This window comes from Apodemus sylvaticus, chromosome 5 (genome assembly GCF_947179515.1).
Source record: "Apodemus sylvaticus chromosome 5, mApoSyl1.1, whole genome shotgun sequence".
Lineage (NCBI taxonomy): Eukaryota > Metazoa > Chordata > Mammalia > Rodentia > Muridae > Apodemus > Apodemus sylvaticus.
In genome coordinates this window covers 52,166,372-52,583,203 of record NC_067476.1, presented here as the reverse complement: position 1 = coordinate 52,583,203, position 416,832 = coordinate 52,166,372, and the positions used below count along the sequence as shown (strand labels likewise).

Below are 416,832 nucleotides of genomic sequence, written 5' to 3'. Positions count from 1 at the left end.
GTCTAAGGGTGCCTCCTAAGCTGTAGGGAGTTTGTAGCTGATACTGTCTCAGGACAATGTCACAGCTGGATTGAGTAAGTGAAGAAAGTCCTTCACTAGACATTAGAACATGTGGAATGTAATTCCATCCGTATCCTTAAGGAGATGCCTGCTTTGGGAGGGACTATACTCCCTGATGGTCACGGGGATGATAGGGGCCCACTTACTAGAATCTTCCTACTCTGGCTCAGCTTGTTACTGATGTTTGCTACGCCAGCCCTTCAAAGACAAGATTAACTGATTTTGTCACATCCTTCCAGCATCATGCCTTGTCATGTCCGGGCTCCCCTTGCCTTACTTCAAGGTAGAAGTGACGGTAAGAAACTGATAATCTCATAAAAGATATGACTTGTTGTGGTTTCCCGCAGGAATCCTAGATTTATTGCTAAATGCTAACCCTCATGTGCGCACGCCAGGGCACACTCACTGAAACCAGGAAGTGCTTAATTTTTTTTCTCACTGGAATCAGGAAGGGCGGTGAGGCTCTATTTCATTGAGACCTTAGACAGATAAATCAGACAGAGATTTTAGCTGGTGATGACAGGGCATGATGAGTTGCTCTAGGAGCGAGAAGTTGGGCCACAGAGTTGAAACACCAGCGCTGACGGGGTTTCCCAGGGCATGCTGCTGGAGTCCCCTCACACATCTGCTGTTTCTGCATTGCAGAAGCTCAAAGGAACACCGGGGTAACATACTCTTTTAGTGATGGAAGAACATGGGTGTGGAAGAAACAGAGAACATATCTGATAGATAGAAGAATCATCTCAGGGGCTAGCAAGGTGGCTCAGTTGCACATCTCCCAGAAGATCTGAGTTCAAATCCTGACATCCACACCAGGCAACTCTCAGCCATCTGAAACTTCAGCCCCAGGGCATCTGATACCCCCTCTCTCCTCTGGATATCAGCAATCGTGTGCACAGACACACGTAGATTTAATTAAAAATGATAAAGATAATTTTTGAAAGATAATCATTTCAAAGCCCCAAAGCTGTTGGGCATACAGGTACATGCTTATAACTCCAGCATTTGGGGATCATAAGTTTGACCCCAGCTCGAGCATCACAATGAGATCTTGTCTCAAAAACAAACACCTCAAAAAAAACTTTGAAAAAAATTTTGGACACCTCAAGTCTATCAGGTACAACTTCCTTGTAGTACATGCAAAACTGCCAATCATCTAATTGTTCCTGCCCCAAATTGTCTGCTATCTCCCTGCATCAAATTGAACGGTGGGCTTCCACTCTCTGTTCTGTTTCCCTTCTAGTACCTGCCCGCCTTTAAGGAGCAGCTAAAGCCTTTGCTTCCCCAAGGCCCTTTCCACTCCTCTGTGGGCTAGTAATCCTCCCTGCCCCCATGGGCTCTTGTGACTCTTTACACTTTGGCTTTACTCCATAACATAATCATTTAATAATTTGCACACACGCCTGCCATTTCCTGTTGTGCATGAACCTTAAAGGCAAGATTCATGCATATCACTCTTGTGTCTATGCCCTGTTCCTACCCTAACTGGCTCAAGGTAGTATTTGAAAGCACTCATGTGTTTAATGAGGAAAAGAAAATGAGTTACAGTTGGGTTTACGACTCAACTAGCTCCATCTATAGCGATGAGAGACCAGAGAGTGATGGACATGACCAGTGCGCCTTCATTAATTCGGTTAGGCAAATCACTAAACACTTCCCAAATACACGAATGGTTGAATGTATTTAATCCATTGAAGAGGAAGTGCAGGCTTAAGTGATACTACCCAATCTGCTCGATATCACATAGCTCATGAGTCAGGATGAGTTCTGAGTAAACCCCAACCGCTCTGATCTTGTAGCCCATTTCCTTCCCATTGCACCATACATCAGAGGAAATGGACTTGTAGAAATGCCCAATAAAGTGATGAGTGTAGCACATCGGTTCTCAACCTGTTGGTGTTGAACAACCCTTTCACAGGGGTCACCTAAGACCATTGGAAAACACAGATATTGACATTACAATTCATAAAGTAGCCAAATTACAGTTATGAAGTAGCAACAAAAATAATTTTATAGTTGGGGGTCACCACAACCTGAAGAACTATATTGAAAGGTCACAGCATTTCCCAAAGGGAAAGATTGCAACAGATAAAGGGGCAAATTGTGTGTGTGTGTGTCCCCAAAGGCTTTTGTGTATAAACAGGAAAAAAAAAATCCATGTGTTTTCCCCCTTCAGGATTTTTCTAAAAGACTTTTAAGTAATTAAAATTAAGTTCACCAACTAAGCAGCATAACAGCAAAGGGACTGGGCAGCCACTCGGGCAGCACGGTTCACAGTGAATACAGCAGCTTCTCACTGGAGTGACTCAGGGACAGACCCCTAGACTTCAGTGAAGAGTGTGTTCCCATATGTGAACCCACAGCTTTTTAACCAATATCACATGTTTTCTCTTTCATCTGCATTTATGTCTTATCAGTAAGACTGATCTCTGCATGGATTTTGTTTTGCTTTGTTTTCTTATTTCACTTGGTCCCAAAAAAGTACACAAGTAAACAGCATAGGTCCTCTAGAATGCTTCCTTGCGAGACTTACGGAATCAACGCTCCTCGCAACCTGGGCCAGGGCACTGCCTATGTAGGTAGACATCGCTTACCCGCTTATGTGATCAGAACATTCTGGTTAAACATTAAACTCTTTCTCTCTCTCCTTCTTTTGTATTTTTCTTTCTCATGTTGCAATTTACCCAACTAATACCTTTGTGGGGTCCCGATTGCTCTTTTGGGGGACACCCTTGGCTCTTCTCTGACTTTATGAGGTCCATTTGTATTAAGACCCTGTCCACACTGTTGTCTGTAACACCTTCTAATTTAGTAGCATCTGCAAATTTCATTAGCATGCTATTTACTCCCTCTTCCAGATCATTAAAAGAAATGCAGTTTCTTATGTATTAAATTTTGCGGTCGAATAGATTTAATTTGCTGTTGTAATTTCAATGCATGTTTTCTAAAGACACAATGCAGTTAAGAATGGCCTTAACGTAGGCTTAAATCCATACCCAGTTTATAGTTATTTTACTATTATGCAATCCATTTGTGTTCTTTAATCAGCACTGTTGTGAGCTCCATTGAAGCCATAATCTATTGATTTTCTCGTCCCTTGTTTTCAATACAGTCATCATCTTGGCTCTAAATGCACAGCAATAGCAGAGTTAGCCATTGTTGTTCTCTAATCCGCAGCTATTTATAAAAGGAAATTAAGTCTTTTTTTCCTCAGCAAATGATCTTCCATTGATTTAAGAAATGTTCTACATCAAGATCTTTAATTCATAATCATAATATTTGTTTTTCCTGTATGGACTATCAGTGTTCTTACATGAAGTAGATTGTAGCCTATGTTTTTGTAAGCAAGGAAATAGTATATAAGGTACAAATGCTTTATGTATTTAATAAAATTCATTTAAGTCTGTATATAAATAAAGGTGAACGTGTGTGTATATTTGTGTATATTTTAAGTATGTCCGCTGACTCCTAGAGAGTCTAAGGTGACTTTGTTTCCTCCAGCAGGCCACTCTCAAGTCAGTACATGAGATTTATGAGGCCTTCACTGTTTGTCACAAGTCACCTTCTTTATTAGTGTTCTACAAGGCTAGTTTGCATTTTCAGTGAGAGGAGACTTCTGGTCACATGTGGCGGTTTCAAATCATTATACATCCAATTAGTCTTTGTGGTCTCTGAATTATTTTCAGGAAACATCTTCTTTTTCTCTCCCAATCTCTTTATTCCTTTCCTTTTTTTTCCTGTGGTGTCCTCACAATACGATCTCATAGTGACTGTTTATCTTGCATCTTGGAAGTTTTTCTGACTTTTAAAATGTGGTTTCCTGATATGAGTCATTCTCCTAATAGCTGTGCTGGCCATCTCAGGGTGCTGTCATCGAGTTTACATGCAACTGTAAAATTTATTTGTTTTTAATGTGTGAGTATGTGTGTGTGTGTGAGTGTGTGTGAGTGTATGTGTGTGTGAGTGTGTGTGTTTGAGTGTATACGTGTGTGAGTGTATGTGTGTGTATGTGTATATATGTGTGAGTGTGTGTGTATGTGTGCATGAGTATGTGTGTATGAGTGTGTATGTGTATATATGTGTGTGAGTGTATGTGTGTGTATGTGTATATATGTGTGCATGTGTGCATATGTGTGTGTGTGTGTGTGTGTGTGTGTGTGTGTGTACCTGAGTTCAGGTGCCTGTAGATGCTGGAAGAGGGCTAGGTAGCCTGTAGCTGGAGAACAGCCAGCTGTGAGCCACTGGATGTGGGTGTGGGAGCCTGAACTCTGGGCTTTTGCAACAGCAGCAGTATGCTCTTAGCTGCTGAGCCATCTCTCTGAAAAAGTGGGCTTTAAGTTTTATAAAATCAAATAAAATGTACGTGTTTACAGTAATAAAGACAAATATGTATATTGCTTTTTCTGAGTGTAATGGCTGTATTCTAGAAGACTTTTCTCAGAGCCTGTGCAGAGAAAATGCCCTTTTTCTCAGTAAATGTCAAATCATTTCATCTCTGGTTTTGGATACAGTCAGATACTGAAGCTGTGGTTTGGAGAGAACATTTTTAGTGTTTCAGAATTTCCCTGTTTTAACATAACTTTATTCATCACATTTAAAAATAATTCCATAAAAGACATAGAGATTAAAGAGATAAAAGATAATGAACCAGTTAAAAGCCTGGTGTGCTGGCCCATTTCTGCAACCCCAGCACTTGGAAAGCGCAGGCAGGAAGATCTCTGTGAGTTAGAGGCCCGTCAGGGCTACGTAGTTCTAGGCCAGCCAGAGCTCCATAGTAACACTGGAATAAAAACGTAAAAAAGTAAAATTTGTTTCCCTGTGGAAACTTGTTTCTTTTTTTTCTCCCTCAATTCCTCTTTGTGTGTGTGTGTGTGTGTTAGTTTTGAAACTTTAAAGAGTTGAACTTTTCTTGAAAACATTGATTTTCTTGAAGCCGTTTATTAGCATCATTTTCTGTCCGGGACGCATTGTCTTATCCTATTCTCTGTGCATTCATTTGTGACAGAGTCCCACCCACAGCCTCGACCTCCCTATATAGCTTCCGCTGGCCTGAAATGTGTGGTCCCTCAGCCTCAGCCGCCTGAACCCTGGAAGGAAAGGAGTGGGCTGCCACCTGAGACAAGAGTGGTTCTTGAGACACTTGGCTGGCGCTGCTCTTGCATTCCTCTTCTGGACATGCACTGCTCTATTTCCTGTCGTACTCTGTGACAATTCTTCATGTAATAACCCCCGTTTTCAGCCTTTCCTTTGACATTGTCTTAGATAGTGATAAAGTCACTATTTCCTAATGGAAGAAGAAAAATCAAACACATGTGTTACATGCTAGGAAATAGCAAGGAGGCAGGATGCATTTTATCCTAGGAGCCTGGACTGGTACAAATGCACGGCAGCCGGCTGTGGGTGGGGAGGATAATTACTTCAGAGTGAACAGCTATCTCCCACGTTCCTGCAAGTGCAAACACTTGCTTCCCAAGATACTCATGTATGCAAATACATCTTTGCCCCCATTTCTTAAACATTTCACTCAAGATTCTCTTGTGGCCCGATGTCAGGAAAAAATGCAAATGAGCTGAAATAACTGAGCAGTTGTCTTAGTTTCTCATTTCATTAATATAGAGTTAGTCTTATTAAATCTTTGTGGCAGGCATTTCAAAGTAATTGTAAGTCAGACTTGCAAAAATTCCAGGGAATCATTTCAGTTGAGCCGTCAAATCTCAGCCTCACTTAGCCAGTCTACAATTGTCTAGACGACCAGTTTGTCTAGGTCATTTTGCTATGAAAATTAGTTGCACAAACCTTCTATAAGTTTCAGTGTGTTAGACTGGCTCAGCAACATAGGCATCATTCTCATCTCTAGAGGAGTTTGCTTTAGACATCATTTGATGCTGGAGATTATGTCTGTTCCTGATGGATACAGATACGGTCAGTGTTAGTATTAGTGTTGACATACTATTACAGAACAGGATTCCTAGACACCTTCAGATCCTGAGCCTGATTTCAGCATTATAGTACAATTATCCTCAACAGACATGTGGTTGGGAACCAAGTTCAGCTCTTCCTCCTCCTCAGCTTAGGCAAGTCAGGATGACCTCTGTGATCTTGTTATAAGAGGAGGCTTTGATGGATCCCTAAAGGTAGATGTTAATGGCAACATGGAAGTGCCCTAAAGACAATAAGAATCTGAGGGCTGGGGTAAGGACTTGCATTTTATCTCTGAAACCTGCAAAGGAAAGCCACACATGGTAGTGTGTACTTCTAAGCTCATCTCTGGAACAACAGAGATGGGTGGATTCCTTGGGGCCTCCACCATGGCAAGCTCCAGACCGCTGTAAGACAAAACCAAAACCAAGATGGACAGGACCTGAGGAACAGCACAACGTCTGACTTCTACCTTTGCCCCCCCCCTCTCTCTCTCACACACACACCAAAAATTAATGGTTGAAGACATTATGGAATAGAGACCTTTTTAAAAAAGGCTCTGGTGCTAGATAAGCCTGGAATGATATCTACCATCTTCTTTTGAGCTCCAGGAACTTGGATATTTCATTTACCCTCTCTAGGGATCATTTCTTCTTCTACAGTTTGAGGGTAACAATTAGGTTTTTGTTTCAGTTAATAAATCAATACATGTACAACATTTAAAACAGGACCTGTTCCAGAATCTGCATTCAGTAAAGCAAGTTATTGTTGTGATTGGCTGTGGTTCACATGCTAAGCGTTTATTATTATTGCTGCTTTTCTGTTCCTTGGATGACTTGTTTCCCTGGGGTTCAGTATTCTTTTTATTTAGATTTTACAATTCTGTGTTCTCAGATACCTCCAGTGATTACTAGTTATTGTTTATGTATAAGAGGGAATTACTATTCTGGCTATTTTAAGGAGCTGGCATGGATTTTCTTCTGCAATATGATGTAGACCTCTCCTATAGGCACTTCCCTGAACATGTCTAGTCTGTGGTAGGGTGTGTTGATTGGCAGTTGAAGTCTCGGAATCAGGGCTCAGCAGAAGGGTTTCTAGTAAGTAGAGTAACTAGGGTTATCTCTGAAGGACTCCATGGGACCCCATCTTTTCTTTTCTTGCTCTTTCCTGTCCAGGTCCTCAGGTGAAGGATTTTGCTCTACCATGTGCTTCTGCTACAGTATGCTGCCTCAACACAGGCCCAAAGCAATGACCTAACCAGCCCTGCACTCGTGCCTTCAAAAAGCGGCTGAGCCGTGTGAAAAGTACCCACCTGTAATCCCACAACTCAGAAAACCTGAATTCCAGGTCAGAGCTATAGAACATCAAGAAAGGAAAGGGAAAGTAAGGGAAGGGGGAAGGGAAGGGGAAAGGAACAATAAAAAAAAATGTGACCTTTTGTCTGCATAAGGTGATTGCTTTAGGCATTTTCTTACAATTAAAAAGCTAACTAATTCAGTAACAATGGGTTTTTTTTTTGTTTGTTTGTTTGTTTTTTTCTTGGTTGGCTTTGTCTGTGTGATTGAGTCATTATTGTGCCTTTGACTGTAGGTCATTTTGTGAAGTGATAGTCCACATGGCCAAAGAAACCATGTGCAAGATGGTGCAGGAGGTGACAGAAAGACAGTGTCAGGAAGACTCTACAAGGAAGTGAAGACTTCTCTGGGGGTTGAGAACCCTCTATTGAAATGACTAGTTTTAAAGAAAATAATCATTGATTTATGTGCATGAGTGCATGCCTCTCTCTCTCTCTCTCTCTCTCTCTCTCTCTCTCTCTCTCTCTGTGTGTGTGTGTGTGTGTATGAGGAGGTCAGAGAGGTGTCAGATCCCTTGGAGTTGGAGTTGGAGTCAGTTGTGAGCTGCCTGATGTGTGCAGGACACAAATTTGTGTTCTCTGCAGGAACAATAGGTGCACTTTACCACTGAGCACTCTCTCCAGCTGCAAAATGAGTATTCATTAAGAAGGTAAAGATCAGGGGAGATGAGTTGGTTCAAATACTTTGACCTGATGAAGGGCACAAAAATATCACTCTTGCCTCTGAGCACTTACCAGAAATAGAAAAGGGGGAAATAACCTACCCCTTAATGAACTCATTATGACTTGGTGGCCTTAAAGAGAAAGACAGAGTGACCTCAGTGTGTATTCTGGGAGTTTGTCTCCAAGTGGAGTGGCAGGAACTTGGAGAGGCTCCGATTTCTGTGAGCATGTCCCCGTGCAGAAATGTGCTTGGGCACAGCCTGGCTCCTCATGGCTTTGACTCTTCACTCTTCACTTCCAACCAAATCTGAGTAAAACTACACAGGAAAGGTATTTACTGCTCCTGATAGGAACACATACACATGCCACACACACATTACACACACAACACACACACATAAACACACGATATACACACACATATCACACATGCCATACACACACACAAACATGACATACACACACATATCACACATACCATACACATGTACCATGCACACACACTATATACACATACCATACACATGTACCATGCACACACTATATACACATACCATACACACACAAAAACACACACAACATACACACACATTGCACACATACCATACACACATCACACACACACACACACACACATGCATACACACTACACCACACAAGACAGGAAGAGCTGGAGGCAGTACGTTTTAAGCAACTGTGTTTTCCTGATTTCGTGTCAGATCAGATCTGTTGTGTTTGCCTTGAGCTGGGTTTGTTACCCAGACTGCTGTCACTCCCTAGACTCAAGTTATCACTCTGTTGTTTGGTTTTTCCCTTGTTTTCCAGTGTCGCCTGGGCTATCCTGGAACTCACTGTGGAGACCAGGCTTTTCTTGAACTCATAGGAATCCTTGTCTCTGTTTCTGCCTCCTAAACGTCCTGATTATACACTGTTCCTTGGCAATTAGACCCAGTCCTTTCTGTGGCCATTAGCTCAGCTTAATCCACATCTGAGACTACAACCACATGCCACCATGATCAACCTTATAGTTTTTTATTGTAATTTATAATAGCCATTTCAAGCAAATGGAGCCTTATAACAGGGGCATCCTTCTGTTTTGCACCATGAACAACAGTCTTTAGCAAGGTAGAAAGTTTCAAGTTAGCATGATTTAAGGTTCTCAACAATGCTGTGTCAGTCAGCCTGTAAGATGGGATGGGGGCAGCAAAGAGGAGAAGGGAGAAGCCAGATGACTGGCAGCCAAGATGGCCCAACAAGATTGTACCCAATGAGGATGTTTGAACTGAAAATACCCTGGGACTCTGTAATGAAACCCCTTCTCCATATTGCCAACAAAAGTCAGTATGCATTCACAGTTCAACCATGCCCTGATTTCAGGGGCATCAATTTTAATAAGTAAAGCACAGAGAACAGCAAGAAATACAAGTGGACCGATCACACTGTCTCAGAGAAAGCACTGCAGAGGCAATGGAGTTCTCTCCTTTATGGGGAGTGCAGAGCTGGTCAGATTTCAAGAAAATTAGTCTTTCTGTAGCTGACCTATGACACACATAGGATATATGGAAAATTTATCCAAGGATTCTCTCTCTCTCTCTCTCTCTCTCTCTCTCTCTCTCTCTCTCTCTCTCACACACACACACACACACACACACACACCTTTCTGTCTTAGAGATAAAAATCCAGGGGGAACCATACAGATCACTCAACCTCACTGGCTTGGATAATCAATCAATTGATATGCTCTTTCCAAGTGGTCAGTTTAAAAACACATACAAGTAACATTATAAAGACTGAGCTGATTGCATTTGTGTGTGTGTGTGTGTGTGTGTGTGTGTGTGTGTGTGTAACAACAATTAAAGGAAAACATAGGCCATGACTTTAAAGAGAGCACGAAGAGTAGATGGAAGTCTTTGGCGGGAGGAATGGGAATGAAGAAATGATGAATTGTATTATAATCTCACAAAAGAAAAGAAGCAATAAGAAAAGGAAAAAACAAACTTGTCCATCTAGCAGATAAATTACTTCTTCTTTTTTTCTTAAGACTTATTTATTTTATGTGAGTACACTGTCACTCTCCTCGGACACACCAGAGGAAGGCATCGGATCCCATTCCAGATGGTTGTGAGCCACCATGCGGTTGTTGGGAATTGAACTCAGGACCTCTGGAAGAACAGCTAGTGCTCTTAACCACTGAGCCATCTCTCCAGCCCAAAAATTACCTCTTAAGGTACTTAAAGAAGTTAATTATTTTTTTCTGGACAAACAAATAAACAAACAAAAACCACAAAATACCTCCCTGAGCTCGCTTGCCTGTGGTCCCAGCGGCTAAGGAGGACAAGCCAGGAAGAACAGCACAGAGCAGCACAGTTTGAAGTCAGACTGGGCAACTGAGCCAGACCCCATCTAGAAACAGATGCGTACACACATGTATACATATGTACATAAAATCTTAATTACTGCGTTTCAGAAAAAAATTAATGTCATTCTTGAGCTTCTGACTATATCCCATTGATTTTACTTTGTAGCACCAAAAATACACAGATTCAGTCCTCTGGGGTAGAAAGGCACACAGGGTACCCTCAGTGTGAATGAGTGTGTCGGAATCAGATCTATTGGCTGGTGCCCCATGCTTTGTCATTATCTAAGCGTGCAAACTTAAGCAAGCTATTTCATTTATTTATTTGTTTGTTTGTTTGTTTGTTTCTGTGTGTTCCTCACCAGTAGCCAGTGGCACTGTTCATCTCCTGGGCATTCAGAATAAAATGAATATGTGTTCAATAAATGGTAGGACTGGGGAGCAGGAAGCGCTGCTGGCTGAGTCAGCAGAGCCCAGCAGATTCCCTTCCAAAGTCAACATTCAGAAGACTTCTTATTTAAAGCTCTGAACTCCTTAGTGGCCTTCCTTGTCCTCTAACTAGGGGAAAAAAATAAGAATTTCCTGCCCAACCCCCACCTAGGCATCTCTTGGAGTCCCAAAGAGCTCTATCTTCATGTCCTAGGCCTTCCAGTTGCCGAAGATGTGCCTTTTAAATGCACATGTGAACTCTGCCCATGTGTAATATGGCTACATATCTCAGCCCCTGCCACTCTCCCACACACAGAACTGTCTCAATGTTGACTTAATGTTATTCATTTGCTTTTATTGTTATTGAGAAGGAATTCTTAATTAAAATGGCCCAGCAGCACCCAGCTCACATAGAGTGCCCCAAGCTAAAATCCCTAATTTAATGTATACTTTGCTTCATACTTACAATTTAATTTCTGAAGCCAGAAATACAAATGGATTTTATAATGACTTATATGTATTAAATAAGAGAAGATTAGAACTGTTGTTGAAGAGCTAGCTTTTTAAGGTGAAATCTCATAACTACAAGGAATTTTGATTCTAGACTGTGTGATTTGAACTTCTCAATGAACACCCAGGGCACATGAAAACCTAATCTCTAGTATGATTTATATGGGTATGACTTGTGCTTTGATTTAAATTATTTCTATTTGGTTCTTTCATTTTTGATCATTTGATCTGTAGGTAGGAAGCATGAATCTTAGAGACGGAGAGATAGCTCAGGGCAAGAGCACTTATTGCTCTTGTGGAGGACCAGGGCTCAGTCCCCAGCACCCACATTAGCTGGCTCACAACTGCCCCTTACCAGGGGATCCAATACCTTCTTCTGCACCTTCATGCACATGCTGCACACAAACTCATGCAGGCACACATGCACATAATTTTTTAAAGTCATTTTTAAAAAGAAGCATGAGTCTTTTATCTTATTTTCATTTCTCATCCTTCTCATTCAATAACTTAAAGAATGTTATGTTAGCTGCAAAGAATTTTTAAGCCATACCTACACACAGGCATCCACAGCTATATAGGTATTCTGGTTCAGCAACACTTGTCTGTCTATTGTAACACAAGTTTGGGGAACAAAGGGTGTGGTGGTTTGAATATGCTTGGCCCATGGGAGTGGCACTATGAGAAGGTATGGCCTTGTTAGAGTAGGTGTGGCCTTGCTTGAGGAAGTGTATCACTGTGGGTTGGGAGGTGCTCTGAGGACACCTATCCTGAGGCTCTACCCAATATGGAATGAGAGTCCCCTCCTGGCTGCCTGTGGAAGAGAGTGTCCTGGCTGCCTTTGGATCAAGATGTAGAACTCTCATCTCCTTCTTCAGCACCATGCCTGCCTGCATGCCGCCATGACGATAATAGACTGAACCTCAGAAACTGTAAGCCAGCCCCAGAGAAATGTTTGTTCTCCTTTGTAAGAGTTTCTGTAGTTGTGGTATCTCCTCACAGTAATGGAACCCTAAGACAAAGGGCAAGCATTTAACATAATTCCCTAACTGTCCCCCATTCCCAAGTCTCTCACATCAATCAAGACCATGTCTCATAGACTTGCCTATAGTCAATATGATTAAAGGCAATCCCTCAATTAAGGTTGCCTATTCTCATATGACTCTAGTGTGCATCAAGCTTGAAAAGAAATAAAGAAAATTAAAAGGAAGGAAGAAAGAAAGGAAGGAAGGGAGGGAGGAAGGAAGGAAGGAAGAAAGGAAGGAAGAAAGGAAGGAAGGAAGGAAGGAAGGAAGGAAGGAAGGAAGGAAGGAAGGAAGAAAACTGAGTCAGCATACTCTGCCTTCTGGTCCTTAGTTGGGGTTAGACTCTGCATAGGCTTACCAGTCATGCATGGAATAGCCTGAAGTTACCCTAGACACGTTACCTCCAAGGATGAAGGTACAGAGATAAGCCATTGCCCTAAACCCTGCAAGTCACCTTGGATTCCAGGAAAAACAAAGCCTTCCAGGACAGAACCCTTGACACCAGCCCAGATTAGGACAACTATCTACGACAGTGATGCTCCACCCTTGAATAGATCATCTTGTCAGAACCAGATTGCTCCCACATACGACAAGAGTAACAATAATTTCATATCAGACCACTTTGCAGGACCCAAGCTGTGTGACCATGATTGACAGACCCGCATGTTGACAAGGACAGTTTCATTTATATACTTCTTGCTCCTTGCCCATATCTGTCCTTTATTTAAGCCTGAAAGTTCTGTTACTACCTGGAAGACAGATTAGGTGTCACTGGTCACCTTTAGCCATTCTTCGTGATGTGCATACAGCAAATCTCCGTTCTGCGTTTCTCACCATCACAGGCTTCTTTAATTGGTGCATTAAGCCTCAGCTTAGCCCGTCAGACTGCAGTAGCAGGGGCTTTCAACCTCAAGTGCTGGTTCTAGCCTGGCTTTTTACCTACACAGCTGCAGCCTGGAATAGTGACGGCTTGCATCGGGCTTCCTGAGTCCCAAGCACACCATCTCACACTGAAGACTGTGCTTGTCGGCCTCTGTAATTATATGAGCTAATTTCTTATAATGTTTCTCCTTTGAAGAACATGTATCATAAAGAACTGGCTTGTTCCATAGTTCTGTTTCTCAGAATGCTGACTAATACCCAGAACACCTGAAGGACTCATGGGTAAAGCTTGTCTTTCCACCGATCCACATCTTTCTTTGAAAGTTTTGGCATCTTGGGAACCACAGACTCCATCTCCAGTTCCAGGGCAATGTGTTGTGATTTCTTACCTGGAGAATTTCTCCCTGGTGTGAAGACAGATCTATCGTCACATGTCCACCTGCCTTAAAATACCACAGCCCTAGCCAGAAACCATCCATTACAGTGCATCTGCGCCATGTCTCAGGTGTTACCACTCTGGGGGCAATGGCTGCCTCCAGCTAAGGAACAGAAGGAGAAACGCTGAGCATTGTCTAGTCACCCTTTAGACACAGATGCTGCAGAAATCTGATCCAGAAATATGCTCTCCATATTCTCTTGTGTTGGGCCCCCTCTATTCCTGATCCTTCCTTGGTTTGGAAGAGATCCCAGAGAGATAGGACTGGGGTAGCACCAGGCAGCTTCCCATGGTACCCCAGCCTGTACACCTCTCTTCTCCAGCGCTAGAGAGGAATGCCATGGCCTTTGAGCTTTCAGTGCCTCAGGCTTCATGGCAAAGCTTCAACCGATGTAAATCACCAGAAAGAGTAAGGTTCTGGTTTCCTGGGACATCATGTCCCTGACCTTCCCTAATTGCTTGGTAAACACATGCAATAAAAGCCCAAGCAAGGCAGGCACACTCACATCTGCACAGGGTTAGTAACATCAGTCATTCATTTCTTCCCCCATTCTGGTTTCAAACTAATATACTGAACAACAGGATACCCTAGATGAATCAAGGTTCACCATGTAGGCAGTCATGTATTGAGGCTTGGAAACTGGCTAGCTTAATCCACTCTCTGTTGGTATTTTAGAGGATTACTGGAACCGGGTGGTTCATTTAGCTTACAGGCTTGGAGGCTGAAAGTCCAAGATCAGAACCTCGTCTACTTAGCCTCTGGTGAGAGCCTCATGGCGAAATGGCATCATGGTAAGAGCAAGTGTGAATAGGGGAGAGCCCATCGTGAGGCAGGAAGGCCAAGAGAAAGGGAGCCTCTCTTGAGATCACAGGAACGAAGCAGGGTCTCACACAAGAACTATATGATCCCACGATCCAGTTACCTTACAACAGTTTCCTATCATTTCCCAACAATGAAACACTGTTGACCAAGCTTTCACTATATGACCCTTCAGGGGACACACCCAAGCCATTCCTAAACTACTGAGTCCCAAGTCCCCTAGACACGTTGGCAGCTTTATCCTAAAGGAGGTGGCATGCGTAATTGTGGGTCATGCCAATAAGATGGTACAGCTACTGTGGGAGAAAGTGTGGCAGCCCTTCCAACCTCAGTGAGCTGGGATCACCGGAGCTGAATGCAGCAGCACACCCACAATCCATGTGTTTCTCTGGCAAGATATGAGGGGAGAAGAGATCCTAGGAAGACCGTGGGCCAAGGAGTAAGGTAAGAGACACCGTCTCTAACAAGCTGAGAGATGGGGGCTGACACTTGATGTTTTCTGATCTCCACACAAGTGCTGTGGCATGCGTACACAAACACTCACAGGCCCACGTGTGCTTACACATGTACATTTAATGTATATATTTATATATGTAATAAATATAAACAGCATAGTGGTTAATGCAGAGACTCATTTGGTCAAAGTACCATGAAGTAGTAGCTCTGAGCACTTGGCTGTGAATGAATTATCTATACTAACCTGCTCCATTCAGGGCTCTGTGCACAGTGTGGAAGAGTGGGCAGAAAGAGTGTAAGGGCTAACCGAGGAGGAGGAGGAGGAGAGTCGTGGGATGCTTATTTCTGGACCTGCCATCGCTGCCGCACACATCGATCCACAGCAGCTGTGGTGATCTACTATAGATCCTGCACAAGATCTAGCTGGTCAAAATTCCATCAGGAATGGAGGAGGGGCCCCAAGGCTTCATCCTTGGTGGAGAAGCTTTTAGCAGTGGATGGTTGCTGACGGAGGAAGACTCGCTCTAGCAGATGACCTCACACCCATGTGCGGATACTGATTGGACTCAGGGGTTATTAATAATAACAACAAAAGGAGGACATGAACTTGGGAGGTGACAGGATGAGGACAGTAGGGGAGCTGGCAGGAGGTAACAGCGGGTGGATGGATGCCTTGCTAGAGTAATGGTGACTGAAGCTGCTCACCCCACTCTATGGTAAGCTCTGAGAAGAGGAACTCCCTCTGGCTTGTTGCAGCATCGAATCCTGAGTCCTGTAGAGATCTCAAAACACTTGAGATTTGAGGAAGAAAATTTTATTTGGGCTCATGGTCAGAGGTTCTGCTCCAAAGTCCGTATTTCAGCTGCACTTTGAAATACTTTACCAATATGCAAAAATTTCAAAGACTAAATGAAAAAAACATTTCACAGTTAAATACAGAATTGCGATATAATTCAGCAATTTCACCCCTAGAGTTAAAAAGCTGGAGCTTGAGCAGATATTCTTATGTCTACGCTCATACATTAGTGTTATTCACAGTAGCTGAAGGGTAGAAATAAGCCAAGTGTCTGTCAATAGATAAATTAACAAAATATATTATGCACATAAATGGACTGTTAGTATAAGTTAGCCTTGGGCTGTAGCTCAGTTGGTAAAGTGTACCTAGCACTCCCGAGGCCCCAGATTCAATACTGTGCAATTCCTAAACTGGATAAGGTAACTTAGGTCTATAATCCTAGTACCGGAGAGGTACAGGTAGGAAGATCAAAAGAGGGAGCTCAACATTGGCTACATCGTGAGTTCAAAACTAACTTGAGCTACATGAGACCTGTCTCACAAGGGAAAAAAATAATCAACCTTAAAGGGGAAATAATTTCCATTTTGACACATGATACAACATGGATGAGCCTCAGATACATTAAGCTACACAGAAAACTCAGGCACAGGAGGACAGAGGGCGAGCACTGGGTGACTGTACTTCCATGCAGCACGAGACGGGCACATACAGAGACTGAGGCAGAAGGGCTATTGGTACAGCTGTAGGAGAAGCGTGGATTACTGCCTGAGGGGTGTAGGGCTCCAGTCTGGGTGCTGAAAGGGTGTTGGACAGACGGTCATGACAGGTGTCCAAGATATAAATGTATTTGATCCAGAATAGCGTGGCCTCAGTGCATGAGAGCCAGCTCAGAGTTACCATGGAACCAAAGAAAGAGAAGAGATCTAGGGTTACACAGAATGCAATTTATTGGGAGGATTTACTGAGAAAAGCCAGGTCAAAGACAGCAGCAAGGTGGTACAGGGCCCCTTAGCTTAGATAAGAGCACATGCAATGCTTAGTTCAAAAGTGACTTAGCCAGAGCCAGAGTGTATACAGCCTGGGTTATGTTAAGCTTGTCTCAGAGTTAAGTACATTCCTGGCCCCAGGGTCTGATTGTAAAGTCCCATCTACCACTCTGATTACTCTGGCTATTTCTGGTTTGCTGGGAAACTAAGCAGAAAACTTACCAGTGTTACTTCTATGGAGTCATGGCAGTTGCAACTCAACATGGCTAGAGTTGTATGGGACGAATCTGTATGGCGGAGTGGCATTGAATTGCTTACTTAAAAAAGCATTTTAAATGATAAGTTTTAGTTTCTTGTATTTTATCCCATGAAGTTGAAACATGTCCTACAAAAGATTTAGGTGAAGGGAGTGTGAGTAGGCTTGGGTTTTTGTTTGTTTGTTTTTTCAGCTCCCTCTGACCTTTCTCCCAACCTGCACAATAACCTAAGGTATGGTGGGTAGCACTCTCCATAAATCAGGGGGCTGTGACAGATCAGAACAAGGAATCTACCCTCCAGGGTCTCACCATCCAAAGTTCAACTCTATTCTTCCATGTCTGCACACTACTCAGGTAAAAAGCAAAGGTGTGGAGGGCCAGCATGCTCTTGAGTCTTCCTTAGGTCACCAGTATAGCGTGATCTCATCTTATCCATGATCCCTGTGGGCATCTAGCTTCTTAGCCCTTGCTACCAGTATCATCCATCTTATAGCAAATTCTCTTCCTTCTCTCCTTCAGTGCTCTGCTCAACTGTCAATTCCACTGGCCACATTTTCCTCACCTCAGGCACGTAAATCCTCATTTTGCATGCTAACATCATAACTTCCCTTGAAGGGGATTTTTATATGCATCTGTCTGATTATGCAAGTGGCTTCTTCTGTTTCACCCCATTCTATGGTAAACTCTGAGAAGAGGAACTCCCTCTGGCTTGTTGCAGCATCGAATCCTGAGTCCTGTAGAGACCTCATAAAACACTTGAGATTTGGGGAAGAAAATTATATTTGGGTTAATGGTCAGAGGTTCCTATCCAAAGTCCATTGACCACATTGCGCTGTGTCCTGTTGAGGCACATGATAGAGGAAGCTCCTTGTATCAGGACTGCCAGGAAGTAAAGAGAAAGAAGAGAGACTTGAATCTTAGCAACCCTTGCTCCCAGTGACCTCACTTCCTTCCAGAGGCCCTACCTGTTAAGGGCTCCCCTATGACCTCAATTCCTTCCATAGGTTCCACCTATTAAAGGTTCCACTATCTCTGAATATCACCATGGTCTGGCGACAAGCCTTCAATGTAAAATCACTTCAGGGACTCTCAAGATCCAAACTATAGCACATGCTAATCATTACCTACTAATGAATCAATGGAACCAGCGAGCAAATAGAAATAATGACCAGCAATAGTTGAGTTAAAGGTTTTGTCCAATTTGTAAGTAAGGGCTGCTGTGGCCTGCTCACGAAACACTACACTGTGCTATGTAGGACGGATTCAAATTACTCAGAAGCAAGACATGTAGTGCATTTTAGATCGACAACAAAGGAAAAGCTATTCAAGGCAGGGGCTCATTTTACCACACTGCTTCCTCTATGTTGAATTTTTATTATTACCAGAAAGCACAATTTGAAACCAGAGTGACACTTCTTTTAATTTTCTCACACTGGTAGTCATTGATCAGCATTCATAGCTTGAGAGGAAATGCCATTGAATTCAGGAGGGAATGTATTTAACCTGCATGGCGTTCAAACGCTGCTGGGAGAGCTTAGCTACTGGACACTCTGCCAGTGACCTTGCTGAGCAGTTATGTTAAACACTTAAATGTACAATTTTCTACTGGAGCTTTTGGGAAAAACATTCTCTTTCCTTTCCCCCCACATCTTTCAGCAAACCTCATTATCCTTCCTATGACCCCGTAGGCATCTCATTTTCTTTTGGCTTGTTTGCAAGTTTTAAAATATTAACTGCTTCTCCTGGTTCAGGAAAGGTTGCCTGGCTACTACTGTATGCTTTTCAGAGTACTAATTTTTTTGACCTCATCCTTTCTACCTTGAATAAAGGAATTTAATGTATTTATATAAAAAGCCAGTTGTAATTAAAACCTCTTATCTTTATCTTATATATTAATTGTTATTCTCATTTGGGAGACCAGGGTAATACACATGGGAGAATATGTATTGATTCGTTTATAATATTGAAAGTAAATTAAAATGAGGTTAGAATGTGTCAGTCACCGTGGGATTGGGGATGGTGCCGGTGAGCACAGGAGATCAGCTTATAAGGCCTGTGGGAATAAAGAGAAATAGGACTAAAGCAGGGAAGAATGCACAGTCACCCTGTTAATGATATTTATAAATTATCCTAGAAATCCATAACAGTAAAACCTTTGTAGCTAATTGAGGCCTATGATATAGTGAAACACTGAACCATTACGATTATAGGGAAATGTATTTTGTGATTTAAAAACATCATTGTGTAGTAAATCCGAGGCATTGTATATGTGTACTTATGGGCAGATGTCAATATTGCATAAAATAACTATTCTTTAGGACACTGAAATATTATATAAATAAGCACAGAAAGCCATTTACCTGGTTTGGTATTTGGCAAGGGAGGGTTTCATGGTGGGATGTTAAACAAAATTTAATTGAACTTCTCAGATCCATTAATATATTAATGAGAACCAGTTCTGATATGCAGTGGCCTTCAAACCTATTTGAAGATAGTGTCTTCATTTTCTTGTCTTCATGGTTGCATTTCTGCTGATGGAGAAATAATGTGAATTTGTAAGACTGGTACAGTCTGGAACACAGTCACACTATGGAAAAAATAAACGTACTAAACAAATAGGTCTGTAGCGTAAAGAATTTTAGGTATCTCCTTAAAGCTTCACACTCAGAGACAGTATGGCGCCCATGCACGCAGGTCCACGTCCAGCGCCTCTTCACATCAGCAGCATTTTTGGAGGCTAAAAGGTGGTGAGGGGGAGAAGAATAAATGGCCAACACACCTGTCTTAGTCAGGGTTTCTATTCCTACACAAACATCATGACCAAGAAGCAAGTTGGGGAGGAAAGGATTTATTCAGTTTACACTTCCACATTGCTGTTCATCACTAAAGGAAGTCAGGACTGGAACTCAAGCAGGCCAAGAAGCAGGAGCTGATGCAGAGGCCATGGAGGGATGTTACTTACTGGCTTGCTTCCCCTGGCTTGCTCAGCTTGCTTTCTTGTAGAACCCAAGACCAGCAACCAGGGATGGCACCACTCACAATGGGCCCTCCCATCCTTGATCACTAATTGAGAAAATGTCTTACAGCTGGATCTCATGGAGGCACTTCCTCACCTGAAGCTCCTATGGTAACTCCAGCCTGTGTCAAGTTGACACACAAAACCAGCCAGTACAGCATCTAACACACAGGGGTCAGCCACATAGCAGAATGGACTATGATACAAGAGGTAACATGGAAGAATCACAAAGACATTGGGTTAAATGAAAGGAGCCAGACACCAAAGGCTTGTTTCACACGATTCCAACTGTAGGAGGATCAGAACAAGCTCGCAGCAATTAAAGGTAGATTAGGGTTGCCTAGGGCTGGAAGGAGAGAGAGATATGAATATTGATGATCTGCCCCTCCACACAGGCACAATCTGATGTCAGTGATAATGGTTTTACAACATCTCAGACATACTAAAACTCACTAGATTACTTTGAGAGGGTGAGTTTTAGCATTAGTATATGAACTTACTTCAATTAAAACAAAACAAAGTAAGGCTGGGTTGTAGCTCTTGGTTGAGTGTGTGCTTAGCAAGCATGCGACTCTGAGTTCAGTCTCCAGCATACCCACAAAGTTGGGTGTGTGCTTAGCATTCATGTGGCCATAGGTTCAGTCTCTAACACACACACACACACACACACACACACACAAACACACACACACACACCACTAAATAAAAAAAATGAAAAAAATCCATTACCCACGATATTGAAAAGTAACAAACACTTCCTGTATCAAATACACTAACAATAAAAGTATTTCTTGTCAAGTATATTTAATGAAGATATTGGCTGTTATTTACAGAAGAGATATGTACATACAGTTCCTATACATTAAATGTAGTCTAATTAAGAAAACAGAAAAAAATGTACTCCAAAATTTCATACTGAATAAAATAAATAAAAAGGAATTATTTGGCACAATGTCTATTATGTAGCAAATAAATAACTCTATACCATTGATTGCATAACCTATTTACAATCTATCTGAAAGTGCAAAACAATTGCTGAAAATTAAGATTTTTGTAATAACACTTAAGTCCAGAAAATATGCTTTTTTTCCTCATCAGTAACAATAAATTTGTAGTGGAAAGGTTTTTTAATGCCCAGGAAAATATTTCAATTTTGAAAAAATGTTTTGTGCATATTGTGCTCTTCTGAAATATTACTTTCTATTTTAACGCTGGCGATATTAAGAACCTTGGTGTTTCTTAGTGGAATTCTTATGTATGCAATCCTGATTTGTAGGTTTTCAAAAGTTACAATGTAAACATATTATTCTATAGATCATTCCGAAATGACAGACCAAACAGCCATAATGCTTCATAGTGTGTGGCGAGGTTCCATTCCTTCAGAGGTAAGATTATGAAGATGGAGGAACACGACCTATAATTTGGACTTTTATGATATCCTCAACACCCTCCCCAGACCCCAGACTCCAAGTAAGGTCCTAAGTGAACAAGTCATTCAATTACATCATCGCCTGCGCATCGAGTCAAATCTATCCACAGCACAGTCTCATGCTGCAAAGAGCCTGGGAAGGGATGCCAGGGGCCTGATGCAGCCCCCGCCAAGGTTACTTCTTCATGTGAGCCTGTCGGTGGCATGCCGACAATGGGGGGGGGTGACTATACCTGACGATTCCTAAGCTACAGCACGTCAGTGTTAGACAAGTCAGATCGCTTCTCCCGGGTGGTCAGAAAGCAGGATGTGTCTCTTGCTCATTCTGGAGAATTCTCTGGTAGCAACACAGTAGTAACATACACAGCATCTTTTGAAAGATTGTGGACTGGAGACAAAACATCACTCTGGGCACTTCAGATGTCTATGGCCTGCGAGGCTCTAATCTGTGTGACATCTGTGATAAAGTTCTCTGGTTGTCAATCACATTTAATTGCCGTACATAACTCCGGACATCCTGATGGTTCTTATTAGCTTGAGCAGCGTCCGGATCTGTTAAAAGAATAATAGCAGGCGAGTTGGCATAGCTTAATATCTGCATGTGAAATGCAGCTTTATTCCCCCCAATGACTTATTACATTTATCATACATTCCCTGGGTTCTGTCAAGACCTTTCCACACACCGTTCACTGGAATATTTCTACTTGGTCGGTCCATCTACTTTCTTCTATCCTCCAATTTTCTTTGCTTCCCTGGAATTATCTCTTTTGATCATTTTCCTTTGCATGTGCATGCACGCACGTGCACACACACACACACACACACACACACACACACATAAAGGCACCAAATAAAAAGGGAAGCATTTGTCTGATGGCCCCGGTGACAGATGAAAATTATTTTCTCTTCCCAGTTCACTTCTGTGTCTCACACTCTGTCTCCACCTCCTTTGATCCAGACGAGGACTAATGTCAAAGATGGAGTTACATTAGCAACTCAGAAAAGCACTTAACATCATGACTGATCCGAAGCCAGCCAGTGGGCATCAGGAGTCCTAAGGACCCCTTTGCCTGCACTCCAGCCGTATGCTCCTAGGCAAGGCTTGAATTGGGTAAAGATACCTTCTGGCTAATTGGTGACTTCTAGCAAACTTTTCTTCTCTGACTTGACTTGCTCTGAAAGTCCACAGACTTTCATTTTATCTATAGATGTGAGTACCTAGGCTAATAAAGAGGTAAGAGGGTTTATTCAAATCAGGGCTCCACGAAAATCTAATGTGCATAGTTCCTACACACAGTATATATAAGAAGGAGGAAGGCCAGATTTAATAGCTGAGAGGGAAACTGGTAACAGACTACCTTGGGAAGAGGCTACTGAGCTCTGACCGCCATCACTGTGTAGGGATCTGCCCAGAGTGGCTGGCTGGACCTTCCCTTCATTCTGTTTGTTCCTTCCTTTTTTCTTTCTTTCTTTTTGAAACAGGGAATCTAAATTTCTCCCCTGTAAATTTCTCCAAATTTGAAATCAAGACTTTGCATCCAGAGAAGGAAATGTGTATACCTAACCCAGCCCTCTGCTGCAGTCCGCCGGGCTCACTCTTCCCAAGCTGGAATCTGGACTCTGGACCAGAGCTCTTCCCTCCCACCCCTAGCTGCTTTCTGAAGTCCAGTTGCTCCTGCTAACTCCACCCACTACTCCACAAGACAACTGGACCGCCATCTGCCCATCTGCACAAAGGGTTGGAGGGGTGTGAAGCAGGTCTGAGCACAGAAAGCAGAGACAAGCTACAAAGGCCCCTGCTCGCTGTAAGAAGACACTCATCAGTATAATTATCACATATAAATAATACCACAGTGAACCACAGAACACATTGTGCTTAATTTCCTCTGCTTCCCACTGGCAGTGTACTCTGCATGTACAATATACTGTAATTACATTGTACATAGCCCCACGATGTTTATGAATCTATTCCTATAGCTTTATCTATAGATTGTTGACTTCAGAGCCCAGCAGCTGTTGTTTACCAGCACTTGCTGATAAGTTCAACAAATGCAGTGGGATTTTTAAAAAAAAATCCCGTCACTTCTCTCAAAGATGTGGAAGAATGTAGAATTTACTGCCAAAGAGGCTGTGGAACAAAGCTGATTCTATTACTGCTCCTCTTTGGTTCAGGAGCTGCCCTGAGAACCCTTCTTGAGGCTCTGAGCTCTCTTCAGGACACAGGAATTTTTTTGCATGTAATTTCGAGAACGTCTTGAAATCCCCGGAAGGGCCATGGATTCTGGTTTATAGAGCTTGTTGCAACTGGTACTGTTTCTCGTTTTTCAGCTAATTTATGGCTATGTCTTTTACACACATAGCACATTACTATAGGAAAAGGTATGAGACACTTGAATTCAGGCAGAATCCACATAGAAAGGTTTGGCAACATGTAAGACTGTTCTTATTTTTAGATGTGCAAGGGCATGGTTTTTTGAATTAACTTTTAGAGCTCTTCTCACTTCCTAAGTCAAGACTACCTTCTCTGATTGTTTTTTCTCTTGAACATTAAAAAGAAGAGGAGGAAGAAAAGGAGGAGGAGGAGGAGGAGGAGGAGGAGGAGGGAGTAGTTCTGGCTTTGGGCCAGAGCTACACTACAAAGAGCACACCACTGTGATTATTAAAAGGAGAAGCTGTCAGTCTCTACTCGAGAGGATATTCAGGTAGGCTGCTGTCACATCTGTGTCATCTTACCTATGTCAGTTCTCCAAAATGACTCACATAATGACATTAGCACAAAACTTACAAGGGTTCATCTGTTCACTCCCAAACCAGACTGGAGGCGCAAAGCTCTGGTTCTTATCCCAAGTTCTAGGCCTGGGGAGACGGACCAATCTAACATGCCCAGCTGGTGTTATGAGGAAACTTAACTCTCAACAGGTCAAAATGGCCATTTGTCAATAGTAATATTTCATACATGTGAAGACATAGCATGGGTGTTTATGACATACACCCGACATCTAAAAGAGCAGCTGGGAAAACTGGAAATGTTATGTAGAATCCTGCCACAGGACTTTTTGCAAATGGGTTGTAAACATGAATGCATACTCAAAAGACAATAAATATTACCTTTCCCAGTTTATAAATGGTAGGACTGACTCACCAAGGGCTTCTGGGCTTCTTAGCATTGAGCATGAGTCACACTGGGAACAGCTTGGAGGCAGGCTTATGTGGGTCTTTGCAACCTACCTGTTCTAGCTACACTGGGATGAGCAAATGAATTTCCTTCCAATTCACTTCTTAAAATAATATTCTGACCCTATCTTCTAAAGTTACAATGCAAATATAGTTTAGCCTTACAACAGCAAAACAAAGTTCTTAAACTCAAGGCACGGGTGGGTTTCATGGTTCAGGCTGTGTCAAATGCTGTCCAGACTCCTAGAGTGTCTTAGAAGTCTCATTAAAAAGGTCTTATCACCACCATGTCCATGACAGCCTGCAGTAACTCAGAACTTACTGAAGGGCTGACTCCTGTAGTACCGCACTGTCCTGGCAGTATTTGCAATCATGCGCTGTAAGGAAAAACAAAAGAGAAATGCAAGTCAGTCAGTTTAGTGTCTAATCCCCCTAAGTGTGTGTGTGTGTGGGAGCATTATTTATTCCAGCAAGACTTGGTATCACACGAAACAGCATGTTCTAGAATGTTGAAGGCAGTTGGTTGATGTGTAACTTGCACAATGACAGTACGAGGCATCCTAGCACAAAGCATTGGCAGGGAACGAATATTCATGACTTCATGACACGGGTCTTTGTCTCATTGTGTGCTTGCTCCTCGGATTGTGAAAATGCAGCTCTGACACTGTGCTTTGATTCTGGGAAACTGTTTCCGCCATCCTTTGACACTGTCTTGGATCTGAAGAAGGGTTAGCTTTTAAGTTTCTCCTAGTTAGCAGGACTCAGCAGTGAGGTGGTAGATCTCACTGACTGAATGGGAAGTCAGAATATTCTCCTTGAACTGTTGTTGCCCGCTATGCTTCCCTGACCATAGTGTCAGCAAACCTATGAGCTTCAATCCATTTTGCTTTCCTTCCTTCTTTCTTTTTACATCCTATTTATAACACTGACACAATAACAGTGTAGGAAATCACAATGGTAAAAATGAAGTAAACACTAAATAAGTAGTAACTCAAGGGGTGAACTCATTACTATTTTGGTACATTGCCTTCTGAATATACATATGCATACATACATACATACATACATACATACATACATATATATGTGTTTATCAAGTGACAATACAAAATAAAATAATTAACAATATATATTGTTTGGCTTTGATTTTCAAGACAGGGTTTTGCTGTATTGTCTTGGCTGTCTTGGAACTCACTCTATAGACCAAGCTGGCCTTGAGTTCAGAGATCTGTCTGCCTCTGCCTCCTGAGTGCTGGGATTAAAGGCACACGCCATCACTGTCAGGCTAGCCTTCTGATATCTTAAAAACAAACATGCAGATGCATTTTTGAAAGTTAAACCATACTTAATGCATGCTTTGGTTTTGGTTTTCACTTTCACTTTACCATGTGTCTATTTTCCATGTCGCTTGCATTTTAAACAGTCTTGAAACAGACTAAAACTCAGTTGGCCTATGTTAATTTTGACTTGTGTGTGTGTGTATGTGTGCGTGTGTGTGTGTGCATGTGCCTGTGCCTATGAGCGTGTGTGTGTGTGTGTGTGTGTGTGTATGTGTGTGTGTGTGTGTGTGTGTGCATGTGCCTGTGCCTATGAGCGTGTGTGTGTGTGTGTGTGTGTGTGTGTGTGTGTATGTGTTGAATACTGACACAGAAGAAGCAGGGAAGGGCTGGGGAATGTGGCTTAGTGGGAAAGCACTTGCTGGACACCCAAGAGGCCCTCAGTTCAGTCGCCAGTACTGAAAGGGCACGGGAAGGACAGCCCACCATGAAGGCTGGGAACCCAGACCTCAAACTCCCAAGAAAGGCCTGAGCACTGTTCTTTAGCCAGGATTTCCTGGTTTTGCTTATGGCACCTCAGCAGTAGCTTGGCTCTGAGGACCCTACGTATGTGTCTGGACTTCGCTTTTCAGCTTCTAAAAGGAATCCTGCATAGATACTGGATGAATAGTCCAATCAGCAGAAAAAATGGAGAAGGCTACCAGGAAAAGGCACTCCCTGATTTCTACAGATCGATGTGAACCCGCTACCTGCTATTCTCTCTCATAGGCCCTTGGGTTACCAAAGTACAAGAAAATGCCTTGGAGAAAAGCTTGCCATGTAAAAGAAAAATGACAGAAGAGTGGGGTCTTACACATGTATGTGCATGAGCATCGGGGCCTTACACATGTATGTACACGAGCATCGGGGCTTTACACATGTATGTGCACGAGCATCGGGGCCTTACACATGCATGTGCACAAGCATTGGGGCTTTATACATGTATGTGCAAGAACATTGTGGCCTTACATATATATGTGCATGAGCATCAGGGCCTTACACATGTATGTACACTAGATTCAGGGCCTTACACATGTATGTGTATGAGCATCAGGGCCTTACACATGTATATACATAAGCATCGGGACTTTACACATGTATGTACATGAGTATCAGGACTTACACATGTATGTGCATGAGCTTCAGGGCCTTACACATGTATATGCAAGAGCATCAGGGCCTTACACATGTATGTGCACTAGATTCAGGGCCTTACACATATATGTGCACGAGCATTGGGGCCTTACACACGTATATGCATGAGCATCGGGGCCTTACACATGTATGTAAGTACACGGTGTCACAATGTGAGCAGATCACTTCCGCTTGGAAGGTTCTGACAAATGAAGGCGGCTCATGTCTGCACGAGATGCTTTCTCGCACACAAAGAGGCAATCGGAAAAGTTGTTCCAACTTCATTTTCAATAAAGGGTCCCCCAAACCAGCAGGACTGTTGATCAGCATGAGAAAGAAATGACAAACACCTCCAAGAAAACGCAGTGCACAATGTATAATTAGCCTCTGATATATAGAGCCCCAGAATAAACAGTAACTATGATAATCTCCCTGCTAATTTACTTTATGCTGTTTTTTCCCTCCTTTAAAGGCTTTGCATCGGAAGGGCACAAGTATGTTCCATGTAGAATTATTGTAATTCTTCAGATATTGAATAGAGTATAATTACTGGAAACCCCACGGAACGCTGCCAGTATGCCCCTCTGAAGAATAATAAAACAATTAGCATAGGTCAGAAACCTCTTCCTATACCATTTTGTCGAGAGTAATTGTTCTGCTTTTTAGTTTTGAAAGATAAAACATTTCCTTCTGACTTTAGTTTTAGACTGCTCTTTATAGCCATCCTCTGAGGCTTCATAATTTTTTAGCTCATTATGTAGTTTAAAAATGTGAGAACAATTGTTCAAATCCGTAATTTCTAGCCCCGAAGTTCATTTTACCTTTCTAAATCTTTGATTAATTTTAACAATGGTTTTAATTTTGACGTATCCTTTTAATTGTATTGCCAAGATAACTTCAGCTTAACTCACATCCAAAGCGGGCTTTATGAGGAGGTCCGTTCTTTCCCTTTGTGAGGTCCGGACAATAATGTTTAATGGTGTGAACTCGGTGAATGACAAGTGAAACCCGCTATCATTTCTGGCCAATATCTGCTTGTAGAACGTTTTCAGGTAGCAAAAAAATTGTATGTGTGTGTGTGTGTGGGGGGGCTAACATGATATTTTATCTCCAACCTCTTTTGTTCCCATTGACACATACAATATTTAATATGCTAGTGAGTCTTCAGAAATCCCCATCCCCCAAACATTTCTGGAGTCTATAATGCCTTCTATAGACTACCCATAAACCATGGATTCTTAGGGCTTGACTGAACCCAGCAGCAGGAACAGACAGTTTCTAAAGTCAGCCTTCTCATTTGTAAACATTTCTGATCTAGAATTGTGTTGCTATTTGGTGTCAAAGTATTTCCCCCTTTACCTTTTGCCCACTGAGCTCTGAAATATTAACAAATACATTAGTTTAGTTCCTCAGACACAGAGAAATCCCACCTTAGGTCTCTGACTCATTGTAAATAGGCTCGATTTATCCCGCAGTTTCTTACAGGACGATTTACAGCTTCTCCTAGCCAGTTTCTACCTTGACATCTTAGAGAGCAGAGAAATCACATTCCCCTTTCCTTGATCTGTCTGTTATACATATAAGTCATAATCTGAATAAAATTATGTAACTGACATCTGTGGAGCTTCAGAGAAGGAAAGCTCTCCACCCGGTTCATGGGGCTGCCATCGGGACACAGCTCTCAGCTCTGCAAATGTGCAGAGTGATTTGAGGGACCAAGGTGAAGGATTTTACATTATCTCCACAGACACAGCTAGGTAGCCTTTCTGTCTCCTGTGTTTCACAGATGTTGCCCCATGTGTCATCTTCTATGGCAGACAAGATTATTCATTGTTGAACTCAGCTGAGGTTGGCCGAAACCAAAGTTAAAGACACACAGGTTTCGTTATCCAACTGGCTTAGTGGGGAGAGAGCAGAAAAAAAATTACAGCTTGGGCTTAGAGGTCTTGCCAGAGCAGGTTGGCCTGCCTGGAGCCGGCCAGGCAACTCTGTAATGCCAGGCTGGGGGTGGGGGTGGGGGTGCTAATTACTACAGAGCAGAATATCTCACCTCTCTTTTCCACTCCGCCCCTCCCCCCCGTCCAGTAAAGCTGAGGGTTATGACTCCTAGTAATAACCAAGGTGATTGGTAATTTGGTGTGAGTGTGAGGAGACCGCACCCCCTCAGAAAGGGCTCCAAGTTGGTGGGGTGAACAGATCGGAACTCCCTCGTCATACTGAAATGATTCTTCTGCGGGACTGGTTCTAAGTGCCAGCCTTCGAATCCTTAATTTGCATACTTAGCGCCTAGTTTGTATAGGGTTGAGAGGTAGACCTAGCTGAAGCTCAGGGATTCTCCTTGGGATGATCATTTGCAGAAGAGCCCACCAAATAAAAAAGAAAAGAAAGAGAAGGAAGAGAAGGAAGAGAAGGAAGGAAGGAAGGAAGGAAGGAAGGAAGGAAGGAAGGAAGGAAGGAAGGAAGGAAGGAAGGAAGGAAGGAAAAAAGCAGCAGCAGTAGTAGTGGTAGTGGTAGTTGGTAGTAGTAGTGCCTGAAACACTCAGGAACCATACCCCTGCCATTGATTTCTCTCTATAACTCAAGGCAGAGACTCAGAAACAGATGGCCTTCTCGAGGCCTCTGTGAACACCATGGAAACCAACTGTGCCTTTGTTTCACCTCTGAGGTCACAAACCTGACACAAACATTCCTCAACCTCTGAGGTAGGTATTTATCTTTGGATCCAGTAAGGTGTGAGGTGCCTTGTTCAAGGCCTCGGCCTTATCCATTTGTCGGCCCGTGGGCTAGCCTTTCGGGAGCAGGCTTACCCAACCAGGTGTTTCCACTCACATCTCTACACCCTTGTGCACCCGGCACTATGCTCTCTAGCCTTTCAGTTTGCTCCTACTGACGCTTGCCCTTGCACAAGCTCCGGACTCCTGGTGTTGCAGAGGAGGTACAGGCTTATGTGTCTAGTGTTCAAAGTTCAGACTAGCAGGCCTCCAGGCAAGGTCACCTGACTCTGTTGGCTCCGACACCGCCAGTCAGCTTCCCAGGGCTTAGGCCTTTGGGCTCCTCAGCTAAGAGCACCCTGGTGAGGAGCAGCTCCCAGGAATTAGGCCTCTTCTAACAAGTGCCCGTTAGAGCAGTTTTTTGCTTCTCCTTCTGTTGACTTCTAAGATCTTGAGCTTTCTTATTCTTTTGATTTTGATTTTCAGGTAAGATCTTGCTATAGTCCAAGCTGGCCTAAACTCATGACCCTCCAGTGCCAGGGTTCCAGGCCAGTGCCACACTCAGCACCACTACAGCTCTCGCGTGCCAGGCTCGCTTTTCACCATCTCTGTTTCTATTGCCTTGAATCTCTCTATGTCTCTGTGTTTATCCAGTACAGGCCCTCTATCAATCCTTTGATGCCTACCATGTATAAAATCCCATTTAATAATTTTATTCAGACTGCTATATCTTCAGGATAAGAAACTTCTTCCCTCATAAGAAGGTGCAGAAATATATATAATCTTCTTCAAAGATTACGCCATGGTAGCAACCACTGGATGTGTGCAGTCAGGCCCAACTTCCTGGAACTCAGCCAGTTTTCACTGCAATCATTCCTGAAGAAGCCTGAGCTTTGTCTCCAGCAAAGGATCTTTCTACCCAAAGGGTTTGTGACAGACAGACACCCATCTCACATCCACCACATTCGCAGTCTGTTGTACATAGGATGGTCATGTACATGGGGTGTCACAGTTCAGACACATGTGGGTGGAGTATGCATCTCCACGCACACTGAAGTCGAATAGAAGGTCACTGAAGGACAGAGGTACCGTGAGGTGGGGGAGGGGAAGAGGAATGCCCATCCAGGAACAGAAAGCTAGTTAAAACATCATCCCAGGATGAATCTTAGTTTTGCAAAATGCTACAGCACACCCTCATTAATAAGATTTCTAACAAATAGAAAAGGCTTCTGGAGATCACAAAATCCTTTTCAAATACCCTTCCTCATCAAGTCCAGCACTGGAGTATCACTGGGCTATCCTTCTATTTAATCACTATTTTTTGTACCCTTGGAATATACCAGACACATTTATGGATGGCGTTTGGGAAGTCTAGCACTGGAGTATCACTGGGCTATCCTTCTATTTAATCACTATTTTTTGTACCCTTGGAATATACCAGACACATTTATGGATGGCGTTTGGTCTGTGAAGTCTATGTACTGTATCAGTGGCTGACACAGACAAGATCCCTGGCCTATGGCCCTCGCCTTCTAGTGAGGGGGACAGATCAGGGAAAGCAAAGATGGCTGCCTCAGATCATGAGAGCTGCTCTCAGAGCTGTACCACGAGGCAGAATCCTCGGCGAGCACTCACTGAGAAGACGTACAGGCACATGCCTGAACCACAAAAAGGAGGAAGCCTGGGGAAGCAACACTCAGGCAAAAGCCAAGGCTGGAAGAGAAAGAAGGAGCACGGCCTTGCCAACTATCTACAGAGCTGACGTCGGACACAGAGCTTGACGGGTGCCTAGGGCAGCCTGGCTGGATCTTACGATGCGGTTGTGTGGAATGTGGTTTTATCTGCTGCTGACAGGGCTGCAGGGGTGTCCCACCACGAGCTTCTTTGGTCACGCCTTTACTACTCTTATGACCTTCTTTTTTAATAATGCCTGTTGTGTTTTGTTAATATTTAATATTCCATGTGTTTATATAGCTTCCCTTTACAACAGCATATATTCTAAAGGACCAGGGCTACTTTGTAGGCATCTTTTTATTTCCTGGTAGAATCCTTTGCCTGGGCATCTTCTCCGTTCTGTTGCTCTGAAACATGCTCTTTAGGAAAATCTGAATTTGCCCTGGTCTGTGAAGTCTATGTAAAGTGCAAACACCCCAAGGTATTCCTATAGATTTCCTTTGGATAGAAAAGGTCTTGGGGACCAGGCAGATTTGAACACTTAGATTTTTACCTAAAGATTCTTTTTTCCATAGCTCCAGGTAACAAAACCAATGTACTGCGTGAGCCTTTTAGGATATTCCTGGTGTTAGAAGACACATTGTTGCAAGTTATATAATGGCATGCCTAGAAATGCCGAACAGAAAAGATTCTAAACATTTCTCTTCTTTAATAAGCTTCCCTTCGTGTTTCCAGGAGTCTAGAAGTTTCCTACACACTTCTCATTCCAGGAAAAAAAATGACTACTTCAAAATCTTATTCTTAAGTAAATATACCTAAATATGGGTATGTCTGAAATAGAACCAGCTTCACGGTCCAGCAGCCACTGTACCTATGAGCGTGCTTTCTGTAGCCTGGGCTCGTGGCAGCTGGCCAGCACGCTATCCTCTAATCCATTGCTAGTCTACCTTCCGAGTGTTATAAATATTCATACATGCCACAGAAAGCTATAAAGGGCTTTATTCAAACATTTTTTTGAATACCCCTTTATGTTTCCCCTAAAAGAAAGAATGCCTGAAAAAAAAAATTTTTTTTTGCATAAGGATAAGAATGTGAGTTCTCTTTTTGTTCATACTCAAAAATCCCCAAAACCAATAAGCGGCAAATTCTCTAATCCTCATTTCATACCTCAAGGGTGAAGACACTGAAAATGCAAACAAACAAACAAACAAATGGCATTGGCATACTGACTTGCTGGGCCGGTGGGAGGCCAGCACCACAGAAAGGCATTGGTGTCCCTGGCTGCCCTTGGTGACTTCTGCCTGTGCCAGGGGCTCCCTCTGGGGACAGAGCCCAGCAGCCCCCCACCACACACACACACACACACACACACACACACACACACACACACAGACTGCCGACTCTGCCGCACCGGTCCTGGCGGATGGATGCCCAACAGGAAATGAGAGAAGACAACACTTGTTTCTCCAAGACACTCAGGGCTAACTGTAGATGGGGGTCACGGTGATGGTGCCCAGAAGAAGGCGGGCCCGCTGGAAGGAGAAAACGGCTGGAAAGCTAGCCAACGCTGACTGATCAGTGTTGATTGATAATGCCGTATTGATCGGCAATTCTACTTAATTTTCTACTAAGATCTGACTCGTGGGAGGGCATTTCTGAAATCAACCTGCCTGGTAATAGGATTTATCAAATAAAATAAAGTTTAGAAAGCTGCTGGCACAGAGGACTGAGAGCTTTCCCCAACTCTTCCTCTCCCTCTCTCATATAGCAACAGAACCCTTGATTTTTAGCGAGATGCACTGATACCCCAAATGAGGGCCACATTTTCCAGCCTTCCTTTCATTTGATTAAATTTCTATCCACTTAAATGTAATGGTGAGCCAGCTTCTTCTCTGTCCTTAATGGGAAAAGCATTTCTTCACCGGCCCCTTTCCCCTCTTGACAACTAGGATGTGGATGTGACAGTGGGTCATCACGGACCACGTGACATCGGAAGAGAGCCTAAGCCAGGAACCTTGGCTGTTCCTCAGAGTGGAGCTACCATGCTCACTTGAGACTTTGAAGTGAAAACAAATGAACTTTCCGTGTTTCTAAATGATCATAGTGATGTTCGACCCATCATTGACTCAGGCTCGTGTGTCATAGCTAAAAAGCTAGCTGAACCATTCGGAGGCTTTTAAACAAACATGAACACCCAGAGAGCAGAACAGTTAGGACCTCCTTGCTGACTGCCTAGCAGGGAGGGGTTCTAGGCTGTGGCCCTGGGGTACACACAAGAGAAGCCAGCCCCTGGTTATCTTGGCTCTCCCTCTGCAGGCTGTGGAGAGGACATGGCTCTAGAAACTCAGTGACAACCCTCAGCCTCCCCATCAGATGACCAGCCCAGTGGACACTACCTTATTTGCTTGCTCTGGGCCACGCAGGTCACACCAGCAGTCTCAGGTCATAAAGTCAGCCTATTATTCTAGGAATCCTAAGTTCCACATCTCTGTGCCTGAGTATTTTACAGCTCAGTGGTTGGCTTGGCTGCCTCTTGGTCTTAGCATGTTCTGTGTAAGTGATTCAGAATTCCTTCCTTCCTTCCTTCCTTCCTTCCTTCCTTCCTTCCTTCCTTCCTTCCTTCCTTCCTTTCTTGAAAATGCTTGGGGATGTTTAATTCTCTATGCTAACAAGTAAGCAAAGAATTTTTTCTTTTCATAAAAAACAAAAAACAAAAAACCCCAACAAACTGATACCATAGCAGCGACGTTCATGCCCTTCCTTTGGTATATGGGGGAAAAACCATTTACCCATGGGTGCAGTATCTTTGAGGGGTATACGTTTATATCTGCTTCCTCAGTTTAAGACTGTGGAACCTACTAGCCAAAGCTGTGTTTCCTAATTGTAAGCTCACAGTGAACGAGGCTGAGCACCCCATGGACGGTGAGGTGTTTCACATTCTTCTGCAGATGCATATACTAGCTCGATTTCAAGAAGCAATTAGAATTTCAGGTCTCTGATAAGAACTCTCTAGTCCTTTCTGACTTACAAGAAGACTCGTGCCATGGACCGTCCATCTGCCTAGAGATGGATAAAGCAGGCGTGAGCTCCATTTTGTTGTTGTTGAGACAGACTCACACAGGAGCTGACAAACAAAGGGAACTGGGTGTTGACCCTAAATACCTCCTGAGTTCCAAGGCCAGAGACACATCTGCACTGCAAAACATAATCTTGGGTCAATGTGTACATCCGGGGGATGAAGCTCTATCATTCCATGTCCCCAGGACGCGCGCAACCCAGGGATTTGGAGACACTGTGGCAGTTCATTGACATGGACTGTGCAGCTAAAGAAAGGCTTTGGCAGGCCCTGCTTTATTGCTTCACAGGAGATAAGAAAACAAATTTTGAAGCACCTTTGCCAGACTCCCTTTTCTCTGGGTGGGGGCAGGGTAGATAGAGGAGAAGGGGGCTGGAAAATACAGAATATGAAAGTGCGGCTTCTCATCTGTCCCCAACATTGCCTGTTGTTATTATTGTTTTTGTTGTTATGGTGATCTCCGAGTCTCCAAGTCCCCTCTCTGAACTTGAGTGAACTTTATGAGACTAAGCAATACACACTTAGATTAATACCCTATAATAAAGATCGGCTGTAGTGTTGCCTCTTACCTACATGCACTCCAGTAGGCCCGGGCAGATAAACATTTCAAAGGCATCCTGGGGCAATCTAGCTAGCTGCACAAACCTTATGGAACAACAAGGAATGCAGAAGTCACTCTTGAACGTTCTGCGTTTTAACAACAGGCAGCGGAGGGACAGAAACACTCGGCATAAAAGCCAACTGCTGCTGCGAGCCACCGCACAAATACCATTCAGCTCCACAAAAGGGAGCTGACAGCAAAAGATGGAGCCAGTTTGAACCAAATGTTTCAAAACTCTATTCTGTGTAACTACCTTTGTAACACGGCAGCATACACAGAAGTTATTTGCCTTATTAGTACAAATGCAAATTTTATTTTAGAAAAAAAACATTGTAGTTAAGGTTATAATACTGCACGTACCATTTTTTCAAAGTTTACTAGATTGTCAATGAACGTCTTGTTCCCCTCATGAGTAAATGTCATATCTGTAAAGAAATAAAAGCCACATTCTAGTCACTAACTGAAATATGTCACACTAAGAAAGTACAATAGCACCATTAGCATATGCAGGTGGATTTGCATAACATTGTAGTTGAAAAAGCTGATAATAGTTTCTTTTATGTTAGGTGTTTAACTTTCCAAATCACTTTACCTGAGGTTAGTAAAATCTTTACCGTAAACCCTTTTCATTCACGAAGCTTCAAAATCATGGGCGTTTCAGATCACTGTGTTCCCACCTTCCAACCCCTTTAGGAGACTAGGGCCCGAGAGCAGGAGCCAAGGGAGGTGGAAAGACAGAGTCTTCTTGCCAGAGAGCCTTCATCTTTATCATCACCCCCTCAAGTGCCCCACCCACCTGGCCTGGGTGTGTCACCTTCAGATTACCTTTAATAAGCAAGGGCATGAAAGGGATGAGAGGGGGTTCCAGCTTGGCTGCTGTCAGTCTGTATGCCCTGTGGTTTCTGGAAGGATCCTTGGGAGAAACAGAAGTGTTGTTGGTCAGTGATGAGTGACACATGCCACGCCCACTTTTTAACCTCTTAGCACACAAAGCATCCCACAGCTGTGTCTTGGGAGATGGGAAGAATGGCATATTTAAACAGGTTTGTTTTGTTTTAAGACAACTTCACCTACGGGTGAGCAGCACTGTGCTGTTTGTTTCTGTTCTGGTTTGAAGGCACCCGGAAGTGCCAAGGGGAGGCATTCCTCTGAATACAAAAAAAACCCCAAACTGTACAAAACGAACCTCAACAGATCCCTCACTCCATGACACCCCACCTCCGTCCCAAAGGCTGGCTCCCTACCTCATCCTCTAGCATAACCAGTCCCAACTTGCCCTCTGAACCATTCCTTGCCCCCAGCAAGACCCAGTCACCACTTTCCTGTCTGGTAACACCTCCCAGACAACAGGGAGACATAATTTTGGCAAGCCAAGAAACACAGCTTCAACCCATCGGCACCTGAGCGGTGTTAGGCAGGGACCCTATTACACTGCTTTTCTAACTTACACAAATTGACCTTATGTGGGACATAAGTCCTCTTTAAGTTAGTTCCTGAGGGTGCCATTCATTAGTCAGACATGCTTGTTTTAGCAGCACTAAAAGGGATCATAAACTTCTTAAAGTCATACAAGGACAGATAAGATTTCTGCAATGAGAACTTGAGCTAATCAGATATTGGATTAATGCGGACAGTGAGCGGAGGAAGGGAAGCTGCTGTCACTTACCATTAAGCTTTCAAACTCCGCATAGAACTTCTTAAACTTGCTCGGCAGTTTCTGTTAATCAAATGGAAATGACACACAGCTGTCAGATTCTAGACCTAGCTATAGATTGTGTGCTACTGTTTCTAAGGGAAATGCATTTCCTCTGGCTCCTAATCAAACACCTCTGAGCCAGGGTGAACTATCATGGTCCCCTGGCACTTGAGAACAACCTCTGGAATACTGAGAACTTGCCTTTGAAAAGTCTTAATGTAGCCGAACTCCAAGAAGCTATCAATGCTTTTGGCCTTACTGCTTTTATAATGTATTCTTGACTGGATGATTCATAATCAGGTCTGCCTGCATTCCTGAGACAATAAGCGGTCGTCAGGACCCTCCAAACCCTTGTTTCTATTAACTCTTTGATTCCCCCAATTAGACACTTAGAATGGAGAACGTTAGGATTAAAGAGACTCAGGAATGATGAAGACTTCTTCCTCCTTTGCAGAGAAAGCCATGGGAGAAAAGGGCCTTCTTATTTCTTCTCTTTTTAATTGCTTTTTAAACTGGCATTTCCCCAGTGCCCAATAGCGCTGAGGTATGGAGGGACTCAGCGTCCTTTGAATAGTTGAAGCCTGTGCATTAGGGATGGACGGGCGGACGGTATTAGTCTCACGGCCCGCTGGTCCCAGCTGCAGTTGGCCTCCCTGGCTCCTTGGGTCCGCATTCCCCGCTTGCTTTTCCGTTACTCTCCTTATTATACTCTGAGCTGCTGTTCTTCTTCTGCATGGCTTCTCTGCCTAATGGAGAACCTGAGAGTTCTATCAGGATGCTGGCTTCTCCTCACAGCATCAATCTGTGCACCTGCTGGGAGAGGCCAGGACATCAGGACCAGATCCCCTTTCAATCCAGTGCTTGCCACTTTTGCTGAGAGTTGTTTTTGCAAAGCTGAGCTTTCTACGACCAAGCCAGGGGGGCAGAGCAATGTGTTTCCCACTGTGAGACTGGGAAACGGAGACCTAGAGATTCCCAACAATCCTGCTCTGCCCAGCCACCAGCCTTTTACAACCACTCTCCCTGCTGTTCTCCAGCATGTCTCAGACTGTCATATTCCCATGTAATCACCTGTAACACTCCTGTTTTTGTTTCTGGAAGCCAGTGCCTTGCGCATCTTCCACAACTCCAAGTACCCATTTTCAAGGATGGGGGAGGCCTCACATTATCTCTCAGAAAGCATTCAAGGCTGAAAACTGCCACGGGTGTCAGGGGGCTGAGGATGTCACTTAGAACATCTGGAACCACCAGGTGGTGATAAATATAGTCCATTTTAAAAATTAGACCTCTTTGGAGCCGGGCATGGCAACAGACACCTTTAATTCAAGCGCTCTAGAAGCAGAGACAGGTGGATCTCTGTGAGTTCCAGGCCAGCCTGGTTTCCGTAGTATGTTCAAGGCCAGCCAGGGCTAAATACCAGGGACCACATATTGAACAGATCTGTTTGGATTAGATTCAAATATTCACTGATACAGATTCTTAGGCAGAGGCAATAGGCAAGATGGCACTACTTTTTTTGTGGCTCTCAAGGCCATTCTCTAACAACACACCGTTTCAAGAGACATGTCTTGGTAGCGGCCATTAGCCAATTCAGGGAAAGTCTAGCAATGTCAGCACCATGTTTGTTGTCTTAGCTGGGCAGGTGGGCGTGGGGCTATAGGAAGCGCTTCTGAATACAGTGGGCGTGGCCAGAGAAATTCAGAACCCTACAGCACACAGGCAGTCCTCCACCACAGAGGCAGTCCTCCACCACACAGGCAGTCCTCCACCACAGAGGCAGTCCTCCACCACAGAGGCAGTCCTCCACCACACAGGCAGTCCTCCACCACAGGGATTTGTCCTCCCAATTGTCCATAGAGCCAAGGCCAGCACTGTTAGCACCTTGTCTCAGATGGGGCTCGCTCCCCACTTCAAGCCCCTCTTCTACTGTAGGCCCCTGTATCTCCTCTTTTGCCCACTGACTGATTTACAGTTGTTCTGTCATCCTCTGAGACCATGCATCCACCTTTCCTTCCCCTGTTCATGCGTCTACTCTGTGCTCACAGAAACTGTGTGAGATGCCCTTGGAAATGACCCAAAACAAAGGAGCTCATGAGTGCAAACTCAACGTACAGAATTACATTTCTGTCAGATATACACAGTGACAGAAATAGAAGTTCGTGGACTCATGGTACTCTTACACCAGTGAGGGACTGGCGTCTCCTTTGCTAACAATAAACTGGCCATTTAGCTGGCCTTACCCTCCCTAGGGGCTTTTGAGGCAACCCGGAAGGCTCAGAGAGTATTCTATCTCACTGCCTGGTTGTGAGTACGTGGAACACACAGCTGGCCTCCATGGGCCCTCAAAAAACTGTAGAACTTCCCCCCCCCCCCAACCAACTGATTTGGACTCGGTGTGGGAGATCAGAAGCCAGAGGCAGGCTGGGATATGCAGACTCTCAGAGGGGAACAGTGAGACAGGGGCACTACGCAGGGGCATCGCTGCTTATTGCTGGCCCGCCAACTCTGTCCTTTCCCTGCCGGGAAGCCAGTCCAGCTGCGTGGCTCTCGGGCCTCTCCAATTCCCTCATGCCTATATTCAGGGGATGAATTGCTGTGTGCTGCATCTGCAGGGAATTTTAAGAGAAACTCAAGACAGGAGAGCTTGCAAGGACCTGCCCTATTAAACAATGGAAATATTTAGGAGAGTCAAGGGAAGAAAATAGTTTCAGGAGGGAACCGGGCAGGGAAATAACTTCTTGGGGCGTGTGGACACGTTAAGCTCCACGGCAGAGTGGGTCTCAGAGAGCCCGGGCCCTCTTGTTTTCCTCTGCGAGTCCCTCTTCCACATGCTTGTGTGTATTTGCCAGGAGTCTATTTTTGTATGTTCTGTTAGAGTTTACTGTTTCTTCAACCTTGCAACATATAAGGGGATAAGCACATTCCAAGTTCTAAGTGAGTGACACAGGAAGGTGCCTTTGAATGTCAGTGAATCCCTGTCCTGTTTGTTCCTTCTTGTCATATGTGAGACCTGGCTTTAGGATTATTTACTTGTAGCCATGGGAAAGCTAAGGTTCTCCACCCCTCCCCCAATTCCTCCACCGGGACAATGTGTTTTTAAACTCTCACTCTGAGGTAACTAGAAAAAGGAGACAGGTCCTTTGCCATTGTCATACCAGTGTGAGTGCTGCTTCTATGAAAAAGCTCACTGGTGAGCCTCTGTTTTTATCCCTCAGGCACAAGTCCCAGCTGGATGCCGGCCCCCGAGGCTTACCTACCTCCCAAGTAAGTGCCAAGCGGCTCACAGCGACATTACTGAGTCCCATGACGATGGCGAAGAAGGAATTTAGGTTTTTGTACTCCTTGCAGCTGAAACACAAGAGGCACGTATTTAAGTAGAAGGCCACTTTTGAGCAAGATTTCTTTTAAAAAAAAATAGAGTTCTATTTTCTGATAGTCAATTAATATTTATCAGGACTCGTTTATATGAACTGGCAATGACAGATTTAAGGCATTGCTGGAATTCTGCTTGGGTAACCATGCTCTGTGGCTCGACAGCCCACGCTAGTTTTAGAAAGTTCATAGTTTTGGTCGTGGAGGATTCAGTTTTGAGAAGTGATTTAAATTCACCTCCCCTCAGGGTTGTTATTATAATCCTAAACTTGCTAAACACTATAGTGAACCTGGAAGGGGGTGGGCAGACACATCCCATGGGATTAGAAAAGGGAAGGCGAAATGAGGGGAAAATTTGAGACTTGGAGGTGGGTACTCTGACCTGGAAGGTAGGAAGGGGTTAAGGATGTCACAATGCTGTGGCCTTCCCTGTCCCTGTATGCTATATTAGTGACACTAAATTGTTTTAAAGTATCAGCTTACAAGGCCTGGTCCCTGTGGGTTGGGCATTAGTTCTCCCTGAGTTAGAAGTTGGGAGATAATTTATCTCAACAATAACAAAATAACTGTATCTTAGTTTTACCGATGTTGGTAAGGTTGATCATTTTGATCTGTGTTTATACCACTATGAGTATTTACAAATCTATATTTGAGAATTTAGGATTAAGCCTAAATTCTTATTAAAATGGCAGCTTTATCCCAAGTATTTGGTACACCTGATGGCAAACGAACACAACCACACACCCTAAGTTCTTCATACCAGGCCCCCCAAAAGGGAAATCTTTCATTTCATAATTAGCAGAAAATTTTCACCACATATCAATATGGCTATATAAGTTGGCTGCTATCATAAATAAATACTGTTTGAACAGACGTTTTTGCAGAAGGCTCATCGCACGGTTGCTTTGGCTGCTCATACTCAACTCAAAAAGTGGCAATGAGCTGTTCTTCGTATGTCTGTGGGGGTGGGGAAGTGCACTTCAGGGGGGCCACCTCGGATGGGCTCATACAATTGGCTAATAGAACAAGCGAGGACGTCACAAGGCTAGGGCAGTGGCTCCCTGGACAAGGGCCAGCGTCTCCATGTACACAGCCTTATGCAAGTGATTTGGAGATAATAAATCCAGAGCTGCAGGCCTGCCCTGGTTCCAGCTTTGCTCCTCATTCAAGGCAAGTCAGGAGACGACTGTCTCAGTCTTCTCCTGTGAACACACGATTAACACACCTACTCCAGCTCTGCCCTCAATTTTGCTAAGCTCCAGACTGAGCCGAGAACTAAACAGATGCTATTGTCTACCTCAGTGGCTCTCAACCTTCCTAATGCTGTGACCCTTTAATAGTTCCTCATGTTGTGGGGACCTCTGACTATAAAATTATTTTGTTGCTACTTCACAACTATAATTGTTCTACTTTTATGAATTGTAATGTAAATATCTGATATGCAAGATACCTGAGATGTGACACCCCCTCACAGAAAGATGGAGACTCACAAGTTGAGAACCATTGGTCTACAGGCTTCTGTTTGTTCTTGTAGACTGGGGATTGTGAAAGTCTACAGTCTGTAATAGCTGGGCTGAGTAAACAGATTCACTGTGGGGCAGTAGCCTCAGCACAGGGCTGAATGTGGTTAAATAATCAGCTGATATACTGGGAAGGTCAGGTCCACCTATATAATACAGCAGGAGTCAGGAAGATAGGGGAAAAATTACAAAGACAGAAACAAAAAAGAATTCCTGGGTGTTCTGAGAGCCTTCTCTGTGTCACCTCCTAAAATGACAAGCAGGTCCCTTCTCCCTTCTTGCTGCATTTGGCACTAGCAGGCTAAGGTGAACAAGAGAGAGCACGCTCCCTGTGAGGGGACAGCACACCCTGTCAGAGTTTCCATAATCCACTCATTCCAAACACATGAAGGCATCCGCTCACTGCACAGAGGCCGCCGTGCAGGAAGGCGAAGGGGCCACGCTAAACCTTTCTCCCAATAGCTGGCGTTGCTAAAGGCAGAGCAAGCAGCACATGGACTCAAAGGATCTGGTGTTCTATTGTCCCCCTCAAATTTTTTGGCAAAACAACTCAAGGCATTTGGCAAGCCGGCTTCTCTAAAACACCAAGCCTCTTCCCCTTCTTTGTTTAGCTCTGGAAATCAAGAGTGTGTGGGGGATCTGAACTGTTTGGCTCAAGAAAACGCCTGGCTGGGGTCGCTCATTCTCCTAACCTTCCAGAGCTCGGGCTCTGCATTTAGAAAGGGAAGGAGTCTCGCAGCACAAGCCACATTTAGCTTTTTTATTTTTAGCACCGTGGTGATACCAAAAACATGGAAGTAAACAGGAGGTTGTCAAGCCTATCTAAATAGCAGGAGAAGATTAAATTCATGTCAGGGAGAAACCTAACTGGCCCCTGCAGTAAATAAATTGTTTCCCAAGAAGTGCTTTTAAATAGAATATTTATAAGATGTTTGCTTTCTCTGATGTGCATGGAGATGATTTCCTAGTGCCAGGTTAGCTGGCCTGTATGCATTTTTACTGATTTTATTCTGCTTGAGCTGAGTGAGGTCCTGTTCCGGCATGTTCTACTGCCCTCTACTGGTAAGAACGTGTTATGTGCTACATCGGCTTCAAGAGCCTTACTTATAACTCTTGTTGACTTCAATAGCACCCTTCAAACAGAGGAAGGGGAAAGTCTGAGGAGTTCAGAGCAAAATGCACCCCCCCCCCCCGCATTTGACTCCAGCATCAGTGCCTACAAGATGTTAATTTATATATTGACGTTAACTAGTAAAAAGCTAGAAGACATTCTTCTCTTTTAAGAATTCAGCTGCTGCTGGTTCTTACACCCTGTTTCTCTTTGCGAGGTGTTTTTCCATGAGAACATAGTGCAGAGACATTTTTTCCTCCAAAGTTAAAGACACTTACTGAGCCGCTATCTTGATAAATTTTTTCAAAAGCTGAACACGTTTGCTGAGCTGGGAACAAAGGCAGATCTCAGTGACAACCCAAAACTGAATTTCATTAAATCTCCTCAGGAACAAATCCAAGTTTGCTGTGGTCTTTTTAAAATTATGCCTTCCAAATGTGTGGTAGATTAGCTCCAGCTAGAACAGAAAGGAAAACAATTTTACTTATTTGTTGGCTTTTAAATCAAAACGCCAGTCTGGCTCCTCCATTTGTCAGGAAAGTGTTCGACCGAGCAGCAGATGTGAATTCAATCGCAAACCCGGATGTACCTTGTCATATAGATTTGAAGGGCTTTCGCGAAGCTTGTGGAATATATAAATATAAACTAGGTGTTATTGGCTTAATAGACTCTGGAAGACATAGCATAGCATCACAGAGATTTTTTTCTTTAATACTTAATGATTTTATAAGCTCAGCATGCACAAAACCCATCATGTGGTTTCCATATGGCAACACACAGAAACGTATGTTGAGTCAGGCCAGCAGGCTTCGTTCATAATCCTACAGAGCCCATGCGTGTTTCTGGCTGGGTACCTTACCTCATGCACGCAGTTGAAGAGTTCCCAATCATATGTTGTCATCTGGTATGCCAAGTCTTTGGAGCTCATCAGTTCAAATGTCCCCACTGTCCCAGTGGTTGGGCCTTCCTGTTCCGGCAAGGGAGTCTGGGAATGATTGTGAGAAACTGGATCAGAACCACAAAAGGGACCGGTACTTAGTGCCAAATGCTTTCAGGAGTTTTTGATGTTGGAAAGGACGTTAGAAAGGAATATTTTCAGTCATGTTTTGAAATGTTGGTTTTGAGGTTAAAAGTGCCTTTGCTGCTTGTTGTACTTGCCTGGAGGCCATCTTTGTCCTTACCATTGTCAACCATCACCAATTACCGAAAGTGTGGTCGTCAGCTTCGTAGCCACCAGCCACCACTGTCTCAACTGTGGGCCGTGGCACATAAGGCTTGACAAAGGATGAGCAGGGACCTCCTGAGCCTGGGATTGGCGGGTGGGTACCTGGAAACTCTTCCTTTTCCATGGTAAAAATGGAAGGTGCTCTTGGAGACCTTCCCCTCAAGTTTCCATAGAAACTATTATAAAGCCAAATTCTAGCACAGGAGTTTGAATTTCTACCCACACTGCTACTTAACTCCTGGTGGTGACTGAAGTCAAGTTGCCACGGCCATGTCTTCACACACCACCTAAAGTAGTGAAGTGGTAGAGAGTGCTGTGAGCTGAGTCTCTACAGGATTTCCAAGTCCTCAGCCTGACCTGAGAGCTATTGGGTTGAGAATGTTATTTACATGTCTGGGGCCAGACAAGACTCTGCTACTTTGACCAAGACTCTTGTCAAAAGGGTTTTTTTTTGGGGGGGGGTAGGATTCACTTATCTCCTTTTGTGTTCTAAGAAATGCTATATAGTGTTTTTATTTTGTCAGAAGAGTGGCAGATGGAGTGTATAATACCTTAGTACTTATCTGAAAGACTAGGAGTGGATATTTAGGAATGGATATATATGCATACACATGAGACACAGAAAGACTATTTGCCGCTATGATGCTAACAGTATTTGGATATTCAATACTCATGTCACATGGCTAGGGATATAACTCTGGTTAAGGACTTTCCTTGCATGTACAAGGCTTGGTGCTCCAAACCCAGCATTAATAAGAAAAGGGGTTCATGATAGAAATATTACTATTATACAGATTTCATCAGCATCTTCATCGCTGATGTATTCAAGGTGTTCTAGACACCCAAGAAATGACATGCTCAGGGTTTTGGTGGCTCCTGCATTGGAAAGTTCATCTGCGAGCGGAGAAAACAAGTTTGCAGTGTAACAGAGTCAACCTCCATCAACAGGACAGCTCATGCTTCTGAGGGACGCAAGGGTGAAAATGAGGAAGCTGACAGGATGTTTGATTTGCAGGAACAGATTACAGAGAGGGACCAAATAACAGCTTTTAAAGAGGGTCTGAGTACCAGATTAGGAGGTGGTTTGTACTAGATCACGCTAGTGCCGGCTTCAGCAAACAGCAGACGGAACACCAACCTCTCTGTAGCAACACATACTTGGTATGATCCCTTAATCTTTTGACTGTCCGTCTGTAGTTCCAGTAAATCAGGGTTATACTACCCAAGTTGGCAACTAATATTGAGATTTGTTAAGAGGATTAAATGGGAACAATTTAAGTGCAGCATGTAAATCCAGTCCTCAGCACAGGGATGTCCCCTGTCTCAGATTAGTTTCCAGAGGGGTTGCACTGCTACAAATGCACAGGAAAGTGTGGTTAGTGCAACATTAGGTTAAGAGCTGGATATGGGTCCACTCTGTAGAACACAAAGAACAGGGCAGAAAGCAACAATTCCAAACAGAACTGGTGCTGGTGGGCAAGTAATATATAGAACCAGCTGAGAATGGTTCCAGCCCCGGGGAAGTCTTCAGTAGAAGAGTAGGTAAAGCTCTTAAATTCCTGGCCTGAGGACAAGGTCTCCTCCCTTCTGTCCTGGAGCTGCTGCTGTGAGCGGGCCCCTCTGCTCTGCTCTAAAGCTGCTTCCTACTCTAAGTTTGCTCTCTTCTTGAGGACGGAGTAACTCCAGCTACCTGCATCTCTAGCCCTTTCCTTGAGGTTTTATGGTGTCTCATAGATGGGACTGATTAACCCAACACCCCCTATGGTGATTTCAACACTCAGAACGATGCGAAGCCCTTTTGGTAATAGAGGTTGTGTTGTCATCCCCACACCCTTTCAGAGGTTCAAGAAAGCTCTAGAATCTCAACCTTCATTTGAGTGGGGGTGAGCATCAGCAGGAGAGCCTGCCTCTGAAACGGGATTTACATGTACAGCCTAGTCCCCAGAGGAAACACTGCCTTGGGCCATTTTCTTGTGAAGATGTCCCACTGGCTAGGTACAGCAGAGCTTACATGGGATCTGCACAGCAGGGGTGTCTGAGAAGTGACAAGATGTCTTCTCTGGACCCCTATAGGTCCCTCCTCCACCTAATGCTGAGGGAAGGCAATCGGAAGAATGACATTACTGTGGTCCTAGTCCAGAGACTTAACACATAAAAGGGGGTGCTAATTGTCAATGTAATTGCTGGCTAACTGACCTGCACCCTAGCACCCCTTTTTGCTCGTGCTATACCCCTGCCTCTGTAGTGCAACTTAACATAGTGGATCCTCTCTGATGACACACTGGTTATTACAGGCTCCTTGAGAGACACAGACTATGAAGGGTTTGTCTTTGAGACTGTCCCACAGCCAGAAACATCCACAGACTGTGGAATGATGTGGCAGGTACTAAATAAAAGTCTTAGGAACCATTGAGTGGATAAAAGCAGGGCCAAATTACAGTACACCGAGGCCTTGCTGTAATTGGCTTTGTACTAACATTTATACCCAAATATAAAATATCAAGAGAACAAAGCTCTGGAATGTGAGCCCTTCCGCAGTAGGTTCATCACAGGCACTCTACTAGTTTTCAACAACACAATTTAACATTGTGATTCATTTTTTTTCTGGACAGCTTGGGTTACTCTCTTCCTAATTTGACTGTCATTGTCATAAGGACAGATGCCCCTGGGCACTTGTCGTGCTAGCTGACACTTGGTAAGTGTGTGGTGATAGCTTTGAGGGCTCAGTCAACATTCTGCACTGTAGTCACCCTCTGGACAACTCTTTCTAGAAAGATGGTCGTCATCGCGATGTTTTCGTAAGCCCAAGAGGAAGCTTCAGGTGAGGTCTGCCCTCTCTGAGCACACAGAGACAGGTACACAGCAACCCCAGCTGAGAGGCTCATGGCCAGGGGCCTTGGTTGCCAAGCAAATTCCTTCCGACCATTCAGGTCTTAAAATGGAAGATAAGCAAGAGCCCAGGACTTGGAAGGCCGCAGGACTATGAGCAATAAACAGAAGCTTAAAAAGTTAGTGTCTGCCCCCAGGGAGCTGGAGACAGTCCACATGCCTAACTATCCAACCCCTGGCTCAACAAGCAGCCGAGAGCCAGCTGGCAAGAGAGGGAGACACTTCACCCGGCACCTTCGACGCAGCATCAGCAGCGCTAGCTGTTTAAGGCATTGGTTTCCAGGAGAGGGTATGTGGACTCACAGCAAGTTTTAAGTTACATGTGCACGCGTGATGTGTGGGGAGAGGAAGGGCCAATGTTCTCTGGCACCAGTAGAGGTCAGAGGACAATTCTGTAGAGTCCCTCTTCTGCTGACATCTTTACATGGTTTCCTGGCTATTTATTTTTTTATTATTTACTTTAAATCCCTAAAGATGTTTATTCAGAAAGCAATGAAGGCAGGTGATTAAAGAACCAAAGAACACAAATTAAGGCTTGTGACTCAGTGCTGATCTTCTGGTGCTGGTGCTAGGGCGAGTCGGGTGCTCGGGGCTTGGTTGGGGCTGAGGAGGGATGAGGGGGCTGGGGGAAGGGAAATCACTGCGTCATATTCATGAAGTTCTTAGGTGAAAGCAAAATGGTGCCAAATGAGCTGTGCCCCTGGGTCTGGTGGCACACACCTGTAATCTCAGCATGGGGAATTCTAAGGAAGGAGGACAGAGACCTAAGAGCCACAAAACAAGACCACATCTTAGGAAAAAAAGAAAAAAGAATGAACAAAAAACCCTGGCATTCCCTGAAGCAGAAATCAGAGTCCTGTTGAGGGAAAACACATCCTATCAAGATCTGAGAGGCACATTTTGTTGCTGGGTGTGAACCTGGGCTGTCACAAGGGCTCTGATTACACGCTTTAACCCAACTCCCTCCTAAAGTTCTAGCAAGACCTGTCTACACCTCACTAAGGAAACAGACCTCTCCCAAGATGTTGGTATAGCCCGCCTCTCACCCACAGGTTGTCTTTTATTTCCTCACAAGGGAAGCTTGTGTGTCCTGAGACAGAAAAACTGGATTTGTGAAACCAAACCAGTCCTGTGGCTTCTAAGATCTTCTAGTCAATCCCGCACTCGAGTTTTGGAGGAGAAACAGAAATTAATGTATCTCCTTCTTCACAGAAGTTATGAGTGGCTGGGAACAAGTGTTCTGGCCTCTGGTATCCCATGGTGACCCAGAGAGCACGTTCAGGGAAGAGTCCTTCTAGACCCGGTGATGGCTCTGCCACGGGTCCTCACCCGGGAGTCTCCTAAGGCCAACGCCTCCCTTGCTTGTGATTATTTCCCTCCTGAGAATTCTGACTTTGAACACTGATACTGAATTTAAAGACATTTTAATGAAAGGAATCCCAACCAAGACTCTGAAAGTTGAACTGTGTCCCCGTAACAGCGGTACGGCTTGGCTAATTTCCACAGAAGATTGTTTAAAGCCTGGAGCACCATCTCCAGGGAGCACCTGAGGCTTTCCCAATAGGCCACAGTATAAAACAAGCCACATAGCAGTCAAGGATTTTTAGCAACCGGCCTCAGTATGGCTGTGAAATTAAGCTGCAGACAGGGTTTTCTGATTGCACCCGGTGCTCCGAGGAGGCCATTCACTCTTACCAGTGAGTCGAATTGCTCTCTCGGGCAGGCAAACAGGCGTCCATTAATGGTGAGCGTCGTAAATACTGAGACATCATTAGGTTTGAGCACCACCTTTTCTGTGAACATAAAAAGCATGAGATTGCCTATTAAATCCATCTGAGATTTGCCGCACTGCCCTAATCACACCAACAAATTGCCAGCTTGGTGAATTACCGGAACATGCAATGCAACTGCATAAAACATAGGCGCAAACAGATCCGCTGAATAAAAAAGTCAGTGCTTGCCTGTGTAGAGCCACAGGTCTTGGGACGGCATCAGAAATGACCGAAGAGGAGCGGGCACACCCAAGGACCTATTTGCCCAGATCTCTGCATATACATAATTATTTATAAAGCCCACAAAGTCATTCAGACAGCAAGTTAGGTTTCTTGATGGTAACGATGCCTGGCACTTTGGAGACAGAAAGGTTATTATTAGAAACCTTGGGGCCACTTCAGAGATCTCACACAGTGTTTAGTGGAAAAATATATCTTTTCTTTTTAACATGTGCCCAATACAGAAGCTAATATCATTAACTACTTCAAGTGTCTTTCTATATTTTATGAAATAGCTTATTGAATATGTTTAGTATTTAGTACATACCAGACACTACAATATAAAGACATGATAAAGAGAGATAAAACATAAACTAAGAATTCTAGTTAACACAGGGGGGTAAGGGGATAGGGAATGAGTGTGTGTGTGTGTGTGTGTGTGTGTGTGTGTGTGTGTGTGAGAGAGAGAGAGAGAGACAGAGACAGAGAGAGAGACAGAGACAGAGACAGAGAGATGGGTTAAGGGCCACAAAGCACAGCAGGGAAGGGGGTTAGAAAACATGTGTCAGGGGGACAGTAAATTCTTTAGACGGGACATGGAGGGGCGGGCTTCTGTGGCCTCCTATCGTTTAGGTGAATGTCTGATGTATTGGGACGCCTGTGGGAAGGATGTAATAAATCAATCTCAGAGGTCAGCCTGGGTCTGGAGCAACTGGCACAAAACAGAAGGAGAGGTCTTGAGAATCCATCATCCACTTTAGAATCCTGCACCGGAGGAATCAGCTACCTTCAGACAAGGCAGAGATGCTTCACTCCATTCCTGAAGGACCCCTCAAAGGGCTGTGAAGCCATCACTGGGGAATTAGCCTAATGGCTCCTTCCTGAACCTTCTCACTGCATTGTGGGTGACCACTGCCCAAAGCCCTGCCGCCATGGGGTGCAGGTTGCCTTTACTTCCCAGCTCCTCCCGGGCTGGGAGCAGCTCAGGAGCACACAGTGTGTCTAATTCATCCTTTCCTGTCATTGCTACATCCAAGTAGTGAGGCTCTATACAAGGTTATACAAAATGATACGAGGTAATACAAGATGATCTGTAAGTATAGTCAGGGAAGAGGAAAGGAATTCTAGTTCCAGGTTGGGGAGTGGAGTACCCCTCATGGTATCGGAGCCGCTGAGCTCTGTGGCTCTACTGGGTAAGTGAGGAACTGTCATCCGTTAAAAAGAATGAGCCCTCAACGGCCCTAGCTACAGCTTTGTAGGCATCTGGAGTCTTTGCTTGTCAAATTCCATGCTCCCTAAAGGTGTACCTTTCTCAGGGATCTGAGGCCCAGAGAGTTTATGGTTTCTACTGAAAGAGCCCCAGGCTGACACAGATGCCAGAGACTGCGGACACAGCTGCCTCTCATAAATCACTTCTCACTCCTTTGCATGGGAACCTGGGTGCTAGACATTTCATAAGTCTGCCTCTTCACACAGTATTTCTGTTATCCCCGGGAGCTTGCACAGCCTCTGCCATCCTTCTGGGTCACCATGGATGGACCCAGTCACTCCTGATGTGGTTGTTATTAGCCAGGATGGCTTATTTCGTAAAAAGCCCAAGATGCTAATCTAAGCTGTTACCTCCTCCAGAGTTCATCTTGACGATAATCAGGCCTTCCCCAGAGCCGAGTTTGTCGGCTACTGCACTGATGACTTCCTCCACTGAGGCGGCTACGGGCACACGGATGGTGGTATAGGTGTGGTCAATGCAGTAGACCTTGAACAAAACTGCAGAGACAGTTGACAATGTGAGAAAACGGTCTTGGCCATTCAAAGAAAAACACGAGCTACGTATGCATAGTATTTAGACATCCATGGTTAGTGCCTGAGTAGACTCCCTGCTCTGCTGGGGTGGGGAGAGGAATTGGTGCTGGTCATCCAACCAAGCCCCAAGAGACCCCACATCCTTTTAAGAGATGCTGACAGCCGGGGAGAGGCAGTGTCATTGAGATTTGGGCAAGCAGCTCAGCTCTTTCTGAGTACCAGACCCCAAGAACAGAAGTTATCAGGGGACCAAGGAGCACACCCAAGAGCAGTGCTTTGGTAGGTTTAAGGCGATGGTTTCCAGGGGCAAGATTTTAGCTCAACTATAAATATTCCACAGGAGAGATTGGAGAGACTGCTCACCCTCGTCAGAGCCACGGATAGGCTGCCGCTTCTGGGCCCTCTCGTCACCTGTGTTGAACTGCTGCAGAAGCACCTTGTGCTGTAAAAATAATAGGCACAAGTGTGTAAGGGAGAGTGACTGACAAACCATGACCATTCGGAGAAGATGCATCTGAGAATCAATTAGAGCATTGGAATGAAGCGAATAGATTTTGTGTGCACAAAGGAGACATCAGTGAGCTATGCTGCAATCCAGGCTCTCCGGATACTCTCGATGCTGCAGGGTGCAGACATGGTGTTGGTCTCTGAAGAGCCCTTACCTTCTTCTGTGGAGCTTTCGTGTCTTCTGAGCTACAAGAAGTAGAAAAAGCACACTGTTGAAAACCGTTGCTACTGTTCCTTCAGATGGCTTTATTTGTGGGTCACTTTAATCTTAAGTTAGGCATTGAGGTTGCACAGTCTCTCTGGACAGCAATGAGAGACTCTCACTTTAACAGTAAGAGGCCAAAACACAGGGAAGCAGGGAAGCCACTAGCTCTTGTCACAGGCGGATCCGGAGCAGACCTTTGAATGCTCCAGCTCCTGGCTTTCAAAGTCAATCTCATAATATACTCGTTCTCCAGTACTTAATTTAATAGTCCATTAATGGGAAACCCCCAAATTCATTTCAAGGACAGGAATATTTGTAATGGACAGCTTTAGCAGCATAGAATGAATTTCCCATATAGGTAAATGTCTTCAAATGTACTCAAACGCCATGGACTATTTTACTGCTGGGTTGTCTAAGGGACTAATGTGTCTAGACCTGGGCTTGTCAAAGGGCAGCTTCCCTCTCTATAGCCTGCCAACACACATGGCATCCAGGTCCTTCTGCACATCTGGTTTCATTGCTACCTGTGCCTGGGGCCCACGACACAGATCAGAACATAGGGCTAATGACAGGCCAGTGCTAGCCATTTTTGCAGACAAAGACTTCTTTGGAAGATGTTGTAATCATAAGGCAGGCACTCCCTTAGTGAAAGGACCCCTAAAGCGAAGCCCCTCCTTACATCTGTTTGACAATCTTCTCCAGCTCAGGCAGCTGTTCCTTGAAGGCAGCCATCATCCGTGCGTCATCCGATACAGACACGTAGAACTCCTGTAACCGGCAAAGGTCACAAGCATCTTAAGGACTGAAAGGTGCACGGTTCTCTAGACAGTGACGGAGTCATGCTCCTATGCCAAGCATGCTGCCCAGCCCATAGTTTCACAGAAAGGAAGAGGTGGGAGGGGAGAGGATGGGGGGGGGGGGGGAGGGAGAGAAGGAGGAAGTCGTTTCGCATTTACATTCACAATTGCTAATGAGAAAAGATCCTGGAACTAGATAGAAAGTGGTGATGAAATGACTGTATGAATTGTGTATTTAAAAACAGCTGAGATAGTAAGTGCTATGTTCTTCACACTTTGCCACAGCAAAATTAAAACAATAAACTACAAGTGGACTCATGTGGTTAGTGTGAAAGAACACAAACAGTGCCAGGTTTGGGAATTGGAGGCTTTACAATCTGCACTTTCAAGGCATCTTTAAATTCATTTCTCCCCAGGGGATTTTAATATTTATTTTTTTACATTACTTTAGAGTTTTTCGCTTATTTCCTATTTACTGTCGGCATGGTTGTTAACGGTACAAACACAGACAGAGCCCTCGACCGGAGGCTTGTGCTGCAGTCCCATCTGATGCTCTCAGAGCTGTGCTGACCACTAATAGTGACATCAGCACCTGTGCCCAGACTGTAGTTGATTTCTGTAGTGCTCTCAGGAGCACTGGCCTCCATACTGGGCTGGGCCGTGACAATCAAGGCAATCAGAGGGAGGGGCCCAAGTCCGCATGTGGCCCAAGTCGCCGTATTTCTTTACTCCGTGAACAACTCCCTTACAACTGCAGTCCACCTTTCTTAAAGCTTCATCAACGCTGACTCAAGTAAAACAGAAGCATATGTTTTTCTGAAAATTAATTTTAGAGAAAAGTCTTATACATTTTGAAACAGAGCCACACTATCTTCTACCTGTACAGGAGTGCTCTTGCTGAGTTCTAGAGGGGGCAGCGAGGACGGTTGTTTCCCTTGTCTTGGGAGAGTCATGTTCCACAGTATCAATTACCTGAAACCAACTACAGCCTGGAAACACTACATGGAGAATTCCAGAAATAAATAATTTATAATTTTTATTACAGTATATTATAATATGTTCATGTCAGTTATTATATAGTTTACTTCCTAGTATATTGAATTGAAAAACTTCATTCTGAGTAGATATGTGTAAAAAAAAAAAGCAATCTATAGAACTTGGTTATTTTAGCAGTACAGGTACTACTTGGAATATATCCATGAATATTGGGGTACTACTTAATCCAGGGTCAAAGGCCAAAGCACATGCTTCAGGGAAGAAAGGCAGCTGACTGGAAGCAGTGCTGACCAAGTAAACGGTCAGTTCAGAACTGCCCCGGCTGCCCGGCAACTCCTCATTAAATCCATCTGCCTTTCAGCAGCCAACCTACCACTCGCCCTAGCGCTCTCACTCCCAAGAAAGCGAGGAACCGAAGACAGACCCACATGCACAAACGTGTTTGCTGCACAGTTATTCTAGGAAGGAGAACTCAGAACAGTGTGGGCACAGATAAATGCTTTTGTGGATAGCTACTGATGAAACATTGGAACCTTTCATTACAAAGATCACACTGACAGGGGAAAAATCTTTACAGAGCTAAGTGGGGGGAAAAAAACCAGCCTCCAAAATGCTAGGCACTCATGTGATTACAAGTCTCTCAAACATGCAAAGAACACAAGAGCAGACCATAACGCATCGCGATGGCACCGCTCACGGAACTGGGGTGGCAAGAAATGGCTGGTGTTTTTCTTTTTTTTAAAGTACTTGACATTGAACATGCTAACAAGGTCTTAACTGACGACTACGGAGTCTCTATAGGATTTGCTGTGCACCCTGTCCTAGGGGACAAAAGGATACTCTCGGGATGAATGACGCCCCCCTCCCCACATACCTCCAGGAAAGCCATGGCTGTATCATCTTCTTGGAGGAGATCACCATACATGGCCGCCCACTGCAGAACCAAGCGGATGACCCGCCTCTTGTTGTTGAGGGCATAGTCCATTCTCTCCTGTTCTGTACCTTGAGAAGGCTGTGCGTGGTAGGTGCCGAGGAGTCAAGGAAACCACAGAGCTACTTCCCACCCACTTCACTCGAGCTACACGCAAGGCAGAGAATGACGACCCCAGCTTTGGACTGGTACGACCTCCCACCTTGGTCCTCAAGGAAACTCCTGATCACAGTGTCTGAAGCACATATGCACATATTCTTGGTGACTCCCGATAGCTGACTGAGGAGTTAGACTGCAGACTGCATAGACATCACAAGAATTCCTGCAGGGTCCAGCCTCAGCTCTCATTTTCCCCTGCCAGGCTTCTACCCCACCCTCCAGGGCAGGGATGGGATTTCCCATTGCTTACCTCTGGGTATTTGGCCCCATCCTGTTGGCCCCCTTAATTCTGCACACATCTTTACGATCCTTCTTTGCATGACTTTCAACTTAACTCTTCTGGGTGGGTACCCCATTCTAGGACCATGGCTGGTGCAGTGTTTACATAAACAAGCCAGGAGGATGGAGTGGAACTCACTCTGCATTAGGGAGCCCCTAGGGAGGGCTCCAGAGCCCTCTTAAACCACATCTGTCTCTCATCCAGAGCCACCACCTACTTCATTATCAATTTGAGCACATGTGGCCAGCCATCTTAATTATAAGCCCTGTGAGGCTTGGGGTCTGTCCTGAGTTCTATACCATGCCTAGTGCTGTGAGCCTCCATGGCAAATTTTTTATTTATTCATTAATAGAATTCAACACTTAATTGAGAGTCCACCACATGTCTAAAGTGAAGGGTCCTACTGTCATTAACACTCCTGTGTAGACAATACAAGTATTTTAGATTAGACACACTTTTCCTTTTTTAGTGATTTCTAGGAGCTCACATCATGATCACCTAGTTCATAAAACAACTTAGCATTTATAGTTTATGTTATAAACTATACAAAAAGGACTTTGGTGAAGCTCTATTTTAGCATTTGGTGACAAAAAATGTTGTTTCCTTTCTAAAAGTGGGCAAACCAACACAAAGGGAACATAAAAGGCTATGATTATCTAGAGAGAGGGCACAGTTGGTCTTGAGTCCAAGACTCCCGACTCTGGCTAGTTTCTGACTCTCAGCATTCCTAAGCCTTGTAGCAAATAACAAGGCCAGCCTCGTCTTAGCTGACACCGAGGCTTAAAAGGCACCAGAGAAAACTGCCTTGTGGCGGTGCCATGCTCGAGAACTAAAGCAGCAAAGGGCCTTTTGGAAAGAACTATAAATAATCATGATCAAGGTAAATGACAGAAACTTAAAGCAAAGGTTTACTGCATGTAAATGGGTTGCAAAATGGCTTTCATAAATTGAGCACGAGGTTCATAAAAAAAGAAAATTGCTCAACTTGTATTGCTACAATTCTCTCTGAGCTTACAATAAAAAAAAGGGAAGACAGATCACTTTATGTGAAAATTATTTCTTTTCTGATTAACCCTTTGGTCTCTTGCTTATATATATGCATAACTCCGTTTTCCTTTCGCAAGAACTACAATACCGGGTATAAAGTTCTGTGACTCCTGCATCCGACAGGCAGGCATTAGCACTGTCAGGGGTTGTCTGAGACACTGGTTGGCTCAGCAGAGGGGAATTTGAGCCTGGGTTCTTTGGTTCCCACTGTTTATTGCTTTGATTTGGAGTGAGTCACTGAGAACTACAGACTTCTGTGTGCTCGCCTGAGGAAGGGGTGAGATGAGACAGCTTCCAGCTTCTCTTTAGATGTATTTATTAACACTAATGTAAGGCTGATCCAAAGAACGCTAGGTACCACAAACTAACATAACAAAAATATGCCACCTTCTCACGGTTGATTTGATGCAACCCCGTGTTTTGCATGGTACTATAGTTTTCATATGGTATATCCCCACCGAGATTCATGTTTGGGCTTTAATTCTCTAATGCAACACTGCAAGGCTATGTCTTGGACACTGATGTTCTTGTTGAGAGACAGTGCTAGTTCTCAGGGGTGGATTGGTGCTTCCTAGAGTGGATCATTATACAACACGTGGGCTTCTTTCTTGGCTTTTTCTTCTTACATGCCCATTACCCCTTCTGTCTGGAGCAGGACGATGCCCTCAGCAGACACTGAGGAGATGTGGCCCCCTTGAAACCCCAGCCCCCAGCACTGTGAGCTACTACATCTCTTTTCTTTATAAATGATCCAGTGTCTGGTGTTCTAGTGCAAGGATAGAAAATAAATCAAGACACACGGAAACTGGGTTTAGCTCATGCTTTGGAAAGTTCTATTTTAAACCTTCATTTCTGGAGTCGGCAGAATAAAATAGCGGTGGCTAAGATGGAATCAGGGGTGTGGGGTTTGGACAGCCTTGGTAGGTATGAGGAAGGACAACTGTGGGCTCTAAGTAGAATGGGTTTGAAGGCTCCTGCTATGCCAGGCTTACGCTGAGCTCACTCAACACCAGCTATGCTGACCTTAAGCTGCAGTCACGGTATATATTCTCCAGCCTTCCCTCAACCAAGGCTTCTCTCTGTCCACTTTGCTAGACAACCAAGAGATAATGTCTATTAAAAAATTCTGATGACTTCTTCTGTGAAAATGTGCATACATTCTTGAATATGTCATATCAACTTTAAAATAAAATCACACTGTGCCCTGACTAGCTGTACAGTCTAGAATCTTTAAAAAGATTTCATTACACATGAAGTATGATCTAGAATTACTTAAAGATGGAGACACCATACAAAGGAAATGGAGGTTTCTACTGAGCTTGTGTACAGACTGGGAGCCTTTGCCCTAAATTTAGAAAAATCGCCCCAAGATGAAATGAGGAAAGTGTTGATTTTCTTTTTTAAAAGATGTATTTGTTTTTGATTCATGTTTATAGGTGTTTGATTTGCATATAAGCGCACCGTGTGCATGCCGTACTCACAGAGACCAGCAGAGGGTATTGGGTTCCCTGGAACTCAAGTTACAAATGTGGGTACTGTGAAATAAACTCCATTTCCCTGCAAGAGCAACAAATGCCCTTAACCACTGAGCTATCCACATCTCTAGCCCCTTTGATTTGGTTTTTAAGAGGCAAATGTATTTTAAAATAAATTAGTGAACTATTAAAGAGAACTCAAAGTATTTTACAGATATGTGGGCAAAGAAATCATTCCACCTGAGTTACTTATTGACAAAGAAACTCCATAAAGCAGGTGCACAGTGGCAGAGATATGCTGGGCCTGGGTCCTTCCTGACCTGGAATATTGCATTGATTGGACACTGCCCTGACATGAAGAAGAGGAGAGTCTGTTCTAGCTGTATGACAATGAAAACAGTCTGGAACACCATGTTGGAACCAAGGGTATTTAATTCTGATTAGCCAGGTCTTTACTGGGATTGAGGAAGCACGTTCACACAGATGGTTGGGCAGTATCAGCAGCACGCCTGTGGCTAATCCTCAGGGTCTATAGAATCTCTGCAAGTCAGCACAGAGATTTTTCTCAACGTCTCTATTGATATTGAGATCTAGGTTTTTTGTTTGTTTCTTTGGTTTGGTTTGCTTTGGTTTTTGACAGAATATATAGCTGGCATATTAATACAATGTTTTGAGTGTATGTAGAAGTTTACATTTATAAAATACCTTCGGCATGCTCACACGGGCATATACATATAATGCTCTCTACAAACCTGGGAGGTTTTATTCAAAGATGAAAAATCACTAAGGTTCTAAGGGAGGGGATGTGCCCACCAAAATCTTGAGAAGTAAATATCAGGGCTTACAAATCCAGACAGGGCTCTTCTTGTGCCCACTGTCCCAAACAGTGGCAACAGGGCCTCTACACTATGTTAGGAAAAAACAATTGCACTTGGAAAGCAATTTTTTGACTTCAGTCTTTAAACTTATTTTTACTTTATGTGCATTGGTGTTTTGCCTGCATATGTCTATGTGAGGGTGTCAGGTCCCCTGGAACTGGAGTTAGAGACAATTGGGAGTTGTCATGTGGGTTCTGAGAATTGAACCCAGGTCCTCTGGAAGAGCAGCCAGTGCTCTTCATTGCTGAGTCATCTCTCCAGCACCAAGGGAAGCAAACTTCTTAATATGAGATTCCTCCTGTTGTTGTCACTGCCATCGTAATCACCCTCCTCCTTTTCCTCCTCCCTGCCCCACTCTTCCTTTTCCCCCTTTTGTTTTTCTTCTTTTCTACTTCTCAATTCTATTTTCCTGAGTCCTCTCTAGTCAAGAGCCACCCAGCAGATAGGACTGACTAAAACTAGGGGAAAAAAATAGAAGGTGTGTTCTTTCCTTTCTCATGAAAACTAAGGACTGATGTTTTCTCCTATAGGAAAACAACTGATTTATTTCAAAGTCTGGCCTTTTCTCTCACAGATATTTATACTTACTAAACTGAGTTGGGTTAACATTATTGTCATAGCTAAGTTCCCCTTCTGGTGCTTAAAGCCCTTCACAGGCAACATTGTGTGTGGATTCCTCTGTGCTTGTGTGCCTCTCCACACACCTACACGTACATACCCATGTGGAGGCCAGGGGTTGGCGGTACATCGTGTCTTCCTGGGTCACTCACCATCTTGTTGTTTATTTCCCTTGACACAGGTCTGTAAGTGCTCAGGAATGGCTAGACTGACTGGCCAGCAAACACTAGAGATTCCAGCCTCTCTGGCTAAGTTAGAAATTATTCCTGGCTTTCACATGGGTTCTAGGGATCTGAACTCAGCCCTCACGTGTGCACAGTAGGCATTTTCTTGGCTCAGCTATATCCCCAGTCCTGCAATCAGATTCTTAGGGACACACAGAAGACTTGGCAGGTCATTGACTAGCTAAGATGGCTTCAGGGAATGGTTCGTTCCCACAGGAATTTATCCCAAATGTGAGAAGGGTCGAAAGTCTAAATGGCCAAACTCATCACTTATACAAAGCTAATTTCAGGTGGGGCAGAAATCAGTTTTCATAGCCTTTTGATATTTCCTTCAACTCTATCATGAGAACAGAGGCAGAACAAGGTTAAATGAGTTCCCAAAATTCATCAATGAAATTCTTGGGATTGGAACTCAAGTTCTCAGTCCCCCCAACAGTTTATCCCCCAGTCCATGATGCTATGTTTTATTTCATATAATATTCATTTTCTTATTAAACATGTGCTATACAGTAGATTTAGAAGTCTGCTGGGTGTCGGGTAATTGATTGAAAATGGAGAAAAATGAGCCCAATTCTCAAAGCACACAAAGAACATGCAGAAAATAAAAGTGTAACTGCTACTACTTGGGTAAACTGAGTCAGGGGGGCAGGACCTGTTAATGTCTGAACTAGACCATCAGCACTGCATTCAATGATGTCAATGGCATGACTAACTTGATGTCAGATTTACGAACTGTTCCAGTCACAGCCTGAGCCTCTTCTCTAAAGGACCCTGATTTGCATGCAGGAGCACTGAGTCAGAACCCTTAAGAGCTAGATCCAGGTTTTAAAGACATGGTAGATCTCTGCATTTCCTGTTTTGGGACTGGGCACAAGAGTCCTCAAACGCTGGCTGGTTAACTCTTGTAAACCATTACACAATTTGGAATGCTAGTCCAGAATGTACTTTTCAAAAAAAAAACCCCAAACCAAACCAAACTGAACCAAAACAAAATAACACTTCAAGAATATCATAAGTACTCCAGATTTTTATCCAAATGACTGAGACCTTTCTCCGTGACAATGTCAAACAGATCACAGATCTGTTTCTAAATAAGTTTATAATGACTTCAATGCTGCCAAGCACAGGAAGTCTACACAGATGTCAAAAACCACCTGCAGCATCTTTTAATCAGGAGCATTCATTATTGGTTACTGACTCTATAAGATGACAAGCAAGCTCTCAGAGTGACTGTCTCTACGGATGAGGACCAGCTGATTCAGCATTGTGTCCTTTGGCTAAGGAGAGACCACATGTGTGCTCAGGGCTGAAAAGGGAAGAGGTGAAGGCCACAAGGCAGGCTGCACTCTTCCCACCCTTCCCCACAGCAGGCTTGATATTCTATTGAGTCATTTTCCTCATACCGGCTCTGCCGTTCAAACACTGTAATTATTTCATATATTTTTACCTAGTTATTATCTTACTCACCACAGGCACCTGTAATTTTTCTGTATTTTTTTTAACTGCTCATTTACTTATTCTTAATTCAGCTAATAATGGTGCCATGTATTAAAATTATCACAGGGAAAGTAAGTGAAAACCTCCTAGGATGTGGAGACAGCAGATTCATTACAGCCTACAACAGGGAATCAAATATTATGTATACTTTTTGCAGTAAGTACATGCTAATTATGCAGCTATTTATAAAACACTTATCAACATTCAAACTGATACTCTTCAATGTTGTTGTTTTTGAAAACCCTGCTTTGCATACAAGATCTCTGCTTGCAACTGAAAACAAACTTTGGGGGTCATCTGCCCACCGAGGAGACAAAGCTTTTGTAGTCCTTCCCTTGTGTCAAATTCCTCTTGCGATGGCACAATAATCATGGCGGTATTTAATGGGGATGTCAAGGTTTATAATGTACTTTCACACACATAGCCTCATTTGATCTTCAGAACAACCCTGGGAGTGGGCAGGGCAAGGCTAATTACCCCTATTATACAGAGGGGTCTCATGGAGGTTAGGCGTAATTGCCCATAATGTGGTTGGTAAGCTGCAGATCTTAAACAGGACCTTCTGGCTTCAGAGCAGCTACTCTTACCACTCTGACCCTGGGCCTCTTTGTGTCCTGCAGGCTTTTGTGGAGCGCTTTAACGCCCTGCTGTCTTCTCCTTGAGTGAGTGCTCAAGTTCTAGGGCAGGGCAGCTATGGCTCGCACTGGTAAGTCTGTTGTCTGCGTAGAGCCTTGAGGTGCTCTTCAGATTCCCTCAGAAGGTGAGGATGAAGCAAACTAATGTGAACAAGATGTCAGGGCTACTTCTGCAACAGATGCAGTGCTTCCTAGACCTTGGATGCTGAACTCCTTACTAGAAACTAGGGGCACAGGTTTATGTGCAGCTCCAGGCATCCACAAGCATCTGTGGTGCCATGAATCTCCTTACAGGGCTCCCATTTTTTTTTTTTTTTTTTTGCTTAGAATATTTTTCCTTCACTGATTTTCAGAATTCTCTGTTTTTGTTTTGTTTTGTTGTGTTGTGTTGTGTTTTGTTTGCAGTTCCTGCCTCTTAGCATTCTCCTTTCAAGTTTCAAAGGAAGATCTGAACTTAGTTACAGCCAGTTAGGACATGACCCTGGCTAACACACTGTCAGAGTTCACATTTTCTGTGAACATTGGTGGTGTACCTGGGAGCACCTTTAAAAAATGTATAATCTCACTTCTCCTATCGTAAGAAGCAGGTTTAAGTCTGTACCCTACAGTACAGCTATGAGGCTGAGAAAATGTCTTCAAGGGACTTTGAGCTTATCTGTCAAGTATCTCATTAGATGCAGAAAAAGGATTTGACAAAATTCAGCATCCTTTCATGCTAAAAGTCTTGGAAAGAACAGGAATTCAAGGCCCATAACTAAACATCTTTAAAGCAATATACAGCAATCTGGTAGCCAACATCAAACTAAACGGAGAGAAACTTGAAGCAATCCCACTAAAATCAGGGACTAGACAAGGCTGTCCTCTCTCTCCATATCTTTTCAATATAGTACTTGAAGTTCTAGCTAGAGCAATTAGACAACATAAGGAGATCAAGGGGATACAAATTGGAAAGGAAGAAGTCAAATTATCACTATTTGCAGATGACATGATAGTCTACTTAAGTGACCCGAAAATCTCCACCAGAGAACTCCTACAGCTGATAAACAACTTCAGCAAAGTGGCTGGTTATAAAATCAACTCAAGCAAATCAGTTGCCTTCCTATACTCAAAGGATAAGCAGGCTGAGAAAGAAGTTAGGGAAATGACACCCTTCACAATAGCCACAAACAATATAAAGTATCTTGGTGTGACTCTAACCAAACAAGTGAAAGATCTATATGACAAGAACTTCAGGTCTCTGAAGAAGGAAATCGAAGAAGACCTCAGAAAATGGAAAAATCAGCCATGCTCGTGGACTGGCAGGATTAATATAGTTAAAATGGCCATCATGCCAAAAGCAATCTACAGATTCAATGCAATCTCCATCAAAATCCCAACTCACTTCTTCACAGAGTTAGAAAAAGCAATTCCCAAATACATCTGGAATAACAAAAAACCCAGGATAGCTAAAACTATTCTCAACAACAAAAGAAATTCTGGGGGAATCAGTATCCCTGACTTCAAGCAATACTACAGAGCAATAGTGTTAAAAGCTGCATGGTATTGGCACAGTGACAGACAAGTGGACCAATGGAATAGAATTGAAGATCCAGAAATGAACCCACACACCTATGGTCACTTGATCTTCAACAAAGGAGCCAAAAACATCCAGTGGAAAAAAGATAGCCTTTTCAACAAATGGTGCTGGTTCAATTGGAGGTCAGCATGCAGAAGAATGCGAATTGATCCATTCTTATCTCCATGTACTAAACTTCACTCCAAGTGGATCAAGGACCTCCATGTAAAACCAGACACACTGAAACTAATAGAAAAGAAACTGGGGAAGACCCTAGAGGACATGGGCATGGGGGAAAAGTTCCTGAACAGATCACCAATAGCTTATGCTCTAAGATCAAGAATTGACAAATGGGACCTCATAAAATTACAAAGTTTCTTTAAGGCAAAGGACACTGTTAAAAGGACAAAATGGCAACCATCAAATTGGGAAAGGATATTTACCAGCCCTACATCTGATAGAGGGCTAATATCCAATATATACAAAGAACTCAAGAAGTTAGACCCCAGGGAACCAAATAACCCTATTAAAAAATGGGGCACAGATCTAAACAAAGAATTTTCACCTGAAGAAATTCGGATGGCCGAGAGGCACCTTAAGAAGTGCTCAACATCATTAGTCATTAGGGAAATGCAAATCAAAACAACCCTGAGATTTCACCTTACACCAGTCAGAATGGCTAAGGTAAAAAACTCAGGAGACAGCAGGTGTTGGCAAGGATGTGGAGAAAGAAGAACACTCCTCCACTGCTGGTGGGGCTGTAAGATGGTACAACCACTTTGGAAATCAGTCTGGCGGTTCCTCAGAAAACTGGACATGAGACTTCCGGAGGACCCTGCTATACCTCTCCTGGGCATATACCCAAAGGATTCTCCGGCATGCAATAAAGACACATGCTCCATTATGTTCATAGCAGCCTTATTTATAATAGCCAGAAGCTGGAAAGAACCCAGATGCCCCTCAAAGGAGGAATGGATACAGAAAATGTGGTATATTTACACAATGGAATACTACTCAGCAATTAGAAACAATGAATTCACAAAATTTTTAGGCAAATGGTTTGATCTGGAAAATATCATCCTAAGTGAGGTAACCCAGTCACAAAAGAATACACATGGAATGCAATCTCTGATAAGTGGATATTAATTAGCCCAGAAGCCCTGAATACCCAAGGCACAAATCGCATAACAAATGACTCCCATGAAGAAGTATGGAGAAGGTCCTGATCCTGGAAAGGATTGATCTAGCATTGGAGGGGAATATAAGGACAGAGAAAAAAAGGAGGGAGTTGATTGGAGAATGGATGGAGAGAAGGTTTATGGGACATATGGGGAGGGGGGATCCGGGAAAGAGGAAATCATTTGGAATGTAAACAAAGAATATAGAAAATAAAAATATTTTTTAAAAAAAGATGGCTGTTTTCTTCAAAAGGACATCATGTTCTTATGAACAAATCAAAATCTCCTTACTGGAAAGAAATTCTCAGATTCCATGACTGCAGAGGGAAAGTGTTCTGATGGTTAGATGCAGACAAACATTTTCAAGAATTCAATAGGGACCACAGTGGTAATAAGACTTGGCTTAAGGCAAATTTAAGCTGACAATTTTTCCTTTAGAAATCTAAAGAGGGACTGGGGAGATGGCTCAGTAGTTAAGAGTACTTAACTCAAGCAGGAGTTAGTGGTGAGAGTGCTGCACTCAAGTTGGGTCCCTAGCAGCCACACTGGGCAGCTCACAGCAGCCTGTAACTTCAGCTCCAGAAAGAAGCAATGTCTCTGGTCTCCATGGGCAGACACACTCATTTGCACATGCCTATATGCAGGCATGCTCATATACATAATTAAAAACAATAAAAATAAGTCATTAAAAAGATAACTCTAAAGACAATTTCTAAAAGTTTATTTCATTTAAGAATATGAAGTTAACATTGCTTTACTAATCTTTCATCTACAATAAGAACGAGTTCTGATATGAGTTCCTATTGAGATCCCCAGCCAACTCATAAAGACAGCATTGCCAGGCTGGTTTCATAGGGCTATAAATGATGAACACTGTCTTCTCAGACTGAGACCCTGCTATGTTTGTTTCTATATAGGATCAAAATGCCTAAAAGACAGTTTTAGCTAGAACTTAGTAGCAAATCTATATTCCATTTTTCCTCTTAATTCAGAAACTAAATAAATTACTTCCATGTCAAAAGCATAAAATTTGTCCTGATACTCAGCCAAAGAAAATTAGTATGCTAATAGAAAATATTCAACCAAAATTACTGCTGTATTTAAATTTCTGTATGTTTAAATATAAACCATTTATCACTTAGGATCCTTTTAGCTTCCATCAGAATCCGTCCTACATAACAAAGACCGGTATTCACTGATGTAAAAACCTATTACGGGTCGGGTAAGTCCCTGACCAGTCCAAATGCTGCCAATGCCACCACAGACACCATTGTTGTGACCGACTCATTCGGGGCTATCCTAGAGTTCTTTACTCCCCGTACAATCCCCAGATGGTTGGTTCTAATAATTAGGGTTGCATGCTTCGTATATTTTATCTTAAATGTTTCAAATGCTTTTCCCCAGAAGCCCAGAAAGCCTCTCTTTGAATTTTCTCTGGCCCAGTCTACATGGGGACCTTGAGATTGTTTGTGAGGGCAGCTAAGCAATAAGGACAGCCAGACTGGCCTCCCATGATGACTTGCATACTTGGGGGATCAGCTGCAACAAGCACCACAGACAACAACTGTGGGCCTTAGCACACTCTCCTGTCAGTCTATACAGACTTCTCTTATGTGAGAGAAGATTTCTCTTATATGCTACATGAAATAAGTGGTACGCCATTTCTTTTGGCCTCATATTTGGGGAAATGGGTATTGGGAGAATAAACAACCAGCAAACACTCAGCATTGAGGAGCCAGTTATCAGAATTCCAAACTGTGTTAACTCAATGGCCACCTACTAAGTGGGAGGCTACGGTAGTATTTAATCATAAAGCAGAAAATGAAGACGCTAGGAGAGCAATTTGCTTAAGAACATGAACTCCCAAACACTGAAAACAAAACCTTCTGGATCCCCTCTCTGCCCCACTCCCAAATTCTGGCAGGTTTTCCATAAAACTATCAACAGTGGTATGATGTCAGTGGATATTTTTCTCTTTGTCTTTTTGTGTCAATTGAAAAGTTTTGTGGGGAAAGCACTGTAAAAACGACAACACTGTTTATATATATATATGTATGTATATACATATATATACATATATACATACACACACACACATACACACACACACATACACACACACACACACACACACACACACACATATATATATAATGGTAGAAAAATATTCAGTAGTGTAGAAAGATGTTCATAAAACCTATTAGTGAAAAAGCATGCGGAATGATGCCCAGTTCCAGTTCTGCATCTATGATTATGTCAGGCTGGGCAGATGGCGGAGCTGATACAATGCTTGTATAAGCATGGTGATGCCTTTGATACCCAGCATCCGCTTAAAAAGCCAAGCATGGTGATGTGTGCTTGTAAACTCAGTGCTGAGAGGGTAAGTATGGGTAGATCCCTGAGGCCCACAGGCCAGCAAGCCTGGTCTAGAGCTAGCCCAGTGTCCTAGTGAGAGACCCTGTTTCAAAAGCCAACACAATGTTTCCCAAGGAAGAGCACCCAAGGTTTAACTTCTGGCTTCCATTTCCATTCATGTGCACACACACACCTGCACACATATGTACATACAGATGCACACAGACACACGCATGGCACATACATAGACACACTATGGGGAAGGAAATGAGAATTTTTTAAAAGTACGTATCTACATATATTAAAAGTATGACAAGAATGTACACCAGAATGTTAGCCATGGTTATATCTGGTGAATAAGGTTTCTATGCTGGCAGCTTTAATTTTCTTTTTAAACTGAAGAAAAATTGAACTGAATTTTAAATATAGATTTTTTTTTTAAAAAAAGGGTTTTAAAAATCTGGGGATGAAAAGTATAGGAAATGAACAAATATGATTTTAAGACTCATTATAAAGAACTTGTATTCATCAGGTTAGATCATGTCCAAAGTGTATCTAGTGAATAGAGTCTCTCTCATTAGCACATAAAAGGGCAGATATATTAATGTTAAACTGAGTTCTACCACATTTTCCATGCTAGAAGAAAAACTAGATGAGACACACAATGTGGATTAAGGACAGAAATAGGTGTCACTGGCTCCAGGCTCGGATCCTTTCTGTGCTGGTAATTACCTTTCTCTGAGAAAATCATAATTTCTCATTATCCTAGTTTATTGATTTGGAAAAAGAACAGTGAGAAAATACGGACTGCTCCTTTTTAAGGGCTGCTATGGAAGTCAAAAATGTCAAGTACTTTGAAAACACTCCGTACTTTATCAAAACCCACTGAGACACAAAATGTGCTCAAGTACTTTACCATCCCTATGCCCGTGTTCTTAACATGGGAGACAACAGACTTGTCTGGCTGCACATTCAACATCCCTACTGCTTATGGGGTGCAGTAAGCATAGACACATATACATACTTGCATACATACACACATATATGTGCATATACATATATGCATGCATGCATAATACATACATACACATATACACGTTGTTGTTTTGTTGGTCACCAGCTATTTCTCTCTAGTCAAGCTGCCTCTGTAAACCTGTACAGAGAACTCTTTCATCTCCACATGCCCAAGCTTCCTACTGATCACAAGGTGAAATTGGCCCCCATTCCCAAGGGTTTGGGAAAGAGGCAAGGGCCAAAAGGTTTGTATGCATCTGTCTCATCAGTACGGCCTTACGTACCTGCCTGCCCTGGCTCCTTCCTAAGTTCTGGGATCACTGGGATCCCTAGTTTGCCAAGCTGTCCATTCTCTTCTGGTGGGTGGCTTTATTCCTTTAGTCAATCATAGCTGGTTTACATTACTTGTGACCACAAATGCTGGTTACCTATGGGCCCTTACCCACGCCACTTCCTTGAGAGGAAAGGCAGGCTGAAACTGTATAATATGGAAGCCCTTGCACATATATGGCCTTGAGAATAGAGCCCTGCCCCTTTTCTTGTGGCAGGCACGGCCCTGTCGTTCTGGGACATTATCTCTAGCCATCGCAGAACACTTCTCATTTGAATCTTGGGCTCCTAAAGCATAAGGACTAAGCTTCTGCAGCCTAAGGTGGCGGTCACTAGCCCGTGCAGCAATGCTAATTCAAACAGGGACAACTATGGCACACAAGGTCAGTTCACTGCAACTCCAATGTTAACTTAGTGGGCGCTGAACTAGAAAGTGTGAGCAGTGGTGACTAGACTATTCCATGGCCCAGAGCTTCATGGGCTGATCTGCAAGCCAAACCCTTCATTAGTTTGTTGGGACATCCCTGGGTTCTCAAGGTAACTATGCAAATGAGATGCTCTAAGCACCTTCCTTGCACATTCTGGAAACTATTAAAACTGATAAGGTCCCCACTACTACCACCACCATCACTACCTCCTCATTCTCTTCCTCTTTCTCTTCCTCTTCCTTTTCCTTTTCCTTTCGTCTTCCTTCTCCTTCCCCCCTCTTCTCATTCTTTTAAAGAAAGCATTAGGAAAGTCCCTGAGTATGTGTGGTGTAGTTGGAAATCCTATGAGGCATTTTATTTGGTTTTAGTAAAGCCTTTTGGTTGTACCTCAAGGCCTCAAGAATGTATTGTCAAGAAATGTTCTTAAACTGTAGTTAAAGGTTATAGAACCATTAAAAAATTTAAGTAAGCATTTAGAGAAATTAATTATAAATAGAACAAGTGATAAATCCCAGAGAACAAGTGATAAATTCCAGATGACCCTGTTGCCACATTGGGAATGCTACTTGATGTTTGGGAGGGTTTTAAGGGCGTTTGCAAAGCAATGCTGATGCTAACTCAACAGAATCTCCTGAGGATTAGATAATGACATGTAATTCAAAGCTCCTAGAAGAATGTCTGAGACTGGAGGACTGATTCAAACTAGAATGAAGAAGAGAATCTAAGTCCTCACAGAGCCAACTGAGAAGGAAGGAATCTATCAGTACTAGGTGGTGTCAATTCCATCCAGTCATCCAGACTTTCCTGCCTCTGCTCAAAAGGAACTAGCATGGGATAGCAGGTCTCCCGTGGACTGCTGGTGTTGTTGGCTGTCTTTCTTTCCTTCACCACCATCACCACCACCCCAGTTCCTCTCTGACCCTTCTGTCCAGAGCTGCCGTTTTCAAAGCCAGTAGTACAAACACTCTTAGTCCCTCTCACAGAGGAGAAGCTGATAAAATGAAGAGAACAAGCTACGCACAGGGGGCTTCAAGTTACAAAGACGAGGACTTGGCCACTCGATCTCTGGTTTTCTCTTGGTTCTGCCTGCTTTAGGCTTACTGGAGTGCTAACTGCTGAGAAATATGAGTGGAATTTCAGTAGTGGTTTTTATTTTTCTCCCAACAAATCTCAAAGGTCTCATAATGATGAGCGTGTATAGAGTGAAGAGATCCTGAATATGTTAATTTTACTTTAGAAGACTGAAGATGAGCCAGGAAGAACACATAATATAGGTAAGACTCATTAAGCTCCCATTACTTGAAAATATAGTTTCCAGGCAAATAAACACCCAAATCTTAATCTTGCAGCTTCCTCTGAGTAATGCATTCAACTCAAATCTCTTAGCCTCACATGTTCTGTTGACTTCAAAGAGAATTATGGGTAAGCAAAAAAATGAGAATGAGGCAGGACAATTATAATTTTGAAAAAGAAAAACATGGCGACATTGATTGGGTCTCTCAAAAAAAGAAATAAAAAGACAATCTCTTCTAATATATTTCACTGCTCAAAAAGAACAAAGTATTTTAGGGGTCTAAGTTTTTGTGGCTCTAGAAACAAAGCAGGTCGGCAAATACACTTTCATGTCTCCTCCAAAACTGAGGTAAAACTCATTCACAAAACTCACTTCTTTTATTCAGTTTAACATTTCGAATGCTTACGATACCGATGCTGACCAATCGGTCGATCCACACCATTATCGAAAAGTTGCCATAAATCAAACATAATCTTTGATCTGTCTAGTGGACTGTCCTTAGAATTTCAAGTATTGTATCTTTGTCTTAAGACAATGCAATGTAATGAAAACAATCAACATGGACTTTGCCTTCCTGAGTGGGTGGTGTGGATGTGGTTTGTCCTCTCTGACTCGGGGTGAAATCTGACTGACACTGTAAGTTTTCAAAAAGTGGAAGGATTTTTAAGAGGGGGAGTTAGTCATGGAAGCACTGACCTCATAGGTAGATTAGTGTCTCTCTCTGAGGAGCAGGCTAGGACTTGAGGGAGTAAGTGGCTTCTTATTCTCTGGGACTGTTGTTGCATGCCTGCCTACCTCCTTTCTGCTTTTGCTATTTAATGACATAGTGCAAGGCCCTTGACAGATGGAGCTACTTGGTCCTGAGACTTCCATCCTACAGAACCCTGAACTGAATCAACTTCATTTTTTATTTTCTTTTGTAAACAATCCAGTGTTGTGGATTCTGTTACAGCAATGGGGAAATGTACTAAGATGCTGAGGTAAATTGGCAGGTAGATGTCTGTCTACACCAGGGCAAACGCTAGTGTTTCAGAGTCTGATAAGACCAAAAGCTACAGTATTGCTTGAGCCATGACTTACCGTCAGGAGGTGGACTGTCGCGATGGCCATACTCATGTGGGATGTTTCTGAGAGTAGAGGCTTACCATGACAAAAGGATATTGGGCCACAAGGGCAGGGCAAAGCTGGGTATTTGGCATAAAAACACAGTGCATCATAACAAAGTCATTTAAAACCGAATCTGGAAGGGTAAAAAGAGAAGAAATTAAATTCTTGTGATAGTCTCTAGAGCAGCAAGAGGATCTGATCATTTGTTCTTAAGTGTTAGTTTGGGTGTGTTCCTGTGTGTGTGGGTGCCTTCATCTCAAATTAATGATGTGGACAGAGCCTGCAATCAAAATTCAATTTCTTAGGACAATGAACAAAAATGAAGCATATAAAAAGACAGCCTTGTATGAATGGCACCAGCTACTTTAACCACACATCATGTTTTCTTCTGGGCTAGGACCTTATGAATACGAGGCAAACATTTTGTCTCAAGCTATTGTGTGTGTATGTGTGTGTGTGTGTGTTGAAGGTTACAAATGCCTATCAGAAGCTTTGTGTGAGTGTGTGTGTGTCTGTGTGTCTCTGTGTGTGTTGAAGGTTACAAATGCCTATCAGAAGCAATCCTCTCTTACCAAAATAGAGATTATCTCTCCCCTTTTTTTATCTCCCCAGCTGTTGAGTATAGCAAAGCTTTTGTCCTCTTTGCTCCGACTTTTCCAGCCATTCCATGGTACTTGGTTTTGGATTTAAGACCCTGGGAAATCTCTATTCCAAAATCTTAGTCCATACCTTCCTGGTCCATGTATGCGCATGACACAGAGCCCAGACTGCTAGTCCTTTGCTTCTATGCTACTACTAAGGTGTGTCTCTTGACATGGAAGGAAGGCTTTGTCCCAGCCCTGGTTACTGGCCACCAGCTTTCCTTCAGGGCCACTTTAAAGACCAAACTCTCCATGACATTTCCCCTGAGTCTTCTGGGTCAGTGCCCCTGAAGCACTGAGCATGTGCTGCCCTTTAGTCAAGTTATTTGTGCTTTCCCTCGTATGTCTCCTAGCACATTCTGTTTCTAGAGGGAGAGAGAGTGGTCTGTTTACATCACCTTACGCAGGGCATCCATCTTAGCACCTTCCTGGACCGGTTAACAGGTCCTGCTCTGAGAAGAAGAGACTCCGAGCCTGGGAGCTTGGCTCTATGTCAACCATTCCCAGGCCGTTTGCTGCTTAGCACAACCTCAGATAATCAATTCATAGCATAAGACACTGGGAGGAGATTAAGAAGACAGCAGCAACATGCTTATAAGAATTATATAACAATGGTTATCTTCATCCTGGGTAGATTGCCAAGATCAGTTGTTAAGTGGATTTTGACCTACCACTAAGTTTCTCAGATAAATCTGTGAATTTCATAGAGTGAGAAATGTTCCCCCCGTGGAGGTCACTGTGCTTAAAACATTAACCCATGACATTATTCTGAGATATAGGCATAGGATTTTTCTTTTAAATCAGATGCCTGAATTGGCAATATAACTCTGTGGTACAGCACTTGCCTAGCATACCGGAGGCCCTGGCTTTGATCCCCAGAATCCCAAGAAAGCACTAAGAAAAAGTCTTTCTGTGGGCCATCCCTTCCGATTTGCCCACAATGTACAAATGATGTGACCCTAGATACAACTTGCTTGTGAGATTTTTTTTAATCCTCAATTTTGTGTCTTGACAGCAAGGCTTGCTCGCTGTAAGAAAGCTGATAGGCTGAACTTAAGAGGATATGCTGTAAGACTAACCCCCAGTACTTCCAAGTGTGATGCTATACAGAAACAAGGTCTTTTAAGACACAAGTTAAGGTTACTCACTAGTGTGGGCTCTAGAAATGACTGTTGTCCTTTAAAAATGGGATTCTGGTCACAGAGACAACTATGCACAGAGGGAAGAGCATGTGAAGACTCACGAGGTGAAGGTTTTGTCAACATGACACTGGAGTGACACACGGAAGGAATACCAAAGGTTGCCAATAGACACCAGGAGATGGGAGCAAGGCCTGGGCCAGACTGTTTATCACACGTTCAGTCAGTTTTAAAGAGTGTCACTCTTTATTCACAAGGAAATCCTTCACAAGGAAATCAACTACTGTTACCACCAGTTCCTCCAGAACTGTAGGACAATCGGGTGTATTTGTCGGAGGAGCATTTGTTCTGCTAGAGCAGCTGGCAGCAAGCCAATACAGGTGGTAATTAGTTCACTCTGGAATGAAACTCCAAAACCACAGAGAGAACCATTCATCCTTGATGTGGGCAGCTTCAAATGTTCTATGGGAAGAGACTGGGTTTGAATGGTGGCCTCACAGAAACTTTCGTGTGTGTTGGGAGGACTGAATGGCATTAACATAGATGTCTATGAAAGGCTAACGTGCTTGAATGAAAGTCCGTCACGGCTAGGGAATGGTCGGTCTCTGCACCACCCGGTGACACTCTTTAAAACTGACTGACCGTGGTGCCCTCCTGGGCTGCCGCAGCAGCGTACACCGGGGCAGTCTGGATTGCTCTCTCCGTTTCTACCCAGGGGTTCAGTGGGTTCATAAAATCCTTCTGTGTGTGTACCTGTTGCTTCATTCAAAGATGGCTCAAGGCGTATTGTTTCTAGAAAATGCTCTAAAATCTTTTCAGGTGTTCCTGACATCACAGTATACCTGGACAAGAAGAAAAAAAAAATACCGTTAGTTTTAGTTTTTACAAAAGTGAGCACGCATTAGGGGAAACAAATTACTGATGTATATATTTTTGAAAAAAATATGATCCTGGGAAGCCATATGGACTGCTTGTGACTAGTAACTTCTCTGTGGTGAGGGAGACCACGTACCTTGCCTAAGCATGCAAGAAGGCAGTAGAGAAACAGTCAATAGACGCGGTCTCTAGAAATGGCCTCCCGCTTCCCCCTACATAGATCTAAAGGAGCATCTGAGAAAGCAGCTCCTGTAGCTGGAGCTGAGGCGCATCGGTCTTACTCTAAGGGAGAATGAAAAGTAGTGTGTAAACCTGAGGCACAGCAGGGCGGGGCAGGGCGGGGCGGGGTGGGGGAGGGGAGGGATGGCAGTGGACTGGGCTCTTCAGACATGGGTCACTCTATGAAATGCCAGTGTCACAGTGGGTCTCCAAGCTGGTTTCTGGAATGTTCCTCCTTTCTAACTACACACTGCTACGTGCTTTGGAAATCAGCTAATAATAAGAAAGCAAAAGAAAGCAAAAACCCCAAGTGCCAGTGAGGAAACAACCTTAGGAACATCACGAACAGGAAGTAGATCAGAGGGCTGGAGAGATGGCTCAGTGGTTAAGAGCACTGACTGCTCTTCTGAGAGCTTCAATTCCCAGCAACCACATGGTGGCTAACAACCATCTGTAATGGGATCTGATGCCCTCTGCTGGTGTGTCTGAAGAGAGCAAGCAATGGTATACACACATATATAAAATAAATAAATTAATCTTAAAAAAAGGAAGTAGATCAGAAGCAGAAATCTATCTACATGTAACTTATTCAGTGTCAAGTATGAATTATTTTAGGGAGCTGCATTAGTCATTATCTTGAGGGGTCTATTCGGGGTACCCTCCAATCAACAAGAGCAAGTTGACTTTCAAGACGGAATGTGTGTTCAAGTCAGAGTGAAGACGGCAGCAAGCTGTAAACGCTTGCTGTAGCTAGGCAGCCTGCACGAAGAGGATGTAGGCATCCCCACAGTAGAACTCAGACCCCGCCTTCCTGCTTGTCGGGGTGTTGGGAAGGGAATGTGACAATGCAAAGGGCATTCTCTCATGTTCAGGAAGCAGAGACGAGCTCAGAGCGAACAGCTCCCTTCACCCCTCACCTATGTGCTTTTCTTGCCTTCTTGAGACTGTGAAAGAGATGGCAAAAGCCCCTCATTAGCACCAGCAGGTCTTAACCGCCTGCCTGAGGGATGGAAGGGAAGCGATAGCATAGGACCCCGAGGACAGAGGAACAGAGCAAGTGTGGCAGCCCTGGGAGTTGAACTTGGGGTGGTGTGCCCGCTAGGGGTCTGTTTGCTTGTTTGTTTGTTTTTGTTTGCCTAGGCAGCAAGATGTTCTATGTGTAGAGGAGTCCAGGTTTGGTTGTCAGCAGCCCATCTTGAACAGGAAATTTACTGTGTGATTAAAAGTCTTCCTCTTCAAGGAGGCTTTGAAAGTGATTTTTACCTAAATAAGAGTATAAGTACATTCCTTATCTGACCCCTGAATGAGTGAGTTTGTTATTTCTTGTGTTGTCTGGGTAGCGAGATCCACCGGTGATACGTCTGTTTGTCAGAAATTTAATTCTGCTCTTGATCTTAGCCAAAAGGCCGAGAAGCGATAGAAATTTAATTCTGAAGCACTTTGTGTTTGTGCTCTGGTTCTCCTTGCTTGGACTTCCCTTAGGTTGGGTGTTCTGCCTGATCACATAGACAAAAGGCCCATGGCCAAGACATTCGCTGCTGTCACCTCAGCAGAGAGCAAGTGTCTTCTTTCAAGCTTTGCCTATCTGGCCAGTCACACCCCACAGGATCTTTCTGTGGTCCCTGACTCCCTCTAGTGGTTCAGCTCTGTGGTTCCCTTACCTAGCCTATAATGCCACAGAGCTCTGTAGTTGGGGCAGGGGACTGAAGAGGAAAAGAGGGCATAGAAACCTCTGGATGGCCTTAATTTTTTCTAAAACATCAAATTCTGGCTTTACATCACACCAGAAACAGTCAGGTGTCTAAGACTTGAGTCCTCGTTATGTGGGAGGTAAGAGTAACTGAGGCCAGATGGAGCAATCTCTGTCAGTTTGTGGCAAGCAGAAGCTACTCCAGTGCTGCTCAAAAGTCTCCCCAGTTGGCTACATTGCATTAGCCAGCAGGTAGTCTTAAACTTGTGAGAGAATTTTTTTTTCTAATACTGAGTTTGCATTTAGAACAACTGAAGCAAGGGCCAGGGGCAGAGGAAAGAAAAAGCTGAACTTCTGAGAACAAGCTGGAGGAACTAGTCTAAGGAAAACGCCATGGCCCAACATGGATGGACGATCATCTCAAATTACTAAATTCACACAATCCAGTGACCAAGACATTTCCTAAAGCAGCTATCTCAGTAAATGCATCATCAAAACCACTGACTTAATATCAGCATCAATGCCACACCCACTGTTCAGTGGCTTGGATGGAGTCAGGCAGTTTTTCAAGTTTCATGTGTACATATAAACTAACCTGGATTTCTCACGGGGTTAGTGGCATGGGGAACATAAATCAGAAAAACATTATTGCCACCAGTGTGATGTTGTTCTCTGAGTTTGAAAAGAACAACTTCCGCAGAGACAGATACCCTCTACTGTGTCGAAGTTGACGAGGACATCAGCTGAAACACTCACTTACTTACAGGCTTCCTGTTTTCAGCACCGGTCAGTTTGGGGAAATGACTCCTTGAGAGAGAAGCTTTTCATTCTGTTGGAAGATGACTTTGTGGTGTATTGTTTTGTTCCCAGTGCATTACACAGATAGCTTGCTATAAGCGTGCACAGGTGCATTGCCTTTAAATTATATGAAATTTAGACCAGATGGCAGGACACCAGTAGAAAACTGATACAGTACTAAAATAATGCCAGACACGCAGTCTCTTCTCTTCTGTCTCCTTTCGTTTGACTTCTCATTCCACTGAATTCATAAGGGGAGGCACCTTGAACTGAAGACTTACAGAGAGCACAGGTTTTTGTTCCTCCCTCGAGTATGAACGAGGTAAAGGGAAGTCCAGGGCATCTCTCGATCAAATGTTTCAAAGTTGAGGAGAACTACACAGATTTATCTTTCCAGATACTATAGTTTTACTGAGACATGAGATAGTACTAAAGAATGTAGTTATCTGCAAAACCATCTAGCTTATAAATAAATCTTGGAAGTAGCGCAAACCCTCACAAACAGAAAGTTGTTCTTGCCAACCTCCTTAGCAGGACACTACACGGACAACTGCCACAAACAAACAAACAAACAAACAAACAACAAATGAAGAAAATAGAGCCAGGACCATAGCTCTGTGGAAGAACACTTGCCTACACCTATATGGCCTACACCTGCACCTGGGTTCAATCCCTGGTACAAAAAGAAAAGATAAAAGCAAATATAACTAATAAATAATGAACTACTGGGTGGTGAGTTTTGTAAGTGAAAGAACAGACTTTTTTGCAGTTATTTTTAAAGCCGCCCCATTTGAAATAGTTGGTTTGCAGCATTTATCATGTCGTGCTGAAGATGTGGTGTTTTACCTGCAAGTTTGGTACCAGCATGCACGCTGATACCCAAACATGCGGCTGCTCAAGCCCCACATGCAAAATAGCATAGTATACATCTTCCCACATACTTTGATTTGCTCCAGATTACTGATAATGCCCCATCCTCACTGAGGGCAAATGTGACATAAATAGTGGCTATTCTGTATTGTTTAAGGAATAACCATAGAGGTGAGACGTGTTCTGATGCATCCCCCACTCTGAGTATTTTGGAATCCATGCAGCATATGACTCTCTTTTGAATAGATCAGCTAGGAAGAAGGGGGAGCAGACTTGTAGAAGGTCGTCAAGCTGAACTTCGCTTTAAGGCAGTGGTTCTCAACCTGTGGTTTGCGACCCCTTCAGGGTTTGTCAGCTATTTCACAGGAGTCAGATATCAGATATTTACATTAAGATTCATGACAGTAGCAAAATTATAGTTATGGAGTAGCAATAAAAATAATTTTACAGTTGGGGGGGGGCGGTCACCACAACATGAGGAACTGTATTGAAGGGCTACAGCGTTAGAAAGGTTGAGAGCCATTGGTTTAAGGAGTCCCATAGGAGTTTTGTGTCCTTGAGCAAGCTACTTGTCAGTGACAGTGAAATGCCTCCATCCCTTAAACAGGGTTGTTGTAAGGATTAGAGAAAATTTACAAAGCATACTGTGCTTATTTAATAATATGTTTCTTCCTGTCTTCTTCTCAAATATGTTGACTTACCCAGATGAAAACATCAGAGTCATAAGCTTTTAGTGGAAACAATAGGAACTCATCAGTTTTGGTGAGTGTGCTGATAAAGGGAACCCCAGTTTACTTGGCAACAAAGGGAAATGCTCTTTCAACATATTATTTGGTGATGTTTCTTTAGCAAACAAACGTTCATCTGCTTTTCTTATACACAGACTGAAAATTAATCCCCACTTAAAAGCAGGCAAGCCCCGATTTCCTAGAGGCTCGTTGCTAAGACTCTTGTCTCATCACACAAATGCTGTTACATTTCATGCAACAGTCTCAGGTAGGAAGTTACAGCAAAAGTTGAAACTGAGCCCAGGTGCACTGGAAATGACCCTCAGTTAAACAGGAAGCACAAGAACTGTGAAGCGAGACTTCCATTTGACACTGGTAAGAATAAGTGCCCAGGAGTTCAATGAGACGGCATGTTCTCTACTCAAAATCAGGGTCTCATGCATATCCTCAGTCACTCTGATAGCAAAGGGAAAATGCTTTATAAGAAACCTCCCAGGACATTCAAATACCAGAGTCTCATCACGGGGCCTGTGCCCTGCACTGCCTCCTGGCATTGTTCTCTCAGGGTCTTCTCTTTGAGGCTATTGTGGGTGATCAGTATGGAGAGAGAGGCCTCTGGAGCAGGATAATACTCTCAGAGTATGTCTCTACCCAGCACCACACCCAATGCAGTGCCAGAAATGGATACATTATCTGCCATAAGATGTGCGATTAGTCGAGAGAGAGAGAGAGAGAGAGAGAGAGAGAGAGAGAGAGAGAGAGAGAGAGAGAAGCCACACATACTCCCATCTTCCACAAAAAAGGAGAACATGCTATTGTAGAAATGGTACCATGTGAAAAGGTTAATCACAGTCTGGCAATTACAGTGTTGGATGCAAACATACTTTTGCTGAGGCTGTGAGTTTCCTTGATTAGAAGCTCTGTTCCCTGCTGGGACCTTCTCCAGTACCAAGACATCTTGGTCGTGTTCTTTAAGTCTGACTGTATTCGCCTCAACGTCCTGCAAACACAAATTATACCACATACAGATGCTGCCGTTCACTCAGACAATGACAGAAATTTCCAATGCTTCAGAAACTCATTTGGTGCTTGTGATGTTAATTGTCGCGTCTACAAATTAAGCCATTTTCAAAGTCAAGGGCTGGAACGGTCAGAGGGAGGACCAGATGAGGTTTGAAGCTTATGCTTTTAAAACTGCTTTTACCATAGTCTCAGAAAAAACTCCGGAGGAGTCTGGTGTGTTGGTGGTGCTCTGAAAATCTCTGGGGGAGGGCATGGAGCAGAGAAGGGGGGAGGGGAGACCGGAGGCATTTATTCTTTCTAAAAATATGTGGCAAATAGTACTGAGCATCAGCAGAGTCCTTCTCTCTTATATGGTCCATAGAAACCGCACCTCTTGTCTAATTAAGCAACAGTTTTGTTTCAACAGACATGTGTGGGTATACACACATCCATATTTGTGTGCAGTCCTCTCATGACAGCATGCATGCAGAAGCCAGGGGCCTACACCTCAACTACTCCCTACCTTATTATTTTACTTTTTAGATTGTGTCTCTCAGTGAACCCGGAGCTCTCTGATTTGACTAGAGTGGCTGGCCAGCGAGCCCCATGGGTCCCCCAGCACCAGGGTTACAGAGGCACACTGCTGTACTTGGCTTTTTAGGTGAATTCCGGGAATCTGAACCCAGGTTCTCATGTTTACACAGAAAACACTTCACTGAACCATCTCCCCGCATCCCCCAGAATAGTTCTTTCAAAATCAAATCGGAACGTGGCCCAAGCCTTTCTCAGGTATTTTGAAAAGTTTTATAAATGTGAGGGATAAAATGATTCAAATATGAAACTTTCAAATGCTTCTTTTTTTTTTTTTTGGCAACCCCATGGGTGTAAACTTCAGAGTTAGTCAGGTTTACTTTAAAATACTTTAAATTATTTACTCTAAAAATTATACTACTTTTTAAAAATATTTGGTCTCTATTTTAAATGAAACCAGGAAAGGATAACATCAAATTCCTATGATACATTTCCCTATATTATTCAATGGTATACATTTTATAATTACTATTATCATTATTAGACAGGGTCTCATATGCTCCAGGCTAGTTTCAAACTCTCTATGTAGCTGAGGCTGACCTTGAACTTCTGATCCTACGGGCTTCCACCTTCTAAGTGCTGAGAAGACTGCTGTGCACCACCACGCCTGGCTCACACAGTCCTGGTGATTGAACCCAGTGCTTCAGGCCTGCTGGCAAGCACTCACTTAGCTCCCAACCTTCTCTCAAGGTATGGCCTTTAGCCTTCTTTGCTTTGTGACTGTAAGCAGTGTTTCAGGCAGAGGCCAGAGCTTCAGGCAGTGTAGAGAGAGAGAAGTTCACATGGAAGGGAACCAGGAACCAGTTTTTTTTTTTTTTTTTTTTTTTTTTTTAAGATCCCACACTCTTACAGATACCTTAAATAGCAATAGGGAGGCTCTTAATCTGATCCCAGACTCAGGTGCAATTCTCTGGCCCCTTGACCACCCAAATCATTTGCCTATTTGCCAACATCTGTAACAGCTGTGGTTTGAAATGAGCTGCGATAAATCCCTTGAATGGCTATGCATTGTGGGACAACCACGATCGGCATGAATTTCTATGAACAAGCACTCAGGAAATCTAGAGTGTGTGGTGCTATGAAAATGGTTCCCTTGGGACGAGATGGGAAATGGACAACAGAGAAGAGAGGAGGCAGAGGGAGGCTGCCACTCTGCTGGACCAGAGGGCACACAAGGACATTAAGAAGGATCTGTAGGAGACCAGAGAGAAATACGTTAGACTATGCCATCTTGCTAAGGCAACTGCGATTGTTGTCCATCATAGGGACCAGCAGAGCCATATGCAGAGGTATTTGCTCCAGCATAATATTTGATGTCTGCAGCTGGTCTCCCAAAGGCACACCAGTCCGCTAAACATGCCTGTCTCATAACAAAGGCCCTTTGTTTGAGCATCTATTTGCCACATTCCTGTGGCATGAACAATCTACTCAAATCCTTTTCATTATTATTCAAGAAGGGGAAACATTTGACGTCCTTCAACCAAGGTCTATGCTCTCAACTCACCCTCAGAATCCGATTGAAGTCTTCCTTGTCAACTCTTAGGAAGTGACAATTATCTTCCCGAAGAACAATGGAGGCAGCCCTCGGGGCATCGTTCACCAGAGCTAACTTGCCAAAGTCATCTCCCTCGTGCAGGGTGCAGACCACACCCTGGGGAGAGCAGGATAGTCAGAAAAACAAAAAGGGATCAAACACCCTCCTTCCCCTCCCCCACCACCAAGCACAGGGTCTGCAAGTGGACTGCATCTGTATTACAATCAAATTAAAATGTTTCATTTTTCGTTCGCAGAATAAATACAGTCAATGAATGACTCTGAGTGTGATAATTGAGAAAATTTATGATTAAAGATGAAATTATGTCTTTTCTACATGGAGTCACAATGCCATGCTAAATTTAATTGCAGCAACATTTGTTGCTACTTCAGAAGCACACTAGCAAGTGGTGTATAATAAGGCTTCAGAAAGAAAAGATACAGATAGATATATTATACCTTGCCATAAATGACTACATTCACGGATCCTTTCAGAATGATGTACCAGGAGGTACCTTCTTCCCCCTGGCTAAACACTAGACACAAAAAGATGGAGAGACTTATGACAAGAATAGAAGCACATCGATATAAATTACAGCTTATCAAATCATCACTTTCAGGCTCCAGAATTACACACACATAAAATAAAAAAAAAAAATTACCGGTAAATCCTAACTAATTCAGGTAGAATATTATTGTCTCTCTATAGAACATAAAAGGATGAGAGACTATGGTATTTGCTTTGCCCTGAGAGACAGGTTCTTACTGGGTATCAATTTACCAGCAATGCACCTCTTAATGGAAAACACACTTCCCTCATAATTCACAGAGCATTGTGCTGTGCAAAATAGGTTTTAAAAATGATCTGGACCAGCAACATGAAGTTTGAAAACATGCAAATCGGTACTATTGCCTGTTGATAAACATATACCTATGCATCCATTTTTAATTGGTTAGAATAAGAACCAATATATTCAGGGTATAATCACAGTTGAGGAGGAGGAGGGAAGAGCAGGCTAGTGGGAGGAAGGAGGGACAGCTGGAAGGCAGTTTCATTGCTTGGAAAGTGTTTAAACTGTAGAACAAACAGGAGTGTTTTGATAAAAATTAAGTATTTTAATAATCTCTTGTTTTCATCCATTTAAATATTTTACAGCACAGTGAAAATGACTAGTGATTTGAATGAAAAGAATTAACAGATTAACGAAAATGAATTAAATAAAGGAGAATTAAAGAGACAAAAATATCAATTATACAAAAGTGATCCTGAAAGGGGAAAAAAAAAGAAAAAGAAAAAATGGGTTTCTTGCTGATGGAGGTATCAGTGTTAGAAATACTGTTCTTAATGACTGGGGGAGGGGGGAGACATTTTGAGATACAATGTGTAAAGCTCATTTTGCATCTGTAACTCATATTTCTCATTTATTTTTAACTATTACAATGTACCTAACAAAGAGCAACATTTTCCAAAACATATCTCCTGGAAGTGTGTTTAATCGCTGGGGATTAACAAAGTGTTCCATGTGTCCCCGTGTTTAGTGTCCGTTTATATCTAGGTCCCACACTAGTGGGAAACGCCAGCATCAGCAATGTTGCATGCATCTATTAATGTCTGAATTTCTTGCTTCTAGGTATGATGGTAGAACTGAACGGCAATGTGAACTCCAGCGCGAGGCCCCATATGACCAACATGGTGCGAGCATCCCCTTGGGCTTGGAGCTCTTGGTGCAAGGTGAGGAAAACCATGAGACACAATACTTTAAATAGAAATGTAACAGGATATTTTAAGAGGCAAATTAGTTCTCAAAAAAAAAAACAAAAAAACAAAAAAAAACCCCAAAAAACTTTTTTAGTGATTGGGTCTCAGAACTACTCTGATTGCACCCCATGGATGCCCATGAACTTTAAACTCTCCTACTTCCCTCTCTGGAGCACCCTTCCAGTTTCATCCATTCAACTCTCCTCCCCACACTGGGTTTTGCAGTGTTCAGTATAGAACCTGAGGGAGAACATGCTCTTCACACATGTTAGACAAGTGCTCTGCTAACACTTGTTTGCAAGTCCCTCCGTACCAAATTAGTTTTTCTAAATTCACAAATTGGAATGATGTCACTACACAGAACTTATCACCCAGAGCCCTGCAGGAAGAACAGAGACTCAATTCATCCCACCCATTTTAGACGCTGTGTTGAGCCAGTTGGGTAGAGGAGCCCGCGGGACGCAGACTGACAAGTGTTTCATGTGTGCTGCTGGAATACCCACCAAACTTCAGATTAACTGACACAAGATGGAGTAGTCACCAGTCCAGAAAAAGACAAGTGCCAAGCGATAGCCTGCCGGGTCAAAGTGGGGCCAACAGAGCTGACCTTGAGCAGCTGGGGGTGTGGCCGGGCCTGACCAGAGGGTGTGGCCACGCATAGTGCTTCATTAGGGCTCTCACTTACACACAGTTCCTCCTTTGGCATGAGACTCAAAAATGAGAACACCTGCTAACTCCCGTTTTACCTAGGGGTGGAAAAAAAGAAAAACTGTGGGAAGACAAGGTACAGGAGAAAGGACTTGTGTTTTGTGTGGATGCCTGTTAGAGGTGGTTTCCAGGCTCACCTTGAAGTTATCACCTTGCTTATACAAATTCCTGTCATCCAGAAATCCTTTCACTAGCCTTGCTACTTGGATCTTAAAGCCTATTCCAAAACTACCGTCTAGACTAGCTTGTAACAGTTCCAAGCAGGCAGACCCCGTGGGACGAGTGACTGCATGCAGTGGTGACATGTGGCACTCAGAGAACAGCTCTCAGGAGCTGGCTCTCTCTGTCTGCCACGTGGGTTACTGGGATGGCGCTCGGGTTGCTAGGCTCGTAGCTGTTCCCACGCTGAGCCATTTCTTAGGCTCAGATACTATTTCCCATTCTGTGCTTTTGTTTTCCATTCTGTGCTTTTTTTGTTTTTAATTTATTTTTCTTTTGTGTGTACAGTGATTGCTTGAATGCATGCCTGTGCACCATGGCTTGATTAAGAGATACTTACTGTGGTAGAAAGATGGGATAAGGCTTTAATATGAAGGAGCTCATCGTAGATAATCTCTAGGTCATCCACAGTCCTCTGGCCAGGTCTACATAGAAAGACAATAATGAAACATTGTTACACAAGCTTCAGCTATGGGAATTGATCCACTGGTCAGTAACATGCTGAGAAAAGACACTGAGGGAGACTCTTAGCCATAACAATCCCTACAGGGACTAGAACTGAATGTATTCACTATTAGGCAGGATATAGGAGGAGCTGCATGTACGAAGACTCCCATCCCTTCCCATCTCTTTGGGAAGAGCCCTCTATGTGGTCATCGTGGTCATCGGTTAGCCTACCTGGAGCTCTGTAGGTAATTGTAAAACATTGCTTTTTATTACACTGTAATTAATAATGGCGAAACTTGCCTCTTTGAGCACAAGGGACACTTGACTGGTCACGTTGACAATGGATCCACATTCCTGGATATCTTAGCCTAATGACAAGGTAACACTGGGGCTATCACTGTTCCAAGTTATACATAATGATGATTTCTTACCCTTCCCTAAGGAGGCACGTTCTTGAGGTGAGAACAAGACAAATCACACTGTCTGGAATTTCTAAGAGAAGGAAATGGAGGGATATCCATATATCTGAAACTCTGCTCCATGGACTACCCTTGTCCACAAAGGGTTAGTGATTTGTGTTAAAGTTTCTTTTTTAATTCCAAAGCTTAGTATTATATAAAGTTAGTAATATACCTTTGTTTTATGGAGTAAGGGGTCATTTTTAACATAAGACTGAGTAAATTCCTAACTGCCTTTTGTATCTAAGTTTACTTTGGAATTATTAATGTCATTAAAGGGTATTTAATAACATCATTACACAATGTAAGTGGCAGACCTCCTTGGAGATAGCTGGAGGAAGAAAATGTCATAACTTACACATGACCTTCATAAAGACAGCTTTACCCTGAACAACAACAAAAAAAAAAGAATACCATGTTCTTATTACACGGAATCAAAGGAGGACTTGTTTATTAATCCTGACTACACAAATCCAGGACTTGGGAGATACCAGCCACATTCATTTCCCGCTAAGGATCATCACTGAAGGACACAAGAGCACACTAATCCAGTGCTCAGTGGTGTCACCTAGAAATCACTGAACCTCAAAAGACAGCGAAGAGAATCTGGGGCCACAGGGGTACCAGAGGAGCCAGGTCCTCTTAGCAAGGGCCCAATCTACCACTTGACTCACACATGGGGATTTTGAGATAAGGACCCTTTGGGATTTAAAAGTCAATCAAGTCACCCCCAGGCATCTGCAGCCATAGGGGCAGCCATGGGGGAAAGGCTCAGGTAGGTGTTAATAGGATTACAGCTCTCCAGCTTGAGGAGCAGCCCCCGCTGTTCCTGCTTTTTGACATCAGCTGTAAATAGCACAGATGCTCCTAGACACTTGGCTAAAATGGAAAGGAGTTACTGGATCACCTTACCTCCTAGCTGTGGACTGAGCTGAAGGTGAGGGGGCACAACCTCAAAAATAAAGGTTTACAAGTAAGTCATTTCTAAAATCTTGACAGATTTGATATTGGAGTTGGGGGAGCCAATGTCTGGGTGTTCAGGAGCATTTATAGAGTGGCAATATGAAACCTTTATTGCTTAGTTAATATGCTTAGTTAATTTTAAATTTTAATTTAAATTACTAATTTAGTACATTAAATTTTTAAAGTTTAAATACTGTCTTTATAATTTACAAATCTCATTACAATAAAAATAATTATATTTCATCATGAACTTCAAGCATGATGAAACCTGTCAGATCTTGAAGGCAATGCACTGTCAGTGCTAAGCCATTTCAATTAGTCTTAGGATCTGTCGGGGAGAGGGAAAGATGGAGGCATCAGGCTACCTTTGAAATACTCTGTATTTGTTTAGTATCTTATACCAGAACCCTACCTGGTATAGGATACCTCCCTGCCCCCAACTTGTCCCCACTTTCAGCTTTCCAGAATCTTACTCTACCTGTCTGTCCTTCTGTCTGCCTCTCACAGTGTGCTATGCCACCAAGGGGATGCTCTGCTTTCTCTCCCTGGAGAAAACTCCAGCTCCCATCAGTGTAGCTCTGGGATCTATCTCAGCCCCAGACAGCATTCTTTCCTGACCTCAGCACTTCCTGGCCCCCTCAGCCCAGTAACTGACATGGACGCCAAGCTTAATCTTTCCAGTTCTTTAGTGTCTACCAAGTGTTCTAGACTCATCTGTCACCATTTATTGTCAGTCTTTCCTGATAGCTGTGCTGTCTGCCACAGCCGCACCCCCCTTCACTTGGTAAACACACCTCGCTTCGTGTCCACATGGCTTCTGGCAGCTACTATTTATCTAGGATGCTTCTTTCTGCCTCAAGCATGGCTTGGGCTCACCAGCCCTTGTCCTTGCAAGGCTGTGTTGCTGTGGTGATTTGTAACACTTCTCTGAGGAATGTTATTTTCTTGACAGTTCCGAACTAACTCTAGACTCTTCTCAAGAGAAGCACTGTCAAAAGGCATCATACACTAGATCAGAAACAGAAACTTGCACTGAGATCTAATCTATGAACTTTCTAGTTGCTAGTGGCTCAAATCTGGGTGTGTAGGATGGGAGGACTAAGTGGAACTGCTGTGAAGTAAAGGCGCACTAGGAAAGGTGCACAGGCATGGCATATATAGAGAATATGGAACAAAGGCAGGACAACAATATTATAAGGACAGGTTTTCATCACGGCTCATAGCATGGAATTCTTAAAAACTCATGATGAATTCAGAAGTGAGGTCACCAGAGTCACAGAGCACTGTGGTTCTGTGGCCTGAGGGAAATTGGAGTTTATGCTCTGTGACCTTCCCAATGAGGTTAAGTAATGCAAGATAGCCATAGCACATTTTATTTTGATTTATACTATGACAAACAGTGACAATTGCCTTCCCTTGTCTGTGATCTTCCTTATCTGTAGTTTTGCTCTTTGTAATTTCACATATCTCCAGACAACTAAGATTCAACATTTTTAGATGGAAAATTCCAGAAAGAAACAATTTACAAATTTCAAATAGTTCATAGTAAATTATTTTGATTGCTTTATTTTATTCTAACTTATATATTATATCCTATTATATATATGATAATATATATTTAAATATATCCATATATACATTTATACACACACACACACACACACACACAAAGCACACAATAGTGCACCATCCACAATCAAGTACCCAAGGAGTATGTTGGACACATCTTCCATGTGTAAAAGCAGGCATTTTAATTCTCAATAGAGGAAATTGGCTGGAAGTAATTGATTTTTTTTTTTTTACAAATGATAGAAAGTGTATAATCAAATAACTATGACATGTAGCAAGTTACTCTCCATCAATGGAAGTGTGGAGGAGGGGTCTGGATGTTGTTGCCAAATAGCAACTGTTAGGCTAGGAGCTTTTTTTGGTCAGAGTTTTGTCTGTGAGAAACAAGCAGGTTCTGAAGTACTTGGGAATTTCTGGTTTGTTGGAGATTCAGGTGTGCCATGTGAGGTTTTCCTGGAAACTGTGTTATGCGAGGATGTTTTGCTGAGAACATCTAGTAGCTGCCATGTGATATTTTGCTGGAATGGACACTTGAGAGGACACATGGTGCTTGGAAAGAGTATAAATATAACCCAATAGACAGTGGATGATTCTCTGGCATTGGTGGTTCTTGCCACTCTTTGCTGGTGTTTATTAGGCTTCACAGATGCTGGCATTCGCTGCACACACTCTTGCATTGGCTCACCTTGCTTTCTTCACTGATCTTTACTTGTTATGACTTTGCAGAGAGAAATGCACCAAAGAACTCCTCGTGGTATTCCTGCTGCTTCTTGCCACTTCTGAGGACTGGGGCCGATTAGCAGATCCCTGAAGCTTCTTCTGGGTCAAGCCCCTGCTGCTGACTTATGTGTGGTGTTTTGGTAGTGGACTGGATTGTTGACAACAAAGATTGGAATTGCCCCCAAAGAACTATTTCTAAACAGGTCCACAACCCCTGTTTCCTATTGACCTCTCTTTCCCCCTATCTCTGGTGGGTAGTGGGCTAGAAAGGAGATTGAAGCATTTAAGAACCATGATTAAGCTTCTGAAAAAAATCTAAGCCTACAAGGTGCTACCAGCATACCCCACAGTGAGATTTACCAAGAGCAGGAAGATGTCAGAGATCTTGGCTAGTGGAAGGCAGATTGGACTAGACTGAACATGACTGGAAAGCTCTAAAACCTAGCACTCACAGAACCCCTACTGTGGTAGATAAGTGGTGGACCTGACTACAAGCTCTACCTGAGAACTCAACACGGTGAGGGGTGGGTCTCAGTGGTTTGTCACCTGGCCTCTACTCAGATTGATTGGATTCTGGGGCCACCCCTGACCTTCCCCTACTACAATGAGCAGAGTTTATCATGGAGAGAAAAATCTGTTCTCTAAGATGATGTCCAGAAAGGATTCTCAGGGTGGCTGATGGAGCCTGGAAATGTAGATCAGAGCTAGTGGCTTTAGAGACATGTAGTTCAAAACGGTTGTCCCAGGAAGGTTATAAAATGGTTTCAGGCTGGATAAATTCTCTGTATTTTAGCAGTAAATGTGAAGGAGAGGTGTGGTTTCAGCCTCTTGGATTCCACAGACTGCCGGGAAGAAGCCCAGTGAAGATCCACCTTAGTGCTTTCAAGACAGAGACTCCTGGGAGTGTCACTGGTTTATAGACACCCATGTGGCAGCTTGTCCCAGCCCTGGTCATCCAGCTTCAGGAACCAACCCAGGTAAATAAAGTCTTCTGTAAGAACTGATCAGACCCTGCAGTGAAACACGTGTGGGCCCTCTGAAACCAAAGTGAACAATGTCTAAACACAGGTTAGCTTTCAAATGAATGGGGAGAAGAAGAAAAACACTACAGCAACAGCAGCCACAACAAAACAACTCTGCGGTCTCAGGTATTCAATGAAATGACTGGGCAGGCCACTGTTGCCATTTGGCAATAGACCAAGGCTGCCAGGAGCTCTTTGGTCCTGTTTCCAGCATGTGGTTTGCTGAGGTGAGAGAAGTCAGCGCTGCAAGGTGTGAAGAGACTTACTTTTTTTTAAAAAAAAATGAGTCTATTCACAATTCATACAGATCAAAACACTCATAAGAGATTCACCCAGAGCCAGGACCCTGCCCCTCTGGGGCCTCAACATGTCATTAGGATTGACAGTTGAGGAAAACACTAGGCAGAAGGCCAGATGGAACTAAAGACAGTCTGGTCAGCCTGTGCCCACCTAAGCAAATCAAAATGTAAGCCCCTGTCCTTGACAGAGCACCTCAGTATCCGCTGTAGGAATAACAGCAACAAACCTGGCTTCTCCCAAGGCCACTCGCTCGGGCCCGCTGTGCCATCTAGAGTCTTTGGGAAGGTTCATCTCTCCACTCTCTCTTCAGATGGTGGTACTCCCCTTGATCTGTCCCCAGCCCTCAAAGAGCATCCGAGAACATCTAAAACTGAGCCTTCCCTACCACAATCACTGAACAAAGTCCTATTTTAAAAGCAGGTCTCTTGTGGTAAACAGTGGCATTAGGTACCTTTCATGCTTTGGTCTTTATGGGGGTGATGGGTGAGGGGGGAATGGAGAAGCAATCCTACAAATCAGCCCCTAGCCTGTTCAATCGGTAATGAAAGGGTCCCAAGGACTGAAGGCAATTTGGCTTTCAAGAGGAAAGCGAAACAGGGCGAGAGCGGGGAGGAGATAACTCCCATGGACCTTCAGAGGAGGAACCCGCAAGGCTGGAGACGTGAATTGACTCTGGATGCTGAGTGGCAGCTGGGGGGGTGTACCTGGTCTTACTTGTCCTTCTCCAGATGCCACGGGGAGAGATGTTAGGCATCCCTGCTTCTTTACAAGCCTGCGTGGTGCCACATTGATGTGGATTTGCTGGATCCCGCTGTGGAAAGGCCTAGTTTCTACAAGGGCTGCATTCTGGCAGCAACGTCTAGTTACAGACAAGATAATAAACGGGGATGGTGGGAGAAGCAGTTTATACATTAAAGGATGGGAGGGCTCGGGTGATATTGGACGCTGCTGGTAAATACCGCTTTATCAAGGAATTTATCAAGGTCAGAGACAGAGTTCCTCAGCTACTGGGATACGGATAAAATGAGAAATTCACCCATCTACCAAGTGGCATGTAAGCTCGACCCTGGGTACGATATGCAGGGGAGAAGGTGAGTAAACTGGCACTGGTAGACCCACCACGTGGAAAACACTGATTTGTATAGAAAACGCTAAGAGAAGTCAACATAATAAATACAAATACAAGTCACATATGGGTTTCTAAATTTTAAGAAGTGTTTCATTTACCTCTGGGGAGGGCAGTTTAATCTCTGGTGTAGGACTTCACCACCATCCACTACTTGATGCACTACTTAAGTCATGGGTAATGTTGTATCATTTTCTGATGCCCTAGAGACCATGTATAAATGTTATTTCTTCCACTCCCCTTAAAGGCAACTATGGTAGGGATCTGTACCCTTGTCCAGAGAAACAGTTTGGTTTTGTTGCATACTTGTTTGTTTGCTTGCTTTTTCCACCTCCCAATACCGTTCTTCATACATATAAGGGACTGTGACTAAGTCAAGTGGCTGGCCCAGCTGTCACCCTTTCGCCTTATCTTAACTACAGAGAAGTTTGTTACAGGCCAGCGGCTCTTTTCTAATTTTTAAGTTCCTGCATGTGTGTTTGTGTACCATGTGCATGCCCAGTGACCAGTGCTCAGTGCCCACGAAACCCAGAGGAGGGTGTCAGAGCCCCTGGAACTGGAATTATAGGCTGTTGTAAGTCACCGTGCAGGGCTGTAAACTCAACGCCAGTCCTCTACCAGAGCAGTCAGTGCTCTAAGCCATCGAGTCATCTCTCTAGCCCTTAATGTTAAACCTGTAAGATGAACACCTACTGGCACTTTCCTTTGAAACACCCAATATTAAGTAGAAGAGGACTACTAGCCAATTAGGATGGAGTCGGGTGGCAAAGCTTACGTTCTGGGTTTGGGAGCAATAAAAAATACAAACTTTCAGTGGTGTTACAGGGACACCTTGTTAGCTTCACTTTTTCCTCAGTAAACTGTCAGTTTTTGCTACACCTAAGGCGAATTATCCTATCATTTTCTCTCCTCTTCCTCTTCCTCCTCCTCCTTCTCCTCTCCTCCTTCTCTTCCTGTTATTTAGTCATCTCACTGTAACTCACTAACCATACTAGAAAAAAGAAACGCGAAGCAACTTTGCATGAAGGAAAGAATATTGCAACAAGAAGAAAAATCATTTGCCATTTACTTAGCCCAAAATTTCTTCTTCTGAACACTGAAAGTTATAATTAGCCATGTTAAGTTTAAATAGTTATTAAATGCTTCAGAGTCAAAGGACGTGAGGTCACCATGTAAACTACGTAGTGCTAATCAAATATGAGTCACTAAGATTTGTGTGTGGTTCTGATGGAGTATAGTAGTCCCTCCCAGCCATGGTTTGTCTCCTTACCAAAGTTTTCCAGTCCCTCTTCTACACAGCTGTGATGACAAGCCAACTAATAACCCCAAACTAAGGACCAGTCTTAGCAATAAGATGATGTGAGCCAGGCATGGCTGTATAACCTGTTAATCCCAGCACCCCAGAGACAGAGACAGGCAGGTATCCATAAATTTGAAGCCATCCTGGTTTACATAGTAAAACTCACCCTGAAAATAAAATGCATGAAACATATATCATTTTAAGAAAGTTTTGTTTATCTGAAATCTCAGTTTAATTGGGCAACCTATATTTAATCTGGAAACACTCATCGTGAAATGTTTCATTTCTGCGGAATCAGTTTTGACAGTGTTACAACCACATGGACTCTGCTACTGACAATACAGAGAGCTCGGTGCATGAGACCCATGTAAGAGAACTGGGGGCTCCTGAAGCTTGCAAGGAAAGAACGATCTCCATTATTATCAGAACCCTCTGTGGACTGAGGAATCATCTCATCGGAACCTCTCTCAAAGGGGAGCACCCTCTCTACAGCGGACAAACACTTATGCTCTGCTCTATATGGTGATAACATCACACTTATGTTATGTTCTAAATGGTGATAACATACTGAATGAATTATACTCATTTCAGGTGTACAGAAGAATGATTTAATGATATGAGGTAATTTTGTAATAACTACCTTAAAATCTGATTTCCATGACATCTTCACCAATTCCCCAAACATAACCTAGAAAGTTATTCCAAGTCCCTTCAGGACCATGGCAGGTGGAACACAACTCCAGAGTTAGCCATCTGGATCAAATTCTGAGCCCACCATCATCTGGATGACCATAAGCAACTAACTGACTTTGCCTAAGCTTCTGTTTCCCAACGTACAAGGTGGGAAGTGTGTTAACTACCTCATAGTTGGCTGAGAGAATCAAATTAAGGAGTAATTTAGCCCAGTGCCTAGCACACATGCACTTAATAAATGCTGCCTATCATTAAATACAATTGCATTTGTGTTTCCATTTACAAGCTCTTGGAAAGCAGAGAGAGGGTTAGCAGGCATTATTAAATTCTTTGAGATTTGGACCTGAGAGATGTTGGATGTGTTAATGGCAAATCTGTGAGAATAGAATCCTGCTTCTCACACTCTATATCACTGACAAGTTATTTAGTGGGCTCTTGGATTGCATGCATGTATTTCAAATGGTATCATTAAATTCTCCAAAAACCCATTAATTTTATCCTCATACAAATATTCTAGCTATTCGTAGTCTTGGCCTCACTAGCCCATTCTCTACAATCATCAGAGACGTCAGCTTCAGAGATCAATGTACTGCATATCTGGCCATTCACACCCTCCCTTCATGCTCTTCCACGGGGCCCCAAAATGACCTCAGTTTTTTCCTAATGCCCAAAGATGGCCTCCCCTCATCTGATCCCTGATGTAACTCTGCTCTGGGTCTGGGCACTCCTTCAGCATCAGGCGGCTCTTAACTTTCCCAGAGCGACTCTGGTCCACTCCCATGCCGTGCCCCTGTCCAGCTAAAAGCTCCTTCTCTGTTTTGGAAGAAAGAGCCCTGAGGTGACAGCCTCTGTTGCTCCTAAGAAGCAGAGAGTCAACCCGCACATCCATCCATGACCAAGTGAATGCATGCGGGAACATTCAGTCAGACAGCACATTCCACACCTCCTTAAGACCCCTCCCTGCCTTAGAGAGCTTCATACCATCAATTGTAGAAAAAAAAAAAACTTGAATTTCACCAGAGAGCTAGCTACCAAGATGTTAGTAGTAATTATCTGGAGATAGGGTGCATGTGATATGCATTCTTTAGAGACTCCTAGTAGTTTTCAAATTTTTTACAACAAATAGATCAACTTGAAGTCATTAAAATACATTAAAATATTTAAATAGATTGACTTGAAGTATTAAAACCTTTAAGCTAATCTTACCAGGATCACTAAAGTGTAACTACGTAGGAGCTATAGCACCACTACCCTGGGCCTGGATCATAATGGCAGCAATTTCGTGCGCTTTTCTTGGGTATGCAGACATGAGCAGAATATGGCACAATGCTTTTATAGGGGAGATGCAATTCTAAAGTCAAGAAATGATTCACTTCATGGAATGAATCATTTATACAGATACATTCTCTAAGCTTTCAATGAGGACATAGCAACCTTCGTCGTGAGAACAGAGTATTGAGCGGTGCATTGTGGGAGGGTCCACACTGAAGGCGCACTGTGGAAGGGTCCACCCTAAGTGGTGCATTGTGGGAGGGTCCACGCTGAGTGGTACATTGTGGGAGGGTCCACACTGAGTGGTGCATTGTGGGAAGGTCCACGCTGAGTGGTGCATTGTGGGAAGGTCCACGGAGCAGCCCTGTTTCCTAGCTTTAGCTCCTGCGCGCTCAGGCTACTTTCCTCTGACATCATGTGAGGATGGACTGCCTGATAGCGAACATTCTCTTGGCAACTGCTTCCTCCCCAGAAGTGAAAACAATGACTTCTGGCTGGAGAACCTGAAATCTCCAGAGTAAAGGGACCTTCCTAAAAATATCACAATTTCAAACCTCACATTCTCAAAAACAGTCTGAGCAAATAAAAATGCAGTTAAGACAAATAGGGACGGTGAGATGGCTCAGTAAGGTAAGGGCTGCCTGCTCTTTCAAAAGACTCCAGTTCAGTTCCCAGTCTCTATGTCAGGCAACCCAGAGGAAAATCCAGTGCCCTCTTCTAGCCTCTACAGGCAATTGTGTGTGTGTATGTGTGTGTGTGTGTGTGTGCGCACACACACACACACACACACACACAGGGAGAGAAAGAGAGACAGACAGACAGACAGAGACAGAGAGACACAGAGAGAGACAGCGACACACAGAGAGACAGAGACTATGAGAAAGGTCCACACTGAAGGGTGCTCTGTGGGAAAGGCAAGAATAAAAAAATAAAATATTTTAGAAGATGAGATTTGCTAATTAAGAGAAATTATACAGCTCTTTGAGTGCCCTCCAACACATGTATAGAGCACACAGTCAGTCAGCAGAGCTGCTGGTCATTAGAGCCATCAATGGACAATGGTGGATAACCCTCTGGATCTTCCCAGTATTTCCTTACAGCACTCATTTCTTTTCCAGCCTCAGGCCAATGTCTAAAACCTTTCACTGACCACATGATACAAATGAGTTAAAGTTTATGCGTTTCCAGCCCATGTGCAAGACTCCAGAACTTACTAAATTTTTTAATATGACAATCTAATTTTTCTGTGCTGTCTTTCAATCTCTCTGGGCTCAATGGACTTCTCCCCTTTCCAACTACTTAAGCTTCTAGGATTTAGGAAATTTAAGAATTGTAGACCTAGAATTCGACTTAAGAAACACAAGCTTCATTTCTCTCCCACTCTGGGCAAGCCTCTGAGAGACCACTCTAAAGCGTGAGGGCGCAATGTTCCGCTCTCCATGGAAGGAGCTAGAAGGCTTGTAGGCAGGAGAATCCCATCTCCACAAAGCCTCTTTGTATCCCGCTGCCTTTACTTTTAACAATATTGTACTTCCGTGGCCACCTCTGTATCTCTGGGCCCACAGCTTCCTATCCAAAGTGGCTGCTTAAGTGTACCCAAATGCCCACTTCTGCATGTAAGAGTCTGCTGTTTCTATGCATGTAGAGTAGTTCAGATTTATAAACAAAGCAAAGTCAAAACAATAAGCTCTGAGAGTTCATTTGTGTTTGATGGCCCTGTCTCAACGCTACGACAACAGCATCATCAACCTGTCACAGTTCTGTAGCATCTGCCCCCAGATGCCACCCAGGTCCACACCTGTGCGACCACAATGGGCATTGTGAGTCACTCTGTCTGCCACCACATAAAAAGCTAATTTCACATTCAGAATGTATGTTTTTTTCCCTTTCAATACCAATAGCAACAAGAGTGTGCCAAAAAATTGGCCCTGAAGCTGTATTCTGTTTTTTAAACTGCAGAACACTCTTTCATAGTTTGACAGTTAAAATGCTGCAGTTAATGTAATAAACAGAGAATTTTTCTAAGTAGCCTGTCAAAACAAGTGACACTTTTTTTTTAGCTAGTGAGTCTCAGACTCCGAACAATAGGAAGTACCTTTCAAAGCAACATCTTCATTATACAATCAAATTCTCAAAGTAATCTTCTCATCAAAGAATATTGTGTTATTTCTTTCCCAGTAATTATCAGAGTTCTGCAACCTCTCTGGCAGTGGTGACTATTATAAATGCAGCTGTGCTGAGTTCAGAAACCAGGGTCTTGGCCCGGCTGACATGGAGCCAGCGTATGCCTTGCCCCATACTTCTCAGTGACTCTGCAGTTTAGGCACTGAGGGGCCAGCCTCCCCAGGGCCTATGGACTTGGCCTCAGTCTCCAAGAGTGAAGTGTTCCCTTCTCCCTCCCTCCTTCCAAGATCCGAAATGCTGCAGGTGATTCCTAGCTAAGTCTGCTTCTTTCCTTTCCTCTTTCATAGAGTTGAGTGGTATCTCCAAAGATCACTAGAACATTGAAAGATAGCCAACCAAAAAAATAGAGGTGGGGGAGTGTGTGTATGTCTGTTGGTGTGTGTGTGTGTGTGTGTCTGTGTGTAGAACTTGAATGTCTGTCTCACAAAACTAGATTTCTTAGTTTTCACTCTTCCATCCCTTAGGAGCAGCCACTAAAGTAGGAAGAAAAATCTATAAGCCAAGAGGTGCATTTTTTATCTTGTTTTATGTTTGTTTGTTTAGAGACAGGGTCTCCATACGTAATCCAAACCAGCCTGAACTTGCCATGTTACCCTGCATAGCCTGAAGCTCCAAATTTTCCTGCTTCTGTTGCTAAAGTGCCTGAGCCCAGGCCTGAGCCACACTGTCCGGTGAAAACCTGGCATTCAATAGCCAGAGGTCAACTGGGAAATCAACTTTCTTTGGAGATTTGGGTTTCTAGGGTTCACTTCAATTCATCACAGTGTGGGTGAAAATGGAAGCAACACCACCTCTCTTTGGTTCCCATAGCTTCTCTCATATATGCTGGACAAGTTCTTAACCCCTAACCCGGAGGATCTTATTTCTACAGATAACTCATGAAACCTAGCCGTGAGGACTATAGCATACAGAAAGTACTCAATAAATGTCTGCCTAGTTGTGAAGTCTGGAGCATACAGCAGGTACTCAATAAATGTCTGCTCCATTTGAATCTAACTTGGCAGCTCTTTTCTTTCTTTTTATTTTTTTTTAAAGATTTATTTACTTTTTTTTATTTAAAGATTCATTTATTTGTTTTATATGTAAGTACACTGTATCTGTCTTCAGAGACTTTTTCTTCTCTCTCCAGCCCTGCTTGTTACTGCCTTGTTACTCGCTCAGGCCCAAAGATTTATTTTTTTATTATATGTAAGTACACTGTAGCTGTCTTCAGACACCCCAGAAGAGGGTGTCAGATCTCATTACGAATGGTTGTGAGCCACCATGTGGTTGCTGGGATTTGAACTCAGGACCTCTGGAAGAGCAGTCAGTGCTCTTACCCGCTGAGCCACCTCGCCAGGCCAGCAGCACTTTTCTCACTGGATTATAATGTATGAACAGCTTACTCTTTTTTACATTTTAATATACGTGGTTAGTGGTCAGAAATGTTGGTGAATCCAAAGGCATCTCTGTCTCTTTGAAGTAAAGAAGAGCTGAGGAAGGATTGGCAAGGGTTGTGAACTCACTCACTCACTCACTCACTCACTCACAAATGCTTCCTGATGCTTTTCTTGTTGGGGACATAGCCTGACTATTCCATAGAAGAGCAACTCCCCTCTCCACAGAACAGGATGCTAACACACACTACTTTGTCCATCAGAGGATGCAGTAGAATCCTGAGTGAATTGTTGCTCTCAGGTCTTGAGAGCTATCTTCTGCTCACCCAGAGTTCCAGAAAGAAGGAACAAGCCCCTTGTTCTTACTTAATTCCACAGTATCCGGAACTGGTCAACAAGAAACATGGCAGTGTGTGATGGCCTTTCGCAGACCTCCCCCTCCCCAGCTTTCAGCTGCCTATCAGCAGGAGAGAGCTGTCTGCAGGACATGAGCGATAGGCCCCTCTGACATTGAATACCTTGAGAATCCCTTGGTCTTCACCTCTCTCCAGTAGATGCCAACAACCTGGTATGCACACATGAATTCTGACAACCCAAACACTTCCATACATTTCCAAATGTCCTTAGAGTCATCTCAGCCAGAATGACAGTGGTTGGGATGACCACGACAGCGAGAAACCAGCCAAAGGGGATTGACCCAGGAAATGATAAGGAAGGACAGGTGGCAGATGAACAGGCCAAGAGAAAGGGAGGCAGTCTGACTGGAGAGAAAGTGTAGTTTCTGATGGCATCGTTCATTTGAGTTCCAAAGCCCCAGGGACTTCTTGTGTCCTCAGCCACCCTCCCCATGATCCTTCAGGGCAGACAGAGCATAAATTGGCTGGGCAGGTTCCTTGGACCCTCCTTCTGCTTAGGTCAGTGAAGCTCTGGCTTTTCTATTTGATATTTTGGGATCTTCTATCAAATTTCTGTTTGAAGAGAGGGTATTGAGGCTGCAAGAGCTGAAAGTCACGGTTCTAGAGTTAAGGATGACGGTACCAGCTGGGATGAGGGGAAAGGCTTTTGAAATGCTCTGTGTGGGAGATTAAGCCCCAAGAGAGAGTTTGGACAAAGGGGACATGGTGTGACAAAATGACATGTGTTAAAAAAGCCTGTGCAGCCTGGAGTATGGGCCGGTGAAAGGCAAAGAGTCCTGGGGGAAGGAGATAAAGCTATACTCAGAGGCTATTGTGAATTGGTCCGAGGGGCAGAAGCTAGGGAAGTCTGTCTGAGGGATGGCTCTCTCTCGGAAAGTGCCCAGTGGACGTAGCCAACATAAAATTGAATGTTCTTACAGAGACCTGATAATAAAAGGTCGGCTGAGCCCTGGACTCAGAGTTGACATCTGTAGTTGCCTGGCACTAGTTGTACGGTGGAGGGAGGTTTTATTTCTAGCATGAAAATATAAGCCTGGATGTGGTGCTTCCAAATCTAGTCCCAAGCCATTCCTACTTCAAAGGTCTCTCTGAGCAGGGAAAGCATGGGAACAGCCATAGTTTGCATGCCCAGGAGCAATCAGTAAAATGCCTAGTGTCTAACAGGACCTTGACAGTTTTTTTCCTTCTTTGGCCTAAATTAAATATCTCAAGGTTGTCAATGTCAGGTTGTGGTCAGCTGTGTCAGACCATGGAGTTTCCAGCTGCCTCACTGATTGAATGGAGGCCTAAGGGGGTTATCAAATGCATGGATGAATGTGGATGGATAGATGGATGGATGGATGGATGGACAGGAGGGTGGGTGGATGGGTAGATAGGTAGATGGGAAGATGGATGGGACGATGGATGGATGGATGGATGGACAGATGGATGGATGGACAGATGGATGGATGGGCAAATGAGTATAACACAGGTATGAGAGAGAGTTTTGCTTCTGAGGACTTGTGCCTCTAGCACTACGAAGAAAGGGGCTGCCTGCCGCAGTCTTGCCTGGAAGCAAGCCAGCTTCTGTTTGCCATTGGCCAAAGGTCATTTAATATGGGGGCTCCAGTTTGATATCCTGAGCTGCCTGCTAAAGATCTATAGTTTAAACTCACAGGAGGGGAAAGCAGAGTTTTGGGGGTCAAAGCTAAAAATATAATAGATGCAAGCACCACTACTGTCTCTCCCCGTTGTTGTCTCTCCTCTGATGTGGGGGAAGGCTGGGTCTTCCACCTCGCGTCCCTCCCCAGGGTACCTGCAGCAACCTGGGACAGCCAGATATGCTGCTGCTGGCTCTCACTTACGGTTTGCGCAGGATCATTCTCATGTGGGCGTCAGGGCCCATCTGGGACAGCAGCAGCATGGTGTCCTGGAGCGCTTCATCACACTCCTTCTTCTCTTCCTCAGTGGGCAAAGGGGCATCCTCATGCTCGTCATCCAGAAATCGATAAAATAAATATTTGTCTTGGAAATGGCGCTCCTGATCCACTGTGGGAAACATGGAGGCAAGGGTCAGCTGGGGCTTGAAGCTGTGTCCCACACTCCCCTGCCAGGAGTAGAGGGCAGGAGTCCGACAAAAGAGCTGTGCGGCTGAACGGCAGAGTCTGAGTCCTTCAAACTCCACCTCACCCAGGCGTGGCAGCGAGAGTGAGGCCATGCCATCTGCCGTCAGCCCAGCCATAGCCGTGTGGACCCCACCCGACTCTGCCTCCCCAGGCCTCCTGCTAAGCAGCTGCCAGCTTTTATGGAAAGAGCTTACTATGACTTGGTGGCCTTTTCTACACAGCATGTATCTCAAACTGGTAAACTCCTGTCAGAGAACACTGATTTGAGAGGACAGTCTTATAGGAGACATTCCTTTGGGAAGTCGGAACTTAGGATTTTCTTTCTATATGCCATTGGGCATACTTCTCACCACACTTGGAAGGATGGTTACATGAGTATTAATTAGTGATATGAACAGAGCCAACTAGACCATGCTTCTAGGTCATAGACTCCTTGAGGGATATTGTGGTCATTTTCTTGCAGAGAAATGTTCCTTTCTTTCTTTTGGTAAAGCTGGGAACTCAGACCCAGGAATTCACACATATTAACCAAGTGATCAAAAACAAGATCTAGGTCTCTGTTAGACAAAAAGGCTGGGCTAGGGTAGAACCTCTCGTCTAAATGTCTGGATGTCACTTAGTTCCTTTATAGCATGGGGTGTCAATATGTTCAAAAAACAAAGAACACTGGTAGACTCTTCCAGATCCCCAAAACAGGGATGGCCACAGCTGTGGCAGCAGCAAGGGCACAATCCATCCCAGACCTGCAAAGTTGGAATCTGCATTTCAACAAGAGCCCCAGGTGATTGGTATGCACATTAAAGTCTGAGAGAAACTCAAGCAAAATTATTATTCCCATGTTCCCAGGTGATGGAGAGTGAAATGGATGATTTGAATATTTTCATGTTTAGAAAAGTAGTCTTAAACAAGTGGCGTTAGCAGTTCAGTGACAGGCGCCCGCCAGCTCCCGATAGCTCTTCTGTTCAGCGAGAGCTGCCGCGATGACCGGAGACAGCAATTGCAGAGCACAGCTCTGATTTTAAATATGGTCATCCTGCCGGTATACAAATTGGCTCTCCCAGACAGTGGCACGGCTAAAAGGCAGTGTCTGAATTCATTACTGACTCTCCTGTCATCAGCCCAGCCACACATTTCATCGCTCTCTCGCTCTGTCCCTGCATCAGGGCCGCTATGCAATGCTCAGAGTATAATCACACTATCAATGAACCATGAATGCAAACTAATAAACATAATTGGAGCTGATGCACTCCGGTTGCAATTTCATTTTCCTTTCCTTCATTCTCGGAAGTTAGGAAGGTACACCGTGGAACACAGCAATCAATAGCACCCGCTTGCTGCATTTGTATTACTAAATGAAGATGCTAGTTTGGTGGTTCTTTAAGGGGATCGTAATTCTTTCTTGCCCATTCGGGAGTTCAGCAAGAGCCTACCCGGGGAAATACGCTTTGCATTTCTTGAGAATTTTCCAGAGCCTGTGGCTCATCTTACCGTGGTTGAGGACACCATCTTCCAGCAAGACTTGCCACATGCCGACAGCTTGAGTCCGGGAGTGAACACAGGAAGTCTGCTGCACCATCCAGTCTACCAGCTCAGTCCCAACACAACATTGTCTAAAGGAGAGGAGACATGGGAGATAGGAAAGCCATACTTTTGCACACACACACACACAAACACACACACAGAGAGAGAGACACAGAGAGAGAGAGAGAGAGACAGAGAGAGAGAAGACAATAATCTTCCAGAGGAGTACTTCCAAAGAGTATGGCATCATAAGAAGAAGCCAAAGCAAGGAAAGCACTATAGGGTATATAGCTCCAGGGCCTTACCTCTTCTAAGCAGGATCATGTCAATAAAATAACACTATAACACAAAGCACCAGGCAGCTCAAAGGTCTGGTAGAGGCAAAGTGTTATCCCTTCCTTCTAAGTCTACCACTATGAGATGGTCCCAGAATACCTCAGTGTGAGGGGTGTTGGGAAAAATAAGCAATTAGCAATGCAAATCTCTCTTACAAAGTTCTGTATAATGAGCATTGACACATACATCTACAGAGCCTGTCATCTGACAGCACCAAATGTTCCCTGTATCTTCACATGCTAGTCCCAAAGCTGGCCCCTGTGGTGAGTTGGTCTAGGTAGACAAACTACGTATATTAATTATCTCTCTCTCACTCTGTGTGTGTGTGTGCATGTGCTCGTGTGTGTGTGTGTGTGTGTGTGTGTGTGTGTGTGTGTGTGTGTGTGTGTGAAAGGAGAAAGTCGACTCTTGAGGTCCTAGGGACAGATTCCGAGGGACAGTAGATTAGGGCAGGGAGGATCAGAGCAGCTGGCTGCCTGCAGCTGGGCCTGACTTCCTGGTCGCCTCCCTTTGTGTGCTATGAATGGGAGCAGAGACTAGGCCAACCCAAAGAATCCTATCATGAACTGAAGCAGGCTCCCTGCCCTGGGCCAGCTTGGGGAAAAATCTTGAAGCAGAGAAGCTATGAGGTAGAAGAGTAGGTTTGCTATCCATTAGCTATGTGACTTCGGCCAGCTCTCTGGTTCTGTTCCCTTCTCTGTAAGAGAAAAGAACGACAGGTGATGGACTCGGAGGCCTTCTCCCGCTCCAATATTCTAGAATCTCTGGAATCTGTGAGAGTTCCTGGGATCCACTGACCCTGAGCCAAGGGAGGACTGCTGAAGCCAGTCTACCCCCATCTATCACCTACCAAAGGGTGAAGGACGCCTACATCTTCACTCTGAACTAACCATATACCTCTGAACTGAGCATATAGAATAAACAAGTATCTTTTTTATAATTTGGTCATTTACTAGTGCAAAAGTTCCTATAAAAGTAGAGAAATAATTTTATTTGGCTTAAAATCCAATGATTGCTCTTAAAGTTAAAAAAGAAAAAAGAAAAAGAGAGCAAAAGCAGCATCGAGGACTCCGGGTATTGAGTTTCTAGGAAAGACACAGGACTTTGGAGCCAGTTTACACAGCAGGGCACACAGCAGAGCCCTGGGTGTCTTTTCCATTAACTGGCACCCACATTTCAGAACTGACCGACAACCTGAAGCATAGCGGTCATTGGGGGCGACACCGATTCTGGAGGGGCCTCAACTGTCTGACACTATAACAATGATATCATGGGATAAAGAGCAGGAGGGAGAAAGAAGGTGGAGTTTGCTAGTACGGATCTGGGACAAGAACTCCAACTGCTACGGGAGAAGAATCCTGTCTGTGGCTTCCAGTGAAGCCCTCTGGTCGTCACCAGCAGATCATTAATTTGTGTCATAGGGTGTGGCCAGATATAACACTTGCACGTCAGGATGGCGCATGGAAGAGATCAGTGTCTGACTTCCAGTCTCCAGTATTCGTCACCAAGCATGACATATGTAATGGAATTTCCCTAACACAAGTCAATAGCTGGGGGAACCTTACTCACATCTTAAGAGAGAAAAATAACTGAATTATTTAAAGAAAAAGATCTTTTCAGCTGCGTGAGATTTTGGAGGTCAACTTGAAGCTGAAGAGCCAAAGGACCAAAGGGGCTGAACTTGGGGTGGGGGGTGGGGGTGGGGGGATGACGGGGGTGGGGGGAACCGTGATGCTTTCGGTTTAGCTTTCTCTGGCTTTATTTTAAGTCTTGACTCTCCTTAGAACTGTACTAGTGTAGAAGAGCCCGGAGTCCAGACAGATTAACTTACTGGGCTGCAGAACAAGACCTACAGATGTAATTTCTGAAAAGAGTCAGCCAGCGAGCACAGAGGGACGGGAAGCCCAGTGGCTAAAGGCACCGGCCACACAAGCCTGAGCACCTGAGTCTGGGGTTCCAGTGTAAAAAGCTGGGAGTGGCCAGGCACATGTATGTCTCTCCAGGACTGTGACAGGCAGGGACAGGGCACCCAGGGGCTCGCTGGATGCCAACTGAGCTCCAGGCTCAGTGAGGGACTGTCCCAAAGATGGAGAGTGACAGAGCAGGTGCCTAATACCCTCCTCTGGCTTCAGCAAGTATACACCCCCTCTCCCAGGTTAAATATCTAACTGAAATAAATAATACTAGAAAACAAATTCCATAAAAGACATGCATGTTCCATTTGCTTATGTGTCATCAAAACCTGCAATACTATGACTTAAAAAAAAAAAATCTCTGGCTTTGGCAAGCACCCACTTGGTTTAACTCTTGCTTGTGTAATCACTAGATGTGAGGTTTAGTGAAGGGAAACTATTCAATTTCCTCACCTTAGACAAAACTAATCTCAGTTTTATCGCCTGAGAAATGGACACAGGTCTAGACACACCTTCCTAGTAGGGATGTGGTGGATCGCATGTGGGAATCGACGGAGCATAAACAAGGCCCGTGTGAATATCAGCTGAACTTAGTAGGTCTACGGAATGATGCTTAGTAGGTCTACCAAATGATGCTTAGTAGGTCTACCGAATGATGCTGGCAGGAAGACACATGACAGGTCCTCCTCTTTGTTCATGCCTGCCCACGTTAGCTAAGGAGTGACCTGCCTGTAATTCTGAGGCTAAAGCAAGTTTAGGCTGGATCCCGGGGACCTTATAAAAGGGGCAATCTGTTCTACATTCGTAAAGCATGGGTGGGAGGGGCCGAGCTATTAGAACGCGCACGCATACCTGTATGTCTTTAGGTGGTATTTTCTGTCTCTTATCATGTGGGGAGCACGAGAGAGAATAGCAATTCGTAAAATTTTTCCAGCTCTGAGGATCTTCTCCGAAGGGACCTGTGTGTTAATCAGATGGGAGAAGGAGAGGGGGGAAGGAGAGTTTATAGAAGGCAAATAAACCCAGTGAATTCTCAAGCCATTGTCTAGTCAGAGTCTGGATGGGAAAACATAGCTCACTCATACATATTTACATTGTTCGCTCGTGTGACATGTCACTGTTTTATGTGGGGAACTGAGACACGCTGCATATTTCTTGACTCTGGGAAGTGCGCGTGAGGCGCCCTGACACGGTGCTCTGACACAGGAACCGCCTCCAGTGGTACTTAAGAACAGAGCTCGGACGGCTCATCAACCCACCTACATCCCATTACCTTGGTAATGGTGTGAGCAGGACGGAGAGGAACGGGAGGTTCAATGAGAGGTGTCTGAAAAATAAAATGTTAAAGCAAAGGAAAATTAAACAAAAAAGTTCGGTAAAGAAAATTATGGGTTGGGGATAATAAGAAATACCTTTCCCCCCATGAAACTCAAAATAGAATTTAAAAGAGAGAGAGAGGCCACCTGAAGGAACTTGAATGCACCGGCATTCAAAGGGCAAATCGGACCGTTCGGTTTGCCAACATTTAAATATAAATTGTTATAAAATGGAAAAAAACAAACAAACAGGGATGATATGATGTTTGTAGGTTCCATGAGGAGGGAAAAGGCAGCTGGTCAGAGCCTGACAAACATCAGAGCATGAGGGAAGCAAAACATGACAAATAGTCAGAGGTTGAGTGACCCGTCCTGGCTGCGCATAAAGTATTGATTGGTTTGAGGTGGGAATGAGCTAAGCGGTTCCCTTTTCTCTTGTGTCATCTGAGTGAGGCTAGAACTCAACAGAAGCAGTTGGTACATCTTTCATTTTCTGAGAAAGCTGTGCAGCCTTCAATGTGCTATGCCGAGTCAGACCATCTCCAGGATCGAGACGGCACTCTTCGTAGGAAACAGTCTTCAGATGGGCGCTATATGTCTGAATCTATGGAGGAATCCGGTTTCTACAGCACGGAACCCCTTAATCTTTGTCATCTCACATATCTGGCAGTGACCTTTCTGAATGTGTCTGGTCAGAGGGGGTGGAGGCTGTTTGAGACACTTCTGACATGCATGGCGCTGGTTTATACAATACTGGCTTCCTAAAAGTGCACCCATCTTTATCACCAGAACCTGTGTGTACTGGGTTGCATGGCAAAAGAGTGATGTGGGTGTGGTAAGGATCAAAATAGGGTCACTTGGCTTGATGTTTCTGGGGGTTTCTGTTAAAGAAAGAAAGAAAGAAGGAAGGAAGAAAGGAAGGAAGGAAGGAAGGAAGGAAGGAAGGGAGGGAGGGAGGGAGGGAGGGAGGGAGGGAGGGAAGGAAGGAAGGAAGGAAGGAAGAGAGAGAGAGAGAGAGAGAGAGAAAGAAAGAAAGAAAGAAAGAAAGAAAGAAAGAAAGAAAGAAAGAAAGAAAGAAAGAAAGAAAAAGAAAGAAGAAAACCATGAGAACATCAGGCAAAATGCCAGCATTCAACAGCAGAAAGAGGAGTGGTCGGCAAGAGGATCCAGGAATGTAGGAGGCTTCACTTGAAAACAGATAAGGAGAGGGAGGGAGGGAGGGAGGGAGGGAGAGAGAGAGAGAGAGAGAGAGAGAGAGAGAGAGAGAGTGAGTCTTGCTGATGGCTCTGTTTTAACCCAGAGGCTCACACTGGAGGTCTAGACTCCAGCACTGTGCGCTCATAGATTTGATTGTCTGGGTCCAGTCAGTGAGTGGCGATTTGTTAGAGTTGTCCCCAAACACTGACATAGAGATTGTAACACTTTCTAGCTACACTTCCCTGCACTTTGCAAATAGGAGATATTTCCAGTGAGACTACGTGGATGATTTCATATCTCATTTAAAGTATGTAACCACTGAGGGAGATGACAGCCAGTATTAGTTTTAAGAAACACTTTAAACCTCAATGTAAATATACACAAATAAATATTACATTTGCCTTTACCAAATAGCACATTTCAGGCAGGTTGGTGATTTTAATATAATGACATGAAGGTGGGGCCACAAACACTAGACTTTAAAAACAAGACAGGTTTTTTCTAGAATGGCAGCAGTCTCCTGGAACTCACCCATTTCAACATTGTCTTCAGGAGACTGGCATCCAGCAGACCCCACCCATGGAAACTGACAGTGCACAGGCAGCTCACCACTTAGAACAAGCACAGACCAAACTGTGGTCCAGTTAAAAAATGGCATACCCCAATGATAACTCCTGTGCTCCCCACAGTAGACTTGAGATGGGCGAGGGGCTGCGGGACCATGTATTCCCTCACCTGACTAGCGAGGGTCAGGGTCCCTGAAACATACAGCTAAAAGTTGCTGTGTGTGAGCATTTTGTCTAAGCTCCGCCCCTCAGTTACCTGGCAACAGCCAGGCGTGCTGGACTCACTATAAAAGGGGCTACTTGACCCCTCCCTCTCTCTTGCTCTTGCCTTCTTGCTCTCTCTCTGTCTTCTTACCCCCTTTCCCTTCTCTCCACATTTTAATGGCCGGCCTCTACCTCTCTACTCCTCTCCTCTGTCCTCTCTCTCTCTGCCTTTCTCTTTCTTAACTCCCCTCCTCATGCCCCGAATAAACTTTATTCTAAACCATACAGTCCTGTGGCTGGTCTCAGGGGGAAGGGATGCCTCAGCATGGGCCCGCGGAGGTGCCCCCTTCCCCCATACCTTACCACATAGCTAACAAAACATAGTCCTTTTCTCTTTATCTTTTTATAAGACACAACACTGTGTACTTCCCAAGTATGGACTTCAGCGCCAGTGACGCTGTCCGTTCTGCACACAGGTAGTTCCATCTACGGCTTTCCCGGTAACTGGTCTAATTGTAAATGCATCTGGTTATTCTAGAAAATGATGGTAGACACTCATCCCTTCCTCCTTTTGGAAGAAGAGGTCTAGAGTAGTGAATGTGGGGTTCGTTTTCTGGTCCACCTTTTCTTTCCTATGAAAAGCTGACACTTCTGCCCCCACTTTTGTTTCTGAGAAGCTGGCTAATTTGGAGGCCAAGCAGAGGTCCAAACTGACAATGGCTGCTAAATGTTGTTTTTGTTTGTTTGTTTGTTTGTTTGTTTTTGGTGGGCTGAATGAAACTATTTGATGATTATATACATTTTTATTTGCCCCAACTATATTGTAACAAAATGAAGAAAGTGGTACTTAGTATAAATATACTAAATATATAAAAAGTTTAGTTTATTTGTTCAATGACTTTTTTTTTTTTGGTTCCTTGGAACCTTGAAAAGAAAGAATTGCTAAACCAGGGGAAGCATCAAGCTTCAACCAAAATGTTCCCTTTGATTTGTGACTTCTAAAGACATAAAACGTTCACAAGGTTCTTTCAGCTAGACAATCCTAGTACCAGATCCAGGGCCAGGAGTCTGTTTCATCTGTTGAAAAGCAACATTCTCCAACTGTCTCCAACCTTCTCCACCTCAGAAATGTTGGGTTTGGAGAATCACTGTGAATGGGCGCTTTGAGAAGGGGATGCCCCTTTATTTAAATAAAGCCTGTGATGGGACTCATGCAGGGGAATCAGGGAGAGTATCCTCTTCAGAGAGGAGGACTTTGATTTTGAAGGGAATACCACATTCACTCAGGAAGTCTGGGAAAGTACCAGTGCCTGCCAGTCAGTGGTGATACAGACTTGAGACAGGCCCTCAGGGTTGCTGGGAAACCATCCAGCCAAGGCTTGATCAGGGCCTAGTGTGACTACTTTGCTTTTAGGTCTATCTACTTATTTTCCCTTGTCTTTCAAGTAAATTTCCCTTTGGCTATGCTATAGATCAATAAGGAAATTTATTCTCGTTGTGTTTTGTGAATAGTTAGGAAAGGCAGACAAAGTGTGGTAATTCTTGAGAACTGTTCAAGTAAGAAAGCTTGCCCTAGAGTATGCCTGGGTTTGCGTGTGCCTACCCCTGCTTCTTCATTGGTGCTAGTTCGGTCTCACTATTATTTTGTTTTTTTACTGAGCAGACTGAGGCTAGAGGTGTGCAGGGACTAGCCTGGCTCATAGTACTACTATCTGGGATAGCTAAGCATTCAATCTAGAACTAGCTCACTCTGGAGCAGTGGTTCTCAGCCGTCCTCATGCTGCAACCCTTTAATACAGTTCCTCATGCCGTGGTGACCCCAACCATTAGATCGTTTCATAACTGCTTCATAACTGCAATTTTATCACTGCTATAAATTGTAAACAGATGATATGCAGGATGTGACCTCCCCCAGGGGTCTTGACCCACAGGTTGAAGACCACAGCTCTAGTGTCTGCACCACAGGACCAGTTACCACCACCACAGCCTCTGCCACCACCACCACCTCTTTTCTTCCACATATATCTTGGCTCTCATGTTGGAAGACTTTGTATTCTGTTTGATTGAAGTTCACTTAGGACACAACATGCCAGGCAGCCCTGCTAGTCAAGATACCAGATTTTATCTTAAGAATTTTCAGCAATAAATAGTCACTTTTACTGAGATCACACCCATTGGCAGCACCTAGAATGCTTAGTCATAATTAACTTTCTAAAACACATCTTGTGGTGGTTTAAATAAAACTGTCTCAATAGGCCAGTAGGGAATGGCACTCTTAGGAGGAGTGGCCTCATTGGAGGAAGTGTGTCATGGGGGGATGGGAGTGGGCTTTGAGGTCTCAGAAGCTCAAGTTAGGCCTTGTGGTTCACTGTCTCTTCCTTCTGTCTGAGGATCCCTCGGCTACCTCTGCAACACCAGTGGCTGCCTGCATGTCTCCATGGGGATAAAGGACGAAACCGCTGAACTATAAGCCACCAAAATATTTTCCTTATTAAGAGTTGCCATGGTCATAGTGTCTCTTTGCAGCAATAGAAACCCTAACTAATATGCAACTTGATAAGAATAAAACATCTACCCTGAGGAGCTATACCTCAGGTATAAAATATACCAGACAAAGAGTGTCACAGAAGTCCATGCAGAGCAACAGAAACCACTCAGAGACCTCACTAGAGAGGGAATGCTCTGCTGGGAAATAGCTTTACAGGTAGGGGAGGGGAGGGAAGCTAGACAGATCCCCTCAGCCAAGCCCCGTGTTGGCAGAAGCCCTTGGGAAGAGAGCAGAGAAAGAAAGAAGATCTGGAACTTGGAGGGTTCTCAAGAACCCTCAAGGTGTGGCCACTGCTCCTGATACCACCAGTCTATCCACTGCCAAGAGGCAAGGAGACCCACCCATAGCTGATCTCCCTCTGTTCAGAAGCTAGAGAAATAAGAGAATCATTCTGTTATATCGATGACTAGGTTAAACAGGAGAGAAAGAAATAGCAGTACGTTATATTAGTGCAAACCAACGCAAAAAAAAAAAAACAGCCTGTCATTTACCTCATTATATCTACAGGACAGGAAGTAGAGAACAGGAAGCCAGGGAAGGTGCTGGCTGGCCGAGACCAACCCCATGTAGAGCACGGGAAGGACACAGACAGGATCTGAAGGCCCACATGGTCATGGCAGCCACAGACTGGGGCAGAGCCCTACCATGCAGTACCCCAGACCCTAACCCCCCACATGCTGCTGGCTGTCCTATATCCTCTGGGCACATTTCCCTTCCAGTACAGAAGAAGGCAAATGGGAAGCCATTACAGCCCAGGGGCTTCATTAATGACTGCTTGGTTTGTGTCCAAGAGCTGGCCAGCTAGAATTCACACATCGCAAGGGGCTGGACAAGGAATGGGCCCTCTCTGATTAAATTCCACACACTTCCACACACTCTCGTGTGTTGACAGAAATTCCTGTGGGCACGAAAGAGTCCATACCAGGCTGTGAACACGTGATTCTCAAAGGCGGCCAGCGAGGACAGATAAGGGCAGAAGCGTTCTGCATTTTCTTGGCCGTCTCCCCTGAAGACTTCCCTCAGGACTAGCCGTAATTGGTTTTTGTTTGTTTTAGGGAAGGGGTGCTGTTTCAACTGCATTTTATTATGTTTCTATTACCAGTGAAAGGGGAAAGCGGTGAGGAAAAAAATATTCCTTTTGGCAAGTGAGCCAATTTAGAAATACTAATCAGGCAATGAAAAGTATGAATCCAGCTTCCATTACAAGGTGCACAATAATGCCCATGCAGATATAATGAGGTAGATGAGGCCTTGTAATAGGCCTCACGGAAAACCGTATTCAGACCCCTTTGAAAGCAGGGTGGTTCTTTGTAGTCAAGTGTTTGCTCACAGAACCCTTTTGCAAGGCACAACATCTTAAGCCAAAAGACAAAAATAACAAGGCAGACAGGGACACAGAGCTCAGGGCAGACGCCAGAAAGCCAGGGCAAAAAAAAAAAAAAAAAAAAAAAAAAGTCCTGGCAGCTACATCCAATGGGGCCCAGGGCTTAACGAAGCCTATGGTGTGCAGAGTACTGTGAGAGGCTACATTGGAGACCAGATGGAGAAAACACCTGATGTAAACGTGCTCTTGAACTTTCTACGGGTTCAACAGATAGCAAGTCCACCAGAGTCCACAGACAAATGCTGCATGACTTTCAAACCCCCCTTTCCTTATTTCTGATGAGCGAGAGAAAAGAACATACAATTTCTTACGGAAGATGGCACGCTTCGAGGTGTTAATGTCCCCTGTTTTGATATTTCAAAATAATACAACTAAGCTTTTGAAATGCCTCATTCTTGTCATTACCAGATGTCACTGCTCTAGTGCTGGGCAGATGAAATGCTACTCAGGACTAAGACTCATAGGCGGATTCCAGGACTCTGAAATATCCAAGCTTTTCCATCTGTGAAATCATGGAAACCTTTTCTCCAGGTTCCTTTGGCTTCTGCCGCTAAGCCTTTTCTTCCCCTAAGCCAGTGGTCCCTAACCTTCCTAATGCTGAAACCCTTTAATACAGTTCCTCATGTTGTGTTGACCTCCAACCATAAGATTATTCCCACTGCTACTTCATAACTGTCATTTTGCTACTGTTATGAATCCTAATGTAAATATCTGTGTTTTCTGATGGTCTTAGGAGACTCCCGTGAAAGGGCTGTTTGAATCCCAAAGGGCTTGTGACCCACAGGTTGAAAACTCCAGCTCTGAGATTTTCCTAGCTCAAAACTGGCCCAGAGAGAAATGTTTTCCCATGAACAGTGCTTGGAAGGCCAAGCAAAATGAAAGCATGAGGTGGTCTGAATGAGGACGCCCCACAGGCGCACGTTTGCACACTGGGTCCTCAGTTAGTGGAATTATTTGGGAAGAATTAAGAGGTGTGGCCTTGTTGGAGGGAGGTGTGTCACTAGGTTTGAGTTGCAAAGCTCAGACTGGCCCAGTCGTCTCTCTCTCTCTCTCTCTCTCTCTCTCTCTCTCTCTCTCTCTCTCTCTCTCCCCCCTCTCCCCCTCTCTCTCTCTCTCTGTCTCTTTCTCTGTCTCTCTCTGTCTCTCTCTCTCTTTCTGACTACTACTTGTGGATCAGAATGTAAAGCTCTCAGTTACTGCTCCAGTACCATGACAGTCTGCTCCCCACCATGATGATAATGGACTAAGTCTCTGAAACTGTAAACAAGCCCCCAATTAAATGCTTTCTTTTATAAGAGCCGCTTAGTCACGATGTCTCTTCACAGCAATAGAACAGTAACTACGACAGCCTGTTTACCTCCTTTTTTTTTTTAATCACAGACTCCATCATGTCTGGCTTTCAACAACAAAAAGTAGAAGGCATGATAAACAAGAGAGACTTCAGTTTGAAGCACAAACCAAACACTGGAACTTAGAAGTGATACAGAGTTTTTTAATGGCCAGACAGGAAGCTTAAATTAGTAACGTTGAGTTAAATATGAAATATTATTCCACTGGTAGCACTAATGAAATTATATGCAAAATGCAAAATGCAAAAATTCATTGGGTAATATAACTAAACAAAATGGCTTCCCCACTACCTCCTACCACCACCCCTACTCCGACATACACTTGCGCACAGACAACACATGCTGTTGAGCCCCAAAGAAGCTGTTTGGACTTGTAACTCTGGAACTTAGCATTTTATTTATTTTAAGACAGGACTGGAGGCAGATAATTTCTACAGGCAGGGAGATACAAATGCTAAGAAAAAAATCAGGCAAAACTCTACAGATGAATAGATCTTCAAAGGAAGACATCCGTGAGCTCAGCAGCAGAATGTCCACAACGCACTGGGGAAAGAGTCAGTGATTGTGAGCACAGGTCAGCAGACACCTTCCCAACAGAAATGTGAAGAGAAGAGATACTGTCCCATGTTCAAACTCAGACTATCTAAGCATGCTGAGGCAATTTCAAAGACATAGCACATATGAGATTAAAACCATACATGTATTCATAATACCACAAGAAGAAAGTGAAGAGAATAGATACTTTAATAATGACTTAGATTCTCTCAAAAATTAACGACAGACACCAAACTACAGACCCAGGAAGCTCACACCCAGAACACCAAGCAGAGTAAAGGAGAACAAACAAGAGCACAACATACAAATCCTGCCCGGGGCACGTCGGATGCACACTGTAGAACTAATGCAGAGCAGGTGAGGCAGCCCAGCAGGTAGCATGCTTGCTCTGTAAGCCTGGTCACCTGAATTCAACCCTCAGAACCCATGTAAGGGACAGAGTCCACAAAGTTGTCCCCTGGCCATCATGACATATATTCGCCTCTAAACACCCATCATGTACACACACACACACACACACACACACACACACACACACACAAATGCACATGTACATGCACAGTGAAGGAAAGAAAAGGTCAGCCAAGGGAACTAACTGCCTACAGCCTTATCTTGCAAGAAATAAAATGCTAGGTTTGAGAGTTACCAATCCAAATAGCTCCTTTAGGCCCAACACACACACACACACACACACACACACACAGAGAGAGAGAGAGAGAGAGAGAGAGAGAGAGAGAGAGAGAGAGAGGTGGTTGGGGTGGAGAGTGGGGAGTAGGGAAGCCATTTTGTTTATTTAGTTTTCTTCTTTCTTACAAACTGTCCCAGATTCTTTTACACAAGGCATCTTGGTGTATTTCGGTTGAATCTTCCCTTTGAGTAAGAGGAGATAAGATGCACTATCAATCAACCAGAACATCCCACAAATACTATTGTCATGTCCTCTTGCCCCATATAACAGTAATTTTTATGGAAATTTAAGTTCTGGAAATGATTACAGCTCTTTCCTTCCATCTCACAGAGACCTTGGTCGCTTCCATTCTGAGCAATCCGAGCAACAAGTTCAAATCTGGGAACTGTCGTGTGCTCTGCACTTTGGGGAAGCAGAGACTATGACTGAGGTTCCCATCAATGTCTGGCATGTTTAATGATAGATACTTATCAATGGAAGTCTAGTACCATTATAGTCTTAAATTTACCTGTCTGGGTGCAGTAAGACACTGAAAGTTGTAGCATTTATTTAACATTTAAAAATATGCCAGGCAGGTTAACAGCACAGCAGTTAAGAGCACTGGCTGCTCTTCTAGAGGTCCTGAGTTCGATTCCCAGCAACCACATGGTAGGTCACAAACATCTGTAATGGGATCCAATGCCCTCTTCTAGTGTGCATGCATATTCGAAACAAATAAATCTTAAAAAAATTAAAATACGCCAGGCATGTGTCCTGAATATGGAAAAGATGTGATTGAGGCTCTGCCCACTCGGAATCCAGGCTACACTACACACTCCTGCTCAGAATGTTTCCGAGGCTGCAAGTGATTTGCATAACATGTTTTAGAAAATCTAATTGGGCTGAAATGCTAATTTAATTATCATACACAAACTAATATGGAAATATATGATCTCCCCTACTCTCCAATACAAATGATATACACATTGACCTCAATCCTCTGTTTATCACTGAAAATGAGTCTTCAAGAATTTTCATACCAGAACATAAAGGGCTGTCTCATCTGGTTTTGTACTTTGGTATATTTTTGTTTTTTGTAGCTGTATGGTAGCCATTTCACAGAAATGCATGATCTGTTTTTAACAATCATTTAATTGATAGTTATTTAGCATTGCTAACCTGAATCTGGCACCCATATAAGAAGAGATAAAGCCAATGAGAAATTATATTCTGTTATCTCTGTGCTCTTAAAAAAAACCTAGGAGTCTACTGTAGGGGAAAATATAGTTTTAAAAATGATACAGCAATAGCAATGAGTACATTATATGACTTTTAAAAGGAGAACAATACAGCTGTAGCAAACAGATTAGCAGCAAATCCTTCAGATGCTTTTCACAGAATCTGTGATAACAATTTTTCAAAACTCTACTTCACTGCACACTTTGAATGCAAAGAAAAGCAGTACACTGAGACAAGACACTTGAAATGAGAGTGTGTGGTATTTTATTTTTCTGGTATTTTAGTGTTCTTTTTCTTTTCACAGCCCATGGAACATCTGCTAAAATATAGTGGATGGCCTGCGTGACTAGAATGTTTTCACAGCGCTAACAGTAATGGCAGTCATGTAGAAGACATTGGAAAAAGCCAGAATCCTCTTGGCCCAAAATATAAGTATTTTAGGGTTGATAAGAAAATAGTCTTTTTAACTGATGAATTATTACTAAGTTCAACCTGTCAGCAGCCCATGACTACACAAACACTGGCTGAGAAATAAAATCATGGTGATAGTATCCATAAACTCAAGAAACACATAGTTCAATGCATTAGCCACTTGTCTTACATAGGCATTTATATTAATTAAAATGTAAAAATTCAGATCTTAAGTCTCATGAGCTACATGCTCTGTGCCAGCTTCAATATGTGCTGTGTCCCAGCCATAGTCCTTTCTTGCCTAGAAACTGTGATGCCAGCCTTAGATGTCTCTATCTTTCCATATTCCCAATCATTCTCAATTCTACAGCTAGCACATCCTATACAAAACATGGTCCAGACGACGTTACCCTGTGAAATCCAATGCCCTTACTCATAGTGGAAGCTGAACTCTATAGAATGATTTTATCTGGCCCCTGGCTGCTCTCTGATCTCTTCTGGTCTCCACCCACCCCTTCCCTGTCGCTCCCAACTCTTTGTCTGCCTAGACACACTGTTCCAAGATGATCTCTGGCTCATACCCCACCAAAGTCTTTGTTCAAAAGTACCTTGCCAGGAAGGATACTCTGCCCACCCCAGAAGATATAGTATGCTCATCCCTGTTCTAAATCAACATTCCACCCCTCTTGCTACCCAGCACCTCATGCTTTTGATGCCTGGCTCACTGTTTCCTGTCTGTCCTCTCACTGAAATGCTAGCTCTGGGAACTTCATTGTGTTCACTCTTGTGTTTCCCAGCGCTTCCTATACAGAACCACTTGCTACACCATTATTGATGAGTGGAAGAATGTCTTCACTAATGAACTAAAGTCTCTTAGCAGACTTCATTTATTAGTGACTGAAGTGGCAACTTACTTGTTCAGGTATATGAGGGAATGTTGAGAAAAAAATGGCAGCTGTTTTCACTGAGCTGCGATTGGTCAAAGTCTTACAGAGAGAGGAGACTTAAGTCAATGCTTTGCACATCACACAGGGGTGTCATTGAAGTGCTGATATGGGTTCTGCTGAATCTGACATATGATCTGAGAGTCTCTACTTCTGCCTAAAAGCATTGGTACTGAGGGTATGTGGGTGTCAACTTGAGCTCTTGAGAATCGGTGAATGACAATAGCGTTCTGCACACCTATAACACAATTCTTCACTAAGATGTATTTTTCCTGAAGACTGGACCAAGGTGACATAATCATGACATATCACACTAACAATATTCAAACTACTTAAATAAACTCAGGTGGCTCCTCCCAAGGAATCACTTCCCAACCATTTTCAATGTTATTGTTCTTGGGTATGAAAATACCTTTTATAAAAGCCAAATACTAGTAATTTAGTAAAGAAAATATATGATGGGTAATATATTTAATATTCACAACTAAAGGACTTTATAATTTCTAATTACAAATAATTAATTTTAACCAGAACCATTGTGTGAACATAAGGATTCCAAGAATAGCTGAAATACAACATAATCCTTACCTTACCATCTGTGTTGGCTATTTTTTTGCCAACTTAACACAATCTATAGTCACTGGAGGAAAGGAAACTTCAGTTGAGAAAATGTCTCTATAAGACTGAGCTGTAGGCAAGCATGTAGGGCATTTTCTTAATGTGACTGATGGGGGAGCCCTCCCCCCCCCCCAGCCTGTTGTGAGTGGTACCATTCTGGGCAGGTGGTACTGGCTTCTGTGGGAAAATAGGCTTATCAGGACATGAGCAGCAACCTAGTAAGGACACTCTTCCATGGCCTTGGCATCACCTCCTGCCTTAAGGTTCCTACCTACTTTGGATTCCTGTCTTGGCTTCCCTCAATGAACTGTGACTCAAGATATGGAAGCTAAATAAACTCCTCGTCTCCAAGTTGCTTTTGTTCACAGTGCTTCATCACAACAATAGTAACCACAATTATGAAACCATCCTAAAGGAATACAGAAAAAAAAATCACAATCCACATTTATAAAACTAGTAAATGGAGGGAAATGTTTACAAAGTGAATCTAAATTTCAACAGTATAATGTGTTATCAACAGTTTGGGGGCATAACATGTTATATTCTTAGTCTAGCTTGCTAAGGAAGAATGGCTATCTACCCATAGATTATATATATATATATATCAGAATCTCTAAAAGGGCCACAGAGAGTCTAACAGTCTGAGGGACAATACAGCCAAGGGCAAGACCCAAACTACACCCCATGGCTGAGACTTGACCAAAGAAGACAATGGACTCCAAAAACCTGCTCTGCCCTGCTAAAGAAAAATGGATTTTGCCAAGCTGACAATATTTGGGCCACAAATTAAGGCCTGAATTGTTTTCAGGGAGGCTGAAATTCTAAAATGTGGCGATACCTCAATTGCAGTTAGTATTCCATCCCTTCCTGGTAGCAAAGCAGTAGACATGATTATCAACCAGTGAAGTCAAGACCTCAGTGCAGAGAAGAGATTTACAGATACCACAAACACTGGCCAATCTTAGATACCCTCAAGGAAAACCAATGCTCTCATCATGCAAAAATTTGGAAATATCTTCATAAACCCACAGGGCATAGACTAGTCCTTATAATCATGCAACATAATGATATACAGTATTACCCTATGTATAACAACATACAATGATATCATATCCTGTCATTTTAATTTGACATCAAATATCAACTTCATGCATATTGTTAGAACATATCTAGAGCTGCACTAAGCTTAACCCAGAAGAATTCAAAGAGGACCATTCTGGTAAATGATGCTAAAATTGGGTTTTAATCCCTGGCTTTGGGCAACAAAATTCTTAAGAATAAAATTGGTCCAATTGGGGCACACAATGGAGTGCTCTGAGAAGCTATAGAAACATAACTGGCTACAGGTGATGTTTCTCATCCTTGGAGCCTTGAAGTGGACTAGATGCAACAGTTGAGAAACCCACAGGAGTAAAGGGTGTGTATTCCTGTTCTTTTGTTTGTTTCCAGGGCTTTCTCTTTCCTCCACCTACCCTTAGCATTTCCCAAAGCCCTGTTCCTGCACACATTCACTGCTTGCACCACTGTTATTTATGTGTTTATTTCGCTGAATACCAAATGAATACCTTAAAATTAAAACCGTGTCTTTGTTATCTTGGAGTCCCTGTGGCACTGTATGTGGATTGTTCATTAAATATTTACTGGAATGACATGGAGAAACCTCTGGGGAGTGTTTACCCGACGGAGGAATGAAAAGAAAGGGGAGAATTTTCCTCTTTTTGTGTCTGAAATTCCAGTCCTACTGGTTGGGACGGAGAAGGCGAGCCCAAGCTGACTGGCTGACAGCACTGACTGATGCTGTCTCTGCTCCCTTCCTAGACAAATGTCTCTCTGCCACATCTGTAACGAGGTATTTTTGCATTGGGAATAAGAAGCATTGATTTCAAGGTAAAAACCTCTGCGTTTCCTTGAGATTGAAATATTCAGTACTTTAGAATGAAAAATATTCTAGAAACTGAATGCTATCTTTTTTTTTTATCATGTTCTGCCTATTTTTCCCCCCTGATAAAAACAAAACCACTGAGGTTTTTTGCTGTTTTGATAAAGATTTTGGGGCACAGTTTTGAGAACATCATAAAAGTGACCCATGCGGCCTAAATCACACACACACTGCACTCAGAGGTGGAATGGGTGTGGAAGACAGGAGACAGATGGCTTCTATTGATACAAAGCGTTGGTCTCTTAGAATATAAGACAGGGGGAGATGCAGGAGGGAAAAAGAGGTGCTGGGCTGGGCTTCAGCCGTTGCAGTTCTGTTGTGCTTCCTGCTCTGTGCTGTGTTAACACGACAACAGTTTTGAAAGGGTATTGACCTAACTGAGGTGTGCACTTTCTTTCTCTGAGTACATTATGTTTCAATAAGGAGTTTCAAGAAAATGTCTGTGTTAGAACAAGAAATTAACTTGATCTCATAAAAGAAGTTAGGAAAGTGTGTACTCTGAACTCATTGTACAGGTGAGAGACACTCTACAGCAGAGGAGGCATTGGGGTTTAGGTTTCGCCTTTGGGGTCCCTGTGACGCCACAGGAGGGCAACAGCTGTTCTATAGCTCAGCAGGCAGCAGTCTGGGACCCAGCTTTGCTTCAGAGAGTGCCTTGAAGGAGAAGAGCATGCGTAGATGTTTCTGTCCATGAAAAACATCCTTCTGATACCACCAGGATGCTGCATGGAAGGTGGGTGGCACAGGATGCCAGGCTAGAGACAGCCTGGCTGACCGTGTGGCATTTTCAGAAATATTTATTCACTTGGTGCTGCTGATGAAGTTTAAAAGTGCTCACGACAAATGTACCTCTTGCTTGGGGTACAAGTGCTTCTCTCAAGGGCAATAAACACATGAAAAACAAAACCAAGGAGGCCTAAAAGTTAGTGTGTAATTAAATGCTTCCCAATTTTACATTGTCACTGGATATATCTGACTAAGCATACATGTTCTAGCAGGCCATACTGCTAAAAAAGTAGTACTGTATTTTATTCATCCATATTTCTCTGTGAATATCATCTGACCACATTCTTTTTCAGAGTCGGTGTTTAAGAAATCAAGTGACTTGACTCTTAAGAGTTAGAGACAATTTTATCTATAGGTTTTTGAAGGACAAAAGTGAAGTTTGTCAAAAGTCTCTGGGTAATAGACTTTTGACAGGAAATAAATGTACAGGTGAGAGACATTCTACAGTAAAGCAGGCATTGAGGTTTAGATTGAAGAGTGTGGGAACTCCGAGGTATGTTCTTAAGTAAGAAAGGGGCAGCAGGAAAATGCTCTCACAGCTACAGGTGACTAGTGCCCACTTGTCACCAGTGAGTGGCACTGAACAGACAGACATAGGGCTCCTCAAGGTCAGAGGAACGTGCCACATATGATTGTTCTCTTAGGAGATCCCTTCAACCAGGCATGGGATTCGCTCTATTTTCAATTGAGGGTGTAATCATATTCTACGGTAAAATATATAATTCTTTCTTCTTGCATAACACTAACTCATAAGTGATTTCACATAGCACTGTCATTAATTGTACACGGTATAATTTAGTAGTTTCTCTTGTCCTTGTACCTTATCTAGCTGAACTCTATGGAAGTATCTTACAGAGACTTTATGCTGGTCAAGTGGGCGGGGAGGGTGACAGCTGGCCTGGTGGCTCTCGAAGCCTTCTTGAATGGGGGGGGGGGAGTTGCCTTTAGCAGAACTTCCAGCTCAGAGGAAGCAGAATGGAACTGCAGACTGAGCCGGAAGGCACACAGGTGGGAACAGAAACCATCATGCTTCCCCCCTTGAGGCTGATGGGCGTGGAATGAGGTGAGACCTTTGAAGGTCAGATGCTTGAAGACAGGATGTGCAAAGCACCATGAGGCCTCAGTGCTGAGAACAGACACTGGAATGTCCGGTGGTGATCACAGTAAGACTTATTAATGCTGGGCTTTTAGCTTTCACCATTTCAAAATGACGCACGTTCATCAGGAAGCATAAAATATTTTAATCATATAAAGCAAAATATTGTTATTTTAGGATCTGAATATTAATCCTTCCAGCTAGATAGGGGGTTTGCTCTATTTTTAAAATGATGCATAATCACTCTAGATAAAATTTTATATTTCTTCCTTCTTACATAGCACTGTTGTAAAAGGTTTCACAGTTTTCTAAATTAATTTTAATGAGAAATTTTATTAAATACATGGTATAATTTCAGGTTTTCCTTGTCATTGTGCCTTCGAGTAGTTTTTAACAATTTGGTACTATAAATATGCTATATGCATAGGCAGGGGCTCCCACCACCTGCTCATGGGGGTGCCTGCTCAGAACTGGGTTTAGGAGTGGAACACTAAAATCATAGATGAAGGTTTGGAGACCTTGGCAAATTGGGATGCCTTCACAAATACTGCTTTGGATAGGATTTTTCTTCTGGATGGATTCTTAGGGAAGTGGTCTATCTTTGGCTTCTTCAGTAGAGTCATTGTGTATTAAGATTCATAAATATTAATAGGGACAAATTAATCAATTAAGACAAAAATTTCCAACAAGAAAACACAAAAACACTTTCCTAGCATGTAAATGCATCCTATCTAAAATGCCCTTGGCTATTATATTTTAATAGCCTTGTAATTCCCAACTGGGAAAGGTAAAATAATTACTAAAAAGAAAATGGGATTCTTTGCCCTGTACTTTGAGTTGAAAATAATGCACTCAATTGACTTTTGTACAGTCCTCTGTATGGTGGTGTATTTATCTGTATTGATTGGAAATTCTAAAAGTAGGTTTTTTTTTCCCTTGCCTAGAACAATCTAGCGAGCCAAAGGTACAATAAACACAACCTCGGGACACACAAACAAACGACTCTGAGAACCTTTAAGGGTTCGAGGACCTGAGAGCAGCGAGCATTTGATTCACGTTATACAAAATTCCTGGAATAGTAAAGGCCTATTAATGTTTTCAAGAAACCTTTTAAACCTTTACAAAGCTCATCAAAACAAAAATGATCAAAGCTCTAAAAGCATACCGTATAAAATATGAAAGCAGCCTGGAACAGCGACATCCCACGTAAAACACCGAGTCTGCTTCCTAGCTGCCTCATAAACCAGGCAGGCTCCCCAAACACCGCCTTTTTTGCCTTTCTTTTAAACCATCAGGTGGTAGTAGTGCAGACACACTACTCAATCACATATGCAATCTGTGTGCCTTCCATGCCAAAGAAGTAGTCCAGAAGCATTGGACTTTTAAAACTGTTATTATCTGTATATATTTCTTCCTTCTTCCTTCCATATTTTTCTAGTTTCTTGCAGTGTGCAGAAAAAGGTGGGGGGAGTCTCAAAAATTTAAAGCCTTATTATACTAGAGAAACAATTAGCCAAAGGAAATATAAGCATACCTCAGAAACCAAGCTGTTTCTCAAGGTTGAAGTTTTGCTGTTTCTTTGTTTTTGTTTTAACACTAAGTCATTTGAAAGGCTTTAGGAATAGTGGAAACATTTGCAGATACAATGAGAAGAAATCAAATGGTCTTTCTGCTCTTTCATCCACTAGAAACTTAAAGACTTTGGACGTTATAGTCAGGGATTTCACAGCATCTTGGGTGGGATATGTTAATTGCCACAGCCCCCTGATTAAAGCCTTTGGCCAGACTCGGGTTAGGCACTGTAGGGGTGCTGAGTAACACCATGCACCAGAGACCTTATTCCCGTCTGATTACCTCACCCAGAGCCCCAGGGCATGCACTAGGATTTACAGACATGAAATCAGAATGTGAAGGGAGTCAGGTTTGCTGAGCGGCACAGACCTCTCTGGACACTTGTCCCAGGGTGGCTCACCCCTGTAATCCCAGCACTCTGGGAGGCAGAGGCAGGAGGATTTCTGAGTTCGAGGCCAGCCTGGTCTACAGAGTGAGTTCCAGGACAGCCAGGACTACACAGAGAAACCCTGTCTCGAAAAACAAAAAAAAAAAACAAACAAACAAAAAAAAAAAGACTCCCCATGAACCTTGTTTCTTACTCTATCAAACTTTGGGACTACTACAATTCTCTGGTTTGTGTAGCTTAAACTTTTTTTTTTATATGGTAGGCTTCGTTCTAAAGCAAATCTCTGCTAAATAGAGACAGCACTGTTAATACAGCATCATCTTACCACAGAAGCCTAAAAGGATTGCCAAGAACTGAATGAGTTAAGGTTTTTTTTTTCCTGGCAAATGTGGTTTCCCTCCAAAAGGCAGGGTAGCTGGCCGCAAGAGGGTACTTCAGCCACACAGGAAGGAAGGGGAGGACAGGCAGCTCAGAGGTCCACAGTTCCTCTAAGAGGGAGGGAATCCCTCTCAGCGTGATTTAATCTTTCATGTAATGTTCTCGCTTCAGAACTGTAGAAGTCAATTGCCCTCTGGTGACTTACAGTGCCTGAAAACACTATAAATAACTGCTTTGGGTTTTGTTTTTCTTTAATTATTTGACAATACCATTGTTGCTTTTACTCAAGTAGCAACATTGAGAAGCGTTTCCCTCTGGTTATCACTAAGAGTTTAAACCTGTGACCTTAGCATGTTGTTGAAGGAGCGCATGGGACTCTGGGAGGATTCACAGCAGAGGAGACCCCAAGACAATACAGTGTACGGAAGAACTGTTTCCAGGCGTAGACCAGAATGTGAGTTCATTCCCCAACTACTCATGTTCAGCCATTCTCAGATTTAAAAGCAGACCTTCACACAAACAAAAACTGAGGTGAAACACAGGGTCTTCAGTTTTCTTATCTGATGCAGGGTAGTGGGGGAGGGGAGGCCATTCCATTCTTCGTAGCTAACCAAAGAGAACACAACACAACAAAGCAATGGAAGCAAGCAGAAGAGAAAGAGAAGGCATGAAGTTGTGGATTTACCTGTAAGAGGTTGTTCAGAACACTTACATATTAATTTCTGTATGCCCGTGCTTCAAGCCAATAACAGAATACCAACAATGCTTTGATGATTAGTTCCATTTCACAGATGAAGAAACTGAGGCAAAGAAAGGTTAAGTCCCTTGGGATCACCCTTCTGGCATTTGGGTTACATATACTGCCTTCCTATAACAGCTGAGAGGCTTAGCATTCCCAATATCAACAACGCATCTAGGACTCAGACATTGGTTTCTAATAGCATCTTCGAGTGAGAGGAAGAATGGATTATTTGGCAAAATGATTAATTATAATACTGGATGAGGGAATGTATTAGAAGTATTTAGCTTTAGCAGACAATGGTGCTCAAAAACAAAAGAAAACACAGTGAAATAGTTATGGAACAGTGGCACTAAAACTAGAATAATTTAAGGAATAGTGCCAGACCTTAGCACAAAGACTAAAACAGACATGCAAGGGTATGTAATGATATATGAAGAGACCAAATGAGTGATTGCAGGAGAGAGGCAAATCTCCCAGGAGGAAGAATTCTAAGTATGTATGTTGCTGTTGTGCTATCAAGGACCTGGGAAACAGCTCACCGTTCCCTTAGAAGTCCACCCTGGATTGTGCATGCTAACATCCTTCCACAGTTGTATGCAAAGGCAGGGCACCTAGGGACAGTGACCTCTTAGAGGGGATGCTTGCCAAGTACACCTTAACCAGGCAAGCAAGGTCTGCGGCAATGGCGGCTGGTCACACTGACGCAGCATATTTTGATATGATTAGATAAAAAACAGTCCACCTCTGTGCTTCCTCCCTGGAGGTCAGAAAATGAGTCTAATTTGAGGAAAAGACCAGATAAATCCCAACTGCAGGGTGGGGCACACTACAAAATGCTTGGTGAGCACTCTGTGAACCAGTCCCAAGTTATCAAAAGAGGAAGGTCTTAGGTAACGGGCAAAAGCTGCCCCAGAGGTGATGACTGAATGCCGGTATGTTATCTTAGATGGGATCTGGAAAAGGAAAGGGGCGTTCAATAAACATGAAGGAAGCTGGGTAGACCATGGCTTGGGGACAACTTTAAGTGCTCCAAAGGAAGAACTGCTAAGCAGTTCCATCTCAGAGGAAAGCAGCCTTAAGGGTGAAGAGGAGGTAAAGTCTTTATTCTCAAGGAAGGAGAACATGGAAAACCTGCGGGCGACATACCCGCCCTTTTAGTTCTGAAGGAAGCTCCCCAGACACAGTGATGACAGAAACTGAAAACACCAGAAGAAACTGGTGTGAAATAACCAAAAATAACTCTGGAAATGGGATAATATGGAAACTAACTTTGACAAGATACACAGATAATATGAATAAGAAATATTAATTTGAGAGGAAATTCCTCCCCTTGTATGGCTTAATCAATTTAAATCCTTTAAAATCTTTCTAAATATTTAATTGAAAAAAAATGAGTAAGAAACTATATACCATATGAACATATGTATGTATAGACACATGTATGCATATGTGTGTGTATATCTATACATTTCTCTGTGTGTGCATATACATTTCTCTATGTGTGCATGGGTTGTGACATGTGTGTATGACATATATGTGTTATGTGTGCAAGTGTGTAAGGGCATGCACAGCTATGCAACCATGTGAAGGCCAGAGGACAGCTGCCATCTGCTCTCTGACTCTCCCCTATGTTCCCTTGACACAGACTCTCTCACTTAACCTGAGGCTAGACTGGCAGCCAGGAAGCTCCAGCCATCCTCCTGTCACCACCCACTATAGCGCTGAGGGTACCTGTGTGCATGGTCACACGCGGCTTATGTGAGTCCTGCTGATTTGTACTCAAGTCTTCATGCTTGTGTGCAAAGGGCTCTTATCTGCTGAGCCATCTCTGCAGCTGTGTGTGTGTGTGTGTGTGTGTGTGTGCTAGATGGTGGCATTCTAAAAAGTTGTAAACATAGTTTCATGCTTTCCAATATTCAATATAAACTATCATACTTATGATTAGAAAAACACTATCTTGCTAAATTCATTGTGTTGCATCACTTAACTTTAGTCTCTCGGCAGAAACATTTCCTTTAGGCACACACTACAAACTCCGGTGACTTCACCTGAATACAAATTTGGCTCCCAGAATTTGACAACTTAAAAATCAAATAGATAAAGAAGAATTTGTAGGATATTCTAGAAAAACTAGGGCAAGTTATGTCTACTCTGTTTCATACTCTGTTTCAGCACTGACATCCAACTTGCTCAGAGACTTAATAAGATCGACCCTCTTAATCTCCCCCGCACACATGTTTAGAAGTCAGTGGGAAGGAAGCGGTAGTTCAGATTGTGTAGTATGCATGAGATTTTTGAGCATAAGACTTACTGCACTCATGGCTATTGAAAAATGTCGTGTCAACACTATTCTCTTAAGTGCTCCTGTCCCATTTCTTCCTCATAAGCAAGGAATGAAGAGGACCCAGGAATGGGGTATTGATTGCATTATGATGTTCTGAGTACCTCAATCCAAGAGGACCTGGGTTTTAGTTGTCAGCTAGATATGAATTCTCAGCAGTAAGAGATGGGGGCAGTGATTATTCCCCTTTCCTAACTAAGGAGCTGAAACCACAGTCGAATCACACTCTCATTAGTTGGCTCAGAGTTTTGGTGGAGGGGTCACATGACCCACATTAACTCCATCAGGTGTTCACACAAGGTCTCCTCACAGCAGATGCTGGGGTTCAGAGGAGAGGGACAAGAACTACTGGGGTCATATTTCCAAGTCTTTCAAAGCAGCAGGAAGTAGAGCCCTGGGCTCTTGTTAGCCCCAAGCCAGCTCGCAGGCTCTCCTCCTAAAGACCCAGGCAGTCAGCTCCAACTTCTACTCTTGATTGCTTTTAAGGTGGTCTTGTGTGGGTTTCTGTCTCCTGCACCTTCAGAGTCTAGAGCTACGGAGCAGGTTTGGTGGCTGCGGCCTGGTGTGGGGGAGCATCTGGGAGGTGACTAACCAAGCATTCTTCTTCAGGGACACTCAGCCTGCAGGGTGGAGGCTCATACTGTGGATATTTTTATATTTTGCCCTTTGTCTCTCATCTCCACTCTACCACACAGAATACACATAGAACGGCGCATTCACCTGCCCCTCTTGTCTTACTCTATGAAGTCAGGAACTTATTTTATTGCAATCTGACAGCCCAGGCTAAAGTACATAGCCTGCACAACACATAGTAGGTGCTTAGTCAATGTTAGCTGATTGCAAAAGGATTATATAAACTATGGTTATTTTTCTTATGATTACAGCATTAATTCACTCCTTGAAACTTTATTAATTGAAAATTTGCAAGCAGGCTAGAAAATTAATTTATTCAAGAAAAAAGTGGTTATTAACTCATGTAGTAGTGTAAGAGACTGTAAAGAGAATGATTAAACTAATTAAGAAAATAAATTGTTTCAAGCAGGCCATAACCATTTAGTATCACCAATTCGTATAGAAATAATTTGCGGGCCAAGTTTCAAATAATAGTCCTCTACCTGTTCATTAAATGATGCCCCTGAGGATGTTTATTAAGTAACACTTTGTTAGCTTGGTTCATTTGTTATTTGCACTTGAAATATTCCATAAATTAGCTTCTTACTAATGGGAAAGGTGACACCTGCAGTTATACACAGTTTGCTCACAAACATGAATTCTCTTAAAATATGCAAAAATCTAATAATGGAAGAAGCAAAAGTAATAAACTTCTGGCTGATTTGTGTCTCGTCTGTCATGTAATTTCTTTCAGATATATTCCATTACATTCATTCACAGGGCAAATGGTTTTGGGTACAAAGTCCTGGCATCTACCTTCCCATTATTTTCTGACCAAACATTTATTGTAATAGGCACAGATAGGGTGTAGAAGTCTAAATCGCCCCATTTCCTGGAATCTACCTTGAACTGTGACCTTGAACCTAGTTCCTGGAATCCTTTCTTACCCGGCTTCCCTTTCTCTCGTGGCAAGTGTGTCCTTCCACCCATCCAAGCAGAAGCCTGGGGCTCAGTCACTCTTACAGCTCCCTCGCTCCCTTCCTTCCCTCCTAGTTCATTCACTAAATAATCCCCCAGAATCAATGTCTAAATCCACCCTGCATGCAGTGCTGGTGCTGTGTACTTCCTTGCACCCTCCTAACCTCTGGCTTCCCACAAAGCACCACACTGGTTTCCTAGGAATCTCAGAATTTACACAGGCCATTTAGATTAGTCCTGTCCCCATCTGTTTATTTATGCAAATAAGTTTCCCCAATTCTTAACAAGGATAAAAACCAAAAATGAGTCGCAAAGCTGATATCAAACCCCATTTCATATTGCTACCTTAACTCTTTCATTTTGAGACAGTGCCTGATGTGGCCCGGTGTGGCCTTGAACTTGCAGTTTCACAGAGGATGACTTTGAACCCCTGATCTTCCTGATTCCACCTCTTAAGTGCTAGGATTGTAGGCGTTTACCACCATGCTGGGTTCCTAATCCTTTTCTTAATAAGTATCTCCAACTCACCCAGGAATGAGTTTCCAATAACAATGCATCTCAATATTTAATAATAATTACCTATAAAATATTCACAATGTTTCTATAGTTGTACACAGTTATTGAAGACTATCACTCCATCAAGGAGAAAAAAAATGCAATAAAAACATTTGGCCATCAGAAAAATTTTAGACGGCAAGACCTATGTTTCCACGCCTGCCAGAAGATGCCATGTGTGGGTGGGTGGTTCACGAGAGACTTCAAACCACAGCACCCAGCACAGTCCAGAGCTTCCAGGTTCACTCCGGACAACTAATACCTCGATAGTTCAAAGGAAGGAAAAGCTGACTTCTGTTTTGTAGACGACACAGTTAATACTGGGTTCAAGTGCCATGCTTGCGTGTTAGCAGTACATTGGTGCAAGCATTCAGTCACCCAGCCTAGGATGAAACCACATCACAGTAAGATCACATCCTCAGAACATGACCGGAAGGAGGAAAGGAAACTACACTGTCGGTAGCAAAGAACTTCCACCATATTTTAAATGAAAGCAGATCACTTGTCACAATGCTTAGCTCTGGTATAACAGAATTAAATGAGTACCCTCATAAAGAACTGCTGATCAACAGACCTGATCCTTGAGAGTGCTTGTCTGCCTTATGAGATGGAGCTCTGCACCTTTCTATGGACTCAGAGGCTAGACTGCATTCTGGAAAATTAACCACCACCAGCATGATATAATTGAACTGTAGACATTCACATATAGATAGATGGACAGATGCATTGTCAATGTGGATTTATTTGAATGTTCTCAAGTCCTAGAAATTTTATAAAATGACATTTACTATTAACATCTCCATTCAAACATCTTGTTTTCTATAACTGAAACTTCAATGTTAGAAACACCGATAGAAAGTCCAGTTAGAAACGCTGGAGTGACCACCAGAGGGAGCCCGAGTGTTTTTCTGAGTATGCAAAATACCAAAAAGGGATAAACCTTACAAAACATAAAGCTAGAAAGTAGAGGGAGAGGGGCTGCAGTCGTTTCAAAGAATGCCTTCTTGACTGGCAGGTGCATTTGCGTCTATATTACAAACCCCCTCGCCCAGCAGTGGCCGATCCCAATGCTTTGACATTTATAAAAAAAAAAAAAAAGGAAGAAAAAGATGATTAGACAAACGTAATCTTTTAAAAAAAATTCACATACCCTAAAGCTAGAAGGTCCAGGGGGAAGTGCTCTGATAGCATCCATAGTTCTTGCTGTGCCCCACGCAAGCCTTCTTCAGCTTTTCTTAAAGTTCCTGCTTTCCTTCTCTATTCTGGTCCATCTTTGTGGTTAACTGGGGAAAGGCTTGGGTGTGGTTTCCTCACTTGCTTTGGGATCAGGCTATCAAATTACAGCACTTGGTGTGACTTGGGATTTTTTTTCCCTTCTCCTGTCTGAGCCAAATGATGAGGCATTAAGAAGAATGACTTCCCATTTGTCATTTGGAAGTGTCCCTAGAACCGAAGAAGACTGGACCAGGTTCTAAACAGGAAGAAAGAGGACCTCCTCTAAGATTTCTAGAACTGAGCTCATGTAAGCCAGACCCACAGGCCCAGCTCAGCTGCCCCCAAGCCAGAAAATTGTCCCTGGACTGAAGTTATCCAGACAAGGGCATGATCTTAGCTACCTAACATAACAGCTTACACTGGACAACATTATCAAACTATGCAATTCCCATCTTGTCAGGCTTTTTCTTATGGTCTATTGAGGGCCATAATCATCTATCTACAAGGAAACTGAAACAGAGTTTCAGTTCATTATTGATAATAATTAAGTATCAAGGACATAAACTTAGATGAACTTTTATTTCTGGAGACACAAATGTGAATGCTGGATTCAATCGCATTGATATCCTCTGAGACAGAATTTTTCTGTCTTTCTTGGCCTCCAATTACAATTGAAATCATGTCAGAATGAACTGAATAACTTAGCCTTCTTTCCCGAGTTTCTTTTGCATGTCTAGATAGGATAATTGTATAATATATGCAAATAAATTAGTGCAAACAAATCGAATTCTGCAGGGTTAGGTCCTTGGCTGGATGCTGTTAGCCTCAACGTGCTTATTAAGGCTTCAGATACAGACTCAGAAACATTATTAACGAATTTAGGAATGACGCCCAATCGGACGGGACGACTGACAGTTAGGAAAACTGGATTGAAATATAAAATGACCTTGATGGACAGGAAGGGAAAAGAGGGCACCATTCAATAGAAATCTTTGCAAAATAATTCACTCAAAAGACGCCGAGAACAGGAGTGGCGAGCAAACACTGACTGCACAATTAGACAGGGGCTGGAGGTCAGAGTGAACAATAGGCTTCAGAGACGTCAGCAACCCAGTTCTGTCATTTTAAAAAAAAAATGGCATGATTTTAGGAAAAGCCAATGGGGAAACTGGTAAGTTAATTCCACCTCTAGATACAAATTAGATAAGTCTAGGAGAAGAGGTATTGCTTGGACCCAAACACTTATACCTTAGAAGGTAGGTCTGGAAGGCAACATTGCTTTAAAATTTAGGTCTGATGACATTAACCTCATTGGAGAAAGTTTTCAAACTCAGTTCCTTTGTTCATGTAATGCTCACAGCCTAGAATTTTTCCCCCTTCTACTTGGGTATCACTTTTTCTCCATGGGGATTCTCTGAGCCCTAACCTCCCCCCCCCAAGACCCCTGCAAGGCACCCTGCCCTGCCATACTGTATGTATTCCCACAAACGGCTACCAACCAACACTGGACAACGATGCCTCTCAACCCCTGACCTGGCATGACTGCTATGGTCTCATTCTACAGATGAGGAACTAATCCAAGGAAAAGACTTAGACGCTGTCAGAGCTGGGACTTTCACTAAAGGCTGGAGAGCTCTTAAGGCCACACTCTGCTGCCCCCTGGGCACCCACAGCATCCTATTGTGTCTGGCTCCATCTGGGGCTGCGCTACCTAATGGGAAGCGCCAAGTTTTATTTAATTTCCATAGACCCATTCAGAACCTGGGATTGATCAATGGTGTATATTAAATTCAAAGTTTTGAACAAGTAGGTAATATATTCTATGGACATTTCTGAGACAGTATTTGATTGAAAAAAGTAGAAAATAAAATTATAATATAATGAAGAAAATTTAAATAGTATTGAAAACTGGCAGAAACCTGAATCATAGTACTAATAATGTTTGGGCAGGTTTAGAAAATGTAACAGAGTGGAAACCGTTGCATATCTTTATATATATATATATATATATATATATATATATATATATATATATATATATATATATTCATATGTATGCATCTACATACAGTATGTGTATATCTATGAATACTTATCAGCTATTGCAAATATGATTTTCCCTAAAGGCAAACAGAATTACTTTTTTAAAAAAAATCTTTCTGTGGACTCAGGAAAGTTTTCTTGATGTGGAATGAAAATTCTAAATGGTGGGGAGCTAGAGAGATGGCTTAGCAGGAAAGAGCACTGCCTGCTCTTCTAGGAGCCCTGAATTTCATTCCCAGCGCCCACATGGCGGCTCACAACCATCTGTAATTACAGTACCAGGGAATCAAATGTCTTCTTCTGGCCTCTAAAAGACCGGGCACATATGTGGCACACAGGCATACACGCAGGCAAAAACACCTATACACATATAAGCAAGTAAATAAATAATCATTTTTAAAATAAATTATAAATGACAGTTTTAGACTGGCTCATTCCCCCTGAGGAAAACTGCTTACTGCCCTTACCGTAAGACAGATCTGCAATTTTGTCATAAGTTCTCACAACAGAAATGATTAAAAACTCAACTATACCAAACCTAAAAGATGCTAGATCTGAATTGGCTGAGATTACTCCAGCCACCCACAATGAGGAAGAAGATGATTCCCTGCAGTGCAAGATAAAAGGTTTCTAAAAGACATCAAGGCTGGCAGTGTCTGTCTGCCACCCAGCCAGGAGGGTAGTGCTTTAGCATACATATGACATGAGGCTCCCAGCCATCCATGGAGCTGTTTCCCAGGGCAGAGTCATCTAGCAGCCTTATCTCAGGACAGGCCATTTATCAAAACGAAAGGCCGGAAGAAGCTGCCGGCTGGAGGGTGGGGGTGATCTCGGGCTTCGTCGTTAGTAACATTATTATTTCAGGCATCAAGCTCTGCACTGGCCCGATTCTCTGCAATCTCCTGCCCACCTCCAAATCTGCTCCCTGAAGACAATTGTGAGAATATTCTCGAGCACAGTTCAGTGACAGAGGCATAGCAAATCTCACCTGAAGCATACGAGCTCTGTGTCAAGATGTTTTAAAGACCGTGAAGAAGCATGAGAAACAATCCTCAGAAAGACAGTGATATTATAAAAATCATTCTAAAATATACAGGATACCCCAAGGCTTGCCTGTTCACCACAAAAAAACTCACAGCCTGCAGGTACTGGGCCCGATCTGGGAAACATTCAGATGCCACCAACACGTAGCCAGACTGACGAAATGCCCAGGTTTCAGGATCTCCCTACATCTACTGCTTCCTATTTAGACAAACAGCAGCTACAGACCATCTTAACAATTCAACCACGGGGCCACCACTGCAGAAACGGGAGAGAAACAGGAAGAAACAAGACCGTCCACTTCTACAGCAGCAGAGGAAGGGAGGGGAGAAAAGGCACAGAGAAACCCCACCAGGACATTCCTCCCATAAAACGCATAACTCACAAATACAAAAACAAACAGGCCTTTGGAAGCCGGGGAGCTGAGGTTGTCCTTGGCACCTTGGCCATGGAGTCACTGGTGTTTTCTGGGAGGTGGGGCAGAGTAACATTTTGGCTGGCTGGCTGGGCCACCCTTCCTAATAGGCCAGTTTTTTAAATGAGTGTTTACACACCATACAAGTTGCTTGACCCAAGAACAGCCTGGCTAAATCTAATCTCCACTCTGGTGATAAGCAATGTGCCCTTCAGATTCAGAAAAGGCAGGCTTGGGATTTTCTAAGGCTTTAGAATCTCACCGTTCTGTTCTGTGAGACCTCTCTTTGCAGGCTGTGTCAGTAATGGGTACACTCACATCTCACTGGTGCTGGGTACAGAACCGGCTAAACCACAAGGAACCCAGGACAGGAAAACGGCTACTGAGGGCAAGCACTGAACCCAGGACTAGATGTTTTCACAGACTCTGGACCTGTTGCAGGCATTTTATAAGCAGGAACTTTAAAGTGGGCTCCACAGAAAACCCTGTGGACCCAGCATCTCTGCTGAAGCTGCAGTGGACAGGGTCTGCCTGGCTTTAATGGACTCTCTGAGATGTGTTTATGATTTAAGTTTGTATGAGGACACACACTTCCCTTTCTCATTATCTGACCCAGGATTGCATGAACGCAGTAAAATCATAGCTGGCACACACTCAATCTGATCTCTCTAACTTTGACGACTGACAGCAGAAAAGAGAAAGAAATGTCACTAAACACTGCTAACGTCCCTAACATCCCTAACGTCCCAACAGTTGCCTGCCCCCTTCCCTTGTCCTCTCCTTAATGAGGTGCTTCACACAAACAGATTCGTGCAAACTGATTCCTTACCAAGTTATGGTTTAAAACCTTAAATCTTCCAGGTGACATCCCAAAATGATTCTTACAAGAGGCCCGCCGGTCGTTTGGAAGGGAGCCACTCTCCTTCATGCCTAGGTGTGCCCAGATCTGCCGGCACTTGGAATCACTGAATCACTGTCAGATTTGAGGGGGCCTGCCACAGACAGCTCAGTGTCGGTTCTGCAACTGCAGCAGTGTAGAAACAGCCCATTGCTGTATTGGTTCCACAGTCTCCTCTAATGCTTCTCTCCACCACCGTGGAGGTTCTGGTGTCCTGGGGCCACCCTGCATTGACTGGTGGCCCTGGCCCTTAGAGCTGGTAGTAGACCAAACAATCCAGCAAGTGGCTCTATGGGACTGAGGATAAAAACGTTCTATTTATGCCCAGTAAGATCAGGTCTGGAAACAACACAGAGCTGGCGAGGTAATTCAAAATGCTACATATTGATGTTTGATTAAAAGTTACTGATTGTGTTTGATTAAAAGTTAAACATGGTGATTAACAAACCTGTGAGTGGAAGCCAGAGAGGAGAATGGATTCTTTCTATAAAGAATCTGTGCAGACGCTGTGGCAATCATCTGAGCGCTTTCATTTCATCCCACGGGCATGCTATCGTTATTTGGGAATGCCTGGGAATGGTGTCTCTCAGCATGTATTTAAGGAAGAGAAAGGATGAAAGAAAACATGATATCCCAACTTGTCCCTTTAAAGGGAAATTTTTCAATTAGCCCCACTTTAAGGTCCTCAGGCCTCCTTTTATCTCTCTGCAACTTCAACTCTACTTATGAATGTCTTTCATCTCCTCTGCCTTATTTGACTGCACTGGAGATTTTTTTTTTCCAAATTGCACGTGGTACCATTGCATCTATTCTGTTTGCTAGTATGGAGTACATGTGCATTATGACTTGCTAGAGAACGATCAAGAAGAACCCCAGGAAGTTTCTGCCAGTTCTAATGCCAGGCAGAAAACTTACCCAGTCCCCCAAATCTTTCAGGGTAATATGTCACTCACAATTCACTGGATCTGAGGTTCTGTAAACCTCAGATTCCTATTTTTTGTCTGGAGATAAGCGCGCAACAGCTGTTGGTCCTCTGTGGGTCCCACTGCAGGGGGCCACAACCTAAAGGTCACCCAGAGACTAAAAGCAGTGGAATTTCCTTTTGAAGCTTAGACCATGTTAGCTCCCCCAAGGCTCTGGCATTCTGTGTATTCTCCAAATCACCAGCTGTCCCTTGGTGAGGAAGTTTGAGGCCATTTTACCATCTAGATTTATCTCACAATCTGTAGGCTACCTGTTACAGTGTGGAAGCTCTGGGCCTTCCAAATTCAAAATGGTGGCACGGTCAGCTTGCTACTTTACACTACTATAGCCTGTTGCTTGGGAATCTTGTGAGGCTAATTCTCTGTTTTATTTGTTTTATATGTTTTCATTTGTTTGTTTGGTTGGTTGGTTTTGCTTTTGCTTTTTTAAAAAGGGGTGAGGGTATTTTTCAGAAAGAAAAGATAGCTAGAAAATGATGCTTGAGAAAATATTAATTACAACAACAACAATCCTAACATCTCTCGGCTCCAGTATTCTCTCTCTATGCTTTTAGAAATGATCTCATTCAATATTCATCATGGACTTTTGAGGTAGTCAGGACTAACAGCCACATCTTTAAAATGAGACACAGATGTTTAGGTAACCCAAATAGCTTGTACAAGGCCTACAGCTGGGCTCTGAAATGCTTTTGCTGAACTAAATAAAGTCAGAACTTGGTGTGACACTTATAGTAGCATTGCTAAGACTGGAAACCCCTTTCTGAAGTGGTAGATCAGTGGCATGGGATCCCAGCCAGCTCTGCAAAGACCAGAATTGTGAAAAGAAGATGGCTTAAGGGTCAGCTCTCTGAAAAGGGATACACACACCGCTTGAATTTAATGAAAACTATATATCTGCCCACAGTTGCAGAACTGAGAGTAAGAAGGGGAAGGGAAACAATTCAGTAACATTGTCACATAGGCGTAGCAATCAAGAACAGTATCACAAGCTGGTACATATGAGAACTAACCCAATGTCTCTAGGATTACCCTTAGGCATTCTCACCCTTAAGCCTTCCATGTTGCTGTGTAAGACTACAGTGTATTTAATAGAATAACCCATCCATCATAACAGGTGAGAGACAAGCCCCTGAGGTGATCTCACCCTTAGCATATATCCTAGATGCTGTTGGTGGCAGCAGTTCCTTGTTACATTTGTTTGTTTTTTGAGACAGGGTTTCTCTGTGTAGCCCTGGCTGTCCTGGAACTCCCTTTGTAGATCAGGCTGGCCTCAAATGCAGAGATCCACTTGCCTCTGCCTCCTGAGTGCTGGGATTAAAGGTGTGTGCCACCATACCCAGCCCTGGAAGCTGTATCTTAATAGTCTCTCTTACCAGTTTTCAGAAGCCAACTATAGCAATTAGTCACCCCCAGTTTGCAGAGAGAAATGGTGACCTCACTTCATGTGGATATAATGAGGCAAATTCATCAACAGACCCTGGCTTTCATCATTTCCATTCCCATTAAGGAAAAGCAACTGGTTTTCTTCACATTCTTATAATAATTTGTTCTATTGATGGATATGCAACACAGGGGAAAAAGAAACCACTTAGCACTTACATGCTTTAGCCTAGAATAAACTTTCTTTGGACTAAACACCAGAAACATGTGACAGTCATGTTTGAGCAGTCGCCCTGCTCTCCTGGGTATTTTGAATGACTCACCCAAGATGCCACAGTAAGATTAGAAAACCTTTTATTGCTCTGTCAACTGTGGATGGAGCGCTTCCTTTGCCTGGAAGGTCACCGTGCTTACATTTTACCTTATGACAGTTTATAGAATGGAGGCAGAGAGAGTAGCTACTCACATTCTCCTTGTCAGGAATCCCTAGAGGGGGAAAGAGAGACAAGAGAGGCCATAAATTGTACGATCAGTGTATACAACTGCACCCAATCCTTAGCTGAAGGAAGCCCAGCGACACTTGTGTATTTTCTACTTGTGCACCCATGAAAGCTTGCAAGGACTGCTTGGAAAGATAGCAGCAGCCATGCAAACTAAGGATCTGGAAAAGAGAGCTATGTGCCCAGGCAACAGAACCCAGACTTATTTTGTCACATGCTTTATCCTCCCAGGGGTAAAACTCTCTCCGTGACTCCTTTACACCACGCAAGCAGCTAACCACCCTGACTGGAGACCAGCACACTTAGAACTGGGGACGGGTCTATCTATTCCGCAGTTGCACACATTCAATATTTACGACACAAAGCACCTTGCTCTGCTCCAGTGATCTGACTTCAGTGCAATCAACATAGAGCAAGTTTGTTGTGAGCAGAGCCCCTTCCTGTTGTGCCCAGGCCAGGGTTTTGAAAGCAAGGGTTCTTCTACTCTCAGTTCCCTTAGCTAAGGAAAATCCACGGTTCTTCCATGTAATCACATGTTCATTCATTTACAAACATTTCACCAGCATCTACCACAGGCAGCCCCGGTTCCCTTTCCTCTCGGTGGATGCAATAAGGAGGCAACTGTGGGAACACACTAAGCTTGGGCTAGCAGGCACAAGAGGTACATTACAGGCACAGAGGAAAAACCTGCACAGATGGACCTCCTGTGTGACCTTGCTTTCAACCAGTGGCTCGGTGTAAGGTGATTTGCACCACAAGACTACAGTGTATCCAGATTCTAAGTATACATGGTACTGTTTCCAGATATGGCCACACAATAGCCATTTCAGCCTTAACAGACTGGAGCGGTTGGGGTAGCAGGCAAGAGGCCTCGGACTAGAAGAGATCATTGGAAAACTTGATCTAGTTGGAGCTCTGTCCCTTTAATCTGAAGAGTCTCAATACACAAATACTCAGTGAGGAAGCAGGAGATGTGACAGGCAGGTCTGCCACAGCATCCCAGATATGTCAGAAGGAGCCAGGTGGCTTGTGACATTGCTCTGAAGTTCATCCTCCACCCACCCACCGAGTCAACCATCCAACCAGCAGTCATGGGTAGGACCAGAGTAGACTTCCCGAGGAGAGCCAGGGTACAGCGGACTGACTCCTGGCTTGTTCAGTAAGTAGAAGATACAGTTACACAGATCACTATATACGGACAGCTGGGCCTTAGGCTACCTTTGGGAAGCTACTACAAAAGGTGATTTTTTTTTAAGCCAGTTCACAGTTGGGCTAAGGTGCGAAGGTTCTTGGACTGCTAGTTTCCATGGAAGGCTATGGCCATCAGTGAAAGGCTTTGCACAGCAGGGAGATAAGAAGAACAAAAGGGTGGGGGAGAGCTTTCTAAATTAAAGACAGCTATTGGTATTATACACTTGTAACCTAGTATCAGAAGGCCGAACCAGGATGACTACGAGTTTGAGACTAGCCTGGGGGGTCCTTAGTAAGACTCTATCTCAAAAAATAGGGGAGTGGTGGTGAGATAGCTCAGCGGGTAAAGTACTTGCTCCAAGCTTGACCTGAGTCCAATCCCTTGGACCCACGTGGTGGAAGGAAAGACCTGCCTCACTCGTGTAAAGTTCCCTCTGATTTTCATGCATATGGTATGGCTCATACTTGTACAAACATTCACAGAACAAACAAATTAGGAACACATGTAATCAATAATCATTTTTTAAAAAGGCTGCCACTTGACATGGTTCAATTAAGCAATTATAATAAAGATATTAAGCTTGGGAAATCTGAATATTGGCTTGATGGTGGATATTTTTAAGGGGAATGGTGGCAGCTATTTCATTGGGTTGAAGTTCTGAATACATGTGGAAAAGCCTGTATTTTCAAAAAGGCCTCCTAGCTGGGGCGGATATATATATATATATATATATATATATATATATATATATATATATATGTGTGTGTGTGTGTGTATATATATATATATGTATGTGTATATATATATATATATATATATATATATATATATGTAATCCTAGACACTAAGGAGGCCGAGGCAGGAAGATTGTGAGTTTGGCTGGTCTCAGGTGTGCAGTAAGACAGTGTGAAGAAAGGGGGGATAGAGTGAGAGAGCACAGAGTCCAGGCTTTTAGGAGAAGATAAGGGTCTGTGAAAGAGTGCAGACTGCAAGTGTTGAGAGGAATGCAGGAACAGAAGGACCATGCAACAAGGCCCCACGATCCCAGAGACAAGAGCAAGGCTGGAAAGTTATTAAATTAATAAGAACAACAGGAGCCACTGAGTCTCTTGGTGACGTTAACTGCAGAGGAATTCATTTAAAGTCCTGGGCAGAAGCCAGGCTTCAGGGGGCTGTGATTGGCTGGGGTGAGGACCTGATAGCTGATATGTTATGCGAGATTATTATGTGCCTGGCACTCTTTTAAACTCGTGACACATTTTGATTCATTTAATACAACAACCCTATAAGGAAACTGAGGCAGGAAACATCAGTGGTTTGCCTGTGGTCACATAGCTAGGAGATAGCACAGCTGATTTTTTTTTTTTTTTAAAAACTTGGGCATTCCTAAGTGAACTGGTTATTCCTGGCTTAGCCAAGTGGGGGAAGAAAGAAAGGGAACTGAGGAGAAGGAGGAGAAGAAAAAGGAAGGGAGGGAGGGAGGGAGGGAGGGAGGAAGGAAGGAAGGAAGGAAGGAAGGAAGGAAGGAAGGAAGGAAGGAAGGAAGGAAGGAAGAAAAGGCTGGCCTCCCTCTTTCCAGCTCCCTTTTTGGGGAGGCAGATGGGGGGAGGTGGAGGTTGCTATAGAGAAAGGCAGTGGCAGCAACAGGGTAGGGCAGAAAGTGAGAAATCCTGAAGATCCTAGACAAGCAAGGAGGTGGCCCTGCAGAAACTAACAAACTGGGAATGAGCGGGACATTCCAGGAGAGAGGAAGGGGACGATGCTCAGGGCCGCATCCAGAGGTGCCCGTCAAAGTGCCACAGGGTCAACTTCAATACTCCACGCTTGGTACTTTGCTTTACACACACACACACACACACACAGGCACCTGGAAGAGGGATGGGATGGAGGGAAGAGGACTGAAGAGAGGGCTCACTAGCTAAGATCATGCACTGCTCTGCCAGAGGACTGCAACAGTTCCTAGCACCCATGTCAGATGGCTCACAGATGCTTCAAGCAATCTGATGTCCTCTTGTGGCCTCTAAGGGAACCTGCACGTACACAGACACACACATCAAAACAAAATCAATCTTTTAAAAAGTACCACACAACTCACCCTACCACTATTTTTCAACCTCAGCCAGAAGTGGGTCTCATACAGGAGTCTGATTTTTTGGCTGGCATATGTCGAAGGCATATACCACACCACTTAGCTACACATACATTTGTGAAGTAAGTACCAAAGTTAAGCTGCCCATCACCTTCCTGTGTGGTAGAGCACCTAGCACCTAGAACCTAACAAAAGCCTCAAATTGGACGGGGCCATTTAACAAGAACAAATGACTTAAGCATCTCTCTTTGGTCAATGGAACTAAACTAAACAGGAGCTAGGTTCGGGGCATCCACATGTGCTGAGTCAAACACAGTTTAGGAATCCCATTTTGAAAAGGACACAGAAATACCCCAAGCATGTGGATGTCCAGCATGTGGATGTCCCAGCCTGCACTAGAGCCAGCACTCACAACTAGTGAACACCCCATAGTGCAGACCACATGTGCAGTATAGCCCCAATGTGAGCTGCTGGTCTGTTACCCCAGAGTCGGGGTACACAAGAGTCGGGGTGCCTACTCTGCCATGCTGGTGTACCACATTTTGTTGTTGTTATTACATGAAAGCACATCCTACACAACAAATCTTCAGACACAAAACATTCACATTTCACTTACTGTCATTGTTGGAGCCCGTTTCCATAACACCATAGGGAGGAGCCAGAAGTCCGGCCATATACTGTCGGTATTTCTGCAAGACAAGATCAGACAAGATTGTGAAGTCAGCACACAGGTAATTACTTGCTTGGGGTTTAGTTCCTTTATTTACATGTAAAAGAGCAGAAACCCTCCGAATCTCTTATTTAAAGAGTCAGAAAGCATGTTCTCTAGGGCTCTGGGTTTAAACTAAGGATGTGGGGATCAGGGAGGGGCTTCCTGGGTGAGATTGTGTGTGTCCTCTTCGAGGGGCAGGGCTCCACCCAGCTGCTTTATTTACATGTTATGCATTTGTGGAGATGGAGTGAAGGGGTTCCTACCTCTCCACACCCAGTATTCACAGGCACCTGAGGACCAGCGCTGAGTGTTTACAGGTTCAGACGCAGTTACCTCGCTGCCTACCTCCGAGGTGAATGCCTCCGAATCAGCCTCTTTCAAAGCTAAAAGAACTGCGCAGCGGCTCTTGGAATGTGTCTCTTTGAGAGACGCTGCCGACTGACTTCCATTTGCCTGCTTCCTTTCACAGGGGACACCTGCCTGCTATGTGACCCCTCCAGAGCACTTCTGTTACGCTTATTCGTCAAATAAAACCACCTGGCTTAATTTAGATGCTCCTGAATTGTCTTCCCCTGGCTTTGGGTCCAGGCATGCTCTGAAACTTGGGGCTTCACGATGTGTGTGAATAGCGTCTGTGTGTGTTGGGTGGGAGGGATAAGGTTTGCTGAGCATCAGGCTAGAAAGGAGGGGCCTTTACATCTCAGGCAATAAATGCAGCTTCCTCCCTTGCACAATGAACGGTGGGTAATTTTCCTGATCCTGCGGTATCATGTATATTTATGGTTTATAATCAACATCCAAAGAGCTAGCTCCCCATTAATGCGTATCCCACAAACACTGGCAGAAAGCCTTCATCTGTAGCAATGGGCAGCTGGTGACACGTGGTACCCAGCAGCCATCTGGCCCATTTTGACAGTGTTGTCATGGTACTTCCTCTAACAAGCCTTCTAGCCAAGGTATGACTAGCTCCTCCCACCCCATTTTCCCCCCTCTCAGGTAGGAAATGCTAAAGCAGCTTGTGTGCATGCCAACATTAAGATGGTGGATTACACCCCCGCCCCCCATCTCTGAGCTCATCACTCAGACATGCCTACGGCACTATTATCAGTCCCTTCACACCTTCTCAGTTCTGGATCTCTTCTTTCTTACAGTATCATCTACCTTCTTCCTCCTGGTATGACACTCTGGGCATTCAGCTAACTTGTGCTCTACACAGACAGTTTCAAAGAGGGCATAAGAGAGCTGTTACATTCTGAGAAAGCTTTGTGACCCTCCTTCAACCCTTTGCGTTCTTTTTCTTGTGCTTTATACGAACCCCTTGCAGGCTTCTAAAAGAAAGACCTCCTGTTAAATTTAAGGGGCCATTTTAGTTTGCTCAGAAATCTTCTCTCGGGACTGATGGTGCTCTTTTGTCTCGGTGCCTTCAGTGGTGATCCCCATAGACTTGGGAAGCACCACTGACCTTCCTCCAAGCCCAGAGTTCCTGGCCCGTGGTTCCCCCAGTGTGAATCCGTAGAGCTGTTGCTTTGAGAACAGGAACGAGGGAAGACCAGGTCAGCTGAATTTAGAGATGTATGTTTGGACTTTGCATCACTGAGTGTCAATGTCCCAGGCACTGGGCACACTACAGTGGGACAGAGACAAGGATCCTTGCTCTAGCCTGAGATCTAGTTACTGAAACACGGGGCAAAGGACTTGTGATTCCTGTATTAGCTCCCCGTTCTCCATGGGGTTCCCATCCCAAGGCCAACAGCGGAGGCCTCCAACCCTGGACATCACCAACCTCTAGCTGTGCTGGTGTTACCCAGTCACACATACATATGATGAAGTTTACTTTCAAAATTAGGTACACTTGCATGTGCATGTGCACATAGGCATATGCCACACACACACACACACACACACACACAAACACAGGATAGTCTACAGTGTGATGTATACAGTATGATACTTTTTTGTAGTAATACAAGAACAGATGCTTGTGTGTAAATAAAAGGATCTGCAACCATGAAGAGCATCTCTGAATGTAAGAGGAGGGTGACAAGAGTGCTTCTGGAAAGAGTGGATGTGGTCGAGGGCGAGTAGAGAGAGACACTGCTTCCACCGTACACACTTTGGAACTTTTGACTTGATATGGCTTGCTTCCTGTTGCCTTCCCCTCGGGGCACCAGAAGAGGTCACATTCTTTGCTACTTTATATGTGTTAATAAACTTAATTCAAAGCAAGCTTTCCATTATGAAAGCACATGTAATGAAATGAAGAAACTATGCAATCAAAAATGAAAAATAACAGGAGTTATGAAAAATAACAGGTCATGTTTACACGCAAGGTTTACCCTCTCAGTCTGTCCCATCCTTTGTCCCACTGCTAGCAGAAAATCTTCCAGATTGACTGCCCACAGTCAGTTAAATCATCTCCCAAAATGCAGGTCATATTGACTGTTAAGTTGTCTGAAATTCAGTTATCATGGAGAGAGACAAGTTGTTCCCACTGTTCCTTGACCCAATTCCTGCCCCTGCCCCTGCCCCTGCCCCTGCCCCTGCCCCTGCCCCTGCCCCTGCCCCTGCCCCTGCCCCTGCCCCTGCCCCTGCCCCTGTGCCTGCCCCATTGAATCTGTAGACATGAGAAAACAACTCTTGGGAGAAGCCACTACATTTCTCACAGATTGTTATGCAGCAAGAGAAACCTAACAGGGAACTTGGTATCTGATAGTGAAGTTACATTGTAACAAAACATAAACCATGTGACTTTGATTTGAAGATTAGAGTGAGAGGGAGCACTGTGGCCTGGAGGGCTGTGGACAGCTGCTTAAAGGGGAGGATGGTAGAGAAAAAGAATACTGGCTCTTGTTGCATAACCGGTGCCCATGTAAATCCTGACCTTAAAGATGTAACTGATGAGCTAACCTGTGTGGCTAAGATGCCCAGAGAACAGCATATGCCAACTGCTTCTACCAGCCTTGTCTTATAGTGTCCAAGTACAAATGAGCTGAGTGTGGAATCGTGCTGTTTACAAGCAGAATACAGATTAAGTATTAATCTGTATATTAATATACAGATACAATCAGAGTACAGGTTAAAGTTTTATAGGGTTTTAAAATAAGATCCTTTCTCATCTCCAATCTCTTAGCAGAGAGTTCTAAACAGATGAGACTAGGGACAGAGATAAGGCCAGAGCTCTGTTTGGAAGACAAAGCCTTAGTGTAAAGGGGCAAAGAGCTGGCTATAAACCTTGGATGGTATTCGGGGAGGCAGAAAGTGTTCTTTATAGACGCTGTGTTCCAGCCACAGCAAGAAAGAATCAAGGCAGAAAGGAGCAGATGCAACGTCAGCCTTCTGTCCAATAAAGTGACTGTAAGCTGACACCTAGGAAACTCACTAATATTTTAAATAGACGACACCCTATTGGACTAAAAAATATGACAATAGACAGTAAAAGGAAATTTTGGTTCCCTGAAGGCCTTTGAGGATGAAGAAAATGACTCAGTTGTACACGGACTATTTTTTTTTTATGAAAAAAAAAAAAAGATACAGAAACAGCTTCCAGGGAGCCACACTGGATCTCAACCAAAGAACTGTAGCCATTTTTTTTTCCCCGACTGGAGTGTTGAGTTCCTGGACTGGGGACTGTTGTCTGCAACTCACACCAATCCCTCCCTTTTGGAGAGGGGTGTTTGCTGAGCCCCTGCCCCATCACCACCAGTTAGCAAGCATCTAACTTCTTATTCATGGCTGTCCAATGGCGACGAACACCAGGAGCTGTCCCTGAGAAATAGCATCTGTGAGAACCAGGTCCACATGTAGTCCTGATTTAGATAAAGGCATCTTGAGATGATACCAAAGTAGGGAGACACATTGGTGTTCTTTTCTTTATTGGTTATTTTATTTATTTACATTTCAAATGTTATCCTCCTTCCCAACTTCCCCTCCACAAACCTCCTATCCTTTCCCCCTCCCCCTGCCTCTATGAGGGTGCTCTCCCACCCACTCACCTGCTCCTGCCTCAATGCCCTAGCATCCCCCTACCCTGGGTCATCTAGCCTCCACAGGACCAAAGACCTCCCTTCTGATTGATACCCGATAAGGCCATCCTCTGCTACATATGCTGCTGGAGCCATGGGTCCCTCCATGTGTACTCTTTGGTTGGTGGTTTAGTCCCTGGGAGCTCTGGGGAAGCAGGTTGGTTGATATTGTTGTTCTTCCTATGGGGTTGCAAACCCCTTTGGCTCCTTCAGTCCTTGCCCTAACTTTTCCATTGGGGTTCCCCGCACTCAGTCCAATGTTTGGCTACATACATCCGCATCTGTATTGATCGGGCTCTGGCAGAGGCTCTCAGGGGAGATCTATACCAGGCTCCTATCAGCAAGCACTTTTTGGCATCAGCAGTAGTGTCTGGGTTTGATGTCTGCAGTTGAGATGGATCCCTAGGTGGGGCAGTCTCTGGATGGCCTTTCCTTCAGTCTCTGCTCCACTCTTAGTCCCAGCATTTCTTTTTGACAGGAAAAATTCTGGATTGATATTTTTGAGGTGAGTGGCCCCATCCTTCAACCAGGGGGTGTGCCTATCCACTGGATATGGTCTCTACAGGTTCTCTCTCCCCTTTGTTGGGTATTTCAGCTAATGTCCTCCCTGTTGGGTCCTGGGAACCTCTTGGTTCGGTGTTCTTAAGAAAGGGGAATGTTTTTGCATGTGTTTGCATGTGGGGTGCTGTAGTCAGACAGCGGACTGAAGCACACTCCCCAAGGTGAGCACAGCATTCCATCTCACCCTGCATGCTTTCCTGATCCCCACTAACCAAAAGGATATGGGCCACTTTCTTGATTCTTCATAGCCAATAGAATATGGCTGAAGTGACACTGGGTGTCTTCCCTGGCTAGATCATAAGCCATGGAAGATCATAAGCACATGGTTTGCAGGAACCTGTGCTATCTTAGAAGTCACTGACCATACTCTAAAACACCAAGTGAAATTGAAAGGTCACCTGGTGGCAGACTGTTGAATGGCGCTCAGCCTCTGAGGCATCCAAATTATTAGAGCTACGCTGGTCTTCCAAACTGATGTCAGGACTGAGTTTAGCAGACAAGTAATCTCCCTATGCCCTTGTAAAACTTCTGACTCAGAGAACCCTTGTGTAATATAAAATGGTAACTGTTTCATTCCAGTATATTTGGTGGTAGCAACAACCCAAACACGCACGCACGCGCGCATACACACACACACACACACACACACCTACACACCATACACTGTTCTGGACTCCACAACGAATAGTCAGGACTGGGAGATGCCCACGGACTTGCTGAGCCACTTTCAAGGAGGTCTCGGTAGTCAGTGGCCCTCCAAGCAGCATACAAAAGCAGTGCTTGTGAAGCCTAAGGCTATTGCCTAGAAGTTACTGGATAGGAAGGGGCATGGGGTAGATAGTATAGGTTTGCACAGGGAGAGGTGCTAAATAGTCAAGCAAAGGCTCTGTTTGTGTGGCCAGGAACAGACGAGAACCAAGAGAACATCTGTGCAGACCCAAGCCTGGAGCATTCTTGGCTGAGAGAACACAGTGGGATCAGCTCCCAGCAGCATTCAGAGACATAGTGCATGTGGCACTGGGCGTAAGTGACCATGGCAGTCCAGGATAGAGTGACACACAGAGGTGGGAGTAACCCTTCAACTGAGAAGTCCTCTGGAGGCCGTGAATTGAGAGGCTGAATACTGGGCCACCTTCTAACGGTGCTGACATGTATCCCAGGGGTTACTGGGAAGTAAGAGTAAAACGACTGTACTGATAAACCCACACAGCGCAATTGTTCAGATCTTTATGGAAGTTAAAAAACAGCTCCCATTTTCTGAAAAATAAAACAGAAATCAGAAACGGCGGGAAGGCCATGCTAACGAAACTCACACATGTAAGTACTGGTCAGTGTGAAGCTGAGGGCAGCAGTTTCTCAGAAGTGACCCAGCAGGTGTTTATGGATGTCATTTGCCATCCTTACACACACACACACACACACACACACACACACACACACACACACACACAAACCTCAGCAGTTGAGGTATGTGGTGGCTTAGCTGAGCCCTCTGTCTTCTGTGGGATGCTGACTGACCTTTCCCTGCAAACCCTTTTCTATATCCCAACCCACACCAATACTGCAGTAGGCTTCAAAGCCTCCTCAGGCTTCTGAGTGGACACAGGCACTTAGGAAGTTCCATGCCACTAACGTAGCTTCTGAAATGACCAGGTCTCAGCAGAGGTGAGGCAGCAGTGAGCTGAGGAAAAATCAGAATCAGCTCTGAGGGGGTGAGGAAGAAAGCGCTGAGCTCTGGTGTTACCCCAAACTCCTCCACTGTAGCCCCCCAGAACATAGCCTCATCTATGACACTTGTGCTAGCCCAGGCTTTCCATTCCAGACGCATTGGCTCCCATAGAGAGCGTCTTTCAGAAGAACCTGTCTGGGGGGAGATACAAGCACAGGAAACCAACACAGTCTGGGTTGGCTGTCCTGAGACCCAGGGTGTCAGTGTGTCTGTCCCATGAGGCCACCCTGTCATAGATGCTGAGGGGACTGGTGAATACCCGTCCTGGCCTCTCAGAAAAGCTAAAAAAGCAGTTCTTCCAATGATGGTACAACCAAAAGAGCCATCAAGGGTTCTGGGAGAATCTGGCAGGTTCAGAGTTTCAGGCTCTGATTCCCAGTGAGATCAGACACTGGAAGGGTGACCCAACAGCAGCGTCACTGAAGACAAGTCCCCCAGCTTGAGCCTCATCAGTAAAACGGTGAGTCAGATCTATGGTGTCTCGACTTTGTTCTGCACAACTAGGGGCTGTTGGCATTTTGTCTAAGCTCTGCCCCACCGTTACCTGGCAACAGCCAGGTATGCCTGACTCACTATAAAAGGCTGCTCGCCCCTCTGCTCTCTCTTGCCTTCTTGCTCTCACTCTGTTCTCTCTCCACTTCTACCTCCCTTTCCCATTCCCCTCCCTCCTCTCTCTCCGCCTGCTAATGGACAGCCTCTATTTCACTATTCTCTCCCTCTGCCTTTCTCTGTCTCCACTACCCTCTCTCACCTCTCCTCCCCATGCCCTGAATAAACTCCATTCTATATCCTGAGTGGCTGCTCCTCAGGGGGAAGGGATACCTCATCACGGGCCTGAGGGAGGCACGCCCTTCCCCCACACCTGACTACACATCCACCAAACATATTCATTCTCTCCTTATCTTTTTATAAAATACATCGGGGGCTGCTGATGGGACCCTCAAGAAAAGGACATAATACAAGCACGGCTCTCAAGACCTATGGAAAAGAAAGTATTTTCACTCTCACTGCTTTTTATAAATTATAGCTTTAAGTAGAATTTCATTTTTAAACATGCCTTAGGTTCCTAAAGAATTGAAGGCTTACAAACCATGATTAAAGTATCTCTAGACTTCCCACAAGATTGACATCACTCAAACGCCTCCACACAGCATCAACAAAGCCTGGTTTGGGATTGACAAGGCCATGTTCTTAGAGGCTGCGCCCTCTATTACAAAGGCTTCTATGGCCAAGGATTGACCATGTGATGGTGTGTTCTGGCACTGAAAAGCTTTCCCAACAACAAAACAGTGCTAACAGAGGCTGAGACAGAACAATACTGAAATGGAAGCCAGTCTGGGTGACACCATGAGTTCCTGTTTCAATCAAACAAGGGAAGGCACAGAGTGTGGAAGCAGAGCTCGGGCTAGCATGCCTAAGGCCCTGGGGCTGAGTCCCAGCTCCGCAGGAGTAGGAGTCGACATTGAGGCTGAGATGTGCAGTCCCACACAGCAACAGTGACCTTCTCCAGCTGAGGCCTGAAGCTCCCTAGAGTGGCACCCAGCAAGGCTGGAGAAGGATAAACTGCAGCAGCTCTTCCTGGAGTTTCAATTTTATTCTATGTCAAGTAGTTGAAAGGATTACTTTCATACATTTATATTATAGAGTAGAAAGATCAATTTGCATAAATTGTAAAGATTAAAGCACGAGACTTCAAAGACATTCTGAACTGGCTGCTGGCCACTTCCAGCTGCAAAGGGCCCAGACCCCAGGCAGCGCACATTGGTTTCCTCTGTGCTCAGGGACTTCCGTGGAAAAATAATGGAGGACCTCTGATGGTTGGAAAGCACTCAGACACGGGCATCACGCAAGCCTGCAGCCTTAGTGCTGAATGCAGCCCGTGTGAGCTTGAAGATGCTCGACCCTGTCCCCCAGATAAGGAACTAGGACAGATATACCCAAACATCAGACCCTCGTGAGGAAAGAGTAAAATCTATAAACACACCCAGCACATATTAGGTAGCAACTGCTTATTGGTAACAACAACAATACTGAAAATAACAATAGACAAAGGTTGAGAAAAAGCTAACTTTGGTGTGCCCACTTCATAACCAAATCATCATGGCTTGGGGAAAGGTCATTTTCCACATCATAGCTTCATCTCACCAAGGCTGTGACAGGCACACTGTTACTTTATCCTATGTATAAAGGATATAGCATACCTGTGGATCTTTGTGCTAAACGGGACTATGGAAATATAAGAACCTAAATCATAGGCTTAAAAAAACTCACAGATAAATAATCTAAAATGTTTATGTTTTATAATTATCCTAAGCATATAACTTAAATCAAAGGACTTTAAAAATAATTCCAGAATGTAATGGTGTGATTCTGTAATGCCAGCATTTGAGAAGTGGAGACAGAAGGATCATGAGTTCAAACATATCCTTTCCTACACAGCAAGTTCAAGGTCAGCCTAGAACAACTGAGGTCTTATCTCAAAAGAAAATACACAAAAAGTCCACAGTGTATTAACTATTTTGTATCTACGCAACAAACTGGTGTAAGGGAGAGACAGAGGGCTCCAGAGTGATGCAGAAAGGAAGAACGCAGAGATCCAGATGTCAGAACGACTGTCTCATGACGGCTCTGAGGGAAGGAGGCCTCCAAGCTGAGCCTCTTAAGAGGCTAAGAGCCACAAGTGACCATATGAGGTCACTGCTAAACCAACCCACTTGAGATACCAATGATGCCCAAGATGCTGACCAGTATGGGTGGGTTCCCCAAGTACTATCAACTGGAAGAAGAATTACCACTTGTAAGCACTCAGTGACCAAGTGTCACTCTTCAGAACATGGGTTACAATAGCACTGAAGGAAGAGATAACAAATACACATTCTTTTAGACAGTACTTGCTGATGGATGCCTACACAGCCATGACAAGGGAGGCTGGGGTGGGGGGAGGTCCGTGAAGAACTGTTGTGACCTCCAAAGGGCAGCCAACTCATATGTGATCCCATGAACAGTTGCAGCCATACTAGAAGCGAAAGGGAGAAGGCTGAAGCCATGGCTGGGAAGCTACTGGGTGGGAGGTGGGATGACATCAGGAAAATGACATTGAGTCAGAGATGAGGGTCAGTGAGCAGGAAGAAGAGGGTGAGGATGAGCCAGGGCCAGGCAGGAAGAGGGTGAGGATAATGCAAGGGAGAAGAGGACGGACGGCGGCAAGGTCTCAGCATGCAAGGCCTCATGGGACATTGCTAGGCTGTAGGCTACTGTCATAGTGTACTGGGAAACACACAGATGCAGAAGAGAAGAATGTATGCGTGCTCTTAGAAGACCTTGGTGACAGCCATGAGGATGGTTTTGGTGAACAGTGAGGAATGAAGGAAGAGAGAGGGCTATGGTGTAGGGGCAGAGGGCGATGACACTCGCTCCTCAAAGCAAAGGTGAGGTAGCCTCTATCTGCTTTCTGTGGACAATGCAAAGCATTCTGAATTCTTGTTGAAATGCAACACATCCCTGTGTATTTAAGCTGATTGAAATGTTGGGGCGGTGGGGGGCCGCTTCAGAAGGTTCCCTGGGACAAGTAACATAAGTTAGTATATAAGTTAGTATATTAGTTATTAGTTATTTAGTTTAATTAACTAGTAATTAATTAAGCAAGGGCTGTCACCAGAACTCAAGCTGGATGCGAGGCACACACAGTAGGTCGATGCTACTCAGCTGAAAGTCATCTAAGAGCTTACTCTGGAATGGTGACTGCACTGTAAACTCTCTGCTCACAGTAGGTCTGACCCCACTGCAGTTCAGCTACCATCCAGTCTGTCAAAGATGAAACCATTAGGAACAGTCTCCTCAGGTGTGGGGAACAGTTAACCGACGTTTTATTTAACCGTGTAAACCTTCAAAAGTAGGTGATCCTACAGCTATTCCAAATTAAAACTAATGTGTATAAAGCTCTTTTCATAAACTAAAATAAAATGTTTATTTTTATTTTATGTGTATGAGTATTTAGGCTGCGTGTATGTAAGTGTATGCACTAGTGCCTAGTGCTAAAGGAGGCTGGAAGATCAATCAATAGATAGATAGATAGATAGATAGATAGATAGATAGATAGATAGATCGATGGATGGATAGATAGAAAGATAGATAGATAGATAGATAGATAGATAGATAGATAGATAGATAGATAGATAGATAAGATAGATGGATGATGGATGGATGGATGGATGGATGGATGGATAGATAGATAGATAGATAGATAGATAGACAAATTGATTGACAGATGATAGACAGATAGATAGGCAGATACATAGATGATAGATAGATAGATAGATAGATAGATAGATAGATAGATAGATAGATAGATAGAAAGAAAGAAGTTGTGAGCCACTACCCAGCAGTCTTCTGCAAAAGCAGCCAGTACTCTTAGCAACTGAGTCATCTCTCCCTTTCCTAATTCATGTAAAATCAACAATAATATCACCAATACAAACCATGGGAATGTAAATTCCAAAATAAATGTGTTTCTATGTTCATAATGCAGACTCTGGACCCATGAACCACTGAAGAATCATTTTCCCAAGAATAACAGTGCAGGACTGCCCTCCCTGCAGAGGAAGCGACTCGCTACCTGCGGTGGACTTGCTTTCCTGCTGTACGTAGAGGGCAGACAGCATGAAGGGAGCTGAGCAGAGAAGACTGGGCTCAGGGCCAAGAAGACCTCACTAGCTCAGAGATACATGGACTCCCTCGTAAGATCTAGGTTAGTCCCTCAAAACCTCTCACCATGGGGGACAGGCACCAGACACTTCTCAGTTCATTTTCTCTAGAAACATTCATCTTCCTTCCTCCTTAGCTCCCATCCTGCCCTGAGAGAACCAGTGGGCACATAGCATCCACACAGAATGACTGGTTTGCTCTTCATGCCTATTCTGCACCAGACAAGGACACTGACTGGCGGCCCCTCAACCTCCCAGAATGATGGTCCTTCTGTTCCCATCATTCCTTGCTGTTGAACACTTCCACTTGGATGCCTCTCATCTGTTCAGCCTTCCTTCCTTGTTGGTTAGGCTGCCTTGGTTCACTTGCCTGCGCTGGTTTAATTATTTGCTACAAGTTCCACTGAACAAACTCAAGACAGCTTTGTCAAGCTAAAGCAACAAATATTTATTGTAAATTTCTATTCTATGGAATCAGGGCAGGCTTGAGAGGCCCATGTATTGTGGGCTGTGGAGAGGCTTGAATGCTTTGAGCAGATCTTGGCTTCTGTCCTCTCTCTGGTCGGGATTGTTTGCCTGTTCTCTCTGCGGGTTGTGTTCTTATTGACTGCCCTGAGTCTGGACTGTCTAGTGTCCCTCTAAAGCTCAGTAAGAGATCATATGGGCCCTGCTTCACCTAACATGAACACTAGGAGGACGAATAATGGGAGTGATACTTTAGCTAGCTGGAAACAGCACTGGAGAGAACACTAAGATGTCTTGTGTTCAGAGAGGTGGGGTATGAGAATGGGCAAGACTGAGTAAATCACAAGGGCACAGCTTTAGGAGCCAGGTAATTGTGACCTCCAGTTGCAGCCTTATACATCTCTGTTGGTGCCAATGAGACTTGGGAACCTTGTACTCCCAGCCCTGCCTGCCTGTCCCTCCATCCGCAGCTACCACAGCCTCCCCCTACTTACTCCTTTCCAAGCACACTGGACTCTTTGGAAGCTAACGCACTGGGCCTCCTGCTGTCTGGGCCTCCACAGCAGGCCTTCCCAGTGTCTCATCTGGCCTTGTGTCCTTGGAGTGGCTGTCTCCAATCCTCTACTCTACCTGACACTGTGTTGCCTTTCTTAGCGCCAGGCCTCCAACACTAGTGTGAACATCGTTTCCTGTCTCTGAACATGTGCTGCCTCAGCTCCCTTGTCTGGCCCATTACAAGCCAACAGAGAGAGGGACCCTGCTGTATTCGCCATCATCGTGGACCTGCGGTCTAGTAAATGCTGTTACTGTGGCACCCCTCGTGGGGAAGGAGGGCCTGAGTCATATAACTGAGGGTCCACAGGGCTCTGACACAAAATAAACAGAGTTCCCATTTCCTCTACATCATGTGTTTCCTAGACTGGTTCTGCCAAAGGCTTCATTTTAATGCTTGACCTGAAAGGCAGCCCAGTGCATGAAGACCTACTGCAGTCACAAAGCTAGTGATCTGGATCTGAGATCATGTGATGGCATGAGCGGGTATATCTGCAGTGATTGTTCTTTATGAATGAGCTCCCAAATTTCAGTCAGGGACAGGGAAAACGTGGTGATCGGTCTATGCAGATGCAAACAAAACCTAAACTTAATTTGTCCAAAATCCACAAATGTCAGGTGAAATGACTCAGCAGGAAAGGGAACTTGCCGGGCCAGCCTGGTGACCTGAGTTAGGTCCAATGTGAAGGTCATAGGAGAGAATCGACTCCAGGAAGTTGTCCTCTGGCCTCTACACAAGCACCTCCCTCTTCCAATGATATTTTTAAAAGTTTAATACTTATTTATGAATACTTATTTGTGGATTAAAAGAAAGTACAGAGAGAAGAAGAGAGAGCAGAGCTAAAATATGTTCATAGTAAAAGTTAAATTTTAGAAAGCCTGTGTATAATTTCCAATTTAGTCCCAATAAAAGGATAGCCATATATAGTTTTAATTCCAATACAAACTGATATGCATGCATCTCACCCCCAAACTCCCTTCACCTGACAGTGTCATCTCCTCCTTGATAGTGTTCTATAACTGCACAGGCCATCAACAGAGCTCTTGTAAGTTTGGTAAAAGGCTTTCATATAACATTCACAAAGAAAAAATATACAGTAAGAAGGAAAAATGAATTTTATTTAAATTTGGTTTAAATGAAAACGTCAATCGTTGGCATTTAGGAAATTTATAAGACATGACAGGATGTTTAAGATTTGTATTTAAAGCAACCCAGCTCGTTGAAATGGGCTAGGAGTTTGTTGGTGGTTATATTTTTTTCACAGAACCAACTTGTAATTTTATTTCCCGGTCCATTTTAACCTTTTGTTTTAGATAAGTTGATCACACTCACCTTGCACCTACTTGATAGCCTAAGAGAGACTTAATTAGCAATCCCGTCTCCTCAGCCTCCCAAGTGGTTTTTGCTTTTCTCCATGAACCCACGTCATCTTCAGGTCTCACCTAGTGTCCCAGGGTCACCCTTGGCCATCTGTCCTGACAGAATCTGAGCTGGCTGACCTCATTTGGCACTGTCATTTTGATCTCTGGCCATCACCTCTAGAGGTCATTGTTACGTACATAACTCTGTTTTCTCAGAAGCACATTTTGGCTTCCTTGAATTCTCCATTTTGCTCAACGTTAAGTTCCAGGTGTCCCCTATAGCCAATGTCCTGTGTGAAGAGGTTGAAGAGTCTGTTTTATGCAGATAATCTTCGATCACATGCAAAAGCAGATTGATGATGCAATTTAGAAACCTAACTTCAAATGTTAATTGTCCAGTCAGAAAGCAGACACTAAGCCTCCCTATAAATCAGTTCCCTAGCACTAAAAGATGTCTGACCTTTTCACCAGCCAACAGAGTCAGGACGGTATGATCCGGAGGTGCCAGGCTCAGGTATGCCACTCAGCATTGGCAGTATATGGGCATTCTTGATTTTATAGCAATTTTAAACAAAAGTCTTCCTGTCTTAAAAATTATTAAAAGCTTCCCAAATTGGTAGATACACTATCTATTGGATGAAGTGATATGTTAATTTTGCAGGAAAAAACAGTGGAATAATCTATAGAGGACAAACCTTTGGGTAATAGAGTGTGACCTTATTAAAGGTTTCTTAGAAGGTTTGTCAGGAAAGTAACCACTCTCTGTGCCGTTCCCACCATACACAGGGCACACAGCCTAACCTGGAAAAACAACTTCTCTAATCAGTGAACATGCCAGGAGCTGATAATCACAGAGGCGGGCACAGCCCATGAGGTGGGGAGCCTTGTAAAGCCTGACGCTGTACTCCAGGGCCTCAGAGAGTCTGGCCTACTCTTTCTCTGCCCACCCACGGCTCCTTACATGACAGCATTCTGGTTTGTCCTCTGTGCTAATCAAAACCAGCTGGTCTACCTGTCTGTAACCCCCAGACACTGGGGTGGCTGCCAAAAGGCCTTCCTATTTCAGCTAAGGCCACAGGTAGGAGTTTATATATGAGGGTGAAGGCTCACTGGTGTAGCCTATCCAAATGGTCCCACACGGTGAGGAGAAGGTGGGCTTGAAGTAAGGGGTGGAAACTAGAGCAATGATGGGGGTGGGGGAGGTTAACTGGCTGTGAGGCACCAGCTGTGGGGGTCAGTGAGATTCCTTGATACAGTGCAGGGCTCAGCAGCCACACCCAATTCTTCCTGGTTCTCCTGGCAGTACCCATCCAGCTTTGCTTGACGTCGGTTTGGCTTCATTCCGGATGTATGCTGAGTTCTGCTTCCTTTCAGATTTTGGCTCCTCCTTTGAGAATCTTCCATCCTGATGTTTGGAGGCCCCGATCTGCCTAGTACCTGCCTCTGTCTTCTGAGCTCAGTCTCACTTCTAGCTGTTGGATCTCCTGCTATTCCTAACACAGGCAAGACCCCGTTCAGTGATGCGCAGGTGGCAGCCATCATGAGGATAGCCATGTCAAGCTACACTGGTCCTCTTCCTCCAGAGAGTCACCTGGGGACCTGTCACACTAAACCTGGCTATGTTGTCATCCAGGTTTCCCATCTGGAACCTGTGAGACACTCCTTGGCAAACTATAAAATACTGTACATACACTGAGGGGTGAACCAAGCTGTTGTACCAAGAGGCATGAGTGTTGGCTGAGTGGCAGTGCCAAAGACTAGAACTCCCACTCGGAGACATCCCGAATGACAGGTGCCTTCAGTTTACTGATGGAATTCACCCACATCTCAATTGCTGGAGAACACTAACTCAGGTACAAGGTGTCACTTTGTGGTGAAACTTGCGGTGGTTGACAGTTATACAGCATGCAATGCCCACTGTAGGTGGGCGGACCTACTGCATATGAATCACAGCTCAACACAAAGCAGAGAAGAGGACACTGAGTGGACCTCAGGGCATGAATGTAACCTGCCCAGTACAGCCTCATTTCTGTCAGAGGGGGGGATAAAAAGAGATGTGATGTTCCAGAAGGTTCTGGGTAGGCTCTGATGAAGCACACAGGCTGAATTTACCTGCATGGAGCCAGTCCTGAGTGAGAGGAATGCTACCCAGCACAGGAACTGGTGTGTGTAGGTGCCTCTGAGCCTATAGAGTGCGGAGCTATGCAGACTCTTCCCAGCGCTTGATTTTTCCAAACAAAAGGAGAAATGAAGCACACAAAACCGACAGCGAGTTGACAAGCAACTTTGCATATATATAGAATTTCCAGGCAATAAAGCTTGGGCCCCAACAAGCTTGTCTTTGTTAGGGGGAAATTATGCTTTGCCTTCCCACAATGCCCTCTTCCAAGCCCAGCGTGCCCTCCTAATTTAAATTAGTCTTTCAACTGCAGGAGTGTTCCAAAAGAAACTAATTTTCACAACATCCATTCATAGGACTTAACTAAAACTTCCATTTTTTTATGGGGGCGGGGCAGTGCAAGCCCACAACACAGTAAGGTTTTTCTGCTCTACACAGTCCTTAGAACAATCATCTCCTGAATATCTATAAATATTATTTTGATTATGTGAATGGCTTTAAATAGCTGTTTATAAAAAACTCACAGTACTGTAAGCCTGCACAGAAGCCTGCCTAATATAAAATATGAGTGATAGAATTAAACACAAATTGCACAATTATATTCTAATTTGTAGATTATAATTCAGCGCGTCATAATGATGTATCCCCAAAATTATGTTATCTAAAGAAAAGAGATGAAAACCTGATTAAGATAACTTTCCTTGTAAATCTTAAACTAGTTTCCTCATCCTCTGTGTAATTTTCACTCTGTCCATCACAATAAGAACAATTCAAATGAAAGACCTGAAAGGAAGGTTAACAATCTCCCAGCTCGGCAGATTCTGCCTTCTTCTTGAAAGTAAAATCCACCCCTACCCCAAGCCTGTGTGAAAAGTAGTTCCTGTAGTCTAGCGAAGAGTGGAGTTGTTTTTAGCAGCTAAGACTTTGGCTTGGGGGCTGTGAACTCTGCTGGTTCTTTCAGAGGATAGATACCATCTCGGTTCCTCACATCTGCCTGGGACCTCCACTTCAGGGGATCCCCTGCCACTACCCTCAGGACGCAAGCATTCATGTGGCTTATACACACACACACACACACACACACACACACACACACACACACATACACATGCATATACACATGAATGAAAATGTAAATTTGATTGTTAGAGAACTTGTTAAAGAACCGCTGTCAACGATGTAACATCCCAAGTGCCACAGTCACTGATCTTTTGGAACTAAAGCCGTGATGTGTGGATGGAAGAGGAGGGATCTCATTAGAAAGTACAGACACATAGTTAACACAGCTCATGCTAAAAAGTCATGATCCGAATAAGGAAAATTTGGAAACGGCTCGGGAGAAAATTCTAGCAACAGGTGTTGCTTGACTTTTATTTTTAGTCATTCTTTCCCCAAATTCCTTCCTTCTCTTATACAAAAATTAGATATGGATTCCCGAATGCCTGTAATGGATTGAGCGTGTCCTTTAAAATCCTATGAAAGAGACACTCCTTCCTCAGGGTATCTGTGAGGAGGACTAAGGCCTCCGATGCGTGAGTGGGTTCTTGTTGCAGCCAGAACGGGCTTGTTTTAAAAGCAAGTTCTGTCCTCTCCTCACTCTGTCTCACCCATGTGATGCCTTCTGCCATACTGAAATGCAGCAAGAAGGCCCTCACTAGATACATCTTGGATTCCTCGGCCTCCCATGCTTTGAGCCAAGTTAATTTCTATTCCTTATAAATTACCCCATCAGTAATATTTCCATACAGTAGTACCACATTTATTGATCAGAACAATTTTTGTAGATACTGGATATCAGCACAAAATTCTGTGTTTGACTGTCCCAGAAAGCCAAGTCAGAAGTAGAACTGTTTTGAGGAAAGTTAAGTGATGTTGGCCAATAGGAATTTTAGAGCAATGGCTATTGCCACAAAGTGCACCCTTTGGCGCGTTTGTACGGCAATATTCATCTCATTTCGGGTTGGTACAAAGCACTCAGTCCTCAGATAAGGAGACTGAGCGGGCAGAGGATGATGGCTCCTAGAAAACGTGCACTGGCCCTACTTTTGAGCAATTATTACCAATAATAAATTCCACGAAAATCAAACTTTTAGTTAAACATGTTCAGATGCTTAAAAAAAATACCACCCACCAGAATGGCTCACAACAGGACAGGAAGTTAAGAGTCCTGAAAGCGGAATCCAGCTGCTGTCTAGGGAAGATTGAAAACAAAGAAGAACAGAAAACATAAAAGTGGACCGATTGCAGGGTGCTTCCCAGGAAGCATTCCCCACAGCCTCCGCTCCCCACTTCTGTGCCCTCGCATACCAGAAGCTGTGAAGAGCTCTCCAAAGCAAACCCAAACAGCTCTTCTGCTTGGTGCTCTCTGAAGAGGCTCCGTGCATGAAGCACCAGGTGGCCAATGAGTGCAGAGGGAGCTCAAGACAGCTCATGTCCAATGTTGCAATAATTCTGCAGCCTGCATTGCGCACTTTAAAGGCCAGAACAGTGCATACAGGTGCTGGTGTGTGTGAATCTTGAATGAGAAACAAGTAGCAGGACACAGACACCCTCCTTATGGGACTGAGACACCCCAAGCGCAAAGGCACGCCTCAGCACACATTCTCCAGTCAGTGAGCAGCTCTCTCTTCTCATCAGCTCCTCGCCCGAGCAGTCTAAAGTTCTCTTCACGGTATGTGAATGGAGCATTCTCTTCTCTCTTCCCTGGAGTTGCCTATACTTGCTTCCAAAATACATGTTCATGACAAACAAACAAACAAACAAACAACAAAACCAACAGCTCTGCTACTCTCTTCCACCAAATTATTTCCCCCAGATAAAAAAGAGGAGAAAAGAAAGATCTAGAATTGTAAGTTTTAGAAAGATGAGCCCTGGCTTTCTATTGTCCACCTTGTAATAAAAGGGAATGTCGATCCAGAGTTCCCATAGGAAATCAATGGGGCTTCAGTGCCAAGAGGCCAGAATCTTGGGCCAATGAGATACTATTGTGAGGTGACTCTTCACAAGCGAGACCCATGATAAAGTTAAGATGGCTTTGGAAAAGCCTATGAACAGACAGAGCTGTCCAGGAGGGCCACTGACCTTGAACATTCTCTGTGGGTCACACCACACCAGACAGGAAGTGAGCAAAGGAGAAGGGGAAATGTGGGTCTTCTACAGAGATAGATCATCCTAAAGCTGTAGAGCCAACCATGTTGCACGCTGTCCTCTCACTGCCCAGCCCTGACCTCCGTACAGTAAACTCAGCTATTCTGATGACTGGCCGGTCGTACCCACAATGTATAAAGACACATCACAGCAGGCTGCTCTGACTTTGTATGTCTTTCAGCCCAAGAGCAGTGGCTTGTTCTTACCTCCCTAATGCTGTGACCCTTTAATACGGTTCTCATGTTGTGGTAACCCCTGGTCATAAAATTATTTTCATTGTTACTTTATAATTATAATTTTGTTACTGTTAAAAATCATAATGTGAGTATTTGGGGTTTTAGCTGACCTCTGTGAAAGGGTCCTTTGACCCCCAAAGGGATTGTGACCCACAGGTTGAGAACCATTGATGCAGAGTTATGCGTTTTAAAAGAACTTTTCCAGCAGCATCTTTACAAAGGGCTTGGGAAGAATTGTGTACTGGCTTGCACTGGAAGGCCCACACTATGACAATGTAAATACCAACAGGCCAGTGAGTAGGGCTGATTTTACAATGAATTAGCTTTTGTTTACAACATAATGGTTTGAACTGTTGGCTTTGGGCACACTAGACAAGCAATCTACCACCAAGTTACCCTCACCTCAGCTCCTAGAGGTGCATTTGAAAGTGGAAGCAAGCTGCTCATAGATGCCTAGAGCAGGAGAGGAGACAATCTACTGTGACCATACACAGCATCAATAAATTGTATTTCCATAAAGGGCTATCTACATACTTCAGGACTTTCTTCATATTTCTCTGAATCAATACATTGCCAATAAGACTATGGCTAATACTCTATGCTCCCAAGGCTCTGACTAAATCAAAAGACTAATTTAATATATGTATGTATATATGTATATGTGTGTGTGTGTGTGTGTGTGTGTGTGTGTGTGTGTGTGTGTAAGGTCATTATGATATGTAAGAAGAAAAGAGTCGAGAATCCTGAGTGTCAGTCCTTGTGCATACTGGTGGTGGAGAACAGCAGCCTTCAGATCTGCAAAGGTTAGCAGTTTCTAACATGACATCTCCGTGCTCTATCTTTCTTCACACTCTATCACTCAGAACATGGACTGCACATCCTCATCCCAGGATCCTACATTGTCTTCAAACTCTGTCCCTGCAGAAGAGTTTGCCTGCAGCTCTTCCCAAGGACTGACTCCTTTCACCCCTCCCTGTCTTTGCTCAAATTTCTTTCCCCTTCCTGGTAATGTCCTTCTTTTATCTGTCCTGCAGGCTCTCAGCTTCCCCAACTTTATCGTACTGACCAGAAATGACCATTTATACCAGGCCCTCACTGTAGTCTGGGCCTCGCTGTAGATTTCTAGTATCACCTCTCTCTTATACACAACACACTTTCAGACATGAGCCATACTTTTTTTCTCTCTCTCTCTCAAACTAGACTAAATATGGTGCCTAAGAAAAGGGCAGCTTCTATAAAATTTACTGCATAAATCAATATAAGTTATCATAAATATATGTGAAAGTCTCTAACTGAATGAACATTCCTGAATTTCTGATTTCCTCTTCTAGTTACCATATCGAAGTTTAAAGATCTGTGTGTGCCTTCCTAAAATGCCACAGTTAATTCAAGATCTATAGGAGAAAAGCAAGTATGATATATATGCACCGCATCTAATTCATTTTATGGACATCTCTTAACTGTCTGACCTTACAACTGAACCTAAGGGACCACTAGGAAGCAGTCATGAAAAGCAAAGCAAGGAAAGGCATGTAAAGACTGTCAGTGAGGTGGCTGGCCCTTAACTAACGCATCTCAGATCTGTGCCTCCAAAGCACTGGACTACTTATCTGCAATCTCTCATTTGCCATTATCATGGTCCACACTAGCTCCTCTTTACCCACAAATCCCCCAATTATCTCGAGTTTTAGCTGGGGAATCTATTGTGGTTTAGGAAGACTGCAAATCACTGTGACAGGATTCTAAAGTGCTCTGGAACCGTCCACCGAACCTGCAGCTACGATGGCGGGCCATAGTGCATGTTGATCTGATATGGAAAGAGTAGTGGAAGAAATAACTGAGGACTTATGAGTGCTTCACAAGGATGGAGTGCAGGGGAAAGGTGGGGTTCTCAACTGATGTCCAGTAACACCCAAAGCTTACAACCCTCTCACCCAAGCCCTCTGGCTCCCACCAGCATCCACTTCAGCCACTCACAGCACAAGAGGGACAGAGCACAGCCATATATCCTTCCGCACTCATAAAGTCCTGCCACTGTGCAACTGGGTCTTGAGGGTCTTTTATAAATATGTGAGCAATAAAGAGTGGAGGGGCCCTTGTTCCTTCTCTTAGGCTTTGATGATGGACTTGAAAAAGTTTCCACCTAGTATGTGAAAGCTGTGCTGGCTAGTTCATGTTAACCTGACACGAACTATAGCTATCTGAAAAGAGGGAACCTCTTCCTTCCGGAAGAATGGACTGTGAAAGGGTTAGCTCAGGAACTCTGGAAAGGTCATGGAACACTTGCCCCTCTAGAAGGGAGAGAGTAAATTACAATTTACTCAGACCACAGGAAGGTCCCTGCGGCTAAGGGAGGCCCAGAATTATTCCAAGACTTTGGCCACCTACCTCATTCCCTAACAACCAATTAGTTTAAAGGTAACACTGTTCTGCTAATCACATTGTGCCTAATGGCGGCTGTCCTGCGGACCGGATAAAGGCCCGTGGTGGTTGTTCTCTCCCCATGTGCAGGGCGACCCCAGCATGCTGGATTAAATAAAATTCCTCTTGCTTTTGCATCAATTCCCATCTCCATGTTGTTCACTCATTGGGTTTCCGGTAAGTTAAGGCTCCCCGAGTCTTATAGGCTGCAGGCAAGCCTGTAGAGCATTTTTTAAATTAGTGATAGATCTGGGAGGGCCCAGTCTATTGTAGGTAGGGCCACCCCTGGACCAATGATTCTGGCTTCTATGTGAAAGCAGGCTGAGCAAGCCAGTAAGCAGCACCGTCCATGGCCTCTGCTTCAGCCAGCTCCTGACTCCAGGTTCCTGCCCTATTTGAGTTCCTTCCCTGCCCTCCATCAGTGATGAACCACGATGTGGAAATGTGAGCTAGATAAGTCCTTACCTCCTCAACTTGCATTTGGCCAATGGCATTTTATCACAGCAATGGTATCCTTGATTAAGACCAGAGGAATCTACTACTGATGACAGCGAACACCTTGATTAAGACTAGAAGAATCCACTACTGATGATTGTGAACACCCTAATAACCCTACCAATGACAGCAACCTACTACTTAATGTTCTCTGAGTCAGTTAATAAAAGCCAATTGTATTCCTTGTTACCAGAAATTTCTATGCTAACTGGACAAAGAATAGACTACCTCTCTTCCCATTGTTTTTCTAGCTGAACTTGTGCACTGCACTGCTCATTTGGGAAAGATGTCAGGCACCCACTCATGTGCATGTGCCGCATGTGCACTCCCACTACACGCTCATCTGTCTCGGATCCCACCACGTACAACAAATGACCGTGAATTTGGCTCTATACTTGCAATCAGCCTTACTTTTCCATCAAGAGTTTTTGAGCACAGTACTGTCCCAGAATTTTGAGACAAACAGATGCCATGGCTATGAGTTGGGGGTGAAAAGGCAGAAATTAGTCAGTGAAATGTTCTCTGTGAAACGGCTCAGTGGGGAAAGTATTCGCTGTACAAGCACAAAGATCTGAGTTCGGATCTCTGTAACCTTCATAGAAAGCTGGATGTAGCTCCAGCTCTGGTAGGTGAAGCCAGGAGGATTCTGGGAGATCTTTGGTCAGCCAGTCTAGACAAATATTGAACTTCAGGTTTAGGGGACACTGAGTCTAAAATAATAAAGTCTAAAATGACAGAGGAGAACATCTGACCTTGATCTCTGGTCTCTGAGTACATACATGCAAGCAAAAACACCTGCAAATACATGTCTACACATGACTATGTTACATACACACAAAAAGAAGGGTGGAAGAAAATAGACAAAAGGGGGAAAACTACATATTTAGGGATTGAGAGAAAGCAGAAGAGATACGTCCTAACTTAATATCTGACAGATGTTACAGTAATACTTGTAAATAATAGGTCAGCACCAATCTTAGAGTAAATCAAAGAAAAAACATCCAATTAGGCCTGGCTTCTGGGATGAGGGACCTAAAACCTGTGCCATTACCACTGGGGAACACTGGGCCTAAATTACTACTGTATAGCTGCTGTCCTGGGATTCTTAATAATTGTTAACAAAGGGTCCCAAGTTTTCATTCCCATTTCTGATCCTGAATGAAAGGACAGAAATCATGGGATAAGACATATCCTGTGCACATGTCATAACTCGGAGGGAGTGACTTGAAAGGAGGGGTATTCTCCACACAGCCCCTACCTGTTTCTCACGGATACATTGCTAGCTACCTCTCTTGGTTTACAGATGCTAGATATGTCAGGTGGAGGAAGGAATGGGTAACCTGGTGGTTGACAGCAGGAAGCCACAGTGAATGAGGGTCTAAATGGATGAGACACTCAATTCCTTCCATCTGCTTCCTCATTTGAAGAAACAGGAAATGACATTTCACAGGACAACCAAGGAAAATTCTTCAAAATAAGTCTTCCTTAGATAAAGCCTAATTTCCTTGCAAAGAAAATTCTTAAGTCCCTCTTAGGCTGGGCAGGGCGCAGGAGAGGGCACAAAGGTCACCCGGGAGTCCCCAGGGACAATTGTGGAAATGGCTGTCGCCAGTCCCCTAAGTTCTGACTCTGAGCATTGGCTCTTATCAGTCATCAAACCTGCCCAAACTTCCTGTCCTTAAATAGAGTCACTACAAACGTCACCAGCAGCTTTCCTTAACAACAACAACAACAACAAAAAAGAGTTCTGGAGTCAGAACCTCTTCTGTCCAAGCTGAAACCCTCTAGATGGCTGTCAGTTCACACATGTCCGGTTACATGCTCTCTGTTCACGATTACCTAAGCATTACCTCCAGTCTTGCTTTCTAGTCCTGGGGCTACTGGCTGTGGGCTGTGTGAGGCCGACAGCTCCCACAAAGCAAGGGAGGCTTCCCTCTTTCTGTGGCTGCACATTTGTGTCTCACATACTACGGTGCAGTCCCAGAGTCTGAGAGACAGAGCCCAGGGATGCAGAATCCTTTAAACACACTGCATGCTAGATTGCCTTTTCCTTTGAAAAATTTACAGCCTCTATTCTTTTAGTTTCCTTACTAAGGTTGACCTGAGTCTTATAAATTTCATTCCTTCCCAATTGGTATTAGGAAGGAGCGAATCAAGCACAATCAGAGGTGTACACAGAGCTGGATATATGGATACACATGTTTGATTATAACTCATGCATGTGTCTAGACTAGTCCTCTGTTAAGATCTTTCCCTGTCAGTGGGAACTGCAAACTGTAATGGCCTCCGTGGGAGAAGAAGCATTTGTTATTTGGACACCGTCCTAATTCCAAAAGTCTCTCAATGAACAGAGAGCAAGTTCTGCCCACGTTTCTAGCAACAGGACGTGAGTCAGTCTCTAAACCACTGAAATCTATTTGTAAGCAAGCAAGACTTCTTCCTGACATCACTGTAAATGCTTAAAACTCTGACTGGCAAAACGTGATGAGAAGCCAGCAAAAGATGGATTTCTTTATAAAAACAGGCCTCAACGATGTCAAAACCCCATTAATTTAAAAGGATTCAGCGTCATGTGATCTCTCTCACGGCTCTTTGGCAAGGGGAAAATGAGTGTCTCTACTCATAAAGTATAACTTCGTTAAGTATGAACAGAGACGGTGCGGCCTGAAGCTCTCCTTCACATCTGCTCTCAGGGATGATGAATGTGGCTTTCCTGGTATTTAAAATGAGATTCAAACCACCTCCCAATCTCAGGAGCTGCTTGTCAGCACTCACACACTCCTTTTCTTGTCTGCAGGCTTTCCCCCAGTGGAGAGGTAGATCTAGGAAGTCGATTAAAGCATACCCTCATAACCCCATAAGTGGTTGCCATCCCCAGGAAGATGGACAATTGGGCTCTTCGCCAGATCAAATGCTTCCTTCCCATTAGGCAGTCAGAAAATGTGAAGCTTCCAGCAGCTCGCAGGCTCTAGCAACATGAAATCACCACCACTCAGATAGATGTGGGAAACTGTTGAAAAACACTGCTTTCCGTTTTTTCAATTCTGTGGTCCATGGGAAAGGAGAGGATGGAGTTGGTCATAACATGCCAGTCACCAAGCTGAGCCCACGATGACCACAGTGGACGCAAAGCAACTTTAAAGGTGTTTAGTTTAATTGATGAGGCGGAGACTCTATCAGGGATGGTGAAATAGCCTTATGTTCCACAAGAAAAAACTAAAGAAGATGAAGAAGTCAGTATGCCTCTAAATGAAAGATAGAGGTTAGATTCTGATTATCCCTCATTTACTGCTATAAGAGGTCAGTCTACCAATAAAGACCCCACTTCCTCCAGGGGGAAAAAGTATTAACAATTCTCCCAATGGCTCTTCCACCAACACACTATGTCTAGTGACATCCCAACCCCTACCCCATGCCATCAAAGGCTCTCCCGACTGCACAGCTGAGAGAGTCAAAAGAGCCGAAAGTATGTCTACCAGGTATCCTCACCGAATCCCCGTCTCAAAAACATGTGATGTCTTCCATCTGGAAGATGGTTGGACATGGAGAAAGTAAGAATTGATGCAAGTCCTTTACCATCAAGATTCTCCAACTGCAGTGCATGTTCTGGGTTACCTCTGTGCTATCCTGTATACTGGTAAAGGACATCCAGTGGGGACAGCAAGATAGCTCAGTGGGCAAAAGAGACTGACACGCAAGCCTGAGGTGGATCCCCAGAACCCCTGGAAAGGTAGACAGATTGACCTAACTCTATGAATGTGTCCCCTGACCTCCATATGTTGCATGCATGTGCTGTGGTATGCACATGTGTATACATGTCATACACAGACAATAGTAAAATGTTTCTAAAAAAGCAGTCAGTACTCTGACATGAATGTGTTATTTTATCATCTGCCTGGTTACAGAGTCTTGAGTAAGCCCATACTATAACAGGAGAAAAAAACAATTCAGGCACTATGAACCTGACGGCAATATGCCATTCTAGTACACAGACTTCTACAAAGTGTCATGGGAATCCAGAAAAGGGAAAAGTGTATTTGTGGGAATTCAGAAGTTTTACAAGGTGGATGAAAGCTAAGCAGAGATCATAGCTTGTAGGAGGTATATTCTAAGCAGGAAAAGACAGGACTGGGTTTATAGCCAGAGACAACAAGGCTGCATGCTTAAGTAGAAAGAGCTTTGTCTTGTTTCATTTTGTGTTCTTATGTCAATATACCCAAGCCTGGGTATTTTAACAAAGAAAGTTATATTTGTTCATGATTAAGGAGACTAGAAGGTTCCATTCATATCGCACATATCAGCATCCTGGAAAGGACCCCATCGGCGACAACACAGCATGACTGTGAAGCAGAAAGGGAACATATATGAGCCGTGGGCTGAGAGGGTACATGTATGAGCCAGGAACGGAGGGGGACAAAAACAGACCCTTTTAGTCACTACTGTTTCCACTACACAGAGAAATAATTTATTCACGAAGGCAGAGCCACATATCCTACCTTCAGCTAAGCCCTGCCTCCTGGAGGTTCCGTTACACACCCCTACTCCAGGGACCAAGTGTCTGGCACATGAACCTTTGAGACATAAAGTATATCCAAGCTATAACAGCCTTCCTGGAGCAGGTCAGTACACAAACTCTACAGAAGGCTGGGCTTTTCAGGCCATACAGTCCTGGCCATCTGATGTGTGGCATCGACAGCACATAGCTAATGAGTGTGGCTATGTTCCGGTGGCGGTCTGGATGTAGACAAAGCCATAGCTTCACAGCCCTGTCCTAGAATGTAGTAAGAGACACAGCTGTAAAGGCAAACTGAAAAGCAGAGCCGAGACGCTCTGGCAGGCGCTGCTTTGAAGCCTGGGAAACATGAATATTTTTAAGTGAACGAGATGATGCAAATCGCCGCATGAAAACGAGTAACAGCGGCATCGAGGAGGGATATGCTCATACTTTGTATGGCCCAAATCAAAGCTATATCCTTTCTGTTTTCCACTCTACTCCACTTTCCTCAAATTGAACCTAGCTTGGTCATGTTTTCCCACGTGAACATAAAAGCAGGGAGACGTTCTCTCTGACCCGGAAAGCAGCACAGTGCATCACAGCCACCAGCTCTGACACACCTGAACGAAAGCCTTAGAGTAAGGCAGGAAGTCTCTCTCTAGTAAAAGCTCTACCTGTGGATCCAGTAAACAGCCCACAGAAGTGGATCCCACTCTGCCCGACAAGGGCCCAGAGGAGGTCTGTCTGTCAGCAGAGGTCCCCTTGTTACCAGTAGTGCAGCCACAAGGACATGCGCAATCCATAGGACAGGGACAAATGGCGGCAAGGAGGTGAGAAGGGAATCCTTCATAGAAACGGCTTTCCATTCAGACAGCAAGTGAATATTTATATTTCGTCTTCTTTGGATCACCAGTAGGGCCCCGTGCTAGGCCACAATCATGAGCAAGACAGTTGGATCTAGGGAAGAAGAGGTCGCTAAACTTCTTTTGACCAAGTTTATAAAGCAAATCTTTTATATGTTGTGAGCCACATGGTGTCTTGCACAAGTCACCCTGAGATTATATCTGAAAAGAACAGGTAATTTGGGGACCAATGGATATAGCGGTGTTCTAATAAAACCGGATTTTGTTCAGATTCTGAGTTAGACACAGCTGAAGGTAAGTGATGTGTGCACAGAAGACAAGTAGAGAGGAGGTAAAGCACCAAGCACATGGGAACATGAGGTGCTGGACCAAGGCTGAGAGGTCCAGGGAAGAGCTGGAAAATAAGATAGTAGTAACAAGCACCCCAGAAGAGGAGAGGGAGTACAGGGAGGCTCAAGCAAGGAGGCTAAGACACACAGAGAATCCTGGACACTTCCAGAAGGTCTCAGGAACTGATGACAGGAAAAGCCAGGTCCCTGTGGGGCAATAGGATGCATTAGGGGGTCTTGGCTTCAATAGTAGGAGAAAAGCATCAAAGGACTTCAGGGACTGGTTGGTTTGCTCTAAGAGATTCAGAGGTGGCCATAGGCCAAGTAAACAGGCCTATGCAGGAACCTCAGCAGAAGCTTAGGATACAGTTCTATCTTGGTTTTGGCTCCAGCAACATCCCACCAGAGGGTAGGTCTCAGTTTGTAGGAGGTGTGTTTGGAATCTCAGAAAGCATATAGAAGGGGAAACTGAGGTAGAGGAAAGTGAAAAGCAATGCTGCTGTGGATGATTGGAAGTTGAGTAATTATTCTGAGACCCACTGAGGAGGTATGGGACATGAATTCCACACCCACTCGTGAGGGGATGGAAAGGCTCTTGCATACAAGCCTCACTGCTTGAATCAACATGAGAGACATCATGTTGCCCTCTGCCTGTGGAGACCCTTGTGTCCTAGTATCATTTCTATTGCTTTAATAAGATACTTTAATAAAAACACCATAGAGGAAAAAGGAATTTATTTGGCTTATAACTCCTAGTTATAGTGCATCACTTCAGGAAAGTCAAGGCAGATGGTCATATCCCATCCTTGCTGGCTTGTTCCCTAGTATTCAACAAACATCTTCTAGACTTATGCCATCCGAGGCTCAGCCCATAAAATGGTACAGCCAGAATCACATTCAGGATAGATCTACCCGCCTCAATTAACAATCAAGACAACCCCCTGTACACATGTCCACAGGCCAACGTGGTCTAGATAATTCCTCATTAGAGTCTCTTCCCAGGTGATTCTGGGTTGTGTCAAGTCTAAGGTTAAATCTATCCATCACACCTTGCTAGTGAAGAAAGCCACCAGGCAGAAGTAGGGAACACTGATGGTTGAAGTGGGGACCTAAGGATCAGTCCACTGAGCTACTAGACAATTGAGATATGGTGCCACAAAGATGGCGCACCAATAGGACTTATGGACACTAACCCTTTGGTTTCATCAGAAGTAAAACAAGAAAACTAGAAGCTATTTTCAAATGCTATCAAATCTTTCTAAATATCTTTCTTTATTCCTTCCTTCCTTCCTTTCTTTTTTTCGTTCTTTCTTGGCCAATGTCAAAAAACGAAAGAGAAAAGATGTCTACAGATACCGTCAGAGGACTAGTTAGATAAAGATAATTCAAAATAGACCTTGAAAACTCTCTGGGTGTGGTGAGGCACACCTTTAATCCCGGCACTTGGAGGCAGAGGCAGACAGATCTGTATGAGTTGAGGCTAGCCTGGTTTTCATAGAGAGTTCCAGGCCGACCAGATCTATAGTGAGACTCTTTGTCTTACAACAAACAAGCAAACAAAAACTCTTTGAGGCAAACTATTTTAAACTGTGAGCATAGCAGCCCAGTGAAGAAAGGGCTGAGCAAACAGAGAAAGGGCAGCACAGAATTCCCACAGCAGCAGGAATGTTCTGGATCTCAGCTGGAGAAAGCATGCTTTAGAAAACACAACTTGAAATGTAATTGGAGAAGCATGAGTGTCTTCAAGCAAAACCAGTGGTCTAGGAAAATTCTTTGGCCTTCTGTATCTACAGTCTGGCATCCATAGATTTGACCAGTGACTAAAAATATTTTTTAAACTGTCTGCACTAAAAACATGCATATATTTTCCCTTTTCATTGCTCCCTAAAGAAGGCAAAATAACAAGGTTCATACTGTGTTAGGTATTATAAGTAAGCTAGAGATCAATAGAGAACATAAGAGGGTATGCACAGGGTTCATAAGACTGCATACCATTTTAGATAAAAGACTTGTGCGCAAGAACCAACACGATAGACTATGGGGAGTACAGACTTTGCAAACACTCATCCAAGACCGGTATGAAGCAACCAAGTCATGGACACCACTGACTGCAAACACATGTTTTCTAACCAATCTACCTCCCTGCTGTAAATGGGGCCTAAAAGTGCTGGTTACCCAAATTACAGTCCAAGGTCAACGTGGTATTAAGGTTTTGTATCTGAAGGTAAAGAATTTCAAACCACTCTCATGGTTTCCCACTTGGAGTTACTGCTGTAGGAGCGGGTCTCCCAGCGAGGCTCCACCTCATGCATTTTAAAGGCTCACTGCTGGTGCCCTGGTCCTGGGGTGGAGGTACATGGCTATAGTGGAATTTAAACACTGTGATCACAGGTCACTGTTGTAGCAAAATTGCTGTGGTGACAGTTTAGTTACTAGAAGAAGCCTAATCGATGAGGACAAAAATTGGTCTGATTCCACAGCTGCTGTCCCAACTCCATGAGTCCAATTATCTTGCTGACCACATATATCATCTCTCTCCTTCCTTTCTCAAAAATGACTCTGACACAGGGCTTGTTGTTTCCGCTAACCTAAATACTAGGTAAGAGGAGACTTGGTGCTCTCACCTCCTTCCAAACCATATTTTACATCTCATTTCTATACAGCTTGAAGTTTGTGCTGGGATGGCTCAGGAGAAGACTCTGTAACTAAAGTCCACTCTCAGACACAGCTGGCTGGAAAGAGCGTCCTGCACAGCCCACCTACTTGGAAATTGTCTTAAAGGAGAGCAAAATTTGGGTAAATTCCAACCATGTTGTTAGTCAACCAAAGTTTTATTAAAGTCAGTCAGGCCATGTGAACTTCCTCTCTTGAGTTTGTTCAATGAACTGCTCTCTTTAAAGAGTTTTTATCCATCTCTGACAGACTCTTTCTGAGCCTGGGATAGTTTCTGCATTTATTAAACATGTTGCTTTAAATGTATCATATTCCAGTCTCCTAACCATCTTCCTGATCATCTGATCCTCCAGCCAGATGATCCCCCTGCCTTGACTTCATCCTTTGGAATCAATGGATGAGTGGCCATTGACAAAATTAAAACTGAATAATAAAACATGAGTTAGTGCAGTGATTGGACCAAGCCAGAGCAAGGAAGCATCTGCTGCTCTGCACAGCCAGAACTTCAGAGCTGGCGGGTCCAGTACACATCATCCTAATAGTACCATGGCCATGGTGGTGACTACTGGCATCCTACAGTACGGAAGGCACTTCCACAAGTCAGCCCAGCTCAGCTTTACCCAATTTTACAGTAATCTAAAGATACTATATCCTCACTTTTGCCAATTAAAAAAAAACTGAGTTAAAGGAACAAAGAATCTCAGCCAAATGAATCACAGTTGTCTTAGTCAGGGTTTCTATTCCTGCACAAACATCGTGACCAAGAAGCAAGTTGGGGAGTAAAGGGTTTATTGAGCTTACACTTCCATGTTGCAGTTCATTACTAAAGGAAGTCAGGACTGGAACTCAAGCAGGTCAGGAAGCAGGAGCTGATGCAGAGGCCATGGAGGGATGTTTCTTACTGGCTTTTCTAGCTCAAAGTTCCAAAGTCCTTCCACAGTCCTCCCCAAAACATGGTCAGGTTGTCACAGGAATACCCCACTCCTGGTACCAACTTCTGTATTAGTTTGGGTTCTCTAGAGTCACAGAATGTATGGATAGTCTTTATATAGTTATATCTCTGAGCCTCCAAATTAGGATCATAGATGAGCCTCCCAATTCTAGAGTGTAGTCCATTTCAGATATAGTCAAGTTGACAACCAAGAATAGCCATTACAACAGTGTTAGGAGGGGTAATAGATCCAGATTACCATGGGGAAATTGGATTGCCTCTCCACAATGGAGGTAAGCAGGATTATGTCTGGAGTGCAGGAGATTCCCTAGGGCGTCTCTTAGTACTACCATGTCCTGTGATTAAAATCAATGGGAAACAATAACAGCCTAATCCAAGCAGGATGACAAAGGATACAGACCCATCAGGAATGAAGGTATGGGTCAATCCTCCAGGAAAAGAGCCAAGACCTGCTGAGGTGCTTGCCGAAGGTGAAGGAAATACAGAATGGGTAGCAGAGGAAGGCCACGTAACCAGTTGCAGAAATGAGGATTATAAGTAATATGAATGCTTCTGTCTTATTTTGTTAAAGATACATTTGTCTTTCTTCTAATCTCTTTAACATGAATTGGTACTGAAACACTAAAAGAATGTTCCCAAGGGACATTTCCCCATTGTAAATTTACAAATGTGTTTGCAATTGTACGAGGAATAGTTATATCATGTTAGGTGTATTCACATCTTGTTATTGCTTCATGTGGACATGAAATATTATTTGTGTCAAGTTGACAAGGGGTGGATTGTAGTGGCTATTCCTGGTTGTCAACTTGACTATATCTGGAATGAACTACACTCTAGAATTGGAAGGCTCACCTATGATCCTAATTTGGAGGCTCAGAGATATAAGTTTCTGACCTGGATCTTGGTATGGAGATCTTGAAGCATAGTGGCTAAAACAAGGAGATCTCCGAGTTCAAGATCATTTGGGATTAAAGGCATGGATGCACACACCTTTAATCTGGGCCACACCCTCTGCTGGAGACCTACAGCCTTTAATCTGGGCTACACCCTCTGCTGGAGATATATAAGGACATTGGAAGAAGGAAGATTCTCTCTCACTCTTCCTTTCCTGCTTGCCTCATGGGACTGAGAAACTGCTAGATCCTTGGACTTCCATCTACAGCTGCTGCTGATCATTGTTGGGGAGTTGGACTATAGACTGTAAGTCATTGACAAATTCCCTAACTATATAAAGACTATCCATACGTTCTGTGACTCTAGAGAACCCAAACTAATACAACAGTTAAATGTCAAGATAGGACCAGCAAGATGTCTCTGGCTCACAGATAGAGGTGCTTGTCCTGTAAGTTTTGTGACCTGAGTTCCATCCCCAGAACCCTTGCAAAAGTATAAGGAGAGAACTACACACACACACACACACACACACACACACACACACATACATACACACATACATATACACACATATACACACATACACACACATACACACACATACACACATACACACGCACATACACACACACACACACACACACACACAAGAGTGAGAGAGAGAAACCCTAATAGTACATTTAACATTTTTAAAAGTCAAGATGTAAATGTAGACCTTGAGATGTGCAATTCCACCTGCTTCCTTCATAGTCCACAGAGTCAGCCCCCTGCCTCCACTCCCCATGGCTGCTCATGCTTCTTGTCTCTCAGAAACATTTCAGACTGAGGTATCTTTAAAGTTCATGCATTTCATTAAACAAGAGAGTTAAACAGGCACTGAGTAGGTCCCACTAACTAAATAATGAAGGCACAAGGTCTATACTCCAGGCCTGCAGGGTCAGGCAGTCCCAGAAAACCCAGGGCTGCAGTGGGGAATTCATTCCAACTGGATCTCCAAAGAGGTCCAAAGAAATCAGAAAGAGAAGGTAAAGGACAGGGGAGCCATCTGCCACAGCAAATTTCAAATTGACAAAAGAACATTACTGAATAGTCACAAGGCATCTCGTACTGCATGCTCCAAGACAGATGGTTTCTGCAGAAATACATCATTTAATTTGAGAAATTTAATACAAAATTAGAAGACAAATACTGGGTCTACTTAATTATCAACCGCTCCTCTGCTCAAGCCCAGGGACATACCACATATTTATTTTAATGCTTTCCCATCTGTAGGTACAAATGAACTTAGTGGCAAAGTCTAGTAGAGAAGGGAACTTCCCCCTCAGCTCAGCTCCCTGCATCCCACATGGTGGTTCTTTACATAACCTCTCCTCCTGCTACCTGACCTCATCATCTCCAGAATGGCAGCTTCACAATGATTTTTAGAATGTCCCCTCCCCACCCCCCCCAGGCCATTTCAAAGAACAGGGGTGGATGGAAAGGCTGTTGAGGAATTTCTTCCATAGAAACAGAGTTCTGTCTCAAGCCAGATTCTTGGAAGAACTCTAAAAGCAAAAGAAGAGTCATGTGCCGGAGTAGCACAGTGCTAAAACTCTTCTTAGCACTTTAGAATTAACACATTCTTCTCATGGAGAGCAACAGAACCAGTCTTGCTCCTGGTTACAGGAGAACTCAACTCATGTAACCACCAGATTCAGAGCTTGTACCTAGTGTCATTCCCAGGAGCACAAAGTGTTTCTCTCTGAGTACAGGAAGACTTGAGAGGTTTAGACCAGCCCAGGGCACTGTGTTGAATTCCACTAAAACTGTAGACTAGAAAATGGAGAGCCAGATTTGGTGACACATGCCTCTAATCCCAGCCAACATTGGGATTAGAGGCTATAGGTGAGGCCCTGTAAGTGCGTGCAGGAGTGTGTTGGGAAGAGAGGGTTTGTACATTGTAAGGCTTTGTCTTTCTTAACTATATGTAATAGTAGTGTAGCATGGGAAGAAAAAAACACTCAAGTTATGCTACAGTTGCAAAGATTATGCATCTTATTCATCGGAGAGCTTCGAAGGACCCTCATTGAGTCACTGTTATTTATGCACAACTATAACATTCTTGGCTGCCTGATTCCCAAGAGTGCAGCCTATTAGAAGGGAAAATTATAATGATGAAAGAATGTACTACACACAGGCTACTGAGAATAATAAGAATTGACAACTGGCCATTACAGAAGCTAAGACAAAGGAGCCAAGGAATCGGAGTAGCTATAAAGCCCAGCACTGGCCCACACCTCTGTGGGCACGGGCAGTATTTCTGCGCCTTACACAGCACAGTAATTGCTGCTTATGATAATGTTCCTAAGCTAAAAGGTGAGATGCTCATTAGACTGTTTCGGGAAATGTCTCCATTTTTAGAAGATGTATCTCCAAAGTTAGTTAAGTAATAATCACTTGGCAGTTAAAGAGGTGTTTAGAAACCCTGACCAGGAGAATGACTCATGTCATATACACTCTGGAAAAAAACCCAGCACAAATAACAATGAATGTCCCTGTCCATGCACTGTGGCCACTGGAAAAGCTCTTCATCTTAATCTCACTGAATCCCAGGAGGCAGAGGAGTAGTGCTGTGTCTGTTCTGTAGGGGAAGGTAAGTCACGGGAGGTCAAGGAGCTGGCAGAGTTGCTGTCAGTCAATTCCAAAGTATAAACACCAAACAAAACTGGCCACAGCATTCAATTTGAACAGCACCAGGCTTTAACTACTATATTTTTAGTCTTTTCTCTCCAATCACAGTAAACACCAGTTTCACTTATTTAAAAGTGAGTTGAAGGCTATACCGATGGCTCAGTGGGTAAACCACTTGCCTTGCAAACAGGAGGACCTGAGTTTGATCCCCCAAACCCATATATCTCCATTGCTGGGGAAGAGACAGGATTTCTAGAGTTCACTGGACAACACACACACACACACATACCCCGCACCCCGCACCCCGCACCCCGCACCCCGCACCCCGCACCCCGCACCGCACTGCACCGCACTGCACTGCACCGCACCACACCCGCACCTGCACCTATACCTACCTATCTACGTACATATACATTGTGGGTTTGGTGAGATGGCTCAGCAGTTAAGAGCACTGAATGCTCATAGAGAGGACCAAGGTTCAGTTCTCAGCACTCACATGGTGGCTCATAAATGTCTGTAACTCCAGTTGCAGAGGAACCAGAAACCCCAGTTGATCTCTGCAGGCACCAGGCATACATAAATGTGGTGCACAGACATACACAGGAGCAAAATACCAATACATGTAAAATAACAATTCTCTTAAAGAGTTGCTTGGCAGTGGAACTTTTTATTATTTGTCTTACAGCCATTTGCCGAGCATCTTGTGGGCATTGGGGGGTTGGGCCCTGGACTGGGTACTATGGATACAGAGATGAACAAAACAGAACTCTTGCCCAGAAGCAGGTAACAGAGCAGAGTGAGAAACAACAAAGGGGCCATCAATTATTATGTTGTGCTCACGTAAGAACATAACTGCTGTCCCAGGAATGGATGTGTCAGGTCTGAAGCTAACAAGACTCTGAAAACTTAGCTTCACTGTCTGAGCACTGGGCTCAGAGGCCAAGAAATGAGTGTGCGCAGTAGGGCCTAGACCAGCATCTTATGCCTAATCATCTCTGGTGATGACCATGCCAGCCAGCAAAATGGGAACAGTATTCCCTACCTACTGCAACCCACACATAAGAGGTGGGCTCAGCCAGCTTCGTATGTGTATCTCTTCTACAGTCAATACAGGTATGTGTTCTGGAAAATTTATGGTGGGGGTAAACCTCTCCCATACCTAATTATGTAAACAGACCAACCACTACTAAAATAAAAAGAAAAAACTTCCATTACGCCCACCTGTGGTTTCCTGAATGGAGTCCTTGGGAAGCAATTCTGGGTGCTTTTCCCAGAAAACCAAAGTGCAACTTTACTATTTTTATATAAAGTTTAATGAACTGTATAAACAATCCATAAATTCATTCTTGTTATAAACGAGTCAAAGGTCAGAACTATGTAGAATTTAAAAACGCAGGGTCTTACTCCACTCTCCACGCCCTTCCCTCCCATTCCCAGGGCAGCCAGCTTAAAGTATTTCATAACTCAGTTTGTTGATCCTCACATCTACCTACATTCTCACAGATCCATGGCCTTGGACTCATTTTACAGTAAATGAAATTATGCCATTAGGTCTTATAATTTCCTGGTTGTGAAAACAGTGTCTCAAAGATGGGCATATATCTATATATCTCTCACACAAGTTAAATAGCTTTATAGTTTTTCAGTTTGGGTACAAATTATGATGTATACAAGTATGTTTATTTGATATTTACACTTTTTCAGCTGTTTGCTATTATAAATAACAATGCAATGGAGATGCTTTTTTATTTCATGTGTATGGGTGTTTTGCCTACATGTATGTCTGGGCATCAGGTGCAGGTGTGTGTAGTGCCCATGGAGGCCAGAAGAGGGCGTTGGATCCTCCTGAACTGGAGTTACAGAGATGGTTGTGAGTGACCATGTTGGTGCTAGGAACTGAACCCAGATCTTCTCTTAACAGTACTCTCAAATACTCTCAAACAATAAACTACCTCTCCATTCCTGCAAAGAAGAATCTTGTGTGCAAGGCTTAGAAATGTTTATGCAAATGGTGTGTGCAAACAAGCTATAAAATCTGATTAACATTAGCACCCATACCCACAAACTCCAGGAATTACAGCTTCCCTGTCATTGGATATTTATCAGTGGCTTTCCCCAACATCAGTCTGATGGGGGAAAAGCATATTTAGTTGTATGTATGTGTGTGTGTGTGTGTATGTACACACACACACACACACACATATATATAGTTTGTTTGCCCATTTCTATTGCTAGTGGCCTTTCTGTTTTGGTTGATAAAATTATAGCCTTCCCCCATCCCCCTTAGCAGAGGTCATACCTCAGATTTCTCATCCAAGCAATGTTTCTAAATCAGTACAGACACCTAGATATGCCTGCTGCTGTCCTCTAGCAGGCGACTGTGCTGATCATATTCTGATGGCCTTGATGATGCCTCTCTCTCTTTCCAGGGTCTTCTACCCATAACTGCTAACCACCCCACATGTCAGCCACAGAAATAATCACTCTGCCATCTTTCCAGCTCAACAGGGACTTTTGTCTTTTCTAGAAATAAGCAGGCTGGACATGGGTCTCTTCCAATTATGCATGTAGCCTCCTCTGGAAACCTGGTGTGGATGCTCAAGTGTTTTCAGCTAAGACAGGAGATGCAGACACCAATGGTCTGCTCAACAAACACTTATCACCATTTCAGGGGTAGGTGGGGAATATAGGGGCAAAAAAAAAAATGTCTGCAAGAAGATGCTTTGATAGAAAAGGCGGTTAGAAGGACCTAAGGGAAAATGATGGAGAATTAACCCCTTTGTCCATCTCTAGTCCTGTGTGAAAAATTAACCCTGAGCTTCATTTTACACATGCAGCAGGTAGGTACAGTCAACTCACAGGAAGTACAGATTCTAAGGAAAGGACACCAACTTCAGTAATTTGCTCCAACAAATTGAACACTGACTCCTACAGCAAATTAGCAAAGCTGGCTGAGTCATGGGAGGGTTATGGACGAAGTTTCATAGCAACTATTTGCCTCTATTCTTAGCAATCATCTTAGAGTGAGAGGACAAAGCAGATTTAGGATCTATTCATGTGGCAGACTGGTAGCATGTTCAGAATTATACAACACCATCTTTCTCATCCGTAGGGCAGTCACGCCCTGTCCCCTTCCATCATGGAGATGAGAGATGGTCTCTCATGTTTAGTGTTTTCCAGGGCCTTAGGAGTAGCAATGGAGAAAGGTCTTTGAATCTGTACATGGTTATGTTTTTTCAGGTTCTATGAGCAGCCGGGGAGAAGGGAGACATCTTGAACCTAAAAGCTGGACCTAAGGGTGTGCGGGGGAAGAGCAAGGCCTGGATGCAGCATGGAGCGGAGCAACACCACATCGAGGTCTTGGGCTAGACTCCAAACTTGTTTCTTAAAGCACGATGGCAACAAGGAAGTCTTGGCCTGATCCATCACCTTGGCATAGAGCATCGGTTTGCTCAGAATGGTTACATGTCGGTGTGGAACAGGAAAAGAGGCGGCAGCGGAATGGCCAAAGGGAAATAAGCGAGCATCGCTCTTGCTTTATCTATAAAACGCAGAGACTCAAGACCATGCTGAGGCTGTGCCAATGGGCGGCAGGTGGGACGTCTTGGATCTCAAAGCATCTGTGGGCAGATCATCTTACATTTTAACCGGAGTCTTAGATGCAGGGGATACATACCATCACTCCTCTACTGAGGTTCTGATAGGAGACATGGAGATGTTTCCAGACAAGGTGAAAACAGGATGATGGGTCAGATAAAAATGTCCTTGTTGCTTCAGTTGCCCCAAGGGGGTAAAACGCAGGGCTTCACCCATAAGCACTGACTCTACTGCTTGGTAATGCCACCACATCTTCCTTTGTTTCAATATGTACTCGCTTTGAAGGGTCATTTGCCTTTTGTGCAAGGCTGTCATCTCAAAATACTACTGTAACTCCCCCTTGGAATTGCCTTTGACGTGAAGCAGAGGAGACTCATTTGTCAAAATGTAGAGATGCTCCTTTTAGTGAGATCTAGGGAATGGAGGTCTTATTTCCAGGCAGGGCTGAAAACCTCTGCAAAGGCAGCAGCGGCCTCTTGGAGGGGATAGAATGGGTCAGAGGTGAGCACAGAGTCCAGACTTTGTGCCTTGACATCCATTACTCTCCTTCTGACACTGGTCCCAGTGAGGCTATTCCTAGAGTTCTCAAAATGAAATTTCCCATGACTGCCATGTTTCACTTCAGTCAGCGCCTTTACCAGCAGACAGCGTGGCACTTCTGAGAGCCACTGCACCCCAGAAATCAGCCTTGCAAGTGTAAGGCAAGCTTCTCCACCAGCTCTCCTTTGAAGGGCACTCTGAGTCTGTTCTGATTCATCAGGTAGGAAAGCTTCCGCCTCTAGTCCCTGGGGGTGAGCAGGGTTCCAGACAGGGCCGACAACTCTGTTAAGGACAGAGCCCCAGAGGAAGAAGGGATGTCTCCTGTCCCCCTAGGAAAATTCTCTGCATTTGAAGCAGTGGGCACTGGAAATACTACACTGAAGCAGGTTATCTAAGTAACCTGTGGTGTTGACTCTTTTCTCAGTTCTAGAAGTAATACAGACACTTTACACCAAACTGCAGAACTGGATTCAAGGGGCAAGAACTCTTTTCAACACATTTCAAAAGTTTTGATCAAAGCCACAGTCTCCGGGGAGACTCACTCTGCACAGCACAGTGCACAGTCTGTCCTCGGTCGGCCGGCGCTGCAAAGGCTTGCTTCTGAACTTACATCTCAAGCCACAGACAGGAGAGGTTATAAAGATGCATCAGGGATAGGAAATGGATATGAAGATAAGTAACCTCACCAGCGGTATCTGTGCACACAGCACACACTTCTGATGCTATTCATCAACAGGAAATAAGCTACTGTGGCTTAAAGAAGCTATGTCCACTGATAATTAATTATGAGAACTTCAATGTCTTGTTACCGAAACCACAGCCCAAAACCTGTGGTTCATCTGCAAGGCTGTGGCTTCTCCACACCAAGCAGAGAAAAATAAACCCTTTTCTAAACCAATGCAGGCAGGAGTTGCTTAAGAGGGATATAAAACCATAAAGATTGAGTTGAGATTTTTTTTTATGGAAGAATAAAAATCTCTACAAAATTTAACTCGGTCCTCATTCTCCAAAGGGCAGGATGGACACACACACACACACACACACACACACACACACACACTGACCACATACCCTCTGCATGTGAGTAGAGATCAGGGGACAACAGTAGGAGTTGTCTCTTCTTTCACCACATGGGTCACTAAATGGAATTCAGACGGCCAGGATTACAGCCTTTATCCTCTGAGCCATTTCTCCAGCCCAGTACACGTTTTCCAAAAGTGGCAAAAATTAAATGATAAAATTAAAAACCTTAGTAATACATCATGATCTGTGGTTGATTACGGTTAGCAGACTACACGGTCTGCCTTGATCAATCCTAGGACCATCTCTCAGTCGTGTGGGTTCCCTGAAATAGGTATGCGACCATCAACCATCTTGTTTCTCAGCAAACATCAGAATTCTCTGTGGAGGATCCTCTTTGGTTGGAGAGCCAACTGACAGACAATGGAAACAATCTGCAGAGCTCTGCGAGAGCCACTGTCCCCAGTGAGAAAGTGCTGAGCACCGCAGGACTCATTTTGCAGTTCTGCTCAATTTTCTGCAGGTAACAGTAAGTGGTGGAGACAAGGTGTCTCTCTCTATAGCTCAGCATGTCAGTCTACGGCAGAAAGGGCTGAGGCAGCCGATAGATTGTCCTTGGCACATGTAATTCAAAAGTACGAGAGCAGTGGATCTGTCCTTCGGTGGGCTCCAAAAGTAACTCTACAGGAACTTACACTAGTCCCATCACTTGAAGGTAGAAGAGAACTTTTAAGAGTTCCCAGCATCCTCTTTGCAGATGAGGAGAGGCTGAAAGTCAGCACTAAGGGTGAAGGCAGAGCCACAGTTCTGTCCTCTGAACTAACTAGGTTCACACAGACAGCTGTGAAATGAGAACCTAGCCACACTTAACAAGAGAGGATGGATAGGGCTTCCTATCACCCTCCACCCCACAAGTCCTTCCCCTCTGCCTCCTCCCCGGCATGCTCCGTCTAATAGAACTTAGAAAAGGTGTGGGGTGGGAGGTTCTTCACTGACTGAGCATGTATTTAGCCTGGGTTTAATTCTTCATGCTCCCATGCCCAGAAAACAAAAGAAACGAACAAAATAAATAGGATTTAAAAATTAGAGCTGGTCTGAGCATGCTATTTTTCAGTCAGCTATAATTCCACAAAATGAAATACAGGATTCATATATCCCTAGAAGCACTGGGGTATCTACCAAATTTAGAGTTCTCTATGGATCGCAAACGAACCTTGAAGCAAAGGTCTCTCTTAGTTAAGGATTATCATTAAGGATATGAGCTGCTGAGAATAATATTGATCAAAACCCATTTAGTTCATGTTTTTATTGTTGCAGAGATTGATTACTGGGATTCGGCTTTCGTTGGGAGTTCCTCCAGTCGTTACCTGTGCAAAGTGCAATTGCACGCCTGGATGGCGAGAGCCCAACTACTGAAGCATACAGCATTTCCACTAGGTTATCTGACACCGCTTAATATTAAAATTTGGATTAATTTGGGCAAGGCCTAATTTGAATTTTTGAAACACTTTCTGCTTTAACTCCTGAAAGGTCAAGTACCTTCTACAGTCATCAAAAAACAGCCTTAAAGAACACGAATGAGAAATCTTCAACTGTACTTGTTTTGTTAATTCTATTTTCTCCACATTAGGGAACTTTGCATGAATGGTTAGCCAGAGTCAAAGGATCAAACCAGTTCCTTGCCCCCTGTGTATAGGTTAATCTGTATCTATTTGATCAGGTTCAAAGTGATTAACACCAATAAACTTGACTCTCTTCCCCACATCTTACTATAAAGACTCAATGTAATGTTTTGAATGAAAATATAGCCCCTTGACTCATAGGGAGTGCCATTATTGAAAGTGTGGAGTAGGTGTGGCTTTGTTGGAGTGTGTCACTGGAGGTAGGCTTTTAGTGTTCAGCAGCTAAAGCCAGGCCTACTGGCTCACTGTCCCTTCCTACAGCCTACAGATCCAGATGTAGAACTCTCAGCTCCTTCTCCAGCACCATGTCTGCCTGTGAGCCACCATGCTTCCCTCCATGACAACAATGGGCTAAACCTCTGAACTATAAGCCAGCCCCAATTAAATGTCCCTTTATAAGAGTTGCCATGGCCATGATGTCTCTTCACAGCAATAAAATTCTAAGACACTCAACAAATAGACATCTTCTCAGTTATCAATCCATTAACTCATGAGATGCTGAAAATTAGAGACTTTAACTAATTATTTCTAATTTCAAAGTGAATATAGCACGCTTAGACAATAAGCAATCCATCTAGAAAAAGCAAAGGGTGTTTCCTGGGCTCTCAAACTCAGAGTCAGGAGTCTCTTCTCTTGGATGTTCTTCTGACCACCAATAACACTAACTCCTCTTCTTTCCCCCAGCTAGTGTAGTTGAAAGTATTTGAAAGTTTGTATCTCTCTGCTCCCATGGTATCACTCAAGTTACCTCAAGACACTCAAAGACCCAGAGCACACAAAGCCATCTTTTCAGGTACTCTACAGACTCTTTTCATAATCTCAAACACAGAAAATCAAATTGCCTTTTTATTTTTAAGGCAGAAAAGACATTAATACTCTAAAACTTTCGCTCTATGGGACAAATGCCATGAAGCTTATAATATGGGGGAAAAAGGAAGAAGCAAACTCAAGCTCCTTCTCGACTGCACTGGCGTAGGTCTGGAGGGAATCACAGGAAAGAGGAGATCTGGGCTCCGCTTCCTATGTAAGTCCAGGGTTACCCAGCACTACATGATCATCAACAGACGCCAGTGGATGGAGCCCCTCCCCATCGCGAGCCAAAATCAGAACAGTGGCCTAAACACCATCCATGCTTTTTTATTTATTTATGGTGAGTGTGTGGGGATGCATTTGTTTAGGAGACGAATACACATGTACCCATGTGGAGGTCAGAGGAGAGACCTGTGTTCCTCCTCTATCGCTATCTTATTCCTTTGAGGCAGGATCCCCCCCTGAGTCTGAAGTTCTCCCTCCCCTCAGCAAGGCTGAGAGTCAGTAACCTCCCATGTCCACACCCCACCGTGCTGGGGTTATGATCACACATGATTTGTCAAGTGGGCATTGAAATCCAAACTCAGGTCCTCATACTTTACTAGCAAGCCCTTTTAATTGCAAAGCCATCTGTTGACCATCTTATCCATGTTTTAACGACATATAAAGAAAGGTAGGGAGAACACAAGGAGGCTACAAGAAAATCGCATTTCAAGAAATGACCTACAAGCCGGGCGTGGTGGCACACACCTGTAATCCCAGCACTTGGGAGGCAGAGGCAGGTGGATTTCTGAGTTCGAGGCCAGCCTGGTCTACAGAGTGAGTTCCAGGACAGCCAGGGCTACACAGAGAAACCCTGTCTCAAAAAAACAACAACAACAACAAAACAAAAACAAAAACAAAAAACAAAAAACAAAAAACAAAAAAAAAACAAAAAAAAAAAGAAATGACCTACAATGTCAGATGCTATAGGAAGAATAGATTCTCCTCTACATTCAGGACAAGGAGGCAGCAGATGGCTTCAGCTAGTGGCGAATTCATAGTTTCTTGAGTAGAAGTTAAATCATGGCTGAAGGGTGTCAGGGAAGGGACAGAATGGATACAACAAATGCTGTCAATTCCTTTACCAAGTTTAACTCTAACAAGGAAGCAGGGTCAAAGAACATAAGAGTGTATGCTGGGAGGATGAAGGGTTTGTTTGGTTTAATTTTGAAGATTACAGTGGCTTCCCCGCCCTTACCCCCCCACCTCCATCCAATGTACACTAAGGATGAAAAGGCAAAAGTTGCTAGAAATGGAAGAAACTGAGTGGAAAGCAAAAGCACCAAAAAGAACTCAGAGAAGTCTGAACCAAAAACTGAAATGAAAGGACAGGGAGATGACTGCTCCTCAAGTAGGGAGGAGACTTGTAGCTATAAGGGAGAGAGCAGGCAAAGGGAAGAGGAGTGGTGGTCAGGGCCAAGAGGCCAAGAGACCAGTGTACACAAAATGGCCGAGTTATGTAGAGATCAGGCTGGGGGAAGGGAAATGGAAGCCAGAACTTGGGAAAAGAGAGTTTAGGGTAGTGGGTGGGGCAAAAAGTACTGAAGGAGCCACAGGCACTGAGTGATGGTGGGAGAGATGGGAGGAGCCACAGGCACTGAGTGATGGTGGAAGAGATGGGAGGAGCCACAGGCACTGAGTGATGGTGGGAGAGATGGGAGGAGCCACAGGCACTGAGTGATGGTGGGAGAGATGGGAGGAGCCACAGGCACTGAGTGATGGTGGGAGAGATGGGAGGAGCCACAGGTGCTGAGTGATGGTGGGAAATATGGGAGGAGCCACAGGTACTGAGTAATGCTGGGGGAGATGGGAGGAGCCACAGGCACTGAGTGATGGTGGAAGAGATGGGAGGAGCCACAGGCACTGAGTGATGGTGGGAGAGATGGGAGGAGCCACAGGCACTGAGTGATGGTGGGAGAGATGGGAGGAGCCACAGGTGCTGAGTGATGCTGGGAAATATGGGAGGAGCCACAGGTACTGAGTAATGCTGGGGGAGATGGGAGGAGCTACAGGTTCTGAGTAATGCTGGGGGAGATGGGAGGAGCCGCAGGTACTGAGAGGTGCTGGGAGAGCAGGACAGTGTCCTCATTGATTAGTAAATAGGCACCTCGGTTATCAGTTTATTGCCAGTTTCTGAGACCTAACACAGTCTAAGGTGAAACAAAAACCCTTCTATTTTAACCTGAGAAAAGAGGTATGGTAGAGCACAAGTGGACACATTAATATGCATATATTTGCATATCCAGCAGATTGCTTGTTATTTGAAAGCCCTTCATCTCCTCATACAGAAGGAACTCTGCTGAATCACCCTATGCCTCAGACTGACAAAGGGCAAGGAGGAGGAAAATGGCAGGCAGCAACAGGCCAGCTTGGAATCCCAGAAAGGAACGCAGTGAGATGCTGAGGTGAATTAGTGTGGCATCAAGAGAGGACCAAGGCAGAGAACTGGGGGTTGCAGAAAGAACTAGAATATTTGAGGAAAAGATGTGTAAGGATGTTTTTTAGGGATTGTGGTCTTGCTTGACTCATGTAGAAACTTCTAGGAAGGATTCCCCTTGCTTCCAAGGCTCCCTGGAGTCAGCTTTGTTGTCCCTGTGATTAACTGTTCTCACAGCAGCCGGTTTTATTTAGTTTACTCAGGTTGGACTTGATAGCAAGAAGGAACGTTGCAGAGCAGAACTGAACGTGAGGGGAGGTGTGGTTTGTCCAGAATTTGAGCCTCATACAAAGGTCTGCACATAGGTGTTGAGAACAATGGGAGGGTCTTGATAATCCGGCGAATCAGTGGTGATGATAAGCTATGGTGTCCAAAGTCAACAGAGAAGGAAGGCAAGACCAGGGGAGCCTGGCAGAGGCACCAACACAAAGGGTCCTGAGGGATTGATTCCTCCGGGTACTTAGCCACATCAGCAGCTTCACACTCAAGAGGCAACTTGGCGTTGTCTTTGAGTCTTAGGCACCCCCTGGTGGCTGGTCTGGGAGCTAGGAGGTCCAATCTTCTTTCCATACAGGCGCCCTGTGTTCCTCGGTTCACTGTCCAGTGCTCCCTTAATTTCTCTTTAGATCGGCCATCTCCTTTTCATTCAGTCTTTTACCTTGAGGTCTCTCCTCTCTTTTTTTGTTGCCCGGCTATCCCCTGCATCTCTCTCTTCTTTAAGCCTTACCTGCTTTCCTTTACAAAAACAGTGTCAATCATGATAAGCATGGATCCTCATAGAACACAGTTTGCATGGAAGAAGGGTAAGGAAACCTTTACATTACATTAAAGATATGGAATTTACACAAGTTATGTATGACTTACAAACTAATTCTATAATTGTAACAAAATTAATATTTTAATTATTAACCTTAGAAGTATTTTTGCTGTTAATTTTTTATTGCAAAGTATGTGGTTTCTGCAGCCACATAGGTTGGGTAGCCTTTTGAAGAGTAGACTAAAGGTGTTCATGATATTGTCCAAAAGGACTTTTGGACTACAACCTGTTGGCCAGTTAAGGGTATGGTACAATCCTGATCCTTGTTTGGATTTATTTAGAGATCACAATAAGCTCCTGGGGAACAGTTCTTCATAGGTCAGAATGAACAGCGAATGTCTCACAGGGTCAACCGGCCATCTTTTGGCTCTCACTTCCTCTTGCAAACCAGGCTATTTTGAGATTTTTTTTTCCATTCCCCATGCTCTTTTTCTTCCCAACCCTGACACTATTTGTATCACTTCAATGGCATTAAAAAAAAAAAAAAAAAAAACTCAGGAAAACTTAAATAAGTTCCAAGACTTTGGAATAGCCTTATTATTTGATATTGTGCATCTTGTCTGGGAAAAACTCCAAACACCAATTTGCCATTTTAAGCCATCCCTTTGCAATTCCCAGTATCGTCAGCAACAGCCCTATATTATTGGCTTATTATTGATTCCTCCTCCCCTTTCCCTTTACATAAGTCAACTAGAACATTATAATCCCTTCTCCTCTCATTATGTCTTCTTGGTCCTCCCATTTGCTGAAGCCCAGTATTGTTTCAGCTTTTTGATTTTCAGAGAAAACACTTATCTGCATAAATCAGACTTGCTCAGTATCAAACCCAACAGCTTGTCACTCCGAATTGTGACTCTCCACTCTCTTCCTTCCTCACCCTTAAGTCACCCTAGGGCCACACCCGAGATCGCCTTGGTCCGTCCCAAACCCTTCATCATTTCCCTACAGCTTCTGTTCCAAGGTCCTGCTACAGATCCAGCCTGCTTCTCCCAGCACACTTCCTCCCTTGCCAGCCACGTTCCTCGCTACCCTCTGTCTACGGTGAATCACATGGCTCTTGTCTTGGGAGGGCAGGACGCACCTCCCGGGTGAGGGTACCCAGGCACCGCTTCCTTAACTCGCGCAACACTGAGAGACGAGCCTCAATTTCTTCATTTCATAGATGAAGAAACTGGATTTCCTAGAGGTTCAGGCTCCCAGCCCTGGAATCCAGGGAAAGAAAGTAACCTGCACTGTAATGGGCAGATGGGGCGCAACCACGGCAAAGATTCCTCGTTCGGTCTGTTTAACATCAAGGAGCAAACTCAAGCCCAGTGGTTTTTTTGAGAGGTGGGATTTGTAAGAGGGATGAATAAAGTCAAGTGTCTTCCTTCAAAGCTTCTGATCTAGTTACGGTGTTACAGGGAACGTGGCAGATACACAGTAAGTGCCAAATAAAGCCTTGATGTATCCGAGAGCAGGGGTTGGAAAGCACGCCCTGCCACTAGCATTGCTTGGTCATAGGATGCTTCTTAATATAAAACACCCTCTTGCCTGACACTTCCTTCTGGCCCATCCCCCCAAAAAAAGAAAAAAACCAGAACAATACACTGCTAAGGGGAAAGGCATTGCAATTCCTGGGCTCCTTTCCAATTCTACAGCACTATTTACTTTTCCTAACGACAGGATAATTATTGCTCGATATTACTCTGGGATTTTTCCATATGTCCCTTGGTTTGGTATGCAATGACCCAACGCAGCCTTTGAATGTTTCCTGACCTCCTGCCTGTTCGCCTCATTCTACTACTTTGCCTTTGGTGACTTTGACCCAAACTTCACTGGCCTAGTCAATACTTCATTTGGACACCCCTGCTGGTGACTTCTCTACTTTGACAGATTCCTTGGCAAAAGCCTTTGTCACTTGCAGGCGGCTCATCTGAAGCAAGTTCTTGCTATGTTCATCACTTTGGCAAACAAGGACAAGTTCAAGGAAATTAGAGCCAAACTTGACAGAGCACTGGGTGCAGCTGCTGGCCCAGCTGTGCAGTGATTCTCAGCGGGTCCATTACCTCTCCAACACTGCGACTCAGCACAGCTTCCTAAGTCCAGCGCTCCTGTCGGCCTAATATATTTGGTAACAGCCATTATTTCAGAAATGAATGCATGCATGTATTTATAGCAAATCACATGCCTCCTCTATCAACAATTAAAGAGATTAGGATTCAGCAGCTATATTTCTCTAATTAGGACAAGATGGAAGACGTCGTCCATAGAATGCTGCAGTTTGGCCAAGGTTTCTTTCCTAACAAGACTAACATGCTTCATTTCAACAGTCTGACATCTGCCCCCCCTAGAGCCACCTCCTCCCCCCCCCCTCACTTCTCCCTCTGTCCCATGGAATTTACAGGCAGGGGATCCCGTTTCCAATTGGCCCTTCCAATTTCCCCTTCTCACGATGATGGGCTCAATGGGCTGTTTTAAGGCTTGTTTTGAAATGACTTGTACACAGCATCACAGGGCCACTAATTTCAGTCCGTGGCATTAGTTCCCCAGAGCCTTGGTGTATGTTTCATGCTCACACTTAAACGGTCTCCCCCCTGAACAAAAGCTTGATCTCGGTGTCTGGGCCATAAATTCCATCTCGCCTCGCTCCTGCTCTTGCATTATTTAAGCAATCTTCTCAGCGAGCTGGCTTGAGAATTTCCCTCACAGCAAGGACCAGGATCGGCAGGCAGGCGCTGGAAGCTCTGCTCTAACGGGAATGTGGGCTCCGTGAGAGTCCCACCCATTCACGGTCTCAATAATAAAATATGATAATCTAATTTGGTAAAAATAAACTACGAAATCAGAGATTTGAGGCAAGAAACTTTAAAGATGCAATTCAGACTAGCAATCAATGTTCATTCAGCCTTGTACATCTCAGCTTTCTCCTTGTGCAGATGCTTAAGTGATGCTAAATTAAATAATTGACAAATTTTTAAAACTGCTGGAAATTACCATCTGTACTTAATTTTGGAATATAAAAAGGTCCACAGAAAACACCCTTTATGATTATTTTGTCTAATAACAGATATGAAACAATACAAACATCCCAGTCATAAAATATAATGTGTTTCGAGCACTTTGGTTTATATATTCAAACACAGTTTTCAAAACAAAAGCCCACAGGATACAAGAAATACTGATTTAAATACATTTTTGAAAAAAAATGTCAAGCACAATAATTGAGTTATTAATTTAAAATGTATGTCCATCCCTCTCACCTCCCACTTCCCTATAAAATATTTTTTTAAAAAAATCAAAACAATAAACAAACGGAACAGATCTCACCCCCAGGCTTCCTATAGACAGAAACGATGAGCATTCTTTCTCAGGTTCCGTCCGCTCCTGGATACACACTGAGCGGAACGGCCCTCTCCCTAGAACTTTATTAGGTGGTGATTGTATTTATGCAGAATTAAGTCTACTACTGCAAATAAACATGCTGGAGCTTCCAGGAAAAAAAAAAACAGAGACGAGAAACAAGCTCCCTGGACGTGAACGTACTGGTAAATACCGATAAACAAGCTGACACTTACGCCAGACAGTTCCCCCAGGTCCAGCGCAGCGGTAGCCCTAACGATACAGCCTAGATTTTTTTTACTCCATGCTCTGCTCTTCTCACGATGGGACCATTCAGGCACATGGTCAAGTTGCCATCAGCTTCTCCCTTAGTGGTGCATGAGAGCTGGACTGATTTATCCCGTCCTTCTACAGCACATTAGCACTAATGTCTGCGTATGCATCCTACCTTTCTTTAGCCGTTGGCCCGGCTTTATCATTGGTAATCTAAATTAAAGAGCCAGTGAACAGAGCAGGGTTGTTGTTCCCCCCCCCCTCCCTGTTTTCCATGAAACAATTGCCAGGCAGTCACTCCCGGACAAGGATCCCACTGTTTATTCTGTCAAGCCTCTCCTGTATCCCATTGAGACTGGAAGTCTGAGTAGCAAGGGGACAGGCCAGTGAGGCTCTGGTGGTTCAAAGGTAAATTTATGTTCTCCAACAGCAGATGGCCCCAGGAAATCCTAGAGAGAGCTGTCAGCTCTGCGTGTTTCAGCTCAGATTTAAAAAAAAAAACCAATACCATCGCTGAGACAGCAATCTGATGCTCCTGCGAATGTCCTGGGCGAGTTCTGGCTTCACATTTTCTGAAAAATCTCTTCCTTTCTCTGCCAATAGCTGGCTTACATGTACATCCTCACGTATTTATCTTGATAAGAAATTTGAGCGAGCCTGAATATCCTACCATCAAACAAATGGTTAACCGTGCTGTGACCTGCTGTCAACAAAAAGCTGGTGGAGGGGCCGGTGACGGTGACAGTGCTTAAATCTTAAGCTGCTCAGTCCCCTCTTTCAGACACCTGTAATGTTTTCTTGGTCTCTCCAAATATTTGGGAGGCAGAAACATACCAGAGTATGTTTTTCATACAAAAGTTTTTAATCTCTTTAGCATGTTTCTGTCCCAGTAGTATCTCAAAGTCTTTAAGGCCAGATCCACAATAATTAGTAAAAGAACAGGAGGCCTTGATTCTTTTAGGCAGCAAAACTACAGAACAGCTGCGAGCAATAAGACGTAGTGAACACTAACTACAGACGCTACATCTCTGCTTTGAAGAAAACATGATTGTTTTCATCGTTTTAAACGTGTTTTTGCACTCTTAATTTAGAGTTTTAAAATAAAGAAGTTATAGGGTTGGAGAGATGGATGACTCGGCAGTTAAGATTAGTGGCTTTTCTTCAGGAAGAAGCAGGTTCAATTCCCAGCACCTACCCAGCAGCTCAAGATCATCTGTAACTTCAGTTCCAGAGGATTCCAGATTCCCCACCCCACTTCCCATCCCCACCCTCCCCACCCTCCCCACCCTCCCCACTCTCCCCACCCTCCCCATCCCCCACCCCATTTCTCTGGGCACCAGGCAGGCATATGGTGGAGACACGTAAATGCAGGCAAAACATACATACATTCAAAAACTAATTGTTTAAATTAACAAATTGTAATATACCCATTTCTCTGAAAGCATATAGGCTTACCATTTCTTTTAAGATGTATTTGATTTTTATTTATTTATTTATTTTTTATTCGATATATTTTTTATTTACATTTCAAATGATTTCCCCTTTTCTAGCCCCCCACTCCCATAAGCCTTAATGATGAAGATGGTATGCATGTATGTGCATGTACTGGAGGTGGCCAGAGGCATCAGATTCCAAGGACCTGGAGTTACAGGCAGTTGGAAGCAGCTTGCTGTGAGGTGCCGGGAACTGAACTTGGGTCTTCTGGAAGAGCAGTGCGTGATCTTAAGCCCTGAGCCATCTCACTGGCCCCAAAACTTGTTATTTTTTAATAGTTTTATCATATTCTCCAAGTCTCTAATCCTTGCCATTTATATTACTTGTGAATTTACTTCCCTCCCTCTTTTGGGGAAAATTTGGAAATTGAACCAAGAGCCAGGTGTATGTTGTAATTTTTTATGTTTATATGTATATATATATATACATATATGTATATATATGTGTATATATATCTCAAAAAAAGTAAAAAAAGGGGGAGGAGTGGTGACAGTATCACACGCAAATAAATACCACAAAAAAAAAAATTCATCTCAAATTTTCTGCTTCTCACCTTTCTTTGCAAATTCATGTTCATTTAAGTAAGACTTTGGTGGACTTCTTAAGGACTATCTAGGCCTGGGTTAAACTTTGAAAATGTGTATAATCTTCTACAATCTAGAACAGATTTACTCTGCACTGTGCCACAACCAGCCCTAGACATTATGTTTAAAACTTTGATCCAGGCCTGTTACCCAGCAGCTTGGGCTTTGTCTGGCTTCCTGTTGCTCTCAGGATGGAAGCCAAAATCCCTCTCATAGGTACTCCGTCCTATTTCTCTAAGAAGATAAGTCCATCTTCTCAGAACTGCCTGGCTGGGCTTTGGAGCCATCAGTCAATCAAGTATTGAGCCGCTGATTTTTACCTGCTTTCACTCCTGTGTGTGGAGTAAGGCAGCACTAGTCTGGGATACAGAGGGAACAGCAGAGGATTTTCTCCCCTCCCCAAGTCAGCTATGGTGAAACCTGACAGGTGGAGGAAGCCTGACTCTGAAAAGGCAAAGTAAAGATGAAATGTGTGGGGGCATGTCCTAGGGGAACATTAATCCTTCGATGAACCTTGGGTGGAGGAGAAGGGGGAGCCACAGACAAGAGAGGAAACAAGTATTGCCCAAGCTGGTCTTCAGACTGCTCTCAAGATCTGTGACTTATGTCCTCACAGGCATTTATCCGAGGGCCACTGTTTGGAGTTTAGTCAATAATTCACACATACCCGGTCCTGTCAAATGTCTTTCTTCCAAAAGCTATCTTTATTTAAATCATTGAACTATGTGGTGGAGCTGGAGAGATGGCCCAGAGAGGTTAGAACACGTGTTCTTTCTCAGGACTTGAGCTCCCATTCACTCACAACTCCAGTTCCAGGGGATCTGACCTCTTCTGACCTCTGTGCAAACTATACATGTGTGTGGTACACATACCACATACATACATTCAGGAAGATCATTCATACACATAAAGGAAAAAAATAAATCATAGGTAGGTAGATAGGTAGATAGATAGATAGATAGACAGATATAGATAGATAGCATGGCAAACTTTATCAGTCCCTAAGACACCTTTAAAAGCCCAACATTCATGAAAACTGGAATTTCACAAAACTAAAGGCCTCCCTTGTAATTCAGCGTGATGTTTAACTGCAACTTTAGATAAACTTCTGTATAAAATTGTAAATGTTTGAAGACATCTAAAGTAACAAGTAATACTAAGTAATGAGACCTTGGCATGAGCACAATGTAGAAAGGACTGTCACCAGAAGGTTCTACAAGGCCTAGGACATCTCCTATACTTCTTCCCCTTGTCCTGAAGTGTCACCCCCTGAGAGCTTCTCTTAGTAGAAATTCTAAGACTCTGGAACCAGAGAACTGTATGCATGTGCACGTGTGTGTGTGTGTGTGTGTGTGTGTGTGTGTGTGTGTGCACACTCACAATCATGCATATGAATGGCACATTTTAAATTTGCTTCATATGAAGTGTTATAGTATAGCTCTTCTGACCTTGAATGTGACCCATATCAGAGCAGCCATCCTTGTGGGGACAGGTGATAAGCTCTAGATAGAATGACAGCAGCCAGGGCAGAGGCAGAAACTAAATGGCAATAGGATGACCCATTCCTACACCCTTGTCCTAGAGCTGCCCCAGTTAGTGGCTCAGTAAGATGCTCAGAGAGAACCCTGCAGGCTTGCTTCTGGGGCATCAAGGATGTGACAGCAGCTAGAAAGTGAGGGAGGAAATCCCAGAGAAAGACAGACAGACACACAGGCAAAGAATTGAAAGTCTGAACAAATTCTGACTGAACACAGCACCATGCACACACAGAGCAGACTCCGAGCAGCCTAGCTAAGGCAAAAGCACTTTTCTTTCTAACTCTCTGTTAAAGGAAAAGCAAAATTGGAATTTGAGGGTTTTTTAAAAAACAAAAAACAGACAGAAAACCGGTAGTCATTTAAAGTTTGTGATGAAATCCCAGATCTCCATAAGGCATCATTCACAATATCCATGCTATATTATGAAATTGTTAGCTCAAGAAACAGGAAAATATAAGCAGCCTCAAATGGAAAGGGTAACTCCTAGCCAACAGATATCCTGATATAAATCAGATATTAAACTGAGCCGCTGTGACATATAAAGCTGCTGGCTCAGAAGCGGGAGGGTGGTTCAGCAGGAAAGGGCACTGGCCGCACTTCCGGAGGACCCGCATTTGGTTCCCAGCACTCCACGGTGGCTGGCAACCATCTGTATCTCCAGTTCTTAGGGATCTGATGCTCTCTTCTGGCCTCCACAGGCACCTGGTCCATAAGTGGTATGCAGACATGCATGCAAGCTAAACACTCAGACACCCAAAATAAATTTTAAAAACTTAAAATGGAACTTGTGGAAGTCTTGGTGGCGCCCTTCCCATCTGTAAGACAACTGCCAATCAGCTGTAAGGAACGCAGTTAGCTAACAGGCTTCCAGCTGTGGTGCCTTTAGGACCTAATTATAAATGGACAGACACTCTATCCTTCAAAGCTGGCCAGTGGCTGCGCTGACAGGAGCAAGCAAGCTTGCCCAGTGGCCATCTCTACACCAATTCCCTCCACCAGGGTATCAGAGACGTTCTCAGCCCAGCTGTGCTGTCCAAGACCTCCTCCTAAGCCATTTTCCTTCTCTCTGACCTCCTTCCACAGTGACAGGCTTCTGTTCTAACTCCTTGTTATCTTCTGTGATGCCAAGTGAATCAATCTCTCATGTACACACACACACACACACACACACACACACACACACCTGCTTCCTGGGGAGCCTAACTGATACAGAATTCTAAAACAAAACAAAACAAAACAAAACAAGACGACCCACCCAATTAACCCAAAATAAGACACAAAGGGAAAATAAAGAAATGAAAAGCACATGGGGCAGAGGGGAAGGGGCTGGGGGAGGGGCTGGGAAGGGACTAAAACCAAATGGGAATGCCTGCCCTCAAGGCTCAGGGAACTATATATGGAAGAAGGGGAGGAAGAATTCCAAGAGCCAGGGGTGGGGGATGATTTCAAGGAAAACAGTATTTCCTGGACACAACACGGGAGATATATGTCTGAACTCAGAGACTATGGCAGCACACACAAGGCCTACACAGGCTCAAGGCAGACAAAATCCTAGCTTAAAACAGGGAAGATGGGCATGAAGTCCCATTCTTAACCAAGAAGCTATTAGAATTTGATTGATGCCAGGTAAGGCATAGTCAGTTTTATTCAGAGGAGTGACACTTGGTTTGTCGACCACTGTCAAGAGCAGGCCCCACCCCCAGGAGCAGCCTGCAAACAGGAAGGTTCCTCCAGGGGTTTGCTTTGCTTGGTGAGAAAGAAAGGGGGCATGGTAGCCATGAAGTTGGATAGGTAGGGGGTAGACCTGGAAGGAGATTGTGGAATAGAATAAATATGATCAAAATATATCACATGAAATTCTCAAAGAATTAATAAAAATACTTTTTAAATAGAGAGTGATACTTTTAATTCCAGTGATCTGAAGGCAGAGATGGGCAGATTCCTGGGAACTGCTGGCCAGCCAAGCTAATCAAACCCAATCAAACCCAAGAACAGTGAAAGACCTTAGTAAAAAACACACGCGAACACACCAAAAAAACCAAAAACCAAAAAAGACCAAAAAACAGAAAAACAGGGTGGGTGGCTCCCCACACATATAATATATCTGAACAAACTCTTATCACACACACACACACTAAACAAATAAGAAAACAGAAGTTTTCAAAAATGGGAAGAAGGGACAGAATGTTTGGTCTCCACACTTGCTAAATACAAAACTTTGAGTTCAGTAATAAAGGCTTGAAAACTGCATACCATGAAAGAGAAATCATAAGAAAGCTGCGGTGAGGATGGGAAGATGGCCTAGTGGATAATGGGACTCATCATATGAATGTGAGGCCCTGAGTTCAAATCCCCAGGGCCCACATGAAAGCCAGATGCACTGAGCAAATATCTGTAACATCTCAGTGTTCCTGCAAGAAAGGGTGGGGCAGGGGGGGAAGGGGAGGGGGAGAGACAGAAGACTCTCTAGAAGCTGGCAGGCCACCTAGCCTGGCATTTGCATTGGAAAACAACATGTAGACCCTCTCACAACAAAATGGAAGCTGTCCTCTGACTCCCATAGGTGTGTTGTGGCACATATACACCCAGATGAATACACACACACACACACACACACACACACACACACGTGAAGTTGTGTGTTGCTATGGCTATATTAACATCATATGTATTGCATTGCAAGACCAAGCATAATCAGACATAAAGAGGGTATTTGATACAAACAATAGAAGCTATTCATCTGCAAGAACTAAAAATAAAGTCCATATGTGCCTAAAATAGAATGTTACAAAGCAAACTGCTACAGAATTTATTATTAAATGGCAAATTCACACCATTGGTTGGCGATTTTAATATTCTTTTCTCAATAACTGACAGAACATGGCAGAAAATGTCAGCGGGACTCGTGCTAGGATTCTCACCCAGAACCACAAGAAAAAAAAATCAGTAGGTGCATGCAAGACCTAAACCGCACTACCAAAGGCACTGACCTGACCAAAGTCCTCAGAACACTGCACCTGATGCCTGCAGGGCACTTTCTTCTCAGGTGTGCATGGTACAAGAACCAGCACAACCGCAAGACATGCCCCAGACAAGTCTCTGTGAACATTCAAAGACCAAAATACTACATAAAGTGTTTGGGTAATAATTTATTCAAATCAATATCAATAAGATACTCAGAAAGCTCAAAATATTTGGAAATGTCTAAGGAACTCCTAAGGAGAACAAGAACTTATAGCCAATGAAAGGGACCACAGAGGAAATATAGGATGCTCTAAATGACAAGGAGAACACACCGAGGTGCAGTGTGGGGACACCACTCAGGGAAGTGAGTGCTTGAAGTGCTCTGGTATAAAAGAAGAAAGGTCTAAGGCCAGAACTCTGTTTTCCATCTTTATGAACAAAAACAGGGCAACTGTTTATAAATCCAGTGTAAGGAGAAGGAAGGAATTTTTTCTTAAGAGCAGAAATCAATGAAATGGAAAAACAATAGAAAAAAATTAGTGAAACCAAAAATTGGTCCTTTGAAAGAAATCAATAAATTTCTAACCACATTTGTCAAGAAAAATCTAAAATGAAAGAAGCATAAATTGCCAGTATAAGAAATGAGAGATCTTTTTAGAAATCCCACTACATTGAGGTAATAGCTAAACAAACGAGTTTATGTCAATAAAAATCTAAGACTTACAATAAAATAAGCAAATTACTTGAAAGAGTACAATTTACCAAAACTGACACATGAAGCAACTGAAAACCCTACTTAGTTCCATCTCTTATTTATAAACTGAATATGTTCTCAAAATCCTTCCCATAAGGAAAACTCCAGGACAAAGGGCTTCATAGTGAATTCATCCAAACATTCAAAGATAATAATAACACTTAAATCTTATACTATTTTGTCAGAAAGAAGCAAGATGGAATTCCCTTGACCTACCTTGAGGCTATGGTAAGCCTGACACCAAAATTTGAAAGAAATACTTTATGAAAAGAGACTTGAATGTCAGTGTCAATTAACACAGACCTGCCGGGCAGTGGTGGCGCACACCTTTAATCCCAGCACTTGGAAGGTAGAGGCAGGTGGATTTCTGAGTTCAAGGCCAGCCTGGTCTACAGAGAGAGTTCCAGGACAGCCAGGGCTACACAGAGAAACCCTGTCTTGAAATAAAAAACCCAATTAACACAGACCTAACTATCCTTAACAAATATTAGCAAGTCTATGTTGGCCATTGTACTGGCTAGTTTTGTGTGTCAACTTGACACAGGCTGGAGTTATCACAGAGAAAGGAGCTTCAGTTGGGAAAGTGCCTCCATGAGATCCAGCTGTGGGGAATTTTTTCAATTAGTGATCAAGTGGGGAGGGCCCCTTGTAGGTGGTTCCACCTTTGGGCTGGTGCCCTTGGGTTCTATAAGAGAGCAGGCTGTGCAAGCCAGGGGAGCAAGCCAGTAAGAAACATCCCTCCATGGCCTCTGCATCAGCTCCTGCTTCCTGACCTGCTTGAGTTCAAGTCCTGACTTCCTTTAGTGATGAACTACAACATGGAAGTATAAGCTCAATAAACCCTTTCCTCCCCAACTTGCTTCTTGGTCATGATGTTTGTACAGGAATAGAAACCCTGACTAAGACAGCCATATATAGGAAGAAAAATCAATATTTTGCATGAATATTAAGTTTACTTAAAAATGTAAGCCTACAACACGCCACCAATAAAAATAAATAAAATAATATTTTATTTGTGATCAATAATAAAAATAAAATTGCAAAATAAAAGTATTTTGTAATTTCAGTGACTTCATGAAAAAAACTCTCAGCAAATAAAACATAGATTTCCTCAGTCTATACTTGAAATCATATTTAATGGTGAATCGCTAAAGTTCCTCTAAAATCAATGACAGAAAAAAGATGCGTGTTCCTAATCAAGTTACTTTAGCCAGTGTAATAACACAGGAAAAATTAAATAAAAGGCAAAAAGTCAGAGGAATGAGAGTCCCATCATATGCAGATGCTACAACTGTTTGAATGGACAAGTCATGTTACCTCATGGGACAATATTTATTTTCTACATGTGTTATAATGGGTTATATGACTTAAATTGAATCATGCCTTCAAACTATGCCAGACATACAGTAACCATTATGTTAAAAATGCATCTAAGTATTAACCATTATGTTAAAAATGCATCTAAGTATACCGTCTGAGAAATATATATATTAGCCTACTGACAGTATATATTCATTTACCAAAGCTCCTAGCAGAGACTACCTTAAAACATAAGGTTATCTTTGATCAGGAGCCCAGGCTATGACAAAGTTAACACTGTGATGTTTACATTACATTAGTGCTCAGAGACATTAGTGCTCACTTTTCAAAATCAGAAAAATGACCCATGTTCCAAAGTAGTGCTATAACAGAGTTACTGCTTTTATGCATTCCATCTATATGGCCACACAAGCTTCCTGGTGTTGTTCTAATGAGCATAATAAACCTTCCTGTAGTTTACATAGAATAGTGCAGAACAGCCATGAAGGAACTTAAGGAGAACACAAGCAGTAGTATTCGATCTTAATGCCCTTTTGTAAAACCTCTGTTGACATATACATAGAGAGCTTCCTGGAAATGTACTAGTATCAGTGGTGGACAGCTCCAGTGGTGGGAGTGGGGAGAATATTTTTTATAACACAGCTTTGGCATATTGTTTGAACTTTCAATATTTATGAATGCTTTTACTTTAGGAACTAAAAATAAAATTAAGAGAAGCTTCTTAGTAAGGTAAAATGTTACTAACATTTAAAAGCCGCCCTGTTTAGTCTTTTTCTCCTTTGAGTCCAATAAGATTAAAGGATTCTTGTTCTGTCCTCTGTGATTTGCTTTAAACATCAAGATCACAACCTTGGTGCTTTTAGCTCTAAAACCCTTCCCAGCTTCCCTTGAACCAAGTACAGCAATGGGGTGAATACACAGGTCAGGGCAGGTCACAGGCTCACTCTAATGACATTTTACTGACTCACAGAACTGAGAGCATTGGGGAGGTGAGGGCTGTCTCCCAATAAGACTGTCTGGTTAGCCAGAATCTATGCCTTCTGACAGCATATGACTCCAATAACTGGTCTTCCCAACCCCACAGATGTTTAGAGACCCAGTAAAACCATACAGATCACATGCCATCTAGACCACAAAACCTTAGTTAGAATTTCAATACATGGAATCCATCTACCAATGACTTTGCAGGCAAGAAAACGAAAATTCAAAGAACCAAGCAACTTGCCCAGAGCTACAACTGTGATCAGATAAGGTCTTCTGAACCTTGGGAGAGGACTGACAAGGGTCAAAGGACATGCTCTATGCAGAAGAAGGTAAGAAGGCACTCTTACCAAGAAGCGTGCCTTCATGTTACAGGCTAGTAGATTTAACAAGGAGCTGAGGGGAGCAGTTTCCTGCTGTAAGCACAGGTCCAGAGGTCATAGTCAAAAAGCAACCCTGTCATTCCTTCACCTCATCACTCTGTTCTGGAAAATGCATGTACACTTTTCCTACGAATGGTCCCTGAGACTAAAAGACAGAGCGTCCCCTGTATGAGACCCATCTTTCTGTCACATGACTCAGAGCCGATTTGGGAGTATAACTAATACTAATGTGGGTTTCTTGGGGGTATTTTCCCAAGTTTTACTGCAGGCAGTAGAAATGCTGGAGACATTTAACCTGGTGTGATAATTTCTATCTTCATCCTCCTCCTCCTCATTCATAGTCAGAAGCTATAAACCAGCTTCTAGAGGTTAAGGGAAACCAATGACAAGATTGAATTGCTTAAACATCAGTAAGTCCAAGACTACGCAAAGCTACTCTGCAGTTTTCTAGAGCATGAGCACACCCCTCACTCCTTTCTGCTAAGAAAAGTGGCATGCCTGGAGAATACTCAAACTAGCATCCCTCAGAGCATGAGCTAGAATTCATAAATAAAGCCTAAGATAATAGACATAGAATATGGAATTAGTCCTGCTTCTGCATAAGAACTCCTAATGTCCTCCCTCATAGATGGTTGTTTGTTAGGACTGGCTAACAGGCACCCTACACTTGGAATAATAAAATGGCTACCATCTGTCAATATCACATTTTTTTCTTCACTAATTCAGGCAAGTTTTCCAGCTATTTGTAAGTTCCCCTAGTGTGTTCGACATAGGATGAACATCCACACAGCCTCAAGTTTGTAGGCTGACATCTTGAGTGTTGAAGAGATCTTGTGACTATAAGAAGCTAAAGGGTTCCTAGGGGGTCTGTTCTGGCTGGACTCAAATGCTGCCCATGGGGACTACACAGCCAGCCTTTCCCCCAGACACATCATAACTAACGATTTTCCAACACTGAAGCTTTTAAAGACTTTGATCTTCTACAAAAACTCAGTAAGTGGAATAACGAAGATCTTCCAGCTGAACAAACAGACCAGGGTGGACCCTTTACCTTCTGGCCTGACTCCACCCCAGCGTTTCATTAAAGTAGTGTCGTTCAAAATATGCAAATGGCATAGTAATGCTTTAACAAACAAATGAATTATGTGGGCAATTTACCCAAGGTAATTAAGAATGCTAAATCAAACAAATTATCATCTTAAATAGCAAGTAACTTTTAATTAAACTTGATTTCTTCACTAAAAATGAAACTACCAACTCAACAGAAGGAAGCTCATGTGGATAAAAAGGGTCATGTTAAAGGGGATGTATCATGACTTTTGATTCACACAAGGGGGGCTGGTTCTGAAATTTCTACAACGACGCCAACTCAGACAGCAGCTCCATGCGTGGCTTCGAACTGGCTGACTGTGTCTGAGCTGGCTCAAGTGTAAGCTCATTTTGAACAAACAGTAGAGAGACTCTTCGATCACAGAACCAACTCACACACAGGATAATTTCTTTCCAATGAACAGTTAGAAGTCTTTGTCTATCATTAAGAAAGGGATCTCAGCCTGGTCTACATAATGAGTTCCAGGACAGCCAGAGCTACATGGTGAGACCCTGTCTTGAATAATAGAATAAAAGAGAGGAAGAAAGGAAGGAGGGAGGGAGGGAGGGAGGGAGGGAAGAAAGAAAAAGAAAGAAAGAAAGAAAGAAAGAAAGAAAGAAAGAAAGAAAGAAAGAAAGAAAGAAAGAAAGAAAGAAAGAAAGATGGTATCTCAAAGGTCACAGCCCATCCCAGTGACAGTCCTTTCTAAAGGGTGGGGTCCATGAGCCCACCATGGATGCACCATAGTAGTATGATGGCTGTCATCTACAAAATAAAGTCATATGATAGACCCAACCAGTCAACAGCCATGAAAACAAACACATGATGAATATCCCCAGTCATCCAAAATGAACAAAGCTAACACATGAAGTTACTAAAGAAGATTACACATCTATATTTTTATAGAGAAGAACATAGCCTTAAGTAAGTGATAATTTGCTTTTAAAGCTTCAAGTGATCTCTAAGACCAGATGTGTTCACATCTGCTCTCTTTTTAGGATTTGGTCCCAGTGACGTAAGAGGATTCTCACCTGACCCCAGCCAGCAGCCAAGCAACCAAGAAGGCCCCCAAGAGCCGCCTGCTTTCTTCTCCACATGAAGCACCTGGCCTGGTTCAACCTCCTGAGTCTTTCTACTCCACCTCAGTCCAGGACACACAGGATGTGTGCTGTCCCCTCCACACTTGGCTTTCTGGTCAGGCAAGATGGCCCAGGGCAGGAGTCTAGGAGGAGTTGATGGCATGTAGCAGGGTGGTGGCAAGACTGAACAGGGAGGGGCCTGTGCCCAGGCTAGAGAAGCCATATGTCACCACTCCTGCATCTGGGCCTAGTCACCTACCCACTGGAGATCATTTTCCCTAAATAGTCTGGGCTCAGAGTAACCCTAAGAACACAATTAAGATGCTAATGACAGCACTAAGGAGCTGTGTGGAGGCTGTGTACTGAGGAGCAGAGAGGACCTGAAGTCACTGACTTTCCTTTTGTCTTGTCTCACTTTAAAGAAGCCACGCAATGTCAACTCTGAGTGAGGGCAAGGAGGAGCTATTCTGGGGACTAGAGACAGGGAGGGCACAGCGTGTCTCCACTTCTCTTCGCTCCTGATTGTTTGCCAGAATGAGATGCATCCAGGCATGCACTCGTTAAATCACCATTGGCTTTTTATACCTCATGCCAGGCACAGCAGAGACACCATTCTGCTGCAGCATCACCGCCACCACCATCACCACCATCACCATCACCACCATCACCATCACCACCATCATCACCATCACCACCATCACCATCAATCACCATCACCGCCACCACCATCACCACCATCATCACCATCACCGCCATAATTGCCATCACTACCACCACCATCATCATTACCATCACCACCCCCACTGCTCATATTCCCAAGAAAGCAGAACTAGGTAAAACAAACAAGCGAGGCTGGGATAGACCGGGAGCACATGGGAGGAGCACAGAGCCTACTTGTAATGGCATGGTCAAGGGGGGACACACATAGCCACTTATGGTCAAACACCAGTCCCATGTATGTCCCTCGAATCTGCTTCTTTGACTCAACAAAAAAATTATATATTCATGAAGAGGGATTTTCCTCCTATGTAGGAATAAAAAATTTTAAAGTATAGGCCCATCTCTGCCAGCTCTGTCCCAAGCTGTGCAGGCTCAACAAGTATTTACTGAATACCAACTTAGATTTGCTCCTGAAATTGCTTTTAGACAGGATCTCAGAAGGCAGGGATCCTAGAGGTCCTCCAACAATCCATCCCTCTAGAATTCACAGATGAAGAAATTTAACAACGACAAAACAGACAAAAAGATTTTAAATGAATGAAGAGATAAAATGGGGAATGGTCAGTCGGTAGAACACTGCTCAGTGATTTAAAAAATAAAAATAAAAATAAAAATAAAATAAAAAGTCAGTGCTTAGAAAAGCCATAACTTGGATGAATGCAACAGGGACCAGAGGCAGAAACCATACCTTGTACGAGTTTATCTTCATACAATGTTCAGAAGAAACAAATCTATAAAGGAAAAATCTGAGTCAACGGTCACCTGGGACCAGAGGAGGAACAGAATCGCAGGGACCTAACTGGAAGCACAAGCTGCTATGTGGTGACTGTGGGGCTGGCCCCAGCACTCTGTGGGGGGCTAAGTCAGCAACTGTACTTGAAATGGGGGGGGGACTTTGAGGTGTTTTAATTGTGACATCCAAATGTTGTTTTTAAAAGTCTTTAAAAGGGGTTAAGGCTGTAGTGGAGGTAGTGGAGGTAGAATCAGCATTAGCCTGTGTGAGGCCCTGGGTTTGATCTTCAGCATGGGACAGAGAAGAGGGAGGGGGAGAGGGGAGAAGGAAGGGGAGAAAGTAGAAGGGGGAGGGGGAAGGTGGAAGGGGGAGGGGACAGGGAGAGGGGGGAGGGGAGGGAGGAGAGGGAGGGGGAGGAGGAGAGGGAGAGCTGCTATAAAAGGGACATTACTATGTTGTTGCAAACAAGAGTCCAGGTTTTCAAAGATTCCTCGGCTGCTGGTGTTTGAGCCGATGGCTTCCGTCTCCTGCCATGCTAAGAGCAGTTCCTAAGGGCTGTAGGAGGGAGCCATGGGACTGGAGCTTAAGGGGTCTGTAGCTTCCCTGGGGGTGATGAAAACTTGTCGCCACGCATTGGTGACGTGGCAGCAACATGAACAGAGTCGGTGCTGCATAGTTACACGTATTTATTAAAACCGTGGTCTCGTAAATATCTTACCGATTCTTCAGTTTACTTGTAAGCAGACAATGTTTCAGAAACATTTCATAGTATTCCCTCCCCGGCTGCCAGATTCATCCCAGCACCACTGAGGAGCCAGCCACTGTTCATCTATGTCATGTCAGGATGTCTTGGTCCAAACAGCTCTAAGCAATTTGCATGCCACATTCTAGCTCCTTCCTGCTGGTTGGCAAACATCACCACACAGTAATTAAAAAGAAGAAGAACTAACCTGGGCTTGCTTTGCATTTTAATCCTGCCCACTTGAAACTGGCTGGCAGTGTTCAAAACAGCACGTGCAGGGACATTCTCTAAGCTGTCGGATGAAGTGTCCCAACCGTGGTTCCTTCCATGTGTAAGAGAGGGTGACTTGCCCTGTGATGTATTTAGCCATGGTTTATTGCAAAACACACTCTGCTCAACTAGACATTGTAAAGATCTAACAAGCTCTCTGCCTTTCTATTAGTACATGACTCAAAGCAGCTCCAGCCTGGCTGGGAATCACCACGGGATCCCTATTGCTCAAGCATTTTAACATTGCTGCCAGTGATGACTCCCAGAATGCTTTGTGCCCCAATCATTGGGGCTTATATTTCCATCAACCAATTTGTAAGCTTGGTTACAGTGTTCATTCCTTCTTCCCAACAACTTGAGAAGCTGTAGGTCTGAAAATATGGCTCCACTGATAGAGTCCTTGCCCAGCACACAGTGAAGCCTTGGGTTCAACCCTCAGCACTGCATACATCCACTGTCATGGTACATGCCTGTACCATGGAGGAATGCAGAGGTTGGGGGGGACAGAAGCTCAAAGGGGTTTTTGGCTACACAGCATGTCAAAGATTTAAAAGACCTTATCTCAAATAAATACATAAGTGAATGTAAAAGTAAGCAGATGATAGATAGATGGATAGATAGATAGATAGATAGATGATAGAAGATAAATAGATGATAGATGATAGAAGATGGATAGATAGATGATATACAGATTATAGAAGATGGATAGATAGATAGATAGATAGACAGACAGATAGATGATAGATAAGTAGATTGATGATAGAGAGAGAGAGAGAGAGATGATAGAAGATAGATAGACAGACAGACAGACAGACAGACAGAAAGAAGATAGACAGACAGACAAGCAAATAGGGCTTTTCGGACAATAAGGGGAGGAGAGGGAGAGAGGAGAAAAAGAAAAAGGCTATATTACTATTTAGCAAATCCTCAAATATGCCAGTGTACTAAAAGCTAGTACCAGGGTCTGAACAGGCTTGGCCTCCATGTTTCTTTGACATTACACATTGAACATAAAGATTATTAGCAACCAAATGTTTTCTACTCCAAAGTTCATATTAAATGCATACCTTCCTCTTTGGAAGGTTTAAAATATGCATGCTTTTGATAGAAATTAAAATATAAATGTAAAAAATACCGACGCCCTCAGGTCCCCATCTGTGAAATCAAATGTAAGGAGCAAGCATCACATGCCAAAGGTCTGAGCCAGCCCTCTGAGGGGACACTTTCCCACCAGCCAAGAGGCACAGGGACACACGGTGGCTGGGTTTTCTAACTGTGGCTTTCGCTTGCTTGTTTGTTTGCTTGTTTAGATTTCTGTTTGAGAGTTTATATTATTTTATACAGTTGTAGAGTTTTCTGCCAGGTAATTTTCTGACTACTAGAGACCATCGAAGGTGACATAGCAATAAAGGCCACTGAATCTTGTGCTTGAGAACGCACAGCTGATTCCCTGTGGCTGTGAGAAAGGAAGGAGGCGAGGGAGCACAGGGATGAAGTCTCTCCGCAGAAGAGCTGAGGCCGCCTTTGCAGAAAAGGCCTCTGTGTCTGTATTCCCTGGTGCTTCATAACCACTGTCTCCCAGTGGGTACCCGAAAGCCATGAGCTCTCAAAGATTAGCATTGGGCCTGCCCTGAGAGATCATGGGTCCAGCTTAGGCCACTGAGATGAGACTTCCAGACTGAGGCCATTCTGCCCTTGGGAGATCGTAGTGTGTGTGTATGTGTGTGTGTGTGTGTGTGTGTGTGTGTGTAAATTAAAATTTCAAACCATCTCTCAGGATTGTGGGGATGTTATAAAATGTGATAGAGAGTCATAAAGCCTGTGGTAAGGTACCAGGGAATGCACTTCAAATAAACAAGGCAACCGCACAATCAATTACACCTGGGAAAATGTCCTAATTTTATAAATTCACATCCATGGCGTATGTCTCTAATGTGCACAGAAGTCACTGTGGGGTCTCAGGGACACTAACTATCTATTAGATTCTGTTGGGAAACTTCTACCTTTATGAATAAAGCCTATACCTCCATTTGGGCTCCAAGTATGGCTTCACTGCTGCCTCACTGTCCCCTGCGCCTCTGACCCAATGCTCCTCAGCATCATAATATTCCCTAGCAATGTCTTTTCTCCCATTTCTCCCTTTGTCTGTTTTCTCCCTCTCTATATCTAGACTACTGTAAGAAATTCCCAGCTAAAGGTGCCTTCCACATCCTCACAAAGCACTCTGCGCTCTGCAGTTAGGTCAACAGGCTGTTTACAGAGATTCCTCCCTTTTCACGGTTTCCTTGCAACACACTGTCCCGCCCGGGATTACACCTCTGGCATGTTAACTGGGCCACCTCTGCAACCTTGCTCCCATTCCTGCAGGCCTGTGTGGCAGGCTACTTCCTCCAAAATGGCTCCACTCTCTCTGTCCCACCTTCTCCTCCTGCAGAGTATTTTTTTTTTAAAGTGTTGCTTTCTCCGTTTGGATTTGGACTACAACGAAAGTGGCAGAGGGTGACTTCCAAGGCAGGTCAGAGAAGATCAAGAGCCCTTTCCTGGTTCTCTTGAGATCCTAGCCCTGGTCGTGCAGTCTCCATGCTGGGAAGAAGCCACACAGTCTCTGGGAAAGGCTGTCCATAGCCCTCTGGCCAACCGCCCTGGACATTACGGCTCAGGCTGGCAGACATGCCAGAATCCAGCCTTCAGTTGATTACTACCTTGTCTGAGTCATCCCTGAGGACAGTAAGCTGGTACCCCTCACACTCCACAACCCTATTCAAATTTCAGGTTCTCAAGCAAAACAAAGCTGTGTTGTTGTTGCAGTAGCTGTGTTTGGGGGAGCTGGTTATGTAACGTGGGGGGCTGGGAGAGAGACAATGAGGCCCTTCTTTGCTTCTTTTCAGCCTTCTGAACCCCAGCCCGCCTTTCAGAGCTCAATATGTGTATCACCTCCATGAAGCTAAGCCTACTGAAGGCGGATTCTCTCTCTGTTGCTTCAAGCTTGAATATTACCCAATACAGACCCAACATTTAGTGAACATTAATATCATCACAACATTCTATGATTTTCTTGAGAGAAAGTCCATGCCTGTGTTCTTGTATTTCTCTGATAACCCCATTTTCCAGAGTATTTCCCCTATGCAACTCTCTCTATATATATGTGTGTGTGTGTGTGTGTGTGTGTGTGTGAGAGAGAGAGAGAGAGAGAGAGAGAGAGAGAGAGAGAGAGAGAGAGAGAAGGTGCATACTTGGCCAACATGTGGACTGGATATCTGTTATGGAAACTGTTCCCTCATTAATAATTAAATTCTAAGTGGGTATTTTGAAATGGCAATAACATTCTACAATCATGTAATCACTCAAGAGTAATTAGAACATGGCGGGGCCCAGCAGTAAACAGCTGTGTCTTGTCAAATGCCATCTATTTCAGTATTTCTTAAAAATGGAGATCATTAGGTTAAATAATGGTCTTTAGCTGTTGGGATCAATGGCTGTCACCAGACCTGGGATTACATCCACACTTTTACATATATGTTATATTTTCTGAGGAAAGATCAACTTCTTTGATCAGATGAACCTTCCCTTCAAAATTCTGTCAAGGTCCAGCTTGGAGTTAGCAACAAAGAGACCATGTCTGGTCATCCTGGGATCGCAGATCTAGGGACAGTGGTCTTGGTGATACCTTTGTAAGATATCTTGTAAGAACATCTAGACATTTGTAAAGGGGTGTATACTGAATGATCCCTGTCTCAGGATGATGTGAAGAGACACCATGACCAAGGCAACTCTTATAAAGGACAACATTTAATTGGGGTTAGCTGACAGGTTCACAGGTTCAGTTCATTATCATCAAAGCAGGAAATATAGTAGCATCCAGGCAGGCATGTTGCTGGAGTTGCTGAGAGTTCTACATCTGTTTGGAAGGCAGCCAAAGGAAGATTATCTTCCAGACAGCTAGGAAGAAGATCTCAAAGCCCACCCCCACAGTGACATACTTCCTCCAATAAGGGCACACCTACTCCAAAAAGGCCACACCTCCTAATAGTGCCACTCTCTGGTCCAAGCATATTCAAACCATCACAGTCCCTAAGACCCAGCAGGGCTACAACTTCTCCAGACAATTTCTGTAAAAAATAGAAAGAGGACAAGGAAGAGATCAACAAGGAGGGAGAGGAGGGGAAGAAGAAGGAGAAGGAAGAGGATAGGAAGAAGCTACCACCTCACTCCTGCTTTCCCAGAACAATTTTTTATTTAAAAATGGCACTATTCTTCTTAAAATTGATATTATTCATGAAAACTTACTTCATAAATAGTAACTGTGTTTCACCATGTGACAGTCAGCAGTCTCAGACTTTTTCCCCAGTCTTTGTTCTAAGATTTAGCCTTTCCTCTGAGTAGTTCAATCCAGTGCTACAGATAGTTCTACAAGGTGGTGAAAGTGCCCAGAACTGAGAGAAAGGCACAGGGAACCAAAGAATGAATAGCTTATCATCCAGAGCAGGAGGGGTTGTGGAGCTGCTGATGTAAATCATGAGCTACTGATAACCAGAGGGACTTAGCCGGCCTGTCCTATCTCTGTCCTATCAAGTGGGCATCCACTTGTTCCTCTGTCTTCCAGAACTACATGATCAGTTAGACCAGCCTTCCTCCCTGGAGGAAAGTCTTTCTTTAAGTAGTTAAGTGCCTTCCAGACAGCTGCAATCCCCAGCTCCAGATCTCATGGGAGCAGATCTATGCACAAGCCCAAAGAGGGCAGACACAGATGCTGAATGGGAAGAGTGTGCAATGAGCAATTTGTACCTGAGGATGATCTGACCAGAATTCTTCTCAGACTCAAAAGTTTCAATGGAGGAAGTAACATTTTACAAAAGGTCTGAATCAGAGATGGAACACAGGCAGAGTACCAGAGAAAGCAGGCTTTTGGTGTAAAAAGGCAGGAAGTGAAATGTAGGTCGTTTTATCATTTCTTGATACACTAATTTTCCCTCAGTGTTATATTCAGTCTTTCATATGTATATGACTTATAAGTTAGACAGCCACTTCCTCGAGCCATTTGTCCATATTATATTTTATCTCATTTGTATCATGGTGTATGTTTATATACCAATAAAAAAGATATTCTATGAGTTAATAAATGAAATTTTTCCCTGAAGCTCAGGACGGTGGTAAAGCAAATATCTCACTTCATAAAGAAAGTAAGCATGGTCTTCTAATTTACCATAAGCAGGGTCTGCAAAGTACTTCTTAGAAAGTAAGAATGTAAATGAACCCCTCAGTGTGTCCCTGGCCATCTGGGGTGGGGCCTGAGGCATGGGGGGGGGTCCTAGTTGAAGGAGCCTGTGCTCTGATTGGCAAATGGAGACCTAGTGGAAGATAATCTTATTTTATCTTCCATGTCTGCAATACAGACCAATTGAAAAGAGGAGGAGGAGGAGATAGTAGATGGATCTTGGATCCCCTCAATATATGATTCTTCTAGTCTTCCCTTTTTTCCACCAACACTTCATTTGGTATACTGGGCATATACAGCCATTCTTTAGATATGTTTACACATCTGTGAACTAATACCTGAGGAAGAGAAAGTATTTGTGGTAGACAATATCTTCAGATTGTATTTTAAGTACATAGAAAGTCTTCTGGAATCACACTTCCAGTCAACAGATGTTACAAAAAACATATATGTATATGTATTATATATATAATATATAATATCTCTGTGTTATATATCATATACATATATATAACTATATATAACAAATATATAGTTTTACCATAAATATTTGTGTATACACACACATACACACACACATAAATGGGGGTAAAAAGAAAAGCCAAACATTGGCCTCATCATCACCAACATACTTAGAATGATGTTTGTTTTTACCTATGTATTTATTTATTTTCTTAGTTATTGTTTTCATTTTAACAGGAATTGAACTCAGAGCACACACTCTATAGCTCACACACTTCACCACTGAGCTCTATCCCATCTCAAATACCATTCAGTTTATTTAAGACCTTAGCTTTCTAGCAGTATGACGTTCTCTAAATGCTTCTTTCCCTTTGGCTATAAACTGAATAGCTAAGCGCTGGCTCATGTCGTATTACCTTTGTTTTCTTTAAGTCCCTCACTTCAGAATAAAAATCTGCAGGTAAACAGGAAAGGGAATGCTGGGGTGTGCGTCATCCCCTCTTCCTAGAGCGTCTAGATGGCTCTGCCATCTTGACATGACGACCTTGGTCTTGGAAAGTGTTCAAAGCCACAATGGAAAGACAGCTTTTGCTTTGTTTTGTTGAGAGAGAATTCTGCTTAAAACAAGTTAGCCTTGATCTCACTGTGTAGCCCATGCTCTCTATCCTCCCGCCTCAACCTCCTAAATCCTTAGGCTATCGATATATACCACCATTTTCAGTTTAGGAAGATGCTTTGTGGGTACGCCAGGGACTGCACAGAGGGTCTTGTGCACGCCAGGCACAAGGCTCTTTACCACAGCCCAACCCCACCAGGCAAGCTTTCTACCACAGCACAACTCCGCCAGCCCCCTTTTTTACTGTCTGTTTTCAGACAGTGTCTCACTAAGTTGCCCAGGCAGGCTTTGAACTTGTGATCTGTCTCAGCCCCACAGGCCTATGGCTCAGGGCTTAGCTGTGAAACACTTTGGGGGAGATGTTCTTCCTCTCTTCCTCCTCTCGAGACAGGGAAATAAAATGGTTCCATCTAATAGCAAGTCAGAGTGAAGACCTTCAGAAGGACGTTTCTTTTTCTTTTTTCCTTTTTTTTTTTTTTTTTTTTTAAATGGGACAGAGTCTCACTGTAGCCCTGGCTGGCCTGGAACTCTCTATGTACATTAGACTGACCTTGAATTTAGAGAGAGCCACCTGCCTCTGCCTCAGGAGTGCTGGGATTAAAGGTGTGCCTGCCACCATGCCCAGAACACTTCTCATGTGAAACAATATGGCATGGGAAAGGAAGAACAGAAAAACAGCTGCTCTCGTGTCTGCATGGTTAGGCTCCGATCCTCTCCTCAGGACATGGGTACATGATCAGCCCAGGATGTCTACTAAATTTAACTCAACGTTAAATCTCCAGTCTTGGGCTGGCAGAATAGGTCAAGCACAAGGGCCTTAGTTCCATCTTCAGAACCTTTTTTTAAAATTTTTAAAAAAACTGTAAATTTTAAAATTAAAAAAAAATCCAATTTAAAAAAAAAAAAAAAAAAAAAAAAAAGATTGTCATCCACTTGTAATCCCAGAGCTGGAGAGGGAGAGACAGGTAGGTCCCTGGGGCTCACTGGCAAGCCTGCCTAGCCAAGTTGGCAAGTTCCTGGCCCTGTCTCTGCAGCATTTAATCTCACTGTTTGTACTTAACTTTTGTATACTTTTAAAATCATCCATATTGGAAGTAAACGTATCTACTACTTTAAAAAGCTGGAAAACACAGGGGATAAAAATCAAAAAGAAAGGTGGAGGAGGGGAGGGGGTACACAGTGCCTAAAAGAGGGCCAAGGTTCTCTCCTGTCCTGTACACACACACACACACACACACACACACATACACACACTGTCTCTGTCTCTCTCTCTGTCTCTCTGTCTCTCTCTGTCTCTGTCTCTCTCTGTGTCTCTCTCTCTCCCTCTCTCTCTCTCTCTCTCTCTCTCTCTCTCATCCACATAAACTAAACCAATCGCTTAAAATTCTAATTGTTTCCTAATATTGGTGTGAACAGGCCACTATACTCTATGTGGACCAGTGTCCTCTTTGTGAGTTTAAGTATTCTGTTCCTATATACTCTATCCAAAAGGTCTGAAAGTGGTCTTTCGATGTGCTTACATGTTGACTGGCAGGTTGCCCAGCTTACTGCTGATATCACTTGAGCCTAGACCCAGGGAAGAAATGTGATGACCGTGAGTCTGAAGTAGACAGAGGTGGTGGGAAGCCGGGTCCTCACGGCACAGGGCGGCCTCTTCAGTTAGCACCTTTCTCTTCCTTCTTTCTTTATTAAGGTTGTTAATTTCTATTTTATGTTTACCGAGTGTTTTGCCTGCATATACACTGACTCACTGCATGCATACCTGGTGCCAATAGAGGTCAGCAGATAGCATCAGATTCCCAGGAACTGGGGTTAACAGACAGCTGTGAGTTGCTTGAGGGTGATAGGAACTGAGCCTGGATCCTCTAAACAGCTAAGCCATCTCTCCTGTCCCACATCTTCATTTTCTTACTTATAAAATAGGATTATAACCTTTACTGTCTAGGAGGATTAAATGAGACAATATATATAAGATCCCTACTTAGCAGAATGACAAGCCCATAGCAAGCATGATACATACAGCTATTTTTATAGTTATTATTACTTGACAAGGTTGTTATTAGGAAATCAACAAAACTGCATGCTCTCGCGCACACACACATACACACACACACCCCAAAATGGCACTTGGCACATATAAATGCTAATGCTGGTGTTCTGTAAGGACATATTCAATATGAGCCTTCTTCCTTATACACCCGGGCAATTTTCTGGAATGACTGTACCATTGGCCACATACTTTGATGTGCCATTACATCACACATAGGTGTCTCTCAGTGTATGCAAAATACTCATCAATCTCTCAGTCAGAATAAACTCTAAAAGGGCTTTCCACTTGCCAAAACGCACAAGGAACAGAAATAGGCGCAGGCTACCCAGCTGTGTGATGAGAGTCCTCCTGAAGGTGACCACACTGTGATGTCTCTCTGAGGTGTTAAAGTACGAGATGACAAAGGGGAGATGACAAAGGGACGAGATGCTGGCCACCAGCTGTTTCTGGTCCTGCCAGTGTATTCTAGCTTTACCTGGATGGGAGGCGTGCCCAAACCAAATTTATCGCCTATATCATTTAAATAATTACAGGCTGCCAGGCCCCCTGTGTCACGTCCTACAGTCTTTTCAGTCCTACAGTCTTTTCACGTGACACACCCCTCTGCTGGAAAGCAGGAAGTGCTCCATTTGAAGCAGGAAGTCAAAAGGATGCCAGCCTCGGGACAATGCTCTTCCTACCCAAGTCGTGTTGTTATTATTCCCATCTGTCAGGGAACACCCAAGCAGAGCTCATTTAATCATGGCATGAGAAAGGAAGGCATCCAGGAGCCTTGTTCTGACACCTGGTGGTCTCAGAGCCCAGACGTAACCCGACCGCACCCGACCGCGCCCTCTCAGCTTGTCTCAGCTTTTCCTTCGGAAGTGACACTGTGGACTGGATAGATGAATGTAGGCAGTGTGGGCGTGTCTTGTACGTATCAGAGCAGGCACGCATACCCATACATGAGAACAGTTTTGGCACTCAAAAGAAAGTGACTGTGAAGATCTTCCTTGCCAAGACTGCCATTTTTAATAAATTAGCATTTTCAGAAAGAAGCCTGAATCTCTATCAAGATGTGACATCTTTTATGGAATGAAAATAAATTTGCAATTCAAATGGTGAGGAGTTACCTTGGCTACACTTTGCAGATCTGGAAGGTTGCTCAGATGTGGGGAGGGGTCAGGAGTTTGGAGAGTCATGCTCAATCTCCCCGTTTGTAGCCTCAGACTCACATTCCAGCTGAGAGCCTTGGAGAAGTGAGATACTGACTAACCTCTGCTCCCTCACAACCTCACTCTGGCTGGCACTAGGGATCTGACTTCTGAACCGGGAGTAGAAATGATTAACAGATTTTTTTTTTTAATTTGAAAATGGTGTGTTTCAGTAATTTGTAATTGTGTGTGTATGTGTGTGTGTGTGTGTGTGTGTGTGTTTGATGTATCATGAAGATAGAAGATTTTCTTATCACATATATTAAGCATCAATTCTCATGATTTATATTTGGAAAACATCCAAACTAATTTCAGCTTATGAGCAAGCAGAGTGACAGAAGCCTGAAATGTGAGCACTTGGGAAGTGGGAGCGCAGTAAGATCATGAGTTCAAAGCTAGCCTCACGACATAACCAAGTGTAAGGTCATCATATGCAACAAGAGACTCTATCCCCAAAATAATAACACTGTTAACTTGTGTATAGCCAAAACTGTTTTCACTTACAAAATTCTTTCCCTTACTGAGAATCCATGGGCTAGATACTCAAGACACTCCATGACCCTATAAGCCATAGGGTTTTGTTTTCTTATTTTAAGTTAAAGAAACAGCTGCCTACTTCAGGGTTACTATCACAGAGGCAGGAAGAAGGTTCAGTCACTGTGTGGCCCAAGTCATCTACCAGTGAGGTCATCTACTAGCTTTTTCCTAGAAACTCACTCTCTATTCACGAAAAAACTCACATATTATGGGACGTGGGTATAGAGCAGTGGACAATTTGGAAATAGTGTCTCATAAAGATTTACAGCACTTCACCAGGCCACTACTCACTCAACATCCACTTACAGGTATCTACTTGATATAAACAGAGTTAAGAACTGCAAATACATCTTTGAGATACCAAGATAAGAGGGCATTTGCCTTGCACATCACACCTGGAAGATGTCACTGCTCTGACCAGACACAGCTCATGTCCTTAGTGTTTATTGACGTAGCATGCCAGAAAGCTGAGCCCTGTAGCTCTCTCCAGCCTCTAATAGAGAAACACTAGGGAGGGACCAAGAGACAAAGGGAGGAGAAGACCACACCCAAGAGAAAGAGAAAAGAAAAAGCTAGATGTCTGTTCCAGGCTGGTGCCATTTCCCCTGAGATCAAGTACCAGCACCGCTGTGTCGGAGGGCGCTGGGTGTCTGAGGCACAGAACAAACACAAGTTTGTAACGGTGCCACAGGTAGTCTGTTTTGGGAATTCATATTTTACCTAAGGATATTTAGAGGAATAAACCAGAAAGCAATTTCTAACTATGTCTTCCAGAAGTGGTTTAATGTTTAAAGGAAGATGACTTCCTATTACTAAAAACCAACCTTCTGAGGCTAGAAAGGTGGGTCAGCAGTTAAGAGCCCCTGGTGCTCTTGCAGAAGCTCCAGATTTGGTCCTCAGCCCTCACATCTCGGCTTACAACCACCTATCACTCAGGATTCAGGGGATCTGGCTTTTCTGACCCTTGAGGACACCAGGCACATATGTGATGCACATACATCATACATAGGTGTAGGTAAAACATTTATATACATAAAATAAAAATATAATCTTCTAAAAAAATAGCAATAACAATACCTTATAAAGCAACCAAAAGGGTGTTTTGCCCTGGCCTCTCTCTCTTTTTCTATTCTTTTATTTCAGCAACAAGCATACTCAGCTACTAGAGCATGTTTTGTGTTACAGACCTTCCAGAATGTTCCTGGAAGGGTTCACTAGCTGTTCTGCTGTTTGCCAGCTCCCTGTACCACCATGGCCACAAGTAGACTCCAAACCAAGTTTTTAACTAAGAAGGGATTGCATCCTTTACCTCCATATGTGATAGCTCCTCCTTGCACTGTACCTAGCCTGAGGGGTTTCTGATTGCCTCTGCTATTTTCCACACATGACTAGATCCTATCTTTCTAGATGATACATGGCATGCCCGGCAATGGTCAGATCCAGACATGAACGTGTCTGGTCTCTGTGTCTGGAGCTCCTCAGTTTCAACCATGTAAGACAGTTCGTGAGCGCCTACCTGGTCAGTAGAGAATGAGAGACCATGTCCTATGCTGTTAAACCATCGATCTAGCCAAGAAAAGCAGCACATGATATCATTCTAAAGTGTTATTGTTTTTCTCTTTGGCTTCTCCCAAATAGATAAGGCTGAATGATTGCTGGGAACTGCATTTTGCAGCCAACAAACTGAGATCCAGCTACTAACTAATCTGGGATCAGCTTCCTGAAGTAGCAACTCCTCAATAGCAAAAGGATAAAAATAACATTAAATGGATAAATTAATTTCTGAGAGAAGTGGTAGATAACAAAATGACTTTTTAAAAGTTTTGCAATGTGCCCTTCGGGAGGTCTGACTGGGATATAGTTCATAAGACAGAGATTAGACGGAGAAATTAATGAATGAAATGTTTTAAACAATGTCATAAAGCAAGCCAGGTAATGTTTCTCCAGCCAACCATGAAATATAGTGTTAATAATAACTTGGGAGAGATATTTTAATGCTTATAGCAAAGGGGACCTGTTTTCTAGAATTTCAAAGGGTACCCATGAGTTTATAAACTGTAGCTATAATCCATTAGACCACCCAACAAAGGATGTAAGTTTGTCATTCACAGATGAAAACTAAATAATAACCACTGAAGAAATGATTTTTTTATGTTTATCTTCTTAAACTAATTAGGAATTAAATTTTATTAAGAACTTAGCCAAGATTGGAGGCTCAGGGAACCCAAAGCAATATAGCAATTAGAAACCCTTTTCCCTAGAATAGTTTTCCAGAGTTTTGGGGTTTTTTTTTTTTAAATGTTTTTCAGTGTTTTAAATTACTCATGCTGACTGGACAAAGCAAAACAAGGTGGTTCACAGACTGTTGGAAGGACTGTGAATTGGTGAATACTTTGTAGAAAACAGTTTATATTTATAATTATTATAAAATATATATCAAATTTTAATTTTTATATAATAGATTGCACAAATATGAACTTACTCATCAAATGTACATTGAGAAAAAATGTTGGAGAATGTCATTCAGAGCAGAGGTTATAAGAAAGAAAGCCAATGTGGCTATCAATAAGAGAACAGGTCAGATAAATGATAGTAGATAGACTATTCAATAGAAAAATAGCAAACATGGCTAATTTACATGGATTTACAGAAAAGGTTTGTACTGGTAAGTATTACATAAATAAAATCCAGACACAGACAACATGAATAATATAATCCCACTTGCAAGAGTATCCAGTTCAATGTCTTTTAACATAGGTATATTGATTGTGGCAAGTCACCCAAAAATAATGATTATGTTTTACAACTTCATGGGCTTCCTAGGAAATTTGTGTATTGGTAATACTTCCCTTCAGTACGCATCAAGCTGGATCATTGATTAGGCCTCAAGGTATCTACTTCACGGGGGTCTTGTTATGGCTGCAATGTCTACTAAGCAGCATATTGTCCGTTGTCTAGGTGTGAAAACGCACGTACAGGAAGACCCCATTCCTGGAGGCCATGAATGAAGGAAAAATCATTTCCACAAATTTTTTCCCTGGTAAGAATATGTCTTAGGAGCAATCTGGATTGGAGAGTTGGAAAATAGTGTGTGCTTCCTCTCACTTGGAAAAGCTGTAAAGAATTTTCGGCCACACTTATCCCACTGTGGATCTCTCTGTGTTTATATCTCTACCCCTGTATTCACCTTCTGAGTAGCTGAGGTGTTCATATGAAGGCTAGTACAGCACTGTCCTCTGGAGAGAGGAACTGGGAACACAAATAAGGAAAGAGAAGCCAGAAATCTGCTTTTCATTTCAAGCATTTCCACACTCAGGGCTGATGGCGAGTATGAAACCCGAGGGGCTGTAAGGGTGTCACCTCAGGAGAACCCCGGGCACCTGGACTGAAGCTCTGATGTCCCCATCATGAAATCCTTCATAATCCCCATTTTGAATTTATATAAATAAGTTCAGTGACACCATGGAAAAGTGGGCAAGGAAGTACAAATATGAGTCGATCCTTCACTAACAGCATCCCCTTCCACGGAGAGTCCACAGTGTCCCAGGAAACCAGAATGCTGGTGAACTCACGGCTCAGAGCAGGAACAAGGTAAGGGTGCGGCCACTTTGAGGAGCAAATCCAGGCCCTGCCCACCCCCAAAGGCTCCATTTTCTACTCTGTCCTGGCCTGGCTTTGAACGCAGAAGGACAGCAATGATGTTGCCAAAGGGACTGTGCCGTGTTGTTAGGACCATCCATCTGTTAGCAACTATTTATACTTAAGAGGATGATGTAAAGACAAGGAGAGATGAACAACCAAGAATCCTTTTTTCTTCCAGTCCTTCCTTACTCGTCAGAAAGCAGGATAAAGTATTAGCGGAATACACACACCTTGAGACACAATACAAACAGCTTGGATCCATCGGATGTGCGGGTCCCACTATCCTGATAAGAATGAAATGCATAGGTGTGCGCAAGGTAAGAAATATAAATGATAATCTCAGGGGTTCTGCAGACAAGTCCAATGTTCTTCCATTTGCATTTTAAACTGGCACTGCATCACAGAATGAGAGAGATGGTAAATTTATGCTAATAATTTCTCTCTCTTATTTTTAACCTTTCATCACTTAGTCTAAAATGAAACAGCAGATAAGAACAAAATGACGGGTTGAGGTACAGAATGCAAGGTAAAAGGAAAAACTTATCTTGGTACCATTAATGACATTTTTCTTTACTCTAGGGAGAACAAAGAACCCCCATATATTTATTTTGTGTGAGGTACAATGTATTATGCAACTGGCCTTGTCCATGTGAATACTGTGTTTATACATTCTACCTTTGTGTGTACACTCACATAAACACACACACACACACACACACACAGTATCCTTTTTATACCCACCTGCCTTATTCCTTTCCTTAATAAGCATTCCTAAATTCAAATCTGTTTTAGATCTGCTTCTTAAAAATAGAAATGTAACAGTAAGATCTAGGGAATTGTAGAATAAAACAGCCACCCAATGAAGACCCATTCTGATAAACAAAAGCTGCCCTTCCCACTATCACCCCACTCTCTTTTCCTTCTGTGGGCATTTTTTTCCAGCCTGATTTACAGCATGGGACCCCTAGTGAGCACAATGAAATCAGGCAAGGAGAGCACACCAGACTTGAAAACCCTCATTCAATTTTATTAACTCAAGTCGTGACAGCTACACAGTCACCATAAATATTTATTCTCCAGCGGGCCATGGCTGTAAGGACTTCTACAACATAAGGGCTGCCTGCCTCTGACTGGCACATATACATCAATGCTGGAAATACAGACACTCTGGACACATTATTTGCAGGCATAATATCACAAAAAAAAATTAATGCAGAAAGGGTTTCTCGAGGTGCTTGATTAGCATGATGCCAGTGTGCTACCCATGATGAAGAACAATTGAAGAGATACCAACATAGATCTCTGGTCTGTGAATGTATATGTGCACATGTGCACACCTACATACACATACACACACACACACACAGAGAGAGAGAGAGAGAGAGAGAGAGAGAGAATGATAATCAAAAGTTCTTGCATTGAATGATGTGGAAGTTGTAGCTATTTTTTTTTAATTCTTTTTTTCATACATATGTCTGTATGTTTGTGTTTTTGTGTTCTAAGTGAGCATGTATACACAGGTACATGCAACTATATGCTAAGGCCAAAGGTCAATGCTGGGTGTGTTCCACAGTCACTCTCTGACTTAACATTTTGAGTTGGAATCTTTTCCTGGACCTGGAGCTAGGCTAGCAGACAGAAAGAACAAGAAATCCTCCTGCCTCTGTCACCCACAGTGCTGGGGCTATAGACACATTTGGAGCCACACTCACCTTCTTCCTGGGATGCTAGGATTTGGGTTCAGCACTCGGGAGTCTGAGGCAGGAAGACTGAGTTCCAGACCAGCCTGAGCTGTCCTGGTTTACTTGTTGTCTGTCATTTTTTTCCTTTCAGCTTTAATCGTTGTTGTTTTTATTTCTTGTTTTTAAAAGGGTGTTGCTTGTTGTGGTGGCTATTCCTGGTTGTCAACTTGACTATATCTGGAATGAACTACAATCTAGTATTGGAAGGCTCACCTATGATCCTAATCTGGAGGCTGAGATACAAGTTTCTAACCTGGATCTTGGCATGGAGATCTTGAAGCATAGTGACTATGAATTCCAGAAGATTAAAATAAGGAGATCTCTGAGTTCAAGGTCATCTGGGATTAAAGGAGCAGTGGCACATGCCTTTAATCTGGGCCACACCCTCTGCTGGAGACCTATATAAGGACATTGGAAGAAGGAAGACTTACTCTCACTCCTTGCCTGCTTGCTTCCTGGGACTGAGCAACTGCTAGATCCTTAGACTTCCATCCACAGCTGCTGCTGACCATTGTTGGGACTTGGACTACAAGCTACTACATGGACAAATTAACTATATAGAGACTATCCATATGTTCTGTGACTCCAGAGAACCCTGACTAATAAATACACTTGTGGTTTTTTCTTTTCAGTTTTGAGATGCCTACGTCAGAGCTTCAAGAGCCTAATGACAGCTGGCTCTCCAGTGCCACCTGTTCTCTATGGATTGTCTAAACTTCAGTGATTTTTCCAGCTACTTAACCCATGCTATAGCCTTTGGATTCTGCAGGAAATGGTTCCTGATCTGAGGAGGGCAGCAACAGATGCCTGTCAGATTAGAATAAAGGCTCCAGGACTTTTCAGGGTAAAAAAAAAAAAAAAAAAAAAAAAAAAAAAAAAAAAAAAAAAAAAAATGTGCACACATAGAGCAATGTCAAAGGTCAAACATCTGGGTCCTGAACCCGGCCCCACCCTCTAGGTCACAAATCCCACTGTTAAAAGGGCCTGTCTGCTGAGAGATGAAGTGAGTGCTCGCATTTCCAGTAGGCTGAAAGTAAACATTTGAATCTCATCTTGACTGTTCCTATAACTGAAATCATAACACTTCAATCCTATTCTCCAAACTAAGTTGATAATAAGAATTGATATGTCTAAACAATAAGAATATCTCCAACAGTCAGATGGTAGCAGATCAAATCCATCTGTTATTGCTAATTCATTGTTATTCACAGAGACACACTGTGCAAATATGAGATCCAAATAACCACAGTATTCCTGATTCAAATCTGGCTAGAGGCTGATCACTCCTAGGAAAGATTCCTCAGAAGAATCTTTCTCATCTTTTTTCTACCTTAGAAGCTCAGGAGAAGACAAGGTGGAAAGTGATGTGGAGAGTTGGAACTTCTGTGAACTTGGATAATGAACTCCTGCCTGGCCAGTATCAGCAGAAACCCGCATGGAGCAGCAGGCACCAAGTATAAAGACTTGACACAGCCAGGCTTGGAACCCCAACTGCTTGGAAGGCAGAAGCAGAAAGATCACAAGTTCAAGGCCTGCCTGGGCTACGGTGTAAATTCAAGGTCACAATGATCAAGAAAGACGATGTCTCAAAGTTTTAAAACATAAAACACAAGTGAAAGGCTCAGCTGTAGAATATCTGTGTAACAATGTGAGCCCTGGGTTCAGGCAGGTGCACTCCAGGGAGTCTAGACAACGTTGTAGTGCCTTCTTCTGTAGGTCAGTTTTGTGAGGTCACATTTGACCTCGGGTTTCAGGCTTCCTGGACTCAGGACCCTTTCGCCTGCTTCTTGCCAGATTTGAGGGACCTTCATCTTCCTTGAATTTGAGCAATGGAAGGCAGTGACCTTCCTGATCCCCATCTCCTGAGCGCATCTGAGCTTCCATAGCAACCTGTCTTATTTAGGATGCTTTTTGATCACGTGGCTTCCTTCTCCACAGGAGAAAGCTTCACTCACATCTTGTATTTCATTTTAAAAATAAACCTCCAAGAGGCAGTCCATGCAGGAGTCCATGTCATTATGCCTCCCTATGTCACCAATCTTATCCACGGGACCTGTGGAGTGTGTCGGAGGAGATGGCATTTGGATGGCTTCTTGAGACAGAAGAAGACAAGGGTGTTGAGGAGGCACCACAGGAGCAGGGAAGGCATCCAGGGAGGTGTGGGGGAGGCTGCGGGAGAGGCTGGACACACTCTGAGCTTGTGAGGTACTTTGCTCAGCTAGCAAGCCCATGGCCTCTAAAAGACTGCATCACTAGAGATGGAAAGATTTCAAAACCTACGCTGTTGGGGGCTGGAGAGATGGCTCAGTGGTGAAGACATGGTTGGGTTCCCAGTTCCCACATAGTGACTCACAACTATATTTTCAGGACATCTGATACCCTCTTCTAACCTCTGTCAGCATAGACACATAGGTGATTCATATATAGGGAAACAAAAACATACATACATACACACATACTCACACACACTACACACACACACACACACAAAATATTTGAAAAAATTCTTTAGTGAAAACTGTAACAAAACTTCCCAGTCCTTATAAAGGGCTGTCTCTAAGGCACATAACCAATTACATAGAGACCAGTTAGGATGAGAAGCAAATGAAAGCCAACCTGAAATTTAAGGGGAAACTGTCAGAATGCCTGCAAAGGCTTCCAAGTGGTCAACATTACAGTTGTTCCTTGCACACTAAGACCTGTCTCAAACATTAAAATCCACAGAAATTCATCTCTTGCATAAAATGTAGTATTTGCAAAATCCTATGCACAGCACAAAATAATTTTACTTTTTGTTTTTGTTTGTTTTAGATAGGGCCTTGCTATATAGCCCAAGCTAACTTTAAAGTCAAGATTACTAAATTACCTAATCTATCCCCTAAATTCTTGGATTATAGGCCTTAGTCTCCATTCCTAGCTTTAAATCAAGTCTACATCACTTCTAATAGCTAACACAATGCAAATTATTCCTAACTAGTTATTACACTGCCCTGTTTACAAAACAATGACAGGAAAGTCTGTGCCTGTTCAGACACAGTTTGTTTAAAATATTTCAACCTACTGAGAGGCTAAGAGTTAGACAGACAAATAGGGAAGGGAGCTATGGCTAGATAATAAGGTAGCCAATGTTTCAACCTTGCAAACAGACAAACGCATCCTAGCTCTTGTCCCCCACCAGCAGGTCCCCTGCTGATGGACTGGCCAACAAGTTCAAGGCCACACGAGGGTATGTCACACAACAGTTGCAGACCCATCAACCGTCCTGTCTTCAAGGCGACCAAACCTAAACTAAGAGAGGAAAACTCTCATAGGGTTAAAACCTCCCAGTCCGCAAGAGGACGCTGGATTTTTGGCCTTGTGAGTGCCCCCTCTACTCTGCAGAAAGTCTTTCTCTACGCCTCCGTGGCCTGTGTGTGTCCTCTCACCCTCAGTGATGGCTTTCCTTCAACTTTGGATCCTGTCTGTGGTGCCTGCGGTTTCACTGCTGCCACCTGTTGTGCTTCGGATTTTTTTCCTACCTTTTAATTCTTGAACTGGCAGAGAAAGAGGACCCAATCAAGATCCCCAGACTGTATCATTTCAGGACCCCTAGACTATATTGCTGTGGTTGGTTGAATCCACAGATGTAGTACTGGAGGAGACTGATAGTTCTCTTTTCTTTTTTCTCTTTTTTCCTTTTTATTTTTCCTGAAATGTTTGGATAAAAAGTTGAAAAGATGAAGAGGAATTTGGTTTTTCAGATAAAATCTGGGGAAGGGACTCAGATGTAAAAGAAAGTCTAAAGCAACAAATAAAAGAGAATTTAAGATCAAGTTCTAACTGAGCTAAGATGTTCTTTTTAAATGTATTGGAAGCACAAGGAGTCAGCTGTTGAGACCACTGGGCACAGCTTGGCAGTTATCACCAGGGCTTTGACAAAGGACTTCCGTCTATCACCTATCATTTATTGATCCTCATCTTGTTAAGAATGTTATCCATTATGTACCTGAAACTGTTTACTAATAAGATGTGTGGGGAGGGAAGTATGACACGGGAACAAGTCAGAACCCAGACCTCCAGGCGGCTTTCCTCCATCAATTGTGGACACCAGATAAAGACCCAAATGCTAAAGAAGTAGAAGGGATGACCAGAAACTGTCACACCAAGGTCTGGAAAATAAATCTTAAGAAAACGTTGATGTAGATCCTAAAAGATGGTCTGCACAGAGGTTATAAGAGACAACTGGAGGGCTGAGAGTGTGGCTCCGAGGGACAGCACCTGCCTGCCATGCCACAAGTCCTGGTATACCAAAAAGAAAGGGGAATGGGAAGGGGACAAGGAACAAGATGGGGGCAGGGAGGAGCAGAGGCAATGGTATCAGTAGAAAAGTTGGGGAAAGAAAAATGTTTTCTTCTTTTTTCTGAAGATATACAGATTTAAAATTTTTGATATTTAAAATTTAAAACACAGATGCACTTGAGTTAGCAGTTAGAGAGGGAGTGAGCATGGAGGGGGCAGGAGGAGGGCAGGGGGTTGAGGGTGGGGGTGGAGGTGAGGATGGTTGGGTGGAGCTGGGAGAGTCAGAAAGAGGGGTGCTACTGGAGCTCTCTGTCCCTCTCCCCAATGAAGCCACATTGACGAAATCTCCTTTTTCTGCTTTTTGCCATTAAGTTGGTTCTTTTAAATTGGCTTGTTAAGGCACAGGCTGTGACTTCTAAATCCAGCAATGATATGGTGACCACAGCAAGACTAAAGGATACATTTTGAAGTGTCTTCTACCCACAGCAAGTTGACCCCAGGGGCAAGAAGAGGCAAGAGAGAACTTTCTAGCAGCTGCTGGAGTTCTTATACCTCAGTGGTATTCCTCCTCAGTTCTGTTTGTAGTTCAGACCAGCTGCTTTTTACCTCTACTTGATGATGCAGAAAAACAAGTTGGATTTTGCTTGGGATTTTTGAGAAAATCAGGTCCTTGGCATATCCCTTGTAGAGACCATTGTAAGGCTGTGATTGAAATGTTGAGGTGCCTGGAAAACTAGTTCTCCCACACACACACCTTGCCCTGAGCCTTCATCCTGCAGCCTTGGTAACTCTAAACCGAGCTCTTGCTGGTATCCTGATCCCACCCACCTCTGTCTAAAGGAGCTCTGGCTTCTTTAAAATACTTTCTAAACCTCAGGGGTGAGGGAGACTCTTAGAACATTTGATAGTAAATACCTTTGAGAGTTCTGAAACAGTAGAAGGTTTTTAAGCTTCATTCAATTCATTACCACTATTACTAACTACATTGGCATCGTGTGACTTTTCAGACCTTCTATGAATGGAAGGAACAAAACAAAATTTTATAAACCACAGCAGAGCTATGTTTACAGTGAATTTACTGGATTTTAAATGAATTTCCATAAAATATTTTGAAGAGAGGCCAAACATATTTGCAAATAAAAAGTGCATTAATAATTAATAAGCATAAATGTCTCAATCAAATAAAGCATTTATATGAATTGTTAAATAAAATTAACTATATGCATGAATGGTATGAAAAGAAAGACAATATATATAGTAAACAGATAAATAAAAAAGTCTGGCCCTTCTAACAAAGAATGATTCTTTTCAGTAATAATCTATATACTTGCACATATACAGACACACTCACACATACATAAATACACACATACACATGCTTACATACATCCATATACATACAAACATATATATAAATATACATTCATATACACATACATACACATACGTACATACATGTGCACATATACACACATACATACATATTTATATGTATTATAGTAATGTTGGTCAAGGTGATGGTTTTGGTTACAGAATGAAAGTCATTGAAAGGGCTGGTGAGATGGCTCTGCGGTTAAGAGCACCAATGGTTCTTCCAGAGATCCTGAGTTCAATTCCCAGCAACCACATGGTAGCCCACAACCATCTGTAATGATCATTGAAAAAAAAATGCAGCTGGGCCAGAATATAGCACGGTGGACGAGAACATGGCAAAGAAAACAAACACAGTCAGATTTATCAAGGTAGAAGTTCTCATGCTTTTCAAATTAATATTGTTTTTCCAGCAATGTTTCCTGAAGAAGTCATTCTCAAACTATAGGCCAGGGACAGTCGAAGGTTCCGAGAATTCTCAGAAGACACACTACCATCTCACTAGACACAGCTTGGATCCTCCCTTTCCTCTCATTGGGGCACCGTGGTCCCCGGGATTTCTGATGTGAACCAGAACTGCAAATATCACCGCACTGACATCCGAAGTCATGGGTGGGGGAAACAGGGAGGCCTCACTTTCAGCGCATAGGCACCTATAATTTGTAAATAGCCCCCACACTCTCACTAATGATCACTGCTGTCATTTCAGTCTGACAGATTTTGAAAATAGGCTATCTGTGTGGGAAGGATAAGACACAAGAAGACCTAACAGAACAATGGAGAACATTCGCAGGGCATAAGCCTGGGGCCACCACACCAGCCACTCGAGCTCTGAAATGTGGAGAAGCGTGACAGACGGGCAGACACTCTGCACAAAGGCAGGGTTGCCTGGAGACCCACTGAGGACACTATAAGAGGCTACAGGATTGGGCCTACCTTTTTCACAGTTTCCGATTTCTTTAGTCCAGGGCAGGCACAGGCATGGGAATTTTTATTTTTAAGCTCCCCTGATGATTCTAATGTGGACCCAGAGAGATACCAAGAATTCTTTTTCTCTTCCAAATAATCTATTTTGATGAACTGCATCCCATTGGCTTATATTTTATTCTCTCCATCCGTATCATTTGTGGTTCTGCCTTCTTTCATTTGCAAACCAAAAGGGAGGGAACACTAAAGCTTTTAACAAGTAACACACAAATAGGTAATAGACTACCAATGGACCTCCTCCAGCCAGTGCCAGGGAATGGAAGTAGAGAGATTTCTAGTTCATAGTGAGGGTCCCAGGAGGCCAAAGACCTCTACAGAAACTCAGCCAGCGATGCTGGGTTAAGTCAAGAATAAAGCAGCATTTTGGGCCAAACCACTAGATCACATGAATGGCCTTAGAAGGTCTATCTAACATTTACTGGTTTGGGTTAGACTGCTCTAAACACTGAGGTCAGAGAGGTCGGCTGGGGCACGACTTCCGGAACTCAGAGGCCAACACTGTGAACCAGTTTCCTGCAGTCTTCCTGGATGTCAGATGTTCTCCGCCCAGGTGCCCCAGGCCTGCTGTGGAATCTGGACCCCGGGGAAGTAAGATCATCATATGACCAAGGGTTTTCTCCACATAATGAGCTTAACAAACCCTCTAGTCCTCACCACGAGTTCCTTCTGGGAGACTCAAGTTCTTAACATTTTTCCAGCTAGAATTGCTTTTGCCTGAGGGACCATTAGACTTCAGAGTCGATTTCTCCAGATGAAGACTGACCCCAAACAGAAACAAAAGCTAGTGTTTGGAAACACAGCACATGACCCTTCCGTGAGATCCCTGAGAAACCCGGCGGCCCCACATGGGAGAAAAACCCAAAGCGCAGAGATAGGACCTCAGGGGAAGGAACCTGCTCTCTCCCTGGGACAAGACAGTCTCCAAGGTTGTCATTTGGTTAACCGGCCCTGATGCTTGAAGGGAGGCTGAGAAACTGCCTACTTAGCCTCACAAGAATTCATAAGCCAAGTCTTGTATGAAATGAGACCCGGGGCGGAGATCAACCCCCCCCCCCCTCTGTGACCTACAGCACACTTTTTCTCCAAGTGCTTTTTTTTTTTTGTCTTATTCAGAGAAGCATGTGTTAATGTTCTTGCTTGTCCGTCTTTACAACACTGCAAGCCACAAAGTGCATTCTGCAACTCCACGTGGTGGGAACAAAGTGTGTTTGGGGTGTGTGTGTGTGTGTGTGTGTGTGTGTGTTACAGTCCCTTCTTAGAAGGGAGTTGATAGGTACTTAGAAGGGCACACTGTCCTGGGGTTTAGCTGAGTGACTATGGAGGGCCCCTGGGAGGTCCTCGCTCAGGAGACAGGCTAGGAGGGGTGTCAAGAACCTGGAGACAGAGCACAGTCAAGGATCGTTTCAAAATGTCTAGGGTAACCCTAAAAGTAGAGCCATGCTTTGTCAAAATGAGCATCCGCAGGAGCCTGGGCTAGGAGTGGCTGCTGGTTGGTTACTGCGCCCTGCCTGCCGACTGACTGCAGAGAAGCGGCTGGTTTGCCTAGAGCCTGCCAGCTGAGCCTTGATCTGTTCAGACCCCCTGAGAAACTTCTGTGAGGCAGTGGGATCGCAGCGTGGGGCATAGGGGAGTTGGTGGGACTTCCAGTTATCAATAATGTAACAGGATTCCCATAAACACTAAAGATTTCAAATAATCTGAGAACTACCAGGCATCCAGAGAGGGAGAAACATCAACAGCCTCAATCTGTTTCCTTACCCAGGTTTGTTTTTTAAATGAATGCCATTCAAATATGTCACAGGATAAGCATCTTATCTATCTATCTATCTATCTATCTATCTATCTATCTATCTATCTATAATACTGATGTGCTCCATGTAATTCTGCCCACTTATGAACTGTATCCTCAGGAAATGTATTTAAAAAAAATCATGTTGCCATCAGAAAAAAAAGATGAACTGCCACTCGCCCCATCCCCCAACACAGACACCACAAACAAAGATGGAATAGAATTATGGCAGTGCCTTGGTACATGGCAAGGTCTGGTAGAACATAATCAGAAAACCCAGAAACATTCTGGAGTATAATTCCTCCAGCCAAATCAAAGCCGTGACACGCACTGTTTCCCCAATCTCCCACCCTTCACCAAAGAATCAAAGACCCTTCTGACCTCGTAGAGCATGCGTCCGTTGCGGGAAGTTCTCAGACATCCAGTAAGCAGCCAGCCTTTATCTGAACAGCACAGTGTACCTTCATCAGTGACAGGTCCCTATTCAAATCCAACAGATAGCCTCTGAGTCCCCAGGGAGGAAGCAGTGCTGAAGGCTCTCCAGGAAAGCTTGGCCAGTCCCAGGTAGCAAAGACTTCCTTTTTTTTTTTTTTTTTTTTTTTTTTTTTTTTTTTTTAATGTTAGTTAGCTCCTAACAACTTCACTCTTTTCCTTTCTGGACCTGAATAACTTTCGTCACTCCACAGAGACACTTGAGGGATGAGGAGTGAGACCTTTGTACCAGCATCAGGTCCAAGTCATTGGAGCAGGCTTCCGCTTGGTTTAAAAGAATCAGAGCTGTGAGAAGGGAGACCAGGGAACCAGCCAACAGGATGTGTGTGGCTGGAGTTCCTGGCATGAAGTCTTGCCTTTCATGTTTATTTTTGGATGTATTTTTCTTGGGCCTTTGATGCAAATTTCTGGCCTGGGAAGTAACCCTACAGTAGAAAATCCAAAGTTGCCAAGAGTCAGCACAGGCTTCTGCCTGGGGAGAAGCGGGGTGCTCTGCTTTCAGGCTCCAGTGCTACCTGGGCAAAAGGTGCAGATTCTGGGACAACTGCCTACTGGGCCAGTGACACGCATCTAAAATGCTGGTCCCCAGCTAATCACTAATGCAAAAGTAAGACAACCTGACATGAACATGCTGAAGGGAACCACGGAATCCACCCGGATGACTCCTGACATCTGTGTCCTCAGACGTTGTGTCTTTGGTATCTGGCTTTCATTTTCTTGACAGTTACAGACAGACAGGAGCATCAAGTTGATTCCGGCAGGAGCAGATGCCTACTGAAAGCATTGTTGCAGTATGTCAACAGTTCTTATTCGCAGTGGTTTGTGAGATTACTAATAAAAGCAAATGATTTTTGTCTCCTATGTGTATAAAGAAGGCAGTTAAAAAGCCTCTCATAACTGACAACATATCTGGTAGAATCTTCTAGAAAAAATACTACTCTAAAAATTGGGAGAGGCACAAATATTTTTATTCGATAGCATTCATGGCTCTGGGAAATAGCTCTTTTTACAGATTGCTATTCTAAAATAGAGCTGTGTTTGTTTATTGCTTGTTTTTCAAGACAGGGTTTCTCTGTATACCCCTGGCTGTCCTCGAACTCACTCTGTAGACCATGCTGGACTTGAACTCAAGAGATCCACCAGCCTCTGCCTCCCAAATGCTGGGATTAAAACATGCACCCACACACCCAGATCTACTGATTATTTTTTATTATTTAATTGTACATTTTGTAAGAGATAAAATATTATTCCGGCTATTCCTGAAACCACAGGATAAACCCGGGGGGATAAACCCTGACAATCCATTAAACCCTGACATCCCATTTATTCTGGTTGAAATAAAACCAAGGTAGAAAACCAACAACTGTACAGCTAACAATCACAGCCAAGTAGCCACTTCATTAAGAAGGCTCAATTTATAATTTTAAAATACCACTTTTATTTTTAAATGCTGTAATTTCATTCCCATCTTTAAATTTTCAAAAATTTATTCATCAATATATATTATTTGAAAAATGTTCAAATATAACTCATGGTAAAAGAAAAAAGATTCCAGAGTGATGTTTGTGCAATGAAAAGGCTGGTAAAGGTGGTAGACTGCTGGATATAGGGTATCCTACTAATGTCTTTTCTGAATTTGACCAAACCGGCCTCTCCCATCCATTTCTCTGAATAGACTGGACTTATTGCTTTGCAAAGATCTCAAAACAAATCCAAAAGCACTCTCAAGTACACACACTATTAACTGTGAAAAGGAAAATCAGACAAGCCACCCCTCCCCATTACCATTATCAGTGGTCATCTATCAATGGTTTTTAACCTGGGGGTTATGACCCCTTTGAGAGCCAAATGACCCTTTCACAGGGGCCACATATCATATATCCTCCATATCAGATATTTATACTATGATTCATAACAGTAGCAGCATTATACTTATGAAGTATCAACAAAATTAATTTATGGCTGGGGTCAACCCAACACGAGGAACTGTATGTAGTAAAGGGGGTCACCCCAACATGAGGAACTGTAGTAAAGGGGGTCACCCCAACATGAGGAACTGTAGTAAAGGGGGTCACCCCAACATGAGGAACTGTAGTAAAGGGGGTCACCCCAACACGAGGAACTGTAGTAAAGGGGGTCACCCCAACACGAGGAACTGTAGTAAAGGGTTGCAGCATTAGGAAGGTTGAGAACCAGAGTTCCAAACGTTCAGAAAGTCTCAGGCAGTAAGCACCAAGAGATCCATAGAACTGGATAATAAATCAGTTTCATATTTATTCCAAGAGCTGCCATCCATCATAAATACCTATAATCTTGGATCAACTATTAATAGCTGGTTTAAATTCCCAGATCTCCACTTAACTGCTTTGCCATTTAGCTTCCTTACTGAGCCTAAAAATGTCATTGGTGTCAAGAAGTTTAAATTATAAATTATAGTTGTCTCAAGAACTAAAAATGGTTGCCCAAGACTTTCAAATTAATTTTCTCCTGGATGAAATGCAGAAATTTCACTGTCTCCAGTCACTCCAATCCCCTGCCTCTCTTTCTCTTCTGAGCTATTACTGCAAGCTCAGATGTTTTAATGTTCCAGTGGACCAACCCAGCACCCTCAAATCAAACCATAAACTAAGAACCAATACATTGGAAGAAAAGAGAAGAAATCAATGTCCTTTAGTAAGATATAAGAAGAATAAACAAGGCCTGGAGAGATGGCTCAGAGGTTAAGAGCACTGACTGCTTTTCCAGAGGTCCTGAGTTAGATTCCCAGGGACCACATGGTGGCTCACAGCCATCTGTAATAGGATCTGATGCTCTCTTCTGGTGTGTCTGAAGACAGTTAAGGTATACTCATATACATAAATAAATAAATCTTTTTTTAAAAGGATAAACAAGAAGCTTTGAGCTGCTGCCTTAGATGTAGGGAAATGTTTCTAGTCACATTGTGACAGTAATTTAAAATATCCCAGAGCTGCCTCTTTGACTAAGAACACAGAGACCACAGAAAGGCAGGAGTCCTTGCACTGGAATTAAACAGGATTCCAAACTTCCTGCGGGTTGGGTTCAGACAGTGCATAGCTGCAGAAGCCGGGGGGGCGGGGGGGGGGGGAAGCCCACCTGGGAAAGGAGAGGGACTGCTTCCCTTGCTCGTGGCTGCAGCACAAGATCTGGGAATGAGAGCACAGCACTCCTGCGGCTGATCACGTAGCTGCTCTCAGGCTGTGCCATCTGCTAATGACTAAGACCCTCGGTTTTAGTTCTTACAACCCCTCTGAGCGGAGTTAACAGCTAATTTAAGGACCCCAAGCTAAATATAAGGCTTCTTGCTATAAAAGAGACCACCCCCTACGGCATTCCTCCAAAGTAAATGACCAGAAGAGAGAGGCACACATGCAGATTTAGAGCCAGAGTGAGGTTCTCACACTTCTAAGATCCTGAATGTCTGATCTCGCCTCAGCTCTGAGCTCTAGACCTGGTTGGTGCCTTCTCCGAGGGTCTCGGGTTGGCGACATCCCTGTGTCTGGAAGCTAGACACCTTCACACATCATCCTGTCTTCAGACATGGTTCCAACTTGGGTCCCAGGCTGGATTTTAACTTTTCATAACAGAGCCACTTAGCAGTACAATGGATGGCTGAATTATAAACCACATTATCTGACACGATGAAGGAAAAGGTATTCGGTTATCCAACATTTTGCTTGCAGTTAGTGCCATGTATGCCCCTGGTATAGCCCAATACTCAGAGAATAGACACAAAATTTACTGATAATGGCATATCGTATTCTTAAATTACATTGTTCACTTATTTGCCATTTCATCCACATAGCAAAGTAGCAGCCCCTGCCCTGAAAGCAGAATTCTGCCAGTCTTGTTCACTGATGCCTGACACACGGGAGCTGCTTAGCATTTGTTGAATAAATAAGCCTTAAAGTAAGCACCATTCAGGCTTTCCTGAGAAGCTACTTTAGACTTGTACAATTTCCTGGGATTATATGCACTGTGTATGCACATGGATGCCCCTTAATAAAGCCTTGATTAACAGGCTGCTACATGAGAGGCTTATTGAATTTTCACTTCAAATGCTTTAAACACTGACTGAACATCTCGCTCACACCCTGTGCCTGGATGCATGAACAGGCAACTGGAAAGAAGCGCCTAACTGTGTTCTCTTGGTACAAGTTTCCAGTCCGCAACCTATAAAAGAAGTCAGGATAAAAACATTCCTGCCTTGCAGCTCTGAAGAGCTCTCTGAATCTTGTCCCCACCACAGGCTGGAGAAATCAGAAGTCAGGCTCTCAAGTTACAGATGAGCAGTGGTCCACAGAGCTGGGGCAAAGGTTTGGGGCAGTCATGACAGCCCTCATGTCAGTTTCCTCACTTAAGAATTCGTCCCTATGGAGTATATGCCCAGGAGTGGTATAGCTGTGTCTTGAGGTAGAACTATTCCCAGCTGTCTGAAAAAAACACCAAACTGGTTTCCAAAGAAGTTTGCACTCCCACCAGTAATGCAAGAATGTTCCCCTTGCTCTACATCCTCGCCTGCATGTGCTGTCTCTTGAGGTTTTGATCTTAGCCATTGTGATGGGTGTAAGATAGAACGTCATAGTTGTTTTCATTTGCATTTCCCTGATGAGTAAGGACTTTGAACATTTCTCTAAGTGCTTCTCTGCCATTTGAGATTCCTCTATTGAGAAATCTGTTTAGCTCTGCACCCCATTTGTAAGTTGGATTATTTGGGTTGTCTAACTGCACAAAGACACTTGCTCAAATATTCATAGCAGCTTTTTTTCATAATAGCCAGAAGCCGGAAACAGCTCAGATAGAGGTCCCTCAACTGAAGACTGGATAAAGAAAATGTGGTGCATCTTCACAATGGGAATACTATTCAGATATGAAAAACTAAGACATCATGAATTTTTCAGACAAATAGGTGGAACTTGAATATCACCGTGAGTGAGGTAACTGGGTCCCAAAAGCACACGCATGGTGCGTACTCTCTTTAAAGCAGGTATTAGCCATAAAATACAGGGACCATGTCACACTCCATAGACCCACAGAAGCTAAACAAGGAGGAAGTCCCAAGTGAGGATGCTTGAATCCCACTTAGAATGGGGGAATGAAATAGTCATAAGAGGCAGATGGAGGGAGGGAACTCAGGGGGAGTTGGGGGGGAAGGATCAGGTGTGTGGGGAGGGACAGGAAGATGGCCAGATGGCCATGAAAATCCATGAAAATCTTCAACTGACAGGGGTTAGGAGGTTGTATCACTAGGACCAGACAAGACCTGGGATAAAGGAGGCTCCCAACTTAGCTGTGACCTACTACATTGGAAATGGAACCTGAAGAGGCCACCTCCTGTAACCAAATAGGAACCCCAGTAGAGCGATAGAGACAGCAACCCACCCACAAAACTTTCAACCCAAAATGTATCCTGCCCACAAGTAATGTAGGCTTACAGGAGGGAACAGAGACTGAGGGAACGGCCAACCAATAACCAGCCCAACTTGAGACCCACCCCATGGGCAAGCAGCAATCTCTAACACTATTAATGATATTCCATTGATCAGGAACAAGCTTATCTCTGAGAGGATCCACCCAGCAGTCAACTCAGATGGATATAGACACCCACAGCCAAACAGCGGATGGAGCTTGGGACTCTGATGGAAGAACAAGAGGAAGGATTGCAGTCCCCAAGGAGATAGGAACTCCACAGGAGTTGACCAAGTCAACTAACCTGGCCTTGGGGATCTCAGAGACTGAACCACCAACCAAAGAGCATACATGGGCTGGACCCAGGCCTCCCCACTCATATGTAGCAGATGTGCAGCTAGACCTTCATGTGGGTCTTGAACAACTGGAATGGGGACTGTCCCAAAAGCTGTTGCCTGTAAATGGGATTTGTTTTACTAGTTGGGCTGCCTTGTCTGGCCTCAGTGGGAGAGGAAGTGCCTAGCCTCTCAGAGACTTGAAGTGTCAGGGTGGGGGTGGGGGGATACCCAAAGGAACCCCTACCAGCTCAGTGAAGAGGGGGAGGGGAAGGGGAAAGGGAAAGGATTGTGGGAGGGGGTGGCCAGGAGGAGGGCAGGGAACGGGATGTAAAGTAAAAAGCAAAATAATAATAATAATAATAATATATTAGAGTTCAAAAAAATCATCCTTACGAGGAATACCGGCAGGAATCAGCCTTGAGATACGTAGATGTAAGCTTTCCAAGAGACAGAGGCATCACCAACAGAAGACCACCATTCTGAGTCTCCTGGTGTATTCATCAGAATTTTCTGGCAATCAAAAAACCAGTTTGACTTGACTGAATTAAACTTTTATCCCTAGCATCTCTTTATAGAAAATCTTGGTAGAGACGTCAGCAGAGACAACATGAGAGAACAGTCAGAAAAATCTCTGGTGAGAGAAAACTGACCAGGCCTTTTTAAAGAAGACAATGAAAAGGGAGATGGAAACAAAGAAGGGGGTGGAAAGAGAAGGGAAGAGAGATGCAGAGAAAGCTCAGCAGGCCAAGTTTATTAGAACAATCGAGCATAATACGTGTTTTGTTTATTGTCTCCTGATCCTGGTTTGAAAAAAAAAAAGCACATCTATAAAACATATATTTGGAACAACTGGGGAACCATGAAATATACGGTGGCTATGACATTAGGGCAGTACTATTCACTGCGTAGGCACAAAATAGTATTATGGGTTGTAGCAGGGCGCTCATTTCCTTGAGATACAAATCGAAGACTCAGGATGAAGTGACAGGCTGTCTCGTTGTCATTAATGAGGAGGCGCAGAGGAAAAGCAAGATGGAGCGAATGCGGCTGCGCAGAACTGCCGGGCTACGAACCCGGAAGCAAGTGCTCATTGTTATTATTACTTTGTCTGAAATAACCGGTCTTGTAGCTTGTTTTAATGTTTGTAGGCGGCAACTTCTCAAGAACTTCCTTCAGAGCACTGCAGGCTCCTAACTATAAGAAATGTTTTTCTGCGTTTCCCCAAAGCTCCCCTATCGGGCTGATAAATGACTGACCATGGACGGCGGAGTGGCTACAGAGGAGCACGGTACCTTTAGGGACGGCTTCCTTTCTTAAGTCGGCTTCCCAAATTCTCATTATGAAAAAGTCTTTTCGGTTTACCCTTTAAAATGAAAGACAGCCTCCCCCCAAAAGGCCATTTGCCTCTAGCCTGGCTCCTTCTGATTGACAGAATATCCACACACCTCACATAAACTGACTTTCACTTTTCCTTTCTAAAAAAAAAAGGGGGGGGGGGGCTTTGTCTCTGAACTTTACAGAGCAGTTGGAGCTCTTTAATATTTTCTAAGAGAAACATTTCAAACAAGCAACCCCACAATTTATTCACGGCCGCCAAGAATAAAAGTAACGGGCCTCACCAGCAAGGCCTTCCAAAGCGTCGCGTGACTTTTGCAGCAGACCAACAAGGCTCGTCCACCTGCAGGCTAGCTCCCCCAATACATCAGTCATTTGTTTGGCTCTGGGGGGAAAACTATTTGATTATACAAAAATTCTTTTTTTAGATCAAGTTTGAAATCTTAGCCACCTTGGAACAAGTGGCGAAGCCTGCCGACTCGACGGGTTAACTCCTGGCCACACTGAGCCAGGGACAAAGACAAGGAGACACCACAGGTTAAAATCCAAAGCCAAAGGAGCTGAAAAGGAAGGAGAACATAAAAGCTTCGAGGCCCGGCCGGGCCTTTATGAGTGCTCCGTCTGCCATTGACTGCATATAAGATGATGTATTCTCATGTATCCTGTAAATGAGCGCGGCGCCCCAAGGGATGCTGGGAAGCATCGGTAAATGCAAACTCCAACAAGACCCGCGGCATCCATCTACTGCTGGGCCACCTATGTGTTTCGAAGTTGGCAAGTAACCAGACATCTTTACAGCTCCCCCCCCCCCCATTTTCCATACCTTATTATAGAGCACATCATTTTTTTTAAAAGCATTTAAATGAACCAGATGTTAACCCCATTCATTCCACTTTCTCTGGGAATGTGTCAATAATGATTTTTAAAATGCAAAAGAAAATGTCAAAGTATTTTGTTCCCTGGTTAAGACTACATCTGTGGAATAGGAAAGAGAAAATTCATAAAACACTCTCTGGTCATTCAGGAAATAATTATAAGGTATGTCAAGCCACAGAAAATCGGGCAAGCACTAAATTAGCAACAACGACCAAAAAAAAAAAAAAAATGGATGTCTTATGTCAAAATGGCTTCTTCACTCACTCATTTCAAAAACAAGTTTTGAAAATTAAATTCCATCCACCAGCTCAGAAAAGCACACATTAAGGCTTGACGGTAACGCCATTATCCACAAGCCCCCCCCCCCCAAACTGCATTAACTGACAGGAAGCCTTGGGGCTCACCTCCCATAGTGCCTTGAAGTCTTCCTGTTCAATACGGAGGAGCTCACTGCTTTCCCTGGTAACAATAGTTGCATGGCGAGGTGTGTTGTCCAAAATGGACTCTCCAAAGGCTGTCCCAATTCCCAGAGTGCAGATGGTCACAGCATCCTGAGAAACACCCCCCCGCAAAAAAAAAAAAAAAAAGTCATTAGAAAATTAAGCATACAATGGGCAAGAGACTTGCCTTTTATTTAAATTGAAGTGTAATTTGTATGGAAAATAAATTCTCAGTTTCATTGTGTGGTCCGACATGTAAACATACACACAGGTGTAAATGATACCCAATCAAGTCTTACACCCTATCCTTCACCCCTGAAGTTTCTCTGTACCCCCTAGCCAGTAAAGATTCTCCCATCAGAGGGAATCACTGCGCTGATTTCCACCCTCAGAAAGATGTTTGGCCTGTTAGAGAACGTTACACAGAAAGAGACAGGCAACAGGCTCTAATCTGCGCTTGGGCCACCGACGGAATATCTCTGAGTGGCCCATGTTCCCACACAGATCGGTGGGTGTCTTTCCTCTCACAGGTGAGTAGTTTTGCATTCTGTCATCATGTTACCATTTGCCCATTCATTGTCCTGCTGGGAGCACTAGGCTGTCTCTAGATACTTCGAATAATGCTAGTAACAGTGATGTTACCTTATTCTAAGACTACTAGTTCCTTTAAGGAGAGAAAAAAAAAAAAAAAAAACAGTGAGAAGGAATGACACAATATTTAAGAAATTGGAAAAGGCTGCTACTGTCTCTGGAAAACTGAAGGGCCAAGCAGTGAGTCCCAGAGGCCTCAGGCCAGGCATCACAGAAACCATAGAGCCAGATTCTGAGTCTTTCTGACTAGAGATGTCAAACTTTCTGTATCATGCTGCCTCCTGCAGCCGCAACAGAGGAAAATCATGCTGGAGAAAGCACTCAGAGGCCGCTTATAAATTGTGGTCAAGAAAGGTATTAAAGAAATAGTAAAAACCAATTCCTCTCTACATGCAACATTGGCGAGAATGTTTATATTTCGTCCTAACTACTTTCAAACAAAGCAAATAGCCGATGCAAATCATCTCCAGGCATTGTAAACTAAGGAGCTACACCAGGGCGAGCCGGGTCGCGTCGGAAGGCACCCTTTCCCTTTCATGCATCTAATGCCCAATCATTGGCAAATGCTATTAAGATCCAGTTAGTGACTCTACAGTCGCATTACGAGACAAGAATCCAGCTCCTTAAGCCATGGCAAATTGCTTCTGCAAAGATATTACCCTCTAAAATTATGTTCGGGAAAATAAAAATCAATAATATTTCAGAAAAGCAGGAGGAAAGAGCCAGGGGAAGTCTAAGAACAGCCACGGATAAATTCTCCAGAGGGACATCCACAAACAAATTCATCTGAAAAGCATACCCGGAACTGAAGCTATCAGCACTTGGGAACTTGGTGAATGACTTCCGAAGTCTGGTAGACACAGGAGATGGGTGGTAACAAACCACAGGCCTCCATAGGTTCCCTGAAGCAGAGGGCTCCCCAAACCCGCTCACTAGAATACTGCCCGCTTCTGTCAGTTTAGCTTCAGAACGATTCTTTTGCCTAATGCATACTTTCCAGTGTTGAGTTTGTTTTGTTTTGTTTTTTCAAGACAGGGTTCTCTGTGTTGTCCTGCCTGCCCTGAAACTCCCTCTGTAGACCAGGCTGGCCTCTAACTCAAGAGTTCTGCCTCCCTCTGCCTCTGCCTCTGCCCCTCTACCCCTCTACCCCTCTGCCCCTCTGCCCCTCTGCCCCTGCCTCTGCCTCCCAATTGCTGGGATTGAAGGTGTGCACCACCACTGCCCAACTGCTGTTGAGATTTGGTAATGTTTGCAGGGGACCCTTCATGAGGATGCTGCAAGAGGGTTTGAAGACCTCAGTTAGATAAGGACAACTGATGCTTGCAGATGAATCAGGCATCTTCCTCTCCCTTCCTAACTCCTGTAGCTTATCACCACAGGGTACACAAGTTCAGGCCTCGTCATATCCAAAACTTAGTTGTGGTGGTACTGCTCCCTGTGCAGCGTGGAACAGTTCACCCAGCTGCAGTCCGTAGCTCAGGCGCCCAGCTCCATCCCAAGGATCCACACTGTCACCAGAAGTGAGCGTGGCATCAGTCCTTCCCAAGGCTTCTCCTTTGTGTTTGAACCAGTCAGCTTTCAAGACAAGGAGTCACCCAGCAGTATAGCACTTGCCTAGCACGCACGAGGACCTGGATTCGACCCAGCACCTCATCTAAACACATGTTCTCACCTTGAAATTCAGGCTAGGAAGTCTCTCCTCATTGTCAGAAGCTTCAAACTTCAGTTTCACTAGGTTTAGAATATTTTTTTTAAGGACAAATTTCCTTAGGAATTGGAATGGATCTGGGAGGTATTGGTTAGGCACTGAGATAATTAAGCACAGGGAAATGGAAAGGATCAGAAACTGTTTGTACTTTCTAAAAGCTAACTGACATTGGAATTTGGGTTTTCTGTGGGCTTAGGAAAAAATTATCAAATAAATCACATCTGAACTTTCTCCCAAGCATTGGGATTAATAGGTTGCTCAGCACACAGGTTGAAAGGCAATATAAATGTGGGTGATTCTAGAATAGGCAGTTTTCCTGTATCCGTACTACTGCCTCTCTAGATCTCCACAGGTCAGACTTCAAAGCCTGAACCCCCGTAACGTCTCTACCTGTTGCTGAGCATGTCTGTCTCTACATGCAACATGACACTTCTTTAAAGCCCATGCATGGGCTAAAGGTATGCTTACACCACCATGCTCACCTCACGGGGACTCCTGAGAACAGTGTCTGCCTAGTCTGTTTGCCTGCAGATTGCTTGCTAAGGTCAACTGGAAAAAAACCATATGGCTGAAGTGCCACAGAGAAAGCCACCAGAACTGCCTGGGAATGTGGAACAGCGGTGAGAAGATGCCCTGGTCTGTATCATCTCTGTAGACCTTTCAAATGAAAACTAAAGATTCAGAAATGCAAAGGACTGCATGAAATGCACGTGGGTTTACCCAGCCCTGCAGGAGCCCTGCAGGAGCCCTGCCAGGTTACCCACCCACATTCCAAACCACTGTAGCTCTGTGCACAGGTCCATACACACATGCAGGGCGCTGCCTGCAGCAGCATCACCCGGCCCAGAACAGGATGCTGGCTAGGCGCCTTTACGGTACATCCTTCTACAAAGAGGCAGGACAGCGGGAGATGCCAGCAGCTTCCTTGCCATCTCTGGAGAGAGCCCAGCTTCCCACAGAGGAAACCTACTGATCAGGACCCTTTTAAAAGAGTGTTTTAAGTATTTTATTTTGTGTAGGTGGGTTACTGCCTCCATTTCTATCTGCACAAGTGTGCCGTGGCCTTGGAGGCCAGAAGGTGGTGTAGGATCCTGGGGATTAGACATCTGCATAGATGTAAGTGGACTGCTGTACCATGACTCAACATGGCTTTGATCGTGATGCCTCTTTCACCCATCAAAATTGACATCATGTTCTCTGAACAAAGCATGACTAGAAACAAACGCTCAGTCACTCTTAGAAGTTCCTATTGATGACAGAGGTTGAGTGAAATGCCTGGAAGCAGAAGAGTTTCCATTTTTTAAGACTGTGGGATATTTGCATTGTATATGTATATGTACATGTATATGTATACACACATGCATGCACACATACACACACGCATGCACGCACATATATAAAATCAGGATATACTTTGCAGACCTTGCTCTAAACATAAAATCACTTCTGTTTTTGTGTCATATTTCCTTATGCATGTTCTGAAAATAACTTCATGTGATATTCCAAACGAGTCTGTTAACACATGTATATTTTGTATACACATGTGTATGTGCAAGTGCATGGGGGTACACAGGTGCACATGTGGAGGCCAGAGACAGGGTCTCTTGAGACAGGGCCTCTCACTGAGTTCAGCACTCACCAACTGGCCAGGCCGGCTGGTTAGTGAGCTCCAGGTATCCCCCTGCCTCCATCCCTCCCAGTTCCTGTCGCACTGGGTTACAGACGGTGTGGCCAAGCCTGGGGTACTGGAGAGCTGAACTCAGTCCTGATGCTTCTCTGGCAAGTATTTTATCGACCAAGTGACCACTCCATTCCCTGAACTGTGTCTGAATTACCTGTCATATAGGATCAGATAGAGAATGTTCTATTCCTAGCACTCAAAACTTTCAGAAATTGAAACATGTAGGATTTTGAGGTTAGGGATGCTTTTACAGTGATCCACATTCCCATCATTGTTATCGCTGTCTCAGAAGCTAGACGGACTCCGCCTCTGAGATGTTCAGCATCTTGTCCAAAACAGGTATAGGGAGAACTGAGACTAGAAACTACTCAGTCTCTTTACCTAGCTACAGACTTCCTGTTCCTGCTGATTCTTATAAAAGCATGTTGACGCATTATTTGACAATACATCTGTAGCCCTCAGTCATTCAGTAGGGAGAGTTCCAAGTCAGCTGTGGAGAGGTCCAGCTCCCCACTGGGCCTGCTTCCTGACTCCCTGTTTTACCTAAGGCTATTAATGCTTTGATCAAACATTGTAACCCAAGCAACTTGGGAAGAAAAGGCTATATTTAACTCACATGTCCACATAACTGTTCATCATGGAAGCCAATCATGGCAGGAACTCAGACAGGGCAGGAGCTGTTGCAGAGGCCTTGCTGTTCCCTGGCTTGCTCCTAATGGCATGTTCAGCTGGCTTTCTTATAGAGCCCAGGACTACCAGCCCAGGGGTGGTCCCCCTCAGGATGGGCTGGGTCCTCCCACATGAATCACTAATTAAGACAATGCCCTTCAGGTTTATCTACAGCCCAATCTTATGGAAGCATTTACTCCAGAGTTCTTTCCTCTCAGGTGACTGCAGCCTGTGTCAGGTTGACATACATTCCCTGCCCACATGTATACCTCAGTCTGTGTGTACCAGTCTGTCACACAAAACCACAGCTATCTTAGATAATGGGACTAAACCAAAGGATACCAACAAGCCTGTGGTGACAGGCACCAAACAAGAGGCAAAGGGGGTTCACACAGGGACAGAAGAGTCAGACAGAGCTGGTGTGGAAGAGGCCTGAGCCTTGGCAGACCTAGATTACACTTCTGCCATGGCTTTGGGTCCTCTCAGGCCTCTGTGAAATGGTCACGGTCTCTTTAATAAGATTAACAGCTGGAGAGATGGCTCAGCAGTTAAGAGCACTGGCTGATCTTCTAGAGGTCCTGAGTTCAGTTCCCAGCACCCACATGGTGGCTCATGACCATCTATCTATAAAGGGACTCCGTGCTCTCTCTGGCCTGCGGGTGAACATGCAGATAGATCACTCATATACATTAAATAAATAAATGTTTAAAAAAGATCAATAGCAGAACACAGTGTAAGCATTTCTTTCTTGGGGGCATAGCTACCATGATACATATACCATAGCATTCCCGTTGGAGTCAGCGCAAGAACTTGTGGAAGCTGTTTCTCTTTTTCTAGCATGTTAGCTTCAGAACTAGAACTGAATTCATCAGGCTTGACGGCCATGACCTTTGCTGGCTGAGCCATCTTTCCAGAATTAAATAGATGAAAATAATACAAGGGAAACTCTAATCCCTAACTCAGTCGCATTGCCATACATGTATAGGTTTTCTACGCTTCTAAAAATCAAATTATACTTTTGCCATTATTTAAACAACAGAGAATCTCTGTAGTCGTGTTGTATTAAGCTTCATCTAATGATGGCTTTCAACACTTAAATTCCAAGTTTCTCTGTCCCCCAGTCTGGATGTCAAGTGGTTTGAATGATCTGCAAAACACTTGAGCGCTCTGGGGGAGCTTGTATTCAAAGAAACCCTCCTGACAATCCTGCTGTAAATCAAAGAATCCTTTTGTGCTGCGACTAATCACCCCTTAATTTATCTGCTTTGTGCATCTGCATTATGGCGTTCTCACGTCTTAAAGCAGACATTCTCACCAGAGCCGGTTCACACGTGTTCATATGTACACTGTGAAGCGGTGGTGGTGTTAAGGCAGCCGGGGTTCCACGTCACAAGCAACACACCCTGGCCTATTGAAACACAGCCTGCATAGATGTTCGGGACATCAGCAGAACTCAATAGATGCCATACACATGAGGTTTCTCTGTGATAAGCCCATGAATATTTAAAAATTATCCTGTAATTTTGAAGAGGTGTCAGATCTTAGGCTAGACATAGTGGCTCAGGCTTCTCATCCCAACACTGGGGAGGCAGAGGCACATGCATTTCTGTGTCTGAAGTGCCCAGCCTGGTCTTCTATATAGAAAGTTCTGGGCCAGCCAGGGCTATATAGTATGACCTGGACAAGAAAAGGAAGGAAGGAAGGAAGGAAGGAAGGAAGGAAGGAAGGAAGGAAGAGAGAAGAAAAGGGAAGAAAAGAAAAATTCCTCTCCCTAGAAAGAGTTATCAGATTTGTTAGCTATTCAGAGTTCATTCATTTCTGTGTTAGTGAGTCAAGAATTAATAACCTTACTTGAGTTAGGTTATCTTTAAGTGTATATAGATAGACTCAGAAGCATAAGTTCTTACAAAGCAAATGTTTTTACAGTGTTCATTTCCAGCCTATACTTACCACTAGGTTTCAAAGCTCTTGCATTTAGCTTTGTGAGTTTGAATTTGCTCCTGGAATTTATTGAGTCCTCTAAGCGCTTTTAAGTAATCACATTGAATGGAACCCAATTTCGGAGTCTGTCAAGGCATCCAACTATACGTGTGTCGAAAGGATTTACTGCCAAGCAGGAAGGCAAGACACTTCTAAGTCAAATGTGTTTTCTAGCAAGGGCAATGGCGAGGCTGATTCCTTTTAGAGCGTGTCCCTGGAATCAGCTTGTGGGGCAGCTGATGGGCACCAGGCGAGCTGGCTGGGGCCGGCCTGCAGAGCCCGGACTGGCACGGGCACCTCTAACCAGTGCAGAACCTATCTGGCCAGCACTGTGTCACCCAGACAAAGAAGACTCAATGCTAAGTCAATTAAAAATCTGTTCCTAATGAATAGCTCAGCCACAGCCAGAGGACCGGCAGGGTCAGTGACGACACCGACTGCAGCCCGCTTGCCACTTTTCACGTTGGCTTCATAAAACTGTTCAGAAATGTGCTCAAGTACTGTCTCCCAAAAATGGTGATGTCACTGAAATCAAAGCGAACAGAGTGAGTGAGTGGTCAAGTGAAAGAATCAGGGAGAGGACGCAGGGAGGGCGAGGGAGGGAAGGACACACACAGTCACACTCACACACACACACAGAGAGAGAGAGAGAGAGTGAGAGAGAGAGAGACTGAGAGAGCTTCAAACTTGATAAACAAAAATGAAATGTACCAAAGCATCAGTGTCGTAAAAGCAAGGGCAGGGATGGCTTAAGGTTTTCTATTTGACCTTAGAGAGAAAACCAGCAAGAGGTCTTTTTTCAAAAGCAGAGTAAAAATCGCCAGATAATGGCACAGTGACAGATAAGGGGGTGGACTGAAGTGAAGACCAAGGCCAAACGCAGCCCGGAAATCTCTGCTCCAGTGAAATGGCTGAACAAAATTTAAACTCCTGCCATTTCAAAGACTGGGACGCATCTCCAGGTTTTCATGTTCTAACACTGCCCTCTTGTGACCAATGCTAGCACAGCAGGCATGGGAGCCAACAGCTCTCAGTCCTAGGCAACCAAGCTTTTTATTAGTTACCAGAAAATACTGGGACCCTGTTCATCCAAAGCTTTGTACTAAGAGCTTTATATACATCGAGTCATTAAGGTAGGACCCACTCGCCTCAGTTCACAGTGTATCTAACTGTGCGTCTCCATACCTAACGGAACTGCTGGGTTTGTATCAAATAAAGACAACAGTGAGTACGCATCTGTTACAGAGATGCTCAGGCTTTAATGACATCCTAAAACACCATTCTCTGTTTTGAAACATGAAACTCCATCGGTCTTTAGGAATTGGTATGATTAGAAATTTTCCTTAGTTTAGGTGTTTCCAGAATAGGTGAAAAATAATACATGATTCTAGGATTTAGATATGATATCATACATTCTTCTCACCTATAAAATCTGCAGGGAGAAACGAGGCCTTGGACAAACACACACACACACACACACACACACAAGCTGGGTGCTGTCGTCTAATACAGTAGGTATTACCACTACTATTATTTGTTTGTATTGTTTTGAGGTTGGATGTCCCTGGAGGTGCAGACAAAGTGTCACTGGGAAACTGCAGAGACTACTCCTTAACAAGATCCCCATTGCCAAGTAGAAATAATCTACATGAACATGTTTGCCTTGTTGGGATGCCATTAGACATGGACGCTGCCTGTAGGCATGCCCCCTTATTGGTTGGTCAAAGTTCCGTAAGATAGCAAAAAGAACAGCCAAAGCAGGAAGGCTGTCTGAGAGGCAAGGAGACATGTCTCTGATGTGTGTGCACACTGCACAGGCCTGGGTTTTGTTTGATGGTGAGGAAGAATACACATGGAATTAAAACACGAAGTCAGGAGGGAGGGTTTGCAGGTCTCTAAATGCTCCTTGGCCCAGGGAGAAACAGCTCTGCATTTCCCAGAATTCTTAGGGTAAAGATGGTTGTTACAAAGGCAGCGATGCAGAAATGGAAGCCACAGCATCAGCTCCTTGGAGAAGGTCTCTGGGTGGGACATGTCCCTGCTCTCCAGGGGCTTTCTCTCTCCCTGCCAGATTGCCCCAGAAGCCTTCAGCTTAGGGGACTCAGCTGTCGGGAAATGAAGGCTGAATAAGCAGGGTGCGGCTCAGGGATCCACCTCAGCTAGGAAGAGGGTAACTGCTTGAGAAGTGAGCTATGCGGCTCTCAACAGGATTTTGTGTCATTTGGAGTCAGAGTGAGGTGGTCGGCAGCTGTTTCTACCTTCCCCTCCCTACCTGCACCCCGACCCTCACCAACTCTGGCTGCTAAGCTGACAGTGGGACTGAGCCCTGTGCTGGGGGGTGGGCGAGAGTGAGTGATACCTAAACCTGAAGCCCAGCAGGCCCCATCCTCACCACACAGCAAAGGCCGGACAGGTCTAGTCACTCCCTGAATCATCTTCATACTTTCCTACAACACGGGATCCGTGGATTTCTTTACTGTGATCTTAGGCAATGATGAGTACACATTGCCCTAAATCCTCAAAAGGCCACACATGTTGACTAACTCTGACAATGGCAAAGAAAAGGCACGGGGATGACGGGAGATCCCAGTGGTGGCCTCTAGGTCTTCAGTTTCCCTTTTCATCTTCCTAAGGAGACCATGATTTCTCTGTGGACAAGCATGACATAGGACACCTGGGCCAACCTGTGGGCGGCCTTAAGCCACTGTTGGGGCAGGCTCTGTGTACAGTGAGGGAGGGTTCCTACTGCATGTGTTGGGGACATCACCAGAAAAGTGAGTGTTCAAAACCAAAGAGTTCAAAAAACATCATCCAAACCAACTGTAAAGTGTGACACACAGGCGCACACACACACACACACACACACAGTGTTCCTAAGCTCCTGGCACAATATGAGTGATTGAAAGGGAAATACCATATAGAATGGTCAGAGGGTAATAAGAGTTTATGAAGCAAATAGGATATTTATATATGCATTCTTAACCCCCTAGGGCCACATAAAATAGGGTAACTTTTTCAGAAAAAGAGAAAGTATATCAAGTCAATAAAACCCGATAAATGTATAGCATAAGAAATACTATGCCTGTCTCTTCAGGGGCACCACCAGCCATTCCTTCTTCCGAGTCAGGATCCTCCCTCCCTTTCTCCCAGCAGCTCATATACAGCATCAACATCCCTTCTAGCATTCTGCCCCACCCTGTAACCGCTGTCCTCAGTTTTCTTCCCTTTCTATCCTGCTCCACCTTGGGATCTAAGAGGCGGTCAAGGACGAGTGGGTGGGTGTGTTGGTGAAGGTCTGGGACTCTGAGCTGGCAGAAGACAGGAGAGAGGAGCCCCACAGGGGGCTGCTGCTCCCCACAACTGTGATCCCAGCTGGCCTCACTTCTAACCTTCACTCTTCCCAGCCTTTGGGCACCCATTATGGTCAAGGACATAAGCCCCAGAGTCACAAGGAACTGGCTGCCCCACCTGACCGGCATGAGCACATCAGGGGGATAAAATGAGTCTCTTCAGAAGAGATCACAAGGCATGCGCAGGCCACTGCGATGCTTGCAGGATGGGTGCTTGGCGCACAGCCGCCTGTAGGCGGCACTCGTGCACCAGCAGGCTAGCGGTGAAAGGCTGCCTTCCCCTGGGAAGACTGGACCCTGAAAACAGCTCTCCTCTTTCCTTACTTCCTACTTCCTTACTCACCCTTTCTCCTGTGTGGGCAACAGGAAGAAAGCAAACTTTGAACTACGTCAGACCTAAATTTTTGTTTGTTTGTTTTTCGAGACAGGGTTTCTCTGTGTAGCCCTGACTGTCCTAGAACTCACTCTGTAGACCAGGCTGGCCTCGAACTCAGGATTCTGCCTGCCTTTGCCTCCTAGAGTGCTGGGATTAAAGGCTTGCGCCACCACACCGACCACTGACTCAGGACTTCAGGTTTGCCAAGGCCCAAGAACCTCTAAATCCGCCTCTCTCTTTGTCTCCTCTCCTCTTACTTTATTTCCATCTTTTCCTCTTACACTGGGTTCTATACTCCAAAACTAACAGTCAGGCTGCTTGGCCCCCATCGCTACCAGGCAGAGGCCTAGTGCCCAGCACACAGCAAGCCGGGCAAACCGGGGCTCCCCGTCTTCTTTCCAGGAAGCCTGGTGGGAGGAGGGCCGGCCACCTTGCTGGCCTTGGCTTCTTCCCGTCCCACAGCTGGGACCGTGAGCTGCCTGCGAGCCTGGGTCCCGTGTCTGCCTCGGGGTACATCCTAGACCAGGCAGAGTCAATGTCCCTTTTCTTGCTTGTATCCAAATGATGAGAATAAATCCAGAAGGCTGTTTCAGCTCTACAGGAGGGAGTGTTTAAAGGACAGGATGCAAGCATCAGTATGAAGCAATCAGCCCTCACCATTTAGGAGACTGGAGATCAAGCCCAGCTTAGAAAAGTTTTCTGCGTTAGGTCTAAGGTCGAAATTACAGATTAAAAACCTACAATGAAATTATATTAAAGTGTAAAACCTCAGAACTAATCAGGTTCCCCCGTGCTCGGACCCCACGGGGCCTTCCATTGACTCTGGGAAATGTTCCTGAAGACCCTGACCACGTATTACTGTAACCTCCCCTTTCTCTCCCCTCCTTAACCCGACCTTCTTCCCGTCCCTTTCCTTTCTTCCCGTCCCTTTCCTTTCCAGCGTCTCTCCTTTCTCTATCAGGACTTACTCAGGGCCAATTCAAGAGCAAGAGGAACCAGCAAATGACCTTGCTCAAGGTCCTCCCTGCGGCATATCTGTGCAGAAGACTCTCAGGCTGAACCAGCACCAAGAAGCTCTAAGCAGAGACACCCAAGAGTGCCCGTGAGGGGAGCAGAACGGCAACAGTGTGTGAGTGCGTGTGTGCGTGCGTGCGTGAGTGCGTGCGTGCATGAGTGCATGCGTGCGTGCATGGGTGAATTCATGCATGTGTGAGTGAATTCGTGCGTGCGTGATGCGTGCGTGCGTGGTTGAATTCGTGTGTGCGTGCGTGATGCGTGCGTGCGTGCGTGGGTGAATTCGTGCGTGTGTGCGTGATGCGTGCGTGCGTGCCTGCGTGTGCTTATATATGCTTGCATGCGTGCACGTACTTGCTTGCGTGAGTGCATCAGTGCAGACTACACGCATACGTATGTGAGTATGCATGTGTACATGCGTGCATGTGTGCCTGTGTGCGTGCACACGAGTGTGTTGGAGGTACTATTTTATCATCTTGCTTTCTTTTCCTCCTTATTTTGAATCCGTCTCCAGTAGCTCAAGCTGGCCCCAATCCTCCATGTACCTCAGCATGACCTTGAACGCCTCATCCTCCTGCCTCCACCTAGATTGTACACCACTACATCTGGTTCATATGGTACTGGGACTCAACCCCAGGGCCTTCCTGGCAAGCTAGGCCAGCTCTCTACCGCCGGAGCTGCATTCCTAGCCCTCTTCCTGGTTCAGTGAGACCACACAGAGCAGTGATTTGGAGCACATGACTAGGCGCTGGGTGTGTGAACCCTAGCTCCCTTACTCTGTAAATACATCCCTTAGGCTAGGCTATTAAACTCTTCAGGGCCGGGCAGGGGACAGTGTCCTCATGGGAATACAACCCATGTGTTATATAAGGGTTCAAAGAGTAGAGCAAGACCTGTTAAGTACTTGGAAAGCTGTCTATTCGGTATGACGAGGCAACGAGGCCAGCTGTTTTCAGACCTCCTGGGAAACTGAGGCAGCTGATAAAAAATCAGTCTTTTCTGAAATCCAAGGAAAACCCATCATGAAAGAGAAGAGGGGATGAACCACCACAACTAGGAAGCAGGAGCTGCAGGCCACGTCTGGTGACTTCTCTGCACACTGCAACACAGGGAAAGTACCTGTGAGACAAGGGTGACTTGGTCACCAAAGGGGACAGTGGTGGTGATGAAACTGTCTATCACACTGCAGTAGAACTATCTGCGCTTCCCAGGAGGCTGGCAGCTCCCTGAGGCAGCTGGTGCATTCCTGTCCTGACTGTTCCAACCCTTCACACCAAGCTTACATCACACAAGACTCTCAGTGTTTGTGATGTGACTAAACAAGGGAATTCAACAGACACTTACCGTGGGGAAGAAGATTTGAAAATGTGTCTTTAAAAAAATACCATGGTAGACAAGGTCTTGAATCTGAGAGGGATCTGGGTGAGCACAAGGAGTTGGAACGGGAAAGGGGGGGTCTGAAAATGGTGTAAATACAGTACTCACATATGAAATTCTCAAAAAAAAAAAATCTTACTAAAACAACAGTAATAAATACCCTAGCTCTTTTTTTCTTTGCATGTGATGTGGCACTGGGATTGAACCTACGCCTCACACATGTTGGGCAAGCACTTTACCACTGAGCTACATGCCCGGCACATAATTTTTTTTAATGACAGGATAGATTACCTGGTGACTGCTGGTCTCAGATACTTTAACATCCAAAGACCCAGCCAGGACAGCATACCAGTTGGTTCCAATATCCCCTTGGCGAAATACTGAAAGAAAAACAGTGATGTAAGCACACCGCGGACAGACTTGGTGGCTGTAACCTGACAGCCTCACAGGGCATCACAAGCATGGATGATTTTTACCCTTCCTTGATCCATTACGACAAGAATACACGGCTTTCCTCAATGCCATCCACCCACAAAGCTTATCCTACAGATTCAACCTTCCAGGAAGCAGATACCCCATCAACAGGACACTCCCAGACATGGATCTGCAATAATCGATCATCCCGGCAGCAGTAGGATCCATCAGATCAACAGAGTAACTCCAAAGTTTAGCCACAGCCCTCGGGAAGCAGAGGTGAGTGGATCTCTGTGAGTATGAGGTCAGTCTGGCTTACAGAACATTGGCTGTCATAATTCACTAACATCCCATGTACCTCATCTTAAATACACTTCACTGTGCTGTGATTCTCGGAAACCTATGACTCTAAACAGAAGAAAGGCTTGTTGGACTTGCCATATTATGTCACCCAACTTCATGGGTCTGCACCAAAACCACCATGGTGGCACAGCCACAGTGCCAGCACTCAGGCTGAGGTGAGAGGACTCTGAGTCTATGACCAGCACAAGAGACATGGGACTATGTCAGGTAGTAAAAAAAAAGTTAGTAAATAAATGAATGGACCTGAAGTGTTTTCCAGAGTAACACATTTCCTTTTAAACCAACTAATGGCTTCTTTTTCTCTGTTTATGAAAATTGTAAAGACGGAGCCCTCAGTGTTTTTTTGCTTGTTTTTTGAATTGTCTGCACTTAGGCACTGGGCCCTGAACCTAAATTGTCTCTGGGTTTGTAATCTCAGAGAGAAACCATTTAGATCTTCAGGACAAACACTAGCTCCTGTGTTACGTTAATAGTAGACTTTGATAAGACTTTTGTAGGCCTGGAGAGACAGCTCAGCCGGTAAGAAAGAGCACTTCCTGCTCTTCCAATGGATGAGTACAAGTCCCAGCTCCCTAGTTAGAGAACTACCTCAACTCCAGCTCCAGGGGATGCAGCACACTCCTCTGACCTCAGTGGACACTGGCGCTCATGAAGCAGACATTCACACAGATACACACACACACACACACACAAATAAAAATAAAATAAATCTTTTATTTTAAAAATGGCTTTAAGAAACAAAAGCATCCTCCCAAAGAATCAAGTTTCTGATATCAGTTGTTTTGAAACCCACATATATGGAGAATGTTTAAAGATTTGTTTTACTATTTATTTATTTGTATGTGTGTGTTAATATGTGTCTGTGTCTATGTCTGTGTGTGTGTATGTGTGTGCACGCACACATGCATGTGAATGAGTGACTGTGTGTGTGCATTCATGCATGCACAAGCCTGAAGAGGTCAGAAGAGAATCTCAGATTCCCAGGAGCTGGAGTTATATGGCTTGTGTGAGTTGGCCCAAGTGGGTACCGGGAACCTAACCTTCCAAAGAGCCACCTGGGGCCATCTCCCCAGTCCCTGTGTAGAGAAACTTTTAAAACCAGAAATGTGACTGTGTGTGTGTGTGTGTGTACCTGGGAAAACATTTCAATGGACACATACTAAATATTATTAGTTGTCTCTAGGTTGGGGATGACAGGTGACTTTTGCTGTTCATTTCCTAAATTTTCTGCAATAACACTGTCCCTTTCCCACCCAGAACTTGTGCTCTCACTCAACTTTATGCAAATTCATACCCTTATCCTCAGGCCCTAGCCCCAGTGGCATGCACAAGCCTGCCACTGGGTGAAGATTGGTTTACTCAACCCAGGGCATTTCATCAGCTTGGCCAGTGATTGATTGGTCTAGATTTTAGCCATGGGGTACAACTCTGGCCAGTGACTCAACACAGGAAGTCTGCTGGGGAGCTGAGAGGGAACAGTCCTCCAGGCAGGATCTCTGCTGTAGATACAGAATGCCTCCACATGCTACAGCTGCCTGAGGCACAAGCCAAGCCCTGAGGTGCACGGGGTAGCTGCAGGGACCACAGGCTCTTCACCACCAGCCGCGAATCATCACCTCTGGGCTTTCATACATGGGGAATTGGTGTTTTTTATCTTTCCCTCCTGAATGAGTCACTGGTTAGTCAAGGTGGTTAGGTGGAAGTGTTCTGTTATTGCAGAATAAAATATACCTAGAAATGGAGAGCCACTGCTTTCTTAATGAAAAGAAAAGCACTTTAAAAAGGCGACTTTTGCCACATCATTTTGTTCTTGCTGCCCCTGATTCACGCCTAAAATAAATACTATTTGTAACCAAGGTCCGTTCAAAACCTAGCTAACAGCATTAGACAAGAAAACTTTGTTAATAGCTCAGCAGTCACCGCTTCCCTGGATTAAAGAAGATAATGATTTGAATCTCTAAGGATACAGCTAAATGGGTATGTCAGTCAGTCTGTCCTTCCAGACCCATCTAGAAAGAGTTGCTGCCCTGGAGTTGGGGGATGGGATAACAATTTCACACTATGGACGAAAGACTGAGAAGCAAAATAAACACAGGGGAGACAGATGTCAGCTCACTTGGAAGCTCAACTTTCTGGCACCAGACTCTGTGGATGCTATCTGTCCCCACAGGGTAGCCTTCGGAGGACCACAGGCATGCATAAGCATACACCCCCAGATTCACTGGCCTTACGTGTGATTCCTTTTTCCAGGTTCTCATAGTAACCGCACAAACAAATCTGACGAAGGAGGTTTGGGTGAAATTTCTCAAAAGCTTTAACTCCTTTCAGCCGCGTGAAAATTATGTCCACATCTTCACTAGATCGCTCCAACGGCCTGCAGGGGGGGAGAGGACACAGCACCTGTCAGGTCTTAGTGAGAAACAGGCCACAAGGCAGAATTCATTACAGTTGTGTATTCAGCTACCACAAGACAGCGTCCCCAGTACCCTGGGACTGGCTGGAACTTGGAGTGTGGTTCAGGATGACTTTGAACTGCCCACCCTCCCTCTACCTCCCCAGTGCTGACTACAGGCCTGTGCCATCAAGTTAGTTAGCTATCCCAAGTGCTCCATTCCAAGTATTTATCCTCCTGTCCCCATCACAGGCCTCTGTGTCTCTGTCTCTGTCTCTGTCTCTGTCTCTGTCTCTGTCTCTGTCTCTGTCTCTCCCTCCCTCCCTCCCTCCCTCCCTGCCTCCCTGCCTGCCTCTGTCCATCTTAAGTTCTTACTATTACAAACATCTAGGGCAGGTCTGCTCAGAGTCAAGAAAACACTAGATTCAAAGAAAATGTCTGTGGTCCCAGCTAGCCTCCCAGATAATTCCCACAGGAAAGATATGGGTGGAACTTCCTGTAGAAGAAGGAAACCCAGGATACCCAGTGCCCAGCTTCTGGGATGACAGAGCCTGGAAGGATCAGGGACCCATAGGCCTCAGCTATGGTTGTCTCTAAAGCTTCAAGGTAGCCATGTTGAGTCCTTTAAGAGGTCATCAGGCCCTGAGGGTTATGCCCTCATGAAGGGTCATACTGCTACCATAAGGTCAAGTTCCTAATAAAAGGATGGGTGTGGTGCCTCCTCTCCTTCTCCAGGCCTTTTCTCTTTGACTTTTGCATGGACAATACGTTTTGTTTTCTTTTTGCCCACCATGGGGGGCTCCTTCAGCAAGAAGACCCTGTAAGTACTATCCCCCATTTTCTAATGGACCACCCAGACTCCAGACTATGACAGATGTTTTTTTCTTTATAAACGTCCTAGTCTGTGATATTTTATTATAGCAATACAACACCACTGTCTCAGGACCCCTTTCCACCCACCATCTATGGTGGACTTACAAACTATCAGAAGCAAAGTTCTCAAAGCTTGGGACTTTGAAATGTAGCTAGAATTTCAAGATTGAACAAATTGCTGCCCGAAGAGGTTGTATGAGTGTGGAGGGAAGCCCTGTTAGTACAGCAAGGGCAACAGGGTGTCCCTCGGAGGGCATCCAGCCCAGTTGAGCACAGGCCACATGGTTGGCATCTACAGAGGGTCAGGGCACTGCCACAGGAGGCCTGGGACTGTCCAACACACAGCAAGCATGGAAGTTACCCCTAGGAGGAATTGCAAGGCCAGTAACTGAAAACAAGACTGAGGTGGTGGAAAAGTAAGGAAAATTAAGAAATGAGGGTCCCTCTACCCTCCCAAAGGAAAGCAGAACCCCTGTTTATTCCTCAAACCCCAGGACACCCTTTATAGGAAAGCAGACCAGGGCAGTTGTAGATTGCCGGCCTAACGTTACATAGGAGATACTGAGCACTCAGAAGCAGCAAAAGAAAAATGTTCCTCCGTGACGTTCAAAGGAAGCCAGACCAGCAAGGTTCAGTGATTCCGTGCAGTCCTAACACAAAGGTCTCAGTGATGTTGCCTGTGGTTAAATATTTCAGTTGCCCCCCCAAAAAGTGAAAAATGATAATTTTTTAATTAAAAATATTATGTTACATTCATTTGTTTTGTGTCTGTTTCTGTGTGTGTGTGTATGTGTGTGTGTGTGTGTGTGTGTGTGTGTGTGTGTGTGTGTGTGTGTATGTGTGTGTGTGTGTGTTTATGCAGTGCTGGAAACTGGACTCAGAGCCTCACGCATGCTTGCCACTCTGCCAGCTCTGCCCCAGAGCCTCACACACGCTGGTCCCTTTACCAGCTCTGCTAGTCCCCCCGTGTCCATCTCAAATGTCTCCCGAGAATTAGTGTATATGTTCCAGAACACTGGGCATAGGGTTAGTTAAATACACTTGAATTAAAACAACTTTGTAGCTCAGGTTGACTCTTCATTTTAATAAAAAGATTGTGTGTGTGTGTGTGTGTGTGTGTGTGTAAGAGAGAGAGAGAGAGAGAGAGAGAGAGAGAGAGAGAGAGACCCTTAATAAGCAATTGCCAAAGCTATAATAACTCATCTGGCCTTTATAAATTGCACGAGGTTACAGAAGCAATAGTAGTAGTGATACCATCATCAATATGATAATTAGTCGCCATGACCTTCAAAAGCATCTGAGAAGGGGCTGAGAAAACCCATCTGTGGATGAGGTGAGACCCAGATCCACTGAGAGACCCTGTCTCAAAACTTAGGGTAGAGAGTAACAGGGGAGGACACTGAGTGTTGACCTCTGGCCTACACACACACACACATACACACACACACACACACATAGGCAAGCATATGCGCATAAATGTAATGCACACACACACATGCACACACACACACACATGCACACAGGCGGTGTCTAAAGAAAGCAATGAATACACAGCTTGAGACATACTCTAGCATACTTGTGTGACTTTTGTAGGATCTTTAGACGTGTGTCTTCTTTTCTATTATGAGATTCTAACAATACATCTCAGTCTTTAAACCACTTAGCTTTACAAAGCTTTTTGACACCAATGGAATTTTTTTTATCATCGTGGCCTATTAGAGAAAGCAATTATAGTGAATCCCGTTTTACACTAAAACACATTTAGACACATAAGTCATTATGCTGAAATCATTTGTGTTTACCATGCCAGCGGTGATGTAGAGGTGTCAAAGGTCTTTGAAACTCTAGATGTTTGCCACTTATCAGGTTATCGTCTTAATTATTAATCACTTAGAACACTATTTACTCTTTTCTAATTGCAAGTTTTTCCAACAATGTCAATGAAATTCAGAAAGGAGTTGATGATGGTTCACTCAATCTGCATATATTTATTAAGGAAGTAAGTAAAGCAATCCAGTGCCATAAAGACCATGATTTGTGTGCCCCGAGTGAGGGGCATCTGTGCACATACAACAGTTCCTAATCAAGGGGAAAGGAATTCAGAAAAGAAAGGGGTGTCACTTTGGGTAAAATTCTAGCAATATTTCATGAGTGCATTGTTTTAAAAGCCCTAAAGCATTAAAACCAAACAAACAAACAAACAAACAAAATGCTTCTTCTCATTTCTCCTTTTGTAACTATAGCAACACTGTCAGCAGCTGAGTCTGTAAAGTTTGCTGTTATCACTTCAGTTTTCTCCCTAGAGTCCTGCCCTCCTGACTCCTCCCTCTGTCAGTTTCTTTCACTACACGCATGCATGCACACCTATGTATACAGGCATACACAAGCTGATACAGGGATACCTACATAGCAGCACATATATAAACATGTACACACAACCCTCAGTGGCCCAACATTTTCCTGTGTCTGCTGTGATCCTCAATTCTGCCAGTGTGCTCACAGTCACCCTTAACCAAGACCTGGCAAGGTCTTTCCAACCCTCCATTCACTGTGCATTTGCCACCAAGAAGCAGAGGCCACAGAGTTTGCAGATTGCTACTTAGTGGCCAGCCTGATAGGATAAATGCTGCGAAGGTGGGTGGCTTTGGCTGGCCATGGCAAGGTAGGTGTGTCACTAAAAAATAATGCCAGTAAACAGATCTAGTGTAAGAGGTTTATTACGGGAGCAGCGGGAACAAAAGGATGTCTCAGAGTGAGGACATGATGGTAAGAGAGACAGGCAGGCAGGCAGGCAGGCAGACAGACAGGGAACGAGAGAGAGAGAGAGAGAGAGAGAGAGAGAGAGAGAGAGAGAGAGAGAGAGAGAGAGAAGACAGAGTGAGAGAGCTAGAATGAACAAGACAGAGGGTAGGGGAGGAAAGGAAGGAAGGAGGGAGGAGGAAGGGGAGGGGGCGATTGAGAGAAAGAGAGAAAAATCATCAAAGAGAGAACTGGGGTGGCACCCTTTTTATTCGTGGCACCGGGCACACCTGGCACACCTGGCAGAGGAAGCATCTGATTACATAAGGGCCGCTAGATCCCTGATGGCAGGCTGGTGGAAATGCCTGATTTTTAATACAACCTACCTGATGTGACGGCTCTATAAAATAATGAAAAGGAAAGTGTCCTTCAAGGTAAATTTAAGAAACATTAAACATTAGTCTTTTTTGTCAGCCGCTAGAAAACTTTTGTTTACAAGGAGTTCAAATCTTACTATCTCTCCTATTTTGAAAGACTTTTATGTAAATCTTTTCTTCTCATCCCACCTTGCAAACCCCATTTGCAAATGTTTTAGACACCACTATCACACACACACACACACACACACACCTTTGTTTACACAAAGGCCATGCTTCATTCTTGGAACATAAATAACTTACGTGGCCCACGCCTTCCCACTAGCCTTCATTTCCTCGGTGGCAACTCTTTTAAAAGTAGCCAGCCAGTCACGAAACACAGTGAAGTTAGATCCCAGCCAATGGGGAAAAGCCACAGTCACTACTTACATTAGACTAAAATCCCAAGTCAACTTCCTATCCCTGCATGCTTGACTTGCTTTCGTGAATAATTCACCATATTTTTTTTGAAGGTTTATTTACTTTCTACTTATACAAGTATACTTCAGCTGTCTTCAGACACACACTAGAAGAGTGCATAGCATCCCATTATAGATGGTTGCGAACCACCATGTGCTTGCTGGGAATTGAATGCAGGACCTCTGGAAGAGCAGTCAGTGCTCTTAACCTCTGAACCATCTCTCCAGCACCCCCACCCTGCCCCCCTTTTAAAGATTTATTTATTTTATGTATGTGAGTACACTGTGCTGTCTTCAGACACACCAGAAGAGGGCATTGGATCTCATTACAGATGGTTGTAAGCCACCAGGTAGTTGCTGGAATTGAACTCAGGACCTCTGGAAGAACAGTCAGTGCTCTTAACCACTGAGTCATCAGTTCACCCTTCCGATGAGAAATCAAGCTTTGCCTTGTTAAGACACTTTAACTGGAGTGGTGGTCTCTTTGTGACTGTGAACTTATATCTAACAAAATGAGATCAGAGATTGTGATTGGAGATCATGAAGACCACCATTTTGACCTTAAACAAAGGTAAGGACCCACATGCCTTCAACTCCCCGTTGGACACAACTACTACGTCACAGGTTCCACAAGGAATTGAAAGTCACTGCTCTGTGTCCCTTGAAAAATCTCACTCTTACCAGGACCAGCCTGGAAAGGCATTTGTGAGTGAGTGGAGAGGGGGGAAGGCCTTTTGACCATATAATATGCTTTCTTTTTGTTTCTTCAGATTTAAACCACAATACAAAATCAAAGTACAGCCTTGTCTAGGGGTGGAGATGTAGCCCAGGAAGATCACTTGCCTGGCTGTACCAGGTTGATTATTAGTATAGAAAATAAAAGGCCATATCAATTTCAGAAGTCCACTTCCAAATATCTCTTGACTGTGCTTTAGTATCTAAGGTCAGGACTGCACCACCAGGCCACACACACACCCTCAGCCGCAGGCTCTGTGGATACCAGCTGAAGAAGACCACCCCAAATGCCCACAGAACAGAGCACTGCAATATGCTTGCCCTCATAACATTAGGGTAAAAGATAGTTACATTCGGCCCTTTACATTCTAGAAGGGTGTCCACGATGAGTCAGGTAACAGATGCTTTTTTAAAATGTTTCAGCTAAAACAGAACTAGTGACTTTTCCTGGAGGTGATTCACAGAGGAGTCAGACAGAGATTGCCATGAGGCTGGCCCACTTGGGGCAAGAGTCAGGTGCTTCTGAAAGTTTTTGCTTGCTTCTTGTTTGTCTGCCTGCCTGTCTGCCTGTCTGCCTGTCTGCCTGTCTGCCTGTCTGTCATCTGTCTGTTTTGTAGTCAAGTTCTCATATCCAGCCTGGACTGTCTAAGCAGCTCTTGATCTTCCTGCTCCTACCTCCCTAGTGCTAGGTTACAGGTATGAGGCACATACCTGCCTACTAATTATGCCATTCCTGAGCAGTGAGAAGGGAAGCATGAATTCTATTCTGTAGAATTGTATGTTCTATTCTATATGCTACTCCATGTGTTATATATCTAAGTCAATAGTCTATGGCACTATCACTCAGGATCATCAAGTCTTGTCTATACTGAGGCAAGAAAACTGACATTTATTTATTAGCCTGGACCAGTAATTTTCTGGCTTGAACCATCTAGGCCCATCTGAAGCATGGGACACACAATCAGTAGCATCAGAAGAGGGAAAGAGATGTTCAGTAGGAAAAGTTTGAAAACGACTGTCAAACTGAACCAGCTGGTTAGGTTCTTCCTAAGAGAAGAGTGGTTTCTGAGTTAGACATGTATCCTTGGACCTTCTTAGTCATTTTTATTTTTGGTTCCAGCTCTTCATGGAATATTCCTTGCATATTTCTGCTTCTCCTTCCAGCACCAAGTATCTCCCAGCACTGCTACTGGTGCCCCCGCTTGTGACAACGTGAAGAACCCAAAGGAGAAGTGAGCAAGGGTGCTAAGCTGGGACCCATTTCATCAGATCACAAATCTCTTACCAAACCACACCCATTAAACAACAGCTAATCACAGCCCTTATAGGTGTGGCTGGTTGTAGTGGTTAGAATGAGAATGGCTCCCATAGGCTTCTATATTTTAATACTTGGTCTCCAGTGGGTGGAACTGTTTGGGAAGGATTAGGAGGCGTGGTCTTGCTGGAGAAGGTGCGTAACTGGTTGCAGGCCCACACCATTTCAGTTAGCTCTCTGCCTCCTGCTTGTGCATCAGAATTATCCTTAACCACGGCTTCTGCAGCATGCTTGCCTACCTGCTGCCCAGCTCCCTGCCATGTCTGTCACAGACTCACACTCTGAAGCTGCAAGCCCCAACAAATTCTTCCTTCTATCAGGTGCTCTAGTTATGGTCTCTCTTCACAGCAACAAAAAAAAGTTACTAAGACACAGGCTAACCGATGTTCATATTTGATAATACAGAATGGTCATTTAAACACCACAGAGAATGACAATTTGGGTTTTTGTTTGTTTGTTTTTCTAATAGGAAGTTTTTATTTGTTAAAAAAAATTCTAACAGGGCATGATGCCACATACCTTTAATTCCAGCATTCCAGAAGAAGGCAGGGATATCTCTGAGTCTGAAACCATCCTGATCTACCTATCAAACTTTAAACAAACGAAGATCAGTGATACCTTGTCCAAAAATGAATAAAAATCTATGGCATAATTTGGTGGTAGAGTACATGTTATCATATATGGGTCCTAAGTTTAAATACACACACACATACACACACAAACACACACACACCCCTTTTGTATCACTGTTAAAGGAAGAGAAACTTCCACTTCACACTGTGATAAAACATGAATACCAGACTAATTCTTCCAGAGTTCCAGAGTAAATAGAAATTAAACAAATACACAAAGTACCTGCTTTCAGACATTAGATAACAGGCAACATAGGACTGTGGTCCAAGCAGGAAGAGAAAAACAAGAGGGATTCACATAACAGCCCTGTCATTTTGCAGATACACTTTGTGAAACTTGGGCAAAGAGGGAGCATGGTGGACTCACTGGGCTGGCAGTGGCAATTTGCAGTGAAGTGATTCACAGAATCAGCTATAGAAGAAGCGAACTGAGGGTGGGGTCTCATCAAATCATTAGCTGCACACGCACAGGCTGGAGAGGTCTGGCAGAGCACAGCTTTGGAGAAGAGCTCTACAGCATTGTGTAGGTCAGGCATTCTAACAGATGCAGGAGCTCTGAAGGACTGAAGAAGGCAGGGCTCTCCACCCACCCTGTGCGTTCAACTCAAACTCCCCAAACAGTACTCTGGCCCACACCATAACCTTCCCCTCACAAGGCTTAAAAATAAGCCTGGTAGAATCAAGTTGATCGATCAATAAAGTAGGTGCCTATGAGAGTATTAAGCTGGCCTTCCTTTTAAAAAAGAAAGAAAATCCAACCTCTCAATATCATAACGTCAAAAATGCCTAACACTCCATCATAAAATACTATAAATCCACATAAATGGAAAAATGGAAACAGAACTAGAGATGTGGAAAATACCAAGAAAGAACACGAGAATGGCAGTGATAAATACGTTCAAGAAGTTTGTATTTCAAAGAAAAGATTGGCGTAGCGAATGAACAGACAGGAAACAGCTGTAGTAAATACTTTAAAGTTTTTTTGTTTTGTTTTTTTGTTTTGACACAAGTTGGAATTCTAAAGCTTAAAAATACAAAGGGAAAGGGGAAAACAACCACACCATATGGAATTAAGAGCAGATTGGCCACCATAGAGAAAAACATCAGTGAGCTAAGAGGCCAGCAATTAAAGTTATCCAAAGTAAAACACAGAGAGAAGAAAGATTAAAATCAAATGAGCAGAGACCCAGTGGGCTGTGAGACAAAAGCAAGCACATCTAATCTACCCGGGATAGAAGCTACGGATAGGGGAAAGGAGGGAAAAGGAAAAATACTTGAGAAATGGTGGCTGATTACTTTTGTAATTAAAAATGCTTTGACTAGTCTAAGTGTCTAAAATATCAGAGCAACATTTTTGCTCTAGTAAAGAGGAGGATTGAAGACGATCCCCAAATGCTTCGCCATTTCCATCAAGAAGTAGAACTTCGGGGGCTGGGAGAGAAGGCTCCACAGGTAAGGTCCCTGGCTGCTCTTCCAAAGGAACCAGGTTCAATTCCCAGCTCTCACATGGCGGCTCACAGCTGTCTATAACTCCACCCTCAGGGCCTCCTAGGGAACCAGGCATCCACATGATGCACATACTACAGAAAAAACACATCCATGCACACAATATAAAAATAAATGTTTAAATAAAGGCTTTGGACGGGGTGTTTGTGGGCTTCTTGTCCGTCTTTCTGAACACACACCAGCCCTGCAGCCCACAGAATGACACAGGCCTTCAGTTTCCATCCTCTCAAGTTCTACTGCTCCTGCCAGCGACTTAAGTTACCTGATGTAACTTGGTCTAGGATCTTAACCAGTTTAAGAAAAGTCCATGTTTATAGGTAGTTATGTATTGGGCTGATAAATAAAATTGAATCAGAAGGATAGGTCTGCCATCTTACAACCATTTGACACTTCAGGACCAAAATGTATTAACTACCTTCACCAAACCATCCCTGTGCCTTCCACACGTAACACTGATTCAAAATGCACATAAAAATGTGATTTTTAAAAAAAAATATATATTTTGTTCATGATACAGCTGGCTTTGGTCTATAAATTAAAGAATATTTAATATAGTGACCTATCATCTAAAAGATATTAATAACCTAAAGATTTTATGAGGCACAGAAAGATAAAGTAAAATGATGTGGTCTTTCATGGTGCTCAGGCCATGATAGGGGACGGCTGTTAAATAACTGGAAGTGGCTAGAAGATAAAACATTTAACATTTTTAAATAAATACATAAATAAAATCAAAATCCTTCTGTAATACACATTATCTCCACAGTTTCAAAATCACAGATGCCAGGGGAAGCAGGTGCCCTGAATCCCTTCTGTTCGGAAGAAGCTTTCGGTACCCCTGCCTGTGAGCAGTGACAAGGGCAGTTCTCAGCAGCACGCTTCTCCAGCATGCCTCACTGCACAGAACAGAAGCCCCGGGACACGGGGTGTGTGCCTAGGACATGCGGCAGGGTGATGATCCGTCAGGAGTGAAGATCCTGCCCAGCCGTGTTTCCTGTCACTGTGAGTCACTGCGGGTTTCAGAGAAACCAGGATTAAATGGTCCAGAGCAGGTTCGCTAGGAGGTGGAAAGCTGATTAAATAAAGAAGGCATCAGCCTTGTGCCTAGCACTCGATTTCAGACAAAGTTCAAATTCTTGCATTCAAAAAATGGCAACTGAGCTACAGAGATGGCTCGGTGATTAAGAGAATCTGCTGCACTTCCAGAGGACTTAAATTTGGTGTCAGATGGCTCACAACCACTGTAACTCCTTCCCAGGAGGTCTAATGCTTCTCACCCCCATGAGCACCTGCACGTATCCACACGAGCAAGCATAGGAACACACCCAACAGCATAATTTTAAGTAATAAAAGTAAGTCTTTTTAAAATAATAATCACCAGTAAATATGACTACCAAAGCAAAAAGATACTGGGAGAGGGGGTCCGGGGTGGTGGTGGAGGTCTGGATGGGGGGGTTGGGGGAAGGAGGTCTGGGGGGAGGATGTCCAGGAGGTGGAGGCAGGGGGGAGGGGGAGGTCCAGGGGGGCGGGTCCGAAGAAGCCCATGTGTAGACAAGAGTTTGCTACAGTCACGTAGATCAACTAAGCAGAAAAGCATTGTGACTACCGGCAGTGCCAAAGCAGAGCTCTGGTTGAGGGAATGCCAACAGAATTCCTCGTTCCAACATGAGGGCCAGCACAACAGAGGCCGACACCTGCTCCAGTCCACAGACTCCAGGCAAACCAAGCAAGGATCACCTTTGTCCCACAGCTTCACAGTGATGAAATGGCCTCAGAGTTTTGGACCTTCACCTCTAGACCCTAATTCAACGAGACTGTCGAATGCCCTCTCAAAGTAGAACGTAAGGTAAGTTCTTTGAGACTTACAAGGAATCGGACCTCAGGCCTGCTCTATGCTGATTTCTGCTCCATTGGGGGAATGCAATACAAGTCTCCAAATCACAGTAGCACAAGGCAGAAAGCAGTCACATCTCCATGCAAAGGTACACGGAGGTCTGCATAGACTCCTGAAGATTCGGAGGGAAGGCTTCTTCTAATTCCCAGTTCTCTCAACACCAATACTGGCATCCTAACTAGTCAGGGAGAGTGGGTAGAAAGGGAGTAAGAAACAAGAGAGGATGAGAGGTGTCTGGCTAGCAAGATAGTGAAGTGTGAAGAAAGACATGGTGGTGGTGGGACGTTAAAGAGAGGATGACCAGCAGCCACAGTGGTTGGAAATTCAAACAATTAGACTACGAAATAAAAGTGGATCTGATTGGCTAGGACCCCAGTGCCAGTGAACCAGACTTGGAGGGAGGGGAGGTTTTGGGGGTTTTGTTTTTTTAACCAGAGAAAACAAATCAGAGCTATCATTTTAGAAAATCTGTCCCCCTGTGTCTTAGTCAGGGTTTCTATTCCTGCACAAACATCATGACCAAGAAACAAGTTGTGGGGGAAAGGGTTTATTGAGCATACACTTCCACATTGCAGTTCATCACTAAAGGAAGTCAGGACTGGAACTCAAGCAGGTTAGGAAGCAGGAGCTGATGCAGAGGCCATGGAGGGATGTTTCTTAGTGGCTTGCTTCCCCTGCCTTGCTCAGCCTGCTCTCTTATAGAACCCAAGAGCACCAGCCCAGGGATGGCACCACCCACAAGGGGCCCTCACCACTTGATCACTAATTGAGAAAATGCCCCACAGCTGGATCTCATGGAGGCACTTCCCTAACTGAAGCTCCTTTCTCTGTGATAACTCCAGCCTGTGTCAAGTTGACACACAAAACTAGCCAGTATACCCTGCAAGAAGTGAACTGGGAGGGAAGAGGGTAAAATATGAAGAATAATTGAAGTTGGGCTTTCAGGGTGCTGGGTAGCATCCTTCTTCCCACCGCCCAGCTCTCCTGCCTGTACAAAGAGCACAAGCTCACTCAGGTGTCACAACACACAAACCTCTTCCCTTTCTCTCCAGTGTCTGCCTAGCAGTAGTGTCACAGGAAGTCTGATCTGGAGACAGTCATGGCTGTGCCTACAGTCCCTGTGAAATTATTAATAATGCCCTCATTCACTCTCAAAAGTGTCCTGGTTTAGACAATAAATTATGCATGCAGCTTACTTAGAAAGAGCCCTGCTCCTGCCTCTCGTTGGGGGCCTCCAGCATCAGGAACCTGCTACCTACAGCTTGCAGCCTCTCCCCTCACCGTGATGATGCCCTCACTCTCTCTGCCTCACCACATCGCTGGATGACCCACATCATTCTGACTTTGCAGCTTCCACTGCCTCTTCCCCTAGCTCCAAGTCAGGGAGACAGAGCAGAATTTGGATCCCAGCTCTTAGGATGTAGGGACTGGGATATGCAGAAGTCCAGAAAAGACTCTCGAACCTGGGGTAGGGGAAATGGAAGGCAAAGGCTCTCCACCCCAGGTGTAGATGAGCAAGAGTCTGGATTTCTTCTTCTTCTCATCTGCAAGTGTCAGGAGGGTGTGAATAAGATGAAAGGGTACGTGGATTGCGGAAAAACAAAACCAGTGGCCTTGACTGCACAAAAGCAATACTAATTACAGTCTCTAATTAAACATCATATGAATCATTTGTTTCTAATTACAGTGCTGCCCAGGAACACATATGTAAATCACACGAGGTGCCAAAGTGTTCTTAGTGTACTGTTATTTAATTATAAACACTCTATGCATTCATGATTCTGATCTGTTATGCATGATCCTTTGAATCTAACACTAACCCTGATTCCTCCTATGACTAACAAATCATCTCATTCACTCAGAGGTCTAGATCTTTCAGGTACTAAGGAACTTCTATGAGAAAGGAAACCAAGCCAATAGAAATGATCCCTACCATTGTAAGACAAAAAAAAAAAATGTAGCATTAAATTACCAGGTTCACTAATGAAAAGGAACTCAGTCAAGCAGCTCATGTAGAGCCTAATGCTTTGAGGGAGGGGGACTCACTGTTCCTGAGGAGTTAAGAGTCCATTATGGTAGGGAAGGCATGACAACAGTCAGGGACAGCATAGTGGGCAGGAGCAGGAAGCTGGCTGATTACATTTTCATTCACACAGGAATCTGAACAGGAAGTGGGGCAAGGCTATAAACCCTAAAAGCCCAGTGGTGGACTTCCTTCAGCAAGGCTGTTCCTCTTAAAGCAACGATTCTTAACCCCACTGTGGGTCACCTTTCGGGGTTAAATGACCCCTTCACAGGGGGTTACCTAAGACCACTGGAAAATATAAATATTTACATTACCATTTATAATGGTAGCAAAATTACAGTTATGAAGCAGCAACTACAGTAATTTTGTGGTTGAGGTGGGGGTCACACTTGTATTAAAGGGTTGCAGTATTTGGAAGGTTGAGAACCACTGTTTTAAAGGTTCCATTACATCCCCAAACAGCAGCATCAACTGGAGATCAAATGTTCAAATACCTGAGCCCATATGAGGCCCCAACAGGAGAGGAGTCCTCCCTACTGGAGAGATGGCAGCCCCACTTCACACATAGGACCAAGCTCCTCAGGTCCACCCACCACCTAGGGCAAGGCAGGGACAGAAGTTCCTGTGTCTGGGACTGGAGGGTGTTAGCATTGGAAGGGTGGGGACTGTTGCCTCCTCTGTAGACCACCACGGTCTGCTTTGTGCTGGCATCCCAAGAGGGGACTAGAGGGCCAAACTGGTCACGATCTACCAGCTATTCAGGCTCATCTCTGCTGGCACCTCCATAAGAATTCTGGACGACCCATGTTCTCTGGCAGGGTTGGTATCTGCCACTTGGTCATTCTAGAATGCACACATTCATTATTAGTATCAACTCTATTCGATTAGGCTGGGCAGGTTCAGGCTGCGCCTTCTCATGAAGCAGCCCCCAAGGGCCCACAGGACGGCTGCCTGCCACAGTCCACGTGCTCCTCTCCTGGGCTCAGCTCGCTGAACTAGATATTTTAGCAGGTATTCTGTAAAATGGTTTTAAATAAACTCTATTAATTATTAATATGACCCTAATAATCAAGTGAGTGCCGTATGTGTTTCTTTATTTAGCTTTGTGCAACTATTGGGGGATGTCCCCAAATCTAATTCTCTAATGGCTAGACTGGCTTCTTCCTCAACTGTGTTCCTCAAATAATTGCTATTTAAGTCTTCCAAGGTTATTTCTGCTCCAGTAGACTGTCCTGGGAGACATTTTATTCAGACACATGCTGCTGGTCCATCATGTCTAAAGAAGACTTCCTCTTTTCTCTCTTTTTCCTCCTTTTTCTGGTCCCTATGTGTGACACACACACCCCCCCAAGCCTCGTAACTCAAACTCCACCCCTCTCTCTATTCTCCCCAGTAACTGTCTATAATCACTTATTAACCAGTAGTTTTAAATGGAGTAGCAAGGTTTACACAACAAAGGCTGATGTATGTGTCACCACTTGTCTTGGGGCAGCCAGATCTTCGGGTATAGAATTTAGCATTCGAATGCACAGAAGCACCAGACCAACCTCCCTCCCACACGATCCCGTACTCCTGGCATCTCTAACTTACCAGTCCCTTCACTAATTCTTCAGCTTTCCCTCTGCTGGCTTCACACATTTGTCCCACAGTTGTTTTGACTTATGACATAACATTTGGTCTCCCAGACCTTCCTCTGAATTTTGCATGAATATAAAATGAGTATCACATGGGTATGGCCAAGGTCTCTTGCCAGCTCAAAAACTAGCTGGCTTCTTGAGTCACCACTACAGTGACTTGAGCGTCTGAGCAGCTAAATATGGTGAAAACAATCTTGGGGTCACCACTTCTGGGGGTGGAGAGTGCCCTGACCATGAGAACTCTTCTCTTCTCTTCTCTTCTCTTCTCTTCTCTTCTCTTCCTCTTCCTCTTCCTCTTCCTCTTCCTCTTCCTCTTCTTCTGCTTTTCTCTCCAGTGTTTCTTTCATAGCCTCGCTCCAAGGCAGATACATAGCTTACTAGTTATTCATTCAGCCATGTCTTCCTTAGCCCCACATGGCTTTCTTACTGTGACCTGTTAATTTTTCTCCCTGTAGACAGCCTGATTTTATTTATATGCCTAGTCGTGTTTCATGTGTAGAGGCTGAGAGAACTGGCCTCCTGGGCACTTTAGAAGTAGTAATACTGATGAAAGTGGTTTATGGGAGGGTGGGTGGGCTGTGTACCTGTTTTAAAGCTATCTTGGAAAAGCTCTGTCCACTCAGGTCACTACACGCACACTGCCTGGCTCCTCAGTCCACAGACGATCTGGCAGCTCTCCTGGGTCACCCAGCCCCTCTCACTAGCTTTTTTGTCCATTCAGGTCCTTCCCTTGGATTCCCACAGCCTGCTCCACCAACTTTCCATCCCCACAGGCTCGCTCTCCTGCCCCCCATCCACACAGTCAGTTACCTGATCCCCATGCAGGAAGGCAACCATCCTCTATCTCTGCAACCATGCATCTCGGCGCCTGAGTTCCCAGTTCACACAGCCTTTTCCAGGGTTCATTGTCCACAAAGCCGCAGCCAGCTCCCACTCCACACAACCTATTGTCCCTGACTTCCTCTCCATGCAGCCCATTGTCCCCAGATCCAGGTCCATGTGATGTGAGCCCTTGACCCACCCTGTCTGCCCCTGATTTTCAATCACAGAAAGAGATCCAAGAGTAATCACCAATGCATTCAGGAAAACCTGGCTACTGAGTGGACCCAGGAATCGCATGCTTGCAGTGCACCACGGGCAGTGTGGATGAGAACCGTTAGCATGGATAAAGAGAGAGCACAAAGTGTTTGTTGGTATCATTATTGTTTGGGTTTGGGTTTGTAGTGCTAAAGATTGCAGGGCTTCACGTCCGCTAGGGCAAGCACTCAACCACTGACCCATTCCCTCTGTCCCCCAAATATTCAATAGCTCCATCTGAAACTGTCAAGCCCGGCACAGCTCCTGGCACCTATGTGTGCTGGATTATTATCCACGTATTAATTTACTGACCACATCGAATATTAATGAATAGTCTATTGTTAGGGTTTTTTTTAACTTTAAAATAACCTTCTGCTATCTTAAATATTTATTTTTATTCTGAGTTAAGTTTTTAAATCAGTATTCAGGATGTAACAGGTATTATTTTCTACTAAGTGGTTATATTTTTTTATTTTCCTTTAAAAGCTAGCATGTGTAGTTTTGACTTTATATACTAACTTTACCTAGTTCATCAGTATTTGGGGTTTACTTATATCTAGAAGCCCATTCATTAACATTTTGTAACCACTATGCATGTTAGGTAAGCACTCTATCCCCGAGCTACAGCCTGGACACTAACTTTCTATATAACATTAAAAATGCAAAACAGGGCTGGAAAGATAGCTCAGTGGGTGAATGCAGTTGAAATGCAAGCCAGACTACCTGGGTTTGAGTCCCCAGGATCTCAGCAAAGCCACACCCAGCGGGTCAAGCATTTGTAAGGCTGGTACTATCTGCTGGAGATGAGGGCAGGGCTGAGACAAGAAAAATCAACCCAAAGTTCATGCCAGCCTGGCCTGCATAGGGAAGAGAGATTTCCTCCAATAAGGCAACCTGAGGTTAGCCTCTGACAGCCACAGATATGCCAGGGCACACACACACACTCATATAAAAACATGCACATGCACTTAGAGATCACATACACATGCACACTTACATATCACACTTACACACATGCATGTACACTTACATATCACATACACATGCATGTGCACTTACATACCACACTCATGTATACATACATATCACACACACAGTATAAGTATCACTTATGGGTTTGTCCCCCTAGTTACATAAATGTAGGTAGAGGAAAACATTATTAAAAAATCACAATGGCAGCTTCTCAAGTAACCCCCATGTGCTTTATATGTTTCCAGTCTTCATCTAGCAACTCAGATGAATAAAATCAAAAGCTTATTTTTCTTAAGTGGCTCTTTCGGTGGCTGAGGAAATGATTCATTGGTAAAGAGCTCACTGCACAAGTGTGAGGATTTCCATTCAGTCACCAACCCCACATGATCCTGACACTGAGGAGGTAGAAATAGGATTCCTGGGGCTTTGAGCCAGATAGTCCAGCCAAACTGTGAGCTCCTTATTTGGAGATAGACCCTACCTCAAAAATAAGGTCAAGAACAATTGAGAAACACACCTGAAGTCTGCCTTTGGCCTCCACAAGTTCATGCACATACACATAACCACATTTGCTTATATGCATGCACAAACACACACACACATGCACACATGCACACACAAATGGTACAGCTCCTGTCTGAATGTTGGTTTAACCCTAAAGTCTTATATTGAAATTGTAACCTAAAGTAATAATATTCAGAGATGGGGCCTTGGGATGCTGATCAAGTCCTGGAGCCTCCACCATCTTGCAGTAAGATGTGTCCTTGTAAAAGATAACTGAAAGGGTTTGTCTGCCCTTTCACCATGAAAAGACACAAGAAAAAGATACCATCTATGAAACAGAAAACAAATCCTCATCAGACAATAAACACGCTGGCCTTGTATCTTGGATATCCCAACATCAAAACTATGGGTCACCAATCTCCATTGAACATAAGTCACCTGATTGCCCCAACTTTTTTTTAAGTCATGACCAACTCATAGAAAATCACATTTACATGCAATGAAGGAGTAAATGGAGGCATGCCTCACAGCTACCTGATGAATTCAAGTGACCCCAGAGGCTCTAGTAGACCCTTGGGTATAACAAAGAAATCTAGGAAGTTTGGGCCTAGAGAATACCTCCCTGTGCCTTCTCAAGAACCAAAGTGGGAATTTATGTCCTAAGATGTCAACATTCATTTAGTTCAACAGCTGAATGAATCGCATTGTTAACCATCAGGTCTTCACAGTAGCCCTATAAAGTGGTTATTATCTTCCTTCAGATGGTGAAACTGATCTGAGGCATTGAAAAATTTCCTGCAAACCCCATAGGCACTGGAAACAACCCAAATTGAAGCCCCATCCACCTGGCACCTAAATAGAATTGATACCATGGTTCTATTCAGGGTCAGTCAGAGGTATGTGACTTTCCCCAGGTGGATGGAGGAATGGGGACTGCTTCAAACATTCTCTTAGTATTGGCTCATATTTACCTTATATCTAAGCTGGGCAAAAGAGTAGCGCCAGCCAGGGCAGCCCTCAGGTACTGATCAACAATGGCTACTTTGCCTCCTTTGATCAGCAAACACAAACTAGAGTCACGCACAGCACACACCGCCACAGGCACCAGCACAATTAACCCCGTATTTTATAGAAGGAAGTCAGATTATTACGGTTAATCATTATCACATTATCCCCTAACTGAATACCTTATTAAGATGGACCCTTGAGCCAACAGGATAATTCAGTGAGTGAAGGCACCAAGCCTGACAACTTTCATCAATCTGGGACCCACATAACAGGAGAGACTGATTCCTGAAAGTTGTCTTCTGACTTTCATATATGGACTGTGCTGAACGTACGTATGTTGGTACATGCACACACCCACTCATATGTGCGTGCATTCACACACAAATAAAAAGGCAACTTAAAACGTTCAAAAGAAGAGGAGAGACAGCTCAGAATAAAAAAGCACCTGCTGCTCTTGAACAGGACCCTGTTTGGCTCCCAGCACTCATACCAGTTGGCTCGCATCTCCTATAACTCCAGCTCCAGAGTCCCAGGGCCCTCTTCTGACATCCATTCTCAAGACATACACATAAAACAAAAATTAAATGTTTTAATTGAATGTTTCTAGAATTTCAAACATGAGTTCTGTATTTATATTACTACCATTCCTTCTGTCTCCAACTTCTGCAATATCCCCCACTTCCCACTCAAAGTTATGACCTCTTTGCTATTTTCCTATTATTTTTACACATACACATACACATACCCACACACAAAACCTACTGAGTCCATTTAGTATTATTTGCATGAACATGTGTTTAGGGCTGACCACTTGGGATTAGAAAACTTAAAGTAAATATTCTTAAAAGTTTTTTTTTTTTTTTTAAGATGGACTTGCTAGGGACTGGGTGTTGGATCTGCAGGTGAAGGTGGTCACCATGGAAACCTCATGGTCTGAGTCTGACCCCCCAGAACCCACACAAAGAAGAAGGAGAGAACCGAGTCGGCAGAGCCAACCTCTCACCTCCACACACGTGCCATAGCCTGTGCTCACCCCACACTCATTATGCACACACGATGTTGAAAAATTAAAATTTCCAGGAAGGACCCTCCATCCCAAAGCAGTATCCTTATGTGGAGTTTTTTAAACTAAAAGTTGCCAGATCTTGCAAATACCAATACAGCAACCCTCCAAATTTTAAATTTCAGATGAATGGTAATTTTAACGAAGTATATCCTTTCAATAAAAGGGATGTGTTTATACTTTTAATTTCCCACTGATCTGAAATTCCACTTAATCTTGCCTTTGATCCAGGAGCTCTGGGCAAGCCTGGTTTCTTCTGCCCCCTCCTCTGTTTCTTTCTAGAGCTGCTGGGGTAGCGATGGCTCAGACATCAGAGCCATCCTCAGAGCCTAACCTAACACTGCTTCTTCCTCCGTTGCATATGATCTGCCTGCTGTGTACACAGAAGATTGAGCCAGGGCTCCTTGCTGCTTCTTTAATGCCCATCAGCAACACTGGGAACCCAACAGCCCAGGCTGACTTTATCCTAAGATTAAAAGCCATCTTGTTACAAGCTCAAAACAAGTTCATTCCTGTTTTTTTGTAAAACTTGCATTTTTTTCTTTACCTATTTTATGGAATTTAACATGTTCCATACCCTAGATTCTGACCTCCACCCTAATAAGATGCCTTGCCAAATAATTTTGACGTGTTCTGCCAAGTTTCTATGTAAACAAACCACCCTTGAAAACACCCTAGCCTTGCAGTTTTAAAGCTAAGCTAAACCCCACTTCATCCTGCTATTTTTGATGCTATTTTCTCAAACACTGCTTCAGGAAGATAGCCTTGTCTTACAGAAAACTAAGCTTGCTTAAGTAGACTAAACAAATTTGGGTAATAGTCTTTAGTCTCATTCTGTGGGATTAACAATTGCAGGCCCCAAGGGATCAAGACCCCAACCCAAATTCTTTTGTTTGTTTGTTTGTTTGTTTGTTTGTTTGTTTGTTTTTCGAGACAGGGTTTCTCTGTGTAGCCCTGGCTGTCCTGGAACTCACTCTGTCGACCAGGCTGGCCTCGAACTCAGAAATCCGCCTGCCTCTGCCTCCCAAGTGCTGGGATTACAGGTGTGAGCCACCACTGCCCGGCTTTACTTTTATTTTTTACAGTCCAGTTACCCCCCCTCCCTGTCCATCCTCTCCACCCACCCCCAGGCCTTCCCGCTCCCTGGGGCCTCAAGTCTCTTGAGGGTTAGGCACATCTTCTCCCCTGAGGCCAGACCAGGCAGCCCTCTACTGTGCATGTGTCAGGGGACCAGCTTATGTATGCTGCTCCATGTTGAAATACTGCTTTAGGTTACTCAGCTTTATTGAAAAGCTGGCTGGAGTTGGGTTATGGCTTCCCTTTCTCTAGGCCCAAGCATGCTTATTTAAAAGCTTGACTCACCTATGACAGGTGAGTCACCTGGTTTTGTGACAAGGAGAGAGAGAGAGAGAGAGAGAGAGAGAGAGAGAGAGAGAGAGAGAACAAAACAAAACAGACCATTGATTTTACTTGACTTTCTAAGACTTTTGCTAAAATATAAACTTTGTCTCAAGATTCATAAATTTATTAGGTATGATTAAAGATTTATAAAGCCTATAACAAGAAGTTAACTTAAAACTTAATAACAAAAGAGTTGATAATTAAAAATCTATAAATGTGTAATTTTAACTTACTACAGCATACTGTACATATGATTTGAATTCAACTTGTGTTTGGAAATAATTGGGAAGCAACATTAAAAGACTATAATAATTAAAGATGTAATAAAAGCCGTTAATAACTTTTATTCCTCAACCAAGGTAACATAAGTGAGGTTTTATTTACTGTGGTCAATAACTATTTGCTCTTAAAAAGAAACTTAATGGGGCAGGATCAGATAAGGGAAGAGACAGGGTAATATACAAAGGGTCAGGAAATTGAACAGAGGTGTGTAGCAATGGGGGATGGGGAACTGGGGGTAGCCACCAGAAAGTCCCAGATGTCAGGAAATCAAGAGGCTCTCAGGACCCCATGGGGATGACATTAGCGGAAATACCCAGTAAAGGGGAGGCAGACCCTGTAGAGACCATATCCTGAGGTTAGGCATGGACCCCAGTTGAGGGATGGGGCTATCCACTCATCTCCAAAATTTTAACTCAGAATTGCTCCTGTCTAAAGGAAATACGGGGACAAACTGTGGAGCAGAGACTGAAGGAAAGACCATCCAGAGACTGCCCCACCTAGGGATCCATCCCAACTGCAGACACCAAACCCAGACACTATTGCTTATGCCAAAAAGCACTTGCTGACAGGAGTCTGATATAGTTGTCTCCTGAGAGGCTCTACCAGAGCCTAACCAATACAGATGCAGATGCTCGCAGTCAACCATTAGACTGAGCATGGTAATCCCAATGGAAGAGTTAAGGGATTGAAGAAGCTGAAGGGGTTTGCAACCCCATAGCAAGAACAACAATATCAACCAACCAAACCCTCCAGTGTTCCCAGGGACGAAAACACCAACGAAAGAGTACACATGGAGGGACTCATGGCTCCAGCTGCATATGTAGCAGAGGAAGGCCTTATCTGGCATCAGTGGGAAGGGAGGCCCTTGGAACTGTGAAGGTTCAATGCCCAGTGTAGGAGAATGCTAAGGTGGTGGAGCAGAAATTGGTGTGTGGGTGGGAGAGCAGCCTCATAGAAGCAGGGGGAGGGGGGATGGAATGGAGGTTTTCAGAGGGGAAACAGGGAAAGGGGATAACATTTGAAATGTAAATAAATAAAATATCCAATAAGAAAAAAAGAAAGAAACTTAATCATCCTACAGACTGTCTGCCTCTCAGAAGGAGTCAGAACAGAGACTCCTTCCAGCCCAGATTCCCATACCAGCTGGGACACCCACAGAGCCCAGTTGGTGAGAGACACACCTTCCCTGCAGAGATCTACCTTCCTTCTGGTCTGATTCCTGACCTGGGCCACATCTGCTGTCTGATAGTCTCCCACACCCTACAGCCTATATGACTTTCAGTAGGTCTGCAGTAACCAGGAACATAGCCTTCCTGTTTCCCAGGAGATCTACAATAGCCAGTGACACAGGAGGGACACAGGGACACAGTCCTTCCAGTGTACACCTCTATCTATAACTGGGGCAGATCCTGCTGCTTGGGCCCAGAGCCTGCCTGTCTCCCAGGAGATTCACCCTTGCCAGGAACATAGGAGGCACCCCTAATGAGAAACAACCCTGACTGCCTCCCAGGAGACCAGCTCTAACCCAGGTCACAAAGTTCTACCTGTCTCTGAAGAGACTGGCTCCAGTCAGAGGCATCCAGGCCAGTTAACACCAGAGATAACCAGATGGTGAGAGGCAAGCGCAAGAACATAAGCAACAGAAGCCAACAGAATTTGGCACCATTAGAACACAGTTCTCCCACCACAGCACACCTGAAAAGCAAGATTCTGACCTAAAATCCCAAACTCATGAAGATGATAGAGCCTTTAAGGAGAATAAAAATAACTTCCATAAAGAAATACAGGAAAACATGGGCTAACAGGTAGAAGCCCCTAAAGAGGAAACAAATAAATCCCTTAAAGAAATACAGGAAAATACAGTCAAGCAGGTGAAGGAGTTGAACAAAATGGTCTGAGAACTAAAGATGGAAATAGAAACAATAAAGAAAACACAAATAGAGGCAACCCTGGAGATGGACACCTTAAAAAAAAAGATCAGGAACTACAGATGCAAGTATCACTAACAGAATACAAGAGATAGAAGAGAGAATCCAAGGTACAGAAGATACCATAGAATATATTGACATGTCAGTTAAAGAAAATACAAAACTCCTAACTCAAAATACCCAGGAAATTCAGGACACAACAAAAGGAGCAAACCTAAGACTAATAGGAAGAGAAGAACGTGAAGATTCCCAGATCAAAGTGCCAAAAATTATCTTCAACAAAATCATAGAAGAACCTAAAGAAAGAAATGGCCATAAATGTACAAGAATCCTACAGAACACCAAACACATTGGACCAGAAAAAAATTCCTCTTGTCACATAATCAAAACACTAAATGTACAGAACAAAGAAAGAATATTAAAAGCTGTAGGGAGAAAAGGCCAAGTAAAATATAAAGGTAGACCTATCAGAATTATACCAGACTTCTCAACAGAGACTATAAAAGACAGGAGATCCTAAGCAGATGTCATTCAGACCCTAAGAGAACACAAATGCCAGCCCAGGCTACTATACTTAGCAAAACTCTCAATCACCATAGATGGAGAAAACAAGATAGATATTCCATGACAAAACAAAATTTGAGCAATTATCATTCTAATCCAGCCCTACAGAGGATACTGGAAGGAAAACTCCTACACAAGGAGGTTAACTACAGCCAAGAAAACACAAGAAATTAAACATCTCACAAGAAAAAAAAAGAATCATACACACACAATACAACCTCTGGCAACTAAAATAACAGGAGCTAACAATCATCTCTCTTTAATATCTCTCAACATCAATGGACTCAGTTCTCCAATAAAAAAATACAAGCTAACAGACTGGATACATAAACAGGGTCTAGCATTTTTCTGTACACAGAAACACACCTCAGTGACAAAGACAGACACTACCTAAGAATAATGGGCTGGAAAAAGTTTTTCAAGCAAATGGTCCCAAGAAACAAGCTGGAGTTGCCATTCTAATATTTAATAAAAATAGATTTTCAACCAAAAGCTATCAAACAAGGTGGGGAAGGAAACTTCATATTTGTCAAAGGAAAAATCCACCAAGAGGAAATCTCAGTTCTGACTATCTATGTATGGAGAAGGGACTGAAGACAGGAGCATGGCAGTCCTCTGAAAGGCCCTACCAGCAGCTGACTGAGACAGACACAGATTCTTACACCCAACCATTGGACTGAAGTTGGGGACTCCTATGGTTGAATTAGGGGAAGGATTGAAGAAGCTGAAGGGGAGAGAGACCCCATAGGAACACCAGCAGTCTCAACTAACCTGGACCCCAGAGAACTTCCAGAGACTGAGCCACCAACCGGGCAAACACACGGACTGATCTGAGGCAGGTACATATGTAGCAGAGGACTGGCCTCAGTGGGAGAAGATGCACCTAATCCTTGAGAGACTTGAGGCCCCAGAGAGGGGGGAGGCCCGGTGGGGAGGCAAGGGTAGGAGGAATGGGATGAGGAACTGTGGGAAGGGGGACTAGGAGAGCGGTAATGGCTAAAATGTAAATAAAATAAGTTTTAAAAATAGAAAAATAGAAACTTAATAACAGATATTCTGGATGGCCACTTTATCACAAATGTCATGGACTGAACCAAAATGTTTACCCTTAAATATCCTCAAATTCTACATTTATTCTGCTGTAGCATGATGTATACAAAAATTCTTCTAGGGCCGGAGAAATGGCTCAGTGGAGACTGCTCTTCCAGAGGTCCTAAGTTCAAATCCCAGCAACCACATGGTGGCTCACAACCATATATAATGAGATCTGAGCCCTCTTCTGCTGTGTTTGAGGATAGCTACAGTGTACTTACATATAATAAATAAATAAAATCTTTAAAAAAAACCCCTTCTAATAATTGAGTTTACACCTTAGAGAACTAAGCCAAAAACAGTCATTAAAAAGTCAAGATAAAGATTTCTGCCTAAAACAAACAAATAAGAGGAGAAATAAAAATAATAATAATCAGCCCAGACCACCTCCACCTCCTGGCTTAGGGCTGCTTGCCTCTCTAGCAGGATTTTGATGCCAACCTGGCAGTTGCTAGTGGGGACTGGCATGCTTAGAAGGTCTTCTGATTAAAATAAAATGTAACAGAGGTTTAATACCATGAGATAGGACCTGATCGAGATTTTGGACAGGTGAAAATTAGAAAACAAAAAAAAAACAACTCTATTATTATAGATAAATCTAGATAAAAGATGAAAAAGCGGAGGAGTTAGTATTGGCTTACAGGCCATTCAGCCAGGCCCCTCCCAGGGACCTGGCAGCTGCATACTCATCATCTGCCACCATTACAAGCTGCCAGGTGCCTGCAGGAATAGAAGGACTGCCCCACCTCCCCAGCACTCTCTGCCTGTTCCCGCTGCCCCTGGCTGGTCTGTGTCTCCCACTTTCTGTCCTTCTTTCCGTCCTTCTCCACCTGACTTCTCTGCCCTCACGGCTCTGCTCCTCTGTCTGCCTCTACGGTCTCTCTAGGCCCTCATTCCTTTCCCTTCCCCGAAACAAGCCCCCATTATACCAAGTCATTCACATGGCTGATTTCGGGGGCAGGGGGCACCTTGGCATGGGCCCGCCAGTACTCCCTCCCCGCCCATTGTATTTCATGACAGTTAGAACCACAACTATAAGCACAAAAACTTAAGATATTTTCTTTTAGGTTAAGCATAAAGGCCCAACTGAAGTTTGTCACTGTGCCTAGCAAGGGTCTCCCTCTACCATGTGGACTACTTACTCTTTGCTGTTTTTGTGCAAAAAAAAAAAAAAAAAAAGAAGAAAAGAAAAGAAAAGAAAAAGAAAAAAGAAAAAAGAAAAAGGAAAAAGGAAAAAAGAAAAAAAAGAAAAAAGGAGGACTTTTGCTGCCAGACAATTTCAGAATGCTACATGAAATGATTCCATGTAGGTAGTCTTAGATATCTACAGAAGCGCATGTGATTTTCATCACCTGAAAAATCTAATACGCATCTTAAAAGGTTCTCCTAGAAGCAGGTTCCTATAGAGGGTCTCAGTAAAAATGACTAAAAAGGGCTCCAAAGCAAAACAGTGGAAAGATGGTAAATAAAGGACAAAATTATAAAGAAACGAAGAGGGGAAATGAGGATTTCAACACATTGGTCCCACAGGAAGCATCTTCAAGTCTGCCTTCATGTGAAAGAAAGAGCCCCCTGCCCTCCCCCCCCCCCCCCAGCTAACTTTGGTGATGATATAAGCCTACTGCCGGCTCCACAGGACTGTAGGATAGGATGAAACACCAGATGCTCCCGTGTGTAGGTGCTACTTACTGGCAGCAAACTATGCAAAACTTAACAACTGGCTTCCACTGCTGGAGAGGGTGGGACATTAATGGCTACTGTGTTTCCTATTAAAATTTTCTACTGGCCTACAACACAGTCTAAAAACCCCACTGTAATTTCAGTGCTTCTAAGGGCTAATATTAAAAGGAAAATGCTAATTATTTAAAAACTAAGCTTGAGTTCTAATTTTATAAAAGGTGCTAACTTGTTGTAAAATGTTAATAAGGATTAAAACATACAAGTTAATGGTCACTGTATAAATCATCAAATTCTTTAATATGTTCAGAACTATATTTATAGTCATGCTAAGTACAAACATAATTCTTTAAAGAGATAAACTTTATCAATCTATATATGTTTTGAGGTTAAGCCTAAAGCAAATAACTAAAAATGTGTAAAAATTTATTTAAAATCAAATATACTTAATAGATGATGGCTGGTTTTGTGTGTCAACTTGACGCAGGCTAGAGTTACCACAGAGGAAGAAGCTTCAGTTGGGAAGTGCCTCCATGAGATCCAGCTGTAAGGCATTTTCTCAATTAGTGATCAAGGGGAGAGGGCCCATTGTGGGTGGTGCCATCCCTGGGCTGGTAGTCCTGGGTTCTATAAGAAAGCAAGCTGAGCAAGCCAGGGGAAGCAAGTCAGTAAGAAACATCCCTCCATGGCCTCTGCATCAGCTCCTGCTTCCTGCCCTGCTCGAGTTCCAGGCCTGACATCCTTTAGTGATGAACAGCAGTGTGGAAGTGTAAGCAGGATAAACTATTTCTAACCTCAACTTGCTTCTTGGTCATGATGTTTGTGCAGGAATAGAAACCCTGACTAAGACAGATGACCCTCAAAACTTTTCAGAGATCTGCTGAATATGGCATTTAAAATGTTTAGTAGAAAAGACATTCCATGTCAGACAGAAAGCCAGGTCTTAGAGATGATCCTAAGATGTCCAAAAAAGACAGATGGGGCACAGCTGGATTGTGGTGATGCTGACCACTGGGCAAGCTGTGGACACTGTTGGGTTGACTACCCTACTCTGCTTAATTCAAGGTAGGCCAATTCCCAAGGTAGGCCAGTTCCTCCTCCACAGGAAAATCTCTCAGACTTTCTGGGTCTGGCAGCTGAAGATCTATGCTGTCCTATGCAGCAATTAAAGATGCAATGTTTTCATGTGTCCATTTTAAGTTTATACTAAAGGATATAGCATCCAAAGGTAAAAAAAAAAATTTAAATAGGTTATAAAGGTCTAAAAATGATTTAAAATTAAAAAATAAAAAGTTTCAGATTTCTTCCCCCTCTACGCTACTGTAATACTAAGATTTCAAAGGTTCTGAGTGCTAACATCCATCAATGGGGTTCCGATAAGCTGGTAGAGCACTGATGGCTATTATCAGTCACAAGCTCAAGATTTTAAATTTCCTTTGGTTGTCTTCTAAATATAAACTTAAAGATGCTTTTCATCATGCTAAAAAAAAAAAAATCTAAATCCAATCTATATCCATCCCTCTAGACAGAAAAAAAAAAAAAAGTTCATGCTTTTAGCCCCAAACCATAGCTTTTGCTAGGATTCATGCCATAGCATGTATCTACTCCAGCTGTTTTACAGACACCTGTTAACTACTCTTTTTACAATGTGGATTTCAATACAGATTATAAACAATGGTAATGCTAATATAACTAAAACTTTTATCTTTTTGTAAACTCTGAGATTCAAATTAGCTTTAGGGAATTGCAACTTGGATCCACCTGATAAATGGACACCAGATAAATATTCATGTCCTGTCAATCAACGGCCTGAGCTCTCACCCATTACCACTCCTAAGGGGGGAGCTCCAAAGATAGGATGTTTTTTTCTTTAAGTTCCCTAACTTTAATTTCCATCTCTAGTCTATATCTGTCTCTGCAGATATCCAGTCAGCTGTTAGGCACCATCTAGAAATCAACTGCAGACTACAAACTGCTCCAAATGGGATCTATAACATTCCAGCCCCAAGTAGTTCTACAAAGCTATAGAGCCCTGGACTTGCTGAACGCTGATATGAACCAGTCCACCCAGCATAATTCTCTGTCTCCTCATCTTGGTCAATGAACCACATGTCCCATTGCTTGAATCCCCTCCTGGCCTTTGACTAACATTGCCTTCCTGAGCCCTGACAACAATGTCCTAATTTCAGCTGAGAAGTGGTTAAAGAAGAGATTATGCTGCTTCATGTCTTCAGCAAAGGCTGGAAGGTCAGGTCAAAAGGAAACTCCCTCGCAAAGGAGGCAAAGTGTCCATATATGATGATGCCTATAGGTATACCAGGCTCCCTCCTTGGATAAAGGTGCCCGTGAACACAAATAAAACAACAATCAGCTAAAACAGTTCTGCAATATGGACACCTGATCTGCTCAATACAGAGCAAAAAGCTTGGCTTTAAGAAAAGCTTATTCTCTCTATGCTAACCAACCAGATGTCCTCAGAGAGACCCTAGCCATAATACAAATTTCGTCTCTGGCCAAGTAGAAAATGCTAAGATGTTTGCTCTCTGCCAGCATCACCAGCCTATACAACAATAGAAATGAAAAAGCAGCACAGCTTTTTGTCTTTCTTTTTCATGGAAACAAAGTGGCCATAATATTTTTATATACAGAGAGGGACAGCACCCTGCTCTCCTCAGAAGGGAAGCAAGATTATCGGAATCAGCACCTCAGGCAGAAACAGACAACCCTGCCTCGGGTGAGACCGGAATGCTGACGTCACTAGACACAGCTGGCTCTCTTCCGCCCAAGTATCCCGGCATCCCTGCCAGAAAGTGTTATTTCTTGATGAATCCAAAGAAGATTTACTACACACACACACACACACACACACACACTTTTGGCTTCAAAGAATCTACTGGCTCCCACAACTAGTGCACTTTCCAACTGAAATTGCTTTAAAATGTGATAAATCGAATATTTCACTTACAAAAACAAGATTAGAAATAGTTCCATGTTCTATTCTAAAGAGTATCCCTAGCACATAAAACCAGCCAAAACAAAATTTTAAAATATGTATATTTTCCCTCTTTGCGCTTTAAATTGGCAATATATCTGAACAATACAATCTGAACAGCTGTTGAACATAGCATCGAACACAAACTTTCAATGACCCTGAGTTCCCAAGATGTCACTTGGCAGAGAGCTGAGCCTGTCTGTATGCAAACAGAAAATATATTTTTGTCCCAGTCAGTGAAAACCTCACACATCCAAATAATGTAAATCTCTAAAGACTATGGCACCTAATGTTCCTGCCTTAGTTAGAGTTTCTATTCTTCTAGCCTTTCATGGTATCGCCTTCCAAACATTTTTATTATTTTTTAATTTTTCATTACAATTCCATCACCCAGAAGAACGGTGTTTTATACACAGGCCACTGCTTTTCAGAATTTGGCTGTGGAGGTTCCTAAACATACATCTTCTCAACCGGCTTCCAAATTGAAGCTCTGTGCTGCTGCTACTGTTGCTGTGGTGGCAGTGGGCGGCTGAAGAGTGTGGATTCCCTGCTGGTCTTTCCTTGAGAGACAACTGAGACGACACCTTCCTAATACACCCATCTCACCTGCTTTCCTTCAATTTAATTTCCACTGAAAAAACAAAATTCACAGACTCTATGGAGAAATGCCAGGAGTTTTGGATGATACATCTGCAGTTTTCATATCATATAAAATTATTCCTGGCATCTGGTTTATACAGGAATCATGGGCGGAAATGATGTATTTTATGTTTACTGGTGAGCTGAAAGAAAAAAAAAGATTCTGAAATGATAGTATTTATTTTTATAAATTGAGTTATATCTCCTTTCTTAGTGAAATTAGCCACCCCCAAAGGAAATGTGAATACTTATATGTGGTACGGTAAACCACACCAGGAAGTTTGGTGGGTAAAACAGGTCTGAGTCCCCGGAAACTCAGGGCACACACCTGAGACAGACATAGGTGGCTCCCTGCGCCCTGCCAGATTCCCGTCCTGGACCGTGTGCCACATTTCCCAGGTAAGGAAATGACCTTTGGTTCTGTAGGCCCAGAACAGAGTTCCCCATGCTAATGAGGTACCTAGAGGTCCCGAGGGTTTAGCCAATAAGCTCCCCTTCCCAGACATTGCTCTCTACAAAAGGAATTGAATCCCAGGTCCACCCTGGGAAGTGAGCACACATCCATTTTCCATCATGAACAACCAATCAACAGTTTGGAAGCAAGGTCTGTCTCTTTCATCAAGAACAGCCATAGGGAGCATGGAGAAGGCCTTCGCCTACAGATCCGCTCCTTAATTCTCTTGTAGAAGGCCTCTCTGCGCTCCTAGCCACAACCACAGCCAAACTAAGGACCGTCATCAACAAGCAAAGCTGGAACTCCCATCCCCCACCCCGCCATCTCTGCCCCTACCTTGGGCTAGTCGCTGCTGTTCTCAGTGAGACTCAGCAGAGCCTGAATGTCCGGGAGTTTGGGAGCTCCCCCTCCCCCTCTCCCCTTTCCCTTCCCCTCCTCCCCCGACCCCACGCCCTGTCTTGGGCCTGTGGACCCCAGACACTTGGTTCCCGACTTCTCTGTGTGACTCTCCAACAACGACTGGCCTGGGGGCCAGGGAATAAATACCAGCTGCTGCTTTCTGATGTCTCAGACTGAGCTTTCCCACCCCGAGCTGTGTCCTCGCCCTGTGGCAGCATGGGATAAGCACTGTCAAGCTCCCTGTGTTTTGCTTCTCAAACAGCTCTGCCCTGTAGCGGGTGGAATACAGACCCACACCTATACAATCCTTTAACACAAAACAATATTCTTATAAAGGGGAGAAACTGTTCAGTAGGGCAAAAGCTCTAGCCAGCCAAGCCTGGTGATGGCCCAAGTTCCATCCCTGACCCCAGGGATTTTAAAAAGGCAAACTGTAGGTACCTAAGGCTTGGGACAAAGCAATGCATAGGTCCGTTGCCCAGGCAACGGCCGCCATCTACCCAGAATTCCATAGCCCACCTTTACCTGTAATTACGTCACCACTCCTATATAACCTAGCAGCGCTCCTTTCTCTCTCTCTTTTCCTTCCCTTCCTACTCCCGTTCCCGCCGGCTACCCCTCCCTTCAGGGGAATTCTGGGTAGATGGCGGCCGTTGCCTGGGCAACGGACCTATGCATTGCTTTGTCCCAAGCCTTAGGTACCTACACAAACTAGACAATATTTTAGTAACTAAAACTAGAACAGTAGCCCCCATAGCTAAAACACTGTTAGGACAATCCAACTCTGTTGAGATGCCTGCTCCTGTTCCGGGATGCATGGGATGCGTACTATCATTGTTCTCTTACCTGTCATCTCTGACTGCCCATGTTGAAATATATGTGAATCTTCAAATTTTAATAAGATATTCAACTTTTAACTCCTCCTCCTAAGTTCCTAAATTATAGCAACAGAAATTTGCGTGTCAGGGACTGGAAACATAGCTCAGTGGTTATAGGCACATGCTGCCCTTACAGAGGACCCGGGTTCATTTCCCAGAACCTACATGGGGGCTCACAACTATCTATAACTCCAGTTCAAGATGAACCCAAACCCTCTTCAGGCATCTGAGCGTACCAGACACACTCTGAGAGCATAGACATAGATAGATACAGGCAAAACGCCATACACATTCAATAAAATAAATAAACCTAAAAAGAAAAAAAATGCAGGCCCCCAATAGTTTGCCTTTTTAAAATGTGTGTATATATGAAGGAGTGTGGAAGCACTCTTTCATGTGTAGGCCTGAGGACAACCTTGGGGAGTTTGTTGGTGCATATCTGTGATACCCACCCTCTACCTTACTAAGGCAGGGTTTCTGTTTCTGCTGCTGCTACTGTGGAGTCCACGCTGGCTGGTCTGTGAGCTTCTGGTGATCCTCAGAGGGGAGTCTCCAATCTCTGCGTTCTCTCTCATCATACCACTGGGTATCACAGATATGGACCGCTGCATCTAGCTTTTTACCTGGGGTCACGGATGGAACTTGGGCCATCCCTTTTTTTCATACTTTTCTAGTCTATTTAGCACTACACACCATAATTCATTTCTCCTGGCTGAGTAGGGACTTCTCAAGAGGAAATAAGAACAATGGAGCGCACAGGCCTCTCTGCAGCCTTCCCTCTCCACCTTCTGTTTATTGACTGCCTCACGAGTGAGAACAAGATTTACTTCTGCATTCACATCATACCAGGATCTCACCTTGGGGATCTGGGTTTCAAAAGAATAAGTCACAGCTTGCCTTGTTTAATCCTAGACCACAGTGCTGCATTCAAGAAGCAGCTCTCTGCAGGACTGGCTCCTGGGGTCCTATTTGTGGTTCCTTTAAGGTTCCCACAGTCACTCACAGCAGGAGCCCCTTGGATGCAGAGCCAATTTTTTTTTTTTTTTTGTCATTGGTCCCTCCCTGACATCACCTCCATCTGAATACCAGCCCAAACTGTGGGTCTATGGACATGCAAAGATGCCCACTCCCCATTCCACCACCGTTCCTTTCTATAACTTTGGTTCAGACAGTAATAGAGGCCAAACACATAGTAGGAGTACTGAAAAGCCTAAGGGCAGGAGGGTAGACCCACTATTCGCCACTGGGTATGTCCACTGTTATCCAGCTCTTCCCCAGTGTCTTCTACGTCTAATGGAGCACCAGCCTCAAACAGGAGGCCTCTTTCTATACTTCTGTGATTCCAGATGTTAATAACTGTTAATATAACTTTTCTTTTGCTGTGATGTGATACCATAACCAAGGCAACTTATAGAAGAAGGAGTTTATTGGAAGCTTGTAGTTCAGCCTCATTACCACCACAAAGGGAAGAAGAAATTAGGCTCTGCCCTCGGTCTGTGAAAACAGGCTTGAAAGTAGGCCCATGGCTTTATAGAGTTTGACTAAAAGAGAGCCATTATTGTCTAGAATGTTTTTGTTTTATTAGACTGCCCATTCTCTTGGTTCTATGACTACAAGGCAACAAGTTTTTCTTAGGATAGTGTTTTGTAAGGACTCTTTTGGGTTCTGTTTTTTTTAATGTTTCTGGGTCACTGTGTATTTCAACACCATCCAGGGATATATATGTGGAGAAGGAGGAGGAGGACGAAGAAGAAGAAGAGGAGGAGAAAGAGCAAGGAAAGAAGAAGGAAAAGGAATAGGAAGAGGAGGAAAAGGATCAGGAAGAAGAGGAGGAGGAAGAAAGAAGAAGAGGAGGAGGGAAAGGAGCAGGAAGAGGAGGATGGAGAGGAGGAGCCTCAGAGGACTCACCCTCTTGCCACTGTGCCGTTCTCTCCCCTGCTAGAATTGTTTTTCTATTTGTTTTATACATAACGTCAGGGCTCATAGGCAGACTTCAGGGTATGAACAGAGAATTGCAACCACTCATACACACCAGAAATCCATGGTCATTTTATGGTAGCAATTTTTCTCAGGTAAACTGGGTAGGTATAATTTCACAGCCTCCATATGTACCAAAAGCATGCATTTGAGAACTGGAAACTACAGAGGCACACTGCCTCCCAAGCAGATATGATTCCAGGGATGTGGCAACCGATGGGCCATATGTTGTTTATTTGTTCGTGACATGCCAACTCTGGCTTTATTGATAATATCACTTCTGCGTTTCCCAGCAGCCTGCATGCCTCAGCTGCCGTGGCTTGCTTCCTTGGTGTTCAGTATTTGTCTCGGGGATGTTGATTCTCTGTTCAGTTTCCCGTCTGTTACAGAGAACCATCACTCTAAGATCTCACAATGGCAGCCACATTATCCATACTCTTCTCCTTTGCATCTCCCTGTCTTAAATTTCAGCATCCCCATGCCCCTAGCCTTGACCTGACACAGTTGTTGGTCAGCTTGACAGCAAAGCATGCTGGGAAGAGACAGTAAGACATAAAACCTTCAAATGCAAACTTTCTAGACCCTCATTTTTCTTGCATGTTTAGTCAGCATGATACAGTGTACATGGATATTTCAAAACATCGTCCTTGCCTTTTAAAGCCCCTTCCATACTCTTTTCTTCATCTTCTGCTCTAAATTCCTCCCACACAGCTCTTTTGTTAGTTATGTCCCTTCCTCCAAAATGTTCTTTTTCTATTACCAACACTTCTTTGATAATCAGCTTTATGGCTCTAAATATTAATGATCTCTAAATTTCTATCTGCAGCTCAGAGCTGTCTCCCAAACTCAGTCACATGTTCAATCGCCTCTCCAATGTGGCCAGTAGAATGCCTATGGCAAACTCAATAAGTCTGCATCTGAACTCTCCCTTCTCCAACGAAACAGATGGCCCCACGACCCGTCTAAAATCCTCAGGATTATTCTTCACCTCCTTCCTTATGTTGTAGGGGACAGAGGAAGTGCTGTGTGAGTGAAGTCCTGAGTGGATGTGTAGTGTCGACCTGAGCAAGGCCGTGTGGAAGACTCCAAAGCTTCAGCCTCATGAAAGCGGCAGAGCCATCCCCGTGAGAGGCTGGGGGGGGGGGGGCTGGAAAAGCTGAGTGCCTATGGACAATTAGTCAGTGTGTATAAAGACTAGCAACTGCCGCTTCCTCAGGATGTTTACAGCCTGTGTGGTGGTGGTGATGGCAGAGGACTTTAATCCCAACAGTCAGGAGGTAAACTTCTTGAGGCTAGCCTGATCTACAGAACCAGTTCCAGGACAGCCAGGTCTACACAGAGAAAACCTGTCTCAAAAGCAAAAACAACAAAATGACAGTCTGAGACTGCTCACCTACAGAGACTAGCTAACCCCTCCCCCGTGCTGTTCCTGTTAAACACACTGAGGTTCTGGGTTGGGACCTGTAGCAGTCTCCACCTGAGCCCAGTTTACTCTATGTCTATCTGTGTCTGTTCTTCCTTCAGTCCCTCAACAACCCTAGTCAGGGATTCAGAACACAAGCCTTGAAGAGCACAGCACTAGACAGTCCTGCTTTGAACTCATGGGCAGAACCTACCCAGCATGCATCCCGGCAGTCCCCACATCTTCCTGCTGCCTCCTGAGCCAAGCTGCTTTCATCTTTCATCTTATAACTATAATGGCTTCCTACTAGGTCTCTCTTCTGTCTCTATGGTCCTGCGGTCCTGCGGTCCTGCTCTCCACGGCGTTCTCTGTACTATAGTCATAGTGATACTTTAAGATGTAAGTCAAGGGGGTTGAAAAATGACCCAGTTGTTCAGAATGTTTACTGCTCTAGCAACGGTCAAGAATCTGGATCCCTGCACACACATTAGGCAGCTTACAAGTGTCTGTAGCTCCCCATAAGTGCTCAAAACACACACACACACACACACACACACACACACACATACAAAGTATTTTTAATACTAAAAGGAATAACAATAATAGAAATGTAAGTCACACCATCCTCCTCTCAAACCCAGAGTGAAAGCTGAGGTCGGTGTAAGAGCATTCGGTCACTAGAGGCTGCCTGCTATTCCTTCCTACACGTACTTTGCCCCGCTGTGGGGGTGTGACTAGGAGTAGCCCCATAAGCTCATCATTAGGGAGCAGTGACTCTTGACTGGGCTTAGGAGGTGTGGCCCTGTTGAAGTAGGTGTGGCCTTGTTGGAGGAAGGGATGTGTCACTGGGGGTGGGCCTTAAGGTTTCAAATGCTCAAGCCAGGCCCAGTGTCTGTCTGTCTGTCTGTCTGTCTTTTCCTGCTGCCTGTGGATCCGGATATAGAACTCTCAAGCTACTTCCACCACCAGGTCTGCCTGCGTGCCACCATGCTTCTGGCCATGAAGACAAAGGACTCTACCTCTGAACCATAAGTAAGCCCCAGTTAAATGTTTCCCTTTATAAGAGTTGCTGTGGTTATCATGTCTCTTCATAGCAACAGAACACTGACTAAGGCATCCAGTTTCTAGCTGGTCCTAGAGCAGTCTATGTATCCATACCAGAGTCTTCACCCTGGCTAATCCTACTGTTGAGAATTCTTACCATAAACATGTGCTTAGTTCAAATCCCTGCCTTTTGCAGAAACACCGTCCTATCCTAACCACACTAATATTACAATCTCCATCACCCCTGCTAGCATTCCTATCTCTAACTGGGTATAACTTTCATTTTTATTAAATCTTATTTTTAATGATGGTTCTTAAATGCTTTAACCTCCCTTTTAGCCCACCACCCACCAGAGGTAGTGGGAAAGAAAGGATATGGGGGAAGTAGACCTGTTTAGAAAAGTTTTTTGGAGTAACTCCCATCTGTGTTATCTGATAATCGGCAGTTCAGGACAAGGTTGGCAGCAGCAGCTCCATCCACTCACAAACACTTTAGGGGTACATCGGTAGTCTAGTTCAGTAAAGTCAGGATAGCAAACAGGAATCAGTAGCAGCATCACTACCTAGCAGAGAGAGTCAGGCCTCAGTCTTGGCACAAGTCAGCAGGAGAGACCAACAGGAAAGCCAGAAGTTCTTGGCTGTGCCTCTCTCAGGAAGCAAAGATCAGCAAAGATGCATGACCCACACTGGGTGTTTTGTTTTATTTCTTCCATAATATATACCATGTTTAACATAAATAGTAATTTATATTGTCATTAAGCTTATTGGTCAATATTTATTTTCTCTGAGAGGAAAATAAGCTCTCTGAAAGCAAGGGCATCTTTCTTTGTGCACTGATAAATCCAAAGGACTTAGAAGATGTCTCCCATGCATGAAACAAATATAGGTTGGATGTAGGAATTCATCTCATTGAAGAAATGCATCAAATCAAAGAATATTGATATGGAAATTCAGTTTATAACTTAAAAATTATAAATAAAAATAACTCAAGCATGATTCCATAGTAAATAAAATGAAAAGTTGTAGAACCAAGGTCAACGGCCCAAATGTTGAAACTCTGAAATTTATGTATTTTACTCTGAACAGGGCTCCTGGAATTCAGCAAGCAAAACATACAAGCTTGCATTATGCACACAGTCCTATTACACTCAGTTACCTGGGTTGCAAATCCAAAGGATTAGAAGCAAGCTGTTCTGTTTGCACAAGAGAAGACAGACCAGAAACCCAAAGGGCAGCAAGCAAGGACCAGCAGCCTTTGGGCAGCACAAAGGACAGAAACAAACTGTAAGTAGGCAAGCAAAAATTAAATATAAATTCTTAGGGCATCTGGTACTCTCTGTGTCTTACCTTGTCTTTGAATTAAGAATTCCACATCTACGGAAATTCTTTATTGGAAATACAATTATTTCTGATATAGATGGCATATTAAACTATTCAACACGGTAGCTCAGATTCCTTTGGATTCTAAACAAACAGATGCAACATAGGCTGGTCCTGCCTTCTTCAGGCCACTTCCAGAGGTGGGTCCCAGGGTGTCTGTAGAGATAATCTCTTATATACTATGTGGAAGCATCACCTGTCAATAAAATTCTGATGGTCAATAAGCTGAGGCAGGATTTGAAGGTGGGACATCTGGCAGAGAGAGAGAGGAACTCTGGGATAGTGTCAGGTTCAGGAAGATTCTAATCCTCCACCCCCAGACTTAGAGGAAGTTGGACAGACTTAGTGGAAGTTGGACATATGAAAGTGAGGAGAGGTAACTAGCCTGTGACAGACACCGAATAATATAAGTGGGATAAATAAGTTACAAGCTAATGGGAACAAGCTTGACTTATAGCCATAAGCATTTTAAATAAAATTAAGTCTCCGTGTCCTTATTCGGGAGCTGGGGCGGGCTTAGTAAAGGCACAAAGAGTTATAAATGGTTTTCAATGTAAGGCTATTGAATTCAGGCTCAGAGTCTGAGACAAAGCCCTTGGTTACTGATGTCTGCTTTGTTTTTCTTAGTAGAGAGTTTGGTCAACAAGAACAGTAGAACACAGACGTAAATGTCAACCCAAGGCGTCTAAGCAGGAGGGAAGACTAGAAAGACATCTGAGTAGAGCAAACATTTGAAATGGCTCCTACAGGGCTCCTGGAATTCAGCCATGTGGAAAGATAGTTACGAAGGCTAAGACTTGGCATAGGCTGCCATTCTGCCAACCACAGTATTTGTGGTATCCCAAAGGGATTTAAAAATGGTATAAAGAGATCAATCCATATGCGCCATATGATTTCAGCCAATAAAAAATATAGTTATAGCAAAATTAATCTGGGGGACTGGAGAGATGTCTCAGAGTAACTGTCTGCTCTTCCAGGGGCTGTGAGTTCAATTCCCAGCAACCACACAGTGACTCACAACGATCTATAATGAGTTCTGATGCCTTCTTCTGGCATGCAGGTATACATGTAGACAGAGCACTCATATACATAAAATTAATTAATTAATTTCTTTAAAAAATTAAACTAGGTGTGGTGATACATGCCTTTAATCCCAGCACTCAGGAGGCAGAGGCAGGCAGATCTCTCAGTTCAAGGGCAGCCTTGACTACAAAGCGAGTTCCAGGACAGAAAGGGCTATACAGAGAAAAATCCTGTCTCAAAAAAAAAAAAATACATACAAACATATATATATATGTGTGTGTGTGTGTGTGTGTGTGTGTGTGTGTATTATGTTCATACACACACATACACACACACACACACACACACATATATATGAACATCTTAGTCCTGTCCCTAGAGGCTGTGCAGGTATGGCTGCTGTATCACGTCAGTAGGCTGCAGAGAGGAGAAAGGCTATGTCTGTGCTCAGTGTTCTGACCTAAGAACATCTGAGTGATTAGTATTCCCTGAAAAAACGCAAGCCTGAGACAGCCACCAGTCCAGCTCTAGGGTGTGTGGACAAGGAGCTAGCCTGAGGTGACCACCAGTCTGACACTGCACAGGCCTTGCTAGGCTCCTAGGGCTGGGAGTAAGCTGGAGACTAGAAGAACCCTGTTAGGCACCATGGGTCCTGGGCAGGAGGGAGCCTGAGACAGATGACCCTCCCATGAGGCTGCTCGGCTTAGTCCAGGTGAATAGGAAACAATCACCAGACTAGCACCCTGGGGCCCAGAGGGAGTTAGCCTGCGATGACCACCAGTCGGGTGCCACACAGGTTGAGGTGGGCGGACACCTGGTGCCATAATGCACAGGCAAGGCATGACACTCCTCAGGCCACTCCTGAGACAGCCCCAGACACTCAGAGGAGCACCACTAAGGAGGAAAAGTAAGTGGTGGAGAAATGAAGAGAAAGAGAAACAGGAGGATGTGGGCACGATAAAGAGAGGCTGAACTGGACACTCAAGGGCAGTAAAGAGCATCCTGGTGTGAGTGGCAGGTGATGCCACCTAGAAGCATACTAGGGTTCTGACCTGTGCTGCCACTGAGGACCATGTCTGAGTATGTGGCCCTGCAGCAGCCAGGCTGGTTCTGTCGCCACCAAAGGCCAAGTTCATCTCTGGATGAACTGCTGGAGTGCGCAAAGGGGCTGGTCTTACAGATGTGTAAAACTTCAGGATCTCCATGACACAGGGCAACAACAGGATATCCAAGAGGAGTCACAGTGAGGCTTCAGTATTGACAAAGTAGCAGAAGCCAGAAGCCAAGTACCAGACCCACAAGTCATTGCAATGAGCATCTGTGAGTAAAACGTGTGGACCAGAGAACATACTGTGGGACACCTGTGACACACTACAGCTTCCATGGTGAGACTTTTTTTCTCTATTGCAACGGAGGTTGTAAGGGTAGAGGGTGGGTATGAGGGGAAGGGGAGATGAGTGGGACCAGGTGCATGATGTGAAATTCACAAAGAACCAAAACAACGTTAAAAAAATAACTTAATCACCTAAGAAATTATCATCCTGTAAGTGCTGGGAGATGCTTTGTGTACTGTGTATTCAACTGCTGATTTCTGTACCAGGAGATCTGGATGCAGTCTGGACTGGACTGGATTATTATGAAGCATTTCCTGACTCGGTATTTTTATAAAACATTGTTCTCCATTGTCTTCTGATTGGTCAATAAAGAGTTAATAAGCCTATAGTTGGACAGGAGAGAGTCTCAGGTGGGCCATGGAGTCATCATGAGGACATGACGGAAGAGGTGGCCAGGACAATCCAAGGTAACATGGCTACATGGCTGTGAAGTGGCCCAGGCCAGCATAGTCAGGTTAGAATAGATGAGTATCTGCCCAGCTATAGTGCCTGGAGCTTATCAATAAATATAAAGGTCTCCATGTCATTAATTGGGGACAAGGGCAGGTTAGATAAGTCCAGTACTTTTACATGTAGATATTCGATAATGTTCATTTAAAGGTTATGAAATCACTGAGTCTGGGCTAAAATGTGACAAAAAAAAAAAATACCCAGACCAAAGACACTGCAGGAAGTGCAATAAAACCTATGACCAGCTATCACTAGTTGATAAGGTTTCAACAATTTCTTTATTTGGCCACAATTAAAAGATAGTTTCAATTACAGTCTGTAACTTTTCAAAGCCAATGTTTTCTTTTTTTCAATCAGGGAAGGATAAGGATATTATTACATGTTACTTGGTAATAATATCAGCAATAAGGGAGAAGAGAGGCGGGTACTGTGCAGTCTTCTGCTCCTCAGACTCCCAACCCAGGGAAGGAGGAAGAGGTGATGATAACTGGATCACAGGTGAGCGTTTCCATGGTAATGCTGTCCCAGTTACATTTCTTATATCTACAAACAAGGACTTTAAAAAACTTTACAAAGTTTTTCTCTTCTGTAATTCTCCGACTGCCAATCTTTAATATTTTCAGATCTTCTAAGTCCTTCAAGATTATTGCCTTGAGATAAACTCGCATCAGGGAAGTCTCCCCTGTGTGATGATCTAAATAAACAGAACACAGTTCGTGATATCAGCCACATGTGCTGCTGGTTCTGACGGAAAAGAAATAGATTTAAACACTACTTTTCCATTCATAGGGGCATTTTGTGGTATTTGTCTGTGGAAGATTGAAAACCAATAGTAGGTAAACAGATACCAAAATCAAGTTCAACAATAATGGAAAAATTAAGAAAACCTCACTTTTAGGCAGTTGCTTCACATTCTGCTGCTGTTCACTCTCTTCTCAATGACGCCTGTATGCATTCCCTAAGAATGATGACTAATATATTTCATATTTAATTTATTCTGATATTATTATCTTTTAGGTAACCAAAACAACAGCCAAGTTAACTAGCCCACACACACACACACACACACACACACACACACTTCTGAGTTCTACATACTTAACTAAGCCTGGTTTTCGTGCCCATTTCTCCTGAGGCTGGAACTTCCGATAAGAGCGACAAACCATTTATTAGTCCTCTAAACCCACAGGGGGTTAAAAATTAAATTTACTTTGACATCCAGAACCTGTTGAATGTTGAACTGTAAAACGCGCCTCTGAAGTTAAGATAAATATCCAAGCACACACTGAAAAAGGTAGGAAGCAGAGCAGTTGAGATAGCATCAGATTCAATTGAGAGGAAGATAAGGTGTATTTGCAAGCTTACGATAGTGTGCAGCTACAGCAGCAGCAGCAGATGAGTGAGCGAGCGCAGGGCGCAGGAACACAGGCTTCATTCACACTGAGCCAGTGGGGTTCCCAGCCTGGCTGGGCTGGGAGATCTGCTCTATGCATAAAGCTGCCATCCATAGGTAATGGCACCCTGTTGTAACAGGAGAGGACTCCCTATCTGTGCTCTAATAGTCTGGATATTCACACAGGATTCCTGGTGTAAGTTTTTAAAGTATTTTAGACAAAGAAAATATAAAGCCAGGTCAAAAGCCAAATAATCCTAGCTCCACAACTTGGGTCATCAAATACCATTAGGAAAGTCTGGTGTAGGCAGTTCCCCTAACATTATCATAAGAGAGACTCTATTCTCAAGTGGGCTTCAAGTTTTGACATAAGAAAGTAAAACATATTGCTGAATCATGAGGAGGAAACCATGATATGAACCCAACACATGTGCATGCACACACACGACTGCACACACACACACACACACACACACACACACACACACACGTTCTGAAAAGCCCAATGAAAACAACAGAAAAAAAAATGTTCAAGCCAGAAAACAAATCCTTCAAACAGGAAGCTATCAGGACTTCCGGGCCATTTCCTTCTGGGACTTCAGCCTAAGTGGCTCCACTCAGGCACTGAGTTCACCCCTGATAAAACTAAGCCAGGTGAGCACAAACCCGAAAGCCATCCAGAGAGTAGGGCAATGGCAGGGTTTGGCTTTATAGCCAAGGTCAAGGCATGCTCACACCCCTGCCTCTTCTGATCTGAATGACCTCGGCAGCTCTCTAAAGACAGCTTTCTTTTTCTTGAAAAAGATAATTATTATATTAGAAAACTAACCAAGGTGGTAAGGTGCATATAATCTCAGCAATCAGGAGGCTGAGATTGGGAGGGGGAGCCATGAATTCAAGTCTGGGTAGACTTCAAATCTTGTTTAAAGTCATAAAGGAAAAAAGCAGGAGAGAGGAGTGGGGCAAAGAAGGAAAGAGGGAGAAAGGCAAGGGTTAAAAACTAAAATAAATTGTATATTTTTTGTATCTTTAGAAATGTTCTGGGTTTTTTTAATGTGTGAGTATTTTGCTTGCATGTATGTATACATACAATATGCATGCCTGGTGCATATGGAGGTCAAAAGAGAGCATCAGACTTCCCTACAACTGGAGCTTTGGTGGTTTTGAGTCACAATGTAGATGCCAGGAACCAAATCCAGGTCCCCTGTCTTAGTGCTCTATTGCTGTGGAGAGGCACCATGACCAAGGCAACTCTTATAAAAGAAAGCATTTAATTGAAGGCTTGCTTACAAGTTTAGAGGGTTCATCCATGATCATCACAGCAGGCGGGAGACAGACAGACATAGTGCCAGAGCAGTACCTGAAGGCTACATATCCTAATCAGCAAGCATCAGGCACAGAGAGAGACTGGGCTTGACACAGGCTTTTGAAATCCCAAAGCCCACTCCCAGTAACACATCTTCTCCAACAAGGCCCCGCCTACTCCAACAAGGCCACACCTACTCCAACAAGGCCACACCTCCTAATCCTTCTCAGAGAGGTCCACTTGGGAGCCAAGCATTCAAACCCATGAGCCTATGGAGCCATTCTCACTCAAACTACCACATCCTCTGTGAGATCGAAAAGTGCTCTTAACCCCTGAGCCATTTCTCTCATCTTATTTTTTGATATATCTCTGAATAAACAGTAGTTAAAAAATAACCCAGGGCTAGATAAATGGCTCAGAACACGAAAGCCCTTACACCAAGCCTGATGACCTGAGTTTAATCCCCTGTGCCCACAGGTAGGAATGGGCTGATTCCCACCAGTTGTCCTGTAATCTCCACTCATGGGCTATGGCACACAGATGCACATACAACCATGCATGCGCAAGTGCATGCGTGCACACACACACACAAAACACATAAACAAGTGCAATTTTTAGAAGATAATCAAGAATTCTAAAAGCCTTCATTTATCCATTTTATAAAATTACTATCTTCTATTACAGCCTCAAAAGTAGTTAAAATATGGATTTTTTTCCAAAGTCAGATCTTGTCACCAAACCAAAGGATGTTAGCATATTTATTCCGCCCATACCTTCACCACGGGCACCCATCCAATTCTGCTCTCCAAAATGTCTCATCTACCCATTGGGTACAGTCTGGGTTTAAATTCAATTCAAACAACTCACAGTTCATTCAAGGTTTTAGATGAAACATTACATCAGTAGAAAGACCTCTCTGGCCATCTGCTTTCAAATAACAATGCCTCTAGATCACCTCTGTCTCTGCTTTCTTTCCATCAGGGCAGTATAGATACTGGCACTTGTGTCCTCTGTGTCCCTGCTCTGCACACTCTGACCTGTAACTCTGTGGCACTTCTCACAGGTTACTTGCCCCTGTTCGCTACTGTATCCTATGACAGCTAGAAGAGGACCCAGCACTGCATCAGGTACTCAGTCACGTCCTGAGGGCAGACCAAGGAGTACCTCTTCATCTGGTATTTCAATTCACAAGGTCAAGGGCTTTGGTGTTTATCACCAATGGGCATTCCATAAGAGTGTCTGGCATGTGAAATCAAAGTGTATGTGGTCAGAGTGAATAAATGGATGAGTAGAGAGTGGAGGGAAATCACTAAGTTTGATCTTTTCCTACACCGTCTTTGGTCTGGGGAAGGTGGAAGCAGGCATGAGGCGGGGAGAAGGGGGCAAGCAGAGGAGTGAGGAAGGACTGGCAAAGGGCACTGCAGGCAGAGCTCTCTTACGTCACAGATGTGTTTAAAGAGCTGATGGAGACAGCATGCAAGATTCGAGCACCCAACCTTCCTGTGGTATATTCAATAAGTAATTATGTAATGGCAGGAGAAATAGTCTTCCCCAGGAAAGAGCACACCAGCTGGTTATCTAATACCAAATGGTCAGCCCTGAAAGCATATATGAAAGTAACCTTATACAGACGTAGAAATGTATACATATATGCCTATAGCAACAGTTAGTGGGAAAAAAAGAAATTTGAATTTGAAAGTGAGCCAGGAGGGGTATGTGGGAAGCTTTGGAGGAAGGAAAGGGAGGAGGGAAATTTCATAATTATATTAGAAAATTATCTCAAAACAAAATAAAAACTTTTTTAAAGATCTCAAAGTAAATATATAATGAAACCAACAGATATATAGACAGACAGATGATAGATAGATAGATAGATAGATAGATAGATAGATAGATAGCTTGATAGATGGATGGACAGACAAACAGACATATAGCAAGGGACTTCCTAGCAAAGAAGCAATCAGTACAGTAAAAAGGCTACCACATGGTTTGTCGCAGGAGGACTGGCCGTGTAACTCATGGGAGGTCTGGCACCTACAGCTCTCCTAGCTGATGGTTTCTGGTGTGGATGCTGGCCAAGAAAGACACATTCTCCCACTGCGGGTAGGGGAGTGTGGCAGGCTGCCCACTAGGAATTTGACCACGCTCCAGCGAGTATATAGACAACACAAAATGAACTTTTTTTAGTTGGGGCGGTGGTTACAAGGAAGCAGTGTTGCGAGCTGACATGGGAAGACTGGAGGTTAAGTGTAATCAGGGTGCATGATTGAGATTCCCAAATGATCAATAAATAAAAATGTTACCACAGAATAGAAAATGTTTGCAAACTATATATCCAGTAAGAACCTAACATCCATAAGATATAAGACTTCATTAAAAAAAAAAAAAAAAAAAACTAAAAAAAAGGGGCCAAAAATGGCCAAAATGACCTAAGTAGACATTTTGCCAATGATGACACACCTCTCTAGCTATGCCTGTGATGGTGCTTCCAGAGAGAATTAACCAAGGAGGGAAGACTCACCCTGAACACGGGTTACACCATGTTATGATGGCGCTAGACCCAACCGAAAGGGAAAAAGAAAGCAGCCAGCATCTGTTTTTCTTTGCTTCATGACTGAGGATTCCATCTCACCAGCTACCTTACAGCTCTGCCACAAATCACTCCCTGCCACATGGACTTAACCTCTTATTTATGTGCCAAATAATAATTCTCCCATATGTTGCTTCTTCTCGGGTACTTGGTCACAGAAATTAAAACAATCCTAGAGGGTGGCAAGAGGATAACTCAAAGTACTATGCCAATATATCTGATAACTTAGATGACACGAGTGAACCTCTGAAATACGACCAGAAGAAACAAAAATATGAGTAGTCCTTTAATCTACTAAAAACATTAAATCTGTCATTAAAAACCTTTCTACAAACCAGGCATGGTGGTTCATGCCTTTAATCCCAGCACTTGGGAAGCAGAGGCAGGTAAATCTCTATGAGTCTGAGGCCAGCCTGGGCTACAAAGAGGATCCAAGACAGCCAAGACTATCACACAGAGAAACCCTGTCTTGAAAAAACAAAACAAAACAAAACACCTGAGCCAAATGATACATATTTTTAAACATCAATCTTTGATCATTTCTTTTGAAATTAGAGGGGAAATCAAGAATAAAATAGAAGGAAACTGAGAAGCCAGAAGAATCATGATACTAAAACCTAAAAGAAATATTACAAAGCCACTAGCTTACATCCCTCATTGATAGGTGTGAAAATGACATTCAGAAAAATATTACATCGTTGAATAGACCAAAAGATGGAGATGATAGCATGACAAAGTAGCGTTTCAAATAGGAAAGGTTGGTTTATCATCAAAACTCAGGCAGATGTGGTGGTTCAATATGTGATCCCAGTACTCAAGAAGCTGAGGCAGGAGGATGACTGCGGCCTGGAAGCAGCCTGAAGTTCCAGGACAGCCTAGGAGACAGCAGGATTGTGTTTGGAGGAGAGGAGGAGAGCGAAGAGGAGGAGAAAATCACTCATTTCTAGAGGAAACAGAAAAATAAAAAAGGTTTTTTGAGAAAGAGAACAAAAATTCACATGACCATCTTAATTTAAGAAGATTGAATTTGCTTCTAAAATAAAAGCAAGCAAAGGAAAGGAAGTGGGGGAGGGAAGAGACTTACACTTAAAATCCTGTGGCAAAACATAAGTCTTTCCAGTAAAAGAAGAACTCAGAGATGCTTGTCCACTTTCACCTCTCTCCCTAAACCTTGTCCTAGAAGTCCTAGCTAGTGAAGCTAGGCTAGAAAAACAGCAAAAGGCAAAAATAATCAAAACAAACAAGCAAAGCTACCATTCTTCTCAGGCATGTGATTGCTTAAAACAATTGTACAGCAGCTAAGAGAAATCAAGAATTTAGCTTGGCAAAAATCATATCTCTAATCAGATCAAACAGGATATCTGAACCTATACACTACGGTCCCCCAACTACTGACACCTGCACTGCCCCTTCACAGTTTAGTGGTAAGCATCCTCAATGGAGCTGTCATTGTAAGTGTCAGTAGCTTTATTCCAAGATGTCATGAGCAGGGGTTCAGAAAACGGAACAGCTTGATTCACACTGTAGGGGAATAGGGCTGATGGAATTTGAATCCTGATCTGGTTAATTCCAAAACAAAGCTGATCTGACAATGTAACATTTCCAACTTGGAGGCTGGAGATGCAGAGGGACCCGAGGATAAGGCCCTGAAAGAGAGCAGGAGACTACAGTGGCAAAGGAAATAACTGGAGACTGTTTAAATGTCCCTAAGCACGTCGATAGCTTCAAGGATCTAAAAATGCAGAACTGTGACATCATTACTAAGACGAAAAGGGTGAAAACCTGAGGGGACTGGTGGCTGAGAAAGGTAAAGACTTTGACAGCTTGTTAGATTCCAGGTAGTTTTGACAGCAAATAGCAGAAAGTCTAACAAAGAGTAGTTTCTAGGAATAGTGTGTCATTTTCTTCACAAGACAAAAAAATCTTATGATACACAGTAGCTGAGCAAAGTCAGGACTGAGCCTTGGGTTTCCCTTGGTCTCACCAAGGAATTTACAAGATGGCGGCCCACAGTCCCATGCCTTCTAGACAGCAAGCGTACCAACATCTCCATTATCTACCAGGAATGCAAAAGCCATCCTAGAACCTCTCAGCACCCTTTCACTTTATCACTGTGGCCAGCACACCTGGACTGGAGGAAGAAACCAGAAGAATGGGCTGGTTTTCTTTTCTCTCCAGCTTTTGTGGCAGTGGAGGGTAAGGGCAATGCACCCACAAATGTCACAAGGGAACTGTCCTAGGCAGAGGCAAATGCACCTGGTCTCTGACATGTGCCTTGGGCACAAAATTTAAGTAATCTTCCTGGAGCAGAAGGCAAGGAAGAAAGGGCACGTGAGAGGAGGAAAAGGAGGACCACACGGGTTTTGCTCTTCTGCAGGAGACCCACGTGATTCACAGAGAGGCAGCTGAGTCAACATGGCCAGCTGGAGACTGCTGCTGTCACCAAGGCCAGTCTGCTGTGTTCTTTGGGGGTTGCAGCTGCTTCCCTATCCACCATCCACCCAGTTATTTCCACCTTCTCCCTCCACCAGAGGCTTCTTCCACTAGAGCCTCCCAAGCCTTCCTTCTCTGGGAGAAAAGAAAGCATAGAACAGCAACTCTCTTCCCTGCCTCTCTTGAGGATGTAGCTTTAAATCTACCAGAAACAAGACCTATGCCTTGGAGGGGTGGTGTGGGAAGTTACCCTGCTAAGGAGGTGTTCTGAAAGCTTATAAACCCAGGGGGGTTCGGACAAAAGGCAACATTAGTCTAACCATCACTTGAAGGGTCAGATATCCACCTAGGGAAGCCCAAAGACAGGAGACTGCATTTGCTCTTTTAGGTACCGCTTCTCTATGGAAAATTCAGTCTCCCAGCCTCAGGGCAAGGACAGACAGCAGGACCAAGGGTATGCTGGGCCAGCTGCACATAGCTCTCATAGGTTCACTGGTCCTTGGGCATACCATCCCCTATGTCCCCTCTCTGAGGGCATCAGGGCTGCTCATGCTTTTCTTCCTTAAAAATCTTCTGCAAATAAAACCAGAGTCATAACATTAACCAGACACCAAACTGTGCCTGTATGTATGTGTCACATGTACACAGCCTGAGTTCCCATGGTCCTGAGGCCCCAGTGAACAGTCCCCTAAAAGGCTGTACACAGAGAGGTGTCAGACATTAAACTCTGAAAGTAAATATTGTTAACATCACAGAAAGAGGTCAATGGACACCGTGTGCCTTTTGATGAGACACCTCCACTCTTCTGTTGCAACTCTCACCAAAATATCAAGTCAGAAAGTCATCAGGATCTAAAACCCAAATGCCAATTTCAGGAAACACAGATTCAAAGGAACATGTCTCTTAAAAAACAAAACAAAACAAAAAAACACCACAGGGAAACAATTAAAATTCAGATATAAACTTGCCCCCATTTCAAGAAATAGGGAAAAGAAATTCATGTATAAAAACATATCTGAACTGAACGTAAATAATTTGCATGGTGATACAAAGTGGAAAAAAGGAAGTTTTGAAATAAACAAGGAACTCTGAATATTTGAATATATTTAGGAACTAGTATCAAACTTTTCAATGTATACTAATGGCATTCATTTCTTTATAAAGACTCCTTTAACTTTCTGAGAGATATACTGAAATGCTTGCAAATTAAATACTACATATGGGAATTGCCTCAAAATAACCCAGGGGTAGGGCACAGCAGGGGTGGGGGGGGAGGTGAGGGGGGTAAATACTGCACACAAACCGGATGACCTGCGTCCAGAACTCACTAAATAAGCAGGATTAGGTAGCATCTGTAATCCCAGAACCCTTGTAGCAAGATGGGAGGCAGAGAGAGAAGAATGGCCCAGAAGATCTGGGGTCAGCTAGCATGTGGTACCCTGAGTGATGGAGGAAAGGGTGACCTGCTCACACACGGTGAAAGGTGAGAAAGAAGTCCTGAATGTTCCTGAACTCAACGCCCACACACTGCAGCATATGCACACCTGCATGCACACAGGCCACACACACACAACTAAACAAGAAAATAACTAAATGATAGATAGAAAGACAGACAGACAGACAGGGGAGAGAGAGAGAGAGAATCAACCAAGGGCCAGCAGAGAATGAATAAGCATAAAAGTAAGACAGGGCTATCAGTGAGCTAATGATTCTTAGGGATAAGGAGGGGTAGAATAAGAAAATCTTACTATTCTGTGTACTTAGAAATTTTCCACAATAAAAAAATAGAATGTTTTAAATGGTTGGTTAAAATAGTCATGAAATATCTCCCCACCCCCACTCCAAAGCCAGAATTCGCATTGGCCTGGAACCAGAAGGAGCAGCAGAAGCAGGTGTAGACACGGCTAACCCATCACCTGCACCCTTGCCAGAGAGTGGCAGAGGCCGCCTGGGCCCAGAGGAGATAGTGTATGTGGCCACGTCACCCTGGCCTTGTGAGCACCTTCTGCACTGAGGGCACTGGGCAGGTGCTGGAGATAAAGGGATGAATAAATGCACTGACTGATGTCGAGGGAAGGGAAGCGAGAAGCAGGCAGGCAGTTACCACGGAGTCTGACTTGTCTTATTACAGTGGACAAAGTGTGCACCCTGGGAGCTCTTGTGATAGTCATCTAACTAGAAGTTGGGACAGCAAAGCTGTCCTCAAGTATCCCCCAGAATTACCTGTGATTAGAATTCAATTCCCAGCTCTGGGGCTCTGGGAAAAGAATGCACTCTGCAGGCTGGAGACATGCTCATCCAGACCTCCAGGCAGCCTGGCTTCTCATTGGGAATTCGGGAGATGTGTTTCTGCTTAACTGGATTCCCTGCTCAACTGGCCTCTGGCACAACTATATTAGCCAAAGGATGAGCGTGTCCTCTTGCCAGGTGGTACAGATTTAACATCAAATTAATGATCTGGGTAGTCTCTAAGGTCTCAAGAGTCTGGTATCTGTGTGACTTTTCCCAAAGCATGAAGGAATTCTCAATGTGCTGACAAGTCAAGATTCCTGGAGTGAGTTTGAGGCTAGCCCTGAGCCCTGGAGGAAGTCCCAGAGAAAAATCATCCCTGGGGTCCTGCCTGGTTGACACCAGCCTCCCCCAGAACTAGAATTCTCCTCTGTGTGCCTCTTTGATCTTCTCCATCTTCCCAGAGTGAGACTGTATCTGGTGTTTCTTTGATTTCTGAGTCATCTCCTCACACCATGTGTCCTACAAAGTATTTTGGTTTTAGCAAATATGCTTCTTGATTTCTTTCAATCCCATTCAACCACATCAAAATAGCTAACATACCATCTATATGGGCTACCTCACATGCAAAGGAACTGTCAACAGAAATCTGTGTGTGTGTGTGGTGTGTCTAAAAGAAACACAAATTAAAAAAAAAAAAACAGAAACAAAAGAAAACAACCTTAGCTGCCTTTAAAAGATGACAACCCCTTGGGGCCAGATAGATGGCTCGGTGGTTAAAAGCACTGGCTGTTCTTCTAGAAGTCATGAGTTAAATTCCCAGCAACCACATAGTGGCTTACAACCATCTGTAATTGGATCATGTCTCCTTCTGGTGTGTCAGCAACAGTGTGCTCATATACATAAAATAAATAAATAAATCTTTAAAAGAAAAAAGATGATGGCTTTTTTGATATGCCCCATTATCATCCTTGACTTCATCTTCTGCTTTTATGTTGGCCTGTGAGACAATGGTCTTCAAGTAAACTAATCAACTGCCTTACAGAACTCCAAACCAAAGGAAGGACACAGCAAACTCTTCACGAAGATACTTCTGCCCCCTAAGGAGTTGCCCCATCCCTCCCTGGGGAGAGCCTCTCATGGAGAGCAGGTGATAGCAGTGCTTCCTGTGAGGGGTCACACTGCAGACACTAAGCTCTGAGCTACAAGCCTCCTTGTGACCACCCCACTTTGCCACTTTGGAGTGACAGCAGCCGCAGACGGTGTGCAACTGAGCAAGTACGGCTGTTCCAATAAAACTATTGGTGTACACTAAAATGCGAATTCACATAAACTTGATGGATTGTGAAATATTACTCTCTTATTTATTTTCCAACCAATCAGGGATTTTAGAGTCATTCTTGGGGCATTTACAGGCCACGGTTTGCTGACTCCAGCTCTACTGTGATTGAAACAGGCAATGAATGATTCACAAACCTTGGTGATGCCCCTTACCCATCATGCAAGTGATCAACTAGAAACAGTTCTTAAATCCACAGAAGCCAACTTGAAACCCTCCATTAAAATTAAATAAAGGTCACCACATTTTTTTTAAAAAAAGTGCCATCTTACTATTTTAAATCCCAGATAGTAGGAATGTATGTAATTTCACTTTTAGCTAATCATCTCAACTCAAGGAACAGTCTATGTAAGATCCATAAGCAAGCAGTAAACTTGTTTTGCATTCCCAATGGGTGCATTAACACTCTCTCAGTGCTGGTTTGTACATCCTAATGTCTGAGCTTTGTTCCAATGTTTTGGTGAGTATTTATAGACACCACCTTAATCCCAAACCAGACCATGACCATAAGTCACTGACACATAGAACGCTTTCATTTTCTCTCTTCTACCTAACCTACACAGCTACATCCTTCAACATCCTGCCTTAGATGTTAGGTTTGGAGAGTTCTGTCCCAATCAGCGTCTATGTAGGCGTGCCAACCACACACTTCCCAGGCTCTGTTCTTCTTCGTTTGCTTCTCTTCAATTCTCCTTACGTATGTGTTTACCCAGGAAGACTTTCTTATTTCTACTTTTTTTTCTTTTTTCTTTTTAAGTTTGGTTGTAGGGGCCAGAGTGATGGCTTAGAGGTTAAGAGCACTTGCTTCTCTTCCAGAGGTCCTGAGTTCAATTCCCAGCACCCACATGACAGCTCACAACCATCTGTAATGGGATCTGGTATCCTCTTCTGGAGTGCAAGGAGAACATTGTATACATAGTAAATAAATGAATCTTTAAAAAAACCATTTGGTTGTATAAATCTTTAAAAAAACCATTTGGTTGTATGTGTGTATGTGTGCATGTGTGTCTTGTGTGTGTGTATGTGTGTATATGTATGTTTCTGTATATGTGTGTATTATGTATGTAGATGTACATGCATGTAGAAATCAGAAGTCAATGCTGGGTGTCTTCCTTGATCATTCACAACCCTATTTTATAAGACAGAGCACAGTGCTGAAATTGGAGCTCATCAACTTGGCTAGACTGGTTGGCCAATGAGCTTGTATGTGTGCTCCCCCACGACTGGGTGTACAGATGTTGGCTGCAATGCTGGGCTTTCTGCGCAGGTGCTGGCAACTCAGACAACTGTAAGACAGATATTTTACTGACTGGGCTAGGTCCATGACTCTCTCTCTCTTCTGTTTCCAATCTCTGGGTTCCTCTTTGTTCAGACTCCTGGTCATTTGGCTTATACATACATTGGAACTGCCTTTCTCAGCTAACCTTACTATATGGTCCCAGCATGGTAGTCCCAAATACCACTTCACTTTATTGACCCTTCTTTCCTTGTGGACACTTGGAAACGTCCATGATAAAAGATTTAGAAAATAGAGCATACCTTCCTATAGTCTAGATTTGGCCACAAAAGGAATTCAAAGTGGGGAGGAAAGGCAATTCTCTTGCTGTATCTATGTGCCTTTGCCCAAGCTGCTCCTCTGCCTGGCCTGACTTTCTTGTTCTCTGTCTTTAATAGAATAACCCTCAGCCTCTTACTGTCCAGGCCTGATTCTGCATTTCCAAAGCACTTTACACATCCTCGTTAAAGCATTTATCTCTAGACTGCAGTTACAGTTACCTAGCTACCCCACCACCACACCCTCAGCCCCTCCCAGCTCCTCCCAGATCTCATTTGTTACACCTCGGTGCCCAGCACAGAACCTGGAACAGATGGCAGTACAGGGAGTTCCCCAGACAATGTTCATCCCCTCTCTCTGCCTTCATTCTCTCTTTTTAAAAATTTAACCAGAAAAGGGGAAATCATTTGAAATGTAAATAAAAAATATATCGAATAAAATTTTAAAAAAATTTAACAGACTACATTTAAAATCACAACTTCAAAATATGCCTCTCCTGCTGGCTTGCCACGAAACAGCCCCTCCTAAATGGCTCTTCTGAGGAATTCTGGGATCAAGGACACAGAATAGGCAAGAAGGTCTTCACACTGTGGAAATAAAACACTCACGGGCACTTCCTAGCTTCCAAAGCATGAGAAAGCTTTTTCCTCCCTTCTGCTGGGGGTGAGCCAGGGACACTCAGTTTTCGAACTCAGGAAGAGAAAGTGATGAAGTACAAGCTCAGAACTGGTGGCAACTCTGAGCCTAAATCCTCAGCATATTGACTGATCGATCTGATCACCTGCAGTTCAGTAGCACCAGGCTCAGGAAGAGGAGGGTCTTTTTGTTGTGTTTTTTGTTTTTGCTTTTGTTTGTTTTGTTTTTTTGTTTTCTGTTTGTTTAGGGTTTTGGTGTTTGTGCTTTGTGGGGTTTTTGTTCGGGTTTTGTTTTTGTTTTTCTGTTCATTATGAATGGTGGCATTAAACTACAGCACCATGGTCTAGAAATCCATTTCGAATCCAGTCATGCAGGCGGGGGCACAGGAACACACTTTCTATCCACTCCACTCCACTCACTCCTCCACGACTTTACCATAAGTATTCACTGACTAAAGGATTTCCAATGAATTACTGACTGCTTGCTACACAGTTCTGCAAAGAGAAGGATGCTGCTTACTACCCCAAATTATCACTCACGAGGAAGCACTATTTATAGGTTAAGTGCAAGCTCCTGATTATCTCTTGTTTTATAATTCACTTTTCCTAAAGTATTATATTTAGATTACTGATCGAATTAGCAGGCTCTCAATTTAAATATGCCTTTAATTCCTCCACAGAATTCTGTATGGCCTAACCATCTCTTCAGTTGTCTTACTGTTTACTGCATATAATGTCTCTAATATTAGAACACACCATTTTAGTCAGAAATGGGGCAATGCCTGCCAAAAATATTCTTGCTACTGTGTAGTAACTAAAAGTCAAGATTGTTTATCACATTAAGTTATTCAAATGAGTTACAGTTAGCTCTTTTCAGTTAGTTAATATCTTTTCATCAAAGGCCTATAATAGTAGAACATGCACAGCAGGCCACTCTGAAGATCCTCAAGTTTGATCCGGTCACAAATCTGTTCATTGAAAATTTTTCAATATGGCAGAGCACAAAATATTTCCCACATATGCAAATTCAGATATCATCATGCAGATTGCTGCAAGATATGAATCACTGGCCTTTGGCACCGAACTCTGAGACTCAGAGGCAGTCCACTCTGCAAGACATTTTGCTTGTTTCTTTCAAAGTTCAGATGCATCACCTTTCTCCTTAGGGTAATAAACTATAATTGCTAACATACTGTGTCATGTTTACTGTTAAATTTGCAATCTGGACAAACAGAAAATTACACCGATACAGCCTAGAAACAACTGCAGTGGGTTGTCACCCGCAGCACCTTCCTCAGAGGTTGGCCAGAGTCAGCACTCTCTGCGGTTTAAATTCCTCTTTAGAGTGAGGGTCTTTTTTGCAGAAGATTAAGAAGAAAACAGCCTCCCTGGTGACCTTCCTAACACAGACCTTGAGAGAGTGCCCTGGGAAGAGGGCTGTGAATTTCAGAGGACTTGACAGCTCTACTGAGTCCCTCACTCTTGGTTTCCAGCCCCCTCCCCCAAACAAAAAAGGTGACTCTGCACCTGCATGAATATCCCACCTTCTCCCCGCCCCTCCTGGAAACTTAAATGACATTCTCCCTGAGGGTCTGGACAGTCTGAAGCCCGCATGCATATACCCTCCCTGGTCTTAGTGCCACTGGAAACCACCCACCCATCCACGAGTGGAGCGTGGAGTCGCAGCGGGGACGGAAAGGGACCAGGGCAGGCTGGCACCTTGTCCCCCCACGGGCGCCGCATTCTGTTCCCGGCACGTGGAATGCTCTCCCGCAGGTGGCACCCCACGAGTGGCCCCCCACGACCCAGATCCCTCACCCCACCCCACGTACCTTTTATCCAGGCAGGCGATCCACTCTGCCGAGGACGGAGAGTGTGCAGCATGAGCAGCGACCATGTTGGGCAGCAGCGCGCCGTGGCCCCCGGCCGCGGCCACCTCCCGCGCGCCTCCCGGCGGGCTCCCGTGGCCTGCGGGGCGGGGACCGAGGGGCGGGCCAGCAGCGAGGCCCGCGCTGCACTGCGGCGCCCGCGTGGGAGCCCCGCCGCCCCGCCCGCCCGTCTGCCAGGAGCGGCGACCCCACGACACCTGCGGCAGGTGCCCGCTCCACCAGGGCCGCGTCTATCTTCACCTCGGGGGGAGGGGGAAGGGGAGCTCCGCTGCCGGTGCCACCGGGGTGCGCGTGGGGAGGGGATGTCAGGCTATATATTTTTCGTATGGCAAATGCCACTAAAATGGCTGCTGCCTCTCCGTTTCCTTAGAAACCCATTAGTCCTCCTCGGTGGCTGTCAAAACTTGCTAGCTGCTTCTGGCTCACCTTGACAGTCTCCCGTTTAAATTAGGATGAGAGAGGGCAGGACTGGGAGGGCTTACGATGAGGTGGGGGTGGGGGCAACATGGTCTCTTGATGTGGACTGCAAAGGGTAATTATTCTGAAGGTTGAGGGGCGGTGGGGCTGGGAAGGACAGAAAGAGACAGTGTGGTCATGGTCTGAGGCAGAAGGACCCAGAAGACCAGTGGATAATAAGGGGGTTCAAACTGAAGTCGCTGGCCTTGAACCTAGGACTTGCTTGGGCTCTGTGACCCAAGCATGACCAAAAAAACAAAAAAACAAAAACAAAAACAAAAACAAAAACAAAAGCAAAAAAACAAGAATGAGATATCCTGAGTCCCAAGCAGAACTAGGGTTTCAGGTCTGGAAGTCAAGTTCCTGGGCACTCCATGAACTTGGGCAATAGTAGCCTTGTCTCTCCCACAGTTTTCCTCTTCCCAGGCCCAGTGCTGAGGGTGGCCACAGCTGCCTGTCTCCTGTAGGTGTTCACTGTAAGTGTTATGCCTAGAAGTTGTTCAGTTACACTCTGCCAAAAAAAAAAAAAAAAAAAAAAAAAAAAAAGACAAGGTCCGTTGTTCAGGAATTTGAGGACAAGTTAAATCTGTTGGACTCCCACCAAGCGTTGTTTTGATATTTGTGACATACATTTAGGAATAGGCATGGGTGGGACGGAACAGGGCTTTGCCCTCTTTGTTCATCAATACTGTCCCCACATACCTCCCCACATACCGCACCCCCCATAGTCCCCCTCCCCCACTCTTTTAGGGCCAATGCAGGGAACCCAGGGAGCAGGAAACAGCCTGTGACTTCTGGCATGCTTTTGGTCTCAGACAGCAACCTTGACCTTAAATCTCTCCAGAAAATTTTCCATTTCCCCGTGTTCAATAGACAGGATCTGGTTTCAGACCCGCGACCAAGTGCTTTCAGCAGAAACTTGCCGCTCTGGCCTTGTCCTCAGCTGAGCGTCATTCCACTAATCTCTATTATTTACCATAAATATCACGTAACATATTATACCACTTAACATATTATACCACATCTCCAAAGGTGTCATCTCATATGGTGTGAGAAAGGAGATGCGGCCTCTAAATATTTTTGTTTATAAAGGTATCGGAGCTACTGGGACATTTCAAGGTTACTGGACGCTTGCTCCAAATGCCTCAGAGAATACTTAGAGGTGAGGAGTCAGATTGGAAAAATAAAAAAGACAATATATCACCTGCCATCACACAGAGGCTCAAGGTGGCATGGGAGGCCACAAAGCTAAGTATATTAGTTATTCATTAAATCTGATAGGTGTTAGGCAGTAGAGAACATTCTTTATGTGCATTCTCTTAGGTCAATCTGAGAGGCAGGGACAGAGGGACAATACTCCACTAAAGTGGAAATTATATTTTGAGGGAGGATGCTAACTGATAAAGGAGGTCACTTAGGAGCTGCTTGTGCTGGCTAGGGTCCCCAAAAAGTCTCGCACATGTGTGAAGCATTTTAAGATCTGTCTGAAAAAGTGCAAGGGCTTTGTTTGCTCTGTGGGGGAACTGACTTACCTCTAAGAACAAGCAGATTTATTTAAATACTATCTAGGAGCACCAACAACTGTTAGCTCATTCAGAACATGTGCATGGGTCTGTGCATTCCTGGAGGTAGGTGCCAGTGAGTCACCAGGACAGTGAGAGCCACAAAAGGCCCCAGGGCCCAGAGGCACCTGCCTTCCCCTGAAGCGAGCTGGGTAACTTCAAAACAATGGTTCTGCCATTTTTGTCAATGGTATGAGAAAAACTTCCCAAGTGATAAGAACTAAATGGTTATAGATTGTTATTCAAATATAACAATGGGGAAACATCTCTGGAAGAGAGAGAGAGAAAGAGAGAGAGAGAAAAACGCCACCTTAGTTATAGTCTTACTGATGATATACAGGTTATGCTCATGGTCTGAAAGGGTTTTGACAGTTACCAAGAACTACAAACGTAAAGGAAAAAAGCACTACTGATATTGTTAAGAAGTAAAATCCAAACAAAGAATATTCTTCCATGTTTCTTTTTTTGTTTAATTCTCTTTTTGGTGGTGTTGTTGTTTTTGAAACAGGGTTTCTCTGTGTAGCCCTAGCTGTCCTGGAACTCTCTGTAGACCAGGCTGGCCTCGAACTCAAAAATCCGCCTGCCTCTGCCTCCCAAGTGCTGGGATTAAAGGCACGTGCTACCACTACCCGGCTATTTAATTCTTTCTTAGATTTTTGTTTTGTTTTGTTTTGTATGTATGGGTGTTTTGCCTGCATTGTAAATAAGTACACCATATGTATGCGTGGTCCCCACGAAGGTCAGGCAGAGTTGCAGATTCCCTGGAGCTGGAGTTACGGATGGTTGGGAGCTGCCCTGTGGGTGCTGGGAACCCCAGGTCCTCTGCAAGAGTGGCAAGGGCTCTAAACCATCTCTCCAGCCCCTCTTTTGAAGGACATAAAATAACACCACACTAAAAAAGACCATACATGGTGTATTTTTATTTTGGAAAATGTCTAGAGAAGATAAATTCATAAAGATAGAACGTGGTTTGGGCACTGCTTAGAGCTGAGAGACAGCTGAGAGGCTACCAGGAACTCAAGTAGTGACTTAAAACTGCTTGTAAGGAGGAATGCACATGTCATAAAAATCACATACTCTCTGAATGGTATGTTGTTTAAAATGTCTGAAGGTATAGCATGCAAATGACATCATTTAAAAAAAACTATTTAAAAGAAACAATAAACCTATCTACTGTGAGGTTGGAGGGGGAGCATATGCTAATTAGGAAGATGTACTGGCTAGTTTTGTGTGTCAACTTGACACAGGCTGGAGTTATCACAGAGAAAGGAGCTTCAGTTGGGGAAGTGCCTCCATGAGATCCAGCTGTGGGGCATTTTCTCAACTAGTGATCAAGTGGGGGGGGGGGGCCTTGTGGTGGTTCCACCTTTGGGCTGGTACTCTTGGGTTCTATAAGAGAGCAGGCTGAGCAAGCCAGGAGAAGCAAGCCAGTAAGAAACATCCCTCCATCCCTCCATGGCCTCTGCATCAGCTCCTGCTTCCTGACCTGCTTGAGTTCCAGTCCTGACTTCCTTTGGTGATGAACTGCAACGTGGAAGTGTAAGCTCAATAAACCCTTTCCTCCCCAATTTGCTTCTTGGTCATGATGTTTGTGCAGGAATAGAAACGCTGACTAAGACAAATTGGTACCAGCGTAGTGGGGTATTCCTGTGACAACCTGACCATGTTTTGGGGAGGACTGTGGAAGGACTTTGGAACTTTGAGCTAGAAAAGCCATTAGAATATTAAGAGTTCGGTGGAAAGTTCTGTAGGAGCTTGAAAAACAATGTTAAGAACAGTGCAAAAGATGGAGGCCTGGCTTGTGAAATTTCAGAGGGAAGATTAAAGACTCTTACAGTGGCCATGTTTTGATTGTGAAGATTCTGTGGTTTTGGTTAGCTGGGGCTGAAGAATCAGCTGTGAGTAACAAGATACCAGAACCACTAAAGCAAACCTTTGTTTTACTGGGTCTATTGATGCTGGTTAGCTGGAGCTAAGAAATTAGCAGTGATTAAGAAGAGACCAGCATCACTGAGGTGAAATCTTCTGGGAAGTGTTTTCTGAGAGCACAGAGAGTGTGTTCCAGAGATAGCCAGAGTTGTATTATTTTGTGCTGTGGCTGGACTTGGTACTGTGTAAGAGTCACCCAGATGGTACTAGTTTTGAAGGCATGAAGGGGTCATGAAGAGCAGCTGAGGTTCTTGGCACAGTGAGAGGCCACGGAAGGCCATTGGTGAAGGTGCAGCCTCAGTTGCAATTGATGGCCCAGGACTTGAAGAGGTCATGCATAGGAGCAGAGGCTTGTCACCCTGATGAGAGCCTATGAGAGGCTATTGGTAAAGCCTAATTACAGTGGAAGATAGCAGCATTTTGGAGATGCCAGTACCATGTGATGACCACCAAGAACAGCAGCAGCAGTGGAGTACAGGCAGCTGGAGCCTAGAAGACAAGCTGTGTGCTACAAAGGGCAGAGCTGGAGAAGTGACCCATGCCCTTGGAGGAGCCCGGAAGATTGTGAGTTGGATCCCAGACATTGGATCATTGGAGTTTGAGTTTTGCTTTTGGTTGTGACTGTGCCCTGATATGTTTCCCTCTTGAAGGAAGAAAGTATTTTAGTGGAGCCCACAGTTAAAAGACTTTGAACTTTTAAAAGACTTTGAATTTTAAAGATTTTGGACATTTTAAGGTGATTGAACTTTTAATATGTAAAGACTGTGGGACTTTTAAAGTAATTTAGATCTTGGGGATGAATAAGAAGTAAGGGTTGAGGCTTAATAGTGATGTGTTTGTGTGTCAAGTTGACAAGGGGTCAATTGTACTGGCTAGTTTTGTGTGTCAACTTGACACAGGCTGGAGTTATCACAGAGAAAGGAGCTTTAGTTGGGGAAGTGCCTCCATGAGATCCAGCTGTGGGACATTTTCTCAATTAGTGATCAAGTGGGGAGGGTCCCTTGTGGGTGGTTCCACCTTTGGGCTGGTGCTCTTGGGTTCTATAAGAGAGCAGGCTGAGCAAGCCAGGGGAAGCAAGCCAGTAAGAAACATCCCTCCATGGCCTCTGCATCAGCTCCTGCTTCCTGACCTGCTTGAGTTCCAGTCCTGACTTCCTTTAGTGATGAACTGCAACATGGAAGTATAAGCTCAATAAACCCTTTCCTCCCCAACTTGCTTCTTGGTCATGATGTTTGTGCAGGAATAGAAACGCTGACTAAGACAGAAGAATAAGAGAAAGTTATAGGAAAAAAATAAAAATTACCTATAGTTCCATCACCTAGAAGTGTCCTCATTAGTATTTTAGTGAACTTCATTCTGAACTTTTCCATTTTAAATGATAGGGCTGGAGAGAGATCTCAGTGGTTAAGGTGACTGACTCCTTTTCCAGATGACCGCAGTTAAATTCCCAGCATCCACATCATGACTCACAACCACTCTGTTCCTGGGAATCTGATGTTCTCTCTTGAGCATGCACTCCCATGAGCACTGCACACAAAATACACAAACACATAAAAATAAATGTTAAAAAAAATCAGGTATTGCCACAAACACATAGACAGAACTGACAATCAATAGTCAATCATTTATGTCATAAATGTGTATAAATATATCCCTTCTGGTTAGAAAATATCAATAGATTATAAGCTTTTCTACAAGTACTGGTACATGTTTTACATGTTCAAAATATCTTCATTAGCAATTTTATTGGCTTCTGAATATTCAAAGATACAGTTATAACTTGTGTAAGTGTTCTCTAGACCTGTTTTGATCATTGGTGAAAAATATTTTCTGCTTAATTCTTTTCTTGTAGTTCTACGACAGCTGAGGTGTTCCATACAGACCTCCGACTAGATGCAGAGTGTGTTATATGATGTCTATGTGTTAATGCCTATCGGCCCTTAAATAAGATGCTTAATGTTCATGTTGTATTTTGTGTATCTGAGCAGAAGCTGAGTTATCAGTTTGGAGATAGGCCCCTCAGTTCAAATTTCAGTTCCTTCTTCCACTAAGACTCTGGTCTTAGATAAAATTTTAGCTTAAGATTCTGTTTCATCAATAAGTAGAGATATTTGGTTCATAACATTATATGTGAGCATCATTCTTGTAGGACATTGTCTTAGGGTTTCACTGATGTGAACAGACACCATGACCAAGGCAACTCTTATAAGGAAAAATTTAATGGGGGCTGGCTTACAGGTTCAGAGGTTCAGTCCATTATCATCAAGGTGGGAGCAGGGCAGCATGCAGGCAGGAATGGTTCAGGAGAAGCTGAGAGTTGTACATCTTGTTCCAAGGGCAAACAGGCTGGCTTCCAGGCAACTAGGATGAAGGTCTTAAAGCCCACACCCACAGCGACACACCTATTCAACAGGGCCACACCTTCTAATAGTACCACTCCCAGGGCCAAGCATATACAAACCATCACAGACACATATCCCAATCACCAAGCACACACTATGCATTCAATAACTCACAGTTATTGCTCTCTTCACAATACAGTTAAGTAGTGTGTACCTTCTATGTTCTGCAAGAACCTATTAGGAGATCATTGAGGTCCCTTATATCGATGGCCTTCCATTTACAATCTGTAACTTGAAATTTTCTACTGCAAAGGATTCAGGAGATGGTTTTCCCTAAGAAACACTGACGCTTCCTACTCAAGCTATTTTGAGCTTTGGTATCACAATCAAGGCCATTCATTCTCCGCGCAGCTCTGCCATTCTTCAAATGAGGGCTGCACATCCGACAACACTGGGTAATTATTGCTGTATAGAAATCAGAAACACAGCGGCAGAAAATCAAGTAGAGTCCTACATTTTCCCAGCCCAGGAAATTCCACAGTAGATTGGGAGTTCACTGACATCACGTTGGCTTCCATGATGCTAAAAGCTGAGAAGTTCGTGATATGCTTCCTAGAAGACGAAGACCTAAAACAGCTGGTGGTGTGACACAAACTGAGTTCAAAGACAGGAGCATCAAAGACACTGGTAATATAAATCTAGGATGGAGAACAGAGTACGTGGAATACGATGTCTGTGTTCAAGAGTAAGACAGGAAGAGAGAGTGCAAACCCTCCCTTCCTCCACTTTTTTCTCTACTAACTTTCTGATGCCCAACCTGGGGAGGGAAATCTGCTTTGTTCTTCCACTAATCAGCTGACTCCAGTCCTCTTGTTCAACCCAGAGAGTAGCAGTAGGTAGGCAAGGAAAGGCTGTTAGGTGCTGGTCTCCACTGGCAGCAGAGTGTAATACTAGGTATGATGGTTTCTATATGCTTGGCCCTAGGAGGTGTAGCCTTGTTGGAGTAGGTGTGTCACTGTGGGTGTGGGCTTTAATACCCTAGTCCTAGTTGCCTGGAAGTGAGTATTAGATTAGCAGCCTTCAGATGAAGATGCAGAACTCTCATCTCTGCCTGCACCATGCCTGCCTGGATGCTGCCGTGCTCCCACCTAGATGATAATTTGATGATGACCATTGAACCTATAAGCCATACCCAATTAAATGTTGTCCTTTTAAGAGTTGTGCTGGTCATGGTGTCTGTAACTTAAGACACTAGGCTTAAATTTTCTAAAACCGACCCTAATAAAGGTTCTCAAATGCTTTGACCCACCACCACCATCACTTCTTGTACAGAGCCATATTGGGGCAATCATGCACATGGTTTGAATTTGACATTGGTCAAGGACAATCCCTGGCTTCGGGCAGGAATCTGCCGTTAGAACCTAATAGGGAAGTAGGTTAAAGCAGGAATTTTTATCCTAGGGTGAAGAAGCTCAGTGAAGGTTAAGCTCATTGTTCCTCCAAATCTAGGAACTCCTGAATTAAGCAGGTGACCCACCCAGCTGCTGGAGCAGTCAAGACAAGGACCTCCAAGAGAAGCTAGACAACTTCCACCAGAACTCAGCCTGGGAGTCTGGGGGGAAGGGTTTGCCCAAACTGTTAAAAGGTCTGACCAAAATTAAAATTTTGGCCTCGTTCAGTGAAACACTGTCCTGGCCCTTCTTTCTTTTCGCCCCTTCCCCATTCATCCCTCAGCTTCTGTTCCAGCACCCTAGTTTGTAGCTATGGAATACAACAGAGTGGCGCCCAGATGCGGGGCTGGATACAAGAAAGGCTTCCTGAGGTGACCCTGTTTTGGCGAAGCTTTGCAGAAAACGGGAAAAAAAAAAGATGGTATCCTGAATGGTGAGCAACTGTAGGTGCTAGAGGATATGGACTAAGTGAGGCAGTATGGACCCAGTGCTGAACTCGCTTTGGGGGCAGACAGTGGAATATGGGGTAGGAACTTGGTAGTCATTTGTCCACAGCTCTTAAGAGCTGATTCAGGCGAAAAAGAAAAGGGTTTTAAAAATAGGCATATGTCCGCAGCCTCCAAGAGCTGCTTTAAAGAGGACAATTGATGAAATTGGAACAACAGCGTGCTTCTCTTTCTGTGTATCTTTCTGTATTGTTTGTCCCAGTGCACCGACCGTTTGTCTATGTGTACTGTTATGTCCTCTCCGTGTTTTTGTGTGAATGACTGTTTGTTTCATGTTAAAAAGAAAAATTGGTAAGGATTTCATCTGCTGGCGGCCTATCTTTTAATCTAGCCGCAGTTCGTACAGAGGGGACTGATTTAAAGCCACGCAGTAGCGCAGCTCACTCACCCAAGAGGCAAACATGGCTGGGGGGAGGGGGGGAGCCACTTTTAAAAGCCCAGAAGCCTCAAGTTTTGGGAAAACTTTGGTTTATCTTAAGAAATTCGTGTAATCGCTTTATACTTGTTTCTAATTGGACTTAACAGTATAAGGTTTTACATATCTTGACTATAGAGTTATAAATTAATTGGTTATGATTTAAAAGGTATAGCATTATTAAGAAAAGGTTAGTTTAAAACTGGTGATTCAGTGTTGGGGCCGTCTTAACTAGCTACACGTGGCCTGTTAGGTGCTGGTCTCCACTGGCAGCAGAGTAGAATACTAGGTATGATGGTTTCTATATGCTTGGCCCTGGGAGGTGTAGCCTTGTTGGAGTAGGTGTGTCACTGTGGGTGTGGGCTTTAATACCCTAGTCCTAGTTGCCTGGAAGTGAGTATTCTGTTAGCAGCCTTCAGATGAAGATGTAGAACTCTCATCTCTGCCTGCACTATGCCAGCCTGGATGCTGCTGTGCTCCCACCTTGATGATAATGGACTGAACCATTGAACCTGTAAGCCAGCCCCAATTAAATATTGTCCTTTTAAGAGTTGTGTTTGTCGTGGTGTCTGTAACTTAAGACACTAGGCTTAAATTTTCTAAAACCGACCCTAATAAAGGTTCTCAAATGCTTTGACCCACCACCACCATCACTTCTAGCCACTGTTCAAAGACAGGGGAGAAAAGATGGTAAACAGGACGAGAGAATGTAGACTTGTTTAGAAGTTCTTTGGGACAATAAAATCTTGTCAGGATACCAGCAGTCCAGTTCAGTAGTGTCAGGATACCAACACAGTCCTGTTCAAAAGTATCACCATACACTAATGAGCAACAGTGGCACGATCTAGCAGAAACCACCAGGCCTCGACAAACTGGCACAAGTCAGCAGGAGCAACCAGGACCAGCTGGAATGCCAGGCATTCTCCTATACCTCTCTCAATGAAGTGAAGATCAGTGAAGACAACAGACCAATGAAGAGGATGCAGCCAGCTATGCAAGCGCCCATTGAATCCCATTTATACTCTCTCCAAACATCACATGTCCTCCCAAGACATTGCCTCAGCAAACCACCACATGGGTCTGCATTACATGACACAATCAGAAACTTCCCCATCAGATGGCAGCAGGTGGTACCTTCTAATGTCACAATTTTCCATGGGCCTCCAGAACTGGGATTCGTAGCCCTGTGGTGAGCAGAGCTTTTATCTCTTGTGTAGGCTGAGGACATAGTTAACCATGTTACAGAGACTGGGCCGTTATGGTTTGAATCTAAAATGTCTTTTGGGGGTTTTTGTTTGGTCTCTGGCTGGTGGCACCATTGGGAGGCTCTGAAAACTTTGGGAAGCAGGACCTGGCTGCAGGAGGTGAGCGTGGTTGCTTAGGGGTATTCGTATATACTCCATTCTTCTCCTGCTTCCTGGTCCACTATACTGTGAAGAGCAATGCTCTGCTATGCTCCCCCGTCATGAAGAGCTCCATCCTCTGAAACCACAGCCAAAATAAATCTTTCTTCCCTTAGTATTTGGGAAGTGTCTTAATCGGTGGGTATTCTATTGCTGTGAAGAGACACCATGGCCAGGGCAACTCTTATTTTTTAAAAAAAAGGCATTTAATTGGGGCTGGCTTACAGTTTCAGAGGTTTAGTCCATTATCATCATGACAGGGAATGTGGCAGCAGACAGCCAGACATGGTAGCTGAGAGTTCTACATTAGGATCCACTGGACCTGGCTTGATGTTTTGAAACCTCAAGGCCCACCCCATTTCTTCCTTCAAGGCCACATCTCCTACTCCTTTCCAATAGCACCATACTCTGGTGACCAAGTATCCACATATACTAGCCTATGGGGCCATTCTTTTTCAAACCACCAACAGTCCTTGATAGGAACAGGACCAATATTCAGGTCTAGGTGTGAGGATTCCCAGCCCTTGGTGATAGCTACCATTCCATCTCCTGGCCCTGGTGAGTCCAAGACTGGTAGACCTGATGCTGCTTCTGCTCCTATCATTGCCGCCTGCTGCAGAGTCTATCAGCTGTCCCTGTTGGTTCTGGTAGCCATTGTTGTGATTGTTTCTCATGCTTTGCTCTGCTCCGGCAGCTCTGTTGCCAGTCTGGCAGTTCCGCCACCATCACTGCCAAGTTGTCAAGGTCACCATCGAGGTCAGCCTGGTCCCTATGGTTCCACCTCTTCCGTAGCTGTCAAAACCATGGCAGCTCTTCCGTGCTCCACTTCTGTGACACCATCTGGCAGCAGCTCCATGTCCAGGCTACTCCTGCCTTGCCTTTCGTTTCCAGTTCAGCCCACTCCATCAATGTCAGCTATCAGAAGCAGGCAAGACAGGGCCTCCTGGGAGATGCTTTTTTATTGAGCCTCCTGGCCAGTTTTGTAAAGCTGTCTTCCCTTGCAGCCAGAAGCAACACCAATCATGGAAGACCTTCATGCAAATGAAGGACGTTTACACTGATCGTGGGTGGCTTTGTCCTTTTTTGCACCAGTCACAACTGTCCCTCTGTTAGATTTCCCCAGAGGAAGTGCTTCCTTCTCCCTGGATGAAAACGGAAACAGAAAGCATCAAGCAAAGGTTGTCTGAAACATGTGGTCGGAGCTGCACCTTTGCGTGCACCGAAAGGAATTGCATGTGTCTCATGGTTTCTTCATGGTGTCCGAGGAACATTCAACATGCCCAGTGGTGGCATAAGGATAGACCAGCTGGGGGCTGGGGAGACAGCTCAACAGTTAAGAGCACTGACTGCTCTTCAGAAGTTCCTGAGCAACCACATGGTGGTTCACAACCATCCGTAATGAGATCTGACACCCTCTTCTGGTGTGTCTGAAAACAACTACGTATAATAATAAATAAATCTTTAAAAAAAAAAAAAAAAGGATAGACCAGCTGATCACATGACTGACTGTCCTCACAAGACAACTGAGAGAGGACATCAGTTAGGAAACTACATAGCTCTATCTTCTTGCAGCTTTCCTACTTACTATGAGGAAAAATCAACCCCAAAAGGCATGCCTACAATAAACTACTTGCTCATAGTGATTTTGACAAGTCTTCACAGAGCTCTGGCAATGCTTAACACCTGCCTGTCCCCCTCCCCCATCTGCCTTAAATTTGGGGATTTGAATGCTAATCTCATGGAGAAAAATCCTCAGAGACACATCCAGAGAGTGAACACCTCTAGATACAGTGTAGTTGACACGTGAAGGTAAGCCACCGACTCAAGCAAGCCCTCGCTCGCTCACCTCCTCCTAAGCACTCTTTGCTCTTTGTACTTCTGTGTTTTTGTTGAGAATCTGTATCTCTGCTTCTCGCTGAGGAATCTTATCACCCTTCTGCTTCAGTGCCTCAGATGACACTTGGAGTTTAGCAGTGGCGATTTGGGCCCACAATGACTGTAGCAAGTCAGTTCCCTCCCCTACACCTTCAGCATCCATTCTCACTCTCTTAAAACAACTGCTTTTCTAGGTGAGGTGACTCACCTGGGAGTTGTAAGGAATCCCACACTCATTAGCAAAGTACATCTCTGTGGGCCCTTGAGCTGTCTAAGGAACAAGAGTGTAATTAAAACCATCTGATCAGGAGAGTCCCAATTTATAGCTTATATTAAAAAAGTGCTTCTGAAAGTATGTTCATTTTTGGGAAGGAGAACCAGATTACTATTTTAAACAATAATAGGTCCCTGGGAGGAGCCTAGCAGAATGGCTGGTAAGCTAAGAGGAGTTCACCTGGTTTTAATACTAACACATGAGTGACAGTGTCTTTTCCCCATGGGTTGGGGAGCTGACCTCACAGACTTTGGGAACTGAAGCACAAAAGAAATGAAGAAAAAGGGGGGAGGAGACCCATTGCCTTTGTGTGAAGGAAACTTTTACCAGGTAGAGCAGGTTAAAATATTTGAATAAAAGTTTTATGAAGTGAGGGAGTTTTATGAAATATTGGCCCTTGGTTGGCTAGCTACCTTTGATAGAAAAACAAAAACATTTCTCACACAACTTTGGGGCACCAAAATTAAAGCCAATTGTAAGATTTAGGGGAGTCTTTGTTGTTGTTGTTGTTGTTGTTGTTGTTGTTGTTTCAAGATAGGGTTTCTCTGTGTAGCCATGGCTGTCCTGGAACTCTCTCTGTAGACCAGGCTGGCCTCAAACTCAGAAATCCACCTGCCTCTGCCTCCCAAGTGCTGAGATTAAAGGCATGCGCCACCACTGCCCGGCAGGGGCATCTTAATTTACCAGAGAGACCCCCTGAGTGGACACTTGGAGACAGGAATCCACGCAAAAAACAAGAGGATTTTTATTCGGTCCAGCATGCTGGGGTCACCCTGCACATGAGGAGAGAATGACCCCCACAGCCTGTGCAACAGGCTTTTTATACAGTTCTCAGGGCAGCCACCATCAGGCACAATGTGGTTGGCAGAACAATGTTACTTTAAACTAATCGGTTGGGGATGAGGTAGGTGGCCAAGGGACTCTGGGCCTTCCCTAACTACAGAGACCTCCCTGTGATTTGAGGAATGTAATTTAGCCTCTCCCTTCTGGGAGGGGCAAGTGTTCCATGACCTTTCCAGAGTTCCTGAGTTAACCCTTTCACAATGCCATGAGGGATAGGAGAGAAGTAGATTTGGGAATGAATGATCTAGAGATTTTCTTCCAGCCACCAGGTTCACACAGGTTCAATATGAACTTCAGGTTTGTGTTCTCCATGAGAGAATAGCTACAGCTATACTCCTCACCTATTTTGCAGGAAAATAAAGTACAGTGTTGCTACATATAGTTTGCCAGGTCCATAGAGAACACAAGTTTCCCAAACTCTGTAAGCCTATGCATATGTCCACAAATGAAAGTCTTAGTTTAATTCAAACTTAGTTTAATTCAAATAGAAGGATTTCTAGAGATAAGATGAAATCCAGCATGCCTTGGGAACTTGTGAAATGGGTTTTTTGTCCCCCAAAGGAGTTCATTTCCTCTGGTAGAGGGACACGTGGCTTTCCATTGACATGTGCCTGTGGTGGGTCAGCATTTCAAAGCCCATGCTGGCCTCCAGGCTCCCTCAGTGTACAGGTATACCTTGTATACAATGTTATACAATGTATACAATGTACACAATGTTATACAATGTTATACAATGTATACAATGTCACACAGTGTTATACAATGTATACAATGTTATACAATGTTATACAATGTTGTACAATGTATAGTGGTACACATTTCAAAGCCCACACGCTTGCATCCTCTCCCTACCCTCTCCCTCCCCTTTTACCCTAAACTGCCAGGTCAGTCTTCCCTCCCGCAGCTACTCATCCTCCTCACAGTCCTTACTCTTGCTATACCCTACTAACCCACTTCCCTAGCCCTGGCAGTGTCCAGCCCATTTCTTTTACTCTCTGCTCTGGACTCTTTCCCCTATAATAAAACCTTGCCCCCTAATAGAACAGCCATTTCAAAAGTTTCCTTACGGAGTTCCCTCACTCACATAGTTTAAAACTTTCAACTTTCGAAAAGCAACTCTGTTAAATTAATGAAAGAAGATTCTAAAAGAAACATATTTTAATCTGGAAAAAAAACTTTCTGCTGGGGACGCTGCTTAGTCATGAACTAAGAACCTGGCAGTGATGCTATATTGACTCATATGCTGCCAACTCCTCACTAAGAGGTAAGTTGTTGTCAGAGAGCTCAAGGGTTCCACCTGACTTTCCCAGAGAGGACATTTTCTCTGGAACCCCAGGATGATTGTAGTCATTGATATGTAATCATGTTGGTCTAAACTCGCTCTATGGACCAATGAGGCTCAACACTCTATGGCAAAGTCTTCCTCACCTGAACAGTGGGGACCCTACACAGGTGTGTAAGTATGTGAGATATCATGTCCTCTGGCTGAGTAAGCAAAGTTGCAATAATGAACCTGGGCAAACATATTCTGGCCTTAATATTACCTGCTCTTGTGAAATATATCTATATTGGTGAAATCCTAAGGTAGCATTGTTCTGCAATATTGTGGGCATGATCCATAGAGTACACAGCTCAGAAAAATCTCCAATGGCATTATTATAAACAATTTTATACAAACATCATTACATACATCTTTCACACTCGTGAAGAAAATCATCCTTAAAACTTTTAAGTGAATTAGTCACACAGCATTTGTTACAATTTCCTTCTCATCTATGATCCAATATGTTACCTACATATCCCAGTAACAGATGACTTTATAGAGTGGATTCCACGGAGGAAAATAAGCACAAGTAAAAGAATGTGACTGAAAAATCATCCTGATTATAAGAAAACAAGAGCGTGTAGAACTCAAAAGGAGTGACATGAACAGATGCCAATCATAGTAAGACAGATCTTGACTCGTAAAATTATAAGGAGCTGAGCCCTTTTGGTCTGGTGACATCCATTTTCACTTTGAAAATATAGATAAGCTGCTTTGCCCATTTCTCAGAATTACCAGCTAGGTCCAAAGAGAGGCGTGAACTCAGTACCAGCAAGAGGTAAAAATGAGAAGTGTCTTCGTTAGGGTTACTGTGTTGCATGTATCTTTTGCTACCCCACCTAAGCTCCAAGACTGGGCCAGCCCACATTCCCTTGAATCCATAGATAAAAAACATAGACACATACAGTTGTTCAATTTCAACTTGCCTTTTTGGCACAATGGCTTGGTGCTTATCTCTCCCACCTGGAGAAGTATCAATACTCTTAGCTCCACACCTCTCCACCTGCTCTCAACTGTAGTTGCACAGTTACATCTAGTCCCAGTTAAACACACCATTCTCCTGCCTGGTGAAGCAGCCTATGGTCATGTCTCCTGAGATCTCACATGGCTAGTCATCTTTTCTCCCTCAGAAGCATGGTGAGTTCTCTCTCTCTCTCTCTCTCTCTCTCTCTCTCTCTCTCTCTCTCTCTCTCTCTCTCCCTCTCTCTCTCTCTCTCTCTCTCTCTCTCTCTCTCTCTCTCTCTCTCTCTCTCCACCCCACCTCCTCTCCTCGAATCTGTCTCTTGCCTATGGGGAATCTACTCTTTCCACCCAACAATTAGCCCATGGCTTCTTTTTTTTGTTTTTGTTTTTTTTTTTTTGTTTTTGTTTTTTTTTTGTTTTTTTTTCCTTTGTAACTCAGACACTGATAAAAATATCATTTATTCTCTTTAAACATCATAAATATCATCCACCTTACTTCTTAGGGACAGGCTACATTTCCAGGAATGTGGAATTTGACAGTATTATCGTGTTTGTTGTCATTGTCATGACACAGGCTGGAAATTATAAGTCCTTTGGTAACTGGGCCAGAGAATTTGCAAGTTTAAGACTGTGTAGCCTACAGAGGGAGTTTAACATAATGCTAAGAAAATAGTGAAGCTTATCTCAAAGTGAAAGGATAAAGAACCATTTTTACAAGTGTAGGTCAGTGGGAAAACATGACAGAACTTCAGCTGAGAATGTCCAAGACTCTTGGTTCAGGACATACCATCATGAGAAACAAAACCTGAAAGTCATATCTGGAACCAGTTTATGTCTAAACCTTAGAATTCTGAAGTAGTAGGTAAGCAACAGGATAAGATTATCTGACCATATTTCATACACGCGGCTTGATTTTACAAGTAAAAAGAGAAAAAGGAAAATTGAAACAACATATAAGTTGACATTATAGAATTTAAGTTTGTTTGCCTATATTAACTGTGCATGGTTATGAAACTAGAGTTTGAAGAATCCTCTTGTTTACTTCCAGCAATGTATGTGAAGTTGAAATTTGTAAAAGAGATTTTGAGAACTAGGCATTTTGATCACCACTAATATAACTCATTCATTCTGTTTCCATGGCTATTACATTTACAAATTTATTTACTTCACCCCTTATTTTAATTTTTATAGAAAAGAGAATATGTTCTTCATGTTTACAAAATACTTAGTACGGAGTCAACACAATTAAGTATTCAGCAAATGTTTCAAATCAGGAGATGAATTCATGGGAGAGAGTGGAATGATGGTGCACACTCCTAATAAAGATGCACTCTGTATACTAAGGTCTGGAGCCCACGACTTATCAGTTTTCACTCACCAGAATGAAAGTGTTGAAATATTTCTACAAGGGGTGAAAAAACAAATCGTAAAATGTTTTGGTTACCACTGATGCTTTCAGAGTTGTTTACCCAGAAAGCACTTTTTTTTTATTATTCGATATAATTTATTTACATTTCAAATGATTTCCCCTTTTCTAGCCCCCCCACTCCCCGAAAGTCCCGCAAGCCCCCTTCTCTTCCCCTGTCCTCCCACCCACCCCTTCCCACTTCCCCATTCTGGTTTTGCTGAATACTGTTTCACTGAGTCTTTCCAGAACCGGGGGCCACTCCTCCTTTCTTCTTGTACCTCATTTGATGTGTGGATTATGTTTTGGGTATTCCAGTTTTCTAGGTTAATATCCACTTATTAGTGAGTGCATACCATGATTCACCTTTTGAGTCTGGGTTACCTCACTTAGTATGATATTCTCTAGCTCCATCCATTTGCCTAAGAATTTCATGAATTCATTGTTTCTAATGGCTGAATAGTACTCCATTGTGTAGATATACCACATTTTTGCATCCACTCTTCTGTTGAGGGATACCTGGGTTCTTTCCAGCATCTGGCAATTACAAATAGGGCTGCTATGAACATAGTAGAACATGTATCCTTATTACATGGTGGGGAGTCTTCTGGGTATATGCCCAGGAGTGGTATAGCAGGATCTTCTGGAAGTAAGGTGCCCAGTTTTCGGAGGAACCGCCAGACTGATTTCCAGAGTGGTTGTACCAATTTGCAACCCCACCAGCAGTGGAGGAGTGTTCCTCTTTCTCCACACCCTCTCCAACACCTGCTGTCTCCTGAATTTTTAATCTTAGCCATTCTGACTGGTGTAAGATGAAATCTTAGGGTTGTTTTGATTTGCATTTCCCTAATGACTAATGAAGTTGAGCATTTTTTAAGATGCTTCTCCGCCATCCGAAGTTCTTCAGGTGAGAATTCTTTGTTTAACTCTGTACCCCATTTTTTAATAGGGTTGTTTGGTTTTCTGGAGTCTAACTTCTTGAGTTCTTTATATATATTGGATATTAGCCCTCTATCTGATGTAGGATTCGTGAAGATCTTTTCCCAATTTGTTGGTTGCCGATTTGTCCTCTTGATGGTGTCCTTTGCCTTACAGAAACTTTGTAATTTTATGAGGTCCCATTTGTCAATTCTTGCTCTTAGAGCATACGCTATTGGTGTTCTGTTCAGAAACTTTCTCCCTGTACCGATGTCCTCAAGGGTCTTCCCCAGTTTCTTTTCTATTAGCTTCAGAGTGTCTGGCTTTATGTGGAGGTCCTTGATCCATTTGGATTTGAGCTTAGTACAAGGAGACAAGGATGGATCAATTCGCATTCTTCTGCATGCTGACCTCCAGTTGAACCAGCACCATTTGTTGAAAAGGCTATCTTTTTTCCATTGGATGTTTTCAGCCTCTTTGTCGAGGATCAAGTGGCCATAGGTGTGTGGGTTCATTTCTGGATCTTCAATCCTGTTCCATTGATCCTCCTGCCTGTCACTGTACCAATACCATGCAGTTTTTAACACTATTGCTCTGTAGTATTGCTTGAGGTCAGGGATACTGATTCCCCCAGATTTCCTTTTGTTGCTGAGAATAGTTTTAGCTATCCTGGGTTTTTTGTTGTTCCAGATGAATTTGATAATTACTCTTTCTAACTCTGTGAAGAATTGAGTTGGGATTTTGATGGGTATTGCATTGAATCTGTATAGTGCTTTAGGCAAAATGGCCATTTTAACTATATTGATTCTACCGATCCATGAGCATGGGAGGTTTTCCCATTTTTTGAGGTCTTCTTCCATTTCCTTCTTCAGAGTCTTGAAGTTCTTGTCATACAGATCTTTCACATGTTTGGTAAGAGTCACCCCAAGATACTTTATACTGTTTGTGGCTATTGTGAAGGGGGTCATTTCCCTAATTTCTTTCTCAGCCTGCTTATCCTTTGAGTATAGGAAGGCCACTGATTTGCTTGAGTTGATTTTATAACCTGCCACTTTGCTGAAGTTGTTTATCAGCTGTAGGAGCTCTCTAGTGGAGTTCTTTGGGTCACTTAGGTAGACGATCATGTCGTCTGCAAATAATGATAGTTTGACTTCTTCCTTTCCAATTTGTATCCCTTTGACCTCCTTATGTTGTCGAATTGCCCGAGCTAGTACCTCAAGTACAATATTGAAAAGATAAGGAGAAAGGGGGCAGCCTTGTCTGGTCCCTGATTTCAGTGGGATTGCTTCAAGTTTCTCTCCATTTAGTTTGATGCTGGCTACCGGTTTGCTGTATATTGCTTTTACTATGTTTAGGTATGGGCCTTGAATTCCTGTTCTCTCCAAGACTTTAAGCATGAAGGGATGCTGAATTTTGTCAAATGCTTTTTCAGCATCCAATAAAATGACCATGTGGTTTTGTTCTTTGAGTTTGTTTATGTAGTGGATTGTATTGATGGATTTCCGTATATTGAACCAACCCTGCATTCCCGGGATGAAGCCTACTTGATCATGGTGGATGATAGTTTTGATGCGTTCTTGGATTCGGTTGGCAAGAATTTTATTGAGTATCTTTGCATCGATGTTCATAAGGGAAATTGGTCTGAAGTTCTCTTTCTTTGTTGGATCTTTGTGTGGCTTTGGTATCAGCGTAATTGTGGCTTCGTAGAAGGAATTGGGTAGTGTTCCTTCTGTTTCTATTTTGTGGAATAGTTTGAAGAGTATTGGTGTTAACTCTTCTTTGAAGGTCTGGTAGAATTCTGCACTGAAGCCATCTGGTCCTGTGCTTTTTTTGGTTGGAAGACTTTCTATGACTCCTTCTATTTCTTTAGGCATTATGGGACTGTTTAGATGGTCTAGTTGGTCCTGATTTAATTTTGGTATTTGGTATCTGTCAAGGAAATTGTCCATTTCCTCCAGATTCTCCAGTTGTGTTGAGTATAGGCTCTTGTAGTAGGATCTGATGATTTTTTGGATTTCCTCAGTTTCCGTTGTTATATCTCCCTTTTCATTTCTAAGTTTGTTAATTTGGATACTTTCTCTGTGCCCTTTGGTCATTCTGGCTAAGGGTTTATCTTTCTTGTTGATTTTCTCAAAGAACCAGCTCCTGGTATTGTTGATTTTTTGTATGGTTCTCTTTGTTTCTACTTGATTGATTTCGGCCCTGAGTTTGATGATTTCCTGCCTTCTACTCCTCCTGGGCGAAATAGCTTCTTTTTGTTCTAGGGCTTTCAGGTGTGTCATTAAGCTGGTAATGTATGCTCTCTCCATTTTCTTTTTGGAGGCACTCAGGGCTATGAGTTTTCCTCTTAGCACTGCTTTCATTGTGTCCCATAGATTTGGGTATGTTGTGTTTTCATTTTCATTGTGTTCTAAAAAGTCTTTAATTTCTTTCTTTATTTCTTCCTTGACCAAGGTATCATTGAGTAGAGTATTGTTCAGTTTCCACGTGTATGTGGGCTTTCTGTTGTTTCTGTTGCTATTGAAGACCACTTTTACTTCATAATGATCAGATAGGAGGCATGGGATTAGTTCGATCTTCTTATATTTGTTGAGGTCTGTCTTGTGACCAATTATATGGTCGATTTTGGAGAAGGTACCATGAGGTGCTGAGAAAAAGGTATATTCTTTTGTTTTAGGATAGAATGTTCTATATATATCTGTTAAATCTAATTGGTCCAAAGCTTCAATTAGTTTCATTGTGTCCCTGTTTAGTTTCTGTTTTCCTGATCGGTCCATTGAGGAAAGTGCAGTGTTGAAGTCACCCACAATTATTGTGTTAGGTGCAATGTGTGCTTTTAGTTTTAATAAAGTTTCTTTTACGAAAGAGGGTGCCCTTGCATTTGGGGCATAGATGTTCAGGATTGACAGTTCTTCTTTTTGTATTTTTCCTTTGACCAGCAAGAAGTGTCCCTCAGGGTCTCTTGATGACTTTGGGTTGAAAGTCAATTTTATCTGATATTAAAATGGCTACTCCAGCTTGTTTCCTGAGACCATTTGCTTGTAAAATTGTCTTCCAGCCTTTTACTCTAAGGTAGTGTTTGTCTTTGACCCTGAGGTGTGTTTCCTGTAAGCAGCAAAATGTAGGGTCCTGTTTACGTATCCATTCAGTTAGTCTGTGTCTTTTTATTGGGGCATTAAGTCCATTGATGTTAAGAGATATTAAGGAATAGTGATTGTTACTTCCTATCATTTTTGACGTTATTTTTTAAATTTGAATGCTTAACTTCTTTTGGGTTTGATGAAAGGTTACTATCTTGCTTTTTCCAGGGTGAAGTTTCCCTCCTTGTATTGGTGTTGTCCTCCTATTATCCTTTTTAGGGCCGGGTTTGTGGATAGATATTGGGTAAACTTGGTTTTGTCATGAAATATCTTAGTTTCTCCATCTATGGTGATTGAGAGTTTTGCTGGATATAGTAGTTTTGGTTGGCATTTGTGTTCTCTTAGAGTCTGCATGAGATCTGCCCAGGACCTTCTAGCCTTCATAGTCTCAGGTGAAAAGTCTGCTGTGATTCTGATAGGTCTTCCTTTATATGTTACTTGGCCTTTTTCTCTTACTGCCTTTAGTATTCTTTCTTTGTTTAGAACATTTGGTGTTTTGATTATTATGTGACGGGAAGTATTTCTGTTCTGGTCCAGTCTGTTTGGAGTTCTGTAGGCTTCTTGTATATTCATGGGCATCTCTCTCTTTAGGTTAGGGAAGTTTTCTTCCATAATTTTATTGAAGATGTTTGCTGGCCCTTTAAGTTGTAAATCTTCACTCTCATCTATGCCTATAATCCTTAGGTTTGGTCTTCTCATTGTGTCCTGGATTTCCTGGATATTTTGGGTTACAAGCTTTTTGCATTTTGCATTTTCTTTAACTGTTGAGTCCATGGTTTCTATGGAATCTTCAGCATCTGAGATTTTTTCTTCTATCTCTTGTATTCTGTTGTTGATATTTGCATCTCTGTCCCCTGATTTCTTCCCAAGGCTTTCTATCTCCAAAGTTGTCTCCCTTTGAGTTTTCTTAGTTGTTTCTACTTCTGATTTTAGATCCTGGATGGTTTTGCTTAGCTCCTTCACTTGCATGTTTGTGTTTTCCTGTAATTCTTTAAGAGATTTTTGTGTTTCGTCTTTCATGACCTCAGCCTGTTGACCAAAGTTCTCCTGTATTTCTTTAAGAGATTTTTGTGTTTCGTCTTTCATGACCTCAGCCTGTTGACCAAAGTTCTCCTGTATTTCTTTAAGTGTTTTTTGCATTTCCTCCTTGTTGGCTTTTGTATTCTCCTGGATTTCTTTCAATGATTTTTGTGTTTCCCTTGCAAGGGCTTCTAACTTTTGATCCATTTTCTCCTGAATTTCTTTATGTATGTCCTTCATGTGTTCCTGTACCAGCATCAAGACCAGTGATTTTAAATCCAAATCTTGTTTTACTGGTGTGATGGGGTATCCAGGACATGTTGGTAGAGGAGAATTGGGTTCAGATGTTGCCATATTGCCTTGATTTCTGTTAGTGACATTCCTGCGTTTGCCTTTTGCCATCTAGTTCTCACTGGTGTTAGTTTATCTTGTCAGTGCTGGACTCACCAGTGCAAGCTGCCCCTTCCCAGTTGGCCTCTGGTGCACAGCTTACCTCCTGCACTGCTTGTAGACAGTGTGCTGCTGCCCAGGCTGTTCCGATCCCAAAGCAGGCACCCGAAGGCTCCCGCTGGGGCCCGCTGGATTCACTGGAGCACACTGACTTCTCCCAGCTGGCCGCCAGGAAGCCCAGCTAGCCACTTGCAGGACTTGGAGATGTAATGCTGCCGCCCAGACTGATCTGGATCCGGAAGCGGAGAGAGTAGAGCTAAGGGCTTCTGCCTGAGGCCTTGCCCCAGATTGTGTCTGTGGACCAGATGGAGCCTGTGTGCACCCCCAGGGAGTGCCGACGGTGTATGCTACTGTGACCTCCCCTGTGTTCCGCTCACTCCGCTGGGCAGCCGATCCGCCAATCGGGCTGTCGCACACAAGGTTAGCCTGGCCGCCCAGTCCCTGAGTCCAGGCAAAAGCCTGGGAGGCCAAGGTCCGAGCAAAGTTCCCCTAGGGCTATGACTGTTAATTGGGTCTGCCAGGTGACTAGGATGGCGGGCGTGCGCGCCCGCGCTCCCTGAAAGCGCCGGGAGAGTCTGCTTTGCTAACAATCACGTGGGCGGGTTGACTCGCAGATGGCCCACCAAGCCGCCCAGTTCTTGGGGTCAGTCCTGTGCCTTTTGGGGCCTGGACCCCCGCTTTGTTAGCCTTAGGCTATGCCTGTTACAGGTCTGCCTGCCTGAGCTCTCTGTCGTCCTGCAGGCAAAATGGCGGCGGCGCGCTCGCAGGCCTGGGCAAAAAAACCTCCTGGCTGGGTTGGCACCCCAATGGCCCCCCGACCCGCCCAGGGCCTGGGTGCAGGCCAACGCCCGTCGGGCTCAGACCACCGCGGTGTTGGCCTCGGATTATGTTTGTGTACCTCAGTCTGTCCGATCCCCGGAGTCCGGAACCAAGATGGATGCACCTCTCCTGACTGGTGGGAGGCCGAGTTCTGAAGTGGCCTCCGTACAGGAAAGGCGCCGCACAACTGCAGCTGCTTGCTGCCCGGCTGGTCAGCGAAGGTCAGTGGTCGTGGGCGCAGGTCCTAACTGGTCCCTGTGACGCCTTGGTTCCACTGCTGATGGCCCTTCAGCTGGAGCAGCCACTGCTGCCGCTGCCGCCGCCGCCGCCGCCGCCGCCGCTGCTCGAAGCCCATGGCTTCTTTACTGACAGATAAAGAACCGATTGGGGAACAGGACCTTAGCATCAGAACCACCCCTACTTTGCTATGATGAAACACCATGACCAAAAGCAACCTGGGAAGGAATGGGTTTATTTGGCTTACATTTCCTCATCAATGTTCATCATTGAAGGAAGTCAGGACAGGAATTCAAACAGGTCAGGAACCTAGAGGCAGAAGGTGATGCAGAGGCCATAGAGGAGTTCTGCTTACTGACTTGCTAGCCAAGGCTTGTTCAGCCTGCCTTCTTATAGAATCGAGGTCCACCAGCCCAGGGATGGCACTACCCACAATGGGCTAGACCCTTCCCATTAATCACTAATAAAGAAAATACCCTACAGGCTTGCCTACAGCAGATCTTATGAATGCATTTGTCTTAGTCAGGGTTTCTATTCCTGCACAAACATCTGACCAAGAAGCAAGTTGGGGAGGAAAGGATTTATTTATCTTACACCTTCCACATTGCTGTTGATCACCAAAGGAAGTCAGGACTGGAACTCAAGCAGGTCAGGAAGCAGGAACTGATGCAGAGGCCATGGAGGGATGTTCCTTACTGGCTTGCTTCCTCTGCCTTGCTCAGCTTGCTTTCTTATAGAACCCAGGACTATCAGCCCAGGGATGGCACCACCCACAGTGGACCCTCCCACCTTGTTCACTGAGAAAATGCCCCACAGCTGGATCTCATGGAGGCACTTCCCCAACTAAAGCTTCTTTCTCTGTGATAAAAAACTCTAGCCTGTGTCAAGTTGACACACAAAACCAGCCAGCACAGCATTTTCTTGAGTTTTTCTTCTCTCAGATAACTCTAACTTATGTCAAGTTGACATAAAACTATCCAGCACAGGAAGATAGGTTTATTCATTGTGGCCTTGCACAGAGAAGTCCTTCCTGTCGTGGTAGGGTTCAGCTCTCCAAGTCCAAATGAGAAGAGATTCTACTAGCTGCAACTTCTTCAGCTGTCTATTTGCCAGAAGTCTCTAGGATCCAGGCTGTCACCGCCTCCTCCAGGAGTTGAGCTATTCAGATCTTGTGCGTGTGGCCATCATTTCCTCCAGACCTAGGCCCCGGCATGCTTAATTAAGACAGTGCTGCTTGCAGCCAACATAACCAGCCCCTCTGCCATCAGGCCTGCTGTCTCCAGACAGTCCGTCTATAGAGTACAGGCTCTTGTGAGCCAATCCAATGAAGTTATTGAACACTTTCATTGTGTTGGGTTTTCTGTTAGGCCCTGAGGAAAGAGCAGAAAATAGAATTCTCTATTTGCATGGAATGTTGTTGTAGCATATAAATGAAAAATCAACAAATAAACATTTTATGTTACATTTAATTAGTGAGGATACTATGTGTACTGGCTAGTTTCCTGTGTCAACATGACACAGGCTGGAGTTATCACAGAGAAAGGAGCTTCAGTTGGGGAAGTGCCTCCATGAGATCCAGCTGTGGGGCATTTTCTCAATTAGTGATCAAGTGGGGAGGGTCCCTTGTGGGTGGTTCCACCTTTGGGCTGGTGCTCTTGGGTTCTATAAGAGAGCAGGCTGAGCAAGCCAGGGGAAGCAAGCCAGTAAGAAACATCCCTCCATGGCCTCTGCATCAGCTCCTGCTTCCTGACCTGCTTGAGTTCCAGTCCTGACTTCCTTTGGTGATGAACTGCAACATGGAAGTATAAGCTCAATAAACCCTTTCCTTCCCAACTTGCTTCTTGATCATGATGTTTATACAGGAATAGAAACCCTGACTAAGACACTATGAAAACAAGCAAAAATAGGAGTAAGGAGAGGATTTCTGTTTCATAAAGTAAGAGAAACCTTCCTTAGAAGATGACATGTGAAAGCCTGGGATCCTTTTAAACATCACCTACCTGTCGGGAGCCGCCTGAACGCTCCTATGACCTCCATTACAAGATGGCACCTACATCCTGTTCTTGCTGAGCCGTAAACAGGCCAAGTGCGCATGCCCGAGCGGAATTTCCCGCCACTGAGTCTCTGCCTACCTCATGGCGTCATAAAGGGTGATGAGCCGCAGCCAACCAGGGTACGCCACGTCCAAGGCGAGAGGACCTGCCTATATAAGACTTGGGTTTGCACTCCCTCGGAGTCTCCGCCATGTAAGCTTATGCTCTCCCTCTCAAGATGCATTAAAGCTTTCTGCAGAAGGATCCTGAGTGTGCCGCGTCGTTCTTGCTGGCGAGATGGAAGCGCGGGACACCTACCCCTCCACAGCAGTCAACTCCACAACTCCATACAGGGGCCTACAGGCCACTGTCTGTCTGAAGATCACAAGTCACACACCTGAGATTGCTGACTCTTCACTTCCAAATGATGAAAAGCAGTTTTCAGGACCTGGGTCCCTGAGCACCTGCCAACAAAGTTGAACTGCTAAGGATCTAACTCTCCCTCCATGAAACTGGCCACTGGGTGGTGCCAGCAAGCAGATACATTCTCTCACTTTCTCCCTCTGATGGATGGCTCCAGAGCCCACATTCTTCTATGTGACCATTGAATGGTGTTGAAGTTCGCTCTGTTGCTGTGTGTTGCAATGCTAAATTCTGTACCTGATGGTCTAGGCCTACATGTGAATTCTCAGTTACAAGCGTTTGTTGTACAAACCTTGTCCCTTAATTTAAAGCTAACGGTTAAATAAAAGTGGCTGCAGCCAATTACTGGAGGGATTAAATAGGTTGGCAGGTTTTTAAGTTACCTGGTTGATAGGGGTGGAAGGAGGAGAAAAGAAAGAATGAAGAGGAGAGAGGAGAAGGCGCCACGGGAGGAGGGGTACCATGAGCACAGGTCCAGAAGAAACATCAAGTATCTGGGGTACACTGCTGGGGTAGCCAGGCCAGCAGTTAGAAAAATAGATAAGGGGTGACCCCCCCCCGTAATTGCCACAGTCAAATAAAATAACCATAGTCTGAGTATCTTTTATTTGTAAGCTAGTGGAGATAAGCTTATGTTGGTTATTCAACAGAATGGTATCCCTCGCAAATATACCTAAGGAATCTGTTTGACTTTACCTGGAAATAGGGCCCTTTGTATGTGTGCTCATGACCAGATAAAGTCATGGTCAAATGAAGAAGGGTGTGGGCTCTAAGCAACCTTTTATCCTTACAAAAAGGAAAGACATAGACACACAAGGATGATTTTGCTAAATGACAAGGGAGACTGAGATTGGTGCTATGTATCTACAAGCCCAGGAGGAATTTCTGCAAACATCAGCTCCGAGAAGCAATGAAGATTCTCTCCTGTGTGCTGCCCAGAAATCCTGGTCTAGCCACACCCTGACACTCTGAACCTCTGGCCTCCAGAACTACCACTCAGTACATCTCCGTTGTTTTAAGGACTTCAGCCACTCCATTACAGCAGTCCTAGGAAACTAATATACAAGGCAACCAGCTGTGTGGGGTTGTACCTCCCACATAAAGCACTAACACTTAATCCTTGCCTGAGGTCTGCTTTCCAGAGAACCATTGCTATGACAACCGAAGTCCTGGATCAACTGGAGGAAGATTGGTTGAGAAATATTTGAGTTCACAGAGTATTGACAGAGGAAAAACGTAGCAGCATATTACAGAGAAGACTGAAAAGATTAAGTTCTTTTTTGGAGGAATGAAAGACATGATCCAGGGCCGCAGGGAGGATTTGGGTTTGTTGTGTTCTTTCTTGCTATGTGTCAAAATAGAGTTTACATGTTATAATCAAATGACTGCATCTTAGGGTATCTTTTTGTGATTAAGACTGCTGTGCTGGATAGTTTTATGTCAACTTGACATAGGCTGGAGTCATCTGAGAGGAGGGAACCTCGATTGAGAAAATGCCTCCATAAGATCATGTTGTAGACAAACATGTAGAGCATTTTCTTAATTAGTGATTGATGGGCAAGGGCCCAGCCCATGGTGGGTGGTGCCACCAGAAGCCTGGTGGTCCTGGCTTCTATAGGAGGACAGTCTGGGCAGGCCATGAGGAGCAAGCCAATAAGCAGCACATGTCCATAGCCTCTATATCAGCTCCTGCCTCCGGGTTCCTACTCTGTTTGATTTCCTATTCTGGCCTTTTTCAGTGACAGACTATAATGCGGAAGGGTAAGCCAAACAATTCCTTTCCTCCACAACTTTCTTTTTGGCCACATAATAGAAACCCTAACTATAATGCCTGCCCTCCAAATAAAATTCCCATCATCTTATGGAATTCCTACCTCTTGGTCAACATAACTTACCGAGAGAGGCCAGCCTGGTGACAGTGGTGTGGGTGGAAGACTCCCAGAGGCCCGTCTGCCTCATGGCCTGCCCACCAAGGGCACCACTACAATGATCAAGTACATAGTGGAGAGATGGAGTCCACAGTCTATAAACTGTGGAAAGAGGCGGAACTAGAGATTGAGGGTGGAAAGGAGCGACCTGGTATGAGTAGCCTGCACTGCCCCATGAGGCCATAGTGATGTCCCAGCCCATGCTGCAGCTGAGGCCATGTCTGAGGTCTGTGTCGATGGCCATACAACTTCCTTGGTCTGGGCTGCTGCCTGGGGACATATTGATGTCCTACTCCTCACCAGCTATAGCAATAAGGTGAGAAGTCCCTGTACCTGGCTTAGGCAGCACAGTAGAGTTCCCCTTGTTGGTGAAAGAGCAACAGAGCTGGCAGGCTGACCAACCCAGCCCAGATCCAGGGCTTTAAGTTGGCCTACCCCAGTATCTACACCATCTATAAACTACTGGAGCATGTGAAAGAACCACCCCTGCAGATCCAAAGCTGCAGGATCTCCATGACATAAGGCAACAACAGGATATCCTAGAGGAGTATCAATAGGATCCAGTATAAATAGTGTACCAAAAGCCAAAGGCCTCAAACCAGACCAATTGTTTGGCCAAAAGGGTATACTGTGACAGACCTCAGCTTCCACAGAGTGACGGTGGTTTTGTTGTTGATGTTGTTTTTAAACTTTAATTTATTTATTTTTTTACTTTAAATTTTTGTTTCTTTTGTGGGGAGGTGGCAAGAGTGGAGGGTGGCTATAAAGGGACCAGGAGATGAGTGGGATTATGGTGCATGATATCACAATCGATAAAAAGTTTAAAAAAAAAAAAACAACTTACCAACTTACCAACCAAGGACAACTACTAGTTTTATCATCACAGGTGTGTTTTGTGTCTCAAATGGTGTATAACGAACCAGGTGACAAGCACTACTCTGACTCACAGCAATGCTTTCGAGACCCTCCCATTGGTGTGTGTGCTTCCTCCCTCCCCCTTCCCTGTCACATAGTAGAGTAGCACTGCACTGCCTGCATAAATCATGGTTTACCCAGCCCCCACTGATGAGTGGTTTGAGCTGATTGCAGCTTAGGCCTATAACAAGAGGACCTGTATTGGTGTAAGCACACCTCAGTACTTTCTGGGTCAACAACAAAAGCTTCACAAAAAGAAGAAGAAGAATCTTTCTTAGTTTTTCAAAGAGACAGTCATTCACTCCATAGTCTCACCAGAAGTTGGAATTGTCGATCTTTTTAATTTTAGCCTTCCTGGTGGGTGTACAGTGGTATTCATCCTGGTTTTAATATGCATTTTTCACCGATGACTAATGATGATTCCCTTTTGACATGCTCATAATTACCTAGCTTCTTTTATGCACTATTCATCCACATGCCGTGCTTTTGTTTTGGCCACAACCCACGTCTCCGATCTGTGATAGCAAGCCATGGCCGCCTTGTACATCACTCTGAAGCCTGGCAGCTGAAAGCAACACTCAAGAATTAGCTTACATGGGTCAGGAGCCTGAGAACAGCTCCGTAGGTGGTTTCAGCTCAGTGGAGATGTTGACTGGAGTTGGCATCATTTGATGACTCCGTGGGGTCAGAGACATCACTTCTAAGCTCACTCACCCAAGCTTCAGAAGAGAAGTGCTTCGTGCAACTCGGTAAAATATTTAAAAAGCTTGGAGAGCACCGGCTACCCTTGCAGACCTCTTGGTCTCAGTTTGAAAAACCTTATCTAAAAAAGAGAGAGAGGTGAAGCTCACAGCTAGCTGGAGGATGGGCAAGGTAAACACCCTCAGGTGCAGGTAGCTGGTTGCGATGGTTTGCTTTCATTAGACCACCACCACCACCACCACACACACACACACACACACACACACACTACTATACTTAGTCGTTTAGAAAGTAAATCAGGTAGTGTTTCCAGTGCTCTATAAACTATCACTTGACCTGGAAACCTGTCTGTAGAATTGTTCGCCTAAACTAGAATCCACAACATGGAGAAAGAGGCAAACTAAACCGTTATCAATGCACCACTAATTAAGAATCCAAGTTGTGGCTTCATTGAAGAATAAAACCATGCCCAGACATTGACCGTGGTAACTGTGCAAGAGGACAGAAGTGAACAAGTCCTGGGCCCTCCCCTGTGACCCACGAAAAGCATACTTTTGACAGCTTGGACGTAAGACAAAGTTAGGCTAAAAAGCCAGAAAATTTACAGATATGGATCCCTTTAGGCCTAGACCAATAGGAAACCAGTCAAACTAGAAGTGGCCACACAAGCATTAAGCAGAGACTAAAGTGGACTGACATCTGTCTTCATAATGTGTCTGTCTCCTTTGCTGCCTCAAAACTGAGTCAGACTGTACTAAGCCTGTAGGCATGACGGTCAGTTGGGATTTTGTTCATGACTGTAATATAGCTTTATTTGACCTACTGCCCTTGGAGACACTACACGTGACCCTGGTGCTTTCTCAGCAGTGTAAGCACAAGTATAAAACCCAACCAAACCACGAGGCCAGGACTTTTATATAAGACAATGAGTAACCCAGGAGCTCTGGGCTAGGTCAGATAACCTGCAAACCCACTGTTAGAATGCTTGTATTCAAGAAAGAAAACATCTTCTAGCACTGTGTTACTGCCTCTGACTTGTCCAGTATCACGTCTAATGCTGGAGCTTTGCCTGTCTTGTTTAGAATATATGGCTTTGTCTCATTTCTATTTTTTCCGTGTTGTAGATTCTAGTGTTTAGGATTATGATCATGAAAAAGCAATCATCAAGAGGGCCTAGAACATAGGATGGTAGGAAATTCTAAGGAATAGCTATTTATGGTAAGGAGAGTAAATGTAAATTGTCATGTGATGCCATTTATATAGAGAATGAGAAAAATTAGTAAGGGAAATTATAATAATCATGTAAAATGATAGAATAATGGTACTCTGGTCTGATTATTACATACTCGTTTATTGAAATGTCACACTCTGTGCCATAAATAAACACATCAATTAAAAGGAAAAATGTGTATTTTTTAAGAAAATAAATGACAATGAAGCAGGCAAACATACAGACTATCTTAGCAACTTGGGACTCCACTTTTGGGGGGCTGTACATACATCCTCTCCCAGCAATGACCCTAACAAGGTAGGCTCTCCCTTCGGCAGCAAACTGCATGTGCAACGCTCTGAGCAACAAAGGTCTCCCACCCCTGACAACTATCAGTGACTCTGCTTTCACAGTTTCTATGTGAATATTCTACGACTACATCAAGTACGGGAATGAGGAGGTGTACTGGCGGGTTTTGTGTGTCAACTTGACACAGGCTGGAGTTATCACAGAGAAAGGAACTTTAGTTGGGGAAGTGCCTCCATGAGATCCAGCTGTGGGGCAGTTTCTCAATTCGTGATCAAGTGGGGAGGGCCCCTTGTGGGTGGTGCCATCTCTGGGCTGGTGCTCTTGGGTTCTATAAGAGAGCAAGCTGAACAAGCCAGGGGAAGCAAGCCAGTAAGAATCATTCCTCCACAGTGTCTGCATCAGCTCCTGCTTCCTGACCTGCTTGAGTTCCAGTCCTGACTTCCTTTAGTGATGAACTGCAACATGGAAGTGTAAGCTCAATAAACCCTTTCCTCCCCAACTTGCTTCTTGGTCATGATGTTTGTGCAGGAATAGAAACCCTGACTAAGACAGGAGGCATTTCCAGCCTAGACTGGTTTTGAATATATGCAATAAGACAATACGTCCACTGAGTGAACATTTAGGAAGAACATGCTATTTGCTCTCTAGCATGTGGTGGTTTGTATATGCTCAGTCCAGGGAGTGGCACTATTAGGAGGTGTGGCCTTGTTGGAGGAAGTGTGTCACTGTGGGGGTGAGCTTTCAGACCCCCCTCCTAGCCACGTGGAAGCCAGTCTGCTCCTGGTTTCCTTTGGATGAAGATGTAGAACTCTCAGCTCCTCCTGCACCACGCCTGCCTGGACACTGCCATGCACCCACCTTGATGATAATGGACTGAATCTCTGAACCTGTAACCCAGCCCCAATTAAATGTTGCCCCTTATAAGAGTTCGTGGTTATGGTGTCTCTTCATGGCAATAAAGTCCTAAGACATAGTGCCTGTGCATAATTGGGAATGCATATGATTGAAATCATGTGTATCATGAAGAAGGATTATATAACCCAAACCTGCCAATCAAAATAGAGAACGACCTTGCTATGCACTCTGATAGCCACCTCCTTCTCCTACGTGCCAAACAATAACTTGAGGCCTTCAGTATTCTTTCTCTCTTTGAAATAACTTGTACTTTCATTTTGCTCTTAATAAAACTTCCTGCTTTAATGTTGCTGTGTGCATCTTTTCCAGTTCTTTGTACAGGCACCAAGGACCTAGAAAATGAGATTACCGGTAATGGTAGAATCATGGGTAAGGTTCCCCCCTCTACTTCCCACATTTGTTTTACTTGTAGAGACAGACTTTCATGTAACCTAGGCTGGTCTCCTGACCCTCCCACCCAAGTGCTAAAATACAAGCATATGACTCTACACCTGGTGTTACTTACCACATTTAACAATATATTCCATATCTAAAGATCTAAAATTACCGATTCACACCCCATCTTAAACACTGAATTTGATGCAGCAAAAATAAAATATAAATTATTGAAAGTATTCTCATTTTTATCAAATTTCTTTTGAAAAATTCAAAGCTACAGAGAACCAACCATAAGGGCTGATAAATGCTTGACCTGAACCTACTGTTCCCAGGAAGCTTTTCCTTCCTTGGTACCACACATCACTGGAGATGAGTCTGACATCCCACACATCTGTGGCTAAGAACAAGCATCGTCCTGGCACCCACAATCGTGTCACCCAAGCAGTGAACATGTTAGAATCCTCTTACCCAATATAAGGTTCAACTTCCTACACTACACTAAGAAATAATCTTTTGCCTACATTTGTGTGCTCTCTGTGGTTTACTTTGGCCTGTGTCCTATGCCATATAAAATCACCCTTCAGCCATTGTGAAGGGGATATTGACCCCTCTTGAGATCCTGTCTAGATTAGCTATTTTGCAGGTTATTCTTTAATTTTCAATATATCTGTTTCTTCATGACTAGAAATTACTTGAATCTCTCCACTAAATCATAGACTTCATTTTACAGAGAAATGGCATTTATTCTCTCCTACAGTCTTCGAAACAGGACATCTCGAACTGACTGGTTAAGAGATCAGGCTGAGGTTTTGGAGGATTCGACGTGAGGTGGACTTAGTCATGTGCATTTGAACTTCAGCCTTTGGTCCTCTGTATGGTGGTAGCCCATAGCTTAAAAACCATGTAATCAGTCTGGTGGTGGTGGCACATACCTTTAATCTCAGCCTTTGGGAGGTAGAGACAGAGGCAGGGGGATCTGTGAGTTTATGGTCCACAGGGCAAGTTTCAGGAAGGCCAGGGCTACACAGAGAAACCCTGTCTCCTTGTCTAGAAAAAGAAAGACAGAGGGGAGGGGGGAAGGGAGGAAGAAGGGAGGGGAGGGGACAGGGAGAAGGGTAAGGGACAGGGAGAGGAAGAGGGGACAGGGAGAGAGAGGGAGGGAGAGAGAGAGAGAGAGAGAGAGAGAGAGAGAGAGAGAAACAAAGAAAGAAACAAAAAAAAGAAATAAAGAAAAAAACAGAGAGAACGCTCGAGAGCACCATCAGAAGAGAAGAAAGCCGTGCTTCTCACCACTTAGGGTTGGTTTATATCGAGAGACCATTTCCTACTCTTCCTGTTCTACCGTTTATTTTCCAGGCCACTCAATAAACTAGACAGGGAGTTAATCAGTCAGAGCTTTAAAAGCTGATGGTACCAGAGAGTAAATCATCTGTATATCCACTGTTCAGACAGCTCAGCCTGCGAGCTTTCGAAGCTGTTTTCATGAAGCCGAGAATGGCCACTTCCCACCTGAAATTACCCCGCTCTGTGAGCAGAGGCAGGATGGAGAATTTAGACCAGCTTAGGGTGTATAGTGAGACCGTCTCTCAAAATGGAAAAAGAAAAACTATTTTACTAGAATTTTTGAGTTATGGAAAAAAGATTCCTGAACTCATCAAGCAAAATTAGGCAGAGGGAAGTTGTCTAAACTTCATTTATTACTTGGCCTATTAAATCTTCCAATTGTTTTATATATATATATATATAAAACAAATAAGAGCCACAGCAAGGAAGCTGCCTTAATGGGAAATCTGAGTTGTATTTCTAGGAACAGCCTTCCTCGTGCAGCCAGGCGCTTGGCTGCAGCCCCAGGGATGATGTAGTTTTTGAGCCCCTGCCACGGTTCTGCCCTCACCTGCCTACAGCAGTTATTGCTAATTAATCATCCTTCTTCGCCATGAGCCTGGACATCACCCCAGCGCTTCCCAGCACAGCACTACAGGACTCAATGAGGATGATTGGGGTCGGTGCATCAGGTGAACACTTTGTACCACTTCTAAACACTGTAATGTCGTCTACATTTGCCTCTTCAGCCCAGGAAGGGCAAGGGTGTAAAAGAGTGTGTCTCATGAATGTCCTCCTACCAATAATTGGCAAGCCTGGTAAAATCCTGTATCAGAGGTTGTTCAATAGGTGTTTGGACAAAGGAAGAAAAGGAAACTATATCAGGGTTGGCTGTTTGCTGTAACAGTCTGATCTCAATTTGTATAGTAACTAAAACATACATTTTCTTACTCGTTAAATAATCTTAATTAGTTCCAGGTTTGGGAGATGAGAGTAGGTTCATTCTATTCTCCATTGTCTGGGAAAGATCCAGTCAGGTGGTGGTGGCACACACCTTTAATTCCAGCACTCAGGAGGCAGAGGCAGGTAGATCTCTGAGTTCGAGGCCAACCTGGTCTACAGAAGGAATTCCAGGAGAGCCGGGGTTACACAAAGAAACCCTGTCTTAAAAAAATTTTTTAAATAAATATTAAGGAAAAGAAAATATCAGTATGATGAAGGCTATGCCATGTCTGTCGGTCTGTCTGTCCGTATGAGTGTGTCTGTGTCTGTCTCTGTGTGTATCTGTTTCTGTGTGTCTATGTGTATATGACTCTGTGTGTGTATATGTGTGTGTGTGTGTGTGTGTGTGTTTGCTTCCACATGTAGAAGCCAGAGGTTAACCTCGGGTGTCATTCTTCAAGAGCTTCCCTCCTTGTATCTTGCAGACTGGAGATGCTGGTCCAGTTAGACTGGATGAGAGCAAGCCTCAGGAGTCCACTTGTCTCTGCCTCTCAGAACTACAATTACAAACTCTCCACCTTTATTATATGGGACCTAGAGTCAGACTCAGGTCCTCCTGCTCAAAAGGCAAGCACTTTACTGATGGGTCCACCTCCATCCCTGGTAGAGAAATACACACAAGAAACTCAGCAGTTTTGTGATTCAAACTTGAAGGAGGCTTGTATCAAGTGTGCCGTCTTCTCTTGAGTAAAACACCATTACATGGCTACACATGTCTGTAAAACAGTGTTTCTCAATCTGTGGGCTGTAACCTCTTTGGGGGTTGAATGACCCTTTCACAGAGGTCACATTATCAGATATTCTGCATATCAAATATTTACATTATTATTCATAACAGTGGCAAAATTATAGTAGCAACAAAAATAATTTTATGGTTGGGGTCACCACACTATGAGGAACTGTATTAAGAGGCCACAGCATTGGGAGGGTTGAGAACCACTGATTTAGGTGAGTAACAGAGTGAAGATTTGGGGAAAAAGACATCCCCAGAGTACATTCCACTATAGAAGGAACACAACTGCTTCATTGCCAGCTGCCAACACTGCCCAGGAAGAGGGACTGGGTAACCCCATGACTTCTTGTACAGCAGGCAGAATGAAAGCATCTACACCCACCTCACACTATGCCAGGCCTTTTCACATTCCCAAATGCAAAGACAAAACAGGGAATTCTGTAATGCACTATGAAAACTTACAACATTTTAGTCTCTAAGATGTCTTTAAAAATAGAACCGGAAGCCAGGTATGGTAGCTCAGACCTGCAGTACAAGCACTGGGAGGCAGAAGCCGGAAGACTGACATCGTGTTGTCCAAACCTCATGGAGATGCTTGTACAGAGTAAGATGAACACAGCTTTCTTAGGCAGTGTCATCTCAGGGCAGCACTACTGCATGTATGGCCTTAAGTAGAATAAGATGGAAAAGAACAATTATTAGATACGGGTTTATTGATTTAGTTAGTGATTTATTTAAAGCTCTGCTTTACTGCCTGTTTGCCAAGCATGACCTCACTTGCTACCAGGAGCAGAACGACCTGGAGAAAGAGCTGAAGCAATGGGCCGATGTCCTTAACAACCTGCTGACTGCCATGGACGCTTCTGTAAAATCTTGCTTGCTTGCCTGCCCCACCTTGTGGCTTTAGAATATAAATTGAGATTACAAACCAGATCCAGGGTCAAAGCCTTTCAGGCAATATCCTAGTTTGGGTCCACAGGTGACATCTCCTCTCTTGCCTCTTACTGGCGTCAGAAGCCGACTCCAGAGACTCCTGCTGCAGTCTGTCATTAACTAAAATACCACTGTGCAGCACCTAGACATCACATACTTAACAATCACTTATTAAGCATTTTCCAGGATCTAACTTGAATAGTTACGTTATTTGGCAATGTAAACAGAAGACTGCAGTATGGGGTGGGATAAAGAGACCGTACATCGTCTAGGAATCCAAGTAGTAGGAAAACAGACATCTTTATATAGCTATTCAAATGAGGAGTTTCTATAAGAACTCCAGCAAGGGCAGACAACTTCAGAAATAAAATGAAGGCAGGGGACTTCACTGAAATTTGGGGTAGGTTAACAATAATGATCTTTGATGTAACATTTACAACTTTAAAAAATTAGTTTTGCAGTGGAAGTTGGCACCAGTCAACAGCTGAACTAAATAAGTCCCCACAATTATTTCAATAAGAAACATATATGAGGCAATGTTCGATTAAGAGAGTTTAGTTATATGCAACTGTTTATAGCATCAGAGTCACCTGCAGGATGGGAGTGTGATGACTTACCCGGGGAAAAGAAACATAGCCCAGAACTCAACATAGAAGGGAGTGATACAAAGTAACCATCTCATCTGCGTGTCTCCTTAGTCTCTGGATACTTTTGCTGATGTGTGGCACTTCCAGCAGAGGGCAGGCAGGGATAGGGAAAAAAGAGGAAAGCAAATGTCTTGATTGTTGACAGGCAGCCCCAGCCCCGCCCACAGTGGGAAAGATAAAAATAACTGTGTGAGCTGAAATCATGCACAGCCATACGAAGGCAGCCATCAGATTTGAATGTCCTTGACGTTTAGCAATTTTTGTAAAAGCATTAAAACTCTTAACCATTGGGAATGTGAAAGAAAGAAGAGTGAAGCTAGACCTTAGTTTGTACTGTTTATAACTTTAGACACATGGACAAATGAAGTTTTCTTTGTAAATCAAATTAGAAAGCATAAGTGAGGCACCCCATTCCTCCACACCGCCTATGTGTGTGAGAATATGTTATACAGCGGTGTGGAGGAATGGGGTGCCTCAGTGAGCTCATGCCAAAGCATCCCTTCCTCCTGAGGGACCAGACACCCGCCAGTATAATACAGAATAGAGTTTATTCAGGGCATGGGATGGGAGTTAAGGGGGTAGTAGAGGCAGAGAAAGGCAAAGACAGGGAGAGAGTAGAGAAGCAGAGGCCGGCCATGACCACATGGAGAGAGTGGGGAGGGGAAGAGAGCCCAAGGGGGCAAGAGAGAAGCTGAGAGTGAGAGAATAAGAGATGTAAGAGAGGAGGAAGGGCAAGAAGCCCCTTTTATAGTAGGCCAGGCCTACCTGGCTGTTGCCAGGTAACTGTGGGTGGAGCTTAGACAGAATGCTAACACTTAGGACAGCACCTTGGGTCTTGTCCTTTATGACTCACTGGCTGTCATACTTCTCCCTAAGTTTGGGTCAGCGCAGAAAAGTTATGCTTAGCACTTCCCGTGTTGTAAAGTATCTCCAAGATCTGCTTTCCCGCGTACCTCTTTGTCAGCATCGCTTCCTCTGGAATATCTTCAACACAGGCACTTTCCTGAATCAGACAAAGTGATCCTGGCTGTCAGTGTAGCTGTGGTGGGTTCTTTATCACTCTGCTGATGTCTGAGTTTAATTTCACTCCCAACACCATCTTTTGTTCCTTTGCTGCAATTTCCTCGTTGTTCACCAACTGCCTTGGCTTTAGTTACCTGGTTGGTTGTTGTGTTTTCTTTGTTTGCTTGGTCAGTTGGTTGTTTTTTTTTTCTTCTTTGTTTTGTTTTTGCAAAATAACACATGGGATAGAATACTCAGAAAGATAAGAAAGCACAGTGATGAATTTGGCTGTCCATAACCGAAGTGATACAGTGTCCATCAGCACAGACTTCAAGTGATGTGACAGGTCCCTGATCCTTAAACATCTGTTATTTATACAGCACTTTGTAAACTACACTAGTAGTGAAGTATGTACTTTATTCAATTTCTCACAATTAATGTATGCTATATCTCTTAGCTCTTTATAAGTTGCTACAAAAAGGCTACCTGATATTGGGTATTTTATTTAAAAATGAAATTTATTTCTTATGTTTAGGAAACCAGGGTCAAGGGATTTGCTTTGCCTCATACCATGACCTAAGGCAGAATGTCAAGAGAGAATGAGAGGGAGGTAGACAGTGACACTTGCTTATATTTAAAAAAAAAAATCTTAAGAGTTAAAGTGGACTTTAAGCTTATATTTTTGTATTATGATGATTCTGCGTAAGGTATTTGCATTTGTACATTATGTACATTTGGTTTAATGTCATTCATTTTGCTAATATGCATTTCCAAGAATATGGCTTTGAATTAGAAAAAATATTTCTATTCTCTCTCTCCCTTTCTCTCTCTCTCTCTCTCTCTCTCTCTCTCTCTCTCTCTGTGTGTGTGTGTGTGTGTGTGTGTGTATGTGTGTGTGTGTGTTCAGGCACATACCTGCCAAGACATGGATTTGGAAGTGAAGGACCACTACTTATTGGAAACACTTTAGGAGAAGAAATAACGCATCATGCAAAATTAGCTTGTATCTCCTAAACAACACGTTGTAACTCGACAAGATTTGGTGTGGCGTGTATGTCTAAACGTGTAGCCTCAAAAGAGAACCCACAGGAGAGTGTTCTTTCGTCAAAATTTGTTAGAAAACCACATTTTAAGGAAATACCGCATCGTGCGAAATTATCTTGTTTTTCCTAAACAACATGTTGTAACTTGAAAAGCTTTGGTGTTGCGTGTATGTCTAAGCGTGTAGCCTCAAAAGAGAACGTACAGGAGAGTTTTCTTCCGAAAGAATATGTAGGAATACCACGTTATAAGGAAATACAGTGTTGCAGAGTAAAGACAAATGCATACTTATTGGAAACACTTAAGCTTTACGAGAAGAAATAACACATAGTAAAAATTAGTTTGTATATCCTAAACAACACGTTATAACTCGAAAGGATTTGGTGTGGCGTGTGACTTTCAGGAATTGAGGCCAGGTCTTGCTTGTTTGGAATCCTGGGTGTTCCCTGCACCTCAGTAGCGGCAGCTGGCCTCCAAGTTTCCTACTGACTATCCTGTCAGCACCCCCTCTACACAGGGGCGCCAGGACTATAGATGCCCACTACCTTATCAGCTTTTTAACATGGGATCCATGTAACCAGGCTGTCAGGCTTGCCTGCAGAGCCATCTCCCCCACACCATAAATAAACTCTTCAATAATGATGGTATTAATCCATTCGTGAGGACAGATGTCTCAGTAAGACCCTCCCTCTCACTCCTGTTGCTTTGGAGATGGCTTGACGCCTTAACTTTGTAGGGGATGGAGCACATGCCAGCCATAGCATCATGGTAACTGAAAGATGAGACGTGCTGTTGAAGAAGCTGCAGTTATGCATATGTTATTTACGCTGCACCTCATAGTCTGATTTATCAACTGTATTAATTGAGAAGCGTGTTAGTTGATACTAGAGCCTTGCCAAATGTATGCAAGAGCATCACTACAAAGAACATGTGAGCAATTTGCTGAAATTAAGCAAGGATTAATGTTACAGCTAAAACATAAATGAAAGTTGCATTTTTCTTCCTTTTTAATGAAACTAAAGGCTAAGGAGTAGCCAGCAAGTGAGAGAAGTTTTAAACAGTAACCTTCACCCCAGTCAAACATCACAGATCATGCCCAGATCATGAGGTTCTCACAAATTATCAGAGACCATTAGGAATCCAACTCATATGCAAAAGCAAAGTCTTTATTCAAGCTTGAGCTCAGACCCTCCAACCTCTCCAGCACAGTGGATGCTGTGGAAGATGCTGAGCTGGTACAAGCCTTGCCTATTTATCATGGTATCAGGGTGAGGGACTTTACAACTTGGCAGTTACATGATTGGTTATTTGTTTGGTGCACTCCTATTGGCTAGTAATGATTTCAGCTTGGTATGAACAATGATTGCTAGATTATCAATCTACTTTAGACATTAGGCACTTTCTCCTTAAGAACTGATTGGTTGTTGCTAGGAATAAAGTGGCTATTTGCCCAGGGGAATTGTGATTGTTACCAGAGTGACGTGGCTCCTGAAACAAATTGGGATTTATTTTTCCAGTACTTGAATTCATTCAGAGGACAAGTTAATCATAAAATGGAGTCCTAAAGCAAAATGGAGTTTGTAATGTTAAGGTGGGCCCTTCAGTCATCCCATGTCAGCTGTGCCATCCAAAGTCAGTTAGGGAGTCTAGACTCACCATGGCAGGCTATACTGACAAAACACTCCCATTTACTCCCCCAGGTGGAATCAATGAAGGCCATGTATGGGTCAGTATTTTTAACCCTCCTAAGCTCTAAGAAAATCACAGCCACCTGCAAGGGGCAGATGAGACCATGTGACGCAGTCGGACCCAAAACTTGTATCCAGGAAAAGTAATTGACCCCTCCTACTCCTTCCTGTTAGGTCAACATCAGAGGAAGGCATCTGTAGAGTCACTTCTACCACTGCCCAATGGTCACAAGGCCACCTTGACTGAAACAATGGAAGCTACCTAAGAAACATTAGTAAGGCCTTCTTACTGCTTGTAGCCAGACCCCTACCCTAATCAGGCAGTAGCCCCTCTTCCCTCAAAGACGTAAAGGCTGAATGAGAAACTGTAAACCTTGCCTCAGAAGGCAATAATGAGGTGGCTTCCTCCCCCTTTCCCTGGCAATGTTCTGGCCAGGGCAGAGACTTAAGTAAGGCCCTGTGTTATAAAACATAACCTTGGCTTCCCTTAAGATATTCATTGACTCCCAAAGTTGTACCAGTTGCTAAGAAGAAAACAGAGTCATCCTTTCACATGAACCTGTTCAGTCTTGTACAGAGATCTCTGTTGTGTGTAGCTTTTTGCTACACCACATAAGCTCTGGGAATGGGTCACACAACAGCCTCCACCCAGCTTTCCTTGAATCCACAGATAAAACACACACACACACACACAGTTGTTCAATTTCAACTTCCTTCTAGGCACACTTGCTGGGTGCTACTATTTCCCACCTAGAAAATTGTGCCCTTAATAATATTTAAAAAACAAAAATAAAAACAAAACCCACCAACATACCAGGTGGATGGTTCCTGAGAAATGTTGTGAAGGTTAGCTTTATGCATATGAGTACACCATTGCTCTCCTCAAACACACCAGAAGAGGGGACATCAGACCCTGGAGAGATGGCTCAGCGGTTGGGAGCACCGACTGCTCTTTCAGAGGTCCTGAGCTCAATTCCCAGCAACCACATGTGGCTCACAACCTTAATAATAATTTTATCTCTGCTCCTCTTACCTGCCCTAAGACTGCCTGCCTGTAGAAGCAACCACAGGCCACCACTCCCTCCAAGACCTCACCTGTCTGATCAACTTTACTTCATCAGAAGTCTGGAGAGCTCTCTTTTCCTCCCTTGGGATCTCCCTGCTTGCCTCCAGGGACCCGGAAGTCCTGACTATCCCTTCTGCCCAACAATTGGAACATGATTTTCTTTACTGACAGATCAAGAACCAATTGGGGAACAGGACCTTAGCAGCAGACCTGCCCCTACAGATCCCATCAACATTAAAGGGCCTAGCTTTCCCCATAACCTGAGTTGGAACCAGCCCTCTCAGCAATTGTCAACTGCCCTTTTCCCAGGAAGTCAGACCAAGCCCCTAGGAATAATATGGAGATGAAAGAACATAGAGGTGTCACTGGTACTTTGATATGGTGGCCTCTGAAGTGACTTGTTTCTCCAAAGCCATGTCAGACAGGGCATTATTAGATGTGGAAGCTACATCGTAATAACATGTTCCTGATCCCTGTGTGTAGCATTTGCTCAGTGAATGAGCAAACATGGAGAGTTCAGTATTACCCCGTGTAAGATGACTTCCTGGGTTTCTTCTCTTCCCCAATATTTACCGTTATTTTAGTTCTGTTAGGCAGGGTACCCTATCTGCTTGGAACAGAATTACTAAGGTTAGTAGATTATAAGCTTTTAAGAGGAAAGGACTCAAAGATTTGTACTTTCCAAGCCTAACTAAATTTGATGAAGTTTATAAAATAGACTTGATTGGCACAATCCATACACATATTACTTTCCTGTAGCTCCAATTACAAAATACCAGAGTCTTCGTAACTTTAAATAATAGAATGTATTCTCTCAGAGTTCTGGAGGCTGTGAAGAGGGCTGATTTTAAGGTGTCAGCAGAACTGTCTTCCTCATAGACCCCTGGGAAAATTTATTCATTTAGTCTCCCAACTTCTGACAGGTTACATCCCTTGTCTTCATCACACCAATCATTATGTACATAAAGATATGTCTATGTCTTCACCTTGTCTACTCTATGATGTAAAACTTCCCTCTGGACCAATCATTCAGAACATGCCCAGATAATCCAGAATGACTTCCTCATCTTAAAATCCTTAATTTAATCACATTGGGAAAGACTTGATTTTAATCTTAAGGTAGCATAGAAAGATCTCAAAATTAAAATCTGATGTTTTGTTTTTGGTATTGTGGTTTGAATCCAAAGTCTATGTGTACTGAGTATATGTTCTATCCATGAGCCACACTTCAGCCCCCAAGAACTAATATTTTAGGGCCTGATATTTGTGAGAGATATAATTATGTAATAGTATCGCCTTTGTTTATGGTGAGTCACTACACGGCAAAAAGGTATTGTCAAGAGGATCTAGGTGGAGTATCAGGGATATTTCCTTCAGCATGATGGTATGGATAATTCTGATCAGCCATTTGATTAACAGCACCTAGACAGCTGGATGTAGTTTAAAAATATGTATATCTAACTACATTCAAAATAGTCAAGGAAAAATCCAGGAAAAGAACAAGAGCCAGAAAGATTAGCCCAGTACTTTTGGATGTTTTCCCTTGGAAGTACTCACAATTTCCCAAACCAGGCAGTTAAAAGGCAGAGAAGCTTGGCAGAGCTCCTGGTAACTAGTTGGGTAATCAAGAAAATGGGGCCCAGCAATGAGAGGACCCCAGTAAGTCCCTCCATCCTCAGTTAGGAACCCTAAGGTAGTATACCTTGGATAGAATTAAATCAAAACAAGCCAGCGCAGCTCTGAGTGGCCTTAATATGTTGTCCAGAGTTAATGGGAATTCTTATTACCCAAGCCTCCATTATTGCCCAGAATCCAAGATTAAACTCTTTCTGAAGGAAGTAACATGCCCGGCTGGAATATTTTCAAATAAAGAAGAAGTAGCATCACTAACAAGTGTGTTTAGGAGTATTTGTCACCATCTGATGTATTCTAAATAAAAAACCAAAGGGAATCATCAGCAAAGTGATTTCAGTGAACACGGTCATGCCTTTATGCACACTGGTTTTTTTTTTTTTTTTAAAAAGATATTTCTAGATATAAGAACTGAACTCACCATAAACAAAATACAAGCCCTAAATGTGCATGTATGTAACAACACACAGATGGTCCTCATATAAGAGGGTGACATCCTGATAAAACCACTCTAGCTGGAAAATATCATAAACTACAACTGCCTTTTGCACCTAGCCAACTTTGAAGAACATCAAAACAGCTACACTGTAACGCAGGTCAATTCCCTTTGTGATTGGGTGCTGACTTGGAGAAGTGACTCACAACCACTACTCACTGACCAATCTTTTTTTTTTTTTAATCGTATTAGACATTTGCTTTATTTACATTTCAAATAGTATCCCCTTTCCTCGTTACTCCTCCCAAACCCCGAATTCCATCCCCCCCTCCCCATGCTTATCAACCCCCTTCCACTTTCCTGACCTGGCATTCCCCTATACCGGGGCCCTTCACAGGGCCAAAGGCCTCTCCTCTGATTGATGTCCTACAAGGCTACCCTCTGCTACATATGAAGCTGGAGCCATAGGTCCCTCCATGTGTACTCTTTGGTTGGTGATTTAGTCCCTGGGAGCTCTGGGGATGCTGGTTGGTACATAGTATTGTTCCTCCTATTGGGCTGCAAACCTCTTCATCTCCTTGGGTCCTTTCTCTAGCTCCTCCATTGGGGACCCTATGCTCAGTCTATTAGTTGGCTGTGAGCCATGGGTGTTTTGATCCACCTTCTAAGAAGGATCAAAGTATCCACACTTTGGTCTTCCTTCTTCTTGAGTTTCATGTGGTCTGTGAGTTGTATCTTGGGTACTTGGAGTTTTTAAGGGCTAATATCCACTTATCAGCGAGTGCATTCTGTGTGTGTTCCTTTGTGATTGAGTTACCTCACTCAGGATGATATTTTCTAGTTCCATCCATTTGCCTAAGAATTTCATGAACTCATTGTTTTTAATAACTTTCACTGACCAGTCTTATGAGAGAAGATTTTATGGCATATCATTAGTCTCAGAAAAAGATCAAAAATGTAAAAGAAAATTTTACATTTATTTATTTATTTGTATGTGTGCATGTTAGGGTGTACTGGCTGCTTTTATGTCAACTTGATACAATCTAGAGTCATCAGAGAGGAAGAAGCTTCAATTGAGAAAATGCCTCCATAAGATCTGGCTGTACAACATTTTCTTAATTAATGATCAAGGTAAGGGCCCAGCCCCTTGTGGATGGTGCCATTCCTGGGCTGGTGGCCCTGGGGTCTATAAGGAAGGAGGCTGAATAAGGGATGGGAGCAAGCCAGTAAGCAGCACTTACCAATGGCCTCTGCATCAGCTCCTGTCTCCAGAGTCCTGCCCTTTTTGAGTTCCCATCCTGACTTCCTCTGGTGATTAATAATGATGTGGAAGTGTAGGCTGAATACACCCTTTCCTCCCCAACTTTATTTTTGGCCATGGTGTTTCATTGCAGCAATAGAAACCCTAGCTAAGATAGGGGGTGCACTTGTGTGTGCCACTGGGTATTTGGGAAGACCAAAGGAAACTTGTGGGAGTCTGTTCTCTTCTTGCACCTGTGAGTCCTGAGTGTTGAATTCAGGTCATCAAGCTTGGTGACAAATGCCTATTACCCACTGAGCTATCTCACTCATTCCCAAGTTCAGTTTTTGTACTTTCTGAGTGGACACTATTTACATACCACAATAAAATTGTAAGTTGAGCCCTTGTAAGTCAGAAACTGTCCTCAAAACAAGTCAAGAGAGGTAGAAATAAAACTGGTGGTCTTAAAAAAGTTAGTGCCAGGAGCCATGTATGAAAGGCTAAAGGTGGCCTTTCTGGAGATAGCCCATTTTACTTGGCTGTGATGGGAAAACTGAATTGCAAAGCCTTCAGAGATTTCATCTCAGGATTGATTCCTGTTGTCGATATGCCTTTCCCGTCATTATTACATGTGCTAATGATTTCAGGGCATTAACCCACCCTATTGAACATGTTTTCTGCAGATCAACAAAGATGTAATCTCTTGTAGTAATGCTATGCAGACAAATTGATGATTTCATAATTCCTAACAAAGATTCTACAGAATTCCTAAATTTATACAAGTAATTTTGAGCCCTCTATAGTACGAAAGTTGAAATTAGGGTTCTGTAAACCCTCATGTGTCACGGGCTAATTGCACTGGGATAAGAAAGCAGCCTTGGAACAAATTCATGATCTGGGAAAACATTTCTTCTAGGCTAGCTGTGAAACCATTATCTGATAGCAAAAGGTCATAAACTGGGAATGGAAAATTTACTGTAAGTGCAAGGATAGAAAATAAAATATTGACTGGATTTATCTACACAAAACTTTAAAACTAGTAAGACACAAGACAGATGAAATTGCCTCTTGACAAAACTATGCCAACTTGTAACATAAAAATTATTACTTTAAACTTATAATGAAAGTGTGGGTCTAGAAGATAAATAATGAACATTTAGTTAATGGAAAACATGTAAATATTTCTGCTGTAACTCTTTTTTCAATTTATGATCTGAATTTATCTCTCAAACTTGCTATGAACTTTTGAAATGTGATGCTTGAAAAACCATGTGATCATTGAGAATGTATGAGAGCTAAGAACCACAATAAGGGAGGGGCTTTTTTTTTCTTTCAGCAATAGAGAAAGAAGGCTTTTTCTCACTTTCAGCAATAAAAAGGTAGAAGCTTTTTCTTTCTCTGAGCAATAAAGGTTGGAATTTCTTTTTCATCCAGAATGAATGAGTTCTTTCTGCATTGGCGCTTAGTCAATGAAACCTGCTTGTGTGGGCTTTTGCTCCACCCACTAAATATGTATACATATTTCTCCCTGGAGGTACCCTCAAGACACACTCAAAGGACTGCCTCGCCAGCTTGCCAGGGAGGCCTGCTGCAGCTGGGGAACAAGCTAAGGTGGGAAAAAAAAAGGCTAAAGCCCGATTATCCCTGGCCTTATAATCTCACCATTTGTGCTTTAATACGTGCTGGTTCCCTTCTCTGTAACTCTCTCTTACTATTCTGTGCCAATGAGCCCTGACTTCTTTTTCATTCTCTCACTCAAGGACCTCTTACTGGCCAGGCTAAAGGCTACGAACTCATTAACTCTTTGTGAACCAGAGAGAAAAGAAAAGAATTAAAATCTTTTACACAAGCAATATGTACACACACACACACACACACACACACACACCTTCTGGTTGGACCCTACCACCTGTCTTATCAACTCCACAAATCTTTGTGCATACTTACATATACATACCTATACTTACATATGCATGTATATACATACATATATATACACATATATTTCCTAGTGCAAATATACATATATACATATACACATATGTATATATACATATATATGCATATATACATATACACACATGTATATATACATATGTACACATATTCTCGTTTACCGGCTTCCCCATCCACCCAAATAAAAGCAAGCAAAGATCTGAAAGCCGTAAAGGTCAGTGTCCTTTAACTTCTGGCCCCCCCTCCCCCTCCCCAAACATACACAATCTCCATTTTGTTACTTTTTATCAAGTATTTGGTCACAACAATGGGAAAAGAAACGAATACATAACTCCTTTAAACTTACATTCTAGGGGCCTAGAGGGAAGGTTAAGAGACCTTCTGCTCTTTCAGAGGACTCAGTTCCCAACCTCCACCTGGCAGCTCACAGCAGCCTGAGCCTATAACTCCAATTCCAAAGGATTCGTCACCCTCTTCAGACCTACTAAAGCACTAGGCAAGCATGTAGTGCACATACATATGTGCAGGCGAAACTCATACACATAAAATAAAAACAAATTAATCTTATGGCCAGGCGGTGGTGGCACACACCTTTAATCCCAGCACTTAGGAGGCAGAGGCAGGTGGATTTCTGAGTTCGAGGCCCGCCTGGTCTACAGAGTGAGTTCCAGGACAGACAGGGCTACTCAGAGAAACCCTGTCTCGGAAAAAAAAAAAAAAAAAGAAAAGAAAAGAAAAGAAAAGAAAGAAAGAAAGAAAGAAAGAAAGAAAGAAAGAAAGAAAGAAAGAAAGAAAGAAAGAAAGAAAGAAAGAAAGAAAGAAAGAAAGAAAGAAAAATACAGAACTCTGTGTGTTTGGTGATGACAGAAAGCAGGCAATGACCCATGCATACCTAGGTGACACCAAATAGACATGTTAAAGATGTATTGATTTTTATTTTATACACATGGGTATTTTTCTTGCATATATGTCTGTGCACCGTGTGTGTGTGCCTGGTGCCCACAGATGCAAGAAGAAGGTGTTGGATAGCCTGGAACTAAAGTTACAGATGGCTGGTAGCTGTTATGTAGGTGCTGGGAACTAGACTTGGGTCCTCTGGAGAAATAACTGGTGCTCCTAACTGCTAAACCATCTCTGCCTCCCCCAGAGTGCAATATTCAATTGGTTGCTTTTAAAATACATTCCATACAGCTTTCTAAGGAGACACTGATGAGCGTCTCCCCTCTACAATAAAAATGACACCGTAACCTGAACATCACTCTAGGCAGAGAAGGAACCATGAATTGTATGCCAAGATTGTACTTCAAAAGGAACAAACGCTGAATTTTTTATTGCTTTATAGTTTCTGGCTTTCCAGGGAAGTACTACTGGTGGTTGCCATGGTGAGCCCTCTGGGCAGTGGTTTTAATTCTCCTCATTAGTAAGTAGCATATGGTGAGGTTACACTGTGCATTTTTTTGTGCTAGAATAACTGTGGAAACTTGCAATGTAAGTGAGAGATGGGCAACTCGATTTCTGCTGCTTGGAGGCAGAACCCTCAAAGAGTGGGGCATTTCTCCCACCATATGCCCTCAAGAATGACACACGCTTATTGGAAGAGTAATGTCGGACTAATTGTTTAAGTATATTCCTCAATATGGGGAGCAAGGTCAATTTAATTGTTGAGGCCAATTAAAAGCTCTATCTCAGAAGACAGGATCTTAAATAGCACAGACATATTAAACTCAGTATTGATTACAGAACATCATTGCTCAGAATAGTCTAAAGATGAGGGCAGTTGCTCCATCCATCATGAGTAACACGATGCTGTACGTAGGGCAATCCACAGCCACATAAGGACAATTCTTAATACAGCAGAGGCTGGGGAAGCTGCATGTTTACAGGGGAAAATAATGGCAGGGTCCACCTCGGTCTTTGCGACACCCAATCACAAGGATGTGGAACTATTTAGAATAATTTTAAAACCAGGTATGGTGCACGCTCTTGTCAGCCTGGCATTCAGGAGACTAAGAGTGGAGAACCATAAGATAGAGACTGGCTTGAGCTATATGATGAGACCCCTTCTCAATATATATATGATATTACAATGTCATGAACAAGTGGTCTCACTGAGATATTAAGAAATCCCAATGATCTTTTTTTAAAGATTTATTTTTACTTATTGTGTGTGTGTGTGTGTGTTTGTGTGCACTTTTATAGATACATCTGTAGATGGCCCGCCCACATAGTTACATAGGTGCTGGGCTCCAAGTTCCAGTCCTTGTGATGTCACAGCAGGCTCTCTCCCCTACTCCATTCCCCAACGAGTATACAAGATGTTCACTGGAAGAATTGTAACAGTACAGAAATATAAAGCAATAATTTTTTTCTGGGAAAAGGAATCATAGATATGTTACAGATATGTGGAGTGTGTTTGTGGAAAGCATATCATGATCATTAAGTACTTTCCTTGCTGACCCGACCCCTCCAGATTGTAAAAAGAAATGACTCCAAAGGCCCAAAGAGATGTTCTATTGCAAGGCATTTTGCTAACAGTTTATATTTTATTATATAGACTGGTTCATTCTTCAAAATATAAAATTAAAAGATTCTAAATATCATTTGGGGAGCTAGATAATGAATTAATTGCCTGTTGTTGCACAATAAACTACCACAGCTATTGAGATAAAACAACACAATTTGTTCAACCTCCCACTTTCTTTGGGTCCATTTAGACACAGCTGGATCCTCTGTAACAGGTGCAAACAGGCTATGCTCTCTGGAGGCACAGACAGGGAAGGAGCCTCTTCAAGCTTATTTCTGCTTGGAGCTGTAGGATTTAGGGTTCTAGGTACTGGCTGGCTGAAAGCTGGCCTCGTGCTACCTAGCTCTGGTAATAGGGAACCACTTGGGATTTCCCAACAAGGCTACCTACATCACTGAGACAGCCAAGAATACTGTAGTATTCGGCCAGCAAGATGGAGTCATAGATGATGCAGTACCTTCTCCTTTTTCCCCTCTTCCTCCTCCTCCTCCTCCTCCTCCTCCTCCTCCTCCTCCTCCTCCTCCTCCTCCTCCTCCTCCTCCTCCTCTTCTTCTTCTTCTTCTTCTTCTTCTTCTTCTTCTTCTTCTAACAGATTAGATACAATGGCTAATTTAACTGACACTACCAAGACTGTTCCTCCAAAAAGGGAAAAGCTTTGTTAATACAATCTGAATGATAGAGATATCACTATCCTAGCAAAATACTCCTGTCCGCTAAACAACCAGACTTATGAATCTATGGCCCGGTGAAGGAGATGGTGCCATTTCTTATTCCATAAGACATATTTCCACTGAGTCACTTCACAATTTAATTAGTGTGAGTTAAGCAAAATCTAGTCACTAAAAACAGATACACGGAAGAGCCTGAAGGCATTCCCAGGTGCTTCCTGTGTGTGTAAAAGGGGCCAGCCCTCTAAACTGAAAGAATTGCTTACAAACTAAGACAGTAGCCATCATCTGGTTCCTTCTGACTAGACAGCTGTGACTGATCTCCAAATTCCATTAGTTAGTTAGTCAGCTAGTTTGTTTGTTTGTTTGGTTGGTTTTTGGTCAGAGTCAAGTTGTCAATGAATATACACTGGTTCCAAAAATAGGAATTCCTATAAAGTAGAAAAAAGAATAGTCTAACTCATATAAGCAGGAAATATGAACTGGGAAAACTGTGTCAAACCCTGAGTATGGGATATTCCAGGATTCACTAGTGAGCACAACAGAGTGGCCTCGGGTGAGTTAGAAGCATCATGAGCAAGTATTGTCACGTGTCTGCCATTGTGATAAAGACGGCAACAGAAGATGTCTATGAAATACATGCAGCTGGAACTTGCCACAACAGGGTCTGGAAATTCAGGCCTGGGAACCCAGCATGGAGGTCGCAACACCTGCCACTGCACGATCAAAGACCTCCTCCATCAAGGCCTGTAGTTCTGGGGAAGTTCCTAAATGTACTAAGCTTGCGTTTTGACTTCTGTGTAGTTCTGCTTCTGGCTAACAGTTCTTGCTAACTGAGGTGTGTTAACACAGGATGTGGTTTTTGTCTTTAAAAGCTCACCTTCAGAAAGGCTCAGGACTGCACTCTGTTCCTGAACAATCAGTGTAGTCACCGGCTAGCTAAGAAAGACCTTCTGCTGACTCGAACTTGTCTGAGTGGTCTCTGGTGACACCTCACAACAGAAAAGTAGACTGCCTACAGAGGTCTCAAGCCTTGACAAAGAGCTTCAAATTAAGGGCACCCTTTCTGCTATTTATTTATTTATTTATTTAGTGTCTTTCCTATGTTTGTGGCAGAAATGTCTCTTAAGGAAGATAATGGATGATAGGTGCACTGGTTTCTAAGCATGGGTCTGAGCTTTTGTCTCTTTTCCTTCCTGTTCTCCATTGTTTCCTTCCTTCCGCTATTTTCCCCCATAATGACAGAGAGAACAGATACATTGGGAAACAAGAAGCTGTGATTTCATGACCTGTTGATCCTCATCTCACAGCAAATGCCTGAGTGGCTCCTGGCAATCATTGCTGAGCCACGCCCTTCCAGTAAATAGAGAGCATTAAACCATAAGAGTACTTCCTAAAAAAAGTACTTCCAGCTTCCATTCCCCCAACACTCTCCCTGTGCTAATTTGGGGGAGTTAAAGGCTAAAGCACACAAACTCAGTTGAAATGACGAACCAAGGTATCAACCATCATCATCCATACAGCCATACACCGTAGGATGCTACTCCTGAAAGTTTGCTATCAGTTTAGGTACCATCAAGTACCTAATGGGATCTCTGCATGAATGCCAATATTTTTGCATCCTGAACTCTACAGTTATATTTTGTAGAGATCCCCCTGCCATGTGTCTCTTACAGGAATTCCTTCTGATAAATTCCACTTAGATAAACTGGCAAGCCATTATATCTGTTTAAATCTCAACCTGGTTTCCAGAAGGTTCTTTTGTCTTTGAAAACGTTGCTGAATCTTTCTCACTTTGATTGGTGAGTAAATAGTTAAAAAGTACCTACTTTGTGCCAAGGCTGTATTTCAGCCAGAGATGAACCTAGGATGTACTCTTTAATAGTGTTAGGGAATTACTGCTGGCATGGTCTCTGCCTGGGGATCCTCTGCATTCCATTATGGGAAATAATAGCAAGAAGTTTCCCTACCAGATGCTGCCCTTCATTCCTACAACTGCAGCTTCTAGAACCATGAGTCTAACAAACATCTATTGATTATAAAATGCCTAACAGTGCTTTTCTATCGTAGTAGACAGGGGGAAAGTAGGAAGCAACAACATCTTTATACACTGAGGAATAAACTTCCCAGACTTCCTTTCCTGTCTAACCAGTAACACTGTGGCTCACTGTGGCTGCCAAAATCAACACTCTTCACCATCTTTAAATCAAAGCAAACTGTGGTGACATCACCACAATCTTTTCATCACATGACCAGCAATCCCAGGTGCCTAATACTTGTGCAAATGGGCTTGACATTCATACTGAGACTAAGTGTTGAAACCAAAAGGTCTGCCATCCAGATAACGCCAGCAATCTGTGTCTAAAAATACAGTCACCAAACACAGAAAGGAGAGATGTGTCTCAGCGGGAGATGGTACTCTGATGTATGATACTAATTTTAAACTCTAAGTATGAAAGGGCAGGCCATGAAATTGGAGCCTCGCTGATTCACAGACAAATAAGGAACCAGCCGTCTGGGAAGAGCGGGTAAGAGTTTGTCTTCCTCTCTGCAGACTCACATGGCATTCCAATAACACTTTTCTCTTTCAAGATCAAAGATGCTGTTTTTGTCATGACTCCCAAGACTTTCTATAGAAACGATGAAAGAAGCAAGATGTGGGCTTTCTGTTCCATTTTGTGGTAATATATGCCTTTAAAAACATAAATGGAGGGAATATTAGACTTCTCAGTGGAAGTCCAAAACATTTAATGCTTAAAAAGAAAAACACTATTTTATAGGTATATCCCAATTATTCAAGCAATTTTACCTTAAAAATCCTTTTTGTTTGTTTGTTTGTTTGTATTTGAAGACAGGGGTTCTTTGTGTATCTCTGGCTGTCTGGAACTCAATCTATAGACCAAGCTAGGCTCAAAATCAGAGATCTACCTGCCTCTGCTTCCTGAATCCTGGGATTAAAGGTATGCCCTACCACTGCCCAACTCTTAAAACTTTTTAATGAACAGAAAGTATGTAGCAATGTTTTACTATTATTAGTTAAATGACATTTTGACTTGAGAGTCTTCTGTGAGTTCATGGCCAGCATGATATGCATAGGAAGTTTCAGAACAACCAGGGCAACACAATGAGACCATGTCAATAACAACAATACTAGTTCAAGTTGTCTATACACTATACAACTATAAACATATATTAGTTAATAAACTCTAAAAATATAAGACTGGGGGAGTATTATTGTTTTGGTTAGTTTGTCAACTTGGCACAAATTAGATTAATCTGAGAAAATACCTCCACCAGATTGACATGTAGGCAGCAGATCCATGGGACATTTTCTTGAATAATGGTTGGTGTGGGAGGACCCAGCCCACTGTGGGTGGTGTCATCCTTAGGCAGATGGTCCTGTGTTAAACAAGAAAGCAAAGTAAAATAATTTTTAAAAGAAAGAAATAAAATCTATCTTTACTAAGGTATATCTCTGTCCAAAGTAATATCAATGATCAATACTTTGATTTGCTGAGCCATTTACTCACAAATTCTTTTACAGTCCTCCTGTCTCAGCCTTCAGGTGCTAAGGACATAGGCATCAGGTACCATACCCAGCTAAGAATAAATAATGTATAAATGCCCATTATAACCATTTTCCTATTCGCATTTGTATTCATAGTTCTTGTGAATTCCTAGCCTGTTTCCAGGAGTCAGGCCAAAAGGGATGTAACCATTGTGGGGTTTGAGTGTGTCACGATCATGCCAGCTGTAGGAGGAAGCTGTACACATGAGAGACGTAGGTGCACCTGCTAAGTGAAAAGAAAGGAAAGCAGAGACTCCTTGGGGAAGATAAAAAGCAGAGAGCAGAAGAAACATTACAGTGGGCAAACAGAGAGGACTGCAAGAGACAAAGGTCGAGTCTAAATGGAAGTAAAGCAGGAGCACACGCAGGGTGGGTCAGGCTTTCTCGTTTCTTGCATCACAAGGTGGACTTCCATGCCACACAGGTGTGCTCAATGGATACGTTCATGTAGAGAATTGCACTGAGGACTGAGGCTACCTGAAAGGTCACATTTGTCTGGAAGATTCTGCATTGGCTGACTATACAACTTTGTAATTATGAAGGGATCAAACACTGCAGATTGAAAGCCAATGTGTCTTAGCTATGTTTAGTCACCTCAATAGCAATTTATTACCAATCTCTGTGTGGGGGCATGAATGAGAATGAACACTCCAGGCACATATATTTGAATACTTGGTCCTGTGTTGACGGAACTGTTTGGGAAGGATTAATTGTTGAAGTCTGTTGCTATGTATTATAACTCTAAATTCTATACCAGAAGGTCGAGGCCAAGAGTGAATTCTCACATTTACAAGCTTTTGCTGTGCAAGCCTCACTCCTTCATTTAAATCTATCGGTTAAATAAAATTGGCTACAGCCAACTACTGGAGGGATTAGAGGTAGGTGGGTTTTGGAGTTACCTGGTTGGGAGTGGAGAGAGGAAAGGAGAGAGGAAGATCAAGGGAGAAGGAAGGAAGGAAAAAGAGAAGGAAGCCGCCATGAGAGGAAATGGATCATGGGCACGTGGCCAGGAAAAACAGCAAGTGTCTGGGGTACACTGCTGGGGAGGCAGCCAGGCCAGCAGTTAGAACAGTAGATTAGGAGTTGCCCCTCCAGTAATTGTCACGATCAAATAAAATAACCATAGTCTGTGTCTCATTTACTTATAAGCTAGTTGGGGATGAGCTTGAACTGACTGTACTACAAATACGAGGTGTGGTTTTGTTGGAGGAGGTGGGTCACTGGAGGCAGGTGATAGGTTGTTTCTCAGTCACCGGTGAAATGAGCCAATTCAAACCAGATTAGATTATGTTAAAGTCGGGTTTATTGGGAAACTGCTCTTGGGTGGGCGAGTTCACTGGCCCTGAGTCCAGGGAAGTCACTAGTCGCTGTGGGGAAAGAAGGAGGGAGAGAAAGAGATAAAGGGTGCCCCTGCAGAGAGAGAGAGAGAGAGAGAGAGAGAGAGAGAGAGGAGAAAAGGAGGAGAAGAGAGAGATCAAAATGTTTGGATTATACGGGGAGGAGCCTTGGGGTCTGGGCTGGAAAGTTCAAAATTGGGGGCAGGATATGCCAGGTAGGACTGAGGGATGCTGGGAGAACCTGGAGGCCAGGTCTGTTTTGATATGTAAGATACGTAAAATATGTACCCCAGTCCCTTCTCCCTTGGTCTGAAACCAAACAGCAGACTTTGAGGTTTCAAAAGCCTGAAGAGAGTTCTCCCTCCCTCCCTCCCTCCCTCCCTCCTTTCCTCCCTCCCTCCCTCCTTTCCTCCCTCCCTCCCTCCCTCCCTCCTTCTCTCTCTCTCTCCCCCTCCACCCCCCACCCCTGCCTCTCTTTCTCTCTCCCCAAACCTCCCTCAAGTTAAGCATAAACAAGCAACCACCCAAGCATGAGCTCTCACTTCTCCCTGCTCTAACTATGGCTGTGATGTGACCAGCTGTTTGGAGTTCCTGCCCTGACTTCCCTACAGTGGTGGACTGTGTCCTGGAATGAAATGAACTTTCTCCCTCAGATTCTCTTCATCACTGCTACAGAAATGAAACTAAAACATTCTGTAACTAATGTAAGAAATGTAACTAGTAAATATTTGCCTAACAGGCCATACTATCCCCCAGTCTAAAAGCCATAAATGTCACCCAATCACCTCTGAAGCTAGAGCTGTTTCCCCACTTTGCTGTGGCCCGCCTACCTGATGCCCTCACAAACACACTTAGTAAACTCTCTGACTTATGCTTTTCTTTTGTCCTGACTGTCAAAGTTCAAGTAACCATTTTTAAGATGGAACATTCCATTTAGTACAACCTGGAGACATGTTCTAAGGCTGTGGTTACTTATGTTTGAGGAAGAGTAAATTCTCTCTTCTTAATAACCCTTTGGAGAAAGAATCAATAAACTTTGAGGTAAGGAATAATTATTTTTCAAATGGATGGTGCTCTGATTTCATTTTGTTGCTGTGATAAACACCATGACTAAAGCAACTTAGGAGAAGAAAGGGCTTACTGGCTTAGACTTCTGGTTCACACTCAATCACTGAGGAAAGTCAGAACAGGAACTAAGTAGGATCTTGAGGCAGAAACCACTGAGCAATGCCATTTGCTGGTTCACTCAAAGACTCATATGTCACTATCTTCCTAATATAGCCTAAGATCATCTGCCTAGGGGTAGCACTGCCCACAGTGGGCTAAACCCTCCTGCATCAATTAATCAAGACGATCTTCTACAGGTCATCCTTATCTAGGAGATTCTTCAATAGAGGTTTTTCTTCCCAGAAAGCTTTTGGATATGTTAATTTGTCCACTAAAGCTACCTAGAAAAGATGGCACGATCTTGGATTATTCAAATGTCTTACACTTCCCTTAACCATTTTAAAAATCTATTTTGTCATAAGAGGCATTCAGGATGTTTTTTGAGTGAAGTATGGTAAGGCACAGAGATAAAACTTCTGATCTAAAGTCTTCTGTGGCCATACTCTAAGCAGAGCTGTGCAGAGAAACCCATAACTCAGTCAAGAGGCAAATGTTTGGACCAGGAGAGGTAGACATCAGCCTTGGTGTGGTTTCTGAGTGGAGGAATGAGCAGGGAAACAGGTTGAAGATTGGCTAATTTGAGGTTCAGTTGGGGTTCCCCGGCATGTGTCGCTAGATCGTTAGAGAAGAGATGTGTTCTTTTCGTTAGAATGCAAGAACTTGAATGCTGAGCTCCTTGGTTTTCATATGAAAGGCAAGTTACTTGCCATCTGTAGGAATTCCATAGCCCTGAGAAGAGTGGTCAGCTTCACCTCACTACTAAGGTTGTGGTCTTCAGCATCCCGCTGACCCACCTACTCCTGACTTTGCTTCATCCTTCTCTGCCTGGTCTACAGCAGTATCTGGACACCCTAAGGGAAGAAGTGGAAAACAGAACCACAGTGCTCCCTCCAGAGTAGCCAAGTCCCAGATGTCAAAGCCTCCAGTGCAGAAACTAGACACCATAATTTTCACACATATTACTGGTATTACCTTGTTTCCTCTGAAAGGCATCAAATAACATATTCCTTTGTCTGTTTGTTTATTTTTGTTTCGTTTTTAGAGACATAGTTTCTCTATGTAACCCTGACTATTCTGGAACTCAATGTAGACCAGGCTGGCCTTGAACTCAGAGATCTGCCTTGCCTCTTTGTCTCCACCTCTGCCTCTGCCTCTGCCTCCCAAATGTTAGAATTAAATGCATGTGCCACCACAACTAGCCCTGAATAACATACTCCTTGTAGACACAAATTGACTCTGTATTCCCTAGTGCTCTCTATTAAATACAGAGACTGCATTATCTTCATAATCTGCATTATCACCAGATACAAAGACAGCTTTGTACTCGCCCACTGGGCTCTCAGCCTTGTGGCTCCTCAGTAAATAAATGCTACAGACACTTTCAATAAAATATTAAATGCAACTAATGACAGCATTTACAATGGTAAAATTGAGAATTGACTTTCCACTTCCTGCTTTTGGGTATACTGTTATCCAATAAGAGAACAAGGCAGAAAGTCTACATAGCTGGGACTAGAGAGATGGCTCAGTGGTTGAGAGCAGTGACTGCTCCTCCACAGGACCTAAGTTTGATTCTAAGTACCTTCATGGTTGCTCACAACAGTCTGTAACTCCTGTTCCAGGAGATCCAAAACCCCCTTCTGGAACTCCACAGGCACTGGCACATATGCGGTGCACAGACACGCGTGCAGGCAAAACACCTACACACATCAAAAATACAGTTGCCATTATCAAGAAATCCTAAATCACACACTTCTGTTAATGATGTTCTCACCTTCACTGTGAAATCAGGAGTTGTTTTTTGCTGTTGTTTGTTTGTTTGTTTGTTTTAGAAACAACTCTGGGAAAAGATTTTTCTATACTCTTGCATTCTGGACTTGCAACATCCTATGGATTTATGTCCAAAGATGAATAGTTCCAAGTGTGACTGACATCTGGAACCTGGTATCTCATAGGCATCAGTGGTAACTGCATGCCAGGACCTGCCAGAGTGAAGAGGAGCACCCTGAACCCCTGGGCTTATGGTCTTTCTATTTGGGGAGGGGAAATTAGAAGTTTAAGAGACCCAGAACCCCTTCAGTGTCACATCCTTATTAATCCCCTTATTAATGCACTTCCTATGTCTTTGCTTCCTAGAAGGGAAAACGGCAATTAGCTATGAGTCTCAAACCATATGATTCACATCTACAATTAACTATATAAACCCTTCGTGATTTAATTGTGAACTCTTGCCGCTTAGTTACTAATAGAAACTTGGGAATGAATATGTCTAAAATGTTGCTTTAATGACTATTTGAGTCTCCCATCTTACTCTTGCCTCATAGGAAATTAGGGCCTCGCTGGAGGGCTACTCCACAGGCTGCAATCAGATGTCAACCCACCTTGGTGAATAGTTGATTAATTGATTGATTGATTGATTGATTGGCCACCAGTCAGGCTAATGTCATTTTATACCTGACAGAAGGAGAAATGTTTATTTTAAATCACATTGGGAGTTGGAGAGATGACTCAGTGGTCAAGAGAACTGATGGCTCTTCCAGAGGACCTGGGTTCAATCCCAGCACCCCCATGGAAGCTCACAACTGTCTGTAACTCCAGCTCCAGGAGATCCAACACCCTCAAACAGACATACATGCAGACAAAACACCAATGCACATAAAGAAAAATAAATGTTAAAAATAGATAAATCACATAAGAGCAAAACTCATTCTTGATTTTTTTGCTCTTTTATATACAGACAGATTCTTTCCCATTACTTAATTCTAAACTACAATATACTATTTCATTCATAAAGTGTTTACATATGTCTGAATAGCATGATCAGATATTAGATCTACTTGCATAAATAGACAAACAAAATGTACATTAAATGGTATTAATGTATATGGCTAATCCTTCTTTTAAAATTGAGTAATTTTCCCTTAGAAGAAATAATTCTATATTGTAGAAAGGATCTGACAGCACTTCATAAAGCACTTTCACATCTCTTCTTTCATCTTGATCTGCAGAAGCCTCATATGGAAAATGAAGCAGGCATTACAATCTCTATCTTTAAGAGTTAAGGAAAACCTGCCAGGCATTGTGGCACACACCTTTGATCCAAGAACTTAGGAAGCAGAGCCAGGCAAATCTCTGTGAGTTCAAAGCCATCCTAGTCTACAGAGTGCATTTCAAACCACCCAATGGCCTTGATGACCTGATGACCAGTGTGAAAGCTGGTACAATCATTTGGCTAATGAGTTATGATAAACGTGACAGGATAACCCAATGCTATCCTACTGAAGATCTGAGATACCTGGAACTTTTTTCCTTCCATAGATCCTGTCTTGAATATGCAAATTGCTTGAATAATTTTCTTTATTTAGTTCACCGAGTGTGAAAACAGATGATTTCCTAAAATTTAAGGTTTAGTACTTAAGCTTTCTAGATTCTGGCAGAAGAAGAAAGAGGAAACAAGCCAGTGACGAGACACAGACACCAAGAGTCTGAGCTGGTAGTCATGACACACCTGACCCGCCATGACACACCTGACCCGCCACTGTTCTGGGAGGGTTCAGTGAAGGACACCAGGCCTGGCTTGCTCTCTCTAGCATGAAAGTTCTGGAACTACCAAGTCACCCACAGAGGGCTTGTTTAAAAAGCAACAGACTGCTGAATCTCCCTGGGAGTTTCTTTCAGTGTGACTGATTTGGGAAGGTCTAAGGCTATATATATATTTTATCCAATTCCCAGAGGACAATGATGTCGCCGATCTGTGGGATTTAGTCTGTCTGTGGAAGTTCTGCCTTTGGGTTCTCGTAGCCACTCCTGCTGTATCTGCAGCGTAGCTCTAGCCCATAAATGCTCACCCTTCCACCTTCCTGAGAACACAATTGACAGCCCATGCACCCACACCAGGGATTAAAATCAATAGTGAAGCTAATTTGTGCAAGAAAGGGAGAGGGGAGGTAGGGCCTGGAGAAGATACGTTCATTTCCCTGAGGTCCATTCCAAAGGACTTAGAGATCTTAGCACCTGCTTGCCTCCTTCAGCTACAAGCATCCTACCTGCAGCCACCACACCTGGTGTCTCTTTGCTGACAGCCCTAACTTCCACTTGGTCCAGGTCTTACATGACCACTTGTCTTAGTCCTGCTCATTCATTAGGATTCCTTGGTCTCTTCATGTTTAGACCTAAACTATTGAGGGAGGACTTCAGAGAGTCTTTTCCAAGGTGGAGCTTTCCCTGCTGGGAGCATCGGGAGGATGGGAGAGGCCAGGGTGAGAGAAGAAACGAAGCAGGGTAAGGACTGAGTTCATGAGGGACACCGAAATTGAAATTACCTCTACTGTTCTCAGAACATGATGTCTTTTCAGCTTACAAATGAAGGGCTATAGGATATACCTGATGCAGACAATGGTGAATCAAAATAGTTTTATAAGCACATTGCACCTAATATCAAAGTTTTGTAATAAGGTTTGAGTGTTAATAATGCCTAATTGTGCACTATATCTTGTATTGAATAGAACTCTTCGGTGGATAAAAACAGTCAATTACATAGATTTTTTTTTTTTACTATAGGATTTATTCCACCAAAGAGATAATATTTTTACATGTTAATATTTTTGATAGGATTCAGTAAGTGATTTTCATCATTTTGTTTTAGAAACAGGACCTCATTGCTTAGCCCTCAGGGTGGAACTTTTGGAGATCCCCCTGTCTCTACATTTCAAGTACTGGGAATACAGGTGTGCATCTCTACACCCAACTCAGTGATTTCTAAAAAACAATTTTTCTCCTATACCATTTCATTGAAAGGAAAAAATTATGTCTTTGGGAATATATGTAGACAAGACTGTGAAGTGAGTTACTGGGTAGTTTTTATTTTATTATTTGTATATTTAGTTTTGCCAAGAAGTGAGTAGCACTCCCCAAGACAATCCATACAAGGTCATAAGTACCATTTTCTTCATGAATTAGTGTGTTTAATAAAAATGACACCTCGGACCCTGGCTGTCTATGCCATTCTTTCCTTTGGACAATGCTTGAAAATGTCGTTTGACCACAAGTTCCTTGCATAAAGGATTGCTTTTGAAACAGAGTCTTGTTATGTCGCCTAGGCTGGAACCTGCTTTGTGGACCAGACTGGCCTTGAACCTATTTCTGAGTCTGAGTGCCAGAATTAAAGGCATGCACCACCACACTCGGAACTTGTAGGGCTTAATCCAGTTTAATAAAGAAAACCAACTGTGTACAAGGAATCTGTTTCTATAACTTAGTGCTGATTTAATCACCTTCTCTTCCCCATTTTAAAGAAAGACAGAGTGTGTCTATAGAAGGAGAGAAGAGAGTGGACCAGAATGAAAGTTCTAACTTGTAGATTTTCTTGTTAAAGTCTATTAAATTATCTTTAAATTTAAATCTGCAGGAAAACATGGATTGAAGTGGATGAAGATCAAAAATTATCAATTGATACAAAGTTTCTAAGAATAATAAAGGAGTCCTAGAACAAATGTCCCAATGTTTATTTAATTTTGACCAAAGAATAATTTTAAATGGTTGTATTGGACATGGAGTAACCTTCAGAACTGATAAACAACAAAAGAATGCCTAAGGGTGGAAAATAGGCAGAATAAATGACCCGTGATGGTGACATCTGACCCGTGACCGTGTGAGCACGGGGACATCTGACCTGTGATGGTGTAAGCATGGAGACATCTGACCTGTGATGATATGAGTGTGGGGACATCTGACCCGTGACAGTGAGTGTGGAAAAATCCACACACAATGGTAAATGACCTCTCACCAATTAGTGTGTTAAGGGCAGAGCAGCTGGTCAAAGTGGGGACCAAGGAATATTTGCAGACAGCTGCAGTTTTCTCTAGAGTTGCCTTACATAGAAATCTTTGGACTCAGGCCTAATTTGGATGAATGGACCCATGCTGGATTCTTCTAGCATGGTTTGGTCACAAGAACCCTGTAACATCACTTGCTTGTACAGTTTACATTCTGCTGGCTTAGCTGTGCTTCTGGGAAACTGGAGGTCTGGAGTGGAAAGGATACTTGCTTTTCATTGACTTTGGTTACATTTGATTTGTGCATGCATGTGCATGCATGCATGTGTGTGTGTGTGTGTGTGTGTGTGTGTGCGCACGCTAGCATGCATGCATGTGCATATATGTGTGTGCCTCTGTGTGTGCATGCATAAATGCATGTGTATATGTGTGTGTGCTTCTGTGAATATATGTGTGTGTGCATGTGTGATAGGCTATAGTAGGTGTTCTTCTGTATGTCCTCTTTGAAGTTCTCGGGATTTTTAAATTCATAGGTGATTCAATGCTAACACAGAGAGATTAAGGCCTTTGAGAGAAGAATTTGTCACCCAGTTTTCCCAACAACCATATTACTAAGGATCAACAACTCTGGCGGCTAGATTACAAAATCTGCCCCATAGGCTTGAGATTTGAACACTTGGTCCCTGGGTGGAGACATTGTTTAGGGAGGTTATTGTTTAGGGAGTTGTGGCCTTGGTGGCAGAAGAGTGTCACTGGGGAAGGGCTTTGAGAATCTATATATAACCTCACCCTATGTCCACTTCACTCTCTCCTTCCTGTGCACAGACAGAAATCTGAGCACCAAGCTTCCTGCTCCAGTCACCTGTTATCATGCTCCCTCCCCATTACAAAACCCCTCCCCCCAAAATAATAAGCCAAAATAAACTTTTCCACAAGCTGCATTGGGTCATGATGTTTTATTATGGCAACCGAAGAGGTAACTCAAACAACAAGGAAGCACCAAACTTGGTAAGGAAAAGAGAGACAAAAAGAAAGCTTGCCCCATGGCCTGCGTTGGCTACACTGAGTGGTTCTGGAAGTCTCTGGGGTATCAGGTGGTCTCTCTTTGTCAGGTTGTGAAATGACCCAGGCCAAGGAAGATAAAGGGTGGATGTGTGAGAGTTACTTAAATAGAGATGGTTGTGGGGGCTGGAGAGTTGGCTCAGGGGCTAAGAGCACTGACTGCTCTTCCAGAGGCCCTGAGTTCGATTCCCAGCAATCACATGGTGGCTCACAACCATCTGTAATGGAATCTGATGTCACGAGAGTGACAGTGTACTCACATGCATAAAGTAAATATATCTTTTTTTAAAAAAGAAGAGAGATGGTTGGTTCAAAAATGTTTACTACATTTAGGAGCTAGTGAAAACCCTGGCTGGGAAAGTCTCTTTCTAGAGTCTTATGACCCTAAATGTCAGGGCATTGAAAATACAGAAAATAAGGTTAATATAATTATCTCTGTGATAAATAGATGCCAAATAGGCTAATACAGGATCTGAAAAAGTACAGTTGAAATACGGTGGTAGAAAGGTAATCATTTTTAGTGCAGTTAAATATGTGAAATATTCTGCTTTGTAAATTCTACTCTGTTGCTATGGAAATGGGTATGGCATAGACGTGCAGATAAACACTTGATATGCACAGTGCATATTGGACGTGTTGTGATATTATAGGTTTGAGCAATTGCAAGGTTTGGATAGTCCTGAAAGTGCCAATATGTCATCATACATTTGCCAAAGGAAACACATGGCAAATGAATTCAGAAGACAGTTCGCCAGAGTCAGTTTTTCTCCCTCCACAGTATAGGTTCCAGGAATCAAACTTGGGTCATCAGGTTTGGCAGTAAGCGCCTTCACCACTGAGTCATTTCACTGACCCAGAAGTCGCATTCATTTTCTAGCCCAGCGTCAGACACCCACATCATTTGTATTACATTCCAGAAACTCAGGTGTCACAAACCCCTATCTGATCCAAAGACAGAGAATCCAGATCTCTCTCTCCGGAATGTGAACTGTACAAGAAGCACGTGGGAGCAATAAATCAGAGCACAGAGCCTGTCACAGTCAGCAGCCTGCTTTAACTCACGGAATAAGCTCTAAGACTCACATGGCTTTGGAGCTCAGCATCCCCCTTCAGAAGTGGTGAGCTCGCAGCAGTGACTTTTATAAATAAAAATAAGCAAACAAACAAATAACTGCGATGAGTGACTAAGTATTTAGAGCCACTTACATTGCAAATAAAGAACTCTTCTGATCAGAGGCTCTTGCTTTTTGAATGTAGTTATCAGAAAATAAAGCAACACTGAACACACACTAGCTTAAGTGGACAAGAACTAACTCGTTTCAAGAATCTGGAATGCCCTGGGCTTCAGAGGACTGCAGCTGGATGCAGACACTCAAAAATGATGTCAGGCCTCTGTCATCCTTTCTCATCCGTTGGTTCTGGTTCCGTCTGCACAGGCAGAGTGCCCAGGATGTTCTCTCCTTGACATCATAAAGGATGAGCCCCCTCCCTCCCCTCCCCTCCCCCCTCCCCCTCCCCCCCTGATTTTCTACTCAAATACTGGTGTGCTGCACTAGTTAAGCATCTCAGGTATAAACTTGGGGTCACCAATGTGTCTCTGTGTTGCATCAGAGAAATCGGAGGCGCCCTCTGGAAGCAGTTTAGCAGAGAGCAAGCCATACAGAGCTTGAATTCTCCAATTCTCTCCTGTGTCTTCTGTCTTCTGTTGGTCATGAGTCTGAATATATGCCTGCCTGGATGCCATCTTGTCTTAATCTGTGCTACCTGTCCCTAACAAAGGACTTTTGCTTTGTATTTACTGAACAGCACAGGAAACATTGAACAGGGGAGGGATGAGGGATAATTTACAGAAATCTTCAAGACTTTTACAAGGGATTAAGTCACTGACTCCAGGGTGACCCCAACGGACCCAGATAACAAACAAACAAACACTATCAAAAAGGTTCCATATGTTTGGGTTTTTTTTCTTTTCAGTATTTATAGCAGACACTTGTTTTAAAAGGCATCTTTCATCCATTTGCTGTTTTCAGGAAATGGTTCTCTGGACACACATACAAAGAAACACACATGCACTGCCCTTTGAATCAGGGGCCCAGAAGAACGCATAATTCAAGATTAAAACTATGCATCAGTTGAGGTTGTAAAAGTTCACTACTTGGGAAATCCAAGCATAAAAGAGTGAATGTTACATTGTTCTCTTAAAGTCAGGTAAAACAAACAGGCTGTGAACAAAGCAGGATAGCAGTCTCAAGTGGTAAATGACCTCAAGGGGTACTATTAGCTGGTCTGTGAGGTCCAGCAAAAGTCCCATTCTCTTAGAATGTATAATACTGCATCGCCACGGCATGTGGTATTTGTGATACCAGGAGAACTCTCCCAACCTTCCTCCTCAAATCCCTAATTCCTGAAAAAAAAAAAAATGATTCTGACCTCTGAGGGTCAGGTACCATCTGCATGGCCCTGGCCAGTCACTTCTCCCTATCAAACCTTGCTTAGGCAACTCTGAAGACAAGGAAGATGAGACTTTGGTGGGCAGTCCCATGGTGTGGGACCAGGGATCCCTGAGTGGAACACAGGGGGCTCCGGTGCTAGACCACAGGGCAAGCCATGCAAAGTCACGGCCACAAGCCATGCTAACATAGGCTTTATGTCTCCAAACTTTTAGCTAGAGTCTTGCAAGAGTGAAAAACTGGAGGAGCCAACGGAACCTCAAGTTAGAAGCACCCTGTGGGCGGTTTCTGTCTCTCCTGCCACCCAGTAGGGAGACACGACCATTTCTATTAACAGTTTATACATTTTTGTATTTGCTTGTGTGTGAGCACATGCCGTGGTGCCTGTGTAGAGATCAGAGGACAACTTGTGGGAGTAGCTCGTCTGCTTTCACTGGGTCAGCTCTGCAGATGGAACGCAAGGTCATCGGGTATGGACGCAGGCACCTCGACCAACTGAGCCATCTCACCGGCCCTAGGATGTGACATTCGTAATGCCAGTGTGCCCAGGGTGTGTTACCCTTGAGTGGTACTGTTTCATCGTTGTCTTTACCCTAGACTGAGTGACACAGTTAAGTTTAATACAGAGCCTACTTGTCTGTTCTTTCTTAAGTATACTTTCTCTTTAATTACACTGGAAAAGTTAACTGCCTTAGAAACGGGTAAAATATGATCTATGAGTCCTTGTTTCAAGTTTTTATTACTATAAAGAATACTTTTTATTAATATTGTTTCCATTAATATTGCCGGCCATGAGCCATAAAATTGGCTTTGAATATATTCATAAGCCTTTATAAAATTCTTTCTGAATCACTAGTTTTTTCTCTAAATCATATAAAACACTTTTGTAGCGGAAGTGACAACCAACCTAGGTTTGGTTCTTCACTTTCTTTTCCTGATGATTAATTTTTATGGCCAACTTGAAAGGCAAACCTCTGAGGGTATCTGTGAAGGTCTTTCCAGGGAGGATTGACTGTGGAAAGGAGATCCACCCTGCAGATGGTGGCGCATGGACTGGCGTCCCAGAGTGCATAAAAAGGAGAATGTGGGCCAAGCCTCTCTCCTGTGGCTCTCTGCTTCCACAGTGTGGGCCACTGACCGAAGCTGTGATGTGGTCAGCGGCCTCCGGTAGCGGCCTCCACACCTTCCCACCATGGCAGACTATAACATCGAGTCAAGTCAAGCCTTTCCTTCCCAGAGCTCATTTATCTCATGTTTGATCCCAGCAATGAGAAAGGTGTCTACCCCTCCTAGAAGTCAGATCATGGCCGCTCAGAACCATGGGCATTCTTAGGACTCACCGCCTCTTCTCTCTCCCTTTCTCTAAATGGAGTGCTGTCTCTAGAGGGTAATGCAGAGGGAGAGAGCAGGACCCCTGGCACCCTCTTCAGGTCTCTGTGTGAATTGGCACACATACTTGCACACATCTGCACATACACCATATACATCACACACACACACACACACATACACACACACACACACATTTATAAATTCTTTGCCCAAAAGCCTGCATGACATAGGAAAAAAGGACGTGGTTCAGAGAGCCCGACACTAGGTTAACAAGGCTGGAGCAAAGAGGCGTTGCCTGCAGCGTGAGCCTCACCACGTGTGACTTCTGATGTGCAAAAGCAGTAAGAAGGCAAAGGAGACTCAGTGTTTTACATATATGTACATATATATGTATACATATGCATGTATATGTACATATATGTGTGTATGTACACGTGTACATATATACATACACATTCATATACATATACATATACTCCTCTTTGTGATCTCAGGAACAAGCCAATTGCAAATTGCCTTCCTATGGAAAGGAAACCAACCCACCAAACTGCCACGTTTCTGATCATGAGCTTTACTGAGATTATCATAGCATCAGACACTGAAGAGCAAGCCAGGACCAGCTTGAATACCACGTAGGTCAGAGCCTACGATGTGAGGAAGAGTGAGCCACCACAAACATGAGCCGACAACGCAAACACGGAACAGTGTTGACGGACATGTTACAGAGACCAAACCAAGCTAAGGATCCCTCATGGGGGTTCCACTCCCTAAAACAGGAGTCGGACTTGTGGCTCCCATGAGCTCCCGGGAGAGCGAGGGGTCTGGGAGTCTTTCCAAGTTCTCCGTACCGCATATTCTCTAACCCTTTTGATTTCTGCACCCATTTTTGAGTCTTTCTCATAAAAATATTTCGGGAGATACTTGTGTTCTTTGCTAACATCTAAAAGCTTCCTGTCAATAGCCTCTGTCCAAGACAAACTATTAAAAAGCATACAAACAAACAACAATAGGAACCAGAAAAGAGGCACGTTCTCTCTGGAGTTCTCCCTACCTACAATTTGCAGCACCCTCTTTCTTTGTGCTTGGAAAATGCTGAACCTTCCCCCCTCCTCCTTCACCCCCCATCCCTACCCCCACCCCCGGCTTTGATCATCCGCTCTCTTTCCATTTTCTACGAGCCATCAAAGACTGTTACAGAATTTCATTGCTCCCACCCCCAGGTCCTGTTAGTGTCCTTGGGTATGACTGAGGCAGGATACTATTTTGAGATGCTATCTGAGCTGCCTTCTCTGAATCTCTTTCTCTTTGTCCTCTATTCACATAAGCCGTGCATCCATCGCCCTGGGGAAGGATGTTACAGTAGAAAGGCAAGGAAAATGATTTTTTTAAACATCTGAAGCATGTAACTTAGGACATTTAAATATATATAACTTAGGCCTGAAGGGAAGACAGGTCTTAAAAATTATATGAGGGATAAGTGACTCTGGGTAGCATTGTCTGTTCCCTCTGATCCTGTGCCACCCCGCCTCGGGTCACCTTCCACTCTGAGTGGGGGGGGCTGGGGTGGGCGGGGGGGCTGGGGGTGTGGGGGGGCGTTTACTCAGACGCTGGAGGGAGATGCTCTCAGTCTCTTTGGAAAACCAAGCACAGACAGGAGTGCCCCTGAGAAAGGAACGAGTCAAGGATTTCCTCCTGCCCAGAAAGGAGCACATGGATAGCAATGAAACCTGTGTATCAGTCAGACGAACTCGGTCATCCCTGCAGAATAACTTTCCCACGAGCCCGACAGTAGCACAGAAATGAGGGAAGCCATGCAAAGCCGGGGTCCACATCCATGCCTGCATTCTTCGTCCTAGGCTGCACAGGGACGCTTCATCCATGGTACCTGTGGGTAACCCCTGGCTGCTGGGGATATCCACTGAGTTTTCCAATGATCGCACCCACGTTTATGACCCTCCCAGGGCTGGACTGTGTGTAACCGGCAGATGCAAGGATACAGTGGGCGAGCTTCTCACCTTCTAAAGAGACATTCCAGTTTGGGAATTCTGAGTGGGCGAGTCTTCAGTCCTTGCCTGGCTGAGGAAGCTTCCTGCACTCTCCCAGGCTGTCTTCTTCTGGGCCTTCCAGGAGTAGCTCTCAGGTGTGGCTGCGGAGAATGTCCCCTTAGTGAACACTTTAATGCCCCCCCCCTCGTCACTCCGTCTCCAGGGAATCAAACCTAAGACACCAGCACACCTGAGCTTCGAACCTGAGAATCCCCACTTCCGTTTCAAACCCAGCATCACCCGACACAGAGGGAAATTCTTCTATCTTTGCACATCTTGGGCTGTGGGTCTCACGACATCTCTTTTTACTGCATCCTTCCCTGTTGGAGGTCCGTTACCAAAGAGGGAGAAATAAAAATGGAGTTTGGGCCTTTCCTGGTTTCTCACCAGAGTCATTTAAGCCCTTGGCTGTCTTCTTCCAAAGGAACTGAACAAATGCCTAAACATTTCCTTTACTGACACGCCCAGGTGTTTGTCTCCTAGGTGATTGTAGATGGTGTCAAACTGAGCGACAGAATTAGTCATCACAGGGAAGTCTCTAGCTAAAAAGGATATAGTGAATTGTACTTAGTGTCCTGTTACTTCAGCAATATTCCTAACAGCAATGGCTGAATGGTTGAATATCTTAGTTCAACCAGCAGAGTTGATACAATGGAATTATGTATCCTATAGATTCTGACATGAAAAATGTTCTTGTAAGGAAAAGAATAACATGTTAAAGCAGATTAATAGACAAAAAAGGTTTTATGTTTCAAATATTATTTTGGACAGTGTCTTATGTAGTTCTGACTGCCTGGAACTTTGTAGACCAGGCTAGCCTCTGCATCCTGAGTGCTAAGATGAAAGCCTATATTTTTATTTTTAAAAGGATATATGTCTCATAAATATAAAGGTTTGTGGAAGGTAATAGGTTCAGAGGGAATAATTAATTTCTACTTAATACTCCAGAACTATCTCAATTTTTTAACTTATTTATTCATTGTATGTATGTGAGTACTCTGTTGCTCTCTTCAGACAAGGGGGCATTGTATCCCGTGACAGATGGTTGTGAGCCATCATGTGGTTGCTGGGAATTGAACTCAGACCCCTGGAAAAGGAGTCAGTGCTCTTAACCGCTGAGCCATCTCTCCAATCCTATGTAAATTTTAAAGTAACAGCCAAACATTGTTGCTTGTTTTTTTTATATATATATAAATCTGAAGGGGAGAAATGTACCCTTATATAATCTGTAAATCATTCTGATCTGCTTTTCTGTTTGCCTAAACTTACATGGGAGAAAAAGCCATGAGTGCCATGACCAGTCTCACCGGTAAGCAATTTAGATATGCATATAGGCCGAGTAGGCGCTACCACTGAGCTGTTGACCACCCTCACCAAGAACTCTTGCTGCATTTAAACCCACACCAATAATATAAATGTACTTATACATTAAAAAGAGCATACACAAATAATCAGATTATGCAGCATAGTGAAATGTAGTGTGTTCAAGTGGTGTGAGCTCGATACCCAGCCACAACCTCCGACTTTAATAATAACCTATATTTACTTTGTCCTATTCCCTACTAACCTGGCCCTTGCATTTATCATCCTTTGGTTTTTTAAGAGGTTTGTTTTAATTTTAGTAATGTGAAAGTATGTGTGTCTGTGTGTCTGTGTGTGCGTGGGGTACTGGCGGGTCAGAAGCATTTGATCCCCTGGAGCTGGGGTTAAAGGCATTCTCGGGTCGCCCACTATGGGTGCTGGGAACAGAACCTGGGTCCTCTAGAACAGCAGAAGGACGTCTTAACTTCTGAGCCAGCTCTCCATGCCAGACATAACTGGATGTGATGTGCCATAACGTTCATGGCATAGGATGTAATGAGAAAGACCCAACCCAACCGAGAAAATGCAGAGTTACAAGGGAATGTCTGTGATGACTTGTACTCAACATCAGAAACTACCAGTTCAGCACAGAGGCCTACTAATGTGTTCAGTGGATAGCTTCGATCTAAGGGCAATATCGCAAATACAAACAGCAGAGTGATCATGCCTTCCAGGGACAATGGACATTTAAGAAATACATTACCCATTTTATAAACCTTGTATCCAGGAATGCCTCCCTGGCTTCTTTGGGTTGACTGAGATGTTGGAACTTCTCAGAATGTTGTGTTTCTTTACTAGAGTGCATCCCAAAAGAATTACTGAGCCCAAAGCAGTAATACTGAGGTCACATTAAGTCAGACCCACTTCACTTAAACGCTCCTGAGAGCAGCTCATTGGAAAGGCATACAATCTTTGCCTTTTTTTTTTTTATAGCAGAACTATTAAGCACAATCTTCAAGAATGGAATCTTTATTTGGTGAGAAACAAAGTAACTTTAGTTACCGGACATGCAAGCACAGGGGAGAGAGACTACACAGATGCCCAGGGGAGCCAAGAGTAGGTCAGGAGGACCAACGAGAGGTAGACAGCATGTGTGTGTGTGTGTGCGCGCGTGTGTGTGTGTGTCAGAGAGAGAGAGAGAAGAGAGGGAGAGGAAGAGGGGAAAAAGAGGGAGAGGGAGAGGGAGAAGGGGAGAGAGAGAGAGAGAGAGAGAGAGAAGAGAGGGAGAGGAAGAGGGGAAAGAGAGGGAGAGGGAGAAGGGGGGAGAGAAAGAGAGGGAGAGAAATACTCCAGTATGTGTGCAAGTTCCCCTGGGAGTCTGATCTCATGGAGCTGTTGTTACAAGTGGTTGTGAGCCACCCAACATGGGTGTTAAGAACCGACCTTGGGCCCTCCAGAAGAGCAGGAAGTGGTCTTAAGTATCAAGTCATCTCTCCAGCTCCATTTTTTAAAATCCTAGACATTACTTTAGATTGGGTGTGACCAGGATGTTTTTATCTGTATGTTTGTTACTTCAGATTGTGGTGTTCAATACGGTATAATTATGCATGGCTCATCAATGGAAATAGCTGGGAAATGCACCGTTGGGTAATACACAAACTACAAGGGCCTCCACATCACAGGTTTACAGGTAGTATGATCAATGCCATGCGGCCATATTGACACTTTGTTTAACGCTGCATGCCCAGACTTAAAAGGGAAAGGCCAGTTTATGTGAAGGGCGATGAGAGCTTTCACCATGTTGATTTAAAAGCACTTGACCAAAGCACCCAATAGCCCCCTAAGGTGAATCAGAAATTCTCCCACTTGAATGTATCCCGTTTTCCGAATAATTTTCTAGAAGCTATATATATTCACTCTAGCACGTATGCAGAACACCATCTTGAAACTCTCTTGAACAGAGGTGAGCTCTGCTATCTACTGATGCCCATGAGGCACTATTCCAAAGGTGCCTAGTACTCACGCCGCCACTGTAGAAAATGCGGGTGTTAAGATAATCGTATTGCTTTCCCCTGCTGCTGGTGCCACCACCGGTGCAGAGGCAGAAGCTTGGGTGCGTTCAAGATCCAGCGCCACCCGTAATCCGCCGCTGTGCATACTGGACTGCATAGCTGCTAGAGGAGTAATGGACGTCAGCAATGCAGTACAAGAGGTGCTGAGGATTGCCCTCATCCACGTGGCCTATGTGAAACTGTCGAAGTCTTAGGCAAGCACCAAGCCCATCTCTGTGTGCTCGCATCCAACTGTGGTGAGCCCATGTATGCCAAGCTGGTGGAGGCATTTTGTGCCGAGCACCAAATCAACCTGATAAAGGTTGATGACAGCAAGAAACTAAGGGGATGGGTAGGCCCCTGTAAAATCGATTGAGAGGGGAAACCATGGAAGGTGGTAGGTTGCAGTTGTGTAGTGGTTAAGGACTATGGCAAAGAATCTCAGGCCAAGGATGTCATTGAGGAATACTTCAAAAGCAATAAATACATACATACATACATACATACATACATACATACATACATAAGATTTTGGCTAATTTTTAAAAAAGATAATCGTATTAACAAACTCTGAAAGATAAAAATCATGTGTTCTTTATCCGATATAGACCTAGCCCACACTCATATGGATGTGCATAGCAGGGTGTAAGTGTGCCGATTAGGCTGTGAAAGTAGAAAGGGAAAGATAAGGGATAAGTGTGGGGGAGGGGTCAAGGACACAGGACCCACGAAAGCAGAAATTTATAGGTGGGTAGGTGGAAGGGTGAAAGTCGGGTAGGGGATGGAGAAGTGGGAGGAGAATCAACAGCCTTGTTGTTTGGAAATGCTATAGAGGGCGGAGACACAGCTCAGGGATTTGGAGCACTGGCTGCTTGCTCTACCAGAGGTCTTGAGTTCAATTCCCAGCAACCACAGTGGCTCGAGACCATGTAATGGGATCCGACACCCTCTTCTAGCACACAGGTATATATGCATATGTATGCATATACAATAAATAATATAAATTTAAAAAAGAAAGGAAGGAAGGAATTGGTATATAATGAGAACGTGCTGATTTTTTTAAAGTACAGGTTCTGTGGCAAAAATATGTCTTCACTAACCTAAAAAGTCACAGTAATCTTTATAAATTTGGAATTTATATTTCATTCATATCAATTTAATATTGTAAAATATGATTATGGAAATACCCAATTATCCATGAGCCTCTGAATTTTCTAATTAAAAATAGAGGCCAGCCAAGGAAAGACATTTAATTCCATAACTAGAAAAGCCATCTGAGTATGGGGCTTGTGTGCGTTTAGGAAATAGAGTCTCTATTACCCAGGCTAGATTCAAACAATCCTCCTGCCTCAGCCTTCTGGTAGCCAGGCACAGCCACAAGCCATGGCGTTAGACCCAATGCTTGTCTCTTTTAGTGTCCCAGGGTCTCATAACACCGAGGACACAGTAAGCATTCAAAAACTTGTTTGGGGGCTGGAGTTGGGCTCAGCGGTTAAGAGGGAACTGATGCCCTCTTCTGGCCTGCAGGCATACATGCTGCAGAGCACTCAAACATAAGAGGAATAAAGTAAACAAAACTTCTTCCTGTTTAAGCACTAGACAACAAGTATTTTTTCCCTAAGCATCTAGGTGGCTCCTGTAACAATGATTCCATCCTAACTCATGAGAACATGAAGGACGTTGCCCAAACAGTGAAACGGGGAGAAAATTCCAAAGATTGGAAGATAAACACTTCAGGTAGCTAGTTGGTCTTTAGGAAACTCTCTGGACCTGCCCTTCTATGCAGACACGGCCCAGGGAACAACAGTCAGTTGTAAAACTTAATATGATGGAAAATTTACACTTATCTTTTGGATTTGGGTTTTTTTTTTTTTTTTTTTTTTGGAGACAGGGTTTCTCTGTGTAGCCCTGGCTGTCCTGGAACTCACTCTGTAGACCAGGCTGGCCTCGAACTCAGAAATCTGCCTGCCAGCCGGGCGGTGGTGACTCATGCCTGTAATCCGAGCACTCTGGGAGGCAGAGGCAAGTGGATTTCTGAGTTCGAGGCCAACCTGGTCTACAGAGTGAGTTCCAGGACAGTCAGGGCTACACAGAGAAACCCTGTCTCGGAAAAAACCAAATCCAAAAAAACCAACAACAACAACAAAAAAAAAAACCAAAACAAAAAAAACAAACAAAAAACAAAAAAACAAAACAACAACAAAAAAGCTTATCTTTTATCCTTTTGTTTGAGGTTCTCCTCAGTTAAGTATTAACTACTCTGCTACCAATCCCCGGCTTACTCAGATTTTTCCTTACTCCATTCAAAACGAACATGTCGTGGATTAAGACAGTCTAACGCCAAGCACAGCTCCTTCCCCAGAGATTGTTTCTTCAAGGAAACAAAATCAAGTGACGGCTCAACAGTAAAGAGCACTGGCTGCTCTTCCAAAGGACCTGGGTTCAATTCCAAGCACCCACACGATGGCTCAGAACCATCTGTAACTCCAATCCCAAGATGTCTTCTGGTCTCTGTACATATGTGGTGCATAAATAACACAGGCAGATAAAACATCCACAAACATAAAAATAAAATAATAAAAGCTGTAGAAAGTATTGAGAGTCTTATGAGTGTGGTAATGCAGATGGAACCGGGACGGGTAAGCTGGGTACAGAAGGACAGACGCTAGGTGATCTCACTCTCTACAGATGCTCAGTCAGATGATCTGAGAGCACAGCACTGGGGTTGTGAGAGGCAGCAGCGTTTGGGATGAGGTAAAACACACGGAGAGCAGAGAAATGCCCTGGTGTGCTTTACACCACAGGGTGACCTCTGTTAGTAATAACATGTTATAGACTTCAAAATAGGATTTTTGCATGGTCCTCAAACAAAGACGAGATAAATACTTGGGAGGGGCTATGCTGATTATATATCTCATAAACGTGTGCAATTATTATGGGCCCATTAAGGATAATTAAAAATCCTTTAATATCTGCTTCTATGTAATTGCTCAGGAACTACCTCAGCCTGTACACACTGGATACGATGACGCTCTAAACAAGTTACGTTTTAGAATCTGAAACGCCAGCTGTCGATCTCTGTTCTCTGGTTGCCCCTCCTCCCGTGATGCCTGCTGGGCCCTCCAGACCTCTCTACCCACGTCACTGGGACTTACTGTGCACTCTTGACCTAGGCCAACCTCATCCCTGTCTGTTTGGGATTCACCATCACGTGACTGTTCTAGCCCACTCCATTCCAATATCGATCAACAGAGAAACATGTGGTCATGGCGGTAGCCGTGCCACGGCAGTCTGTGACTTGGGATGACGACGAGTCTTACTTTAAACAGTTTCAGGGATGTCTGGCAAGTGGAGGAGTGCTGAAGCTTTGACCCTCAGCAAGCACAAAATATGTCATAGAAAAAAAGGCATGATTAGCAGTGGTTTAGGAAAAGAGTCATACCACTTACCCAAGTCTTTTAAAAAATAAAGTTTCCACTTGGGATGTTTAATTTGGAGAGTTTAAAATATAATCAGGTTGATCTTAACTTTAGGCTGGTTTAGAACACTCCTTTGAAGAAGTATGTCCAAAAGAGGTAATTTAGGGCAGCCTGCTTCTACAGGCTACTGCAGAAAAAACCTGCAACACAGATTTCAGGACTCGAGTCTGCTAGAAACCACCATGGTAAAAAGAATGAAAACCAAAACCAAGCCCTGCTCAATGGTCCAAGGTTTACTTTGGGGGTGAAACAATGGAGTCTGTTCTAGAAATAGGTAGACACATGGCTGGCTGTACACCACTTGGACATACCTAATCTCTGAGCCACCTTTCTAGCCCCTGACACTAACCATTTTAAAATATAATCCAAAACAAAAATATAACTCAAAGTTTATCAAGAGGGCTCTGCAGGTAAAGGCATTTGCCACCAAGCCTGAGGATCTCACACACACACACACACACACACAGTGGAGAGAAAACTGACTCCTGAAAGTTGCCTTCCAACCTCTGCAAACATGTCATGGTGTGTGTATGCATGCGAGTGTGTGTGTGTGTGTGTGTGTACATGCACCCAAATAAAAATTAAATTATGAAAGAAATGGCCCCTGAAAGTATAAACTTTTTGGGTTATGCTTTTTGTTTTGGATTACATTTTAAAATGAATAGTTTCAGGGGCTGGAGAGATGGCTCAGAGATTAAGCACACTGGTTGCTTTTCCAAAGGTTCTGAGTTCAACTTTAAGCAACCACATGGGGGCTCATAACCATCTATAGTGAGATCTGGTGCCCTCTTCTGGTGTGAAGGCATACATGCAGGCAGAACACTGCATAAGAAATGAACAAACCTCTTTTAAAAACCGGTGAGTTTCACATTGTATGGATTTCATTTAGAGAGGAGGGCGCCTACGCCACTGCTGAGCTCCCAGATCTGGGAGTGAGGCTTTACTGCAGTCCTGAGCTACACGACCAATGCCGTTTCTCTAACAGGAATCTGACCTTGCAGCCACAATGCTCCCGAAAGGCAGGATTTCTGCAGGCACAGAATTTTACTTGTGCTGCCTGGGCAGAGGTTTCCAATTGGCCACCGTAAGGTTATACTCTATGCCCCAGCAGCCAAGCAGTCCTGGGGAAGGACGATGCAGAGGGTTTTTTAGGCATCAAAGGCCACTTGAAATATGTGAGCCCCTCAAGATAAGCATTCAGTACCTCCTTCAAGGCATGAGGGAGTTAAGATTGTAAGCCTAAGGTGTGTGTGTGTGTGAGAGAGACAGACAGACAGACAGACAGACAGATGGGTATACTCACCTGTGCACGCAAGTGTAGATGCCAGAAATATCTTCCTCTACCATCTCCGGCTTGTTCTTAAGCTAAGGTCTCTCACTGAACCTGGCCTCAGCCCAGGGGATCTTCCCCTGCCTTCTCCCTCAGCATGAGGATTACATACAGGTGTGCACTATGACACCGAGCTCTTCTTTTTAGTTGGGTATTGGGATCCGAACTTGGGTCCTTATACTTGCACAGATGCACTTTACCTGCCCACTTCCCTCTCAATGATTACATTCTAGCATTCTAGGAGAGAAAACTTTGCTCCTATTACCCCCCAGTGTGGCAAAAGACTGAGCATCAACACACCTGGTTCCTGCTTTCTGTCATTAACAGAAATGTCACATGTCCCTGTTTTCCAGCTGCAGACACCAGGCCTGTGTGTCTAGCTGGTGTCCTACTGACCATCATGGTCTCACAAAATATGACCAACCCTTGACCCATTTAGTCTGAAGCGTATGCTATTCAAGAAGGGACCCCCAAAATGTCCTCCTTGGAGTTATCAGCAAAAACCGTTTTTAATGCCTTCGTTTCCACCCGACGAGTGCTCGTCTCTGTATGTTCAACATCTTCACAGCGCTGTTGGCTACTCTTCTCGCCTTCTTTGTATTTAATCTTTTCCCTGGCTTTCCTTGTGCTGGTGTCTATCACCGCTTGCTCTGCCTCCTGACCCGTTTTTAGGCATCACGGAGAATGGGCAGTGCTGGGAAAGGCATCATGGTTCCACATTTGGTGGGCATTCTGCCTGTCACAGACAAGGCATTGGCGCTATGGAGAAGAGACACGGCCAGTTCATATTAAGACAACCATTTTATGCTGTAATAGAAGAAACTGCCTGCCTTTTCCGTTCTGTTTCAGGTGCAGCATAATGCAGCCTCCATTTTTAAAATAAACAAGCCATCTCCTACTGTACTGTAGCTGCACAGAGCAGGCTAGGTGCTGTGTCTACCATCCCTCCGCACACTGTGATGCGGGATACACTAGAGCATCCGTTGCAGGGCACCTAGCACAGAACCAGAGAGAACGCTGTAGCTTTCTACGCTTGAGTCAACCATGCACTGTACTGCTCATATGCTACTTTTAAAACAACTTTTCAACATTTTAAAACTTTCTGATAAGCAAGCGGCAGTATTTCAGTCACAGCTATAAATCTCATCTACCGTTCTCTGACAATTGCAGGGACTTCCAGAATCTCAGAAAATAACTACTGAGTTTCTCTTACTAGGAAAATTTTGCTCAAACATCTGTAACTTGATGAAGTAAAAAGGCAATTGTCACTAATCACTGATATGTGACAGGGTCTAAAATATCCCAAATGGACCCCCAAACTCACTATATAGCCAAAGGATGACCTTTAACTTCTGATCTTGCTGCTTCCAGCTTCCCTGAAACCCAGAAATTACAGATGCATGGCCCCAGCTTAGCAACATACACCACCATGCTCGCTTTATGTGGTACTAAGGTTTAAGCACTCTTTATCCCTAGCCAAGTAAACGCTTTAGGAAGCCAACCAAATAGGCACTCTTGTGTTTTCTTACTAAAACCTATGATTAAAATATGCTCAAGAAACATGAAGACTACAGTCAAAAAAAAGCAGAGAGCATGATGTTTAATTCTTTGCAAACACAAAGGTAGAACAAATGATACAGTGATGTAAGAATGCCAGGATTATGTAAAGTAGGAATGCATTCAGTTTTCCTCCACAAAGCATTGATTCAATTTTTTTGAGTGTCTTGGGTTTGACTGTGAGAAAATTAATAGTATTGAGACCATGAGTTAATCAGATATGAGAAGGTCCTTCAATAAAAACAACCAGACCTAATCCTGGCTACCTATCCTTTTGGGCTTTATATTCCCTTGTAAAAGTGATGACACAAACTTAAAGAAGTTGGCAGGCTGGGGTCCCTCCCTAATTAGCCACTCAGAGTTTCACAGAACCATACAACTCTTTCCCTTCTGGACCTTATTGATTTAAAAACAAACAAAAAATAAAAAAATACAGCACACAGGGTCCATTGATACAGCCTTGGCTAACCGGAAACTCCCTATGCTGACCAGGCTGTCTCAAGCTCAGAAATCCACTTACAGGTGTGTGCCACCATGGCAGCCAGACCTTACTGACTGTAAGCAGAAGGAAGGGACAGTGGCCCCATGTACCAATGAGGAATAGGACATGAGCTGTCCTGACTCAGTCTAGAGAAGCCACCAGCAGTGAGCTGACGGCAGTGCTAACTTAAGCCCTTCCCAACTATTATTTCTACTGTGGAAAATTACTTGCTTTACTTATATAGCTTTTCAAGATTACCCACCAGTTCTCCAGGACGTGTCAATCATTGGCAGTATATCAGAAGAGGAAAATCTAGGGTAACTCAAGCCACAGGACCTGTACCTGCTTTCCCCATTAGACTATACAGTGGAAGCCTGCCTCAAACACCGCTAGAGGCAGGTAAGAGCGTACAGACACCGGGCCACAGCTGGTGTGTATAGGGGCTGCCCACGTACACAGCACACGTGTGAAGAGTCAAAGACAACTTAGGAGGCAGTTGGTTCTTTCTCTCCTTCCACCCCATGTGCTGAGGACAGATCTCCAACCCTCACCCTAACCCGAGCTTGACCCCTGCTTTCACCTAAGCCAGTGTGCTGGCAACTAGTTACAGTTTCTTGAGCCTTTACAGATTTGGAGCCTTGATGACACGGAGCGATATCTAAAAGTCTCGAGTGTATTTCTAGAATCCTTAAGTGGCTCCAATTAATTTTTTTTAAAAAACTGATCCATGGTTTCAGTTTTCCGTCACCGTGAAAATGCCTTACACTATGCAAGAGTTCTGCTTCGACATCCTCGTGTAGAAATCTCGCAGTGTAAGCCACTGACCATTATGAAGTGTAAAGGCACTGGAATTACAGTGTGGAATATTCTTACAATCCTAACTGCCCAAGTTATAAAAATCACTTGTCCGTTCCCCAACTATCAAACCTATTTTCATACCTATACCACATAAAATAAACGCTGGCGGACAAAATTGCCCACCTTAAGAATCTAAAACCCTTCCAGGTATCTTTAAAAGCAGCTCTGAAAAGTGTCCCCTAGAGCCTTGTCATATTCAGTCTCCATCCATTACCGTAACAACAAAGCAAAAAGGTGCTACACCTTAAAAAGACACTAAAGTAAAATAATTTTACTTCTTGTCTGAAAACATTTCTTAGCTCTTAAGCAGAGAGGAGGAGGATTTTTTTAATTCCTTGGAGAGGGCAAAGTATTTCACAAGTAAAAATAGTACGTTTATTGGCAGTTGTACAAAAGATTCCAAAATATTTCATCATTGCAGTAAAATGTAATTTAAAGCTAATAAGTGCAATACACTGAATAAGTGTCACTCATGAACATAGTCTATTATTTCTTACAAAGTCCTCAATTAGGAACAGCAGGTATAAGGTGTATAATTTCTAACATTTGGTAGCATTAGCTAAGAATCCCTGGGCCAACAGGACCTGAGTTTCAGGCCCCTCACCTTTCACCTAGGATCCTGGACTGACTACCTCAAACATACGCGATCTACACGTTCCTGTCATTGGCACCAAAATTCTACTTTGTGCCATGTTGCATGGTTTGGCTTTTGTATTCCCTATGTATATGTTTAGGGGACACAGGGTGATGACTGGGTAATTCCTGCTAAGAGCGACATGTTTTAACTAACTACATTTTCCACACCAAACCCCCAAATCCCTCTGGGCAAATGGCAAAGCCTGTTTTCCAAGCATTTCTCCATCACTTAACAGAGGAGGTAAGAATATCCCAGACAGTGGACGGTGATCAGTAGAGAAAGCTCAGGCTGCGGCTCCAATTCTATGTGACTTTGGGTCACTGAGAGAGAACCCAGGTGTCATTACCTGCTCCACAGGTCTGTGTTTTAACACAACAATGCTTCAAAGCATTTGTTGCAGACTTTAAATCACCACATAGCTGCAAAGGAATTCTGTAATCAACATAAGCTGACTTTTCTTTGAGTAAAAAAAGAAAAAAAATGAATGTTTTAGAAAAATGCCTGTCCTTAGTCACCACTGAAAACCAAGGTGGCTGAGCCTTTGGTCACCTGACCTCTTGCTGTCACCCTGATCTCCATGCTAACACTTTAGACTGCACCAGGCCCGAGATTCAGATCATGTCCCCCAATGTGTAGCAATCTGACCTGGAAATGGAGCGGCCAAGCGTCCCAATCCGGTCTGTCACTTTGGCAACAGCAGTAGTCACTATTCACTCCCAAATATAGTTCCAGCCAGGCCAGCCACGAGCCTCACCTCAGCCCTGGCCTTTAGCCTCTGGATGCCTGGGTTGGATGCAGAGAAACTCACTCCCATCAAAAACTCCCTCAGATAATCTCAGCAGTAGTGGGTCATCCTGGGCCACTTGATGCTTCACGGTTTACTCTCTGCTGCCCCTTGGCTGGTTTGGGGAATAACGATTCTCTTATAAGCCAGATGTGGTGGCACGCCCTTCTCACCCCAGCGCTCAGGACACCAAGGGCATCATAAACTCAAGGCTAGCTGGGGCCACACAGTGAGACTTTGTTTTTAAAGAAAATCCCTTGTGTTGGGCTGTAAGCTCAGTACTCATGCTCTGGTCTTACAATACATTCAATACAGTCATTACAATACACTGCAATAAAACGGTGCCATGGTCAATTAGTTTCAGCACTCTGACGATTTGTGTGGGTTCTAATGGACCACTGGGTCCTGCTTCATGGGAGAGAAGACCGTCTGATTAGGTGTCACCACTCACAGATGACAGAACTCCAAATGCAGAGAGGCGCTAGCCAGCTACTCCCCATTCTTCAGATGCTTCTAGCAGACATACATGAAAACTTGAAAGAAATACTCGGCTTCCTACAGAAATCAAGGACTTTACACTCTATACCACACCAAGGGAAGTTGACCAAAGTTATGTGTGTTCAAAAACACTCCCAATTACCCAAACACCTCAGAGTGGAGTTGGTATAACTGATGCTTTCGGAGCTTTAGCAAACGCTAACTGTGGAAATCACACAACGTGGTTCCAAACACATCTCTTCCAAATTTAGCAAAGGCCACGCTTGGATCTGCCAGGCGACCGTCCCGCTGCACTCAGGAGCTCCGGAAGGTGGTCATGTCCTTCGGCTCCCTGCTGGGCACACACCAGTCGTCGGCCTCGTGAATGGTTCTGTAGTGTTTCCAGGCAGCTTTATTGTACACAGGGAGCCTTTCCACCGACTCCGTTGACAGAGCCTGGGGTTGGAAAGGAGTCACAGGATTTTAAGAATTCCTTATCAGAGATAAAACACAGTGGCCAACAATGACTACGAGGTGACAGGGATCTCCTGGCATCTTATCAACTGTTACTAACCACACACCATCATCAGGGTGGATGTATTAGGAACACGTTATTGTACACAGGGAGCCTTTCCACCGACTCCGTTGACAGAGCCTGGGGTTGGAAAGGAGTCACAGGATTTTAAGAATTCCTTATCAGAGATAAAACACAGTGGCCAACAATGACTACGAGGTGACAGGGATCTCCTGGCATCTTATCAACTGTTACTAACCACACACCATCATCAGGGTGGATGTATTAGGAACACGGTATTTACTACAACTGTGGCACCGATAACAGGGACTGGGTTTGATGCTTCAGGTATCTACTAGCCAGCCTGGAAATGTCTATCCACGCAGAATGATATCTCTTGCAAAGTGCAAGCCCAGCCAGGAGTCAGCTACTTTAAAAAGATGGTTACATGTAAAAGCACACAAATCAGTGTATCTACCTTAATATTCAAACACAGATTTAATGAGAAGAAAGCCAATCTTTTATACTATATAATATATCATAAAAAACATTAATAAGCAGGAATTGAGATGGCTCAGTGGCTAAGAGCGCTTGTTGTTGCAGAAGACCTGGGTTCAGTTCCCGGCACCCACATGGTGGCTCACCACGACCTGTTACTCCAAGTCAGAAAACCGTATGCCCTATTCTGCCTTCCACACATACCAGGCAGACATGTAATACAAAGACTTGCATGTAAGCAAAACACTTGTACATATAAAATAATCTTCTAAAAAAATTAGAAACTGCACATTCCAGTATTCGCATCAACAAACAGAAGCTCAGTCTAATCGCCTTGGCTTTTATGTGAACGGGGCTTGGGCCTTTTGTTTGAAACAAGTTTTCGCTCCCCAGCACCCCGGCTAGGGACTGAACATGGGGGTCTTTCTTGTACATGAAGCGATGCTATGTTTTATCCTCCTGTATTAAAGTCAGTTTTGGTCCCTAAATGTGTATTTCTGTTTGCTACACAACCATTCATTTGCTGTGCTACAGCTTCCTGTGTGTAATGGGACCCAGCGATAAACTGCTTTCTGTTGCTGTCTTCACAGCAAGAACTGTCAGAATTTTGACAACAGGCCCCTGGTATTCCCCATCATGATGGTGTCAGTACTGAACTAGAAATTTCCTCCTGGTGATGCTGAAAGGGTCTGTAATGTGACCGGGTGTGGTGGTTCCATTGGAATGCTTGTGTTCTGGATTTTCCCAAATAGAAAAACTTTCCACCTCCACGCTCTGAGCAGTCTAAATACAGACCAATATTTAGTGTTAGAAATACCACGCTGATATGGTCATATTTAAGTTCCTCACAATGACATATGAAGGAAAATAACATAGCTATAAAGAATTTATTCTTCTCAGGCAAACTTTTTTCACAAAGTTTCCAAGCATAGCCTATAAAATAGGCGCCACCTAGTGGCCAGAGCAAGAAACTAGTGGTACCAAATGCTTAACAGTTCTTTAAAAAAAATATTGCTATCATTACATTGATTTGTTTGAGTATGTGTGGCTCAGCAGGTAAAGTCTAATGATTTGAATTTAATCTCCAAGACCCACATGGTCAGAAGAAAGAACTCCGGTGAGTTGCCATCTTATCTCCACACAGCTGATGCCCCCACAAACAAACAAACAAACAAACAAATATATGTTTAAAAGAACGACTTTAGGTGGCTGGGAAGAAGAGCCATGTTTAACCCCTAAACCCACGTGGGGGAAAGTTGAGAGCTAATTCTGTAAAGTTGTCCTCTGACCCCATGCACATGCCTGCCCATGAACACGCACACACTAAGTAAACAGCGACCATCTAGGTTAACGGGGCTGAACAGACGGCTTAGTCGCCTCAAAACACTTGCTGCAATTATAAAGAACCCAAGGGTCAGTCCCCAGAGCCTACACAGTAGTGCCTCACCACTGTCTAACTCCAGTTCCAGGGATCCCATACCCACTTCTGCCTCTGAGGGTTCTTGGATATACAACGTACACATAAACTCATACATGTGAATGTACAGATAAGAAAATAACATTTTAAAAACAGTTAAGCCAAGAAGCCTTGGTTACTACCTTAATGTAGATAACTGCATCCGTCCCGTAGCCCTCTAAGGAATACAGCTTTAGGTCTCCCTGGAAGTATTGTGCATAGAGGCGTGATATGGGCAATCCGTAACCAAATCCAGCCTGTTCGATGAGAAAACAGTTCTGTTCAGAGACCCACACACTGAAACACTTTTCCAACTAAGATAATGCCACTGAGCACTGCAAAGCCATCAGCCTGTGCCGCTGACGGAGCTTGTAAAATGCAACCACGCGGAAGGCTTAAGCTGGAGTTGAACTGAGCCATTAGCTCACCAACGGTGAACCTGAAGTCTTTTATACTGTCTATAAAATGATTTGTGATAGTCTGAAGAAGGCATACTGCTTTTCTTTGCTGTCCTGCTCCAGGGTTCCCCCAACACAGCTTTCAGCAATTTCACGTAACGCACACGGTTTCATTTAGGAGCAAGACTAGAAAATGTCTCGTTGCAGCTTTTCTAACAATAGATAGGAATCCCAGGACCTCACACCACGGATTTCCAGCCTTTGTTCTGAACCTGGAAATAATCTGTGACAGTCCACTTTCTTATTCCCACTGACAGACCACTTCCCTGCTCCAAAATCTTCAAAGCATACCAGTACTCCACCCCACTCCACCCCACCCCAACCCACCCCACCCCAACCCACCCGCACCCTAGAGATAAAAAAGCCAAACTTCTAGAAAGAGTTTCCAAGACAAGCTCAGGTCTCTGCCGCCTGCTCTCCTGTCTGGTGGAGCCAATCTCCTTCCCTGACTTTCTTTGTTCAACCTGTCTCCAGTATCTGGTCCTTCTTTACCTGAGTAAATGCTACAGACACTTGGGGAAAGGTAAAATTGCTTCCCTCACCAAGCCATGCTTGTGGTGCAGTTCTCACAGTGTGTTATTTGTGTTTATGCGAACAGAAGAGTCACTAACTAATAACACGCACAGGCTCTGGCTCCCCCGCCCCCACACTGATTATTTTTTATATTATTATTTGTGTTTTTATGACTGCAGGTATGTGCGTATAATGGTCTATGCCTGGAGGGGAGAAGCACTACCAGGAGCTGCCTCTGTCCTGCCACCATGGGAGCTGGACATCAAATGATGTCATTGGCGTTAGAAGGCAAGCATTTTTCCCACAGAGCCATCATACTAGTAACTAATTATTTTATATCCCGGTGTTCTAGGTGGCCCTTCAAGTCAACTACCCAATTTCCAACGTTCTCCATGCTCTAGGGCTGAGTTGCAACCAGAACACTCATACACTTACAAACAAAAAATAAAACAAAATAGAATTTTTAAAAAATGTAAAAAACTGGGCATTGTGGCATATGACTTTAATCCCAGGGCACTTGAGGCAATGGCAGGTGAACTGAAGAACAAAAATAAACAGAGAGCAGACTTTGAGTTGTGTCTACCAATGAGGTCTTTCTAAACACAAACACTTGAGGGAAACCTTGAGTAGTACAATCAATCCATAGGCAGTCTTCATACTGAACAGACTGCTACATATGGTTTACCACAGAAAAGTCTGCCGTGATGTCGAGACCAAGCACACCAGAAAAACCTCAAACTACGACCTGTCTTGTGTCGGTTTTAAAAGGATGAGAATTACAGCCTAAATATCCCCAGTGCCTAACTCTCAAATGACCCCAAGAAGTCAGAAGTTTAAAATGCTATCTTGCTCCAAAGCTCTAACTCCAGCCTTCTAAGGAGTTCCAAACACCTCAAATTCCAGAGCCTGCTCTTTGTTAGAAACTAGGTGAAAGGTCACATTCCAGAGCCTGCCCTTTGTTAGGAGCTAGGCAAAAGCCCCCCCCCCCAATGCCCCCAACCCCATCCTAGCTAAGGTAATGGGAAATGAGCTAATTAGCTGCTTACCTTGCTTCTGTAAACTGCTTATACCATCACCCCCACCCAAGAGCTCACGCAACTATAGACCTCCGAGAAAATAGGAAACTGATTGGTCCACGGATTGACTCAGATAATTTAAACTGATTGGCCTAAAAACTATGGAGTGGTACAAATCGATTGGCTTGCACTACACGTGCTTTCGATGCTAAGGAATGATTGGTTTGTGATGTGCGGGCTTTGTTGCAAACCCATAAAAAATGTCCCGATTCTGCACTTGGGGTTCCACAGTCCTCTACCACCCTGCGTGGTGTAAGACTGTGGACCCCAGAGCCTCTGGAATAAAAAATCCTCTTGCTGTTGCATCAAAACTGTTTCTCGAGAGTGATTGGGATGTCGCCTTCCAAGGCGTGGGACGCTGGGGGGCCCTCATTTTTTTTCGGGTCTTACAGTTTCAATTAAATTTTGGGGTTTAAATTAGCCCCAGGACTCTAACTTCAGACAGAAGTATCTGTCTCTAAAGTTTTGAAGCATTTTCCTTCCTTTCGAGCTCCTGTGAAATTGGCTTAACTGGTTTTGGGGAAGTCGCATTCTGACGGTGGTTGACGGACACCACAGCCTTCCTCCGCCACATACCAGGGGCACTGCTCGGGATGTTTCGACACGAGGCCGGGGTGCGGTTGAGTACATGTAGTTGAAGAGTCTGTCGATCTTCCTCAGTGGAACACCACCTCCCCGGTCACTCATCTAAGAGGAGAAAGGATCAAACTGTGACCAGTCCCACACATTACAGGATCATGTCTTAACTACTTTGGAGAGAATATTGCTTTTGGAAATCCAAGCTGTAAATTTTAACACTGCCCTCAATGTTAACCCTTCCTGGTGGGCAATCTAACCAGAATAAAATAAATAAATAAATAAATAAAGCAAGAACACTCTATACAACAGTGCCACCTCCTAAGTTTATCCTAACAACACTAAAGCAGGCAAAGTACACATGAGAATATCCATCATGGTTTTAAGAAAAAAAAAACCAGAGCAGCCCACACAAGGACCACATAAAGTGCATTCTAAAACAGAATACTATATAGTCGTTTAAATGTTATATAGAACACTCTCGTGTGTTAGCAAGAGAGAGGTCTACAAAAAATAGGCAATAAAGAACAAGTTGGAAACACTTGCAATTCTAACTTTGTACATATATGATAAAACAGACGTGTGAAGTAGGCTGGAGAGTGGCTCTGCAGTTAGGACTGCGCTTCCAGAGGCCTGGGGTTGGTTCCTGGCTCCTACATGGAGGCTCACAACCATCTGTAACGCCAGCCCCAGGGGATCCCGCACCTAATTCTGGCCCCCATGGCACTGCACACATGCGTAACCCAGAGACACAAACCGATAAACTAAAATAAACCTCTTTTTAAGGAATTTGGTGTGGTGCTACACACCTGCAATCTCAGCATACAGGAGACAGAGGCAGGAGGATTGCCATAATTAGAGACTAGCTTGTGCTATAGTGTAATATCCTGTCTCAATAAACCAAAACTAAGGGCCATGAGACAGCCCTGATGGATGGTAATGGCACCTGCCACCTGCCTGAGACCTCATCAGTCCCTGAACTGCACATGGAAGGTGAGCATCACCCTGCTCCATCTGAGCGCCACACCCCTGCTGCTCCACCTGAGCGCCACACCCCTGCTGTTCCACCTGACCGCCACACCCCTGCTTGGTGCGCGCGCCCGTGCGCGCGCGCGCACACACACACATACACACACGCACACATAAAACAAATGAACACAACTTTGCAACACATCATCTCAGACACCTTCTTGTGAGTTAAAGGACACACACACATACACACACGCGCACATAAAACAAATGAACACAACTTTGCAACACATCATCTCAGACACCTTCTTGTGAGTTAAAGGACACACACCTTTTCTATTCTGTCATTTTTCAAGTCAAGTAACTACACAGTAGACTGAATTAGTAATTAACTTACCCATTAATTTTACTGTTTTCCTTTATAATTAATATAGACTACTTTCCTAACCACTATTCTAATTTACTATAGATATTTCTTCTGTCATAAAACCTAAGTCGATTTTATTAATAAATATGATTTTAGCATACATACACAATAAACAATATATACAAAAAAGTTATATCATAAATGACTTACAGTTGAGTTTTCCTATATTATTTAAGACGATAATGTATATACACTAGAAACAGAGAATTATATGGCTATTTTCATTTCCTATGGGGTAGGAGGGACCAAGTCCCTCCCACATTCTAGAAGCTACACTCAAAGCCCTATTGTGATTTTCAAAGTTAAAAAGTTTGCCTTGAGATATCATTTGAAGCTCTGCCTCCCATACAGCTAGAACTAAGTAATTACAGTATCAAAGTACGTAAGGACTTTATAAAGAACCTGTGCTTAGAATTATGCTTAAAACCGCTCTTGGCTGTGAATTCAAAGGCCTGCAAAATGATTTATTTTAGCGTAAGAATAAAAAGCTCTGGGGTGAGTAGTTTCAGGAGCTAATTCTATGTTTGGCTGTTCTCTGGTAAGAAATGTGGGTGCACAGAGAACCCTAAGTGAGTGATATGTCACAACAGATGTTAGGATAAAGGAGGGTGGAGTGCTAAAGGGATGGCTCAGAGGTTACAACCACCTGCTGCTCTTGCAGAGGACCAAGATTCAGTTCCCAGCACCCACATGGTGGCTCACAACCATCCATACTCAAATTTCAGAGGATCTGATACCCTCTTCTTACATCCATGGGCACCGGGCATGCATGTAGTATACAGACATATATGCAGGCACACCATTCACACACATAAAATGAATCTAAAAGTAGAGTAGTACTACTAACAATCCCAGAATTTCTGAGCAAGATGGAGGCAGAGGCAGGACTATAGGCCAGCTAGCTTGGCTCCCACAGTAGCAAAAACAGAGAGACCCTGTCTCAAACAAGGTATAAGATGAAAACACACACACACACACACAAAGCATGCATGCATGCACCATTAAAAGAAAGTTTTGAATAAACATTTCCTAATTTTCTTTACTGAACCGTCTGGCAACAGGCTAGCTTTCTAGCCACACAAGTACAACTATGTGGCCTGTACAGAGTATATATGAGGTGATTCCTGGCTGAAGAAAACATGGAGTAGAGCAGAAAGGACTGTGGGGCTGTAAGAGGGGGCATGTCACTAGAGGCCGACAGGCAATCTAGGTCAGGGGTCATGGCAAGACCTGATGAATAACCTTTGCTGTCAACATGATAATGGATGTGGTGGATTATATAAAATACTCAGGGCAGGTTCTAAGACTGTTTAAGAGATTATCAAAAGCTCCCAGCCCTGCAGGGATGGGGAAAGTGGGGAGATGGGGAGGTGTATTGGTGTGTACACTTAGGCAACGACACTGAGAGAGACTGAAAATAAGACAAGAGACTAAGACAAATAGAGCCTGTGCCAAGGCAAGACCCTGGAAGAGTTAAGTGCTGTCAAGAGGAAGGCTGGGAGGCAGAGCCAGCTCACCTTCAGTGCACAAACCACCACTCAAACAATCTAGCCAAAGAGCTGGGCCGCCATCCTCAGTCCCTGCCTCACTCCTGTTCTCCAACATCAAGCCCCTGAGCCAATTCATGTGAACCCAGGCCCAGAGGAAAGGAACCCTTCCTGACTGTTTTGTTGTTGTTGTTTTTAAATGAAGCTAGAGAGACAGCTTCACAGTTCAGAGCACTCGCTGCTCTTGTAGAAGACCTGGGTTTGGTTATCCACGTGGTTAGTTACAACTATTCACAATTCCAATTCCAGGGGATCCAGCACCCTCTTCTGAACTCTGTGTGTATCAGGCACACACATGGTACATAAATATGCATGTAAACAAAATACCCATGAGCATGAAATAAAATATAAAACTTGAAGATGATTTTAGTTTGCATACTTCATGCAACCCCTACAGCAAATTCATCTAGCTGCTATATTTGTGCTTCACTCATTTGAATAAATAGCCAATTTAAAAAAGAAAAGAGAAAGCAAAGGGAACCAGTATAGAGAAAAAAGGAAAATGGGAAATAAACTGTAATTCCAAATAAATAAATAATTATAATTTCTACCTTCAAAGTGACAAAAGAGAAAACCAGAACAGAATATTATAAGGAATATTTTTTTTAAAATTCTTTAAAAATCTAAAAAACAGGGCTGAAGAGATGGCTTAGCAGTTAAGAGCACTGACTACTCTTCCAGAGGTCCTGAGTTCAATTCCCAGCAACCACATGCTGCTCGCAAACATCCGTAATGGGATCCAATGCCCTCTTCTGGTGCATCTGAAGACAGCGACAGTGTACTCATATAAAAATAAATAAATCTTAAAAACATTGGAAATAAAAATTCAATAGAAGAGCTGAGAGTCTATAGTCAAAGAAGAAGCCGGTGAGATAGCCCAAAGGATTGCTGACCCTTCGACCCCTCCAACCCATATTGCTGGCAGGAGAAACTGATTCCCAAGGAAGCTGGGATAATGGGTTAATACTGACTGACTACCAAGCTAATAGCATTATCTTAGACTCAGCTCTAAGATAGTCTCTGGGCCTGTCTGGGGGAGCTGTCTATATACACGTAGTTATGCCATGGGGGATTATCTCAGTTAGGCTACTTCTAGTTACGCTGTGGTAATTATCTAGATTAGATTACTTCTGGCAATGCAGATGAGGGATTATCTTGATTAGGATAACTGAGATGGAAAGGCCCATGCTACAAGTGGCTGGTAACTCCCCCTGGTCTTGGGCTAGTCTGCAAAAGAGAAGGTTGTCTGAACCCCAGTATCAGGACCATTTCCTGACATAAGGCAGCTGGAGCCTGGAGCTCCTTCCCCAGCATGGTGCTCCTTCCCCAGCATGGTGCTCCTACCCCAGCATGGTGCTCCCTACCCCAGCATGATGCTCCCTACCCTTTAACTATGAGCCAAAACAAATCCCTTCTCTTTCAAGCTGATCTTCCCAGAGGGAACAGTAGAAGCAACAGGAGAAGAAAATAAATCAAATGAGTTCAGAGGTCCCAGATAAAAACAAAGGTCCACACTGACTAACATCACGGTGCATTCCAGAACATAACCCTGGAAAAGACCTAAGAACTTCAGTTAAAAAACAAAACAAAAGCAGGCAGCTAAAAGCAATCGTAGAGCGGAAGAGGCAAGGAAGCGCAACTGCATAAAGCCTGAACCAAGGATGTTCTCAGAAGGACAATCTGAATGTCATCTGCCAACAGAGCAAAGAAAGGGCTCCTCTACACTCGATCATCCAACATAGCACCAAGACAAAGACAAAAACTATGTCAGAACCCCTGAAAATGAGCCAACTGAGAGGTACTTGTTCAAGAAAGTACTCAACAGGTAGCTCTAGTGGTTTTGGCTCATTCCTGTTTCAGGCTTGTTCCCAGCCCTGGTCAGTGGCAGGCAACATCTCTGTGTGGTTTTGGCTTCATCTTAGTCTTGCTCCTGGCCCCCGCCAGTGACGGACAGTAGTAGGCACTGACAGCCACTCAGAAGGCCTGCATTTGCTGAGTCAGAGTTCTGCCTCAGCCTACTACTATTAAGTCTGAAACAATCAGACGTAATGGAATCTTTTTTTTTAAAAATTTTGTTTTTAATTTTTATTTTATGTTTACTGGTATTTTGCCTGCATATCTGTTTGTGTGAAGTGTCAGATCTCCTGGATCTAGAGTTATACAGACAGTTGTGAGCTGCCATGTGGTTGCTGGGAATTGAATCCTGGTTCTCTAAAAGAGCAGTATGGTGGTTTGACTACGCTTGTCCCATGAGAACTGGCACTGTTAGGAGGTGTGGCCTTGCTGGAGTAGGTGTGGCCCTGCTGGAGAAAGTGTGTCACTGTATAGGCTGGCTTTGCAGTCCAATGTTCAATCGCCATCTAGTGTGGAAGAGACCTCCTCCTGGCTGCCTCTGGATCAAGATGAAGAACTCTTGGCTCCCCCAGCACCAAGTAATTCGGCCTGCACACTGCCAGGCTTCCCACCATGATGATAATGCACTGAACCTCTGAAACTGTAAGCCAGCACCAAGTAAATAATTGTCTTTATAAGAGCTGCCTTGGTCATAGTGTCTCTTCACAGCAACAAAACCCAAGCTAAGACAAGCAGTCGGTGCTCTTAACCTCTGAGCCATCTCTCCAGACCCATGGATTACTTTGAGGGCTGCAAGGACACAAGACAAACTAAAATAAATAATAGGCTAACCAAAGAGTTAAGCAGGGCAGAGAGGGAGTAAGATGGCCATAGGGCTTTGAAATGCTCAACCCTGGGAATCTGGAAGGCTGTACTCTGAGGGCTATGCTGCCACCCAGGAAAGCCACCAGAAGGCCTAAGCTCTCAACCCTGCCTGACTGAGATCAGGCTACACCCTGCCTACGTTACTCCACATTGTGGGAAACAATGGCTTTGTAGACTGTGTCTTGCCCTGAGAGCACCCATATATAGCAAGCACACTGATAAAAGATTTATTCCTGACGACAGAAAGAGTACTACCTTATACATTTATCGGGCTGAATTAGACTATAAAGGCAGGTGTATTAAAACCCTATTGGGGGAACCAAGAACTTATCAGACATTAAAACTCACTGAAATTGACCAGGGGCAGGAATACCAGGTGCCTAGAGAACTCGGAGATAATTATTTGCACCCTACAATTCCATGTATGAAACCAACTCTGAGAAAAGGAGGGCACGTGCGCTTGGGGCTGGGCAGGGAAGGGACAGTGTCCACAGCTACATTCCAGAGAGCTAATGCCTCAAGCAACCGTCTCCAAGAGCCAGAGAGCTTCACCCCGGAACACCCCTCAGAAGTTCAGCAAGTACAGGACAGCAGGGACAAGCAGTGAGCAGCACACACACGTGTCAGAGAGGACAGATGACTTTTATATGTCACCTGATTACTTACAAAAGAAGCCCGTTTACTCCAGGCAAGCTGCACTATCACAGCGGGGGTGTGAGAAAGCGGAGCAGTGGGTCTGAGGGAGCAGTGGGTGAATCCTGGGGTCTGCAGCCTTTACTCCCCATGTGACCCTGAGCTCCTCACTGATCTCAGTTCCCACAAGTACACCTGTGCTGCTAAGAGGCCCTGCTGAAAACGGAACAGAGCAGATGGGACACGGGGCTGAAGCCACAGTAAGATTAACGTTCTCCATCACACCAAATGTGCCCAAATACTTAAGATTTTCACTGATCAAAGTCTGCCTCCAGGTGTTCCTTCAACCCGAATCAGCTGGATTAAGGACCAGAATAGAAACAGACTCAAAAGATAATTCTATAATTTGTCAGATAAACAAGGCAAAGGGCTTATTATCTAGTTGACTGAGACTCTTTTCCTGAGAATAAATTATACATTACGGAAATTAGACATACTATATTATTTTTACATGCCTGCACACCCATTTCATTTACAGAAATTACCTTCACAGTCAAATCCTCCTCACCCAGTGTGATGTGAACTTGAATGGGGGGATAAACCCCTTTGTCGGCGTGGTGCTCCATGGTTGCTCTCATGGCGTTCTGAAACACATCAGGATTACATTAAAGTACAGGTTTGTTTGTTTTTAAGCAACTACTTATAATTTTGAAATATATATACATTAGGTGAATTTTAAGTTTCCATTCTCACTGTTTTGAAACTAAATATATTTATACCTAAGATGTTTTGACTAGTTTCCAAACGGTACGAGGCACAGGAGGCCTGCACTGTCTAACCCTGGTCTAGTAACAGGACCTGTGACACTGGAGTAGAAACCAATAAAGCCAGAAGAAGTTGGGACTGGACGGGGAATTAAGAGTGATCCCTGGCCACTAAGGACTGAGCAGACCAGAGGAGAGGAGACTACACTCGTTTTCCTGGTTTAATCCTAGATTCCAGACCAAAGCCACTATCACGGGCAGTAGATAAATATGTCACAGCTTACATAAGGTTTTGTAGGGTAGAATCTTTACATGACTGAAATTTCAAGGGGAAAAAAAGGCTCAAACACATTAGGGGCCAACTGCCTTTTAGCTACTTATAGATCAATGAAGGCGCTACAGGACTCTTAGCTTGTCAAAGCAAAGCTGGTACGCCCACCCTTACTTTCTTAGTTTCCTGTGTTTAAGTATGTTGTTCTGTATTTTCTTTTCCTTCTGGATTCTGAGCCAGGGTCTTGCTCTGCAGCTCATGGTAGCCTACAGTGCTTGCACCCTTGCTGCCTCCACCTCAAAGGTGCTGGGATTACAGTCACAGGGGCCTGCCGCTACACCCTGCCAGCCCGCTGTTACTGTGTATTATCCATGCCACAGAAAGCTAGCTCTGTTCCTCTGGTCTGCGACTGGCTGTAGACCGAGCAGCTAAAGCAGGAGGCAGCACAGGCTGCTGATCTAGGATAGTCATTTTCAACTGCAGGAACCAACCACATTTATCAACCGTTCTGTTTCGACTAGCAAGTGCCCCAGTGGCAGGGAGGGCAACTCTCAACACAGCCAGCACGCTTTTACTGAGTTTTTCCAAATATGTTATAAAGAGCAAATAGTTCTCTAAGTCCAATATCAACAACTTCCTAAGAGACAAAACAAAAACAAAAGCATGTAAGTAAGTGGGACTGTGTCAGGGGGTCAGAAAATTGGGAAATATACAATTGAACATATTTTGGTTCATGAAAATACGAATATAAATTTACTAAGCACCTGTAGCATATTCTGTTACAATGGCCACTCAATACATATTTTCCAATCTTCACAAATTTCCCTGGAGAGTATTACCCTATCTTCAAAGAGGACTGAGGTTCAGAGCAGTTGAATCCTTTGCCCAAGGTTACATACTAAGTAAAGAAGTCTTTATTCAACTCCAGGTCTTTCTGGTTCCCTGGTCTGTATGGACGCACCCAGCTGTATAGACAAAAAGCTCACTTCCAGCACAGTGGTATAATACTCACATAAAATGGCATCTCAGAGCAGATTCCTAAGCTCAGGAAAGGACTGGTAAATGTCACACAATACTATTTTACAAACCTTGAACAGTTCAAACACCATGTGATAGAGATGAGATGGAACATAAACCACTTGTATTGTCTGTCCTGGTGATTTCGCTACAGAGCAGAAGAGAAACATATGAAAGTACAGAGAGATGTGCTCAAAGCATTTGTAAGAATAACCTGTGGAGTGACGTGGAGCCATCATTAGTGACAGGGAGGTGCTACGGGGTTCTCGCTCCCCACTTCTTCACTATCTTAGAGTTTGAACCCTGTACTCACACTCACAGATGACAGGGACAAGATGCTACTCCTCACACTCTGGTGTTAGAGGTTAGCCACCCATCCTCCCATGATTCTCTAGGGCAGCAAGTCTTAAAAGAATTCGATCTTCAGGTAGGACTGTACTTCCCAAGATGGACATCTTAGGAAAAAAAAAAAGTTTCACCTGGGTAGAACACTGTCTATTTTATTTCAGACATTTCTATGGATATAACACTGGATTAAAAAAAAAAAATAAAGAGAAAAAGCTAGCATTATTTCCCAAGAAGTATGTATAACACAGGCTTTTGGGAGAACAAAGCGGTAAGACACCATACTTTCAAAGTACTTTGACCAATAAATAATTGGACTGTAATTCAAACAGTGAACCAAACTGTCCTCTGAAAATCTCTCACTTGGAAACATGATTGGGGGATCTTGACAGTGCCCATACAGCTCCAGTTCCTAAACTCTCACCTGTGGCGTGGGATTCTTACTGACTGGGTGATACCAGCAGAAGAAACCAGAAGTCATGCTACCCCAGCTGGGTAAGTACCCACTGCTCAGTGCTTAGAATGTGGCTTAGCTCAAGCCTATTAAAACATATTTCTTCCCATCACCTTCTCAAAGGATTATCTTAACCTGGGAGAGATTTTCTTTGTCAAGTGACCATTATCAACCCCTATCGAAAACTCTGAACCCTTTACTCAAAAGGCAGAGGGGAGACCATCAAGGCGGCTCAGACAGGTGAGCGCCTCCTCTGTCTTTTACGCATCCAGCCTTCTGCCTTCAACAATAAAAACTGACTTACAATTCAGGAAGTAGAAAAAGGATAAACTTTGCTATGAGCTGTATACAAAAATTAAAAAAAAAAAATTCTTAGTATTTTTTTTCTGCCTCTAAAGAAAATAGCAAAGAATCAAAATTATCAGTTAAAAAAATAGAGCCAAAACAAAACAGCAAAATAGTCTACCTAGGAATCAAACTAAACTCTAAGTATGGATGTGTGCTGCACACACGACTCTTCTGCCTTCACACTTGGTGACCGAGTCGACGGAAGAGCCCTTTACTGTTCAAGCAAACTCAGCTCGCTCTGGCCGTCAGACACCCATTACTTAGGATGGGCGCCCCAGGCAGGCTTACCATTTAGTTCTTCAAGCTCTAGCTCAGGAGAGTTCACGTAATACAAATCACAGAGCCGCCGAGCATTCTCATAGCCATCTAGTGTGAAGCAAGCAAAACACAGAAGCATTAAAGAAATGCACTTCTGTCTTACCCAACGAGAGGCCAGAAGTACTGACAAATGAAACTCTCTGCAGAAGAAAACAGACTTCAACAATCTTAGCGCAGGAAGGTCTGTTACCTCGCAAAGCCTGAGCCAACAGAATAATGATGGAAAGGGCCACAGAAACTTAAAACCGTCAGCATGGAGAAACAGACCAGAAACAAGGCAAAAGAAACAGCAGGCTAACGAGATTAGTATATGCATTAAATATGTATTTGCATATAGATATTTGTCTTTGAGACATCTCAGAAAGAGTTGGTCAGGGTTCTAGAAGTCTACGCTTTTAATACGTTTTGCTTTGTTTGTTTGTTTGTTTGTTTTAGAAGCATTGAAAACTTAAATGCCTAAAAATGTTTTTAATTCTAGGATTTATTGCTGTTGTTGTTGTCGTTGAGGTAATAGTCTTACTATGTAACCATAACTGGTCTGATCTCCAATTCTCTGGCTGGTCCTGAACTCTCCTGCCACTGCTACCTCTTGAGTGCTAGATCAAGGATGTGCACCACCATGCCGGGCGATTCTACGATTCTTACATTCTACTAGTAAAAATCACTATGTACCTATACGTGTTCACTAGGGCACTGTGAGTAACAGGAAGGGAAAATGAGAGCCAGGTGAGTATTACAAGGATAGGCTGGCACTCTGTCACATTCTAACGAGTCACTCAAAACTGTGGGCTATGTGCACAAGGCTATGAGTCTGTAGCAAAATGTATGGAGCCTTCATCTTCTAAAAACAAAAGACCACAGTGGTTGGAGAGATGACTCCTCGACACAGGCTGCTAGCTGGGTGTGGTCGTTCATGCTTTTAAAACCAGCACTCGGAAGACAGGCAGGTGGTCTGCATAGCATCTCCCAGGATAGTCGGAGACATGGAAAAACACTGCCTCAAGGAAAAACAACAAAACCCAGCACAGGATGCTTTTGCAAGGACCTGGGTTCAATACTCAGTATCCACATGGTGGCTCACAACCATCTGTAATTCCAGTTCCAGAAGATCCCACCCCTTCTTCCAGCCTCCAAGAGCACAAGGCATGCACATGATGTACAGACATAAATATAAGCAAAACACCTATATATACACGTAACATGTTTTTAAAAATTTAAAAATAACAAAAACTTTAAAACAACATACATAGATGTGCATGTTATATCAATAAATAATGCTTGAAAAGATCCAGTCAATAGTAGCACACATTTTTAATCCCAGCGCTCAGGAGTCAGAGGTGGGTGGATCTCTGAGAGTTTAAGGCCAGCCTGGTCTACAAAGCCAAGGCTACACAGAAAAAATCCTGTCTGAAAAAAACAAAAACAAGCATGCTTGAGAACATGCAAATTAAACTGTTATGAATTTTTATTCTTCGAATTAGGAACTAGAAAGGACAGGCTCAGATCCTGAATATTTTACTGCATTCATTTACTGTGTATGTGTGTACTTCTGTGGATATGTGCATGCCAAGGGATATGTATGGAGATCAAAGGGACAACTCTCAGTAGTTAGTTCTCTCTGAGTTCTGGGGATCAAATTTAGGTTCTAAGTCTTCACACACTGAGCCATCCCAATGGCCCTTTTTTAGGGAGGATGGGGAAAGATTTGAATTTTCGAAGCAAAACAGATAAATACACTTACTAACATACAAAACTTTACTAACAGAGCATTCTACTGGGAAGATAGTTGCCTTATGCCCTGTATTGTTAATGTCATGAAGTGATTTCCAAACCTGGCACTTGCTCCTAACATTTTTCTCTCATGACACAGCAGGAGTTCTAAGGGAAGGAATGTCGCTCAGCTCTAACTCTGCGTCCTGCTCCAAAGGACAGATGCACTTACCTTTAATGACCTCGACTACATCGCAGTTTGGATTTATGCTTCCGATATGTTTTCGATGAGATGGACTTCCTTTTCCGCCAAACAATAAAGCTATCAAAGGCAAAGAACCAAACCAAGTAAACACACTTGCCTAACGTCCCTTTTCAGACTTAAACAGTACTAAACAGGAGAACGAATATTTTCCTTAAGCGTAAGGATGGTATTTTTAAAGTCAATAAAGACACCTTCTTTGAAGAGCAGGAATGTTCACTCTACAGGGACATTTTCTAGATAAACTTAAGTGCGCTCGCTACACATATCAATTAGCTATTTCTTTCAACTTCGAGACACTTACAGTGCTGGTTGAGCAGCATTCTAATTGAGATGCGACTCATGTAGAATCGATCCAAAAAGTACTGAACATTTTGGCTGGTGACAGGATCCACCCCGAAGCTCTCCTTGTATTCAGTCACACCCTGGGCCATGGTAGGAATGACATCATTGTGCCGGTTTCTGATCCTTATCACTGTGTCTGTGAATCTAAACAAACCTCTAGGTCAGAGCAGCCAAATATTTTGACAAGTGACTTCAATACCAAGATACCAGCAGCAGCTACAAAAAGCCCTCCTTCAGAGAAAGGAGAGTCAGAGAAGGCTTTCCCACACTTGTTTAAAGTCGTTTCAACTCGTAAGATACACAGAACCACAAGGTGGCAAGGATCTCAAAAATAAAACTTACATAATTTTTGGATTCCTGTACCGCTACATTCTACTGTGAACAGTGTAAGGATTTCCCTTATCCACCATTGCCCAAGCCATCCTCCAGCGGCAGGGTTTCCCTTATCCAGTATTATCTAAGCATCTGGGGCTCACTAATGAGGACGGCATTCCAGAGACACACCACCTAAGAAAAGCTCCTTGTTTCTAGGGAAACACTCCCCAAGGAACCACGCTGAGAAAGCCAAGAAAGTTGGCTGTGGATCTCCTCCCTAGAGTTCAGAGGAAAGAACCCACTCAGAATAGAAAATCAAAAAAAAAAAAAAAAAAAAAAAACAACCCTGATTTCATTCACCCTGAATTTATATTGTGTGTGAGAAGCTGGGTGATGATGGTGCACGCCTTTAATCTCCTCGCTCGGGAGGCAGAAGCAGGGGATGTCTGAGTTTGAGGCCAGCCTGGTCTACAGAGTTCCAGGATAACCAGGGCTGCACAGAGAAACCCTGCCTCGAAAAACAAAGACAAAAACTAAACAAAACAAACCACAAAACTAAACACAAAAACCAAAGTGAATGAGAAAAAGAAAACTGTTGGATTAAAAGGGATTTTCAAGTCATACTGCCTTCTTGATTTTGTCAATTTAAGGAATAAAAGAAAGAAGTCGTAATTGAGAAGCAAGTAGCCAGCAGGACTCACGCTTCTGAATGAGAGCTTTCCCAAGACACCAGCTTGAGTGCCGTTAGTTCCAGTGATTCTCTCACTTTGGGAATTCAAAACCAAAACCAAACTAGCAAGACAAAATATAATTTTAAAGCCGGGCGGTGGTGGCGCACACCTGTAATCCCAGCACTCTGGGAGGCAGAGGCAGGCGGATTTCTGAGTTCGAGGCCAGCCTGGTCTACAGAGTGAGTTCCAGGACAGCCAGGGCTACACAGAGAAACCCTGTCTCAAAAAAACCAAATCATATATATATATATATATATATATATAATTTTAAAATTTTTTTCGAGGGCTAGTGAGATGGCTTAGCACTTAAGAGCACTGACTGCTCTGCCAGAGGTCAAATCCCAGCAACCACATGGTGGCTCACAACCATCCTTAATGAGATCTGACACTCTCTTCTGGAGTGTCTGAAGATAGCTACAGAGTACTTAGATATAATAAATAAATAAATCTTAAAAAAAAAAAAAGTTAAAAAAAATACCAGGCAGTGGTGGTGTATGCCTTTAAACCCAGGACTTGGGAGGCAGAGGCAGGTGGATTTCTGAGTTCAAGGCCGGCCTGGTCTACAGAGTGAGTTCCAGGACAGCCAGGGCTACACAAAGAAATACTGTCTTGAAAAAACAAAAACAAAACAAAACAAAACAAAAAACAAAAAAGAAAGAAAGAAAGAAAAAAGATAGAAAAAAAAAGAAAAGAAAAATGCAGTACTGACATTGCCTTAAAAAAAAAAAAAGAGCACCTCCTCCTTTAAAAAAAAATATGACAGTTTCTGAAGACATAACAATGACATTCATTATAAGCAGGCAACTCCCTAAGTAACTAATTGGGTTTATCAACTCTGGCATCAGGACTATGAAATTGGGCATAGGATTTACATTATCTTATAACAGATCATAGAAACCTGGAGATATTTTTTATACCTCTTCTATATAACAAAAGAAGCATAAGCAGTTGCTATGTTTCAAAATTAGAGACCTTACATGAAAGGTCTAGACTTGTAAACTTTTTTTTCTTGGTTTTTAAAGACAGGGTTTCTCTGGGAACTCACTCTATAAACCAGGCTGGCCTCGAACTTATGGAGACCCTCCTTGATCTGCCTCCCAAGTGCTAGGATTAAAGGTGTGCACCACTACTGCTCAGCAAACTTTTGTTTACAACTAGAAAACTTCTGACTACCCAAGCAGCATATGCACACATGAAGGGGCAGTGGAGCAGAGCTGACTGTCCCTCTGGGCCTGGCATGCCCGCCCCAGGTCAACAGACCAAGAGTATCCAGGTGACACTTAGATGTCTACTGGTCATCACATCTGAACTGTCTCTTCTAACAATAGAGGGCTGTGTAGCATGGTGTACATGCAGTCTGATCCCTGGATTACACTGTTTTGATGCCTTCAGTACCTGCGTGGGTTGCTATACGTGGATACGGTAACTACATTGCACAGTAGAAGAATCCTCGGTGTTAATCAGTTTCCTTAAAGTGGACCAATAGCAAATGAAGGTAACCACACTTACATTTTTGTATGGTGTTTTAAAAATATAAAATTAGGGGCTGGAGAGGTATTTCAGTGGTTAAGAGCACCAGTCGCTCTTCTAGAGAACCTAGGTCAATCCCCAGCACCCATGTGGTAGCTCATGACCATATGTAATCCAGTTCCCTTGCACCAATGCATATAAAATGAAATTAAACAGGTTATTTTTAAAAAGGATATAAAATTGTATTCAAAATAGCATTGTACAATGATACTCACTCATAAATAGTTTTAGCGTCTTCAGCACTCTTCTCCTTAAAATCAAGCAGCTCCTGAAGGCTTTGGATGTACCTAAAACACAAACCGGAGAGCTGAGTTTATTCATATTATAAAATTAGCACAAAGGGCATTTTTAATATAATTTTAAATGTAGAATACTCTTAAAAATTATAGTTGAAGTAGAACTGTTTTCTTATTTCTCAGACAAGGGCTCATGTGAACCAGGCACACCACCAAAGCCAGCTTCAAGCGGTTCCAGGGTGATCTGGGCTTGGTGTACGCTGAGCAAGTGCTCTATCAGCCGAGCTGCACACTGGTCCTCAAACAGGAATTTTACACCCACTAGCATTTGAGTGAAGTTCTAGGCACATCATAAGAAGTGTCTATTTTCAGGCTAGAGAGATGGCTCATTGGTTAAGAAGAGCACTTTCTGCTCTTCTAGACAACATTAAGTTCGGTTCCCAGCACTCACAGAGGACAGCGCACAATCATCAAGGACTCCAGCTCCAGGGGACCCAATACCCTCTCCTGGTCTCTGTGGGCAGCCAGACACACTGCATATGATCATGTAGACATAAAAAAACAGACAGACAGACAGACAGACACACACACACACACACACATCTTAAGAAAGAGAGAAGGGGGAAGAGAAAAAGCATGCATATATTACCATTAAAAATCACCAGACAAGGTAGCATACACTTTTAGCCTCAGCACTTGAGAGGCAAGTAGATTTCTGTGAATTCAAAGGCAGCCTAGTCACATAAGGTTCCAGGACAACTAGAACTAGATAGTGGAACGCTGTCTCAAAACCAAAAAGCTATAGATAAGGCCAGGAGGCTGTAGTTTGGCGTAAAACATTTATTTACCTAGCATTTGCCCCTCAAAACACACAAACTATAAATCAGTAAGTCAAACCTGAGCTAAGAGCTTAGGATTTATTTTCTAAGCCCTCCAAGTTTTTTAATCAGATGATAAATACTACATCATGAGAGCTGAACCATCGCTACTAACTGTAGTCATGGATAAATGCTTTTCTTAGTCACAGCAACAAGAAAATACCTTGCTCTAAGAATATAACTTCAGTATAAAGTATTTGTTTTAAAATTTTAACTTTAGGGGCTGGAGAGATGGCTCAGCATGAAGAGCACCCACTGCTCTTCTGAAGGTTCAGAGTTCAAATCCCAGCACCCACATGGTGGCTCACAACCATCCGTAACAGGATCTGACACCCTCTTCTGGAGTGGCTGAAGACAGCTACAGTATACTTACATAGAATAATAAATCAATCTTTAAAAAAAAAAACCAACAATACATTAAAAAAAAATCTTAACTTTAGATATTTTGGTCTAATCAACAAGAACTTATGGAAAGCCTATTACCTACCTATACTAAACAAAAAACAAAAGTAATCAAAATGTAAGTTTTTAATTTACCCAACAATTCAAGGCAGAAGAGCTCTAGTTTAGGACAAAATGAGAAAGGCCAAATGACTTTCTCAGCATCAGACAGCCAAACATTAGGGTACCACAGGGCAGAGCTGAAAACACCTCCTCAGCCATCCCGTCTCTACAACACAAATCCATGCTGTGTGTGAAAGCACTCCACACTACCCCAGCGAGGCCTTGCTGCATTCAAAAGGCCTGTGATTCTCATAGCTGCCGCCCTGCTTTAGCTCTGAAGTTTATCTTCACTGGCAAGAAAAAGTGTGGTTTTTAGGGGATAAATTCCCTCCCCTTAAAAGACAAGACCGGATTCCAAAATGCAGGATGAGCTAGCTAGTTCAAATAAGGAATAGAAGATGACATTCTCTACTATGTATCCCATGATACCTTCTAAACCACTCTCCTCATGTAACTGCATCTGCAGTGGTTCCATGCGTGAGCTAACTAGCCTCTGGGGACCAATCCACAGAAGTCATTCTTTTACTCCTTAATATTTACTTCTAATTTCTGTGTGTGCATGTGTATGAATGTGTGTTTGTGTGTGTGTGTGTGTGTGTGTGTGTGTGTGTGTGTGCGTGTTCCCTCAGAGTCCAGAAGAACATGACAAATCCCCTGGAGCCAGAGTTACAGGCAGCTATGAGTCCTCTGGGAGAACAGTAAATAACCACTCTTAACCACTGAGCCAACTTTCCAGGCTCTTGCTTGTCTTCTTTTTATCAGGACTTATTTTTAACACACGTGTACTTGTGTGTTAGGGGAACATGTGAGCATGGGCGTGCTGGGGCCTCAGAGTCCGGAAGAAGGTGTTGGGTCCCTTTAGCTGTAGTTACAGGTAAATGGGAACAGTGTGGGTGCTGGGAACAGAACCCGTTCCTTCGCAACAGCGGTAAGCACTCTTAACTTCTGAGCTCTAGATCTCTAGCCCCTTTGTTTATCTTTTAAATTAATGTTTGACCAGCGTATCTCACAAACTAGAATACCTACAAAGAGAAAAACTAGCATCTCCATTCATCATAATCATAATGTTCTATAGTTACATTTTTTTGCACTTCATACTTGACCCTGGCCATGCATACAAACAAAAATTTTGTTTAAAGCCTTTCTTCCCTGGCAAGCTGGCTCACACTTTTAATTCCAGCACTGGGGAGGCAGAGGAAGGTGGATCTCTGAGAGTTCAAGGTCAGCCTGGTCTGCAGCACGAGTTCTAGCCTAGCCAGGAACACATAATGAGCCTGTTTCAAAAGACAGAAGAAAGCAGCTTTTACCTGGACACAGTAGCTGGGCGTGGAAGCACATTTCTGTAATACCAGTTCCAAAGGGATAGAGGCAGGAGAATCTCTGCAAGTTCCATGGCAACCTGGTCTGTATACTGAGCTCCAGGCCTGCACAAGACAGTGTCTCAAACTCACAAGGACTGAGAACCAGAAAGATGGCTCAGAGGGTAAAGGCACCAGTCCTCCAGCCTACTAACACACAGCCAGACTCTTGCAAACCTGTTCTCTGACCTCCATGAGAATCCAAGCCCATGGGTTCTCTCTCTCTCTCTCTCTCTCTCTCTCTCTCTCTCTCTCTCTCTCACACACACACACACACACACACACACACACACACACAGAAAAAAAAAGTGTAAAATGTAATTCAAAACAAAATTAGTAACACTTGAAAAATGAACAAGCAGCCTGTGGTGGCACTTGCCTATAATCCCAGCACACTAGGGAGGTGAAGGCAGGCAGGCAGTCTCAAAATAAAACAAATATTAAAAATAAAGGATGTGGACAGGTGGCCACATAAAAATATGTATACCCTTAAAACTTTTATTAAAAGGCTGAAGAGATGGCTCACTGGCTAAGAAAATTCCGTGCTCTTCCAGAGGACCTGGGTTTGGTTTTTTGGACCCCTATGTCAGCTCACCCCTATGTCTGTAACTCAAGGTCCAGGGGATCTGATACCTCTGTTTGGCCTCCACGGGCACCAGGCATACCTTTGGTGCACAGATACACATCTAGACAAAACACTCATACACATAAAAAAACTTTTTAAATTTAAAAACCTTATTATTTTGGCAAAATTGAGGTTTCCGTGTAATTATAATAACTTCTATTTTTAAAAGGGAGAAACTGACCAATGCAGGTCGTCTGTTCACACTACATCATCGCACTGAACTCGTTAATACAGATGTTACTAAAAAGCAGATGTAAAGTTGAAACTTTTGTGCTCTCACACAGGTAAGTCTGGCCTAGAATTTGCTATGCAACTAAATGCAACCTTGAACTTTTGACTCTCCTGCCTCCACTTCCCACGGGTGCTGAGACGGCAGGTGTGTACCACTGCCTCTGCTTTATGCAGTGCTAGGGGTTAAGCCAGGACCTAGTTAGTGCATGCCAGCAACCATTCTACCACACTGTGTCTCCATCCTCTAGCCTTCATAATTTAGAGAAAGATGTACTTCACCAAAATAAATTCGCTTTACAATAAAGTCCATGCAGACCTGGATACTTGCCATCATTCTGAGATACCGTGGTATAAAAAAGACAGACGCATTCAGGGTTGAAACCCAGAGCTCCAGAGTCTGTGCTCACACCTCAACAAAGACTATATCACGTCTTAGCTTCCTCACCAGTGAAAGGAGTTAATAACACCTAACAGGCATGGTTGAAAAAAATAGGAAGAAATGCATATAAGTATATGCCAGGCAGTGGTGGCGCACACCTTTAATCCCAGCATTTGAGAGGCAGAGGCAGGCAGATTTTTGAGTTCAAAGCCAGCCTAGTCTACAAAGTGAGTTCCAGGACAGCCAGGGCTACACAGAGAAACCCTGTCTCAAAAAACCAAAAAAAAAAAAAAAAAAAAAAGTATAACAAATGGTAACTACTTTTCTCACTAGAATATAACACTCCTGCAGATACAGTAACATAAACCTTACCAGTATCAGCACTTCTATGCAGGCCTGATGTGTTTTCTTAAAACACAGTTTAATGAAATACAGTGTTGAGAAGACAAGATACAAACAGAGCAGAGAGAGGGGTGCTTCGACTGCCTTCAGAGTCTACTGAAGGGTATATACAGGACAAAAGAGGTGGTCCAATAAATAAGAGCACTTGCTACTCAGAAAGAGGACTCAGATTCGATTCCCACCACCTATATCTGGCAGTTCACCACTACCCATACCTCTAGTTCCAAGGGTGTGCCCTCCTCTGGCCTCCAGAGACACCTGCACATGTGTGGTACATCTACTCTTAAGCAAACACCTTTAAACTCAGCACTAGGGAAAAAGAAGTCTAGCAGATCTCTTTGAGTTTGAGACTAACCTAGTCTACATGAAGTTCCAGGCCAGCCAGAGATAAATATTGGGACCCTGTCTCAAATATGTCAGTCAATCATCACTCTTGGAAGATGGAGACAGAAATAAGTGGACCTCTCTGAATTTGAGGACATCATGGTCTACACAGTAAGTTGCAGGCCAGCCACAGTTAAATAATGAGGCCCCATCTCAAAATGCCAAATAAATAAAATAATATGTAAAAGTATTTTCTTTAACCTTAGACAAAATCCACTGGAATTGTAAACACAAGATGGGACTCTTGCTGAGCAGTGGTGGTGCAGGCCTTTCCTCCTAGCACTCCAAAGGCAGAGGCAGGCAGATATTTGCATCCGAGGTCAGCCTGTTCTGCAGAGACTTCCAGGACAGCCAGGGCTACACTGAGAAACCCTACCTCAAAACAAACAAACAAACAAACAAACAAACAAAAAACAAAACAACAACAAAAACAAAAACAGAGCAAAACAAAAAAGATGGGCTCTTACCAACTTTGTACCAGCTGTACAGACGGGGTCCTGAGAAGATTATCGGGAAGAAGGCTTATTTCTTTCATTATATTTGCCAATCTAACAGGCAACTCTTGTCGCAGAAACATAAACGAGGTCTTTTCACAAGCATTTACTGACCCTGAAACCAAGCACAGTAAAAGGCAGTAAGAAGAAGGCAGCAGGTAGCAGGAGCCAGAGAAGGAGAGTCACTTGGCAAAACCATAATTGTACATTTACCATAGTTAGAGGAAGGACTAGGAAACAAGGGTATTATAGCCAGGCAAGGTTGAGCCAACTGGTCTCTAAAGTAACCCTGATTGCAGAATGACCTCCTAATTCCTGAAATTCCAACATCCCAGTACAAACCACACAGGTACTTTGCTATACTTCATGATTACTATCCATCCTAGAATTCAGGTAAGCTAGATGTGTCTGCGTAAGGCTCAGGGCCTGTGAAGAGAACTGGGAAAGGCCCATTCTGTAAGCCCCACTGCTGCTGCCTTTAGGAACTCTGACTCCTGATGGGAAGTAATGGCAGTTGTAATCCCAGCAGGCACTTGGGAGGCAGAAGCAGGTGGATCTCTGTGAGTTCAAAGCCAGCCTGATCCACAGTGAGTTCCACTAACAGCCAAAGCTACACAGAGAAACCTTGTCTCGAAAAAACAAAAGAAAAAAGAAAACAGGAAATCCTGACTCCGGACTTTTGAGTAAATTCTGACCCAAGTCATTGACTAGACACAAATACTATCCACCAGCACACAGTCAGGACTGAGGTTTTCAGGCAACAGAAGGCAAAGACCCATCAACATCATGTCAGCAACGATCAAGTGGAGCCTATCAGTTGTCTGATTCCTGAGAAAGTCACCTCCCCCTTCCTCCACTCTTGAATCCAGATGTTTGACAGAATAGTTGATAAGTACCCATCCCCTGCAAGCAGCTCCACACGAACTAAGTCATATTTCAGCAATCCATTTGAAACTAATTCAATCGTGCAGATGAAACCTTAGCAGAAACTATCTTGTCAACAGAAGCAGTATTATTAAGGAGAGCATCTTGTCAACGTTTAATAGCTGTATTCATGAACAAGGTGAACATTGCTACACCACAGTACAGGCATTTACAAATAAAAGCAAAACACACACACACACACACAAAATGGGGGCCTTTCATATTCCCTTACTGAAGAAATACATGGAAAAGCACCTGTCACTGCAAACCACAATTTTAAGATAAAATACCTAGCCACACCATTAATCTCTCATGCTCGCTAACCATGTTAGAACCTGACAGCACAACACAGAAGGTAACTTTTTCTACTCCAGAACTTTCGGATTTCAACGTTAAGAGTTTATATTAAGCACTTTCCTTTCCTCCTCGTTACTCCTGATGAGAAGCCAAAGGCCTAATACTGCAGTTCTGCAATCTGTTACACACAGACAAGACCATGCACTTTACACGTGCTTGAGACAGACTGCTGTTGAAACGAATTTGCTCTCTCGGTGGAAACACTGACGAGGAAAGCACTGGGCCAGTAGTAGCTTGTTTCCTGCCATCACGCCACTCCAAACGATCATCGCTGTGCTGGCACTGATCTCGCCCCTGCAGAACGCCACCCTCAAAGCAGTGTGAGCTCTGGCCTTGAACCTGAGCAAGGCTTCCCCGAAGACACCGAGTCCCCAAGCGCGCACCTCAGCACGTGCGCGGAAGGCTGCAGCCCGCCGGCCCCCTGCTTTGTTTTTGTGCACACAATAGTCGCATGCCCCTGTTAAAGTGCCCGGCTTGCCAGCGCCTGCACCCTCCGGGGAGGAAGGAAGCACCTAAGACGCAGTGGAGGCGACACGACGGAGGAGGGGTATGCCTGGGAGGACGGAGACCGCGCACGAAGGCCCGGCCGCCCTCACCGAAGTCCAGGAACTGCTTCATGGAGAGTGGCGACGGCGAGAAGCGCGCATAGAAGTCCACCTGGCCCGGAACGCCAAGCTCCGACGCCGGCCCGGAGCCCGAGGCCGAGTCCGAGGCCAGGCTACGGCTAGCGCAGGGGACGGCACAGAGCGGCCTGACGCTCCTGCCGCCCCGCAGTAGCCTTGCCAGCCTCATACCGAGCCCCGCCGGAGGAGCCGGAGCTCCCGGCGCCAACCTGCCGCTTTACGCCGCTGCCCGGGCGCTACGTGCGGGACGTGGCGGGCCGCTGGGGCGGGGAGCTGCTGTCAGCGCCGCGGCCACCGCCCCCTCGCTGGAACCACGCCCCCATAGGCGGAGACCCGACAGCGCCGGGAAGGGCGAAAGGCAGCGCTAGCCACCGCCCCTCATTGAAGACACGCCCACGTAGGCGGAGCCCGGGAGGACGGAGGCGGGGAAAGGAAAAAAAAAAAACAAAAAACGGAGTGCTGCTTGCTTTGTGGGGTGGTGCCGCCCAAACCATGGAGCTAGGAGATAGGGCCAGGAGATAGGGCGCCGTGAAGCTAATTCCCTGGGAGTCCGGCTCATACGGTCCAACTCGCGATGTGTTGCACCCCTTCGCACCCTATCTTTCATACTGCCTCCACTCTCCCAGTCT

General features: G+C 43.7%; 2 protein-coding genes, 1 non-coding gene and 1 pseudogene across 5 annotated transcripts; 2 read left to right on the top strand and 2 right to left on the bottom strand.

The window, feature by feature from the left end:
• Positions 1 to 20,871: 20,871 nt before the first annotated feature.
• On the bottom strand, positions 20,872 to 307,294 carry Rapgef4 (Rap guanine nucleotide exchange factor 4). 3 transcript variants are annotated; one of them, XM_052182692.1, is made up of 29 exons: positions 249,248 to 249,336; positions 236,175 to 236,321; positions 139,446 to 139,518; positions 135,515 to 135,534; positions 103,962 to 104,015; positions 103,541 to 103,647; positions 100,407 to 100,528; positions 98,658 to 98,841; positions 83,308 to 83,392; positions 82,726 to 82,786; positions 80,741 to 80,817; positions 80,253 to 80,399; positions 78,040 to 78,155; positions 72,728 to 72,816; positions 70,249 to 70,327; positions 54,064 to 54,214; positions 52,076 to 52,164; positions 51,347 to 51,377; positions 51,048 to 51,126; positions 50,502 to 50,648; positions 48,586 to 48,683; positions 43,636 to 43,761; positions 43,055 to 43,233; positions 40,031 to 40,121; positions 36,744 to 36,794; positions 35,903 to 35,990; positions 35,438 to 35,502; positions 24,888 to 24,942; positions 20,872 to 21,943 (listed from the first exon to the last, which is right to left on the bottom strand). In XM_052182692.1, exons 3-29 carry the CDS (start codon positions 139,501 to 139,503, stop codon positions 21,816 to 21,818), a joined length of 2,577 nt encoding a protein of 858 aa, XP_052038652.1. In that variant the 5' UTR covers positions 139,504 to 139,518; positions 236,175 to 236,321; positions 249,248 to 249,336; the 3' UTR covers positions 20,872 to 21,815. The 3 variants fall into 3 exon arrangements, with proteins under 3 accessions (XP_052038652.1, XP_052038653.1, XP_052038651.1); XM_052182693.1 differs by lacking the exon at positions 103,962 to 104,015; XM_052182691.1 differs by lacking the exons at positions 20,872 to 21,943; positions 24,888 to 24,942; positions 35,438 to 35,502; ... (20 more) ...; positions 103,541 to 103,647; positions 103,962 to 104,015 and adding exons at positions 251,965 to 252,107; positions 307,230 to 307,294 and having other exon boundaries at positions 135,368 to 135,534.
• Positions 290,442 to 290,567, top strand: LOC127686570 (small nucleolar RNA SNORA17). Its single transcript, XR_007978182.1, has one exon. It is a non-coding gene; the product is annotated as a small nucleolar RNA SNORA17 (small nucleolar RNA).
• Positions 307,295 to 379,532: 72,238 nt separating the features above from the next.
• On the top strand, positions 379,533 to 379,891 carry LOC127684774 (40S ribosomal protein S12-like; annotated as a pseudogene).
• A 5,897-nt stretch (positions 379,892 to 385,788) lies between these two features.
• On the bottom strand, positions 385,789 to 416,485 carry Pdk1 (pyruvate dehydrogenase kinase 1). Its single transcript, XM_052182690.1, has 11 exons — positions 416,177 to 416,485; positions 414,273 to 414,414; positions 409,024 to 409,095; positions 406,192 to 406,376; positions 405,858 to 405,947; positions 403,886 to 403,963; positions 402,522 to 402,598; positions 400,944 to 401,042; positions 394,105 to 394,215; positions 391,625 to 391,738; positions 385,789 to 389,469 (listed from the first exon to the last, which is right to left on the bottom strand). Exons 1-11 carry the CDS (start codon positions 416,370 to 416,372, stop codon positions 389,329 to 389,331), a joined length of 1,305 nt encoding a protein of 434 aa, XP_052038650.1. The 5' UTR covers positions 416,373 to 416,485; the 3' UTR covers positions 385,789 to 389,328.
• Between the last annotated feature and the right edge of the window lie 347 nt (positions 416,486 to 416,832).

Bases quoted from the DNA above. Each gene is read 5' to 3' on its own strand.
- Rapgef4 (XM_052182692.1), bottom strand. From the start codon at position 139,503: ATGGCCGGACTTCTGGCTCCTCCCTATGGTGTTATGGAAACGGGCTCC. The intron at 103,648-103,961 runs GTAATGGGATGT...ATTAACACACAG, and splicing joins CTGCTCACACCATTACCAAG to GTCCCTTCGGAGAAGATCCT. The intron at 72,817-78,039 runs GTATGTTTGCAT...CTTCTTGTCCAG, and splicing joins AACTCACAGCCTCAGCAAAA to GTATACTGTGATGTCAGGAA.
- Pdk1 (XM_052182690.1), bottom strand. From the start codon at position 416,372: ATGAGGCTGGCAAGGCTACTGCGGGGCGGCAGGAGCGTCAGGCCGCTC. The intron at 409,096-414,272 runs GTAAGAGCCCAT...TTTGTGTTTTAG, and splicing joins GTACAGCTGGTACAAAGTTG to GTACATCCAAAGCCTTCAGG. The intron at 394,216-400,943 runs GTAATTTCTGTA...TTCTCCTCTTAG, and splicing joins AGGAGGATTTGACTGTGAAG to ATGAGTGACCGGGGAGGTGG.